Consider the following 541,202-nt stretch of genomic DNA (forward strand, 5'->3'; position numbering starts at 1 on the left):
TTTTTTATCTGCACCCGACTCAAAATAATGCCTTCAAAGTGTGCGCTAAAGGAAGGAAGGAAGAAAGCATGACAGGACGTATGTCTTGTAGACCAGGGTGAAGATCTGCCAGGGATTGCTAAGCAAACCTGCTGTGTTGTTGGATGCTGACTTTAGGGTTAGCTATTAGCATTAGCTTCCGGTATATGTGAACTCGCCCCTGGCTGAATGGAAAATAAATGTAAATTTCACATGAGCACTGGTGGGAATGCGGTGGAGAGGTTTTTGTCCCAAATGAAATGTAAAGAAGATTAACGGTAACATCTGTGGGAAGTCACCATGATGTAAAATTGCTGATTGTCACGATCGGTGACTTTCGTATGCCGTGATTTAGTTCTTGGGAAGAGTGCTTATAAACCTGCCACAATGTCTGAACTCTTCAAGTAATCACTCTGGAACTCAAGTCCACATCCTCATGGCATCATTTATTTTCTTTATGATAGGAAAGTTAACTCTGCCTGAGGAATATGATGGAAATAGACGGGATGAGTAAACAACCATCGCTGGCTTTCTCACAACTGCTTTGGTGACCTCTGGGAACGTTTATAAAATATGATGCATGTGCTTTTTATGTCCCTGTAAGGACCAGTGTGAATAAAATAGTGAAGACAGTTTTAGAAAGTGCGACCCATTTAAGTGTCACAATGGCGCTTTTGCTTTCATTTCAAAGGTGGATATTGGCATTGACATTTACAGTTATGGCAGTAAGTTCCCGCCATGACGCTGAATAAGGAAAGACATATTAATGTGGTCTATGAGGAAGTCACGTCCAAATGTAATAAGTGCGGTTTTATGCAGCACGGCTTTTTACAAATGGCTGATCTTTTCATTTCAGAATCATCGTGACCGCCGAGGAAAGACATGTCTTGGAATACGACACATCATCATTCCTTCATTCATGTCAACGGCTGTTACGTCACACAGATGGTAACGTTTATATCCCGCTCACCGCAGACTTTGCCCCTACGTAACCCCGTGAAGGAAATGTTGCTCATTTGTGTAATTTCGTATGAAAACAGTTTACGTAAAACATTAACGGCTCTATTTTGATGTAGTTCACTTCATACTTATATGATAACCAGAATGTCTTTTTATATATATATAAAGTTATGTAATATCCTTGGGAGCAATAGTTAGCTATATATTTATATATATTTACAATTACAGTATAAAAGTTGACAGATTGGGACCACACAAGAACAAAAAGCTTCTCTGCCCAGTCATGCCCGCAACCACAGAGTATTTTTGTTCCGATTGACCATCCGAGATCGAGCCAGTTAATGCTATTTCCTGCCACTTCATTCCGGTCTTTGTGCCAAGCTAAGCCAACCAGCGGGTGGCATTAGGAAAAGAGCAAACATGGTATGCCCAACATGGACGTGGGAAGGAACCAAGTGCTTTGTTGATTCAGATTTGTAGGTAGCTGTTTGGTTTTGCAGACTCAACCACAGGACTCCCAATAATTACATAAACTATAAAAAAATAAATCTGTGCATTCTTATTGCTAGATAATCAAGCTAATTTTGTTATTCGTTTTACATTATAAAAAGCATTTTGAATTATTTTTTTTATCTATCTATCTGGTTCCCACCATTTTGGTCAACTATTGCCTCTAAACCCGCTGAAAGTTTTTCAACAGCTCTCGTGCTGACCTCGGCAGGATCCGAGGCCAACGTGTAACCCGGCAAGGGAGCCTGCGGTAAAGAGTAATGTGTGCTTATGAATGAAAATGACTGCTGAATGTGCACTAGCGGGCTAACGGCGTCAAACTGCCATATGATGCCACAGTGCACATAAAGAAATGACTAGATAGAGATCTGCAGCGCTGTGGTGAGCATTCAACCAGGCACAGCAGTAAGACAGGCCGACTATCCGAAAAGCCGCCCGGCTCCACGCACACGCGAGCCCAAATAAAAGCTAAAAACACACACTTCACATCACATTAGTCGAGGACACGTTGACATGGCCAAAACACGTTCACTCCACTAGAGGTAGTGAGTGGATCCGTCACAAATCCGTCCTGTAGAACTGCTAACGTGTATTTGGCTACCTAAGATGATTAATAAGCATTTTACACAGCGAGAGGTTTATCTCAAGTTGTCTTTCCCCATTGAAATGAATACAAATACATTTAATCCGTTCCATCCCCTCCCAAAAAAATTCGTTTTTAACAGATATTTTTATAAGAAAAATAGGTTTTAGCAATGTTCTGTACGGAAACACACTGTAATAATATTAGTTGTCAGCATGACCTGAAAACTGAAAATGTAGGTGCTTGTTTTACTAGCATGCTAGGCACACTTTTTAAATAACATTGTTGTCATTATTATCAATTCTTTTGCAGACCACCAAGCTATGACTCGCATTTTTAGAACCAGACCTCGAGTGTCCATCCAGAGTCACTAGCATGTTTTAAAATCTTCTTTTGAGGGCCATGTGTGTGACATATGCTGCGGTGGACTACACACATCGTCTCGCACAAAGGAGTAAACGAATAGTGCGTGGCCTCGCTACGCCGCGGTGCACCGCCGTTTATGAGACCACCACATGATGATGCGGTCCACAATCCATTATTAAGATCACAGCCGCCCTCCTTCGCCTCCCACCTCGCCCGGCCGCTCCTCCGACAGCCTCTCGGATGCCGCACTTTGCTTGTGTTTATAGAGAGGGAAGTGAACAAGGGCGAGGGGAGAGGTCGGACGGCATGCTGGGAAATGTGGCAGGAAAATAAACGCAGCCAACAACACCACGTCAGATTCCTGGCTTCGTTAAGGTTTATGCGCCTTCCGTATAAACACCGAGCTATTGTCTGATGTCGCAATTTTCCGACAAGAATATTTAAAGCCGACTCAGAGGTGGGAAAGGGACTAAGGCTTGCCCTCGCCATGGCCCGCGAGCGCTTTTCCCGCCGGTGTCTAACCCGAAGCGTCTAACAGGAAACTGAGCACATGTCTAAAATCCATTATTTTTAACAACCTCTGCCAGCGCCGAGACACATGGTTCTAAAAACGAGTTACTGCCTCCATATAACCAAAGCAAGAACTGGCAAATGAGTTGGGCATTGTGCAGTTTTATGTGTTTTGGCTTCGGTCGACACAATTCCATCCAGGTTGGCCGGAATGAAAATGCTATAGATTAGAAATGTCCAAAAAGGCCTTTAGTGACTTCATGTTTTTTTTTTTCTGCAGCTCTCGCCCAAATGGAATTGTTTGGAATGGAAGAAGTCCAAAAGATAAAGACGTGCCCTCTCTGTGGACTGAAGACTATTAAGCACAAAGGTACATTGTATGTTTATGTTCTGTACTTATCTTGGCCACGATGGAGCTTTAGGAAAAAAAAAAAAAATTAAATCCTAGATATTAGCCATGGGTGGAGAAACTCAATGTCAGGGTGGCATTACAGTGTTTATTAAAGGTCTTCACACCCCTGTTAAAAACCCACAAAGCCTTCCAAACACATGTGGGAAAATGCGTTGTGGTCCTCCGATGAAACCAAGGTCGAACTTTTTGGACCGTTATTCCAAAAAATATGGTGCAAGCATCACCAAAAGTACTCAGTGAAGCGAAAAGGCACACACAAATATAAAAATAAACTAAACCACCTGCCCATATTTAGGATTTACAGCGTACACACAGGTAAGGACATATATTTTTGAAAAGTAAATAAATAGAGCAAAAAAATAAACAATATTGTAAATGTACTGCACAATGCTTACTTTGTTTTCGGGGTGCGGGTGTGAACCGCCTACAGTGGATATAAAAAAGTGTTTGGACTTTTCATATCCATCGTAGGCGGCTCACAAAAACCAAAACAAACTATTGAGTCATATCGCACTTGGTGGGTGGGCAAGCAAATATGTTTTCCCCCCCAAAAAATCCTTTGCTAAGAGAAACAGCAGCACAAACAGTCTCTCAGATTACCTAATTAAAGTGTTGACACATACTAGTAGTACATGGTACATAAATACCCCCCCATGGTGGTCTTTTAAATTCATAAATTTTAGTAACGCCCCTCCAAAAAAAAAAAAAAAAAAAAATCTCAAGATGTTCAGTAGGCATTAAAATTGTAAAATGATTAACGACAGTTTTGCAAGTTGCGCGAAATGATGTCATGTCAAACAGCCGGGCTTCGCTAGGGGGTCATATGATAGCGAGGATGATGGGGGGGGGAACGTTACGGCGTATTCAAACAGACGTTGGCTTGTGCGTAGCATCTATGGCACATGTGTGCACGCGCCGCCCCTGAAAGGCCCGAGTGTCTGGGGCGTGACCGACTTAATGACACCACTTACTGGCCCAGATTCAGGCGCAGGTTTCTTGCACCTTTTTGAAAAACAACACGCCAGGAAATCCGAGCAAACAGAGAATCGGTTGTATCGCCGAGATGGGAGACCAACGCTTTTGGCGTTCACATTTTGCCTCGCTTTGATCTAAAATAGAATTCTGCTATACAGAATCAACTCCTTCCCAAAAAAAAAAAAATGTTTAAGCCAACACAGCTGCGTTTGAAGGGACTTAAGGCCAAAATTGGCAAACGTAGACCAGGAAAGAAGCGGTTGGACCGAAGAACCACATGGAAGAGGGTGATACAGGGGTTGGAGAGCGCCTAAAAGTGGAGAGGGCAGTGCTACATTTAACTTTCCACTTCTGCTCTTTCCATGAGATCTGTTTGTTCTTCAAGGGCCAAAGCCAGAATGTCTATTAATAAATCAAGAGAACATTACAGAACGTCACCAGGAATGAAGAAAAGCGACATGAGATTTTGTCATTTGCCATTCTTTCTTGTCACATATGTAAACCACTATTATAGCGCTGCATGGAAGCATTGAGCTTAACTCACTTCACAACAAAGCAACAGAAGAAAAAAAAAATCTTCAAAAAACACCTTCAAGTTTTTTATTGCCACCCACAACAAAGAGAATTACACAAACAACCACAATGCTTTGCCTCGTCAATTCCGTTTAGCTTCATGCTAATTAAAAATACAAAAGGCCATAAACAGGCTAACAAATAGCATCGGCATTATGAAACACAAACAGAGGAGCAACACGTAGCCGTTTTTGCTTTGGCTGCCTCCGGAGCGACATTGTTATGCTGTGAAACAATCTCCTGTCACCATTCCGATCCCGTGTTCGAAACCACTGCCCAGGCGTCTCATATTAAGTGTGGTGAGTTCAAGACACTTGATGCAATACAATACATGGAAGCCCAAGTCTCCTGAGTCCTGTCATGTGGACTTCGAATCCCGCTGTTGATGTATTATTGCAGCAAAAACCTCAAGTGTGGTCAGGCCTGTTTCTGTGTTGGTCAGGATGTCGACTGCTACCTTGTATGGCTCTTGTAAGAGACATAATGTTTTTGTTTTTATGCAGTTCCGAGAAGTCATAATAATGAAATATTTTAATCAAAACATCCCAAAAATCTACAAATAAGTGAGCCAAGCCCTTATACTGCTTCATCCACTGCTGGGCCAATGAGGAGTCTGCTATGTTACCGTGACGACCGTGGTTACAGCGTGACCGTTACCACGAGAGATGCTAATGTATTTATAACAACAATTAAAACCATTGACAGTAAATATTAATACAATACATGTCATAAGTGATCTAATTATAATTCCATGCACTGGCGGAGCTAGAGGGGCTGGAGAGGGGCACCCCCCCTCCTTTAAAAAATGCTTGCCCCCCCTCAGGTGAAAGGCTAGATTAATTTTCTGATTCTTGATGGTTTCTCAGGGAAGATGTATCACCTCAACATACTTTCATAACAGGAGTACTACTTTCCTATTAGTTAAGGGCTTTGGCGCCATCTTGTGGTATCTGGGAGTGCAGAATATCCAAAGATTCCTCGAAATAAGACTCCACAGGGAATCTAAATCACAAATAGGAGTCAGGATTTCTACACTGTATGGACTTTGCAGACTACCTACGTTGATTTAGTGTCGGGATCCGAGTGGAAGAGCCGCTAAATCCCTGATAATCGGCTACAGTGGCGGTAGCCACGCTATCTGATGATCAGCTTTGTATTGGGGCACTGCCCCGCCGAGACACAAACATCCTGTTTGCAGAGGGAGTGGGACACGGAGAGAGAGTCGTGGAAATGCTCACTTAATGGAGCAGACTGGGAAGAGCGGCTGGAATGTCTGAGCAAATAGTCAGTGAAAGTCTCCAAAGCGGCTTCAAAAGTTACTCTCATACTGCAGGTTAACATGATTTGAATATAAGTGACTTTAGTAGGCATGCAAATTGCAGAGTAATGCAAATTGTGAGAATTTAAAATGTGCCATCATGGCAGTTTTTGTTGGAACACGTCATCGACACTAACTGGTGAATCTGTTACAGTAGATTTGAAGGAAAATGTTTGGTGATGGAGACCACAGAGAAACGTCTTGTATTGACTTGTATTAACTTATAAACGCAGCAGCATCGCCCCCTTGTGGGAGGGGGAGGAGTAGTAGAGTCACAGTGAAAAGGAAAAAATTTATACTTCAAGGATACATTTGTAATCTTCAGAGAATAAGGCTGTTTTTAAGAAAATAAATTATCTAACTGATGAAGATGTACAAATTTATTGAATGAAAATGACTTTTAAAAAGTTTATGCCTTGTTAAATTCCATATTACTGTGACTTCGTTGTTTGAAAAAAAAAGCTTCATTCTCATATATTATAAGATATTATTTTATTCTTGTTATTTATTTATTTACCACAGATGAAATTTCTTGAAGTGAGAAGGCAAGCATAACTATCTGATTTATTTTTGCAAATTGTGCAGTCTCCACCTACCGGCCGTTTGAAATAAAGTAAATGTAGTAGTGATGTTTTTCAACAACAAAGATGAGTGTTATGACATGATTGTTTGAAATGAATGGGTAGAAATTTGCAGAATCCAAAAGAATTTTCATGACATAGCAGTGCTGTTTAAAAAAAAAATCATATTTTTAGCAACTAGAAACTCCTTGACTTGAAAAAGAAATAAAATGTGCATTTGATTTTACTTTTGAATACTTCTCCTCTTACCAGAGTATTTCCTTTATCTGTTTTGTAGGTTTCATTTCTGTACTACTGCTACAAGTACCGAGTGTGAGAACTTTTTGGCACTTGTGGTAAGCATGAACGTGTGAAAAGAGCAGCGTCTATCTTTATCTGCTTCGGCCATATACTTCTGCGCCTGCCCCCTCCCTCCCTTCGACATACATAAGCACACTATGCATTATATTCACCCACCATCATTTCAAGTCTATGGGTCATTGAAATTAGATTTTGCAAAACTGACCTTGTTAATAATAGCAATAAAGCATCATATAGTTTAATTGGTCCAGCTCAACTGTCTATAGTCCACAATTTATGGAATGTTTTGTCATACATATACATTGCTGCGCTGTTAGATACTCAGACACATGAAAAATGAATATTTTCAAAAGTATTGCTGAATAAATCATTTATAGTTTCAGCCTCCATTGAATAAAGGGAAAGTCCTGGTTGTAATGTATGCAACGAGATATTCATAAAGACACTTCCAGGAACATATTCAATGATTATGAAAATAGATTACAAACTCTGTGATCAAAATTATTCATTTTATCCAAAAAGCATTCATTTATTTAAACGCTTACCACTAAGACTGTCACGATAGTTTCCAAACCTTGAAATCAGATTTTTTTTCTTTCAAATCAGTGTAAAAGGTCCATTCAGGGACACATAAAGCCATCTTGAAAGTTGTTTTAACAGTATCTGATTAACATTAATTGGTTTTGTTGTTTTTTTTTAACTGCAAATAAATTATGGGCAAAATTTGTCCTGCCAAATTATCTACATTAACACGATTCAAATCTTAATTTAGGTGTTTTTGCTAGTTGTAGTTTTTCCACAAACGTTGAGTTGTGGGTCAGAATGTTCAAATCATGTACTTTGTACATTTAAAAGATAATGAAGTAACACAATTCAAGAAGCTCATTATACTGGTATGTGTATAAATATTTGGCCATTTAGAGTGAGACCTCGGTTATATAATTCTGCTAATATTGCTAATATTGAGGCAATCTTTTAATATACGCTACACTATTATAGTTTATAATGGGAAATATTAACTACTGGGTTATACAGTTGGGGGAAGCTAGCAAAAAAAGAAGAAACGCTGGTTTTAAAATAACTAAGGCTCTCAGGCTCATCTGGGGTGCAAAATCTGTATATGTTTTTTATTAGATGATAAAAAAAAAAAAGGGGGAAGTTTGTGGACACAAGTACACAACTACCTGAGTGAGTAACACGTCGCGTTGCACAGTGCTACACAACAGACCTACAACATCCGGGCTAGTCGGCTCACGCAGGAACGGAATGGCGGCGGAGGTAAGTGGACGAAAACGAGGCTCTAGTCGCCCAGACGACGGGCGAAACCGGGGCCAACTACGGCCGCTAGTCACGTACGACGCTTCGGCGTATGTGTCGGCGGTGTGACCGGCGAACTAACGCGGAAGGAAGCGCTGCACTGGGTGAAACGTAGCAACGCGGGGGTTAAACATCGGGGAAGTAGAGGTAGAGGGGGAGGAATGGAGAAGCTCCCCGGCGTTTCGAGCTTCTCGTTCGGCGTTAAAGAGCCATTCCTCTCCCTCCTCCTCCCTTGAAGCCGTCGAAAGGAACCGAACCGAAAACAAAAGAAGCAAGGCGAAAAATACGACGGCGGCTCGAGTGTTTTGGTGAAGTTTTAACTGACGGAAAAAGTTGTCCGCGTTAGTCATTGTCGTCCCCTTTTTTTAGTGGGACATTTTGACTTTTTATTTCCTTCTCGCGCGATCCGCCGAGAAGGAAGAGGCGTTCAGCACCAAGTGGCAGGAAAGCGCCCCTGGTCACACACACTCGCAACGCGAGCAGCTCAACTTTATCACGACAACGAGCCATGTTGAACAAAATAACACAAGGTAGTCAATGGAGCTTCTTCATCTAGTGTGCTACTGTGTGAAGTTGACTTTGTTTCCTTTTTCCTGTTGCTCTATGGCTTCAAACTTTGATGTTTGCTCACAAAAAAATCACGCTAAAAGTCACGCCACTCCCAAATGAAACTTAGGAATGTCTGTTACTGCAAAATGAAAGAAAAGATAAGCCTCCCTTTTCACAGTATTGTGTGTGATAACTTGTTTCCGTCCATAGGTGGGCCAAGGGCCTGTGGACCTGGCCGCCGAGGTTCCATCCCATTTGAGCTCGTGAGGTATGGCGATGAAGATACTGGGCCGGAGAAAAAGTCTTTTCCGGAGTTGAAGGAGAGAATCTCCTCTTCCCCAGAAGATGGCAGCTCAATCTCAGGCTGTATGCTCAAGTCTTGTTACAATGCTCCTCCTCTGCTGAATGGATCACATTCTGTTTTTTTTTTTCCTCGTTCTTCCCATTTATTGTCCTACTTGGTAGGCCAGCGAGCTGCCCTTGGAGGAGCTTCTGGCTCTGTATGGCTTTGCAGTGCCGGACCCCGCCAAGCAGAGTTGTCACGTCTCCGCAACTCTGCCAGACGTGACAGTGGCCAAGGTGACAGCCCCCCTCAGGCCAGCACAACTTAAAAAAAAAAAAAGCCACATATTGCAACTCCAATGTTTCCTGTCTTCTCCAGAATCAGATCCCTGAAGACATCTTTGCCGCATCCGAGGGAGTGGAGTCATCAGCTGATGATCTCACCCCTTCAGTCACCTCCAGCACCTCTGATCTGCTCCAACACCTGCCTCGTAAGTTCATGTTGTGGCCCAAGACTTTAAAACATGGGTGCACACACATCAGGGGTTTAGAAATTCAAAAAGAAATTATTCAAATGGTTTGAAGTCTTTTTTTTTTTCATCTCAGCTGGAAACAATGACGCATCCGTCTGCTCATCTGACGAAGAACCCGACAATATCTCTGTCCCCTCCAATGAAGAACACAAGGTCAGTCACCAGAAGATGGTTCGGTGCGTTTTGCTGTCACTCCAGTTGTCTCACACGGAATTTCCTTCACCAGGACATCATGGTGGGTTCCATGTACCAGGCAATAATCCCTCCCCTCAGTCCTTATACGTACCAGGAACAAGGTAGGAACTTCTGACTTCTTCCATGCTGGCGACTTCCTATTTCTACATCTCTGGCGTCCTTGTGTCCAGTGTACCACAATGAGGATCAGTTGTTGTGGAGACCAGGTGCTCTGCCGCTGCTGGAAGTGGAGCAATTTTTAATGAATGTACAGAAGCCACGTGGCCAGGAGGGGGCAGTATGCAAGCAAACGTGTGGCGACACCGTACAAGACGTACAAGATGATGAACAGGTGCTGCATAGTACTTTTTTTTTTTTTTCAAAATAAAGCTTGATGTGTTAAGTACAGTAAACATCTTGACCGGGCCTTTTTTTTTTTATGATACCAGGCGCTGTATCAGCTGCTGAGATGCAACTTCAACACGGAGGAGGCACTGCGACGACTACACTTTAACGTGAAAGTGTTCACTGGTAAAATACAACAACGGAAACGCCGTTTTTATTTCAAGGAAACATCCTGAAGAAATACTGGTGAATGTCATGACATGGCATGTTTTGCTCAATCTGACTTTTTCTGCCCTTTTGTTTAGAAGAGCTCTGTGGCTGGAGTGAGGAGGAGTGCAGGAATTTTGAGCTCGGCTATAAAGTTTACGGGAAGAACTTCCATCTCATCCAGGCTAATAAGGTAAGTGCTTCAGAGACACGAAATGTTTATTCGTTTTTCCTTTTCATTCGGCAACACAAGTACTTTTTGTTCATCTACATCTACAGGTGAGGACCCGCTCTGTGGGGGAGTGTGTGGAGTACTACTACCGATGGAAGAAGTCAGAGAGACACGACTACTTCACTCAACAAGCTAGCAGGATCACTCGCAAGAAGTTCACCTTGCAGTTAGGGAAGATGTGAGTCGTGAGCAAACAACTTCTCGTCCTTATCTGAACGCTGGAATTCAATTCTGGGTGAGATGGAAGCATCCATGTGCTTTACCTGTGTTTTGATGTGCCGTAGGGAAGAGGGAGACCAAGATGGCGGGTATGCCGGCGAGATGGAGGGAAGCGATAATTCCGCCGCTTTACTGTCTTGCGGTAGCTCCGGAAAACTGCCGCCTCCTTTACCTCGGCAGTCGAGCCTAGAACTGGACAAACAAGGTAAAAACCTTGAAAGGTTCAATTAAGACTTCCATAATTGAAATTGTTTACATACCATGTCAGTTTTCATCGCAGTTTTTTTTTTTTATGTTCAAGCATTTGCTGTCTTCCTTTCTGAATCATTTTTGCATTTCTTTCCCCCCCCCCCCCCCCATTCTCGTTTTGTGTCTCTACGCGCGCACGCTTGCATGCCTCACCCCTTTTTGACACGGCGCTTCAGAAGAGGAGGGCCGCCCTCGGCGCAGACGGACCCCCCGCTTTCTCTTAAAGCCGTGACCTCGGTGCGGTCTGGCCTACACAAAGCAGGCTGCAGCCTGCAGGTAACGAACGGGGGGAGGCTTGTCAACCCTGTCGCGACGACACTTGCATGCTCATATTTGTGTGTTGCGTGAGTGATGTCAGGAAGTCCTCTCCATGTTCCTCGTGAGTGTTTTCATGTTGCATTTGTTTTTGTTTGTCCAGTTCAATGAATAAGGCTAAAAGTCCATCAGTGGTTGTCATGCTCCTTCCTCCCCCCCTCCCCACTTGGCTTACATTTTGCTCTCTCCTCCAGATGAAGAACTGCAGACGGGCAACGTTGGCCGTCCGCAGAACCTGGTTGACTGCCCCTTCCCTCTGACTGCCTCGTCCAATCAGGGAGCTCGCTTCTCTCCCGTCGGGGCAGGTCCGGAGCTTCAAGACCATCGACCGGGCTTCTTCCAGTTCCACATGCGTGACAGTCCGTTTCTCCCCGAGGTCTGCGGCGCAGCTGGTGATGTGAGCGACTCCCCCGTCGCATGCAGGTGGGACCTCACCTGCTGCGTGCCTCCTCTTCCCCATCTCATGACTTCCTGTCCTCCTCCTCTGCATTTGTCTCCCTTTGACTCACTTCAGTGAAAGCACTTGGGAGAATTCTGTTTGAATACAGAAGCGATCTTAGACTGGTGAAGCAAACAGAACAAATGAAAAACTTCCGGAATGTCACGGCTTTGGAGCCGTGAGAGTGACGCATGCTCGGCACTGATTGTTGCTGCTCTGAGTCCTTTCACACAAAGATCACTTTATTTCAACACAAACGGCCTTTTTTTTTTTTTGCTCTGTCATCCACTCTGTTTGGCGCCGTTCTCTGTTGGCTTGCGCTTTCCTCCTCTGTCCTTATGTAGACAGCAGATGTAGTTCTAGATTATTTTGGGATCGTCATGAAATCATCATCAAATTTTTTTTTTGTTCCACGCCACTGACTCATACCGTTGGGCCAGCTGCTTGCAACATTCCCACTGCGTATGTTGAGGAAGTGTTTGAAAATGTCACAAATGAAGTGTCATAAAGTTAGTGCGTGGGATTTTTTTTTTTTTTCAAACATTCATTCAATGTTTTATCGTCAGAATATAATCCAAGGTGTGAACTCAACAGGCCGATATTATACCCAACGTTAGGTAAATGTGCAGGTAAATTCGCTGGATTATCTCAAAACCAGGCTACCTTAGAATGTACACTGGTCATGATGTGGACTAGCTCAGAATATAACCCCGGGTCTAAACTGGAGGGACATAAATAATACCCAGTCGATGCCTACAATTAAATAAGAATAAAACACATTACAGTGACGTTAAGATTTTGACTGTCGTCATAGATGATTGATTGAGGCTGTTCATTTTGGATCACCCCCAACTCGTGATGATTTATTACTGACGTTGATTTTTGTGATTGTTCTTGTTTTATTGGACCCTTAAATTTTATTGTCGTCCTGTTCCGGATCTGAAGAAGCAAACGTTTCAAGGAGCTGATGAACGTTGTTGGTTGTTAACGTGACCTCTTGTCACCTTTTATCTCCTCTATTTATTTGTTTTTCTTTGCTGTCTGTGCATGTTTGAGATCTTCCTGTGACAACAGTGAAGCGAGCCAGATGGACGTTTGAGTTTACACTAAGGAGGTGATGGACAAGGCCTGATGTGAGCAGGACTGTTTCTTATACTTTCACTTGTTTTGTTTTTTTTGCAATGTATGGATTGTACTACTCCGGGCGTTTGTTAATAATTATTATATTTTGTAAAAAAATAAAGAGATGATATTACATGATGATAGAAGACAATGTAGTTATGCTGCTAATTTAATTGGAAAGGGTTTGACAGGAGTTATAATTTCCAAATATTTGGCAAACTGCAGAAGGCAGTTAAATTTAAGCAGATTATGTCAATCAAATGGTTTATACGGATCAAATTTGTAAGTAGAGCGTTTCGGTGTGCGTGTCAGGCATGTGATGAGGGAGATTGGTTAAAAAATAAATGCTCAAAACGTGCTGATTAGTTTCAGCATTGTAATGTCAGAATGTAATCCAATTCCTTTATTACTGAGAAATTCCAGCAGGGGGCAGAAAAAATACATTTGAAATTAATTCTTTCACTAGAACCCCTTACAATCTGACACTTATCAATTTAATTTTTCACTTGACCAACACTGTGCACATTTACAGCAAAATGCGAAAATATGTGAAACTTATCAAATTTTGTTACTTGGCACGTTTTTTGTAATTAATTTGATCTCATCTTCATTGGAGAATTAGTTATTTTATTTTTCCCTGTTTTTCTTTTCTAATCAAATTTCTCACTTGAATCGATCTCGTTTTGTTGATGTGACGTAATCTGACATGCCATGACGTCATATTCCCCCCACTCCCCGGGTGATACGGATTTATAAAATAATAACTCCTCCAATTTTTTTTTATTATTCAGCTCATCTATTTTGTGACTATCTTTATTGGTAATTTAATTATTTTTTTAATTTAGTATTTGCAGGCTCCTCCTTCCACCTCTTGCTCTTCAATGAAGGCATAAAACAGGAAAATGGGAGGGAAAAGGTAATAATGGCGACGTAAAGGAGGAGGTGCCCAATGTCGCCGTGTGCTGTACTTCAGTCCTGTGATTTGCTCTCCACAATTGCGTGGACTTGAAACATGTTTGGACGCTCTATGTAGACTCTCTTTTAAAATATTCCAGAACGCAAAGGGGACTCTTTTTAAATAATTCCCACTTCATATTTTTACGACCTTTCCCCACACTTTTTGACACAGACGAGCACTTGTGTTTGCTTACGCGCACAGGTAAAGGCAAGACTACCCCGGAAGAACCCGTAGTGCAGGTTGCGTTTTTGTTGTTATGTAGCAAAGCCGAGCAGAATGGACGCGTTTACAGGTACCGTTTGAGATTCTTTTATAATTCCAAAGTTGAAACGACGGGGAAGCAACATGAAGACTGTGAAGAAGAAGCTCTACGTGCTCATGGATGTGCTGTGCGTGCTCGTCGGTGAGTCTGCTTCCAATTCTTTTTACTGCCAGATGTGTGTAATGACAGTTATTATGGAATGTTTGTCGTTATTTTGCACACACAAATGGTCTGGATTTGACTCTGCAATGAAAATGCTAGTCGGCTATTCTTCTGTATATGATCTACTTTCCCCAAACGAGTCTTCATTCTCCTCCACGGTGGAGTGGACAGAGCAGGAAGCTGGAATGTTTGTTTATGGAAATGTGATATTCCATTTTTCTTTGCCAAGAATCTAACCAGGGACGTTCCACTTCCAGCTTCAGCATTGCGTGACTCTCACGAAATATAAAATTGTGTATTGTTGGCATGTTTCTGCTTCCTAACAAATCCCAGGGCAACTGTCAGTCGTACCTTGTGTGTCCAGTAATTAATTTGTAACAAAATGATATATCGTTTAAAAAAAAATGCATAACACATACTAAACCAATTACTGTACTCTTTCTGACTTTAGCTTCGGGCAAATTAAATGCTCTAATATGATTGTGATTGCATTTCTTGCTCTCTCATACTCTTATTACAGTTGAAGGTCATAGGCAAGGCAAACTGCAAAATATTGGAAGCACATACATCAAGTCAAAATTTCGATTGATTGCTGGGCTCTTACTGAGAAGATCTAAATATTATATTAATAATGCATACACATCCTGCATCTTGTGCTCTGTTATTCTCTTGCTGCATCCGGCCAACACACACACACACACATAAGCGTAAGTGAGGTTGACGAAACCGTGCAATAATGGCTTGACATAGTGTGTAATTAAATTGACCGTCGGCGCTTATGGGCACAAAATACTTTTCCGGTTTGGTCCGTAGTTTTTGTTTGCATGTGTTCTCTCACTGTAACATATTTCCATTCTATCTTTTTTAGTCATGGAATGTATTTTTTGGAAGTCAAAACATTCCTAGTTGTTGCATTTTGCTTTGTGAAAGAAATTATAGAGTGGAAAAAGCAACACTTCCATTCTGGGTGTGATTCCTTTGTGTCATCATAGTTGGACCTGCCCTTGTCAAACTACCACGCCACTCAATGACTATGTGTTCTGAGTCCCATATCCCGTTTTGTTTATTTTTTAAAACAACATTGCCATCTGTTTCATTTCCTCTTGCCATTAAAACAAAAATCGTAATAGTACAGTAACCGTTCCCAAGTAAGCATATAAAGAAGTGGTGCATATCGGCTGAGACAAGCTTTGTGTGTTGGGGAGGCGAAACGTTGGAAATGACGCTGAGTCGTCACCGCAAATCGCTGAGCTATTTATTTTTCAAGTGTGTGTTTTAGAATGAGTTTGAAACTTAACCTGTGGATATTTGTCGTGAAGTGTGGCTGCATTGTAATCGTACACAGAGTAGGGTGTTGGCTGCAATGTCGGGGTTTACCTCTCCCAGGGCATTATTGTCATTTATTTGGCACATTTGTACTCTGGGTGTTCAAAACGGAAACACATCATGTACACACCCACATTCCAAATGATTACATGTATGGAGTCACACATTTCCTAAGTACAATCTTATCGGTATATTCATTACTCCCACAAACTATACTTTTCATAACAAAACCAAACATTTTTAATTGGTGGTGCTGCATCTAATTCCCTGAGGCCGGAGTGTTGGGAAGATGGCTCCTCCAGCGTTCTCAGGGAGCCATCTTGGTGGGAACAGTTTTTCCTCAGGAGAGCAGCGTCATGGAAACCGAAGACACGCTTGTTCCTTTAGGGCCCTAACGTCGTCTTTTTCCCTCACTGTTATGTTTCCATTGGCGTGCTCTTGGATGGAGCCTTTGGGTGGGATTGGCGAACGATAATCTTGCATACAGAGATCAGCGCGTTTCAGTCCATATGAACAGTGTGTGGGAATTAAATTGATGTCGTGACTACACTATAGTGCCGAGGAAGGATGGTGTTAAGTGCTTTTGTTGTGTTTTGAACACAGCACTCCCTTAATAGTAGCATGACACTGTGAGTCATATGGCAACACTACTAGGACAAATAAATAAGTGCTGTGTTAGGATTATCGTATTAGTAAGCAAGTATCACAATCTTAAAGAAGTCATCGTCCTCCAAATTTTTTTCACAATAACATGTTGTATGAGTCTAAACACGGCATTCTGATTAATATTTTGTTTTGTGGAATATGAGATAAGCAGCTAAATTCATGTTTTTCTCCATCTCAAGGGTTGGCCATTTTGCCACTCGCTGTCGACTGAAAATGACATCACATTTGCCAGGTCTCAAGTCACAGCCAATCACAGGTCAGCTTCAGAAAAATGAAGAGCCGTGATTGGTTGTGAAAGTTTGGGATTGACTTCCCCTTTTAATGGTCAAATCTTTAAAGTTGCTTTAATTGCAGCAAAATGTAAGCACATTATTTTTAAGTTTAATATAAGATGACTTTGAAATATTTGATTAGAAGTGATTTTCAAACGTGGTATTTTTATGCTTTTAGGCAGCTATTAATAAATACTTGACAGTTTTGTACTTTGCTTTTGATCACCCGTGTTGAGAGCTCAGACACACACACACACACACGCTTGTCACATGCTCATAGTTCCATTAGACCACACAGTGTGTGTGTATATTACGTAGCTTTGAAGTCATATCCATTCTGGCTTACTTGAACTCCTATCGTGGACTTTGGTGGTTTGGTTTTAAACCTGTGTGGCCCGCTTCTTTCATTCCATCCCTCTACCTCAGACGCTTTTTTTGAGCAAACGCAGACGATTCATTGACTGGCAGCCCTCGGACGACCTCGCCACCGCCCGACACCTCCTCCCGCAGCTTAGCATACGAGAATGATGGCCCGGGCGAAAGCAGCGGGGATTAAAAATAAAAAAAGAATGGGCAGCAGCAGGATTTGCTGTGACTGTTGAAGTTGGGCGTTCCTCCACTGAATTGGAATTCCAGAGGCCACTAGTTGAAGGCTCAGCACATACCTTCCGCCTGAGTCAGGCCGGCTCGGGCAGAGACTGTCGGGGAAGAGGGGGAGTCGGGTTGTTGCTCCACGTCGCCTTTAAAATGTTTGCTCATGCTTTACTTACGCATGCTGGAATCAGTGATGAAAGCGGCCCAAATGCAAATACGCCCCCTGACCCTTAGACAACCTCACCCAATCATTCAAGATACGTGCCTCTTCTCAGAACCATCTACTAATTCCGCTAATTCCTTCTCTGGAAAAAGCAGTTAACCGACATATTGGATTAGAGTTAGTCGAGCTGATTCTTGTGTGATCATCACGTCCAGATTGGTGTGGTGTTGGCTAATTGAATCCAAATCATTCAAAGTTGCTAAAAAAAAAAAACATTGGAGGATATTTCACAGTGTTGTTATTTTGCAAGGTGATTGGTGCAACATGCCCATTTTTTTGTGTGTGTGTAACCAGGAATGTTTTTAACAACGTCAGCAAATCTTTGCCAAACCACCAGCCAGTAAAAAAAAAAAAAAATCATTTTGTTATGGGTCTGGCAAACCACGCTTGGAAACTACTTGTGACCTTCTCACTGCCGAGTGCCAAGTATATAAGCGTTGGCGTGTCGGTGAAAATTGAAAACGAATGGATGCCCTTGGTACGGTTGCGCAGGTGCTGCAGGTTGGGGCGCCAGATGGAAATGGGGAATAAACATCCGGGCTGCGACGTGCCACTGCGGTCCCCAAAGTCCGGCGTAATTGCACATGTGCGTTTCTAAATGGAGCTGCCTCTATATTTACACGAAAGCGACAAGTGTGTGGGTGGATGCTGCGCTCAAGACAATAACAGGCGGGCCAGAATGAATGGGATAAAAACAGAGTGGAGGATGTCAATGAGAGGGACGAGATCCTTTTTTTTTTTTTTTTCCTGCGTTACCGTCACAACTTCCAACGATTGCATTACATTTATATACAGCTGTATTTATAGTTGTTATATATTTTTTTTAATCTTAATTCGAAAGTCATTATAGTCTTGTAATGTCTTATTCAAATTTCCAAACTGCAACATTATTTTCATATGATTTTTTTTTTTTTTATGACTTTCCTGCAAGATTGTAACTATTCCAGTGATATTAATTTTTTCTTTTCACCCTCAAAAATACCCCCCGAATTTTACACTATTCAATTAAAAATTTCAAGTACATTTTTCAAAAAGAAAAAAAAAAATTCTTTGCCGTGTTATTCTTGTAGAAGCATTTTTCTTTTAAAGAAACTTTATATATTTTTAGACGTATTCGTAAAGAAGCTAACATTCCTACTTCTTGTGAAATATTCTAACTTTATTCATAATAACATGCTTTTTTTTTTAACCACAAGTCAAAAATGAGTCTGCCTTTATGCGGGAAGGAACGCCTGATCCCAACTTCCTGTGCCTTCTAACAGACCTCCCCGTTTGCAGGAGATTAGCCTGGCCACATTCCAGCACTCCCATCCCGAGAGACGCTTCTGCCTTTTCTATCAAGTCAATCCACGCTGTCAGCGAGATGTCTGAGTTAAGCTCCACTGAGACCGAGGCCTCGCTCTTTAAGTGGTGTCTCTCCGTCTTGCGGGCTTGTCTCGTGGTCTCTTGAAGGCCCAGTTTGTCTTCAGATGGGTCTATTTTTGACCCGCTGCCGCCGCTCTGTGTCTGTGCATGATTTTGAGCAATTTGCTTGGGGTGGCATCTTCTATTTGCCAACAAAAGCATTCCGTAGACGTTGGAGTCTTTACTGTCAATCCTTGAATAGATGTTCAGTGTCGTGACAGATATCTTTTAAATGTACTTAATTTATTAACTTTATTTATTTAAAAGTACTGTACACATCTGATTAACATCAAGGAACACAAAAAGAAAAATCTAGATTTTTTATTCTGTTACAGAAAAAAATAAAGTGCATCAATTTGTCTGAATTAAATGAAAAATAATAAACTCCACTGCCACCTACTGCAGTGGATGTGTAATTACATTTTATTATATGGCAAACAAAATGTTTATAGAACAAAGTTGCTTTTGAATAGCTGTCCACTCTGTCATGAAGGTCATGATTTTTCCAAAGTATTTAACAGAAAACCCATTAAAGTATTTTTAGGCGTCGTCATAACTCATCCACAAAATTAAAGTGACATTTACAATGCTTTTTAAAAAAAAAAGCAAACTAACAATTTTGGCCAACGTTCTCGTTGGTCCCTTTTAATAAATGATGTGCTGAAGCAGTCGAGTTTCACGGCAAACACTCGGCATTAGTGTTGGCTGATGTCATGTTTTGCCACAGAGTCAGCACTCTGGAAATTTCTGAAGTCATTTTTGGAAGTCAGTACACATGAAATATAGTTGGAAGTAAAAGCAGGCTGCTCTGGTATCATTTTATGATGCGCCCCCCCCCCCCCCCCCCCCCCCCAACTTTGCCTCCCTCGGTTAGCCAGCTGGAGACAGAGAATCCAGAGATGGCGGACCATCCAAAAGCTACAGCCCTAAATCCTTGGCGTACCTGCAGACAGGATGTCGCTTTCCAGCTATGTGCTGTATATTGTGACACAAACAGGAAGTTGGCGGCGCCTCGGCAAACATTTACAGAAAATGAGACGACGAGCGGGAGTCGTAAATGCAAAATCCAAACATTTATTCAAAATATATAGACTATTTTCATTTTGCTAGTGCTAGGCCAAACAATTTGATTACAATTTTGTCATTTTTGGATTTTTAGAAAAAAAATTATACCATTGGTCAGATGTTTTTTTCATTTATTTATTTTTTAATTCATTTATTTTTTTGGGTTGAAAATGGCTTGCTTCCTTCTTCCTTTTCTATCCTCCAAGATCTGACTTGTTGCCTAGTAAGACTGATGCGTCAAGGCAAAACTGTGCATGTTGTCTGCCTCGTTGGCTCCAAGGTTGCCCAGTGACATGATCCTATAAAGGACTTTTTGTTTTGCTCCCCTTAGCACACACAAAGCTTGTGTTTTGTACTTTTGGTCTTGATAGTGTCTGAGGGACACTTGTGCTGCTTGTTGCCGCTGTGCTCCTAATCAAATGTCAGCAGTCATCACTGTGGAAACGAGACAACACGCAGACACTGCATGCTATTCATATAGTAGGTCATGGGATTGTTGATGCAAAACCCTTTGTACGCTAAAGATAGTCAGGGCCACTCTGGGATTTTTTTTTTTGAAAGAATTTGGGTTGATACTCTTCTGAACTTTACAAAAACACACATTGTTTCGTTAATTTAGTGCCACCTGCTGGGAATTTATATCAAGCTAGTCAACTTTTATCAGTGTAGTAGTATCGGAGCTTTTTTTTTTTTTTCCCCTACACTTACAGTATCGGCATACTTGATGTCAGCGTTTTTATATTGCACTAATATTATGATGAAGGGCGTGCGGGCGGACTTCCGCACGGACTGGATGGTTTATTTTTTTTCGGTGGCGTTCTAATCAGGCTTTTGACCCGCTTTCATCATGCCAGCTGCAAGGAAATACTTGAAAGAAAACGGAAAGGGGTCCACTATATACAGAAAATCACACTGAGCTGTTTTTCTCGCGTTGAATGTGGCTGTTTGCCTTGGGATAGTGTGGAATCCATTAGCCACTTTATTAGGAACACCTGCACCAATGGGATTCCTCACTAATCTGTTGAGGTCATGGTCATAAGTGTCAAATTTGTGTTTTTGCAGCGGCACTGCCCTTCATCGTCATGACCATCATCTACACACCTTACCAGAGGGGCGTGTACTGCGATGATGAAAGCATCAAGTACCCGGTCAAAACGGACACCATCAGCCACGGCATGCTGGCCGCCGTCACCATCTCCTGCACCGTCGTCATCGTACGTCTGCGATTTTCTCAGTCCCTTCTCAAAACGTACTCTGTATAATTTCCCGATTTTTCCTCAGATCTCATCAGGAGAAGCGTATCTGGTGTACAGCAAAAGGATTTACTCCAATTCCGACTTCAACCAGTACGTGGCCGCCCTCTACAAGGTGGTGGGCACCTTCCTGTTCGGAGCCGCCGTTAGCCAGTCGCTAACCGACCTAGCCAAGTATACCATCGGTCGGCCAAGGCCTAACTTCATGGCCGTGTGTGCGCCTAAAGTGTGCACGGGCTACATGCAGGTCATCAACTGCACGGGCCATCCTCAGGACGTCACCGAGTCCAGGTAGGATGACCACGCGATGTTCGTTTTGAGACCAAATGGATGAATATTTTCTTTCTTTTGTTTCCAGGTTGTCCTTCTACTCTGGCCACTCGTCTTTCGGCATGTACTGCATGCTCTTCCTCGCGGTAAGCAAATTGATGACATGCTTGAATATTCTTACTTGGACCAAATTTGTTGAGTGAGGTAGACAAGGAAAGTCCAGGACAGGGAATTTTTAAATGCAAGTCGACTAACTGCATCTCGCCGTCCTCGTCGGCCCGCAGCTGTACGTGCAGGCCCGGCTGGTCGCCAAGTGGGCGCGACTCCTGCGGCCCACCGTGCAGTTCTTCTTGGTGGCCTTCGCCATCTACGTGGGCTACACGCGCGTCTCCGATTACAAGCACCACTGGAGCGACGTGCTGGTGGGGCTCCTGCAGGGGGCGCTGGTCGCCGTGATCAACGTAAGTACACCAACATTTAATGATGCTAAAAAAAATAGCCGATGTCAATCCCGTCAATGCAAAACCCGATGACGTCGTCGTTATTTATTTTATTTAAGGCCTTGGACGGTAGCGAGACTCTGGGTGGGATCGTTCACATCAGACAGTGTTTTGTACAATTCTCACCACAGGAATATGTTGGCTTCATTTCTGCTCGCTGGTACATTTCGGGAAGTGAGACTAGCACATTGGCCTCCAAGCATTCTTCTCACTTTATGCAGCTGGAACTCTTCATTGTTTGGAATGACGCTTAGCACCATCTTGTGGAAATTACCGAGTGTCGGTGTCTCGTGGCGAAGGTCATAATTTAGCAAGGACAAAAAACGTGTTAAAAAGTGTCTCGGTTGTCAAGAAAAAAGTTTGATATTGAGCAGGAATGTATATGTGCACACCTACGTAAAGGTTTTGGAAATGAGAGGCCACCTTTGGCCTTCATGGTGCTGCATGCAATTAGATTCTCTCGAGGGCCTCGCGCTTTACGACCGCTGCTTTCCCGATGCGTGTGTTCCCCTCAGGTGTGCGTGAGAGCGCCAGACATACTTGATCACACTTTCCCAGCTTGCCCTCTTCACTCATACCTGTCTCGTATTAGTTAAGGGGAAAAAAAGACCAAGAAATCATTTTGCAAAAAAAAATAAATAAATGGAGTGGGGGAGAGTCGCACAACTGTATCGTTTTAATTTTACAAGACTAGAAATAATACAAGAAAATGATTGGCTGTGTGTCGCAGGTGCGCTTTGTGTCGGACTTTTTCAAGAAGCGTCCTCCGCGCCGTGCCAAGCCCGACCACGCCGAAAGCGAGGAGCCGGAAAGGAAGCCCAGCCTGCAGTTTGTCGATTCGGAGCACAACAACCATTACAACTGCCACCCGGTGTGAGCCGCCCGCACGGTACGCCCCCACCACCAGCACCATTAACAGGCGGGCGAGTCATTTTCTCGAGTCAACCACTCGCCTGCCATCTGCTTCTCACGACCACTAGACTGAACCAGGAGGTCTCCTCCTCTTCGTAAAGCCTTCTCGTTCTCCCGGAGGCGGCGTCGAAGGCAAAGACTCGCAAATGACGTGGGAGCGCTGCGTTCTTACATTTGTGAAGGCAGACTTGCTCATTCAGCCCTATCGGTAGATCGGTTTGTGTGTCTGTGTGTGTGTCTGTGTGTGTGTCTGTGCATGTTTGCGTGAATGCAGTTGACCATCTTTTTCTACTCACGGGCTGCGAGTGAGAACAGACTGCAATGTGGATTTGTAAAGCTTTGTGCATATACCACTACCATATTGCCCAACAAAAATATTTTATAGTCAAATGTAAGAATGAGACATTTAAAAAAAAAAAAACTGTTAATTTATTGTAAATTTTCCTTCTCTATTTTTAGTGCAATCACCCTGCTTGCCACTTTGAGCCGCACATGCTCTATCTTAAGATTGCGAAGGATCTGTTTTATAAAGGTGTGTTTGTAAGTGTATGAAAAATATTTTTATTGTTGTATAATTGTGTCGGTCTTAAGCAGGGGTGGGCATATTTGTGCTCAAGGGGCCACATTTGATAGGATTATATTATATAGCCGATATAATATTATATAATTATATAGTAGGATTATCTATATAGTATTTATATCTATCTATTTATACAGTATCTCTATAGTGTATATATAGTATTATAGTATAACTTAAATGTGTTATTTTTATATTTTATTTTTTATTATTTACAATAAATCAACCAACCATATGTTTTAAGTACATTTTAGCGCACCTTTTTAAATGAAAAATACAGCTACAATAATGTACTAAATGTTACAGGGTCTTTCGTAACGCCTTATGTGGCCCCCGAGCCGTATTTTGCCCACCCCTGCCGTTGCCATGTCAGTTTCCAAAATGGCCGTCCAACGACAGGTCCGGCGCAGACCCGAGAAGTGGCCACTAATATTGTCAAACAAGCACAAACAGCTGCTCCAGATGAAGTGTCGTGGGAGAGACCCCCTCGACCCCGACCCCCTGACCTTGACGTGCAGCTGTAGACAAACGCACATGTTCGGGTGTCGCCGATGTTCTCAGCTGATGATATTTTATCAGCGTGTGCCTTCAACTAGGTGCTATCACGTGTGTCCCCGTGTAAATAGAAGCTTTATGTTGTCTACTTTTTTGGAATAAATTTATAATCTGCATTCACTTAAGTTGTTTTTCCTGTTCTGAGGTGATTGGAAGTACAAGAAATAGCAACAAATACTCAAAAGTACTTCACAACCAAAGAAGGTGGCCAAAAGGAGAAACCTCGGTCCAACGTTTATTTGCCCTTGGCTTGGCGTGTCGCGATGTGATTTATGTATTTACACTCGCACGCCATTTCTCTCGCTTCACATCTTTCCATCTCGCCGTTATGAGTCCGATGAGATGGATGGAAAAAACACGTCTTGTGGAAGGAACGGTGAGGTAAACGACCCTGGAGTATGTCACCCTTGGGATTCAAGGTATCTCCAAAAGACCTTTTGGTTCTAAAATAAGAATATGACACAAAAGTTTAGCTTTTATTTCCTGGTATGTACATCGAGATGTGTGAAAACAACGTATGAGCAAAAGTATAGGAACGAAACTTAACGTGAATAACAACTACGATTTGTTGGCTTAAGCCTCACTCAGATTTTTCCCGGCCTGTCAAAAAGGACGATGACTCAGCTTGAGCGGTGCATTACTACGCCCTGAACAACACAAACAACTGGGTGTGGATGCTCATCAGCCAACTGGAGTGTTCCCAAAGTCCTTAGATGAATTTTTCAAGCTGCCATAGTCGCTCCTCAGACACTGATTGGAAGTTGGAGTCTCTTCAAAGTGTCCACTGTGCAGCTTTTTGGGCTTTTTGCCCTCACCATCATTCATGTGAATAACTGGACTGTTTGAAATTAGGGCACTGTCAAATAGATTTTCAACAAGCAATGCTTGGGTACTACTTCTTGTGTACTACTTTTACTCGTACGTTGTCAACACGTCTCCCACACACACCCAGTAAATGATCTGCAACCCAGGCAAAGGATTTGACCTTATTCATGTGGCTGCCTGAGCATCTGGCAAGTCTTCAAGACAAAAAGCAATCAACCTGAAACCACAAAAGCACACCAGTCCAAGAGAAGAGAATAAGCTTTGAAATGGAAACTACCTTTTCTACTTTTGGTTAAGTGCTTTCTTTTAGAACAATGTCGACTTAACCTAATCATACACAAAATACATCATTAAAAATGTGGTTGATTGAATGCTTCATTAAGTTTATTGTGATAGACTGGGACAATAAACTCATAAATGTAAGATTACTGTAATATGAGGATACAAATAGTTCCACGTTTTGATTAGCAGCATAAATTCTGTTGGAAATTTTCATACACACACACACAAAATATGGAAATAAATGTTTGCATGAATTCTGTTCAGCATTAAAATTCCCTGGGCTGCAATAAAGGTACGAGCCAAGCTTTAATTTGCTTTTACGACTATAACTGCTGAGCTATTTTAGTCAACATAGCCCCTTGAGGCTTCATGTGTGCCTGTGTGTTGAGGGAAGAGTCCATGTGGCTCACATCTTCTTAGCAACACACAAACATACATTTGGTTTCATCAATATGCTCCTTATTAGACGAGAAAAAAGTCAGCGCCATATTCAACTATATGTGTACTTAGCTGGTGTTTTAGCGACGTCGTGTGGCGTTTGTCTGTAATTACAGTCTGTTGACGTAAATGGGCTCCTCGGGATGTAAAGTGTCGCAAAATAACGAGCGTAATTAAAAGTACCTGTTAGCAACTAACTGGTTTATCGCGTATCAACAAAAGCAACTTTCCTCCCTTTTTGCAGGTAAATGAATCATAAATCAGTAAATGCTTTATTGGACTTTTGTGGAGTTATTTAATAACGTTTCCCGTTTATATACTTACGTCACTGAACTACATACTACTTTTTGCTAGCAACTAGCAACAATTATAGCTCGAGGCGAAAATGTTAAGTAACACAATACATTTAAATGTAATCTTGTAAATTCAAATTAATGTTTCAAAAGCCTGCTATGATTTCCAAACTGGGTCGTGGCCTGTGTATATTTAAGTTTTTTAGTAATTCTGTGAATCCGTTTGTCTATATAACATGAGTGACAGCGCCTGCCGAGTGCTGTTGGATGTATTTGCAAGTCTTTTTTTTTTTTTTTTTTTTTTGAACCAAATAACAAATCACTTAGCAAAAATGAAATTTGGTTGGTGTGTCAATTTTCATATTTTCCAGGTGTTCAAATGGGCGGCACTATATCACAAACGGTGCCAACCATACAAAAAAACTAACAAAGCTAAAGCACACCTTGAGTGAATTATATTTTATAATTAGTTGTGACTTTGTTCTGGATTCCTTGTATTGTGTTTGGGCACAGCTTTGACGCTCAAGGCCAGACTGAGGCGTGTCATTCTATTGTTTTGTTTCATGGAAATAAAAGTTCATCCCACCCTTTGTGACGAATCTGGTTCCGGAGGAAAAAGAAGAATTAAATTATGAATAAACGTCATTGAAATGAAGTGTCTTATCACGTGGAGCGAAGAGAACAACATTAAGGCGCCTCCACTGGAATTCCTGAGGACCCTCATTCACATGGCCGTGGGCGTGTATGTGTCTGTTTCATGTGGGCATGCATGTGTGTGTGTGTCACTGGGGGTATTTATTTGTATTTGCCTGTGTGTGTGCGTCAATGTGTGTGTGTACACGTTGCTGCTGATGTGGGTCATTACCCCCTTCTTTTCCCCAAGGGGCCATGCAATGAGAGAGGGGAGGGGGTGGATGCTGCATGACGTGTGTGTGTGTGTATGTGTGTGTGAGTAGCGGCTCACATAAGGGTGGGGTTGAGGTTGTGTCCCCGAGGATCTGAGACCAATAAATCACTGCGCCGTCTCTGCTCTGACACCCAGCTTGTCTGATGAGGGACAGCGATGGTGGGAGTGGGGATGAATGGGGGGGGAGGTGTAGATTAGTGAGGGGGAGGGGCAGGGAGGGGGCTCCGAACAGTGCTCTGGCCTTGTCTTACTGCCATTCTTGACCCTATCCTGGGCACTGGGGAAATGCGGCAGCGGCGTACTAGCTACGGAGTGCACTTACTCACCGTTGGCGGCCATCTTACGTTGCCACTCACCACGCAAGCCAACTTGAATACAAAAATGACACAGTGTGTGTATATTATATACATATCACCAAAGTTATACAATATTGTAAATGTTTTCCTCTGTGCTTATTTTTCAGGCTTTTATGTGGCATGCAAAAATTCTACGATGTGAACCACGAGACCCAACCACCCAACCGGTAATTAAATCCAATATTTTTTTTGTGCATGTCGGCCTCACTGTTCTGAGGTTCTGGGTTTGAATCTGTTCTTCCTGCTTAGAACTTGTACAAACATATATACAGCGGATGAGGATGTGACTTGTAATTTGATGGATGAAGGTTGAACAATTTTTTTTTCCTTCATATTTGCTGCGCTAAAACGTAAAAATCAACATGGAGCTCATATCAACATCTGCAAGGGTTAAATTACTCACCTATCTAGTGAAACTCATTTGAGTCAGTCTCACCATGACACCTCCATGTTTATTGTTCATATCATACTGATGAAGTCATCTGCGGAGGTCGGCGGTGGGAATCAAACTGGCCTCGTTCAAAGCCCTCCCCTTGTGCGCCCCGCATTCCTGCGCTTCAAGTTGTGATTATAAAGGTATGTAGGGCTCTCCTCCTCCTCCTCCTCCTCCTCCTCCTCCTCCTCCTCCTCCTCCTCCTCCTCCCTTCCATTGTTTTGACCACTATGCGGCTGAACATGTGTTTACTCACACTCGGCATACGTGCACCGCAAAAGACCCTCGTGCTTTTACGATCTCGCACGGGACAGCTAAAACCAAAACTGTCGTTTGCCTTTGTTGGCTCGACTTTGAAGAAGAGAACCTATTTAACCGCTGGAACCCGGCCAACACACACACCTTCATCCAACCTGCCAATAGCAATATACAGTGTGTGTCCTTCACTTATCTTTTGCTATCATCTATATTATTTTTGCCCCCCCCTTTTCAAAACTCTCACCCACTACCGCCACCATGCGATTCTTCCTGTGCACCCCGCTGCTCACACACCACACGAAACCGCTTCCCATGCGTCTCCTCTTTGACTTTATTCTAATAAATGTGATGCAGCAATTGGGGATGCTGTGCATTAAAATTCAGCAGGGGAGTAAAAAAAAAAAGGCAATAAAATGTGTCCTTTTTACCAATTTTTTTTCCTTCCACAATCACCTCGCCTCTCTTCCTCTTCCATTCCCTCACACACACTTTTTTTTTTCATCGCTGATGTGCACTAAACCCCCCCACTGACTCGTCTTTCTCAGCATCCCCCCTGCTGTCCTTCATCCTTTATTCTCTTCCTCCTCCCTCTCCCCCCTTCCCCCCCACCCCCCCTACTCTCACACGCATAGTTGTAGCCACACACACAAACACATGCACGCACATCTATATTTTCCAACTCCACCTCTGGCAGGTTGTGATTTCCACTGTCAGAAATTGCTTTTTCAATATCTCTCTCTCTAATTATGAGCCGCGCTAAAGGGGTCTTGCCACCAGAATACCAATTTTCTACAATTTATTTCCTTCTTGGCTGAAATAATTCTCGTGTTCCAGTCTGCAACAATGAAGACATCACGATTGGTGTGTGTGTGTGTGTGTTTGCTACATTATCACCAGTGGGCCCTTCCAATCCTTCCCTTGAGGTGGTGATTAGCAAAACACAAGAAAAGGGGGCGGTGATGTTGTTGATGATAATGCACATCTTTCAGTCTTATCTCCACGCCAAAAATGGACCAAATTGTAAGATGTTCAACAAAGCAGCGTCAAGCTTGTGGCGAGAAAAGCGGAAAACCGCCGAATCTCAATATACAAGCAGCCACACCGCCAAGCACCGCCCCCTCGCCGCCAACAAGGAGGTTAACTCCAGCGCACCCCCTCCTTCTTTTCCTTTTTGATTGACGTGCGGAACCTCGGCGCTCCAATCAGCAACGGGACAGCCTGCACCCCACGTGGGCTCGCCCGACGCCGATTGGCTCGTTCTAGGAGCTCCGAGGCCGAGCCCCACGTGGAGATTTTCATTCAATCACTACTGAGAACAATTCCACGGAGCCTCGCCCCCCCCCCCCCCCCCCCGCGCCCCGTTTAAATAAACGTGTTTTTTAATTACGCAGACTCATTTGAATCGCATTTATGTAAACCCAATTAAGTAAAAAGTTCGTCCTTTTGGTGCGAAATAGCGACACGAAAAGCACGCGTATCCTCGACGTAATATTTATAACAAACTATGGAAGCGTGTTAGCGTGTGTGGGGGTGTATTCACCCCCCCTTGAAGAACTCATATGTTGTGTCCCATTGAGGATGAGCGAGAGAGAGAGAGGGGGTAGAGAGAGCGAGAGGGTGAGGGAGTGGGAGTGTTGTGTGAAAGGAGTGCAGGCCAACGAGGGAGACAAAAGAGGCTGCGGCTGCATTCAATGTGCTGCTGTTGTGTTGTGTGTCCGTCTGCGAGCCGCTCCTCCTCCTCTTCGCCAAGAAAGAGAAAGAGCGAGAAAGAGAGAGAGAGCGAGCGAGGGAGAGCGAGGCCACCCGATATCGCACAAGCTGCCGGACCTATCATCAAGTTTTCGGAGACTTGAGTGGAGAGGGACCCCGCGTGGAAGGCTTCCAAGCAGGACCTTGCTCCTCCTGCCCCGGCCCTCACGCGTCGAGAGCGGCGCGGCGGCGCACCGAGAGAGCCGCGGTAGGCAGAACAAAGGAAAAGTGAGGAATGAGAGAGCCCTAAGAACAGCTTCTGTGCCAAATGTCCCCCTAAAAAAAGAAGAAGAAGAAGAAGAAAGAAGCCCTCCTCGTAATCCTCGACGCAGCTTTTCCGTCTCGCCGGGTGGGGGACAAGAAGGACAATAACCGTACGGAGACGCACGTTTGGCGGGCAGAATGTTCCCTCAAAACCGAGCACCGGTGAGTAGGAAGTGTCCATTCAACGCTTATCAGAGATGCACCATTTCCGGGTACTCGTTTTTGTTGAGGTGCACGATAAAGGTCAGGCTCGTTTGTTATCTGCAGACCGGTGGACCGGTGAGGGCAACTTTGCAGACTTGTGTGTGGGGGGGGCTTCCTCGACCACAGACACGGGTCGCTAGCGCGTTAATTCCACGCTGTAGTGGAGTGGAGGGATGATGGGGATGAAGAGTGCGTGTGTTTGCCCTTTTGCTCTGATGGTTGAGAGCAATAGACGCGAGTCAACTCTGCTTGTTGACACATCCGCAAGTATTCCCGCACACACTTTTAAGTCATGTTTGGACATGTTTGGAGTGACCGGAAACCGTAAATAGCGATACAACCGCTTTTCAGGGTGTCAAAAAGGATAGTAAAGATATGCCTCGTCATATCGCGGTTCGGTTTTCGCGGTCTTGCTGTACTGTAGATTTCATCTATTTTCATCATGGCTATTTGTCTTTATTGTGGAATTTGGTTTTCTACATGAACTAGAAAGAGAATGTCTAAAGTTTGAGATCATTTCACACTTCATAAAGATCACTGTTTACTGAGCTAGCTTACAGGACAGCGCCTCTATGGCTGACATAATTACATAAACATCATTAGGTCAACATAATTTATGTAATGCCCCTATAATGGTCATGCATATTTTGTATTTGTATTGTGTATAAAGCCGAAATATATTTGCATGGTATTGTTACCATTACTTGACTGAGTAATCAAATCATATGTAGTCCATATATTGGAACCCAACTGTTAGCATAGCATGCTAGCATGGGCATAGAATTGATTGTAACTTCCTAGCCACAACAGGAAGGAAAGATTGGGGATTAATATCTAAACTGTTAAGCTGCGTCTGCCTTTTCTGTGTGGTCACACTAATGCTGAAGATGCTTTCGAAGATCACTATTTATACTGGACAGTTATACTTCTCGGAATCTTATGTATACAAAAGGCAATTCAACGGTATAACTTTGCTATAGTTTGCTTAAGCTAGTGGTTAGCATGTTCACGCCACATGTTTGAAGTTCTGGTTTTGCATGTCCCGCCCCCCCCCCCCCCCCATTCGAAAAACCATCACATTAGGTTTATAAAAGTTTCTTAATTATCTATAGTATGATTTTCTATAAACAGTATATGCCTAGCAACTGACTCGTCCGCGACCCCTCAATGAGGACAAGCACTATAGAAAACCAACACGATGGGAAAATATTGTGAATCTGATCCACACTATTGTTACCCCGTAAGAATAATTACTAAACTCCTTAAATACAATTTTTTTTTCCCACAGCCGATATGTAAGTCAAGGAGAGTAATTTTGACAGTAGCTCCATTCCATGACGAGCAATTCTACCACTTAAGGGACAATGTTTTTTTTTCTTTCCATGAGAGATGTAGCAGCCTTTTAATTTGTGTCAATCAAGTTAGGTGGAGGGCTTTTGAGCCGACTGAAATACATAAACACTGGTCCTCTCGCCGCGTCAAGTATCAATTAAGGACCCACTCATTTGCCTAACCCTCATCCCCAGGCCACCGCCGACGCTGTTTTGACTTTCCTGTCCTGCGCAGATTAAACATGCAAATGGGAATTTGCAGGTGGAAAAACAAACAAGTTGAAACGCAAAGCTGGCCGGATTTGAAGCGTCGTCGTATGTCTTTATCGGCCTCGTATCCCCCCCACGCCCCCCCCTTGCACTTCCTCTGCCGTGATCTTGTGACCGCCGGCAGCTGTGCACGTAGTGAAAAGGCCTGCAGGAAGGCAGGGCAGGAGGCAGACTGCGGCTCTGCGGTTTACACTGCAAACCCAATCCCTCTCATCCAGCCTCTCCTTGCTGTGTTCCTGCGAGAGCTTCCAAACCACATCTTAATGTATGGGCAGGCATCCCAGGGCGAGAGGCGCAGTCTGCGGCGGAGCTCGTTGTGAAAGCGTTGACCCTGTTTTGTTTTTTTTTAAATATAAATGCTTTTCTCAGTACAGTCAGTCAGTAGGTCCGATTCTCGATCTGTGAAAGTCCAATGGTGTGTACTAGAGCTTACGATTTTCAGTATTTATTTGAATTACGTTTTTATTAGCACGCACCACTTGTTCGTGTATTGGGCATAAGATTTTGGCGATGAAAACGGCGCTTGACTTGATGATGCTGCCCTGGTTCTCACCAGAAGTCTCGTGGTCTTGCAGCTATGAATATTTTTAAGACTAGCCGCGACTGAAAATAGCTTAAGCTAGTGCGGCTAACCTCTATTCTCAACCAAAAGCGTCTTATTTTGGTACTTGCGGAGCCACACCGATCTATAAAGACCGTCTCCGGACATTTCTGTGTCACGGTCTGGTGAGTGGGTGAGTCAAAGTTGCCAATAAAACACATGATAATAATAAATTCAATTCAATTCAAGCTTTAAATGTCAATGAAGAGTAGTAAAATTGAGTTTTATTGTGTTTTTCAGATTGATACCAGTTGCTGCTGCTGCATTTTTTGCTTTTTATTGTGACAGACTCTCACAGGACATTTTTGACCCCCGCATCTTCGATTTTGAAATTGATGCAGTTGAAATGGATTTGCGGGCGACCTTTTGACCGGCTTCTGCTTTGTCTCAGCGAGTTGTGTCGAAAAGCTCGTTTTGTCGCTCAGGCTTTGTTCACAAACTGCGTCTTCGATTCGGGGGTTCGGAGTCAGTTTGGTAAGTCAGCTTGGAGATTGAAGTCGTGCAAGATCTTTGCCAAGTCGGTGGGAAGGACTGCAAGAAGCTCGTCTTCATTCCAATATCGAGCTGGTTAGTGGGTTAGTTGCCGCAGCACTAGCGCGCTGCCTTTAGGCCCGATTTACTCGAGCTCTTTATCATGGCGGCTGCCCACGCGTGAGCGCGGCCATCGATCAGCAGCTCGCCTCGTTTTTTTTTTTTTTTTGCTCAGCCAGTAGTTAGAGGTTAAAGAAAGAGCAGGCAGGAGAGAATGAAGGAAACGAGGCTGAAGGGATCTCTGCTACTTTACACGCACGCCGAGGTGCGTCTCGGTGGAATTGGCAAACGAGCCGAGGGGAGGGGCGAGGGGTTACCTAATAAAAGAAGGCACCTCCAGCAATTAAGGCCGGCTGACAGGCTAACCGTGGCTATCTGCTAATTTGGGCTGACAGCGGGGAAATTTGAATAAGGAGGCTTACGGGAGAAATGGGGCGGTGGAGAAAAGAAGGGGGGGGAGAAAAAATGTTGCTAATGAAACAGGTGCCTCACCGCCTGCCCCTCCCCTCCAAAAGACGAAGCCATTGAGAGATTAGCTGCATGTTTCTTCAGATGGGAGCCAAGTAGAGTGATGCTATTGCAATTGGTTTGACTTTTTGCCGTCTCGTGTTGAAAATGTATTTGCGACGAGAAAAACTGTTTGCAACAGAGATTAAAATCTTTCTGCAGCGCAGGCCTGGAGTAAAAATTGGCCCAGCACACTGCAGAGAAGACAAAAGTTGTGGAGCAGCTCTGATCGCCAAAGACGTTTTGTGGTTGTAGGACAGTCTTTGATGGTTTGCGGGTGTTTTGTTTCTCAGCGCAAGCATGTCAAAGCACATTTGCATGTGCAAAAAGAACGCGATGTCTGTTCACAAAAAATGTTTCTGGTCGTTAGGCTTTTGAAGAAAATACATGAAAGGAATCTTTTCAGCAAACGTCAAATTGCAGCCATGGCGGCCTCGCGATAACTGCCGCCGCTCCGTTTTATACGCGACGGCCGAGATGCGTGATTGGCGATTTTTTTTTTTTTCATTTGGGCCACGCCAAGGCCGCTCATGTGAAGGCAATAAAACGCACATGTGCTCGTAAATACTTGCGGGAAGCGGCATCTTGTACGCATCCGCTGTCTGAGGTGGCCCGTGTGGGCGTGTTGTCTGCTCGCCGGGCGAGGATGTGAGGTCATTGTGGTTTTGTTGCCTGCGGTGTGAAGGCAACTCAAATGAAAACAGCGGGCACGACCACACTGTTGGCAGACTCCACAACAAGTGCTTTTCGTTTGAACGCCTGCTCTTTTTGTCTCTGGAGTCATGCGTTTTGGATTCGATGTATTTTTTCCATTTAATAAAATAACAATAACACTCCTTTTTTTGGGTCATTTACTAAGATTGGAAAGTTTCTAGTCAAATGCATTGTTACCCCCAAAAAATGAAAACGATTATAAAATATCTAAATATTGACTGCGTATCAACTTGCCATTATTATTTTGTAATTGTGCCGATATGGACAAAATTGCTTTGTATTAGTGATGACAGATGTTACTCCAGGCTGTGAAAGAAAAAAAAAAAAGATTAGTTGGTAAAATGCAAAACAAAAAGACACATTTTGTCCGCTAAGCATATTTCAAAGCGTGAGGACTCTAAATAACATGCGAGTTGAATCATTAAAAAAAGAAAAAAAAAACCATGACATTCCAATTTATTTATTTTTTCTCACCCAAAACACTCTCCAACGTGTCAAGGACACTCTCTCGCTCTAGAGACAAATATGGGAAGGAAAGAAGGAAGAATGAGAGTAAGACGAGACGCTACACCTTCACCATCCGTGCATCCTCCCATGAAAAGGCCTAAGTGACTTTTCACCTCTCTGGGTTAATTGGCCTGTGTGTGTCTGTGTGTGTGTTTGTGTCAGTATGCATCTAGGTAGGAATCAGTCCGGCGGATTAAGAGCGGCTTGTTTCTCCTTTCAGAACGTTCCCATTCCAACTTTCTGGGTCGCCGGTCGTCACCCCTCCTCTCGCTTATTTCATCTTTTTCCTGACCTCCTTCAGACATTTGAAGTCGCCATTTTGTAAGATCAGGCTTGCTTCCGTTTTAGCACAATGACGCGTGAAGACGACAACAATTGTTGTCACATGCGCTCCATCGACGCTGTTGGCCTCTTGTCGGATTGCTTTTGGAGGGTTGCGGTTTGTTTAATCAGCAGGAAAAGTCTCTGATTTTATTTCCTGGTGCTGCCGCGTCAGCTTTTTTTTCCCCCCCAACACGGTCACGCTGGCAATTGGGTTCTCCGTCGTCATTTTGTACTCCCTTGTGACCTTTTCAAAGAGCTTAACGCTATGGAAGCTTTTTGCAGGCCATGGCTATGACTCTTAAGATGTGACTGCAGCAATGAAACGATTAAAAAAAAAAAAAATCCTACTAGAACATCTGAACTTCATGTGGGGGTTGTCATTGATGCTTCGCTTAACATGAGTTTGAATATAATGAATTAATCCTGTTTTTTTACAGGGTGTGCACACTTATGCAAACACATCTTGTTTTTTTTTTTCTTTCTTCTCTCTAAGTTGTTCAGGTTATGATCAACAGCACTGTTTTTATAGCACTCCAATCTGGCATGGGGTGTGTAGACTTTCAATAGCTTCTGTCGCTGTCATTGGCACGCTACGTGGCTGTCATGTCAACATGCAAGTTTGATTTTTTTACAGCTTTCATCCCCCCCCCCCGCCAGCCAAGCCCCTCCGTGCTTTTTGGCATCCCGGTTGAGTGATGTTGCTGTTAATTAAAGCTAATGCGCTGCTGATGTGCCGCGTTCAGATGTGAAAAGAAACATATTTTCAAAGCCGCCGCCGCCGTCATCAGAGTCGACTCACCGTCGATATTCCGTTGCTATAATGGGACGGAATACGATTTGACTGTTTCTGTTGGCCGCATCTGAAGAAAAATCTGCCGACGGAGATGTCTTCATGTGACCGGATAAACGTGACTACTCTGATTCATGTTTCGCGTGGACGGCAACATACGAACCCCCGAAGACAAACTCGGGGAAAACCGCTGATGTCTTGAGTGACCTCCAAAATCAACCTGGGGACGAAACCTATATCGTGTAGGAATTGAGAAATTCACAAGTGGCGATGAGCTTGAATATTTCCCCGTGTTGTCATTGAGCAGAAATGACTTTTGAATTGATTCGCGCTTTTCAATGTGAAGCAGAAGGCTCCACTTTAAAAGACTGCAGGCCGAATTGATTTGCACGACCAAATAAGTTTCACCTCCATTAGTTTACACTGGAAATGGAAAATAATGGTAAGAAAAAGAAATATTTAAAGGCCATTTTCTGTCCAGTCTCAAACATTTCACCAAAATATTTTCTTACTTTTTTTTAGCAACTGTTAAATATCATTTAATTGTATAAATTAGTATTTAATATAATAATTATTGTTCATTGTGGGTTTATTAGAATGCTCCCCTTTTTTGGGCGCCTTCTATTTATAGACACGAGATTGTTCAGTTCTCAAGTGCTAACTTCAATGTACTACTTGACCGCCCCCGATCTTGAGAACGCTCCATCCCCTGTGGGCCAGGGAGCTAGCTCTGTGTTGTTGACGCAGAGTCACATAGACAGAAAGACGGGGGAAGCCCCCCCTCCTTATCCCCCCCCCGTTCCCCGCCACCCTTGCAGTCCAACGCTCAGCCTTCTTTTGTCTGCTTGTCCTGCAGCATTACTCTTCTGCTTGTAGCCTCCTAATTGCTCCGGACCCTGCAGAGAAGAGAGCCGAGCACGCCGGGATCCCCTCCCCACCCGCTAGGCTATTTTTTTTTTTTTTTATCCTCCTTTCTTGGACAAGCAATGAAACAATGAGTGCTCATTTGGCTAAGACTCTCATGCGCTCCATGTCACATCTGGCAACGTTGGCTGTGACACTAAACAGACGGACAGACCGCCATGAACCCGTGTCACATGTCAGTAATTTTCGGTGTGTCTCGGTTTTCCACAGGCACCTCTCCAGCCACCCCCGGGGTCTTCAGCCTCCGTGGTGGCAGCGGCGGCCGCGGCTGCTGCGGCGTCGGGGACCCCCCAGTCGCTCAAGCTGACGTACCCCGAGACTCTGGACCGCATCAAGGAGGAGTTCCAGTTCCTGCAGACCCAGTACCACAGGTACCTTGAATCGCTAATGTGTGTTGTTCCTTCATTTGGGCTTAGCTGTTCCCCCCCTCACCCACCCCACCCTCCCTTTTCTTATCCTCCTCTCATCCTGCTTTGATTTAGCTGGCCAGTATCCCATCCCCGCCCTCTTTTTTTTTTTTTCCTGTCCCACTTCAAACTTCTTTTGTACACTCTCCCCTATCTCCAGTCTTCGAACCCCCACGGCTACTGCAGCTTTGTGTGTGTGTGTGTGTGTGTTCTTGTGCTGCTGTCTTTGTGGATACTTTAACGCAATGTGTTGTCAGAGATGCCGCCAGAACGGGCCTTGTCGGCGAATTGATGAAAAATTCCATTTCACTGAATTGATTTAAATTCTCATCAATCACTCGGATGAACGTAGCCGCGTTTTTTTTTTCATCTCCGACTCGGTCGGTGAAAAATATTTACCCGGAGAAAAAAGAGGGTAAGCTCAGGTTATCGCCATATTGTTAAGGAAAAAAATATTTGCGTTCAATGTTTGAAGCACTTGTCTTTGAGCTTGACAAACGTTCAAGGCCCCGCTGATGATTGCTCTCCTGGCATCCTTTCAGTACCCCCGTGCCAAACGCGCCTCGCTAAATACACAAGAAGTCAAGTGAAAAGATTCCAATTGGTTCTGCTGCAGATTCCATCGGAAGATTTCCAGGAAGAATATGCAATGGAAAAACCGAAACCTCGTCAGACTTGGCACATACTTGCGGCCGTGGACATGGAAAGGGATTGTGCCGTGCAAATTCCTTTCACTGCTGGCTTGGATGTTTAATCTGGCAGGTGGTTCGGAACCTGTTCCTTTGGCTCGCCAACAGTGAAATGCAGCGTGTCATCATTTTGACATCCTTGTGAATTATTTTTCGCAAAGTAGGATGGCACTCATTTTACGAGAGCAGTGAAAAAGTCGTAGAAATTTTGTGAAAAAACCCCCACTAATTAATACTTTCCTATTTTCTAGTGCTTTGACGCCATCTTATGGCATTTTAGGTGTTTCAAAAAGAGCACAATAAAATAGGTTCCACAGAAGAGTGATGTGACGCAACTTTGGGTTTCGTTGGCGCCGTCGGAACAGAACTTCCTCAGAACGTCTGTTGTAAACTGTAATCATGTTGACACGGCCGTTTAAAAGGCAATTAATTGAGATTAATTTATTACCAAGCCAAGTCCCAGACCCGAGTTACTTTTTGAAGCGGTAACGATACTTGAATCATCCCCGGTTGCAAAAGATATTTTGCCGATGTCATCGTGACCACATGTCCTCGTGCGGTCGCTTGCAGGACAGAAGAAAGAAACACACCCGTAGACACTGCTGGTGTGTTTGCCCGCACACTTGGTGATGATGTATGTGCTTGAAACAGACACACACACGTGCAGGGCTCCCCAATTATCAGCGCACACAAATAGACGCCGGCTGGAAATAGCCGAGCTTACGTGTGTATTTTGGCCTCGGCGACGGTAGCTGGATTCCGATAGATGTTGGATTAGACGGCAGGATAGAGATGGAGGGGAAGGGATTAGCACTGATGAGCTACAACCGCGTGTGTGGCGGGTCGCTCTGCGTGTGTGTGTGTGTTTTGGCGGGCTACGTGGGCAAATCCAAATGTTTGCCGGCATACGGCGGCGTGGAAGGTATGTAGCCACGAGGAAGATTAGTAGGAAACCCAAAGGACACAACGCCTAATTAAAGTCTTCGGTGTGGGTCAGCAGCTCTGATTTTTTGTGTGTGCGTGCGTCTGTGTGTGTGTGTGAGCTCATGTACGTTAACAAAACAGCCTGTAATCAACAGACTGAGGCAAGGGAGCTTTAATTACTGCAATTCTTTTGACACACATTTGCATACACACATGCACGGGCGGCGGCGGCTGCTAAGTGAATGTCGGCGTGTGTGTGGTCTGCATCGAAGCTCTTCAATCACCGCTAACGTGACCACTCGTCTTTCGAGCCTTTCAACTTGTCTTTTGCGCGCACATGGTTACAACACACACACACACACACACACACACGTGCTGCCCAAGTGTGTCATGTGACCTTGACAATCGGTGTGAGGGGAAAAACGGAAAAGCTGATTTGCAATGGTAAGTGATGTGACGTGAAATGTAAAATCGAAGGTGTGCTCTTTACACACAGACACGCACAAAGTGTGTAAACATTTGATTTAATCAACTCTCTGTGGTGACATTGTATTTGCGAGAGAGATGGTTCGTGGTTTGTAGTTTGAGGTGTGTGTGTGTCTGTGTGAGTGAGAGCGAGATTGTGTGTGGCCTTGCAATGAGTGTGATGACAGATACAAGTTCGCTTGGCCTGCTGCTGTGTGACAAGAGCTATCCTTTATTTTGTGTGTGTGTGTGTGTGTGTGTGTGTGTGTGTGTGTGTTGTGCACACCCTTGAAAGATAATGAAAGTGTACACAAGCAAGTTGGGTGGGCTCCTGTTCTCAGTGTGTGTGTGTGAGCTGTTGATTTTTTTTATTATTTTTTTTTTACCTTCCCCCGGCGGATTTGCAAGGGACGGTTGATCAATACTTAATGAGATGTAAAGTGAACAGTCGCAAAGCTGCAGAGCGGCAGCCTAAACGGTTCCATCGTGTGCGTGCGCCATTACGCCGATGTCACGATCGATAGGACTTAGTGCCGACTGATATCTTTTTAACCGCAAAGACGCTTTACAGCCTTTAAAAAAAAAAAAAAACGTTTAAATAGCATTTAAGTAGCCGCGTCGCCAAAGCAATCCGTCAAGCGAAACCTATTTAGGAATGCTATCATTCCCATAATTAGAAAGTGAAATGAGATGATGCTTGTTTGCAAAGTTAGCATCTTTATTCCAGCCATGGTGGCACGCTAGCCAAAATGAAAGTACGGAAAACGAAGGCTGGAGATTTTAACGAGACCTGGGACACTTCTTAAAGTGCAGCATCTTAATTAGATGCTTCAGGTTGACCCTCTTTATATGTGTGTGTGTGTGTTGCCTATTAAATGCAGCGTTCTGGCTAATGTAGCGCTTCTTCGCTTTGACTGATGTGTACGCGAGCGAGTTTGTTCATCAGCAAGGCAACACCGGCAAGAGCTGTCTGAAAAGCGACGGGCTGCAGATTTGTCGCGCATTCAGCCGATCACCTTATCTTCTATCACCGACAGGCAGAGTTGACACACGCCCCCCCCCCCCCCCCCCTTTCATGCTTGTGCCCCTCCCTTCATCTCTAAATGGCGCCCAGCTCAAGCCTAATTATGACAAGCAATCATTCCCCACTTCCTGCCCAGCACTCTCCTCCACTTTTTTTTTTTCCATCCTTCCTCCAGCTGTGATGCTCGCTTCACGATAAGCACGTGCTCATTTTCAACCTTGAAGGCCATCATTTGTAGCGAACGCGCGTGGATGAAAAATAGCTGTCGTACCAAAAAAAAAAAAAAAAAAAATGAAGTCGTGGTAGTTTGAACATCACAATATTATTCAATTATGCGCAATTTCATCCAGCGTGTCTGCACGTCTTTAGTAATGGGAAAATGAATTCCTTAGTTAGATTGGCGATAAGGTGGACTAGTGGTTAACACAAGCGTCTCACGGGTTCGAATCTCAACTCTGGCCGACGTTTGTGGAGTTTGCATGTTTTTTCAGGGCTTATTTTTCTCTGGCCAAGCAAGAACCTTAACGATTTTTATCCAACACAAGAGGGTGAGGTAGCTCGTGCACACACACACACACACACACACACACACACACACACACACACACACACAGAGCACACTTGAGCCAAGAGGCAATTGCACTGTAATATCTATAAGGTGAAGGAGGTGGCATTAGAGGGGTTTATTTCCCCCCCCCCCCCCCCCCCCACGACCTTTTCAGCGCCTCCTCCACTTCTTCTTCTGTAGCTTGGCTCCCTCCCTTCCCTTCTCTTCTCCTCCCCGGGCTGGCCATGATAAATTACCTGTTGCGGCCAGGGTGGGGGCAACGTATTAATCATATTCTAATTTTCCTCTGCCACGCAACCCGCCCACAAGACACACATCGGCAACACGAGTGCAGCCCCCCCCCCCTCCCCCACATCAATCTATTTGCTGCCTGCAAACAAATCAGTGTAAACGAAGGCCCAAATACTGCCTCCCTGGGGAGGAGGGAGGCTGCAAGAGCAACAAGGCACGTGTGTGTGTGTGTGTGTGCACATTATTTGCGACACAGAAGAGAATTACGTGTGTGTGTCCTGTTTGGCCGAAAGCATTTTCCAATTTTAGGCGACAGGAGGGACCTGTTGGGCTTGTGTGGCGACACAGACACAAAGATATGGGACACATGGGAGAGCTGTTTGGCTGCCTCATCTGGGCTGAGTGTGTGTGTATGTGTGTAGTCTCAATTCATGGGCACACAAGAGTGGTAATTAGAGACATGGGCGTATTATATGGGTAACCTTTTTAGAGGGTGGAGGAAATGCAGATTGTATATTCTCGGAAAGAGATGGCAGGCTATGGAAAAAAAAATGGGCTTGTTGCAATTGAGATTTGTGCTTTTTTTTTATTTTTTATTTGGAGTCAAATCCAAATTTAAGATGTTAACATCTGCCCCCCCTTCTTGTCGTTTCATTGTAGTTTGAAGTTGGAATGTGAGAAACTGGCCACCGAGAAGACGGAGATCCAGAGACACTACGTTATGGTGAGCCAAGTCGTCTGGGTCCTTTTCATCTGCTAACAGCTGCTAAACACCCACACGCAAGACCACACACACACACACACACACACACACACACACACACACACACACCCTATCACACTTAAATGGGATTCTGCGCAAAACAAACGCTGCACCTTTATACTGCCAACATTTCGACTCTTTCCAGTGAGAATTTGCCGAGTTTCATCATCAACACTCCCTTTATGCTCACCTTGAAATTTTTTTTTTTTCAGTCTAGTGCTTGAATAGTTTCAAAAGACTCAATTTGTCTCTCAATTAAAGTGGCGATAAAAAGTGAGCCAAAGCGCGGCCAATCAGTTAAATAGCAACTTCATGCCTGTGAAATGATGTGAAATTTGTTAATGTCACTAAATTAGGCTGGAAAGTGTCATTTACTTACAACAACAATTTTATTTATTTTTTTTCCCCATTGTAATCTGAGCTACTTGCTCAGCCGGGCAAAATTGATTAGCGACGAATGGCGCCTTGAAGCAAGTGCAGCCAAACTAATGTAATAAGTGAGGCCACGCCCACAATTGCTCAAAGAAGTCCGGCAATGTTGGTGTTCAAACAAATGAGACGTGCACAATATGGAGGTCAGCGTGCGCCTCCACTTGGCCACGCCACGGCGCTACCATTAGCGTAGCGCTGTGTGAAAATTTGGGAATTCTGCCCGCCATCTCGCCACTGCAGCTGAACCCGCTCCGGCTGCCAAGAACCCACTCAGGCCCCGCCAAAAAAATGCGATGTGGCATTCCTGGCACCGAGTTGGGAATTGTGTATGGATGTGTGTGGAGGCGGCGGGATGGAGGTTGAAGGTTTGGCTCTCGTTAAGAAAGGGGGGGGGGGCGGAGTTGGCGAGGTCTCCTCTCCTGGCGGCTGATTTTGGGGGGGGGGGAGTTTGGGTGTTGCTAAGCAACAGGCAAAACTTGGCACGCCAACTGTCAAGTGGAGCTGCCAGCTGCCAGGAAAGGCATCTTTTACGGCACCGCAGACAAACAACAACAACACATGCGCGCACACACCTGCGTGCCGTGCCAAGAAAGATGTCTGCCGAGAGAAGACAACCCCTGCCCATCTCCTCTCCTCGCATCCTGGCGCTCCGACTTGCCAATCTCCTCTCTGAAAAGCAAATGTCAGCCTGTCACTTTGCCAGGCATCGACTGGAAAATGCAGAGTGAGCGAGCGAGCAGGCACCTGGCTCTCCACTCTCCTTTCCTCCTCGAAGGAGTCCAAAAGTTCAAATGGCTCAAATTAGACGTGATCGTCGCAGCGGTCCGGCAATATTCTTTCCTCGCTCGTGCTCACTTTGGAGATTCATTTGTAAGTGCTCAATGTGATTGAACTTCATGTGCGTGTGTTGCAGTATTACGAGATGTCCTACGGCCTGAACATCGAAATGCACAAACAGGTGAGCAACAGCTCCCGTTTTCTCTTTCCTCAAATCGTACACCCACCGAGAAGGTTCCTCCTCATCATTTTCTCTCCAGTCATTTCTTTTGTCTCTTAACGTTTTTTTTTTTTTTTTCCTTCCAATTCTTCATTTCTTCTGCATCCAGCGTCGCTTTTGATTTCCTCTTTATCTTCCCTTCCCTTCCTGGCAGACGTATACAATCCATGCTGGATTTCACTTTAAATCAGGTCACTGCCTTCCTGCTGTCTACTCCTTCTCTCTCTCTCTACCCGCCCCCCCTTGTTCATTTCACCATCTCAATCGTTTCACTTTTGACATGTCACAGAATCTCCCCCCCCCGAGTCTTCACCGCAATGTCGATTTTTCTCCCCCGCCTTCCTCCCTCCCTCCCTCCCTTTCTCCATCTATTTCTCCTCGCCCTCCCACGTCCTTCCCTCATTGTCACGCTCCCCCCCCCTCCACCTCCTCCTTCTTCATCCTCTACCGTTGCTCCTTTCCTTTCCTCCTCCCCTGAAGATGTCATTTAGTAGTTGGAGTTCTCTAACAAGAAATCATTGTGTCTCCCCTGGGCAGGCGGGGCAGAGGGATGCTGGGGCTGATGGATTGGGAGGAGGGTGGGGCGGGTGGGGTGTAGGTGGGCACACAGAGAGAGAGAGAAAAAGAGCGAGAGGATTGTTGGCTGTGTGGGTGAGAGTGAAAGTGTGCAGCAAGAAGAAAGGAGGGGGGGTGGAAGTTCAGTCCGGCGTCAATAAATCACTTAGGAGGGAATGGGGTTGTGTTCACGTGTAGAAATGGCTGCATGTGTGTGCGAGTGTGTGTACGAGTGTGTGTACACGCACACACACCTCAGCGCAGGCTGGCTGGCTGTCATCTAGACAAACAGCCTGCAGCCATAATGATGTTGTCATGATCTCTGCATGCATATCATTACCGGCCCTAACGGCGTTGATGCTAAAATGTGTGTGCGTGCGCGAGCTCGTGCGCACCGAAGCCTGTTACGCTAATCAATAATATCGGCAGGGGAGGAACAGAAGGAGGCCGAGTTGGAATAAACAGAGGGATTGTTTTTTTCTCGTCAGACTATTTTTAACTAAAAGCCCATTCAAGGCAATGTTGTTTGCGGGTTTCCACGGCAACAGTGTTTTTCAAGGCTGGAAAGTAGCTTTGGCAAAGGCACACGTCGTCCTCACAATGCGTTATTATTCATAGTCGTGGCACGCTAAGCAGGTGCGGCTCAATTAGAATATGATGGAAATCATATTTGAGTTCGCTTGTTCAATTAGGAAAACACGTTCGATTCAAACTATTCAATATGCACAAATGGGTTTTTTTAAATACATATTTTCATTTGAGAAAGTAGGTAGCAATTGGCCTTGTGAAATAAATGCTCATTTATATTGCTAATAATCGTCAGGCTAATTAGTTAATTGCTCAAATTAGTTTACGCATTTTGAAATTAATTGCAAACCGTTTTTTTTTGGTGCAGTGTCAACTGATATTTGCCTAATTAGTCCTTTTTGTCCTAGCCTAATTAAAAATACAAATATCAAAATATTGTTGTGGCACATCCATGCACTGTCAACACCATTTGAAACATTGTGTTGGATTATTGCTGAATCTTAGTATGTTATTTGTATGTTGTAGTTTTAGCGTTGTCGTTGCGTTAACACACCTAATGAGATGGAGAGAGAGATGGGAGGATGAGGAGGAGGAAGAAGAGTTGGCTGTGCAGTAGAGCTGTTAGACACACTCACACACACTCAGTAGGAGCAATTGACCCGCGGCATGAAACACACACACACGCACGTCCGCAGAATGTGAACGCATATGCAAACATCTGAGGAACGCACACAAGATTGGGAATCTTTCTCCTCAAACCGCCACACACCCCCACCATGATTGTGTGTTGGAGAGCATGTGTGTGTGTGTGTGTGTGGGCTGGCTGCGGCCACAGCAGATGCTCACCATGAATATTTTAGTCCAACTCCCTGGCAAAGATTCCATTTGCATGGACCAGATGTAAGCGGTTGAAATATTTACCACATGGGTCTGGGGGAGAAGCAGGTCACAGCGTCTGTGTGTGTGTGTGTGTGTTTTAGTGTTTGTGTGTGATTATTCATCAAATCGTTTTTCTCCCTCCCACCTTTAGACGGAGATTGCCAAACGGCTAAATGTGATCTGTGCTCAACTCATCCCATTCCTGTCACAGGAGGTGAGACACATACACTCTCACATGCACACACACACATGCACACACACACGGAACAGAGAACTTGATGCTAATCAATCCACAATTAATATTAATGCGTGCGAGCACGGCCTCCGAGTCCTCTGAGTGACCTTTGCCTTTTTTGTTGCTCCGCCCCGCAGCACCAGCAACAGGTGGTCCAAGCTATGGAGCGCGCCAAACAGGTGACCATGGGGGAGTTAAATGCTTCCATAGGGGTACGTGGGCTCCCCCCTCTGCCTCATAGCGTGTGTACCTTATCCTCCCGTTTATTTTTTTTCCCTCCTTTTTCTCTACTTTTTTTCAAAATTAGGAATGAGGCACCCTTTTAGGCCCAGCGCACTTTTAGCTCGCTGCCATTGGACTTTAAATTGTCCCATTCACATTACACATGCAAGTATGAGTCCCGTTAGGCCCGCTGCCCTGACTTGTGCATTTCTCCCGCTGCACTTCCTGCTTTTCCGGCTCTGCTTAAAACGAAGCGCCAACGTCACAGCGTGTCTTTCTTCCCCCTCCCCCCCTTTGCAGCAGCAACTTCAGGCTCAGCATCTCTCGCAACACGCGCAAGGTCTCCCCGTGGGCCCGCACCCGTCGGGACTGCCCCATCCGGGCCTGGCGCTGGGCGGGGGCTCCGGGCTGCTGGCCCTGTCGGGGGCTCTGGGGGCTCAGCTGGCCGCCAAGGACGAGAGGGCTCACCTGGAGGCCGCTGCTGCCGCCGCCGCAGCCGCCGAGCATCACAGAGGTTAAGGAATGCAGATAGTATATCAAAAATTTCAGTCCAAACAATTTTTTTAACCTTTATTTTTTGTGTACTTTTTTTTTTTTTTTTTTGACCCATCACCACCTCTGCCTGGAAACAGATCGGGAAGCAGGCCCGGTGAGTACAAAGCATTTCATAATCTCGGCAAGACTTTTTCATTTTCAGAATCACAACACGAAGCTCGTTATATATATTTTTTTGCCTGACTAATATAAGAGCAAGAGAGGGAAAAAAAATGCAACAAAAGATTAACTTGCTTGTTTAATTTCACGCTTGATGGATGTGCCGCCCCTCGACTATTTGTATGCAAGCCATTAAAAGTCCATTTTGAAGAATTGATCCCCTCTGAAACGTCTAGTTATATAAGACTTTCAAACATTATTTGATCAGCTCTGAATTGCAAAACTGTGGCCAGATAAATGAGTGATATATTTTTTCAGGTTATTTTGCGTGTATGTAGTTAATGAATCTTTTCCACGACGGATTGCGGTCACTCTCACTCTTAACATCATCTCCTCTTCCACCGTCCATTCTTTGCTTCTGTCCATCTGCAGAGCTCTCTATCCAACGGGGACAAAGGTCGCCCCGCAGACTACCTCAGCAACGGCAAGAAGAGGAAAGCTGACGAGAAGGAGTTCATGACGGACTATGTGAGTCACATGTTAACCGTCTCTCTGGTGTTTGTTGCAAGTGTTTTATTGACTTTTTGTTTTCTCTTTCCTTGTACAGGGCAGCGATGCAGATAAAAGCGATGACAACTTGGTGGTTGACGAGGTTTGCGCATTTCATCTCATCCTTTTTAAACGTGTCAACAATGTGGTCTACCCCACCCGTGTGCTAAACGTCCACCTTCTCTGATAAACCACCAGGACCCGTCGTCGCCCCGCAGCGTGCAGTCCTACTCCTCCAGGGAGAACGGCTTGGACAAGATGGCGCCCTCCCGCAAGGAAGGCCCCCCGCAGGCCAGCCCCACCTCGCTGGCGTCCTCCAGCAGCGCCGCGTCACCGTCGCGTGGCAAGGAGTCTGCGCAGGTAAGGGCAAGGGGGTCAGCCAATCACACGGCTCCTACCAAAATCTTTGACTCAATTTTGTTCCTCTAGCGAGAGAAGTCCAGCACTCCGGGTATGAAGCCAGGCACGCCAATGTCGCAAGAGTCCAATACCCCAGGACCGAGTGGACCGCCACAATTCAGGCCCATCCCTGGCAAGCCTGGTGTCGACCCGCTAGGTGAGTTGAGGTTTTTATTTTATTTTTTATTTGCATCCTTCCGTTGTTTAAAATCCCTATTCTGCCTTTAGTTCGATGATTAATGAATGATTTGCCCTTATTTGTGGACCCTATAAAAGACAAACACGTTAATTTGAAACGTAGTTTTGGCCCGCCCAGTCTAATTGGCTGTTTGCTGGCATCGATGTTACAAATGCATCAACTGCAGTCATTATTATGGGTGGCGGCCATCTCTACCCCGCCCCCCCCAGCTCACCCCTCTCAAGCCGACCGCCAACTGGACGCTTTTAATAAGCGAGTGTGGGCCAAGATTGAATAAATGGTGAGATTAGGAGACTTGCTTGACTGCTTCATAATGAGCATCCATCGATGGCGCGTCGGGCTCTTTGCTCCTGTCATCTCCTGTCAGCACTTTTTAACACAAGCGCACACACGCACACTTACTGCTGCTGTCAACCGTCTCTGCAGGAGAGGTACCGCACCGCGGCCAGCAGGGGGCACTAGTGTTCTAGCACTTGTCTCAGTCAGTGGAAAGCTGGAGCATGTGAGATAACCTCAGCTCTTTCCCCCCAACAGCTCTGGGTCTGAGGAACCCCTTGGTCGTGCAGGGAGCGTACCCCCCGGGGGCTTTCGGCCTGCCCCCTCCAGGCGTCAATGGGGACCTGCCCGTGGCGGCGGCCTATGGCGCCGGCCTCCACCTGGTTTCACCGCAGATGAACGGCGCGGCGGCAGCTGCTGCAGCGGCGGCGGCGGGCTACGGGCGCTCCCCAGTGGTGAGCCTCCTCAAAAACTGTTTATGATTGCTCATAGATACCACAAGATGGCAGCAAAGCACCACTCTTGTCAAATGAAGCTCCTCAACTCATCAATTGGCACATCTTTGTCACTTGTTTTGCTACCCAGGTGGGTTATGAGTCTCCACACCCACACATGAGAGTGCCCGGCTTGCCCGCCAGCCTGCAGTCAGCTGCGTCTGGCAAACCGTAAGTTTCATCACACCGCACATGCTTTCATTTCTTGACTCCTTGTATTCAAAAATATGACTATGCCCCCCTTTTGTCCTCTTGGCACAGGGCTTATTCGTTCCACGTGAGCGCAGACGGTCAGATGCAGCCGGTGCCCTTTCCTCCCGACGCGCTGCTGGGCCCGGGCATCCCTCGCCACGCGCGGCAGATCCACAGCCTGAGCCACGGCGAGGTGGTGTGCGCCGTCACCATCAGCACCTCCACGCGCCACGTCTACACGGGGGGCAAAGGCTGCGTCAAGGTCTGGGACATCAGCCAGCCGGGCAGCAAGAGTCCCATGGCACAGCTCGACTGCTTGGTCCGTCCTCTTCAGTCTCTTTACCATCCAGCGATTTTTCAATTAAAACCTCTCCATCTCTCATCCAATCAGAACCGTGACAACTACATCCGCTCTTGCAAGCTGCTGTCGGACGGGCGCACGCTGATCGTGGGCGGCGAGGCCAGCACGCTGTCAATCTGGGACTTGGCCACGCCCACCCCTCGCATCAAAGCCGAGCTGACGTCATCGGCGCCCGCCTGCTACGCGCTGGCCATCTCGCCCGACAACAAGGTGTGCTTCTCCTGCTGCAGTGACGGGAACATCGTCGTCTGGGACCTGCACAACCAGACGCTCGTCAGGTAGCGTGAACAAACTGGAAGGAGTGAGAGAATATTATCGTTAATGTCGCTGATGAAGTTGTCTGCTGCCACAGACAGTTCCAGGGCCACACGGACGGAGCGAGCTGCATCGACATCTCCAACGACGGCACCAAGCTGTGGACGGGAGGACTGGACAACACGGTGCGCTGCTGGGACCTGAGGGAGGGACGCCAGTTGCAGCAGCACGACTTCACCTCACAGGTTGCTGAGCACTACATCGTTTGTCGCTAGGCAGACTTGACAGTGTCAAAATGTCCACATTGCCATTGGCAGATCTTCTCGCTGGGTTACTGTCCGACGGGCGAGTGGCTGGCGGTGGGGATGGAGAGCAGCAACGTGGAAGTCCTGCACGTGTCCAAGCCCGACAAGTACCAGCTGCACCTTCACGAGAGCTGCGTGCTCTCCCTTAAGTTCGCCTACTGCGGTGAGCCTTCAAAAGTCCTGTTTTGGTGGCTCAAAATCTCAAAGCGTTGCATTAGTTTGGACCTGCTCCTAACGTGCATATCTCCTGCAGGTAAATGGTTTGTGAGCACAGGCAAAGACAACCTGCTGAACGCGTGGCGGACACCTTACGGGTCCAGCATATTCCAGGTAATCCTTGGGCAAACTTGACTTGAAACAATCAAGTGTGTGTACGTGTGTGTTTGTGTGATTGTGTGATTGTTTTCAGTCCAAGGAGTCATCGTCCGTGCTGAGCTGCGACATCTCTCCCGACGATCAGTTCATCGTGACGGGCTCGGGGGACAAGAAGGCCACCGTGTACGAAGTCATCTACTGAATTAGGTCAACACTGCGCCTTTGGAAAACACTCAACTACTTTTTTTGGACCAGTAAAGACTCCAAACTGTTTTTTAGATGAGCGTGTGGGATTCTTCCAAAGATGTTTTTTTTTTTTTTCTTCTTCTTCTTCTTAACAAAATCAAACCTCTGTAGTGGACAAGACATTAGCAACATAACATATTTTTTTAGCGTCTTTGTTTTTTTAAACCTTTTGGACCACAGGGAAATGGGACAAAAGGCATCATGTGAAGGGGCTTTGGAGTTCAGCCTGCTTCGGACCAGCCTGGTCCACTTGGGTGCGGTTATGGCTGCACTTTTTTTTTTTTTTGCTTGGGCAGTAAACCTGATTGTATGATCTCCAAAAGACACAACCTCTGTCATCAACAGTTGCTGTTTGTCCTGGTTTGGTGTGTTTTTTTTTTTTTTTTTGTTCTTAAGAAAACATGACTCAGCGGTTTTTCCAGAGTAACTTTTGCTGCTTCTTGTTCAAGGTTACTTATTGTGTTAGCTGGCTTCTAAATGGATGTAAATAAAGTTCTCTAAAGGCAACTGTGTTAAACTATGTTTAAGGTAAGTGAAGTTTCTGCTGAGGGCAGCAAAGTGGAGGTGGATGAATTTGTAGGTAGGTAGGTCGGTAGGTATGAATGAATGTTTGCATGTATGTATGAATGTTTGCATGTACGAATGTTTGCATGTAGTATGAATGTTTGCATGTAGTATGAATGTTTGCATGTAGTATGAATGTTTGCATGTATGAATGTTTGCATGTATGAATGTTTGCATGTATGAACGTTTGCATGTAGTATGAATGTTTGCATGTATGAATGTTTGCATGTATGAACGTTTGCATGTAGTATGAATGTTTGCATGTATGAATGTATGTATATGTATGAATGTTTGCATGTATGAAAGTTTGCATGTATGAATGATTGTATGTATGAATGTGTGTGTGTATGAATGTTTGTATGAATGTATATGTGAATGTATGTATGTATGAATGATTGTATGAATGTTTGTATGTATGATTGTAGAATGTTTGTATGTATGAATGTTTGCATGTATGAATGTAGAATATTTGTATGTATGAATGTAGAATGTTTGTATGTGTGAATGTTTGTATGTTTGAATGTGTGAATGTTTGTTTGTGTGAATGTTTGTATGTGTGAATGTTTGAATGTGTGAATGTTTGTTTGTGTGAATGTTTGTATGTGTGAATGTGTGAATGTTTGTATGTGTGAATGTTTGTATGTGTGAATGTTTGTATGTGTGAATGTTTGTATGTGTGAATGTTTGTATGTGTGAATGTGTGAATGTTTGAATGTGTGAATGTTTGAATGTGTGAATGTTTGTATGTGTGAATGTTTGTATGTGTGAATGTTTGTATGTGTGAATGTTTGTATGTGTGAATGTTTGTATGTGTGAATGTTTGTATGTGTGAATGTTTGTATGTGTGAATGTTTGTATGTGTGAATGTTTGTACGTGTGAATGTATGAATGATTGTATGTATGAATGTATGTGTGAATGTTTGAATGTGTGAATGTTTGTATGTGTGAATGTTTGTATGTGTGAATGTTTGTATGTGTGAATGTTTGTATGTGTGAATGTTTGTATGTGTGAATGTTTGTATGTGTGAATGTTTGTATGTGTGAATGTTTGTATGTGTGAATGTTTGTATGTGTGTATGTGTGAATGTATGTGTGAATGTTTGTATGTGTGAATGTTTGTATGTGTGAATGTTTGTATGTGTGAATGTGTGAATGTTTGAATGTGTGAATGTTTGAATGTGTGAATGTTTGTATGTGTGAATGTTTGTATGTGTGAATGTTTGTATGTGTGAATGTTTGTATGTGTGAATGTTTGTATGTGTGAATGTTTATGTGTGAATGTTTATGTGTGAATGTTTATGTGTGAATGTTTGTACGTGTGAATGTATGTGTGAATGTTTGTACGTGTGAATGTTTGTATGTGTGAATGTTTGTATGAATGTATGTATGAATGTTTATATGTGTGAATGTGTGAATGTTTGTATGTGTGAATGTTTGTATGTGTGAATATTTGTATGTGTGAATGTATGTATGAATGAATTATTGTATGAATGTGTGAATGTATGAATGATTGTATGTATCAATGTTTGTATGTATGAATTATTGTATGAATGTATGTATGATTGTAGAATGTTTATGTATGAATGTTTGTAGAATGTTTGTGTGTGTGAATGTTTGTATGTATCAATGTTTGTATGTATGTATGAATGTATCTATGTATGAATGTATGTATGAATGTTTGTGTGAATGTTTGTATGTTTGCATGTGTGAATGTTTGCATGTGTGAATGTATGAATGTAGAATGTTTGTATGTGTGAATGTTTGTATGTATGAATGTTTGAATGTGTGAATGTTTGAATGTGTGAATGTTTCAATGTGTGAATGTGTGAATGTTTGAATGTGTGAATGTTTGAATGTTTGAATGTGTGAATGTGTGAATGTTTGTATGTATGAATGTTTGTATGTGTGAATGTTTGTATGTGTGAATGTTTGTATGTGTGAATGTTTGTATGTATCAATGTTTGTATGTTTGAATGTGTGAATGTTTGTTTGTGTGAATGTTTGTATGTGTGAATGTTTGTATGTGTGAATGTTTGTATGTGTGAATGTTTGTATGTGTGAATGTTTGTATGTGTGAATGTTTGTATGTGTATGTGTGAATGTTTGAATGTGTGAATGTTTGAATGTGTGAATGTTTGAATGTGTGAATGTTTGAATGTGTGAATGTTTGAATGTGTGAATGTTTGAATGTGTGAATGTTTGAATGTGTGAATGTTTGAATGTGTGAATGTAGAATGTTTGTATGTGTGAATGTTTGAATGTATGAATGTTTGCATGTGTAAATGTATGAATGTGTGAATGTATGAATGTAGAATGTTTCTGTGTGTGTATGCATGTGTGTATGTATGTATGTATGTTTGTTTATTATTATTTTAATAAACATTAAAACCTGTTAAAACTTGTCTGGTGTTTTATTCCTTGTTTTTATTTTTTTGGGCATGAAAACAAAAATCTGACATTTGGTTAACTGCTTTATATGACTATGTATGTGTTTTATGTCGTGTAATAAAATAAAAAATAAAAAAAATAAAGAGTTAAGTTTCACTTAAACCAGGGGTCGCAACCTCCGGTCCTCAAGGGGCCGCGTTCCAACATGTTTTCCAAGTGACCCTCGTTAAGCGCACCTGCGTGAAAAGTTTTAGCCACTTTCACGTCCAAAAGGAGCTAAAAGTTTTCACGCACCTGCACTTAACGAGGGAACCACACGGACACTCCATTAGGTACACCGCCATTTTCAAGTGTACCTAATAAGAGGCCACTTTATTAGGGAAATATCATGGTCAAAGGTCACAGGAGTCAAGCTCTAGTCCTCTCGGCCGCGTTCCAACATGTTTTCCAAGTGACCCTCGTTAAGCGCAGGTGCGTGAAAACTTTTAGCCACTTTCACGTCCAAAAGGAGCTAAAAGTTTTCACGCACCTGCACTTAACGAGGGAACCACACGGACACTCCATTAGGTACACCGCCATTTTTAAGTGTACCTAATAAGAGGCCACTTTATTAGGGAAATATCATGGTCAAAGGTCACAGGAGTCAAGCTCTAGTCCTCTCGGCCGCGTTCCAACATGTTTTCCAAGTGACCCTCGTTAAGCGCAGGTGCGTGAAAACTTTTAGCCACTTTCACGTCCAAAAGGAGCTAAAAGTTTTCACGCACCTGCACTTAACGAGGGAACCACACGGACACTCCATTAGGTACACCGCCATTTTTAAGTGTACCTAATAAGAGGCCACTTTATTAGGGAAATATCATGGTCAAAGGTCACAGGAGTCAAGCTCTAGTCCTCTCGGCCGCGTTCCAACATGTTTTACAAGTGACCCTCGTTAAGTGCAGGTGCGTGAAAACTTTTAGCCACTTTCACCTCCAAAAGGAGCTAAAAGTTTTCACGCACCTGCACTTAACGAGGGAACCACACGGACACTCCATTAGGTACACCGCCATTTTTAAGTGTACCTAATAAGAGGCCACTTTATTAGGGAAATATCATGGTCAAAGGTCACAGGAGTCAAGCTCTAGTCCTCTCGGCCGCGTTCCAACATGTTTTCCAAGTGACCCTCGTTAAGTGCACCTGCGTGAAAACTTTTAGCCACTTTCACGTCCAAAAGGAGCTAAAAGTTTTCACGCACCTGCACTTAACGAGGGAACCACACGGACACTCCATTAGGTACACCGCCATTTTTAAGTGTACCTAATAAGAGGCCACTTTATTAGGGAAATATCATGGTCAAAGGTCACAGGAGTCAAGCTCTAGTCCTCTCGGCCGCGTTCCAACATGTTTTACAAGTGACCCTCGTTAAGTGCAGGTGCGTGAAAACTTTTAGCCACTTTCACCTCCAAAAGGAGCTAAAAGTTTTCACGCACCTGCACTTAACGAGGGAACCACACGGACACTCCATTAGGTACACCGCCATTTTTAAGTGTACCAAATAAGAGGCCACTTTATTAGGGAAATATCATGGTCAAAGGTCACAGGAGTCAAGCTCTAGTCCTCTCGGCCGCGTTCCAACATGTTTTCCAAGTGACCCTCGTTAAGCGCAGGTGCGTGAAAACTTTTAGCCACTTTCACGTCCAAAAGGAGCTAAAAGTTTTCACGCACCTGCACTTAACGAGGGAACCACACGGACACTCCATTAGGTACACCATCATTTTTATGTGTACCTAATAACAGGCCACTTTATTAGGGAAATATCATGGTCAAAGGTCACAGGAGTCAAGCTCTAGTCCTCTCGGCCGCGTTCCAACATGTTTTCCAAGTGACCCTCGTTAAGTGCAGGTGCGTGAAAACTTTTAGCCACTTTCACGTCCAAAAGGAGCTAAAAGTTTTCACGCACCTGCACTTAACGAGGGAACCACACGGACACTCCATTAGGTACACCGCCATTTTTAAGTGTACCTAATAAGAGGCCACTTTATTAGGGAAATATCATGGTCAAAGGTCACAGGAGTAAAGCTCGTCCTCTCGGCCGCGTTCCAACATGTTTTACAAGTGACCCTCGTTAAGCGCACCTGCGTGAAAACTTTTAGCCACTTTCACGTCCAAAAGGAGCTAAAAGTTTTCACGCACCTGCACTTAACGAGGGAACCACACGGACACTCCATTAGGTACACCATCATTTTTATGTGTACCTAATAACAGGCCACTTTATTAGGGAAATATTATAGTTAATGGTCACAGGTGTCAAGCTCTAGTCCTCAGGGCCGCATTCCAACATGTTTTCCAAGATTCTAAAGGTTCAGTTCACTTAAAAGAACTGGAATGCACATCACTAATGTGTGAATGTCTGTATATGTATGTTTGTATGTATGTATGTATGAATGAATGTATGTATGAATGTATGCATGAATGTTTGTATGTATGAATGCATGAATGTATGCATGTATGTATGCATGAATGTATGTATGAATGCATGAATGTATGCATGTATGAATGCGTGTATGCATTAATGTATGCATGATTGATGTGTGTGTGTGTGTATCTGTTTGTGTGTGTGTGTGTCTGTGCGTGTGTACAGTGTGTTTGTATGTGTGTTTGAAAAAAAAAAGCAAAGACATGAACATTGTTTATTTTGCACACATTTTTACATTAGCATCAGTTCGTTTATACAGCACATGGAAGGAAAGACAACGCGGTGGGACAAAGCCTGCTCGGCCTTTTAAAGAAAAGCAAACTGTACAGCAGCTTGTGAATTGTAACAAGAAAAAACAAACAAATGCATGGTAATCAAACATACATGTACTGTACATACATACATACAGCTGCGTGTGTGTAATAAGGAGAGAATTAGTGTTGTGGCTGACAGGCGGAAAGGCAAAAGCATCAACATGGTCCACACTTCCAACTCCTGTGCTGTGTATTTTCAAACTAAAATAAAAACTATTTAAAAAAAAAGAACATCAGTGCAACAGGCCTGTGTTCCCAATTGATTGCTACCGTTGTCGCATGAAAATTTAATAGATCATTGCACCAAAAGGCAATATTTTGTTTTCCTAGATTAACCAACATTGATTAGTTTTATGCCTACACAGAAAGTACCTGAATCTTAATTTACAGTCTGAACTGTATTTCTTCCCTTTGGTGTGCTTGGTAGCATCAATAGCGGTTCTGCCTTCTCTATTTTTCACATTTTGGCCCAATTCCAAAGTCATTATTGTGAGAAGAAATGACAGCTTTTGTGCAAAATCTTCCTAGATTCTCATGAAAAGAAATTAACACAATGAAATGTACTTTAAGGGCAAGTGGCTTTGTTGATGCTGCCTATCACCTTTGCTTAAAAAAAAAAAAGAAGTCACATTTAGATTTGACACATCTGTTACAGGCAACCTTGAATACTATAGACAGGCATTCAAAATGAAGGACAGTGGACAGAATAGCCTTGAAAGAAGTACAAAATCAGCAATCATATGAATGCAAAACTTGTTGCGTAATATCTGAAGGGAAATGTGAGGGGCACATTAGTGTGTGTGTGTGTGTGTGTGTGGGGGGGGGGGGCACACTAGTGGGGCCCTGTGTTGGCTGACAGGAGAACAGAGTGGCGCGCATTAGACGTCGTCAGAAGGAAATCAGAGATAATAAGCAAGGAGGCTGTTTAATTGGCTGTCTTTTCTGATAGGAGGGGGGAGTCTTGTCCCCCACTCAACCCCCCTCCCCGGGTGACGTGGGAGCTTCCCATGCCTTGTGACACCTCTCGGCGGGCAGAGCGTGCGGCGGCGTGGCGTGGGCCTCATTACAGCTTCCCTTGTGTGCACGTGTGTGCGCGTGCCTAATGAAACGACAGTGCGCTCTATCGGTGCTCCTCTGGGGGTGGGAGGTGTGAGGGGCTACCCTTGCTCTGCTGAGCTCTTAATCAGGAAACAGCACTCATTAGGCAGCCGCCTCCTTTTCATTTACATTCTCTCTCGCTCGCGCTCTCGGCTTTCGGGTAGAGTTTCAGGATGAACCTAGTATGCACTAACCGCTTCAGCTGAATTTAATTTCAGGAAAAAAGATGGACTCAAGTTTGTTACATATTGTACTGTAGTATAAGTGTTGAATGTGTGTCTAGTTGCGTATCGTCACAAGTTTGATTGGGTCAAATTTGTCTTCAGCAGCTCTTTGTGCGTGTTTTCAATTCATATTTAAGTGTTTAACTGGTTGTTGCATTTCATGAATGGCAAAAACGAGCGGTTTTGTAGCAGACGCTCATTTATACTTAAAATTTCGCCTCAAGACAAAAAGCAAAATGGCAGCCTGTAAAATGAAAATGTGATTCGCTGGGCAAAGCTGACTTTAAGATTAAAATTTTTTGGACACTGAACCAGTTTACTGTTAGTCGCTCAAGCAAAGTGCATTTTAGGTTCATCCATAAATAGTGCCTCATCTCCCTTTTGATTTCTGTCTGACTTCTCTTGTCTGCTCCACTGCCCATTCTTGCTGTAAAGGTGGAAGGGGGAGGCTTCCGCGGTATTATGGGATGAGCGAGCGGTTGTCAAGGGGAACCAGAATCTCAGTAGACTACTTCGTACACCGTGGCCTTCTTGTCCCCCGAGCCGGTCACGATGTACTTGTCGTCCGGGGACACGTCGCAGCTCAATACCGACGATGACTCCTTGGACTGGATGAGGGCGAGGGACACCCACAAAGAGAGAGAGAGAGAGAGATGTGACTCATCAAATACTCAAGATGCATTTGCAATTCAATCACATGATAAACACACGCTGTCTCATCACACACGGCTCTCTCTCGAGGCTCATTAGCCGCTAACGTCAATAGCGGTCGTGCCGTGTAACATGGTGGCTAGCGGCTCCAACGGAACACTCGTGACCTTCAGGCACAGTATGACCTCTCCATCTTGGCTAAGAATTCAGCTCCAAATCAATAATGTGCTTGTTGTGACACAGAAGGGAACAAAAACAACACTTTGAGTGGAAAGTTTGAAGGACATCCAAGTCGTACAACAAAGACGACGGTCCGACGGGAAGTTTTGGACAGACGGTGAATGAAGGTGAAAGGTTTGCGTGTGGCCGCAATTTGCAGCTTTTAAACTAAAAAAGGATTTAAATGAGAAAAGTCACCTGAAAGATGCTGGCTCCGTACGGGGTCCTCCACGCATTCAGCAAGTTGTCTTTGCCTGTGCTTACAAACCATTTGCCTGAAAGCAAAAACAGAAAGGAAGGAGAGAATTTGGATGCTCCTCTCAGGGATCAAGTTTCTTCGGGTTTTGAACTAAAAGCTCAAAATGCTCACCGCAGTAGGCGAACTTGAGGGAGAGCACGCAGCTCTCGTGAAGGTGCAACTGGTACTTGTCGGGCTTGGACACGTGCAGGACTTCCACGTTACTGCTCTCCATCCCCACCGCCAGCCACTCGCCCGTCGGACAGTAACCCAGCGAGAAGATCTGTTGGTGGTTCAAACGCAGCACACCACCTAGTCGTTGACTTTTCCATCCATCATTTCTTATCGCGTTCTGATCTTATCTTTACACAATCTCCCGTATTTCTCTTCTCCCTGCATTGTTCTCCTGCTCGTGTCATGTTGGCCTTCTTTCATCGCGCTTATCTTTGCCTCACCCTCATCCCTCATTTCCTGACATCTTCTCCTGTTTTTGCCCTTTAGCTTTCATATCTCCACCCTTTGCTTTTTTTTTTTTGCTGCTATTGTTTGGCACCCGGTAACTGTGTGTTGGAGTTCTGCATGTGTGCGCGTCTTTTCGGCTCAAGGGACACATTTGGTCATCAAAGTAGAACTTGATGAATCGGCATTTTGCACTTTCTCATCCAAGTAAGTGTCAATAATTATCTGCTCATGTTCACCGGCCGTGTCAAGATGTGCATCCTGTATATCTGTCTGCCCAAGGCAATTTCTCTTCTTCATGCACGAATAAAACAACTCTTGATGTCACACCGGGTGCCGCGTAATTGCTTCATGTATCTGCGTGCTCGGCTACCTGTGAGGTGAAGTCGTGCTGCTGCAGCTGGCGTCCCTCCCTCAGGTCCCAGCAGCGCACCGTGTTGTCCAGTCCTCCCGTCCACAGCTTGGTGCCGTCGTTGGAGATGTCGATGCAGCTCGCTCCGTCCGTGTGGCCCTGGAACTGTCTGTGGCAGCAGACAACTTCATCAGCGACATTAACGATAATATTCTCTAAGTCCTTCCAGTTTGTTCACGCTACCTGACGAGCGTCTGGTTGTGTAGGTCCCAGACGACGATGTTGCCGTCGCTGCAGCAGGAGAAGCACACCTTGTTGTCAGGCGAGATGGCCAGCGCGTAGCAGGCGGGCGCCGACGACGTCAGCTCGGCTTTGATGCGAGGGGTGGGCGTGGCCAAGTCCCAGATGGACAGCGTGCTGGCCTCGCCGCCCACGATTAACGTGCGCCCGTCGGGTAGGATCTTACAGGAGCGGATGTAGTTATCGCGGTTCTGATTGAACGAGAGGATGCGTCACGTGATCACACTTTTGCATTTCTTAATATGTTGTGTTTTGTGAAGAGGACAGACCAGGCAGTCGAGCTGCGCCATGGGACTCTTGCTGCCCGGCTGGCTGATGTCCCAGACCTTGACGCAGCCTTTGCCCCCCGTGTAGACGTGGCGCGTGGAGGTGCTGATGGTGACGGCGCACACCACCTCGCCGTGGCTCAGGCTGTGGATCTGCCGCGCGTGGCGAGGGATGCCCGGGCCCAGCAGCGCGTCGGGAGGAAAGGGCACCGGCTGCATCTGGCCGTCTGCGCTCACGTGGAACGAATAAGCCCTGTGCCAGTATTTAAAAAAAAATAAAATAAAATTGGGTATGTTTTTATCTTTGAATTCAACTCTTGATGACTGTGTGGGTATGAAAGAAAAAAAACTCACGGCTTGCCGCCAGATGAGCCAGGCAGAGAGGACGACAGGCCCGGGGCCCTCAGGTGAGATCGAGAGTCATAAGCCACCTACAAACAAACAAACAAACAAGACTTGAGACATTGTTATGACATTAGCATTCTGTCAGCAATGGTAAACTTCTTTAACTGTCACAACAGAGTCACTACCTGATAAACTACACCAGCAAATCATTGCGCCTTTTATATCAAACATCAGGTTATAAATCAAACACGGACGTGGACAGATGACGCAGCTCACCATGGGGCTTCGAGCGTAGGCGCTGGCGGCTGCGCTGATTTGGGGCGAGAGCGTCAGAGCCCCGCCAAATCCTCCGGGACTGGCCAGCTCCCCGTTGAGCCCTGCGTGGGACACCACGCCAAAGTGAGCTGGGTACGAACCGGCCGGCACAGACATGGGGCTGCGGAGTGCTGGGAAAGTGAGGAGGAGGAGAAGGAGGAGAAGGAGGAGAGGAAAGGAAACGAGGATGGGAGGGAGGACAAGACATAACATACAAGCACGGTCACAGCAGGGCTGATAAGAACACAAGCACACAATTTTGATCCAAACATCTGAACTAAGTTCAATTTTCCACCACAATCATATTTTCACATTTCAAGCTGCAAGATGAGGTCTCACCGAGGGGGTCGGCAGCAGACGCCGCTTTGCTAACCAGGCGAAGGCAGGACGTGCTGGGACCGGGCGCTCCCGGGGTGAGGGCCTCGCGGTGCGATGGCGACGGGGTGCTGGACTTGGACAAGGGCGACTGGGACTTGTCCATCTGTGGGTTATTAATAAGAATTTCAGAATATCACTTATGGGGGGAAACTGGTACTTTACATGAAATTAGATGGAATGGACAGTAAACAATTATATTTTTTTTACCTGTGTGGGATCCTTGGCCTTGCCCGGAGCGGGACTGCACGGGTTGGGGGTGGAGGGCGGCTCTGCGGGGCCCGAGGAACCCGGGAGCTCTTTCCTTAAGGCAGGGGCTCGGTCCAAACCGTTCCCACGGGGAGAATGAGGTGGAGTGCCAACTGGGGAATTAGGCTCCTGATTAAAAAAAAACAACAAAGATAATTTCATTTCACATGAATACTCTCAGTCAAGCATGGCTTCGTTCCAAGCACATGTTGGCACCGTGGTGACCACAAGGTGATTTCAGGCGACTCAGCATATTTGATGACTCGGCAGTGCACGACAGCACATATCGTCCTGCTGCGGAGAATAGATGATGATGATGTCGGCTATTCCGGGATGCTTTCATCACTTTAGCCGAAAACGCCACTGCCTCCCCACCCTCGACAGTCTTTACCCTGTGCTTGACTGAGCACTTCTCACCGGGTCAGCAACTACAAAGAAGCCCCTCCCCTCCCTGTCTCTGTTATTACACACAATTGTCTACTTTTGTACCAACAAGGGAGCACTTGTGCTTTATTGAGTCACATGAAAATACAAAGATTTTAGATTAAAAAAAACACACACACCATAGTGCTCACTGGGAGATGCATTTTAAGGATTAGTTGAATAAAGCAGACTGTAATGAGCAGGGGAGGAAGAATATTGAAAGAAATATTGAGCTGGTCAAAAGAGAATCAAATGAACTCTCATTTTCTGGACCAACAATTATCTGGACGCGTCGCTTGTAATTTTATGGAACAATAAATGTGATTTGTGTCATATGAGTTAATTACGGAATTAATCAACTGTGTCAGAAATGTATTAAAAAACCAATAAGGATAAATAACTAATTCGACGACGCTCAAGAATTCCATTACACCCTAACGAGGCTTATTTGTCAAGCTATTACAAAATGTGTTTACGGCGTTACGTGACTGGTAAACATTCACATTTCTGAAGGTCAAACGAAGCACGAGGCGGCTTGGATGATTGACACACACGGGTGATTGATGAGAGAGGTTTGATCCAATTAGGGCAGCCATGTTGATTTTCAGCGCTCACGCCATCATCACGCCGTCATCACGCCACACGCGTATTTCACATATGACACGGTGTCACAAGGTTTATGTGACTTGGGGCTTTGTTACAGATAAAATGCACAAGACACGTGAACGGATCCGCAGAGGACAAAGGGACGAGTCTCTAGGGATGGATTAAGTGCTCACATTTCCAATTACAACAGAAAATAAGCGCTAACTCGCTAAATTTATAGCTTTTGTCCAGCATGAATGCAGGATTTGGGGACTTTTTTTTTTGTGTCTGGGAACCAGTTAACAGTCTTCATTCCATTTCTGATTATGAGGTGGCTCATGTTTTCTATTTGGTTTTAGTCCGATTTTTTTGGAACGGATTAATCACAAAAACTTTTAAAAAATGCTTTATGGCCAATTAAGTGCTGTAAATCTTTTACTATTTTTTAGTACAATTTCATGAAATTGCTCTTAAGGGTGTGACAAGGTTGGTAAAAACTGAGACAGGTAAACCAACCTCATTGGACACGTCCACCACCAGATTGTCCTCACTTTTATCCCCATCGCTGTCCTGCAAGCAAGAAAAGACAATATTTGCTCGGACTTTTCCTCAGGGACACCCAAGAGATACCTTATGCTTGACTCACACCCAAGGAGCTTGCACGCGCACCGATCGATATGTCAATATCTCTTGGCCACTGTCAGTCTAGCATGCACACTCGGACACGGTGACACTCGGCACCAAATATCTGCTGCCACACGAGCGCTCCATTGATTGTGCGTACACACACAAGTTGCTCTTTCTCCATCAGCCCGCATTTTTTTTTTTGGGTCTACTTTCCCACTAGACATCTTCCTCTCTCACTTTCGCTCCCTACTTTCCAAAGCGAGAATGATGGCACTTAGTTGCCATGGCAACCGAGCTTTGATAGCACCGGGGCCTGATACTCCTCATTGACATCGGTGATGAGTGACATCAGCAACCTAATTAACGCGCAGATGATTGCCGCAGTCGGGTCCTCAAATTGAAAATCAAAAGGAGGTAAGGGGAATTAAAAAATAAATAAATCACAATATGAGAAATCAGTAAGAAAAAGAAAAAGATGGAGAAGTGATGAAAGGTGAAAGGAGAGAAATGAAGCGAGCACGTACATATGAGTGCGGCGCGAGGGGCTCTTTGTCCTCGCAGCGTCTCCTCTTGGCCTCCGCCCCTCCCTGCGAGGAGGCGTAACCGCCCGATGGCCCCTGACGCTCCTCCGGGGGCTGACTGTCTGTCGACGACGCCGACTTACTCTGTAAAAGGGACATCACAACGGGAAATTCAAGTTTTTCCCAGCACCTTCATAACAACAATAATTCCAGTCCACTTAGAAAGTAAAGATCAGTGATGAAGATGCACTTTTTTTTTTTTGTTGTTGATCAGATAGATGCAAGATGTGAATGTGAATTGGGCTGCTTGAAAAAAAAATAATGAGTTGTGTGGCCTTCACGTGTCAGATCTCATGTGAGGTACGGCTCTCATTATGAGGCGGTGCCGGCATATTTACAATCCGGCCCTCTCAGAAGAGCCGATCAAAGCGTCGGGTTGTTTGGGCAGCAGGAGTTCATTTCGTGAGGGGGGGGCTCTATTTCTAGTCCCGGGGAGGTGCATCATCATCACAGCAAAGGAAGGAGCCCACCAGGAGGACAGGAAGGAGGAGAGGAGGAATAATACAGTGGAGCTCAACTCCCCTCCATGTCCAACGCAAATGTTAATTGAGCTCACCATTCGCTGCCGCGTTAAAGTCCACACTTTATATTTAGCAATTCACTAATGCACAGACGGCGGGGAGCTGAGAGCTTTTCTGTTCCGACATAAAAAGCGGAGCAAAGGCTCGGCAAATGCAATACTTGCGTTTTTGAAATTGATTCATTCTTTTTTTTGCCCACTTTGGTGGATTTTACAAACGTAAAAAAACACACCGGTGCAAGTTTGGCAGGATTTTAACAAATTAAGTGGCCAAATCACACACAGCAAAAAATGAATTTGTATTTTAATTAATCGATGATTAAATGATTTAAGGTTGACCATTGCTGTGTTTTTGAGACAAAATTTTACAGCTGTGGCAACACACAGTTTGGCATGCACATCACACACAAGTACTTACCCTGCTGGGTGCTCCCTCTGGGATTGGGCCAGGGGAAACATGAAAAGAAGAGGGAAAAAGGGAAGATAAGAGGGATGAGCAGAAAAAAGGTTGACGTCAGTGCTGATGTTGGCAACAGTAGTCAGCCAAGGTTACGACAGCTCCTTTTGTTCAAAATGATAGTGATGTCCATCCGGCCATTGGAGAATAGTGATTGGACACAAACAGCTCTTTTTCTCCTCCTTAAAAAAAAAAAAATCTTTCCATCCCTGGTTTTATTCATGAGGCTCTTGGCACGGAGCCGGAAACAGATAAGCAATGGCGGGGAGGTGAAGGAAAGTTCACGCGTACAAGCTTCTGCCGCACAGTGCCCGGCAATCTAGAATAGTTCAAACGAGGTCCGCTTGGGGATGATAGCGCTCTTGTCAATTTGGTTCATTGTCAAACGAAACATGAAACGATGACAAAGCAAAATACATGCAAGTACCTCGGAGATGTTCCGGGTCAAGGTGGTTGCGCTCGTCCTTGGCGGCGAGGTGGGCGGACACCCCTAGGGCCCCCGTCAGCGCCAGGAGCCCAGAGCCCCCCGCGCCTAGAGACAATCCGGACGGGTGCGGCGTCAGGGGGATACCTGGGGCGTGGTGGGACAGGTGCTGGAGCTGCTGCTGCTGTGGCCACAGGGGAAATACAAGAGGGAGGGGGGAGGGAGGGGAGCAGGAGATTATTATGGAAGCAAGAAAAGTGCGAGAGAGGAAATCATACCAGAGCAAGTTGATAGGATGGTGGAAGAGATTACGGGATTAAGAGGACGGCATGGTGGATAAAAAATTAAGACGGGAAAGGAGGAAATTGAATCATCAGCAAGCATTAGGGAAGGGAAAGGATGTGGAGATGACGATCAAGCCAGATTTGAGATCATAAAAGAAGAAAAGGAAAGGTGAGCAGGGGGATAACGTGATGGCGGGGGAGACAATGGCAAGAAAAGAACGATAGCATATAAAAACAACAAAATATGACATAATGACTGCGGTGAACGTGGAGGCGACTCACCCCGATGATGGCGTTGAGTTCAGCCATGGTGACCTGCTTGGCCCGCTCCACCGCTTGCACCACCTGTTGCTGGTGCTACACACAAACAACATGACTTGCTCAAAGTTGCACGAGACTCAAATCCGGCATGTTTATCCAAAGTCTCGATGTAATCGGTCACACACATGCACGCACGCACACACTGTCAATAATTGATCAAAGTGACAGAGCTGTGACCTCCCCCTCTCTTCATCAGTGCGCGCTCACACTTGGACCAAAAGAAACATGATTTGGATTCTGTGCACGCACACGCAAACGCCTTACATTGTTTGCAGCGTTACACACGCGGCCTCGGGCAGATTGCTAAATGCCAGTGCTTCCTGACCTGAAAAAGGCTAATTTGTTACAAAAGCGCCTTTTGCTGGCGAGGTCCTGTTGCCCCCTAGTGGTTGTAATGGGCACTTAAGAAACACAAAGTTCTTTTCTACATAAGATAAAAAATAGAGATTCCAAGAGGTGGTGCTCAGGCTCAAAATATATATGGTGGGATTTGGTAAAGTAGAGATTTATATGTGTGGAAAAATAAAACATAATTTTGAACATGTGCACACAATTTTCATTTTCCTAACATCTTTGAAGATGTTCAGACACTTTGTTCAAAAGACAATTTTATGTTTTCCATGAAAATAGTTTTAAGGATTTTTTTTTCTTAACCACTTTATATTAAAGTCTAGACAGGATTTCAGACTACTTTAATTGTGGAAAAACAACAACAGTGCTTCACTGTTTAAAGGTTCCACAGTTTGGTGTCAATACTGTACATTTATACTGATTGTTAGACTAAAATAAAAAGCTCCGATACTAAGACATCAATACTTTAAGGAAAACATTACTTTTGTTAGATGAAAAATGGATGAACTTGGCTCAGGCGGCAACGGAGTCCTCCAAACAGGTTCCTCACGCCCAACTACCAGCACATCCCTACTTTTTTTAAAACCATAATACAATGTCTTCTCTGTTTTTCTTATCTTAAAAAAAACATTTCCGAGCAACCCCAAACTGTTGAAACTGTGGTGGTGCCCATTGTATAACAATCTCAATGTGGCCATAACAAGGGCACAAAGTTCACCCCGCATAAATCATCACAGCGAACCGTTTTTGTTTAAGGAAGTAAAACTAAAAAAAAAAAAAAAGTGGAATCTGTCTCTGATTACACTGCGGCTTTGAGGCCGTTGCCAGCCACCTGTAGTTTTGGACGCCACCAGCCTCCAGAGATGGCTTGGTGGGTGGACCGCATTCTGAACTTGCGGTCTGAATACGATCCTATCGTTTTCAGGGCCAAAAATACAACAAGAGTTGAATCTCAGCGGGGGAAGTGTTTTCCTTTCTCTGTGAAGGGCAGGAAAGGAGACATTTTCCTTGTCGTTTTTTTTGCAACATTGGATTGCCAAGAGCATAGAAAGTTTATGTCGCACCGGGGAACGAGAGCGAGGGTACGCCGCAGAAGTCACTCGAGCGTTGTTAAAGGTTCCAGACCTGCTCTAATTGCACAGAAGCATCCGAAAGAAGCCACAGCTGAAGTGGAAAGGGCTTTTCACGCTACAAAGAGTGCAAATGCGGAAGCAGAGCAGGTGATACGCCGCTACCGGCAAGTGGGAGTCTTAGACCCAAATCCTCACAAAGCCCCTCACAATGTTCTGCAAAGTAAACTGTATGCACTTGAAGAAGGCCAAGGAAAAATGTGCTGAACAAGTTAGAGAATGTACAAGTGCAGAACAAGCGAGGACTAAAGATTGGTCTGCTATATACTTGACCTTTCTCCAAACGTCTCTACTGTGGTTAGAGAAAGAGAAATATTGAATTCACTACAGACCTAATTTGAAGGTCAATTGGCTGCGGGAAAAAAAAAAAAAAAAAAAAAGGACAAAAAGTTGGGTCTGTAAAAAATGGCCTAAGATTAAAGCAACCAACAGAAAGTTGTTGTATTTCCACTATAAATATTTCGGTTGTGTCGATTAATACAGAACAATAATCTCAAGTGTAGTTTTTCTAATTAAAAAAAAAATCAAAAACAACTGAAACGCATTGAATGCATTTCCATTCATTTCAATGAGCAATGATGATTTGAGTTGGCTACACAAAGAATTACTAACTTATAATAAAGTCAAGTGAAATGAAAAATCGCTTTCTACTACCTTGTGATGTCGATTTGAATCTGATTAATCAAAGAAATGTCAACAATGAAATTGATTTGCATATAGCACCGTCCAAACGAATCCAGGTAAAATGTGCCTGGTCGTCTGTCGAGAATCGCACTCACCTCTTGAGAGAGGAAAGGGATGATCTGAGCGCAGATGGCACTGAGACGCTTCACAATCTCCGCCTGTGATGGGAGGAAATGGCGAGAGTGAGCGAGAGAGCGAGCGAGAGAGCGAGGCTACTCGATCACATCACATATGGCAAAGTGCACAATGAACACAGAGCATATGATCCGCATTTACAGCACATTAAGCCTTCGCCGCATCAAAGAAACATGCTTCTAATGAGGTTGTGTCGGTGCAAGAGTGGAACAGGGACGGCTTGAGTGTGCCTTTCAGCCTTTATTCACTGACTGGACACTTCAGTAGGTACACCTGCACAAGGCAGAACTTTTTGACCATGAAAAATAAATGTCAGGAAAAGCCTACTAGAAAATCTGAAATGCATTTGCGGTTAATCAGAGGCAGTCTAAATGTGATCTAATATGAATTTGAGACTGGTTCATTCTGCCCAGAGTCAAATAAGAGGGTGTGTACACTTATGCAACCACATTTTATTTTCCTCTCAGAAAGTTTTTGTTTTAATTTGAATTAAACAAAATTGTAGGTCACGATAATAACGGGAAAACTTTTTAAATGATTTATTTGGGCCTCATATTTTTTAAATCCCCCAAAACCTGGGGCGTCGTTTCATTATGCAGGTGTTCCAAATGAAATGAATGCCGCTCGCTCGTCAGTTCATTTGGTGACAATATATTTGAGAAAGCATATAAATATGCATTCTGTTGTCCTAAAACCATTTTGCGATTGTGTTGCTGCACATCCACAAAGCTAGTTAGCATCCAGCTGCGTACACGCACACAAAGCCTCTACTGTGTGTCTAATTCGATCTGTCTGAGTGCCCTTAGCCTCATTTTGCTCCCTACCTCACTCAGCCGTTCTCTCTTTTCCTACAACAGCTCTCGGAGTCGTGATTACGCCACTTGCCTTCCTCCTCCTCTTCCTCACCTCCCCCTATGCTTTGACTCATCCCTCTATTTTGCTCCCCCCCTCCCATCCCTTTGGCCGCTCTGCTTTTTAATTTTTCCATTATCGGCCTCTCCCCTCATTACTTTCTGGCTTTAATTTTCTAGATCCGTCTTCTTGCCACCACTAGGGATGACGAAAGGATGAGCAGAGGACATGAAAAGGCGGCGATAAAGAGCGACGAGCTGAGGTTGGGAACACAACACACACTCATCTGTGTGATGAGGCGGCCTGTCAGTCACAGCCGGTGTATTTGTGGCCGCCGCCGCCGCCGCCGCACACACTTGCAAGGACGCAGACTAATTACATCATACGTTTATTAGTGTGTTTGTGTGTGTAGAGAGATTTATGCATAAGTAAATCCAATATTTACTAACCTGACTGGGTTTTAATATAGTGATACGCTATTTATGACACATTTTAGAATAACACTGAATCAGTTCCTCTGTGTGGATAGTAAAAAATTAAATACCCCCGAACGAACCATTGTAACTTTTCATCTCACAATACACATCAATAATCACGCACAAAGAAAACATTCTAAAATGAACCCCGCAGCCTTTTCTTTCTGTAGGCATAAAAAGCAGGATTAAAGAGGATTTAACATTCAATAATCATCAGCAACAACTAGGCTGAGCACGAAATGGGCCGACTTCTTGAAGATCTTATGAAAGCATTGTAGCAGCGTCACATGATCAAACTATAGAAGAAATGGATCATGTCGGGATGGATTTGTGGAGAAGTGTACGGGGATGTGGAAATTAAACTGGCAGTTTTTCCTCTTTGTGCTTTTGAGGCAACTCTTTTTTTGGACTACATAACGGGAACTAAAGCAAGGCACGAGGGACTCGATTGGTTACGAGTGCGTCGAGGCCGCATAGTTTTGCTCTTGATAATCATCTGAACAGAGGCTAACAAAGGCCGTGTGTGTTTGAATCAACAAACATCTGCAAACGAGCAAGCGTCTCCTACTTGGCAAACGCTCTCGCAATCTGGAAACAATTCAATCAGCCACTTGCCAAACTGACTGAAGACAATAATGGGGCTGGAGCTACGTCATGTTCGCAATTGGGAAGACTTTAGCTTTGGCAAGACGAGACGGGCTTTTTTTATTTTTATACAATGAGAGGTATGAGTGTTACTTCAATACATAAATAATCTTCAGTAAACATGAAAACTGTTTGCAGGAGGACAATTGGTTTGGCGCACACACTTCCTTCAAAACAAACCATCTAACGTAGGAGAAATAGCAGCAGCAACAGATAAAACTGATTTTTTTTTTTTTTTTTGAGGGTTGGGTATGAATATTGGAGGATCAGCGCTATGGAGCGAAAGCAGCCAAAAAGCCAACGGGGCTTCTGCACCATCACAAAAGTGGGCTCGGCCGCAACCGAGTGTGCACCGAGCCAGGTGTCACAAACATGAGCAGAGATGCCCGTCCGCGGGCCTGCCAAGGCACAGCCACCAGGGAGTGCTGGCACAGGCTGGATGGATGGATGGTGGGATGAGCGGATGGAGCTAGGAACAGATACAAAGAAAAGAGAGAAAGAGACATGGGGGGGTGTCGATAAACACCTGAGGGCAGATAAGCTGCCAACTGCGCAGACAGGGAGAGAGACAAGCTTGAAGTCGATTTGAGATTCTCCCCCAAAAATGTGGAGGTGAGAAAACAATAAGGACGGCAACTTTTCATTGAACAACAATTTCCTTCTTACAAAAGGGGAGAAAATAATCTTGTAAGGAAATGATGGATGCAAGGAGAAAGCAAGAATTAGTTCTAGGAGGACACGCTGTTCTTGAGGTTGTGCTACATATTAGCGTGTCACAGCCTGAAAAACAAAACACACACACACACAATGACAGACTGACAGCACGCTCACACTTGTTATCTGGTTAGATCATCGCACCCAGAAAGTGTTCATACCATCAGTGTCTCGTTAATGTCGAGCACGACCTGGAATGTGTGTAACACACACACACGTGTTACACAAGTGCAACGTTCAATCACAAAAGGCGCATTCATTGGTTTAAGCTGCGGTTGGAGCTGGAGTGTGGTTGTGGAGAAGAGCAGCGAGAATGTGAAGCAACCTGTCAACATTAAGAATGGAAACTATTCACGCCAGCAGCGATGCAAATTAAAAACAGTGCTTTGTGCCTGCTCATTCGAATGCAACAAAGTGATATTTGACTTGTTAACCACTTTTCGGGGTGTGCCGCCGTCATTCCGATTGTCTTGTTTGTCAATTTCCTTAAGCATACTCGACTTTTCCACACCGGTCGCGGTGCTATTATGCTGGGTTTGAAAGGTCACCCCGCGGCTTCAGATTGCGGTGATTTTGTCAAACAAGAAGAGTGAGGAAGTCTGTTTTCACACCAGCACCTGGCCCGGTGGACCAGAATCACACCCAGAGTGGAAAAGCTCTCCAGAGCTTACTTTGCTAGTTCTAATATTGCCCCCACTTCCTCTCCGGCAGTGTCGTAAAAAAAACATTTTACACGTGCCCGCCAGCTTTACAATGGCTGTCAAAATGGAAAACGTTAGACAGGGGGGAGAAAAGTAAGACAGGTGGGAAGGAAATGTACACTTGTGGGTATATTTGAAAAAGTAAACAACAGCTGCAGAGAATGACGTAGCTTCAACGTTCCGTGTCGGCGACTCGGCGCCCGCCGGGCTTCGGGCCCGCCATCAAGGACAACCCGTCGACTCGCCCGATGTGGTCGGAAAAGGAAGGCGAGTGTTTCATCCCACTCGCTGACTGAAAAATCGCTAACATCTCTTCTATTTCTGCCACAAGGCGCTCTCCTCCTTGTGATCGACTGCTGCAGCGAACACCGATGACCCTGCGGGAGCTGAGGCTTGCTCAAAATGGCCACCTTTTACTTGCACTGGAAGGGGGGGGGGGGGGGGGGGGGCTATCAAATAAATGCCAGAAAATGTCAAATCAATCTGAGGAATTCACAAAAAGGGTTAGCATGGAGGTCTTCGGAAGAGATCTTTGCATCCGTGTTTTTACAACGTTGAGCGAAGTTGTGTTTATTGTATTTGATGGCGAACGTTGTGAGGATTTTGAAATCATATTTGTATTTTTACAGTGGTATTTTTGAAAGGCATTCGACGTGTAAAAAAAATAAAAATGAAATAAAACGCGGCCCTTTCGAATGATGTAAATATCCCCTAAACAGTTGTGAGAATAGTCTCTATACAAACACGCAGTGACTCTTACGTAATCCCCCCCGCTTGCAAAAGGTCAATATTTGTAGCCGCTAACACGCTAATCAGACACTGATTGCTGTTGGAGGCTCGCAGCACTTCAGTGACATCATCTTTTTCCTCTCCACCACCTTTCATCCTTCTGTTCATTTGTATCTCTCTCGGCCACTTTCTTCCTCTCTCGCTTCCTTGTACTTGCTCCACTCTCCCTCCTTGTCCTCCTCTCTCATCCTTTTCTGCCCCCACTCATCCCCTGCCTCATTTCCCCCCCCTCCCTCCCTCCTCTGGGCAGCGTGCCAGCCTGTCTTCGCTGGCATGACGCCAGCTTCTCGTCCTCCTCCCTTGCCTCTGATTGATAGCCCTGCTGTTATGGAGGGAGAAGAAGGGAAATAGGAAGTAAAAAAAAAAAAAAAAAAAAGCACACACATACACCAAAAGCACGAACAATCAGACACACACACACAGCACGTATAAATACAGCTAAACACACAAAATGAGGCGCACGCACACACGCAGCCAAGAAGGGCGCACACAGAAAAGCAATCCAAACAGAGCAGAGAAGTGCACACATCCAGTACAAAGAGATGTGTGCAGAGCAAGCAAAGCCTCCCAGCATGAAAGCCACCAGCGGCTCACACTTGCTCACACACGTACACAAAAAGACAAGATTCATAGTAGAACTACGAGAAGACAGGCAGCCGACCAGGCAGGAGAAAGAAACATTTAGAAAAAGATGCAACACCACGCAAGTGTGCAGAGTTTGAAGGAAGTCGAGCGTGTGATGAGCAAAGTTTTCCCCACATATACGTTTCTGCCAGCCGCTGGCGCCCATGAAGAGGAATTTCGTGTCGTCATCGAATACAGCTGCCATGATCCAACTAAACACAAAATAAAAAATGTAGTAGTTTTCAGCTAGTTGCTACGTGCCTTGAAAGTGGCTAGCAACCAATCGAGGATGTCGCCCACCTCTCACCCCAAATCAGTTGGGATAGACTCCAGCTCACACGCTAAAGTTCTTAAGCGAAAGGCTGGATTGTCTAAAATGGAAGACAATTTCTAAATCAACTCTCAAACCTCATTTGAAGGAAACGTTCTAAAAAGTCACCAAGATTAACGTGCTTGCGAAAATGTACAGCGTTGTCAACTATGAAATTAGCCTCAAAATGGCCGACAAAGAGAAATCAATTCTAAGATGGCCGCGTGATAATTACTGAATGACAGCTCTTGGAAAAAGACACACATCATATTAACGGTTGCATTAGCCTGATCCTTCATCCATAAAGTAAGCTAACACATTAATTACATTGAGTGCGACCGTAAGAACGATGAGAATCCCACAACAGCCACCTCTAAAAATACACACGTGTTGTACACACAGGGAATTTTTCTAGGGCAAAGTGAGTGTGAGACCCAAATGTTGCGGTGCTCCAGCGGTGGTGGCAGTCCAACAAGCCTCGCTCGCCCTTTCTCTCTCTCTGGCTGTATTATAACTCCAGCTATTAGTCATAGCCGCACCATGGCAGCTCACCAGCTTGCACAGACGGCCCGCATACGTGCAGCACAATGCAATGCAGCGGGGAAAATGGGAATCATAACTCAAGAAATGAAATCATCCTTGGTTAGGTTAGTTTAATTTCTGACAGTGATCTAATTGAATTGAAATAAATGTTACATATTCAAAGTATAATGGAGACTTATTCTCCTGCTCACTCCCGCACCCCCCCCCCCTTACAGAAAATCTCCTCTAGAAGAGTGACAAAGCCATTATGTTAAAAGGCTAGCTCGACGGGAATCCCGCTTTCTCTGCAGTTAATTTCTCTCCCTTCACATTTTTCGCTTCCCTTTTTCTTTCGCTCATTGCCTTTGCCTACTACGTTAATTTGTGTCACCTCTAAAGGGTTCCATCCTGCTCCATCTCTCTTCGTCTCATTATTCACCAATGAGCTCCTTTACACACACACACACACACACACACACACACACACACACACACACACACACACACACACACAGGACTGAGAGAGAGAGAGCTATCAAAGCTGCACACAACTCGAGCACACAGACATGGCGGCAACATGTGCAAAAAGAGTCATCACACGTCAGTGATCAGAGAAGAGTCCAACTAAACGGCAGAAATAGACGCACAAAGTCATCTGACCGCTCCCGAGCTAACGTGACCCACACACGACACGGGAAGTGAGACTGAGGAAGAAAGAGAGAGTCCAATCCTATTATGAAAAGATGAGTTGAAATTGAAGGCATCTCTCTCTCTCTCTTTTTATCTTTCACTCTCTCGTTCTCCCTCCCTCCAAATGAGATGAGGATTCAGGTCACAGCACAAGCCAAATTCTGCTCAACACACACTCTTGACGGTGGGAAAAAAAAATTGCAGGCACGGCTGAGTGACTCGGGACACACAGACACACACAGAAAGCGGCAAGCAGGAAGGAAGGACAGTCGGCTGTTCCGTGCGTCCTCGGGAGAGGAAAAAGGCCTGGCCTGCGGAGCATCCCGACTGTCCTGTCCGGTTCTTTGGAGAGCCTTGTGCTTTTGTTGCCGTATTCTAGTACTTTTGTATTCATTTCGTATCTCGGGAGGTGATAAACGGGTTAGAATTAATAATCAGGTGAGAAGTTATTTTTCCAGGCAAAGCAAAAGTGATACAACGCCATCGTAATGTGAACCACGTTCCTGCCCGTTAAATTGTCCCGGGGGGCATTTGCGAAGGTTTTACAAGGACAGACAGAGAACGGTTTGATCTCAGCAATTCAAATGAAAACAGGAATAACGTTTGAGGATAAATCACCAGCAAACACTTTGCACTTATAAAGCATACAGAGACACAGTCCATCTTCATTATGCTGGAACTATCTACATTAAATCAAATGTGTCATGAAGGAATAGGATCTCTATAATGCTCATTAGTTCCACCTGCAGGATTGGAGTGGAACAGCATGGTCTAATGTTTTTTTTCCCAAAATTCCATCGTGTGGGTGTTGCTGCTACTGGCCAGCCGGGGGCGTCCTACTCACAAGTCCCCACAAAGGCAGCTTCTGATGACAGGGAGGAAATATCTTATTCCCTCTTACCACTTGTTCTTTTATTTTTTTTCCAAGACTGCACTGCAGTAGTCTATGAGCACTCTTGACTGGTCCAGCAAAGCCTTCCGCCTCATTCATGCATTCACCACACTCCTCGGGGCGTAACATGCACGGCCTGGCCATTGGAGCAACTCGCTGAGCCACCACCGTATAGAGTGCATGTTTGAATTTCAAAGTGTATAGAAAGAGGGTGAGGGGTGGGGGGCTCTGCTCAAGCTTGTCGGAAGAGTCACATGGCTGCAGGCAGAAGCGGCGGCGTATATATCCGCTGCCTTCGTATAGTTCAAATCTACTGTGAAAAGGAGATGAAGGCGAGGAAGAGCACTGAGGGAGCAAAGATGGGGGATGTTACGGCTCAATTAATGCCGGGACACGCAATGGCCACGGCGCTCATGAGGATGATGATGATGAGCATGATGAAGACAGAGCGATAACAGGATGTTAAGCGGGAGGAGGAGGAGAGGAAATAAGAGCAGATAGTATTAAATGTATTCATGATTCATTATTCCGCCGCCCGGGTCCTTGATGTCTCTCTTTGGGCTCCGTTCCTCCACCCTCCGCTGCTTTCTTTTCTGGCCTCATCTCATTTCATCTCTTCTCAGAGGTCTTTATCAATCGCCTCTTAATCTCCATCTTTCCTGTTTACGCAGCCCTCTTTCATCCCTTCAATTTATCTCCATCCTTTCCACGTCTTTAGTACCGTGTTTATTTCCCCGGATACGAGGTAACGTCAAAGTTTTGCTTTTTCGTCCTCTGACGCTTACAACGCTAATATGTCAGCCGCACTTTGATTGTTTTATGCTTATGGCTTGTTATTTTTTTGTAGACATCCGTCCATTTTCTGTACTGCTTATTCTCGCTAGGTTGCTATCATTCCTACTCTACTGCTGTGTTAGTGCGGGTTACTGAATCAAAATTTTTCATTTCCAAGAAAGTTCTAATCTAATGAATGTTTCCTTTGCGCCGCGGTGCTTTTCTGAGGTTTATTTTCCACTCACAAACACACAATGCCAGATTTATAAAAAAAAAAAAAATGCTCATAACTCAACTCAGCAACAAGATGAACTCAACACACATTATGCGACAGTTTCAATCCCTCGAGTGAGGTTTTTTTTTTTTTTTTAAATGTGGTTTTACAATCCAAAGTTATGACCTTGTTGGTTTTCTTCTCCCGAGAGTTTCTTTCCCTTGTGCTTCTCTGTCGATACTCGTGTCTGGTGTCAGATTTTGGAATCGACGCGACCCATCCATCTGTCACCGGAATTATGCATGTGTCTTGCTTTACTTGTGCAACAAATCTGTCATAAAAAGTAATTAATGGCTTTCCTGTTTTCAAACGTGATCCGCATCTTTGGGTCGGCGTGCAAAAATGGCAGGCAGCCTTGATCGTCGTGACGGACAAACTGCTGCGTTTAAGTGCGGCAACTATTTCGCCGGAAAGTCAGTTTAGACGTTGGCGCTCTATAATTACCGTAACTGACAAATGACACCGTGATTACGGGGTAATAGCAGACTGCGGGAGCACTCGTTTGACTGCATTGGAAGCCGCTTTTCCAACGTTGAGCAAAGTGGAACATTATTGAAGAGCGCGCCGCTGACGTTCGCCGACAAGCGAGACCGCTGCGGCAATCACGATTTGCGCTAACCGCGTTTGCGGTTTTGAAGGTGGTCACCTTTGTTGGTTTATGTTCAAACAAAACCCAGCGCTAATTATAACTGACTGCATTTGGTTTTCGAATAAAAATGATGTGATGGTTAATTTGCTGACCTCGTTTTGAAATATGGAGGCGTAGGAGCCATTGAGTGAAAAAAAAAAAAACCCACACAAAAGATAAGCATTTTTGTTTGAGTGTGTAAAAAAAAAAAGTATCACCTTTCGCCTACTCAGTAAACACACACACAAAAAAATCTCTCTTACCTGTTTGTGCATCTCGATGTTGAGTCCGTAGGACATTTCGTAATACTGCGGAAACAAACACAAGGCGACACAAACTCGTCAGACTTAGTTATACAAATAAAAAAATAAAAAGATTCCCATTCGGCTCCTCAGACAGGTTTTGTCTATTGAAGTTATTGGCCATATTGTATATACAGTGGATATAAAAAGTCTACACACCCCTGTTCAAATGGCTGTCAATGGCTCTCAGTCTCTCTTGCCAATTATCCTTTCTTCCCTTTTCTGTTGAGTCATCATCCTCATTTGTTTTTAGCTTTTTATTCAGTCTTTGTCATCTGTCAATTTTCTGTCTCCTTCCCCAGCTTTGAATACGTCGGCTCTCCTGTTTACCGAGCGCCGTTGCGTACTTAGCGCTCGCTTCCTGTCGTACTCAAAGACACGCTCGCACATGAAAAAAAAAAAAACGTCTTTCACGTATGGAAACACACACACATGGAACCTGACAACTCAAAGCTATTAAAAGCTTTCTTACATAAAAAGCATGTGACGTCTCACTTTGTACAGTCTCTTTCAACCCGGTGACATCTTTCATCAGTCTCTCCTTCACCTTTCCATCATTACCGCCACCTCTCTCTTTAACTCGATTCCTGTCTGTCTATGCTTATTAATTCTCTGGCCATCTACTCTGTCGGCCTCTTCACTGCTACTATTATGCTACACTCAACTCTCACTCAGGCCATCTTGTCAGGCATGCTTTTCATCTATTTGTCCGTTTTTTTCTCATGAGGGCCGCCGGTGAGCTGCAACGATTACAATCGAATATATTGAATAGATAAGAAATGTTTGGAAAATCCCTGCATCAAGTCAGAATTAGCTCCCTCATGAAAATAAAAGTGACGGCAAATATTTATACTTTTTTTTTTTTACATGAGCATAAATTACAGCAGGTTCAAACCAGAATTGCAAAGAACCAAACAACATCACATGCATTGAAGTAGCTTCAGTGTCCACTAAGCACTTAGCATTGTTGCGTAAGTGCACTACTTGCAAAGGTTTTATAATACTAATTATACTGCAGCTAAAATCACAATGCCCAACTATGCTTTTTTTTTTTTAATAGCTTCATAACTGCCACCATCCCCCAGCACGTTCCTTTATATAATATGCCTGTGGTGAGTTGCTGCACTCTGCACTGCATAAGAGCACTAATATGTATGTGTTAATGTAGACCATTGACGTGTGTGTTTGTTGTGTGTGTGTGTGTGCGCATAACACACGGTCAATAAACCACCTGGCTGACATCATTAAGCACGAACGACAAACAGTGGCCACCCACAGATCACACAAAACGGTGTGTGAGTGTGTGTGTACGTTCCTCCTACTTATCATTGCACAGGAGCTTTGCCATATGACAGCTGTCTTAGCTTGATGCTAGCATCCAAACGACCAACTACACGAATAGCAGTGGTGTCACGGTCGTTACAACCATTTAAGACACCAGTATTTAAATACAAAGGGTGGCGCAACACATGTAGGCAGACAATACAGCAGTACTCATGGGCATATATTTTTCAACAAAAAAATCACTGCAGCTCATTTAGTCAGTGTCTCTGAGTTATTCGTGTTTTTTTAGAGAGTACAATATTAGCCTGCTCTTTTTTGTATTTTCGTGGAGGAAACTGGAAGAGAAAAAATATTTTTAACTCTGACTTATGTTATGCAAGGAAAGCTGGCACTTTAAAAGGAGCATTCTGAGTGTTAAGGTGGTTTATCTGAAGGGGCGTTGATGTGGGTACACCACAAACCTCTCGTGCAAGTCCGGATTCATAAAACATGGTGTGTGGGAGTGCCATTTAAACACGTGTGAATATGTGTGTATTTATGTGTGTGTGTGTGTGTGTGTGGGGCAAGCATGTGTGTAAAAGCTTTTGCAAATGCATTGTTCTTTGGCGTCTCTTGGGTGAGCTTGTCTCGCTCATCTAGCCGCCCACTCGCAGACGCTGACAGCATGTTAAATCATTTATTAGCGGGTTGGTCGAAAGCGCACCGGAGGTCAGGTTAGCGAGCTGCGATTGAGGACTCCATCAGCAGACAGCGAGAGTCAACACGAGCACTACACGGAGGAACTCGAAGGGAGACCTCTGTTTCCCCCCCCCCCCCTTAATCCTTTGTACCAGCCTTGTTTTAAGACTGGTCAGACTGTTTTAAGGCTCTTAAACATCAATCCCTCCCTTGCATCTGGCCCTCTTAAATCCTGAGAACCTAAATCGCCATTCTTGGAAGACAAATGCAATCCGCACAAATCTCATCCAAACTGTTGGGAAGCAATTTTACGCTAGCCTTCACCATCATCAGTTCCGAATTTAGTCTTGGTTTACGAGCGCAATTATTTGGAGCGATGCTTGCTCCACGGGTGCCCCTATTGGCCGGGAAAAGACGACTTCCATTCCACAATGGGACAAAAAGGCGCATATTGGTATTTCCAAAGACCTTGACAGCCTCTCTCGCTCATAAACATCATTTGCCATTGAAGAAAATGCACCGTTTATTTTTCCCTGCGGCAACAGCGTATTTTGAAGATGTATGGAAGACTACAAATTAGCATGAGAAAGAGGAACATACAGATTTTCAAAATCATCTTCGCAACAGAATAACGCCTGATGTCATCCTGCACCTCTGCCGGGTATACAGAGATCCAAAAAGCGATGAACAGTAACGGTGGGAGCAGTGCAGCATGGCGAGCAGAGCAGAAAAAAATAAAAAATTACCCAATACCCCAACCACACAAAAACACGGATGGGCCTCAGTGTGGATGACAAGCCTAACGAGCTAAATATAGCCTTCTGGGTTATCTCCTCTGTGGGCACAGCCGGTCCGTAGTTGCTTCACATTATTTACGTGTCTGTGCATATAGACTCTTCCACGTCGCTATCTTTCACCATTTCTTCCTGCCTTCATCAGTCCCATCCGTCTTTCAATCCACAATTCGTTTTTTCTCTCCAGCCTGACACTGAGCCATTTTTCTCTCAAGCTATCTTTTCCTCTGAGCTTCAATTTCCCTCCACTGCCTCCGCCTCCTCTTCCTCTTCACGCTGACTGTCATCTCTGAACCCTGGCTGAGAAGCACAATGGGGAGAGTCCGCTTTGCAAATAAAAGAGCCCGGAGTGTCGGCCGTGCTAACCTGGATGGACAGGAAGTGCACGTACATGATGGAAAAACTCATGTTAGATGAGCTGACGACTCGAAATTCCAATTCCTCCATGACCCGAACGATAGAAAATTGATTTTTTTTTTCTTTTCTGTCTGCATCATTTGTTTCTCAGCCTGTAAAATTGATCCCACCATCTCTTTCCATCCTTAAATTCGTGCCTTCCCATCTGCGCGTCTATCCAGCTTAAAGTCCTGATCCGGCCTGCCCTCCCAGGTTTATGAAAGGCGAGCAGCTTTGCAGACGGTGCATATCAAATTCTACTCAGCTCTGCGTGGATTTTTGTACCACAGACAAAGGCTTACAATACACATGAGCCTTTAGTCACACATAGACACCGGCAAAGAGGAGCTCAGCCTGCGAGACTACGAATAAAAAAATAAAAAATAAATAAAAAAACAACAGGGGGGGAAGAAAAAAAATGACTGCAGGGTGGAAACGGAGAAATATACTACAGAACTTTGAAAGGTGCATTCCGAGGGGCATCCAAGAGAATAAAGCAAGCTCAGATCGTGCCATGAGGCCAACAACCATTGATCATCTTTTTAGTGATTTATAATCATAGCGGAGCAAACAGGACACTTGTTACATTGCCGAAACAAGTGCTTCCCAACCTTTATTGCACCGACGCGCATAAAACCCCCAAGGCGCAATATTAAACATAAATCTCACAATATACTGAAATAACTATCTTGTTTCAATTGATAAAATCTGAGCCTTTTTAGCCCAACACAAAGCGATTGTTTAAATCTTCATAGAAAGATTGGATGGGCAATATTTACACCATGACGTCACACGTTTGATTTCTGACAGTCTTTCTCAACTAACAAATGGATTTGGAACTTTTGATTTGGATTCTCCACAGTGGTCTAAAAGTTAATTCGCCAATTTACAACTGTAGGAACCGTGAAGCAAAGAATACTGATTGACTGAGAGAGAAAAAAAAAAAACTGTGAAACTAACAACGTGGCTTAAACTCACCATGATGTAGTGCCGCTGCATCTCGGTCTTCTCGCTGGCCAGCTTCTCGCACTCCAGCTTGAGGCTGCACAAGGACACACAAGGATATGCAAATGAGGTGGTTAGCAACATTTGCAGGAGACAGTCACAAACAGAAAAAAAAATTGCTGCCATGAGTTAAAAAAGCAAAGATTGGTGGCGGCGTGGATAATTGACCTATTCCCGCTTTTAAAAACATATTTCATAACAAATATGTTTCTCGGAGAACAAAAGACAACATCAGCCATTGATTGTTTATACCTGGCAGATTTGCTGCAAGTTTTTTTTTTTATAGTCCACATCCCTACCTGTGATACTGGGCCTGGAGGAACTGGAATTCCTCCTTGATGCGGTCCAGAGTTTCCAGGACGGTGAACTTGAAAGACTGGCCAGGTTGCAAGGGGACCTTGGCAGGAGAGAAAGGACAGACGTGAAGACGGGATAAAAGACAGACGTTCAGCTGTGTATGTGTGTCACTTGATGCCATGAAACGGAATATAACATATAACAGTGTGTGCGTGCACGCATGGCCCGTGCCCTCTGGCGTTGGTGTATGTGTGAGAGCGCCAAGATGAAAGTGAGGAAAGGTCACTTCCTCTTTCCACACATCATAAAGCAGTGTCCTCCGCTAATGACTCTCCCTCCCTCCTCCTGCTCTTCTGCATTAGCATCCTCCCCGCTTTCTTGCGCGGCGCGCTAATGTATTCTAGCCTACAAAGAGCTGCGACGGGAGGAAACGTCATTAGAATATCGCAGGGAGAAATCAAGGCACCTGCTAAAAGCTAAACAAAAAGCAACAGAACAAAACAACTCTCGGGGGACCGGTTGTCGTCCTCCATGTTTGTCACGAGCTTGGAGGAACAACAGAGGATGTCGGGAATTAGAACAAATTCATCATTCAGACCAAGTACAATTTTTCGTCAAAGCTATCGGCACAATGCGTTTACGATGACCTTATGGCGATTAGGTCGTTAGCCAAAACAAAAAGTTTAGCGGTTTCAGTGGCGAGCTTCATTAGTCTAGACAAGCACAATTCAATTAGATTTCAATTAGTTCGACGGCGGAGGTCAGAGATGCGCGGGCTTCCCTCAGTAATTAATCCGCCGAGCTGAGCTAAAGTGAGCCGAGACGAGGCGGAGCGGCGAGGAAGTCGAGACGGACACAAAGTACATCGTACGAGAGCGAGATGATGACAGAGGGATTCTTGTAGCAGGTCATTTTGGCAAAACTGAGATGAAAAGGTCCAATATTTACAAATAATGGCGGCGTATGTAGGCCATAGCAAACATTTGTTGTTGAAGTTGAGCGCGCTCAGTCCCGTGTTGTGCCAGATGGCCACGCAGACTGTTAGGGGGTTCCATAGGCTGTCACCAAGGGCCGAAAAACAGCCTCTCGCCTCCTGTATTTTTGTACAGACGGTGTGTGTGTGCGAGATGCAGCCGTTGTAGGGAATCAGATACCACAAACTGATCCTTTTAATCTCGAAGGTAGATGTGAACGAAGAGGCGGGGGGGTTAACACACACACACAGACACACACGCCATGTGGGACAGCAGTCAATCACAATTTGGACGAGCTTGGCACACGCAAAGCAGAGAATTAGGGAGGATTATCTATGGTGAGTAGAGGGAAGGAGGGAGGTAAACAAGGGGAGGGGGGGAAGGACGTCTGTTTTGACTCGATCGCATAACGGGATGGTGGAGGCCGTCCGTCCGTCCGTTGCCATGGCCATCACCTGTCATCTTAGCAGCTCTATATTGGACTGATTCAAAATGGCCGAGTTATGCGAAGGCAAAACAACAAGATTAATAATGGCGTGTCACGCTGTCGATGGAAATTTTACTGAGTTGGGTCGGGCAGCGATAAAGTGACACTGCAGCTGACGTCAGCACAACTTGTCTCACGTTCTCCTCAGTCGTCTTGAGCTTTTCTTAGTGTCCCTCACATGGGCTCAAATCAGCGCAAGTGCGGAACAGATGCTCATCTGCGAGCGATTGGGTAAGAAATATTTCGATCCGTCTGCCCGTCTTCCTCCTCTCCCGCCCGCCGTTTAGCCTCCGGTGCGCTCTAGCAACCAACACGCATGTGTTAGCGGGCATGCCCGTGCAAGAAGGCATCTTCTCTTTTCAACGCCGTCTTCTCTTCATTTTGTATGAGGACGTCTCGGAGACAAGCAGAGGCGCATTCGGGTAGAGCATGAAATAATCATCGCCTGATGAAATATTTAGAGGCAAAAGACACATGAAGAGATGAGAAATGCCAAGTGTTGGCGCCCCTCGTGAACACGTCTGCAATTCAGTGGGTTTTTTTTGGGGACCGGAGGACGGATATGAGAAACGCTTTCCTCACGACGGGCGCGTCGATTCACATTGCGTTATGTGCAAACACAGTGGGTGAGTTTGGAAAGGTATTTGAAGATTGGCGGCTCAACAACCTGGCGGTGCAACAACTTTTAGATTGAATGTCGCTGGGTTGGCAAATTGTTTGCTGAGAATAGCAGGATAGACATTACAACAAATTGTCAAGGTCAAAAGTCAATGACGAGTTAGTTACCCAAGAGACATTTGAACACAAATGGTGCTGGAACACATGAAGACAGTCAACGTAATACTCATTACACACTCATCACTGTATTTGGGTTGCTCCTAATAATCGAGAAACTAGCACCTCTCGCAGATGGTAAGATCACTTTCCTGTTCTATGGTTATCGTCACAAAAAGCTAATGAGAAAGCCGCACAAAATTCAAAACTCACACTTCTATTACACACACATTCACAAATGCCTGGTCCTCATTAATGGCAAATGTTTTTTTTCCCTTGCCACGAGCAAATCTACTCGGTAATTAAAGTCGGACCGAGACTCCATTTATTGTGATGACACACCAGCCAGCACGTCTTCTGACATCAGAAACGTGCCTCGACGCTTTCATGGGGATGTAAGGTAAATGCACACATAAAAACATGAAAAGACGCTCAAACATCCAGTGGAATCAATTACAGGGTTGCAAATGCCATCCAACACGTCAGACACCGAGGTGCAAATGCACACATAAAACATGAAAAGATGCTCACGTGGACACACAAACGTCCAGTGGAATCAATTACAGGCTTGCAAATACCATCTAACACGGTTTCGATATCCAGCGACTTGTTTGAATAGAAGAATCTCGCCTTTTGCCATTTCATCTAGAAAAGAAATTTCCTTCCGCAGGGACCCAGAAAGGAAAAGTCACGTTCACTCTGACCGACAGGAAGTCGGACATTTTCATGCAAGGACGCGTCTACTTGGAAAAACAGCCCTCTGTTGTTTCACACCAAGGTTAACGTCACAATCAATTGAATCGCTGGTCAATCAGAAGGCACAGTGACTAACAATATTTGTTTTCTGATAAACTTTTTGCTCGCTCTTCTACTTGGGTAGCGTTCGACGTGCACTTAGCGCATTTGCATGAGACGGAACAACAGGAAATGAATATTCCAGCTACACTTGGAACGGAAGATTGCCTAAACAAGAAACAGGATGAACTGCAGTCGTGTTCGGAATAATATCACGGTGGGTTTTTTCAGCATGCGTAATGTAAAATAAATACTTTTTTTTTTTTTTAAACTTGCTGTTATTCACAACTTGTGCTCTCTTTGTGTAGCTGTCGACACAAAACACGTGAAAGCGCCCTGCGTGTTTGGATGGATCACATTTCATTGCCGTACCAGAAATAAATAAATGTGCCGGCGGAGGGGCTGTGGTGGTGTGTGTGTGTGTGTTGGGGGGGGGTCACGGAGAGATGGTGTGCAAGTGGAAGCGAGTTACATTTTGGCCGTCGACCTGTTGGACTGTAACTTTATCGCAAAGTCATTTGGGAGAGCGGAGGAGGCTCGCTCCCACTCGCCCTTCTCTCATTTATTTTCATTTTCAAAACATTCCTTTTTTTTCTTGCCCATCTTTTACTTTGTGCCTTTGTTACTTCTTCTTCAGTTCCTCCCTCTTTAAGTCTTATTAGCATTCTCCGCGCACACATAATTGATTCCTCATGCCTGACTCTTGTGAAATGTCATTCATAATTCTGTGTGATAGTTATGCATAAGTGTGTGTGTGCGTGCGTGTGTGTGTGTGTGTGTAAGTCAGTCTGCAGGCTCACACAGCAAAGTGGCCGCTGACCTATTTGTAGCACAGACATGGAGAATGACAAATAAATCTGATTATAGCAAGCAAGCCTGGAGAAGAAAAAAATATATATACCACACTGAGCCAAAGCTGTCATTCACCCTCTAGCTATCTTTTTTTTTTTAAATCATTATTATTACTCTCTGCATATTTAACCTTTATTTTACTTTGCATGACTCTGGCAGCCACATTAACGTCACGGAAGGCGCAGCAGGCTTTTTATACAAGTGACAATGGATATGTAGGAATTTAGCTGCTGGTTAAGTAAGCCTTTGCACGGACAAAGTACACACCGAGCACGTACACTTACTTTACAAGACTGTATGACGCGAAATTTGATTTTTTTTTTTAAGAAAAAAAACTTACCGGATGCCTGCCCTGAGGGTACATGATCCCAGGAGAGGAGAGGCTTCCAGTCCGTTTGATGGCCAGGTTAGTCCCCTGGCCCTCCACTCCTCTGCCCTCCACTGGTTCGCAAAGTCCACTTCTTTGTCGTCTTTTTGCAAAGTCAATCCAATGCGGTCGTATCCAACACTGTCATGAGAACACACAAGACTTAGTTTCCACGCTCTCCTCTTATCAAGTCGTCCTCCTGCTGCGATCACTCAAGATCCAAACGTGACAATTACATCCTCTCTCCTTCTCTTCTTTTTCGTGGTCGTCCCCCCCCTCCTCTTGTTCCTCACGTCTCTCGGTGGCCCTTCTTCACCCGGCCGTCCACTGACAGAAACATAAACACACAGATGGATGGTCTCCCTCTTCTAGCTTGGGCTTCCTTCTCTGTGACACGCTGCTGCAGAATGGAAGAGGAGGGATGAGGAGGACAGAGAGTGAGTGAGCTTTGTTTTTTTTAAATATGATGGGAAGTACAAAAAAAAAAAAAAAAGAACGAGGGGAAAACAGGAAAGAAGAGCAGGTCAGTGGAGGATCCAGCAGGCTTTTCAGCAGCAAGCCCTAGACTGTAATATATTGTGCCTGTTGGCTTCAACACAAACAGGACAGGCTGCTAAAGCTGCTCTTAAGGTGGAACGGAGCAGATGGAAGGAGAGCGAGAGAGAGAGAGTGCGAGAGACCGAGATGGCTCGCTTCTCAGTTATGGTCTCACACACACACATAAAGAGAGAGAGCAATCAGTCATGCACAAAGACCGATAAGACATTGAGATTCCCAAACAAACGCGCCGACATTCATACAGCGATTCGTGACAGCTATCTGTGAGCGCACACACAGGCGCAATATTATTACTCCCGCCGTTTCTCAAGAAGATAACGCCACGCCGCCCCGGTTTTTACAATGTGTAGTGACATACATGAAATATTTACACTGCACTGAAAAATGATACTATAGAGTAGACAATTGGAATCTTCATTTTCATAGAAATTAATTGAATTTGTGTCAAACTGTTAGTTCTGGAACAAAAATTAGGGGGGGAAAAAAATGGATTCAACTTTAATAGCGGCCCGATGGCCGGCGGCCATGACGCCGCTCTGATGGGCCGCTACCCAACTTTAGATGTTGGCCCCATCGGGCCAGTCTAAATTTATAAGTCGGGACTGCCAAAAATAACCCACAAGTCTAATTTTTATTTTAGGATGAATGTCACACATGGTCACATGATCGAGGGTCAAAGTCTTAGAGTTCATCTCCTGCTAGCTAGCTTCTGCGCTACATTTAAAGGGAATGAGTCGGCTGTGTTTTCTCCCACAACGGCGCAAACCTCCCTTTTTAGCCGCATCTGTTTACGAAAATACTGACACGAAAGAAAATGCGACAAAGCCTTGCGCCCACATGTTATTTTAAAAATCACAACCTCAAACATGAAGGCTATTAACACAACAGTCCACAAAAACATCCCACGCGAGGACACATCTGCCTTTCCGTTTCTGTCTCGGCCGTTACCTCCTTTGCACATGTTATTTACAGGCTAAGTTGCGTTATTTAAAGTCTTTCCATGTTGAGAGCACCGGCCTGGCCCAGACGTCTTTTGGAGTGCTTCATAATGACTTTATCCGGGGCAGCTCCGACTTTGAACTTGATCAAACAGCCATTAATCCCGCACTGTTGAATTGGATGCAGCCCGTCTTGGCATGTGGGTGCAGGGTTTCCAGTAAGGCGTTTGATAACAAGCGGGTCAGCCAGAGGGTAGTCCACAAGTGTTAATTATGGCCACATACAAAACTATACAATGTGGGACAGTAACAAACTACTTCTGGGGAACGCCCATCCATTCAAGTTAAACTTCTTGTCTCATAACAAATCTTATACTTATTTAACATTTTCAAGACGTCTGGAGGACATTTTCATACCAGCAAAGGTTTTGATTTTGTATTCATTAATTCAATGCCTTTCAATATATATATAAATAATAATTTGAGGAGAATTGTGACCTCAGTATATCAAAATGCAACACATATTGCCCCCAGGAAAAAATAGATACTAGATTTGCCGCTGATATCATTGAGAATAAACCCATAATTTCACCTCAATCTGTTTTACTTTGTATAGAAATTGTATTGAGCTTGCAAACGGACTTCCCTACCAGATAACAAACAACAAACACAGTGTAAAATAACAGTTCCCATGGTTCTACACGACAATAGCGTGGAATGTAGTTCAAATTCAATACAAAAACATCCACCCAAAAGAGATTTCATTTACATTCTATTGTATTATGTCATGACTGTTTTTGCTGGGACGAATTAATGGCATTTCCATTCAGTTCAATGGGGAAAGATGATTTTTAGATAGAATTGTTTTACTTTAAGAGCATGACTTTAATGAGTATCGTTTTGGCCAGAGAGACGATTAAAAACCAAAAAATAGACTGACATGAAAGTACTCGAAACAAATGGTGCGTGATTACGGACACTCGTGTGTTTGCAGTTATCGCTCAAATATGACCCGAACATGATAGCAATGTTTATATTAAACTTGAAAAACAACTTTCAGTTATTTGTAAGCACAATTATTTGGTTAGTAAAAAATAAACGTATTTAATGTTTGAGCGTGGTTAAGTTCAATATTAAGCAGCGTCCTTTGTTTGAAGGTGTGGCTTATATCCTGCGAATATTCACGAATGTAAATAACTATATATTCACTTCTATTCATGAGAAAAGATGACATTTAGAGTAGGTCACCTGTCGTGAAGAGCGCCGCGCTGCCTTCCATTTCCTGGTTCAGTAACAACAAGCTCGGAAAAGCGCGGGAAGATGCATTTACGTCTCAATTTCGGCTGCCGCCATCTCTTCGTTCCACCTTAAAAACCCAGCTGGCCGGGAGTTCCTCCTCGCGTGCCAATTGGACAAAGCTGAGCCAATAGTCTTCGGGAGAACCCCACGTTGGGTTCCATCGTCATAGTAGACGCTAGCCAATAGGAGCGAGGAGATGGCTGGGAGCGCAAGAGGAGGAGGGGGAGGGCTGAGGAGTCTTGTGGGGATTGTGGGCATTGAAGTTCCAATTATTCTGCTCGTGCGCGCGCACACACACATGCAAGCGCGCGCACGAACCACACGCACGCTCACGGTGGGCTGTCAGTCACGCTACGTAAACGCTCACTAAATTCCAGCGTTAATTTCAACCCCTAAAGAACACACATAAAGAGCCAGTAGGCAAACACACCTTGCCGCTTTGTTTTATATGGGCTAGATTGAAGATAACACGTTGAGAAAAGGGAGGAAGAAAAAGAACTCCATTCAAATCCGAGGCTTTAGTATTAATTCAATTATTATATAACAATGTATATCAGTATTTATCATAATTTATGATGAGACTTTCTTGAAGGATGTTGCACCATTTATTTGTTTGCTACGAGCTCATTAAAAATCTTAATTGAAAGTGTTAAAGTTCATTATGTTGTTTATTAACAAGATTTTCAAGGCATAATACTTTCTACACATGCTGCATATTTCACTGACATTGGGAATATACATGAATATTTATAGTTCATGACATCAGTAAGAAAATTAAAAAGGATTTTTGTGGTTCTACCATAAACAGCACAATTATCAAACATCCATAGAATCCAACGAATTGCGATCAAAAAGTCATTTGTCAACAAATGGCTTTTTGATTGGTGATCAATAGAATTAGATTACAGCATTTAACTCCAACAATCAGTCAACCAATGCAAAATTGATCCAGTGGATGAAAGGATCGAAAGTCTGGAGAAACTCTACAATATAAGCCTCCATACCTCCAGGGGGTGCTAGTTCGCATCTGAGGTTATAACTCAAACCAAAACACCATATAGTAATTTTTGTGGGGTCCGTTGGGCGCCATTTTGTGACAACTTGGGCTGTCATACACAGAGCACAAAAATAAGAGAACACGTGTGTGTTTTTTTCTTCTGATAAATAGGACAGGTTTGGCAGGAAAACAACATGAATTCATAAACAGGTTTTCAGGGTCTGGCTCATAACTATTGTCATTTAACCCACAATTGTCCACACAATTCCATTGGAATGTCCTGAATGAAGGCGGGAGAGGGGTGTTGCCTTTCCTTTCATGCCAGCAAGCAAATATGATCTCGCAACCTTGCAGCGCAAACATTTAACGATGTGGGCTCGAGTGTGTGTGTGTGTTTGCTTTGGGTGTTGTTTCCTTTGTGTGATGTTTTGACACTATATATGTGGGACATGTGCAGGGACCGCATGCCAGAATTAGCTGCATCCAACTTATTTCCTGCTCCCCAGCAGCAGGAAAGAACTGTGTCGCTCATGTGTGTGTGTGTGTTTGACATTGACATATTTTCACATTGTTTTACTCCTATGATGTTCATGTGCGGATGTATTTACTGGATTTATTATTAATGCCATTGGTGCTTTGATACGAGGCATCATCTGGAATAAATAATGTTTGGCTGACATTCTATCCTAGTTTCCGTTCGCCTGTCAATGTCGTTTCGTATTGTATGCTAGTAGTTAGCTAGTTGAATTACGTTAGACAAAATGATATGGTTTGAATGAATAGACCATGTTTTAATTCCCTTCTGTCGTATGCTCTTATGTGTTGCTTCACCGTTGGTGTTAGTTCCTTGAAATCATTGCCGTAACAGCTATGCTAATAGCCATTAGCATTACGCTAATGGATTCTCATTAGATGAAATTCGCTGAGTGACGAAGAAATAAAAGCTTTTGGTGTTTTCAAGTGCTTTTATAGAAGTCTAAAAAATACTATTAGCACGAAGGCTAGTGCTAACAAAATATCAAAAGGTAATGGAATGAGATTTTGTCTGATGTCCTCATGTGAGTCAAAAGAAGTGACAGTGACTCGTCGCGCTATTAATGAGCTTTAACAAGATCCGACAGTCGGGGAAATGAGGCGAGCCGGCACAATGGCGTCGACATCACTCACTGTCCTGCCCTGACACGCGAGGATGTAAAGAAAGATGAGTGGTGAGGCGGCGGCAAGTAGCTCACTCAAGTCATCATTTTAGCCCGAGATGACTAATAAACGCGGGTGGCACGCTAGCAACGGTTAGTTTCATGTGATTGTCTAGCAAGTGTGTAATATTTAATTTAGCCAGCCATTTTGAAGCCTAATGCTGAAATATATATTTGTATTCATGCATGTAGAGTATGCAAATGAGGATGTAAGAACATATATATCCATGATATCCCGTTATGTGTCGTGTACACCACATACCGGTGTAGCGCCTACGTGTGAATTACGTGTATGAGTAATTGTACGTGTGAGGCAGGGCACCCGAGCTGGAGTACGCAAAGTAGTTCTGAGCCAACTTGGCACAAGGCAGTTGTGCGACTAATTAGAAGTGAGGCAGAGTGCAAAGAATGGACTCGCTGCTTGTGAGGGAGCTACACACTCACATTTATATAGGTTATCATAGGTTGACTTGGAGGACTGGTTTTTGGTTTTGGCTTGCTTTGGAAGTTTCAGTCTAGGAATGACATTTATCAGGCGGCCTTTTTCTCTCTTTTTCTGTCTTATTGTCAATTTGAAGACACCCAGAGAATGAATGCATTATGTAAGTGGAGCAGCAGGGCTTCTTATAAGCAAGACCTCAATGACCCTCGCATGCACATCTTTAGAATGTGGTAAGAAGCCAGCTCAGGCCTCACAAACCACTAAAGAGCACAAAGGGAGAACATGCAAAGTGAATGAACTGATTGGACGGATGGAGGCGGGCGAGTCACTCTGTAGAGCGAGCGCGGAACAGGGTGACTCGATGTCCGATGACATCCGAGGAACAGTTAGGCAGCGAGCGCCAGCCCAAGGGACGCACACACACATAGATGACAATGCTCGCTCAATGTCACTTTTGCATTTGGATGAACGTGCTCATTGCTTGCTCGTCTATGCGCACGCATTTAAAACAACAGCTCGGTTTGAATAAAAATCAGATTCAGGTTGTAGTAACGTGTGCAAAAAATAGACATTTTCCCTATCACGTGCGCTAATAGTCTCCCATGAGTCATCGCATTCATCATTTGGGGCCTTGATGACTGACCGGCTTTCTGCACGTCGCAATTACGGGATGATAAACGAGGCTGGGTGCCGCGTCGCACTATTGAGACAGCGGGGAGCGCCTCAATTACACGGCAGACGGGCAAGCGAGCAAGAAAGGACGAGTGGAAACTCACCGGGAGCTGACCGCACGAAAACCACAAAATAACGCTCATGGGACGCCTGCGTAGATGGAGATGGGTCAGATGAATTGGAGCATTCCATTAAAAAAACAAACTGTGCAACTACTGGTTATCTTCAAATCAAAACGATTTGTCAGCACTATATATACGCCTTGGCCACCGGGGGGCAGTATAAGAGGACTGCTCATTGGGAGGTCTCAATTCCTCTCAGCTCACCAGTACAATGCAAATATCTGTTCTTGGCAGAGGATAAAGAATATATGACTGTAAGTAACTCAGTTTTTGGGGGTTAATAAAAGAAGGCTCAAATTTTAAAAAAGAAAACAGGAAGAGGCCTGGCTACAGCTGCAGCTATTGCATGCAGTTAGCCGGAGGTGTTTTCACACTTGGGCTGTGGATGATAGATGAAGGTCGTACAATGTGTGTATGAATTAGTGATGAGGATCGTGATGAAACAAACAACATAGCCCAGAAGGTATACAGAACATCACAAAGGAGACGCACATCACCTTTAGATGTTCGCTCGGCGGACAGAACCGGCCTGACCTTGGAGTGAACTTGAAAATCCTCAGCACCACTTCACCACCACCTGTGACGCTCCTTGTTTTAGCATTCCGGGTCCGATTGATTTGTTTTGACAGGCAGCAGAAGTTTGAAAGCGCACTTCAGATACCAATAGGACGCACCCGGCACACAGGTGAGCATGTCTGTCTTGCAGTTTGGAGGGATCTTGGTTTTGGGGCTTCATTCTGGCGTACCCACCTTAGCCATCAATTTCTAAGCAGCAACAACAGCAGCAAGACTAATCATCCTTCCTGGAGGATAAAGAATATATGACTGTTATATTGCCTGTCTACATGTGTTGCTGCATCTGGCTATGCATCTGGCGATGGAGACAACCAGAAGGGATGCGAGGCAAAGAGGGATGGGAAGACACAGAGAGTTAAAGGAAGAGAGGCAGATGGTTAGAAGGAGATAAAAACATGAGAATGGGAGGAGCAAGAGTGAGAAAAGGAAGAAGAGAAGGTCAGTTGAGTTGAAGAGGAAAGGAGAGAGAGAGAAAGAGAGAGAGCGAGAGAGAGAGAGAGAGAGAGAGAGAGAGAGAGAGAGAGAGCTCTCGCTGCTTCCTGCTGCTGCAGAGAAGCAGCTGCCACACGCACGCACACACACATTCATACATAAACACATACACACACACTCGCACACATACACACACACGGTGCTATGGGGATATGTGCAGAAAGCACAGACTGGGAGATTAGAAAAGCAGGCCAAGAGGACGCTTTCCCATGATGCATTAGCAGGAGCATCCGCATTAGACGGGCTGTGTCAACACTGACTGCTGCTCCAGCTGAGGCCGACGCACACACCCGCCTGCAAGCACACACAAACACCTGCACACACACTCTAATAAGGAGCTCATCATGGCATTTTCCTGGTGTGGACCAGATAAAAAGGCCATGCAGTGACAGTTTTGATGTCAACGTTTGTGTCACACAAAGATATCAAATATGAACACACACCAATTGAAGCTCATCCATGCATTTTTGTGTTATGCGAAAATGCAGCACCAAATGTCCACACAATGGCAAATACAGAAGAACAAGTTTGCAGAAACACAATCCAAAATGGCGAAAGGTCGCTCAAATTTAAAGACAAATGTCCTCACATTAAAAGTGTAATGGGCTGTATCAGAAACAAAAACAAGAAAACAGACACACACGTATATAAGGGACAATGACAGATGGCCTCCAACGCATCGGCAGCAACGTTAATAAAAAATAAAAAAAACAGAGGGAAGCTTTGAGGTTACAAAGATGAATCATGTACGAGTGAAGGAGCGAGGGAGTGACATGTTGTCAGGAAAGAAAGACGGTATACAAGACATCATATCAAGATGGATGGATAATGAAGGGATGGATGGAAGAATGGATAGAAGAATGGACGGATGGATGATTGACACCTTCCTACACCCCGGAGGAGGAGGGAAGTCACACAGCGTGGTGATAGACTGCAAGACAGGGTGAGGATGGAAGGTTGAACGGAAAGATGGAGTGGGACTCGGTAATCAAGGAAAGCGGGAGGACGGAGGGATGGATGGAAGACGAGTGCGCTCTCAATGAGTCAATCATGATTAATCAATGCGCTTTTCTCTCGTGGCGCTTCTCATTGTGCACTAAATCATGTGCATTCATTTGTGCTTTTTTTGGGGGTTTCAGAAATAATGGCAAGTTGATCGACAACAAACGGGTTGATCAGATGTGGTGACGCAGCAAGTGATTCATTCCTCAAGGTTATTTTAGGACGCTCAAGTCTTAAGTGTCAACAACTAGTTGAGTAAGTGTGACAACAGAGAGGTGAGAAGAGAGTAGCCAAGGGGACAGCAAGTCAGTGAGAGTTCGTGTGCGTGTTACCTTTGGCGATACTTCACGTGAAACAAGAGCTCCCCCTAGTGGACGTACAGGGAACAACAAACATCACACTCAGCAGGAATACGGTGTCCAGTTATCTTTAAATGTCCTTTTCCAAGTAACTTATAATTTTATGTTTGGAATAACAACACGGCATATTTGTTCAAAAATAATAAAATGCTTTTTTTCCCCCAATCATTTAAAGCTAAAGTCTTTTTTTATATTTTTAGATAAGCCGCTTTTTTAAAGAAAAAGACATGATGAACTCAGTGAAGGTGAAAGAAAAGCGCGAGCAAGGCCAATTATGATTTGATTGACTTTATTTGTAAGGCACCAGAAGTCCTTCCTTACTGCACAACATTTCATATTATTTCACATAAATGTCTGCTGTACTTTTGATAAGTTTGCTCTTCCCCCCCTTGTGGTTGTTTAAATGTAGGTATGATGTAGGACACAAAACATTTCCACTTTCAGGTTTTACGTTATACACAAAATAAGTATTAAAAAAATCAAAGGACCTTACAAAGCTTACAATGCTTGACGCTATGAGCTAAAAAGTTGCGAGATGAGAAGAGGGGAAAAAGGGGGGGGGGGGCCAAAGGTCACCCGCCTTAAACAGCAACAACCATCCAGATTATACTGTATGTACACATAAAGCTCTCTATGCATGCCCGAGTGTACGCTGAGGTCATCACCTCCAGTTATGTCAACTAATACATCAGGGGTTTTTTTCTATCAGGAGAGCCACAAGAAATGTATGAAAAATATGATGGTTATTCTTATTATTATTTAGGATAATGGGTTATGGGCTTTTTTTGTTTTTATTTTTGTATGGCAGCTTGTGAAGCCACTAAAATAGACTACAATCCAACGAGTGCACTGATCACAAAAAGCTCCCTAGAAAAAAAAAAGATGATCAAATTTGATTTCCCTGTGGATCATGCGTTAACGTGTGTGGTATGGCGACAATAAGCACAGCATGAAAGAGAGACGGGAAGATGATGTGCTGCATTCAACAGCAGGGACATGGATGATGCTAAGTGCTAAGTTTGTAGAAAAGATGTAATCGAATAAAGTTCTGGTTGTACGCTTTTGAGAGAAAGAAAATGGGTGACATGTTTTGGGGGGTCATTCTTGAGAGAAATAAGTCAAAAAATGATATTATAAGTCACATTTTGAGAGACAAAAGTGTGAGAATCAAAAGATTTTGCAAGATAAATTGTCGGGAAAAAGCACTCTTAAGAAAACAAGAAAAAAAAATCTAGATATTACAAAGCTAAAGTTTAAAAAAAAAAACTTGCTGCTGTTTTGGTTAGCAACCAACTTCAACCAGGATCACTCTTAACTCTTTAAAGTCCATCTGGGTGGACAATATTATCTAAATTGAGACAATTATACAACCCAATTCCACTCCAGGGCTGTTTACGCAACTCTACAGGTGCTGCTGTTTTGGGTAGCAGTGGAGTTCCGATGTTCAGAAACATGCAATTGTAATAGAAAGAACATTTAGGAGTTTGATAGGCCAGATAAACAATTGCTGCGCTTACTATGATTGCTGCGTTCAAGAAAACTGGGAAAAGCTGACATTTCCCAAACTCAACTAAAACATTAATCAGATTATAGGAACGTTAGAAATCGGCTAAATTGGACATCAGCTTTTATCAGAACCCGTTCTACAGGAAAATTACGACTGAAAATGAATCAAATTCAAATTGACATTTCAAAGCAGTGGAATGAAAAAGAAAATTTCAAATCAGCTGCAATTTGGAGGGGCGCTTCATTTCTGTTGCTTGGCAGGTCTGAAATGATGAATCAATTAAAAAAAGATTGATTAACCTATTATCATGCCTAATTCTATTATAATGCTCGATTCCCAGCGGTCTTGAATGCAGCGCCAGTGGTGATAAACGTGGGGAGGAGAAAAGAGGGAGGAGGAGGAGGAGAGAGGAAAAAGGAATAAAGAGCAGGAAGCTTCATCATTAAAACATTCAATAAAAAAGAGACATGAAAATATGGAGAAAGTCGCAGTCTGGCGAGAAGCTCAGAGGCCAATTTTTTTTTCCCGCGGAGAAGAGCGGAAGTCAGGGTCTCGGCGGTGAAACCTCAAGAGAGAGAGAAATAGATAGATAGATAGACCGGGGGGGGTGGGGAACCGCCTAGTCAGACTTGTCGCCGTCCTCCTCGCGGTGGCTGTCGGCGGCGTCCCGCGAGGCCTTCTCCTCCTTGGCCAGCTGAGCCTGAGAGGCCAGCAGGGAGGAGAGGGAAAAGAGGCCGGAGGAGGTGGTGACGGCGGGCAAGCTGGGCTGGCTCAGGCCCAGCGGCAGGGGGGTCATGGGCAGAGCCAGGCCCTGGAGCTGAGACAGCTGGTGGGCCTGGAGCTGCTGCTACACGGAACACAAGCGCACGCCACTTAGACTCCAGACGCCCACAAACGCCAACGCCGCCCACGCCAAGGTGCTAATGGATCATGCGTGATGGTAAACAGGGCGGGACGATAAGGACCAGTAGCCTTGAGAGAAGCCCATTTGGTCAATAGTGAGGAAAGATGTTTTTGAGCCAAGTGGCCACCGTACCCTCAAACCAGCAATAAACGCTTGGAATCAAAAGAATACAAATGATAATGACATGCCGCCTCACAGCGAATTATCAAGCGCCGGGCCAAGCCCACGGGGCGTGGCGGCGGATCACCGTACCCTTATGATGGAGTTCATCTCTGGGGGGGTGACCTGCTTGGCCCTCTCGATGGCTGCCAGGACCTGCTGCTGGTGCTGTGCATGGGCGGGGGGGAGGACACAATGAAAGAACAGAGGGGAGGACGGGTTAGATCAATATCAATCTTACAAACACACACCCTGACACACACATATACACAAGCTTGGTGTGACATCAGTGAATGGATGGTGTGAAGTAATGGTGATGATCAACCCCCTAGTGGTGAGATAGATAAGAATGTCTTATCTGAAGCCTACGGCTATTTATTATTACACGCACACACTCGTATGGAAGGTCGGGGCAGGAAATTGAGAATGCCGAGGGAAAGGGTCAACGTGGTGTTGTGCTCTCACGCCTGGATGTTAAGGGTCTCGGCCCGAGGGTGTGTGTGTGTGCGTGCGTGTATACCTCCTGAGACAGGTATGGGAGGACTTGTGCGCAGATCCCATTTAATCTCTTCACAATCTCAGCCTGTGGAGGAAAGGGTAAACAAAAATTAGGCAAATTCTTTTCCAAGATAAAAAAAATAATATTATGGCTGGGATAGGCGAGAGCACGTTCGCGACACTGGTCAGGAAAAGCAGTTCAGAGAACGTTGTTTTTTTTTTTTTTTTTTGTCATGGGATGTGCTAAAAAGCAGGGGGAGGAAAAAAAGTGAAGATAACCCAACGTTTAACCTTTAAACCCTCGACACACGAAAACAGCCATTTTGTGATTCCGAGCACACGCTCATTGCTATGAGCAACAGCAGGTATGACCTTCTCAAACTCGCACACACAAAAGCGTTGCTATCGTCCTCACACACGGCTCCATTATCACATTTGGCTGCTAATCACCCAATCCGAGCGAGAGATATGCAAATGAGCGCTAATGGTGTTAAAACGTAATCGGGGCGAGATGAGGCGAGAGTAGCGCTTATTAGGCATGCAGAGCACGACTGCCTCCTCCAATCAGGCGCTCGGCTCGGCTCCCACACACACGCACACGCGAACGTCTTAAAAACGTCTTTGTGGGGACTCGCCGCAAGCTAACAAATATTCCATTTTTCCCGGCGCTTTTATCTACGCTCCCTGTCATCTTCCCGAGCTTTGTTCCCCCGCCCCTCCCTTCCTCCACTCGTTCTTCTCTGGCAGACTTCTTCAAGTGTTGTTTCGGCGCCTCATCTCGCTGACAGCAGGAATATCGTACGCGTCGGGAAAGAAGAAAAGTGGACGTCAAAAGGCCGGACGGACGCGTCGTTTCAAGGATCATTAATTCGGCTCGGAGACTCCTTTGCTGCATTTTTTATGCCAATTTAAACGAGGCACGACTGTAAAAAATGGAGGCATCTGTTCACGAGGGGGGATCAAAGAGGAACACGTGTTCGAGTATATTCGCGTTACCGTACTTGTTAGGACTGACGTATAGTGCAGCTTATAGAGATTGGCGTGGGCTATTATGCTAACGGGCTAGTCTGATAACACAGAGGCTCTTGTAAAATTTGCTGCGTTCATTTCAGGATTTTCTGGTCTGAGCCGAGATTCAAACCCTGAATCGTAGCACTGCGAGGCAGACTTAACGACCCACTTGACCCTGGGCCTGTATATTAAAAGTGGTTGTTTTGACAAACGAAGGGATTTGAGAAAATTATTGAAGCTGTGTGCTTTTCATTTCACGGTACAAATCAGACTTCCTCGAAGAGCTTCAAGAAACGGAATAAAAAAGTCAAATGACTCCCAGCTCAACCTTCGACGAGCGGAAAGGGAAATGAGGACGAGAGAAAGCGTACGGCCGTGGAGTGAAGTCTTTCTTGAATGAAGGACGATGAAGAGGGATCGAGTGAAGGAGAAAATGTACGAGAGGAGGGAAATAGAGTCAGGGTGGTGGGGGGAGTGGGGGGGGCGCACAATAGGCCTCGACATGAACGCTCCCCCATGCTCGTTTCCACACATCCCCTTCCATTTCAACTCTCTAATGGAACTACTGGCTCTTCGCGTCCCTCACACAAAGAAATCACACACACACACACTGACAAACCAATATCTACAGTATATTCACGCACACACTCACAACATAGCCTTAAAAAAAAAGGGAGAACAAAAGAAAGCACACGAGCAAGTGAGCACACATATGCAGCAGCTCACGTCTTCTGGGAAGGTCTCAAAGGAGATAGATGGCCCCGGTCTTGTAATTGTGATTTATTAGGCAATTATTGCTTCTTCTGATGTATTTTTTAAAATACACGTAAAGCGTATGATATAAAAACTATATCAGATCTATTGATGTTCACATATGTCCATGAGTTAAAGCCAACATGGTTCTCCTTATATGCCTGCTAGTGTGTGCCATCAATCTCGTGTGTGTGTCCATAATCGCTCTTCTCCCTCCTGCAGCCGAAGCATAAATTACTGCCCGAGCTTCATCCAAAGCAGCTGACATATGAGCAAGCACAGGGAAGTCCTCAGACTTCCGTTCTCTGTTACAACTAAAGATTTTTCTTTTGCATTCCATTTCTGTCAAGCTTGTACAGTTTTGAAACATTGGACGGGGAAAATATGCCTCAAAATGATTTAAAAAAGGAGTGGCAAAAAAATGAATATAAAATAACAAAACCCCAGTGGTAGCTCATCTCTCTATTTGCAAAAGCAACATGCTATGCTAGCCAACAATATAATGTAGCAGAAGCAATGACTCACCTGTTTGTGCATCTCAATGTTGAGCCCGTAGGACATCTCGTAGTACTGGATGGAAATGAGAGGAGACAGACGGTATTGCATCAAACACATTCTGATATGCAGTCGTTGCTTGATGTACAAGTTGAATTCATTCTCTTTTTTTTAAAACTCAAACTACTCTTATCTCAAGCCATTTATCATCATTGAACTGTGCTTTTTAGGAAGAAAAGAGAAACAAAAAAAGGAAGTTAAAAAATTATTTTCTTAATGCTTCAGTTCAATGGAAATTGTGCTGCTCCTTGAGGAGTACGTGCATTGGCCAACAGGGGGCGGTATAACACGCATTCATACAGGGTAGTGTGTTTTTGTGAGATTTTTTTGTGTGACTTTCCATGTGGATTTTTTTGAGACAGTTTGTAGTTAGAAAAACTCTTAAATTAGGTCACTCGTAAATTGAGGTACGACTTTAGTACATGTGAGGAGGTGACAATTATGTTATTTTTTATAAGTACGTGATGCAAAAACTTTGATTTTAAGGCGTTGACGTGTAACCTAACATCCCAAAACGGCCTTCAGCGCTCTGATTGACGCAACCGACGTTCTGGTAACGATTTGGTAAATGAGCGGATACAAATGGCAAACAGGAAGTGGGCAGGAAAAGGAACGACAATAGACTGACAATAGAATGTTTTGTTTGTGTGTGTGCGTGTGTGTCTTATGTGTGCTGAGTGTTAATGAGAAGGCCACCCTCTAGGCGTAAACCCAGTTAATCACTCACTCAGTCTGCAGGAGGGACTGGCTCTGTGACTGGAAAACAAACACACACACACGAAAAACACCAAACACACACACACTCTGTTCAATTTGACACACATACACCATCTCTCACACGCACACACATTTTGTCTGTGCTTTGCAGTGGAGCAGCACACCAGCCCATGTGGAAGCTCCCTAAAGTAATTACAGCGCTTGGGAAATGGAGGTGCTGCCTACCGGGGGAGTGGGGGCAACCCGATATCGTATTAGAGAGGCTTTTGTGTGTGTGTGTGTGTGTGTGTGTGTGTGTGTGTGTGCAAGACCAGGCTTGCTCACAGAAGTGATAGAAAAGGGGGCTTCAAGCATTATTTTATACATTTCCGCTGAATACAACGTACACAAACCAGGTTCTTTAACTAATGAGTGATCAGGAGTGATGTAGTATCTTTAACGCTGCTTAAATTAAAAATAAGCTTTTGGCAAATTTGCCTTGTCGGTCAGTAAGCAACTTTTATTTGACAATTACTCTCAACGTTTGTAAACAATACACCACAGAATAGTTCGGGGTGGCAGAAAAACGATGGACCTGACTGGAAACGACCGCTGAGTTCCAGACATGACCCAAAAGTTTTTTTTTATTATTTCTATTTCCTTTGAAATAAAAAAATTGAGATAAACAGTTCAACAGAGACCATCTTGATTTGGGCAGACATGTGATATTAAAGCACCACATTGGCTTTGGGCAAAATAAAAAAAGTGACCTTTTACTAAATAGCACGTGTTTACATAATTTTGCGTTTGACTGAATATGTGTGTGTACAGTTCAGTGTGTGCAGACAGACGGGAGGCCTCTAAATGTGTGTGTGTGTGTGTGTGTGTGTCTCATGGTGGCAGGAGCAGTGTGGCGGCGCAGATTAGATGAGATTAAAGCCAGTCAGCGGATCAATTAGAGGCAAAACATCACAGGGCTACATTGCCAGCAACAATGAGATTAGCCCCGAGGTGGAGCATGTGTGTGTGTGTGTGTGGGTGTGTATGAACATGTATGTGGGGAGACAAAAAGGGCGGAGGGGGCGCACAAGAGGGAACAAAGGGCTGCGAGCATTTAAAGGATTATCGTGTGCTCCGTTTCAACGGCGGTCTTGTTTTTGGGGGGATTGGAAGATTAGCTCGTTGGATCAACTCGTTATTAGCGACGGGCAAAAAAAAACATGCTCAAGATGGACAAACATTGCATCGATTTAGCCGTGTTGTTGTTCAACTCACCCTGGACGAGAAATGTGTGTTTACGTTAATTTGTACACTTTGACTTGGAGTCGGTCGTTGGACAATGTTTGTGTGCGGCCATGTTTAATTGTGCCAATCATAAAGATGGCAAAATGGTCCGGAATTTATACAAAATGGCTTCACTCACCATGATGTAATGACGTTGCATCTCCGACTTCTCACTGGCCAGCTTGTCACATTCCAGCTTCAGGCTGCGGAGGAAACAAGTCGAGCGGAGTCAGCAGCGGTCACTTTATCCCTCGTCACCTTCGTTTTCATCAGCACCTCCTCCTTTGTCGGCCATCTTAACCATCATGACTGTCCTCATCCTGACCTTCCGCATATTCTAAGCGCAAACCAGCGTGAAAAAAAAAAAAAAGTCTGCTTTCCAAACCAGAAAGCAGGCAAGTCTAAAAATAGCACAGGCAGTAATCACGTCAGCGTTGATGACACGCGAGGCGACGGGACAAAAAGGAGGACACGTCAACAAGTCAGCCAGATGGTAAAATGAACACGACAGCGAGGAACTAGAAGGGGGGGGTGAAATCACCTCGCGTGCGTTTGATTGAAGGAGCCGGTGCCGACACGCCGGTGTGACAAGGTGTGATACCAAGCGAGGGTGGATAAGGCGGAGATGTTGTAAAGATATGCACAGAGGCATGGCAGCTAGATCTAAAACCTGCTCCATGCTCTGCGTACATTGATGCCGTCTGCAACAACGAAAGCCGCCTGACAGTTCACGTGCGGTTAAAGCTGATAGAGTATGGAGGAGCTGTGTCAGGAAAGTTCCAGGACTGGGCGAGATTTGCATTCCATACTTCATTGTCAGAAAAGTTCCAGGACTGGGCTAGATTTGCATTACATACGTTATTGTCTTGTTCCCGCTGAGAAGCATCTCATCGACTTCCTGCTTCCCATGTGTACATTTGTCGGCTTTGTGGTGTGTTGTCATGACAACACCCCCCCCCCATCGACAAGTCTACCTGGGATTGGCTGCGCGCCTCCTGCGATTGGCGCTCATCAGCCGGCGGGCATGCACCGCTGCTCTCCAAAGACACTTTGATGGAGTTTTATTGCCGATTCTTCCGTCTCTAAATCGCTTGCGCTGTCATCTTTATTTTGATTGATGTATTCCCTGATCTATTTATGCATGGGACTGAGGGAAAAGGGGAATTAGGAGGAGGAGGAGGAGGAAGACGGCAACAGATACAAAGGCTGCAACTATACCCAGGGGAACGCCTGTTGTACATTTTGCCTTTTAAAAGCTTCCACATCACTACAAGGCTTCCTCTGTGACTGCCCCATTTTAACCCCAAGTCAACAGGCAACAAAAAAAAAGCAGCTTTCTTTCAACTCTGCTTTCTGATTGAGGTTAAATGCTGCTGCTCACAATTGAAGGAATCATAAAAAAAATGCATGATGTCAACTGCTACTTTGCAAAGCTGTTCAAATAAAACAAAAGGAAAAAGGATCGTCTTGGCACTGAAAATACGCCGGGCTTTCATCTGTCTAGACACAAAAATAAACAAGAAGAAACCAGGAAGGAATGCAACCCGCACAAAGATGGTTCATCTTTCAGAACTGCCATCAAACACATCAGTTAGCGTTCTAAACAGTCGCTGTGGGGGTGAAGACTTCTTACGATAGAACGGCGAGATTAGGAAGGGAAACGGTAGCATGACTTCAAGGGGAGCTGAATGCAATTATAATAGAAAATCCACTTAGGGTTAAAAGCACCAAAGGCTAAAACCAAACTAGCAGGGTTCTTCTTACTTTCTGGACCTGGTCTTGACACCTCAATCAATGTCTTGGCCTCAACATTACAGCTCCATCCAAATTAAATCAAGGCCACATCATTTGTAGCCGCTTGTTTTTATGTCGCCTCACCTGTGGTATTGTGCTTGGAGGAATTGGAACTCATCCTTGATCCTGTCACAGGAGTCGGATGTTGTGAATTTCAGCTGCTGCGATGAAGCCTGCCAAGGGAGGAAGAATGGTGTGAAAAGGCAGGAGGAAGTGGCGGGCCGAGAGGAAAAAAAAAAAAAAATCATTAAAAACACCAGCGCGAGATAGAGGGCTTTTTCAATGAAAGGTTTTGGGCCAGTGATCAGCAGCAGACGGAATAGCGAGCCAATGTGGATCACATCCAATTACACATTTAAGCACAGAATGGAATGATAAACGGACAAAAAACTGCCCAAAACATAAGGAAAGGGACTTTATAAATATTAAAAGTTAAACCAAAAACAGCTGTTTGTTGTCATTTCCGAATAAAGTTAAGTCTCGAACTAAACAGAAAAAAAAAAAAACATTTGGAACCGATTAATAGCATTCCTATTCATTTCAATGGGGACATGCGATTTGAGATAACGTTTTGTGCTTTAACAATGCAAAATGAGTCACACATTTGAGCGGTCACGCCTCACTCGCACATCGCCTCATTCATGACAACCACAATGCACAATACAAGTAAACAAGGCAAAGTGGAATCGCTGCCAAATCCGCTACAGCAAGTGCGCTCCCACCCTTAATCACATAAAGGGCAACGGTATTAACTATAAATGTTCCCCGAGCGCCACTTTGGATACCGACGTGCACCGGCTAGCCTTCACGTCAGTGTCCAAAGCAGTTTGTCACGGCCTCATATAGCAAGCGAGAACAATCACTCTTTCACCAGGCTTGACTGATGCGGTTTGTCGTCATTGTAAATCTGTCCGCATTTTCACCGCAGCGGCGACCCGCTCGCGTCAAGCCAACTAGGGGCAAAATCTCATTATTCCTCGCTAGCGTGCGTAATGGCTCACGTGGGAGAAGGTGACATTTTCTCACTAAAAATGGCACAGCGCTATTAGGGATGACTTGTCCTCTGCTGGCTGAGAAAAGCAGGCCTCGCTGCATTCACGAGAGCGTGGCCGCAAAACACGAGACGCGAAAAGGTTGAATAAATACGCCCTGCGATTAAATTCCGTGAATGACGCAAATAGTAGTGCTCAGCTATGGCATTAAACAGTTCATTATCTGATCTTATATTAAATTTGAAATACTAGTACACAGCCACTGTAAGGTCAGATATTAAGCTGCCAAAAGAGAAGCTGGCGTTATATAAAGAAACAACACACATTAAAAAAAAAATATATATATATATCACGCTGTTGCTTAGAGACTGTAAAAGCAAATAAGCTATTCTATTATCTCGCTGGACCGTGCTGGCGAGGAACAAACTCATCAAACGGCACCGCGGCTATTTGGTGCTGTGCCACGTTGAGCATGTGTCAACACAAGGCACTTAGCTGCAGGCGGCCTCGCACATCACGCTGTGATAACTGCTGCGTGTGTGTGTGTGTGTGTGTGTGTATTTGCATACAGGTTGGCCCTGGAGCCCAAGGATGGAGTTGCTGCCCCAGATCTTGTTTCCTCCCGGTGTAGCACAGTGTGTGCAACCATTTTAAACACCACGTTTTGTTTTTTTTGTGTGTTTTGCAGTCAACGGCCCCCCGGGTAGATCTTCCTGTTGCACGCAAATGTTGGGAGGTACACTAGATTGAGTAAACAGAGTTTGGAGGGAATCAGGATTGGCTTGGAGATATTTCAGGATGTATTTGCGGACATCACCTTGCAGTTATGACGGAAAAAAAACAAAAAACAGCTGTCTATGTGCTCAACAACAGATGGACGGCCATGATGTGAATGAAATACCGACGTGATACGGCGACGTGTGCCATCTGCTGTGACCGAAAAAGGTGGCTGCATTCAAATTGGGTTTGGGCGAGAACGTGCGTTGTTCAACAACATGGATGCCAGCATCCACGATACAAAGTGATGAGCTTGTATGAGGCACAAATATTCCCTGCCATGACTCATACAGCCCACTCTTCTTTGCATGCACAATTTGCATACCGCGTGTGGACACACATTTACACACAGACACACACACATGCAAGCAGGCAGCACTTTAAATGTAGGACAACCTCTAATTCGATTCTGCCCCGCTCCTTTGAGACGTAATTAAAGCATTAAAAAGCTTTGTGCGCCGGCGAGGCAATTGAGACAGTCTTCGGCGAATAAATGGGATTCGTCGTTTCAGGAAATGACTGCCCCGCCTTCCTACCCATCCCACCTGAACCTCCACACACACACATGGCCTTCTTCTTGCCTCTTTACCCTGCCTCATCCGTGTGAAATCTACTGCGAGACCTTGTTTTTACACCACCGAACAGTCAACAAAGAGAATGGAAAGAGATTAGCGCACGCACACACATAAGGAGAGTACCAGCAGGATACATTGGGAAACATCCTCCTCAATATAAATCCTGCCTAAGGGTAGTGGGATCGTATTTCCTGGAGCACTATGCCTGGCTGTTTACATCTCACTTGGTGTGTGTGTTTTCGGGGCCTGACTAATGACTGGATGTTATCTCACTCCCGCTCTTTAAAGATCCACGCAAAGTGACTAATAGTTGGCCGTGTGGTGTTTACGAGATTCGAGGCTGTTTTGCGGAGCGCCATAGCAACGATTCAGTCAAGGACGACTTGACTGCGTTCGACAAAATACTGCAGCGTGGAGGTGGACGATGATAATTGTGGAAATTTACCGGTTGTATTCCAACTAAATAAACGGCAATGATGTGAATCCACACCTCTGGAATTTTAATTTTGATTTACTTTCTTCACACTTTGGGCTCGCTGTCTATTGGTACGCAGTTAGAAAACTAAGTGCAGTATGAAAAGGTCTTTATGTCTTTGGTACTCCGCCTGAAGTTGACAAAATGGCGTCTCAAAAACGCACTAAATCGGGCACTCGGACCTCCAGCGTAAATCCATCGAAAGCGTAGTTCCAGTGATGTAGAAGTAGCAATATTGTAGCTTTGTTCAAGAACCTGGGTCAACGCAGCTGCTTCGAGTATGTGTGTATTTATGTGTGTGTGTGTTTAGGCTGAGGTAAAGGATTGTGTCTTTAGCCGCTCTGGACAGGGGCTTTGGAGCGCAGAGAGAGCCTAATCCTGTTTGGGCCAGGAATTTGATTTTGATTATTATCTCTCACGGACCGAGCCAAGGCTTAGCCCAATTCCCCCCCCCCCCGCCCCTCGCCTACCATCACCCTCCTCCCCTCACACCTCCCCTTGCAGCCTGACAGAGTTGACCTCGTTAAGATGCTTTAAAGAGGATTATTCTACTTTTATCACTTGGAGTGAGGTGCCCTTGCAAACACAGACTTGGCAAGGCTCGGCTCCCAGCTCGACGCAACTATCTTGACCCCGCATGCAAGGCCAGCCAAGCATGCGGTAAAAACACACACAAACATGACACTCGTGGCATGCTGCCCCGGAGACACGGATGCACAAAAATGCGCGCACACACTGAAGTGACAATGTGGCTGTGGGGAGGCATTTAATAGCACAACCTACAAACACACACACGAAGAAAGAGTGCAGAGATTGCAAAACCAAGGGAAATGGGCAATTTGTCAAGAGAGAGGCGAGAGGGGGGGGGGGGGGGGGGGGCACGACCAGGCCGACAGTTTGGAGAGTATGTCTGAGATTAAAGCCAGACATGTGGGGTGTTGGAGTGGGAGGGGTGGGGGCGCTAGGGGTTAAGATTACACCCCGTATACTTGGGCAGATGATTGATGTCTGCTTGTAAAAAGCAAGGTTATTACCCGCAACAACCCACAGGGGAGGGAAAGCAAAAGATTAATTCGCAAAGTTTTTAGCAGAGTGGCGATAGGCAGATTCTTGTGCACGAATAACCTTGGATAATGAGCCACATGCTGCTTCACCAAAGACATCGTTCACATGACGCAGCTTAGACTTCATTCCGGATCACACGAACGAAGACAGGAAGTACACAAACAAAGTGGTGTTATCGTCGGGGATAACGGGGATGAAGCAACACTGTTCCACTCGGGGACGAACAAACAGAGCAACTAATTCTCTTGTCTGCCGCGATGCTGTATGGCCTTGTGTTCTTGAGGTCTAAAAGGGGCTCCGGCGGGGTTGAGGCCAGCTGGGCCAATCAAGCAACCCCTGTAGGGAGCTTTTTGTTCCTGCCCAGAGCACCGTTCTGCACCGGTGAAGGGTTAGCGCGACGCACCGTTGCCGCCAATCTAGCTAGCCGCGCTCCCCGCAGGCAACAAGCTGCTGAATACTGATGCAGCAAATACACACTCAACAAGCGCGGCGCAAATGATAAGTCTTTGAAATTCAGGAGCATTTATATTCCGTGAATACATAGGCTGTCAATTTCTTAGGAATTTCTTCAATCTTCCTCCACATCAACATGCAGATGGATGCAGCGAACACTTTCACATTGTTAGACGACAGCAAGAATTTCTGCTTTTATGTAGGAGTCGCGCTTGTTATATAAAGAATTGCAACGATTAATCGAGAACTAATCGGTTCATTTTCCTTTGACTGCAATGAACGATTATTAAAAAATCTCTCTTTCTGCTACACCTCCTGCGCCACAATTTAGACCTACTCCAAGCTAGTCTAAGGTTTAACCTACTTTCATCACTAAATTGTCAGATGAGCCTCGGGTGTGTTAAGAAACCATCATTGGTCCGCCAGAACACTCAGCCTGTCTACGAAACTAGCGCTCCGAGTGTTTCTGAATCCATTCATGGGTATGTTTTAGCTCTAATTGAGTCCGGGGCGGGGACGCCCCTCCCATTCAAGCCATCCTTGACAAAAATCAACATCACCTGTGACCCGTGTCGTCAACTTGGCGAGTCAAAAGCAAGCCCGCCCCCCCCACTAGTGGGTGGGGAGGTGCACGTTTGTCATGCTAATCAGCCGGCCTAACCTTAATGACCCAGACATCTGCTGGTCCGTGTGTGTCAAGCACCCCCCAACCCACATTCAATCCCCCCCCCCAACATACAAAAAGAAGATAAGACCCTTGAGGCTGCTAAGAATGTGTGTCTGCGTGTGTGTGCGTCCTTGCAAGAATTACCAACAAGAGTCTATTTCTATTCACTGCAAATAAACACAACTCGGTTTCTGCACGCACACACAAATGTGATGGGGAGGATTTGAGGAAGAGTGGTGGGGGTTATTTAATGGGCGAGACAGGGGACCCCCGGGATTGAGGCTCCCTTCAACACACACACACAGCCAGAGGTTTTAGAGGAAAGGCTGGGGGCTGCTCTGTTAATTCAAGTAGGATTCATAATGCCCCTGACCCTCCCACCACTACACCAGACCTGTGTGTGTGTGCACACGTGCATGTGTGAGCATGAATCTTTTTATGCACGTGTGGCACAAGATTGGTCTTTGTGTGCACGTTTTTGCCCTGAGTCAAGACAAATGCTCAGACAACAAAGTCGTCACACCTCCGCACGGGTCAGGGAGTACAAAATAGGGATTTTAGCCTAGCTAGTATCGATAATATACCAACTGGGACCAAAGGGCCGGCGGCGAAGAAAAGGGCAGTGCGGGGTTCGAGTGTCTATCCCCAAATACAACAAAAGCACGCGTGAAATAGGGTTGAACGGTTTTTTTTTCCACTTGACTTGCATGCCACAAGCAGCTTTGTTGAATCTGCATTAGGATTAATCAAGTCCAAAAAAAAAAAGACAACAATATGCCAAATGCTATCAAGTGGGTCAGGCATCAAAAGAGGCTTTTTCCATCGCCGCCACTATTAATCCAATGAACTGTGCCCGTAACCTGCGACTAGAGCGGATTACTGAACTAATTCATTGAAGAAAAAAAAAAAAAGAAGATTGGCATTTTGTGACTTCTTCCATGATGACACATCATCTTTTTTGATACATGCCTTAAATTAAAAAGTCACAAAAAGCTAAAGCAAAATGGTAGCTAATGGCCGGACAAAAAAAAAAAGACAAAGAAAAAGCTAATGGACATTTCTTCCCCTGCAAATGTAAATGCCAGAGATTTATAAAAAGGGAATAAAATGATGCCCGTGAGAAAGGCTGACTTATCTTGACACGCTTATCTATACGAATGTCACAGATGTAGCTCATCTACAAGCCGTGTGACAGCAAAGGTGGCAGCACGCCGTGGCGCTAACGGGGAAGCTAACAGGTGCTTTGAGGGCCAATAGCAAATTTGAATAAACTAGAAAATGCGCTTCATTACCGGCTCTCATTTTTGATCATGTGACTCAAATAGTCAAATGGGTAACTTTAAGATTGACCTTTTGACATTACTTTTTTATGCAGGGATGACAGTTTGGGTTGGACTGGCGGATGTTTTGGCTTTTATGCAAAGTTGGTGATTGGTTGTAATGTCACAATTTGCCAATCGGTCATTGATCGGACCCTCAAAATAAATCCGGGGATGTTCTTTGCTGCCATTGTTAATAATCCAAGATTTACAGTCTTTTTTTTTGTGCAATTTTCCCTCAATATTTTTAATTTGAGGGTCTAATAGTCTGCAACGGACATACCACGTATAATTTTGGAATGTCTAAATGAGCACATGATGGGATTTGAATCCAAGATGTGCTGAGCAGGAACACACCATGCCACCTGCTTTCAAACAATTGATCCCAATGTCAAATTTTCATTTTCAACTCCAACAATATAGCACAGGCCCACTTATGCTTGGCCAATGGTTGAGCGCATGCTGTGGACTGAGTCTTTGTTACCATGGCAACGCAAAATTTCGGGCTCCAATTACTATAAAATACATTGGAATAAAATAACATACAGATGCATTTTAACACACACACACACAACAGCTCTTTTGGGGGAATATATTTGGTTAAACATTTGATTATATAAGAACAATATTGAGCATTGCTGACAAAGCCAAATAGCAAGTTCACCACAAATGTAAAAAAGAAAATGACTTACTGAGTGTCTTGATTGTGGAAACATCATGTCAGTCCCTTGTTGTTGTCTTTTCGCCCCTAAATCCAAAAAAGCTCTGTGTTGATATTGTTCCTTTGTGCCTCCCCCCCAAAAAATACTTCCAAGTGGAGCTGTCCAGCGTCAAGCTCACAGCTACCTAGCGAAACCCCCCCGCCCCCCCACTCACCCTAACTCAAATAAAAATCCAAATTATGACTTTGGTTTGGAGCTAACCAGCGAGCATCTAAGCTAAGCTAGCTGTAATTCTTCCTCCTCCAAAAGCTGTCACTCAAAAATGATACCTCGCTCGGTAGGACATTTGGAATGACGCTTTTACACTCACTCAGCGTCAGCTTTAATAATAATAATAATCATACCCAAAATTCAGCTATCTTGGAAAACGAACCAGGTCAAACAAGTTTGCTGGATGAAAAACGTGTGTGGGGGGGGGAATGCCAAAATGTCTGCTGGTTAGTTCAATCTCGTTTTTTACGTCCCAACTCGCGAGAGGAAAACAAGCCACAAAACACAGCAGCACTGGATGGGTCGCTAAAAAAATAAAACGCTGCCAACTTTCAGGAAAAAAGCTTTTAAAAAAGTCGCATTGTCTTTCCTTGCTGTGGATGCGAAGTCAAATCTTGAGCGTCTGTCTTCTCCAAACCACGACGAGCTTCGCTGTGCCTGCACGCCCCTCATAGAACTACACGGGCTAGTTCAGCCGGGAGAAGCACAGACCTACAAGCATAGACCTATAAGAAAGCTATAGCAGCAAGATGCTTTTGCGCATGTCTGAGAAAATAGCGCCACTCTGTGGACATATAAGGAAATTAATCAAAAAAAGAAGTCCGTTTATGTTTTTTAATTAGTTGTGCTGATTCGATATGCTAATTCTTAATTACAAAATACTATCAGCAACTATAAGATACAATTTATATCATTATTATTAACTAAATTAATTATTAATATTGAAAAGTGACATGAATGGAATCGGAAGGTGCACTTGAGGACATGAAAAGGAGGCAAAGAAGTACATGTAGAGTATAGGAATATTTTTTATTCCAATTGAAACATTGAAAAGGAGAAGGTTATGAAAGTTGTTTTTCATGTTAAAATGAGGTTCAGGCAACAGTGGTTGAAATGTAAAACAAAAAAATGGCTAAAATACTGTAAATCAATAAGCACAACCCTTCCCATGAGAGCATGGCTAGCGGACGCCACCCTCCCTGCCAATCACATGCAGTTAAAAACAGCAGATCAATCATTTTAAATAAAGAATAAAACTGTTAATTAGTCACATATTTAGTGTTTATTTTTAAAAAGTGGACCACGAAAGTTCATGGGCCCTCATCCCTCCCCCCCACCCCATCTCTCATGACATTGGCACTTAAGTATTAAGTCAAAAGTTTGGCTTTACAAAGAAAGGGCATTGGCACACTCATGGTACAAAATTTACATTTGGTATATTTAAAAAAAGAAAAGAAAATACATTACTTTCAATTTGTACACCACTACATAGTTATTGAAAAACAAAGGGAAAAAAAAAGTGAAGTGGTTGCAAAATATACACGTGGTTAAGTGTCTGCCTTACAAAAATGATCAGAGCTGAACGTGACAGTTACAAGAAAGGAAGCTGAAGCAAAAACAAAAGAAAGAACGTGAGTATCAAGTCATTTCAGTGCTCTGACCCATGGAGACGACACGATCCAATCAAGAAAGGTGGGGGCAGCAGATTCATTCGTTTCAAGAACTAAATGGCCATGAACAGTACCTTGACGTCTCAATCAATACAAGCTGTTTAGCTAGGAGCGTAACGTCACAATGCTTTTGTATTTACCAATACGGGACAATTTGGGTACGGCACGCGAACCTACCACTAATATGGAACACAGTAGATCAGTGAAAGAATGAATACAGACTGAACAAACAGTGCAGCTGAGTCTCTGGCCAGTGAGATGCTTCTGGCAGTATGTTAAATTTGTTCACTAATTTGATACAAAGTCATCTTTGTGATTTAATTGAAACGAGCCCCATTTCTGTACTTTTTATGACGTTTTTGGTCGAGTGCTGAGATTTTTTCCACTCAAGCAATTTCATTCAATTGGTCCCAAAATAATCGATTACAAATCAAATCTATTCCAGCTAAAAGTGACAGGCAGAACAATTCAATGTTCCTCCACTAGCACCATATACCATCATTATTCCAGTATATATTTTTCATTTGGTGGCGTGCCAACACGTTTTAATTTAATGTAGCCTTGGTTGGGGAAACATTGCTATGCAAAATGAGGGAGACCTCAGTTTGAGCACAAAATAACAGCGATGGAAAAAGTGACGAGGAAAGGGGGAGTCAAGATGCTTGCTTTTGTCTTGTAAAAAAAAAAAAAAGGCAAATGTGAAGAAAACAAAAAGCCATCAGGAATATCACATATAGGCATCTGTGGTTTAGACGCCACCACCCCTCCCATTACCACCTCAAAAATCAAAGCCGCTAATAGTAGCCCTTGTGACGACAAGGTGACGACAACTCACCTGAATTCTATATTAAGAACTGTAGCGCAGGGCTTCCTCAACTGGATCAACCCAAGAGCCAAATATGAAAGGTGCTTCCGCCTGCCCGCTCAATAAAATACATCACTGCCAAATACTGTACACGGAACCAGAGCAGGAAACTCATGACCAAGAATCAAAAAGCCCTTTGCCGGGAAACTACGCGCGAGAAAATATCTGAGCCCAGCCAGCATCAGTTTTGGGGGAACCCTGCTCTAGAGAAAGAGTAAGAACATCAACGGACACGCACGATATGAGATCGGTAGCAACAGTTGACAACTTCGGCTTTACAAAAAAGGAAAATTCAAGAATGCTCCAACAGTAAATATTCAACCAACCACTAGATGTGTTTTGGATATATATTTTTTTGTCTTTTCTTACAATTTTTGCATAAAGCGTGAACCCGAAAATAGAGCCAATGCTGCCGTTCTACCGTTTTTTAAAAAGACGTCAGAAAGATAAAACACGTCTTTGCCGTTAAAATAGCTTGGATATCTTACAGCAGTAAAAAAGCTAGTCTCCTTGTTTGAGCATGACCGAGAGGAGACCCCACAGATCCAGGACGCATAAAGGAAAAGGGGGAAGAAAAAAAACACTTCGTAGTTCATCAAATGTGCCAGTTGAATAGAAAAAAAAAAAAACTGACGCAATGCGGTTGAATGAGAAGCAAAAAAATGGGGAGGTCGCTTCCACGATTGGAACAAAAGAAAGCCACTCGCATGTTAAAGGGCAAGCAAAGTAAACAATTTTCTTAGCAATATCATCGTCTATGCTCCCCTACTCATCTGAAAATGTTTTCCGATTAATAATAAGTCGGTGGAATATGAATTCGACACAAATCTAGAGTTGTGAGGCGGACATCTTGCCTTGTAGCACCGCTTGCTATCGACTGAAAATGACATTACAGTTCCCGAAAGCTCAGCTTGACAACGTCATGTGACCAACGGAAAATCGGTGAGCGATGACGCCGTGACCTAAAAATAGTAATCTGAATTATTTTATTTTTTCATCCTGGTGAAAATGCACATTTGGTAGGCACGTTTATCTTAAGTGGCGTGACGTCTCGGAAATTCCCGCAGTACCTTAACATTTGGGTAGGATTTATAATTATTTAGCTTTTTTTTTCCTTCAACCAACTCGTCCTAGAGTTAATTCGATTGCTTATATTTTCAGCTGGTATACAAGCATGAAGATTTGCACAATATTCCACAAATATATTGTTGTTTGCCTATTTATGCCAGTAACGTATAGCGACAAGCACAACAATGTAATGCTTTACTATTAGACGGCAGAAGATACAATTAACCTACGTAACCTTTCATACAACAGAATATAAGCTTTTGTGCTCATCACATCAGTTAATGTACTTTTCGTGACATTTTTCTTTGGCGGTATGCTGTGCGCTTTTTCTAACGTACAATAAAAGTTGGGAAACTGCACTTGAAGGAAAAAAAAAAAAAAAGCTAGATTCCAATTTGAGTCAGTCTGTGTTTTGTGGAATCGGTATAATAACGTAGAACTCTAATAAATCAATTCCAAGCAACATCTGAAGTCCTCGTCCTTGAGATTAATAGGAAACCACAACTTACGGAAATACACAGAAGCGACAACTCCCCCCTACTCTCTCCGGCGGTTCTCCTAAATTTGACACATCTCAAGAGCCAGAGAACTGCATGGCGGACCGGATCCCAAGTCCTGCACTCAAGAAATACTGGCAATAGACTGGATTTCTATTTACACCAAAAAAAAATTTGAAAATGTAGTGTCAATTTGGCAAAGCGACAGTGGAGTGATTTGCAGTCAACTGAGTGGTAGTGCTGTCTTCTTAAAGGGGTGTTAACACTTCAAACGCCGAGGGGGCAGTGTGTGTATGTGTGTGTGTCTGTGTGTGGCGGGTTACAATCCTTCCGAGTGTAGCCGCTGTAATTACAAAGTAGGCAAAAAGTAGATAATTCATCAATGTGTAAGCAAAAGTATTTACATTCAACAGAGTGTGTGCACTCTGAATTGGAGCTTTTTCTTTTCTTTTTTTTTTTAAACATCGACAGATTTATTCCTCACAACGAGCACACTGTCGTCGTGTCCAGCATGCACGGCGTACGCAATTAGGGAGAGGAGCCCTTTAAAGCGTTACGTGTTTGACGTGGGCCACCCCGCCGCACGCAAGCACTGCCGATAATTTCAAAAGGTTCAACTACGGATTCGCGGACACTGTTAGGAGCCCCAAAAAAAGAGAGATAGCGAGTGTAGAGCGAAACCGATGACTGTGTTCCATGCAGACGTGTGTGTGTGTGTGTGTGTGTGTTTGCGGAAGTGGATAATAAAATGTGTGTGTGTGTGTGTGTGTGTGTGTGTTGCTCTCTCTCCTCTCTCTTTGATTCACACAGCACTTCACACCAAGTTGTACTCTTTGAGGTTGAGCTGCAGGATGGTGTCTTTGACGGCGGCAAAGACGAAGCGGATGTTCTCCGTGTCGGTGGCGCACGTGAAGTGCGAGTAGATGATCTTGTCGCTGTCCGGGTTCAAGTCCACAAACATCTTCAGGATGAACTCGCGGCCTGCCAGTGGGTCACGCTGAGGGCCTAAAAAAAAAATAGGATTGAAATACAGGGGCCATTGTGTTGTAGTTCCCCCTTAAGCCACAAGGTGGCACTATTTGATAACATTCATCTTTTCAGGGTTATCAAAACTTGTTCTATTCTTCTAGCTTTTTTTTATTAAAACCAAACATGGCAGATAACTGAAATGAGGAAAACGACATCTGTCCACAGCCATAACTAAACAGACAACATGACCATGAAATGGAAGAAAGCGGTACCGTCAAACTCCGGGAAGTAGTCCACCAGGTGAGAGTACATGATCTTCTCCTCCAAAAGGTCCCTCTTGTTGAGGAAGAGGATGACGGAGGAGTTTTGAAACCAAGGATATGTGATGATGGTTCTGAACAGCGCTTTGCTCTCCTCCATGCGGTTCTGAAAAATGTGAGCACGTAAAAACGTCACACGGCTGGTGTCGTTCAGGCATGCAAAAGGTCTCTCACCTCGTTGTCCGACTCCACCAGCACTTGGTCGTACTCGCTGAGCGCCACCAGAAACATGATGGAGGTGACGTTCTCAAAGCAGTGGATCCACTTCCTCCTCTCCGACCGCTGGCCGCCGACGTCCACCATCCTGAATGGGACGCGCCAAACAAACAGCGGGGAGCAATATGAACAAAGCTTCCATGTAGGTAACGGATCTTCAAAGTAAAGGGGCATGCGTTGATCAAACTATGAAAGGTGTCAATCAAAGGAAACGTGAAGTGAGTGAAATGAATTTAAACACGGCAAAGGTGACAGCGAGGAATGTGCACTTCATGCAGGAAATAAAGAGTTGCAAAAGGACATCTATCAAAAAAGATTTGGGCCAAGTTCTAAGCCGTCATCATGTTAATATCACAAGGCAAAAAGTAATTTTAAAAAAATCACCCCAAAAATATTTGACCAATTGGTTTCTTCCATTTCTTGTTTCTCCATCATCATGTTAATATCACATAATACAAGGCAAAAATATTTGTTAATGGTTCTCACCCCAAAAAATATTTGACCAATTTGTTTCTTCCATTTTTTGTTCATTTTAATGCCAGGTGCCACTAAGTACTACAATGACAAAATATAGAACATGTTTAAGTTGAATTGTATTCCCATTGATTTTGCTTACTAACAAAAAAACTATTATCAGCTCATTTTGTCATCTTCGTCCAAGTTTTTTTCCCCCCAGAAATTCAAAAATGAACAAAACAAGGGAAGTCTACTAATTTTCTTCTGTGACATGTTTCCGAGAAGCGCTTCACATCTGTGTCGCGGTGTCGATAAAAACATCTGACAGCGGAACTGCAACCAAAACGGAACTGGACGGTGGATCATTTAACACCGAACAGGTAAAAAAAAAGCTCGATGACAACATAAAGGGCAAATCGATGAGAACCGGCAAAGGTAAACTGGCAGCCTCTTGAGAACGAGTGACCCACTTTCACCGTGGACTCTCTGCTTCTTTGCTGGATGAGCAAAAAAGAAATAATGACATTCTCAAAGCCAATTAAAAGAACAGGAAGTACGACTGTTTATGAAAGGCTGCCTTGTTAGCGTTGGGGGCGGGTCGTCATCCGAGTATACAACATGTGCTTGTTCCTTACTATCTGGCATTGCGGCTGACACGCTCCGCATTAACGCGACTCAACGATCATGCGCTTCAGTGAAAACAGACGCGCACCTAAAGCAGCGCCTCCCGAGAGCATGTTTGTATTTTTGGCCTGTTCGCTAAACGCCAAAGCCATTGAGAGCGTGAAGTGAGTCACACCGGCAGCGGCAGCCGGGCCGAGCGGAGCCTCTCAGCTTCGCTGCTGCCGAGCGGCCGGGAAGCTCTCGAGTGCGACCACATTGCGGTTATTTCCAGCCTTGCCAAGCGTAGGAGGAGGCTGGCACGATGGCTTCCTATCGATTTGCACTCGACTGTAATCACTCTTGCTTGTTCGCTACGTCCATTTTGAGGTTCTCGCTTTTTCTTGCAGGAGAAGGGATTGGAAAGCTGGACCGGTTGTGGGCTAAATCTTGAAAGGAGGGGGAAAAAAATGGCTCTCGTGTAAAAAAGTGCTCATCTTGGGGATATTTAGGAAACACAAAATACAGCTGGGTCTCAATAAATCAGAATATTGCGACTTTTGTGTACACAATACGGTGGTACCTTGATTTACGAGTGCCCCGACAGACGAGCTTTTTTAAGAGCCGTTGCTTCATCCATTTTTTTTTTTGCTCACAGACACAAATACCTGCTATTGTCGTGACCCGGGGTAATTCTTAAGTTCTGAGCTTCGTCAAGGACTAAATTGAACTCGTAAGTCAAGGTGCCAGCATATATGGCCAAGTGTAATGGGCTTGCTTGGAGGAGATACGTTAGGCATGCTTTTAGGTGTAACGCAACATGCCGCTCGGACATCACACGGGAAACACGGGCTGGCTGAAGTTAGTCAAAGCAGTGCAATTCTTTTGTCTACCTGAAGATGATGCTTTGCAAGTCGAAAGGGTATTCTATGATCCCAGTGGTTGGGATTCGAACCCTAAGCACATCCTGTTGGGTGGGTAGATAGGAAGATTCAGCGATACGATCCAGATCGCTAAGATAGCTGGAGACAGGATGGAGAGCGGAAGGCGAGACAGAGAGAGGAAAGAGAAAGTGCGGCATAAGAGCAGATACAGCACACAAACCCTCCAAAAAAAAAAAAAAAAGCCAGTGGATCAGTTCACATGTCACCAAAGGAAACATTCCCGAGCACCGTCAGGCGATTAGATGAAATTTGGTGCTCCAAAGAAATTTTTTTTTGCTTCATCCGTGATGGCGGCTCCCAAAGACCGAATTCCACTTCTTGCTCACGTGACGCTTTTACTTGTGTCCAACTTGAGCAATTTGCGACACAACACGCCAACTTCCCGACACGGACTGTAGACCTGGACCGTAGTCTTTTGGGAGGTCACCATCAGGGATGCATTGACGTGCAGACCAAAGCTAGCTCATGGCGATAGCGGCGTCGGCGGCTCGCAACCAGGGCCGACCGGAGACGTCGTGGGCGGCACTCGGGCCACCAGTACCTGAAGATTATATTCTCCAGGTCAAAGGGGTACTCAATGATGCCGGTGGTTGGCACTCGAACCCGCAGCACATCCTGCTGGGTGGGCACGTACCCCGACGTCGCTATTCGTTCTAAATCGCTAAGGTAGCTGTGAAGGGAGGAACATGTGACATCGTGGATACGGACTCATCACGCACGACATCAGGTACACCTCCAATGTTTTTTTTTTTAAAATTTAGTTTCAAGTATCAATCGGACAGACATGTGGACCTCAATAGATTCTAAAGGTGTACGTCATGTTGTGGCAGGTGAGTGTCATGCAACAGTCCAAAACATTAAATTTTAACGACGGGACAGGTCATTTATAGAGCATTTAAAAAGTGTCCAAATAATATTATAAAATAAATATTAGATTATTAATATATTATTAAATAAAATTATAATATTTATAAAATGCAAACTGATACAAACCAAAGTTGGAAAGGGATTTTTGGGAATATCTTAAAAGGAAACTAAACCCAAGTCGTCAAAACTTTGTTCTATTTTCAATGTGCATCTTCAGCGTCTTCATCTGACACGCTTAACTATTTATTCTAACAAAAACATGTAAAACATCACGATTACTAGCCTACGGCGGCCGCCATCTTTTTACCTTTTTCTCTCTGGCGAGTGAATTTGCAAGACTGTGACGTGTATGAGCTCTTCCAACAGTACGTAAAGATAATATGTTAATCACACCGCCATTGATTAAAATTGTACAATCGATCATCATAGCGATGGTGGCTAGCGGCGAGGCCTGCCTTGTTTGGACAGGAGCTGGCACATTCAATGTATTCTTTCAAAATAATCCATTAGTTCCCTTTTAAGCGTTGGACGCACATGTGCCGCGAGTGGATGGTTTTATAAGAGGCGGACGTACTATTTGGTGGAGTCAGAGAGCTGGTACTCTCTCCTGCGGTCGTAGGCCTCCTGGATGCCAGGGTCAGCCCACAGCATCTTGATGGCACCGATGTACGGCTGATCGAACGACGTCACCATCTCCACGTCCACCTCGCGCACCAGCTGCGCGTTGTTCTGGAAGGCAAAAAGCATTTTAGTCAGTACGGGACTTCATCAGCAAAATGAAGGTGGGACGTACTTTGTTCTGTTCGAACTTGTACGGTATCTTGAGTGTTTCGGTGGCACGGATCATGGACTGCATGGACGTGAAGATGTTCTGGTAGACCAGTTTGGTGAAGCCCTTCTTGTCCTCATCGGTGTAGCCCGAGCCGTGGATGATTCGCATTTGCTTGATAAAAGTGCTCTTGCCGCTCTCGCCGGTACCTGATGAAGAAGAGTACCACAACCACTCAAACAACAATTCGATCTATGATGGTATTTCTGAGGACAAGAGCAAACTCGAGTATAAAACGACTGGTTAGCGACTGGTTGCTAAGTGGCTAACAGTTAGCCGCTCTGCGTTCAATTAAGTTGGAGCCATAAGGAGCTCATGTATGAATGTGCTGAGGCTATATTACGCTAAGCTAACTTTGGTAGCTTTTGTTGGTGATTATAAACATTGTGTTATGGTACATTCATTTGATTTTGCAGAAGGCACATTACACTTTTCTTTTTCAAGTGTGAAAAGGATCCCAAAGTGGACATTCTGTCTTTCGCAGACTTGTGCTGGCGCAACGCCATCGCGCCGACTTATTTCCACGTGTAGTGTGGCATCAGTTTGCAGTGTGGTAAAATGAGAATTGGAAGCTTCAATGGAGTGATTTGGCTTTGAATTCTTCCATTTCGTTGAATTATCACAGCCTAAGCAGTAATTTATTAATCCTGCCATAGACATGGCATGCACAATCAATTGATACCGCAATTGATAACAGTACATGAAAGAAAAAAAACAATCGTTAAAACGCCGTCACACTTAAACTCGACTGAACATAACTCGTGTGTGTGTGTGTGCGCAGGTGTGAAATGTCTCCCAAACAAAAGCTCCATACATACATTGTGTATTCATAACTTCTCATTCCAATTCACCAGAGAAAAGTGAAGATTAAGTAGGCCAACCAAAGTAGGTTTGCCCGTAAAAGCATGTGTGTAGATAATAAGAACGAGAGTAACAATCAATATTTGTTTGGGCTCTCACATGGCCTGAAACAAGCGTGAGATCACCCGTGCTTGCAGCTCTGTGTACGTATGCGCTTCTGTTTTAAGACTACTTTTGACCCCGCTGAACCAAACCGGTAGGCGGGAGGAGAGTAACACATATATCATTTATCCACAGAACAGACTCCAGGTAGAGTCGGTGTGCTATATTCGGTCGAGACAGCCCGAGTTGAAATAAAACAAAGTCACTTAGCAACAGGGTTCAGTTCGCGAGCTGTGTAACAAAAGTATTTTGAATTTCAGAGTATAATTTGATTTTCACTATTGACAACACCTCGAGCTTGCTTGTCTGGCAGCTCCATCTCCAACCAAAAACCATAAAAGTGGAATCTCTTGCAGGCATGTCGAGCTCCGTTCAACAGATCTCATTGTTCCTGCGTGCGAGTGGAAAAGCCAGCGGAAGCATTTCTCACGGCCAGGCTACTGTACATTCGCTGGAGCTACTCCTTAGGGTTCATGCTAGTTCCCATGGCAACCTCAGCTCCGGACTCATAAATACATGGCAGACAACATTGGATGATAGGCTTCGTCATGTCTCCATGGAGCCAAGGCAAACATGCAAGCTTTTTTTTTTTTTTTTTCTCGGCCGTCTCCATATTTTGCACGGAGGTCAAAAAGTGTTACGTACATGATAACACTCATTCATAAAGAGCATTATGACACGACACGGACAATGCGCTCTACTGTACGCTATCGGTACATCCGCGCAGTACTCGGCAGAACTGAATACACTAGACTACAAGTGCTTTCTCGGAAAAAAAAAAACAACATACGACCTCCCCTTCATGGACAAATGATTTCTATGGGATACTTTTCAATAAGATGTTTATGTAAAGTCGGACAAAATGTCAGCTCCTTGCCTGAGGGCAGCAAATCTGATGAGACTTCAGCGTCTAAGAAAAATTAAATGGCATGTTTTGTTCCACTTTATAAAACGTATATAAAAATCAGGCAAAAATCAGGCTCTCGATTTATGCTGCTGTGAAAATCAAAAGCTACTGTAGCTAATATGCACAAACAGCAACGTAATCAAATTGAAAATATCCAGCAGAGTAAATCCACACGGGGAGCTTAACATTCCCACCAACTCTTGTACTAATTATTCAGCCAATGAACTAAGCATTAACTCGCAGGAAAAGAAAACCTAGAAACGGATCCCGGGGTGAGTGGGCAAGGCTAACTGGAGGGCAAAACTCCAAAACATTTTGCTTCGGATTTACATGAAGATCAATAACCAGGAGCACGGCGTGAGAGATCCACGTTGAAAAGTAAAGAGAGTGGCGAGGGAGGAGGTGCGAAATGTGTCAAAAATGGTGCCTTGAGTAAATGATTTCCCTAACACCCCCCGCTCCCCCCCCCCCCCAAGCACATCAAACAGGAAGCCATATCCACTCCAGCTCGGCGCTAGCTAGCAATGTCGACTGGGGGCTTTTCTCACTGTACAGGAACCAAATGGTTGTCAAGTGGCCCATTTCGCTTGCGGGAACTTTTCCAGTGACACTTTTAGGAAGTGAACTTGCCTGAAGGAATCCAGGCTTAGCCACCACATGGAAAAAAGAAAGACGAGCATTTTAGATGAAAAAAAAGTGCTTTTCAGGCAGGCTTGAGCCTGCAGGCCAGTCACAAGTGTGCAAGGATCATCCAGCAGCAACTCATTAACTTTACTCTAACAAAAAAAAATGCCTTTGGTTATTTAATATTTACATGAAGCACACCTATTTATTTCCCCTAGTCCCTATTGACAAGAATCATATATTCATGTAATCATATGTCGTGACACAATATTGACATAATGTCAAATTGAAGTCTGCAGGTTGTTATAAAAAAAAGGTTGTTGAAAAAAATCAAATCCGCAACTACAACTTTAGAAAAAATACACAAAAAAAAACGGTTTACAGTATCAGATTTTGCGCAAAAAAAAAAAAAAAAAAAAAAAAAACTGTGCATGGATAAGGAGGAGGGTTTGAGTGAGAAAATTAATTTCCCAAGTTACCGTGGCCAAGAACAAGAGAGAAGCTTTTCCACCCCCAAATGTCTTCCCACCAAGCGGGGCGGTAAGACAGCAGAGACGAAACCTTAAGGGACAAATGGAAGAAGAGGAAATGGAGAACTGTGGCCACCAGAATTTAAGAGTGAAGAAAGAACAAACAGATTAAGGCTGTGATAATAAAACACAGACCCGCCCAAAAAATATCATATCGAAGTGCAACAATTGACAAATTAAATCGTTTTTAATAATCCATTTAGTTTTTAGAATTGTCAAAATCTGTTCAAATCCTCAGAATTTCATCTTCAAAAATTATTCTCAAATTTCTGCAGTCTTCCATCAAAGTAGTGCAATTACCTTGGTATTTTTTTTTCTCCAGATAAGACATCTGTGTAAAAACGTCTCGAGTGTGCGAATGGCAAGAGCGCAGCACAGGCTGCAGTTTTCACCAAAATTCCTTGCATACTTTTCCTTCTTGAGAACTTACAATTAAATTACGTATCCCATTTTGCTTGCCGTTTAATCCAAATGCCTCACAAATTTCCCCATCCGACATCTCTCCAACAAGCAACAACTTCAATCAAGTGCCACTTTGAAGGTTGAATTGAATTTGAAACTTGAGGAAAAAGTCTACACACCCCTGTTCAAATTGCAGGTTTTTGTGATATCTAAAATAATAATAATAAATCAGACCAAGATAAATTTCTGTTCCCCCCCCCCCTAATCTAACAACCTTTGAGAGGGGAAGAAAATTAAACTTAGATGTTGTTGCACAAGTGTGCACACCCTCTGGGATGTGCCTGTGTTCAGCTTTATTACATTCAAACGCATGCTAAAAGGGAGTCAGCACATTCCTGCCAACATTTAATGTGCCTCCGACTATTCCAAAATAAATCTTAGCTATTCCAGTACAATTTTTCTTCACTGTTTTTTTCTTTGTAGCATATTTGGGAAATTTGGATACTGTTTGCTGAACCTAAGGATAAACATTTTGGCTGTAATTCTAAATAAAACTGCTCATGACTGAAAAAGAACAGTGAAAAATAGCGAGTCCTTTTACAAAATATTCACGATTGTGCTAGTAAGAAAAAAAAAAAGGTCCAAAAACAACTAGTAGAACACCTGGAATTTATTTGCTGTTGGTCAGAGGCGCTTTAAATGGTGGCAGGTGTGGGCTGGCTCCCATTGAGCGCATTCGTTGTTTTTTTATGTTAAAGATTCATGTTAACTGGGAGAACTGGCAGCGAACAAACATGACTTTTGAATTTAGTTCATTCTGAACAAAACCACATCTCAATAATTCTGTGGTTTATTTTATTGATTTTTTTTAATGCTAACTGAGTCATGGAGGTTATAGGTCATCAGAACTACGAGAAAACGTTTGTAAATGATTAAATCGTGGTCTTGTATTAATCACGCAAACTTGACATTTGAAGGTTTGAGGTTTGTCAACATTTTATGACCACTGTAGATAAAAGCAATAGCCATCGAGGCTAGCGGTCTCGCAGTCTGACACATATCTGCTGAAAGTCAGGGTGTGTCAATATGAGTTTGCTCAACCAACAAAGCTGCCAGACAAATAGTGCAAGGCTACAAACACGTACCTTATTCCCAAGGTGTGAAATGGCTTTTTGGCGGAATGCAAAAAAGTAGGGCAGTGCAATTAATCGAAATTAACTTACGATTAATATTATCAGCAGCTTCTAATATTATATTGCAAGCTAACCTAGATACGTCATATGTCCTGAGCTTGCTGGAAGACTGAAAATCATCGTGGGCATAGGTTGGCTTCATTTATCCAAAATGATTGCGCGTTGTTACCAAGTAAAACGTCAGTGCTTCCGACCTCTGTTGCATCCTCCGCGTGAGCACATGTTAGCAACTGAGCCCGTCTTTGTTCCTCCAACTTTAACAAGACAAAATGACAGCTAATTGAAGCCTATGAAGTGCGTTGCGTTTCATTAGCCTCTGCACATATTGATGCGTTTACAGTTCAAAGAAGACATGACATTGGATGAATAGTTTTATACCACCCCCTTCCCCCCCATCCAGCCAACTCTTTATATTGAATGATAAAATGAATGTCGCTCAAGGCAATTCAAATTCTTCATTGCTATTACACACGTGACAAGTGGAATGACAAGTTTTCATTGGGAGCAAAGTACCAGCACTGGAATTTGAATCCAAAATGGTGTCTGGAGTCATTTGCTACCTTCAATTTACCGGAGGATTAGTCATCACACTTGAAATATATTAGCTCGCCCTTTGGTCAAGTGTAACAGACACCAACTCCAGTACTTTGTAGAAACTTTGGGAATTTTTAAGCAGTCACAGATGGCGAGAGGACAAATAACTGTACATGGTGCACTCTGGGAGAACGTTGAATCAAAATGGCAAGACCGATCATAAAATGTCTTCTTGTAAAACTGCAGAAACTAGTTGACTTCATGTGGGGGTCGAGCAGCTGTTCGCAGTGTCACCACGACATACCACAGATTTGCACATTAACAAGCCAGTCAAAAGGGTGTCAATTTGACAAGTGGGTGCAATGTTTTGCATACCACAAGTTGGGCTAACATAACATGACATGAAAACTGACCAGTTTGGATTCCCCGTGACAAGGTGTAGCATAATTATGCTTACCCAGCAGAAGTAGCTTCAGCTCCCTCCTGGCGTCTCGTTTGTCCCGCCGCAGTTGCTTCTCGATCTCCGAGTTGATCCGTTTGGACTCCTTCGCCTCTTCACTCAGGCAACAAGCCATCATGGAGTCAAGAGTCATCACCGCATGAGCCAGAAAAGCCCTGCCTGACGGTCGAAGGGGGGGTGGGGGTGGAGGTCGCGTCGGGCTCGGAAAAGGCTTTCCAAGCTCGAGTATGGAATCCCGTCCAGTCAAATGGGATTTCGTTACTTTCTTTGCTCGTTGTCGGTGACAAATATTTGACAGCGTAAGCCTTAAGTCGTATGCAAATTCGGAGTTTGCAAGGGGAGAAAAAAAAAAAAGACTTCCCAGAAGACTTTAAGGTGGGAAAACGTCAAATTAGAAGCAGTAAAAGACTATTTTTATGGTAGAAAAAAAATCTAATTAAGGTGGTGAAGGTGTTAAAAATGAGATTCCCACTGTGCCAATACAGTTTTAATCATTCCCAGCGCCGCTGCTCAATTCGTGGAAGTTTAACTACACCCACACACCCCGAAAAAAGCCTATTTTTAATTAAACACTCGTGTCCCGGAGGCAGCGGGACACTGTTGAGCGCCCCTGCCACATTTGTCGGAGCCCTCCCGCGAGCCTAGCCGCCCCGACGCCGACACTTCACGCCCGCGCAGTGGTTGCAACCGCCGCCCGTCAGCCCGTCCATCTACCGCATGCACACGTCGACGAGCTCCGGATGCTAAACACTCGACTTGCACATTAGGAGAGAAAAAATAAAAAAAGGAAAGAAAAAAAATATTAGGGGTTAAGTTTTGCGGGAGTGGTGATGGCTAAATGGACGAGCTAAGCAGTTAGCGAGCTATGTTAGCTTGAGCTAGCCATCCCTGGAATTGCAGCAGAAAAAAAAACACAAGCAGCTGGGAGAAACTTCATTGCTTGGAAATGAGCTTTGTCCAAACGCTCTCTCCGGGGGCCCAAAAATGCCCTCAGTGTTGAATACTGAAAGTCAAATCAGGCAATTCATCGTTCCTGGTGTTTTTTTTTTTTTTTTTCCTGGTTGGAATAGCGCCCCTCCTCGTCATCCACTCCTCTCCCGGTGACGTCACGAGTCATTTATCTGACTGACAGTCCTTTTGCGCGAATGGAAGGAAGAGAATACGGTAATAAGAAGGCGGGACTTTGCGTTAGGTTGACATAGCAAGGTTGTGTGAGAGGCCGCCTTCCTCCCTTTCCTCCCTTCCTTTTTGGAGGCGTGTCAGCCCCCGGCCAGTGCTCACACAGCTGTTTCTTCTGGATGGTTACACTTTAAGCCTGACAACATCGCCTTGAAATTGTTATAGCAACATTATGGCACGCATGTCTCACAATTCTGGGGTCCCGATTTCGAATCTCAGATGTAGTGTTTGTATATTGTTCCCGTGCCTATGAGGGTGTTCTTCAGGTACTTCCTCCAAGTTCCAGCATCCCAAAAATGTGCACGTCATTGAAGTTTCATTTAAAATTGAGGACTCCAAATTGTCCGTTGATTGTGTTCAACTTTGAGATGTACACTCGGTTACTCAGGTAACATGACAGGTAGTGTCAATATTTGAATTAGCTTTTCTTTATTTTAGTGACAAATGACAAGACGGAGACAAGTTGCCTCACCTTTCCAGTAAACGTGACGTTGCAATAAATAAATACAAAAAGATGTCATGTTTGCTATTCTAATATGGCAGGTGCTAAGTAAACTGACATTCATGCATCTTCTGCTGAACTGGTTTTGAGTTAAGCTTTAACGACAACACCAAAAATGGGCTGAAGTACGTGAGTAATAATAATAATAAATAATAATAAGTAATAGAAACAGAGCTATAGAGATAGATAGAAAGATTGTAATTTTAACTTCTGAGTTATGTGAAGCAGTTGAGACAGTCACTGAATAGCTAAACAGATGGACGGACGGTCAAATTGATTCTATTGTTGAGCCAACGCGACACCTTGTGGACATCTGTTGTAACTGCAATGAGGAAACTGAGACACACCCTCTATGACGTCACACCAGTAGTCCCTCAAAGACAAATTTGGCCTAAATATTTAGTGAAAACACCAGAAAGTTGACCAATATTTTGGATATTTCATCCACGGCAGCAAAGTTTGAAGACACAGTGACATGAAACTCTCAGCAAGAGCATAGAATATGAAAATAGGCGACGCTAACTTGAGAATTATTCAGTTTATGTTATTATGTTGTATCAGGAGTTTGATGAGTCCCAATATAGCAGTCCAGAGAAATCTGGCTGGAATGAATGAGCGTGAAGTTGAGAAAACTTCCAAGTCAGAAGGTTGTGATCTTAAAATAATGACAACTGAGTGGAGCGTAAGATGTCTTCTTTTATGAGTCCATTCAGTTTAATGATTGATCATGGCCCGTTTCCCACAGCAGCCAGCCCAGAGGGGCAAAGTCTCCTCTCTTAAGCTTTCTGTCGGACGGATGTAAAGCTTCATCAGTGACGATAAGGGAGGAGAGCCACCTGAATCACTGTCGGATCATTTACTGTACATTGCAGGTAGAACATGAGACACCCTCCAGCCCGATGGATGCTGGGAGGTTGAGGCGGATCATTTCCTCCTATGGTCGAGACCACACCTTCTCACTATCTTGCATTTTTCCATCCTTTATTTCTTTGTTACTTTACTTTCTTTTTGCAGTTCCATGACAGCCACACCCTCATTTTCCGGGATGTGTGCTGCTTTTCAAACATATTTTTTTTCTTCCTATTATATGCCAGATTGGATCCCTTAAGGCCTTAGTGAATGTGTCAGTTTCATGAAGAAATTCAATCCGTTGCGCATGCACTTGACTTCCTTTTACGTCCTTTCCTACACGTTTACCTCACCTCATTTCCATGGCAACCAAGAGCTCAGGTTATCTCCGCATGCACGAGGCTACGAAAACCCGGACGGACCGGTCCTGCAAGCATGAAGAAGACAAAGGATTGACATCTAAATAAGCAGACCAGCATTGCGGGGAGGGAGGCGTGACTCCGGATTGCTCTCAAAACATTGTGACAGATGAATCACGAAATAGAGACTCACAAATTGCGTCATGGTTCCTGTAAAGGTCAGAAAGTTTCCTGAAATTATATTAGAAGTTTGAAATAAACTAAATACAGTATGTGTTGCCATAACATAACGAGTGACTTGACTTTTGATTTTCCAATCAGTTCGCTTCATAAAAAGCAGCACTGAAAATGAGTTAAAAAATACATTAAATGCCACCCCACTTCAAATTTACTGCCAAATAAAAAAATAAAGACGATTACACCTTGAGTATTTGGAACAACCACAATGCTTGGCCTTTCAGGAAGAGTCTAGATTTCCCGGCAATGGAAACTTTATCCATTCTTCCTGCCATGTTGAAAAAACATGCGTGCTGGTTTAATTGTCTCTCTCCTTCCTTAGGTGTAAATGTAAGTGTGAATAGTTGTTTGTCAATAATATGTGTAACTATCGCCTAAAGTTGGGATAGGGCTCCATAGGCGGCAGTTGTAAATAAGAACTTGTTCTTAATTGGTTAAATAAAGGTTAAATAAAATCAAAATATGACCAGCTCTAGAACTATAAAACAATTACTGGCAATCATCTTATAGGTCAACGGGAAAAGGTCAATGCAGTCACAAAGGGGGCCCCTAAATCATCTTTGTTTACATGTCGACTAATGGTGGGAAGTCAAGAAGTACAAATAGACTTTTAATAGGCCAACCTGTAGCGTTTTTTTTGGCACGGGCGACACCTGGTTTATAGGCATACTTAAATCTGAATACTTTTACATAGTCTTTTGTTATACAGTTTCAAAGATACTACACTGTTATTGAGAAAACACTCCCCCTCCCACACACACATCGCGCGTCTTCCGCCACCTCTGCGGTCGCTTAGCCGCGCTCCTGTCGCTATCGAGCCGCGCCGTCGCCTCGAGCGCATTCCAGTCGCGGCGCAGAGCGTGAACGCGGAACATTCCTGCTGAGGCGAGGTGCGAGGTGGACTCACCCAAGCAGCAGGTCCGTTTGTGACGAAAATAAATGCCACCATTCGGCCGCTCGAGTCGCACTTCGTCCGCTGGTGCGCCGCACCCGGCATCTACGCAAACATGGAGCGCGTAAAGGAGGCGTTGGAACGGGGACAGTGACGGACTGCGCTCACTTGAAGGTACTGAACTGTTTTGATTTCTCTCGTTCTTGTACTGCTTGAGCTGTAAGATGAACTCATAGCAAAGTTACTAGAGTAGTAACAGAGATGTTACATAGATACTGTAAACTAGTTTCTTATTCATTTACATAGTGTGTACACTGGGGTGGATCACTTTACATCTTAGATGTAGTTGGTTTAAATCAAAATATTTTTTTCAGATTACGCAGAATATCTCAACGCCGGAAGCTTGTGGTTTTAATGTTGAAATGATCTTAAAAATGTCATGGATGGAAAATAATATTACTTAGCAAGATGACGAGGCGGCACGGGAATTGATGAGAAATGAGGAATTTCAATGCTTCATCGATTCTCATTAAGTGAGGCAATGAATCAACAGGAGAAGTCATCGATGAAGACTGATGAGAAATGAGAGGTCAAGGGATCATTGGAGGGTGTGGTTGACTAACTCTAATTAATATTAGGCGTGTTCGGGCCATGGCGGGCTGCTGGGATTATTACCGGCGCACCTGCATGTGTTTCCTCTCGGAAGAGGAGAAGATGTCCCTCAGCGTGGACAAGGAGATCAAGAGGCAACTCAGGAAGCAGAAGCGGCAGGAGCGGCGAGAGGTGAAAGTCCTTCTGTTGGGTGAGTGATGCTAAGTCTCCTTTTCTGTTACCAACTTATTTGAAACTTTTTTGGACCATTGGATTTGGGTGGCTAGCCAATCATTTGGTTTTGTTGAAGTTGAGAAGATGGTGGTTCAGGGGGTAATGCGGCTGACTTTGGGATCTGGGTTCAAATTGTGGCGAGTGCATGTGACCCACTCATATATTAAAAAAAAAAAAAAAAAAAAAAGGGGGTGGTTTGTGTCAGGAAATGCATTTGGTGTGAAACGTGTACTCAACTTATCACACTTACTGTGCCCATCTGACACAAGGAAGTTGATTTTTCTTAGAAAAAGGCGATGATAAAATCTGAGTAATTTGGACGCACAACTATGTTGATAACCTGTTTTCTTAATAGCGTTAACTCATTAGTGTAGGTATCGCTCGTTGGATCCAATTTTTGATCCAACCTGCTACCCTAAGCATTAGCAATTAGCATTTTGTGGCAAAAACAAGTTTGACACTCCTGAGTTATGTTGCTTGGCATGTCCGGTGGCCCAATAGGAACCAGAAATATGTCAAGCATGTGGCAATATGTCGAGAAGAGTGCAATCGCTCATCAAGTCAGCAGAGTGAGTCCCGCAAACCGACAGGCCTCCTTTGCAGCTTGATTGATGACTTTATAGCGACAGGATGAGCCTGCAGATAAGGCGCAAATGAACAGGTGCATCTTTGCCTGCACGGCCATAAATTTCTCTCTTTATTCAGTTTAGGTTGCACACGCTATATTGTCTGAGCAGTCAGGATCACTGTGCATTCAACAGGCCTGCAAGGTAACATGATTAAGGACAGGAAATTGATTAGATTTTTTAATGATTAATGAGGTTTAATGTTAGACAAAAAAAGTGGGGATCGCTGTTGATGATTTATAATTTGCGATTATTGCTTCAGTTTGTGGTTGAACCATCGCCATGATGAAATATATATTATTTGCAAGGGCAATGCTTTAAGTCAGGCTTGAGAGATGTATTGTTTTTTTTTAAATATATTACGTCACTCCGACTTGTATGACTTGTTCACCAGCAATGATTTTTTTACAGTGAAGGGATTGAAGTTGATGCACAACTTTGTTATGCTTGCAATGTGTTCACAACAATTATAGTGGTGTCGTGTTTGGAGAGGTGCAATTAAACATCCTTTTACGCTACACCAAATGGTGTTTTCTGGAAATGGGACACACCCTGCCACAAATGCAATGACACATTTCAAGACTCCTAGCGATTAGTCTATTGATTGTAACTTACGGTTCTTCTTCAGCTTAATCAAAGAGGAAATCTAAAAAAAAGATCTTACAAGAATGATATCACTTTTTTTTTATGAAAATGTCATAGTGGAACGAGAAAGCTCTTATATTTTTGGCAATAGTCTTTTTTTAAGTTATGCTCTCAAAACAACAACAATAAAGTTGTATTTTTTAGATAAACAGTTGTGATATCAGATTTGTTTCCTTTTTTGAGAAAAATACCCCTACTATAACACAAATAGCCTGATTGGGAATATTTTGTATATTATATTTAGTTTTATTATATTGTTTTATATTTTTTAAATTATATTGCAAGAATAGGAGGTTTTATTCTTTTAAGTTAAAATAAAGAGTTTTATTCAAAGACCAAATCAGAATTCTTTCCTTTAGGATGAGCTTACATTTTATATTATTAGTACATATATGTATCATGTATGCCCCTTGTTGCCTCAGGAACCGGCGAGAGTGGCAAAACTACCTTCATCCGCCAGATGAGGATCATCCACGGACGGGGCTTCTCAGAGGAGGAAAGGAAAGAATTTGCTAAATGCATCTTCCAGAACATCTTCACGGCCATCAAGGCCATGACAGGAGCCATGACCATGCTTAAAATTCCCTACTCCAACGCAGAAAACGAGGTAGACTCAACAGCGTACACTTTCTGTATTCGGGCCCATCTGGCCCGTTCTTGTTCCTGAATAGATGTAAAAGAAAAAAAAAAATCTTCCTTTTCTGGTACCATCTTGTACCTTCTCACACAGTTCTATGCCAGTAAGATCGAGAATGTGAATCCGGTGCAGATCACCAAGATGGATAGAGATTACGTGGATGCTATCCGCCGCCTCTGGGCCGACTCTGGCGTGCGGGTCTGCTACAGCCGACGTTGCGAGTACCAGCTACTGGACTCCACAGAATAGTGAGTCCATTTTAATTAAAATAAATGTAGATTAAAAGGGAAACCAGTCGCTAAATATGACTGAATCTGGTGCATCTGCTTTCATCTCAGTCAATTATCATTCATATTATATCATTTTATATTATTGATGGGAAATTCCAGGAAATTTTATTTTCTTCCTGAAACATTTTGTTGACTCATCACATAAAAAAAAAAAAAAAATAAATCGAGAAGCTTTTCCTGTGCGTCCATATTTCCCAGTAGAGGGAATTAGTTCCCTTCCAGACATATTTCACTGTTCAGTCTCTAATAAAAATAAAATCATATAATACGCGGAGATTAAGCGACTTTTGATTTTTTTTTTATGGATGAATCGTTCAAAGACAAGGTCACAGCGTGCTGCTCGTGTTCCTCTGTTTGTCGAGCAGTGTGTGTGTGTGCCATAAAGGCATCGTCTTGTCATTTTTTAATCACAGCTAATTTATCACTCGTGTTTGTTTTCCACGCAGGTGGGCGGCCATATCATAGCTCGTTTCCTGATTTTACTGTTTTTTTTTTTTTCCTGTGCTTTCAGCTACATGAGCCAACTCGACCGCATCGCAGAGCCGGACTACATCCCCACGGAACAGGACGTGCTGAGGGTTCGATTCCCCACCACGGGCATCCACGACTATTCCTTTACCATCAACAAGATTACACTCCGGTACCTTATCACTGAGTTTAATTCTTTCCATGACAATGCTCGTAATTCAAACATCTAAAATCATGTTTCTTCATTGAAATTAAATGAATCGTTACCAGCCCCCAAATTGTGTTTTAAAGAGGAAAATTGTTTTTTAAAAAAAAGTTATCATTTAGTAAAGATTTTCCTCACCGTTTGTCGCTCCGCCTGCAGGATCGTGGACGTAGGTGGTCAGAAGTCAGAGCGCCGGAAATGGATCCACTGCTTTGAGAACGTCACCTCGCTCATCTTCCTAGCCTCCCTAAGCGAGTATGACCAAGTCCTGGAGGAAAGTGGCACTACTGTAAGTATCTTTGTTGAATAAAGCCACCACAACATAGCCATTTTGAACATACAGGATATAGTAGCCCTGTATCTTCTCAGCATCACTTCGCTTATCTACCAGCAGGTGTCACTGTAACACATGAAAAAAAACGTATCTGTGTGTCTTAGAACCGCATGGAGGAGAGCCTGGCTTTATTCTACACCACCATCCATTCACCGTGGTTCCACACCACCTCCATCATACTCTTCCTCAATAAAACTGACATCCTGGCTGACAAAATACTAACTTCTGACCTGAAGAAATACTTCCCTGGCTTCACAGGTAAGCACCGTTCCTCAATTAAATGCCGATTTATCATTTTACGACAACAAAATAAATTTTTTTACTCAACAAACTGTCAAATTAGTTATCCGACTCACTCAACATGCCAGTCCCCACACATTCAAAGTAAAAAATACTACAGTGTAGAATGTGCTAATAGTGACCCCAAGTGGACATAAATAATACCTGCTCCTCACTTGGAGATTTTGTATTAATTTTATGCACACATAATGATTTTAAATTAAGAAAAAAACTCAAACTATTTTATTGTATCTTACCTATGAATGAGCTGGGCCATATGTCTGTTTTAAAAATCAAATATGGCCCTTGAGCACAAAAGTATTTCTGCCTGTGCTCTACTGTAAATTACAATATTCCAGACCTCACTTTGAGGACATTTTCTTGGAAACAGAACCTTATTTTTTTGCCATAATGACAAATGGCAGGTTGTCATGTTGATTCACTCTCATCCACTTTTTTTCCTCCTTGTTGTGTGACTCATTCACTCTGTCAAGTCGTTTGCAAAGTGAATTCCGCCACTCCCCCTACTTCAATTTTTTTTTTTTTTCATGGCCAAAGTGAACAATAATTGGGGGATCTTTTGTCCATTTCAAAATTGGCCTTTAAATGATTCACTTCCTGGAGTTTTTTTTTTTTTTTAAATATATATATTTCACACGTGGCCTTTGCTCCTGGTGTAAATGTCTGCATGCAGCCTTGACACTTCCCATCTTCTACTTCCAGCACCAGTCCCTCATCCTCCTGTAGCCCATGGCAACAGATAGATCCCCTCCCCCCCCCCAAATCCCGTTATGTGTCTTGTGTGTGCAGGGGTTGTGATAGTTGCATGTCAAATAAACACAAAATGATCGATTTTGTGTGTCCATGCATGATTTAAGATGGTATGTGAGGACCTCTGCTCCATACGAGACGGTGATAATGTCTTTGTTTTGACACGGTGAAGCCACACGGGGCTCATTATCCACGAGATGGAGCCAAAGCAATAATAAATGCCATTATTCGGATTTATTTTATATAACATAAGTTACTGTTAAAACTGTTAATGTTGCTTCACTAGAGTTTCACTACATTTACAAAGTCAAAATGGTTAAAGGGGGAAAGCAATGTGGATACAAATGGGCAGCATTTTTTTTTTTTCAAATGTCAAATGTGAACGGCAGGATGAAGAGAATTGTTTAGACAAATTTAAGAGAACATGAAAATGCTCAATATTGTTACTGCTTTTTTTAAATGATCACACCAAAATTAGCCAAAAACTTACTCCACCCATTCCAATTTAAAATAATACTTAACAATTGACGTACACGGCACTCCTCGTTAGGATTCCCGTTAGCACACATACCATTTTATGAGTAATTATATTTCATTTTCAGTCGAAACAATGTTGTTCTCACACCTCTGTCCTCTTTCATTCATTCAGGTAAGACACAGGATGCGGAAGACGCCAAAAAATACATCCAGAAGCTGTACCAGCAGCAGACCAGGACTGCGAACAGCAAGGGGGAAGGGAAAAACTTCTACCTGCACCACACCTGTGCCACAGACACGGACAACATCCGCAAGGTGTTCAGCGACATTAAGGACACGGTGCTGCTAAAATCTCTGCGGGAGTTTGGCATCTTCTGAACTTTTAAAGGACTTATTGTACGACTATTTTTAGAAGGACGGTGAAAATGAAGGCCAGCTTTATATTGCACACGTGAAGGAGCCCGAGACAGATTTCTACAACGTGAGATACGGTTGAGCTGGATGAAGCCGATCCCAGCCAATCAGAGTGCACATAATGTACAGCCGAACAACCATTTGAATCCTCATTTATGTGATTGTGGTCAGGATTGGTTCACTTGGCTTTCTTCGGAAATTTTACTCAGGTTGCCCAAATTGTTATTTTTGTACACAATCCTAGCATAGTCAATTGAGAATTGCATTGCGCAATCTTTTGTATGTAGTGCACATTGACTTACCATTTTTAAGTACTCTACCCGCCGTGAAGTTCACGCCCAGGTATCGTTTTTTGGTGTCAAAATCATAAGCGGAAAATGCTAATTAACACAATTTGCAACGTCGGAAATTATGGAAATACGATGAGTTATATCACCATTAAAGGATTTTTTTTCTGTGTAAAAAGACACCAAAATGATATAATACTACCTTAACCTGAAAGCAACAATTTGGAGGGAAATGAAAACAAACATATGATTGTTTACAATTACATAGAACAGCTAGCTAACGATAATAACCACTGTTAAAACAACAAACACTCTTAGCTAACTAAAATGACAACAGTGGTGACGATGAATTAGGGTGAGTAATTTAAAAAATATATATATATCAAAGTGTGTGCTTTTAAATTAACTGTGTACTATTTATGATGTTTAAGAAGGGAAACAAATTCCTTAATAGCTTCACAAATGTGTCTATATTGTTTATTACATTTATGTTTTTTGTTAGTCTTTTTACTCTCCTCATTACTGCTTTTTGTTTTTTAGGTGTTGACATTTTTTTTTTGTCTTTTGACAGGCACATTGTTCACCACATGCACATTAACTGGGGTGATGCATCAGGAGTTTTTTGCGGGCAGATTTTTGTGAAAGGAAGGGGGGCGGGGCTCTAATATTAAAAAAAAAAAAATCCCAAATATTTGCAGTTAATTTTTTCCTCTTATTTGCAGAGATTCATAGCAAAGTCAGAAATAATCTGCACAATAGTGACCTTATTCAAACTTTTACTAGTTCAACTTGTCCTCAAATGTAGGTCAGTTAGCTTAATGCTAATATATAATGGGAAAAGTCATAAGCGGGCTAAAATAAATAACAATATTATAGAGTGCTATTTTTCCTCATTAAAAAAACACAGCAACAATTTTTCTTGTTGGTTCGCCAGCTAACGGCACAGCATGATAATAAAACCATCACATTTTAAATTTTAATCTTTGAGCGGCTCACTGTGTCATCGAAAGAAAGAGTTGGCGGTGACAATAATAAGGTTTACTCTGGCCAAAGACGATAAGAGCAGACAATGGGTGGGAGTCTGCCCCTTTGCTGATAATGAGGTGCTTGGTTTGAGGGAATCTCTGGCGACTTTTCCGTCAAAGAGCCATGCTGCGTCTTCTCTGATAAACGCTGGGCTTCTGTTAAAGGCCAGCTTGTGTGATCTCTGGCACACGTGTGCGAAGGTGAGCTGGACCGCTTTTAAAAAAAAAAAAAATTAAAAACGATTGAAGTGCCTGTTTTAAAGCTATGCCTGTCCATGATAAATGTGTTTCAGGTCTTCTACTGTTCTAATGTTCAAATAGTGGCCATTTTGGACAGGGGGGGCAAACAAACTACTCATAACTCAAAGGTAACCTTTTTCAGAAAAAAATAATTTGTAAAATGAGAAATTGACAAAAACAACAAATAGTTTTTTCCAACATTAACTCATTATATTATATTATATTATATTATATTATTCAGGGTGTCACATCTATCGAGTTACGTATAAAATTGAATGAAAAAGTCTTTGCAAGTCTTCTATTCCATTATTTACACAAGCATGATTTTTTTGGCAAAAAAAAAAATGACTCCATGAATCATTTAAAAACAGAATCTGCACATCCTTATGCATTTTCATTATTATTTTAAGATTTGATGGGATTAGTCAGGTGCACCAAATGTCATTGCCAATTTAATTTTGCCGTAATTAAAACAAGAGTGATATTACTGTAATAAGACCACGGACATCAGATCCAAAAAGCCAAGGCCCTATAGATGATGGATAAAAAGACAAAGAGGAAGTTATTCATCTCCACTATACACTGTGGTTTTCGTAGCTGCTGGCTCGACACATGCTAGCCTCACACTGCACCTTGTGCATTAATGAGTTTGTGAAAAATGGCTCCATGGCCTTTGTTTTATTAGCGTGGGGAGAAAGGGAGGGAGAGAGAGAGAGAGAGAGAGAGAGAGAGAGAGACATACAAAATGTTCCCAATTAAAATGAAGAAGAATTGCGGGAGCCGGGTTCCCCTGTCGTAGCAGAGGCGCTTTCTCATGTTTCTAAAAAATCGGAGGGATCCTCGACAGGTCATTAAGCGTCGACGGCGGCTCTTTGTGAGAGCTCGGCTTGCCAAAACGTGTTTACCACAAGCCAGCCAGGAGGGAGAAGAACATTTACAACAATGGAGGCACATACATAATGCAGCTAGCTCCTGGTGTTTTATGTATCATCTTTAAAGCGGCCGTTCTCAAACTGAGGTCTGTGAGCCGTAACTTGGGAAAAGAAGAGAAGGCGGAAGAGTGAGGTTAAAAAAAAAAAGATGACAGGCAGCGTGTGGACCGAGGCTTTGAGCTGATGTGGTCGCTTTAGAGCGCCTGGTGGGATATGTTCCAGCTTTCATTTTTATAGCTCAAAAACATCGTTATATGTAGAGAAAGTTGCTAACCAAAATAGCATCCATTTTCCCAGGCTGTGGGAAATTCCATATTTCAATCTTTATTTTATTTGACAGTACTTTTTAAAAATTTGGCAGTCTTTAAACTGGTCATGAATATTTAGCTTGATTTTATTTTTTTTTTAAACAACCAAAATAGAATAGAATAGATCTTTATTGTCATTGTCACACATGTACAAAAATTCCTAATGGGAATAAAATCTCCCCTTTAAGGTAATACCTGACCCCAAAAAGCTGAAAAGACCTGACATGCGTTTCAGACATGATTGTGTGGCTTCCTCTGAAGTGTGTGAAGTACACACAAACACACAAACTCCATTCAAGTCTTCCAACACAACCTTAAAAGAATTTCTTTTTCCATCCGGCCAGACACTCAGTGAGCTCCACGCTGGTTCCGCATTTATCGCCTGGCTGACCACTGAAGTTCAAATCAAAACATCGCTTGTAAGCTATGAACCTCAGAATGGACCAACAACTGTGCGTTTCTTTTTTTTTTAAATTCCACTTAGCAGCTCACTTAAAAGAAACAAAAATAAGATCAAATCAGACTTTCTTCATCCAACAACACAGCGGCACAAATAAGCAAACTGTGCTGTCTGGAGGGAAAAGTGCCCAATTTATGACGAAAAAAAAAACCTACCGGATTATTCTCTTGTGACGCCAAATCAACACTTCAACAGGTGTCGGGCCTGCTGCGCTTAGTGATAGTTGCTATGCAATTTTTTAATCAGGCCATTTTGGTTAAGTTTGTAGAAATGCAATCAATGACACGACTACATTTGAGCGCTATAAATAGAGTTGAATAATAAAATAAAGTGTAACAAATTCTTTCCCGTTGCCTCTGACAGCGAGTGAGCTAACCGAAAGCGCCACTTTGTGAGTCAGCATGACTCTATTACCGAACCTCCACTCCAATTTTTCTTTGACATTTACGTGTCTTGCGGGCGCTCGTGTGACCGAAGAGGCGACGCTGTTGAGAAGTGTAAGCTCTTCACGTCTGAGTGGCGAGCGGCTTGTGATAAAAGTAATTACAGCATTCAGCCGAGCATGTCGGAAACTCAGGTAAGCGCCGTCTCTCTGACACAATTATCCTCCCCGGCGACGGCTTTGCCCGTCTGTCGCTGACAATTACAATGTGGTGACGAACGTCGCCGAGTGAGCTGCTCTAATGTAAATAAGCACTTGTGCTAAGCTAGGATGGCGGAGCGCATTCTGGGCCAAATGATGTTCAACGCCGTGAGTGACATTCCCTCGTTAAATAACCTGCTAATGTTCACTACTGCCTTGAATATCAGCTATTACTCATCCTTTCATTCGGGCACTTCCAGAAACGCCGTGTGCCATCATCTTCATTAGAGATAATTAGCCCAATTAAGCCATTGTCGCTTTGCTTTTAGCTGATGAAGCTGAAAATTGCTTGATTTTCACCATCAGAAGCACTTCAACTCCAAAGAGACAAGGAGGCTGCTTTTGTGTGGTCAAAGATGTACATTTGTGCTCGTAGACAACTATTAGGAGTGAATAGCAAAAAAAAAACTGGTTATTTTGACATTTTGGCATCGTGCAGATCCGTGGAGCTCCCATTAAAAAAAAACATCTATGCACTGACAAAATAATTCCTCGAGTTAACTGAACAGCTTTTGAGAAGAACAAATAAAAGCAAAGAACTATTATTTTGCCTATAATGGAAGCATAAATGGTCAGTCAGCCTCGATGCTAGCCAGGAGGATTCCGAATACCGTATTTTCCGGACTATAAGTCGCTCCGGAGTATAAGTCGCACCAGCCATAAAATGCCCCAAAAAGTGAAAAAAACATATATAAGTCGCTCCGGAGTATAAGTCGCATTTTGGGGGGCAATTTATTCGACAAAATCCCACACCAAAAACAGTCATGAACGAGCAACAACAGGCTAAACAATAGCAACAACAGGCTAAATGATAGGTATGCTAACGTGACAAATACAAACAAAGAGCTGAGAACGGGCCTGACGTAACATATAGAGTGATTAAGGACAACTATTACATGAATAACATGTTTATAAAACCATCGGTGTCACTCCAATTCATTAAATAGCAACAACAGGCAAAATGATAGGTATGCTAACGTGACAAACACAAACAAAGAGCTGAGAACGGGCCAAATAATAATAAATAATAATAATAAATATAAGAGGAGCAAAAATAGAGCAAGTGTACATACAGCAGACAGTGGACTTGGATATGGTGCTTTAAAGTGTTAATTGCTTTATTTGATGTTTTCTCTATTTTTTATGTTTTGAATATGTTCAAGATAAAGATATAAAAGCATGTGAAGTGATCAACTATACTAAAAATAACATGGGAAGTAGTCAACTATACTTGTAAGTAAGTGATGTCTTAATGCGCAAGTAAAAATTTGTGAAATAAAACATATATAAGTCGCTCCTGAGTATAAGTCGCCCCCCCACCCAAACTATGAAAAAAAGCGCGACTTATAGTCCGGAAATTACGGTAAATGTTACCTTCTAGAAGGCCATGATGATAATGACAGCCCGCCCAGATGGTGTCGGCGCGCTCGCTTATGTTTTCCAGCACTAAAACATTTCACCTCCTGCAAGCAGCACACACACACACGAGCACATTAAATCATTCCGATTATTAAGATTTAATCGAATTTGATTTAATCAAGCTGTAAATAACGTACGGTTATTCAAAAAGAGGCTTCAATCTGTTTAATGCCACTCTAACTTGAAGTTTATTGTTAAGCTAAAGCTTGATGCTAATGCTAGCCAGCCTGCGAATCACAAAAATCCTCTTAAAATGGACGCCCATTGAAATGCATTGTGTTCACTTTCTTTGAATAGATTACAAAAAGGAGACAAGCGTTATGATCCCAATGTGCTCATGAGATAAAGTTAATCTCACGAGATACTTATCACCGTCTGTTTTTTGGGTGTTTTTTTTCCGGTTTCACCTACAAGGTCTGTGTTCATTTTCTTTTTGTCTAACATTAGCGGCAAAGTTGTTATGGATTAATGGCATGGCGGCCGCATGCAAAATCACCAGCGCGAGCAGCGGTACAGCATGTTAAATGATGAGCCATTATGGCGATTTTATAATGGAGCTGTAATTGCGCCTCGGCGGTACAGCTGCACCATTTTCACGGCAATTATTGCGCTTTTTCTGGCACCCGGCTTTTATCTGGACTTCTTTTCTTTCTCCTTTTCTTTCTCATCCATCTTAATTTTTCCATCAGGACATCCTCAACTTTATCTTCTGACTGTCATGGATGTGTTGGCTCCATTACATCATCAATGATGATCAAAAGACCATCAAAAAAGTTTGTTTACGATGGATGAAACTGGACTCCAACACAGTTTTTTTTCTTGGGGGGGGGACATAAAAGCATGCAACAAAATTATCAAATTTAGATTTTTTTTTTTTATACATGGACTATTTCCTTTTTTTTTTTTTTTTAAATAATATTTGTATTTTTTTAAATATTTTATATTTTTTCCCCTTTGGTATCTTTTGAACTGTAACGGTCTATCATAGTTTTTCTCATAATCATTTCCAAAAATTACAACAATTCTTTTGGGGAGGGGCACAAAAGCATGTAATAAAGTTAGTTTTTTGATACATTTCTTTATAATATTTTCACTTAATATTTTCCCCCCTCTGGTATCTTTTGAACTGCAACAGTCTATTATAGTTTTTCCTGAGAACAATTTCCAAAAATGCATAAATTTGCAAATTTTGGGTTAACAGGGAATGTGCCAACATGTGATTAGCTAATCAGCGGGTCCCCACTTCGGCGCTACATGATAGGCCGGATGCTGAGTGTATAATCACAAAACTAGATGAATATCAGGTACGTGCGCTTGTGTGTACGTGGCTGAATTATGAGCTTGCGAATGAGCTGGAACCCCGAGTGCATTGGTACGGGTGGCCTACATTTGCATAAGTGACGGAATAATGGATGTTTGATTGCACTGAGGTGGATCAGCGTGACCTTTTCGATTTACACGAGGGCTATATGTAAAGTAGCAAACTCAAACAGATTGATGGTGTTTTTGTAGAAAAATACAAAAAAGGTCTCACCTCACGTTCAAAAACGTCAAGAGGCCATTTGGATTAAAAGGACGGCTGAATTGTACGATTTTAAATTGACACTGCTTTGACTTCAACGTGTACATATAAATCACAGCCATGTGGTCACTGTGAGATTACTGATAAATCTTTTAAAACATTACAGAGCACTTACCTGTCCCAAACTAGCACGCTAAATCAAATTATACTGGCTCTGCTTGGACTATCCGTGTCAGCTCACGGCAAAAGCTTTACCGATATTTACTTCGATTACTGCATCTAAAAACACTGGCAGGAGTGTTGTGTGAAACGGCTCGACGCAATTTCCATATTATGTGTTTTTCTAGGAGACATATTTGAGCTCATTTCAATTTTATGATAATCACAAACTCAAACCACCTTGGCCTCGGTGGCCCGAGCTACCGGCTGTATAATTTAATTGACGAGAGAGGTCCCGAGGTGATAAATAATAACACAGCCCAACCTTTCGGAGTTTACAAATGTTAAATAACGAGTCTCGGGTCGAGCTTTAACTGCATATAGGATTTTTTTTTTTATTTGAGTGTAAGTCTGGGGATCACTGGCCTTAGTCTCCTTTATTTTGTAAAATGAAATGCGACTCCACAGCAACTCAAATGGAAGCTCCGGCGTTGAGACAATATTAAAAACCCACCCAGGGAGACAGGAAAAAAAAAAAATGAAGACAATTTACAGTGTAAGTCTCCTAAATCAACGCGGCTCCCCCCCTCCCACACTGATTGTGGCTAGAGCACGCTGGGTCCGCATTTGGCTGAAAGATGATCAGATATTTGGCTCTGCGTGCCGTCTAACCGTCACAGTTGCGGCTATAACCTGGAAGAGCCTATTAAGGCAACTCCACCACATGCGGCGTCTGATGTCCAACGTTCGCTATCGTGGAAGTGAAGAACATGCACTGCCTTAAACTGCTTTTGATTTATTTTGCGTTCACCTTTCTGCCCCGACGGTCCTTGACAATATTTCTGGGATCAGAGAGCCATTTATCATAATGAAAAAGCCTTTCCAGCAGCACTAAAATTCCCTGGACAAAGCTGCCTGGGGAAAGTAAGGCCTTTTCTTTTCATCATAACAACAATCTCATTTTTCTGGGCTTTCTGAGTCAGTCTGTTAAAAGCTGACTTGTTTGGTAAGATCAAAATTATGACAGCTCATAACTTGAAACAGACTCGCTTGTATCTCAAGTGCTAAAATTGAGAATGAGGGAGCTCTCTCGCCTGCCTATCTGAATGCCTCCTCTCAAGATGAGCATTTTTCCATTTGCCTCCCTCACCCCTTCCTCCCATTAAGTCCTCTCTCTCTCTCTCTCCGTCCACCCCCACCTGCCTCCGCCTATCTCACAGGCTCTTCTTATCAGATGGCCAGTGAAGCGTAACGAAGATGTCTGCACTGAAGACAACAGCCAAGGAGCAAAAGCTGTGAAATGCAGGCAGACCAGTGAAGCGACGCCAAGGGGCATAATTTAAAGCTATATGCGGGATTAAAAAAAAAAGAAAAAAAAGATTATTGGGTGGCCTGGGTATGGTATTAGACATTACGAAACGCTGAACATCTCCTCGGGGTCTACAGTGGTGAGAGGCGGTCAAACTAAGCTCATGATCATTTTTACAATGTCATAATGGAAGCTGAGATGGAGACATTAGTTTTTTTTTCCGATATACTGTGTCTGTAACAAACACAGGGGCGTGTAGAGGTGGGGGGCCGAGTGGGCAGCGGTTCCCGGCATCCACCATGGGGGGGCAACATCCGTCATAAAACAGTCAAAAAACTGTCTCAAATAAAAAGAATCACAAGAAGTGCATTAACATAATGGAGAATAATGATGGTGGATATCTTGGCTTGCAACCTTCATTACTTCAGTGAACCTTCTCTGCCCCGAGCTTCATATTTTATTAAATAGTCTCTTGCAAAATATTCATTTTATGCCATATGCTCAGCCGTAAGTTTAACCTTTCATTACCATGGTAACAGCCGACCAGTGAGCAAAGGATGTCAGTTTTGACACCACTGGAAATATTGACGAGAGTATTTGACGTGGATGCAAAAGTCTACACACCCCTGTTCAAATGCCAGATTTGCAGCAAAACCTTCAGGAAAGGAAATAAAAATAAACAATTGAGATCCTGAACCTCTTATAACTCATCATACACCTGCCAACATTCAAAGTGCCTCGGATGAAATTTGGCAAACAAAAATTCCTTCAAACAGACAAAACTTAAAAAAGTTCACATCCAAAGTTATTTCGAGATGCTTGACACAGATAGTTAATTAGCCATATTTGATCTTAAAGAAGAGTGACAGAAGTGTGTGTTCGTGATTACTTCTTTAATCTCGCTAAATTGCTTTTCTCTATCGCCAAAATTGTTTGTTGGAGGTCCGGTTAGTGGGTCGGATAGCTCTTGATTGCGGTGTTCGAGTAAGTGGACACACTTATTCTCATTAGGTCCTCACTTTCTTCCTCCGTCATTGAGGATACCAGCCTCCTGCTGATTCGTTGGAGCGCCTTCAAGGACGTATTTGTCCAAACGAGCCGGCTCGACGGAGGAGGAACTGTCCAACGGAGCATGTGTATTTTTTTTCATGCGGTCAGGGAGGTCAAAGTCGAGTGTCGCCCAATCCAATTAACAGAGCAGAAAGTTGCTGTGAACTTGATTTGAAAATAACCCGAGTTAACTTTAAACGTTTCCTTGGTGAAGCTGTCACGGGGGTGTCTTGTTGGCTAAACCAAAGCTACTCATTTTAGTAGTTGAATAAATACAAAGGTTTGGAGTCAATGAATAATCGTTTTTTAATGGCGATTTCAATCTTGTCAAATAAATGTTAATTAAACGACTGCAGTAAAGGCCCGTTTATCCAAGAGGGCGTTGAGCTCAAATGCGAAGACATTTAGCCACTCTTTATTTTCGGATGACTTTAATTAACTTCCAAGGGCGGCACAAAATGTGACCTTTCCCAACTGACAGTGTGAATACCTGTAAATGAGTTTCTTTACAGAGAATGGATTTAAACGCCCTTCTAAAATGTGCCGAGTTGATCTGTGTAATTTGTTACTTATATTGTTTATCATTTAGGAAGTAGCAGCTTTGTTGTCATGTTAAAGCTCAGCCTGGGAACTGAGTTAATGTGGCAGATTTATTAAGCCCTCAAGCCAAAGGAGTAGATATACTGCCTTGTTTGTCTCCTACATGGAGCTGTGCAGCTCTCGGGCCTACTCACAAAAAAAAAAAAGCAAATCTGAAGCTAATCCTCCTGTCACTCTGCTAAATCTTCGACGGGATACCATCTGATGCCAACGGGCTCAAGCAGAGACAAGAGCCATTCAATTTATTACATTTGCGAAGCTAACATTCTAGCTAGCTTACCTGTTCAAGTTAACTTTTAAGTCGTGTTGAGTTGGCTAAATTTTATGTGGTCAGTTGTAAATCACCTTTAGAGATCATTTCTGTGTTATTTGTGTTTTAAAGTGATTAAATAATAAAAGAAAATGTCAGCTTCATATTTTGGATTAGCGATCTGCTGTGGAGCAATAGCTACTTGTCACATAGCGACTTGAAGTTGAGACTTTTATGTAATTGCATCATTTGTAGGGGTTAAAAGAATGTTCCTAATAAGAGACGAAAAGTCGCTCTCATATTTGTCGAGCCCGATTTCTCATTTCTCGCTGCAGAATGCCAATTTGAAATGAGGGTGGCGCTTTGGGGATTTCAAATGACGAGATTCGCAAGCGTGCACCTCACCGCATTCTAAACATAGCTCAGAGGAATCGATTATCACGTCCCGGCCATTCTTCCAAGACACGTATCGCAATCACACCACCTTTGATTAATGTCTTGATCGACGCTTCTAATTCAGTGTAAAGTGCACAAGTGAATTAGACGAGGTGATATCGGCACCTTGTTTACTCTTCGTCGCTCATCACGGTCCGGCCGAAAGCCGAGAGAGAGCGAGAGAGCTCTGCTTCGTTACTTTGAAACCACGGATCAATACGGAGCCGTCCACAGTGATCTGAACTCTGGCTAAACTAATTGGCTCTCGCCGCATGCCGCTCGCGCCCGCTGAAAGCACAATGAGTAGACGGAGGCCTTCTCACCTTCTTTGACAGAAACCTGTTGTGCGACTGACCGTAAGAGCAGCTCGCCTCGGGAAAAACATTCCTGGGGGAGTCGAAAGGTTCTAACGGCGGTCGGGTATTCTCCCTCAGCATGATCTCCGATCCGAGTATGCAGCCTGCTATTCCTAACAATTTGGTTGCCTCGTTACCTCCACCAAGGAGGCCTTCAACGCCTTGCTAGGAGTATTAGCTTCTAGAAAATTCTCCTTTTATTGTAACTATGAAATCCCAAAACCCTTGTTTCCAATCAAAACCCAAACCTCAGTCACAGATTGCCCAGGCGTGCGGCCGTGTATAAATAAACGTATGCTAATATTTATCCCGCAGTTTACACAATCACGCTCAAGGAGCTTTGCTTGTGGATGTATGAGGAAATGTCCGTGTCGTCTTTATTAAGAGGCAATCAAAAACATAAACAATGCGCTGGCTTACTGATTGTGAATGCGTGCGAGCGTGGTTTTCTTTATTCACCGTTTCCGTTCCTGGTCTTTGTTGTGTTAATCACACCACTCAGGTCCAGGCCTGCTATTATCATCATCGTCACCGGGCCGCATTTACTCGCTTCATCAGGTGTCGTTCTTCTCAGCCCGGCCTTGACAATAGAGGCTCTTTCTGTATATGTTAAAAGGCGCGGCTTGTTGTACACTAGGTCCTGACCTATGTGGATTATAGTTAATAAATGTAATCATTAATATCTGAAATAAAATTCCAATAACCAAAGATATACTAAATATTGGAGTGAACCAGTTGGCACAAACCTTTCCGGGGTCTGCTGGAATTTTTTGATAATAATAGAAAGCCTACCAGGAATTCTGAAATGTATTTGTCTAATTAGAGGCACTTTAAATGGCAGCACTTAGGTGGTGAATCCCAGCACACTTACGTGCAGCACTTATGCGGTACACATTTATGCAACCTCATGACTTGTTTGTTTTTACTCCCACTCTCTTTTTTTTTTTCCAATTGAGTTATACAGATTATGATTCAATTTATCTTGCTGTCATGTCTAAAATATCACAACAGCTGGAATTTGACAGGGTGTGTTGACTTTTTATAACCGCCGTATTATTTCAGACGCTATTTTTAAAGTCTCACATTTGAAGATACTGACTTGAAGTGTTATGGGAGAGTGTGTTCTTTGTGCAAATGACTCGAACCTTTTTAGTGGCGGCGCATGGAAAAAAAAAATCCATTAGAGCTACTCGGATCAATCAAGGCATCAGCAGGACTGCCGGCTGGAAGAAAGCGTGACCTACAATTCAACAGGCGTCCATGCAGAGCAGAAAGAGAATCAAAACGATACAAAACAGCTTCTTGTGCTTCCGAAACTCATCAGGGGGAATGTGGTCATGTTTTATCCTGAGGCGCAGGAACTAAATGAGACTTTTTTTTTTTCAATTCAACCTTACAGTGACGGCTTTGTAAAATAATCTTGCCCAAGAACGATTTGACATGATGTCATATCGTTTCAATCGAAGCAAGCGACAGCTCATCGCAGAAGATCAAGAATACATGAATGTGAGAACTGTCTAAATGTGTTTTGTGTTACAAATATCAATTCAACTATTTGTATGTGGATTAAATTCAACACTTTTTGAAAGTAATTGCTTCATTGTGAGTCAAAACCAGAGCACGAGTTTCACGTGAGGCACCCACAACTTGCTCGGAGAAGAAAAAAAAAAACACACACACAGAAGCTTCTCCACCTCTTCAACTCAAAGCGTATCAGACAGATGTCCTTTTCAACGGCAACTCTTTGATTTTCACGCCTTGAATGGACGCTCGTTCCCACGCTCCTCTAATTAAGATCCCGTTGCCGGGGAGCTGATGTTAATTCACAGGTGTCTGCTCCCCTGCCCAGTCACCATGGCAACCACAAGGTATGCCGTTTAATCCATAACACACACTCACGCACATTTCGGCCCTCACGTTATCTGGACTGATTAATCTGAGCAAACGTTGTTCATTGCGCTGTCGACTACGTGAAGCTGAGAGGGAATGTAAAGGCTTGTTCGCAAAAAGCCTCTAAATGACTCAATATTTTCTCACTAATGTGCAAAAACAACCCAATATGAAGAAACAAAAACAATTCACAGGCGGTATTTCTAATTACACCTTTCAAATTATACCTTGCACAACACTCATTTAAAGCACTAAACTGCTGAACCAACATTTAAAATGCAAGAACTCATTTTGTGCATGTTTTTAAATTAAAAAAAAAAATCTACTTACTCAGATTTTAACACGATATTCGGAAATGTTTTCCAGCATGTCACTCCAAGTTGTCCTGGATACGACCCATCTAGAATGAGAAGAGATTGTCAAATTAAAAGCTGCGTTTTAAACATTTTGAGATGACACAAATTTACTAAATATTCATGCACCTCAAAAGAACTGTCAATGATGCGGAAGGAAAATAAATAAAATCACTCTTAGGTACTTGCCATGTTCTCTTCTTCACAATCAAAGCCTCAGTTTGAGGCGCTACATGGTGAGCCAAATAACTACACAAGTTAGCAAACAACAAAGTGAAATACGATGCTAACTACACGAGTTAGCTAACAAAGTGAGGAGTAAACTGATAGGACGCTAACTCCACAAGTTAGCAAACAATAGACAGAACAAAAAAGACTAACTACACAATATAAACAAACGTGGAAGGAGTGAAATGAATGACTGAAATCTTACCTGTTCAAGTTAGCAAACATGAGACCAAAAAACTGTTGTGTTTTGTTCAAGATGTGCGACGTTGAGCGAGGAAACAAAAACGAGGAGGAACAGTTGGGTCGTTATTGTTTAATGGCGGCCAGGACGCAACAACCAAAATTTACATCGTCTGAAAGAGGCGGGAAAGCGAAAGGATGTCGTTATAAGGTCTGCTGTCACCTGACCATTTGGTATGGTCACCTGACCATTTGGTATGGTCACCTGACCATTTGGTATGGTCACCTGACCATTTGGTATGGTCACCTGACCATTTGGTATGGTCACCTGACTATTTGGTATGGTCACCTGACCTGTGTACGTGTATTGGAAGGTTACAAAGCTCTGTGTGCTTTTTAAAAAAGCGTTTCTGTAGCACTTTGAGATGTTCTTAAAATGTAAAATGCAATATAAATACAATTTATTATTATTATTATTATTATTATTATTATTATTATTATTATTATTATTATTATTATTATTGAGCAGTTATGTTTATATAAAATAATAAGAGGATTTGCACATATATGAACATGAAAAAGTATGAGTTTGTCTAACCTTATAAAATATGTACACGTTGCTGTTTCTCCCATTTTTAGAAAAATGGTGGAAAGTAAAAATAAAAATGTAAAAGAAGACATTTTGAGGTGGATTTGTTGAGCGGAGCATCACATCACAATGTTTTCCCTGCACTTTAAATAATTTGACAATAACAAGCGACCCAGCTAGCAGCCTAATATGCCGGAAATAAAGTCTGCATGATGTTGCTCAACCCGCTTTCATTTCCAAGTAGCCTTTATTGTTTTGTTATATGTGTGTGCGTGTTTTTTTTCCAAACCGCCATGGAGGGGATGTTACAGAGATGGCCAAATAAAAATCAAGGTGAATGAATCTCCATCACTCCAGCAGGTTTGGTATAAAAGCCAAGCTCGACAATCGCTAACAATTAGTGTCTCATTAGTTTCATGCTCAATCAATCACTTTGCCAGTCTGTATTTAAGGTTTCCCCCCTCCCTCGCTTGGATTAAAGGTTCGCCCCTTTGTTGCCATGGCAACCCATGCCGGATAGTCACCTCCGGTGATCTGCACAATGTCGGATGCTTCAGGGAGCTCTCATGCTTCTTTTTCAGGCTCTTGTAAAAGTTTATCACTCTCACTTTGCGCTTAACTAACCTGAACAACGAGGTTGTAAAAGCTGACACGAGAAAATCAGACATAAAAGAATTTGCAGGAACTGCTGGCAAGTATTGGCTTGTGTGACAGCAATCGCCCCAATATGCGTTTAACAGGCGACCAGTGCAGGATGAATTTCAAATGGATTCCCATAACGTGTTCATTTGCTCTCGAGCTTGAAGTAGTCACAGTCAAGTGTTGCAGGTGTAATGCCGGAAGGAGAAAGTAAAACACTTCAGAGCAATCATACTGGCTGGCAATCTAAACAGCAATACTGAACCTCTCCCAAACACACTTATTTCATTCCTTCACTCAGAAGAGAGTCTGCTCCCGGGTTGCCATAGCGATCCCAAAGCCAATAAGAGCCATGAACCTTTCCTCCGCGTTGCCAAGAAAGCCAGGGATACAAATTGCCCCAATCAAATTTGCCCTCGGGTGTATAGCTTTCCATTCCGTCAGCGCCGCATCTCAGATGGTCGCTCTGCCGCCTCGCCAGATGACAAAATTACAAATCAATTTGCAAACTGGGAAAGGGACGGAAATGAACAATGGTGCCTATTGGGGAAACCCATCTTTGTTTCTGTAAATCAAACAAAAGAAAGTCCCTTTTTAGTGTGTGTGTAGGGGGGGGGGGGTGAACAGGACTTGAGTCTTCAGTGAGGCAGCTTCGCTTGAACTCACTGGCTTGATGATTCACGATGAATCATGTTCATTCATTGAACTCAAATATACTTCTGTGAAAAGACCTTTGAAGGTGCATACACACACACACACACACCCGTGAGGATACTCAGCTAAGGAGAAGACAAGAATAAAGTGTTTGCTATTACTGGGATAAGAACTATGCAACAATCCACTTCAAGTTGGTCAAGTGTTTTTATTTTAATTCATTAAATTGCTTACTTTTTCCGCTACAACAGTTACACCAATCACTTGTAAAACAGAGGTCCACTTAAAAAAAAAAAAATCACAGGAGTAGCGCAAACTCGACATTGCCGTACACACCTCCGCTACCGCAAACGACCAGATTAGAATTCTGTCTGGTTGACCTTGTGACTTTTAATTATTTGTACGCAAGACTGAGTCACATCAGCTGTTTAAAACGTACAGATTTCTATAGAAGCTTTTGAGTGAGCTCCTTTTTTTCTGTTTTTGCTCCAAAACACTTACGGATTTAGTTGCATGCGAGTGAGGCCAAGATGTAACGTTGGCTGTCACCATGCAGGTGAATCACTAGCACAAGTAGAGAAAAACAGTACATACCTTTTTTTTTTTTTTAAACAACATGCGTACATGACACATAGAGAATGAACAACTTTTGACTGAACGTCATGCTCATCTCAGTGACTCACACATACAGGCAAACAGTGGCCAAAACATTAGGTACAGTAGCAACCAAGAATGAACTTGTTTTAGTCACCCTTAGCACATCTGCTAACCTGATATGAATCTCTCTTTTCAGGATTTTGTGTTACGTTATTGTGAGGTATGATCCGACTTTTACTCTGTTCTTAAATAAGTAAAGCCAAAAGCAAATGATCTGCAGGAATTGCTGGCGAGTACTGGCTGCGAGTGACAACAATCTCCTCTAAATTGTCCTAGCCTCATCTATGGGGAAGGTTGGATTTTTTTTTTTTTTTGAAGCTTTTCATACAGAAAAAGTCAATCAGTCCATAGGAGGGAGGGTAAAAAAAAAAAATTGTAGCTTTGTTTTGCTAAAGGTGTACCTAATGTAGTGTCCAGTATAGAATCGTAAGGCTTTGGCGCAATATTTTTAAGCAAGCGTTCATGCCATGCAAAATGCTACACTTACATTGTCGTTCTATTATTTATTTATTTTTTTGCTTGTTTGTTCCCCTCCGCCCGGATCAAAGCATCATTTGCACATCAGGACGTGGAGCTGCATCAAAGCAGAGGAAAGTGGACAAGGGGGGGGGTCCTCACAAAAGCGTCTTTGTGCACGAATACACACAGCTTGTGGCCGAGGCGTCACACAATCAAAATCAGGGCATGAGACACACAGTGATGTGCGCAGTGAGGGGCGGGGGGAAGGTTTGGGGGAAGTCCATACCTGGCAACCTCATTTGTTTGGTTTGAGGAGACACATTGGCTACAAGGGGGGGTTTGAGAACCAAGAGACATCAAAACTTGCTACTGAGAAGGAATGCTTGAGAAGGTGGAAAGGCCTCCTAACATACACGAAAAAGTTGTGGAGCAGTGCAAAGAACTCATAAAGGTCCATGAGTGGATTCTGGTTGCTTTTTGGAGCCTAGACCCCCGAGAGCAGCTTGCTCAGCAGGACCTCCCGCTCACCCAGCAGAGTGTTCCTTTTGAGGCTGGTGCCTTTGTTGACCACCTTGAGCTTGAGCGACAGGTTCTTGACCTGCAGCGGCCCGACGTCGTCGAAGAAGAAGTCCTCGTTGAAGACAGGGTTGCGACTGTTCTTGATGATGTTGCTACGTTGCTTCTGCATCTTGCCGGGTTTCAGGTAGACGGACACGCAGCAGTTGATGCTCTTGATGTCAAAGTGTTTGTCGTAGAGGTTCTCGGCCGCCAGGACGCGGACGCGCAGGCGGGAGGTACCGGCGTCGTAATGGGCGCTGATGCGAACACTGCCGCCCTTGTGGAGGTTGACCGTGTGCTCGCGCTGTGAGCTGTGCTCCGGAGCCGGCGCACCTCCGTGGTGGAAGGACGGGATGTGCAGCCGGCGCTGGACGCAGGGGCTGGGCTCGGCCGAGCTGCACTCGTCGGTGGAGAGGGAGCTGTGGCGAGCGAAGGAGCGCTTGGCTTTCGCCACCTTGGCCTGGGTCTCGTGCGAGAAGATCTTGAGCAGCGAGGCCGAGCGAGATAGTAGCGGCGAGCTGAAGGGCGACGACTCGGCCGAGGAGCAGGTGTCGCTCTCGCCGCCGCTGAAGTAGCGGTACGGGTTCATGTGGGAGGAGTTGAAGTCGGCCGGGTTCAGGTGGTTGCCGGCTCCGCCCCCGGCTCCGTCGCCCTTGCCCGGGGTCTTCCTCTGGCTGTTGGGGGAGGTCATGGGACTGGTGATGTCACAGTGGAAGAGCGATTCCTTGCGACGAGTGTGGGGGCTCTCCTTCAAGGTGGTGAAGCCGTAAGAGGTTTGGGTCTTGGGCACGTAGGGGAGAGACATGGCGGTCTGCGACTGGGGGTCAGCGTTGGTGTCCCCGGCGATGACGTCATCGGCGCTCTCGATCTGAATGATGTGGCGGTTGGCCGCCTTCAGGAGGTTCTTTGTGTCTCCCACCATTTTGACCACCAGACGGGGACTTTTGGGGCCGCTGATCTTCCTCCCGCCGCTAATGATTTGCTCCGACGTGGAAGGCTGCAGGGCCTCCTTCGGCTTCACCGTCTCAGGTTCGGGAGGACAGCTGACTAACTTGGGCGGGATGAAGAAGTCCGGGATCTTGTCTGGCGTGAGGACGTTAGAGTAGGGCGTCGCCGCACCTTTATTGTCATCGTTCTCCCCGTGCCGCAGCACGCCAGTTTCCACCGAGCCGCGGATCTTATCCAAAACCCACATGGTGCCCCACCTCCCGGACGGCGGGCCGTGTGGGCGTGAGCAGCAGTGCAATGAGCTGGAGCTGCAGCTAATAAAACACAAGGGGTTGTAAATCACGAGTCTACTGGGAGCACTGACAAAAATAACATTGGTTTTGTAGCTTTTCGCCTGCGGCACTTGAAAGGCGACCAATCACTTTTACAGGTAACAGACTGACTGTGTACTCCCTAATAACTTTTATACTTTTACTCCCTACATTTGATGTCATCTATCATTACTTTTGAATCCTGACATTCAAATTAAGATGATATTGATTGTGGATTGGGGGGGGGGGGGGGGGGGGGGCATATGCCCTCCTACTGGCATAAATGAGAACATGCAAGAACCCTACTTTCTGCACTTGGCACCTACTCGGGAGCTTTTTTTTTTTCTAGAAGACTTTAGGTATCAACATATGCAAAAAAGTCAAACTACACAATATTAGGTACAGATGCACAATCCAATAAGAGCCAATACAAAACCTGAGTCAACAACTGAACTACATCATATACGACTTACTGATATTTTTTTTATATTTTAATATGTTAATTAAATAAAATGGGTTGAAATGTACATTTTAAAATATTTTATCTAATAAAATAAACAAAATAAAGACTAGAATAAAGTAAATAAATAAATAAAGTAGAAAATGTACATTTTAAAATATTTTATCTAATAAAATTAACAAAATAAAGACTAGAATAAAGTACTTTGGCTTTACTTTTTTCACTTACAATGTTATCATAATATGTATATACACAAAAAAAAATGAAAGCTTATATACTCACAATGTTATGGGGGGAAAACGACAGATGATTTTGGCTCCTCTCGCTTCTTGCAGCCAGCCACAGGTGATGAGAATGAGCGCTTAGCACGGTGTGGCGCGGAGCTCCGGGTGCGAGCTTTATATATGCAACACCACAGTCGGGGTGACCAATCAGCTTGAGCCATGTCTATTTGTGTGACACACACACACACACACACACACATGCACACATGCACACACAACAATACCTATTCTTAGAGCATGTCAAGTATTTGCTTCCTGCACACAACACAATGACAGCTTTAATGAGGACAATTACGACGCACATCTTTGGATTTAAATCAACTTGTAAATAGCCAAATATATTTTCCAATCATGCGGGGACATCATTTAGGATTAAATACACACACATACTGAATATATGTGAGTGGCAAATAAAAAAAATGTGAAGAAATTTGTTAAAAAAAATGGGAAAATCAGGTGTCACATTGTGGCTGTTTATCAATAAGCATTTTGACCACTATATATGTCAGCGTAAAGTCCAAGCAGAATATTAAACAAACACGTTGCGAAATAAATATTTCACATCTGCTCTCATATTGAATGGTAGGAGATCATATGAAGCGTTTTGCGAGCGTATCATTGGAATAAGCGTAGATGCACCTGCTGTCTTTCAATTTGAGCAACTTTTCTCAGTTCATTATACAAGCAGTGACCACACTTGTGCAAAGGTCTCGGGCCTCCACCAGCGTGCCACATGCTGCATCACCTGGTCCAATGACACATTTCCTTTACTGTACTAATGCCCAAACTTGTTCAAGCTTCTTTTATTCATTAATGCATCTAATGGGTTAGGTGTAACTTATACAGTGTGATTCTATATAAGGAGAGCCTCAAACCGGGTCATCTGGGTCGAAGGACAGGAACAGAAGACAGAAAAGAGAAGGTCGGACTTAAATGTCTGGTATGTAGACGTCGCCACGGCAACATGAGCACAAGCGGCAGGCTGGGTGTAAGCCGGGTCGAAGCGGAAATGGACAAGAGCGGCCATATGACGTACCCAGGCTAAAAATGGATACCGCGACATGTCAATCATTTCACGGGAAAACACTTTACCTCCGACTGCGTGTACTTTCCATACAGCCTTTTACTTTCATCTACGGTCTCAGCCACTTCCTTTCTACATCCCTTGACAGGTTTCCATGAAGTAGTACAGAGAACCTGTCCACTTAAACAAAAAAAAAATGTGTCTAGTTATGTGCTCAAAAGCCATGTCTAATATAAAAGTCTTGCTTTGGCGCCATCTTGTGGCCATGCAATTATTTTGAAGTCAGGGGAGAAGCTTCATTGTGTCAGGCCTATGTAGTCTTTTGTATTTGTTTCTTTCTGTCATCTTGTGACATTTGTAGGCAATTACAAACCTTTTTTGTACCCATATCCAAGTTTGAAAACAATCAGTTGTTCAAGATAGAGTTGAATGGACCGCGGGCGTTGCTATATTAAATGATTAAAAGGTTTATAATCCGGCTGGGTTTCAACAGGTAGTGTGTCCTAAAGTTTTAATATTGTAGAAACATGGAGGTAAAAATTAAATTATAAGCATATACAGGGAAAAAAACAGCATGAACCTTACCTGCCAATGGAGGCGATTGCACAACACACCTGTCATTCCAACGCAGACTAGATCAGATGATCTGATGCTGCATCCTAGCGGCAGGATGTGGTCACACACCTTGTCATGTGAGGAAATCGTCTTTGGTCTCCATCATCAGCTTCATCCTGGAGAGTACTCACTCCTCACACCATATTGTTAGCAAGCAATCTAAAATATATATATATATATATATATATATATATATATATATATATATATATATATATATATATATATATATATATATATATATATATATATATATATTAAGTTGGACAGACTTTAAAGTCTTTGAATGTTTGCCCATCAGACAAAGCAACTTTTTCAAAGTGTGTTGCAAAATGTGCATGACCTACACGTAAGAAAAAAGTGAGTGATGAAGTGGATCACTTAATGGCTGATTATACCACCATTACGCAGAAAAAAAATCTTACCTTTCTGCTTACAGCTCCTTAAGACTCTTTCAAACAATAAATGATATCTAATATTTTTTTACATATACAAACTGAGGAAAAAAATTATATCTAATATTTTTTATTATTTTTTTTTTAAATATACAAACTAAGAAAAAAAAATCATTGAATACATCCACATGCAATCAAGATAGATCGTAAACAGTCCAGTTAGTCAAAGTTGAGCCAGAGGCACGTTTGTCTTTTTTTTTTCCTTTTTAAATCTTGAATAAAATTGCAGCTTGTTCAGGTTACATTCATTAACACATGAAATACTTGACATGTTCATCAAATATTTGCTTGAGCTCTTGTAGTGGATCTCTGGTGCCTGTGCTCAAACAGTGGGCTCAATTGGCAGTGACACAAAAACAGGTAACAGTCAAAACAAAACAAAAAAAACAGTGAATGCTGAAAAGGGAGTAACATCCAAACAGGGCTCAAATGGCATCCTCCATTTTGTGCAAGACAGGAGGAAGCTATTTTGCTCCAATTGCACAGTTGGCTCATTCCTGTTAGAGATTCGCTCACTCCAACTTATTTTGCAAGAACCACACGGGGGACAAGTCCTTTTAGACACCTGCAGATGGAGAGTCCATTCGTTGCTGTGCGTGCAGCGATGTTCGAATGGAGGTCTGACTCGGCTCCTGCAAGAGCATTTTTATTAAGAAAAACAGAGTGGGGGTAAGAGTGGACTGGATAGAGAAAGCCCTTGTCCTCTAGTCCAAACATATCAGGGGGTGTTTTATGACCTTGTGTAGGATGGGACAAGCTATCTTATTTATTACCGGTTGCATTCCAACATAACCACACGATAAGGATAATCTGAAAAACCCTAACAATTCCCATCGGACCTCGTATTGGGGTGTGGGGGGTGTTAAAAAGAAGCTAAAACGACTTGAACTCCATTGACGCATCACCAACAAACAAAAACAAAAGAAAGCAACGTTGGCGAGCGCCGGGTTACATGTAGTAGTACTCGTTGCCCGAGCTGTCTTCATCGTCCATGCGAATGTCCCTGTAGCCTTCGCTTGGGCCTTCGGCGTAGTCATCGTAGTCGTTGTCATCGAAGTCGTCGTTGTCGTACAGCAGGTTGGAGCCAGCGTCGGTGGCCGGCACTTTGGTGCGGATGCAGTACTCCTCCAGCGTGACGGGAACTTTGACGCCGTCGAGGTCCGCTTCGCTTTTGGTGGCTTGCACCTGCTTTCTGTCCAGGCAAGGGGGAAAGAAAGACAGAGGCGGGGCTGAACAATTTGTGCCATCATACATGTATAAATATATGAAATAGTGTTTGTAATTTGCATTTCATTGTTCTGCCTGTTTTTTTTTTTTTTCTGAGGTACCTGATGATTTCAATGTACTCCTGGTCCTCACCCTTGCTCTCCCTCCACATCCGGTACATGACGGAGGCATCGACGTTGGCTGGGGAGAAGGTGTTGGGTTCATTGAGAAGGGAGATGACGCTAAGCAAGATGGTCCTAAACAAGACAGAAATCACAAGACAAGGTTGAGGTGGCAATTTGACCACGATTTGCCCTTTCTGACAAAAGAAAGAACCCACAAAAAAATCACTTTTGGATTTTGTCATCTCACCTGACATTCTGCGTGGGGTTCCACCGCTCTGACGGTAGCTCGCCACTATGGGGGTCGTCCACCGGCGGGTGCAGGATGGAAATGCAGACTTCTCCGTTCTAACCAAGGGAAGAGGTCAAACGCTTATGTACGATTCCGATGGATTTACGTGACCCAAAATGGACAAACCTACCTCATAAATGTTAGGATGCCACATTTTGGTGAGGAAGCGGAAAGAAGGTGGAGAGTATGGGTAGTCCACCGGGAACTTGAGCAGGGCCTGTTAGAGCAAAATTAGACAGAAATTAACAAAATCACAGAAAATATTCAGAGAATAAAAGACAAAAATTGACTGCTGAAGATTTGAGAAGATGAAAAGTGATTTAAATGGTGTGTTATCTTATTATTTATTGAAAATACATTTTGGATAAACAGAAGGGAAGGAATAAATGTTTGCCCTTTATTTGTCTGCAGATAGTTGCACCCCTGATACGCGACCACAGAACCAACTTAGGTCGCACCTAAAGGAACCTTTGACATCGTCAGAGACGTTATTCACATGTTGACAGTCATGAAAATCGGTAAAGAAAAGAAAAAGTTCATTTAAAAGATGGCAAAAGAACAATAGTAGCTGGAGTGCTAGCTGAAGTTAGCTACTCACCTTAAAATAACCGCCTTCGTAGTGCGTGTTCGGTGGACCGAATATCGCCACTTCCCAGTTGTACATGTCCGACTCGTTGACCAGAGTGATTTTGAAGCCCTCCACCGGCTCGTCCTGGAGACTTTTCATCTCCAGCATGAGTGCTTTCTGGGAACTGGCTACAGGATTTCCATGCTGAGCCATATTCCAAACAAACTTGGACAAGTCGTGTGAAGCCGACCCGGCGAACGACAAAACAAGCCGAGTATCAAAACAAAAAATAGCAAATAGACTCCCGGGCAAGAGAATGGTTTCTTCGTTTTGGTGAGGAGAGGAAGAACCGGGGCGGCTTTTAGGAGGAAAGCCGTCTTGGGTTTTGACGAACAAGACCCAGTGAGCGTCACACTCCAAGCCACTAACACCTTCTTTTTTTTTTAATTCTTTTTTTTACTTTTTTGTTTTTTATAATCGCACACACTTCCGCTTGCGTTTTCGAAGTAAAAGCTTTATGGGTGGATCCAGTTGGAAATCAATACTAAATATAAAACCATTTTATACACGTGACTATTGAGCTGTAAAGTGCCGCAAGTGTATTTGGCGTGAGCCTTTGTTAAACACACGCATCACGGCTTTATACCCAAACGAAGGGCGACTCGTAACGCTATGTAAAACGTGTAAAATAACATTTTTATTAGTAAAATGTCAAAACTTACTCCTACCCGTCGAACCCATTCACCACGTTTGCGTAAAATGTAAAAATGGGTGATTATAAATTTTATATTTATATATAAAAAAAATGCTTTTTAAAATTCTGAGGTGGTTAAACAAACAAAGAGACTGTAGCATCTTATAATTTTTATTTTCTCTTAAGTAGGGGAATTTTTACAGGGAATGAAGATCATTCACATCCCCTTTTTGAAATGTATGACATTGTACAGCTGGAGAAACAAGCTTTGGAAATATGTGGTGTGGCGAGTATGCTTTCAATGTCAAGGGCAAAAACAAAAAACATTACGGCCAAACCGATTCTTAACCGAGAGCTCTCAATGCCCTCACCATCCTAATTTCTATTCAACGCCTTCCTCCCCATCATCTGCGTTTTAATAATTTAAATCATTCAACTATACTGACCCCGCCCCCCCAAAAAACTGAATCCATAAAAACAACCATTGTGGTCCGTCATAAAAAAAAAAGGACAAAATGGAATGAAAGTTCAGGTGAAAACATCCATGGAAGAAAAGGTTAATAAAAAAGTGTACATTCCTAAATCATGCAATATTGTAATGCAATAATATAATGATCAGAAAAATGTGACAATCAATAAGGGAGAGAAACTCCATTAATAAGTCATTGTCGGGAACAGGTAAACATTTATTACTTTCTATGGACATTCCTGCAATTTACAGCTGACCACACATGTAGTCAGACTTGTGAGGGAACATTTTCACGTAATGGCTGACGAAACAAACAAATGGGAATGACCGGTTAGTCTTGAGCTTGCTACTTTGGTGATTTAAGGTGAAAGCGCTTAATGCAAAAGGAAAAGCGACAGTGAGGTTAGAGGCAGCGGGTGCCTAATACTGATGTTAGCATGGGTTGTTAGCGGTGGAAGTTAGTTTAGCCTGGGTTATTATGGAGCATCTTGCTGCAAGTGCACATACATATGCTAATGGATAAAGAGTTTGAAAATATATAACCATTTGGGGGAATCATAGTTTCTGGTTTATTTACAGTTTAACTACTACTCAAAGAAATTTGTGGCCAAGTCATTTACATTTGCAGATGGTCACTATCAAACTATTTGATTATAGAATTAAATTATGGACAAATGCAAGTGGGTTGGGAGATAACTTAGTGACCCGTAGTGAAACTAATCCATGCGAGACCGTTATCGTGCTTCAATGGGTGCTGCTAATTTGGTTAGCAATTGGTGAATAGTTTCAGCAGCCAACCTCTTTAATTGCCACATATTAATTACACAAATGTGCAAATCTCTAACACCTGAAAGAAATGTCCTTCAAAAGGCACAGAGAAATAAATGCCTATTGCAAAAAACCTCCGTAAAGTAAAGACCAGCTGAGAGTTCAGTGTGCTGCTCTTTTAGTTAGCAACAGAGTTCAAATGGGCTCCATAGTTAAGTAATGTCTGTGTGTGAAAAATTGCAACTATAAAGTGAGACGGTTATAGTTTTTATTTTTCTCATGGGAAAAAAATTTGTGGGTCTGATTGGTATTGACTAGTGGTGCTCAACCTTCAAGTGTCTCTCCATTTTGGTCCATTGGGGAAAAAGCAGGCAGGGCAGACGGGATCGGACATCCCAAGTCTGCAAGTTGTGCCTTTTACGCGACTCACAAAGAGTCAAATTAAGTTCACTTAATCCAGAAATGTTATCTGAAATTTGGATATCCTGACCTTTTTTCTGAGTAGCGCAATTTTCTTCGGTGTCTGATCTACTGCAGGCCTCGGGGGTCAGAAGAGACCAGGTAGTGAGTACGAGTCCCTCTTTTTTTTCATTTGAAAGAGTGTCACTTGGTTCAAGGCTGAAACAGCAGTCAGATGTTCACGCACACACACACAAATAGAAGGCGCAAACAGGCGTTCAGACAAAAAAAAAAATAATACACATCAATGACAAAATAGTTCAAAAACAGTAAAAACGCAATTCACCCATCAACAGCAAAAGTCCAGTTGTCAACATTACGCCACACAGGGGGAAGAGGAGGAAGTCCAGGAGGAGGGAAATCCAAGAGATCAGGAGAGAGGAAATTGAAAAGTGCCTTGCAGGAGGAGACGGAGCGAAAACACTGCGAGTCTGTAAAACGACATCAAGTGAGTTGTGCTCAAGACTGAAAGCGAAGAGAAGAGCAAAGGCGAAGAAGAGGGCGGATAGATAGATAAATAAATAGGGCGACAGCAGAAGTGTTTTTAAGGTGGTGATGATGTCTTTTAGTGAGGAGGGCGGAAATCGGGCTACCCTGGGCACAATCAGCACTGAGAGAAGGTCTGTTTGATCTCATCCAGCACGTTCCCGAGCAGCGCCGGTTCGTCACATTTGGCGTCGATGGACACCGTTTGGTCGGACTGCCGGAGAGGGAGAGTCAAAGCGTCACTTGTCAACATTTAAGAAAATACGAACGTTTAATCCACTTACAGTTTTGACGAGCAAACACACATGGTGACCCTGGATTGACCTGCTGTACATGGAGGCACAGGAGTTCACCCTCTCCACGACTGGTTGAAAACAAAAAAATCGTTACTGTCGTAAAAAGCGAACTTTTTTTTTAACGTAAAATGAAATGGATTGTGTTTGAAGTGTACCAGAGAAGTGGTGATAGAAGCAGATCCTGGCCAGAAGGTGGTGGAAGGGCATGTTGATGCTTTCCAGTTTGACAGAGCTGCCCTTCAGGTCGCCGGATTCCAACAACTTTGCAAATGCGTCGCTAGCCAACGAAACAACCACAAAACAGTCCGGGTTAGTTTTACTTTCTATTGTATTGACATTGGCGACATCCAAACACGATTTAATTTCAGCATAACTTATAAAATAATACGAGAAGTTGTTTGGCAGATTTTATGACAGAAATGATTGCAGGTTACCTGTAGCATGGAGTGGTGATTAGGTAGGAGGTGCAAGTAAAGTGCAGTTTGAAGTCCAGTTTCTCATGAGTTGAGGAGTCTTCATTCTGATCCAGGGCAATAAATAACATGAATTTCCCTTTCAAGGTGCTCAAATGAGTTTGCAATATTGTGCTTATTTTCTAACCTTGACAATGAAAGTGAGCGTTCCCTTCAGTTTCTGTGGCATGACGATGCTCTGCACGGTGAACACAAAGCGTGCTTCATTGGACACCCCTGCGATACAAGGGAGCACTTGGTTAGCTTCTGTAGAACATCTTTAATTGTGACTCATTCAAACCTTGGCACAAACACAGACTGGGGAAAAAGTTTTGGTATTTGTTGATTCAATAGAAGCCCATAGAATGCATTACAAGCAGGAAATTCCTGGCACTGGAGCAACTGACCAGGAGGGAGCTGAAAGGGGACGGTGAGGCCGTCGTGCGCCCCCGCCCCCTCCGGCCTCTGCAGCTTGGAGTTCAGGGAGTCCAGCACGTTGAACTCCATGGATTTCAGGAAGCTATCGCATTTGTTCTCAAAGATGATCGACACCACCACCTGGCTGCCATCTTGCAGGTTCCCCTGGATGTCATACACCTGAGGAGAAGGGCAAATTCAACACGTGAGGAAAAATGGCACATTAAACAATATATTTGGTTGCACACAGCATCAACCACACAAAGGCTCTTTCCACGAAAGCGAGAAAAAGGCAGCAAGGACAAAGATTTTGAAAAAAGGAAGCAGCTCTGTGGCACGGGGACGGCCAATCGATGCAGGACATAAACACAAAGAAACACATCTAGGACAGAGGTTGGAATAAAGTTCTGCCCGTCACAGAACTATGCGAGTACCTGATCGGCATCTTCCATCATCTTAAAAGAGAGGGAGATTGGACAATGAGACTTATTTTAGTGAGCTGACGTCTCATAAAATTTGGATATTGATCACTCATTTAATTTGATGTTGCACAACATTTAACCCATAAACAGAAGTAGTTGGATTCTTGATTACTTACCATCTTGATGTAGGCGTTCTCCGCGAGGAGGCAGTAGTTGGACATGGGCTGGAAAAAAAAAACCCAATAAATACGTTTTTAAAATTAAAAAAAATAACAATGATGAGCTTTCGTCTCAATTACCGGTAGAGGTTCTTCCTCTTCCACGCTGCCGTTTTGCACAGTCCCTTCTTCACCTCCATCGCTGTGGTGGTGATGGTGATGGTGCTTCTTCTTCTTTTTCTTGTCCTTCTCCTCCTTCTCCTTTTTCTGCTTCTTCTTCTTGTGCTTAGATGACTTCTTAACATTGGAAGGACACGAGCGAGACAGATTAGGTGTAATAAACAGCTACCGCGGCAGACATTTATCTCTCCAAGACATTATGACACATCATAGGTAGTGACTCACCGACTCCTCCGTCTCGATGTCCTTGCTCTCGTCGGGATCGGAGTGTGGCGTCGTGCCAGAAGCTGCCTCGGGCAGGGAAACGGCTTCTGCTGCTACTGTTACTGCTTCCTATAAACACACAAAAAAAAAAAACATCGATTAGCAAGAGGTACACCACATCCTACACTGTTTACCAATTCTCTAGTGAGGTCAGATAGCAAAGACAAGGATCAGCCAAAGTGAGTTTTGAGACAGAACTAGTCCGGGAAAAGCCAGCCAACAAGAAACAGCAGAAGTCAAGAGTGGAATTACGTGAACATGTGCACTGGTTGTCAATTCCTCATTAGAAAATCGACAGACAAGTTTTGTTAAGTGATTCCAAGCCAGATTCCTGTTCAACGTGACGAGACGATATCCGTGCTCTTATCGCCGTCACCAAACAACAATGAAAAACATCCACAAAAATGTGAAGCTCAACTTTGACGGGATAGAAGAAACAAGAAGAGAAACGTTACAACGTACAGTAGGGTCGCTCATGCACACGAAAAGGAAGGCTGGTAAATGAGAAAGGGGATGCGTTGGGCCACCTGAGAAAAAGAGAGCGAGTCGACGAGTGGCTGATGAGAGAGGGAAAAATAAAAAGTCAAATAAGGTGGAGTTATGAGGAAGGATAGACGAGTACAACGAAGTCATGAGGGGAAAGGCAAGAGGGTTGCGACTCCACCTGGGCGTGAGAGGGCGCTGGAGCATTTGAAAGCCAGAAATCCAGATCTGAAACCTAGAAGAGCGAGGGAGGCAGAGGAGGTGAAAGGGGGCAGGGCAAAGGCACTCTGTAGGTTACTACGACTGACCAAAACAAGATCAACTTTTTTTTAATCAAGCAATAATTTGAAGCCTCAATTCCAAAACAATCACAACTTGGATTGGCATACCTCAGCAGTTGTGGAGGCGGGCGGAGCCACCACCTCAACGGGTGTTTCTGATTGGACGACGGGTTCATCTGACGGATTCCCGAGAAGATCCACTCCTTTTTCTTCACGTTTGTGTTTTTTCTTCTTCTTCTCTTCTTTGCTCTTCTGCCAGAGAACAATTTCAAAATGTGATGTCATGCTTGAGGAGTAGTGTGCATTTATCTTTTTTACTTTTAGTAAAAACCAACCTTACCTTCCTATCCCTCTCTTTATCTTTCTTCTTCTCCTTCTTCTCTTTGCTGCTCCTCTTGACCTCCTGCGAGGTACTTTCCGTATCGCCGTCCGGGCTTTTCAGGACGTCTGTCGGACGGTGAGACCTGACTGGTAGCTTCTCGCTGTCTGCAAGTGGCCTGGATAGAACAACATCATACAATACATCTTCTGTTAGTTATGTACGACTAATAAAAGACAGAGTGAAGACTATATTTAGTAGCAATCAGGCAGTTTATATTTGATGCAATTAAATCAGAGCCAAAGCCTGAGAACGTCAGCAGCATCCAGTAAGTGATTTTATGTGCCGAATTTTCTCAACGGCGGGAAGCTCTCAGGGAATAATGCTGATTTTACCAGGCTTGAGAAGGGCATACCAGGTCAAACGAATGCTGAGCATTAAAAATCGGTAGGGTAAAGCTTTGTTAACGAGCCAGCTAATTATAAAGGGGGGAAAAGATGCAGTCGAAGCGGCAGGTCACGTGGCTGAGATGCTACTCACCTGCGCCCAGCCATTTCCACCAAGCTGCCCGCACAAAGTGGGCAGTGATGTGGGTGTGTGTATGCGTAGAAGAGAGGAAGCAAAAAGCCGTGAGAGTCAGTGAAAGGAGGAAAAAAGGGGGCAGTAAGGCCACGGCACATCGGCAATGTGGCCAGGAAGCCCGAAACACACTAAAATGGATTTTGGATTAAGATTTTTCTGAGTAAGGCCACAGAAGGTGTTGACTCACTTGTCCAGGTCGATATCCAGAGCTTTGTGAGGGTCATTAGGATCTTTGTCATCCTCATCACTGGGTAAGGCATTCTGCAGGCACCAATCAATACAAGGTCAATTCTCTGGTTTTCAGAGTATTTAAGTATGACTTGGCTAATGATTTGCTGTTCATCAATATTACCACAACTAAACAATTTATATGACTAAATGACTTGCTGTGATGTCCTAAATTAACATTTAGCTATCTAGTTTTTTGTTGTAGATAAAGCCCTTGTGTGTTTTAAATTAAATAGAATCATTCTGATAGGCTGCAAAAAAATAAATTAAAAATCAATCAATAAAAACAAGACAATTTGATTATGTGCCTGACTTTGCCACCAATGGAACAAAATCAGCACGCCCTGCATGAGATCAGAAAACGACATTGTCACCTCTGGCATCTCCTCGGTGACGATGTCAACCATGTGCGCCGGCGTGATGTCCTCCTCGCTCTCCGGACCCGAGTCGTGTTTTTTCCCACGTCCGCTGCGCTTCTCTTTCTTTTTCTTCTTGTCCTTCTTTTTCTTGTCGGCTCGCTCCTTCTGCCGACGCTCCTCCTCCAGCTTCACGTACTGGTCGGACATAGGCAGGCCTGAGGAAGAGGCGGAAGAACTTGTTTAATCCTCAAGTTCAAGCGGAGAGGTTATTCTACTCATATTAAGATCACTGGAGTCCCACCTGGTACTTTCAGAGGCACACTCAGATCAATCTGAACGACTGGGATGTGCTCCACTCCTGGTGTGTCCTGGTAGACCTGTGAGGAAAGAAAAAAAAAATAAAAATCTCATGGCACATCTTCTGGTAGACATACACCCAACCGCTACAAATATTTTGAAGCAACAAAGTGACTACAAAAAAACTGAAACCTTCTGAGAAGATGGTGAGGCCTTGATGTAAAAGGGGTTGTTGGCTTGCTCTTGTTTCCTGACTTCTCTTCTCTGTGAAGGTTTAAAAAAAAAGCCAGACGCAATTTGGTTATTTTAACAAGCAACATGGGAAAGCTACTTTGTTTGAAAACACATTTGTATGCAATGCTGGTAAAAGGGCTATAAAAAGGCTATAAAACGGAGGCGTCGTACCCTTGCCAGCTCCTTCTCGTCCACTTCTGTGTGTCTGGGCCGGGAATGCTTGGGCTCCTCTTTTGTAAAAATAGCCTTGGGCTGCTCGTCCTCAGACTCGCTCTCGGATGGAGGCTCGTTGATCCAGGCATCCAGGTCCAGACTAAACACATCCACATGAAAAAATTAAAAAAGTCAGCTATTATACCAGGCGAGTTCAAATGTGAATCTGGCCTGCAACGTACCCCTCAGGGACAGGCACTTTCTTCTGTGCCTTGGGGGCTACAGGGTTGAGTTCTCCGGCAAAAAGTGCAATCACTTCCTCCTCTACCTCCACTTCCTTCTGCTGCAGTTTCTGGATGTATTTCACCAGCTGCAGGATGCAAGACGCCTGTGGAGAGCAGTCGGGAAAACGAAAACCACATTTTGATCAGAATTGTCATCATCAGGTTGCCATGGGAACAACTCGCCATTTCATCTTACCCTCTCCTGCACCTCCAGGTTGGCGCTCTGGACAAAAAGCGGGAGGCGGTCGATCATGAGCTGGTTGGTTTCTTGCACTGTTGTGCCGTCCGTGTTGTCCTTTTGGCTCTGCAGCACGGTGGCGAACAGCTTGGCGGCGTTCTGCACGTACACGGCTTGGATGTGGCCCGGCAAGGTGGCCACCTTGGGACGCAGCATGGCTTCTAGCGTCTGCAACGGGTTCTCCAGGTGTCTAAAGAGGGTGACTCGAGTTATTTGCATTCTCAATTTGTCGATTACGAATATTTCACAGAAACAAGGGCTGGAAGTGTCATACTCTGAGAACTCTCCACAGATCCAAGCTGCCGCATACAAAACTTCACAGATGCCATTTCTCTGCATGTTCCCGGTCAAGAGGTGAGCATTGTCCAGCAGGGTGGCCATCTGGGCCACGGCAAATACCCGGATGGCCTTAACCCGGATGGCCACATCCAGCATCTGAGAGGCGATCAGGTGTCCGTGCCTCGTGCCCTCTAATCGCGTCAGCTCTACAAGGATGCTGATGTACCTGTGAAGCGTGCACGGGAGGAAAAATACAGCTGAAAATCATGACCAAAATAGAATATGTGGGCGACTGTGTGGAGGAAAAACGGACCACTCAAAGTTGGTGATGTACTGGTAGTTGCTCTGGCTACAGATGTCAATGATCTTAGTGAGGAGTTCATCCCTGTAAGTGGTTCCCTCTGCTTTGTCCACGTGTAGCATCAGCTTCTTCACAATCTCCATCAAGTTCTTTTTGGAGACCTGCAGAGGAACACAGTTTAAGCGCTACGTTTGAATGTACGTTTAATTTGTTCCGCATTTCATAATTTATTCAGCACAAGTAACATCTGTTTATTTTTCTATCCCAGCGGCAGAGCATTGCGAATTAATAATTAAGTATAAAAAAAAAAAAAATCACATACCATGCCATAAAGTAGGTCCAAAGCTCTGAGACGGATGGACTCGTCCTTGTCATCCAGACACTGCAGGATGAGGTCCTTATGGCTCTGCACTGACTTAGGGTGGGTCTTCAGGATTTTGGACATGGCCAAAAGGCCCAGATACTTCACTGGAGGAACAAGTTCACACACGCACTTGCTGAGTATACTTACAGACATAAAACTAACTAAAAACTAAACTACCACTATCAATGCCTGACTTTTTAAAATGCTCAAATTGCATCCCTAGTAAAAAGTTAACTGTACTCATGTGAGTTATATGTAAATGACTACCAAGGTAAAGATCATTAAAACACAAAGAACAATGGGAAAGACACACAAACACGTACACGCAGGACAAAACATTGGCCGTGCGAACCCTGCTGAGTCGCAAAATTGTCTTGCTATCGGAGGAAAGAAAAGCCTCTCACATTCTAATCAATACGAGTGAGTGGTGGTGACTTTGGCTGCAGTGGCCTCAGAGCGGCCGAATGAGTCGGCGAACGCTCGGAAAGTATTTTGGACTGTACATTTTTTAGTTCAAATATTTATGAGAATAATTTTCTATGTGGCTTCATTTTGTTTTTAGCTTAGCATTTTTAGCTGTAATTGAAAAGCAGGCAAGCTAACAAGACGTTCACGCACAGGTTCAGAATCTGCTCTATTCACACCACAGGTTACGGGCTGGACTGATTGACTATTTGGTCCCCGTGGTTTTTAGCGTTTAAAGAGACTCACTAATTAATAGATTTTTTAAAAAATAAAATGTTATTGTATTTGAGGAAATAAGAATCAACAAATTTGGGGTGTAAACATGGACACTTTGACGACAGCTTAGTTTTTAGTGAGGACCAACCAGTACAGCCCACACAGTCAATTTTCAAACTACTCTAGACAACTATCTATTTGTAGGAAATCGATCCAGATAACTCGAATGGACCCTCAATGTGAAGAAAGAAGTACAGTCCCACAAGCACAAAGGTTACGCAATTCGAGTTATCAAGATTCAGGTGGAAGGCTCTGAGGAATCTTCTAAAAAGGGGGCGGGGCTTATGTTTAACAGTGAGTAACACGCAGACAATGAGAAAATGACACACTGCAGGCATTGACAGAGGGCTCACAGTTCTGGTCAGAGTCTTCAATCAGGATTCGCAGTTTCTGGACACAGAGCTGGAAAACAGAAAGAAAGTGTGACGGCCAAATGGTATTTTGTAGCGACACCTTCAAAGTAAATACGAACAAAACAAGACCAACTGAAAGAGAATAGATAAATATGAGTACTTGACAAGAGTTGTGACTGAGGGAAAAAAAAAAACATGCACGGTGTAAAATTGACGAGATCGCAGCGTACCTGGATACTAGCACTGTGGTTCGGCATCCCAGACGACAAAGAAATTAACACTGCAAAACAGGACACAGTGGCAATCAGACTTTTGGAGACGAACAGGGTGACAGTATAACCCAAATTTGCGTGCGCTGTAATCATCATAAATTTGATTAAATAAAACTTTATGAGGCCAGAAATGCAAATCAAATGGAAAGCCTGTTCCCTGTATTACACAAATTAGTTTATCTTGTACGCTGCTACTGTCATAAACCACGGGACTATTCTAAGTACTCACCCGCAATAACCGTGTTCACACACTCGTACAGCAAAGACATGGCAGATGTACTGCAAATTGGAACAAAAAGAGCACAGATTATAAATGTGTGAGTGACCGTTTGAAGCTACTTCATAACTGAGGGATTTTTGTTCATCTCACCTGTGAATTAGGTTGGTCAGAGGTTCAATCAGTTTTTTTCCCAAGCGAGGCTCCAGAGGAGTGAGCGCTCCAAACTGTAAAAATAGAGCAACTGTCACAAAAAATCCCAGAAAAAAAAATATTTTAATCCAATTTTATATGCACATTTATTCATTTTACCAAATAGTTATATGATTATAATGATAATAAAATGGGAGTTAATTGAAAATGAACTATTTTACATATTTACATTGTGGTTTTATTTTTCCTAAAAATAATTCTACTAACAGTAATGAGTAGATGATAAAATGCTAGATGAACTATTCGTCCTCAATTGTTATGTCGCTGGAGTTTCACGGCAGTCAGCGGATTACGCGAGTGTGTGTGAATGTCTGTGTCCTGTTGACTCACCAATTTAATAATCTTAATAAGAACCCAATTGTTGGTGGAGGAGGTCATGAGCTTGAAGAAGAGTGGTGCCAGTGACAGGTAGTTCTTCGGATTCCGGCGGGCCAGCTCACAGATCACGTTGACTGCGGCCGACTGAACACCTAGTGGAGGGCGGAGGGGGGGGGGACAAGCGTACATTAGGGTTACTGCAATTATCGATTGGCTCTCCTTTAATCAGCGTTATGGACTTCGTACAAAAAGATTAACACAATGTAATGATTATTCTATTTTTAACCTGGATCTGGGTCTTCAAGTTTCTCCTTGAGCCTGGGGAAAGCAGGACGGAGGGACTCTGGGTACTTGAGAAACACCTTGTACATAATCAGCACCGCTTTCTTCCGGATGTAAGGTTTAGTGTGAGACATCTAGAGCAGAGGAAAGAATGACGAACAATAAGTCACACTTCCACTACGGGGTACCTGGTATGATTGCATTAACTACAGCACATTCATTTAAATAAGGCAAAAAGACCGATTGCGATGACAACGTGGCTTTGCTGCTCACCAGCGTCATAATGTCGTTGGCCAGGTCCCGAGCCAGGTCGGGGGTGACGAAGCAAGACAAGCCGGTGAGGGCGACGCCTGTGTCGTACTGGTTGGGACTGCTCAGATCCTGCGTGGGCGAGAAACATGCTGTTGATCAGGAAGCTTCTAATTATATTGCTTTTTTTTTTAATAAAGTGTATGCTGTATGCTAATTCCTCTCCCTCAGCAGCGCAGCCGCTTACCTTTCGGATCTGATTAGTGGTCAGCATGATGACGTCTGTGCTCTCGTGAAAGCACTGCGAGGCGGCCAAGTAGCCGATCCTCTGCGAGGGCGCAGAATAGCCATCACGTTATTTTGCCGTCTCGTCAGGACAGCCGCAATTAGCGCCACAGACGAGCCACCGCTTTACCTTGTAGGTGAACTTGGAGGAGCTCATGACTTCGACGATGTTGAAGGCGGCCCAGCTGACGTCATAGCCGAGCATCTGAAGCTGTTTGGCAAAGAAGAGAACTTCTTTATCCAGTCGTGATGGTGCATAATAAATAGATTAAAGTCATCCAAGCGTACTCACGTAGGTGAGCTTGCACACGGCATTGGCTTTAACGGCAATATTATCCTGCTTGAGCTCTTGCTTGATCTCGTCGATGCAAGTGGAGATGTACTTGGCCTGAGGGCAAACAAGAAAGGGCAGGCAGCAGATCAGATTAGGCGGAACGATATATGGGACAGGACAACAAGAGCAAAGCAGCACACAATTGGATATGCTGCTTTTTCCATTTAATTATACAAATGGACAATCAGATCAAATCTTAGTATTTCTTTGCACTTGATCAAGATTTTCGAATAGCAAATACGAAAGAACTGTTTATTACAATTTATTTATTCCATAAAATTTATAGTCAACATGTTGCCGTTAGTAAGCTTCACAATTAAAAAGTGATACCACAGGCACAACATTCCATCGAAAGTAGGAAGGAGAAGCCCAAGCGAGAGCAACCAATAGCAAACGGTTAAAGCTCCGAAGAGAGTGAGAGTGGTTGTTGGTCATGTGTGTGTAGTCATGAGACAGCAGAGTGACAGGGGAAGGAGTGTGTGCGGTTTCAAAACACACACACACAACACAGACATCAGCAGACGCAGGCCAGGCTTCCACGTCACGCACCGACAAATGGTTAATTCAGAACCAACTGAAAAGAAGTAAAATAGCTGACATGGTGGATGTTCAAGTCACATTTGAGACAACTGCAATGATTTTTTTAAATTATAAAACAAGTGACAACGGCTTTCCGAAATGGACTGTGGTGACTTTGGAGGTTCCGCTACTATATGAGGAACTTTGAACTGTATTCACACATATCCCAAAACATTAATAATTGAACAATCTGTTCCCTGTTGGCTGGGTAACCATCACCTTATCTGGGCCTGCAAGGTTGGGTTACCATTGACAAAAAAAAAAAGACGAGCACCCAACCCGCATAGCACCGTCAAGCATTGGTGAGTAGACACAATACAGCAAAGATAAAGATAGACACTTCTCTTCAGACAAACACGAACATTTTTGACCCGCTGATCTAGAAACCTGTGAGATTCTTAAACCACCCGGAATTTCACACCTGACCTGCAGCAGGATGTGTGTACACAACCTCGATGGGAGTTTGTAGGGCACAAAAGTTGACAAGGTCGAGCAATAGGAAAATAAATGCAGTAAGCTGACGTGGATTTGAAGTGACACGGGGGATTGATTGATTGATTGATTGATTGATTAACTTTACTGATCCAGCAACTATTTACTTGTTACATTTATTTATGCTAGCAATGTAGAGTGACAAGCAAAATCAATTAAATGCTCTTCCACAAGGTTGCAGAGTGTAGATAATTAATAAATAACCTGTATATAGTCAAAATTCTAAAAATGGCTGAAATTATATCAAACTAATAATAATAAAATACCAACAAGGTAATGATATCCACTTTGGGAGCTATTTTTGGGTGTTGTTCTGCGACTCTTCCTAATGTAAATTGTCCGTCCAAGGTCTCTTGTGTGACATTCTACAAATTACGAACGACAAAGGGTAAAATTAGTCTGAATTTGTATAAAAACAAAACAATATCAGATTGCTGAATGATTTGGACCGATTGAGTCACCATTCTCATCCTTCCTCTAGCTAGCTGTCAATTAGCCGCTACAGTCATTAAGCTTGTTTTTAAATAAAAAAATAAAAAACGACTTAAGAGTAGAACATTGGGGTAGTTCAATATTCATATAAGTCATATTCTTTTGTTGTAAATGTTTTGTTTGAAGCACAAGGTCCTTGTTTGGGGACAGAGGCGAGCTAAGCGGCTAATATGACAGTTAGCGGTGACGCTAGCATTTTAGCCAGGTTGCATTAATGTTAATTCAGCTGATACGAGTCGCCAAACATAACGGTCATTTACGTAGGGGAGGGAGATAACGTGGAGGTGTAACGCGGGGTACGTTTTTGGTTTAAATTGAGTTACCTCATCTTCCTTGTGGTTCCTGATGCCACGTACTAAATCCTGAAGGTTTTTATCGAACATCCGATCGATGCTCCCTTTGACAATCTTCAAAGCCATGCTCGGTGCTTGGCGGCGGTGTCACTGGTACCGGTGGGTGTCGACCGAGCCCGGAGAAGGGTGTCTCATCCACCCGGGGGGGGATGATGATGCTGCCGCTGGTGCCGCGAGCCCCTGGGTGAAAGGGGCCGAGGAAGCTGCTGAAAGGGCCGGAGAGAAACGGAGCGTCCTGGGCTGCTGCGTGCGCACAGACGCCTGGCTGGCAGTGGCTCAATGGAGGAAATGGCTGACAAAATGGCGTCCGCAAGTCAGCTGACTGGGGTATTAAGCGAGATGTGGGAATTAAAGGTCCACGCACACACGCAATGTGGGCAAACTTTTATAATTTAACTGGAATTATTTAACAAATTAATATTTATAACCTTCCAAGATAGCTGATTTGACTTTTATATTTTCTTTAGTCATCTTTTTATATTCGTATGAAACAAGAACATCAAGAACATTTTTACATCTCTTCCATTAACTCTATGTGAGATGCAAATATACACAAATTATTAACTTTAAAAAAAAAATTAAACAGGTAAAGGATGGAAATGCTGACAGCACACCCACCACCTGCCGTTTGCACTGTTTATTATTGAGGGATTTCATTTAAGTCTGCAGCTACATGAGATCTCCACTTTTTTGGAGGGCAATTATGACATCAACACGCAGATTTATCATAAGCATACATTACAGCGAAACAATGCGTGTGTGTAATGCCACAGATTGTTTTTTTTTTTAGCAAATGTGTGAAAACAAAGCTATAAAAAGTCAGTGAACCTGTCAACTCATTTCATTGCCTTACACATAAAAACAAAAACAAAACACAAAACAAGTTTACCACTCTCAAAATGTCCAATACAAACAGGTGCTCTTTGTGATGTTTTGTAGCATTTATATATATATTATTAAAAAAGGATTTATACGGAAGAAAGTCGACAGAATCCGCCGGGCAGCTAAGTGAAAATTTCGTTAAGATTCAAAATTCTTCAAGCATACCTTCGTCAGTCCAAATTGAGTTCACAAGTGCACGTATTAAACCGACGTGTGCAGTATGACAGACAAAGGTAAAAAAAAAAAAAAAAAAAAAAACAGGAACCAGTCATGGAAGAGAAGACATTTCTGCAACTTAAAGACGTGCAGCACAAACTATCACAACAGTAATAATTATTTTTTGCGCTGACAAATCGCTCGGACAAATTTATCTACCCAGAGTGTTAATGGTTGAAAAGGTCTGTAGCGTGGACAGTGACGTATAGCGGGCGTCGGTGATTGTGTTGCAGTGTTGTTGGCTCCTTGTACGTCTTCCATCTTTAGCACTTGGTCCACTGCGGTTGTTGTTAGGAGGGCGTCTTTTGTTTAACTTTCAGCAGGGGATACCTCCATATCTGCAGAAATGTTGTTGTTGTTGTTCTCTTGGGTGTATTCGTCAGTCTGCTGAGGGCTGGTTGGGCTCCGCCTGTGTAGAAAGTATAATTAAATGGAATCAGGATTGCTATTCTTTTAATTTTTGTTTCAGTGAGTTAATGGGCCACATTGTTTACTCCCCACAAAATAGTCTTTTTCACTAACCTGACTGGACTTGAATTAGTGTGGTCGTTGCTTTCGGCAGTTTTTTCCTCTTCGCCTTTGTCTTTTTTCTCTTGCGACTCTCCGTTCACAGCAGTCGCATCTGTCGAGAAACAAAGATGGTGGCGACTCTTCATGGTGTCGAATTGAATCTCACTTGTGTTTTTTTTTCTCTTCTTTTTAAACCTGTTTCTTTCGTCTCCTTCACATCGTCATCTCCTTCCTTATCCGATTTCACTTTAGCTGCCGGTTCTCCTTTGCCCACAAAGCGAAGTTTTAACTTGTTGTACACCTCACTGGCCTTCTCCATGACGGCGGAGCTGGCCTTATACCGCCGAATCTGCAAGAGGAGCATACACAAATCATACTTCTCAAGTTAGTTCTCAAGAACTTTTAAAGGTCGCCGTCAGTGGAGGAGACGCACCTTTTTAAGCGTGGCGATGATGTCTGCGTTCTTGTGGAGGATCTGACTGGTGACAGGCACAGCTTCAAGCTCTGCCAGGGCTTGTAGACACCGCTCGATGTCCTGCACGGTACACAAGCGATTTTATTGTCATCGCACGGGCAAATGGCTAAGTTGACACTGACTGGAAATGTTCATAACGTGACTGTAGAGACGTTACAGGGTGGCCACTTACGGGGTTGTCCACTTTGAGAGCAAACTTGATGTCCGTGTGGAGTTTCTGAAGTTGTTCTTCTGGTGACGGTTCTGAAGGGATGCGGAGAACAACCATTGCTATTCATTTCCAATTTCAGCGTTAAACTAAAGCTTCGGGAAAAGTGCCTTGACCGTGTTCTGGCCTTACCTTTTTTCTTTTGCGGCGCCCTCTCCGATTTGTGCTTCGGTTTTTCGGGCTTGGACCTAAACGAAAGAAAACACATTAATTCATTTGTGGATTATGATTAGCGGAGAGAATGCAGGAGCTTTCGTGTCAAATGTGGGCTCGCCTGGCTCTGGACTTCTCCTCGGACCGTTTGGCTCTCTTCTCCTTTCGCTCCCGCTCCCTTCGCTCCTCTTCCTTCTTTTGTCGGCTTTTGTTTTGGTTGTCCGTCTTCTTGGCTGATTTCTTCATCTTTTTGACAGATACGAAGATTACATACAACCTTGTGTTATAGTAGTTACAAACTGCGTTACATGATGAATAGCTCCTGTTACCTCAGCGGGCGACGCCGAGTCAGAGTCAGACGGCGCCGGGATCGGCGGCGGAGGGGGTTTCTTGGACCTCTTGAGCGGGTGATCGTCGACACCTTCATCCGAGCTGCTGCTGTCGCTGACCTTTTTCATCTCTTTCTCTCTTTTCCGCTTCTCCTCCTCCTCCTTTTCGCGCTCCCGTAGCCGCCGAAGCTCCTCGGCCTCCTCTCTTTTCCGCCGTTCCTCCAGCTCCCTCCGCCGCTCCTCGTCTCGTTTCTTCCACTCGCTGATACGGTCCGGCTCGCTGTCACTGTGGGGAAAAAAGTGGTTGAGCGGGTGTGCCGATAGTAGGGATCTCAGGACAACAAAAATAAACATGACTCGAAAGATACAAACAGCCTTCTGACCTATCGCTGTCTGATGACGACGATGCTGCCCGCTTTGGAGGCGGAGCTTTAGGTTTCCGTGCACGAGGCTTTGGCGCAGGTTTATCTGTAGAAAAGGAACAGCACACAAATTATGTATTAAAGAAAAAAGAATTAAAAAAAACAGCGACTCTATTAAACTTGCCTGCAGCTCTTTTGCGCGCTGGTGGAGCCTTCCGTGGAGGCGGGTCGGAATCGGATTCAGACTTGGAGCCGGACTGAGACTCGGAACCGGAAATAGCCGGTCGGGGCTTCGCGTCCTCCGAGTCGCTGTCCGCCGCTTTCTTCTCAGATCCAGATTCCGAGTCTGAATCTGAGTTGGATGAACCTTTCTGCAAAGGCTTAGAGAGAGGGATTGAATTAGGCTCTGGTTTTATCATTAATTATAGAACTGAATTGTTTCATTTGTTTTTTTCTTAATCCTTGTAAAAAATGAAATGCTGATACAGAAGACAGTAAAATGTCGCATTTCTGTATTTTAGACTTATGAAAAGCGCTGCTGAAAAATAAAAAGAGGAAAAATTCTGAACCTTTTTCTTCCCTCTGCCTGCTGTTGCCGCTTTCTTTCCGCCTCTCCCAACTGCTTTCTTCTCCAGAGTAAAATCCTGCAAAACATAAAACAGCATGACGCCATGATGTCGTCGTCATCTTATTTATTTATGTCTAATGACCTGGTCGCTGTTCTTGCCAGACTCCGACTCCGAAGGGGTGGCTTCCGACTCTGATGGCGATCCGCTTTCCCCGTCTCTTTCGCTGGATGAGTGGCGGATTTTTTTCGGGGGAGGCGCACGCTAAGAGAAGACAGCGACACGATGGAGGAGACGTAGTTGCAAATAAATGATTGAAAGTGAAGAATGGTTTAAAAACCAACCTTAGATGGCGCCTTCCTTTTCACCCCTCCTCCTCCTCCTCGTCCCTTTGCCCTATCTTCACTTGCAGATTCAGAATCTGCCTCGCTTGCCGACTCTGCCTTCCTGGGCACAGGAGCATCTTCATCGTCGTCTTCGTCGCTTCCTCCGCCGGCATCGTTGCCCTCGCTGTCTGATGAGCTGGCGGGCTAAGAAATAAAAAGCACACGAGTCAACAACTTTGTGAACGTCATCGAACCTATGAAAGATGGTAGAAGGGGCAACTTACCACAGGTGGAGCACTGTAGGAGGCATGTGGATTGTTCTGGATCTCCCATAAGCCTTCATTGAAGCCTTTCCTTTTATTGGGCTTTCCATAGCGATCGTTGTATTTTTCATAAGCAAAAAGGTCCTTGGCTGCCAGAAATGCACTGCACCAAAACAATGTAAAAAAATACAAAAACAAATTATAATAGACAACTGTCAATAAATATGATATGATAATGGATAACCAACACACAGAACTGTCATTAGTGTTACTCTCACAACTGACAGTGGCAATTTTTGTACTCGATCTACTAGCATTAGTATTTTCAGCAAATAGTAGTATACTTACGTTTCATGAGTTCCAAAGAAGAAAATTGGAATTTTATTAGGTGGAGGCTTCACAGCACCATCAGCCACATCTTCAATCTGAAAATAAAACAGAAAACTGCAGCATTAACCATCCTAATATCGACATCATATCACTGTCGAGATGCTCGGTTAGTTCACTTCAGACGATGGCAATCATTTTGGCGTTGAGGCGACGAGGAGTTAGGGCTGAGAAGTTGCGATGTTTGTGCAAGATACGTACGTTGTAAGCCAGTCCGAAAGAAAATAACGTTCGCTTCGCTCGTAATGTATGAAGACGAGGCCGATATCATCGCATGCACACCGGGCCTCTTCTACCTGTCGTGCATGCCCATAAAGTGGCCAATTAGAAAATATAAAGCTACATAATAGTGATATTGCATGTGTGTCCATCTTGCACGGTTGCAAGGATGTCTTCGCCTCCCCTCCTCCTCAGCCTCTTCCTACTGCCACTGCTGTTAGCTTGCTTACCCTGGCTGGCCAGTGGGGGTAGCCCTTCATTTTAGCGAAGACCAGGTCTCCGGGCTGGAAGTTGTGCGGCATGTTCCCACTCCCTTTGGCGGCCTGGTTTCAAAAGTAGGAGTAAAAGCCGCTCGGCCTCCGGCGTGTCTCTCTCGGTACGCGGGGGCCAGGTCGTCACGAAAAGCTGTAAAACGACAGCGTTAGCTAAGGGAAGCTAATGGTGTACGACGCTAAGCGTTACCGCGAGAACATACTAGCGCAGATAACAACCACGACTTCCGCTCGGGAGCTTCTTCTTACACTTTCAGAATAAAGGCTTTGCTGTAAATGATCGAAGGTGTTGGAAAAAAGACAATTTATAAACTGAGAGGACAAACGTTTTATATATTGTAGTCTAAGTAAGGTATATATTTGTGAAAAAGAAACGATCACAAAGAATATTAAGAACACAAAACAAAATGTATTCTTTCTTTATAAAATACGGAAATAAAAGTCAATAATTATTGCAGTGCGGCCTGAAGCTCCTGAATAATGATATATTTTTTGTGAATAAATCACCACAACACTGTAGTTGTAATGTTTTGCTTTCGAAAAATCTTAAAAGGCGTTTAAAATGTCCAAAATGACGTTTAATGATGTTTCGTTTTCGCGTTAAAACGGACACAGTCACTCCGGATTATAAACAACTTCACCACTTGCTTCCAAGATCATCTTTTGATTGGCTACAAATGCCGGAAACGGCAACCCCCCTGACTTTTGATAGGCTGTCGAAGACTTGCATTCCCATTCGCCCAATGACAGCCCTCCGTGTGAAAGGCAGTTTTGGTACGGTGACCTCCTCTGTCTTCACCTCTAATGTGCAGCCATGTTTCGTTCTTTTCAACGTGTCCAGCAGCTGCAGCGCAACTTGCGGACTTTGCCGAGTGTCCGCGCCGACTGTAAAATCCTCCTCATAAACCCGTGCAGAATGGCCAGCTCGGACTTCAGGATCGAGCGGGACACGTTCGGTGAGCTCAAGGTCCCGGCCGACAAGTACTACGGAGCCCAGACTGTCAGATCCACCATGAACTTCAAGATCGGGGGACCTTCCGAGCGAATGCCGTTGCCGCTCATCCATGCCTTCGGAATCCTGAAGAAAGCGGCGGCTCAGGTCAATAAAGACTACGGTCTAGACCCCAAGATCGCGGACGCCATTTGCCAGGCGGCGGACGAGGTGGCGGCTGGAAAGTTGGACGATCATTTCCCTCTGGTGGTGTGGCAGACCGGCTCCGGAACCCAAACCAACATGAACGTCAACGAGGTGATCAGCAACCGAGCCATCGAGATCCTGGGAGGACAGTTGGGCTCTAAAGATCCGGTCCATCCCAACGACCATGTCAACAAGAGCCAAAGCTCCAACGACACCTTTCCCACGGCCATGCACATCGCCGCAGCCACGGAGGTCCATCAAGTTGTCATCCCGGGACTGCAAACTTTGCACGACGCATTAACAGCCAAGGCATGTATATAAATGGTTTTTTTTTTTTTTTTTTGCATACATAAAAATGTATAGAGTGACATCAGCACCACGTCTTGACACGTCTGCAGTAGATTATGCTACATATGCATTCAATTCTGACTCAAATCAAATTGTCTTTTTTTTTCTTTACTTTCCCAGGCGGAGGAGTTCAAGGACATCATCAAGATCGGTCGCACGCACACACAGGACGCCGTGCCGCTGTCACTGGGCCAGGAGTTCAGCGGGTACGTGCAGCAGGTCAAGTACAGCATAGAACGGGTGAAAGCGGCCATGCCGCGGGTTTACGAACTGGCGGCCGGCGGCACGGCAGTGGGAACGGGCCTCAACACGCGTGTGGGCTTCGCTGAGAAGGTGGCGTCCACCGTCTCCACCCTCACCGGGCTACCCTTTGTGACGGCGCCGAACAAGTTTGAGGCGTTGGCAGCCCATGACGCCTTGGTAGAGCTGAGCGGGGCCCTCAACACTGTTGCAGTGAGCATGATGAAGATCGCCAACGATGTGCGGTTCCTGGGATCGGGCCCACGTTCGGGCCTGGGCGAGCTCATCCTCCCCGAGAACGAGCCGGGCAGCAGCATCATGCCTGGAAAGGTCAACCCCACGCAGTGCGAGGCCATGACCATGGTGGCCGCCCAGGTGATGGGCAACCACGTGGCGGTGACAGTGGGCGGCAGCAACGGTCACTTCGAGCTCAACGTCTTCAAGCCCATGATAGCCAAGAACGTGCTGAACTCGGCGCGCCTGCTGGGCGACGCCGCCGTCTCCTTCAGCGCCAACTGCGTGTCGGGCATCCGGGCCAACGTCGAGAGGATCGACAAGCTGATGAACGAGTCGCTCATGCTGGTAACAGCGCTCAACCCGCACATTGGCTATGACAAGGCGGCCACCATCGCCAAGACGGCGCACAAGAAGGGTTCCACGCTCAAGAAGGTGGCCGTGGAGCTCGGCTACCTCACTGAGGAGGAGTTCGACCGTTGGGTCAAGCCCAGCGACATGCTGGGACCCAAGTGAACCCGCTCAAAGTTCATCACGGACGTGTAATTTAATTGATGGGAATCATGTGGCTGGACTAAGGGGGGAACGAATGCTGCATTATAACGGCACACAGAGGAATGGGCATGTCAGCACAGTTGAATTTTTTTACATCATGTGCCATCCTAATTGTTTCCAAATGGTCTGTGGTTGACACAATGTAAATGTATAATTAAAAAGCCATACTGACGCATCCTTTGCAGTTTTTCTTTAACATGCTTAACATTTATGAAAAAAAAAGTAGTTTCAGAACAACAAACATATTTTGAGAGGATTAAAGGTGCACTTTATCTTCAAGATTTTTTAGCGTGCGTATATATGCAAGAAAACTAACCCGACAAGGACAATGAAATATCAAATTAAAGCCATTTGGTTTCCCATTACTCTTAAAAACAGAGATACATGTAACTTTAACAGAAAATGACCAAATGTGATCACAGTAAGCAGCGTTTAATTGTAAATAGATAAAATGGCATAACATTACGTTCAAAAAGCAAAAATAGAACCTTTCTGCCCATTTATTTGGTCCAGCTGACTTTGGGAATATCGTAATGTTCTGTCAGGTTGTCCAGATGGCGATTGAAGTCCTACAAAAAAAAAAGTTAAAACTATTCAATACTGATTTTTCATCGAACATAACATTTAGTTTGAACCAAATAAATGCAATTAAAAAATGTGGATGCTTGCGTAAGAACGTACCTCCACTCGATGCTTGTGTGTCTTGGAGGCTTTGTTTAGAATTCTTTCCATTTGCTGTCAGGAAAATTCAAACTCAGTTATGCAGAACTAACATTTCATGGGTATAACACTTCTCTTCAGAAAATCAAAAATAAAAGCAGTTAATTCATTATATTCTTGCCTTAGTTAAGCAGTAAGAAGCTTTTCCCGCAGTGCCACAAGATATACCTACCCTCTTTTCTTGCATCTTGTCAAAGGCAATTTGCGCGGGCGTCCTTTTGTCCATGTACGCCCGCGTGGCTTTCGTCTCCTCGTCGTTCTGATTGTTTGACATCTGCTCCATGCGATGCTTGCTCTCCTTGTCCTTCTTCTTCTTCCTGGAACAAAATTATAGACATTTGCATCTGATTTAGACTGTCAGAGATGGGGGTTAATTTGGCACTAGCTGCATTACAGTAAACCCTCATTTATTGTGTGGAATATCAAAATCCAAACCCATCTTGTTAAAGGTTTATGCACATTTTAGATGTAATTGAATGCAAATCAAGGCTATGTTTACTGTACAAATTGTATTATCATGGAGAGGACTCACAAATTAACATTACATTTAAACTTTGAACAAATACCAAATAATGTCAGTTAATGTTTGAAGAGAACCCCAAACCAAGCGAAGGGGTTTTAAAATGTACGGTTTAGTGAACAAATACCAAGCAAAATATGTCAGCTAATGTTATTGTTAGCACAAAGGCTAACGCTTGAGCGACATGAACTGAAAACTAGTAAAAGCACCTCCTCTACCAGGCAAACGTTAAAATGTTTGTTACCAACTAATCCTTGCGCCGTACTTACTTTTTGCCAGAAGAAATAGCTCCAGCACCCTTTAGTTTTAGGGCACTTTTCTGAACATGCTCATAATCCGACATATTTTCCTGAAAGCTGTCGTCGAAGCGTCTTCTTCTTCGACTTTAATAGAAAATGGCAAAGCAGCATTAGAGCTGATTAGCGCCATCTAGACACTGGTGACAAGACAGTAAAAATAACTTTAAATTAATATTATAATGTTCCAATTTATATTTATATATTTACATAAATCTATATATAAACCCAGAATATGGAGGGTTTTGGTTTGGAGTAAAATATTAGGTAAAATAGCATGCATGTAGTGTATCTTTTTGTCCACAAGAGGCAGTGCAGATTTTAGAAGTAGTGTCAGAGTGGCCGGAAGTACGAGAAGTACCAGAATGAATGTCATGTTGTCACGCTAATGTCGTCTGTAGTAAGCAATATAGTGTAAAAATGACCGGGCACACTTTATTTAGCGTCGCATTGTTAACCAGACACCTTGCAAACAATGCGTCACTACTAACTCTCCGCAGGAATAACGCGTTAAACAAATTACAAGCGTGTGGGTATGCGAAAAAAGTGGGTAAGTACCTTTTCAGTAAAAGTGTATTTCAGTACCTTCAATGGCGATGTAGTTTGCAATAACATTTAAATGTCGCTTCCTCCTGCAGTCGCTAAAGGCAAAGGAAAGGGGATGGTTAAAGAGGAGATGCAAGGACCAGAGGTATGCAAAGATCCAGTCAGACTGACTTCTTATGCAGTGGGGGTCAACATCTACAAACAGGGAGAAGACCCCAAACTCAAACCAGTGGAGGAATATCCAGAGTGGTGAGAACCATATTTGGCTGCAAATAAGGAACAGGCGTGATTAGATTTTTGTTGTTGTTGCTAGTTTTCTTCATACATTGTAGTCTAAATTGCCAATTTCTTCTTCAGGCTCTTTCAGTTAAACCTAGAGGCGCCGCACAAGCTTCGCGACCTGGAGGAACATACCTGGGAGTACTGGAAGCGTCTTCGAAAGGAGAATATCTGGCATCACAACAGATTACATAAAGGAAAGAAGTTTTAGACAACTGGATCGGACCGGGTTGTTTATATCATGTCGTTTGCATTCAATGACTTTAGTGTTCATGTGTTTGTATTTTATTTTCTAATATCCATCCTTCATTAAATTTACAGTATATACTTTCACCAATTGTTGTGCATTATTTTTTGCTGTAGTGTGTCTACTGGTATTAGCCATCCTAGTCAGTTGTCTTCATTGAGCAAATCACACAAAAAGTCTTTTGTCATTTGTCATCTCCCATGTACACTTACTGTGATTGAAATGGACAGATATTTAGATATTTTTATTAAGGGGACATACATTAGCATTTTAATATAGTGCCAAACAAAGCAAATCATCAAAATAATCAAAAAAGTGTGTCTAATGTGAACAATTAGGTGATGTGGAAGGGGTGAAAACAACATAAATGGTGTCCCTCACCCAGCAGAGACCAGCTCTGACTGAGACCAGACAGTTCATTAGGTACACACGGGTAATCAAATGGTTTCCAATACGAGAGCTATTAAAGGAATCTTTACAACAGTAATCATTAGCTATTCATCTATCAAACATGTTAAAAGCAACCAGATTTTACCCTTTTAATAATTTTTTTATATATTCTGGATAATTTAATTTTGAGTCTTCATTTATAATTCTAGAAAAATCCCTTTTAAATGTATTAATCCGTTTTCAATTGCTTACCAATCATTTTTTAAAATTACATTTCTCAAGTATGTCTGTGTACCAAATAAACCGTCCACTAAGTGCATAGTTATCTCTGCCATCCTTCACACATGTGCGATTGCCTCTGCATCCCTCCATCTTCTCCGTCACACAAGTACATCTCAGGCTCCGGTTCTGAAGGGCTGCGGTGAGCCGAGCTGGGTCTGCTCATGGGCGATTGGTCTCGCCCGAGGCCGTGTAGTGGAGACGAGGCGGGAGAGGATGCATGCAGCTCGGGAGAGCTGCTCTCAGATTTGATGTGCACGCCCAGGCAGGGAGGATGGGATAGGGTAGAGGGGAAAGAGCAGACCCCGGTGGACATTCTAGGAACAACAGCAACAGGAGTTACCTGGTTTTATTGTCACCATGCATGGTAACTCTAGCATAAAAGAAAAAATTAAATTGTACTGCATCCTCACCCTTGACTTAAATGAGGCCCATGGAACTGGTTTGAAGGCTGCGTTGTTTGCCAGGAGTTCACGGCGCTTCGCTGCAGACTCACAGAGTGATAGAAACTTGGCTGGCTGTACTCTTCACAAAGAAAACAAAGTTATAAGTCAAATAAAAAGAAGAGGAAACAAAGTGGAAGCTACCTGAAGCCCCGGCGGAGGCGAGACCGTAACCAGCCAGGGTGTGGCCGAACAGCCCGGCTTTGCCCGTGGTGCCATGGAGCCCCGTCTGGTACAGGAGCCCCCGGCTCACGGCGGGATTCGGGCCGGTGCGTGAGCCCTGATTGGCCGGGAGGGTCAGAGGTGACAGGGGAAGGGGAGGAGTCTTCGGGTGGAGACCTCGGCTCATGTGTGAGAAGACGGAGTAGCCGATACCTGCGGAGGGAAGTGAAAAAGAGGATGTGAGAAACTGTGATACCTTCACACTTTTCTTTCACTGTGCGTAGTAATGACATCATCACAAAGACAGGTGCGACAATGATTGTAGATGGAAACCAAAAGATGGCTACAGCTGTTATAAAAAAGAAAAAAAAAAGGTCATGCACTGCACACTTCCGTTTGGGTGACGGACAGCTGCACCCACTATTTCGAGTCAAGGGAACAACTTCTATGGGGACAGAAAAATGGACGTTTCTTCTATACCTGAGTGTGGTGACATGAAGGAGGCATGAGCTGTCGCTGGAGCCGGGCTGGCGCATTTAAAGGCACTGTGGGGGGCCACGCCGGGTCCAGATGAGACTGGGAAGCTGCTCTCCGACATTAGGAACTGCGCTTCCGGGGAGCGCAGGGGCGGAGCCTGGAGAGCGACATCATCATATTGACTCACGAGTCACTTAATTCACTGCTGCTATTTTAGAGGGCCAATCACCTGCATGCTTTCATCGCCATCAAGCTCCGAAGAATCCAGCTCAAGGCCTTTCCTCTTCAGAGTCTGACGACAAATGCAAAATAAGATCCTGAGATGTATTGGGGAACCCCAAAGCAAGAAAATGTTGAAATCGCCGTACCTCCAGAATATCGGTGTTGGTGCGGCTCTCGTGCGGCTCACTGTACTCGGTGTACTTGAGGAGAACCTTGTCCATGTCGGTGCTGGCGTATTGGAAGAGTCGGTTGGTGCTGTTGAAGATGATGAGGGCGATCTCGCAGTCGCACAACACGCTCAGCTCGTACGCCTTCTTCATCAGGCCGAACTTGCGCTTGGTGAACGTCACCTGCAATCCAAACAATTATGTTAATTGCACAATTAGAGAAAAATAAATACCTTATTTGAAGCAAATAATTTACAGAGAAAATAAATATATATGAAAATAAAAATAACTCAATTCTGGTCGGCTCACCTGTCGGTTTCTCTGATCCACAATGCGAGAAATTTGTATTTTCTTTCTTCCCATTTTTCCTGCAGTTAGACACCTCTGTGAAAACACAACCATCAAAGTGTTTTTAAAAATGTTGATCCAAATCATTTTATTTGGAATGTTTTTGAGCCACATGTCTCTCTTGAGATTTTCTAGCCAACAAAAACAAAAAATGGTTATGACTAACTAATTCTCATCGGGGCCACGCATGAGAGAAGAGTGGGTGGCTCGTACCCGTTAACAACACAGTTTTCCTTCAACTGCCAGCCTCTCACCATTGGCCGACTAACCTTCATAAAAAAATGTCATCCGTCACGTACAGTATTTTTAACCTGGGTCTCTTGGGGACGAGCGGCGCGGTCGGCCGCCGCTGCCGGCCCGGCTCGGCCCGACGAGCCAGACAGCGTGGGTGTTAGACTGTGTGGACTTTAGGGGCCATGCTAACTTTAGCCTACGTCGCCTCATGGGGGTAAAAATACAACATGCTTGGGACTTGAGCCACTTTCGATGAATTGGCATCAGCCTAAAAAAATAATTGGTATCACTCGGGCCCTAATAGTGGAATTGATTGTCGATTAATTGAGGCGAAATGATTGACAGGTCAGAGGTGAGATTCAAAACCCAGAACCTCAAAACTCTCGTCTGAACCCGTGACCTGTCTGTCTAGTCCGGAGGAGTTTTTGCTGGTTTCCCCTACTCATTAATACACTTGTATTTCTATATTTAGTAACGCCCCCTCGACTGATGATGATGATGCCTTGGCGGATACGGCGGCAGCGTTTCCCACGACCCCTGACCTGTGCGCGTACACAAACATCTTGGGCATTTAGGGAAGAGATGCCCATCGTATTACCTTATAAAGTGGCGAGATCATCATATCGAATTTGATTTGCTTCGTGAAAATGTGCTTTAAAATGAAACCAAGTTTTTAGAAGTTGCGCAATCTTCTCTCAGACTGAGCAATATTCAGGCCGATGTAAAGATAGAACCATTTTCTGGCTGACATCATCATTGCACATGAGAGTGAGGTCAAGCGGTTCATCTATGAGGCCTTTGCCAAGTGTAGCGATGTGCAGGAAATATTTGTCTAATTTTAAAACAGGAGTTAATTGAATTGCTTTTGATATTTTTGATCGAGTCGACATGGCAACACAAGTGAATCTGCCCACCTATGAATGCATCTGGACGGGATGCAATTTTGCTCAGTCAGCAGGCTTCCAAATAAGTTTTTAAAAAAAGATTTCCGCGCACAAGTTAACCTATTGCACCACTGACGTCGGTTTAAGAATAGCCTGAAATTGGCGAGCATCTCTTTTTATAATCAAAGACTCGACGTCTTGCACAGCAACACCAGTTATTTCAGCACAGAAATGAAATATGTTCAAATCTCACCTGATCGTTGATCACACTCGTTTGCACATCAATGACGGCGCAGGAGACGTCCGATCCAGAGGATGAAGTGAGTGTGTGAGACGGTGTGTGTGTGTGTCAACAGAGATGACAACCTGATGTAGAAGGAGAGCACTGCCCTCACACAGCTGGGTTGACTCAAACCGCCCTCCTCCTCCGCCTCTTGTCACCATGCATGCAAGCCAATCCAATGCAGACTCCTTTTTTGTTCGGCCATTTTCGCATCAATGGACCACCTAGGAGAAACGTACAGAAGACAAATTACTGCTAATATTTTTTGTGAAAATAAGATTAGAGTTGGACAAATGTTTGCACTCAAGGGCCACATTTGCTTTTTTGACATATGGGCCAGGTTATTATGAAAAGTAAAATGTGTTTGTTAAAAATTAAAATGGTTTGAAACAAATTGAAAAAAAACTAGGGAATTGTTTACAATTAACCCACAATTCAATTAAATACTATTTTTTTTTAAAAATGAGCCAGGAGTGCCTACATCAAGTTGGTTATGACTAGCTGCATAACAAAGATGTGTATTTATTCAAAAATCAACTTAATATAGTCTGCTGTATCATATGAACACACAAAAAAAATATTTAAAAAAAATAAAATAAAATTAAAAAGCAAACCAGAACTTCTCAACTGACGTGTTGCTATCAAACTGCTAGATCTTGAATTTGAGGTCTGTCATTTATTCTGCTTTAATTGGACTCATTGTCAGTGACAGACATCACAAAGAAAATAAAAGAGCCTGTTGCAAAGTCAACAAGGATACATATAGTCAGTGCCAGCCAGATGATTGACTATTTTGAGGATGTGACAATGCGACGCACTAAAAATAAGAAACATATGCAGTTGGACAACACGCAATCTTACATTGGAAGCGACTGACAAAAAAAGATGTGCACTGATGCAATAGTTAGCAACAAACAACCTCCGGGAAATTGTGCACTCGACTCCCAGTGACCTAGGGGGTCGTTGTTGGCCTTAATGGAGATGTCTGTTCAAAATGTATTTGTGGCAAACATGAACGGAGCTTGACGGAATTTGCTATGTGCGCTTTAGCCATTCAGTGAGATACTTGCTGGTGAGATCTTCCTGCCACTTGACTGAAACTTCTCACTTCTACTTTCGGCAAGTTACGGCATGTGCCTAAGCCACAGTCTTCAGAAATAGGCTTCGTGATTTTAATAATTTGTACAACCACGGCAACTCTTCCTACCTTTTGGCTTTGATATGATTTCAATTTTTTTGCCTTTCTGTGACTCTTCCAGTCTCCACTCCAATCTTGACCTTCTCTAAACTTTCGAATGCACATGTTTAAGTACGTTTTTGCACAACTTGCGTGTTCATATTTGTCATCAAGATTAAATTAAATCACCGTGTTTGGTTTTATGGAAGAAAAACATCCATTGTGTCTAAGAAATTAATAATCTGGGGGATTCGACGCACATCACATGGGCAAGGGGGAGGAGGGACGTTCACGCGCCCTCGGAAACACCACGCTCGACATGTAGACGCAGTTTTTGGACTACTTCAACCCAAGACAACTTTTTACCTTTTTGAATCCTATTAGGAGAAGATGACGCACTCTTACAGTCAGCGGTCCGTCGTTGTTTTGTCTCTCTTGGGGATCCTTTCGGCCATTATGTCCGTTTTGTCGGTTATTCTGATCTTCCAGCTGCAGCAACAACACACGGCCATGAAGGAGTTTAGCCCCACGGTCGTACCGACTCACGTTCGGGCCTTTCTGCCTTCGGTGTCCACGGTGCTGTCGGCTTTGTCGCTCACCCTTAACCTGAGCTCGGTGGTGATCTGTCTGCTCCATGGCTACTTTTCCACCGAGGTGTGTCGAGGGGAATTGGATAAAGAAAGGTAATGGTTCTAAAATCCACCTGTCCTTAAAGGCTACATCCGGCTAATTTGCACATCACGGTTGTTTAAATTGGACCAAAAAGTAGTTCCGGTCAAGTTTTAACAATCAGGTTTAAAGTCACCAGCGACCGCATTGTAGCCAAATAATATTCTGTATTCATACGCGCATTTAGTATTTTATGGGTTCCGCAGAAATTTTTATATTTATTGATATCACCAACCAAAAAGTGTGAGCCAACGCACACGTTATATATATTTAAAAAAAAATGGCCTGTTTAGTTTGACAAAATTGTATATGCACAAATGGCAGCAGGTGGATAAAGGAAAGGGTTTGTATTTCTAGTAAAAGCCAGGGATCACATTTTAGGCTCATGTTCATAAAGTTGAATGTAGTTGGGTATTATAAAAAAAAAAGTTGTGAATAAAAAGTTGACAGCATAATGGCCGGGCCTCTCAATTCCAATAAGCCTTCTTTTCATTCCTTAGTTAACACACAGCCGCAAGCTTGCCCTTTCCCACGTCGACTTACAAATCCAGCGAGCCCCCTCCCCTGGAATGTGTGAAACAGTCTGAATAATAATGTGCTTTTAAATATATTGACAAATACTGTACATGTGCAATTGAAGGCTCTGGTTTGTAAGCACAGAAAAAAAAAATGGTGGGTCAATCTATGAAATGTGTCTCTACAGAGCAGACTGGTTCTTCTTGGACACCAGAGCCGAGCGACACGTGGCCATCGGGTTGTTCTGCCTCGGAGTTTCAGTCTATTTAGCAGGTATGGGAATCACACAGTTTGAAAGACCGCTTAACAACTCGGAATATAGTCTTTTATATTAATTGATGGTTTATTGGCTTTTATTTTTATCATAAACCTAACCTGATAAAAAAAAATCACATTTAAAGGCATTTGCAATCTTCGAGTTATTTTGAAATCATTCAGCTCTTAACATTGATATGAAACATTGCTGTTAATTGATATTTGCTAATGATACATCACAATATTGATCATTTGTCCCACATGGTGTGCACCAAACTGTGATTACAAACAAAACAGCTTCTAATGTCCAAAATGTTGGCAGGGAAGTCAACAGCAGAGAAAGAGCACCGCTTGTTCTTGTCCATCGAGCCCATGAGAACAATGCAGCCTTTGAGCAGCATCCGTGACTTAAGTTTTTTTTTTTTTTTTTAAGCCGAACCTGGCAGAGCTGGGCTGCTCTGTTCCACTGAGCAGCTTGTGCTTGGGGGTGCACTTGGTTGCGAATTGGGATTAGGACCTTTACCGCCGCACGTCAATCAAGGGGCACAAAATGACTAAATTCTGGGAAGCGGTCACATTCCAGAGTTGTGCCTCTCGGTAGTATCCCTCTGCATACCCGAATCCACCGTCCTCTTTCTGCACATAAAATAAGACAAAAAAACCCAAACATCTAAGAGACTTCATTCTAAAACAGACCTCATCTCTTTCAGCTATGTCCATTTTCATGCTGCTCATATTTGAGGCCGAGACGGGAATCGCCAGCGCTTGCGTCCTGGCCTCCGGCATCTTGATCCTTCTAGTGGTGGTGATCTACTTCCTCGTCAAGGTTTCGCGAGTGGCTAAACGCAACCGAGAAGACCGTCTCCAAACTCTCTTTCGCAACGAGCACAGAAGCAGCAACAACAGTGCCGTGTCTTGGCCCTGCGAGCTAAAAATCGGCGTGGACAAACTACGAGTGCCCCGCAGAGAGTCGCACCTCCAGCATCAAATGTCGCTCACGCCTTCCGGCAGCCCCAGACACCAACCGCAGGAGGAGTACGCCCCAGTCGGAGAAGAATCGCAAAGCCGTTCGAGCAACGTTGACGGCTACGGCGGCGGCTGTCCTCGCTCGCAGCGGAGTTTATCTTCGGACTCGGTTTTACTAAAAGCTAAACCTTGGAATGGCGTCAACAACGAGATGAGGAGCGTCCTGGCGCGCAAGTCCGGCATTTCGGCAAAAGACTCAACCCTTGTATAATGCGGAAGAGCATTTCATTACATGGCTTTAATGATTCCAGACCACCTGGAAATGGAGCTAAAAATCCATTCAGATGATTCCATCATTAATCAACTGATAAATTAATCCAGTTGTGATCATGTACTGTATATAATTTGTATTCTACAATAATGTAATGATTGTCAACCTTGTGTGCTGTGAGAGGTTATCAGATGTGCCACAAGAAATTTTAAAAAACTGGATAGTATACAACAAGGAGCCATATGTATAGTTTGTCTTTTCTGTATGAAATAGATTGAAACAAGTCAAATAGTTTGACATACTGTGAAAAGCAAACTTGTGATGTCTGCGATCTGTACTGAGTTTGTTTACAAAGGAGATGTGCCTTAAGTCGTTTGAATGACTGAATTTTACAGCTTGTCTTTTTTGTAGGAACCAAATTTTGGATTTTGGAAATCGCCGCTTTATTCCTTGCATATGTTTGTACACACTGTGCCATCTTTGTTACGGTATGTTCTCTCAAATGTTTTAGCACCCATATGAATTAAATCAATCCTTGGAAAAATACACTTCTGTGGTACTTGTGTGCCAATAGGAGGAGCTACTGACCTTGCACAAAGCTCTGTCATGAGGAAGACGAGGCTGTTGAGGGATGTGAAGCAGCAACAAGGGGACTGGGAGAAGGGTTGGCAATGGCATCATGCAGAATTAATGCATGTGGATGAAGGGGGGTGGGGGGCAAACATAAACTCATAAAATATACATAAAAGAAAAAAATGACTGGGTGATGAATACATAAAGAAATAATAGTTACAGATACATCACCACTGCTTTGTTACCTGCGTCCTTGAGAGCCGCTGATCTGCTCCTTTAAGCTGATGGCCTGTCGCAGGAGGCTGTCGATGTTTTTGAAATACATGCCGCTGTTGGCCATGCCTCTTACGGCACTGCGCAAACAACAACCAAAGGCTCAGTAGACTCCTTCAAAAGTATGTTTACACAAATGTCCATCATGACAAACCTGCATGCATATTCGACCGAGTAGATGGCTCCTTGACTCTGCTCCTCCCAGCTCTGCATGTCGGTCTATTGGAGAAATGATGGAAAGACAATATTATAATTTGTAGTGGCATTAATTTACTAAATTTCTATAATTGTGCCAATTAAGTTATCATGGAAAATATCTTATATGGGATCTGCGTTATCCAATTTAGAGTTTAAGGAACTTTAATAGTCATTAAATTGGGTGGACTGACACACCTTATGTTGCACCAGCTCTGGCAAGGACCTCCTAACGTGCTCCTGGAGTCTGTACAGCGCCACGGACGGTTCATTAGCCAGAACGTACATGCTCTCCGTGAACTTGTCACTCACTGTAGGTGTATGAAATAATAATAACAATAAAGTAATATGAGTAGTAGAAATTAAAACGGTGGCGGAAATAGGGTCTTTATGGCTTGCAATCGGCTAGCAAAAGTTAAATTCCACGTGACACTTACCTCGTCTGACTTTGAGCTGCATTTCTTGGTCTTCCATAATGAAATATGTCAATTAAATTCGCCAATAAAGTAATAATTATGACAATAACACGTCGTTTGGCTCTCTGATAGGCACTACTTCCGTGTTGTGGATGATGCTGTGCAACGTCTAAAGCTACCGGACAGGAAAAACAATGGTTCCGCCTTCACAAAATATTTTAAAAATAAATAAATATAAAAGAAAAAGACCATGGGCTCATTTAGGTAAAAACAAAAAAACAAAAAAAAAAAAAAAAAAAAAAAAAAAAAAAAAAAAAAAAAACCACTATGTATGGTAAAGCTTTTTTTTGTAAAAAAAAAAAATAGGACCATGTATAGTCAGGCTTTTTTATTTAAAAAAATTACCATGTATAGCAAGGCTTCTTTTTTTTTTTTTTTTAGTAAAAATAATAACCATATATAGTAAGTACCTGCCCACACACAAGTCAGAGGAGTGTACCCTTATCTATGTCGAAGACACAACAAAAACAAAACTGTGTACATTAGACAATTCATAGAACTGTTTTATTTCATATTCATTCTGAGTGAGTCCAAAGACACACACACGCACACACACATACATACAACCATCTATTTATACTCAGGTATAAATAGATGAATATACACAGATATACATACATAAATACACATTTCTGATATGTATTCATTTTTTTAAACCATGCTATGTCTCTGTAAAGGACTCTTCCTATTGGATGACACACAACACACACACACACACAACACAGCTTGAACAAGTTGGAAGAATCCCTACTGGCTTGCATGTACAGTAAAATCCACCCAACAGCTGCATGCAGCTCCTTCTCACGACCGAGGAACATGACTCAGCAAATCACGCAGATTGAGATCGTCTCTCGGCCAAGCAGCAAAAATAAAACCAAAGAAAAATAACATTCTCCATTTCCGATGGAAAATATATCTGTATATCTTTCTATATATATTCTTTTTTTTTTATGTACACATTCTCAGGAGCACAATGACGAGAAGGAAAAAAATAAATAAACCGCAGGAGTGAAAGAAAATCATCGAATAAGGCAAATTGAAAGGAAAGGAGGTGAGGACCAGTACAAAATATTGCTGCTATTCTTTCCAGCCGCGATGACAGTAGATTGAATACACATGGTGAGCAACACGTTATTGTCCGTTACACATAAAACATAAAAATCAAAGAACATTTGTGAAGATGTGTTAAAAATACGGCTGACCCACCAAAGTCCATTATTTTTTTAAATAAATGTTCCTACTAAGAATGTAGTCTTGACTTCTGAGGCGTATTTTCCCTCCCTGGTTGTTGACCTTTGAGGCGTTCAACTTTAGAGATTGCATTGGATTCCCATTCACACTGAATCTGATTCATATTCAATAAACTGCATTAATAACACTATGAGCTACTTGGCAGAGGGTGACCATGGTAACGAGGGGGGGGGGGGGTGCTTATTAAAAACTCCATCATGATGAGAGACAATTTTTACAATGACACATTACCAGAGTCATTTGATTACTGCAGACGGGACTAGGTATGTAGTATTAGGGGTGATGTCATCGTATTAGAAGGCAGGCTACTTTTTGGGGGAAAATATGATATCGAAAAATGCCGCATTCACTGATGCGCCCAAATGATCAAAGCTCTTTGGCTGCAAATTGATTTTTAAATTCTCTAAACAATAATCTCAAATAAATATTAAATAAATAAATATATGTGCAGAGTAATACATTAAGTATTAATAACTTGCAAATCAAATATAGCTTGCTGCTTTGAGCTGGTTGGCAATATGCGGCAGCCATGTTGGAGAGGGCCCCCGCCCAGCATTCCCAATATTATATATATATGTATATATTTAAATTAATGGCTAATTGACATGTCCCTTCACATAAGTGACAATGGCAACCCAACATGTCCTGCTCCAACATAGCCGCCTCGGGGGCAACTGAAGGCAATCCCGATCGATGTTTTAAGTGAACTAAGACGTATGTGTGTCACGTCAAAAAACATACAACACACGAGCATACTTGTACTATGCCACGTAAACACAAGTATCACATGTAAATGGCAGGGACCTGTCTGCTACGCCACTGTGTTGATTTCTCTCCCTCCTTTTGAGACAGAAAGATTGCATTCGAGCGTTGAGGAGGTTCTGGACTTGGGCTGGATGATCCCCTTCATGCCTTTCAGTCAGTAAGCAGGGTTTACTGGAAGGACCAAATGAAGACAGTCAATGTATAGGAAATATAGTCTGATGACAAGCAAAGAGCTTTCTTACATTATGCTAATAGTTAGCATGTTAGCATGATATTATTATTGCAAGATGTGGGATCCTTATCAATCTCTTGTGTAACCGTTCTTTTGATATAGGATTCATTAGAATTGGCATTAATTGCCTACTTTTCCGTACAGTAGTTATTTTTCTTATTGGAAAAATTGGGTGTTTGGAATAAATTAATGCCATTTCCATTCATTGCAATGGGGAAAGATGATTCTGAAATATTTTTGGCAAAAATTTCTCTGGCTTTTGTTTTTACAATTGCATAGCGATCATCTGAGCAGGCTGATGACGTGGCATGATGCATGCAGCTTGCTACTGAAGAGACACGGGGCGGGGCGGGGATTGTTTGATGGACCTGAGAAGCATCAAAACTGCTTCACATGTGGAGGATTCTTCTGTTACGGTGTATTGCTTCTCACTTACTGTCTCTCTTTCCCAATCCCCATCTGGCAGGGCCTTAGACTCTGAGCCATAGTGTAGCGGAGAGTACACCCAGGTCCTGTCCTCTGGAGGCTGGTTTGTTTGTTTTTTTTACACGCCAAACACAGCAGAGGGCGCCAGGGGGACAGAGGAGAGGGCCAGTGGCACAGAGATAAGCGGCGGAGGCGGCAGTGGCAGGCAGGCGGGCGGGAAGAAAGATGCAGGAGGTCGCAGGAGGAGAAAAGACAAGACAGGAAATGAAAGTTAGGGGATGCATAAAGGGGGGAAATGTTGCCTAGACAAGCTCGTGTTAATCCTTCAAGCCAGAAGCGGCGCTTATCGCACGGTGTGTTCGAGTCCAGGGTCTTCTAGGAGGTCATGTGAGTGATGAAAAAGGGGAAAGGTGATGGATTAGAGGCTTTATCACTTCCGGCAACAGCTGTAAAATGCCACCATATATGCGACAGTACCATCATGCAAACATCTTTGTCAAGTGAGGAGCAAGTCATGAATTACGTTCTACTTTGGAGGTTCCACTGGGGTCTAAAGTTGCACGCCACCGAGTCTAATCTAAAACTGATGTCCGACGCCTGGCTGGGCTCACTTACTGGCCAGCCGGACCGCCACTTGCTCCTCTGACGGAGAGGTGGGACCACCCAAGTCCTTCCGTCGGGGAACTGACCACGACAACGAGGGGGAAGGAGATGACAAATGGACAAACGTGTAAAAAGAAGAATGAGAGGGAAAGACGTGACATGACTAAGGCGGCATGCCGAGATGAGAATGAGAAAAAAAAAAACATCGAAAACATGCTTAAGTGTACGCGTTGGCATTTCTGAATTTTTATCTTCAAGATAAAAAGCAGCAACGAGAGAGCCACCACATCCATCAACATCTTTGTGGGAGAGCTTTAAAGTGTGGTGCGCGGTCTTACAAAGTAGATATCCGTGACCGGCACATCGTCCTCGTCGTCCACCGAAGCCTGGCTGGTGCACCCCGAGCCCGACGCGCAGCTGGGTGTCTCCGCCGCCACCGGTTTGGGACTGGATGGAGTGGCCTCGACAGACGCGGGAACGACGACGACGACGGGCGAGGAGGAGGAGGCTTCGGTAGCTTGAGAAGCGGCGGAAGAGGCAGCGGCGGCCTCCTGAGCCTCACTGCTGGAATGAAAGAAGCATTTGGTCGCCTAAACACAGATTAGAAAAGTCCACGCTGCTCCGAGGGAGCTTTGTGCACCTTGGTATCAACAAGACACCTGATTGGCTAAAGGGATAAATGCAGATGTTTGTCTTTCTGATGCTCAAAAACCTGCGCCCTCACTTCTTTCCAGACACTTTTCATCACTTTAGATTAATTCTCGTGTAGCGAGACGAGATTAGAGCCGCTTTTTGTACAGCTGAACAAAAATCAGGTTAAAATGTGCCCAAAATGAGGTCATGGTGGCTTTACGGGAGCTGCCTCGGGGCCCCCAGGACCACTGCCCTACTTCTTCTTGCTGGTTACCCCAAATTGGTCTCATAATCTCCCGGCAGCACTTTTAGCGCCGTCATTCATATTTAGGCTGAATCGAGGTCACACACAAATGTAGGAAAACGAGCTTTGTGTGGGATACCTGGGTTCAGGAGACGGCTGTGGAATGGAGAAGGTGGGCTCGCTGTCGTGTCTCTTTAATTCCACCTCCACGGTGATGGTCTGCTGATCTTCCTCGCGCACACGCAGCTCCTCCTGGGTCCTGCGCCCATGAAAACACAACACACACCGATGTAGTCTAGTCTGAAAACCAGGTTCTGAAATTTCCAGATCCACCAACTTACCTTCCATCGTGGCTTAGAGACTGCGTGTATCTCCTGGAGTCAAATGAAACAGCGTCAAGTGAAAGCAAGGAGGTCAGGAGCGCAGGGTGCTAGCTAGCTACCTGTAGCGCGGGTGCTCGACGGTGTCACAGGGAGATCGTTCCGGGATGGACAGAGAGGTGGTGGAGGAGAGGGTGGTGGCGATGGACGCCGTGGTGGCCTCCTCGAATGACGGAGGCGTGCACGGGAGATCGGCTCGCCCTGGCGATCGTCCACAAAAAAGAACGTTGGAACAAGACACAACGGCGAATACAGAAACAACGCAACTACCTTCGTCTTCCAGCGTGGGGAAGCTGCGAGCGCCTCTCAAGTCGTAGATGTTCTCGTCTCTCTCGGAGGTCAGCTGGCTGGCGGACCAGGCTGCGCCGGGACCGCCGCACTTTGGCACGGTAAGCGACACGCGGCCCTTCTTGGATGGAGATGATTTCAAAGCTGCACATGTTACACAAAGCATCAGAACTCAGTGGCAACAACTTCAGACATCTTCCCGCTTTAATTTTTAACAGAGGAACCGTGTCCTTGTGTTACTATGATGGATGGGAATCGAAGTTGACTCCTACTTTGACTAGAGAGCGTCTGAACTCTCCCACATGACGCCAAGCAGCACCGAATAAGGCAGTTTGAAGACTATCTGCTATTTTCTTCCCACGCGGCAGCGCTTTGACTATGTAAGGCAGCGGAATGGACTCACAAGAGCTCTTCCTGAAAACAGTGCTGCTCATGAACTTGAAGAACCTGTCGGCGTAGAATCCGGGCCGGTGGACCGAGACGGTGTCCTGCGGGCAGAGAATAAAGAGATTTAAAAAAAAAAAAAAAAAAAACAGAGTGCCGGCAGATTAACCGATCAATTAGATCCTCTTGTGTTCCATTTTACTAATGTATGTCTCTGGGTCAAGCCACTCGGCAGAGTAAGCATCAGTATATAAACAAACACAGGCAGACGTTATTGATTTTCCAGCCGGCTGATGGCTGACATCCTTTGGAGGCAGAATAATGCCGAGGCGGACCAAAATGAGTAAGGGGAGCCCATTTTTAGCGTCAAGCGATATTGGTTGTTATTAAAAGCTCACCCCGTCGTGCACCAAAGCTTTCCACGTGTGCTCCAGTTTCTTGATTAACCTGCGCAGACAAAGAATGGTGAAGCAATATGGCTGACGGCGTGTAAAGCAAAGAGAAGCCGACGGCGCCGCTTACCTGTACGACTGTAAGATGTCAATGATGCCCACGTAGAGCAGAAGTCGTTCTCCTTTGCCATTGACGGCAGGGATGCCGCCCATCCTAAAAGACAAATTCGCAATGAAACCACTTCAGGAAGAGCCAGACGCGACATCTGGTCGGCTCCTCTCACGTGTCTTCGGTGTCGATGGAGCCTCCGCAGGCGGCCCCGCCCTGGATGGACTCCATGGCGGTGGAATAGAGAGCCTTCTGCTGGGCCATGGGCCGTTTCTCGTCACTGTCGCCTTGGGAGCCTTCCATCTGCCGTTCCCTCTCCGCCTGGTCCATGTTGTGAACTCCCAGCAGGAGACTGTAGTCCATGATCTTGAAGCTTTCCAGCACCTGAGCAAAATGCCATGACAGTTAGCTCCTAGCATGCTAGCAAATGTCCCTATCCTAACTTACCAAACAGTCCCTCTGCAGCGTCTTGACCAGCGCGTTGAACGTGTCCTGATCCAGCATGAGTCCGTCCTGCAGGTCCTGCATAAAGTCCAGGTCCTTGAAGGTGGGCCGCGCCTTCTCGCGTTCCTTCTTGGACGCTCGCCTCTTGTAGGTGGAGCCCTTCAGGTCGTACTTGAGATGCATTCGCACCACGCGGGGCAGCACGTTGTTCATCACCACCACGCGGATGTTCTTGCCGCCCGACTGGACGCAGTAGAGGCCGAAGAACTTGGGCAGGAGAGTGCGAGGGTTCTGATTCAAGTTCTGGAGAGGGTAGAAATCATCCATCCATTTTTACTTATCAGATTATTATTACAACGGAGCCACGTCAGAAAACAAGTGTGGACTTCAGAAGAGGAACTGAAAGATCATGTTTTGCCCTCAGCAGCCACGCAGATGTCGAACAACGCGACACGTGAGAAGGGTTGGGGGAGGGGGAGGTATGGGAATGCAGATTAATGCGTGCCAAAGATAAAAAGGACAAAAAGCTGCGGTGAGTGTGAGAACGGCCGAAAGAGCGATAAGAGCTTGCTCACTCGGCCGTCCACCTGCGACAGACATGGGGAGCTGACTGCACGTAGCAGCGCTTACTAATTGGCTTCTTGTCTCCTTCAGTGTGTCTGTGTGTGTGTCTGTCTTGACCTTGGCATGGGTTTTATCTCTCGAAGCAGACCTCCACCGCCAGGGCCAAAGCATTTGTCATCAACAGAATTGCTAGTACGACTATCTCAGTCTGACTCATGGAAATGAAGGTGTCAAACCTGAGGCTCGAGGGCCAGATCCGGCCCGCCACATTGTTTTAAGTGGCCCAAGAAGGCAAATCATGTACTTTCAAGGTTTCGCTGGATGTATGCTCCCCTACCATGTAGTAGCCCGGCAGCAGCTTCTGTAAGAACTCCGCCTCCTTGTGCATGACCGTCTTGATGATGAACTCGTCGTCCTTGGTGAGATAGAAGACGGAGCCGCTCGCGCCGGGATTGGATAGCTCAATCAGTGGCTCGTTACATAGGGAGTACTGCGGAGGACACGGGAAATATAAAAACATCTTCAAAGTGCTTCGTTGTAGTAAAAAAAAAAAAAAAAAAATCCTGCATTTAATGACAGAATTGGCTGCTTGCTGAGGAGCATCATCAGCAAGCTGTCCATCCTTATTCTAACACCCACACTGCTCAAGAAGACCAACTGCCATTTTCTGAACGTGCAAATGTATCCATCCATCATTTACCAAGTAGTCGTCGGGCCTGATGCCAAACAGTTCCCGGAAGTAGCGGAAGGCCACGGGGGCGTACGTTTTGAAGCGGAAGTCCGGGAAGTGATGAGCTGGAGTCAGGTTGCTCCCTTCGCTGAAGACAAATAACAAAGCTGATTAAAAATACGGCAAGGGAAGAACATATTAAGTGGTTGACAACCTCGGGAAGAAGATGCTCTCCACCACGTAGAAGTCCTGCATCAACACATCCCTCTCGGGCTTGGAGCTCAGGTTTCCCACTGTGTAACCGATTCCGAGCTGGATGGCTCCTTTCAGGGCAGAGGAGGTGGTCTACAGAAGAAGGGGGGTATGCTTTTCTCAATATTTATCTACTGTACATGTATATGTATATAGCGACCTTTTTGTAAGTGGTTTCTCCGGAAGCATCCACCCCTCTGTGGCCGATTTTCTTCCCCTGACCGGGAAGGCCCGAGGAGGACGGCATCTGAAGAGCAAAAGAGACCATTGATGAATCTCTTTTGTATTTCAGCTCCTTTGAGGCAGCACAACATGAGCGTGACAATTAAACATCACTGACAAATTTATTTGAGTGAAGAAAATGGAAGGACAAAAGATAATTACCTCCGTGATGAACGCTTTCCTCGCAGCATCTAGAATCGAGACAGAGAAGAGTCGTATTTAATTACGCCAGACAAGTGACGGACTGAGTGTTACCAAGTGGGTACAACCTGAATTTTTTTTTTTTTTTGTCCCATCAATAAATAACCATCAATTTACAACTCCAAAACATAAAATCACTACGACAACTTGTTTAGATTATGCTAAATCTATAGGTGCTCCTGTTTTGGTTAGCAATAGAGGCTCAGCAGTTAATCCTGTAACATATCGACAAAGCAACTTTTGTGCCCTGTTTGAAGTCATCTGAAATGAATGACACGTTGGCCTAGTGGTCAAATTGGCGGACGGCGTCTGTTGGTGAAACCATGTGAGGAATTTGAGTGAATCAAATGATGTGAATAACGTGAAGCATGGATGTGTTAGCTCAGGAGCAGCTTGAGTGTGCAGCCTCTCTTTTATCTGCCTCTCGTGGACTGCTCATGTGACCAGGCAACAGTAAAGCCTGTTTGCCGCCCCCCCCCCCCCCCCCTCCTCATGCTCTCCTTCGCTTTCCCGCTGTCACACACGGTCACGCTAGAATGAACACGCCGAGGCACGTGCAACGGCAGCCATGCTGCAATGTGAGAAAATGGAGGAATGAAGAAATGTTTTCAGATCAGAAAATGTCCGAATGTTAGGTCAAGTGGTTGGACTGTGTTATGTCATCATGCGTGTGCGTGCCAGTCTGCATGAGTAAATAACAAAATGGAACGTTAATGTGGCACAAAAACAAAATCGATACATAGGAGATAGTCCCAAAGGGTGAGCTAAGTAAGGAGATGTCACTGAGATGATTGTTAATTATCTTGTCAGAGTGATGGAGCATCTGGCGATCGAGTTGTCTTCACTTTTCATGCCGGGACAAAATATTTGGGGCAAAGTGCTCCGAGCATCCAGGATGGACACATCCATTGTGTGTGTGGAGGGTTAGAAATTAACATATTTTTTCATTGTGATTCATCGATTAATCGTCAAAAATAATCGACATTCTTTAGTTACAGCCCTAGACATTATAGCAACCGGCTTATGCTGCTATCAGTATTCCCCACTGCAGAGGGCCAAAGCTGTGTTGTCCTCTACTGTCAAAGCGGATCTCAACCCTTGGATCATACGACAAGTGTGTGTCTGTGTGTGTATATGTGTGTGAGAGAGAGATTTGAGTGGTTGGCCTTTGGCGACAGGGACGCAAGCAGACCTAATAAAAAGCTTGGCGTCTGCAGCTTGTGGGGAAAAAATTTATTATATATTCAGATATTTCCCACTTTAAAGCACTCAATCTACTTGGTCATCAATATCGTCTGAAACTTTAATTGCAATTTCTGCTTGTGGCCAAGAGATGGCGCTACACTTTTCCATGAAAGGCATGTAGCAACATTTTCTAAATCAACTGTTGATGCTGGTGTGTATGACAACAACACGCCATCAGGAAACTTGGGGACGTCTTGGACTACGCCCGTGGGGGACAGACAGACTGACAATTTTCTCGAAGCAAAGAGCTAAAATCAGCTCATTCCTGGGGGCACACAAGGAACACTCAGTCTCCCCCTCTTATGCAATTGCGCAATGTTTTTATTTCATTCCCGAGCTTTACTGAATCTCCAAAATTGAGACAAATGTCCTTTTACAGACATCAGAGAAGAGTGTGGCTGGATGGACTTGAACGTGACTTATTGCTGAGCTCAGCATCCACAGCCTTAAGTCAGCCAGGTTTAATGTCACTTTATGGCCCAAAAGAAAGACAAATAATAATTAATGACACAAATATTATTGGCAGCGACAATCAAATACTGCACAGAGAAGGATGCTAATTGCTACAAGCTAAACTACGCTTTTGTTTACACCTGTCCAAGTGAGCCACACCAAGTGACAACTGGAGTAAAATGGTATTAACACACTTTATTTGTATTCTATTTAAATGTGATCAGAGCTTCTATCGTGCACGCAACCTTCACTTGAAGCCAAAAATGGTGACGTCAAGTAAACCGAGTCATCTGCTACATTCTTTTGTGACGTCAAACATCCCGGCGGATGCTCCAAATGTTACTTATACAATTCGGGAGTGAGTTGGGGAGGGAGAGTGTGCAAAGCATGCAAAAGGACACATCAGGATAGAGCAGATGGAACTGCCGATTTATGCTTTTGTCAGCAATTTTGACACGCCTCCCACCCTTCAGCGGAACGGGGGAAAAAAGCAAAGGAACAAGGATTTAATCAAGGACTTCATTAAAAGAGCTCGGCAATCCAAAACGATTTAAATCCTTCTATATAAGGTGTTGTTTTAATTAGTTATTTTAGTTTGATCATTTACCAGTAGTTAGTTCTTCCACTAGAATGTAAAAATGATGAACGCTAGCAGCTGCTCCAAACATGCCTCCACATACATCCACATGCAAAGAGCCAGTTTACACACCGGGGGCAGGCAGCTGAGCTAGCTCAACACCGCAGCCTACAATTACATTGCACAAGATGTGACATTAAGAGAGCTCAACGGAGTTCTGCAGGCCGCTGCAGCTGACATTTAAACTCAATTCTACTAAGCACACTCCTGTCAGTGGATGATAACAACCCATCATCGCTTACTGCCCCCTGTGTTGAACCCTTGCAGCTGGAAATGGAAAAAAAATTCAAAACTTCAACAATTATTCCAAATTGAGATGGCGAATCAAGTCCATCCATTTTTCGTAACACCAATGATTATCCTGGCAATTTTCTTTTTGTCTACAACACCCTAGTGAGGATAAGTACTTCGAAAAATGGGATGGATAAAAACGTTCATATTGCGTAAAAGCCAGCTTTAATGCTCTTTTCACCTCTTGTATCCCTCATTTGTTGCTATTGGCTACACACAGCACTGACACGGAAGCAGCCCAAGTTGACCTGGCAATTTTCTGTCTTATTACTTTTTGTCTCTTACACAAAATTACAAGAGAATTGTGTGCATCAACTAACAACCAACATGCAATTTCATACACAAAAAAATAAATGAAGGAAGGATGCATGAATAAAAAAAAAACTGGTGTGACAGAGGGAAGACAGGAAGGAAGACAGGGAGATAAGGTTTCAGTAAAGGATGGAGATAAGGATGCATGAATAAAAAGTAGCTGTGATGGATGGAAGGAAAGAAGGAAGGAAGAAGGAAAGAAAACCTAGACGTGTATTTTAAAAGGGCATACACTGCAGTATGTTTAAGATGCTCACAAATCACCCTCACTTAACCCTGCAGGATCTTCAAGCTCATTTACGGAAAAACACCTTCTTAAATACCTACGTATCAATTTAACTGTGTGGTTTATTGCACAACCAGTCACCATAATGTGCTCCGAATGAAAAGAATCCGAATGTCTGCTCCACCTGTTCTCCTCATCCACTCGGCTAAGCTAGCAGCTACTAGCACAGCTAAGCGGCTAAAGATGAGTCGGTGCTTTTCTGCTTAAATTCCTCACAGAATCCGATTAAAAAGGCAAATGAATGTAAACGACACAGATGGAAAATAAAAACCATGACTGGAATTGGTGAAAACATCTGCAGGTCGAAACCTACCCATGTCTCCGGCGTCCATTCCGGAGCTAACCCCGACGACCGTGTCAGCATCATCGGATGATGCGGCCCCGGATAGAGGACTCCCGTCCCTGGCCTCCGACAGCCCGACTGCTCCCTCGGCTTCCATTCAGCCTCCGGGAGGTGCTGGTCCTTGTGGCGGTAGGAGGGGAGAATCAGGTATGCGACGATGCGTACCGTCGGAGTCCTTGCACAAAAAAAAATAAAAAAAGGATTGGCAAATCCTATTTGGTGCAAATAATCACTAGGGAAGACATGGTATTCAGGGACGGTGGCTTCATTTGCACGGACTATGGCTCGCTGGGCTCCAGCTCGACTGCACTGCTGCTCGCTCAGGCTGCGGCGGCTCAACTATCAACGCTGAATGGCTCAGTGGTCGGGATTAGTGACGCCCTCTGGCGGTCAAAAAAGAAACTGCTACTCGAAAGCCGTTTCCTAATTTTTGATGAACCAAGGCCACTAATGGAAAGTAACTAAGTAACGTACAAAATATAGGTTGTTACTATGCTCCCAAGACTCTCTCAAGACCTTGGAAAGTGAATTCAGAAGTTTGTTTATGAATACGTAGTACATATTTGAAGATATTTACTAAAAACCTCACTCCAAAAATGGCAACAAATATTTCACAAGTTTTTAAATCAGCACTATAGAAAAAAAAGCTAAGCAAAATCCAGCAAACAAAAGTGAGATGACAACCATAGAATAAGATATTTTACCAAGTGTGACAAAGGAAAATGTATTCATCAAATTATTTTTTGTTAATTTTATTAAGGTTATTAAAATCTCTTTAGAGTTGAATGACAAAATAAGTGTTTTTATACAGACAATGGTACATTTCATCGAGTTGTCCCATGTCCCCCAACCCCCCCTCCTTTCTTTCCGGTCCAGAAGAACAAAAGCTCAATGATTGACCCTGGCAGGTTTGCACGCCAATTGCATCGAGTCTGCCTTTTCCGTCAGGCGGCTTTACGGACAGACTGTCATAGGTCCAGGGACAAACTGAACCCACGTCCACCGAGACCCAGAGAGAAAGAGAGAGGTGGCGTATGGAAGGAAACGAGACAACGGCGAGATGGTTCATCTAGGCATTCAGATACTGAGGAAGATCCTGCTCCACCACCTGCACAAAAGAGATAGATACAAATGTATAAAAATCTGATATTAATCAGAATCTTGTGTATTGTAAAGAAAATGTTGATTTCCTCATTAAAAAAATTCTAGTTGATAAAGAAAATTCCATGGCCAGTTATTCAAATCAAAATTTTTACAAACGTTTATTTTGTTAAATCTTTACAACACATATTTGTTATTAAGTTTATATATTTTTTGAAAATGCTCAAGTGAAATAATATAAAGCCACTAAAGCCATTTGTGTACATACGCTTGGATCATCCATGGTTCCATATCGTTTCACCACCTGACCCTCTTTGTTGATCAGAAACTACAAAGATATCAAAAATAGTTTAATTCTTTTATACATTTGAAACAAAATCCTAACACAGCAAAACTTAAGAATGTGGTACAATTTGGAGTTTTCTGATAACCATAATATTAGCACCAGTTGTTTGTTTTACCTTGGTGAAATTCCACTTGATACCACTAGAGGGACAAAAAACAAAAACAAATGTAATGCAGGAATAGAACAATAACAATGAAGTCGGGGATGGAAATGAGTCTTACTTTCCCATGAAGCCTCTCCCGTTGGGCTGCTCCTTCATCCACTTCCACAGCGGGTGAGCGTTGGGCCCGTTGACGTCGATCTTGCTGAACATGTCAAAGTGGGCATTGTACGAGTGCGCAAACTGCTTGATCTCGGCGTTCGTGCCTGGCTCCTGTCAGTTGACAGAACAAAATATAAATCATAGATAAGCACGAATAATCACAGCACAAACAAGAGCAAATCGGGTGTACCTGATTGGCAAACTGGTTGGAAGGGAAGGCCAGAATGCGTAAACCTCTCTCAGCGTACTTGGCGTGCATCTCTGCAAACTGAGAGTAGTTTACGGGCGTTTTGCCTCATTTGGACGCTACGTTGGTGATGATGACCACGTTGCCCCTGGAAAAAGAACACTCACAGTTAAGGTGATTAGTTTGGAGGCCGCACGTGGAAGTAGAGGCTCACCGGTATTTTTCTAGTGAGACCAAATTCCCATCAATGTCGGTGGCTGAGAAGTCATAAATGGAGGTGGCCAAGCTCCAATCCCCTGGTGGGTCCCCCTGTGGGATGATATGAAGCCACAAGGGTCACACGAAATAAAGCATATGTACAACACATTGACAAGACGGGACACAAAGAAACGTGAATCACTGTGCCAAAAACTTCCACACACCCACACGGTCTGTCTAGCTGCTTATTTTTGAGAGCATTGATGCATCAGATTGTTGCTTCCATGCCATCCGTTAAATTCTTACCAAAGCCTGCAGCAGGACACTGAGCAGGACAGTGGAGCCTAAGAGACGCATGGCTGCCCTTCAGCAAGCTCCTCAGAAGGCAGAAAGGGATCCAACTCTTTCCTTATTTAGTAGAATCCTTCGCTACGCTCTCGGTTTGTCCCTGCAGACTTTTATAAAGCCTTCGGGGGATCAGTGACTCAACTGATAAGCTGCCGTTACCCAATCGCTGATGTTCTGCAGTCCTGACCTGTAATCCACATCAGCTATGCACGAGTTCGGTGGTCCAGAGTCCACCACATTATCATAAGCTTATAAAAGGATCTTGTAAAATAAGAATTTGGAACGATACGTTCTGGGACTCTGATTGAAGGTTTCATAATATTTTGAGGTGCACTAGTCTGATGCTGAGAAGTCATGAGTTAGAATTTTGGCTCGTTTTTAAACCTTAAAATATCTCCAAACCTTGTGATCACATCTACAATCTTTGTTAAAAGATAATCTAAATAACTATGTTTTTATTACTCTTTAGGGCCCTCTTGTGGTCACGGTGCCCGGAGCAGGTGCCGAATTTGCTTGCGCTCTTTTTTTCCGTAATATAACCCCTTTAAATTAATATTGCCCGACCAGTTCTAGCTAAAAGATACCAAATCGATACTTTCAATGTTTCTCTGCAGGCAAACAGATAAAATAAATACTGAATGCTGACATGAGTGCTGCTGTACTCAGTGACAAGTGCGTCAACATGTTTGCACTGATAACAAAAGCACACATTTCAGGCACAAAGATTAACCCTCAAATAAATATTTTACTTTACCGTAGAAGGAATAAGAAAGTAGAGAAGCACCACCAAAGACACCCCAATAGTAGACACGGCCGCGCATGCTGATATGAAGCATAACGGCCTCATTTTGGAGGAGCACATTTTGAGCAAAACAATGAAGCCCCCCCGCCTGCCTTGTGTGTTACGAAACCTCAATTTACATTTTTAATAGTTTTCTATACAAACATTTTTACTCTGTATGACTATAACAACATGTTATTGTCAACGTTCCTTATTTTCCTTCCATATTTTTGTTGATTTTATTGTAATTGCGCATCCTGTGGTGGGACGCTGTTGTGACGTCATCAACCAGCGCCAGTAAACGCTCGCGTGCGTCGGGTGGAAGCAGCGACAAGATACCCAATTTATGATTAATAATTGAAGTATAATTAAACTAAATCTCTAAGGACTCATTGGATAAAGTATGGACGACGAAGAGGAGACTTACAGGTTGTGGAAAATTCGCAAGACCATCATGCAGGTGAGTTTTCCGTGTGGTTGTTTTGAAGCTAACATGTTAGCTCGCCGATTCTGCCATCACGTAACTTTTACCATTATTAAAGCCGATTTAGTTAGATATACCAGCAAAGGGGAACTCACTGTTCCGTCAGTGCTCACAATGAAAACAACTCAAATAAAAGCAGTAATGCAAAGTACTAACTACCTGATATTGACGAGTGATGAGCGGTAATGTCAAATTTATTTAAGTTAACTACTTCTACTTTACAGCTATGCCATGACAGAGGCTACCTTGTAACCCAGGATGAGTTGGACCAGACTCTGGACGACTTCAAGAGTCAATTTGGAGACAAACCCAGCGAGAGTCGACCCAGGCGCACGGACCTCACTGTGTTGGTGGCGCACAACGATGACCCCACCGACCAGATGTTTGTTTTCTTCCCCGGTAAGCTTCTAAAGATTGGGAGGCCGAAAAAAAACCGCGGAAATCCTAAGATATTGCATCTTTTTCAGAGGAGACCAAGGTAGGCATCAAGACAATCAAGATGTATTGCCAGAGGATGCAGGAGGAGAACATTACACGGGCCATCATTGTGGTCCAGATGGGCATGACACCCTCTGCAAAACAGGTTTGATATAATACAAAAGTCCATACAATACTTATGTGTTTGTGTACTCATGACTGTACATACCTCTCAGTCTTTAGTGGACATGGCACCCAAGTACATCCTGGAGCAGTTTCTCCAGCAGGAGCTCCTCATCAACATCACAGAACATGAGGTAAAAACATTGTTGTGGTTGTAGAAATGCAAACACTCTGAGGAAAATAAATTGTTAATGTTCTGTTGTTCAGCTTGTACCAGAACACATTGTCATGACAAAAGAGGAAGTGACGGAGCTCCTGGCAAGATAGTATCCTCTTAATGTACACAGATACACTGTATAAACACATAATCAGTCAAAAGGTTGTATAAACATGCAGAACCAGTCCAAACCTTTGACTGGTAATGGATGTATGCGTTTTTTGTTTGCCTTAATGTACTCACTTCAGTAAACTCAAGGAGAGTCAGCTGCCCAGGATCCAGGCCGGAGATCCAGTGGCTCGCTACTTTGGCTTAAAGAGAGGACAGGTAACAAAGCATAGCTTGGAAACACAAGGTGAAGAGGGAAAAGTGTCATGAGTAACAATTAGAGCATGAAGTGGACTTACTGCAAGACGGGGAAAGGTCTGGCTGGGCCGCAGTTCAGTTATTTTTCCCCCTCTTGGACTTGTGATGCACCTTTTTTAAAAGTCACGCTTAGGCTAGAATGTTTGATAGTCTAAAGTTGTTCACGTTTGCAAAGGTGGTGAAAATCATCAGGCCGAGTGAGACTGCTGGCCGGTACATCACCTACAGACTGGTGCAGTGACAAGTAAGAGTCGTCCATATTAGACACAGGTACAATATTTTGATTATGACCAGTAACAGTGACTATCAATATTTCAAATCCTAGATGTCACTGTGGAAGACTCGGAACATCTTTCCAGACACACTCATCCCTCGGAGTCCTGTTTTGATTTTGTTACTTTTTTCATTTCTATTCTAAAATGTGAATTTTGTCAAATAAAATATATTGAAAATAGAGCCAGAGTGATTTCTTCCAATTAGATCAGGGCTGTGGATAAACATTTCTGTTGCACGTGTAAGTTAAAGCTGCTGAGCATTTAAATACATAAGCCACTCTTAAAAAGAAAAAAAAAAGTAATTTTTATTAATACACGTAAAACAAGTTAATATGAATTTGAAATGGTGACAAATCAAAAGAAGTGCTGAAATAAAACCAGCAGCACTTTTAAGGCAATAAAACCACTTTAAGCCAATTAAGTCCAGTTAGAAAAATTGACTGCTGCTGAAAGCTGCAAAAAAAGCAAACTATTAAAGAGCATTAAAGTGATCATCACACAAATTCGGGCTTTTTGGCTCGGTTTCTGCTGAGCATCATCTTCTTACTACGCAGGCGAGCCAGCAGCACTCTGGAGCGACCTGGCAGCGGCGAGCAGTAGTAATAATTGTTGGACTGGTTGACGTTTAGCTCGGCCAGAGACTCGATCAGACCGCCCTCAACCTCGCCCTCGTTGGAGTCATCGTCCGGAGGTCCACTGGGTGGCGGCACAGTGCCGTCCAGCTCCAGGCTGTCCTGATAGGTCAGCTGCTGCTCTTCATCCGGCACCTTTGCGCCCTCATCCTGCTCAGAGTCTGAGTCAGGGAACTGTTCGCTGGATCCCATGGAGCCTGAGGAGATACCCACGTTAAGTCAGTGTAGGACATCACACAGACAAGCTCAATCCAAGTAGACATGCAGTGCAACAACAAAAATGAAAACCAACAAGCAACTCAAAATTGGTCTAAAACTCACCGCAGCCTTCATCCATTTTGTCCGACTCCGACTTGCTCTTCCTGTATGGGCCTGCGACCTCCTCGCTGTCGGCAGAACTGCTGGTCACATCCTCGACCTGAACCTGCGCCATCTGCACAAATGTCATCAAAAGCTCACATCATTGTTGCAGCAACAATATCAAATATTAGTGGTAGGTTGCTCACCAGGAAAGCAGAGCTCGAAGCAGATCGGTAGGTCTTGTGGCTGTGTGAGATCTTGGACTGAAAGATGGAGGTGTAGAAGACGATGAGTGCCTCCACCACGCGAGCCTGGTGCGGGTAGTCCACCAGAGACGAGAGCGAAATGGTGGCCCCCGTGGGACGAGGACGCAACAGCGACGGCCCGAACACAATCCCCAAGTTACTGGGGTTCATCTTGTTCTCCTCCTCCAGCTCAGCGATCCTGAGACAAGCGAGATCGCGGGTCAAGGAAGGTGTCGTGACGCTACGGGGCGGAAGCCGTGGCGTCCTCCTCCTCACCGCCGAAGATGGCGAATCAGATATCGGAGGGTGGCCATGTTTGGTTTGGGCAGCTCCTTCAGAAGCTCCCTCAGCTTGTCCACCAGCACCAGTGTCTCCGGCTCAGTTTCAGGGCCCAGGTCCACCAGCTGAGCCCCCCTGGTTACCGGGGGCCCGGTGGGATCCTCGTGGTCTGCGTCAGCCTGCACGCTCTCCTTGGCCAAACCCACCAGACTGTTGTAAAGGTGGAATGGCATGATGGGCTCTGGCAACTGGATGGCAAGCAAGCAGGGGTTATTGCGCAATCCCAAAGTCAACATGTATAAATGTAGCAGCCTTATTTGACTTTGACTGACCTGTCGCAGGTAGAGCTTGAGCACGTTGCTGATGTCATGCGGCGAGCACTGCGACAGCTCCACCAGCTCCTTGCCGTTCTCAAAAGCCTGACACAGCTTCTCCACGCGGGTCTTCACGCCGTTCACCCGGTAGATGCCCTGCGGCACGTGTACGTACAAGTAAGCAAACGCGTCAGGTGGAGGAGCCAAAACACTCGCTCACCTTCATCTTCAGCGCCCGCCTCTCAATCTCCGAGATGCACTTGGTGACGATGAAAGGGATGCCGTCGCTGGCGCAGCTGGCCACCTGCGAGAACTCCCTGCCAAAGAGCTGCAGACGGCCTTGCAGCTTCTTATGGCCGCACTGGATGGCCAGTGTCTCCAAGCAGCGCTTATGACAAGCCAGGAAGCACTACGGGGACATCATGAAGGAGACCGCTTTGAGGAATGCCTTTTTTTTTGTGTTCATCTGCGACGTCTTCCCTCACCTCCTCACACTCAGCGCCCTGGAAGTATACGTAGCTGTCGCATTCGCGGCACTTGGCGGGAGTGCGCAGCTTTCTCAGGCGGTGCGTCTGGGCGGCTTTGGACAGGCCCACATTTCGGAAAGGTCTGGTGGAGACCACCACGTCGGGGTCCATGCCGTTCATGTCTGTGGAAGGATCAAAGACACACAGTAAAGCAGAGAAACTTGCCATCTCACGATCAGGTGAGCAGATGGCACATGACCTCCAAACTAAAAGTCTTACTTGGCGTCTCAAACGAGGCCACGTTCCCGTCTTTGTCATCCGTGTCCTCGTTGGACGACACGGTTCCGGTGGATGATGTCCGGGCAATTTTGCTGATGTCGGCTGGTGACGTGAAAGGAAGCCATGTGTCAAAACATTTTTCAGAGAGAGAGAGGAACTCGACTCGTGTGATTGGCGCACTTGTGCTGGCGACTGGAGACTCCAGGGCACCGTCCGCTCCCACGCTGTCGTCACTCACCGTGGATCCCCACGACTTATGACCCTGCCCTATGTTCGGAATATTGAATATTTTCAATCTTTTCTAGGGGTGAGATTTTTTTTTTCTTTCTAAATAAACAACGACTTATTGTCATTGGGAGATTTTGGTGATGACGAGAGGCACGACTCACTGGAATGGCGATCCGTGTCCACACCTGCGGTGACGTTGTCCGCCCGGCTCGTCTGCTCCGTGTTGAAGCTGTCATTCCTCGGTCTGAAGATGGCGCTGCATTCATTGGACACGATACATGAAAAGTGTCACCTCACCGTTACGACGGGCGCCTCGCTTACGGCGACGTGGTGCTGGTGTAAGGCTCGAAGGCGTAGCAGACGGCGGGCTGGTCGGGCAGCTGCAGGTCTCGCACGTGGGCGGCGTACTGCTGGCCCGGGTCGTACAGCTTGCTGCTTTCGCACAGAGTCTGGTAGCAGACGGGCAGCGCCACCGTCTGCATGTGCATCGACTGGTAGTACGAGATGGTGGCCTGAAAGTTGCGGTGAAAATGACCAGTGAGGGGAAAACGTCGGTGGAAAGACATTATAGATGAGACACGCGTGTTTCGGGGTCGGACCGAGCGCAGCGTCTGGTCGCTCTGTCTGATGAGGTCCTGCAGCTGCCTCAGCGCCGTGACTTTGGTGTGCTCCAGCTCCATCATCTGAGCCGTGGCGTCGGCGATGCAGGTCCTGTAGGTGGCCTCCGCCTCGTCCGCCTACACTCAAAGTGGAAGTTGACTCATTAAAACAACGCATAGCTTTTCTGTTAAAACCTCCTCCAATAATGAATAAAAAAAAAGAATTGATTTGAACAGAGACGAAGCAGCGGCGATCACCTTGCTCCGAGCCTCTTCCTCCAACCTCTTCTTTTTGTCCAAGGACTTGGTGTTGGCTCCCGGCCCCTCCTCCTCTGCTCGGCTGGCGGCCGCTTTGGCATTGTAGTCCTCGCAGCGCGCCATGTAGCCTTGCTTGGCCTTGCGCAGGTTGGTCTCACAGTCCATCTACGGGATAAGCGGCTCACGCTCAAGACGCCGTCCGTCACTTGCTCGCAAGGTCTTCAAAGACATACCAGTTTTCTCTTTGCACGAAGCCAGTGCTCCTTGATTTCCTTGCGACGCTTCTCGTGCTCCTGTTTGCGCTGCATCAGCGGCTACGTGACGACAAACACGAGGAGATGTTCAAGTTGGGCTTTTGGCGACGCAAAAATGTATTCTCGCAGCAACCTGAATAAAGGTCTGGTTGTGCAGGGTGGCGCTGGCCTGCTGGAGACCCACGCTCTGTTCCTGGTCCTGCTCCAAAGCGAGGGAGTAGATGGAGAAGAGGGGCATGTGGGGCTTCAGGGGGGGGGGGGGATAAGAGCAAAGTCATTGACTGCATTGAGGTGCACAAAAATGGATGAATCGTTATCTTGCAACTCACATGTGTTATACTGTGTTTGCAGGACTGGTATAATCTCTGAAGACCTTTTGAGAATTCCATCTCTGATGGGACAAAGACACACTTGGTATGAAGGGACTATTCAAATTTAAGGATTTTGTTTTCATAATCTGACTATCTGTCATTTATAGAGATTCACGACTTAAGTCGCAAAGAAATCGCACCAAGCGAGGTTCTCTTCTCCACGTAACCGATGAGATCCTTCATGTACTTGGCGATGGTTTTGGCGTACTGCAGAGCGGAGTCGACGCCGCCCTCACTGCGCTGCAAGATCACGTCCACTCCCTCGATGTTGCCTGGAAAGATTACGCCGACAGTCCTGTTTACGGCGAAAGGTCAAACGGGACAAGGCTGCCTACCCATGTCGTCCGAGTTGCTCCCCAGCTGACCTCCGCCCTCGTGGCCTGCGGCGCCATACAAGTTCTCCATAGACTGCGCAACGTAAACAAAGGCCGTAATTGTCTTGCTGCCATTGTGACAAGTCAACAACGGAGCTGAATGGAGGAGAACAAGTCCGGCAGGCACTCACCCGGCTCTTCTCTGTGGGCAGCAACGAGAGCAGCGTGCTGCTGTCCACCTCTCCCATCAGCAGCTCGGACACACTGGATGAATAAATAAATAAAATCAGAGCTTCGTCTAACATTAGAACCATTTCGATTTAACTTTCTGCAAAACATGCCGACTTTGACACAGCAACTATATAATTTGTCAGGTGTATGCAGTAAGCCAAATGTCACTTTTTTTATTGTGGTTGGAAACAGATTAGTCAGACATATGCGCTTGTTTATTTTTGCATTTTCTTTAGGGAGTGTAAAGTTGAGCACAGTTGAGTGGATGAGGAAACGAAGCCATCAGACATTTCAACTGTGCGACAGCTCACTTCCTCTTGCTGCTCTCTGACAGTTGATACCGACATGTGACCAGCTACGACGGCAACAAAGCCTACTCGATTTATCCCATTATAATAAAACTAATTTAAAAAATAACAAACATGATAGCTGCTCTGCGTCATTTGCACCCTAATACGGTACAAAGAACATCCACTTGATCTCCTCCAAGCATTTTGAGTGGTGGCGTACAAGAAAACCACTTCCTGTTGTCGTTCTTTCAGCCTCATGCAAATGTGTCACCGTTTACGCACTTCTCCCCCCCCCAGCTTCCACGCACACAATTTCCAACACACTTCTGTTTTCAAGCTACTCACTTGCTGCTGAAGGCCACCGCGATGGTCTCGATGGCTTTCTCAAAGTCCTTTTTGTCCGAGTCGTTGCACGCCTCGTAGTGGAAGCCTAAAAGAACAAAACATTGGAACATAGGTACACTACCGGAATGGTATAAAACCAAATTAGTGTCAACGCCTAATTCTTGTACATGCTATGTTCACCTTTGACTTTGGATATGAGTTTCCCGGCAGCGGTGAGGATCTCCACCGTGTTGAGGAAGGGGTACGTGTTGATGACTTGCCGCAAGACGCGCAGAACCTCCCCCAAACACTCGTGGGCGACGGGCCGCTGATTCTCCGTACCTGCGTACCAAGTGACTTTTTGAGTCAGCTCTTCACTTGGGCCCAAAGAGCCCGGGTTAACCTCGTAATGTACAGAGCAGACATCTTTTTGGAGGGGGAAGATGAGTGAGGCCTGCTGTTAGACGCAGCGGTTTCCTGTTTAGAACGATGCGAGAACATGATACTCGCGGTAACACACCACCACATAGTACGTGTATGAATGTGCGTTGCAGGTGACTTTCGGTATGGCAGGTCGGCCATTTTGGAGAGAGCTCAAATGAAGAAGACACTTGAATGTAAAGGCATTATATCAGTTGACTTGAAGTGACACCCTGAACTGGTCTTCAGGGAACTACGGGGCACAGAAAAACCAGCAGCATTGGATTCTTTGTATTCAGCTACCTTCGGCCAGCACCACCACGTCCTTCAGCTTCTCCACAGCCTCAGCAAAACGCGCCACGTCTCTGAGCAGGGCAGGGATGTTTTCTACTTCAATGGCGGCGCTCTCGGGACCTTCGGATGATGGCGGCGTCAAGGCTCCTTTGGCCTGGCCTTTGGTGAACACCCATGACTGGAGAGTAAAACCTGGAGGGGTGGGGGGGGCAAAGAATTTAGGTTGTAAATGTAGGTCAGGGCTTCTAATAGTGCTTCGGTCAGCAGAAACTACTTGCGTCTACTCACCCGCGGCGCTGGCGTGTCGGCTAAGGGTGGTCGGCCGCTTCAGGGTGGCGGTGGAGGATGCGGTGCCGGGTGTCAGCTTGGAGTGCTGGGGGCTCGGGGTGCCCGGGCAGGACAGCGAGGGGTCCAAGGGCCCCGTGGAAGTTGGGGTGAGTATGGATGAGGATGAGGAGGAATACGCGGGCGAAGAGGAGAGGGTGACGTCACCGCCATCCTTCCGCGGCTGCTCCTGGAGGATCGACAGCTGAGGGGCGCAGAGTAGAGACACGCTCAAAACGGCTCATGTTTTGACATCGTCTTGTCAGACTTTCACAATATCCTGCACAGCAACACTTCCTGATTCCAAGGGTGCGGCAGAGATGTGAGGAAATACATCTCGTCTACAAACATTTTTAGCGACCGATCTTATTTCGATACTCACCTGTTTAAGCCACACGTCCAATCGCTCTTTGCCCACTTTCTTGGCCCTCATACTGATGTTGTAAGGCTTGTAGCTGTGTTTGCTCCCCCGCTTCATCGTGGCCATACAACCTCAAAGCACCCCTGACCACTTCCCCACTACCTATCATGCACACACACTTCACTTCACTTCACTCCACTCCAGCCTGACTTGCAACACACCCATTCACAATACATCATCATCTGAACGCCTTCTCTTGGACTGAATGTTATCTGACGCCAAACACGCGCACGAAAAGTGACAGTTTCAAGCGCCTCCCGGAAGGGTGTTCACTCAATCACACACAAACATCAAGACGTGACAGCTTTACAAAGTTTTGGTCATCCACAATCTTGGATGTGGTGCATTGGTACTGCATTCCCATATAGAAAAAGGGCACTTTAACAGCAATTACAAACTAATGTGACACATAAAATGGCTGTCATGTCCACTCTTCGAGTGATAATTTGCGTAATCAAAAGTCTGATGCAAGTGATAGATTGCCTAATAAGATGGTAGACGTGCTCGTACATAAACACACAGGAAGTTATGATTGCGCACACACTCGTTCCAAGCGCGCACGGATGCACCCATGACCAAAACTCCCCAAAACACGCAGGGTGCGAAGTGGTGGGCTTTTCGTATTTAAGCCCCGTAAAAGCAAGCAAGCCCCTCACCGTGTTTGGCGGTCCAGGGCTTCCGCTCCGACTCTTCTTGGAGATGGACGGTGTCTTGATAAGTTCCCGCTTCTTGCGGGCGAACATTTTGAGGGTGCCTCGGCCGTCCATACCGACGCCCTTGAGTTTAACGTACAGACCCCCCACCCACCCCCCCACTCTCCACTTGGGTATTGTGCCACTGCTCTCGCTGCTCAGCGGGTAGGCGTTGTAGGCATCCGTCCGAGTCCACGGATGGTGTCGATGCGTCGGTTTCCTCGCGCCGTCGCACATTGAACCGCTTAGGTTCAATGCCAGCCAGCTTCCGCGCCGCCTGTTTCCTCAAGGGGGGTGGGAGGGAATTTGCCGGAAAGGTGCTAGTTTATTGAATTAGACTAACATTTAATTGAAATGTTACTTCCCTCCAAGACATAAAAGAGCAACAAACAAGGGTTTTAACTTTGAAGTTACAAACAAATCAGTGATGGAGGAGTTCCAACGCAATCAAAAGTCATCAGAACGCACGTGTGCATCCGCGTCAAGTGTCATATGGGGTATCCTTCCGCCGACCAGCCTCACCTGCGTTACGATGCAAAATAGACCCCTATTATTTTTATTAAGACGCACAAATTGACCAGTGTGTTACCTAGATCTGCTCGTCAGGTCTGCTAAAATAGAATGTAGAGGTTCTCAGAATATCCGTTTGAGGATCACAAAATGATTTGCAATAAATTATGTTGTATTATCTTTAAAAAAAAAATACACCTCCATAATAATCCAAGCTCAAGTACGCAGTAAAAATTTGAAAAACATTTATTCCAAAATAAAAAAACATACTAAACATATAAGAATAAAAATACAAAGTAAAATCTGGAATAACAAATCCCCTCTATGTCAAAGAGTATTATGAGCACATACAGTGTGTGTTACAGGAAAGTTCAGTCTTATGGCGATAAACTAGTTATATCCTTCTTGGCCACAACATTATTTACATATATATGCCCAATTTATGATAACTACCATTAAACAAATGATGAGTATATATTGGGGGCATTTACAGTGAAAAGATTTCCGTTATCTTGTTCTTTTTGGCCATAACAGTTCCTTGAGGTTTTATATGTGCGTAGCTCCTGGTCCATAGAAAAAGCCTTTATTCTTTAATACAACATTCAGTTAAGACCAATTTTTTATTTTAAATGTGTTACATAGTACTTTTAAAGTGAATCAAGTATGTATGGTCAAATTTGTTCGATTGGGGATAACTAACCAAAAAGTGTCTTGGAGTGTCTTTGTTCGTTAAGACCGGAATGTTGGCCACACGGGCTTGTCTACAGTTCTGTCGCTGGACCCCATTCAATGTCCTCAGTCTCATCGTAGTCATCTTCATCAGAGCTGCTGATACCCCCTCGGATCTGCGTGCGTCTGACTTGTACCGCTTGGTGATGTGCCACTCTGTAAACACGTGAAGGAGGCAGGTGTCAAACATCTGCAGATCTATTTTATCCCCCCCTAAAATTAAGCCTCATGAGACTTACACGATGAACTGAAGGGCCTTCTTTTCCTCCGCTTGCATCTGTGGCTCTGCCTGTCGGGCCTGAAAAGAAAAAAAAGTTAGCTTAAGTAAAAAAAAAAATCATTTTGAAGCTTGGCCAAGTGGTGAGCAACCAAACTCATTGCAATTACCTGCTGTATTTTCTTCTCAATATCATCCAGGCTGGCTTGCTGAGGGCTCTCTGGCTCGTCCCCATACGATTGATCGCTGACAGAGTACCGCGTGGGCGGGTCGGGGGCGATAAAATCCGGGGGTCCGTCTGACGGAGTAGTGGGTCCGACCGTGTCGAGGTGGTTGAAGTCAGAGTCCGAAAAACTACGGTGTGAAGTAATGTCGTCCGGATGCCGCAGAGGCGGGCTGCGGCTCTGGCGGCGGAGCGTGGAGAGTTCCGGCACGTCCATCAGAGGCGGGATTTTTCTACCCGGTGAGTACACCTCGTCATAAACCTCATGGTCAATCTCCTCGTTTGGACTGCCCCAGGTGGGCTCGGACGAGCGAGCCAAGGCGGTCCCGGACACTCTGGGGTTCCTTGCCACGCTCTGACCCGGGTAGGCTTCCTCCGGCTCCTCGTTGTCCGTGTAGGCCTCACCGTCAGTGTAGGGCTCGCCGTCCGTGTCCTCCAGGTCACTGGCGGCGCTGAGGTAGTCTGACTGTATCGGATCCAGTGCATCAAGGTCCTGTTCCCCGCCGCTCTCCAACTAAACAAGGGATTGTGCCAAATGGAAATTCAACACACCATGACGGACCATGTATGCAAGGTATCTTCATATGTTTGACTTACCGTGACTTCGGAAACCCAGACTGGTTTAGACTGTTGGTGGCGAATCTTGTCCTTTAGAACCTGGTACCAAATACTGGAGCCGGGCTGCAGGTCAACACGCGCTGGAGGAATCAAAGAATAAAGGTTTATAAAAACAATAGAGAAATAGGAGAGAAAGGAAAATCGTACGACAACTGACCTTTGTCATGCCGGTTGTTGACGTACCTGAGAAAAGATGACTGTAGTCCTTCCTGAGCTTGAGCGCCTGCGTGTAGAGGCGCCTGGAGCTCTTGTTGGAATCAGGGTTGTAATGCTGCCTCATGGCCTTAACATCCTTGCGGCTGTGCGGGTCCAAGTAGATCACCATGGGGTGGTACTGGATGTAATTGAGCCTCTCCACAGCGGTGGGCGTGATGTCCAGCAGGGGGTGCTTGTCCTGGCAAAGCAACAGAAATCTTGAGTGAGCCACCAGTGGGGACTTTGCTTCATGTACATTTGATACTTTGCTGCCATCTAGCGGTTGAGGCATTTGTTTAAAAAAAAAAGACAATTAAAATATTGAAAATAGGTGGGCATGTGTGTATCCCCTTCTCCAGCTCACCTTCTCAGCTATCTTCCTCACGGTGTCCAGTTTGATAACCGTTGAGGTGCTGTCATTGCCCCCGCTGCGAGGAACCATCTCTGATAAAAGTGAGTGGAATCAGGTGAATGTATCAGTGATATAAATGGATACAAATCTAAGAAGACACTAACCAGCTATTTCATATTCATCAGGCAACTCCCTGGCCAGCTTCTCCATCGCGATATCGTTAAGAGGACCCATAATGACGATGGGCCGTTTGAAATTTGCTTCTCTGAGCAGGACTCTCTCGTAAGCCGGGAATTTGCCCTGAATGGTGAGCTGGAGGAGGTCATCCCGCGAGCGTCGTGGGCTCTTCTCGTTCTTTTTGTTCCCTCTGAGGCCCCGTAGTTTCCAGAACTCAGCCCTGGGCCCGGACACCGGCCTCTCGCCGCTCGCCCTCTGCGCCTGCTCCTGGCTGGCCAGCACTTGCGCTCTGGTTTGGTTGGGGATGGTACCTTTATCGAGTTCGTGGAGATCGTTGCCCATGCGGATGGCTAGCCAGTTGCCCAGCTTGCCATGATACATGGTGTCCACCACCCGGAACACCTCCCCTCGCATAAAGTTCAGCCCGATGGGGTGATCGGTCTCGTGGTCATAGTGCGTGCGGATGTAAAAGTTGTCCCCCAGGTTGGAATTGAGGATTTTGTTATAGACTGAAAAGGAAAAAGCAATGAAGGTGATGAGATGCAGACTTGAGTGGAGCTTGCTGTGGGTCTACTTCACTTACTGTCCATCTTGTTCTGAGTGCGGATTTCCACCTTCTCTCCTCTCTTGATATTAAGCAGGAAATTTGCTGCCTCCTCTCGAGTGAAATGTCCAAAGTCAGTGTTATTGACCTGTGACGAAGTGAGGAAAAAAAAACAGCTGCATGATAATATTCCAAAAATGCATCTGTAAAAAGGCTCACCATTCTCCATTTTTTTAAAAAATATTTTAATTGAATAAAAATAATAGAAATAATTAAAATCAATACAAATTGTAATTCACCTTCAAGATCTGGTCACCCTCTTTCATCCCCCGCTCGTAGGCAGGGCTGTTGGGCTGGACCCCTCCCACAAAGATGCCCACGTCATTTCCGCCCACCAGCCTGAGCCCCACGCTGGCTTCCTTGACGAACGACACCGTGTGCATGTCGGAGCTGTACCTGGCGGAACAGGAACAGAAGAGCCCGAGGTTGAATGCGATGCTGAGGGTTCGGAGGCCGAGACCCGGTAGGGACTCACCCTGGGTGGGATGTCGGGTACGAGTCTGGGGGTAAGGAGTAGATTGGCTCTTCCTCAGGCTTGGTGGGGGCTGAGGCTCGTACTGCTGCTGCTGATAATGAAAACGTGTTAAAAGGGTGATTTGTTTATAATCAATAAATCTGTGAAAAGAACTGAAAGTGGCTCTTACAGCTAACTGGTGGATTGCTCCTCACGGAGATCCCGGATCTCATCGTGCCACTATTGGGAGTCACACCGGGAGCATTGTTGCTGTTGAACATACAATTATATACGTATTATGGAATGTCGGAGTTCTTTTTCCACTTTCCAGAACAGTCGTACCTGCGTCTGCTATTCCCGCGGTCCGAGCTCCCCGACCTCCGCAGATGTAACAGTTCATCCGAATCGGAGGAATCTGAATGAAGGGAGATTCTGTCATTACACTCACTTGCTCATACATTCACTCACTCATTCATTCTTAAACTGACCATCAGGAGGCGGTTGGACAGGCAATGGGATTCGGCGAACAGGCGCCGGATTCACATTGACCGAAGAGGGCTTGATCTCAGGAGTGATTCTGTAAGTAGCAGGGTGTAGGAAGTTCAAGATGGTTTGAGAGCACACGCTGAAGATGATGGAAAGTATTGAAATTGCTCACCTGGATCGATTTTTGGCTCCGTTTGACTTCTCGCTGTTCGTCGAGTGCCTGCGAGGGACCGCCGTGTAACTGTCCTCTGAATCCGACTCGGACGGAGCTGTTAGGATTCACAAATTGGTTATTACCTCAAAATTATATCAAGACCAAACATTTGTTTTATTTATTCAAGAGTTGGATGCTTTTTTTTTTTACTAGCCAACCACGCAAATGCTCACCTCGGACCGGGATACCGGAGGCGCTGTGTCGTCTTGTTTCCGGCTTCGTGGAATGTTCCGGCAAAGGTCTGCAAGAGACAAGAGGGAGGCGGGAGTGAGGGAGGAGGAAGACAAGTCTCAGTTACGTTTGGAAGGACGGGGAGTGGGCTTGCGGCTAACATGATGATTACGGATGAGGCAATATTCACCTTTGCGTCCGAGCGGACTCCTCTCTTTGACCGCTTTGTGATGACTATCGATCAATTTAAAGTACGTATGTCGTCAATATATTTACGGTCCTCTGTTTAATCAGCACATAGCCACATCACGGAGAGGGAGGTGTTGAGTGAAAGTCACTTTTTTTTTATTTCATACAATAATACAGCCCAAAAAACACACACAAATCAAAAAAAGCTACAATGTGATCACACACAGTTGATCAAATAAAAAAACACAATCACAAGACAGAGGATGTAACTTTTGTGTAACTTCAAAAATAAAAAGGGGTAAGTCAAAATATTGTTCTTAAAATAAAAGCCTTATTTACTCAATGTCCCAGCAGGGTGTTGAAGTAGGGGGAGGAGGGGCCTGCGCCTTCATGTGTACCTGTATCTGCTGCTGCTGTACGAGTCCTGACTGTAGTTGGCGCTCTGCCTCCGAGGAGGCACCAAGCTGCCTTCTGACTCCGACTCAGAGTCTGTGAAGGAAAGGACAACGTGATCATCAGTAAGTGCTCGACTGCAGTTTGAAAAATTATTGCAATGTACTGACCCGGGGGAGGGACTCTGACTGGAGAGTTGACCCTCCTTGGGGGCTCCGGGCGCACCAGGATGGGGGAAGATCTCAAGCTGGCGAGGGACGGATTAGCAGGAATAACTCTGGGACTGACAAGTGACAAAAAAAAAACAATCAGAACCAGAAAAGCTGACTTTATGATTGATCTTAGCATCAATTACTTATATCTGTGGTATGAGGCGCTATGGTCTGAGTCGGAGTCCGACACGGGCCTGTGCGGCCTCGAGGACGATGAGCCGGGCCTGGATGACGACCAGTTGGGTGTGGCGTGGGAAGACTTGGGGTTGGGCAGCATGGACATACCAGAAAGGCTTCTGCAATGGCGGGAGAAAGATTTCAGCTTCTTAATGATCGTGAGAATTGACTCGCGTGACATAACGATGAGACAACAACATTGGAAGGTGACTTGGAAGTCATGTAGGATTCGTTCAACTGACTTGTATTTGCTGGAGTGGTTCAGACTGTCCGTGCGGGCAGGAGGCGGCGAGGCGCTGCGTTCCGACTCGGAGTCAGACACGGCTGAGAGAAAACCACACGGTCACGTCGGACAAGAACACGGTGGACGGGCCTTTGCGGGACTGACCTCGGTGAGACGCGTAGCCTCTTGCGGGTTGACGAGTCAAAGTGGAGCGCACGGGGGAAGGATCTCTTGACTTGAGCACCGTAGAAGGAAGTTCAGCTCTGCTCCTGGTGTCAAACCGGGACAGGAGGAAAGATGAACTGGTTGCCAGGCAATCACAAAACACACACGCAGACAACAAGGTTGTACCTGTGTGTCCGTTTCTCCCTGGTAGGATGACGAGATGTTCTGTGAGAAGGTGAGTGATCATCCAAGTCGGAAATATCTTTCCCCACACCCCAAAAAAAAAATGATGTCAGATGTCTGTTATTGTTGGTCAAAAGCTGATTTTATCATCTCACCCTCCATCTCAGAGCTACTGGCTCGCCGCCGCCGTCGTCGCTCATCCTCGCTGTTGGGGGCGCTGTCCTCCACCTCCGGGATGCTGACCAGGAACCTACGGTGGTCGCGGAGCACCGTCATGGTCAGCTTCCCGCGGCTCTTCTCCACCAGGTGCTTGGTCTCCAGCAGAGAGAGGTTCTCAGTAGTCATGCCGTTGATCTGATGGGAGGGGGGGAGCGGCGCATGTCAAAAATACCCGTACCACTGGATGCTCTCGTGAGACTTGCCTTCAGGATCAGGTCTCCCTCCTGCAGTGTGCCTTCCTTAGCTGCCAGGCCAGTTTCAGTCATGTGCTTGATGAAGATCTGACTGCCCAGTTTCAAGCCGTACTCTGCAACGTGAGCATGAGCACGTTAGGGCAAATCGACAGCAAATATTTTGGTTGAACTTACCATCCGAGATTTTCTTTTTAACCAGAGTCGTTCTTAGGGGCTTGTCATCGAGGTCGTTGTTCGCTAGCCTCTTGTAGCCCGACGACATCAAGGGTAGCGCGCCTCCGTAGCCGTTGCGATTCGGGGAGGAGCTGCGAGCTCGCGTGTGGTTGCGGTCAGGCGAGGAGCTGCGTGCTCGAATGGGGTACCGACCGCTGTCTCTGTTGTCGCTGGCGTCCGAGAAGCGTCGCGTTCTCCTCGGGGGGTCTTGGTCCAACAAATTGGAGTGGGAGGCGGCCCGAGGCCTGGTCGTAGCAGGGATCTGGATCTTGCGAGGACGTTTCACCGTCTGGAGGGGAAAACATAGTGAGGAACTGAGATTTGTCTAATTAAAGAAGTCAAACATTCCATTGACATCTTCATCACTTACAATATTAGCCGTCCTGCCACACGTCTTGAGGGTGTGAATAGTAAAGTTGGAGTGGACGTTCTCCATGGAGACCCCGTTGACCATGACGATCTGGTCTTTGTTACTAGGAAGTAAAAAATGTACAATCAGATAAAACTAAGTTGCACGTCACTGTTATTACTTTGGAAAAATATTTAATGGCGGTCCACTTACAACAGGCGTCCCATGGCCGGTCCATTTGGCAGCACGTCAGACACGATCACCGGGGTATCTCCGATGTCCCTGCCTCCAGATAGGGCAAAGCCAAATCCCAATTTGGAATCCTGTCATGAAGAGTGATTGGAATGAAGGAGTGAGTATGCAGGTGGTTGCACATTCCAGCCCGGCCGGTGCTGACTGTAGTAGGGTGTGCCTTTTGGAATTCCAGCTGAAGGTTTGTGCAGTCATCAAAATATCGGTATTTTGTAACGTTTCCTTTTTGTGTTCTGATACGGTATCGCTACATAATTATCACACGTCGCTTTGCACACTTGACTAACCGTGTGAATCACCTTTGGTGTATTTTGAATTAACAAGGATATGATTAGCGATAGCTAGCCCGAATAGTTTTGCGCCACCCTTCTGCCACGTCTACTTTAAGCAGGAACTTACTTTGGTTAGTGTTATTGTATGCTGCTCCCATATCGTGAGCTCCTCCATGCCTGGTTTCTGCAATCACAAAACACACAGTAGTGCTAAGAAAAGAAGACATTTAGCGTGATATGTCCTTACGAGGAGCTCTGCAAAATCCGTGTGTGTGTGTAAAACGCAGCCTGAACACCAGTCCGATCTGGAAAGACCGGTATGGCGGTGGCGGTGCGTGTGCGCACGCTCAAGAAACACCCGAGGCGCCACGGCGAGTGCACGACAAGTCTCACAGTGATATTTTCAATGAATGAGTACTTACATTTTAAAATTTTTTATAAAGTGATCAAAAATAAAATGGTTACCAATGTATGTGTGTGTGCATTTATAGAAAAAAGATAATAAAATAAAGGAATATTTAAGTCTAAGTCATTGCTTCAAAATTAAGGTGTCAAGGCCACAAATTTAGTTCATCTAGTTTAAAAAAAAAAAAAATGTAACGCAAATAGAGGATGACACATTCCAAAAGGAACGAGTACAGCCAGCTTGTCAAAGTAGAGACTACCGATGTATGCCGATAATGACATGCTGGAAAAAAAAAAAAAAAAAAGATGGATTCTGAGGTGCCAATACGAACAAGATGTGAACAATGGTGCAGCTAAATGGGAGCAACACAGTAGGCCATTTGTATGTCGCTTTGTTAATCATCAACCTAAATACCAATAAAGATGACCTGGCTGCTCAAACATTTAGTTTGCCTATTTCAACTCTCAATTTATTTTAACAACCACTTATTGTTATTTGAGAAAATAAAAACTCAATTGGATTTTAAAAAAGTAGACACAGTTCCTATTAACATCTAAAGTAGCAAAGTAGAGTATGCAAGATAACACAGTTATGTGCCCTGCCCTTGTTTCAGAAGAACGGACCGACTACTCAATTCATATTTTTACTAAAAACATGGCCTCAAAAAAATGTATCATTTAAGTCCAATTTTGCTCAGTGGCTTTATCAGGTCATTTGACTGTACTCACCCCTTGGTCTTTGAACCTCACTTCCATTTCCCACTGGGATCTCCGAGCCCAAAAACACCAACAGCACTAAGACGCGAGCGGCTTATCATATTCCACACACAAACAAAACACGCACGCCATTCGTGCAGCTTCTGAAACCTGATCCTTCACCGTGGCGGGCAAAAGAAGTGACAGGGAAGGAGGTGGTAGGACTCACCTGGAGAACCAAGCACTCCTCCCCCACTCGTACTTTGACCACTCATGCGCTGACTCTCTCATACACTCCATTAAACACTGAACTACCCCTGGAATGAGCACCGGGTCAAACTAAAAACAATATGGTTAAATTTTAAGTCGCTCTGACACCAAAACAAAATACACAGCTGAGTGACAGTCATTCAACTCATCAATTTATTTAATTAGGATTAGCGGAATGATCAGATAGATGGATCGAGTCATGTTTTTTCCTGCATGCAAATTTTGTTCTGTGGCCCACAAAAAAAAAATATGTACCAATAGTACCAACTTACAGGCACCACCAGCAGAGGTGGCGAGGGCTCAGGCGGCACAGAACCAAAGTGCTTCATTAGTTTGATCCGCTGGGTCGCATTCATGATCAAGACGCCCACCCAAGTGGGACCTCAATGACAACCTTGTTGTTTTAGGGGCAGCAAATCCACGAGAAGACCACACAAAACTCAAAAAGTTTTGTCATTAGAAGAAAAACATATTCCAAGCTCAGCCGATCCCATTTGGATTCATCCCTGAGATCAGCAGGTCCAAGTCTCAATGGTATGCGAGCTGCTTGGCCCACTTTGAGACTTTTTCCCATAAGACTGTTTTGAGTGCAGCGGGCGCTATGGTTACGACGGTGGAATGAGAGCGCTGGACTGTTAATAATTGAAAGGTTGTTTGCTCGAGTAAAGCTTCCTGGGTGCCTTCACAGTACACAGGAAGTCGTAGTTTGTTCGGACAAATGTTTGCTATTTTATACTAACAATGGAATGCGATATTCTTTGGGGAATACAATGGGATTCTTGATATTTCATCTCCATTATTATTCTCAGTCACCAAGTGGGAGAAATTAATAGCTCCTATACTTTGCTCCAGACAATTCCTTGAAGGCATAGCTGGCCGACCTGGAAATTCATTTTCCATTCCAGGGGAGTAAACAAATCCAACAAGGACTACCGTTACTAAAATAAACACTTGTATGCTGTCTATCGTTCATGTCCCGCCCTCTATTTACCGCATCATTTACTGCGGTCAGGTTCTCAAAAGCTTCGTTACCGCCGACGGTATCTACCCTGCAATAAAATGCAAAAAGATAATGCAAGGCACAAAAGGAAAGACACAACACTAAGCATTTACAAACGCATTCAGAAGTACGGCTGAGTAAATTAAAGTAGCATAAAAGACACACATGACGCATTTAATAGCCTAGAGGGGCACTGCCTCAGCGTGATGTCATCTATTTCCCACTTTCGACGAAAGTATCGGTAAGAAGCTAGGAGTGGTCATGTTACGAGATGGCTACAGAGATAGTAAGATTTACAAGTGTTTAGATTGTGACGTCATTATTTATTTATTTTCAGGATGAACCTCCATGAAATGATCAGTGTCATAAACTCTGCCCACATTACTTTATTTGACCTTTTCACTTTTGAAAAAAAAATATATATTAGGTAGTTTTGGGTAGTTTGTGTTGCGAACCCTGCATTTGAAATCTGATTGAAGGAATTATGTACTAAAGTGACCTGAGATGAATTGGACCCCACGACTGATTCTGAAGGGCCCTTCCTACCCGAGATGGATGGACTATGACACAAAATGGAGGACTTCACGGCACAAAATGTCTGTCAATACCATTGTTTTACTTTAAAACTTTAAATTATGGAGGTGGTGCAGAAAAAGTCTCGGGTATGTAAGGAATACAACGAGACAGCTGTGTAGGAGTCGAAACTATTACGAAATTCTGTTTGAGGCAGGTAGAAACCTGCATGAGCGCCTGGAGAACCCGAAAGGCGAGAAGAGGAAGAGGATGGGGAGGATGAAGAAGACAGTGGGCAAACATCACATGGAGCGCAAACTTGGCAATATTTGGACTAATAATTAAGATATAATCCAACAAACAGGGCTTGTTAAACAGAAAAGCATGAGAAAATGATGCAAGCTAAAATTTCACTAGCACTGTAGCACTTTCGTCATAACAGATTACAGATAACAATAAGCACTTTACATTATTTGAAGAAAATGACATTTCTTAAAAATAAAAAAAAAGTCAAATATGATTTCTTAGCATTCTTTGCTCAGCTTAAAAAAAATTATATAAAGAGACGACGGTGAGATATGACAGACGAAACAAGCTGGCTTTACCTGTAACACTTCCGGATGTACAGCGATCCAACTTCAGTCAAAATTGCTCCCCGCCGCGCTAAATCCTCGATCAAGTGTCACACGCTCACTGTTGTTGGTTTCTGTGATTTATAATAAGAGTTTCGGCGTGGACGTCTCAGCACAACAACAGTGTGGTTACTTTTAAATCTTACTGGCTTGTTCGGACAGGTAAAATTGACATGGCTGGCCGCCCAAATGGGCGTGGCTCCGGACAAATGCGGAAGTATACACACGGCATGTGAGTTCTGTATTTTTATTGATTAAATTCTTCAGACAAGTATTATGACTCAAAGTGATTGATTTTGACAGTGAAACATTTATAAAATGTGCTAAACTAATTTCCATCAAGGCTAAAACAATATTCAAAGATGAGACATTGCAATGTAGTGTCGCACTGCTTCCAGTAGAGGGCGCCACATGCAAGGTTAAGGCAAGGAGTAGTGTTTGGTGGTGAGCTCTTGTGGCAAATAAAAAATGTCATGAATTAACGACAAATAAAATTCACAAACTTAACATGATGAGGCTATGCAGACATTATTTTCAAAATGTTTTTTTAAACTCTAATACCCTCTTTTGTCAGGCTATTTTTTTATCCACCCATTCATTTAGTTGGTGATCTGGAATTGGTTAGCTATGAAGGCAATTATATGCAGATTTATGGCCTCTTATTAAATTACGTAATCATTTTTTAATTTATTACATCAGTTGTGTTTTCATGCAGATGAACAGAAGACACTTTTGAGTTTCAGCAATCTTCAAGTTTTTATTTGTTTACAAAGATTGCTATTTCATATAGTCCTTCCTTTAATGAGTAGAAAACCACTTTTTTGTTGTCATTTTGTTTTTGAAAAGAATTAGTCAAAAGGCACAATTTTTTACAATATATACATTTGGATCTAAATTATAAATATATAGAAAACAAAAGCAAAAACCCAGAATAAAAGTGCTGAACACAGTTTCTCTTTTTTCTCTTGTTTTTTTTATACAGAAAAAATAGAATTTGTTTAAAAATACATACAATCAGTAGCATGTTTTTGTGTTATTTTGTTGTTGTTAGCAATAAATTATTTTGAGTGATTTATAGAATATGCAAAAAGTGGAGAAACATGGATGGTTACAGTATACAAATCCATCAAACAAAGACCAGAAGAAAAACAACACGCCAAAGCTGGACAAAGGGGGACAGTCACTTGATGATGCCTTTCTTAGCGCAAGGTGACAATAGGAAAATAAACCCATACAAAAACGGGGTGCTCAGAATAGGTCCAGATGCAGTTTTTGGGGTTGAGTAAACGCTGTGGTCTATTTATTTGTTTTTAATTAGCCAATTCATGTCGTTTATATCCTTTTTTTAAATTACATTTGGTACAGTAGATTTCAGCATAGTTAGTGAGAAACCCTTGCTAAAAAGCTTTACGGAATGTGTCTGCTTTGGAATATTTGGAAAAAGTCATTCGAATGCTATTTAAAACGAAAAAAAAAAGATGTGACAAATGATGAACTGTTAAAATTTTTGAAAAAACTAACCAAACAGAAAACGATGATGCGCTGCCCTAAGAAGGCATAAACATGTCCAATCACAAAACAACAGCGGGATGGGAAATCTAATTTCTCCCGGCGCATTTTCCCACGGCCCAAATCCTGTCATCGTCTCATACGTTTTCAGAAATTTAAAACATACTTTAAAAAGATAAATAAGATAGCAGAAAGTTCCCCCAGCCCTGAAACAAAACACCAATAAGAGCAAACAGTACATACAAGTACAAACACGTTGGTTTCAGCACTGTTATGGTGGCAGTTCTTTTTTATTTCTTCTTATGTAACCCTCGCCCGTCCACCAACCTTTTTTTTATTTATTTCTTCCTGAGATTGTTGAATGGTAACTTTAGGGCAACAAAACACTTTGGTATCTCTCTGGGAAAAACCAACAACAACCAAGCCCATGAAGCAGAAATTAATGGAGACGCAAGACAGTGCAAACATATTTGGTGGCAGATTTGAATAGACTTGATCTTCCCTGACCAAACGTTTTGACTCTTAACAAGCAGAAGAACACAGCTAAAAATCCCTTAAATATAAATAACAATATTCTTATCACACCTACAATATAAAGGTGGTATGTAACCAAACGTCAGCGAGGGGGATTTGCACGCCCGGTGAGAGTAAACAATTCGTGGTCTGCTGTGTTCACGCCAAACTTTTTACTTTCCTGTTTTTATTGCTTTCGGCCGAGCGCGGCGCACCAGCAGACATCGACGACAAAAGTCGCCGAGCGTGACACCGCTCAAACACACGCCGGGTTACAAGGAAAAGACGTGAGGATTTGGACGATGGTCTCATTTCATGGCTTTTGTATAGATTGAAGAATCATGTTTGTGGGTTAGAATGAAGAAACATTGAATAAATCAGGAATAGCCACAATTGTAGCACTGACAAATATGAGAGGTGGCAAAGTCAGGGTCAAGTCTGACTTAAACGGCTGGTTAATGTCAGAAAATTGACTTTTTGAAAATTCTGATCAGTTTTTTGACATCAAGCCTTTTTTTTTTATTATTAAGCCTCGCTCTATAAACAGCATAGAGGCGGCAACTGTCCAGACACGAACGACAATAATTTGCAATGCAAGAACAAATTATGTGTGGCAAGTCTGCATTCGGAAACAGGAAGATTTTAGCTTTCATTTCCAATCGAATGTTTTTTCTTTTGAGATAGCCAAAAACACATTTCTGAATACTTAATGACCCAAACTGACTGACACTAACACACGTGTACAAATGGAATTGTACAACAAGACCAAAAGCACTTGAGACTTTCCTGAGAAATTTAAAATCAAATCATACCTGGAGTCAAATCTCTGTGTCGTCAATTTAAAAAAAAAAAAAAAAAAAAAAAAAAAGTGATTTTTTTTTGGGATACCTTCTGCTCACTATGCTTGTTGGTGTTGTTGCAAGCCACACACACGCAGACACACACACACAAATACACGCACACAGAGTTGAGGCTTCACGGAGGCCTCCCCTTGGAACCCGCCACCAGCATAGTGTAACACGAAGGGACGAAAAAGGTTAAATACAAATATACCATATTTAAATTAAAATACAAATCTATACATTAGGCTACATGGATTTTTTTGTTTTTGTTTTTAAAGACTGCATTTATAGATTCTCAGAAAGGCACTGTTTGCAGACTGCTGCTTTCCCTCTCCTCTTTCCTCAAACACGAATAAACAAACAAAAGGAAAGAAAGGGAGCGCGTCGTGTCGTTTGGGGGAGAGCAAACGGATCAAAAGGAGGCATTTCACGGTTTTGTCAGCTTTGATTTCTTCCTCTTGTTATCTTCCAGTTTGTTGCCACCTCACGCCTCGCTCGAATAAAGCAATAATAACAAAAAAAAAAAAGATTCCAGCGTCAAATCAGTTAAAGGACTTTTGTTTTGTTTCGACAGCTCCAGAAGAGTTCCCTAAAGTCAAGTTTGCGTTTCAGCTGCCGTGGAGGACGACGCACGTTTGGGGGTGCGGGAATCCCAAATTGGGAGCAGGCGCTGGCTAGAGGTGGTTTGAGAGAAGACTGTGAGCAGGACAGGCAGTGATGTTGACTGGAAGGTCCCCGGACAGCAGCGGAGGAATGCGTGCTAAAAATCTGCTTACACACACAAAAACCGAAAGGGGACGTTAAAGCGTCAGTCTTGCTGGCGGTAGTGAATGACGGACTTGCGGTCGGGCCCCGCCGCCTGGAGCATGCTGTTCAGAGCCTCGCGCACGTCCAGAGCGCCCGAGCTGCAGTGGCCGTTGGGCAGGGGGAGCGAGTCCGACTGGGGGAGGAGAAAGTTGGGGAAGCGAGGTGGGGGGAATTGCGAGGAAGAGCACGAGGACGGGGGGTTGGAAAAAAGCGAGCTTTGGACGAGGGAGGATGTGGACGAGGAGCTGGACGAGGCGGAGGACGAAGGGCTGGCTTTCTGCGTGGGCATCGGCGGCGAGAGGGGCAAGTCGAAAAGGTCCAGCAAGTCCTGGTGGTTGTTTCTCAGGTGGTTGTGGTTCAGAGGCGGAGGAGGAGGAGGCGGCGCCGGCGGAAGCTGAGTAGCCATCTGCGAGATGAGCGACTGCAAGTTAAAGTCGTCGGTGAACGGCGCCGCCGGACCCGTCAGACCCAGCCCGGCCTCGGTGCTGTCCGGAGAGGGCGACGGTGAGCTGATGGTTAGGTCCAGCACCTCCTCCTGGCCCTTTTGGGAAGACATGCCCTGATGGATATGAAGGGGCTGCGGGAAGGAGGGTAAGAAGGAATGACGGTAAAACTGGGAGAAGTTGGCGCCGTGGACGACCGGGTTGCGCGGCGCCGCCGCCTGCTTAGAGGCGGCCGATTTGCCGGCCCAGCCGCTCGGAGTCACTTGGGGGTTTGGGGGTAAAGACAGCAGAGGTTGACCCTGTGGGTGCTGCTGCTGTTGCTGCTGCTGCTGTTGCAAGACAGCCTGCATCCTCTGCAGCTGAGACATGCCCGCCACTTGCGTCTTCTGCAGCGGGTTCAGTTTCTGCTTGAGGAGCTGACCGTGAACCAGCGAATGGGCCAGTGACTGTGTGGGCATGGCTTTCTGGCTGAACAGATTTGCCAGCAGGTGCTTGTTGTCCTGCTCCATCTTGCGCATGCGCTCCTCAGCCAGACGCTGCTCCATGGCTTGCTTCTCACGCTCCTTACGCCTCCGCTTTACCTCCTCGTCCATTAGCATAAGCTCTTCCCGCACCCGGGCCACGCAGTTCTCTGGGATCTTGATGCCTGGGACAGTGAGGGTTTGGTTAATTCAAGCTCGTTTGGGTTAACGAGAGCTCGGCAGCTAATCCAACCACGCTCTTGGACACTGACTATCTTGTAACTCGCACTCACCAACTTGCTTGTTGTGCTGCTTGGTCTTGAGGCGAACAATCTGCAGGATGTTGGAGTTGGTGATGTCGGACACCACGTCGGACACGCGCTTCCAAACGCGCAGCAGAGCGCCGCACAGCATGTGGTACTGGCGCAGACGCATACCCTGGAAGCACTCCTGGCCTTCCTCCACTTTCTTGCATTTGCCGTTCCTGCGGAGAGGCCACGTACACGCAAGTGTCAAGCTGCTCGCTCTGACCTTTGAATTTGAAACGCCAAACAGCAGCTTGCACGACTTCCACGCATTGTTGTTTACAAATCGGGTGAGAGTGCAACAAAGTGTGTGTGTGTGTGTTCCTAGTTACCAGTTAGCATGGCTACACTTTTTCAAGGAGAAACTGAACCGGCTTTCCCAGCAGTCCTTGGCCTCCTCTGGAGTCACCTGAAGAAGACAAGCCAACCATATTGTGTCATGATCATCTTGTTGTTCCCGTGTAGATAAAAAACATAAAAATCAAACGCACCTTCCGATAGCGTTGCTGCAGGTTTTCAAGGCTTTCAGGATGAGTCTGCTTGCCGATGTTGGGCTTGTAAACAATAAAGTTCTTGCCTCTCCCTTGCTCGGCGAGCAACACGCAAAGCTGGTTACCTCGAGGCTGGAAACCAACAAGGAGGGGTCAATTTTTCTGGCCAACTTCTTTTACGATCTGCAGACTCACCTTCCGGGACATGTAGAAGCCCTCGTCTGCACCAGTGAGACTGAGAAACCTGTTGCTGGCTTCATCCCAAGGCATACCTCTGTCCACACTGATCTGTGGAGGCACAAAGAAGAAGACTTGTCACCTCCAGGAAACACCAGCTCGGCTCAGATGAAGAATAACAAATCCGCTTGGTCCTACCTGGTAAAGAACCACCTGGCCATCCTGAGGGTTCCCCACTGTCATAAAGATTTCCTGCTTCTCCTCATAAATTTCATCGTTACCTGGAGCCAAATCTGTTGGCCACCCAAAAGACAACCAAAATGAGAATAAGGCTCTTTTTTTTTTTCAACAATGAACCTAAAATGCATACCTAAGATGCCCATGTCATATTTGCCCTCTTTCTTGTCTTTTTCTATTAGGTAATCAAAATTGTCTGTGAAATACTGGAAGAGATGGTTCTGCTTGTGGACCTCCAGCCCCAAGATTCGGTTTAGGAATTTGGTAACGCTGCAATCTGGAATTCAAATGTAAAAACAAATCAATCTAAAAGTTGCCAAACCAATGACCTCCTTGAGCAATTGCACACCACTGACCTTTCTCTGTATTGATGCCAAAGCGAGACTCCCGGCAGAAGATGCCCACATCCATCATTCCATGTTTCATATCTGGCGTAAAAAAAAAATATTCAACTCGTTGAGCTTTGAGCACTCTTGAATGTTGACGAGTACTGAGTACCTACCTCTGAAGAACATGGCGTCACCTCCGGGGTAATCTTTAGGCACGGGCACCTTGTTCTCTATGTGGCCCAAGATTGCTTTGGTGATTTTATCCAGAGCCTTGGTACCATACTGCAAAGAAGGAGCACAAATTGATTGTTGTGTTGACATTGCAGTCATGACAAATAAAATTTAAATCTGCACCTAAAAGAAGATCCAACTTGAGGCACCCACCTTGTTCTCAAAGTTGTACTTGCTTAAGTCTCTGGTTTCAGTCGCCCGTCTGTCTCCGTGTGTTAACGCGCCCTGCAAAGAGGATAACGTTATTATTTTTTTTTTTTTGCAAGCATTAGCATCATCAACCAAATTACAGGAAGACCAACGTGATGCAGGAGTACAAGAACAGCACAAGATGATCCCAGGCTGCAGTTAGAAGTGAGGTCAGAACTTTTATTGAACAGAATTACCGGAAATCTATTTTTATTGGGTCATATTAGTTTGTGGTTTACATCTTGTGACATTTATGAGTGTTATGATAGTGGCTGGAAATTGTTGTTTTAAGTCGCTATACGGCCAGGGAGCATTTTTCTTTTGTTTTAATAATGTTCATCATATTGAAGATCTCTAATGTGCTTTTCCCATCTCGCTTTAATTTCTACTGTGCAGGAGGTGACGGTTGTGAAAGATGGTTGAGAAAACTGGATGGATCTTTTCGCTGCTGATCTGGAGTTGCCAAGGGCGCAAAGGTGGTTGGTTGCACACTTCAAGTGTGTGAGTAAACATTTCATAAGCTGAGCACAGGGAACGTGGGATATGACCGGCGGATTTACCGAACACGCTTGGCAAACACAGCTGTGGCTTCCTGGAATGGACATCCCCGCCAGCCCACCCCCTTTGTGTCTTTTTCTGTGTCACTCTGGAAATAAATGGCTCGTCGCTCAAGTGCCTCATGGAAAGTGTCATTTATCCAGAAAGTCCGATTAAAATCTGACCTTCGCATTTGTTAAACGCCTGATTTGAACCCAGAGCGATCCAATTTCATATCCAAATTGTTGCGCATAATGTTACAAACGTACACACGGGCGGTTTATTTACCAGGCTTTCCAGTCTCTTTGCAACAATGGAGGCGAAACGTCTCTCGCCGGCAAGTTCCGAGATGAGGAAGATGTACTCCGGAGCTGTCACTTGATTGGACCGATGGGTACGGCCTGAAAAATAAAATTATTTTAGTGTCCGCACTTTTCTAAATGTATTATTATTCTGATTATTTTAACATATTATGTAACTTCTGATCATTTGTGGGCTTTTAATGGCAGTTCTTCCAAGGTTTTACTTGTTTTTAGAACTGCATGGTCAAAAGCCATATGGTCCCCATCCCTGTTTTAAACCAAGACCATCTGCTTTATTGATGTTTTCTGGCGCCAGGTTTTCAACACAAGGCTCATCATGCATATGTACGTAATATACATGCGCACACAGTCATTTATGCTCAAAGCCAGACAAGCACTGCTAATGGAAATAATTAATTGAGCTGTTAGCACAATGGCTGCAAACAATAAATCCATTAGAGACTCTACGACATACAATTATGCACGATGGACCGAGCAGGCAGTTCTTCTGTCTGAATAATTGAATACAACTTAGTGTCCATAATAAACAGTCCACTGAAAAATGAACAGTCCCACTGCGTGAGATGAATAAAAGCATTTATCTTGAATTGTTTTAGCCAACACAAATGCAAACCGCCTGATGCAGCAGAAGCCCAGTTGTGCCCACAACTGATCCAAACTTGGACTCACCAAACTGCTGAATGGCCCTGTCTGCGCTCCAAGGTAGCTCCAATGTCATGTGGACTCGCCGCCGTTGGTTTTTGATCCTCTTGTCCGCCTGCAGGGAAATTCCAGAGCTGGCTGCTTCGGAGATGATGGCCACCAGCTAGGGTGAGAGAAAGACTTGAATTGCATTACGTGAAGGAAAAAAAATTGCTGAGTCCATTTGCTAACCAAAACAGCAGTACCCACAGAAGCTAAAATTCCAATAATAAGCACAAATGAAACTGACCTTCTCTCCACTCATGAAGCGGTCTTTCTCCTTGATGTTGATGTGGTCAATGGTGAGGCCCTGCTCAGCGCGTGACTCGTAACGGACGATACCTTCAGGACGTCGCACCACACGACCCTTACGCCCGGTCATCTGTTTGACAATGATTAAAAAAATAATAATTTAAACATGCTAATTAATTGTAAAGTTGTTGCATGCTTCAGGCGGCTCGCACCTCAGAGACTTTATCAGGCCCTCCAAACTTATCAATAAGCTCGTCCAGGGTGTTGAGAGGTAGTTCTTTTCCCAGTTGTGAAATCTTATTGAGGAGACCCTGCTTCATCTCCTCTATCCTGACTGGAAATCCACATGAGAGGAATGTCAGACCATATCAACAACAGCAAAAAGAACAAAACAAAATCCACACACCAGTGTGGCAGCTCGTGTGGTTGACAAAAATGACATCATCGTTGTCCAGCAGCGAGTCCGGAGACGAGTTGGAATCCGTGTCCATGCCGTCAGAGTCGGTGCTGCTGTCGTCGCTGTTGATGCTTATGACGCCGACGCTGTCCACCGTGTGCTTGGGTACCTTGGGATGGCGAGCTCGAGGCTTGCCTGAAGATGACATGAGCAGTTAAGATCATGTCCAGAGACTAAACGGATACAACAGTAGACAAATGTGGGCTTACGTTTTCTCTTGTTCCCCGGTGCCTTCTCTCTCCTCTGCTTCTCAGAAGGGAAATGTTTGGTAACAAGAGACTGGAATACTCCCCTGAAGGCAAGACAGTGAAGCTGTTAGAGGCTAACCAAGATTCATTACGTGTTTGTGAGGTACTGGCAGGTAGATGAAAATTCCGTGTGTGCTTTAATATACTAAATTTGCCCAAGGGGGTGTGAAGTTGGTGAATCTCAAACACAGACAAAAACGTGGATAAATTCCAAAGCTTATGAGCTCGCTCACTCTGCGGCGGAGACAAATCGGTCAAGGTGACCATCATTCTCGTCCAGAACCTCTCTGGTGCGCGACTCCCCGGTAGATTGCAGGCCAATGACGATGCACTGTGTTGGAGAGTAACAAAGAGGTATGAGCAAATGTTTCATCTAGAAGAACCTGACATGAATGTTTTTGGAATGTGTAAAGAAGCCAAAATGAGAGAATTATGCAGACAAAAATGAGATTTTTTTTTTTTTTTGTTATGACCAGCACCATTATGTGCAATTTCTCCCCTGTCTGAATTTCCGTCTGGTTATTTCCACACAGAGCGCAAACTTGCTGACTCGGCGTTCCGGTGATTTGTGCTGACCTTTCCTGCCTCCAGCTCTTTCTTGGCCAACTCCACCAGGCAGCGGACCTTGGCAGCTATACAGAGGTATTTGAAAAAGCGCTGGTGAGACGACCAGAACTGGCCCCACAGGGACTTCCTGCTGACCAGGCCCAGCTCGTCGGCGGCGCGCATGAAGACCTGCAGTGCTTCTGCCCACTAAAAAAAAAGAAACAGCGTTAAGTTAAAAAGCAAATGCGTTCTTCGATGTTGGATTGCGACGCTCACCAATTTGGCGGCTTTATTGTAGACCAGCTTAAAGTCGCTGTCCAGTCCGATCTCTTCAATGCGGAAAGACACCCCTGAGAAGCTCAACTGCCTGGCTATGTACATCCCGCTCACTTTCATATCCATGGCAACAATCTCCATGGCGCCCACGCCTCTGTTTACACATAGCAAATATATCTCAACAAATTGACTGGGCACGATTGACTGAATAAAAAAATCCCCGCCTTGGCTACGATATGAGGAAATAGATGTTATTTTACAAGAACAGGAAACCCGCATGATTTATGAGTCATTTGAAAACATTAAACACCACAAACCTTTTCTCGATGGCGTGCAGGAAGTCGTCAAAGGCCCTGAAAGGCGTGCCCTCACCCCAGATACCCAGGCGGCTCATGTAGATCATGTTCTTTGGCTCAGAGGCACCTAGGCGACAAAAAGGGTGTTGAGTTGTACCTCAGGCATCATCCCAATTCAAAAGTCTGAGAAGGGGTCACATTTTCAGGAAAATGTTTTAATTTCCAATATTACTACCATGAATGTTCATTTCGATACCACGTAAGCATTCCAACCGCAAACCTCATACCTGCGACACACACGTACTAACCACTAGGACACCACGCTCTCCACTTCAGTTATGGCAACATTTGTTTTGAAACGACAAACACTCAGACGTTACAGTTCCACTGTTTGGCCAATCCAGTTTCTGTACCTGTGGCACTGGCATACACCACTCTGGCCCGTGGCAGCTTGTTCTGCAGATCAAGCACCGCCTTGCCCATCTTTGTTGACGTAGCATTCTTGGCTTTGTGGCATTCATCAAAAATAATCTGTGAGGAGGAGAATTCAGGTCAAGGGCAAACAACACAGAACTCTGTGTGTGTGTGTTCAAAGCACACTGGAAGTGGAGGAGGAATGTGTGCGTTATTGGGGAAAATGAAAGGATACAACTCCGTCAAAATCCGGCTTGCACCAGTCCAGGATCTGTTTAATCCGCGTGCGGTGCTGCCCACCCGCCTGGCTCTCGCCAATCAGCGCAGAGTAGGTCGCAAAGAGGACTCCTTCTGAGGTAGCTGTGTCTCCATACTTAATCTGCAACACAGTCACACAGTGTGACTTTGCTCCGTTTCGCATGAGCGCTTAGAAAGCACGGCCTTCTTGGTCAACACCTGCACTCACTTTGTTTAAGGCATGCACGGGAATAGTCGGTGCATCTATGTCTTTGAGATCTCGCTCTGCATCAAATTTCAGGTCATTGGATATGCTGAACCTGCGGGCAGAGAACAGTAGGATTAGTCATTCGCCGTACGCAGCTGGACAGAACGGAGTAGAAGCGCATGCAAATCAGGTGATGTCGGCCGTCCGTGCGCATGAATTTTACGGCGGTCGACTGAAATCTGGGGTTGGCTGAGTGGTGAGTTCACATCCTGTCGAGCCCGCGCTGCACGCACAGGCTACAATTAAGATTACTGAGTCACTGCTCATTTTTGAGAATTCGCTGCAAGCAAACTGTAGCCTCGGAAAAATACAAATTGACATGACAAATTGAGACAGTCCTTGATTTCTTCCGCTGAAGACAAATTTTGTCCAAAAACCTATCGAGTCCAGGAAGTGCTAACTCACCATAGTGATTTTTTTCTTCCCTTAAGGTAGTTTTCCAGGATGATTCCGGCAACAGTACGTCCCTTTCCCACGCCGGCGCCATCTCCAATCAGGAAGCCTGCCCGTTGGTTGTTCTGTAGGATGACCTCGTGTTGCTGTGCAAACGAGAGAGACCGGGTCAACTCATTGCCGTGAAAGGGAATGACTGGCGGGAGATGCCTCTGTGTTACCTGACATGCGTAGATGATGGCTTCTAGCTGCAGGGCGGACAGCAGGCCGTTGTTAATGGTCGGCTCGGGTATAGATAGAGTGTATGTGATGTCCGGAGGAGGGACGCTGGACAGAGTGTTGGTCTCCACCACTATGTCGGGATGGGAAATTCCGATCGTGGCTGACGAGGAGAAAGGGGAAAAATGAAATGAAGTTGTCTGAACGGGGCCACATTTTGCCATGGTAGCTAGTGACCTACATTTGGAAGGTCTGTACTCAGCATACGTGTCGACATGGCCCAGTTCCTCTGAATCCTCTTCCTCTGCTTCCTCCTCTTCCTCTGGGGGTGATTGGGCTCTCTGAGTCTGGCAATACCAAAGACAACATTTAATGGAGCCATAAGCGCCGCTCGTGTGGAGCTCTGAATTCCGCCTAGGTGATGTTAGCAAAAGGTGTTAGTAGCCAGGCAGTACAATTAAGGAACACAAATGACAATGAAAATAAGAGTTAAGCGGAGTTAAGAGCAGGAAGTATAAACATCTCGGACAATCAAAATGTTGGCAGTTAAACTCTATTTAAAAAAGAAACAGATGACGGAAGATGCAGTATTTGTTTTGTAAGAAGGTAGGTAGGGAAGGTAATAGGGACACGATGAAAAAAAAAATGTATACATCACACAGAAAAACAAAGTAACAAGGACAAAGTAGATTAAGAGAATAAATTTTGATTTTTCTTTTCTAACGTGGCCTCAATACTGCTTTGTTGTCTCGGCGTCGTTGCAAATAGGATGCAACGCTTACATCATCCGTGATAATACAGAATGCTACAAATCACAACGAATGAGCATCTGTGGCAATTTCGAGCTCAAGTCCAACCACTTATGCTACAACCGATACTTAATCTGCATGGGTGCACATTTGAGAGCAAACCACTCATGGAGGTGGCACAAAGAGAGAGAGACAGAGCGAGTTACTCAAATTGATGCGGCTACCTGAAATCCTCCTAAAGGTGGCACGCTGATTATAGCGGTTATATCATCCAAACTGGCCAAGCCCTGAAACCTGCTGGAGCCTTTAAGCTGTCAACAAAAACATTCAATAAGCACAAATGGATGGGGGAAACAGATGAAAAGGGGGGAAAGAAAAAAAAGAAGCACACATTGTGTGTGTGTGTGTACTGACCTCCAGCTGGTTCTGTGCTGGTGTAGTGGCGGCGCCGTTGTTGGTGGTGGTGGTACTCGTGTTGATGTCCCAGAGCGTGGGCACCGTGTCCAGGTGATCGGTGCTAATGAAGGACTGGGCGTCGGCATATTCGGACAGTGAGTCGGCCGGAGAGGAGAACAGGGAATTGGTGGAGAGGTCATCGATGCAGGACAGATCCTGTGGGTGGAGAAGAGGAGCATTGAGTTCCACCTTGATATCAGGGATGAGGGTTAATTGTCGTTAGTAAAATTACTCTCGCATGAATTATTATTTTTCTTTATACGAAAATGCATCTGTCATAATTTGACTTTGGGTGTCATGTGCTGTAAACCGCAGTTTTCCCCTAATTTAATTTACTATATTACAGCTTTTACAGAAATAATAAACCATTGCCCGCCTAGTTAATTCGAGATCTTTCTTTCATGCAGCTTCTTAAAAGGTTACGCTTGCAGTAAACTCGTGTCCTACTTTTCATTGCGATTACAAGGGTGGTCTCCACAGTCCAGGAAGCCTCAGGATATCATCGTGACTCCTTTTAAACAATATGCCAGGCTAATTATCACCGCACATTACGCCACAGTTCCGCCAAACATGTCTGACCGGCGAAAGAGGACAAGATGCTGGGGGGCTGTGGGTATAAACATGACCGCATGGTGTGGGAATGAGGCCTGGGTGTTATTTTTGTGCTCTGACTTGCGGAGGGTCGCGTGGAAGCAAGCTTGGACTCTTTTTGAGTACAGTCACTTCTCGCGGGCAAGATCAGACATGAAAAACAGGCTTTCTGGATTCGGTCTCTGATTGGCTGCCTTAAAAGTGGGATGGTGGGTGAATGTTTAGGGGGAGGACTGGGCGGGGGAGGTACGTGTAACTTTGTAGCGCCCCTCTCATCTGTTGTGAGTCTTTATTATTCTTTTTCACACCCTGAGCTAGTTCTGGCTGCGACAGATGAGTAAAGAAGGCCAGAAACAAAGGACGCACCCTTCCCTTTTGCAGAGGCACCATGGTGGAAACACACAGATAAGCAGCATATTGTCATTTTTAATCGAGGAAAACAGGATGTGTGTTTTTTTTCTCTCCAAACAGCGGCAAAAAAGGCTTTTGTTTACCTCTGCCGGATTTACTGGAAGGGGGTTTTCTCTCAAAGTCATGGGCTGATAAATGGTTGCACACAAAATACAGTTTGACTTCCAAATATGCAGTACAACAATCTACAAAGTTGAATCTCATTTGAAATTCATCTTGCATTTCCCCCAAAATGTGGGTTTGAGCGAAGCGCGTCGGGCCGGTGCTAAGCGAGACACCTCCGAGCTCAGCGCTATGCTAATCGAGTTGTCAAGCAGAGTGGAACAGAGGCAGCAGTGTTACTTGTCCCGCGGCAGACGTGTACTCAGAGCTGGTTCATCTACTATTCCTAAAACCGGGCCCTGCCGCACAGAGATAAGACTTGAATTCCAACTGCACTGATGCTAATCTGGCTGCTTTGCCAGCACACAGCCAACGCATCCATGCAACCGCTAATCCTGCCTCCCTCTCTTCTAAATCCAAATTTCACTAACAAAAAAAAAAAAAAACACAAGCCACACACCATGAATGTTTTTCAAAGTGTCTCTTTCCAAAATGGCTTCCAGGAGATGATGAACATATTCACAGAAGGGCATGCGAAGTCTCATGCTTTTTTTTTTTATTTCTCCACCCATGTGCTGTTCAACAAAAGTACTCTTTCACATCTTTTTACTTTTGCCCCAGTTTCCCAACGCAGTCACACGTCTTTTTTTCCCCCTACAGCGCCGCTTGGGCAATCTTTTGATCAAATGAACTTAATGTGACAAGCAAGATGCTGTCCTGCACGCAGAGGCGATAAATTACAGCACTCATGCGCCTTGGGATGAATGATAGGAGGGAGGCGTATACTGCTAAGAAGCAATCTGACACAGTGCTTCATGGAAAAATAATAATAATAACAAAGCAAACGTGACAGACACACTGCGACATAAAAATGTAATAATGTGTGGCTGTCATGAAGCTTTGCAGCTGCTCTCCATATAAAAACAGCAAAGTCACAGCTTATCACATGAAGATAAATTCCAGCACGACCGTACAAGGAAGTCGACATATAAACATAAAACTAAACATATGTCTGCAGCCAGAATTTTTTTTTTTTCACACGGGGATTCTGCAAAGTAGCCATAACAGAAGACACTGGCTTTTATTTCACGCAGTAAAGGTGAAATATTTCCGGATTAACAAAAAGATGATTAGATAAATGTCAACACGACAGTATGAGAGACATGAGAGGTAGTTTTTAAACTCCCAATGCTGCCCCGCCATTTTTTCACCAAAGGTCTGTCTGTGTAATATCGTAGGAATGACACCCGTGTGTAAGGGAACGCCAAGAGTAAAATCCGACACCCGACACGCCCTTCTTTTTTTTACGGTTGCGTTGAAAGCAATTTGTCACTGTCCAACAAGAATGCGAGCCGAAGCAAGCACACCCTTGTGTACATATTTCACCTTTGCTGAGTTCTGTATAAAAAATAAAAATATCCGGTCTTTCCCGAAGTGATGCAGGGTAAACAAAGCAGGGATCTAAATTGAACAAAAACAAGATGACACAAGTTGAGATGAGGGAGGACCGGAAGATTGGTTGGTGTTTGGAGATTCAAAAGATACGTTTGTTGAGGCACCACGGGTAAATTAGATTTGCGTTCCTGCCAGCTAGATTTTAGATTTACTTCTGCTATGATGAAAATGCAAGTTGGCAACAACTCTGGTATTTGTTCACTGGCCACAATGCGGTGAATTTCAAAACGCATACAAGACGAGCCACGTTCAGGGCTTCCCCCGCCTACACACTCGCTCGCTTGCTTTTCCAAGACTCAAAACGTCACCATTCCAAAGTCTTGCCATCCCCCCCAAACCTCACCTTTGGGCTTTGTTGATTTTGGATTTGGCTTTCAGCCAGATTCCTAAGCCAGTAGAGGAGCAAATACTTGAAGCGTCGGTGAGAACGATGTCGCTGTTGTTTGCAGTGTAAGCACCGACCCTGCGTGTCAATATCTAAACGGTGTGTGAGTGAAGCGGACAAACTGCGGGTGATGACATCACCATACCCGAGCGCTCGGGAAGAGTGAAACAAGCCATATTTTGTGCTCAGCTGTTGACCTTGTCCAAGCAGTCAACACAATTTGCCCCATAGCGTCTGTGTGAGTTCATGGGGTACATCTGGAGGCCATCATGTCTTCATTATTTTCAGTTTTAATCTCGTGTGGAAAAGGCGCCACGTGTCCTGACAATAAGGAAATCAATAATAAAGTATCACTGAGGTGTAAAAACCTTAGGGGTCACATGACAGGAGAGCCAAAATTGCTCAGACGCTGGTGCTGAACGAGGCGCTGTTGTGATTAGTAAATAATAATTCGAAAGATTTTGTGACCACTCAGTTTATAAAGTATACAAAAGCTACCATTCTCGTCAATGACACGTGCCAGTGGTGCACTACTCATCCCTTGCTACTTATTCATTTCCAGTAAGCGGCATGTCAAAGGTCACGGTTGATGTTTAACCAGACAACCAGGAAGCTGACTGTCCCTAGCTTCCTATTAATTTTCCTCCTAACAAACTCGCATGAAGTACTACGGATATTACTCAAAGCCAAAGTCCGGGTTATTTAATGATACGAGGACAAAAATGCTGACATTGCAGAAGGGAACCAAACAGGCGACTTTGAATGACATATCGGGTTCTGGCTTTTCCGGGAATAGAATGCGGGACAGAAGGAGCCATTTGTCATGAGTGGAGCGTTGGGCTACATGTGGGGGTCAGTCTTGAGTCAACGCTCAAACTGGATTCGATAACAAGCGTGTTACAATTAAGTTCTGAAGTGCTTATCTATTCGGAAGACATTAAAGCAGCCCACAATGTTCCTCATGGAATCTCAAATGTTCAGGTCTCTTGTGCCATTATGAACAAAGAAGTCAAGTCAAGTCAAGTTTATTTGTATAGCCCTAAATCACAAACAGTCTCAAAGGGCTTCACATAGCCAAAATTGACAATTATTCTCAAGAAGTCATGAATCCAAAAGCCGAATCAAAAGATCAACAAATCATTTTTTTTTAAAGGTGAGCCGGAACCCATCGCAGCTGATTTTGGGCAACTCTACTCTGGTCGCCACACAAACTCAGATCAACTCAAGATCCATTAATGCCTTTTACCGATAAAACACTCACGCTAAACTCATTTTGGGTTCTAACCCACAAATCGGAAAACTCCGCTTAAGAGTAATTCAAGGCAAAGCAAATAATCGTACCTTGGGGAGTGGCCGTCCCAGCTGTGAATACAATTTAGTCCAGAACTGCATGAGCGACATGGGTCCAGACTTTGCTTGAAGGGGAGGGGGGGGGCGGGGGGGGGGATAGGCACACAAACTCAAGACACACTCCTGCTTCACCTTGAAACCCTGACTACAAGATCCATGAGGTTTCCCTTCCAGCCAGTAGGACCCACTCAGCCCTTTCACGGCTCCTCTCTGGTTGAACGCAACACATCTGCCTTCTCTGGAGGCGACGCTCTTGTGAATGAGCCGAGCAGCACCCAGGTCTAAAACAAGGCCGCTAAGTGATAAGTCATGGTGGTTATGCACTAATAGTTCCTCAAAGAGGTGGCCTGAGAGAGAGCGAGAGAGTGGAGGAAAGGAGGGGTGAGGGAGGGAGGGAGGAGAGGAGGAGGAGCTTTCAGGAAATGATGCTTTTGTTGGTAAGTGACTACAGTTACCGGCAGTCAGACCCATTTTACTGTACATGGTGTAACTCAACCGCATTTGTAGTGTAAACAGAATTGCGCTCTGAACCCGGCCACTCCTCTCACGCCACCGGTTACTGCTATATTTAATTGCCATCTTTTTTTTCTTTTGAACGATTATTATATTTAGAAAACTAATGCGCTGCCCGCTTGCTGTTCTAAATACATACGCTTGTTTTTCCCGTTAAGGCTCACTAGTGAGACCTTACCAACAGATCTTCAAAATATTATCAAGCCAAAGTGTGATAATCCCCCAAAAATAACTTTTTGACAGAAAAAGCTGCTCAGTAAAATATGAGCAATGCAATTATTTTGATATAAAATGTATTTTACTGATAGCAGATGGTCATATAATTCCCCCTATTATACAATTATCCAAAACAATATAATTGACCTCTTTTCAATCTGCTCCAACAGTTGAGCATATTAAAATGTTCCCTTACACAATACCTGCAGTTATACACGTTTATTTGTATATTTGTCCTAACGGGAAAAACTGGTTTGTAGTTTAACTCGTTCAATACCAGGTTGAAAAGGTGAGGTAAATTTGATATATCCTGTTGATCAAAACATTTTTCTCTATATTTAACCTGCACACTTTTTTTTTTATCCTGAGGAAGTTCCATTTAATCGAATTCAAGGCCAGCATGGCAAGAATCAAAATAATTACACAAGCAGATCCAAAACACCTTCAGGCTTGTCTCCAAACATTACAAAAAAAACGTCCATCAATCCCATTGCTGGTGAGACAAATGGGTCCATTTGCACCCCCAGCTTCCAGGAATCCATGATATCACGTCAGGATAATATACTGTAATATCCATCTTTGTGCGAGTGAAATGGAGAAAAGACTCTCATAGACAGAGTGGCGCCTGTCCATGGTGTCATCATATAAGTGGGAATACTCTGCCCGATGAGTGTGTGTGTGCCTGTAGTAAGCAAAATGGCACCAGAGAGCCTTAACTATGAATCATGAGCACAGAAAAAAAAAAAAAAGATAAACACAACCAATATCAGGCCCAAAACTTGCCACTTCCACATAACGGACTTATCTTGACACACATCAAACATATGTTTGCGTGTGGGTGGTACCTCGATTACCAGCCGTGAACTTTAAATGATCATGTTAACGATAATAAAGATCTTGGTTGTACAGGAAATATTTTATGAATTAATTTGTCCGCTTTACACTGACGTGAACGCCCACATGCTTGCTTGGGGTTTACCATTTACAAATTGTAATGCCTTGTCACCATCACTGCCAGCCCACAAGATGGCGCAATCCCACCCAGGGCTAATAGTAAAATGAAAATTGGTGCCAAGGAAGTACAAGAAATTCTGTTGCACATGAAAATGCCGCACGGCACCATCGTGCAAGGGCAGCGTATCGATCAAAGCTTGTCAAGCTGACCGCCGCCACTCTGTCCATAAATGAGATCACATTAGACAGTGGTCTACTGATGTTTATCAGTAGATATGGAATTAAATGTCAACCATGATTGAGCTCCCGTTTTTTGAAAGCGGGAGGGCGGAATGTTTTGAATTTTTAAACAATTCATGGACGCAACTCTGAGCTTGAACTTGAGTTTCAGAATGTCAAATGACATTGTGACATGCACTGCGGTTGTCTAGACAACACAAGGCTTTTAATCAGACGTCTCTACGGTACATTAGAAAAGGTGAATGAATTCACCCGCGGGAGGGAAATGAGATGAAAGGGCGAGATTCCTCCCGCTGATAAGCCAGAGTGACATTTTGCCGTTCACCAACCTGGGAGAAATCGCCATTTCTGGGCCGGCTGAGGCAAGGGAAATCCATGTCTGAGAACGCAGAGTACATGTCAAGGTGCACATCCGGTGTAGTGGCGGCGGGAGCGCTGCTGCTGTTCAAGTGGTATTGCCTGGAGAGGTGGAGAGAAAGAGTTTCATTTTTCGGAGAGAAAAATAAAAAAATATCTCTGGGAACAGAATGATTCACATGACATTACTTCCTCTGTGAAAATGTCTTTAGAAATAAGAACAACTCGGAAGTCAACGGTTGAGGTTTCACTTATATCGTCATTCTCTTGTGAACCGGCCACAAACTGAAAAGAATTCCACTTCGATGCGTGAGAGAGGCTCATTATATCATTACAAGTCTGCGTGCTTTGTAAAAGGTGAACAACGCACACACCCAAGAAACCAAAAGCAAACCTTTGTTCAGGTAGAACGGCTGAAGTGCACCCCCACTTTGTGTATCCACCAATCACATGCCAGAGCTCGGTAGGACTAAGTAAGCTCTGCCAAAGCTATTTGCAGGATTTGTTTCAGTGTCCTCAAGCACAGGTCAGAGATCGCTCGTTGCTTCAACACACCCAAACAGTAGGAGATAAGAATAATAAAAAAAAATCCGTCAAATATCGTGCCGGTGGCCACTGAGTGTGAAAAATGTCGGTGCCGACTAAAAATGTTGCATTGCAACATCAAGCAACGCACAAATTGTCCTTTCAAGCAATTAATGCAATTAAATAAATGGAATCATTTTCCCAAATTAGAGATCCCCTTGAAACATTTTACTTGATCCTCACATTTTAGTTTATGATGCGTAAACAAACTTTATCACACGTTAAATTGGCCAGACATGCTAAACTGGTTGGGTTGCTGGAACACATTCACGGAACGGAACGGAACGTCTACAGCGACAGTGTTGTCTGATATTATGCAAGTGTGACCAATCTCTTCCTTTCAGTCAGCACGATTATGAAATATAAAACCGGCACATTATCAACATGCTATCATCCATAGAGTCTGTCTCCAGGCGGTGTCAACAAGTTCACAAAGAGTATCCAGCATACCTTGGCCGAGTCCCGCCCGGCTGTTACAAACACTTGTTTGGTCTAAAAACAACTGGACAAAAAGTTCACGTTTGGAACCACAAAGAAAAAGAAATCTTAAAAAGATGAACTTCTCATTTTTGGTGATGTCATTTATTTATTTTTTGTTCTGGAGTTGTTATTTTGAAATGCTTTTAAATGCGCCATATAAATAAAAATATCTTTCCTTGCCTTCCAGCGTATGGCTTACTTTCAAATCACCTGTCCAGACAAGACTTCCACATTCTCAGCAGAGTCGCGATGCGCATGGAGGGAGCCCGACGTACACAGGGTCTCTCGTGCTCACGCTACATACAGCCTTTGACAGTAACCTCTAATTCAGCTATGAGGTCATAAAGTCGAAAGACACTGTTAGATTAAAGGCGGTCTTAAGCAAAACCTGGACGCCTCCCTCTGGCCTTTTGGCTATACCTGGATTGACGAAAATGGGGGGATAATCTCAGACGTTATGATATTAATGTTGATTTATGCATCTGAAAGTGAAATAAATCTGAATGGTTGGCGGTTGCTGATCAAAAAGTGAAAAGAACATTTTTTTTTTTTTACTGTGCTTGTGGTAAACACAAACAACTCACTCACTATATATACAAGATCTATGTGTGAAATGAAATCATGTTTCACTTGGGGGGAAGGGGTGACAGCGGTTGCCACGGCAACAACAACATTCACACGATATTCAGATTGATTTAGGTCAGCGCTGTCCAAGGTCTAGCAAACAGCTTGCATATACTTGTCGGCATATTTGAAAAAATACAATCATATTAAAGGCCAGAGCACAGTAAAAAGGATTTTTTTTTTTCCATTGTGGGGTGCAAAAAAAAAAAAGAAAAGCAACTTACTGGTTTCCGGATTGCATAGGGCAGTGCACGCTGTATCCTCCGGCCTGCTGAGAGAAGGACCTCCAGGAGCCAGGGGAGCCAAAGAGAGAACTCTAAAAAACACAAAGTTCACATGCAGAAACAAGAGGAAATGAAGAGGCGAAAATAAAGGAAGACGCTTACCTCCATGTTTGAGGGGGTTACAACGAACAAGCTGGTGTCCAGCTGAGGGCCTTCTGGATGCAGGTAGTTCTCCCCGTCCATGGCCAGCGCTGAGGGGAGGGTGGGCATCAGACTGGAGTTGCACACATGACCGCGAGATGACCTCTACTATGGCCCAAACTGCCAACCCTGCTGCTGGCGCTGTCCCAGATTGTACCTCTCTCACGGAAAAACACTCTCCATGACCTGTAAAAAGGACAAAAGCAGGTTCCTGATATTGTATTTCCAGACATGTTAGATCCACAGAATATTGTCTTCTGTGACAGTACGAGCACTAGACAGTCTTCTTTCGTCAGAAAAAGTGTGATTCTATCTTTTTTCCTTTCTTTCGTAATAAGCAGAACATGAGTTGGTTTCATCAAAAACACTGGTGTCTGACAAAAAAGCAGAGAAAATGACGTTTTTGTAGATAGAGCCATTCAAGCACAACAGTGATTTCAATGTTATTTTTTTGTGATCACCTCAAATTACAAAAATAACAAACCACAGAAAACATTATGGAAGGCAAAATAATCTTGACAGAAATTCAACTAAGCATAACCGAGCTTTACCTGGTTTAGCCTCTTACCTTTATCTTGTAAAGCTCCTCAATGCTTAGTATGTGTAAATAAATATGCGTGAGAATGCAATATTGGCTGGTGACTCATCTAGACTGGATAGACACTATAGATAGCTACAAAGAAAACGAAAGCTCAACAACTAAAATACACCAACTCAAATAGCGATCATGCAGCTTTTGAATAATTCTGTCCTTAAGGGTGCCATAAGTCAAAGCAGTCTTCTCGAGTATGTTAATTGTCGCCTCTTGAAACAGCCTAAAGCATAACAGACTTCTTTTCATGACCCTCAGCAATAACATGCCACAAATGGCTTTGACAGCTAAATCAATCCAATTTCGTTATACTCTACAAATTTTGTGTCACTCCCTCGCCGTCACCCTAATCAAGCCCTCCCCCGATCTCGCTAGCTTACTTTGCTCTCGCAACAGTGTGCCCCCGCTTTGCCGGGCCATACGCCAGGGTGTTGTTCGCTGGGGACAAAGCTAGGGTGATAAAGCCTAATAGAGTTCACGAGGGTCGGAATAAGAGGGCCTTTGTGTGTCTTGGTGCGTGTGTGTGTGTGTTTGCGTATGAGCGAGACCCAATATGTTCACTGTGCACACAAGGAGGCCATTTTACTTTCAGGCTGATGTTGCTTCGAATCGGCCAAAAAAGGTAACATACCTGAGCAACCAAAATTAAGTGTATGTGTGTTATATAGATATTTTTTCAACAATATTTTTTTTTCGGTGAGGCTGTCGGATTTTAGCATTTGAGCTACAGTGAGCTTCCTTTACAAAATGAATGGTTGTTAATTACACATCCTCGTTGTGCCTTTGTGCAAACTGCCAGTAAAAAAAGTCTTTTTTTTCTGCCCTAATTGGTGGAAAAATCTGCAAACGAGGTCACTTTGTGATGCAAAAAGCCCGATTTCTCTGGGGACTGTGTATAAAGCAGTTGAAATACTGGCTCTTCTGTTTCAACTTGACTTGCTGCGATGTAAACAAAAGTGGTGGTAAAATCTACGCCATGATCGTCTTTCCATATGCTCACCACACTCCAGATAATCAATACTGATTGTTTTAAGACTGCTCCAAGATATTCTCATCCTATAAAGCTCCAAATGCTCTCATGCAGAGAGGAAGAGGGAGGTGGTGTGGAGTGTAATCAGTAGGAGGATGGGCGCTGGAGCCAGACGGGATAAACCAACACAAATAAAACATTAATAACCAAAACGCAACCATTGAGGACACAAGAAGTATTCACCCCAAAACGAGCAAGCACTTCATTTTAGACCCCCGTGTTGTTATTTTTAAACAAAACGACGGAAACCACTTCCAAGCGTTATCTTTCAAATCTGTTTATAACCACAGTTCTTCTGTACAACCCTCTCCGGAGTCTCCCCCCACCCTCACCCATCTCTCTCTGGGTGGCCTAAATCTAAGCTGCGTTCAGGGACACGAGTTTAAACGAACTCCACTGTAAAAATCTTTTCGAAACTGTCGTACAAAGCAAACGCATTGCCGAGATGAATCACAGCCGCGTTTGAGAGAAATGCAGAAGTCGCTGATGCCACTTCAAAAACACACGACGCATGCTGTTGGCTTTATAGCACCCGACGTGTGCTTGGTGAGGAAATGCGGTTGTGCGCCGGTGGTCCGAGCGAGCGTCATGGAGATCATCCAGGCAAGTGTGACTTCCTTACGCTGCCAAATCACGCTGAATACTCACGAGGAAGCACTGTATGTGTGTAATTAAAAAGTACATTATTACTTAACTTAACTGATAGCCAAGCTAACATTAGAACCACAAGAAATGCTCCCTGAAGCTCCATGTCATTTCCTGATAAATTAAGAGCCAGAGTTCTTCAATGTTCAAAGCCGCAAATCACACAACCACGGATTCAGCTGCATGAACACTGAGCCTCTGGTTCTTGTGTGATCCATAGAGAACTTGAGAAAGCGATGATGACAAAAATGACCCTCGACTGACATAAAGTATTTACTCCTAAACACGCAGGCCATTCTTCACTAATCTGCATGTCCGTCAGCATCGGCGGTAATCAGGTTAGAATTTATCAGGGCCCCAGCTGTCTTCCTGCGCGCCATCGAGAGGGCCGTTAGCTGGTTATGATGGGCCCGCCCCGCCCGATTCATTAGCCGCTGTGATGAAATATTCATAAAAGGAACCAGTGACTTCCCAGGAAAACACTAGTCGTGCAAAAACAGTCTACATTATTCATCCGCACCTTAGGCATCTATTTGCCTCCGAGCCAAACACGTGCATGACCGATTAATCGGAACAGCAGTCGCAGTTTGGGTCAAAAACTCTTCTGTTCGGTAGCGGCCCCGAATGAGCACATCACACGGTGCGTAATGAATAATTGAGCGCGGGCATGTCTCGCGATCCCCCCTGTTCGATTGTCGTCAATTACGGAAAGTGGCTCTTCTGCCGGGGGTTGGGTGATGGATACCGCCGTACCCGCAAACTCACGGGAAGGAGTGAGAAATTGCAGTGATTCAGAGCCTTTAACGGGGTTCTTAATTCACCTCTCGTGGTAAATAAAACTGAGGAGCAGGTGAACCAAGAAGCCGTTGGGTCAATAGAGACACGGAGGGTGAAGGAGATAAGCAAATAATGCTTTGCAGGGGATCAATGGCGACACACAACATGTAGATGAAAGACCGGCTGGATCAGAAGGGCGATGGATCCAATTAACGGCCACTTAGCTCTCTTTTTGTTACGCCCAGAAGTTCAACACAGGCCGGGCTCGTTGTGGTTATGTGTCCGTTTACAGGTTTAGCAACAACATGACGCTTTGACAATACAAAATGTGACCTTTTGTGGAAAACTGGAATATAACCACCAGTGCTTGATGTTCTTCGCAGCACATTTGACAATTGAAAACATAATTCATTGCCTATAAAGTTAATAGAAGGCTTTTGTGTCAAATGTTATGATTGGGAAATGTGAGGTTCTCAACTTCACGCTTGTAAAATGCACACGTGAAGCCAGTTGTCTTTGGTAGGTTGAAATGTAAACAGCGTGAAAATGTAGGCTAGTCAAGTGTTAACACGAGTCAAAAGCCAGCACGAGTATGCGGAGATTCTCTGGCCTACATTTTTTCACTTGAGTCATTGCATTTTGCATTTATTTCCCTTAGCCTGCAACACGTGAACTTATGAACGCAGTTTACTTTCGGATATTTTGTCATTGCAGGACCCCTCAAGTCTCATCAGAGTCTTACTTCATATCTCCACCTCCAGCCATTTGTCTCTACGGAGCCTGCTGAGCTATTATTAGGCTATTTTTATCCCAGCCGTTCCCCTGGAGTTGATTCAGGCGTGTAGCGCTGGTTGTTGCCTCTCATCCCGTGTGACACTAACACCCTCACGGGCTTTGGCGTTGATTGAAGGTTGGGTGGCTCCCCCACCTTCTATTCACACCTTTCAGCCGTGTGTGTTTTTTTCCAGGACCTCCTTCTTAGCGCTATTAGCATAGCAAAAGCGTTAATCCCCTGCTATGGAATGCGTGTCTAGCAGTACAATATGAGCACTGCAATTATGTTTTCGAAAGACTCTTTAAATGTAGCGGGGCAGGCAGGTATCTACAAACCATATTGAGATCTGCTGACTGGATGGCGGCCATGCCACGCTGCTTCTTTACTTGTCTCCTTGCAGCGTTTGTTTATATACGAAGCATCAACGCGGGATGTAAATTTGTGCTGAGTCGCATCCTGTCATCCAAATTTGACACAGTACAAACGCAGACAGGACTAATTAGCCCAAAAGAATGTCATTATTCTGTTTTGTGTCACCGGAGGAACTAACAGCAGGAGTGAGGGGGTAGGGTGAAGATTCTCCAGGGTAAGACATCATCATAAGTGCTTTTGACAGATGTCTGTCTGTCCGTGTGTTACTTAGGCATGCAAAATTCTCATCAATGGCTTAGAAGGACACACTGTTCACTCGTCCACCGATGTAGATGTAATATTAATCTATTCTTTGCTTTATGGATGACTCATTGTTTTCTTTCACAGAAGGATCTGGACACTTTTGTTCCCAGGAAGGCCTGTATTATACTCAGTGAACGCTAATCAGGAAATTCTACAAGGCCATCACATAGACCACTTTGAATTAAAAAGAAATCCATGATTTGCTTGCTTGCTTGTGAGTTTCCTGGAAAGAAAGGCTCCCTTTCCAACTGCTGTTTTATAACGCTCCACATTTGTTTCACCCTCCCTCTATCAAGCCACAGGCCATCAATGAGATTTATCACTGCTAACAATCGGCTGACGTGGGGAGGAGAATGAAGCCTGAATCACACAAGGCAAAAGGGGGGCATGGGCTAACATGAACTATGAATCTTTGTTCTTCTACATCAGCCCAATACAGATTGTGAGATCCAGAACAAACAGACGTGTTTCCTTAGAATTATGTTTGTGCGCCGGATAGCACTTAAAAATTTTAATTATTTAATTTTATCTGGATTTTTTATTTATAAACACCTCGGAAAAGAACAGCCTTAAGAAGGAGAATACCCCAAAATATAATGAAGCTGCACAGACTGAAGAATCAACCATTAACATTAGCGGCTAGAATTGTTTCACTTCTAGTAGCAACACGCTAATATGGCACCGACTCTATAAAATTAATATAAGCCTTACTGTATGAACATATACGTACAGAAATCGCATCTTAATGTGCATTTAAGAGGGTTGAAATGGATGCTGTTTAGGGCTGGATATCGTGACGGTGTTTGTCTGATACCAGTACGTGGTATCGGTATCCATATTTATTATTTCGCAGAAAGTTCTTGTTGAAAAACCGCCTATCATTTTTGTCTGTCAAGGCTTTTTTTTTTTTAATCAACCAACACAGGGACAACAAGGTCACGACTCCATGACGCATGAAGATGCAATTTCTTTCACACGACTGGGACAATGCCGCAGTTGATAGAAAAAACAATCAAACAAAAAAACAACAACAGCGAAACTATTAATATTTCCAACATGAATATTATATTGTCCATTATGTAAGGGATGCTTCAATTATTCGCGGATTTCCCCCCATTCGCCTTCGGGCTTGTTTACTAAAGCAGCGAAAAGCGAGGGGTTAACTGTACTCCACTTATTTCACGACTCCAACTATGTTTGAGGTCAACTCGAAAAGCACCATATCTTAGTAAACTGACGGAAAGCTTTTCTAAATGTACTGCAAGTCCGTCAAAGTCACTTTCCCTCTATCGTTGTCGTAGTGAAGAGAAAATGAAGACAACTGTGAGAAGTGAGCCACATCTGTTTCCACACACACAAAGGAAAGGCATCTCGAGCTATACATTACAGTGTCACTTTATCACCGCTGCTAGCTTGCCCTACGACAAAACCAGCCACCAAAATATACTCTAATACTCACAACTACGCGTCTCATCGCTTATGTTTGCTCACGATTAACACACTAGAGACTTTAAAATGTCGAATGGCGTGTTTTAAATACGAATACCACAAGCCGTACCAGCGATAATGACTAGCTTAGTTAGCATAGCTTAGTTTTGTGTATTGCGAGGATTAACGCAGTAAAACGACGATTATAGTCTTAATTATGTACAAAATTTGAATTGTTATGTATTTATTCTTCTTTTTATTTTGGTATTATTAGTCGCTAGAGAAATGATTGTGCTAAAAATAGCATTTATTTAGCTAATCAGGGTTATGCGTTCCTGTTCCTACGTAGTAAGCGGAGCTAGCGTATTACACCGCGACAGCTCCCAGTCGGCTGACTAGTAACGCGAAGAATGTCAATTCATCATTGTAATAACACCGATATGACTACGTATCGTGACATGTGATACATCTATGTTTCAAAAGACAACATATTCGTCTAAAAGCAGGCCAACCATAAACCAGCCGGCGTAACTTGATGTCAATAACATGCTGCCGAGAACGCATCTTGATAGCAAAGCTTTCGATGTGTCGCCAGCGCTTTCACGAATATTCTCGCATTCCACTCACCGCTTCGTCGTCTTTGCTTCGTCCCAGTCCGACCTCCGAACACGCGGGGAGATGTCGAGCCGCGGCCGACGTCAAATCGACGAAAATGGGCAATTTTATCCAACTTATTCGCCGCTACTTGTTTTCTCTACTTCCTGATTGAGAGGGTGCCATTTTGAATAGCGAAAAAATATTTCCGCCAGTGACGTCAAGATGCCAAAACTGGGAACAGCCCGGGAGGGGAAAAGTCAAATAAAGTACAAATAATTCATTCATACATTCATTCATTCATACTGTAAAAATGTAAACTACATACAATTGATACAAAATATTTTAAAATAAAACTAAAAAAAGGGTTTAACTAAAAAAAACAATGGCAACAATGGCTTGGGGTTGGGCACATTTTTTAGTTCCTTATATCCTGTTTGAATGCTGTAATTAACTAGTGGGACAGCTAATTACAAAACTAAAAGAAAAAGAGGAGTGCTTTAAAATGAAACCATCAACAGCAAGTGTTTTCCCCTTTATTTATTCTTTCATTTATTTATTTATTTACAAAAGGAAACCCTTCTTTTCCCAATTTTTGTTTGTGTGAATTCAATTATTTCTGTGAAAGTCCATAAAAAATAATTCTGATGGGAAAATCGCGGCGATAAAATAAATGAGATAAATAAATTGAATCCAAGAAAGGGTGAAAAAAACAGAAAGCAAAGCAAAGCAAGACTAATTTTGAATATTGTCATTGTTGTTCGCTTTTTTAAGGGGAAACTAGGAAATCAGATTTTTGCGGGAGGGGGGGGGCATAATTTGGGGTGTTAAATCACGCAAATAAAAGAAAACCACATGATATTCACAGTCATAGCATATCAAAGATGCGGAATAAAATGTCCCGATTTAGCATCCATTGGTCCATCCCACATTATTGAACAGTGCTGGAAGAGCTCCAGTTGTTTCCAGCAAACAAACACACACTCACATACACACACATGCGCGTGCACACACTTGTGCGCGTGCACACGCACACGCAGTTTTCCTGGTAGCCCCCCCTTTTTGCTGAGAAAAGAGGCTGGTGGGAAGCACACCCACAAACAAATGATGACTGCGTTTAAAAGAAAAAAAATAATGTTGTTAGTTGTCATTGTTGCTGATTAAAAATATCTGACATCACTGGATGGGGGCTCTTGCAAAATGACAGCAGGAAGTTAATCCACTTAAAACATCCTTAATTGCAAGGCAATTAATTAATCTAATTTGTTAGTAGAATCTAAAAAGACAATGTGACGTCTGAGTTCAACGAATTCAGTTTGCTATGACGTTTGCTACCATCTAGTGTTCAATCTGAGTACTGACACGGGCCCCTTCTCATATCTTATATCTGAAAAAGTATAAAATAAATAATATAAAATAATGTGTTGCAAAATTTAGCATCAGCGCAGATTCATTTTGCTATGTAAATGATATCTTGGACAAAAAAATGGTTTCATTCTTTTCCAGGCACTGCAGTTCTAAAATCCTCCTAAATTTATTTGCCATCATCTTTGCCCTTCTGTGGTGGCATTACGTAAAAAAGCCAAAGAAAAATTCGATTACTTAGAGAGTGAATCCAATTTTAGCTGATCGTTCCACTGTAAGACGTAAAGTATGTATGTAGTCGACCTTTTGGCTGAAAACACTTATGCAAATTTCTGACCGGATCAAAATTGCACAAGCTCCCCAAAGCCTCTTTTTGTCTTCTGTTCTGGTTCTCCCGTGAAGGCCAAGCCAGGCTGAAGTTTCATTAATCCTCAACAAGAGCAGCCACGCGGTAAGAGCCTAGAGGGTTTGAATTTTTTTGTTCTATAAATACACACAAATGGATTGGCATTGTTGTCAAATTGGTCAAGTCTTTTGTCTTTCTATCGACCTCGCACAGTTTATTTCCACACCGCCGCGGGTTCTGCCTGGGAGTCAAGGCCGCGTAGCTTTTTGAACCTGAAGCAATGGAGACGCTTGTCTTTTTGTTTTCCTTTTCCGCCCTGGGCATTCTGTACTGCATGAACGCCATTCCTGCGCTCCAAGAGTAAGTTGCAACCTTTATTGATTTGCTGCCTGTTACTGGCACAAGCTTTTTTTCTTCTTCTTCCATATTTGAACAATCACTGCTAAAGTTTACAGCGGAATGTTCTTGCCAATATTTACAATTGGGACCTTCACAATCCAAAACCACAAAAAGTGGTATGATTTGGATTTCAGAATTCAAAATTCAAACCGTGATGACTCCATTAGACTGAAACTACACAAATAAACTCTTCTACACTGAATTAAGTTTATTGAATCTAATTAAGTTGAACCCATCCTTGTAATTTAGCTAAATTAACCGTACTCAATTACACTGATTCTACCAAAGTATATTAAACTAGACCAATTAAATTGCTTAACGCTTACAATTTAATTACGTGGAAATTCTTTATTTAAAGAACTATTTGTTCCTTGAAGCGTAGAATCACAACATATTCTTTAAAAGCGAGTCAGTGGTTTTCTCCTTAAAATGGATTACTGCTAGATTATATTACCAATTAGCTATTGAATCCCATGAATTTATAGGACTAATTTATGAAAATATGTTTTACCTCCACTAGAGGTCGCTTTGAGATCAAAACTGAAGAGTCGCTTCTAATGTGTGCGTCAAGTTTTCTGCACCCCCGCCCATCACTTTTGTAATGTTGCTTCTTCTCTCAGTTGATTGATTAGGCTTTTTCCGCTTTTTTTTTTTTTTTTTATAAATCAAAAGTGTGCTTAACAAGCAGCGCACACAGACAGCCGTAGCAGCAAGAAGCTGGCAGCCATCAAAGGATGAACGCTGCAGAATTTAACGAGGTAGAGACGCTGCGGTGGATACGAGAGCGCGACAAGGGTCAACTCTGTGAATCGGACGGATTTGTGATGATAGAGAGCTTATATAATGATAAAAGTTTTTCCTTGAACTTTTCCCGCTTCTCACTCAACATTCAAAACTCATTATGAACCTATTTCTGAGCAGCCAGAATGGCGTCATGTATTCTGCTTTGCCAAAAATCATATTTGGTGATAAATGTTTGTGTTTCCACAGGCCATATGTGATCTTGGTGATCGGCATTACCGTGTTGGTTTTGGTCTTCATCTTTTACATTCTCATCACTCGTGGGAACCCGCCCAAAGATGTTCTGTTCTTTGGTAATCTCGTCGATTATCCAACCACACACACACGTTAAATCTTGCTGTACTTGCAAATGTGTTTGACTGTAGAAGTTAATTAAATCCTCCGCAATGAATTTGGGCCAAGCTCTGACGCCTGCTTAAAGAAGAAAAAAAAAAAATCAGTAAAGGATTTGGAACTTTCGCAACTTTGTGGGAAAACAACAAATTGCATTCTGTGTGATTTTACCTGATACGCTGAAAGCTGCTTACGCTCGTCTGGCTCCGGCAGATTTAGCGTGACTCTCCTGTAACATGGCCGAACTCTCAAGGGAATTCACAAACCATACGTAATGAAAATAATAATGAGTCACCCATCAGACTTGATTTTATTGAGCACTGTAGATCTTTCTGGAAATAGACAAGGCTCAAAAGCAATGTGACAGACGGAGTGTTCTAATAATAATCGAAGCAAAGCCGAGACAGGTTCTCTCTCGTGATAGGGATCCATAATCCCCATATCAGAGCTGTCTGATTGCCAGTGATAAACTAGTTTGCCACGAGGATTATGAGGATGGTTGTACACCCTGGCGATGATATGTGTGTTTTCGTTACAGTGGTTTCGTTGTGTGGTATCTAAACCCTGCAGGGCCACAACAGAATACCTCCGACTGACTTACTTTTTTATTCATAAAAGAGTGAATCTTTATGTATCTTGAATCTTTTTTGTTTAATTTTTAATGTGTCAGCCTCTCACTATTAAATATCATTTGATTAGTAAAAATGAAAGGTGCTCAGTAATTTGGCTTTGGCGCAGCATCTAATTGAAACTGGGCCTAAAATTGAACCTTGCGGTACGCCACAAGCAAGGGTAGGAAAGGTTGAGCGGGTGGGTACCTAAGAATGAAACTAATTTAGTGCACCAGCACCTTATTAATTTAGTGGGATGAAAACTTTGCACTCTTCATTATGTGCGACGACATCGTAATATCGACACAAAAAGCGTCATTATCTAGAAAGTCTCTCGGTTGTGAATTGAAACTTTTTGCGGACGGTGCTTATTCACATTTCATCAATGGCGAGTCGTTCCCGATTTGTCCCTCGCTTTTTACGAGTAGCGGTGCACACCTTTTTATGTAACACGAAATGTAGAGAAAGTGCAAGCCATTTGTCATGTTGTGACATGCGGGGAAATTGCTTTCACGTCACGGGAAGGCATTACGCTTATTCTTAGCCACGGGATGAAACAGACGGTTTGCTCATAAAAAAAAAATCTGTTCATAAAAGATTATTAAATGGCCTTTTTTCGACTCACTCTGGAAGAGAACCCTGTGGCCTTTGCGCCGAGGCGAGCTCTTTAGAATGTTTTGTTTACTGTGTTCAAGATGCAAACACGCCTCCAACCCCGTCTCAACACTCAAGGCTTAATTTATAATAAACACCGTTGCATAACGCAATCATTAGCTTCTCTGGGATAATAACTAGCTGCAAGGTTAGCACCCCTTACAAAATTGAAGTTCTGGCTTTGCTAGTGGGAGTGCACAGACCAGGGGCTTTCAATTGGTTTTGTCCAAGGGACATTATTATTTTATTTTGGATGATAGACCTATACAAGTTAGGGTTATTTGTATCTGTATGTCTATTTTGGGAATGTCAGCAACATTTGACCCGATTTAAATGAGTCAATGATTCACAAAATAAGCTGGAAAATAAATCAAGTCTAAATAACAAATCAATTTTATTTTTAAAAACTGTTATTTTCTAATTTCGCGGACCACCTGCAATACCGCCATGGACCACGAGAGGGCCGCGGACCATCGGTTGACAATCTCTGGCATAATAATAATAATAATAAATTTTATAGAACATATAAATAGCATTAAGCTAACATACTTACCTTTTCCATGTTTATATACTCTTTTGCAGTTTTTGCTGAGTTTTCCTTCACCTGCATTATTGACTTGACCAGCGCCTTGGAGTACGATGGTGTCATCTCCGGCTTTATGGAATTCTATCGTAAGACCGTAGGTTTCCTCGGTGTCTTGAAGACTAAAAAAAAATAATATAAATAAAAACATAACAGCAAATATTGTGTGTTTCAGGGGGAGCCTTACCTGGGTACGGCTTATGCCATCATGATGTGTTACTGGGACGGAATAGCTCATTTTATCATGTACCTCGTCATGATTGGGAGAATCGTGGACAGGTGAGGACTGTTTCACGGAGTGTTCCGTGAGTGGCAGAACCCTCATTATCTGTGTGTGTCTCAGAAAAGGCTACCGCACGCTGGGCCTGTTCTGGGCCGGCTCCCTATGCGCCAACATGAGCGTGTTCATCACCGGCATTGTGGCAGGTGAACCTCAAATGCCACGTTTTGGGTCAGGCTCGACATCCCCCGCTGTCATGTACCATCAGCGTTGTCGTTATCTCCCGCCAGGGAAATACGGCGCCGAGATTCGTCCGGCCTTCTGGCTCAACTTCCTATTCCTGGCGATGCCTGCGTGGGGGGCGGTCACACTCTTTGCTCGGCCCAAGGACAGGCCGTTGATTGGTGGATATAATGTGAGCGTGGTGAAATGATGGCTGTTGATGATTTTCCACCCGTTGTGACGCCGGTGTCCATCAACCCGCAGGCTCAGCAGGCTCAGAGTATGAAGCTCATCTGGCGCCCGCTGGATATGATGCTCGTGCTCCTCCTGCTGGCCGCCATGGCCTTCACGGTGCTCCGAGGCCTGGTGAGAGGTGGCAAGTTTTTTATACTCTACTTCAGGAAATACTGCCATTGAGGGCTATAGACGTGAATTTTAATTGTGCTGGCAGCGAAATACAACTTTCTCCCCTTGTAGGTGGCGCTGGACTCCCCTTTAGGAGTGTGTTCCCTCTACGTGAAGCACTACGAGCCCTACTTGCGTGATCCGGCAGGCTACCCGAGAGTGATGGTGTGTTCTAATCACTAAATTAACTTACATGCCTAGACTGGACTTACTATGGCAGACTTTTCGTCAACACGGTGGCATAATTGCCTTTCTGTGTAGAATTTGCATATTATATCCATAATTACGTAGGGGACACATTTGTGTATACACTGTAATATACTTCTAAATACACGAGAGCCCTTATCGGTTTTCTGCTCCTGATTAAAAAGCCGTTTTTATCATTACAGACACTATTGCACATTTGTGTATGCACTGCACCGTTGCTTTGTTGCACACAGATAAGCTTTTATTTACGCGGCCCTCTCCGCCTTTTGATTTCCTCTCAGTAACCCACTGTGTTCGTCGATTGTGTGTGCGCATGTGTCAAAAGGTTATCGAAATAAGTTGTCCACACACAATTACGAGTCATTGATCAGATGCATGCTGAGAGCTTGATAAGACAATCTTTTCATCTGCACCCCGAGGGCCATTACAAAATGGACGGCAGGCCCGCAAATGGTCCCTATGCCGCATTTTGGATATTTAGAAACTACTCCTGTTTACTTTTAATAGATGCTGCACATGTTCTTCTACGGACTACCGCTGCTGGCAGCGTTTGTTTACGGTCTCCTCAAGCCAGGCTGCACATGGATGCCTGACTGGACTGTGTACTTTTCAGGAGCAATGATCCAGGTACCATCACAAGCTCAATAAGGTCACTCAGATGAGGTGAACTCAACTGTGTCTTCTGCTTTTTTTTTTTTTCACAGTGCCAGTGGGCTCACATCGGGGGGTCACTCCACAATCACACAAAAACCCCGTTTCGCATCCCGAATGATGTATTCTGGCCCGTGCTGGCGGCCAATTTGCTCTACGCCATCACTCCCCTCCTGGTGGCTTTGCGTGTGCGCAGTAACCCTTATTTCTTTCTAAGGGTCGCTCCCTTCCCTGGGCAAACAGGTCTGCCAAATAGTGAGGAGAAAGATACCAAGTACAAAAAGAAATAGGGGGATGACTTGAATGCCAAAATAAATGCTTATTTTCTACATCTTGAATGTCTTGTATCAATAATTAGAATGTCTACCTCACCGTGTTAGCCAGCTAACTCGCTAACAACAAATTAATTAGCTAGATAGCTAGAAAAATAAATATATTTAAATAGATAGCTTGGGAGATAAGATTTGGCATCTTTAAATACAGCATTTGGTGGAAAGTTTCATATTTTTTTTAGATAGATACTCAATTTAACTGCTAGCTAGCTGGCCAACTCTCGCAAGCTAAAAAACTATAGATAGTTTTCCAACAAAAAATCCTTTCTCCAAAGTTTTTTTCTTTTTTTTATGCAAAACACAAAAAAACATTTTAAAAAAACAGACAAAATGTGGAGTTTTTTTCTTGGACATCGATGACTTGAATACATATTACAATAGCAGCCAATGTCTGGGTACAAAACAGGCCTCCCCCCCCTCCCACTGTGCCTTGTGTCTCATCCAGCGTGTGTGGACATTTCATCTTTTCCTCTACATTTCCTCTTTTCTCCGCACTCTATGTGGGCGGCTTGCTTAATGATTTCATCATTACTTTTTGAAAAATGCATCAAACGAGCGACAGCGGAGCCTCTGGATGCTTTTGTGTGTGCAAACAAACACGCTCAATTGACCAGCAAGTGGAGAGGAAAATGTCGGGTTTGTGTGGTGTTTGAGTATCGCACACTGTGAGCACTACCGATTGTCCGTATGAAAGGCTGGGAGAAAAAGGAGGCGATTATGAACCATAATCTGAAATGTAAGTGCCAAAGTTTTTCACAAGGCTGATGTGCTGTGCCTCAAGTTCACACTTTTTAAAAGTGATATAAGAAATTCCGCAGACAAGGAACATGGCAAGGCTGATGAGGGAGAAGGACGGAAACTAAAATAAGTAATTTACACAATCCAAACTTGCCACCTTTTTTTTTTTTTTACTCTTACAATAGAACAAAACCCTTTTAGCCTAATCCACAGGGAAGGCAATTTATTTTTTAGGTATCGACTGTAATTAGAATTAGCATTAAAAAACACAATGATGGATCATTTGGCCAGTTGGCGGCAGCATTGTGTGAACGTTGCGCAATAGTTGATTTGAATAAACCATTAAAAACTATTAAAGGCACTGTACATTCTTGTAATAATTTTTATAATGTCTTTAATGTTTTTATTTGTAAGCGCATTTAAATGTTGCACTTTTATGAAGCGCAGTGAGTTAGCTTGTGTATGAAATGTAGTAAAGATGCATAATTATGAAACGTGCTTGGTCACTTGTTGCTAGGCAGAATTCAATTAATTGGAAACACTGTTTATGTTCTTTACCACCCATCAGAGGGCAAGAATGTGATGTAAGAGGCCTTGGGGATATTTGGATTTAGATCAGGATGTGTTTATTCTACCTTGAGTGGGCCGCCGTCCTATCTGTGTGCTTTTTTTATCTTCTTATATTTTTATTCCCACAGAGGGTTCCTTTGCGCCGCCTGTCACCCTCAGGATAGTTAGATCAAACAAATATGAAATATGAGACGCAAGGATGTTTTTTTTCCCACCCACTATAAAAGTTTTGTGTACTTTCTGCTGCTAACACTAAAAAGAAAATTCTAAATCATGCCAAATGGGGCATTGTCTATGGCTTAAAATGATTTGGAAAATCTGGTCTATACTAAAAGGAATCATTTAAAGTCATGTAAAAAAAAAATCTCCAGCATATTATTTGATATTCTAAAATATATTTCTAAATCATTTTCTTTGCCTCTTTGTGTAAAAGTCAAAAGTAGATTTTCCGTTAACGCTCTGATGAGGCCATTTTGCTGAAACATCATCAACATTATCAGAGAAGAATAAAAGTCACCCCTCGCGTAAATATGTAAAAATTCAACTCGCTGATTGCATGTGATCTCACCATTAGCGCTAGCGAGCAAACAAACAGATGCCAAATCTAGCCAACATTAGCTTGTGGGAAATAGCTTTTGAAATTGCCCCATCTCTGTGAATGATCCTGTCTGATGTGTTCTGTAATTGGAGTGGGAATGCTGCTGGTGACACATTTTATGCATGCAAAGCAGTCAGTTTGAGGAGAATGCTAATTGGCTAAATTGCCAATGTTTACCCCAGCGGGGTGGCGCAAGGACATTTGATGCCGCTATGTCGGTTCAATTGCGGTTGCACTGAAATTCATGGTCGGCCAGACTTGGTGCGAGGACGCCAAATCCTTTGTTGCTTCTTCTAATCTATTTGAACTTTGACGGCGTCGTTAGCAGATAATACAGAATAATGCGAGCGATCCGCCATCGATTCGTAGAAGCTGTCAAAGGAGTCTGCTATCGACTGGAGAACAAGGTTACAAACAAGGAGGCGCGGGAATTATCTGCTCATTCGCATCACCTTATCTTTTTATTGCTTGAGTGCCGAGTTTATTCAGGAATTAACTTTGAAAATTAATTTACAATCTTCATTATGCTGCTCGACTGGCTTTTCCTGCCAACGAAAAGTCTTTGGCTGAAAAATGGATTCTTCCTAGCGACAAGAATAAGAATCTGAGAATAGTTTTAATAAATTTTGATTTTTGTCTATAAATTTTCTGTACAGCTAATTTGATATGGAGCATTTCGACAGTTCAGTCTAAATTGTGGTATAAGTTAAAAAAAAAAAAACATTGGAAAGAACAAAACAGACAATTTTAAAAGGCAACGAGAACAATATAGGGCAGATTTGTATTTTTAAATGTACAAAACTCACCTCATGCTGATGACGTGAAGCCTGCTAAGGTTACAAATGTAGGCGTCGACTTGCCAAACAAACATTTGTCTAGTCCTTCCTCTCACCTTAAGACCCAGCACCTTCTCGTCCATCGCCGTGGCAACCAGGGAACTTGCCTTCCTTCCTCTCGTAACCTCTTTTTAGGCCTGCGGCCACAACCAACTGGAAGAAAATTGTTTGTATAATTTATATCTTGCTAGCTGAGGACATTTTCAGCTATTCCAAGCACATACGGGTCAAAATGTGCGTGGGATTGAGACAATGCACCTAAAAAAGTATTTACAGCGCTTCCCCCAAAAAAAAAAGATAGAGCCAAGTGACTGATCCAAACAAGTTTTTTTTTTTAATGATCGTTTGGCTGGAAAAAAAGAGAGAATACAATGATAGGACTGGAATTCATATGAGGACAGGTCAATAAATATAAATAAATATACACACACACACACGCACACTTACAAGCCTGTTAAAAAAAAGAGCTGCATGATGATTAGCCAGATACGGAGTTTAAAAAAAAAAAACAAGTATATTTACATGGCAAAGAAGATTTTAAAATGAATTAATTCCTTGGCCTTATTCAAATACCTTTCCTTGGAAATTATTCAAATGAATTCACTGCACTCTTGCCTTAATATGTCACCCTAATTTGTCACTAATTACAATTAGCATGTCTGTGCATGAGGGCAAAGAAGATGTGAAAAGATATGCCATTTCATCGTAATTGTGATCTAATCGTGTCATCTCAAACTCACACTCGGCTCTTTACGAGGAATTGCACGATGAAGGCTTGTTTTCTGCTCACAGATAAACTCGAATCGAAAACACGTGTGCGTGCTTGCGTTGGCCTGACGACGGCGAGTGGTTGGATTGACTCGGACGGAGCTTTTTCCTGCTGTGCGTCCGTCAAAATGAGCCCGGCTGTGCTGCAGATAATCCGTTTTCTTAATTAAAGACGAAGAGATTAATTAAAGTGATAGGAGTAGTGGGACAGCAGCTCAGATTTTCCTTCTCATTGTCAAGGTGAGAATTAAGACATGGATTCTGTTCAGCAACCTTTTGAGCATGTCATTGCAAATCATGGAGGGCGGAGCTTAACCTGCTGCTGTTAGTTGATTGGTTGACAGATAATTGAGGGATAAAATGGAAAATAAGCGTTTCGAGGATCCAATCTGGGGCACGTACTTGAGAGTTTCTTTTTTTTGTAGACTTCACAGTGTTTAACATTGAAAGCAAAGTGTATTCTTGTATCTGCTGAGCACCCAAGATTAAAAGAAAAGTAAAAGGTGGGTAAAAAGACGAGGGATAAGAAATACCGCAGTCAGTGATGTGGAGTTAATCCCACGAGCGGAAGTCTTAACTGTCGAATTTAGAGCGAAAAAGAGAGAAAAGACAGCAAACTGTTAGGAAAAAGACGAGAGCAAAAATTCTGCTTGTATCTTGCCTTCCTTTCGAGTCAACTGAGTGTCATTTATCTCTGACACACACATACACACACACGCCTTTACTTTCACACAGAAACAAAGTGTAAAATGGCAACGGCAGAGCTTTCACACGGAGACACGGCATCCCGCAAAAAGACAAATCGATGACGTCATCGTCACTGTCTGATGTGACGTATAAAATACTTAACTGCTTTTAACACGAGTGTGTAAAATTGTGAAAATGTTGCATTATAATGTACGAAATTACATTATTTTTTAAATCCCATCGATTACTGTTTGAAATGATACTGAAGAATTTAACAATCAGAGTTTGCAATGTCTTTCCCGCCTGGGCAAATGTGGAATGATGTGACGGTTTTCACACACACAAGAAAACACCAAACTAGAAAGTCAAGAAGCCAAAAACAAAAAAGGTCCTATTTACAATTTGTACTCAAGCGAGTGAAAATGGGGAGAAAAGGAAGGTCAAAAGGATTACGAAGGGATCGGCTATCATCCCGGCTATTGTCCCGGAATTTCCTATGATACAGCAGGACTCCAGTGTAGGAACGGGCTGAAGGAGGAGAGAGAGAGAGTAAGAAATACAGAGAAGAGGAATAGAGGAGAGGAGAAGAAGATTTTTTTGCTCCTCTTTTGGTTCAGAAGTGATCTTGCTTAAGGCCCCGGTCGGCGTCGCGGCGGCCGCCGTTTCGGTGGCCGTGTCGCTTGTGCTTTCTGCGCTCCCGTCTGCCCTTGTGGTGGTGCTCGTGGTGGTGGCGCCGGTACCGGTGGGCCCGTCGGGCTGCTGCGGGGAGAACACAAACCGCCGGAGCCAATGTCTTAAATTATGCTACCCACTCATGAGCTTTTCTTCGCAGGCCGGACTACGAAATGTCCTCCCTGTCCCTTCCTGGAAGTTGCCAACAAAGAAATTCTGTCTGCACTCAATGATAAGAACATTACAACTCTGGGCTATAGAATTAAGACGAATAAAAAAGGGAGAAGATAAAGTGGCGAAGGAAAAGCAATCTTACTCATTTTTAGACAGAGGCACCCATTATTCCGTGTTTTTTCATCAGTGAAATGACATTCGGGTGGAATAGTCACGCATGTATCAAGCTTTTATCTCGCCCTAATAGCAACCGTTATTAGACGCAAAGGTTATAAAGTGAACACTGTCACTTTTCGAAATGTATTTGGGATAACAAATAAATATGAACAATAGAAATGACTCTTTTCATGACTGAGACAAGCCATAATTAAAATCCTCTGTAAGAGTTTTTGTATTTTATGGTGAGTCATGGTTGGCATGCTCCATCAAGAAGACAATTCAGCTTATTGTCCAGTTGTCTATTGTACGTACTTCATTTACATTTGGTAGGAAGCAGACGAAAATGCCAGGAGTTGTTTGTCTTTGGGGGACCACAAAATGGCCGCCTCAAACTAGAATAGCAGGCTTGTTAACACATTCGTAATGGTCTACTCATGAAAATTTGATGCGGCTAACTAAAACATTTTTTTTTCATTTAAGAAACTCGGAAAGTGAAAGAAAAAGAAACTCACTCAGGAGACACCGAATCAGTCGGACATGTCTGTCACAACAAGAAATTTCAAAGAGCCAAAACTAAACACGGATGTCTGCCATTTTGAATTCACCCCACTGTGATCTTTTTTGCTTTTTTCAAGTTGCAGTGAAGCTGAAATTCTATTTTATGAGCAAGCATACAGGAGTAAAAAGAAAAGTGAAAGTAAAAAATATTCGAGAATAGCCCAAAGAATGGTCGCTTGAATTGCTTGCGGGGGAAAAAAAACAACAACTCACATTTTGTGCAGATGATTTTCGGTTCATCCCATTTGCCATTGGCGCGACACTTTGCTGTTGGCACGTGGCGCTGCTGGAATCCGTCGGCGCACTGGTAGCGCACGGTGGAGTGGATGTCGTAGCGGGAGCGCTTGCGGCCAACCACGAAGGCGTTTTCCACTTGAGGAGGCGCTCCGCAGAGCACTGGAGAAGCAAAATAAAGACAACAGAGAATGAAGACGCCATTTCGCTAGCACCATTTAGCTAGCAGCATTTAGCTAGCGCCATTTAGCTAGCAATGAGCTAGCTATTAGTGCGGCTAAACACCGAGACGATACAATTTAGAATCGCAGAGTAGCCGGCAACCTAAAACCAGTTGTTGTATTTTGAATATTTACTTTAGGTCTCTCTTCTCGCTCTTCATAATTCGAAAGATGCGCCGCTCATTTACTTATTCGTAATCATGAATCTACAGCCGTCCTTGTCTGGAAAAACTCATTACGAGCCGTGGCAAGGGGAAAACAATAAGTCTGATTAAATGCGGAGCTCAACGTTTACAGTTGCGGAGAGAAAGGGCGAGACGGCTCAGTCACTTGAAACGCAAATAAAAAGCCCAAGGGTTGCTTTTTCTATAAACCTCACCTTGGTGCACTGCTGAAACATTTTCGACAGCGCGGGGGAAGAGAAAAGTACCGAGGTGAGGATAAGGGAAAATGTCATTAAAATGACTTACGACGGCAAATATGGCCCGAAGGAGGAAGAGCGCTTGAGTGGAACTTGATTCCTTAACACAGGGATCATAACAATGTATTTTGTAAAATACTCAGCGCTTGATCTTTGCGGGCGCTCTCCAGACGGCGCACTTTTGGGGAACTCGACAGTTTCCTTCGGGGTTTTCGCGCCGCTTTTTACACAGACTGCGAATGTCGTTCTCGTAACGTCATGACAAAGGCAATGACAACACGTTTGGTGTTCACAGAAAAATCCCTCCCCCCCCCCACCCCCTTGTGCCCGCGGACAAAACAGAAACGATATCATCAGTTGTCTTATCTGTGTCCTGTTGCTATGATACGACTGCGGCTGGTGAGAGATGGCTACATTTTTCATCAAATATCAAGATTATTTGTCGTATCTTTCCCAAAAGTCAACGCGGCGGTGTGCTTTTCCGACACGCAAAGTAAACGAGACGTGGGGTTTCGAATTTAATCAGCTCAGAGGGTGTGCGTTGCATCGCTGGCAATGTTTTCGTCGTTTTTTTGCAGTCATTGTTCAACGATTGATTTTCCGTCACTTGTTTGTAGAACAAAACAAATTATAATTTTAGCTACAATTGGCAAAGCAGGTTGTTACATGAGGTTGCTTACATCTGAAACTGTCAAAAATTCTTAATGAAAAACATCTAAGGACCTCCGTACTTGCTTTAAAAATGAAATAAAAGAAAATTGGTTTTAAGTTGAGGACGGAGAATGCGTCCATTGCGTGCTTAACTAGAAGCTGCTCAGCATGGAGCCGGTGAATGCCTCCCGTTAATTCAAGATGCTGGAGAGCCTTGGCGGGAAGATGAAAAGGTTGCCGTGATTGTGAGAGACTGATTAAGGTCGAGGGTGAACGGGACGCTGGGGACCGAGACGCAACAGCTTGCCTGGAAGGGGAACATTATCTTTCCTTTTTGTTTAGAAACGAGCAAATGGTAAATGAGCTGTCACTTTTAAAGACAATGCAGTCATCCATTTTTTATTGTGCAGGTGAGCTGGAGCAGATCCCGGCTGACTTTGGGCGAGAGGCAGGAGACACATTTACACACATTCACCTATTGTTCCTCTCCTTACCTGTTCCCTTTTTGCACACGTAGGGCAGGTTATAGTTGCACGGCACGTCGTTCCATTTGCCGTTCTCGTGAGCGATCATCACCACGCAGTCCTCGCCGCCCGCAAAGAAGTTGTCGGGCTGGTTTGAGCGCCAGTTCTCATATTGCTGCGTGAGAGCCAGCAAATAAATTCACTTTGTTGGTTGATTGTTTGGTTAAGATCTTACCAGGTCCATTTTGTCGGTCCACTGGAAGTCATCCTCCACTGTGCGGTCGTTTAAGCCGATCCAGGTGTTTTCGTGACTGATTCCTGAGCATGAAAAAGATTTCGGACGTTAGCTTAGCATCGCGAGTGCGGCTAATTTGTTGACACTGGCTTGTTACCATGACTACCCATAATCATAATTATGTGCTGATATAAAATTCTCCTTTAAGCTCCGATGGGCCGCCTTCAATGATGTGGCGGGCAAAATTCGGCCCACGGGCCCCATGTTTGATATTAGAGCTTCAAGGCGAAGCCATGAGACAGCATAGCATAGCGTAGCACTTACACGTTCCATGTCTTTTCATAATCCCTCCGATGTGATGACTACTTTTTTTGTTTACAAGTGAAATCAAAAATGTCAGCGGTGCCGTTCGGCGCGGGATGAGGGTTAATCCCATCGTGTGCCGTCTCCACATCACGCTACATCTGATTAACATCATCAGCGGGCACATTAATCTTCTTAATGACGCTGATCCCCTTATTGCAGGGGTGGAGATGCCTCGTCTTGAAGCGATTAAACGCTTTTTATTATGTTGTTGTTTGTGTGCGGAAGAAATAGCGAGGGAGCTCCAATGCATATGGGGAGGTTTTTTTTTTTTTTTCCCTGCTCTGCAACGGAGCGAAAAATGTGATGCTGTTGCTCGTATCGTAGCCCGTGCGGGCACGCCATCGATTTGCTTTGCACAAACGAAATCAGATCACCTGCTTCCAGACCAATGGCAGTGACACAAAACATGACAGCAGATTACACGCTGTGTCACAGATGCCTGCATCAGCATCGAAAGGGGCTGTGAGCACATTCCTCGAGAAGTTATTGACCATATTAGACCACGATAAAGTAGGAAAGCAGCTCTCGCCAAATTTCAACACTCACCTCCGATGAAGTTCTGCTCGGCCAGGCTGTGGATGCTGGCCAAGTGGCCGCTGTGCTCCCTGCAGTCCTTCTCAGCGTCTTCCCACGTGTGCCGGCGGCTAAAGTAGCGGTAGCAGTGGCCGTGGAACTTCCTCCACGCGTGCTCGCAGCCTTCCGTGTCTGGAGAATAAAAAAAAAAAAATTTAAAAAATCAATAAGGTTGCAAGGCCTGTTTAAAAAAAAAAAAAAATCAATGTCACTTCCTTTTTGTCATGTTTTGATTTTTATTTATTTTTATTTATCATTATTTATTATTATTTATTTATATTTATTTATATATTTTTTTTATTTGATATTATTTAGTTTTTAAATTGTGTTTTGTCGTACGTTCCACTCTTGGCTTGTTAAGGCAATAAACAAACTTTGGCCACATGACAAAATGGTTTTAAAAGCAAGTAAATAAAGCAAAAAAGGAAAGGAAGAAAAAAAACATCAAGAAAAGAGGAAAAGGAAGATCAAGCAGCATGTTTCCTTCCCTCTCAGATCTCCAGCTTAGTCTCCGCTGATTTCCTCTCGCTCTCGCTGACAAGAGGCAGCCTCAGAGCTCCACATCACATCAACCTCTTCAAATATTTAGACATTATTCAACTTGTCTTCTTTTTTTTTTTAACCCTCTTCTGCCTACGAGAGAAGACGCTAGCTCAGCATTAATATTCACACAGAATTTAAGTGACAAATAAAAAAAGAGTGATGGGCTCATTTAGCCACATCACTTGCACTATTTTTTTTAATATAAAAAACAATGTGTGTGTGTACTGCTGGCCATTTTAGAGTATCTTAATTGATATTCAGAAAAATATACATCTTTTTTTAATCTGATTTCCCAGCTTCAAAGACATTTAAATGCGTCTTGGAATGAAATTTGGCAGTGTTGATGACTTGGTGTTAAATGTTAATCCGGTTCTTTGCCTTTGTTTTTTTTTTCTCCACTAAAATTTGCTTTATATTAAATATTTGGTAGTAAATGCACCAAAATGTAATGTAAAATTTTGTAATCCTCTTTTCCATCTCTACTAAAGTGGTCCACATAAGCAAAAAAAAAATAAAAAATCATAAATCCATCCTAAAATTCAACACTAGCGCAGTGTAGGCGATATCGTTCAATATCCCGAGTCGGCAGCGAAAGTGACAGAAAACAAAAATCCACTTTATATCACATCTTAGCAATTTTCATATCTTTTAGACTTGTGTCTATTTTGAGGAATGGAATGCATTTAAGATTTTGAAGGAACACTGTCACCAGGATTATCATATTTGGGGAGGGGGGGATCACCCGACGCTGCATAATTCCCGCTTTATTAAGTCTGTGTGACGGCAAACTCGATGCTTCACTGCCAATTTCGCCGATGCATCGGCGTAGTCGCTTCAGGCTAGAGTTAAAAAGAAAAAAATAATCTTTACCTTTCTCACACGTGGCGCCGCTGTAGCTGGGCAGACACAGACACACAAAAGAGTTAATCTCATCGATGCAGGTTCCTCCATTGCGGCAGGGGTCCGACTGGCAGTCATCAACATCTGGAGGACAGACGGAGAGAAAGAGGAGGTCAAGTTAAGGTGAAACAACACGTTGCATACTAACGCACCAGAACAATCCCGGCAGTGACTTTTCAAACGACCTGCCTACCAAAGGAAAAAAAAACCTTGTGATAAAGTGTGCGAAAGATTAGCGAAAGCGTCCGGAAAGAAACAACTTCTAATTAAAGCCAATTGATTGCACGTCATCAGGAATGCACTGGAGCACATCAGGGTAATTGCAAGAGCAAAGGGAAGCGTACGCAATGTGAGGAGGAAGTACAAGAGGAATCGCCAGAGTAGAACACCAGCAGTCCCGTAATTCTGAAGCGGTAAAAGGGAAATAGAGTAAGCTTCATGCTACTACTAATTGTCGTGTTTTGGTAGTGTGGGGCTGCTTTGCTCTTCAAGACCTGGACGACTTGCTGGGGACATTGGAACCACTAATTCGGTTCTTTGTCAGAAAATCTGGATGGCTTGGAAAAAGACAAAATGGATGACTTGGACTTGAATCCGATAAAATTTGTTGGCGTTTGTCTGACAGCTGCTGCTGAGTTAGTCAGGGCTCTCTAAGGCAGCCTGCTCCATACCAGGACAGAAATATGCAGTTTCAAGGCATGTAAGCATTGGTGGTTCAGTGGTAGAATTCTCGCCTGCCACGCGGGAGGCCCGGGTTCGATTCCCGGCCAATGCAACCTTTTGATTTGACTTACTGGGGACCTCAGCGTGGGCTCTTCTGCGCCATGCTTTTTCCTCAGCATGTGGTATTCTGCTTTATGTGACCACATGATTACATATGTGAGGAAGCTCAAACCCATTGGTGGTTCTACGATGGAATGAAATTCCCGGCCAATGCATGTAATGCTTTTTGTCAGCTAGGAACATCTTCTGTATATCTCTCCCAGGTTTCGAGGTTAACCAGAAGGAGCTAAATAAATGCCTCACGTAGGGTGGGACCGGATTATCGCCATTCCCATCTGTTTCAATGGGGAAAGACGATTTGCGTTACAAGTCATCATAGAGAGCCGGAGGAGGAGGTAAACGAGTGCTCCAAAAAATGCAACAGCGAGGTGACGCTGTGCAAAGTTGGGCACAATCCCGGCCCGGATTAGGGCGGCTTTGCGTGAGTGTGTTTGGCAAAAGCAGCGTGACGGCATCATCGCTGGAGCCACCACTGATATCAAAGGACGGATTGGATGCGAGACAGACGCGCTGCCGCATTCACTGACTCATGGTTGGCTGCGAGGAGAAATACGTCGGGTTGCACCCATCCAATTTTTTGGGAGAGTAATTTGCCAACACTGATACTTGACAATTCCATTATATGTTTTTATCCGCCTCTTCCATTCCTTACACCAAACCCGAGGAAGAGCCAGGCTTAGGAGCCTTGCCTCCAGCCGACAAGCTTGTAAAAAGAGGGTATAAAATAAAAAAGTAAACAGCTCTTTTCCCCTCGCCTTCATAAGTGAGACCTCGACCTTAATCAGCAATTTCACGGCTGGGGCTCCTGGTGGTTTTAGCTAGCACTTTCACGGTCCAGGTACAAGTGCAGTAAACGTTCGAGACAAGCAATCGATGCTTTGGCCGAGTACAGCTGTGCATCATGGTACTTTATTTGGCAGTAATAGTGTGTTTTTTTTTAAATACAAACCTGTATATACAAAAAAAATAAGTCTTTAAAGAAAGCAGTGGCTGTTGAACAAATGTCCCATTCCCTTGCCGTAAATGTTCCTCCCGACAAAATATAATTTGTCTGCTTTGACACGAAAATAGCCGTAATTTTGAGTGTGAATTGTAAGAGGCTCAATTCCTTAAAGCAATGTTTATGCCCATTTTAAACATCAGAGCATCTTATGACATGTCACGGGAAAATTGCAGTCATTTATCTGTCTGTAGCAAAAAAAAAACACTATCATGGCCTTCCCGTTTGATAATTTCAAGATTACATGTTATTTGACATGGCAATTTAGCAGGAGATACAGAACATTAGCAGCATTAGCCTCATTAGCCTCTCTGAGTCTGATCCACGAAAAGCTGTTACTCCAAAGTCATTACTCCATTTGTATTTTTAATTGCAAAAGTCTCTGCTGTGAGATTAAAACAAGCGAGTCAAACTTTTATTAGTCTATGTCTCTAAATGTGTCTTAAACGGCCAATATAGCAGAAAGCTAGCCAGCTAGCTAGCTAGCCAGACAGATGTGTAGTTTTGGTGCCGCCAGAAGTGAAAATCTAAATCTGCGGGGTTGACGTGTTAACGACTCATCCAGCATGACAACCAGGGGGGTAAATCGACTCTTTTAAATGAGGACGGCGACGTCTTCAAAGTTCCGACGATTGCCGACGTTGGAGCGAACGAAGGCGGCCGGCAAAGCAGCAGCGCCGAAGCGACAGCTAAGTGACAGCACTTAACGTTTGACAGCTCACTAGCCATTTTACAAAGGCCAACGTGTCAGCTTGACATTCCTTTAGACCAATAAAAAAAAGTGAACATTTATATATGAAATCTAATACTGAAAGAAAGAAAGCAGCTCAAAGAAACTTCTGACTACCGCCTTGAGTTTTTGAAGGAGACTTCTAAAGGAAGTCTATTTCCATCCCTGGCGGTACGTACTTTGGAAAATAGTGAATAGCTGTCACAAAAGAAAGGAGGGCAAAAAAGCCACTTCATTAGGATGAGGAGCATTAAAGGAGCGGAAAAGAAGATAAAGACGGACATTAATGAGGAAAATGCGGACGTTTAGGCAAGGCCGTACGTTTGCTGACAAGGACAAAGGGATATATGTTAATTGCGGCTCATTATGGTCTCGTAACGAATTCGAATTGTCTTCATTAAGTATTCCGTGTAGTTTGAAGTTTGAAGTGGGAAAATTAACTTTGATACCAGGTAAGTTTCTGCCTCATATTACGGAAACCGGACTTTTTAATAACTTGTATACAAGTTGTTGGATCTGTGGATTATCGACCATCCCCAAGTCTTTGAAAACTTTATCACGCCGATGCAGCGTGGTGGAGTGTGATCATCCGCGGCTTTTCATCTTTATTTTTAGCCACTCGTTTGTATTTTTTTCACTATTTATTGCACTTCCTCCATTTTGTTCTCGGAAGACGCTCGTACACTTAAAAGTATAACGGCGGCTCGCGACCGTTTGAAATGGAACGCTTCCCTAGAGGTTTGAGCGACAGGCCACCTGTCACTATTGTTGACGTACTTTAAGAGCTCACAGCTATGCCCGCCTTGGCTGCGTCGCAATCGATTAATGGCGACGGAAACCATTGTGACGTTGGTTTCTCGCTTCTATTTCTGGAGACAGTTGTGCAACTTTAGAGGTGGAGTGTTAGTGGATGTTCTTCCAAAGTTCTACTGCAGATTATATGCTGTCCATATTCATACTGTTGTGTGTGTGTGTGTGCACGTCCTCGTGTGTGACACTCCTTGTGGACAGCTGATAAGACTCCCCCCCCACCCGTCTCTGAGTCTTCACAGGAGAATCAATTGAAGCCACTTTCTACGTGCTCAGCTTTTAGAAGCTTCATTTTCAGCTTAACCCATCAACCGAGATAAGAGCGTACACACACACACACGAAAATATCTTGGACCGGTAAGGTGACTAACGTTCAATATTTGTCGCCATAACCCTTACGCATATACACCAACAACGATTCTGACTCATTTTTACATTTTGAGACAATTTGGAATCTCCAGTCAACTTAACATGCATATTTTTAGAAGGTGTCAGATGTCATGCAAGCAAGGGAGGAACAATCAAGAAGGTTGTAGTTGAGGTTTGAACCCTTAACAAGAGAACCACGAGGCATATGTTGCTTGACACTTTGGTTTAAAAAGGTGAGCTCAATCTGCAGGATGGGTTTTTTTTGCAGAGATAATAGCACACACAGATACACACACACACACACACACACACGGGCATGTTTTTGTGCATCTGTAGCGATAGTGAAGGGCTCAGGTGGTCCCGGCGGAGTTGATTTTTGGCCAAGGGTCTGGCTGCTTGTGCGCACTCAATCATATGCTGATTGAGGAGCGCAGCAGCCTGGATGAATTAATGAGGCGTGGGGAAGAGGAGGCGGGGTGGTGGGGAGAGGCAGCCAATCAGAAGAGCTTCTTAAGAGCCTCCTCAGCTGGCGACAAACTGTGACAAAGCGCCGCTCATCAATCACGGCAAAGATGCTCGCTGCCACGGGCACCCATCCCCACGCGAGGTGGCGAGCTGACTTGTTTGTCTAACCGCTATCCTTGTTGTTTTTCTTTGAGTAGAACGCGGAATATTCAACTTTAAGCTTCAAGTTCTTTAGCTTCATGCTAACGAGGCACAACGGTGCAGCAACACTTGTGGACAGACAATTTAACAATACACAGATCTGTTACAATTCTCGAAATGTTAACACATGGAAAATATTTGCTTGATTTTACCCAACTAGTCACATTTACCCGAAAAAATAACGCTCAACCGGGCTGAATGGCTTTCGCAGGGTGGCTGAGGTCACGCGTCGAAGCCCAGCTAGCGAGTTTCATTTCTTGTGTTCATATTGGGTCCATATAAAATGTGTAAACATATTTGGAGCAGATCATTTTGGAGGGCAAAACTGTCAACCTGAGCACACGGCTAAAGGAGCGTGTGAGTTTGAATTTGATTTATTTTATGCATGAATAGCATCAGGAATTGGAGTGGGAAATATTTCTCCTGCCTGTAGGTGTGTGGAGGATAAGGGGGTTGTGTCAGGAAATGAAACGAGTCGGAGAGAAGAGTTGTCGGGAGTCGGTAGACAGCAAGTTAAGAGCAACAAGCATTGCAACCTGATAAGCCAAAGAGCCTGAATGACTGATGCGGGACAATTAGAGTGAAAGGACAAATGGGAAAATCATGGAAAGAAGTCAGAAAAAAAAAAAAGGGTAAGAGCTAGAGGTGGAAAAATGATAGAGCAGCAGCGTGGAGTGTGGGGGGTGGGCTTAGATCTTAATCGTTATGATTGAAAAAGTAGCCAGAGAGAGCGGAGAGGGGAGGAAATCAAATCAGTTTGCTTCCTGTCGAGCACAAAACCAAATGGAGGACATGTGATAGGACGGCGGGTCGACTACCGGCGGCCATTTTTTTTCATTTCTGCCGGTTGGTTTACAAATCCTACTCGTCGCTGGAGTTCTCAACTAAATCTGAAAAAATCTCAACACGCAAAATATCAAAATAAAATAGCTTTTAGACCTTTAATGGTCCGGGCTCATGTCATCAATAAGCTCGAATGGCGAATTATGCTGACGTATGGATGTGCTTGCGCATTAACACCGGGGGAGATCAATCAACACGGGCGCGCTGCATCAATAACTCGTGACAAATGCGCATTAACTACATGAATTACAGTCACGCGCGCTGTGTCTGGGATGATTTGCTGCGCTGCGGTCAATGTGTGTGCGCGTGTTAATTGTAAAGCTCGCTCGGAGAAGCCTTTGTGGCAAGAAACCGCATTTGACAACAAAATGGACGCCACAGGGCGAGTTGGTTTGTCGCAGCCGGGACGGGTCATTCGAAAAATTACAGCCTCCATCAATCCTGATATATTTTTTTTTTTATAATGAAGGTCCTCGTTAAAATCGCGCTCTGGATTTTTATTTATTCCAAATTTGACTCTTTCAATTTGAACACATGACCGACGTCGACCTTGAATTGGGGAAAAAATCTTTGCGGCCTTTTAAAATTTGGACGGATGGAACGGCTCGGCTCGAGACGACCGCCTGCCTCCGTTGTTCTCTTTTCGCAGCGGGAGCCGGAAGGGTCCCTTTTGATATTTGCACAGGCAGCGCCCGCACCGCCTGCCTCCTCTCATGATTCACTCGCAGCCTCTCATCCACAACATCCGGCGTGCGCCGCTGCCGCTCCAGCGCTTTCATCAGCGTCTCCGCCCCTCACTGAGTTCCAAGCTCCCCTGTGATCGCCGTGTCCTTGCAAGTGTCTGCCGCACACACGGCCGTCAGACACACTCGTACGGTTAAAAAAAAGAGCGACGGACGTGTTGCCCTCTCAGTGGAGAGATGAACCTGCTCCCATGAGGGGAGAATAAATGATCATGACGTGTATGGTACATGATAACCGCCTTCAGAGATGATCATTTATTGATTTTGATTCATTAAAAAAATGGACTTGATGTGAATTCGTTTGGTCTAATGTAAAACTTCTTTTAACCGTAACGATGATGTTTTGAGTAAAATTCCTACGCAGTCAGATTGATAAATTTTCCGACAATCGATTAATTGCCGATTAATTTTAAAAAAGTATTTTGACTGTTTTATAAATGAAAGCATTCTTTGACGTTTATATTTGTTTAACTTTACAACAAATTTACAACGTAAATATTTTTAAAGGGATGTTCTTTGTCTTGCATTGCAAAATAGCATTTTTTTGCCAATTTTAAAAGAGTTAAATATCGGCAGATGAATCATTTTAACTTTATTGACTGAGCGTGCTTTGTTTGTCTTTGTGCAAGTTAAATCTAGTGATGCTCCACTTCAGTCGTGTTCACTTTGTGGTAGGTTCAAAGAAAATTCTAAATTTATCCAATGGCGTGAATGTGTGTGTGTGTCAATGCTTGTTTGTCTACATGCCGGGACAGGTTCCAACTCAACCATAAAACAAAGAAAGAACAGGACTGTCGAAAATGGATGCACGTTTGTTCCTGCGCTTGTCCGGCAGCCAATCCATTGTGTACCTTCTCGCCCAAAATCCGCTGGGATAGGTTCCAGCTCACTAATTACCCTAATGAGGACAAACGCTATAGAAAATAGATACATTGACGGGATGGTTTGGGCTAAAACCGGCAGCTAATGTGCAAGTGGTGCCCCCTGCTGGTCTGGCATGGTCATTACAGTATCTAATGATCAGGTGATGCAAGTTTTTTTTTTTTTTTTTTTTTAATAATCGCTATAGAAAATTCACGTCAGGTGTCTGGGCCTAATCCTTCATAACATTGTGATGTGGGTCATGTTTGATTTTATTTTTAGAATCTGCCGCAGGCCAATAAAAAGCGAGCCCCGGGGCCATTGCGTGCAGTGGCGTACAGCTGCTAAATGTTCTGCCAACATATGCCCGCCTATGACTCCATCTGTTGACCCGACCACGGGGGGGGGGGGGGGGGGAGGATCGGACTCACCGATTTCGCAGCTCTCCCCGGAGAATCCCTGAGGGCAGTAGCAGCTATAGCCGTCGCCCTCCTGCAGGCAGCTGCCTCCGTGGAGGCACGGGTTGGTCTGGCACGGGTTGGTCTCCACTGTGAACCAAAAAAAAGCGTGCATAATTCATTCCTTGACAAAGAAAGAGCATTACGAGAGCGCCGGGGAATGTTGATAAACTACGACGGCAAACGAGGCGAACGCCTGACTCTTTTCCGACCGTCTGCCAGATGTTTGGTGCGTCACGCCACTTTTTATCATGACGACTGTTCGTCAAACTCTGAGCGAGGTCACGTCTAACAAACGTGCATTAAAAAAAAAAGCTGATCATCACATGCTCATAAATGCAGTTTCGATTTTTTTATGATCCATTACTGCTGTGTGGGCGAAGTAATAAACATGGTTTATGGAAATAAGTCCCGTTTGCGGGAAAAGCTGTTTAATGGAAGATGGCGTTGTAATTATTGCGCTTTTTTGAATGTGCTGCGAGGAAAAAGTGATGATTCACTGTCAGATTACGGTGGAAACTCTTAAATTGAATGCCGGCATCTCGTTGTAGCGCGACCCAAGTCACATGCTGAATGGCAGAGAGCGTCGTCCATCATTGGAAGGTTAATGACATATGTCGGGAGAAGACAGCGTGATTTTCCGCCGAGGGGCGTAAATGTCAGGACGTGACGCTGAGGCCTCAAATGCGACCGGGGATGGTCGAGGGGCCGCTTCATCCCTCAAATTAGCGAGCGGGAGCGAAGGATGCTTACAAATCACAGAATCGACTCACGCTCGGGAGCCTCGGGGCGGACATGCAGAAAATGTTTCATTGTCGGAGAAGGCTTAGCGACATCAAAATGCTTTTAATGCAGGTGCTTGCTTTCTCTCCGATCCCGGCGGAATTGCGAGTTCTTCCACAGGAGATTAAAATTGCATGTGTGCGACTAAATCGAAAAAAAAAAAAAAGGAATAGGAGCTTGCTGAATAAAACCGTTTTTCAAGTACAACTAAACTGCGGCCATCACGCTCACCCTCCTAAAAAAAAAAAAACTTCATTTAAATTGTGCGCATCTTTAAAACGACCTGCAAGTTTTCCGGCACAGTTATCTGCACTGCAGTGTCGTTAAAGATAAGTGGTGCATCTCGACATTCTTGTGCGGGGAAAAATCTCGACAACACGTTTTACTCACAGCTCAACCATATTAAGCCGCACACGTCGACTATAAAAGCACATGACAACTGTGAGGCAGCGGAGAACAATAAAAGCATAAATGGAACTAACTGTGATTTAGGAAAACATGTGGATGATCAGTAGAATGAATTAAATATCGATTACACGCACGCACAACGCGTAACGAACCCGATCTGCGGCCCGCCTTCTGTACCACTTGTCCACCGTCACGCGTAGATTATCAAAGTGTTGCATTCTGTATTTTGCACTTTTGTGTTTGGGGACCAAATTCAGCGAGGGAAAAATCGAAAGGAGCGAGCGAGCCACACCATCATACATTTCTGCCTCGTAAAGCCTCGAGCCGGTGATTAATTACACACTGCTCTTAAAATAGGACGGCGGCAAGTCCATTTCTACTCGGAGCCCCCTTATTGCTTTTTCTCTACACAGAGGGCACAGAATAGTCGACTTTAATGTTGGAGGTTGAAAAATAAAGTGTGCAAATACGCCCACAGCCTACAGAAGTGCCAGACATCTCTAAAGAGGTCGCCGACCGAAGTTTCTTCGAAACCGTTCATTCGGGAAATTAGTGAGCATATGGAAGCTAATGCATGCAATTAGAATTTTCGGAGCCAGCGTGAACGGAAGCATGCCGATGTCGCAATAATCATCTTGTCGGACTTTATCAGAACTTTTATTCTTGTGATGACAACAGGACCTTGCTAAAAGTCAAACTAAAGTCAGATAGTGCCTATTCATGCTATTTTGTCATTTGGCAGCAATTTTTTTTTTTTTTTACCCGCGCTTATGTGGCTGTACTCGGACTCAGCGAACCATGTAATAGCGTCGGAGAGACTGAGATCATGCCCCACCCCCCACCCCTCCCCTCCCTTCCTCGGTTAGAGAGGTTAGAGCCCGATAACCCGAGTCCAGCATTGAGAAGCTAATCCCGAAGTGCGATGCAGCGGAGCGCAGGGGGAACAGCGGCGAGCCGTTGTCGCTTTAATAGAGACCTCACGGCAATCGTCATGGCAGCCGTGACTCGGTGGGTGAAAGATTGATGTTGGAACACGGATGGCCGACACGTGTTTGCGCGCTCGTGTTGAGATAGAAATAGGTGGGGGTGAGGCGACGTTATTCATCAGTGACACGATGACAATGAAATAATCCAAATTACAATCTTTTTTTTTTGTTTATCAGAAACAAGCCATAGCTGTAGTCCATTGTATTTGAAATACAAACAATTTGTATTTTTTAAAATTCAAGGTTCTTTCGAAAGGATTTCAGGAGCCCACACAACAAAGTCTACAAATATTGTTGTTTGAAAAGAGATGTCCCTGACAGGCTGGGATTGATGAGCGCTGCGGGGGGAGAGAGCCTCCATTTCTCTTTGTTCGTGCGTGACTGCAAACACACACACACACACACACACACCTGCGTGCTTGTGTTTGTTCAGGCGTGAAACAACAACACTGCATATAACATCCAAGATCTCCTGGTCCACGTAGCAAAGCATTACAAGGCAAAGGGTGGAAGAGAGGAAATGAGGCCGTGGTCGGTGTTGACGGCGCTCGTCACAGTTTACATTCACGGCTGAACGCTTGACTCATCTTGACAGATGGTAATAATAAACTGAAAACAAACATAACTTCCATGCTTGAATGTAAAAGTGGAGTTATGTTTTCTCTTGGGGTGGATGAAAAAGTTTCAAAGTGTCACACTGACCTTCAAGAAAACATTGTAGTGTGCATGCCACGCCACTAGGTGGCAACATTTTGAGAATGATGTGTGTGCTATTTTTCTTATTATTTTTTTCCCCTCTTAAAAGTGAGGATCTTTTTCATCAATCTCTTGGTCGAAGGCCCTCAACAAGTGGCCCATCAATTTGTGGCCCTCGAGATCAGTCGAGCTCTGGCATAGTCAGAGTAAGGTCGTAAACCTTGCTGCACTTGGCACGGCTCAGCCATTCATTGTAAATTGTGAGTCTGGCGGCCACAATTGAAATTTTTTTTTTCCTTTCACTGTGCTTAGGTTAGTTCAGTACCTGAACAACCTGTCTCCATGCCAACCACGATACACAGACTGTTATGTGTCACCGAGTTCATGATTCTGACGATTTGCTAGCTTGGTGGCATGTTTCAATTTTGCTGCTAAAAAGACGATAAATAGAAAATAAATAAAATGTACATAGAGAAAATGGGGAAAAGCGGTTTCTAGTCTGGAGTTAAACCTGACAAGTCTCAGGTTGTCCTAAATCAACGGCATTATCTGGGCTTTCACGCCGCCAAGGATATAATCCATCTTGGCTCCTCATCACTCGCATGCTGTCCAACTTCTGCCTTTTCTTTTCGTGTGCCTTTGCACTCGTTTCAAGGATGTTGTATTTTTAATCATCTGACCGTTTCCAGCACACCAACGCATCTTTCTGCCTTGCAGCCGAAATGCGGGGCTGCAATTTTTTTTTTTTTTCACAATTCAATTAACCGTGGCTATTAACGTGGTCGGGCACTGTTTGGATTACGACATCTTATAAATGTAAGCGTCTGGTTTGGAGAAGAAACTAAATTCTTCCACAAACACAAAACTCATCCCGTTTTACGACACATTTGTGCTGTTTATTTGCAGCCTCCACTTTTCTTTCATAAGTAGGATTAACAAAGCTGCTTAAAAGCTGCTTAAAGGGATGATATCATACAGAAGCAAAAATTCATCACGTGTTCGTTCGTTTTATATCTTGCTAACAAAAAGAACACACGGACTCCTTGAACTTGTGCAAATGCATGTTTTCCCCTGATGTATTATATATATATATATAAAAAAAAAAAAAAAATCCAGCCCTACATCTGAATAAAAAAAGCACGGATTGGGGATTTCACAGTCCCTCGCCTGCCTGCATGTTTCCTCTGCTGTGGATCTAAAAAAAAAAAAAAGTAAAATAAAAAAAAAAAAAATTAAGCCTTTTCGCTGACAGGCGAGAAGCATTAATAAGAAGAACAGCCTCGCGGGTGTTTGCTTGGAGACCTGCTTTAAAACTCCACAAAGAACTTCACGCGACCTCTCCGAGACACACACACACTTTTCAAAAGTCCCTCGAGGACGCCACGGCAATTTGCAAACATGCCTCTTTTTCTCGCCGGGATGTAATTTATACCTGCGTGGCAAACATCCCGTGGGATTTCACCTCCCACCGGAGACTGATCATGTAGGTATGCGTCCCACGCGACCCGCATGAGGAGGGCCCTCACCCATCGCTGCGTGATGCGCTGTGACGGACGCTCGGAGCCCAACCGCCAACGCTGCTGCTGCTGCTTCGGGGCCCGGCGGGAAAGCGCAGCAGGAGGATTTGTATGTCGATGTTTTAAGACATATTTAACAGTACGCGAGGCCCCGACGAGAGAAATACATAATTAAATAATATGTTATTCGAGGAGGGGGGGGGAAACAGCATGCGGCATCTGTTGTGTTGCGGAATTAAACGCTGTTTTTATGCGTGTCTTCCCTGAAGATCTTTTTGGGAGCTGCGTGCGATGAAAAAGTGCTCATAAAAGAGTAGCACGAACAAAAAAAAAAAAATGTGTTTTCCATTTCAAGCGGGAGCAGTAAGGATCAGGAGAGTCAGACATTAGTTTGTTTTAATAGCTCGTTGGGGTGGTTCGGTCCGTCTGGTAAAAAGACAAAAGCTTGTGACGGGCCTCCAGAGGGTCAATAATCAAGTTATATTGTGACAGTAGAGATAATAAGACATCTTGATGACATCATAAACATACTTGTTGAAGACAGCCTTCCTATAGGCTGCGTTTGTAAATTCACTTTTTACAGGCTGCATTAGCATTTCCGAAAAGTTGCCTGTCGAGTTTTTATCGACTATTCGAGAATAAATTAACATTTACTTTAACTGGAATGTCAATGGAGCCGCTGATTACACTTATTTACGCTGACGAAAATGCCTGGCTGAATTATTTAGCGGTTGGGTGGTTTTTCTTTTATCCTTTTATCGCTCTTTAGCAAATATTTGCCTGATAACAAATCGTCGTGATTTTTGTTTAAGCAGATTAGCTTTTGCTGACGTAGCAAATGAGCATAAAAGTCAAACAAGATTGCTAACCGTTTTGAATTGGAGGATATGACAAGTGGCTTTTTATTCCACGTGTACGCCAAAGTGTTAGCGTTAGCATTTGAGTGTGATGCAAGTCTCAAAGCGAGTCAGTGAGTTCTCCTCTCGAAGCTCGTTCTCGGCACTTTGTCTCGCCTCATTAATTCGCTACTTTGTGCATATATCGAGTCAATGCACAGTCAGCACAGAAGACTTTGCGCCTGTGCTTTATTCCTTTTGGCAAAGGAGATCTTTAAATAAGCAGTCATAGTAGTTCATATTGTTAGCCAAACACTGGAAAAAAAATAAATATATATATAGGGCCTTAAGCAAAGGTAACCGGGTAGGCTTTGACTGCTTTGAGTCAGGCTGTGCGGGGTTCAAGAGGTGGATCAAAACACGATCCACACCAAAGACCCAAAGAGCAAAAAAAAAGGACACAGGGTCATGGCCAACAGACATTGCTGGGAAAAAAGAAAAATATGAGCGTCCGAGAGAGGACGGGGCAGACAAATCAATTGGCTTCCCTGAGCAGGCAGGCAAGCTGGTAATAAGCCACTCTGGCTCGCCCCTGATTCCATTTCTCTTCACCCCTTCATGCACATGTCAACCTTTCTCTGCTCCTGAATGTAACTCTCCAATTTGTTTGAGGAGCCGGATGGAGGGCTATTGATGTTGCTCGCCGTCTTGGTCCCTCTTGGAAATAAACAGTAGAGTCAGGAAAACTCGGACTGTGATAGATCCCACAAACGCCGAGGGGGGAAAAAAACTCCATGCCAGACGTCTGTCATTGTCCCAAGGCTGACCACGGTGTGCCTCAGAGCATCCAGACGGACAAAAACGAGACTAACGAGAAGAAGCTAGGCTAATTCTCATCTAATCTTTTTTCCCCCGACTTGGCTTTTTTTTTTTTCTCCATCTCCCCTTCTGTCCCTCCATGTCAACCCAACCGAGTGAGGCCGACCGTCGCTGCACCACAGAGCTTGGTTTTCTGCTCAAGCTTTCTTCCGCTGTCATAAACCGTTTGCTCGGGAATTTGAGATACAAGCGCTCTATGGTGGCAGGGAAGTCGAGTGAAAAGATGACAAGCAACATTTTGGCAGATGGAAGAACTCTTTAAAAAAGGCTTTAGGCTGTTTAATACCACGGCCAGTTTGAATTTACTCTTAAACAAAAGTTTGTGTATTTAAAAAAAAAAAAACAGATTTGAATGGGGAAAATAATTCTTAGCTTAATGCTAACAAACGTATAGTATATTATGCAGCACCCCGCAGTAGTTGTGAAACTCTTCTTCATTTACATCTACATAATTGTACTACAACGCCCCCATGTGGCCAAATCATGCACACCAATTTCATTCTAATGTGTGCCAATGATGGAGGCCAAACTGACAATGAGAAAACAAAGTTATGACAGAAGGGAAACGCAAAAAAAATCGGAGAGCATATGAGAAAAACAAGTAAAGAAAGAAAGATGAGAAGAAATAAAGCGGCCCTTGGTGTAAAAAGGGATAAGACAAGGCAAGTATTATTGATCACTGTGTGAAGTTTATATACTCCCACCTACAGTATAACACCTTAGAGGACACGCTAACCTCTCTCTCTCGCTGTCTCTCTCTCTCTCTAATTCTCTTCTTGTCTTCCATCTCGAGCTGCCCGCCCCCGCTGCGCTTTCCCTCCCTCTTGTAATCTCCTCTGCAGTACACCTGACAACTACAAAAGGTTACGCCGACACGGGGGTTTTATTCTTGTAATTGTCCGAAAAGTGTCGTCTATTCAAATGTCATCCTATAAGAGACGGACCGGCGGGGGATTATAGGAGGGAAGGTCCACAGAATGTCACATGACACTTCAACAAGCCCCGCCTTCTCATTATTTTAAAATACATTTACAATGTGTTAGTCCACAATTCGATTATCAAGTTGAATGTCTTATGCGTGTCGTGATTTCCACCATCCAATTGACGAAAAAAAAAAAAAGAAACAGTTCCAGAGCGCCATGTAATGGCTTGAACTCACAAAACAGTGGGCAGAAGGCAATGCTGGAAGAAATTTTCAATTAAAAACACATTGCGGGCTGAATATTACACAGACGGCGCCGTGAGAAATGATTTTAATTTTCTCGCTCTGCTTTGCCGCCCCGGTGGCTCGCCCGTCAGCTATCAGCGAAATCAATGACAACACGCTGTGACAAACAAGTGCGGCCGATGTTTGTTTGGCGGAGGCTCGACAAAAGGCACAGAATGAATGAAAAACAATTAGAAAGGGAGGCGAGAGTGCAGTCAATTATGAGGACCATCTTGGAAGATTGCGTCTTCATTGATTTGTTGGACGAGGATCTTTGTTTACGCCCACAGTCCACCTAATTGCACTCACGCCGACCCTCTAATTACTCCACTAAGACCTGAATGTTCTTACTTCGCTATGTCTGGACCGATTTCGGCCTCGCGGTTCCCGAGACTGCGCTAATTGCAAACCCGAACGATAACAAGCGTGACACTTACCTGATGGGATGAACCCAAAAGCCCAGCTGGGTACCAGGATGCCAAAAGGGTTTCTTGCGCCTTTGCCGTCCGTCACCGTCTTGGGTTCCTCCGACTTTGGAGTGGAGCCCTTGGAAGGTATCCGATGACTTCCAAACACGAAGGACTCGGACACTGCCAACCTGGACTCCATTTCCGTAACGGCCTGCTTGGAGGCGGGCCAAGCGGTTGTCATCTGATTAACGGTTGTTGATGATTCCATTGAGGAGTTGCTTGTGATCTTCTCCATCCATGAGATAGAAATGGATGGTTCCTGTGCGGAGGAAGGTTCAATGGTGACTGCCGTGGTTGCCGGATCTATGCTCGGAGTATTTATGGTTGTCAGATGCTGCATGGTGGTGATCTCAGTAGTGGTCAGAACATCCATCAAAGACTCCGGTCTGGAAGTGACCACCTTGGCGACACCGCGGCCAGGCTTTCTTCCCGCACCTTTCCTTGGCTTCTTAAGAACGGGAGTGGAGCCACCACTAGGGGCGCTCTCTCCTCTTTGTGACAGAGAAGAAGAAGAGAGGTAGTCAGTGGGACGGTGAACGTAGATGATCTCACCCCTGGCCTCCTCGGCTGTTTGAAGCGAGCTGGTGGCGGTTGGTTGCGCCACGAGCTGCCACTGGGACGATGTCGTGAGTTCAGCCACAGTCACAAGTTCGGATTCCGGATTGGAATTGTCATCCCGGCTGGGAACGGTATTAACGAAATCGCCAGGGAAATTATTCCCATCACTGCTCCCCTCCAATTCCTTTTTCTGATCTATCCCAGTTGTTTGTGCCTCATCTTCATCCTGGTCCCTGCCCTCACCAGAATAGTCCTGACGAAAGGAGTCGGGCAGGGTTATCATCTCGAGTGGACCCGATTTGGCTTCCAGAGTCTCCCAATTGCGGCTTCGGCCAACATTCCTGGGAAATCCCACCCTCAAGCGCCGTAATGACTTGATGGCCCACGCTGGACCTTCTTTGGGAAACTTGACCTCTTCACTTGGGCTTGATTCGCCTTCAGGGACCACTGCAGTTATCCCTGCGAGGAACACAAAGTCAGAGTATTTAATTTAATTAAATTAACAGTGGGTGGGTAGGCGTGGGCTGCATTTAATTTCATGGCTGTGGAATTAGCAATTAAAACCATTTGAAACGAGCTCCACCAGCAGCAACGGGACTCTTTTGTGGACCGATCCGAAGCAACTTTTCATACAGATACGCAAAAATCAAACCCGATCGACACCACAGCCTTTGGGAAGTACTTCAAAGATTTTCCTAATTATTTGGTCTTTACAAATATATGCAAATTGAGTCTCAAAAACAAAGTTTTTAAAGTCAATTGCGCTCTAATGATGAGAGATGCAAGCGGGCTCAGGTTTCTCTCAGTAATAAAAGAGCTTGTAATATACGGAGTTGTCTCTCAAGAGCTCTCTGCAGTCTTTAAAAAGGTGGCTGCGCCGGAGAGCAGTAAAAAAATATTAGCGTGCAACCGAGGAGACATTTTTCTCGTATATTTTATCCTAATTTACAAGCACCAAGGCGGGCAACCGCTGGAGACATTTTACTGTACGTTCCGACGTCGGGATTGATTGAGCCGTTTGAGGGCCGTACCCGAAAAAAATAAAATAAAATAAAAAAAGGGACAGTGGAGGATATATTCAGCCATTTCACACTTCTCACGCTAAGCGAAATAACCCGGCTCTTGTTTATCTAGCCCAAGTGGTCGGCGTTAGCTTAACTGCGCTAAAAGCGCACACGTTCTCCGTCATCAATAATTCATCCTGTCATCATTTGTGACTCATAGCTGCTTTTTGTTTATTTAGGCCAGCGGTGTTATGGAGAGGACCCCGCTTAGTCCAACCCCGACGTCATGGCTTATCGAGTGTGTAAACATCGATAGAGCAGATTACCACCAGAGGGGAGAACATACACAAAAAACATACGCATGAAATATTAAAAAGGGAAAAAAATGTATTATTCAAAAGCTATTGCCCTGATGCTTACGCAAGGTCCGCAAGCGGCGGAATCATTTCCATAGGAGGCAGGCAAACCTAATTGCCGCTAATATTTTTCAATAAGCCCAGTGATGCATAAAAAAAATAAAAATCGGGATTAATTACGCAGCAATGCCCCCTGTCATTCATCCGACGAGACCGTGAGGCATACTGTAAACACAAATCATAAATGCTGCCACGCAAAACCCCCAGCGACTCATCTTCACTGGCTTGAGAATCCCTCGGGAGTCGGGCAGAGGTAATATTAAGCTGCCGGGGGGAGGGTGACAATGCGAGAGAGTGACGAGAAAGAGAGCTGTGCCACCAACACCGCCGCAACTGCAGGTATGACATTTAATATATAGAGAAAAAAAAAAGGGTAGGAGGAGAAGTTATTGCAAGGCTGCGTGAATCATGTCAGGAGCATCTCCGCTGCCTGACAGCTCTTCTGTCACGTCAATTTGGTCGTCCCGGGCAGGGGTGTGAAGGAGGTGTGTGTTTCTTTGACCGACACGCGGGAAACCAATGCGGGGTTTGACGCAATCTGTTTTATATGCATCTTACGACTTGTTTTTTATGAACACCCAAATCAAAGACGCAAATAAATCTTACCATTATCAGGTTTTTTGCTCTCCTGCTGTGTGGCCGACTCGATTTTTCTTTCGTTTTGGACTGCAGGCAGTAATGGAAAGAGCGGCATCTCTTCTTTCTCCTGCTCGGACAGACTGTCGTCAGCACTCAGTAATCCACTGGCATGGACCAGCCCGGAAGGGTAAGGGTCACCCCCGTGCTCTGCGATGGCGTTGTCGCTGTTGCCCTTGTTGTCACTCAGAGTTTGGTTCCTGTTGGAAGTTTCCCCGGTCCCAGTTCCAGCCCAGTACTCGAAAGGCTTCATGAGTGTGTTGACAAAGTCTGCCAGTATGCTTTTCCCGCTGTGAGGCTGGGAGGTGGTAGAGGCCACTGATGGGAAAGTGTCAGAAGAAGGATCTTCTTCCTCTTGGGCCGAACCGCCGTGGTTCTCCATGCTGCTTTTGGAGTCGGCGGGTTCTTCTCGTTGAGATTGAACGGTTGGGGCGACATCTTGTCGGGTATCCCGACCCCGCTCGGGGCTCAAGTGGATGACCACATGCTCGTCGGAGATATCGGAGGAATTGTTCGTGGGTTCCTTCAGGTCCGTGGTGTCGGTTTTGGGAAATGGGTCGCCCGGGCGGGTGTGGATGAGTGGGGAGTCGGCCTGTGCAGCCGGGATGGCGGCGTGGGGTAAAGCCAGGGCCTCGGGGGCTTGCACATCTGCAGGCTGGTGGGCTAAAAAAATAAATAAAAAAACAAGACAAGAGGACATTTTGACACAAATCAAAATAGGAACAACAATCAGTTAATTTGGTTAAAAAGTTTTTTTGGTTTGTTTTTCTCTGACTTCATTCCTTGTCTCCATTTTAATTTTTTCTCGTCATGAACTGTTTTGCATACATAGTGTTGTTGAGCTCCGACAAGGGAGTTAGCGGTGTAGCTTGCCCCGTGCCGGTAAAAAGGGAGGGGCCGATATTGACATTTTCATCTCCTCTCAGCTTTGTGAAGAACGTAATTTGTTTCAATCCTTCACGTTGTGAAGATGATGATCTACGAGTTTGTGCGGTGACAAATGGACCGCTGCTCCGTTCCCAAGCTGCTGTTGTTGTTTTGTTAACTTGAAATGAATTGCTATTCACAAGCTTTATGACGTGACGCCTTGGGATAGAAAATGTCAATCATTCTTACTTGGTTGTGGAATTAAAAATACTCTCATAGGAATGAATGTGCATTTGTATGGAAATTTGCTCGCCCCCCCCCCTCCCCAAACACACACACAGTACCTCGGTAGCAGTAAGCGTCAAACATGGCCGTGGTGTTGGGGAATCCGGTGCGATTGGGATTGCTGTAGACCGTTCGCACGCCGGGCTCGTCCCCGCCGCAGTTCCTCCGCGGGACGTTGATGGGGTAGCGCACGCTGCCGTCGGCCAGCCAGCCCGGGTCGCACTGGTCCAGCCCGGCTTGCCAGGCTAGATACAGCTGGCCCACGGTGGCCAGCTGGGCCCCCAGAGATTGGCAGTGGGCGGAAGCTGTGGCCAGATTCAGTTTCTCCTCCACTGTGGAGTGAAAGACTTCACCTGGGAGGGAGAAAACGATGATGTCACCACCACAGTGCACCAGTCAAAATAATCCACATATCTTATTCAATCCTGATCGAGGCCACCGGGCGTTTACCTTGTAGCCGCTTGGCAAAACAGTAGACATCAAACAGCTCGTCCGGGAACCTATTGCCATAGTTACGGATGCCGGGTGAGTCGTCACGATCGCCATAGCAACCGGGCCGAGGTGACTGGATGGGATACCTGCAGAGCGCAGCAAGAGAAGGTGGACCCAAAACAGTGATTTCTCAAAAGATTTAATACCACTTTATTAAGGTTCCAATGTGAAGACTCTTTCCAAGATAAATGACTTTCATTATCTCCTCAGCTCCAATCATATATTATTTCAAAATTAGCCTGAGAAAGAAAATGAAAATTTCCCGTGGAAAAAAAAAAAAAAAGACATCCCCCAGTGGTGTAATAAAGCGCAAGTGCACCATTCATAACATGTCACAACACGCCGGAGGCAATTAGGAAACAACAAGTCGTTCCCTTTAGTGTTGAATAATTACGCTGAACATCCATCTCGGTTGGCGATTGTTTCTAAACACACTTCACACTCAAGGGAGGCCAAGGTGGGAAGTCAGTGAGAGGTTAAAAGCATTTGCTATTCCTCCGGCGTTTTGGTGAGCCGTATTTCGGCGCCAGCTTTAGCTGTTCTTTCACACGGGGATGATTAAAAGATTTGGTTTGTGCACCACAAAGACATTAGATGAAGCAAACACACAAACACACACTCCAGGCTTTCTCAAGAGTCTGTTTGTAAGGGAGTGGTCTCTCCTCCCAGCCCCCTCCAGCCGATAAATCAATGGCAGCCTCGCTATTAATTGGCGACTTGGCTGATGTTCACTTTGAGCCTTCTCAACGCCGACCAATTAGCCGTGTCCCCAGTGGGATCGTGAGGAATATGACGGAAACCGGCGGAAGAAGGGGGAAAAAAAAAAAAAAACAACAACCTGCCAGCGAGACAACAGTCAAGTCGGTCTCCTTGACGACGGCAGTAAAGTGTAATTAAAATGTAAATATGAGGCACTAATGCCAACGGGCTGGAACGACTGTTGGATCACGGAGCGCTGACGTTCGTACTGGCAAAATATAAAGTCGATGGCCGCCATTAGATTTGTTGCCGTTGTCATAATCGTTATATAGCGTGGCGTTTACTACTTGCTGTTCTCTAACGAGGCGCTAAGCCTTTCTGTGCATCTCTCGTTCAACCTGCAGAGAAAGATTTGTGAGTCGGATGAGAAAAAAAAAAAAAAAACGAGCCTCACCGCACGGTCTGGTCCGACAGCCACCCGGCGTCGCAGTTCTCGTAGCCGTCGGCAAAGGCCGCTTGCAGCTGAGCCGGCGTGGCGATGGCGGCGGAGTTCTCGGCGCACACCCTCTTGGCGTCGGCGAAGGACAGGGCGTAACGGTCGGGGGGAGCGCGGTAATGAAAGAGCACGCCTGGGGCGGAGAGAGACGTTCGAACGTGAGCACGTACGTCCATCTGTGCAACCGCTGGAGAATATTTGCATCAGACAGCCACTTAAAAAAAACAAAAAAAAGTCACCTTGCTGCATGGCTCCACTCACTTTTTTTTTCAATTGGCATATGCTCGTTAGAGTTTAAGTCTGGGGACTGACTTGACTTGTTACTCTGACGCTACGTTCAGTGCGTGTCATCATTGCTGACCGCTCTCCGACTTTCCCACTTTGACACCTGGCCAGACTTGAGCTCGTTAGCCACATCACCAGCGTCCGCATGAGGGTTGTTATCCGGCTCGCTTATTAGCCAAAATGCTCTTCAGGTCATGTCTGAGTCGAGCGTTTGCTTCCAGACTGAGTCTACCCGCTTGCGACCTTCCTTGATCAATCTTAAATGCAGATGGTGGTCGCTCATTGCAATTAGGCTCACAGTAAGGTGCAATTCCCACAACTGTGAAAAAGTCACAAACCGGATTTTCCATTTAAATTAGATCGAAATAGCTTTCCATCACCTCCGATATTCGCTCGCAGCTCCGTTCCCGTGACGATCGACATGAAACGGGTGTCCGGCGATTTTATCAGCGAGATGACACGGATCCGTGTGAAACGGAGAGTCGGGTTGCTGCGAGGCCATTAGCACTCCGGGCTATCGGCATTGGAATTCCTAAAGGGCCGTACTTTTGCAGAAATATCGAGGCTGTCCAAATCCAACTGTGTGCTTGAGCGAGCAAAAGTGCGTTCGCACACATCATCGTATTTTTCCGAGAGGCCGTTCCGGGGTGGACCCACGGTGCTCTATGAATATACACTATGAAGACTTTTTGGCTCTCCGGAGTAAAAAATATATTCCTGCAGCTCTCATCGGGTATGTAACTTATGTCCTCGGCAACACAATTGTATTTTTAAGTATTTCTTCAGCGCAGTGGAATCTGTGGATCTGATCTACAAGCGTGTATAAAATGTCCTCCAAAGCAACATCGTCTCTATTTGAGCATTAAAACTAAATCTTCGAAGGCCTGTACAATTTCAGTTTTCAGGTACGTTGAAACTACATTTGTGGATAAATTGAGACAAGATCAGGATTATTTCCGTACATCCCCGTATCGTGACATTTTTGTTTAGTGGGGTACGGCGAGAATACAAAATACATTTCTTGGTTCAATGTTGGTTGGAAAACAATGCTCTTGTCAATTAGAACGCAATTTCAGCCGAGGCTGCCTGTTCTCCGGTTAAACCAGATCCCCCGCATCACCACGAGGGACTCGAACAATCAATAGCGTCATGTCTAAGAGACGTACAATTGACTCGAAAATACGTGCGCTGAAAAGCTAAGCAGGGCAAGAGCGAGTGAGGCGTCGTGTGGGAAATTAAAGCGGCAAAATCCGAGGAGGAAATATGTTATTGATACAGCCAAGCGGTATCAATAACTGCTGATGGTTACATTTGAAAACAAGCATTTGCGTGACGAAGGCTAGCTTGACGGCCAATTAAGAGCGAACCGTGGGGACGGCAACTTTTCGCGAGCGATGTAATTGGCTTCGGTGTGAATCGGTAGCGCTCGAAGCTCGCTAATCAACTGTTGGACGTAAAAAATGGAACATTGGTTTTTTCCTTAGCAACGTACATAGCAGCCAATGTTAACCATGATGAGATCTTTCTGATTTTAATTTTTTTTTTAACACCTGTCGGCTTTTGCTTTCATTTCATGCACGGACTTGGTCGGCTGGAGAGAATAATTTTTAACGGGTTCGAGCTCCCTCACCTTTATTTCCCTCATTGTCGTGTTACGCGGACCGTAAACAAGCCTGAGCGTAATAGCCGCATTAGCGCGACACCTCGTTATTATTCATAGTGGCCGACCACGAGTGCAAAAGGGCCGGCCGCACACAACCAAAGAGCCAAGTGTTAAATTGCAATAATAATTAGTGGAGGCCGAAAAGAGGCGCACTTGAATGACGGTTAAACGGTGTAATCACCGTGGACGTCACCGCTCATCATATCGTAACGACATAAAACACGATAGAAGATCATAAAAACAAGCCAGTGCGCTGGGCTGTGTTTTAATACCATCCCATTAAGTGTGATATTTATGATGAAACTCGAAAATCTGGTTTTATAGTAAATCAACTTTTCTCGTAATGTTTTACGTCCATGAAGTCTGCCTAGCAACAGGCTCCGCCCACGAGCATAATGACAAGTCCTGAGCAGAATTCTGAGATTCCACTTCATTTTGTACATGGCACTGACCTGTGACCTCCAGCGGGACGGTGTCTCGCTCGTCGTTTATGCCCACCACAACCTCGCAGCGGTACAGGCCCGAGTCGCTGGACCGCAAGCCCGTCAGAGCCAGACTTGCGTTGTATCGGTTGCCGCTGTAACCGGGCAGGGAAACCCGACCCTGGAAAGCCTTCTTAACCTGACGGATGAAAAAGAAGATGGATGACTCAAATATCAAGAACCTCATTGGTTCTTGTGCGTGAAAAATACCTTGATGACATTGTCTTTGGCCACCAGGACCGACTGCTCCTTCAGCGAGCCGTCCGAGCCTCGCTGGCCCCAAACTTTGGTCCACTTGAGGCGGGGCGGCTCGTGGGATGGAGCGGCCCCGGGGCGCAAGGTGAAGAGACAGGGGAGTAGCACGGTCTTGGAAAGCTCCTCGCTGATGACCTGATGGGTCACCTTATGCATGCTCACCACAGGATCTGCGTCGCTTAAGCCTGAAGATGAGATACCCTGGACTTAAAAACGGTGAGAGTCGTGTTTGCTAGATAAATATGGGCCAGTGAATTTGGCCGTCATCGTGAAGAAAGGGTCAATTAAGCAGGGAGTAGAGTTCACAGTGGAGGATGTTAAAGGGAGCCCTGGTGTCAAAGCGGATAAAACTTTAAGTACCTTGAAGGTATTAAAGCTTAAGTGCTTTGCATGTGAAAGTCCATTTTACCAGATGGGACGAGGGACCTTCACAAAGGAAGCAAAGCAACAAAACAAAAAGGAGTTGATCTGCTAAATTATGAACCTCATGAAGACCATTTTGAAGAATATGCTTTAAATAAATTCGGTTGGAACGATTTAAATGATCATTTTGCTCAGTCTTTTCAATTGAGTAAAATGTTGACTTATTATTACATTTCAATTATTAATGCTATTGTGTGGTAAATTCATTCATTCATTTTTCAAATATGAATTTAATCCGCAGGAAATGGTTATATAATGCTGCCAAATGCCTGCATTGCGTCGCCGGCTGCTTTATTCGAAACGTCCTTCGCCGTGTAAGGAGGTGGGGTGGACGAAGCAACATGAGAGCTTATCTAAAGCACTGACTAATGACTGAAGGAAAAAAAAAGGGATGGGATAGAATAAAAGACATCAATAGGGTAAAGAACAGGAGAAAAGGTTGCACCGTGGGAGGAGAAATTGAGTCGGCTGAACTCTCAGAGCGATGAGATGCGTCTTGCAAACACGGAGCGCATAAAGACGGCGCTGGTTTCCATTTCCTGACAACACTTCTTCCACCAAATCGTTTTTCAAACCGACATCCATTTGTGAAGAGGATTTGTGTTGATGATGACTGCTTGTTCTTTCACGACATGGTGAACTTTGAAGTTCAGTGGAAGCAAGAAAAGGAAATCATGCACTCATTAATTTCTTAAACTATTGCATTGCATTTCAGTAATAAATACTTTGTATGGAGAATATTTCAATGCTGTTGCTAAGGAGAGCAAGTAAAGATGAAAAAAAAAAAACAGTGGACCTCGAATGGATCCCTGGGGGACACCGTAAAACACAGGGGAAATTCCCCCGCCAAAAAAGTCATTTAATTTGAACATGCACGTTGGTTGCACATGATTGATAGGAGTTAAATTAAAATTTGGGAAATTACCTCAGGTTACCACATTTTAATCACGCATATCTGATAAGTAAAAATGATAACCTAGCTGCCAATTATAATGAAAACCACTGAGAAAACAAATCTAAGAGTCGCTCTTATGACTTGTCAGACGGTGTGGACTTTGTGGCAAACTTAAAACCCTGGCTTCTGTCTCTCTATTTGCTCGGCGCCCCTAGAGGATGATCTTTGTTTACCCCACGCTAACACTTGTGCCCCCGTCATCTTAAACACAACCATCGACAAACACGCAATAAAGAGCCGTCCTGGAAGACGGAGATTTTCGGGGGCGAAGAAAGACAGGTGTATTCTTTTTCCACCTGGGCTCCGTCAATACTTTTTAATCTATCTGCCGGATTCTCTCACCTCCCAACTTTGTGGCGAGTCAAACAAACTTTACAATGTCACTCACTTGTGCACGCCATGCGGGTGTTTTATCTCTCGCCTGGCAAGCTGTGAGCTGCGCAGTGAAAATCCAATGAAATTAATTTGCAAATTCCCTCCAGAAATCAGGAAATTAGATGGTGGGTGGGTGAGGAGAAAACAAACACACAAAAAAAAAATTAAAACGCATTGCTCTTCCGCAGAGGTGATTAACATAAACTAGCGAGGGCGCTTAGTGCTAGTGTTGGAAATCAGCATTCAGATAGAAAAGTTATCACGATTTAATATCTTGAGAGGCATTTTAAATGTTAACGGGGGTGCGACTCGGGTTTTCAGCTGCGCCGCATGTTTCTGCGTGTCGTCACCCATCTGTCTGGCCGTTCGAGGTCTTGGGAATTATCAAGCGACGCGTGGGAGCCTTTGCGCGTGTCGCGCAAGGTGAGTCCAAATGGCATTTTAACAGCTGCCAAGTGTGCTAGACTAGTTTTGCTATTTTCACCTCACATCGGTCATCTCCAGCCAAAAACATTTTCGTCTTAATTGTGCAAATACAACGCTGCTATTGACGCTTGTCGGGAAATGATAGCCAATCGGTGCAAACAAACTCTAATGACAGACATTATTAATCAGGTTGTAATTTATTAGGAGCTCGAACGCATCATATCGGTAATCACCTGAAATAATAGACTATGTTAATTATAGAGGATGTTGTTGTGGAAAATTGTATCGGATCAGAGTCGGGTTCCAATTACGGGATTTTAGAAACCACGTAGGAATTTACTAAGAAGAAACCCAAGCCTATCAAACACTCACCCACATATGTGCATGGTATATAAGGAGGGTGGCCTTTTCAAAAGACAAGATCTGAGGCGGCTCTCGGTTTAATGCATGTTGAATGAGAAGAGACGTTTGATCAGCGCTGCAGTGCAGATGCTTTTTGCCGCATGCGCGCGTTTAACGCCGAGCACGCCGACCGTCCGTAAGCGGTGACCTCGTGTGAATGCGCATCGACGCGCTCTGCCGGGTGGACGTCACTCAAGGTTTGAGTTCAGTCATGCTGACACAGTGTCAAGTCAAAAAAAAACAACTTTGGAGTTCACCTCTCACAACCTGCTGAGTAGCACACATCTTTGGGAGCTTTTTAAATCCCAGCCGTCGAGTGATTAAAAGGTCTGTCTGCAGCTCTCTCCAGTGTGGCTACGTCGCAGCGACTCAAAGGGAGGTTTGCTGCCACCGAGACGATAAAGTTCAAATCTAGTGCGACACTTCACAATCACAAACATGCTGAAACATTCCAAACATGCCCTCGCAAGTCTGGGAAGTCACATTTTCTCCAAACAGCAATTCTATTGAAGAAATGATCCGGGAAGTTTTCTGACATATTCTAGTACGAGCAATTTGGTTCCTCAGCCCAGAAAAAAAAAAAAAACGAAAGGCTTGACTTGGCGCTCTTCTGTTTATGTGCGGTGGCATAAAGCGAACCACCTGGCAGATATAACCGCAGGCTTTCCAAGAGTTGTGTTCTCATCACCCTTCTGCCCGGGACACTGAGTCTCGACTGGCGGTGCCAGCAAGTCTGTCGCTTTTTCTCACTTCCACCAAAAACATAAACAATACGAGGGAGGAACCAAACGAGTTGGAAGCGACGCAGAACACGGAGGAGTACGACACATGCCCAAAGCAGGTAGTAGTGCAAGGAGACGAGCAAAAAGACAGTATTCAGTAAAACCAAGTCATCTCAAGAAGGACATTTACGATGATTATTTAATTAATCGACTATCAAATTAATTGATAGTTATTTAGGATAAATGTTTGATTGATTTTAGTTCAAAATTGTTTAAATATTCAAAATTTCAGTTTTTTACCATTAATTTTTGTATTACAACTAAATAAAAGTATGCTTTTATTTATTTACAACTAAATAAAAGTGTGCTTTTATTTTGGTAAATAATGATCAGTATTTTTGGTTATTTTCTGACATGTAACAGATCATAGCTTTAACCGGTTCATAATTAATTCATGTCAATATGAAATAATTATAGGTAAAAAAAATACATAGAAATAAAAACATAAAAATATTAATCGATTAATCAACAGAATAATCAAAATAATCTTTAATTGCAGCATTAAAAAATATTTTTTTGCATGATTTGAATTATCACTGGATGACAAATTGGTGACACTAAATGTAGTTTGTCAGTTTGTACATTTCAAGTTTGGGGACTGATGTGAAAAAAGTTTGGTAATCCAGGAGTGAATAATAAATGTGGAAAACTTGCAAGCAGACAAATAAGCTGACAGGCAGCAAAAATGATCCGACAGCGACGATAAGCATGGCATCTCCCTGTCTTAACTTTATCAAGAGTGCGAAACAATTCTTTGAGTAGCTGTCAAAATGAGCGGATTATGATTGGAAATTAAAAAAAATAAAAATCAAAGATTAAAAAGATGGATGGTTCTCTCTTTGAAGCGCTAAGCCGTCTAAACTCGCGTCTGGGTGGCGAGAGCGCCGCGATGTCTTTTTATTATCGGAGCAAAATGGACCATAAGACGGAAACGTCGAGATTAACTAGAGTTGTTTCCGCGACGCTAATTGCAAAGCCGATGACGGCGACCGAGCGATTACGACTGACGGCTCTGTCGATGGCTGTGACTGATGTTCGTTTGCGCTTTCGTTTAAGGCGGCTAATTCCTTCTTCCGCGACGGACTCATAAACAACCGACTGACCTCGTTGGCGTGACGAACACAAAGACCAGGACTGAAGCTGAGTGATTGTCAGGGTTGGGGTTCGGACTCACCCCGGCTGACGGCGTGAAGCAGCAGCAGGAGGGCCAGCAGGTTCTGCGGTCCACACCAAGGCATCGCGTCGCGCATCCCGCCAAGCCTGAAAAAAAGATTTTGAAAAGCCATTTTTGGATTGACAGCTGTCACGTCATTCGTCATTATGATTTAGGGCTCCTAAGCCCTTTTCAAGGCTCCATTGGTTATTATTATGAGAAGGCTTTAAAAAAAAAAAAAAAAGGGAAGGGCAGTGAGAACAGACTCGACTAGCTGCTACTGTCATGTTTCATCTCTCTCAAGTGTCATTTGGACTCGAGGCCATTATCTTTATACTTGAGAGGACAAGTAGCTCCCATTTGGATCGTGGCAGCCGACTCTTAATGACTTTTAAAGCCTCGTTTTGCTTTTGTCTTTTCCCGTGTATTCTTAATCGGGACCAGTGGGTGGATTAAAAGCGACTCTGGCGTGCGCTAGCTTCGCTTTGATGCCGTTATTTGTGGAAGAATGTGTTAGAATTGGTGACGTGAAAGTTTAAGTTATTAGTAGCAAAGAAGACAACAGAGATTGTCGTAAGAGGATTAGTTGGAAACGTTTTAGAAAACAATTTTTTTGTTTGAATGATGAATGGTATTGAGAGAATGACAAATATGTATTGAGATTAGAAGTGCCCCATTCGTTGTTTTTAAATGTGAAATAGAAAGTTGACAGGTTTGGGGGGATTTATTCCAAAAAGTGTTGGGTCTGAAATCTTAAGAAATTCCAAGTTCAGCAGACTTTAACAAAAATAACTTTGAGACTTTGATTCAAATTCTTGCCGACTTCAATTTGTTTTTGTAATGAATAGAAAACTGACGTACGTTTGAACTTCAATAGATTCATATTATCACGACATTTGAAAAATGTGAAAAATATTTCATGCTTGAAGGCAATTACAAACCTTTTTACTGGAGGCATTTTCGCTATGCACAGCAGGACGCATTGGAATTTTTACCGTGTTGTTACCTGGTGTCGAACTATGCAAGGTAATCTCCAGAGGAACGCATATTTGCTGAGTAACATTGGAAGGTCTGACGACTTCATTTGATTTGGTGTCCGTACCGTTCCCTCAAAACGAACAAGATAAAAACGGCATTTGTTAACCAAACATGGTTTACACCGACAGCATGAACGAGAGTAACGAGCAGATAAGGGCGAGGGAGGCAAATCCGAGATGCTGCGGAGCAACCTGGGTACGTATAGACTGTCAAATTATACAATAACACTAACACACCAGCTATTTATTTGGCAGGCTGACAGGAGCAGGCTGTGGTGAAGGTTCTGAGAAGTTATGCAATTGTCAAATTCAGATCTAAGACACACGGTGGCTTGGTGCACGGAAATACTTGGATGATTTAATATGGAGTGTAAAAATATGCTTAACGGCCCCCAAAATAATGTGGACACGCGAGACTTGAGTGGTGAGGACCACAGTTAAAGGCAAAGACATGACAGAAGTGGGAATGGAGCATATTCTCATACCACTTGCCAATTAAGCTGTCAGTTATAGGCCAGTGATTCACAACCACTTAAGTGAAATTGGATCATTTCCCATGGCAAATTATCCACTTTCGACTAATTGCTGCAGAAATGATTATTTATCAACGACAACGACGCGCTGAATTTCCTCAATTGTAATGGTAGCAGAAAATAAAATCATCTGGATCGAGTCGATTTAAAAAATGTGCAAGCGCTTGACGAAATAAAATGGCGTCAATTCAGAAAGACTCCGGCAACCCGAGTGTCTATTGTGCGTCTGAGATGATATACGTGTCGCGGCGTTCACAGGACGGCGACCAAATGAGGTGAAATGAAGTCAGGCTTGGACGGCCGAGAGGGCGCTGAGAGTAAATAATGAATGTGGGCTCTCGAGGGGAGAAGGGGTGGGCTCGAGGCGAGAGAGGATTATGATGCGTGGGACGGCGGCCATGCTGGACACCGATAGCCTGTGTCAGTTACAGCCGTGTGGGTCGTCTTACAGGTTCATGTGAGGGCGCAAATTACCTTGACCAATATTTGAGAGTCAGTCGAGAGTCAACAAAAGACCAATCGAAATATTAACCTACCGTTTCACGATTAAATGACTACAAATTGCCACTTCAAGTGTCTAAAATCGAAAAGCACGATAAGAGAAGAATCCGGCAGCAGGGTAAAGTGTTCCGCCGATGGTTAGCAAAGCTAATGATGTAATTACCCTTAAAGTTTGTTTGGCAGAGAAATAACCAGAGCAATTTTCCCGACCCGTACTTTGGATTGTTGTTGTTTGGATTACGCTCGCTCAATGAGTTGATGATATGTTTTTTTTGCCACCTCGCCGCAAAACCCCTCGAATCCCTTCGAAGCAAATGAGCTGCAACAAATGAAACTGCACTCCACTGCCACTTAATGATTACTTAAAAGCCCCAGAGGATAATCAAAACTATTGTGGTTCCCAGATAGGACTTGTTCGCTTCAAAAAAATAAAAATAAAATAACTACCTCTTATCTGTGTGGGTTCCAGATAAGAGCATTTTGTTTTGTTATTCCCTCACTATATTACTTTTTTAGGCCCTTGAGCTACAAGCCTGTTTAAAACAAAATAACATTTTATTTGTACTTTACAAGTATTGCTAATGTTTTCACGCCTCCATTGGAGTTGCCTGCGCTATTCCTAAGAGTGCGTAAACATTTTTCGGAAAGTCCACAGTATCGAGAACGAAATAAAAATTTGAAATCGATTTAAAACTTTACACGACGACCTCCCGAAGGACAAAGCCTTTGTTTGACTAGCACAAGGTCATTTCCAGGACTAAGCATTCGGCACAGGCAAGGCGGCTATTATTATTTTATGATTCGGTTGCTGCCGTGATATCTTTCATGTGAAAATGTCAAAAGATTCACAGGGGGGTCAAAATCATTAAGAGGTGCGAGAACGAGTTGTTTACGACACGGCGAGCAAAGCCAATTTCAGATCCAGTCACGTGCCAACTCCCAAAAGCTCACACGGGCGATGTTTTGTCGCAAGCGTGTGCGCTCGGACGGGAAATCACGGTCGGGCTTCCAATTTGAAGAAAAACATTGGATTCACGTTTTGTCATAATGAAGCTTGACATTTAAGAAGAAAACATACAGAATAGTTTTGCATCAGCGCTGTATCGCTTTCCGGGATGATATTTACGGGATTTTGAATAGAAGCGAAAAGCCGCTGCGGGTCGCAATGAGCTGCAAAACCGAAAAGGACGCGATGAATGACGGCGAGAGGGCCGCTTCGGACAAAAGCCGCTACGCCGAGCATCCCGAGTAAGTTGAAAAAGCTGTGCGGAAGTATAGAGAAAGCTATTACTTACAGTTGCATGCCACACGGGTCTCTTTTATTCATTCACACAAGGCCCCCGCGAGCCAGCTAGCCGGCCGCCGACGCTATTAAAGGAGAATCAGCTATTACTTTTCTATAAAACATAATACCTCGCTTTTGTGTCGGGGAAAGGCGAGTTCACCCCACATGAGACAGAAAGAAAAAAAAAGGTGGTGAATTGATGAGAGGTGAGGCGGTGAAAAATGAGAGGAAAGCTTTTTGCAAGAATTTTACAAAATTTACGTTTGCACGGTGGCAGATTGGAGACTGGTAAACTTTGTGGAGACTCGAAGGAAAAATGTCACGTGCTATATTCTTGATGTCTCCGACTTGGTGTGTTGGTGAGGCATAAACAAAACAGCCGCTATGGCATCTCCGTCGTGAGTGCGTAGGTGAGTCTTTGATGGATGTCATTTTACTTCAGCTTTTTTCCATCCTCGCTCTCAGTCTGTAGTTTTTATTCTGCCTGTGTCGACAGCATCCAGAGACATGTAATAAATCGTCCGTGTTGACGGCAGGTCGTATGGACTGAGAAGCTAATCCAATTCTGCGGCGTGAGGGGAGGGAGGGGTAGGGGAGGGGCACGTCACCCTAGGGGCAAAAGGTCCAGAAGCAGTCGATAAACCCGGAGCGTGGAACTGGCAGGTTTTCTCTAGATCAGAAGAATAACAGATGTCTTGACCGGGAGCCACAGAACATGAATTCAGGAGGAAGTCGAAGTCTGAAGCTATATCACATTCCAACTGGGCATTTTGTCAGCGAGTCGTGAAGTTAAGACAAAGACAAAGTGGAAACTGCTCATGGCAAAACTCAAAAGGGAAGGTGTTGCTAAAAAAGTGGAACAGTAATTCCTAACTATTGGGAAGGCGCAAACCAAGCAAGGCTGTGATATTTTTAATTCATTTCTGTCATGATGGACAGGTAAAACGTTTTCTAGTTTTTTCCATTTCTATCTGTGTTAATTGTTGATTTTATTTTTATTTTATTTGTCATGTCTTGCTCATCAAAATATTTTAAGATACAGTCCTGTCGTATTTATGAGTGAAATCCAAAGACATCCTCCACACATGTTCAGAATGTCTGCCTGCTCTCAAATCCACCAAAATTGCATTATATCGCCTGCGCCACAACTTAGACCGGCTTTTAGCTAGTCTAAATTATACTTTTTGTTATGAAAAAAAAAAAACATTTAACTGCCTGAATGCCCAGCGAAGTGCAAAACAATCTGCCAAATTGCCAAACACAGTAAACCAGACATGCCCCAGCATAAAAAAAACTAACATGCACCAGCGCACTTTTAAAAAGCAGCTTCTCACTTCCGCCGTTATCTATTCCGCTATTGGACGGGTGCCACTGCTGAAAGAAAATCAATGCAAATAAATGCGTATCGACGACCTTCTTTCTCCCTATATCTTCATAATGCCGTGGAAAAAAGGCACTCATTAATACAGGAGACAACTAACAGAATGGAGGGATGAGTCATTTTGATATGTAATGACATCTCATGTATTTCTTGGTGGAGGTTGAGAAGCATCGAGTGACAGGTTGAAGGAGAGTGAGATGGATGGATGGCATGGATAAAATTGCATATTAGAATTGGAAATAGCCCAGTTAGCAAAACCCAGATGTGTGCGTCTTTTACCTCTTTCCAGAACTTTCCGGTTATTTTATCTTACTCGTTAAATCATCTTTGAGTAGCATATGTGTGTGTGTGTTTCAGTAAAGCCCATCGCCGTCTGCCACTTTGATGTGCCGCTAAATCAATTTGCATCTCATCACGAGCCAAAGAGAAACATACGTCTAGAGGAGCATGTCACCAGCAGGTGAAGTTGGACTGGCTTCAATTTGATATGAATATTGAATTTATAAATAAGATTTGTTTTCTTCAGATATGGATTCAGAAACAAATCTAAGGGTTCTTTAAAAGAGGGCATAAAGTGCATCAAGGTGGCTGAGAAGTCAGACGTGGCGGTGACAACACACCCCGCGGGAGGAATTGGAATGTGAAGATGAATGATGAGTTGGGGAAAAAATAAAAAATCAAACGAAGAAAGCGCCAAGAAAAGAAATGCCCAAGGGGATAAAGCGGAGAGGGGGGGATAAAAAGTATCATCGAGACAGCAGCACTAGCTTTCTTGTTTTTTGTGCTTCTTAAATATTCCACTTGAGTGGAGTACACGCATACAATAATTGGAATTAATTTTATTTTTCGGCTTGACTAGATTGCTACGTTAGCTTAGCTTGGGTTTCATGTTGGTTTCCCAACACTCTTCCTTCCTTCTGGCTTTTTTATTTTTTTAATTTATTTCTGCACTGCAACCCCAAACATGCGCGCTTTCTCCGAGACACACACTGGGAAACCCCCGGGGTGTATCGATTCTCCGGCACTCTCATTTGGGAGAAACGCAATTTATGGGAGCTGCCAGAGCCCAGGTTTATTTACTTATTTGCCCAGTGACTGCTGTGGGGCCTGTGTGAGCCAGCCACATCCAAGTGGGACCATTATTTAAGGGTGTGAGAGCACACATGACCTTCATTCAGAGGGTAAATTGATACTCACCAGAGGGGCTTCAAATGATTGTGTTTGTTTGTCTTTGTGTCTGGGTTGTCTCAAAGAAGCTGTCAGCGAGAGACCGCACGGGGATTGATTTGTGTTTTACCCCCCGCTGCAAAGTCGATGGTCTTTAAATCGAACCCTGACATCATTTCAGCTCTTAAGTGACAATGGATAATTTAGTGAGCCGTCTTCTCATTTTGAAGGAGGACCTATGACAAACTCACCCTGAGTGGCAGGGTACCATCTGGTTTCTTTTACAAAAATAAAATATTACAATTGAGAACGTCAAGAGAACCCCGCAGTGCACAAACAAGTGTGTTACTTGTTGTCTTACACATGTGTGATAAAAGAGTCCTGAAGCAGACGTTGCCGAGTGTCAAGAGACCCCCCCCCTCCCCCCCTCCCCCTTCCAGCTAGCTTCCTCCCGACGCTGCCAGCCCCGAAGGAGAGAAGGAAGACAGAGGCCAGACAACATCAGGCTGAACTTTGATCATCTCTCAGTAATTGACAGCGCTCCAATGCTTCAAGTGTGTGACACACACACACACAGTCACACAGGGCCAGATTGACTCAAGAGTGCGCAATTTGATTTGCTCACACAAACACGTGTTGAAGATGCCAAAAATTTCATGATCTGGAACAAACATACATCCAAATTGATTACGACGGCTGTTTTCGTGTCTAAAACCGTCTGACAAAAGGGCCGGTGCAAACCAGGATGTGAAAGGAAGGCAGCATAGCAAGAAGAAAATGAAAGCAAGCTGGTCTTTGTTTGATTCATCCCCTTCCAATTCCATCACTTCAAAATTCATTTTGGGCATGCAGAGCTCTCCTAAATAGTCCATGGTGAAAACGATCAGAGGTGCCCAAAGCAAAACCTTCTTTTAAATATAACTCTCCACTTTAACGCAATTTAACATTTGTGTTTGTTAAGAGCGCATCGTCATGCAATTTAGTGCCCGCTATTGGGCATCGTAATAAATCAGCCCTAGATTGTTCCGTTATTTATTTAAGATGTGCCATTTTTTATTCATGCGGCCATCAGCAAAACAAGTCCTTGTGGCTGTCCTTGTCAAAAAGTGTGGCGCGAGAGGTCTATTTTTTTGTCCAATACGAATTTTTAAAAAAGGTCAACAAATGGAGAAAAAAAAAATCTATTGCAGGCATGGATGGGATCGTGGATGATTGAGGGAAGGAAGGAAGGTAGGAAGGAAGGAAAGACGACAAGTGCTTTTGGTAACGACCAATGCTAGGGAGCTAAACTTTCCACTCTGCGCTGGTTTAATAGACTGTACATGTGTTAAGCATTACGCGTGTAAGCGTCCTATCCTCTCCGCACCGTGACACTTAACCCGGTGGTAGACACTATCATTAATCATGCCCAGTCTTTTCGGATGAGTCACTCGGCTATATGTTAATTGGTTCAAAACAGCGAGTCATTAGCATTGATGAGACGACCGCAAGATATGACAGGTTAATAGCAGCGCTCACCCACAAGAGGAGCAAGCGAATGGATTACGTGCGACTGATGGTAAATAAGCGACAAAAAAAAAAATTCCTTTAAATTTTCGATGCAGGGTGAAATACCGGCAATCCAGCCCGTCTCCCTCTGCCGTAAAGCGTGGCTAATTTGCTTCCAATTAACCGGCTAAATCACTTTATTACTCCATACTCGAGGCTGGAGTGCCTTAATGTGGCTTTCCATGATGGTAGACGGCGGTGGAAATGAATAAGCACCCACGCGGCAGGCTGTAATTTTCCCCCGGTCAAGCTCCGGGCTTGCAGGTACTTATCGCTTTCATCACGTTAACTCTAAAGTGAGTAGCGCTCAGCTCAGTCCTCGGGCTTTGCGGCATCTATTTTAGGTTTTTCATTTGGTTAATTCCAAAGCGTTTAGCGCGAGAAATAATCTCCCCTAAATATCCGGGGAATTCGCAAGCCTTCGGGGTAATTGTCTAAAATGTCTGGAAAGGATTTTTCCCCACGTTTACACATGTTGCTGTTCTGCAGGAAGGGGGGGGGGGGGGGGGAGTTAGAAAGAGATCAATCCTTTAGGGGTGTCCAAAATAGGGAGCGCAACCAAATTGGGGACGGGCAGTCAATCAGTTACCCTCTAAGCAAAACATGTAGATAGATATGAAAATTCACTTGCGTAAATTCTTTATCCTCCGCGAAGAGCCACTAATAATCATGTGAACCTGAGCCAACCAACCTCTTTGTTACATACAGCATCTAAAATTAAAGCAATTTAATTTGGATTCCAAAACGTAATCAGCTTTTCCTTGATAGTGATTTCTATTCAAGTTAGTTTTAAGTAAGACTTCACATTTCACATCAAAAAGTGATTGCATCTACCCCAATGAAGATAAAAGCAGCGAGGACAAATGATGAGGAAAAGGTTCATTTTAACGTTAGAGGAATTGCTTCGCCGTCGCACGAAGCACGAATGAGTTTTGTCTAATGGGCTAATACATCTCAAACTAATGGACCTTTAAAGGGCTGAGCGAGGCGGTATACGTGCAACCCACCCCCTTCTTTTCTGCGATCCAGACAGCTAGAGTGACCTTCTGAAAGGTGCCAAAAAAAGCAAACAACTCATTTATCCAGCCATCGACACAAAGAGAAGACGAAGGTAGGGGGGCGAGGTGAGTTGGCGGGAGGCTTCCGACATCACAATGCAAGCTTCGCGCTTTGACGTGGTTGCATGGGCGGCGCACGTGGGTTGGCCGTTTTAAACACTGGGCACAGGTATGAATCCATTCTGGTTGGGAGGGGGGGGGGCAGAAAGCATGGAAATCACAATGGCACAGCAAGCAGGAGTTCTCAAACAGGTCGAATTTGTCAACATGCCAGTCTCAAAAAATTGAATAAGAAATTCTTTTAGTGTCTGGGGTCCACGTGGGGTTTTTCTTAATTGGCATTAAAATAAGGGGAATTGGAAATACACTTCCTGGACCCAGTTTGAGAACCCTAGCGCTACCAAGTGCAATCAGAGGAGAATGAGTGGCCAGTTAAGGATTTTTTTTTTGCAGTGGACTGATTTAAAAAAAAAAAAAAAAGGACTGCGGTGAGGTGGGCTACGTCTGAAACAATGAATAAGCATAAAAAGCACAATCAAGCAGAGTGATTGCAAAAATGTCCTCATAAAAAGTGCAGCATGTTCTCAGTAGGGACCTTGATTGGCTGCTTCTCTGACATCTGGGGGGGGTGACGAAGGATGCATTCAACTGAAACGAGTTGTGAGCCACCCAGCTTTTGATTGAGGTCAACAATCATCACTTTGCGCATCAAGAAAAATAAATTTGGAGATACACAATAGTGGTAAGAAATTTGCTCTTGATATCTCTGAGCAGGAGCGAAAAAAAAGGATGGGCCCTAAGATTGACCCTTGAGGAACACCTCGGGAAAGGATTTGATAGATTGGTTATCTCACGCTTTTTCGGGAAAAATAAATTTTTTAAGGGCAGTCCCTTGGCCTATAACCTGGGTACAAGGAAGTTGAGTCTCAATGATCCACTGAGAGGCTCATGAAGCCACACGAAATCCACTTTCAGCTGCACTACTGCTGCCTCAGCACTATAAGTGCGTGTAAAGCTTTAAATCTATAGCTTCTAAAACAATGGAGTAGAAGGTAGGTGTTTAGGAGATCCCCCCTCCCATCCCCCCTCTAATAAACCACCAAGGAGCTTTTAAAAACCAGAGTGAAGTGCAGTACAGCATGGAGCATCACTTTCTCAACTTCCACTGGGAGCACTTGAAGCATACACGGCTCGACTGCTAACATACCTGCCGAGACCTTCCAGCGGGGTATCGTAAATTACTGTACAACTCCCAACCGCTGGACAGCGGCGGTGGTCGTTACGTTTTCAGCCATTTGTTTTGCGCTGCAGTAGCCGAAAGCAAGAAAAGGTAAAATTTGTTGCATTCCCTGAATTTGAATGTATTATCTTGATTTATTTAGTTTTAACAATAACTAGCTCCGCCACGCTACCCATTGACATGAGCCGGGGAGAAACAAGGAGCTGCTCATCTTTTCGACGTCTCGCTCTAATTCCCGCCGCTCTGTCAAAACGATGAAGGTCACGCTAAGATGGGGCCCAATTAAGACGGGGTCTCAAATGTTCTGCCTGCAGCCTTGTCTTTCCCCCTTGTTGTGTTTGTGGGGCATGAATGATTGCTTTTGCTCGCTTTGTACTCGACAGTATCAAGGAAGCGAGCACGAGGGGGCGGGGCCATAGACAACCCGGTCCTACGATGACAGCGGAGTCCATCACTGAACCGCAGACCTCATTTCATTGAGCTGATGGGACATTATTGTAGGCGCCGCATATGGAGAGTGACGCACACATCGGGGGTACGCTCTCGCTGGCTCGGATCAATCCATCAGACTCAGGAATCCCAGGGGGACGCACACTAACAAATACATTTCATTACTATTGTAACGTTCATCCTTCTCTTCTCAGAGGATAAAGAATATATTCCGGTGCATATTGTTGTTGATGCTTGAAGAATTATAACACTGCCACAAAAATGCTAATCATTAGCCTGTGATGGGTGTTTGCCCATTATCTACTAGCATTAAGCTAACGGGTACAACCAAATTAATTTTTGCTTGCAAGTCAAAGCAAAAAAAAAAAATGATTTGGCCCGTTTTCTCCAGTAAACACACCAAAGTTGCAACAGCTTTGTGCGCCAAATAGCACTAAATAGGCCCAAGAGCTCTGTGAGTGCTCCAGAAACCCCTAATTGAGAGTTATTATCGGGATGTTAATTACAGCTGGTTCAAATCTATAAGGAGGTACCCAAAAAAAAAAACACCCAGTAGGGAAATAAGCAGATGTTTTCGACAAATACCATTTTGCATTTCTCAGAATTTCCCTTGACTTGACTGTGACAGTTAATTATAAAAGTGCTAAACTGTCCCTGCAGTTCGTTTTGAAATCGCTGGAGGAGAACAGGATCATGTTCACCAAAAGAACGCTCATTGTTCATGTTTCCTTTTCGAGTATCATGGAGCAGAACAGGTGACCTTCATGTTCAGGAGAACCACCGGCGGTGGGCGTGGTTCCTCATTTGGAAAGCAAGCGGGTCTTTCCTGGCATTGACAAAAAAAAAACTCTTAAAAGCTATTTGAATGGAAATAGCTCTCTTTAAATGCAATTTCCTTGTAGATGCGGCGAAAGCCAAAAGAGACTCCGCTGGAATAACTAAAAAAAAAAAGTTTGAAGACTTCAGACTAGGCCACAACTTGTCAGGGCTCAGTTGGCAGGACATTTGATTGGCCAGCAAGGGTTTCCAAATCTCCATCTTGAGATGTGTTTGGCATATTGGATGAAGGCCTGAGGCAAGGCGCAATCAAATTTGCTATTAAAAAACGTATTACACTGCTGTTAATCGTAAAAGAGGTTTGGAAGATGGATGAGTAAACACTGGCCTCAAAATATCGGGTGTGATGCCAATTCCTTTTGTTTTATCATTTTAATTTTGCTGCATTTCCTCGAATCTCAGTGGGGCAATGTTGTCGTTGGAATTCAAAAAGCAAAGCCAGGGTTATGTCCGTAAAAGAGTAGCGGAGGCTGGCTTAAAGTTTCTGCCGTGAGCGACGGGACATCGAGATTGATGGGCTAGCTAAAGACGTCGTCCGCGACGTATTGAATGTGCCTGATTTAATGACTCAGCAATTTGCTTCTGACTTTGATGGACATGTTAATTGACTTAATGGGAAAGTTCCTTCGACTGGCTCTCTGTGCCAGTGAAGGAGATACAAAGACAAAGATTTTTTTTTATTTAATCTGTGATTTATTCCGGGTGCATTTAAGGTCGATGTGTGCGGTGACGGCTAATGAAAATCATTTCTCGAAATGTATTTTAACCTCTGATCCGAATCATGGAAACACAAATACTTTCATTAGTCAGAAAGTCAAGTAAAGCCGGAATCAATTATTTCACTCTGGTCTCTTACAAGAATGCAAACAAGCAGATAAAGCAGCGCAAATAAATACCAAGTCAAAACTGGTGTTTGTTGATAACTAATAATTTTTCACTTTAAAAACACAACTGTGACAATAAAAGATACATGGCAACAAATATTGAGCATCTATGACGACGCTAAATGCTAACATGCTAAACCTGTTCCCATAAAGCTTTTCCACGTTACACAAAAGCAAAAGTCTTAGAAGTCATGATGCAATTAAAAAAACAAAATCATCTTCATGTTTGACCAGGTCCTTTTGTAATGAAGCATCACGGCAATCCATTATTCAAACTAAGTCAAACTTAATTTATTCATTTTCACTCATTTTTATCTAGTTTTGATCTTGAGGTGACGTAAGCCAGCTCTGCTCCCACACAGTGAGGAGGAGGCGATGAAACGTCTCAGACAGTTCAAGCGAACATTAAATCGCTCTGTTCATCATTAACAGATGAACAAATCTGCACTATTCAAGACATAATCAATATTTTTTTGCCACCAATTAAGCGACTATCGACTCCAAACAACACTAACAATAACCCCAACTCTTTTCATTGTTCTTAACCCGCCCTCTCATTTCTTTCCTGAATCGAACGGACGATATCCGATGTGTGGATTCTTTTGTGTCTCTACAAATTGAATACCGTATTTTCCGGACTATAAGTCGCTCCGGAGTATAAGTCGCACCAGCCATAAAATGCCCCAAAAAGTGAAAAAAAACATATATAAGTCGCTCCGGAGTATAAGTCGCATTTTGGGGACAATTTATTCGACAAAATCCCACACCAAAAACAGTCATGAACGAGCAACAACAGACTAAACGATAGCAACAACAGGCTAAACGATAGGTATGCTAACGTGACAAACACAAACAAAGAGCTGAGAACGGGCCTGACGTAACATATAGAGTGATTAAGGACACCTATTACATGAATAACATGTTTATAAAACCATCAGTGTCACTCCAATTCATTAAATAGCAACAACAGGCTAAACGATAGGTATGCTAACGTGACAAACTCAAAGAGCTGAGAACGGGCCTGACATAACATATAGAGTGATTAAGGACAACTATTACATGAATAACATGTTTATAAAACCATCGGTGTCACTCCAATTCATTAAATAGCAACAACAGGCTAAACGATAGGTATGCTAACGTGACAAACACAAACAAAGAGCTGAGAACGGGCCTGACGTAACATATAGAGTGATTAAGGACAACTATTACATGAATAACATGTTTATAAAACCATCGGTGTCACTCCAATTCATTAAATCCATCGATCGTTCTTTGTCAACAATGGGTGCGCACGGCTGAGGGCGCTTGCGCTTCAAAATATTCCACAGGCTCATATAACGATAGATAAACTATATTTTAAATAACTATAATACAAGCCAATAATATTATCAAACCATCCGTGCACTTTAATTCCATTAAATCCATCGATCAAATTCCTCGTCCTTTGTCAACATCGCCGCGCGTGCGCCCTGACGTCAGCCTCGTCTTTATTCCACAGATCTACTATATAACTATATTGTAGCGTTAACAAAGTACAAGGATAGACGTAGGTTTGGTAAACGGCTCTTTATTAAACAAAACAAACTTCCAAGCGTGTGGCGGCGTGGACTTCCAGACAGACCGGGCGTGCGTAATAGCCATGTCCGAGCCCCGCGCACCGTTCGCGGACAGCCACTCGGCCGAGCGTCGGCCCCCGACTCAGTAGAGACCGGGCGTGCGTAAAAGCCATAATAGTTTTTCAAACCTTCTATGTCACTCCAAATCCTTAATTCCTTCAAACTCTTTGTCCTCCGTGTCACTTAGAAATGATCACCGCTAATGATGGTAGTCCTTGTGTGGGCACGTTTGTATGTAAACAACCGGCGCGCCGCGCTACTGACGTCACTTGAAATAGTAATCCATTGGTACATCACGGTTCTCCAAACTTTCTTTCTGCTGCTCGATTACTGTTTTCAGCTGCATATTTTACAACTTGAAGTTTGTAACCTGCAAAATATGAGTTTCTTTTTGGTGCCATTTTTCTTAAGCCCACCCAGTTGATGAGTCACGGCCAACGGTAAAATTTAGAGCGCCCTCATCCAGTTTCGTCTGAAAATATAATTTTTTTTGGTTGTTTTATCAAAGTCAAAGTCTGCTTTATCGTCGATATATTTTTTTATATACTAAGACACACAAAGAGATTGAAATTACATTTCCACTATCCCTCGGTGAGATAGTACACATATGCATACAAGCAACACAAAAAAAACCAAGAAGGCACTAACAATGAATAAATAAGAGTATTGAATAAATGATAAATAAACAAATAATAAAAAATAATAATAATAAATATAAGAGGAGCAAAAATGGAGCAAGTGTACATACAGCAGACAGTGGACTTGGATATGGTGCTTTAAAGTGTTAATTGCTTTATTTGATGTTTTCTCTATTTTTTATGTTTTGAATATGTTCAAGATAAAGAAATAAAAGCATGTGAAGTGATCAACTATACTAAAAATAACATGGGAAGTGGTCAACTATACTTGTAAGTGATGTCTTAATGATCAAGTAAAAATTTGTGAAAAAAAACCATATATAAGTCGCTCCTGAGTATAAGTCGCCCCCCCACCCAAACTATGAAAAAAACCGCGACTTATAGTCCGGAAATTACGGTAGTTGCTCACACATGCGCACGACAACAAAAGCTCGTCCTCTTGGGGGTTCGTGGCGTAAGAGTGGGGAAGCGCTGGCCATCTGTATGCATCTTAACAATCTCAGCACTCAAATCTGCATCTCACTTTGTTTCACCATTATGAAAACAAATATATTCATTATAGTTCTTTGCAGGTTTTAAACTCACTAAAGTATGTTTACTGCAGTGATGTAATTATTCCTTATTGTATTGCTTTTCTTAAGCTTGGTCTTTTTAAAAAAATACACCCAAAGGGACACTTTGTTTTTAAGAAGATTACCTCACAGGGGAGGCGAAAAAAAATCTCTCATTATGAACGTAAAATAAAATAAACAGCATCTCCTGCGGGGGTTACTTAAAGCAAACCCAGAGAGGAGCACCCGACAAAGGAGAAAAAAAAAAAACCCAAGGGGAATATAAAGTATAGCCACCAAGCCGCCATCCATTGTTAGCGCCCTCCAATTTTGACTTTGATTAATTCAGCGCACATAACAGTTACCAGATGTCATTATTTATTTAGAGTATTTAATAGGCAAAATGCTTCCTGTGAATAATATATTTGGGGTGGCAGTGGGGGGGTCTCTCTTGATGAATATTCACAAGCTGCGAAGGAGGTAAGAGGGGGAGGATGATATTTGGCCCAGCTGCACCACTCGTTCGCTACGGTGGCGACGGCGGGATCAATATGGCTCGAGCCATGTGTGTGTGCGTGCGCCATTAGACGAGCCAAAGCTGCTCCGAGCCAGTTAGGCTCGTCTCCCTCTGCTGGGAAAAGGGGGCTGTTCGCTGAGCTGTCAATCACTGGGATAGCCGGTGTTGTTTTTATTAAGCCCATAAGATAAGGTGCATATTTGTATGGATTTTCTTCGCAGCCACTCATCAGTAATTCATCAGAGATAAAAATCTTAGGGATGGATTTCGTTTGGGATTTATATATTTTGTCTTGTTTGTATGGTAACGCACTCATTTTTCATCTTCGATTTTCATCGCGGACGTGATTTTAGCTGAAAAGCAATTGAGAAAGTTTCGATGATAGTTTCACCAGAAAGTGACAGCGCCGCCTACAGGCCTGGCGTGCATATTACAGCATACGGCTTTAGTGAAGATAACTAGATTAGCGCTTTCCCTTGCAGAAAAAAAAAAAACTTCGATTTCCGTTCACGTGCTTGGCCACGACTCAAGTGTAAAATTGAATCGCTCTGTCTGTGTCCGAACTGCGCTTAGCTCAGCCGGCCAGAACGTGGCATCGTTGAAGAAAAAGGGGACATCGGCAACCTCATGAGAGGAGTAGATAACAACGCTATAAAGACTCAAGAAGAGGATGGAAAGGGAGGAAGAACAAGTCCTCTTGAGGTGTCCCCACCAGACCGAAATCAGCGATTACTCATCCGGAAAATATAAAAACGGCGGGTAGGGGGGACTCAATGGCACAAAAGAACAGATTTGGGGGAAAACAAAGACATAAAAGGACAGAGCTTGTGATCCACAGCATGAACAAAAGCCGGACAAAGGCAAAAGCCGGGACCTTCTACAATATGCATGAGGGCTGAAGAAGCGGGACGCAATGATACTGATAGGTCACTAACACACAAAGGCCCACACATGGCTGCTCAAGCAGGCACAATTCAAATGAAACCCTGATCGATGGAGCCGGGCGATTTGGAGATTCGGGCTTGGGTCATTAGTGAGGACACGGGAGGTGGACACAAGTAAACATCACAGCCCAAGAGGAAGGCAATGTTGTGTCAAATTTCACTTGACATTCTCAGTCTAATGATATCACGAAACTAGAAAGAAACTTCTGTTCAGATTTTGGCTGAAGAGCTGACGGTGAATTGCAATTTGGTAGAAGTGGGGAAAATGTAAGAAAATGTAGAAAGTGCAACTTGGGAAATGTAAAATGACTTAAGCATAGTCGTGATATCATGACAATTAGTGTGGTCAATGAGGTTTCGATTTCTAATGAGAGCTGTTCGAATGCTATCGTGCTAACAACAAGGATGCTAATGTGAGAATAAAAAGCAAGTGTCGAGAATGAACAGGATATTTTGGAGTTGGGATGTTTTGAATTGGTCAAGAAATGTGCAGGTAAATTTGTGAAAATGTGAAAAAGTATAAATGTTTGGAATGTGACTTTCAAAATGATGGCTGAATGAGCGGAACATTTTCAAGTTATTGTTTGAATAAGAAGAAATGGAAGCAGGAGTTAAATTTGCAAAATATCTACATTCATTTTAGTGGGATTCATTTTTCAGAAAGGAAAAATTGAAAACTGAAAAAATTTAAAAAGGAATTGATTGATTAATTAATTGATGGTGGCCCAGATGTCTTAAATGTGCTGGATATGATAGTTGGACTGGTTTGGTTTTGAGAAATGTGGAAGGATTCGGCACATTTTCTTTTTAAAATCTGCATTGATTTAGGAAAATGTGTAATTCTGAAAATATATGAATTTGGGGAATGTGACTTTTCAGCATGTAATAAATGATTTGAATAACTTTGGTTAAATAATCAAAGACGTAGAAAAATATGGAATCTGCATATTGTAATGTCAAGTTTTAGAAGGACTTAAAAAAAGTGTCATAATAATATTTTTTTGGGTGCAGAACAACACAATCTTCACAATATATATAATTATGTCCAAAACATCTTTTGCAACAAAAAGTCACAATGCTTTAAAATGCTCTCAGTGTCAAACTCACCTTCCGGCAGAGGTGAGGTCCGGTCCAGAGGAATGCAGCGCGATGATGCTCACAGCCTTCCTGAAGCCTTTGGATGCGAAGCAAGTGGTAGAGAGCTGCAGGGCATCCAAAAAAAAAAAAAAAAGTCGATAAGACTGTGTGTGGAGGAAAAAAAAATAAAAACACAGCGACACTCGTTGTTGGTCTTTATCCGTAAAGAGGTGTCCGTGCGTGACTCCTGGAAGAGGAAGAGGAGAGTGAGTGGTGATGAGGAGCTCCGGAGCGGTGCTCACCTCTCCAGCAGCTGAGCGCTACTGAACAAAAGAGCGCGCTGCAGTATTCTAATGAGGGGGAGGAGATGGGGGCGGTGTAGGGGTGCTTACAAAAAAGGGGAGGGGGGAAGGAGGGGGGGGGGGGGGTGTTGTAGATTACAACTTGCTGCCTTTAAGCTTGAATCCTGAAATTCGGTCAAGTCTCATCATGTCTTGTAAGGATGAGATTTGCCTCCTGCAATCAGCTTGACATTCCGATCAAGTATGTAATCATGAAATTATTGATTGTACACAAAAAATATGTAGTTATTGTTTATCGTGACAAGAGAAAGAGTCGGAAGAGCGCTTAGGTTAAAAGATCCGGCAGAACGTGATGTCATCTAAAGCAAGGCGGCGCTTTGTAGCATCGCAAGTATAATGATCCCCCAGGAGGGCCCGGCCGCCTCCGAATGTGTGTGTGTGTGTGTGCGTGTGTGTGTGCGTGCATGCTTTTGTTCCTCTCTCTTCAAGATTTTGTTCTCATTACAATTTATCTTCAGCTAACAAAACGCGCTAACGCTCGCGTGAACATTTAACATCCAGTTAGGAACCGGAGCTGTCCGCGGTGCTGATCGAGTGATTACTTTACTTAAATACATTTAGCAGGGAGGGTGGATTATTTCGATTCATTTCATCTTGAAAGGTTAAAGCCATGAAAGTGCAAGCTTTGTTTTGAAGCTCTGCCTGCCCTTCTTGAAATGACCTGAACCACCAAACAAGGGAGAAAGTGCTCAAAATAATACATTTTTAAAAGGCATCTCTATTGATCCCATGGCGTCCCAGCTTTTTGGGTTTTTATTTTGTGTAGTCAGACCATCGCACTCGGATGAAACGCATATTTGATGAGTTTCAAACTCCACGCATGGCTTGGAAGCGTCCTTTGGCTGCTGTTGATTACATTTTCGGAATCCTTAATTAGACAAAACGCAGAGAGAGGGGCTTATTAAAAATACCGTCTAGTCACCCATGAATCCCACGGGAATAATTAATCACGTTTGTCCCTGAGAGCTTTTATTTTGGAGGAAAAGGAATCAAGTTTACTTTGAGCGTAAAGGCCACGATGGAAAGCGACGAGAGACGAGCTGAAGTTGAATACGCTTGTCTGCCGGGCACCAACAAGGTCAATTAAAGAGCAGTAAAATCAAGTCAACCTTGAACAAAGAGAGCGATAAAACCCGCTTTGCTAAGACATGTCATTCGAATCAATTATAGTGGATTACAGGTCAATAACAATGTAATTGTCATTGCAAAAGTGCACCCCCCCCCCCCTTCCCTCCAAGGTGCAGGTTGAGCGGGCTAATTGGGCAAAAAGGCAGAAAAAGGATACGCTCTTGGATAATTGCAGGCATATTTTATTAAATTGGCTTGTGGCTAAAAACACAGATGAGCAACGGCGAGGGGGTCGTCGGGTGTGTTAAAAAAAAAAATGCGGTTTGAGGTTTTTGTGGTTAGGAGCGCTGATGGCGACTCCGCAGCTGAGTGACCTGCATACGACACACACGGGCACTAAAAGGCAATCGACAAATGCACTCGGCCATTTGTCATCCGTCGCCTGATTGAAGGGCTAGATTACCTGATGGTGGAGGGTGGGGGCGGAGCTTCGAGGGCAAGACAGAGGCCAGGGGGGAGAGAAATTATGGAGGACGCTAAAGGCTCAGCCGCGATGGTGATTGGTTGCAGTCGTGTTTTATGGTTTGTATATTTAATTTCTCACAATTGAGCATACTGAATGCGATTCAAATATGGTAGCAGTAAGAAAAAGAAATCTTTCAAAAGGTCAAAACGACAAGATCAGACCTTGAGTTGTTTTGTGTTTTCACGCATGCTCAAATTATTTCTTATAAATGCAGTTGAAAGTCAGCTTGAGCACATTTGGCTCGCCGTTTATTGACGTTTCCATCTGGAGTGCGAGCACAATATGTGCAGTAGACAAAAGCCTTTTTTTTTCTTCCTCTCTCCCCCCCCACAAATAAAATAACCGACATAATGCCTTGTGGCATGTCTAGCAAACAAAGAGGACAGAAGGGGAGCTGTAGCGTCAAATCTTATACAGATAAAATTTGATGAATTTTGCTTCTAACGATAACAATGAAACCGACTGACATTTGAAATCGACTATCGGGCCGTTCTTGCTCGAGTAACTCACCGTCTCGTGATATTACCGCTAAATATCATCATCGGATTTTTTTGTTGTTATTTATTTCATGCTAGTTTCACAACATACGTCAAATATTGTCTTCTCGCTACGCCCACTTCAGAAGTAAACAGTGATAACTAATTAAGCCACTGATGGATTAACTGCGCCGCGTTGAGCGAGCGCCTCATTAAGGAAGTGCGCAAAAATGACAGGGGGGGAGCGACAGATGATGGGGAAATTAAAAGAATGAAATGTTATGCTTTGGAAGAAGGCCAGCGCTAATGTGACTTGGACATGCTTTTAGAGTTGATGAGATATAGTATCGCAAAAAAAAAAGAAAATTATTCTGCCAAAGATATTTCAAGGCGCCGGCCGCGTCGATTTTAATGATGCAAGCGAAATACGATTTACAGCTTGTGTTCTACTTTTCCCGAAAGTGGCTCCACTATGTTAGGTTGAGTAGCTAAAAAGGGATTCGTCACGTTGTCGACATCCCACCGACAATCCGCCGACTGCCGCGCGCGCTCTTCGTTTATTGTGTGACTTACAGTGCAAATGGCGAGATGAGGGCAGCAAAGTGATGACAGGACGGAGACGTTATGGATGTCCGCAGCGGGCGTTAATGCACTTAATGCACCACGAGAGGCAGAAATGGACTTTGATGGATGACGCCAATGAAACAGAACACGAGTCGTCTGTTGCGTTCAATCCCGTTCCGCCGTCCCAATCCGGCATGTTTCCTCTCAGCTCGTTGTAGCCTAGCTGGATGACACACACAAACATGGAGTCAATATCATTTAACGCTTTCCTCCACAACTGACCTCCATTCCTCATCCCCGCCACCTCTTGAGGTTGCCTCCCATCAACTCTCACGGCAGATCACGTCATCTGCAAACATCATAGTCCGCTGAGACTCCTGTCCGACCTCGTCTGCCAATCTGCCCATCACCTCGGCGAATAAGACCGGGCCCGCATCTTTCATCCCGTCACCTCTTTTACCTTGTCACTCCAGCAGCACACCTCGACTTCGACTGTTGTGAAGAAAGCCTTTTTTTTTTTTTCATTAAATGTTTTATATGATGAAATGAGGAGCTAATGGGCAACTTGAGCAAACTGGTTGTCTGAGGCTGAAACGTCTTTTAAAATTATGTATAGTACACACACACACATACACGCAAACTCTGTCAACACACTTATTTAAATTACGGACCGAGCCGAGCAGTCGCGGCGTCCATATGGTCGCCTCCAGCTTTTCCGACTCTAATGATGTCATTGGAGAATAAATGTCAAGATTCGCAGGGGAAAGGAAGAGAGTCTCACGGAGGTTTGTGCTTTCTTTAGGGAGTTTTTTTTTTCTTTCTTCTCCCTAAGCTTCTACCAACATGGAGGTAAATGTAACAAAGCTAGTAATTTTCTGCATTGCAAATGAGGTAATTATTCATAATCCTTGAAATGATGCTATGTTCCGTACAAGTGGGAAGCTGGAAAATTCCAAAGTCTGACTCAGAGGAAGAACATTTGAAAGCCACCCAAGTCGCAAATCCCACTGGAGGCAAAATGATCAAATAAACGGAGGTTAGAGGACGATTTAACAACAAAAGAAGCAGTCCTTCTTCTTGCTGAGCTTCTCAAGTCAAACACAATTCTATAAAAGAGCATTAGCACAAATAAGCCATATTTTTTATTTTTTTTTATAAATAATACGTCAGGCTCTCTTGCACTCTCGCAAGTGCACGCCTCCAAACTCAATTACCGGCGAAGTTGCGAGCGAGTGTCGGCCGCCCAAGTAATACATCAATGTCGCGCGGCGGCCATATCTACCGGTGGAATATCATTTTCTCATGTTCTCTTCAAATCAGTTCCCAAACAGGTAAAATGAAAACAAACTGCTATTTCTGCCAGCCACGGCCCATTTAACAAGGTTCTGAATGGGAACGCTGATTGAAAAAAAAAATGAGAGAAAAAGAAGGTGATCCTCAACCTAGATAGAAGAAGAGAAAGTTGATTTTCGCTCCGTGGCATGCCAAACATGGTTTTACAGATTCAAAAGCTCTGAACGACCAACGGGTGGATTCAGTCGGCCATTTTGCCACATGAAAAACTCAAATCCGAGCAGGTATTTCCGAGCGCTGCCAAGCAGCAGCTTCAAAGTAATAAACGAGACGAGGGGCGATGCCTCCGGACACGTTTCCCTGCCAGAAAAGACCAATAGACTCCTGGCAAAGTTGACGTCTGCAGCCGGCTGCCAGGTTGTGTAAACGTATGCTAATGACGGCTAGCGAGAGCGCTCTAATGAGCCTTTATCCCCGCCCCCTGCCACCTTTCCCTGATTAATAGGCCTCCAGGAAAAAAAAAAAAAAAGGCAGCCGACAGCCTCGCAGTGATAGACTTCTTTTAAAGTGAAGAGAGCTATTTTTTGTCTCCACTTAAAATCCCCTCCATGAAAGCCAGCTAGGAAAAAGCTTTCCATTTTTGAGCCTACTCACAGCAGGGATTTTTTTTTTTTTCTTTCTTTTCTCAAGAGCCGATGGTGCTATATTCCACGCTCCTCGGAGCTACAAATGTTGCATTCGTGTACTTAAATGAGGCGGGGAGGATGAAAAGCGTTCGAGCATAAACAACATATTTGGTTCGCTTTAATGCGGCGGGGCAAACACCTCACGCTAGGCTATTATGTGCGGAGGGGGAAAAAAAAAATGCTAAATGGGGTGAAACGCACAGTAGAGAGAGGTCGCGTGCGCATACGCGATTAAAACAATGTTGATTTGACACAAAGTGCCGGAAGGTTGTGTGGAGTTAACAAGGCGGTACACACACATGCACACACACATCCCCCCACTGTACTGGACTACAAAGAACAGACGTAGTCCCACATGAATTGTGGATTGTCTTCACCAAAGTCTCTTTGTCTTTCACCTTTGCCTCTTCTTCCCCAAACTAAATCAAGAATGCACGTTTTCTTCTTGAACCGGCTTCCAGTTTGAAGCTTGAGCGTGAAAAGGTTGACGGGAGGCGGGTTGAGGGGGGCACGTGGGAAGAGGGGGGGGGGGTTGTCCAATGTCTGCTGTTGGACTAACTCAATCGCAAGGAACACAACAGAGCCCCAGGCTGATTTCCAAAAGGCAAATTGTCATTCCGAGCAGCAAGGCACCTGTCTGCTGGAGTTCATCTCCGGTGCTGTGTTCTCAAGAGACGAGGGAGAGGGGGGTGCTTCAGAAGACCACATGAAGATGGTGGGCAGAACAATGAGGAGGGAATGAAAGTGAAATAGAATTGAAATGGAAAAATCCGTTCCCGCTGCCATTCACACAGCCACTCGATATAAAACCTGATTGTGAGGGGAGCGAGACCTTTTGGACCCAGAAGGTGCATTTAAAATGGTTTTCTCCACATGCATCCTCCACCTCGCTCCTAACCTTCAAGAAGCGGTCCAATTACAAAGCTGTCGAGACAGATTAAAGCGGCAGCCCATTTGACGGAAGCTCAACACACTGTGCGCTACATCTCGCCCCTTCAAGAACGCTCGTGCAGAAAACAAGTAAGCTGACACGCAAGTACCTCCGCGCATCTGTCAGCGGTACTTGACCTCGTCAGACACCCGCCGGCACGCTGATTGTCAGCGCGAGGGGCAAGCCAACATGAAAGCCATTGCCGGGCTCTTTTTAATTGCGGCAGAGTCAAAGTAGTTGGCGTCTGTCAGATTGCAAGAGGTGAAGATGAAGCGTGCAATCCCCAAAAGAAAATCTTTTTCTGTCATTAAATGCGTTCAAAGCCGAGGTGGTAATGAAAGCGTCTTTGGATGCATAGCGTCGTCATCTCTGTCCAACGGAATTTTACCAACAGATGATGATGCTCAAAAGCTTCACCCAAGACTAATTTGTTTGACGGCCAAAACTTATCGAAATGCAATTTCATGCTTGAGTGTTTTGTCGCTGATATTGGCGTGTATCGCTGACATTTCCATTTGATTTTCTGAAAAACAATACGGACATAATAACAACATCACAGAACTGATAATTAACTGGCTGCAATTTTTGACTGATTGGTGGCTTTCAGAGTTCTTATAAAATACCCGTTTAATCCACCTTGGTAAACATTTAGGTGTTTTCTTTCTCAGTTGGAAACCTGCGTTTTGCGCCGTAGTGGGTGTGAACACAGCCAACTTGTTTACTGGCTTTCATTGACCCGAAAATACAGCCCATAAAATAAAACTCCAAGTTGTTTTTTACTCACCACAAACTCCAGAGGGGAGCATCTGCCTGTTTAGCAGCTAAATGTTCGCTAATTAGTCGCTAATATACGCAACATCTGCCTGTTGCGGCTGCTCATGGATAACAACGGGAAAATCATATCAGGTTGTTAATGTCATGCTTTTTTTTTTTACACCATAGTTATTTGTGACTGACCTTTTCTTCATCTGCAGAAGAAGATGATGATAATGTGTCTGCTACGTCGGAGTCACCAAAGTTATGACTTGGAACTACCTTGGAAACTTATGAAAGTCTTTGACTTTAGTTGGACTTGAACTCCATGAGCTTTGACAAATCCTGTTTCTGTCTGAAAATATTTTCAAGAGCGTCTGCTATTCATTTTGAAGGAAGAGTTATTTTTGCACTCGAACCTGGCAGCCCACCGCTATGCTGTAAAGCGGAGTGCAGAGGCCACTGTGTGAAAAGCATCATGGAGGGAGATGTGAAGATTATCTAAATTGGACTCAACCATTATATATGGGCAAGGTAAGAGACACAAGACAAAGATGGCTGAGCTAATTTCGATAAGATAGTCAAACTTAAGTTAAGCTTTATGTTGGTTTTTCTACCACAAAAAAAAATCCAAAACATAAAAAAAAAAAAAAAAGTTCTTAATACCTTGGTGGTGCGCCTCGCCACCTTTTACAAGGCGACAAGAAAGTGATCTCACAGACAGAGAATCACATCCATCCCTCACGGTGAGTGAATAAATTACAAGTGATTGTGCTTTGTAATGAAGGCAGCGGTGCATATTGAGCAAACGTGCTGCTTTTTAATGATTTAATTAAAGAGCCTCACTCAAACTGGAGCGGAAAATTTCAACACGGAGCTGAGCAAGACCGAGAGAGGGGGGGAAAAAAAAAACACAACAATCCTGTGTTAATTTCTACGATGGTTTGGCAGATGCGCTTCACGTTTTTTTTTTTTTCTTCTCTCTCTCTCTGTCTCTCTCTCTCTTTCTCCATGTTTTCCTTTTCCCCACTCCACAATTGGCTCATTTACCCATCGGGATGCTCTAATTCTCCCACGTACACTTTAGACCAGAATGCCATCTGTGGCTTTAGGCAGCTGAGCTCGTGCTTAATCATAAGACAGATTGACTAAATCCAATTTCAATATGTGTAGTCGTGTTCCAAACAGCAATCCTGAAGTTAAACATCTTTTTCTGGTCGTTTATACTACTTTTTGAAGCGACGTCACTGAAAATCCGTGTCTCTCTCACCAACACACAATTGCCTTAAATAGTATGCCACCATCGTGTGGCCAACAGTGGAATTACACTCAAAATCAACAGCTCACAACAGACGTTATAAATGTAGTGTACAAATAAACAAACCCGAAACCCGCAATAGATTTTTGTTTTTAGCAGTTTGGATAGATTTCACCAGACAAAAGCCAATTTTGGTGCCTTCCACAACGGTGGCTCCACTATAATTAGTTGTTGTACGGCAACAATCACTTTTATTCACAATGCAGCAGCACAAAGGTCATCTTGTCAAGGCAAAAATCTAATTATTACCAGTCAAGGTCCCAATTTGACTCTGAAAAACTCTTCTCCACCTAGCCAAGCAGAATGTAATGTAATTTCTTCGCACTTCAGGAAAGAAGAGGCTACGAAGAGGAATTTGGATGAAGAAAAAAAACTCAAGGATCTCGCCATACAAGAGAAGAAAAGTCTCTGAGAGCATCAGCAAAAGCTAGAGAGGTCTGAAAAGAAATATTGACCATGAGAAACAAACTCCCCCCCCCACACACACACACACACACACACACACAATGCAAGCAAATACTTTAAATAGTCACTGAATCTAGTCGTACAAATCCATTGAAAAAGAACAACAGCATTGGTTTAATTGTCTGTTATTATTTCAATCTAAACAATTAATCGGGACAACAGATAAAAATCGATCAGATATCTACGAATATTTCCAGCAGCCAAAGACAGAAATTTTGATGGCGTCAAATCATGCTTGCTATTAAAATTGTTATTTGAGTTTATATCATATATTTGTTGTTTTAGCGGCCTTCACAGCAGTCATTCTTAAACTGTATGTCTTAAATCCTAACAGAAAACATCTTTACAGTCTATGTGAAGGAAATCTTGAAATCACATTACTGTGACAATTAAGAAGAGGGTGAATAGTAAACATCACCATTGGAGACAATCGCAATTATCTAAGAAAAGAGTTCAGGGAGAGTTTACGGTGTTGCCAATCAAAAATAATTACAGCAGCTATTTTGTCTTTAAGTTTGGCATAAAATAAAACACCCTCTAGGACCTCTATGACTCTTGTTAATATATACCTTATTTCAGACATATAATACAGTGCACAGAGCTTTTGTTGTTGAAACAGTTGCCTAGCAACTTACCTGGGTTATGAGTTTCCTATTGATGGCGAAAAAAAAAAAAATATTGAGAGGACTGCACATCTTCGAACTATTGAAGGATCCTTGCTTTTCAACACACACACAGACCTTCCCCTGCAGGAACATTGGAATATATTAGCAATTTTGTTTATTGTTGTTATGGAACTTAATAAACAACATTTCACTTTTCTGGAGAATACCCACGCAGGCACGGGGGGAATATGCAAATTCCACACAGGAAGGCCGGAGTCGGAATCGATCCCAGCAACTCTGAATTATGAGGCGGACGTGGTAACCGGCCACAGCTTTAATACAATTTAAAGGTATAAGTTATGTATTATTCATGAGGATTCACTACATAACGGCTTTATGGCTTATTTCAGTGAGGCTGCAATTTTAAAGACGTCATGAAGCTGCTGTGCAAGCAAGTGTATGCAAAACCAGCTAAATAACCCGAGTGAACTCCCATAAACATGGAGAAGATTCATTTTAGCAAGAAAAAGTTGTTCACTAGAAATAAAATGCTAAAAAAAAGTGACTCCATTTTGATTAGCGTTTTCAGTCCTTCTTTTACAAGGCAATACAAAGTACTTGACAATATAAATATCACTCACCCCAGCTGTTGAATCCAATGAGCCTGTTTTAGAAGAAAGTACAAAAATAGTTTTTAGATGAATAAACATAGTCAAACAATTAAATACTCAAGTAAAGTACTCTTATTTGAAGTCTACGGAAAGATGCTACATGTTTAGCATTACGCCCAGCTGGTTACGTTGTGCTTCATTTGCAAATGTTTAAGAAAGTTACCTTTTCGATTCCTTTTTGTTTTTCATTTTGTACTGTTGTTAGGAGAGAAGCAAACAATTCGCGTCCTTAAAATACTACTGTTAAACTTTTGACACATACGCTCACGCTAGTCAAAGACGCCATTACGTATTTTGTAATGGCGGGCTTACGTATTTTGTAATGGCGGCACCCGACGCCCATCTAGTGGTAGCGAATTGTAACGGCAAGTGACAGTGTCTGTCGTAAAAATTAAAAATACGACACCGTATTGCTTGACGGCAGATAGTGCCACAAGCCCACAACCAACATGGCTGATTCATTGATATGCGGCGATACTCAATGTAGGTATGTAAATAAAAATCACACGTACAAAAGTATTAGGATGGAAAAATAACGTGAAATCGGGATAATTTGCAGGGTGAGTTCAGTCCTAAATAGAGATGTGAAGCAGTTTGGAAAGAAGTTCATGTTTGACAGCAACGAGGAGACGTGCTGGAACTCCGACCAGGCAAGTCTTTCTATCTGATCAATCAGTTAGTCAGTCTTGCATGTTGATTCTTTTTTTAATTTTATTTTTATTTCAATAGGGTGACTGTCAGTGGTTGATTTTGGACTTCCCCCAATCGGTTAGATTGTCTGAATTTAAAGTTCAGTTCCAGGGAGGCTTTTCAGCCAAAACATGCAGGCTGGAAGGTAAAGTAGCATCTATGCTCAGATTTATTTTTTATTTTTTGGTTTGTTTAATCGCCATATATTTTACGAACAATGGGAACTATATGGAAAAACTAGCTTTTTTATTTTGTATCCCTTCCCTGCTTGTTTAGTTTTCTCTTTCCTGTTGTTCTCTGCAGGTTCTTCCGCAGATGGAGACTTCACAACGATCAGTCATTTTTACCCAGAGGACAACAACTCTCTTCAGATATCCTTTATTTTAAATTTATAATAAGCGCCTAATAATATTGTTACTGAGTGTTTGTCATCGCAACTGATGATTGCTTTATGACTAAAAAGCAAAAAATGATCTTTCCTTAACTCCACACCCACTGCTTTCCCATACAGGAGTCGGCCGCCGTGACCAGAATAAAAATAACATTTGAGCACAGCACTGACTTTTTCGGGAGGATTATTGTTTATACTTTGGACATCCTCGGGGAGAAATCCACATGACTGAGAAGAACCATGCAGGACATCAGAAGATGAATGTGCTGCCACAGCATAAATGGACTGGAATGCTTTTTTTATTTTTACAAAATTGACACTGCAACCGGTGCTAATGATTCTCTCTCAGAAAACCTCGACGATACCGATACTATGTATCGATACCACTAGTAGTTTTGATACATAAAATTTCCCCCCCAAAAAAGTTGTGAACGAAGACTCATGTCACTTCAACCATGAATTCCTCTCAAATGCCCACAAAGTATATAATTATTATTCTAGCAAAGCACAGCATAAAAAAATACATTTATTTCAAGTCGTTTGTATTCATTCTTGCTGATCTACAGCCAAACTAAATAATCTTGCTTCACAGTTGGCAAAAAAAAAACTTTTTTTTCATGATACTGCCTTGCATTAAAAAAAAAGTAGTCTCAGTATCACTGTAATTTATCGGCATGCTGGTTTGTAGAGTCTTAGAATATGGTCCTCCAAAACCTTCTGAACTACAATACACAGAAAAAAGAAAATACTGTGTTAAAATAAGCACGTAACTGTGAGAAGGTGTCAAGCAGAAAGGTTCTAATTACTCTTTTTGTATCCAAGGGCAACAGCCAAGGCCATTGCACTGTAGCCAGAATCGGACTCTGTGGTCATGTCGGCTCCTTTGGCTCCAAAAGAACAAAATGATCACTTAGTGTAACGAAGGAGACAAATATATAATAATTAAATCAACATACCCAAGAGCACCTCGACGCATTTAACGTGATTTCCTCGAACGGCATACAGAAGTGGAGTTCCTCCATTCTGCAATCAATCGGAGGAAGAATGTTCAAGAGTAAATTGATTTGTTCTCACACTATTTTGAAGACTTTAAACTAGTTATTTAACAAAAATAACAGCTGATGGGGATTTAATCCGCCCAACAGCGGCAAATTGCAGCTCCTACACAAAAAGTAACCCACCCAGTCATAGGTGTTGACATCAACCCCACGTCTGAGGAGCGCCTCGATGATGTCCACGTAGCCTCCGGAACTAGCCAGTGTCAGCGCACTTTCACGGTCCCTCGCAACTATTTCAGGGTCCGCGCCCTGAGTCAAAACGGCATCCATGAGTGATTATCCCGATAAACCTTCTTCCGCTCTAACCTTTTCCAAGAGTAGGTCCACCACTGTTTTCTCTCCAAACGCCGCTGCCCACATAAGTGGTGTGAAACCCCGGTCATCCTGTTTGCTCAGGAGTGAGATATCTGTAAAACAAATTAGAATTTGGGACTAATAAACTCAAAATTCATCAATTCTGGGCAAACTGCTGCAGCCTGAAGATTTTGTGCTGACAATCTACTTTTGTCAGTTCAGCCTCACCTTTACTTAGTTGTACTGCTACTTGTAAGACCTCACCCTGGGCAGCCAGCTGATGTATGGACAGGGCTTATAACAGGAAAGAGAAATAAATACATACAATCAAGCAATGGGGGGGAGATCGTAAAAACTTACAATCTAATTTCGCCGGGCGCACATTAACTTCATTTCCACGCTGTCTGTTTGTGAGCGTGTCCGAATGGTTGAAGAGACACTCTTCGTCTGCATCAGCAATCTCTAAAAGACACAAGGCCGTTTAAGTTTAACATAGCTAAGTACTGAATATTAATATTAATCTAAAAACTAGTGTGTTTGTTTTAAAATGAAGTCTGGTGAAGTATAGTAAGAAATATACTGAAGCACATGCTTTGTTCCTCTTCTCACCTCTGTACTCAAATGATTTTTCACTTGATGAAAGAAAATTTTGGTCCTCCTCTCCTCCTGCATCCATTATCACCGCTGTAAGGAAAAAGTGGCGTGCATAAAAAAAGTTGAAATTCAGTCACAATGACTCACCACACCCAATGTACTTCCTTGTAGTCAGCAAGGAGTAGCAAAATAAATGTTATCATTCGAAGCACTAAAAATATCAAAACAAATTACTAAAAAAAAAAAAAAAAAGCCTTACTATACATAGTCTTTTTAAAAAAACTTACAATAAATGGCCTTTTTTTTTTACTAATAAAAGCTTTCCTATACATGTTCTTTTTTTTAACTAAAAAAAGCTATACGTGGTTATTATTTTACAAAGTAAAAAGCCTCACTAAACCGCATAAGATGCTATCAGATGATTTTGTGTGTCCGGTGTGTACTCTGTGTGTTAACAAGAAAAACGCAAAAACAGGCTAGTGACAGAATTGACGTGCATTATTAATATTTGTCGCATGTGCACCAGAACATAAATGCTTATTAACACACGAGTATTGTAAAATATATTTTACTCACCTAAATTGGGAACGGCATTGCACTCAGTGGGAGCAGTGATGCTCACTTCCTAACTTTCGCTTCTTTGGTTCTGACATGTTTAGTATCGCAGGGTAAATTTCTTCTTCGTCTCCTCTTGTCCGGAGCAGCTTCCTTGATCAACAGTAATAGTAGAACACTAGCTCCCTCTAGTGTTTAAGTGCAATACACTCAGGTAAAAATTGAAGAGCAGGCTATATTCGATTCTCAATCAAATTTCTTGCGGGTCAGTTATATTTTTTTTAAAACATTTTTTTTTATACATTTTTAAAATAAAAGCACTATTTTTATATAATTTTTTTTATGCCTGTACTTCATGTTTAAAAGAAAAGCCTTACTTTAATTGTCCTTTTTAATAACAAGTCATCAATATAAATACAATCACCCAGCAAGAACATAAAATCACAGTCATTAATCCAAATAAATAATACAATCAAACATACAACACAATAAATGAAGAATTTGCAAGCATAGCAAACGATACAGAGCTAAAAAAAAAGAAAAGATTTTTGGGTTGTTGACAGGGGCCACTATGATGATGCAGCTAATCAAAAACAATTTGTTAATAAATAAAATCCTAATCAACCGTGTCCCAAGTGAAGGTGCTGTGACAAGACCATCTGTGCAAGATTGTGCTCTGAAGAACCTCTGGAAAAATCTTCTCAATTTATCATTTGTCTAGCTTAAGAGGTTCGAATTTAGTAGAAATCTGTCAAAATATACACCAGAACTTTGACAAAACAGAAATAAAATTGCTACTTCAAAGCAAAACGACAGACTTTTCAGAAATCCTCCATGTTGTTATGATTTTTCCCATGTCAAAATCAACCTAGCAAGAGCGCTAATAAAAACATCAGTCGCATCATCAGCCTGCAAAAAAACATCCTCATTTTGACTCTCATACCGGACTGTCATTAGAGGGTGTGTTGAGGGGGGTGGTGGAGAGCAAGGCATGCTGGGAAGAAACACCCTCCGTGACCTTTGGGATGATCAGGTGCACTTTCTGGTCCCTTCTTCTCCACTCCGAGTACACCTTACAGTGGAAGCGCAGGCACACCTGCACACAGACATTATCATTATTCGAATTCATATCTATAATAATAAAACACCAGAATTCATATAATTGCAACAGTAGTGAGAATAAGGGCTGATGATTACCATAGTCCAGAGTATGTAGATGGTGAAGAGGATGAGGGTGAGGGAGATGAGACCCGTATTCTGCAGCAAGCTGCCAAGCTGGAGGTCATCTTTGACGCCCTTTAGGCACAACCAACCCGAAAAGGTGGCCAGCGGCGTAACGAACAGGAAGCAGATGATATCGCAGAACAGCAACCTCCTCTCCTCGTGTAAGTTCTTGTCGTGCAGCCACTGTGCAGGAAAATTTGTACCACCTTAGCTTAGCTAGCATATTAGCATGATATGGTTGATAAAGTGTTTACCTCTGTGAAAGACCTGAGTCTGCGTTGGACGCTGAATTGGGCGTTGCACAGCTCGCAGTAGTTAGTATTGGAGGAAGACAACCAGAGCTCCAAGCAGCTCTTGTGCACCGTGGCCAACGTGCCGGTGCAGTCGCACGGGGACAGCAGGCTTTCCGCGGAGCCTCCCTCGTGGCAGATTCGACAAATGGGACTATCGCTGGACAATGAGTGTGAGTGAGTTGTGACTCATCGAAAGTCAATATCCAAGATTGTTTTTCCGTTCATACCTTGGTAGGGGTTTGATCGCAGAGGAGAGTAAGTGTTCATCAAAGGTCATGACCTGCACAGAGCACTCGCTGCCTCCTCCTTCTTCCGCCACACTGGTGACTTTTACACAGTCACACAGGTCGCCAGGCTGGTGGCAGCAAACGCCCGTCGTCATGCTTAATGAGTGGCGTCACAGGTGTCAAGTTTGGACCAAAGAGCAGCAATTCCTGCAAAAGACAAGTTGATTCATGTAAACGTGCCTACGTGCAAAAAGTGGAAGTGCTAAGAGGTGTGTGTAGCAGACTGATAAACAGCTGGCCACACCACGATAACCCCAACATGAAGATAAGATGCAGACCGATGACGACAACAGCCCCCATAGACCATGTCCCGTTGTTCATAAAAAAGAAATGCTCTCTAATCCTGTGGATTAAAATGTGATGTTTTTCCCAAGCATGGCAGATGGTGTACAAAAACACCACTGAGGATTTGAATCACTCAATAATATGGTGGTGATGATGAATTAGGTGGATATTAAAAATCTACACACCGCTCATCAAATGCCAGGTTTTATCATAGGTGTTTATTTATGTCACTTCTTGAAAAATTTAAATTAAGTCAGTTGTCACAGTTCAGGTGGAAAATGGTTTTGTCTCATTTCTTTATTTCACAAAAATTGGACAATTTTAAATAAAAAAATGTAAATTCATTGCTTATCAGTAATTATCAATTAATTGGATTATATATTAGTTGCTGAAGAATCACTGCCCCGCTAATTCAAAATTAATAGAAAAAAGACAGTTGGTTAAAAGTAAAAAAAAAGGTATTGTGGTGGTGAAACAACAAACATTTTTCGTTGTTTTATTTTAAAACATAAAATTATACATTTATAAATATCCTAGGCCAAAACAAATTCCTTTTATTATCTTATTCATTTACACAATTAAGCTTTAAGATTTCTAGAAGAGCTCTACAACCGACAAAAAAAATGCAATTTGTGCAAGCAAGACTTTACTATTCAAGTCAAAGTAAAAAAATAAAAATAAATAAATCTTTATCCTGACACTTTTGTGTTTCCATTACCAACATCACACAAAACAAACTAAAAACACTTACCCCCTTTAATCTTTAATCCACAAACCTTGGCCGGAAAACAACCTGAACGAAATGCCAGCGAGTTTGACAATATATGCGACTGCTACAGGAAGAAACGCCGGCCGGTTCGACTTCCACTTTCCTCACTTGGTTTAGACATCGTACAGGCGGGGCTTGCATTACAAGTTTACCTTGGAAACTCGCCGGAGTTGCTGCGAAGAATGCAAAACGCATCGGTATTAACTCGGACCACGTGACACTATGGATGACGTAATCACGCACTGTCATAAGAAGACAAAAGACATCCTCCTTTTCCATGAGCGAAATAGGGAGCAAGAATATTTCTGAAGATTAAATAGTGACTCATCTTAGTGCTTTTTCCGTAACTGACAGGAACATGATTACATTATAAAAAAAAATAAAAATACCTGAAAATTTGACCTGCTTTAATATTCACTCCCTCGTGATAAAAAACACTCTCCATGACGTCATGCAATATACTAAATTTTGCTATTAAACCACCGTCTGGCATCATAACCAGGCCTTAACTAGGAACCCATCAGAGTAATGCATATGGATTTTTTTTAAACACTAGAGGTAACATTTTTTTATTTTAAATAACATTTAAAGTAAATGTTGCGTCATAGCAGCAAGGAATAGTTCCTGTAAACTACGTCACTCTTGTAAACTCCCAACTCTGTTCAATTTTGCCGGGAAACGCTGAATAACGGACAAAAACGGCTCCAAAAATACATTTGACGTGAGCTTTATTGACGCATCAGCAAATTTCACAAGAAATATCTGACACAAATAAGTCACACAAATCCTTCCCTGCACTGGTCAAACAATTACTGGATGTTGCTCAAGAGTGCGTGTGATTCATCATACCATTGAAATGCAGCATTCACCATTGAAATGTTATCAGATGGAATAAATGTAAAATAAAAAAATAAGAAAAAAAAACTATTGAAATGATTGGACATGCATAAGCATAATAGCCGGTCCATTGTAAGCTTTTTAACATGAAATCACTTGTCTTGCTTTGGTGTGTGCTTGGAAAAACTGGATGGCTTGTGAGTCAAGACGGTAACGGTTGCTCTGTTACCGAGCATCGTGTCTTCTCTGAGACATCGAGTAGAAGTCCACACCTCCAATGTCTGGGAATCGAGAAACTTTTACATCCCCTCACCGTCGCTCTCAAAGCGACTGGGTCAATGGGAATGGGATTGAAGTCGAAGTGAGAGGGAAGAAAAAGAAGGGGAGAAAAAAAAAAAAGAAGAGTTCACAAGCTCTGGCAGCACGCCATTTTATTCCCCCTCTGTCCGTCGGTGGTGGGTGGCACACTGATGTCCACAACGTTGTTGCCCGGAGAGTCATCGTGCATCGATCTGTCCGATATTTGCTTCTGGGACACGATGCGGTAGATTTCTGCCAGGGAGGAAGACATATTTAAATAATAATAATAATAATAATAAATTAAAAAATAACTCTCTCCTCCTTACCTGTGAGGATGTTTTTGAAGGCTTCTTCCACATTTGTGGAGTCCAAGGCAGAGGTCTCGATGAATGACAGCGTATGTTTTTCTGTCATGTAAAAAGCAACACAGAGAATGGTTTACATCTTGAAAGAATATTTTCATTCAATTTTTGGTCAAACTCCAAATATTTGCAGACAGTACATGAAATGGGTCAACATTTTAGAGGACTGAAAACAACTCTTTGGACTTCATCTCAGTCATAAAGAAGTCAAATTGATTTAACTCAAATATTTTAATTAATCACAGATTAATCAGTTATTAAAAAAAAAATTCCACCCAATGCCTATTTTTACTCTTTTTTTTTTTTCACAGTTAGACAACTTAGGTGAAAAGCGGTTAAACTTGATCGAGGTGAATTTACCAGCGAAGGCCCGCGCTTCATCGGTGGGCACGGCCCTGAGGTGTCGCAGGTCGCTCTTGTTCCCCACCAGCATGATGACAATGTTGTTGTCGGCGTGGTCCCTCAGCTCCTTCAGCCAGCGCTCCACGTTCTCGTACGTCAAGTGCTTAGCGATGTCGTACACCAACAGAGCGCCCACCGCTCCCCGGTAGTACCTGACGCCGTAAACACAGTCAGCTCTTTCACTCGCAAACGTACCGGGCCAAGCTGGAAACTCGGGAAGCACTCACGCCGAGGTGATGGCTCGGTAGCGTTCCTGTCCGGCCGTATCCCAAATCTGAGCCTTGATGGTCTTGCCGTCCACTTGCAAGCTGCGGGTAGCGAACTCTACCCCGATGGTGCTCTTGCTCTCCAGGTTGAACTCATTTCTGGTGAAGCGTGACAACAAGTTGCTCTTGCCCACTCCGGAGTCTCCAATTAGCACAACTGTTAAAGAAAAAAAAAGGACAATTTTTTTTTTTTTTGTTGCTGTGGTCACTTTGCTTTGGCGCCGCCCAGTGGACGTTTGGTAGAGCATAATTGCTACCTTGAGGCGGCACCAATTACTACCATTAGATGAATTCGTGGATAAAAAAAACAAATAGGTGTGTGTTCATTGTTATAGTTTATTTTAAAAGCCCATGCACCTCAAAAGGTTCATTATAATTATATAATTTGAACAATTAAATTAGCTCGGGTTGACTAAAGCTCACTATTACGTGTTTTGCCCCTATTGCAAGTTCACTGACGTCATGCAGAGTGCCGACTTATTGTGATCCAGCAGCGTCTCCGTTTGCTAGCTACTAGCTGTTTCCCAGAACGCTTGACTCCACGGCCTCTAAGGCAATGTTAGTCTAAGTATGTTATGTTAAAATATAACATGGAGTATTTTTTTTCTAACGTTGGGCAACTTGTGTTTTCCCGTTCCTCAGGGAGCTAACTTTAGCATTACCGTTGTTTTGTGGTACTTCCTCATGTTAAGGGCTAATAACGAGCGCCAGCGTCGAAGGTTAATGTTTTTCCGTTCCCTGAGGGTCTTACCTTTGAATAAATAATCGTATTCATCATCTCGGTTTCCCATTTTTTTCTTTTCCTGTGGAAACTGCGGTCTGGCTGTTAGTTTTCCAAATATTGCCCAACAGTCAAACTCCGCCTTCAAGCAGGAAAATGAGTGCGTCACCAATACGGGACGTGACTTTCGACCAATTAGAATCGGGATGTCTGTGATTGACAGTTGTGTCGGCGAATCGGATGCTCGTAGAGAAGTCATGGGACGAATCTACGCTGGAAGACGCCATTGCACCGAATCCATGACCCACTTTGTTACATTAAAATTTATTCGTCACCCATTTTCAATCCTGCTTTTCATCAATGTATTATATTACATTACTTACAAATATATGTTATACACACGATTAAATGTTTGTGTGTATATGCTATTTCTTTCTTTGAAAAAGCATATTAAGAGTTTGGCAATGTAAAAAAAATAATTGGATTTTGATCATTTTATTGTAAACAATCAGTTTTGAAAACTTCAACAACAAAAGTGGCAACTATAAGCAATGAGTGCTCAATAAATACATAATGACAATATTTTATAAATATATTTGGCATGATGCAAAAAGAGGCATGGGGGAGTCACTAATACTGCTTGACTGCATTTAGATTGTTTGGTCTGCGCTGAAATGCTCCATGATGGCGGTTCAGTCAACATTCAACGCGTATCATCGATGACAGGAGGGGGGAAAAAAAGTGCTTGTCCCAGGAGACCTAAGTGTGGAGGATGAGGATGAAGGTCGGCGATGATAAAGGTCACAGGTTCTGGCAGCACTGCACTCTGGGCCCCTTGTGGCCGTCGCTGGTGGGCGGCACGCTGATGTCCACCACGTTGTTGCCCGGCGACTCATCGTGTGCGGACCGCTCGGCCATCTGCTTCTGGGAGACGATGCGGTAGATTTCTGCGGCCCAAGAAAAAAAAAAACTGCTATACTTGTGTCTCCATTTGAAAAAAGATAAGATTTTCCACAAATAATGCCAGGAGGTGAGAATGTGAAAGGCTAAAGAAAATGCAAAAAATATTATATTTGTAAAATGGAGCTTTACCTGTTAATATGTTCTTGAAGGCCTCTTCTACATTTGTGGAGTCCAGCGCTGATGTCTCAATAAATGACAGTGTGTTCTTTTCTGTTCAGGAAGAACATTCAAAGTCATCATTTATTACTATTATTATTACAGTGCAATTGTTTTGTATTGTGTGCAAGGATGTGAATATACCAGCAAAGGCCCGCGCTTCATCAGTAGGCACGGCCCTGAGGTGTCGCAGGTCGCTCTTGTTCCCCACCAGCATGATGACAATGTTGTTGTCAGCGTGGTCCCTCAGCTCCTTCAGCCAGCGCTCCACGTTCTCGTACGTCAGGTGCTTGGCGATGTCGTACACCAGTAGAGCGCCCACCGCTCCCCGGTAGTACCTGACGACGTAAACACAGTCAGCTCCTTCGCTCGCAAACGTATCGGGCCAAGATGCAAAGTCGGGAAACACTCACGCCGAGGTGATGGCTCGGTAGCGTTCCTGTCCGGCTGTGTCCCAAATCTGAGCCTTGATGGTCTTGCCGTCCACCTGCAGGCTGCGGGTGGCGAACTCCACCCCGATGGTGCTCTTGCTCTCCAGGTTGAACTCATTTCTAGTGAAGCGTGACAACAAGTTGCTCTTGCCCACTCCGGAGTCTCCAATTAGCACAACTGTTAAAGGAAAAAAAGGACCATTTTTATTTTTTTGCTGTGGTCACTTATGTATAATAGAAAACATTTTGCTTTGGCGCCGCCCAGTGGACGTTTGGTAGAGCATAATTGCAACCATTTTTTTGTTTAATTAAGGTCTGTTTAATTAGGACATTTTCACAAATATATTTAGTACAGCACAATTCAAAACACAAGATTTCAGATTTCCATTTGTCAATTTTTCTTTGGCAATTTCAGGTTAGTTCTGCGTATTTTAGTGACCACTTTTTTCCCTTTCATTAATTCTAATCCAGATGATTTAATTGCTTGTGTTTGTTTAAAAAATACATAAGAATTCATTGTAATAAAAATCGCATATGACATTATTTTTCAAAAGGGTTCAGCACTGTAAGAGATAGATATAAACTTAATTAAACCCATCGTGGAAAGTGCCACCTAGGTGTACGTAGTCTCAGTGACTCACTGGAACTTTTGGCACCTGAAACTTTCCCTCAACTCCTTTTCGCCTCGGGCAATACAAACGTTCGTGTCAATTTACAAAGCTGTCAACTTACCAAAATCACATAAATCTTTTTGCTGCGGTTAATAGGTGTTGTGCACCTATAGAGCTGTTTAGCGTGTTTATTTTTGCCTTCCACATCGTGGAAATTATGAGAAAACGAATAAAAATGTGTTGATTCGGGAAATTGATGAATTGGATCAGTCTTAGCAATTAGCTTGCTTGATTATATCACGATGTAAAATGTGCAAATAAGAACGACACACTGTAGTTCTATGCAAATATAGTGACTTAAGAAGTTAATAGTCGTTTAAATAATGTTTCAACGAGATGACATGTTTGACAATAGGGTTTAAGAGGTCGTAAAAAAAAATTCCAGAGCCTCTAGCTAGCTTTAGCTGATGCCCCTAGCACTAGTTGCCTGATGCTAATTAGCACACGTGCTAATCGTTTTATGTCGCTTATCAAAGTAGGTACAGAGAAGCAATTTTTACCTTTAAATAGGAAATCATATTCGTCGTCTCTGTTCGCCATGTTTTCATTAACGGCCTGTCAGTCAGTCAGTCAGTCAGTCAGTCTTCCAGTCGAGCAAGGACGCAAGGCAATGACGTCACCTCTCCGTCACCACCCGGAAACATGCAGTGACGTCAGTATCACGTGATATGCAGTGCAAAGCGGATGCGCCTTCCGTCATCAACCAATTAGACAACGTGTTCAATTTGAGCAACATATGATTAAAAGGGCTATTGAGAAATTTAGGATTTGTTTAAAAAAAAATAAAGAAACATTTTTGAAAAACTGAATTATTTGAAATTGATATTTAAAAAATGTATAGTTGATATTTATTGCAGCAATTGTGATCAACATAAATAGACGTTCCTGTTTGCAATGATTTTTTTGTTTTAATTGAAATAGAAATATCAAAATATATATTCTAAAAATCTTCCAATCAATTAATGAAAATATCAATAATACTAAAAGTGGTAACAAGACAATTACTAAGCATTTTTGACTGATTTAATAAAATGGGGGGGAAATGGAAATGTGTTACATTAGTTTGTCACTTAATCTTATGAATGAAGACGATGATGATCAGTTTTAAAATTTTAAATATGACAGAATAAAGAAATTATGCTAATTTATTATTTTTGACAATTACTAACTGAAAAAAAAGAAAAGCACGTCATTAAATATGACATAATGATGATTGAGCACGTTGTACAAAGTTACTATAATGTGCTGCAACAATTTATGGAGGCAATCATATTTCCATTCCTACAATCTAGACTCAAACATTCCGTGCATTTATGCATTTGTGTGAAAAATTTAATTCAAGAAATCATTTTATCATTTAAATGTGTAATGTTGATGTCTCCATGGACAAGAAAAGCGAGTACGTCCAGTTTCACTTGTTCTTCAACTTGTTCTTCAACTTTCTGACCTGAAGCAGGTGCTTTCCAGCCTTTGGAAAGAGGCCAGAGGGACGTGTTCAAACACACACGCACCCTCCCTGGAACAATCTATATCTTTGGTGACTGGAGTGCCAGGCTCTTACTCAAATCGAGGACATGCTCTGGAGTTAAAGGTGCTGAAGACTATTCACTATGAACAAGCGACAAGGGCGGCCCTTCATCGTGATGCCACACTTATATCATGAAGGATACCTGGAGAAGAGGTCTTTTAAAGACAAGGTCAGTGGAGTAACCATATAAAATGTTTTGGTTCATTTTTTACTTCAAGTCAGTGGGTCACGTACTTTTGGTTATTTTGAAATCACTGCATGTAAACCTGCTGTAGTTTATGTTTTCAAATGTACGTGTTTTTTTTCAAGTCAAAGTCAAATATTTGTTTTTTGTTTACATCAAGAAGTGGTGGCAAGTACATGTGGGTGCCAAAGAAATATAGTAGTAGTGATTCATTGGCTTACAGTTCGTTGTTCGAACATCATCCATTTGAAAAAATAAATAAAATAAACAGTTGTCTATCAACTCTTTTATACGTTCAAATTGCCATTATTGCCAATCTCTCTCAAAAGTCAAAGAAACCTCAGCGTTAGAAACTATTCCCGAGCCTCTGTCGGCTTCCACAATTGTGTTTAATATTATATTTGGCTTTTTGTGTACTATTTCTGTCGGGGTGTGTGTTTGTGACAAATCCACAAACGAGTATAGAGCAACAAAGGTGATGGTGGTGCAAGAAACAGAAGCGGGATTGCAACACGGGCCGATATACGCAATTCTATTGCAGTGTAGCAAAAACAATTAAACGTCAATTATCTACACACACTCATATTAACTAATGTGCAAATGACCAAGGAAACACGGCAACAAAATGGCACCTTTGTACAGGCCATTACATTTAAAGAAAGAATATCAAATATGTAGAATAGAGATGAAATGCTAACAATGAAGCTAATAGCTAAGGATTGCCATCTTCCAGCTACTATTTGCTAAATAATTTAGCTCTAACACGCTAACAGTTGACACTATCAAGATAAAAAAAATTTAGAACAATAATCGCTCAGATGGATCAATATGAATTTAACCTCATACTTTTTACGTAAGATACAATTTAAAATTATAAGAACATTTCAACATATGAAGCCTTTAAACTGCTATAAAAATAAACAGTACTGTACAGACCAGTTTTATCCCAAGATAGCATCTTGGAATCAAACTGGTCTGACTATCTAGTCTGAGACTTGGAATGTATCCAACCCGACTTGGCAGCTTGAGTAGTATCTGTGGAAATATTCTGATAATTCACACGCAATTACAACCTATCCTTTTACTCTGAACATATGATTATATTAATTGGCTTGTTTAATTAGGGAACATTTCTTTGTATCATTTTTACATAATCGTCTCATGTTATCTAACCGTATTTTCCCCTGCGTGTTCCTTGTAGAAATCTCGCAAGCTTTGGACTTGTCTGTGTGGCAACACGCTTTACTTCTTTAACGACAGGAGGGACAATGACGTAAGCAATGTGAATTTAAACTCATTGAGAATAGTACATGATTTCACGATAAACGGATGGTTCCGAGATTCTGATGTGTGTGTGGTTCTTTCAACAGTACATTGAAAAAGTGGAACTCAGCGGGCCGATCACGATAACAGACGATAATACAATGGATTACAAATTGGACGCAGCCAGACTGAACCTGCAGACCAAAGACAGCGACATCAAATTCTCCGTAAGAAAATAGTCCTTGAACACACACACACACACCAGTTCATTCCGTGACAAAGAACTATTTTTTTCCCAGGCTCCGACTGCAGAGGCACGAGAACTTTGGAAGGGCTTAATTCAATCTGTGTCTGAGGTTTGTTTCACTTGTGTAAATCACATTTCAGATTATTATATCACATGAAATTACAATCTATTTTATTATAGCTGTCAGTGCCGTCAATGCTGAACCTGTTGCCGGGCCAGATGGTCATGCTGGAGGAGGTGGTGAAAAAGGAGAAGGAGCGAGTCCGAAATGCGCAACAATGTTCTCCAACGAAAGACTTGGAGTCTGCAAAGGAAATGCCAGAGTGAGTACACTGCATATATTCATTGTCACGACACGGAAAATTGACTGGCCTGTGACAGGTTAATCATTTACTATAGGTAAAGGTGTGTGTGATGAATCTGTCAACACACAATGGTGTCATTAACTTAGGAAAACTCCCCGACATATGTTCCGCATGTACATCCTGGAATAGGAACTGACTAAACTTGTTTTTATGTTGTATGTTTTGCGACATACTGGAAGTTAGTACCTGCATGAGTGATTTAAACCTTTTGGTTTTAACGACAGTAACAGGTTGAAATGCTAATTGTTAGCATATTAGCATTGGGTTCTCATTAGCTGCTGTATCTTATGGATGTCAAATGCTAAAAATGTTTAATTTCGCTTATCACCATAGTTGTTTCCACCCGGTGACCCGAACGGAGGCAGAAGTTCTTCTGGAACGTCAGGCCAGCCGAGGAAACATGCTGCTGAGGCCCAACAGGGACAGCACCGGCTTTGCTATCAGCACCAGGGAAGAGATGAATGAGTAAGCAGGCACTGATGCCAAATCAGGGACATATTTTAAAAACACACATCTCAAATCAATTGAGTGTAACCTCATTTTTTTTTTACATCAGACCTATCTTCAAACATTTCCGGGTGAGCCGCAGGCAGGATGAGGGCTTCACCATCGATGTGCACGATCCTGTAAGTAGAAACCTGGCATCAGTAATGAAGAATAATGAAGGCCATTTATGACCATTGTTTGAAATGGGCGTTGGACCGCATGCCGTTGGATAAATAATAAAAGTGAAAGTCACATTCTTTGTGTGTGCGTGTAGGTTTCGTGTGCTTCACTACACGAGATCGTCGAGTACTTCTCAGAAGCTACAAATGGAGCTCTGATCCCGCTGACCAGGGAGGAAACCTACGAGCAAAACATCTGTAGGAACTTTTTAATCTTTTTTATGGGCGTCGTTGGCTTCTTTTTATGACTTTTTCTTGATTTTGGTTTGTGCAGCTTACGTTAGTGTGGATCATGAAAATGGAGAGAAGAGGGTGCGTGGAGCTTCTATGCTCACGCATTTTACGTTGCCATCTCAACAGGCTAAACAAGGTACAAACACACCCAGTTTCTCACCAAAAAAGATTAAAAAAAAATTGAAAAACATTTTTTTTTTCTGAAGAATCCTATTATGAGCCTCTTTTTTTTAAAATATATATTACTGTATACACCTCGGGAAAAATCTAGGAAACAATAAAAAAAAAAAAGCCCATAAAAACAAAAGTCACAACAAAATTTTAGCTTTATAAATAGAAATATTTTCAAACATGTTTTGTGTGTTGGGCGACACAAAAGATAAATAATCTGGTTTTGCAAAATCTACAGCATAGTGCAAAACGCATTTACGAGAGCCTTAAGAGAAGATTGTTGGAGTTGTCACTAATTTACAGATTTAAAAAATAATGACACCTTTCTGTTGTTATTTGCAGCTTTGCCAAGAGTGCCGAGTGAAGACTGGGATGATAATCTCTACGTAAATGACACGAGTGAGTATTATCATCTTGTGTTTGTCTCCAACAGGCACGGCATCGTTATTGGGTTCTTAGTGACTCATTGTTGTCACGCTTTGCAGATCACAAAGATTCCACAGTTGAGCGGCTGCCTGGTGAGTCTCTTTTGTCACGATTTTTTTTCTCATGGAACTTTTTTTTTTTGTTTGGGAAAATTTGTATTGGCTGGCCTTTGCAACATTCCATCCCTCCCCCAATTGTTCGCTGGCGTCAGGCCTCTAAAATACATAACATTGACAGACAAATTAAAAATATCTCTGTATATGACGGAGTGTAGTTTTATAGAATCTATTAGAACAAATCATATTTTCAGCCTGTATTTAAATGTGATTTTCTGTCTACGCAGAACCGGACAACAAAGCAACCGAGAAATCGAAAAAAATTCCTACGCCTACTCCTCGCAAGTTTGCGCCAACTCCCGCCGCCACCAAGTCCAGGCACAGCAGGGATTCCAGGATGAGGAACCTTACAGACCCCCACGGCCCGAGTACGTCATTCTTTTTTGATTGTAATTTGCATGCTAGTTAGAGTGCAAATTATTTTAAATCCCAAGTCCAATTAAAGTATTGGAATGACTGCTCATTATGATAAACAAGTGACGAGTGTTGGTGTACTTGTTCCTGCAGCCATATCGGAACTCAAGCTGAAGCTGGAGAAGAGGGCCAAGTGTGTCGACTGACCCAGGCGATCGCCGCTACCAATTAATGTGAACGTCTTTGGCAATAAATCTGTCGCCATGACGACCTTCTGCACTTTCCCACCCTTCCCTCTGATTTTGATATGAATTGTACGTACAAATGTGAGCGTGGGCACAGATGTACATAGAGGCCATATATATTTTGACTGTAGATTTGTACTGAATGTAAATTGTTTGACTTGATGTCAATAAAAGTTATTAATAATTATTTGATTTTGTGTTTGCTTTCTCACACACAGTTAAATTTAGAGTTCAAAGTTAAGCATAATGACTTTAATTACCAATACAAGACAACAATAGGGAGTGAGGCACACACAATGAAGAACTATTGCATGACTAAAAATACATTTCTGACGTTTGCAGAAGTTTTTTTAAAATCTATTTTGTGTCATTGAGTATTGTTTAACCTGGGCAAAGTATTTTGTGGGCGGGGCTAAATAAAAAATAGAGGCGCTCTCTGCAAAAAAGATTTCCAGAACATTCAACAGATGTTTTATTTTTTTTTTTTTAAATCTTTATGCCTCTTTATTACCTGATAGGTAATACATGGTGATTTTTTTTTTTTTTGGTGTAACGTGTATTACCATATATTCTTTCATATTTTTACTCTAACAGTGTTCTCAATCTATAGCTACCCAATTATAATATTAATAAAATTAATACAAAAGCACATATTGTGTAATGTTTAGCTAGCATGTGCCCTTTGAGCTTTAATTATTAGCATTTCATATTTTCGTGGCTCCTCTCATCGTTTTTTAACTTCTTAATAGTCAGATTGACGAAAGCAAACAGCAAAGCGTGATATTTGGTGATATTGTTTTAATATTTTTCCTTCATCCCTTTTTCCAGAGGCGAGACTAAGGTGCTCTCACTCTACCTTACAGAATGGTGAATATGAAAAAAGGAAAAATTATATACAGATTCTGATGTGCCATTTGGTTCGCGTGTCAACAAAACAAAAACGATTCCCAACGGGGTGTTTTCTTTTTTTAAACATCTACACTTTTTTTCCAAGCCCAAACATTAAGGGGCAGCAATGAGGAAGCAAAGCAGAGGTCAACATTCACACACATGCACGCACGAATCCCAGCATTGTATTCAGTACTTGCCAATCCAGTCAGATCGTTCACCAAACAGAGTCTGACATACGCACATAGAAAGAACCTTGGCTTGATAGGTGACCCAAAAAAATGTGCTTACTGAATGCAGGAATGAGGCTTGGTTCGGTTACTGACATATTTGCGCATCCCTTCTTGGCAAGACGTCCAATGTGTAATTCCTCATATTAAGCCTGAATCTGAAAGAAAACAAAAATAAGCATGGCAAGAAATGAGACTGAACGTTATTATTTAAAGTCTCTTTTGCACTGCCTGTACAAGCTGGCATTTTTCCACCTTTTGTCCATATTGTTTAAAAAAACAACAACAAAAAAACAGTATGTACATGGAATATGGTGATGATTTCACTTTTTCACTTTAAATATTGTGACGCCTTGAGATACAAACGACTGGATCTGCGACTCCGCCAGTTGAGGTTTTCTGTCAAACCAAACATGAAACAAGAAGAATTGCACTTTGTGTATTTAAAACAACCACCCAGTGTAACTTTTCAGTCTGCTAGCTTAATGCTAACACAAAAAAAAAAAATGCAAACATGATATGGTGACATAACCCCTTTAGCAATGGACTGGACATTAACAATGCAGACAGACAATATATCAGTCATATATTCTTTATCCTTCACGTAGAATGGCTAATATTAGTGCAGTACTAACTAGCTGAGAGACACCTCAATGAGCAGTATAAGTATCTATTTGTCTAAGATTGCTCCAAAGTGGCCAGGGTAATGGAACGGATTAACGGCATTGATTGTTGTTGATGACAGAAGGTCAAAGGTGGATAAATGCCAAGTTTTCTCCACTGCGGTCATTTTTCAGGGCCTCATTGTGAAAGGTTTCGGTGTGGACACTACAGTGGAAAAACAAATAAGAAGCAGTGACAGTTGTTGTTGCCAGAGTTGAGATATCGCTGGGTGTTATCCTTTGACCTGTTTAGCAGGCTCTGCAAGGAACTACCGTGAAGTGCTTACTGAGTGACTTTGCTGCTATGGTGAACACAGTTATGGAAATAGCCCACTGCGTTTTATATAAAAAGTCAGATCAGTTTTGCAGCAGTGGATACTGACTTGTGTTTTTGAGAGTTGCAGCTGGGTTTCATGCAAAAGGATGAATAACCGGGAAGACATTTTGCAGGATCTCTATGTAAAAGGGACTTTAAACTCAATATAAAAGAATGCTTGAATAGGATACCCGAGCTAAGATTGTTTCTCGGATTAAAATGTGCCAAGCTGTAAAAAGAGCCAAAGTAGTACAAGTCAAAATGAGAGTAAGAAGATATCAGCGTTATGTTCTATTCGCTAGCAAAGAGCGGGGTTTTAATTTGGATTAAATAGGATTGGGCACAAGTAACGCTAAGCTAGATGTTAACACGGGAGACAGTGACAATGTGAAATGGGAAGGACGTCTCTCTCGCAGTGGTGATGTGGAAATGAGAAGAAAGGCACAGGGAGAGAGTAACATAGGGCTTCAAGAAGAGCAGCGGCCAGCGCTAAGTCATGGGACGGAGTTGGGCCGGCGAGAAGAGCCAAGAAAGCGCCCGTGCGGCATGCTTTTCAACCGTGACGGGCCAAATAACACCGCCAGCGACTGAAGGGGAGCGAAAGGGGGTTTGATCGTGGGCTGGGGCGATGAGGAGGGGGTCTAGGTGAGGCTGGCGTTGGAGCTGCTGGTGCCACTGTTCTTCCTCTGACCGCTCTGCACCGCGCTAGGGACCTGAAGGCCCGTCACCACCGAGAAGCTTCCATTCCACACCTGCCGAGCAGAGACCCGGTGAGCCCCGGAGAGAGAAATTTATTGCGCAACGTTCTCACCATGAACGCCGGGATGAGCGGCTGCTGGAACTTGGTCCGGAAGGTGTGTATCAGCTGCTTGGTTTTGGCGTTGAAGAAGGACAGCACGCCTGGTAGCCGTGACGACAAAATAAGAACATTTGAAACAACATAGAGTTTGTGTTGTTCACTCAAGAGAGCTAAAGATGATCGCTACTTGTGTTAGCTTAGCCTTCATTATAGATTTTCTTACAACTTCCCCAATAACTCCACAATGTATCTTAATAAAATGCATTCTTGTACTCCAATGCCTTCCCCTAAACATCATTATTACAAATTACATGTAAATAAAGTGTTTGCTGACATAACACCTGAACAATGGAGCACAAACAGGAATAGAATAAAAACTCATGGAATTTTAAATATGAACACCAACTGCAGCAGCAGGTGACGACTCAAATGACAAGTGATTATTAAGTCTGAGGTGATGAGATAATCCATGACGCTGGTGGGTGTATTCAGAATGTTTTTCTTACTTAAGATAAAGTGCCTTCCAAAAGTGACAGCGACATTACCCTTCCAAAATTCCTTGCCCTACCTGTCGTAGCACATCATCTAACAATTATGGTAATCTTATCAGAGCTTAACGAACATTGAGTGCATCATGATTTGGGCAGTTGTCAAAAATATATGTCTGGCTGGGGAAGTTCCACGTAAAATCACCTTCGTCGTAGTTACAGTAGACTCCTATACTGCTCGGGATGGGGCAATCCAGCGTCCGGGCCTTGTTGTTGTGCTTGGCGGTGAGACTCTGCTGGAGCCAGTTGTTCAGATGGATGCACCAGGAAGCGCTGCTCTTCCCCAGCTGGTCGAAGCGACCCAGGCTGCGTAGGGCCACGCCGACGGCAAAGGCTTTACTCTCCTTGTCGAAGCGGACCTCCCAGTACTGCTGGCCAGCATCGATGGCTGTGTCGGCTAGAATGATCCCGATGTCAGCATTAATCATATCAGATCTGTTTGACTTTTTTTTTTTGTGTGTGCTTACCCAGCACTGTGTAGGACTCTGCTGTGAAGCGGTCTCTGCTGGGTCGGGATGTCGGGGCTCTTTTTGGCGACATCAGCGACGACCTGATGACACAGGAAGACAAAATTGGGTCAAAAGCTCTTGTGGTGGCCAATTCCTGATCTACAGGATCAATTCCACACATTCAAGGCAGTTCCATTTTGCTGCTCCCTCTTCCAACTCGGGCCAATTTGCTGTAGCAGCAATGTGTTACTCGAGAGCTCCCTCTAGTGTTCGGGAAGTGGAACTTAATTTTCAAACACTACAGCAGAAATAGTATAATTAACAATACATGATTGGTCAATCCTAACAACAGTTGGACATTTCCCGTTCGAGAAGACATACCTGGCTGGAGACTGCATGGGTGAGTTAGTTCGTGTCTTCTCTTTGCGAATGTCCTGGATTTTTCCACCGCTGCCATCCCACTCCACATTCAGGTCCTCAATCTTCAAGTTCTGGTGGGCCGAGGCCGAGTCTAGTTTGAAAGTGAACGCTGGGGGGAAAACAAAAGGGGAGCTAGTTCGATTGTCAGTGTGATTTTTCAGGAGCCCCTCGCGTACTCACCGTGGGTTTCCAGTGTAACGGGCTCGGAGAAATCTCCCGCCACAGCTTTGTTACACGCCCTCACCCTGAACGTCATGAAACGGGTGTCAAAGCGCAGACCTGACAACGACAACACAACCATAGTTTAATTTTCTTTGTGTAATCCAGAACAGTTTCTCATTTACAATTTGTGAGTTCATTCGCCGACCTGTGAGTGTGTGTTCCATCTCCCGTATGCCCTCCACAACCATCCAGGGATAGTCCTCTCTGATGCGTGGCAGACCCTCATGGTTGGTACGCCGATGCTCCAGGATGTAATGGTCTATTTTGCTGTCGGGTTCGGCTAAAGTCCACACGACAGTCACTGTGTTGTCGCACACCTGGCACTCCGACAATTGGATCTCTGGCGTGGCCGGAACTGCGACAACAAGACAAAATGGCGGCTGGGCTCAGTCACTGTCCTAGAGTTCGGAATCTCCAAAAACATGACACTGCAGACCTGGAAGAAATTTGAGGCCTTGCAGCAGGGCTTTCTCCTGGCTGAAGTCCACCATCAAGTGGCTCATGTTGTCGCTAGCCTTGGCCTTCAGGGAGAGGCGGAAGGCCGGAGCCATGGTCACGCTGCCGACAAGAGAGGAGAGTCAAAACACAGGACGACGCATGGATGCTAGCCAGGACTACCACTGAACGCATCCCCTTGACGGACGCTGGGAGGCGGAGCTAGAAGTGGGAGCATTCATCCAGGGAGGAGGAGGAGGTTGGTGGGGTACGAGTTGACACGAGGTGGTACAACACCACAACAAAAACTGAATGGAAAGTTACCAAAGTGCTTATTGTCTACGAAAATGGTGACTACACGTTGGAACGCATGCACGCTATCAAACAAAATGGCTGGTTACATAAAGACTAAAAGAACAAAATGGAAGCAATGGATGGCCGAGTACAATACCTATCCTTAATGTCTTTGGCCGCCTGGTGGGGAAGAGGAGGAGAGAGGGGATACGAAGCGAAGAGACAACTGAGTTTGGTGCATATGATTGTTGAGTGTCACATTTAATACAAAACATGTCACGAGCAACTTGGTGACGTCACAGAGAGGACAGTTTTTATTTTATTTTATGTCGATTCACTGCAGGCTAACTGCTGCACAACTTACCTGCGTGAAACCGTCCGTACTGGACGAGCAAAGCGTTTGATTGGCCAGCTCCAGGAGCTCCTCTGAACTCTCCAGCGCTTTGGAGCAGGCGCTTAGTTGATTCTTAGTGACAACACAAGGATAAAGTTATATCAGGTATTTATGGTGTTCACAAAGTTATGGCTGCTGAGTGTCCAGACTTACCTGCAGCTCGTACGTACGGCTGGCTCGTTCCTGTTTAATCCGCGTCAACATATTCTCCTTCATCTCATCCAGAACCGAGTGGAGGGAGTTGAACTCGGACTCCAGATCCTCCTGCACTCGGTTGGAATTGGCCTGGTGCAGGAAGAGAAATGAATGGTTGACTTTGGTGGTCAGTCATCCACCACTTATATCTCCTTACCTCCAAGTTGTCCAGGCTCTGTTTGAGAGTGCAGACGAAATTTGAGATCTCATCATTCTTGGTGGCCAGCGTGTGGGTGATTTTACGCAGAGACTCCTGCAGGAAAAAAAAAAGGGTTGCACATCAGTTTTGCTTTTAATACATTTATTATTAGTCACTGAATGTTAGAACATTTATGCAATGTAAAACCTTAAATTAGAATATATGTCTGTAATGTTTGCACACTGCCACAGAATTTTTTTTACTCACAAACTCCAAATAGGCAGCATATTCTTATTAATGTTTGCATTAAAAGCTTAAATAAAAGTGAGTATTTCCCATGTTTAAGGGACTAAACCTAAGCTTAAAATAAACGTCTTTAAGGTATTCGTGTGCCCGACTGATGCATTTAGGTGAGTCACGTTGCCTTGGAGGCTCCTTCAACCACGTGACGGATTATCTTTGTCTTGATTGGCCGACGCCACCTGACCTGAGCGCCGATGAGGCCACTTCACGGCCGGAAAGATGCGCATTCATAATTTAATTATGCTAAACAGCCATTGAAGCGGAGCGACCGCATTCAACGACACACCGAAGAATAAAATAAAAACAATAACCATGAAGTGCCCCTTTCAATCTCGCATTTGAAAAGCGGGAAGATGAGCACTGTTAAAGATTGCGTCCATGTTGGGAGGGGCCATCCGTTCGTGACCGACAACGCCAATGTAATCATATAATAAACACCAATGGAAAAAACAGTTTTAAGCAGAATGATTGTCATTCGTTTAAGGTTGTGGCCATTAAGGAAGTCCGACTTCTCGCCCTCTTTCCTTTCCTACGCCCTCAAACGTCCTCCCCAGTCGAAAACACCTGTTCGGGCTCGGGCTCACCTTTTGGTCTCCCATCTCGGCGTCCCGGGACAACAGCCCTCGTCGAGCCGCAAATCAGCGCCGCCGTTTTCTCCTCTGGTCCGGCTCGCTTTCCGGGAATTAGCACGGCGGTGGTGGTACTGATGCTGCCGGGGTGCGACGCATCTTTCAGACCGACACCGAGCGAGTAGCAACGCCTTTAGGGCCGCGAAGCGTAATGCGCATGCGTCAGGGGTGGATTGTGGGTAGTCGCTTTCTGCGGCGAGGGTGATGCTACCTTCAGGGACCTTACGGAAAAACAAAAACCTACCGGCAGGTAGGGTATTTAAATATTGCACTAAAGTTCTGTTTAGAATAAAAAAACTTCCCCTACCGGACTAAATTACGTATAATTTGCTTTAAGATTTAGTGAATAATTACCAATCATAGCATGTGAATGTAAATATTAAATGAAAATTACACCTTTAGGCTGTATTAAATGTCATCAGAATTGTGAAACGTAATGTTAGATTTTCATGCACATTCCAGAGCCACTTCAAGTTACATTACATTAGAATTAAAAAAATGCATCACAGGCAATTGTCATTTAAATAGTTTATTTTTCATACAATCAAGTTGTCACTATTTCAGCGGGAAGGGACAAATCTGGTGAATGGTCGATTCAACTTTGCCTAGCCGGTTTTTGCAAACACAAGCTTCTGGACTTTGGTGGAACAAGGGCTTGCACATAACCTGTGAGAGACCAGTTGGGTGGGGAGCTGGATTCTGAGCAGGGGGGAAAAAAATTAAGTGCTTCACATATGCAAATACTGAATAAGTCTTATATACTGAATTATAAAGATAGACTTACTTTTGGTGGATATAATTCACACTGAAGTTCTCCCAGTTGACTGTACAAGGTGTAATAAGATGTTTGGCAAAAGGCATGTTGCTTTGAGGGATAAAAAAAAAAGTTGTCATGTTAATAAAATCAAAAACCATTTATACTACCAATTAGCATGAAGGCTAACTCACAGCTACATCAGCACAGCGAGGTGTGCAGGCAACAAATGCATTTCTGGCCCCTCTAGGACATGTGGTCTCCACCAGGGCAAACTTCAGCGAAATGATCGGTCCAATTGTTGCAGTGGTCTGCGACAGGAAGGACCAATTGAAAAGGAAATTCAGCATGTTATGCAACAAGCAGGAAAGAAAACAATCATCACCTCCATTGTGACATGGTCCACTTCCATCAGGGTGAAGTAATTTGTGTGTTGCTGCTCTCGGTTGAACTTGACCACGGCATCATTTACCGCCTGAATGGCGGTCGGATCATCAAGCGGCAACGACTTGGGGCACTCAGGACAAATGGTCACGATTTCCTCGTTGGTAAGATCTGTGCAAAAATTGGCATGTGGTTAATTATCAGAAAAAAAACTAGGGGCAGTAGTTCAAACTCTTGTTTCATTTCACAAACTGAGTTTCAGAACAGATTAAGTTAGTAAAGTGAGATTCTGGATTTGGTTTCAGATGCAGGGTTAGATTAATAGCACACGACTGTTTTAGATTGTGACCTGGTCTGGTCGTACATTCATGGCTGATGACTTGGGCCATACCCCACATGACCCAAAATCCAATGCTGCAGGTGGCCACAGCACCCTAAACACACAGAATTAGCATTTAATCAACATAAGTGGCTTTAATTTTATTTTCCAGTCCAAAGAAATATCTACCCGTTCTTCCCGTCGCCAAATCTCACACTGGTCTTCAGGTTTGGGGTTGGTGAAGTGACATTTAGTCTGCACCAGCTTGACATTGACATCGATGTGACAACCTCCTGAAACCTGAACGGAGAGAAGCAAGTTGGATTTCCCAAACTTTGACCCAATGACAGGAACATCGCCACCACCCTCACCAAGCTTGGTAGCTACAATTAGCTATGGTAATGTGATGTACCAACCTGCTGATAGCTACTGCTCATGACCTCCTGCAACCTGAACCTAAACCCATGATTCTGTTTTATATTGATGTGTTGGACACCACGCCTTGCTGCCACTGTCACAGTATCATTGCCACAGGTGATCCCCTGTAAAAATGGAACTGCTGCAAGGAGACCAGGAAGACCTCCAGCGCACCATAGCAGAACCACAAGTAGGTGAGCCCCCATGAAGATACCGTAAGAGTAAAAAGTTGCGGTTCAGGAGAGATGATGACTGAATGAGGTCATGCACACAGACTTTAAATAGGCTGAGGAGCCCAGGCGACCAATCACAGCAGAGAACGAAAGCTTGACACCTGGGTATGATGATTGGTCAATCAATCACATGGTTTTGCCTCAATCACGTAAGCACGCCCAGCATTGATCTGATTCAGGTGTTAGGCCTTTTGTGATTGGTTGTCGGAGCTCCTCAGCCTGGTTAAAGGTTGTGCAGGTACATGTCAGACTGTCATTCACTCTTCTGTACTGGTCAGACAGGTTCTTGCTCAAGTTTTTCAGCGGAATCATGGTGCTACACTTATTTGTACTTTTGCTATGTTGTGCTGGAGCCTTTCATGGCTTCCTCGCAGCAGCAACCTCCGTCACCTGTGGCAATGAGAGCGTGGCGGCGGCAGCGGCTCTCGGTGTCCAACAAATCAATTTGAAGCAAATGCATGGCTTCAAGTTCAGGCTTCAGGAGATCCAGTGCAGTGAATATCAAGAGGTAAGACTAGTTGATTGGATTCTTGGAATTTATTTTTTGAAGAGGGTTTTCATTAATTTTGGTGTGGATTTTTCTCTATTTAGGTTTCAGGAGGTTGCCACATTGATGTTAATGTGACGCTGGTGCAGACCAAATGTCACTTCACCAACCCCAAACCTGCTGAGAAGTGTGAGCTTTTGGAAAAGGACGAGCGAGTAAATATTCATTTTGTTGGAAAAGATAATGGCTGGTCATGTAGCTAAGTGTTTTGTCCCCCCCACCCCCCAGGGAGCAGTGGCCAATTGCGTCATCGAAATTCAGGTCATGTGGAGTGTGGCTGAAGTCGTCAAATACGACTGCACCACCAGACCAGGTAACAAATCAACTTCAGAGTTTGAAAATATTTTTTCCTCATACTGTTAAAATTTACAGAGATTACCAATGAAGAGTTGATGAAAACCTGTCCGGACTGTCCTGGATTGCTGTCTCTGGATCACCCAACTGCTCTAAAGGCGGTTAATGACGCCGTGCTGAAGTTCAACCAAGAGAACCGATACCAGAATGACTTCATTCTGATGGAAGTGGATCATGTCACATCAGTGGTGAGAAGTAGTTTTTAAGAATTTACTTTCTACCTGCTGGATGTCCTTCATGCCCTTTTGTCTTTGTTACAGTATTTCGATATATTTGGCACAATTACCTTGGTCCAGTTTGCGCTGGTGGAGACCAATTGTCCGAGGGGGGCCCAGACATTTGCTCCCTGCACGCCTCGCTGTCCTGATATAGCGGTGAGTTGGTTTTCATGCTAATCGTTAAAGGATAATTACGTGATTTGTCCCCCTTACCTGCAGACTCATGCCTTTTGCAAAGCGGAGTATCTCAACCTTGAACAACTACTGGATAAACTTGAGTGTGAAGTGTATCAACCAAAAGTAAGCTCACGACATCAACTTGTACAAGCAGAGCGCCTCATTGTTCTTCTCCACAGAATCCCACTCCCCACCCGACTGGTATGCCAGAACCTGTGTGCAAGCTGTTCCACAATACTCCAGAGGCTTGGATTTGCAAGGACCGGCTGAAGAATCGTTACCCGTCCATCCACTACATTTGTCCCTTCCCACTAGCGTTAGATTAACTTGTGTAATAAAAAAATACCTAACCTTGATTGCCTGTGTTCTGAATTTTAGTCTGTAATTTAGCTTTCCTTGACATAATCTGATACTTTTTTGACCATTCCTTTAAATTTTTCACAATCAAATTGACCTTGAGCAATGGTGCCCTTTGCACATGAAGGTGCCTTCTATACTCTACTAAAAACGACAGTACCGTATTTTCTGTACTATAACGTGCAAGTTCATTGAATTTATTTTGAAATTGTTTTTATATATAATGTTCAAGTATTGCAATTTGCACTAAGTGCAGAGACCTTAAGTTAAATATACAGATTTCTTTTTCCATATCTGATCACATATTTCTGTTTAATGCAAGAAGCATTCAACACACTAAGTTTGGCACATATGCGTTCGGAATGAAGTTGAATCACAAAATTGCATCTTACAGAAACAATATTTTATGTTGCTGCTCATCTATCGTGATATGTTGACTCGTAACTTCATCTTTGTCATCTTAATGTCTTTGTGGCAACAACTGGTATTGCAGCCGAAAGTCACTCTCCTTTGATTGGCTGTGAGCCCAAAAGCCCCTCTCTGATGATTGGTTGTGGAATCAGCAGCTCTGAGATCACTGCCCGCTGGCTCCGCCTTTTTCACCAATTATCTCAGTGGTTTTTAATTCGTAACTTGTAAGTGGAAAGTTTTGCGTATTTGCAAAAAAGTTTGTGTACTTGCAAAAACGTTTTGTGTACTTGTAATTTTGATTTGTAGTTATGTTGGAAATATAAAAAAAATGTTTGACAATTACACAAAACTTTTTTGCTGTAGACGAGCCACAACCACATGACCGCTTGTAAACACGCCCACCATTGATCTGATTCAGGTGTCAGGCCTTTTGTGATTGGTCGTTGGAGCTCCTCAGCCTGGTTAAAGTCTGTGCAGGTCAGATCCAGAATATCATTCACCCTTCTCTACTGACCTGACAGGTTCCTGGCTCAAGTTCTTCATCGATATCATGGTGTTGCACTTATTTGTACTTTTACTGTGGTGTGCTGGAGCTCTTCATGGATTCCTCGCAGCAGCAACCTCAGTCACCTGCAGTAAGGAGAGCGTGGCGGCGGCCACGGCTCTTGGTGTCCAACAAATCAATTTGAAGCAAAAGCATGGCTATAAGTTCAGGCTTCAGGAGGTCCAGGGCAGCAAATATCAAGCGGTAAGACTAGTTGATTGGATTCTTGGAATTTATTTTTAGCAGTGGGTGTTTAATGAAAAAAAAATGCGACCGTATTATATACTGCTTTTTTCATTATTTTGTGGATTTTCTCTATCCAGGTTTCAGGAGGTTGCCACATTGATGTGAATGTGATGCTGGTGCAGACCACATGTCACTTCACCAACCCCAAACCTGCTGAGGAATGTGGGCTTTGGGCAAAGTGGGATATGGTAGATATTTATTTAGTTGGCAAAGATGATAGCTGACTTACTAAATGTGATTTTCTTTTTTAAAGGGAGCAGTGGCCTCCTGCAGCATTGAATTATGGGTCCTATGGAGAGTGGCCAAAGTCGTTAAATACCAATGCACCACCAGACAAGGTGACAACGAAACTTGCGGAATTGGTCCAGAGTTTACAAACTGTTCAATTTTTTTGCATTTACAGAGTTTACCAATGCAGAGTTGGTGAGAACCTGTCCCGACTGCTCTGGCTTGCTGCCTCTGGATGACCCAACTGCTCTACAGGCAGTTAGTGAAGCTGTGCTCAAGTTCAACCGAGAGAACCGATACCAGAATGACTTCATCCTGATGGAAGTGGATCATGTCCAATCAGTGGTGAGAAGTAGTTTTTAAAAATGTACTTTCTACCTGCTGGATGTCCTTCATGCCATTTTTGTCTTTGTTGCAGTATTACCCACGAGCTTTCAGCAGAACCTTGGTCCAGTTTGCACTGGTTGAAACCAATTGTCCTAGGGGGGCCCAGACATTTGCTCCCTGCATGCCTCGTTGTCCCGATGTGGCTGTGAGTTGGTATTCATGCTAATTGTCGTTAAAGATCAACTTAAAATATGTGTACCCCTCACTTGCAGACTCATGCCTTTTGCAAAACCATCTATGACAACCACGAACAAAAACTGGAAGAACTTGAGTGTGAAGTGTATCGACCAAAAGTAAGCTCACGACATGAACTTGTACAAGCAGAGCGCCTCATTGTTCTTCTCCACAGAATCCGACTCGCCACCTGACTGACATGCCGGAGCCTGAGTGCAAGCTGTTCCACAATACTCCAGAGGCTTGGATTTGCAAGGACCGGCTGAAGAATCCTGAACCATCCATCCACCACATTTGTCCCTTCCCGCTAGCGCTATATTAACTTTTGCAATAAAGAGAAGCAAATTACCTTGTCTGATCATGTATTCTGTCATTTAGCTTTTCCTCCTTGACCATATGCTAACTCAATTGTCTTTAGTTACTAAATCTGTTCATTTTGGTGGCATAAGCTCAATTTTGTTATTGAAACTGAATTTAGGTAGGTTTGACTTCTCATAAATTGACCTTTTTAAGGAAAAGTGTCCTTAGCACATTTTACCCATGAAAAGCACTCGCCTAGCTAGTAAAATGTCAATGTAGTTAAATTAATAATTGGACTTTCATTTGTTTTTTTGAAACTTAACTTATGTGGAATAAAAGCAAGTAATCAGTCTAAGACTTGGTGTGATCATGTAATGTCGTTTTAGATGACTAGTTCTCTTAGTGAAAGATTTCCTTGACAACTTATACTTTACGAAACATTTTCTATATTCACAAAAGTCATTTACAAACACTGAATAAACTCCAAACACTCCAATTTGGTTGCAACTTAGCCAAAATGTCCATGAAGACAATTTAATAAACTTGTGGCGTAAGAATTCTTGACACTACAACTAACCTAAACAATATGAATTATCTAGATGTTTTCAAGAATGGAATTAAATTCACTTGCAAAAAAGTTTTTTTTACATATAATAAATAACTTAGAATAAATTTTGATTTATTGCGTTTTAAATGAAAATAAAATTGAGGCTTTTTTTTTTTTTTTTTCTTTTTTTTTTACAAGTACACAAAATTGCTGTGACCGAGCCACAACCACATGACCGCTTGTAAGCACGCCCACCATTAATCAGATTCAGGTGTCAGGTCTTTATGGATTGGTCGTCGGGGCTCCTCAGCCTGGTTAAAGGCCGTGCAGGTCAGTGCCAGATTGTCTTTCGCCCTTCTCTACTGACCTGACAGGTTCTTGCTCAAGTGTTTTTAGTGGTGTCATGGAGCTGCACCTATTTGTACTTTTGCTATGGTGTGCTGGAGCCTTTCATGGATTCCTCACAGCGGCAACCTCAGTCACCTGCAGTAAGGAGAGCGTGGCGGCGGCAGCGGCTCTCGGTGTCCAACAAATCAATTTAAGGCAAAAGCATGGCTATAAGTTCAGGCTTCAGGAAATCCAGGGCAGCAACTATCAAGAGGTAAGACTAGTTTTTTGCAGTGGGTGTTTAATGGAAAAAAAGTGTGACTATCATATACTGCTTTTTTTTTCATTAATTTTTTGTGGGAATGTTCTTCTATCCAGGTTTCAGGAGGTTGCCACATTGATGTGAATGTGAAGCTGGTGCAGACCAAATGTCACTTCACCAACCCCAAACCTGCTGAGAAATGCGATATTTGGGAAAAGGACGAACGGGTAAATATCTGTTTTGTTGGAAAAGATGGTAGCTTCTGATGTGGTTGACTTACAATTTTTTTTTATCATTAAAGGGAGCAGTGGCCACCTGCAGCATTGGATTTTGGGTCATGTGGCGTGTGGCCAAAGTCACCAAATACGAATGCACCACCAGACCAGGTAACAAATATTTTCTTAAGAGTTAAAAAAAAATAAAAATCTCATACTGTCAACCTTTATAGAGCCTACCAATGAGGAGTTGGCAACAATTTGTCCCGATTGCCCTCAATTGCTTCCTCTGGATCACCCAACCGCTCTACAGGCAGTTAACGAAGCTGTGCTCAAGTTCAACCGAGAGAACCGATATCAGAATCACTTCACGCTGATGGAAGTGGCACATGTCACATCAGGGGTGAGAAGTGTTTTTTAAAAATTGACTTCCGGAGTTGCATGCCTGGATGTCCTTCATGCTACTTTGCCGTTGTTGCAGTATATCTACAGAATTGGCATCGTTACCCGGGTCCAGTTTGTTCTGGTTGAGACCATGTGTCCTAGGGGGGCCCAGACATTTGCTGCCTGCACACCTCGCTGTCCTGCTATAGCTGTGAGTTGCTATTCATGCTAATTGCTGTTAAAGATCAACTTAAAATATGTGTCCCCCTCACTTGCAGACTCATGCCTTTTGCAAAACCACTTATTACAACCGCCAAGAACAACTGGGAGACCTTGAGTGTGAACTGTATCGACCACAAGTAAGCTCATGACGTCAACTTATACAAGCAGAGTGCCTCATTGTTCTTCTCCACAGAATCCTACTCCCCACCCGACTGGTGTGCCAGAGCCTGTGTGCAGGCCGTTGTTCCACCACAGTCCAGAGGCTTGGATTTGCAGGGACCGGCTGAAGAATCCTGACCCGTCCATCCACCACATTTGTCCTTTCCCGCTTGGTGTAATAAAAAGAACCTAATCTTGTCTGTAATTTAACTTTCCTTTCCTGTTTAGTTACTGAATCTATTCAATATTTTTATTTAATTTCATACTAAAATGGCAGCTTGGGAGGGCGGCTCGGTGGCGCACTGGGTAGCACGTCCGCCTCACAGTTAGGAGGGTGCGGGTTCGATTCCACCTCCGGCCCTCCCTGTGTGGAGTTTGCATGTTCTCCCCGGGCCCGCGTGGGTTTTCTCCGGGCACTCCGGTTTCCTCCCACATTCCAAAAACATGCTTGGTAGGCCGATTGAAGACTCCAAATTGTCCCTAGGTGTGAGTGCGATTGGTTGTCTGTCTCTGTGTGCCCTGCGATTGGCTGGCAACCAGTTCAGGGTGTCCCCCGCCTACTGCCCGATGACGGCTGGGATAGGCTCCAGCACGCCCGCGACCCCCGTGGGGACTAAGCGGTTCAGAAAATGGATGGATGGATGGCAGCTTGGGTTGGAAAGTGTCTCCAATACGGTTTATGCCTTATGCTAATTAGCAATGTAGCATTAAATTTAGACTGGTTATTTTCTACAGTTAAATGGAAATTCACAGGTACGTGACAGACCATGTTTAAAATGTGTAGGCTTACATCCGTGGTGTTTATTTCCCACCGCTGCAACCTCGGAGTGAGGGGGCGAAACTAAACACCCACTCACTTGTTCAAAGCTCTTTAGAGGAGTTTGTACCTGCAGACAGGATGAGAAGAAAATGAAAATGTCACTGAAGCCACCAGCATTGGTGCTACTCACTGGTAAGTAAAAACGGCAAAGATTAACAAAGAACATTGGAGAACATTGTAAGAATTTTAAAGAGTATGTGAGACTTGTGGTTGGCACATCCGCCACATAGTGCCGAGGTTTGAGGTTCTTTTTCGTGTTACGCTCGTTGGCATGTGCTTTCTGTAAAAATGACGTGTTCATTAAAAAAAATAGCATCTTTTGTATTTATTAGCTTTTATATTGGCAACACAGGATGTGAACTGAATTTTAAACTTATTTAAAATAAACCTCTCTAAAAAGTAGTAAAACTAGCTAAATTTGAAAGAAGTCAAAATAAAATACACCAAAAAATAAAAACTACAAAAACAATATATCTCCACTGTTTGAACTGTTAAACGTTCAGCAAAATGGAACTCAACCTTTTTTTTTTTTTCTTTAATATCATTGCAGTTTGCGTTGCAGCAGCGGCCAATTGTTCTGCTCTTTTAAATGAAACTCAAGCAAGAGTGGACATTCTCGTTGGTTCTTCCCTGACTTTGTGCTACCGACTAAGGAGCAAGACACAAGGAAGATTCCGGATTTGCTGGCATTTTAATCAATCTAGGTTTTCGTTGGACCACTCTAAGGAACTCTTTTGCTCCAGGTTAAACAGAAGTGGGCACAAAGACATGGTGCTCAGTTATAGTTTAACCAACATCAATGAGCGGCACAGTGGATGGTATTTTTCCCGCATCCACGTGGATATTCCAAGTTTGACGACTATGAACAGTCGTGGGACGCAAGTGTATGTTCGTAAGTATTTCCCGTTTCTTTTGTTTGTCTATGTATGGAAGAGCATTCGGGCCAGTAAAGAAAAAAAAAAGAGAGGGGGAGTGACAGATTCTGATTTTTTTTCTCAGAATTTTCACTTTAAAGTGAGAAGAATTCTGAGAATAAAGTCAGAATACTAACTTTAAAGTGGGAATTCCCACTTTCTGACTTTAAAGTGGGAATTCTGACTTTAAAGTCAGAATTCTGGCTTAAGTGTGAATTCCCACTTTAAAGTCAGAATTCTGACAATAAAGTCAGAATTCCCACTTTAAAGTCAGAATTCTGAGAAAATAGTCAGAATTCTCACTTAAGTCACTAAGTCACTGACTTTAAAGTGAGAATTCTGAGAATAAACTGACTTTTAAGTCACTGACTTTAAAGTCAGAATTCTGACTTTATTCTCAGAATTCTGACTTTAAAGTGAATTCTGAGAAAAAAAAGTCAGTATCCTATCACCTCTCCCCCTTTTATTTTTTCCTCACTGGCCCTAATCCTTTTACGTATGGATTTTCTCAACTTTTATTGAGCCACGTACTTGACATGAGAAAACTCTCACGTCATAACACGGAACAAATTGAACACGCATTAATGTGAGCTCAAAGTATCTCAGAAGAGCAATGTATTTCTTGCAGAGGGTATTTCTGTGCCTCCCACAGATGTTTCCCTGATGAATAAATGGTGGTTGTGGATTACCGTTGGAATACTCTGCCTCATCATCATGGCCCTGATGATTGTCTGTGTGCACCAAATCCGACGACGTCAACGACAAAAAGGTAACCTCATCATTTCAAGTGCCATCTCCTTTGGAGCCTTTAAAGTTAAATAAATAAAAATAAATAAATGTCTTGTAAATTTGTCAATGTAAATAAGATAGAGCCAAGCCTACATAATGGTTCAAGTAATTATAACTTCTCGGATAGAAGGAGCGACACGACGCCATTTTAGCTATACCCAAAATATCAGAAAAACGGAAATAATGAAAAGCACTTAGAAATTTGTACTTAGGCAAATATTCTCTGACTTAATTCTTTAGGTTCTTCTATAGTAGCTTCTCCAGAAGCTTAACAAAACACAAGCTGAGTGAGTTTGTGGCAGTTGTGGTTGAACAGTATAGACATAAATGTGTGTCGGACACAGGAAGAGGGACATGTTCTTTCCCGTGTGACCTCGATAGCTCATCCGAGAACTTTGAGAAGGGGACCACACGAGGTGTTTGTTTCCTTTCAACAACATGCTGCAGCAACCACACGGCTTTCTTCTAAGACACAAATGTCAGTCGAAACAGTTCTGAGGATGAAGTTCAGATCTACAGCACAATAAAAAAAAAAAACAACAACAACTCTTTGTTGAAGGAAACAGACTTTTAGCAAAGTCAAACAAGATGGCTTTTTTTTGTCTTCTGTCTTGAACACATTGAAGCCACTGGTGAACTCATGACTAGTTTTGTCTTTCATATTTTTTAGAACTACATGCAATTTACGTGAACACACATCACTCCATACGACCTCCCGCTCTCGGGGACCAGCTCAGGGTGGCCCCCAACAGCCAGATGGCTCGCACCCCAAGTCCTGCCAGGGACAAGGACCGCAGCAGAAAACAGAGGTCCAAATAGAGCCCACAAACGCCATGTTTCTTTCCAATATGTTATTTATACTTAATACAAAGTTGTGATTCCATTTTGATAATGTGTAATGTATTTTTATTCTTAGTTGTGCCCCCCTCCAATTCCCGTGTCCTTTGTTGTGAATATAGCTAGCTAGCTAGCAAGCTAGCTCATTGTATAGATATGAAATAATTTTTCAGTTGTGATCCACCATGTGAGCATTTCCATTCAATATAATGTTTATTTGATTTCCATGTTGTTTAAAGGTTTTTTTTCAGCAAACATACATCATCTTGAAATGCATACACATTGAATATATTGCTCATGTAACATAAGTGCATATAAAAAAATATATTGTACTGAAAAATAAAGCTTAAATTACACCAGAGGTCACTTTGTGTAATAAAAGTCTGCAGGAGCTGGACAAAAAAAAAATTGTAAAGCACATTTGGAATTAGCAGACAAGTTAAAAGTCAATGCATAGACGGCAAAACAAGTTATATTTCAGCCAAGGTATCATGCAGCATTGTTTGTTAAATTAGTATAGCGAGTCCAAGTGACAATTCAACACATGCATGGCTCATTTTCAGAAAGAAAATGTCAGTATCAGTAGATGAGGCACAAAAGTTACAACAAAATAGATGTTCTTTTTTCCAGTAGAGTATTACAAAAATACAAAGAAACTACTGTCCGTCTAAAATTCATGAGGTGGATTTGAAATACAAAGTTTTGGCCTCTACTGGTGAGACAAGTGTTGCCGGGCTATTACCAGCCGCGGTTGTCCACATAACTGGGCACTGATGCGGGGTACTCGGGCAAACTGGGACCTTGAGCATTCTGTTCCACAGTGTTGAAACCACCTCTCACCGCTGCGTTCTTCCAAGTGCCATCACCCCATTCTTCTCGAGCGCGCGTCACGCTGCCCCCACTGCCACGGTACAGTCTGTGCACCTATCCGAGAAGAAGGGTGAAAGGTCGTTTTGTATGTGCCAGAGTTGGTTCGTAAATCTTGATTTTGAAAAAAAGTTCCAAGTAAATGAAGTAGACACTTTGATTTGTGTGACCTCTCACCTTGATGAGCACCAGGACCATTACGACGGTCACGAATGTGAAGAGAAGCGTGGTGAGAAGCATCACTGAGCCTGCTGCTGTGTTGTAGTGGAAAACTGTGATCGTGATAAACCATCCACTATGTGGTGTCAGGTGATGAGAAGGATTAGTGTCGTTAGTGCATCAAACTTGAGCCCGACCTCGTTCCAACTCACCAAACACCCCAATTAAGGAGACCCAAACATTGAATGATAGCTATCACCAGCTGAAGGAAGAAGATGAAGAAGAAGGCCATGAAGTTGAAGGAGCTATCCGCTCTGTTGCCATAATTAAAGAGACAGAAAGCAGACATCAGATGCTTTTTTTTTCAGAAACAAGGAATTGTAGAAGAAGTCTTCTGCTGCTGTAATTTCCCATTCTAAAAGACAACAAATGGTAACAGACCTGAGAGCTTTATAGATGGGTCTGAACCAGCAAGCATAACTAGCAGGACTGAAGAGGATGAGCCAGAGCAGCGCAAGGCCAAAGTTCGTACCGGAACCGCCCACAGCCCACAAGGCGATACATCCGATCACGTTCAAGCACAGCGTCACCGAATAAACTGCAGCAGACCACAGCATTTGATTTAATCGCGAACAGGAAAAAGCAGAAGTTGATCAACTATTACAACACTACTCACTCATCCATAGTATGAAGATTCGGCGTACGAGCTGCTGATGTTGGGCGGGAATTTCCTCCGAGATATTTTGATAAAAACATGGTTTTACTTTTAGGAATTTAGGCAGGGGAGGAAAGTTGTTTGCTTGTTCTGCAAGAGAAAGTGTTTTAAAGTTGTTTAAATGCCTATATTGCATATTTACTGTAATAAATATATGTTAGCCAGAAGCTGATCCCTTTTCCAGTCGTATATTATGTGTAGGGATCATACTCATCCTATCATATTACATAATTGCCTCTGATTCAATTACCATTTTAATGGCTGGTTTTGAACCATTCGGGCAAGCTTACGCAAGCCACATCAAGTCACTTAGCGGGACAGATTTTGCCCTTGGTCCTAAACTTTGACATTTTGTCTGGCAAAAAAAAAATTTGAAGTGACAAACCTGGCATGTTCTCCCAATGTGCACCTAAAAAGATAAAGAGAAAATAATCAGTAGGTAAGGTTCATGTAATCATTATCCATGTGACAGGCTTAAAACTTTGACCTGGGGAAAAGCAGTCTGCATATGTTGTTTAGATATCAAAATGGAAAAGTCGAGTGTGCATAAATGATTCAGAAAATGTTTTACCATGAACGTTTGTAGGAGAGCCTTTACCTTCTCACGTCGACGTCTGTAGGGTGATCGGAATCGTATATGGGGATCCGCGACCCGCCCATAAAAATCACGACTGCGGCTGCGCGACAGAGACGCGTTTGTAGTTCTCAATTAAACAAATTCAATGTGCTAAACCGCTAAAAAGGAAAAAGCAAACGACACTTCCCACAGTGCATGTATGGCTGGAAAACGGGAAGGGCATGACTCACAACTCCGATGCCGCCCACACTTGTAAAAAACAAAAGCACTTTTGTTTTAATAGTGTCTTCCAAAAAGTAAAAAATGTCATTTCCCTTGCATATCTCCTGATTTTATAATTGAGAAATAATTTACATTGTAGGCAATGTGCTCGCAGTAATACACTTTCAGTGGTTCTTTCTGTTTTGTCCCGTTTCAGCTTTTTCATAACTGTATCGCCACAAGTTTAAAAGATGCTTGCAAAATAATTGGCACCATTATGAGATCTTTCTCCGGTCCATCATTGTACTTCAGACATCTCCAAATTCCGATTTCTGGGGTATCATGAATGCAGCTTACTAAACTTGGTAGCCAATCGGAACGCCCAATGCAAGAGTGTGAGGCATGTAATCAGGGAGCGTTAGTTTATCGTTATCATTGTTCCCGTAGTGGGCATAAGTAATTATTCACTCAAAAAAGCGTTAGTAATAATCTGAAATACTCAAGTAGTAGTAAATACTGACAGGTGGAAATCGTATAAATAATAATTTCAATTTCAATATTTTACTAAAGGTGGGCGGTTTATAACCGCGCAGTGTAGTCAAACACAACAAACGCACTAGTTTACGCTCCAATGTTTTCCGCCTGACCAATCAGATGTTCTTTCTGACGCAGGCAACACACTCCCGCCAATTCTGACTAGGAGCGCGAGGCAGGCAGCGGGGAAGCTGCGGAGGGACTTTGGAGAAGCCGAAGTGTACACTGCTTCTGGGGGATAGACTTCATGTCAACTATTTAGCGATAAAGGGTAAAGATCCCCCATTCGACCGGGGCTGTTTTTGTGCCGTCACACCGAAACTTCATCCAGTGGAGAAGGTCCCCCGAGGTTAGAACAGAGGGTACAAGGATGTTGGCGGCGGAGGCACCGTCAGCGGAGGGACGCTTGGCAGCTTCAACACCCCGTAGACGAGGTATGCTAATGTCACTAGCATGTTGACGTGTATCAGAATATACTTGTATATGTAAATGTCGTTTTAGTTTTTAACCTTTTCCTTTTATATGGTGGTATGTGTAACTTAGAAATATGTAAACTCGCTTGGCAGTTTCGCCTTTGGCCTCGCGAGAATGCTAACTTTCGTCGCCCCTACGCGGTTAATCAAAGTTATCGGTGAGACCAAACTACCAGCCAATTGTTGACGTTAAATGATATGAAAAGTAATTTGGTTCTCGTTGGTTCAACTGTCCGGCTCAGTTCATGTCGCCGTGTATAACGGGTGTCACCCTTCCCGCACCGGCAACCTATCACCGGCAGGCCCCTCGCCGTTTAAAGGTGTTCGAACACGGAATGATACAGCTGGAGCCGCCGCTGTCCGGTTGGCCTTCTTAGGCTAGTTTTGCTAAGCTAACCGAATCCACATTGAGTTCGACGACCTAATTCATTATGTATTTGGCTCAGATCTTTTATATATTCTGAAAATCGTAGTTATTTATTAAAGACTTCCTGACGACAACGCAGCTTTCTTTTCGGCTTTGTAGAATCAACGGTTTGTTGGTTCATCACTGTCATTGCACCACTGGGTGGCGGGAGAACAAATCAATAACAAAACCATTTGTAACAAAATGGACACCATTATTCATGTATATGAACGTCAGATGTATTGCAACACCTGCCATAAAAGGTCAAGTGGAACACACTGACCTGGCCCCCCATATTTATTATTGCCTGTGTTCATATATTGTATATTGATTTTCAATGTTCTTTTTCTTTCCATTTCTTTTCAGCAATGGATTGTAAACCTACTAAGGCCAACAAGAAACTGGTACAAGGTAAATATGGACCCAAAAAAGCACTTGATTAGTGGGCACCCACTCCTCACCCATTTGTACACAAGCAATTCAAAACTCAATTTTCTATAATAATTATTCCTCACCATATTCATAACAACCATTTCCAGTAACTCTACTTTTTTTGTTTTTGTCGCACGCAGCTCGCCTCCCTTTCAAGCGCCTGAACCCGGAACCAAAAGAAAACAAGGCATCGCCGAAGCGCCCCTGTGCACATGTTTGCCCTGAAACAGGAGCTTCTGACAGAGAGAATGACATAGAGTCCTCCCCTCTCCCCCTGTCCAGTAGACCCCCCTTGGTTAATGGCTGTGGGCCCCTCGATTGCTTCCTCAGCAAAAGGCGCCCTTCAGCCTCAGACGAGAACATTATCGATCTGACCAACGACGGCTCTTCTCCCATCAAGTGCCAAGATCCTTTCGTCACCCCTCGTCGCACGTTAAAAGACAGACAAAGCAGCAGGGACACGAGTCTGTCTTGTGAGAAATCCAAATGCGTGGATCGCACTGCTGACACACACACGTCAGACTGCAATGAAAACCCGGAAAATAAAGACGACGATATAGTGGTGGCGGACGAGGAGGACGAGGAGGATGGGATCGTACCGCTCGATACGACGCAAGACACCGACAGCGAGCCGGAAGAGCAGAACGTGTCCAGTGTTGGCAACAAGTCAACTCTATCAAACTTGTCAGATAATTCCTCGCCGGAGAGGACTAAAAAAGACGAGCACACGCCCTCCACCACGCCTACTACAGTATGTGCTCGCATGATCGCGTGCCTCTCTTCCTAGAAAGGCTCTTTGTTCAGTAAAGAGCAGCTCGCAATGGATGGATGAATTTTTCCCTCGATTGTTCTTTGCATATAATTCGTTTTAGGTTTGCAGTTCTAGTGATGACCTATGAACTGACTGGCCAGCAACATAAAAAATTAAATGTTCCATCATCGGAGTTTTGACCAGAGCGATAAAATTTGCACCTTTCTGTCAAATTAAATCAGATTTTTCCTTTCTAGGAACTAACAAGCACTCCTAAAATCCCTGTTGATAGCAAGAAGATAAAAAGACGCTCGCTAAAGGTGAATCAAGCTGGGATCATATTTTTTCTTAGAATAATTTTATGGTCTTAGATTGTGCGACATATTATTTAGCCATTACTGAAAAGAAAAATCAAGGTTCTTGTTTGACCCCCACCCCTCCTTCAGAGTCCTCAAGAGCAAGAAGAGCTACTTCGGCTGCGCCAGGAGAAAGCGCGGCAAAAAGAAGAGGCCAAGTCGGCCAAGGAGAAAAAGAGGGAAGAGAGCCGCAAGCGGAAGGAGGAGCGCGAAAGGGAAAAACGAGAGAAGAAGGAAAAGGATGAGCGAGAGAAGCGGGAGAAAAAGGAGAAGGAGGAGCGGGAAAAAGCAGAGAAGCTAAAAGCCAAGGAGGAGCAGCGCAAATCCAAACTGGAGTGAGTCACACCGCCACAAAGTTCTAGTATCTTCGTTTTTATTTTACGGCTTAGTGTTTTTAACACAGTTCTACCACAGGGCCAAGCTTGAGGAGAAACGCAAGAAAGAGGAGGAGAAGCGGATGAAGGAAGAGGAGAAGCGGGTGAAAGAAGAGAAAGACGTGAGTTCATATGACGAAAGCGCATTTCTCTCTACAGAAAATTTAGTCTTGTTCCTTTTATCAAAAACTGACTTTGTTTACATTTTTTTTTCTATTTGACTTTTTCAGCGTCTCAAAGCAGAAAAGGCCGAGATCACAAGGTTTTTCCAGAAACCCAAAACCCCGCAGGCTCCAAAGGTGAGTTGAGCTTCCCCGCGGATATGTCACCCAACTATTGAAGCCCCCCCCCCTTTTATGCAGAACTCATGAATCTGCTTCCCCTTGTCAGACTCTCGCAGTGGCTTGCGGGAAGTTTGCACCCTTCGAGATCAAGTACAACATGTGCATGGCGCCGTTGTGCCGGGTACAATGCGAGGAGTCTGCCTTGGAGGAACTGGACCAATATTTGTTGCACCCCAGTGACAGACCATGTTCACTGAAGGACTGGATCAACCAGAAACCTCGCCGCTCTGCCCCTACCAGGCCCAGAGTGGCCATCCCTGAGAGGTGAGATATTTGAATTGTACTGTTCCTTTTTTTAAGGCTTTGAGAAACAATTGGGGACCATTTTAAAAAAACGCATTTAACATAGATTGAACTATTTTGCGTTCTCAGCGATTGTTTAGCCATCGATGGGCCCAAACCAGAAGGCGTGCCGGACCGCAAACTGTACGGACCAATGAAACTGCTGCTGTTTCGGGAGAACCACCGCCCAGCTTACTGGGGCACCTGGAGGAAAAAGAGTTTGCACATCTCCCCACGCTGCCCCCTCAGGAAAGACACGGTAATACCACATTCCGCTTTGCGTTGTCATTATAGCGAGCTCATTCATACTGTCTTGTTCGATTTGAACGGCAGGATTTGTTGGACTATGAGGTGGATAGCGATGAAGAGTGGGAGGAAGAGGAACCCGGGGAGTCCCTCTCACACAGTGAAGGGGTGAGTTTGTGGACAAATGAGTTGACGAAATTGTTATGTTTAAATCGGTTCCTCTTTTCAGGAGGATGAGGATGAAGGAGGTGAGGACGACGATGACAACGACGGGTTCTTTGTTCCTCACGGCTATCTCTCGGACGACGAGGGTGCACTTGAAGAAGTGGTATGATGGTCATCAGATGGATTTTTCTTTTAAGCTTGCTGTCCTAACAGCCATGCTCCTCTGTAGGATGGCGGTGACCTGGAAAAGCAGAAACTGCAGCAGAGGCTGAAAGCCAGGGAGTGGGAAGAGCTGATGTCCACCAAGAACAAGATGAAGGTGCTCCATCCGGTGGTGAGGGGCTGCCTCTGGGAAGGCGACGGGCCCGTCTCAGATCTTCTGCAATCCTATGCCGTGTGCCTCATCGAACCATTACCCAAAGCTGATATGAGCCCCAGCCCAGAGGAGCAGGCTGAAAAGAGCAACAGAAAAGCACAGTGTAAGTGTGACGGGTATTTTGTTTACTTAACCTTATTTTAACGTGTAATACTTTGATCAACTTTTTCTCAACAGTGCTTTCCCAGCTGCTGCCGCTGCTTCACGGCAACCTGAACAGCAGTAAAGTCATTATCACAGAGTTTCAGGAACATTGTCGCCAGAAAACCACATCCAGCTCGCCGCCTCCTCAACTTTCCAGCCCAGAAAGCTCGGCGGATGTGCCCACTCGGTAAAGCCATAACCTCTTTACGTTGTGTCAATTATCTGTATTATTTTTGTATTCATAAAGCCAGTATAGATATTATTTTTTTTTTACATTCCTTTCAGCCTTAGCAGAAATTGTAGTTTATGATCCCCATTTCTCCTCAGAACACAGTTGAAGCGGTTAATCCAGAGCAATGCCGTTTATGAAAAGCGTTCCACCTACCGACGCTGCTGCTGGTACGTACACGCGGACGTCCTGTCCCGCTTTGGCCTGGAGGCGCTCCCGGTGCCCGGCCAGTGGTCCTACGTGACCAGCGGCGCACGGGAGGAGTCCCGCGAGGAAGCGGCCACGGGCTCCGAGGGCAACTCTCCCAACACGCCGCAGACTCCTTCCGTCACGTCGGCGGCGTCCAAGAGGAAAAGCACCGGCAGCATGTCCATCACTAAATTCATGAAGCGATGTAACGGCCGAGAACAGGTAACTGATTTTAATAGATTTTTAAAAAACTAAAACATTTTTAGCTCACATTGTCTGTTGTAATGTCTGTTAGACAGAAGAAATGGAGACTGACGGTTTTCAAGCTGACGCAGAGGACGATGACGATGATTGCATCATCATTGGTATGCAAAGTGGTGAGCCCAAAAAAAAGTCTCTAATTATATATATAATCTATAACAATTATCATGCTTATACCTATTATTAATCACAATTAGGAGTTTAGGTGTTTCTTTTTGAACAGTCTATTGAAATGGAAAACTTGGTTAACCAAACATGGCCGTTATATTCCGTAGGCACAGCCGGAGAGAATTCCTTCACTAAGGGAAGCGACATGATGGAAGTCACCCCGTCCGACACAGCCGCTCTCCCAGTGGCCAGCGCTGCTCCAACACTAGCCACAGCCTAAAGAGAAAGCGAGGTGCTTTCCGGCTTCCTCGCTCCGGTTGCCTTTGTCCTCCTCCGTGAGCATGGTAAGGGAAGTGAAATGGCGGAGTCTGCTCACGCCGGCATTGCCAAGGTCTCTCGGGCATGCGTGGTGTGTTTCCAAGTTTCAGACAATTGTGGCGCACCATTCGTGATGAAAAGCGTACAAAAAACAACATTATTTACATTTTAGAAATTGAGTACTAATGTTGTTATGTGTGTATATAGACTGCCAGAAGTCAGGTTCAGATTTAAGGTTCCTCCATTTGTTTACTCTTGTGCCATTTACGCCGATTCTTTCCAAACCCCGGATACCTCACTGGAGTAGCTGCTAGACCTGTACTTGTACAGTTAGATCCAGTGAAGAAATTTTTTATATAAAAACGCGTTCTGCAAGCATACTTGAATAACAAATCATTAAACGGAAATAAAATGGTTGCAGTGTTTTCATTTTTTCCAAATTGAAATACTGTACAGTCCGTGTCTACCAAATGTGTTTGTCCAGAACCGAGTCAACATTCACAAGTGCTAACTCCCAAGAGGAAAAGGAAAACAAAAAAATCTAGAGGAAAATTGGGGAACAAATGTTCCAAAGCAATGAGGCTCACAAATCTGTCCTGATGCAAGCAATTGTTTATTTCAGCCAGAACAGGTTGACAAACCGCTCACCCATTTCCAAAACCGTAAAACACGTGGGGAAATGTGGGGATTTATTAGTTGATTAGCATTAAAGTGACAATAACCACATGGCCCCGTGACTCTACGTTCGTGTTTGATAGAAAGACGAGCAATGTGAGGTAGTCACCTTTACTCGCCATAAGATGAAAGAAAAAAATGTATTAACTTCCACCTAGAGGTTTGTGTGTACATGAAAACAAAATAAAGGCATCATCAAGTTAAACGAAGTCCAAGATTAAATCAAATACTGAAGCGTGACCGTGATTTTCTTTTGATTTTGCATGAAATTTAGTAGATGTTTGATACAAACAAGAACAATTCACAGACCTTGTTTTTTTCTTTTTCTACATTGACATGCAGCCTCATGGTGCGGTTTGAATAATTGTCAAGTAAGCTTAAATGGAAACATGAATCTCTTTTAGTCTGTTGGATGCCGTGAGCAAAAGTTAGCGCTTGTTAGACGATGAACAACAACGGTAATAAATACGAGCTTAACAGTTGGTGAGGGGCGGTTTCATGCCCGGCCGGCGATGCCAGGGAGGTAAGTTGGCATGGACTCTGTGTGCGCTCGCTCGATTCAGCTCAAGTTGCGAATGGTCTCCATCAATTCCGGTTTGAGGAGGGCTGAGCTTTTACCGCCTGCTGCCGCAATGTCTGCCTGCACGACTGCATCCCAGGCTAATGTGAGTAGAGCTGTGGGCACCTTTCAGAAGAAAAAAAAATAGACACATTCTAGATTGAGGCTACATGATATTTACTTGGCGTCACTCACCAGGTTGCACTCCACCAGAGCCACGTCCTCGGACTCCTGCAACTTGTGACCACCGGGGGCGATGAGCTCAAAGGGTTGCCAGCCGTCCACCAGGGAGTCTCGCACGAAGCTGAAGAGCACCGGAAGTCGGTCCCAGGCGTAGAACGTCCCTGAGGTCAGACGTAGTGTTAAAATATGATTTTAAAACATTGCCTGTTCAATTTTATAACTTGAGGTTCCATCTGTGCCTATTGTGTGATGTACGTACCCTGGAGCAGGTTTCCATCGGGTAGCCGAATGCGGAGAAGAGTGTAGTTGTACTTCCTCCTCTCCCTTTGCTCATCTCGCTCCCTCATGGCTTTGGTACGTAGTACGGAGTTCTTCTCCACTAAGTCACTCCTAACATGAATTAAAATTCTTCATCCTGAAACAAGACTCTCCAAATTTCAGATTTCAACCTCAGCTGCTGCTCCCTCTTGATCTCTTCGGCGCTCAGGTTGTAGAACTCAGACGGCAGCTCGAAGCGGGTTGCGTTGTTCGACGGTCGGAAGGCTTGAGCCTGCCGGTCCAGTTGCGCTCTGACGGGCTCGCCGCGCTGCAAACGATCCCGCCTCTCCTTCATCAGCTCCAGGGCGTCGGAACTCTGCTCGGGCAACACCAGGAACTCCTCTTCTTCTTCTAAACTCCGGTAAGCACAAGTGTGAGTAGAGGTATTTCACTTTTTGATACAATTGTGTTTTGTATTTGCGATTTACCTTGACCGTCGACGGGTAGCATCGTGCTTGTAAATCCAAGAGCCTGCAGGAACTCTCTCGTGCCTTCCACACAGTGCACTTTTTCCTAAAAAAAAAAAAAAAACCCACATGTAATGTAGTCTTTGAACCAACAGGTGGCAGTAGTGCAGTCAATTAAACAGGCAAGCCATACCTGAAAGACTTTGTTGCTTAGTTTAATCTTCCTGTATTTCTCTTCTGAAGGATTCTTACATATATTTTCAACGTATCTGGAAAAGAAGGAGTAAACTGTTTTTGTCCTCCAAGAGGCATTTTATATTTTCAGGCATCTTACTTGCTTATGATGTCCACTGCTGCTTTCACCTTCTCTTTGTCTTTGTTGAACGTGTGAATCATCATGACGGATGCTTCCACGTCATCCTCCTCGAAGCGCTGATACCAACAAAAGAGTTAATTCTCATGGTGGCTTTCACACAGATGAATCTTTTTATGCATACCATCAAAATGGCCTCCTTGATGTGGGCATCCCGTTGGCTCTTTGTTAGGATGGCTCCTGTTAGCGGGCAGGTGAAATACACGCCAGTCACCGAGAGATGCTCTTTCACGGCAATGCCGGTTGTTCCCTGTCGGTGTTGGGGAGAACTTAAATATGGTTCATGTTTTTGTTTCATAAATATTTAAGTTGTTTTTTACTTTTTCATTCAGAAATGTTGAGGATGATTCAAACACAATGTACCTCTGCAGTCGTCGCCTTGTCTCTTTCTGCTACAGCAGCGGCTTCGGCCTCCAGCTCTCGTTTCACTGAAATATGTGCACACTTTTATTTTTACGTTACATATTTATATATCGGGCACTTGCAATATTCTATGTAGAGCGACTGATCAGTTGTTAACTTTTACAAATGTTGGCACGACCGTGACAAAAGCTTCCATTTGCAGCATTATTACTCATCTTCGTGTAAAATAAAGTGGATAGTGACTCTTGTCCCACACTTGTGTCAATGGCAGTGCTCTACATGTCTCACCTTGGTTCCTGATGGCAATCTGGGAGGTGTGGACCTTCGGCCGCTGGTGCTGTTCAATCCTGGCCAGAGCTGCCGCTCCTGCTCGTTGGGATCCCTCGCTGGGAGCTTCGCGGTGATGCTGCGTTCCACTGGAGCTCCTCTGCCCTCTCTCAGGTGCACCTCTTTGTGACATAATACAGAAAGATTCTACTAAGCTTACGCTTCCTATCTCGTTAAGAATCAGAAGCGGTGTTTAGGAGTGGTCACATGACTTAATAAGATTGTGTGGGACTTAACCATTAGCCAGCCTGAAATTAGACACTTGCTGAGTACTTCGTTGCAAATCAACTAACAACAGCTAAATTAAATGAGGGTTGTTACGTAGACAAAGTGTAAACAAAAGCCGATCTATTTAATTATAAAGGCGCATATAATACGACGGAGCGCTAACGTTTTTAGCTGTTTGGTTAGCTCATGCGTGTGGGGAGGGGGTCCGCCTTTTACCTGCTATCTTCCGTTAGCTTCTTCCCTTGGCCCGCCGATTTAAATTTGATGTCCTTCTTGAATTCATCGAAAAGCTTCTTCATCTCTTTTCGGGAGGCGAGAACGACAGACACTCGGCAGGTACTGTCAGATAGGAGTGGGATGTCAACAAATCGACTTCTTCTGTGGTATTACAATACGCTTCATTGATACTACTTCCGGCTCACGTCTTTGCGAGTGCTGCCCTCATCAGGTAATTCTACCTGTAAAACTAAAGCAACCACGGAATTTGAAATATGCTTACGTATTTTTAAACAAAAGCAATACCTGTTTTTATAATATTCTTCGTCCCGATTCATGGGTGTTTCAAAAGCTCTCCTTGGGAGGTGCTATCACGCCTCGTACAGGAAAGGCGCAGCTTTTATATTTATTTTTAAACTTGTTATGCAATTTACGAGGATCATTTGAAGGCAGCATTGTATCTCCGCCCGCCACGTCAGGCGTGACGTACCAAGAGGTGGTGTCCGGGTATGTGAGGCGTTCGGACCCGGACAAGAAAGCTTCAATTGCGGCGTGAAACGTTCGACTTAGGAGTGACACTCCCACTAGGTAAGTTATAATAACAATTAATCCATATTTCTTGTATTTGTTGAGTTATTCTACGGCTAACAACGCTAAATGGTAGACACTCGACTCGTCCACTGACACATTTTACTCCAAACTTGCCCGCAGCGCCGAATCACGTTCTAAACATAAAATTGTTATTTACATTGCTTATGTATCGCTCGAATCCGCGACCTTAGCCTAAGTTAAATATTAAAAATGGCCAAAATATGTCTTTGTTACGGTGCCGTCAACTTAATAGCTTTGTAGATTGCTGATGTCAAAGTCTGCTTTATTGTCAATTTCTTCACATGTCAAAACATACAAAGAGATCGAAATTGCGTTTCCCACTATCCCACGGTGACACGACATATTAAATATTATATCATATTATAATATATTATCTTATATTATATTATATTATATTATATTATATTATATTGGTCCACGGACAAACAAAACATTGTATGAGGGTTTTGTGGACTGGCAGGTTGCTTAACAGGTTTAATGTTTGGCTTTTTCATTTCGGTTCAAGATTTAAAAAGACTAGTTGGGTGTGTCACTCATCAATCAATCCGTGCTATATAACTACACCCTAGAAATGGCACTGTGCGACTAAAAGCACAATTTGTCATCACCATCTTATCTTTCTATGACTTCCATCTTTCTTTTGTGTAACAATCATAATACATTTTATTTTCAGGAATATTTTCAAGGAAATCAAGGTCACAGTTTTGATCAAGCTGTTCTTTTGAACTTGTAATCATGTTACTCTGAACTAGCAAAGATCAGACATGCTCTTGTACTATTCCATTTTTCTCCACCTTTCCACAAGATTTAAAAACTAAATATGAGAAAGCTTTTCTCCACTAATTTGTGCAACTCACTTCCAGTTCAGCAAATCCTTACTCTTCAGTAGACAAAAAAAAAGAGATAATTTACTGTTGTATCCTTCACTTAAAAGTGAATAATTTATTGTATGGCTATTAGGAATGAAATAAATTGACAGTATCATTTTATTTCTTAGCAAAGCCATTACTGATCATGGACCCGAACGCCAGCGGACTCCTCCGGAGGCTGACTGAGGCCGGCCAGTCTCACCTGATCCGCTTCTGGGACAAACTAAGCCCCGATGAGCGTGCCTCCTTAAACCAGGAGTTGCAAGGGATCGACTTCCAGGAGATCAATGTCTTCTTCAAGAGAGCCATGGAGACATCTGGCTCCAGCAGCAAGAACGAGAAGATGGATGCCCGCATGGAGCCGGTGGCCCAGGATGTGCTTGGGAGTGTGACGAGGGACAGGGGAAGTGTTAAACGCTGGGAGGAAAAAGGTAATCCTAATTTTGTGACTGGGATGACAAACGAGTGCCGTGTTTGACTTTTGAGTCACAGTTTTGTTCGTGTTGATAAGAGAAGTGAAAGGTGTGTCTCTCCCTAAAAGTCATCTTGTGTTGAATATTTTTATTGCGCAACTAGTTTGGTCAGTTAAGTTTTACGTCACACAGGAAGATGACAGCAGATGGGTGGAGCGTGGTTGCGGTGGTCGTGGTGTAGTCATCTGGTTTTAATTTCATCTTTGACGTAGACGGAATATGTTTCGTACCCTTGTTGGATTAGATCACTGTTCTCCAGCATACGGTGTTTATAAGTTTGGGTGGCTAGTCAAAGTCTAGCAGGTCCGCCCCAAGTTATTGTTTTTCTTCACAATACCAGGAGCATTGCGAATGAAGTCACGTAGGAGCCATTTATGTAAGATAAAACAGAACAGCCATAAACTTTATGAATCCATAAAGCTCTGGAGCTCCATAAAAAAAAAAATCAAATCATCAATGTCAGTCCATCTTTTGTTGGAGCTACTTTTTTTTTTTGCTTCCCTGCGTGAGTCACTTTGACAATGAAACACCGTATAATATAATTTTTGGGTTTAAAAAAAAGACACATGACTCAGCCCAACAAACTCACTTCAATAATAAATTCCCAGTGAACCAAAATGTTATGCAGCAGTGCATGATGTATTTATTGTTGCAATTCCATTTCAATTATTAATCAAGGTAATATAAATGTACTATGACCATTCTTACAGATTAGATAGTGTTACAAAGCATGAAGTTGTCGTCATGTTCAACAATCTAATCTTAATGTGATGTTACATTATCAATATTAACTCCACCCCTCCCCTTTCAGGCCTGGAATGCATCTCCCAGGGTAAAGTGGCCGTTCTACTACTGGCCGGCGGTCAGGGAACCAGACTCGGGGTCTCCTACCCCAAAGGGATGTACGACGTGGGGCTTCCATCCCGCAAGACCCTCTTCCAGATCCAGGGCGAGCGTATTTTGAAGCTGCAGCGGCTGAGTGAGGAAAAGCACAAGAAAAAGTGCAACATTCCTTGGTAACGTTAACCGTCTGCCCTCGCTTTGGTTAATAGATCATTGAAATGGGTTGTAGCCATATCACACAATCAAGGAAGTTCCTTGTGGAGTCAAGGACATGATAAAATATGAATGACTCTAATGCCATAAAAGTGACACGTGTGTAAAGACAATCCATCCGTGATGTCATCGTAGAGGTCGTCACGGACATCTAGTAGCATCTTATATATTTTCACGCCACCTGGTGGCTCTCGCATCCAGGTACATCATGACCAGTGGCAGGACCATGGAATCTACCAAAGACTACTTCTCACGCCTTAACTACTTTGGCTTGGACAAGAGCAGCGTCATCTTTTTCCAGCAGGGCATGCTCCCAGCCATGGACTACGACGGCAAGATTATCCTGGAGAGTACATGCAAGGTGTCCATGGCCCCTGGTAATTTGCACTTCTTTAGTGTCTGCTTTTGTGGACTTTGTGAAAAAGAATAAAAACAAAATGGCTTCCTGTGTTTCAGATGGGAACGGGGGTCTGTACAGAGCCTTGGGCAACCAGGGCATCTTGGATGACATGCAGCGGAGGGGGGTTGAGTACATACATGTGTACTGTGTGGATAACATCCTGGTCAAAGTGGCTGACCCAGCATTTATGGGTTTCTGTGTGGAGAAGGGTGCTGACTGTGGCGCTAAGGTTAGTTTTGCACTTGCTTTGGTTTCCTGTTTTCCTTTTTTTTTTTTCCTGCTGCCAGTCATTGGTTGATTTTATTTTTTTAATATCATGCTTGTGACATATTTTTGGACACTTTATTACAGTGAGGGAGAATATGAATGTGATTCAAACCCTGAACTTACTAACACTAGTCAGCAACTCAATCAGAATAGAAAAATAATAGCGGAATAATGGAAACTTCCACAACCCACCAGCAGGTGGCGATAAAGGCCAGTTCGTCTCCTATTTACGCCCACTAACATAATTATTTAAACTTTTTTTGTTTTTTTAAGCAAAGTTTCTTTGGTGTGTTGCTATAAATACATTTTTGACACACCCAGAAAGTGTTTTATTTGTTAAGTCACATTCTAGATTAGAGAATTAGAATCAAATGCTTTAAGACTGGAACATTATTCATGTATGCCCTGGGTAGTGTCCAATCCATTGTGACTCATTATTGGCTCGCTTTTTTAGGTGAGTGATTAATACCTGAATGCTAAAGCAGTCAAAATGCTTAGCTACAGTATATTAAATTTCATTCACGTTCCAATGAACTGCAGTAAACTGTTAGATGATGATACTCAAAAAGAATCGTTATCTCAAGAATTTTGAGGAATCAATATTCAAAATATTTGCAGCACACGGATGTGCAGGGCCCCATAAGTGGGTTTACCTTGGGCCCCCAAATGACTAAATAAGCCTCCGGGTGGGGTCTAACCTTGGCCTAACCAAATACAGACAAACAAGTATTCACACTCACATATGGACTATTTGCTGTGATTTTATGTGATGAACCAAGCATGTTTTTGGAATGAGAGGAAACCCCTATCTATCTGGATTTCATGTGCCTCTTTTGCTTCCTCTATTTCTTCACAAGCATCCACGTCACCTAATGTAATAACGTATCGCACATCTTGCAAACGTGCGTCCAGATGCTCTCTCGGTCGGGTTTCCATAAAGTTCCCTCGGCAGTTTATGTGGCATCCCGGTGAGCGTTGACCCGGCCCGCTCACCAACCCCCTCATCAGTACTCTGTCATTAAGCACCGGCTGACTTTTTTTTTTTTTTTTTTTTTCCCTTTTTCAGTGCAAACTGCTGCTTGCACAGAGTGGAAATATGATCTTTTTGTAGCAGTCCATGTAGTAGAAGTTGTAGGCCTCTCATGTGGTTTTGATATAAATATATATCTTTTAACTGCAATATCTTATCATGCTCAAATATAATAATTTTTTATGTTCACCCACTCTTATCGCAAATCTGGTTCTCAGGTGGTGGAGAAAAGCAACCCGACGGAGGCCGTCGGCGTAGTTTGCAAGGCCGACGGACATTACCAAGTGGTGGAGTACAGCGAGATCACCCTGGCGACGGCCGAGAAGCGCAGCGCCGACGGCCGCCTCATGTTCAGCGCGGCCAACGTGTGTAATCACTTCTTTAACTTCGCCTTCCTCAAAGACGTCGTCGAGTAAGCCCACCGAGACCGTTTAGCCTTCAACTAGATCGAATCTAATTGTCGCTCTCTCCCATCAGGAAGTATGAACCAAAGCTTCAGCACCACGTGGCCCAGAAGAAGATCCCGTTTGTGGACCAGCAGGGTCAGCTCGTCAGCCCTGACAAACCCAATGGAATTAAAATGGAAAAATTTGTCTTTGATATCTTCCAGTTTGCCAAGTAAACAACTTTGATATGTTCAAACATTTAGGCCTACTACACTACTGTACTTTAATATCGGTTGCAATGGTAGTGCTTGAAAAACTATTTTTCGCTTATTTAGAGTTTTTACCAATTTATTTATCATGTCTAAGATGTAATCGTAACCACGTGTCTCCCAACAGGACGTTTGTGGTGTACGAGGTGCTGAGGGAAGACGAGTTCTCCCCGCTGAAGAACGCCGATCGCCAAGACGGGAAGGACACGCCCACCACCGCCAGACACGCCCTCATGTCCCTCCACCACCGCTGGGTGCTGAACGCCGGCGGCCACTTCACTGACGAGAATGGCACCCGTGTGCCCGCCATACCCAGGTAAGCGCAGCTGCGAGGCGTGTGTGCTGCTTGTTTGCATCCCTTGTTTGTGGCTTTTTTGTTGTGTGTGTGTGTCCTCACATTCATTGTCCCACCTCACCAAATGTTTCCAGAGCTGGAGCAGCAGACCCTGTCACAGATGATGGCATCAGAAAGTAATTCCCTCTCCAAAACCTGCCCCTCCTCCCCTGGCACCACCAAGTGCATGCAGATGGTTTTAGTTTGCTTTAAGCACCATATTTCTCCAAGCATGTACAGTTCGCTCCACTTTGCTCGCGTGTGCCAAGATGTCTTGCTTGGAGTAACAACTTGAGATGAAACAACAGCAGAGGTAGTTAGAGTAGCCCAAAATGTTGGTGGAAGTCAAAACTAGTACTGCTCAAGTACTGAGAAACTATTCAAAGTACAGCGAACTTAACACTTCAAATCTTCCCTTGCTTTTTTTTTTGTGTGCCAATTTTGAAATCAAGGTAACGGCCACAAAATCTGGAGCAAGACGTCGGCATGTATCGCACGCTAATCTCAGCTCTTGTCGATTGTAGCGGGCCCAAATCAAATTCTTTTCCAGCCGAAATGTTCTGAAGTGATCATTCTTCCTCTTCAATCATCCGGCTGCTCTCTCTCTTTTACTCTTCAATCATCCTACCATGCTCGGCGGGACCACTAACATGAAATTACAGAGATTGTGTTTTTCTCCACCCGCCTTGTCATTTTTCTTGTATCGAAAGAAATGAAATGACGGCGGCGTGGCGGCCACTTGCACAGGTGGTACGAATGCGAGCGCCGGCGTCATCATTTTTCCGATATCAAATCCTTTCCTTTCTTCATTTTGATGATCAGCAAAATATAACCCAATTACAGCGAGGCGATGATTCGCTACAATTTTGTGACACTTAATTATCTTTAATTTTGTTTTCTCCCTCCCTCCATCCAGCCTAAAGGACGGAACGGACCTGCCAATCAAATGTGAAATCTCCCCGCTGGTGTCCTATGGGGGGGAGGTAAGACTTTTTTTTTTTTTATAGAGGGCAAAATCATTCAAAATATGATTTTGAAGGAACCCCTTGTTCAAGTCGACTTGAAGGCAATGTCCTAATCAACATTGTTCCCGAAAGGGTCTGGAACCGCTGGTGAAGGGTCGAGATTTCCACCCCACACTCATCATCGACGAGAGCGGCGTCCACGAGCTGGTCAAAAACGGCGTTTAGGTGGGACCAATCCAAAGACACCAACCCTTTTTGGTTCCTCGAAGAGAAGCTGTGATGTCATCACTGTGCAATAACAAGCATCAATGTGCATGTCCACCAAGTGAAGTATGACGACAGTTCTTCGGGGAGGAGCACTTGTGGGTTTGGTGCATCTATTTATTTTGATGATGAAACTTATTTTTATATATTCTACATATCTGCTCAAGTTTAAATGGTGATTTTTATAACTCATGGGAACTGGAATGATCTGGTTTGTGAATCATATACAGGGCAGGATGTGGGACTTTTTCTTCTAATTATCGATGATGGAACTTGACTCAGCTCAAAGTCATGCATATTAAAGAAGAAGGAAAAAACAGTATTCGAAAGATTTTTTTGGTGCCGTGCACCTATTGAGGCAAAATCGAGAATAGGCAACATTTCCGTCTGTACTTACTCCATTAAAATTTCCCCTTTGGCTGTTTTAGGTGCTCACTAATGGTTGAACATCAATTTGTAGCGCCTTTGAGATGTTCTAATTAATTTCCAGCTTACTGTACGTTACAATTCAGTTTTGGAAACGTCGCTGTGTTTCTGCTTTTTGCATTACACTTTCGTGTCCTCAATCAGATTTTCCAGCACGTTTTTTTTATGTTTAGGATGAGACAAAGCAACACAGCACCTCTTGCCGTCACGTCCTGTTCTGCTAAGTGCGTTACGACGATTAGACAGACCTCTAATACTCACACAAACATTTTTATTGTTGATTTTTTATTGTTCTTCTTCTGTGGTGTTTTTAAAGGCGCTTGAACTGCCACCAACGGAATTGACGGTGGCCAGATGTCATTTTAACGTTCCTTGCGAAACTTTTAACTATGTTTGCATTTTTTTGGATGAGTCCACTCTGATGATTTTATGATGCCACTGTAAAACGACTCGCTTTCTGTACATCTGCTTTGACCATTTGTTTCTGGATTTTGAGTCATAACACACACACACACCAAAAAAAAAAAAAATGCTTGGACGTTTGTTTTTAAATTCTTGTACGGCAGCACAAGCATTACCTTGATGCGCCAGCGGCTGTCAAAAAGAAAGACTCTTTTCAAGGCAGGAAAGAAAGCTTTCTGATGGAGCCTAAATTGAAACCTTATGTGTGGCATGTGGAATTCTGGGACTTTGGCTGGCTCCCAAGAATCCACAGAATGTGAGGGATTTTTTTTTTCCCTCTTTCTGCCTCTCTTTCTCCCTCTATTTCCCCCCCTTCTTATCCCTCCTCCTATGTGTGCGGTGTTGACTTACATCAGCTCTTGCGAAGGCGCCGCCAAAGTGAGCCAACAAGACGTTTAAGCAAGCCCGATCCCCCTCACTGGAATATTCTTTGGACAAATGCTCTGAAAGGATAAAAGTAAGTCAAAGTTATTTCTCAGTTTCTTTAGTTCCTGCTTTTGAAGCTGATCATAGTGTTTAGTAGCTTTTCAATTCAAGTTGGCTGTGATTGAGTGATTGAAAGCAGAAGCACAGAATGGTTTTCTCTACTGAACGGAACGATTTTGATCGCCGTGCATCAAATGCGGTGTTCTTTTCAAACAAATCTCAACTGGGGTGTGAACAAACTATTTAATTTTGCAGTCATTCATCAGGTCACACACAGAAGGACAAATGTGGGATGTAAACTTTAGAGGTACTCTGATTAGGACTTTTAATGATACAGCAATTTGTAAATTATTATGGGAAAAATACATTTGATGACATTTTTCACAACCTAATATTTCAGATTGATCTATGACGTTAGAAATAACCATAATAATAATGGGCATTTAAGTCTCCCCCTTATTGCTACTTTATCAGTACATTGTCAAATGTAGCTAAACTTATTTTGATCCTCAAGGACTCGTCTTTTAAATTACATGTGTATTATATTATTCATAAGCTACTTAAGTGCCACCAACGCAACTGACAGTAAAAGTAAAGTTAGACCCTTGAACGCCTCCGTAGTCAGGAAGAAGCGAGCTATCAGTCTTTAGCCGACCAGCAATTTAATTTACAATTCATAAGTCAGTCTTAAACCATTGACGTTCATCATAAAACGACCATTTAAACCCTTTTAAAATGATCTACCAAATCGCTAATGAGTGTTGGCGTAACAGGAGAGAAAGATGGAGACCACGTGACATCCCGACAGTTTTTGCACATTCTAGGACAAACACCACGGCTCAAAAAGTGCCATAAAAATAATGATGACACACACATTAGTTGTATAAGTGTGAGTTTTGGGATTCCCTTTCATCATACACTTTTTTAAATAAAGGGAGAGGGGAAGGACGGAGAAGGTCATGAAGGAAAGCGACTTTGGGGTCATGGGGTCAAAGGAAGGAAGCAAGGAAAGTTTTAGCAAAGAAAGTAAGAATAAAACAATTGACAATTAAATATCTTCGTGCTTCTTAAATTGCCTGATGAAAATTTGGATTTCAGAGCAACGATCCGGTCACTTGGTAAGAACAATTATGCACTTTTAGAATTATCGTTTTGTGGGCTTTAACTCCAGGCTGAAAAGGAGGTCAATGTGTGGTCATCTATCATGCATACGCAACATACACACACCTGTATGTGACACCTACGTGACACTCACGCAGCACCGATGGACACCAAAGGGCATGTACACTACCTGACAAAACTTCCACTTTGGACTTTTGTTTGCACTTGTCATTGATATTAGTATTTGCAAAAATTTGGGCAAAAAGAAGAAAATGAGAAGTTGTGTAAGATCAGTAAATATGTAGTACAGCAGAACCTCCAAAGTTGAACACAATCCGTTCCGTGATGCTGGTTGACTTCAGTCCTAAATTCTTTTATGACTGTACAGGAAATGTTATATATCATTTTTGTGTGGTTTAATGGACATAATCTAAAATCAGCGATATTGCTAAAAGACAAACTAAGGTCGAGGCCTGGGAAAACATCAAAAAAGTCGACGTTTGCGTTTTTAGGTGCTCTCCCGTGTACTCTGTGTTGAGTCACGTCGAGCTGCACTGACTTATGTAATGATGTTCGTGCGGTCCGTTTATCGGAAAGTCATCAGCATGTGTGTGCCACTTGACAGCCGATTCATCCTTGTGATCCACGAATGTGTGTGTGTGTGTGTTGTCTTCCGCTTCCTGTACTGGCTGCCTCATGTTTATATTTACAGAACTGTTTTTCACCAATTTTTCCTCCCCCTCCCTTTCTTGTTTAGCTTTAATACTCATCGGTCGTTATGTAATATGTCATAAATTGTTATTGTTGTTGCTGAGGTTGTGAAAGGAGAATGATGAATCTGGCTCGTGGTGTTTGAACTTGGCTCCACAAGTCATGAAAATATAAATTTACTTTTGACAGATATGGGCAGCTGGCCCTGAAAATGAAGCCCAAGTCCTTTGCAGTTCATGTCCGCTTTTGGTTTTTCGAGCTGGAACATGACTCGAAGTCCAAAAATTGACCTTTGCACTGAAAATAAATTGAAAGGTTGAAAAGCTGGACAGCGGAAACTGCAAAGTGGAACAGTCTTAAAAAAATTGGCTTTATTTTTTATTTTTATTTATTGGCTTTTTCCACACATAAAAATTCATAAAGCAGATGCTCCCTCTCTGTGGCTGTTAGGAATTTTTGAATGTTGAGTAGTTTTACTTTTTTTTATTTATTTTTATTTTTTTACTTGTTTTTGTTTTGGGTAGTTATATCAGGAGTTTTGGGGGCAATTTTTTCCCTCATAAATCAAAACATCAAATAAACATAACTGCCATGTACCTTAAAGGCAAATTAGAAGTCACATTAAAATGAAAAAAGTTTTAAAATATTTATCTCATTTTTTTTAGGATAGAAAATAAATACAGTATACACTTTTTTATGAGATGACAATTTATTACAAATTAATTTGCGGACGCTCGAGCCACTCCTCACAAACCTCCACTTATATTATACAGCAGTTCTTTCAACACTACATTTTATGACACTTTAAGTCTGGACCGGTTGACTGGACATGACACTTCCTATCGGAAACTTGCCCCCCCCCATTCACACTCAATGGGGAATTCTCCAGGTCGAGACCCCAAAGCACACAGGGTCCTTTACAGAGCACCGCATAACGTTTTTCTCGACGTCCAAGCACACACAAGCCGCCAGCTGTTTGGCTTTCATTAACTCCGAGGTGGACAGCTTAACCTGGAAAAGATAGCAAGCGGCCGTAACCTTAGCGGCCATCCGGAGAGCTTCGCTTCGGCTGAAGGGACACAGGCTGCTCAGTTAGTCGTTAATGTCTTTGTCAATACTGGTCGCACGTCATCTATTTAAGAGAAGGGGGGCAATTTGACATGTGATATTAATCAGCGCAAGGAAGAAACCAAGTACAAATACTTCATTGCTGTCCTTGGAAAGATTATTTAGCTAGCTGGAGTTTTAATATAGCATTTTAGCTAGCTGTACTTTTAATATAGCACAGTTTTGGCCCATTGGAGCCTTTCAGGGATGCGACTTGACTTGACTTGACTTGACTTTTATACCTAATCACGACACTGACCTCTTTCTCCAAACTATCCAAAGCTCATTCTTGAGAGAATTAAACATTTTATTTTCTGTCAACCTTTTTAACACACTAAAAAATGTGTTTAAAGAGTGCTTAGTTGAAATGTAATTTTTTATCGACAAAAAAAAACAACCCATCCCCACCTTTTACCTCAAAATGGGTTAATCCGCTTGACCCCATTTCAAAATGCCTCCAAATATTTAACCAACAACAAACTCTCAGCATTCACGATTTTTTTTTTTGTGTGTGTCCAGGTCGAGATCCATTCCAATCCAAACACGTGTTTGTGATGAAGCGCCCGCGCCATGTCTGCCTGTCGTTGCTGCTCCTCGTGACCTCTCTCGCATCTGTCAGCTCACAAGTCAACCCAGGTAAGTTCTCACATCATCATCGCAAGCTTTTGGTCAACACACTGTCCCTTTAAATTTTAATCGAATCTCACTTTGCTGTTTTCGTGCAGCATGCAAATATCTCGCTATTCGATTGGAGTCTGTGGCTAATGCATACCAGACATTCTGACAGCAGGAAAGTCCATTCAAATAGTCTTTCTCCGCATGTGCGTGTGTTGAACTCAAAGTTCAACAAGTTCACAAAAAAAAAGAAAAAAGTTTGTTTCCAACCTTGAGGATTTCTTACAATTGTGTGTTATAATCTCAACATACTCTAATGTATGGAAGCAGGATACTTCCACCTCGAGTTATTTTTTCCCACAGCAGGGAAAGAGTCACGGCTGAATTTAATGGAGCCGAAATGGCGAGCCAAGCCAACTTTCCTCTGTTTAAAATTCCCCAGCAATGGCGCTTGTACCATCCCTGTGTTTTCCATCCCGATCCTGAGTGGGCGAGCGTGATTTCACTCTTGAAGAAAAAGAAGTGCGTGGGTGTGTTTTGTGTATCCAAAAAGACAGACCGGCGCTATTGACAAAATCGTTTGGATGATCTTAAATGTTGGATCATGCCTCCGCATTTAACGGTTACTGTATTTATATTTTGCAGACATGCGGTGTGTGTAAATGTATTTGGCGCTACGAGTTGACGGAGTGAACAAGTCTACCTTTGAGAAACCCAAACGATGGGGAGAAGGTGGTTTGCTCTCTCTTGGGCTCTGTAACACAAAGCTGGTGTTTTTCCACCTTCTCCTGGGCTTGATATTTTTAGATGCTGCGGTGGCCTGAATGTGAAACCTGATGGGCAGTGTGTGTGTTTAGGGTGGGAGGTCGATGCGCCGATGCGTGTAAATGACTAGCCGCGCTGCTCACCTCAGGGGTCACCTCTGAGTGGCTCGGGTAGAAAAATAAACAGAGCAAGAAACAACATTTGGACGGGCCTCGTTTTGACATCCGTTAACTCGCTCTGCATCGTGGATGTCCCTAATGGCCGACGTTCAGACCTGGATGTCTAATCTCAGCCAAGAACAAGTTTAACCTTTGTGAGGCGACTTTTCCTTTTGTCTTAAACTTATCTCAATTATTGAGTCCTCCAATATCTACTCATGGTGTTCCTTAGCATATTTTCTGTCAACTTGGGTTTTGTTTGTTTTTGTCTTTTGATTATTTGGCCTGCAGACCACTAATAGCATGAGAATATTAGAAGAGTCCAGTGGTTTGACTTGATGTGGCTTGTTCCTAACCAGAGTAGTCTGGGGTAGTGTGGGGCGGGGATGCAAGATCATTGAGTCCAAGATGAAAAAGTTTGGTCAAGTCTGCAACATCTGGAAGTGGTTCAGGGTGTGCGTCTATCGCCTCATCAGTGAAGGCTACGAAAATCTTCTCGGCTTTCCACGTTGAGAAAATATTTGGATGAGATCAGCGTCGAAAGAAAAAAGGGGGACAGAGGAGACCTTGAGTTCTGCTGTTGCTGGCATCTTCTCAAAGGAGACCAGGTTCTTGCTCTCTCTCTCACTCGCCTCGTAACTTCCGTCTGACGTTCCGGAGATGGTCGTGACTTGTGACTCGCTGGCACACACACACACGCACGCACACACACACTGAGTCTTTCATTGCAAATGAGGTTACCTGGCGGTCACATCCTGTCAGGTGGACTCGGTCAACGAGCACCGAGGGAAAAATTCTTGAGCCAGTAGTCAGTTAATTCAAAGTGCGTGAGTCAGTTTACATGCCATGTGAGAAAATCTATTTGTTACTCACTTCTGATCTACTGCCGTAGTGTTTAGTGAGACTGCCTCGCAGTTCTGAGATTCCACGTTCGAACCCTTGCTCCACTCTTCCTGTGTGGATTTTATATGTATAACAAGCAATCCCCCTTGAATTTCGGCGGGAGACGAGAAGAGACCACACAAGAGTAGATGAGGTGGCGTGCAGGAAACAAACGCTATATCCACCGCAATGTGGAGGCGTAATTGGCTCCGAGCGGTCGACTTGACCTCATGCAGCTACGCGCACGCCATCATACCAGGCCCTGTTTCGACTGGCACACGCACATATACACACATGTGGTGATTCCGGTTTATTATTTCAATAACACCGTTGCGGCCCTTTCACGCCTTCCGTCCAACAATATCTTTTTTTTTTTTTCAACCGCTGTGCAATGTGTTTTGTCAAGCAAAAGTAATATCTGTGTGTGTGTGTACTTTAGGTGTGTGTCGGTACCCCTTGGGAATGTCTGGTGGGCAGATTCAGGATGAGGACATCTCCGCCTCCAGCCAGTGGTCCGAATCCACCGCTGCTCGATATGGCAGGTAGGAGGTCTCACACACACAATTATAGGTATTGCCCAAAAATAATATTTGATCATATTTGAGTGTTTTAGGTTTATTATTTCATAGATTAAATGATTTAAAAAAAATAATAAAAATAAAAATATTCTCAATATTAATGTGATATTGTAAATATTAAATAATAGCACATTTAATTTATCAACAATTATTTAATCAAATAGGGAATTTTGTACTGTTTTTAAGCTGTTAAGTCCAACATGAACCTTAAAAGTGTGACGCCAACATCCACTTCCTAGGTTGGACTTCGAAGAGGGTGACGGTGCTTGGTGTCCGGAGATCACGGTGGAGCCAGACCACCTGAAAGAGTTCCTCCAGATTGACTTGCGCTCGCTCCATTTCATCACCCTGGTGGGCACTCAGGGTCGCCACGCCGGCGGCATTGGAAACGAGTTTGCACAAATGTACAAGATCAAGTACAGCCGCGATGGCAGTCGCTGGATCTCGTGGAGAAACCGGCAGGGCAAGCAGGTGAGAAGAAGTTCTTTTATTCTATATATTGGAATATAACCTTTAAATTAATCAGCTGATTCACAACAACTACAAGACAAGAATGACGTTTGTCGTACGCAGGTGATCGAGGGGAACAGGAACGCCTACGACATCGTGCTGAAGGACCTGGAGCCGCCTGTCATCGCCCGATTCGTGCGCTTCATGCCCGTTACGGACCACTCCATGAACGTCTGCATGAGGGTGGAGCTGTACGGCTGCGAATGGCTCGGTAAGAAGAAAACAAACCCAAACCACAAAAATCAGGGTTGCCAAATCATGAGGTTATTGAACCTCTTCAATTTAACAGACTAAGTGTCCAGTGCAGGAAGTTGATGATCATCTTTGATTGACAGATGGTCTGGTGTCATACAACGCTCCAGCGGGCCAGCAGATGAATCTACCCGAGCACGTGGTCTATCTCAATGACTCTGTCTACGATGGCGCCATCATCCACAGGTCTGTGTGTGTGCGCCCTCTCGTCGGCAACTGCCTGAAACTTTTCCTCGTCGTCCCTCTGTTGTTGTTGTTGTCACCCGGTTGCCATGGTGACAGCAAAGAGACAGTGGCGAGAGGGTTCCAGGTGGCAAAGCCTCCTCATAGGAACAACTGAGTCAGCCTGCAAAGGAATGACATTATAATTGTTTGTATTATAGCATTGTGAGTGAATAATGTCCTCCATGACACGGGCTTCCAATGGGCCAAGTTACACATAGCTGAGCAGAGTTGCTCGATGCCGCCACCTAGTGGTGGTAGCAATCACTCTGTCTCAAAGAGGCAAGGGAATATTTGGAATAAAAGTTTCAGTCCTGCAAGGACCTTATTATATTTATTTTATATTTATTTTGTCTGTCCTGTCGCTCTCCTAGCATGACAGAAGGCTTGGGTCAGCTGACGGACGGCGTGTGCGGCCTGGACGATTTCATAGACAGCCACGTGTACAACGTGTGGCCCGGTTACGACTACGTGGGCTGGAGCAACCAGAGCTTCCCCGGCGGATACGTGGAGATCATGTTTGAGTTCGACCGCATACGGAACTTCACCACGATGATGGTGAGAACATCCCACCATTTGTGCTCCTTCCAAGCGAGAATATAAAATAGTCATAGTCGTCTTGCCATTCCAGGTTCACTGCAACAACATGTTCACGCACAACGTCAAGGCCTTCCAGCAAGTGGTCTGCTACTTCCGCTCTGAGATGGACTGGGAGCCCACACCTCTCACCTTCAGCCCAACGCTGGACGACGAGGACCCCAGCGCACGTTTCATCCCTATCCCGCTTGCCAATCACATGGCCAGCGCCATCAAGTGCCAGTTCTACTTTGCAGACATCTGGCTGTTGTTCAGCGAGATCACCTTCCAGTCAGGTACAATACAGAAATAGTAGTCCTTATTTCCACAAACATTGGCTTTCACAATTAGTCCAAAACTTTATGAAGGCCCACATGTGAGCATTCAATAAAGAACTGCTAAACCAACTGTTGCTAAGCAAAACAGCAGCACACAAACTGTCTCTATGGAAGACTTAACGTGAATTATTTTTTAGACACAGCCATGTATAACACAACGCTGACTCCTCCCAAGACAGGACTTCCGCCCATCATCCAACCAGGTCAGTGAGCATCAAGTAAATAATAAAATGATGAATATAGTTTCATCAAGTTGACAGTTAGCGTTAATGCCTCCTTGTGCATTTCAAACATCTCCCCGTTTCCCTCCCCAGAGGACGACCCCACCCATAAAGTGGATGACAGCACAACACGCATTCTGATTGGCTGCCTGGTGGCTATCATTTTCATCCTGGTGGCCATCATCGTCATCATCCTGTGGAGGCAGGTGTGGCAGAAGATGTTGGAGAAGGTCAGTCGCTCGCCAAATAAAATTACTACAAGAGCAGCACACGATAAATAACACTGAGTCCATTTGCCAACATAGAGCGAGACCTTCATCTACAGTCACAACCAGTCGAGCAGCGCCACCAGTGAACAAGAGTCCAGCTCGACTTATGAGCGCATCTTCCCGCTAGGCCCGGATTACCAGGAGCCCTCCCGGCTTATCTGCAAACTACCCGAGTTGGCACAGAACTCGGAGGAACCTGGTAACAGACACGGCCAATAAAAAAAAAAAAATCTTTTTTTGGGGGGATAAGCATCCATCATTGCTGTGCTCCAGCTTCCAGTAGCACGGCAGCCCAGGACGGAGTCCCCCACTACGCCGAGGCGGACATTGTCACCCTGCAGGGCGTAACCGGCGGCAACACGTACGCCATCCCGGCGCTCGCCATGGACTTGCTTTCCGGGAAGGACGTAGCGGTTGAGGAGTTCCCGCGGAAGCTGCTCACATTCAAAGAGAAGCTGGGAGAGGGCCAGTTCGGAGAGGTGGCTGATTATCGCCAGACTTTGAATCGGAGAGCCGCAAAAATGCCAAATGATTAAATAGCTCTTCTTGTTTTTAGGTGCATCTATGTGAGGCAGAGGGAATGCAGGAGTTTATGAATAAAGAGTTTCTATTTGATGTGCCAGAAGAGGCCACGGTTTTAGTGGCGGTGAAAATGCTACGGTCAGATGCCAACAAAAACGCAAGGTAAGGAGTCAGAATTTACAATAATATACAAACGTATTGCTTTGGCGCCGTCTTGTGGCCTCATGGTGTCATTGAACAATCATAAAATGAACGAGGAGGGGCTTCAGACTTAAATTACTTCCAGATTCTCACAATTCGCAACAGGACACCAATATCATGTTTCACCTTTATTTTTATGATGCATCATATTTAAAAGAAAAAAATACTTAGAGGAGCGAAATGACCCACAACCTGCATTAATTATATTACATGTATCTAATTATGTCTCTGAACGTCCTTCTGCACCTTCCTTAGGAATGACTTCCTAAAAGAGATCAAGATCATGTCTCGCCTGAAGGACCCCAACATCGTTCGCCTGCTGGCCGTATGCATCTACAGCGACCCTCTGTGCATGATCACAGAGTACATGGAGAATGGAGACCTCAACCAGTTTTTGTCCCGCCGTGAGCCAGAGGGACAGTTGGCACTACTCAGCAACTCGCCCACAGTCAGGTAAATGCAGAACCATGAATCCCAAACAAATTTACTTTTTATTATTTACATCCCGTTTCAATAACAGGATTCATTTTTTCTTGCCTCCTTCTTCTTCCAGTTTCGACAACCTGTGCTACATGGCGGCCCAGGTAGCGTCAGGCATGAAGTACCTCTCCTCGCTCAATTTTGTGCACCGAGATCTGGCCACGCGCAATTGCCTGGTGGGCAAGAACTTCACCATCAAGATAGCCGACTTCGGCATGAGCAGGAACCTGTACAGCGGCGACTACTACCGCATCCAAGGTCGAGCGGTGTTGCCCATCCGCTGGATGTCTTGGGAGAGCATCCTGCTAGTGAGGACAATTTCAAACATCTTTAGAACTGAATAGTGCTTATTTTTGAGTTAAACTCAATTATTAACATCTAAAGAGCAATACTGCCACCTAGTGGTGAGTAGTAGTAGTTTTTTTATTGGATAGATCATTGTAATAAAACCATGTATTTCCTCACGCAGGGAAAGTTCACGACAGCGAGCGACGTGTGGGCCTTCGCCGTCACCCTGTGGGAGATCTTGAACTTCTGCAAGGAGCAGCCCTACTCGCAGCTTACAGACGAGCAAGTCATTGAAAACACGGGAGAGTTCTTCAGAGATCAGAAAAGACAAGTGAGCTCTAGGCATCATATTATTCTTTCATTTTACTTCTTGTGCAGCACTTTGTAAATAGTTAAATGAGACATGATCAAATCTGGTAACCTTCTATGACCTTCAGGTTTTCACATGATCATGGTTCGGCTTGAAAATGTCAAATGTGGTCATTTATTTCACAGATCTACCTGCCACAGCCGGTGTTGTGCCCAGACTCGCTCTACAAGGTCATGCTGGGTTGCTGGAGGAGGAACACCAAGGAAAGACCGTCTTTCCAGGAAATACACAGAGCCCTCCTGGAAATACAATCATAGAGCCACTGCGACGTTTCACGCAGATGACCGTGTGTCCGACGTGATCCAGGCTTTTAAGCTACTTGTCACCTGTGTTAGCGTTTGGAGAACACTGTGCGGCGGACGTACGTGCTACGGACCGACCAGAGACACTCGTTCACAAATTCTTACAACACAACAAAACACAACACAATGCATGGTTGTGCTACTTCAGTTTAACTGTAGCAAGTGGCATTCTGCACTTTTCATGTTGTATGTTTAAATATGAAGTTGAAATGTCACATTATTTTTTTTGGTGTTATTGTTTGGAAGACTGCTTGAATGTAGTGGGGGGGGGGGGAAGTGCACCAGATTTCAAGTGTTTCATCTCAGTCTCCTCGTCGAATACGAAGGAAATGTCAACTCTGAAACGTCTTTCTTTTTGTGCTGTGTAAAGACAACCAGTATTTTGTACTCATATTTATATACTGTGTGTTGATATTTGACTGTTTATGTGTGCTTGGTGTAATTGTGTATGAATATGCTCCTTTTTTCCTTTTATTGGATTAGTGATTGAAACAAAAGTGGGTGGATGGATCGTGCAAGATGTGGAAAGTAAAGTTGTTGGATGGTGTACGCGTTGTCATGGAAACGAGTGGCGAGGTGCGTTACGGGTGCCGAAAGGGGTCAGGGTTGTATATGTTCAATGTAAGATATCAAAAGGGGTGAAGTGGAGACATATTTAGTGTTTTTGTACAGCATTGTAGTAAAATTTGTTTATGTACTGTTAACGAACATTGTACATTGATTATAAAATAAAACAGTGAATTCCATCCCGTGCGCTTTCGTGATCCTATTGGCTGCCGTGCCTGCTGTATCCAATCACAGGACAGCGAGGGCGGGGCTAGTATGATTCCATGGTGAGTTCAAAAGCGTAGTTTTCTGTAAGGAGAGAAGTGTTCGTGCTAAATATGCTACTTGGCTTCGTTTAGTGAGGTAGAGAAAAGATGAATAAGGTTGTTTTGGTGACGGGAGCCAACAGGTAAAAGTACTTATTTGCTGTGGAATGCCGTGAGTGGTCAGGTAGTTGTTGTAATTCGTATTAAAAACGCTATATGTAATGCACGATGGGATAAATACTTTTTTTTTTTTACTTTGTTTATAACATTCCGAACTAGTTTTGCCTTACTTCCGCATGCTGGAAAAACTACGGTGGCCAAAAAAGGTCAAACAGACGATACACGACTTTTTCATCCCCTACGTAGGTTTTTAGAGGAAAGACAATTACTTGGCTTACATATGTTTAAAATATACAGAATTATGTGGCAAAAGCAGACCTACAGGTTTTTATTTCTGCTTGTGTAAAAGTCAAAAAAATAAAATAAAAAATCTACTCTAGTGCAGTCACCAAATATTCTCACTTCATTACTTCCCACCACTGTTTGTTTTTCCCCACCGCAGTGGCATCGGCCTGGCTCTGTGTGAGCGTCTCCTCAGCTCCAAGGATGCAGAAGGACTCCACTTGTGTCTGGCCTGTAGGAACATGCGTCGGGCTGAAGCCGCCCGCTCTGCCCTGCTCGCTTCCCACTCTGCGGCCCAGGTGACGCTGCTGCAAATGGACACCAGCAGGATCAGCTCAGTGCTCAGTGCTGCACGGGAGCTCCAACTTAGGTGAATGGATAAAAACAAGTGCAAAGCCAACATGCCTTATTTATTTATTCTTGATGTGGCCAATCATCACAATATGGCAGTGAACATAGTCCGTCGCTGTGTGGGACTGGTATATAAACCACAAAGTAAACTTAGTCTTCTGCAGGTTTAACCGGTTGGATTATGTCTATCTAAATGCGGGCATCATGCCGAACCCACAGTTTGACCTCAAGGCTTTCTTCAAAGGCCTCTTTTCCAGGTACAACGCATATTTAACACCCCTCCGCATATCTTTGTAATATGAGGTCACTACACTGTATTTTTCTTTATACTTTTTTGCAGCAATGTCATCACCATGTTGACAACCGGCGAGGGCATCCTGACCCAGAAGGATGGCGTCACTCCAGATGGCTTGCAGGAAGTATTTGCCGTCAACCTCTTTGGTCACTTCATGCTTGTGAGTTTGTCCGTCCGTCCCTGTCAGGCTGGAGTAGAAAGACGTGTTGACATTGGTTCTTTGCAGAGGGAGCAACTCTTGAGGTCACTTTAGCAGAATGCAGGCTACACTGGATATGTCGGTTACTTGAGCAACAATACTCATTAAAAATGAATAGCTTGATTGTCCCTGATGTAAGGTCACGGGCACCTTTATAGTCTGACAACTAGCAGCTGAATAAATACTAGCCCACAACCGCTTTTGATTTTTGAAGCCTTGTCTTGTAATTATTTAAAAATGTATGTAAGGAATCAAAAGTGAAGTGCATTTCCTTTCAGATCAGGGAGCTGGAGCCACTTTTTTGCCGAGCAGGTCGGACCTCTCAGCTCATCTGGACGTCCTCCAGTAACGCTCGCCGCTCGGCTTTTAGCCTGGAAGACGTGCAGCACCGCAAAGGCCGCGAGCCGTACAGCTCATCCAAATATGCTTCGGACAGTCTCAGTCTGGCGATTAACACTCATTACAATAAACAGGTTAGTTGTAACAAAAAGGATTTAGGACGTTTAAATAAGAAGACCCTTCACTTATTTGCGTGGTAGAATGTCACTTAGCTGAATTGTTGTGCTCTCCAGGGCTTGTACTCATCTGTGATTTGTCCCGGTTTTGTGATGACCAACCTGACCTACGGCATCCTGCCTTCCTTCCCAGCATTCCTCTGGACCCTATTTTTGCCTCTTCTATGGCTGGTGAGTGACGTAAAAACTCTGATGTCACTCACACCGATACACTTTCTCTTTGTTATCAGATCAGAGTGTTTATCAATACGTTCACCCTGACACCTTATAATGGAGCTGAAGCTTTGGTAAGAAGAAGCACGTTGATAAAAAAGATGCTGTGGGATGCTTAGGCATGTGCTTCTGTTTTTGTAGATTTGGCTTTTTAATCAAAAACCTGAAATGTTGGACCCACGGGCCAAATACCACAGTTTAACATCTGGCCTCGGTCATTGCTACATTCAACCACGGCAGGTATGCCTGATAAATTTTTCCACTTGGAATGAGCGTCCTCTCTGGGATAGTTGAAACAATGTAGCACATTAGATCCTCTTTGCAGATGGATGTCGACTTGGACACGTCAGAGGCGCTCTATGACGAGCTGCTGCAGCTGGAACGGGAAGTGAGGAGGAAGCAAATCACATCTTAATCACTATCGTGCAAGGTGTGTCAGAAAAGTTTCAGGATTGGTATAGATACTGGCATAATTTGTTGTCAGTAAATTAATTTAGCATCTTCTGAGGCACGTAAAAATCATATTGTTTTAACATTGTCATACAAGTGTAAAAAGTTAAGCACTGTTGATTGCAAGAAATAATAAAACACTTAAGTATACCTGAAATCTGAATGGCTTTGATTTTAGTCTTCTCACCTCCTTGTCGGACCCTAAATGTCAAGAATAAAATGTTTCTCTTCCCTCCTTGAAGATGCGTGACATGTGAGGTTGTCAAATCCATAACGCTCAGGACAAAAGGCGTCAGATTCCAACAGCAGGCTCTCCGTGTCGTCCCCAAAGCGTACATAGGCGCTGCGAGTGTGCACGTCCGCAACATCAGGCAACGCCGACTGCTGTGTCCCGGCATTCTCGCTTTGACTCTCCTCCACCCAGCTAACTTTAGGGTTGGAAAAAGCCCACACCATGCCGCAGAAGTATAAGAAGAAAGTCCCCATGACCAAAATCATGAGTGCGTATGACTCCATCATGGCCTTGGTGACAATGGATGTCATGACTGCTGGGATGCCGGGATGCTGTGGTGCGTTTAGGTGATGTGAGGGTGGGTGACTTTCTGTGGGCTGGACCAACGTTCAGACAATCTGTCAGTGCTGATAACATGATCTGGACTTTTTAAAAATCATAAGGTTGTATGGGGTATTTATATTTTATATATTGTATCTTTGTTTGTAAAATATAGCCATCCATCCATTAAGCCTTTAACTATTTTTTTTAATTATTTGACAAGCTCGTACACTTTTTTTTTTTTTTTATTGAAATGGTAATGACTGGTGGTGGTGGGGGTTGTTTTTAAATAAAAAAATAAATTAAAAAAATTAAAATAAATTCTAAACGTGCAGGTGCTTAGACATACACGCTTGGACAAACAAAAAAAAACTTTTTTACATTATGAAGCTTTTACCATTTTTCACTTTTGATTTGTACTTTATCGAAAGTGCCGTCGTCACTTGGGTGATTAAACAAATCATGTGAGCACATTATTATTTCTAATTTTGACACAAAGCTGGCCAATGTTGTGAATTAAAGGCATGACGAGTTTCTTTAAAGACTCAAAAAACGAGAGTAAATTATGTTAAAGCGCGCGTGCAAGGCTTCCGCAGGAGAACCACACGAGTTACTGTTGCATTCTGGGTAAAGTAGTTTTTCAGAGCGTTTGACCCCACTGCTAGAAGTCCCCAACGGACTACACCCCCCAACCGCGACTCTCCAGCAAAGTCCCGTATGTCTATCGCGCCGGAAGAGAAGAAGTTCCTTTCCCCAGCCATCTTGTGGCTTCACCTAGCGAAGTGTTCGCACCAAGCCTCGTAGAATCGGAGGAAAATCCTGCTGAAGGGGCGCCATCATGCCCGGACAAATGCAAGAAGGTTTTGGCATCGCCGTAACCAATCGATACGACCAATTATTGGACGATGAATCGGACCCGTTTGAGTTGATGAAGCAGGCTCAGGCTCAGGCTGAGAAGAAGAAGAAGGAGCCTGCCGCTCCCGGTGCCGCCAAGTCTGCAGCCCAGGCGGCTAAACAGCCCAAAAAGGAGACTCAGAAAGACAGAAAAACCCCGTTGACCGACAAAAAGGCGGAGCCCCAAGCTCCCGTCCCGCTTAAGAAAGATGGTGAGCACGTTTTTCCGCTTTTGGAGCCTCTTGTGGCATAAGGGGGTGTCGGGGGGTGCTAAAAGCTAGCGTTGTATCAAGGTGCCGTGACGTGAGCTCCCTCCCCGCGTGGTTGCTGGGGAAATCTGCTTCCCTTCCCTCCTCGAATAACCGTGTTATAGATAACATACCCCGCGAAGAAGCACTCGGGAAAACCCGCTCTTCGTTCTGGCTCGAGGCCCTCATTGACGGTCCAGGCCCTGTGTTAGTACGACGACCAAAAGCATGTTTGTCGTCACATGATAATCAAAAATACACCTCGAGGAAATCAATGCAAAAATCAACTGTCATTTACGTCCATGTAAAATAATTCAGCGTATTTGCATTGTCAATAATCGATTAACAGGTGCAAGCACATGCTTCTACCCCGCTGCACTTCCTTGCTTTCCCATTAGCATCATGCTAACTGCAATCAATCTAAAAAAAATACACTTATGTACTTGCATGCTCACACTAGGCCATAATCAGTGTTTGAGGGGGGGTCAAGTGATCTAGTTGGAGAGATGAGACAGGTGCACCCCCTCCGTGTGCTGCATACAGCTGCTCTGTGTTTCTATTTCGGTATACAGGGCAAGTGAAGCAATGTCTCCACCATGTGTTGGCCTACGGCGGCCATGTGCTGCCAAGCTTTCACGATAGTGATGAGCGGTGGTGGTAGTGCCAAGGTGATTCACGATCATTTTGTGTACACCCAGTGTGGTTGTGCGCACGGTTTGCGATGTGTTTTGCTCAAGGGTTTACGTTTGATGCCAAAGAGGGGGGCGGGGAGTCCGACTTGGAGCTCACGCAGGCCACATTCCAAACTATTCATCCACTGCTGCCTCAGCTAATGATTGACAGTGCTGTAATCTCCGGTGGGCGATTGCTCTCAATTGACTTAACTCCCGCCCGCCATGGTAATGACAATCGAGAAGAAATTAAAACGACGTGACTTTTGCCGGTGTTCGGCAACCCCGGGTTTGTTTATTCAGTCACTGTGTCGTCCCTAGGCCCTGGAATGAGGAGAATGGGCCGCAAGCCGGAGGGCGAAGGCCCAAGACCCCAAGGCGGCCAGCAAGGAGAAGGACGACCTCCCGCAGACAGACGGCCAGCGGACTGGCGGCCACCTCGCCGCTTCACGAGGCCCGCCGGCGAGCCTGGCGAGAAGCCCGAGGGAGGCGAATTCTCTGTGGAGAAGTGAGTTTTCATTCGATATCGCCTAACGTATCGAAATGGGTCGGCCGTTTGTGATTGTTGTTGTCGCCGTACTCCAGGCCCATCGGTGACAGGCCGATGAGGGGCCGCGGTGGCGGAAGGGGCTTCCGTGGAGGCAGAGGCCGCGGCATGGGTCGCAGTGATGGCTTTGACTCCAGAGGCAAACGGGAATTTGACAGACACAGTGGCAGCGACCGATCGTAAGTACCCTGTCTTTACATACCATGACCGGATTAATTATTCACTAGTCAATATTGCCCCATAAAAACAGGGAAGGAATTTTGCTTAAAATACAAAATTTGCAAAAACTGGTGCAATATATTAATTGAATATATATATATATAATTTTTTTGTCAGGGGTCCAAAAAGTGAAGAGAAGCGAGGTGGAAGTGGACCTCACAACTGGGGCACAGTCAAGGACGAACTCAAGTAAGTCCGCCACAAAACAATGGTCTCATTGTGTTAGCTCAGCTCGACGTTAGGATGTAGATAACAAGATGGCACACCTCAACACAGGAAATGCGCTTTAGTCATTCACTGATCATCATTATGATGCCCCTGTGATGGGGCGTTTGACGGGAAGTGTGTCTAATCCTGGGTTTTGTCCTCCACAGTGAACTCGACCAGTCAAACGTGACAGAGGAGAACCCCGAAGGCGAGGAGCACCCACCTGCCGACTCTGAGAACAAGTAAATTGATCTCGTCCTTGGCACGCCGCGACCGCCTCGGCGATGGCCACTCACGGTGCGCCTCTTGTGTTTTTGTTGAAGGGAGAATGAGGTGGAGGAGGCAAAGGAGGAAGGCCCCAAAGAGATGACCCTGGACGAATGGAAGGCCATGCAGGACAAGGACCGCGCCAAAGTGGAGTTCAACATCCGCAAGGCCAACGAGGGCGCGGACTGGAAAAAAGGATTCGTGCTGCACAAGTCCAAGGCTGAAGTGAGTTTGAAACTCAAGAACAGCTTTTCAAATGTTCTTCTTATGCATGTAAATGTACACAAATTAGATGTTGAGTTCAAAGCTGGATGTAGGGAAGTACTTCTTGGAGCGCCATTTTAAAACACCTAATTGTGCTTTCCTCTCGCAGGGTAAAAAGGATGAACTGATAGACTCGGAGATCTGTGAGTCCAAGGTGAGCTCCTCGAGTCTACGCCTCGCATTTTAACAGCGCATTGAAATTTGCATGTGACACGCCGTCTGGCTTTGCCCTTAAAGACGGAGGAGGAGCCCCACTTCCGCAAGCCGGCCAACGACATCACGTCCCAGCTGGAAATCAACTTCGGAGACCTCGCACGTACAGGCCGCGGGCGCGGTGGGCCACGCGGCGGGCGAGGCGGACGTGGGCGCGGCGGCCCACCCCCCGGCGAACGCGGTGGCGACACCCCCAGGCCGTCACGCGGAGGAAGGATCGAAAAGGTGAGCTGAGGGAAAATTGGGGAGAAATGATAATCAAATTCAAATTAAATGCAAATGGAAAAAACTAACTATGTCTGTCCGTCCCCCTCTCCAGTCGACCGCTATGGTGCCCAACGTGGACGACCCCGAGGCCTTCCCAGCCCTGGCCTGAGAGCCTTTTAGGGCGGGGCCCACAGGAAGAATGAGCACCTCCGCTACGAGGCTTGCATGTTCCTGGATCCTTCAGCTAAGTGAAACGACGAGAGAAGACTGTCATGAACTGTGGCACTCAATGTGAGGACTGCGTTTTACCCAATAAAAACAAAACCGATGAAAAAAAGGAAAAGAAATTAACCAAAAAAAAAAACACAAAAAAGAAAATGGACTTCTTGCTACTCGGGAGCAGCTTATTGATGGAGGTTTTTGTACTTGCAAACAAAAGTAGCAGGGATGCTTTCATGCAGTATTTTTTTCAGAGGTTATGCATTTGTCCATCGCTAGAATCTTTTGTAATTTAGAAAAATACGCATTTGGAAAATATCGTTTATGGTTTGCGCCGCTGCCCGGTTGCCGGCTGTACTCATTGAGGTTTTTTAGTTTTTGTTCTGCCTCAGCACTGATAATATTTTTTTATATGTTTTTTTTTTTTTATGCAGGAAGGTCCATCCTGAAAGGATGACCTGTCAAAAAAATTCAAATTCTTTTTCACTAAGAGTATTATGATGCAAATTGGACTTCTCTGATGACGGGGGCTCCTTTTTGTATGGCAACATAGGTCATTTTTTTAGAGAAATTATCACTAATCACGAGGCTTTTTTTTTTTTTTTTGTCCAGTAGATTCATTTCAAGCCATCTCAACAACTGAGAAGCATCGGCTACTGTTAACACACTCCGTTTCAGTCGGTCTTGCACAGGCCGGCGGTCACTGTGGTTTTTATTGGGCACGGCACCCACCACCACTCGCATAACTGCTCTGAAAGAAATAACAGTCGTCGTTCATTGTGTGGAACAACTGACGTGCTTCTGCTAATGTGTGAATTCCTGCCCTGCTATTGGAGACCTCTGTCGGTAAATAAAGGTGGTCGGTAAATTGTTTGCACTGTCGTTTTTCTACCCCATTAAAACCCACAAAGCTTAAATATATAGTATGTTTTTTTTGACTGATTTTCCCCATCATATTTTTTCCATTTTGGAATGAGATTATTAAGCATCATTACAAAGTACATGAATCTCTCATGAAGGCCAGACGTGGAAGCAGGCATGTTCTTCATTTGCGTCATCGTGTGCCCGCCCGCATGGACAGAAGGAGCTGAGACATCTGCTGTGTGATACGCCAGCTTGACTCCACTCGCTGAGGGGGCTCGGGCTGTGGCCCACCACCGTGCTGTGCCACCTACACCTTTTGATAATTTCGACTCTTGGCTCAATCTAAATGCTGGTTTTTAAAATGTAGGCAGACATATAAACCCAGTTGATAAAGGACAACACACATTTTTCATTTTAAAGGGATAGTTAAAATAAATTTGATAATGTGGCCACACGAGGTTACACAAAAAGATTTTTCCCCTGCTATGTTCTGATAATAAATCTAAAAGGGTAATATTTTACTGTTACAATCTTTCTTGAAGCCACATTGTGCAGTGCAGTTTGCAGGGTGTTGGGGGGGGGGGTGTCAATATGTGCACGGTGATGATGCGTGACGTCACGAGCATCCAGCATTAGGCAGCAGCAGCAGAAAAAGCAGGATCGAGCATCTTCCTCTTCTCTCCCTTGAGCTGCCACCACCACCATCGCCTCCCGTGTCCTTCTCGCCTGCGACATCTACAAGGCTCCGGCTACCAACATGCGCTCCTCCTCGGCCTTGCTTGCGGTCTTCCTGGCTGGGTTCGCCGCCGCCGCGTCCTCTCTGGAGATATTTGACAACCAGCTGGGCGACATCAGTTACTGCAAGAAACAATGCCAGCTTGCCATCAAAAACAAAGGCCCCGCTAAAGTAAGATACCATTAGAATGCGTGCTGCATGACTGATTGCGCAGCAAAACAGATGCAATGGCCGGCGTGTGTGTGAATTTTAATAATTATTATTTCCCCCCCCCCCCCCCCCCCCCGTCAACCGTAGCGTCATTCTATTCAAGCCGAAAATGAGTTGAGCATTGCGGGTGAAAGCGTGCCGTTAGTCGCGCGAGCACAAAAGATTTTACAGCACGGATTTTTTTTTCTATCAACCCTCAGGTGTGGCTCCACATTTTGCTGCGGGGCAAAAGCTCCGAAAGGCCCGAGCGAGCCAAACCACCGAGACGGTTGCAGAATATTAATAATTCAATAATTACATGTGATAAAAACCGCGATGTTGTTTAGTGCTGTCGGTAAACGCGGAAATGGTGAAGAGATGATGACAAGGCTATTATGATAGCTGCATATGTATTGACGCGGTTTGTCCACAAGAGGGTGCTATTTCTAATCAGATTCACGATTACATAGTCAGAATGACATGTTGGCATTTTTCTAGACTTTTTTTAAAGATAAAAAACATTTAGCGTGTTAGCATTTGTGTTTTTTCAATTGCACTAATGTACATTATTTGTTTGGCAACTAACATAAGGCTTTCTTCTAGGACTCCATGATGAACGCCTGCCATCGCGGCTGTCGTCTCTACTCCATCTGCCAGTTTGTCAATGGCAACGCTGGCTTTAACACCAGCAAGGATGAATGTCAAGGGGGTGAGCGGCTCCATATGTGGCTCTTGGTTTGACCCGAATCACTTGTCAGTGGGGAGATTGCCCTTTCCTGGGTACATCATAGATGTCATTGTTTACAGTGCCGTGAAAAAGTTTGTGAACCCTTAGGATTTTACAATATATTTGCACTTTTTTTAAAGAAATGACGGTGACAAGTTTACAAAAGTGTTACAGGATATTGACACAAGGCTAGTTAGCATTGACACAAATCTGCAAAACCCTGTTTTAACAGGAAGCATAAGAAAATAGCAAAAAAATCAAAACACAGGTGTGAATAAGTTTGTGAACCTTTCCACCTATAGAAGTTAAAACTGACTGTGTGACATGTCTTTCAATACTAGATGACTTCGGGTAATTTCATGTGACTTGACAGACCTTAAAGCCACACTTGTTGTATACTCACCTGAATGTACTTGTCATTTAGTAGAGCTATACCTGCGTGGACACAAACATTACAAATCTAGCAATGGGAAGATCTAAAGAGCTGTCTCCAGACCACAGAGGAGCAATAATTGCAGCTCACAAATCTGGAAAAGGTTACAAAACCATAGCCAAAGATCTGCAGCTACATGTTTCAACTGTAAGACAAGTGATTTACAAGTACCAAGAACATGGAGTAACTACTTCACTTCGAAGATCTGGTCGTCCAAGGAAGATAACAGGCAGAGCAGAAAGAGAGATGGTGAGAGAAGTCACTGATAACCCCAGACTTACCTCTAGAGACCTTCAGAAATCTCTCTCAAGCAAAGGAATTGAAGTTCATGACAGCACCATCAGAAAAAGACTGGCTCAGAATAACCTTCATGGAAGGGTAGCAAGGAAGAAGCCATTACTATCAAAAAAGAATATTGCAGCTCGGTTAAAATTTGCTCAAGAGCACATAGGAAAGCCTCAAGAATTTTGGAACAACATTTTATGGACTGATGAATCTAAAATAGAACTTTTTGGCCAAAATCAAAACAGATTTGTTTGGAGACGACCAAACACAGCTTATCAACAAAAGCACCTCATCCCTACTGTAAAACATGGAGGAGGACGAGTACTCGTATGGGGCTGCTTTGCAGCAGCAGGACCAGGGCAACTTACCATCATAGAAGGAATCATGAATTCCGAGGTTTACCAAAATATTCTGGAAGAAAACGTTAAACCGTCTGTAAAGAAGCTCAAGTTAGGAAGAAACTGGATGCTGCAACAGGACAATGATCCAAAGCATGCAAGTAAATCAACATCGGAATGGCTCAAAAAGAAAAAATTCAATGTTCTGGAGTGGCCCAGTCAAAGTCCAGACTTAAATCCGATAGAAATGTTGTGGTCGGACCTGAAAAAAGCAGTGCACCAAAGAAAACCATCAAACCTTGGACAACTGAAGCAGTTCTGCAGGGAGGAGTGGCCCAAAATCTCCCCAGCTCGATGTGAGAGACTCGTCAGTACTTACAAGAAAAGATTGCAAGAAGTCATTGCTGCTAAAGGAGGTGCAACAAGCTATTAACTCTGACTGTTGGCAAGGGTTCACAAACTTATTCACAACTGCGTTTTCATTATTTTGTTATTCTTGTGTGTTTATAGTTAAAATATAGTCCTATTAATTTGTATTCAGCCATAATGGCAATGTGTCACCATTCTGTAACACTATTGTGAACTTGTCTCCGTTATTTCTTTAAAAAAATGCAAATATATTGTAAAATCCTAAGGGTTCACAAACTTTTTCACGGCACTGTAGTGTGCCTAATAAAGTGTCCCTCTATTCCCATCTGTGTTCACAGCATGCCAGGAGGCTTATGTCAAACTTGTGGAGCAGGATGCCTGCAGCACCGGCTGCGCTAGTCAGCCCTCCGAACCCGAAATCAAGAGGAGGAAGGTGAGAGAGAGAGAGAATCTTCGTACATAAACGTGCACGAGATGACATTAAATTTTGTCCACAGCTCAAGGCCATGACCCTGCGCCCCAAGCCGCCTTCCGTCATGGAAGCCGTGTCCAGTTGGTGCAATGACATTGTCAGTTCCGCCCAGAGCTTCATCTCCTCCACTTGGACCTTCTACCTGCAGGCTGACGATGGCAAGGTTGTCGTTTTTCAGGTAACTTTTGCCTTTACGTTTGTGAAGCTTTGCTACATTTGTCGAATAGTTTTGTTCAGATTGGGTGAACTGATTTCTGAGCTGGGATGAGAGAGCAAGGTCACGCGTAAAGTTTTCTCCAACAAAATCACACAGCTCGTTAGAGTTATTTTAAGACACACCACTTCCTCTCGGCATTGTGAATATCCCCGCTTAGAAAACCTCATGCGCCGTGAAGTACCTCATTTTTCTATCAGCAGATCTAAATCTGGAATGACAATAAACATTTACTGTAATTAAGCCAGCAGCTCCAAAGTTGAGTGTTATGCATTGGAAGAACTGCAGAGAAACAACGTAAAGCGACGAAAATAAAACGAGATCCGTCGCGCCTGCTGACCTCAGCGTCCAAACCGCCTGCCTAATTAAAGGACTGCGAGGAAATCGACGGTGTTTATCCACGCTTGATGATATGTTGAAGCGCAGCGTGCAGTCGGACAACCTCGACATTACCTCATATAGACGCAGACGCCGCAAATGTTTTGTTGTTTGAATTCATTTGTGATGCTGGCACGCCGATCTTGCACGAGTTCATCTGCTTGGAGATATTAAATATGCATGTTAATGAGCGTCATTTTCCTCAGAGCCAACCGGAGATGGAGTATTCTCTTCCAGAACTGCAAGCTCCTCGCTCCAGCGTGGCCGACAGTCCTTGGCCTCAGGTGCACTCGCACACGCAGAAGCCTCACGGTGAGCGTGGACAAACAAACTTTTGTCTGGGAGGAATAAAATTAGTTTTTGGGAAAGCTAGCATTATTTTTGATAGGTGTGAGGGGGCGTGGCGAGAAAGTGGGATCCAAAGTCGGAAGCAGAGGTAAACATCAGGTGCAGCACGTCGACGAGAGCGCTGCCGCCGCCGCCGCTGAGCACGACTTCCTAGGCTGCATGTCCAGGTGAGCCCAGATAAAAACGAAACCAATATTAACAAGCGTCTTCCTAACTATGTAACTTTAATTTTTAAGGCGCTCGGGTCTGCCCCGATGGATTTTGGCAGCGTGCCTCTTCCTGTCCATCATGGTCATGCTGTGGCTCAGCTGCGCCAGCCTGGTCACCGCACCCGACCAGCACATCAAGACACAGGTACGACCGGGTTAGCCCTATTAGCGCTACAATTTAAATAAATCGAAAAGTGAGTCGCGCGATACGGTGGAGTCGTCCAATCGGTGTTTGTTCGCAGTTGAGTATCAACAGCAACAAAGAGTTCCTGGACGCCACCCAAGTGAAAGTGAATCCGTACTACCTGAGCCCGCTGCCGGCCGTTTGCATCAAGCGGGCGCCGGCCGAGGACTGCCTGGAGGCGGGGCCTCTGCCGGTCAAGGTGGACCTCGATAAAACGCGCGTCTAGAAGGCTTTGAGCTTTCCCTTGACTCAGTCACTGGATTTTTTTTTTTTTTTTTTTAAGAGCACAGCGCCGAGTCATTTTACCCCATTCTTATTATTCCCCTAACTGGATATCGTTTGATGGACGGCCTGTCTGAGGGCGTCCATTTTGTTTTGAGATTTCCATTCACATTTGTGAGCGTAGAAGTGGCCAGAAATGATCGCATTAATCTGAATGATTGAAGTGCCACGCAAAGTCATTGAGCTGCCTGTAATGTACATTGTAACCGAGACATAGAGGATTATTTAACGAGGTGAATTAAAGCCACACTGAAAAAAATACATATACTATGAGAGAAAGTCATGGTTAGTTTTTTTTCCTTTATATTTTTCACAACCTTTTTCCAAAAGATGCCTTTTCTTTTTAACTAAGATATAAGTTTAATTTTCAAAACGTAGGTTATTTTGAGAAAGTTGTTTTAGTTTAGAAAGTCAGGTGCTTGTCCTAATTTTTTTTTTAAAAACATTATTATTAATATGAATATTAACAAATTTACTATTCTCATGTCATTATTTTCTGGAAAAAATACTATTAAAATGTGACTATTTTAATACTATTGCATGTTTTACGTCACATATACATCTTCACAATCTATAAGGGATTTCACAATCATGTATGTCTAAAAAAAAATAATTGAATATGTCAGTAAGACCCTTTGTCTTGAAAATTCAATCTCATAACTTTCATGAACTTTTTTTTCTCGTAGTCTGTGTTTTCGTGTCAGTGTGGCCGTAGTAGTCCTTGGGCAATTCTTGTACGTTATCGCCCTGCTTTCACATAAGGAGCTATTTAAGTACATGTAGACATTTTTGTACTTTACTGAACTCAAAAGAAACTTTTCATTTGTCACGGAGCCGAGTTGCCCAATGCTCGAAACTTTTCGTTGATGCTTTTTGGCTGTCCTGTAGCACTCTTGGACTCTCCCAAACAAAGCGTGCATGCCGAGTCAAGCTTCCATAGTCGAATCCTAATTGCTCCCCAAAGGCCTGTTGTAGATTTGTGACCTTTTTTTTTTTTGTGCTCCTATATGCTGTAAATATTATTACAACAATAATCATGATAATATTGACAAGGAATGCCGATAAGGACTTGAATAAGAACAATAAGAGCCATTCAATCAATATGTGAACATATATCACCAAGATTTTGATGTGGATTTACAACTATTGTATTGTTTCCTTTTTACTGCTCTCTTCATTTTCAATTAAACAATTGCAACAAGGAATAAATTGTTTTCATCAACAATAGTTGTGTGTGTCTTACTGATTTAAAAAAAAAGGGTAAGGAAAAGTATAAGGATAATTTAAAGCTTGGAAATGACTAATTTGGCTTTATTTAATATCGTGTGTCTTGTTGTGTATCTGACAGCAACACACAGTGAAATCTGAATTCTGATTGGACACAACAATGATTATTGTGTCCAATCAGATTTCAAGTCCACGATGTGTTGCTGTGCGCAATTATTTGGCGGGTGGTTAGCAAGCTGCTTGAGAAGCACCGGTGGGTAAAGCCAAACTGTGCCATGGTTTTAACTTTTTGGACTAAATTTCTCCGTCTCTGGTCATAAGTAGGTCGTATTTACCAGGGAAGGAGGAAAACAGACGAGTTGGTATGAGACTCGTTTGAAAAGACAACTTCAACGTCGTCCATTTTCATTTCATAGACGAAGAACGGATCGCGACTTTTGTGCTAATGTGCTAGCATTACGACAACGATGAAGACTCAGAGGGTAAGTGCCACAATAACATTATTATTGTTTAAACATGTGTGGTGTGGGAGAATATATTTTGTTTTTTATATTTATATTGAAGGCAATCGTAATATTACGAGAATATCCCCCCCCCCCTTCGTGACGTCAAACTTTTGTGCTAATGTACTAGCATTACGCCAACGGAGAAAACTCAGAGGGTAAGTGCCACAATAACATTATTATTGTTTAAACATGTGTGGTGTGGGAGAATATATTTTGTTTTTTATAATTATATTGAAGCCAATCGTAATATAACGAGAATATTCACCCCCCTTCAGAAAACATTTTTTCAGAAAGGTTTTATAAGAATATACTGTTGTATTTTCTTTCTTCAAAAATTGTTATCTTGCACCAGTAAAATATATTGATTAAATAAAAAATGAATGGATGGATGGAAAGTAAAAGATAAAGAATTCTTGACAACCGTTTTCTTGCATTACCCTTTCTGTCCACTTGGTGTCAGCAGAGACAGAAACTTTCCCTCCCAAGGTCAGTGTCAATGAGTCCAGTGCTTCCCCAACCTTTCCTGCCGAACAAACATGTTACAAAAAATATAGGAAGATATCTAATGGTTGCCAACATAGTCATGTTAATTGTACATCTAATGAAAAACTACTTGGTTGTTCTCCAGTCACTATAGGGCTGCTGTTAGAATTAGCAACTTTGTTTGGGGAGAGGGTAACTTATTCAAATTTGCTACACTTGGTGAAAACACCCCCAAGAAGACAAATAGAGGATACTTGTGTTTGATGCTGTTTGTGTTATATTTCATCCTTCATTATTAAGGATAAGATAAGGTACTGCGATTGGCTGGCAACCAGTTCAGGGTGTCCCCCGCCTACTGCCCCATGACGGCTGGGATAGGCTCCAGCACGCCCGCAACCCCCGTGGGGACAAAGCGGTACAGAAAATGGATGCATGGATGGAGAAGAAGGTAAGATATGTGCTTATGTGTCATTTTCTGTGCACTCTGAACATGTCAATGAATACTTTAAGGACTTCAGACAATGGATTTAAAATCTATTTAGTTGCCTGAAATTAGTCACGTTAAAAATTGCACGTAAACCGAGTACAATCTACTTAAACCACAGTTTTTAAACCATTATTTTTACACGAGTAATTTCATCAGTTACTTCCACTCTCAGCGTGGTGCCCCCCATCACCCACAGGGGGCGCTATGCCCCCAGGTTTGACTTCATTATCATTATTTATTATCACTCTTATTATTATTCCATTGTGATTGCTTACGCCTGCAAGTGTGTTGCTCTTATCTGGACTCGTCTGCAACCTGCGCTGAAAGTCGCCTAGAATTTAAACCACTATTCTTTTATTACTATTATTATATTATATTATATTATATTATATTATATTATATTATATTATATTATATTCATGTGCGCAATCACATTAGAGTTAATTCCCTACGTTTACTAGGTTGTACTGAATTACTGTTTATGTTGGTTTACCTTTATGAGAGGTCAAAATTTTAGGGACAGTTCACGGCAAGATAATACTCTTAAAATAAAACACAACCAGAGCAGGCTCCCTTGAAGTATTTTCACCCTAGATATGTGCACTTGTATTTCATGTTTTGGTGATCCTGTGTGTATTTAAGCCACGCTGGTCGAAGCAGATGCCCACCCTCCGAGTTGCATGTTAATACTTCCCATTGAAATCTGGCGCTTAATGAATGAAAAATGACATGTTTAATGATGACTGTCCCTTTAAATGCATTGACATGACTTCAAGTCATTATTATGCTAATGCACGTGGCAAATATTGAGTGTACATATTGTTTTTCAACCCCTGGTTTGCAGAGTCACGCCGGCCGTGCGTGACAAGTGTCCAATTGATCACGTTACGTTTATGGGGCGTGGGACAATTCATATCTTCCAAACGGAGGGAGCGTCGACACGCGTGGAACTTTAACTGTCACAAATCCCCACCCCACCAAAAAAAAAAAAAGAAATCATCCACAACACCCCCAAAAGAGCCAATCGGCTTTGCGGCATCGTCTCCCCCACTCTGTGAGTCCTTCTACGCGCGTGGACAGACGTGTATACACGCACACACACAGCCCGGATGCGAGCCGGACTATTAAACTCGGTGCCGGCCAAAAACGCCACTCGCTCCGGCGTGTGTGGCCGGTTTCAAGTTGCCCTCTCTGTGAATTGATTCTACTATGAGGTCGCACCAAGGTGGTCCACGGGAGGCAGGGGCGAACGTTCGGGAATGTCTACCAGAACCCGCTCTTTAAATACAACAAATGAAACAAATATATGTATATTTGTGTTGGTTGTTAACCTATTATGTCATTTAAATCGATTGCATTAGCTGCAAATGTATTAAGAAGAGGATTAGCAGCGATGGTCGTTCAGGGCTCCCCCTTCGCTTTCCAGTGGTACGATCCACAATTTATTCCAGGGAAAGACTGACAGTTTTTTGGGTCATGAAGCAGCTGTTCAAGTCAGTGGCCGGTCCCCCCTCCGCTGGAATAAGAAATTAGTCCATTTTCAAGTAAATAACTACAGCTTCTGGGCCGATAAGAAGGAATTACCCAATGGTGTGTGGAGCAAAACAGTTAAATCCAATAAATGTGAGCTTCCTGCTCCCGCGCACCTCCCCGCCGTCATGTTATTATCAAAACAACATGAGGGAGTCTATGTCATAAGCAATTTACTGCTCCTATTTTCATGCGATTGCGGTAAAATATGAAATTTGATAATATTTTGGATGGAAATGCACATATGCAAAGACATCCAAGTTAACGGTGGATTCCTCATTTTCGATGCATTTAAATTGTAGATAAGGTTCGAGTCAGTTAAACGATAGGCAAGTCATCTGAGTTTTGAAATAAAAAAGTGAGTAGTAATGTTTTACATTTACTTAAATAACATGGATAAATTCTACTCGTTAGAGTTTGAATGCAACATACCAACTATTAAGTATTTTTGTTCTTGAGCTTCAACACTCCTTTTACTCCATAATTTATTAATTTCTCGTTTTCTGACAAAATTAAAACACCTCTTTATGGAGTTGGAGTGGAATTCGAATCACAAAGGCATTTAGAGTCGATATCAATTAAAGCACCAATCAGTAATATTTGTTTTCAGCTCACCATTTCATCACAATTTTGACTGTACAGTGGCTTGTATGGAGAGAAAAGAATTTCAAACTTGACTAATTTAAAACCAGGTTCATAGCGAAATGAGCAGCTTTGTATGATCGCTGTGGCGACGTCGCTCATAATTAACCATTAAATCATATCTCGACGCTGTAACGATTGCTGTAAACAAATGACATCTTGATTCCTGTTGAACGTGTTCCAGAACTCACGAATGCTCGGAGGCCTCCGCTCAAGTGCACGCCATGCATTGTGCCAACACATAATTAAGCTCCTGCGTAGCCGTATCCGATTAACATCGTGTATGCTGAGCTAATAGTTGTTTCCGTGTCTTTTTTTTTCTTTTTGCTGCTGCCGGCAGATGAGCAACATCCTTCTCCATTTTTAGATGCCTGAACTGGCTCGTAAAGTTTATTGTGCGATGAAATATGTTGACACCTTGATTAAAAACACGGCCCGCGGTTCCTTGTGGATATTATACTTTTGTACAATGAATGTCAGCGGAACTATAAATAAATGGATATGACTTAGAATGGTAACATTGTACAAACTTGCAATTATGGCATTTGCGCCGTCGCATTTATTACACAAGCGGCTTAATGAAAATTGGATGCGCATATACGGCGCAGTAGAATTCAGACGGCGGACCACTTTATTAGGTACACCGAGACAATCGTATTCTTAGCACACTAAGCCACAGGTTTAAGAGTCCTGTAATATTTGGTGCAATATTTGATTCAAGCTGTTTACTGCCATTCCTAGTTGGATTTTACGTGGCAACTAAAAGGAAAAGGAGAATTATGTGTTGAATTTAAAAAAAAAAGAAGAACGTGATGACAATGTTGCTATTTTCATTGACGGGAACAAGGAGGGATGCGCCGTTGTGGGAGTGGTCACATGGTCTTGACACAAGTCTTGACATGGCGCCCAGTGGAATGTTTTAAAAAAAAATACGATACATTGAAGCAGTGGGTTTGATGCTCGGTCTTCACATATGAATGAATGAATATCCAGTACAGGTTTTGGTGGAGCTCAGAATGACATTCCAATTATTAACAGTTCAAGTCTGCCTAAGGAGTGTTAAATGTCATTCTACTGCCTCATTTTTGTGAGAGCATATGTTGCTGATTGCAAAAATTGTGACACAGATGTAGCCTGTGTCTTTGTTTGGCTTCTGTGTGATCTGTTTAAAGGCGCTCGCAGAGTTGGCTGTAAATAATGAGATTTAGCTCAATTAGACTCCTCTTGAGGTGGCCAAGAAGAGTGGCGGCAGTAATCCACGGCGCTACCGCTCGGCCTGTTGGCGGATTATGTCCTCGGGTCACAGTTTATCCTTTACGTAAACTATCCGCAGCGCTCGGCCCAGAGCGGAGCGCGGCCGACACCTCCCGGCTCGATAACATCTGATCTTTCAGCTACTTGACGAAAACCAGGACACCGCGACTTCCTCCGGAGTCGTGGGTGTCCACTCCATCCATCTTTTGGCGGTTGCTGGGGATATTCATCAGAGGAAGGGCAGCTCTATCTATGTAACATGCTGAGAAATGGCGATGTTGCCGTCTGATACTCTGGGTGGGCTGCCGACCATATGTGTGTAGTACCACTGTGTGTTTTCTCAAATTGTTACCATCCCGCCAGTGGACACGATGACACAATTAGTAGCCGGTTCACTTGCATCGTTGTTCAAATCGATGATTCCGTCTGAGTTCTGTTATTGTTAGCGATGTTCAATAGAATTTTTATATATAAATAAAAAGAGACTATATAAATCTGCAGATGCTGAACCGCAAGTTGAGTTGAGTGAATATGGCCTTTACGTTATTGGTTTGACCCCCCGAGGCCACCGTAGTTCTCAATGATTCGGGACACAATAGCATTTTAGTCATGCGGGCTCCAACAGTCTGAATTATCACTCGACACGCTCATCCTCCTTAAGTGCACCTCGGCGAATATGCTTTGCCGAAGCGGAATGGAATGCCTCCGCTTGAGGTGTGGCCCGTCTTCTGTAGGCCCGCCGCTCTCCTCTCGGGCTTCCATTTTAACGGCGTGTCGGCGAGGCTCGCCGGGATCCGGTTTCAGTCCCCTTTCGGTGGAGCCCGGGCCCCGCCGCTGACAGCAGCTTTTATTTGATGTGGACGTCCCGTGTTGGGTTTCAGCGCGCCGCCTTCAACATATGATCTCCATTATGAGCGCAGGAGGAGGAACGCGTGTTTGCTGGATGAATGGAGGGGAGGAGGAAGGAGAGATGGAGTGAGGCCAACAGATGGAGAACGGTGGAGAAGTGTGTCGGAGGTGGGCAGACTGGCTCAAGTGGACATTGAGAAAAGATTGGGGTGGGACGCTGAATTAAATACATTGTAACCATTAGTCACCAGACTAACTTGTGCGGCTCCGATAAGACCGAGGCGGTAGATGGCAATAAATGGCCTCTTGCAGGGTTGAACTGTAACACGCATTAGCTGTCTACTCAGGAAAAAGTAATTGAGATCATTTGCTCGTTGGATGGCTCACCCATGCCTGTAGTTTTCGGTGAGTTTTCTGTTCCTTGAGGTTAACAAGTCTGATGTCCAGACATTTGTCATTTATAATGTTTATAAAGGATGACATCCACCACGTGTATTAGTAAAGTGCAAAATCAGTCTGCAAAATCTTGATCAAATTCACCAAAATGAAAAGCTTTGTTTACTCTTGACAGAGTAAGAAAACAATTGTTACAAATAAGTCATAATTTTTCTTAATTTAATGAATTCAACTTGCGGTACGATATTAATTTCAAGCTGCAATTTCCCGTCTAATTAAAGCAAACGCCTGCTTGATTAGAGGATAGAATATGAATATGAAGTTCGAATGCGGGCTGATATGAGAATTATGAGTGATGACAGGGGGGCGCCAGATGACCTCGTTTGGAGTTGCGACGCTGACGGGCTTCATGCGAAACAAAACAGGAGAGATAAAACCCGCCGTGTGCAAAATGTCACGCTAATAAGAAAAAGCAGAACAGGACCAACAATAAGAGCAGGAGAAATTAAATTAGTCGATAAAAATTGCATAAGATGAGTGAGATTTGTGTGTTAATAATGGAACTCGGACAAAAGAAGGAAATAGATATCATACAAAATAGTCCCTGTTGTACAAAATGGTGCGGGAGATAGCGAATATTTAGCGGGAAAATGAGAAGTGAGGCTCTCAAAGCAGCTCAAATTCTGTCTGCAATAAACATGCAAATGGAAAATAAAATAATAAGTAAATAGAACACAGGACTTTAGAAAAACAAAAATATACGGCTTAGTTGCGACTGCTTAACATGCTAACGGTTCGTATGCTAGTTGCTACGCTAGCAATCGCAGCCTGTTGGAGACCACACAGTTGACGAGACCCATACTGCACACGGGGTTCGTGTTTTCAGGTGGCTATAAAGAGATACAACATGTCAGGAACGAATGATTTATCCTGACGTGTGTATGCTGCAGAAAAGCTTTTACCGACTGTTTTACATGAAAGAATTCTGCCAGCAACATGATGAATATGGCGGCCCAGGGAGCCAGCTTTTGCTTGTAAAAATGGATCCCTTGCGTTTCCTTCTGTCTTGTCGGCATTTGCAGCGTATATATATGTGGCGGACTTCCAAACTTGGGAAGCTAAAAAAAAAAAGTTATGCGGAAGGTGAAGGGTCGTGATTTTGATACTGCATGTCGAGATGATGGCTACCTCATGACGCTAATGCCAGCATGCTAATTGCTATTATGCTAATTTAACACAAAGAATTGTCTTGCTTACAATCTACACTATACAGAGCTGAAAAGCAGACGCTGCATCTATGTTTCTGATCATATCTTCAAGCGAGCGAGAGTGAGAGAGAATGGTCTTGGTAGAATAAATGCTGCAACATGGAGGTTCTGTCATCCGAGCCTGTATATACAGTCGTGTGGCAGAAAGATGTATAGCCTCACTCCGCGTGTGCGTACGTGTGCGGGTCATTGTGAGAAGAGCTGGCATCAGCGAGCGCTCTCCTGCAGTCATCAGTAACAATGGAGGCCTACCTCCCTCTACCTCCCTCCCTCCCTCCCTCCCTCCCTCCCTCCCTCTGTCTGTCTGTCTGTGCTTTGTTCACATACCGTCTCAGCCCAGCGCCTAGGAATGTGTGTGCGGGTGGGTGTATGTGTGCAAGAAAGAAGGGGTGGTGGAGGATGAAGAGGCCCCGCAAAGGAGGAGCCAGACAATCTGAAGGTAGTTAGTTGGCCTTTTCCCTGCAGGAAAGTGCACATGAACCTCCAAGTATATTTTATGATCAAAACACAAAAATGGCCCTTTTTATGGCTTTGTTCGAGTCATCTACAGACGCCATGTGAGCTATATAAACAGGGCCGTAGATGTTATTTCACAAGTGGGGGTGGGGGGGGCAAATTGTTCAGGCGTAAGACAAGTTTTATGAGAAAATGATCGCCCTCTCATATTCAACTGCTCCTTTGATAGCAGCTAAATAAGCAAACTGTCAAATTCAGGTTGAGGTAAGAAACATTGTCGGTGAAGCAGATGATTGACTTTCCAATGGCAATACCGATCCCAAAAATTGAAGAAAACATCGCTTTTGAAATTTCCTTTTTAATTTTAACATCCAAATTCTCTCCAATACTTTCCGACAACCTTTGTCTTCCTAGAAAGCTAACAAATACAACAAAAATGTCCTCACCTTTTAAGTGATGACCTACAAAGTATAAAAACAATCACGCACGTAAACTGTATCGAGTTCATTCATGTATTGCAGCTTTTAATGGCGACACAGCCTGGCAGATGTAATGACAATGTGTTGAGAGTCTGCGAAGACACATGCGCCGCGAACATCGGGAGCCCTCTCCGCAATATGCCCACGGCTCTGCGAGCAGACGTAAGATCATTTGTGAGAAACACTTTGACACCAGCCGGTATTATCACCTGGATAAGGTCTTCAAGGTGTCCACCAGGTGCAATATTCTTGAGAGAAATTTATTTAAAAAAAATTCTATTTTAGATACTCCTGTTGCTTAATGCTAACATGCTACAGTTATGCTAATGTACAACAAGTCAGCGATTTTAGTCATGTATAATAAGTTCGGGATTTAAGGAAAGCGAGGTAATTGAGTGTCTAATGATCAGACTGGATGCGATGCTAAAGAGCTAAGAGCAGGTATGCTAATAGCAAGTTAGCAACTTTAGTTAAAAAAGGATGCGAAGGAGAATTCAGCATTCTAAGATACTGAATCGAAAACCTGATATTAAATGCTAACTTGCTAACAGTATTTATATATATATACGTATATATGTAACTTTAAGTCACTCTTTGGTTAGCCCACTCATGGCTCTTCCAGTTGTTTTAGTAATCTTCCGTTCAAAATGCTGTTCGAAAGAGAAAATGTCAGCACAATGCACGGCTGTGTGTCTGCGGGTCGATCCGCAGCCACCACCCTTCTAATTCCAGCCTGCATCTCGCCTCTCCAAAACAGCGCCATAAACACGCCGCATTAGGTCACAGTTGGTTTCGTAACCACTCTGTGACCTCTTTACTCGCTCTCTCGCTTTTTCCCTCTCCATCCTCCTATCTTCTCCCTTTTCTCTTACACACACAGCAATCTGTCTGCTTGGTGGCTCGGCTCGCTTTTCCAATCTCGCCCATCTCGTCGTCACCCTTTTTTTTTTTTATGTGCTCCATCTTCACACTTGGCTTTATAAGGTCCCTGCTGTACCTTTAAATTTCACAACTTTAGGCTTCCAGTATTTCTCTTCTTCTTTTCTCCCTCCTACTATAACTTTATTGTTAACTTTGTTCGTCAAAGACTCTGTGCCTAGTGAACATATCGTTAAAAAAATGTTACATTCTGCGCTTTCTACGGAATTTCGACACTTCTAGGTTTTCCTCACACTAATAGTCAATATTTTCCACTACAGTTATTTTCCTGTTTCGTTCTTCACTTTCAACATAATCCTATAACCACAACAACAACAACAACCAGCAATGAAATCTAAATCTACAAAACGTAAATAAAAAATTAAACCACAACTGACCAAAGGATAAAAAACACAGCGGTAACATATTTATGGTTAAGCTCAGATAAGGCGGGTCAAGTAATCTAAATCTGGACCAAAGGGCATCATGCAAATCATCAGAATATAAAATGAATATTCTCATAAAAAGCTTCTGTGATGGCTGTAATCTGTTTTTCAGTGTGCACACATGCAACGGTTGCATAATGATGAATGTCTATGAAAAGCATATTGCATCATACTTCTTGTAGTACTGTATTGTGTTGCTCACTAATTTGCTGAAAATCCCTGCTGAAATTTTGGAGGGGCCGTCCGATTGTACTTTAAAAAAAAAAAAAAAAAATTATTATCTGCCATATAATTAATTGATAACAATCTTCCAGAGGTGAAATCAACTCGGCACTCTTACGCTCTAATGTTTGGTAATGTGTTGTGGTAATTTAATTAGTCGAGAAGGAACGTGATGAATCAAATCAATTAGATTTCACTATGAAACATAAATTATGTTTTCCCAAGCTTCATTATCAGCCTTGAGGTGTGTGCGTTTGTGTTTATTTGTACACATGATGTCAAGAATGAATGGTCAAAAAAGTCTCATAAATACATGTCGAAACGAAAGTACAGGACAAACCGTAATATACAAACAGCGGATGTAAAAAGATTTTTGTGATATTGAAAAAGAAATCCAGATAAATCTTTTCAAAACATATGGAGGAGCTCTTGTGATTTTAGTTTTTTAGAAACATCATGGGGACAGCTTGCTCAGTGGGTACCACAAATCTGGTAAACCTAATTGATATATGTGTGTGTTTGTTTCTGGCATTCTTAACTTTATGGGGACCGCTTGCTGTTCGGGGATTATAAATCAGACATAAAACAAATGGGGTAGCTCTTCTGATTTTCTTCTGAAGTTTTTGTGGGGACCAGAAAAAAACAGAGAATGCAGACTCTACAATAGCTACTAACTACTACACATGCACATTTTTTTTACACCTTGGTGTGTGTATGTTCTGGGATACATCACTTTATGGGGATAAAAGTCTCTTTACACACTCCTGTCAGAAATCAGGTGAAAAAAAAAATAGAAGGTATTCCGATTATATACATGTGCATGTCTTTAGCATTGGCACAGTTGCCACGTTTTCCTGCGCGTGTCTGTGTGTGGAGCCAGCGCAGCGTGCACACGAAAGCAGAATGAGAGGGATAAGCGTTCACAGGCGGCAATTATGTGTAATTTTCCCAATTAAAGCTGGCCAAAACAAAGAGGGTAAATTTTACACTCTGGGATGTTTCTAGTGAGTGAGAGAAACACAGAGATGAGTACGTATTTCCGCACAATTTTTTTTTTTTTTTTACCAAAAAGTCGCAATTGTCACGTGGTTGAGTTTGGTTTTTGCCTTATTCCTCAAGCCAACCCGGTTGCTATGGCAAAGCCATGTCGCCTGGTGTTGCTACATTATTACTCACACATTTTATTCCTGGTAATACCACAGAAGTCACAAACACACAATTGCTGACAGTTAGTTGAGAGAGTAAGAAAATAAATCTTAAGGAGCGCGCCACATGCTGCTTCACCAAGTCATTTTTTTTTTTTATAACTAATGTTGATCTAGAGAAAGAACTGTTGAACCTGACAGTGCCATTTTATTCTGCTCGTCTTTATTTGGCGCGATTCTTCTTATTGTCGCCATCAAGTTGCCATTAAACGTCGTCCCCGCCGCTTTAGCCCTGGGCGTCGTAATCCCATCAAAAGGAAACAGTATAACAACCTCGGACTAATCCTTCATTAGGCCGACTCCTCCCCCGCCATCTCTTGCACACCCCTAGCCGCCAAAGTGCTAGTAATTAGCTTAGCGCTAACGAGTCGCCGGAGGTAGCGACGGTCCGTGTTGGAGTTCAAAACCTGCCCGACGGAGAATCTGTCGCTAAATGTTTTCCGTTATGCAGGTTGTAGCCTGGTTGACACTCTTTTAACTACAATGAAAATGTGATTTAAAAAAAAAAAAAAATTACAAATGGGTGAATCATCCTTGTCATGCTGCTCGCTTATCAGATTCAAACACAAACCTCAATGCAGGTCTGCTTACTTACGGAATTTAACTTGAAGATGAGATCACGATTGTCTATAATACACTGCGTTATAGTCATACATGAGAATAACGTGTCGAAATTGAACAATTACATTTTTTTCCCCCCATTGGAGTCTGCATTTGTGTGTGTGCTGTTTGCACACAGCTCAGCGGATAGACATGGGCGGCGCGGCGCGGTGCATCGACAGCACGCACTTAGGCAAAATAGATGGCGTTGCTGGTGTGCAAAGCATCTATCATTTCCGCCTATGATTAATAGTTGTCCTGGGGATGCTGCTCAGCTATGAGGAGGAAGACGGGAAGGGGGGGGGGGGGGGTGAGGAAGACGAGGAGGTGGATGAAGAGGGAAAACGGCACTGAGGCGAATGAGATGAGGGGAAAGAGAGCTAAAGGAGTTCTGAATGTCACAGATTCGTTAAAAAAAAATCATTATGATAATCATCACCATGTTAATCACAACACCAATACAATTAGTACTACTAATCATTTACAGTCATCCTTATAAAATAAATTTTCACTTGAGCATGTGACGTTTGCTATAAATTGGTGGATGGTGGTGACCAAAATGAGTCATGCAATATTCAAATTGCATTTAGGCTCTCTCGCTTAGGGTGTGTGTGTGTCCATCTCTAAATTAACCATACATGCACGTGTGTGTGTGTGTGTGTGGTCGAGAGCGTGCGTGCCATCTGCTGTGGTGTCGAGACGCTTAACGGCAAACAAAGGACACAATGCAAATAATGTAAATAGCCTTCTTGGTTGTCTCCATGACACAAGTCACCGTTATCCATTTGTGTGTGCGTGCGTGTGTGTGTGCGAGAGACAATAACGTGTGTATGCTAATAAGAAGGCACACATGGATATGTAGGTCACGCCTGTCGAGTTTCCGCCCATTCCTTGTACACGCGTGTGCACATGTGGCGACACACACACACTGGTTTTCATCTTGTCATGCTTACTTTTTAGACTTTCCATTCCCCAGGTGTCCCATGACACCTTCAAAAAAAATAAAATAAATAAAATAAGGTACAATCTCCACAACGGATCGGCGCGGCGCTGAGACTAAAGCTTCACCGAATCCATTTTGGAGATATTCTCCAACGTGCAGTTTAACGCAGAAGTGCCGGAGCGCTTCTCAGGAGGTGCTCAAGGGCAACAAAGCAGATAAACTCGCGTAATTCCTCAAATAGTGAGCCCCGGGCGTTTTACATGTCGTCTTCCTTTGATTGGTAGAGAGAGAATTGTTACATTTGTGCTATAATCGGCATGGGGTAAAAGGAGCAGCGTTGAATTGAAGGAAAAAAAAAATGCAGCAAAAATTTAGTGTATAATAGTTTTTTTTTTTCTTAAAAAGAGGCTGGAATGGATGAATGATATTTTCATTAATTTAGGGTTCAGGTCGAGAAGTGCAACAAAACAAACTTGACTTTTTCCCAGTGTAAAATATTTTCCTGGGTCAATTATAGTGGTGTTGAAGAAACACAATAACTCCAGTAGCTCCGTCCTAATCGGCTGGCAAGACAGGCAGCTCTATATTTATCATCCCACCGCCGACTATTTTCAGAGCTTCAAACAGGCGGCAAACCTCATGCAAATGTCTTCCGTTTTTGGATCCAACGACATCATGGCTACGCGCCGTTCAGCAGGCGGAGGTGCGAAGAACGGGGTTAGAATGGCCGCTTGCTTCTCTGAGTGTTATTATTTAAGCGGCTGAGCATCCGCCCTCCCTTGCCTCGCTGACAATCACCGCTCAGACGCACACATCCAGCCATCATGTCCGCTTTTGTCCCCTCCGTGACCCCCGTCCGTGCATCAGGCGTGACGGAGGAAACAAAGCGAAACATCACTGAGACTCGCGCCGGTACATTTGAGTTACTTCGGGAGTGTCAGTCGTTTTTGTCGTAGGCCGCATCGTAGTCTTCGGAGGGCCATGATGACTTATATACAGTACGCAACAAATTGATGAATAATTTATTTTGAAATCAGAGACTAGTAAAACTATTTTTTTTTTAAATGGTGCCTTTGAGACTTCCCCATTTTACTATTTTGGGGGGTAAAATATTAAGACTAACATTACTCTGGTAGTTTTCTTGATGATTGTATTTTTATTTTTGTACTTGATTCGGTCTCTTGCAGACTCACAGTCAACTGCTGTTAAATGACAATAAAGTAAGCATGACTGAAGTTGGCTGAGCCACTGACTACTTCCACAACGGCGCAGCCCCACCTCGCTCAGATCCGCCGTCCAGGTCAGTCCCTTATTTGATCATCTTACAGCAATTGTATTGAAAACACACTTCACTTTCAACATAGTCACGGTTTTGTGTCGTGAACAATCTTCACAGCGGTACCAATTTCACCTCTTGTAGAGCACAGCAGAGTAGACGACAGCATATCCCCCCCCCTGACTCCCTGGTGTGACAACCCCCATTAGCCCGTCTGTTTAAAAATCCCCTTCCCCCTACCCTCTTCCACGCACACATGCATGGACCCCTCAGGGCAGACTGGGGTCACAGGGCTATGTCGTGCACTAGGATGTGTGGGAGCAGTTCCAACAATGTAGACCCGTATACAGTGAGGAATTGCCGAGCGCTAAATTATAGTCTGTGGACATTTTTCCATATCCTCGCACAGTGTTGGCAAGCACTCGGGTGTAGCTTTACTGTCGGTACCACCGAGTCGTGTTTTTGGCACGCCGATGATGCAATTTCCACAAGCTTCCTCCTCCCTTCTTATCGAGCAGAGTAGAAAGTGACAGGAGGTAGCGGGGTACCGCAAAGCCTGTTAGCCAGACAGCTAGCGGGCCGCTGTCACCTCGCCTGCAAACGGCGACGTGGTAATTTCACTCAGTGTGAGCACAGCAAAGGCAATATGTCGCGGTGGCCGCTGAAGGAAGCGGAGACGATGGCGGGGTGGAGCGTGCCGGATAAATGGAAGGGAAGGGTGGCAGGAGAGGAGGGAGAGCGCCATCAAATGAAACCATATGTTTCACCGCTAGCGCTTGTCGCCGTTTGCGGTCGCCGTCTAATACCAAACAGGATGCGGCAACCCAGACGTTATCCCCCCCCCCCTCTCCCTGTCCGTCGTCACGGTTAGCAGTCAGTGAGGACGAGGATGTGGCGATGACATTCCAGCCGTGCTTGGGCTGGATCAATGATGGAGGAAATTCCTCCTTCGAAACAGCCATCCACTATTTCATGTTACTCGTTTTCCTTTTAGCATAGAGGTTAGCATGTTTTTCCTCTACGGAGGCCTAGCATCTTTCTTGTGCCATTTGAACCTTATTTTATTTTCAGCAAATACCTTCAAACAGATCTAATGTTTACTTTCCATTCACTTGACTGGATCTTTTAAAGATCAGAATAACGAGCTCATTTCACTGCGGTTTCTAATTCCGGTGTTGGGTTTTTATATTAGTCTTTTTGTCAGCACCCGCGCAGTGGTCTGCCACGCTCGCTGATGGATTTCCTCCAAACTGCTGAGCACTTTGACCCAACCGGGGCCATAAAGAAGCTTTTGAGTCGATGAAGGCCCCCATGCTACCTCCCCCCCCTTTTTCTTGCCGTCTGTCCCGCCTAAGTCAAGATGTGGAGGTGAAAAGCAAAGATGGAGAAGAGGGGGAGGTAAGCCCAACATCGGCCAAGGCTGACTCAACGGGCTTGGAGGGGCTGCTTTGTTATTGCCTGTTTTGGAGTTGCGTGATTCTCTTTTTCTGGAGCAATGATTCCAGGTCTTTCACCACGCACACACATGGACTCAAACCATGAGTTCAACATGCATTACTTGCCGAATTAGTCAAGCTGTGATCAATTTGGATTTGGCTTGAAGGAGAATGTCAAACGGGGGGAATTCCTCTGCCGCTCGAAAATTGCGGCTCATTGTGTTTTTCTTCTCCGCGCAAGGCTGGATGTCCGGGTGGAGTCGAGACCCAACAGGGGTGCCTGGCATCTGACTTCATCGGCGCTAAAGCCGTTGCGTAACAGGGGGTGGGGGGTGGGAAGGACTTTGGCTCCGCAGATCGGAATGAAGTAAAGCGGGCGTGACAATCACGTCTTTGTCTTTTGACGCGGTGAAGCAGCATGTGGCTCATCACCTGATGTTATTTTTCTGCTTCCGAGTTGAGTAAACAGCAACATTCGGAGACCTCAAACATGTACGGTATAACATCGACTGAGTAAAAGTCACGTCGAGCAATCCGCGTCGTATTAACGCTCGTATCCCGTCGTCAAATACAGCCCCGTTGGCTTTTTTGTTTTTTTTGTTTACAATAGTGTTCTGCAAAAACCATGTCCCACTTTGCTACTCGGCGAGCGTGATGAGTCAAGCCTGCTTGTGCCGCGCTCTCCATTTGAATAGAAAGTAATGAATAAAAAGTGAGTCACTCGGTTATTATCATCAGATTTAACGCCCACAGTGTACAAGTGAAAATCAATACACGGTCTTATAATGCACTTTTTTTCCCCTCCACTCCTCTCAAAACGCCTCTTTGAACAGACACGGTAGACATTTCGAAGGCATAGGTCAATAACCGCTAGAAATTGTTTTCCCGCGTCCAATGATCCGCGTCAACATCGACGGCAGGGCCCGCACGTGTGCGGCCGAGGCCCGCTTGATAAAGAGGTGCGACAGGTCGAGTGACAGTGTGATGGCCGTGAGTCCGCCGCCGTCACGTCAGCTGAACCCTGTGTGGGTCAGCGCGTTTCACGTGTGAGCCCTAAATGGAATCCGGCAGCGTGAGGGACTGAGGTTCGGCACGGAGCGGTGCGTCAAGTATTTTCCCTGCCTCGCTAACGTCCTAGCGCAATCGCTATGTGATCATATTAGCAATATTACATGACTTGCTAAATTTTTACCGCGGTAACTTTGGACTTGCTTGTGTGATGGTCTTAATTGTTCATTTGGCTTTGTCATGGTTTGCGTCGACCAATCAGCTGGCTTCAGCCACTCCTGTCATGTCCAGGTGTATCTCGATGTCTCAACAGCTTGTATTTAGTTCCTTGTTTTGTTGTTACTTCAAAAGTTGCTTTTGGAATTGGCTGAATTAGTATTTGGATTGTCGTTTTGCATTATTTGTATTTTTGCTTTGCATTTCTGGTTCCCTGCGCTTTAGGTCGCTTGAACGCTAAAGTTAACTTGAGACTTGAACTTAAGTGACTTACTCCCGCCTCTGCAGTTCAAGTTTTTTTTTCTCCCCCCTTCTTCTGTGTGTACTCTCACATTTTATAAATCGGTATGTGAGTACTCCAGATAAATACAAGAACGAGGTGAGGGGGGGGACATTTTGATAGAGAGCGTGCATAATACGAAACACGCCACCCGTGTTTACGCTCAACACGGCCTTGAGTACAAGCTACGCGCACGTCGGCAACAGCGAAGTAGAAAATAAGTAGAACATAAAAATCGATACGGCACCACATTCTCCATCACTCGGTTTCACGGGTTAAAGCGCTTGATGCAAGACATCTGCTTCACTGTAAAGTCTCACTGAGTGCGTGTGTGTGTACCCCCAAGGCCTCAGAGCGCCACATAAAACTTGAAAGTGTGTGTGTTTGTGTGTGTGTGAGAGAGCGATGAATATTCATATACAATATGTGCACATGGAATCTAAAGTATGCTTTTTAAGTTCTGGAAAATAATCACAATGGAACCTCTAAAGTGGATCAAGTAGTTCCGTGACGCTGGTTGATGTAATTTATTATTTTCTACCCGCCCATATAGGAAACAATGTAAAGCGCATTAATGCTGTTCCTGGGTCATCGTCTTACAAACTTTATTAAAAACTTTATTAACAGTACAAGTTTTAAGGAATATTTTATCTCTCCACACGGATGATGAAAACTAACGTTAGGTTACTCGGTTGAAAATTGCAATTCATGGAGGAACTGATCTGAGGAAATGACATAACACTCAGGGATTGCCATGTTCAAAGAATTCTAACAATCTGCAGGAATCACAGCAAGTAAAGAAGGGTGCAAGCCCGAACCCGCAATGTCTTATCAGTCAGATGGCGCTGTGTCGAGATATGTAATTCATCTCCAGCTGATAGAAGCACGGGATTACTCTGGCAAACTTTTGTCAAGTGAGAGGAGCTCAAGTGGACTGGCTTTCTGCTCCCCGCTGCTAGGACTTCGCTTTGGGTTCCATGGACACGACATGTGGTTGAATAAAAAATTTAAAAAAATCACAAATTAGCTAAGCGAGCTTCGAGCTCGACCAAAATAAATAATTCTATTAATTTTCAATGGGGAAAAATTTATTTGACATGCAAGTAAGATTGGTAAAATGGCAAAATAAACTTGTATATTTAAGTTGCACTGTATTTCTCAATGTTCACATCATATCCATAGATAAATATTGATTCTAAACTGCTCCATATGATGTAAGCTTCACAGTTGGGTGTTATTATAAAACATTTTAAAAAATATTGACGGTCACTATAATTGCTTCATGATCGTGGTGATATTAAGAGATGGATTAAGTCTGGTTAAATCCCCTACTGAGGGCTCAAGTACCAAATGGAAGGATTGCCACAGCCTTTTATTGATCTAATAACAGTTTTGATTGACAGTATTTCACAACATGCTTTAAATTGTGATTTACCGTGACATGTTACGGAGTAAATTGTGGCAAACTATTAAAAAAACATTACAGATTTCCTCCTGTTCCTGAGGTCAATAAACAACAACAAAAAACAAAACGTGTGTGTTTCCCTTTAAGAAGCCCCCACCGCGCGCTCAGCAGAGGGAGGAAGTGCAGGACTGCGGAACAGCTGAGGAGGAGGAGGGAGGGCGGGGAGGGGGGTTGGCGAAATCCAGCCGATGACGGTTTCAAGTTCCCCCGATAGAAACTGTGCCTGATTTGTGGCCAATGTTGGAGATGTAAAAAAAATAAAAAGTGAGCGAGAAAGAGAGGGAGGAGGGAGCGAGGGAGAAAGGGAGGGGAGGGGAGGGAGGGAAGAAGGGGGAGGAAAACACTGAAGGGGTAGCTATGGAGATGGAGCGTTTTCCTGGCTGCTTTCTTTGACAGGTGTTGAGTGGGGCAAAAGTCTTAAAACAGAATCCAGCATGTACGCCAAAGGTAAAGGAGCCGTGGTCCCTTCCGACAGCCAAGCGCGAGAAAAGTAAGTCCGAGTGTTTTCTTTTACACCTCTCGCGTTTTCTTAAGGCTGCTTTTACCTGCACGCAGCGCCGATGTGAACTTTCTCCAACTAGCTTCCGTCACTGTGAATTGACAATGTTTTAACGCGCGCCTTCGAGCGCTTTAAAGGTGCACGCGGTCAACTTTTCACTTTTTCCAACGGACTTCCTGACCGCGGTTTTTTTTTTTTTTAAAGTTCGCTCGCGGTGCTTGCTTGCTTGCTCTCGCCGGAGAACTGAGCCTGCCTTGCGGGAGCTCACGTGCGAGCTGCACGGAGGAGTCAAAAGTTTTTGTCCCGGTAAACTTTTCAGACGCAGTTTTGCGACTTAACGGTGCGTTTTTGCAAGGCAGACTTTTTGTCGGGAAAATTGGACTAACCTCGCGGGGTTCCGGTGGCTTATCGTGCGCTCAAATCACGGAGGTGTGCTTTGAAAAGCCACTCGCATCACTCTCTTGTTCTTTTTTAAATTACTCGTTGGCTGCAGAAACTTGAGGGAAATGCAACGTGAAGCTCCCGTTAATTGCATTGTGGCACTTTTTTTTTTTTTTTGCACAAGAAACATGAAGATCAGTGGGGTTCATTCATTTTTAACCAGGGTGGGCAACCTACGGGCTGTGGGCCATCTGGAGCCCATCAGAACAGCAGAAGAAAACACTTTTTAATACACAAACTCTCTACTGTGTCCTTCAAGTATAGACACAAATAAAAATGAAGAATATGTCTTAAAAAAAAATGACATTTGTGATGCAAAAGGTTTTGCAAGATTCATTTGATTGCAATACAGTCATTCAACATGTGTGTCCAGACTCTGGAGACACATTTCTTTTAAAAACAGAAAGAACATCAAGTTTGTGTCTCATAAATTCCTGCTTTAATACATTGTGCGATGCATGGATGGCTCCTTCTGGTGTGCACCCATTGGCCACCAGGGGTCAGTATAATAAAACCTGTACAAAGGTGCATACATGAAGAAGACGGTCACAATAGCCCAGTTAGATGCAGTAAGTCTTTTTTTTGGCAGAGGATAAAGAATATATGCCTGTGAGTACTGTTTGTCTATTGTCGCTACAACACTAGTGTTTAAAAATCTGTTGCTTGACAATGTTGGTGCTAGTTTAATTAGCTTGTACAAGGAGTTACGCATTGTACGTTAGCATTAAGGTATATGTAGATGTTTGCTTCCTCTCTGGGACCCCAAATTACAAGATGCATTGCAAAGGACAAATACATTTTCATCAATGGCGCCACATCTGTGTCACGGTTGCCCACTGAGTGATGATCAGTCACGGACGCTTTTCAGTATCGTGTTCTTAATGGCAGCTGCAATGAATTATCTTTTTTTACCAGCATACTTGATGGACATCAGGTTTACAAGAGGTCCCTAGTTTATGATGGAGTTCTGCTCCTACTGTGGTGAGGGTCACGCAGCGCAGTAGTTGATTACTAACCTACCATAATGCAATGGTAAAGTCATAATAAGTATAAAGCAGTTTGTCATTTGAGAAATATCTCATGGCGCTGTGCAAATGACTTCATTCTGTGCTGTTTATAAACTCAAAATGTTGCTGTAAATATTTATTTGTGAAACACTTCTAGGCTAAAAATCTGAAAGAATTAATTGGAAACAGTAAGAATGGTTGTAACGTGCTGTGCCTTCTTGTGCGGCGTGATGACGTTTTCCTACGACGCTGAGCCAACTTGTTGATTGTTTCCTGTTTGTAACCTCAAAAAGAGTTTTTTTTAAAAAATATATTATTAGATATATTTTTTTATATATGCATTTGAGGTTCAGCATTTATGAATGGCGATGGGAATTTTTTAGACTCTGCTATTTGCTGAACACCAATTTGCTGTTTGTGAAGAAAAAGCTTTGGTATCATCTTGTGGCATCTTGGGGCCAAGGGACTCGATTGAAGTGATGAGATTTGGTCAAGGCATTGCCTTGTCTCATAAAAAAATGGGGCTTTGGTATCTTCTGGCATCTTTAAGCCGTTACAAACCTTTTAAAGTGTGTTTCAATTACTCACATATTTTTGCTTGGTCCCTATAATGAAAAATAAAAAAATAAATATATACACAAAGTACTCTATAGTAATTATAGTATTGTTGTAATTTGTGCAGACTACTGCTCCACTAAACATCAAGACAAGCACTTCCTCTCATAATGGATGTGTTGCCTTGTCAGGTCTGACATTGCATCATCCTGCCCTGACTTGATGTGTGGGCATTTAGTCCACACGCATCCCAGGTGGCCCTACGAACAGCAGGCATGAAGTGACCCTTGAACCCACGTATGATGCCTTAATATACAAATGACGTGAGCAGACGCCATGGGTGCGTTGACACCTGTTTTTTTTCGTCTATGCTCTCCCCCCCCCCCCTCCACCTGAAAGCAACAGATGAATTGTCGGCTGATCAAAAAAATAAAGATATGCATGTTCTTCTGGTCATGAATCATCTCACATGGTCCAACCGCTGCCGTCTTTGAAACGATTGTGTAGGCGGAGGATTAATAATTCAGCTCATTAGGAATTCACGGAGAGGCGGCGACATGAATGTTACTGTAATGGGTAGCAAAATTGTCGGATTTGGCCGTAGTCGTTTGTGGTTTTGCCTTCAGATCAGCTGCGTTATATGCAAAATATCATAATAAATAACACATTTGCTAAATTTCCATCCTCGTTAATACTGGTGAGTGACGTGGGTGCCGGCGAATGACTCTGTAGAATTGGCTGTCGTGAGCTCAGGTTAGTGACTGACTGTTAACTTTTTTTAAAGTTAGCCAATCTCAATTCGCCTGTGTGTGAAAGTGCTTCTTTTGTATTTAGTTGTGTGTATGTGTGTGTCTTGCCCTCTCCGCCCTCACCTGTCTTGTCACCCTAACCTGCCCTGCAGGGCCGACACATGTTCCCTTGTAAGCGCGTCGTTGAATTAGCTCCTATTTACATATTCATACGGCTCTTTACATATTCACATATTGTAAAGGGGGCGCCAGCGGGCAGACAATTGAACAAGACTGATGTCACCTGTTTCCCCAGATACAAATGACGGGTAGGCTTGAACTCCAGGTCCAAGTCTCCAATTCGTTTTTAATACCTACCGTCAATAGTTAAAGCCAAAAATGGATTTACCTCCCCATAGGGAGCTATGTATTATATTACCGTTGTACGTTTGTTATTTTTATGAAAACCTGGAGGGCAGATTTGAAATCAGCGCTAAAATCCAACTCAAGAAAGTTTGCGTTGGAAATTTTAGCGAGTAACCCGGATCCAAACCATTCAGAACTGTGAGGCAGATGTGGAAACCACTAGTCCACCGTGCCGCCTCTCCCGCATTTAATTAAATTAAAGCCAGCACAAGCCGTTCAGGGGCTTTTGTATTAATATCACCTCATTGTTCCGTCACTGGTAACTCTTTGAAATGCGCGGCGATGAATTTTTGTGTCTTAATTAACGCTTCCGCACTCACTGATATCCTCGATAGCGATCAAACGTCTTCATTCTGTTTGTTTACAGACATGCTCTCGTGTGATTTGGAGATTTGTTTGGCCTAAAAGATCTTCAAGTGTAAAGTTAATCAGTTTGTTTCTTTACACCAACCCCCCCCTTCTGCTCCTCCTCCTCTAGCTCCGCCCACGTATTTACATGCCGTTTAATGGTGGGGGGGGGGGGATCTTCAGGTTTTCAATGCGCCGTTTTGACTCGGCACAGATGGCGCCGCCATCTGCATTTTAGCCTTTTGAAGACGGCATAAAGAGCTGCACAGGAACAAGAGAAAACATTGCTGGAAAAGGGGAAAGGAACCCTTGATTTAGCCCCGGCACCCCTTCGGCTGACTGCCACGGTGTCGGGGAAATGACAACAGTCAATTAATGCCGCCGCTCGTCAGCCGCCGCCGCTGCCGGTGCACGCGCGTGTCAGATTGTATCACTTGAAGTAAAGCACACCGTGTAAATATTGGATCTTTGGCTCTCAAGTTATGAATCAGTTTGACATCAGTGCACCGAAGGCCACCAGGGTTGTTCTATTAGACAAATGCAGAGCTGCTACTAAAGTGCATTTAGTGGACCTAATAAGCAATTTTGTGGAATTTTCTCCATTGTGTGGAATTGATTATGGATTAGTTTTGCCTTTGAGCAGTTGAGCACACTTTGTGTTTACTTTTACTCAAGTGCGTAGTTGGAAGAACGACATGAGGTCAGCCAGGGGAATTTGACCCCTGCTGTTTGCGGGCGATAGATGAAATTCTAATTGATGCCCATTGAGATGCATTCGAGATTTTTTTTTCTCAACTTTCAGTCTGTTTTGTTATTATAGTCAATTTTTTTTCCTCTATATCGATGTAACTTTTACTCTCATACCGTTACCGCTATTGGCTAATAATGATCCATAATTTTTTTATTTTAAAATTCAGACATTTTGCTATTTTTCTTAATATTGTGCTTTATTTTGGCAAATTTACAACTTTAGTCCTGTGAAATTATGACTTTTATTATTGAACTTTTTTCTGTTATTTAATTCTCATAACTTAAACTTTTCTCATACTATTTTTATTCTCGCAATTTTCCAACCAACTTTTTCTTATAATAGTCAAACTTTTTCTTCGTCAATATTTAAACTTTATTCTTGCAATATTATGATTTAATTCCTGCAATTACAACTTTATTCTTGCTATTTCACGACTAATATTTTTTTTCCCTCCACACCATTACGACTTTTTTGTCTTGTAATTTTACGACTTAATTCCCGTCGCATTTTCCCCTTCATAATATTCCAAATATTTTACATCTTTTTTTCCCCCCCTGTCTCATCATTTTATTAATACTCCTCAGCTCATCAGCTGCTGTGGGAGCTCTTGACTGAAACAGACATTTATGGCGATATAATCTCCCGCTAATCATTCTAACCGCTTTCTCTGTCTCTCCGGTGTGTTGATGATAAACAGATGAACAAAATGACGGGGCACTTTTTTTTTTTTTTTGCAGGTGTTCTTCCGTCGCGCGACAGAAGCGCGTGTTTGCCGCCTTATTGACACTGATTTGTTTTGACAAAGGGAGTGCCGTAACAAAGCCGAGCAAATATAAACAGCGTGTGCGGTGGGAATAAGCTTTAGCGGGCACGCTTCACTGTATCACAGCATCCACGTCGCTCAGGCGCCTTCAACTGCTCCATCCATACTTCTCTTATACGACCATCATGAATAATTAATATTCCGGAAATAATATTTTGCGATTTTATGTGGCTACAATTGGCGGGTAGGGTTTAAATTATGCATGCGACACATCTTTAGTCCTTTTTTTTTTTTTTTTTTTTCCTCCCGCTGAAAGATAATACTGTGAAACAGAGGTGCTTAATCCCTCCTTTTGCCAGCACACCTCAACTCACCCTTCTCCTACTCCAACTGCTGAATTATTGAAACAAAGACACGAAAGTTCATTTGCTAACTGTCTACGCTTTAACCGCTAAGCATGGCTGAGAAGCTCTTGTCTCTGGAGGCGAGTCGTGGAAAGGGAACGTGAGGACGGGGCAGCCCGAGGGGGGCTGCATGTCAGGTGTGTTTTCAGGGGACCAGGTAGTTCTTGATGTGTGGTCCAGGAACAAAAGCGTGACTTGAGTTAGTGATGTCGTTTGGATCTTAGGAGTGGAGCTCGTATCGACTTAGTGTCTTTGTTGGCATTAGCATACAGTGAAATGGTGGGACATGATCAGACCTTCAATTTGTTCAATATTTAAAGCAAATTATGTCAGCGCCATCAAATCTTTAGTAGTAGGCAATGTTTTAAGTGACACATTAATTATAGGGTTGATACGATTAGTCAACAAGTTGACAACTTTAATTATGTAGTTGATACGATTAGTTGACAACTTAACTACTTCACATTTGATGTTGACTAATCGCATATTTTTAGAAATGTCTTTTTTGCTAATTGTCTTTGTGGATCAAAATGTCTGACCGATAAGGTGACACTGTTTTCACACTATAAAAATAAGATAATCGTGGTAGAGTAGAGCAGCTAGCTGAATTGGCTTTTGCTATTTCAAGTAAAAATTTAATTCCATTTTGTCACCAAAAAGTTGTCTAATAATAAACCAGTTAAGAGCACAGTTGAAATAGAAAAATGACTTTTTCCTGTTTTTTTTTATTTTAATAATGACTGAAATTAATTACATTACAGTACATATGTTGCCTTTTTGGATCACTATTTGCTATCTGTCAAAGTGGTCCAGTACCGTGGCATTGTTTCATTTTTGTATACCGAGGTCTAGCTGTAATTTTGTGCTCGCATAAAATGATGGGATCCGACCCCCACCTGTGTATGAAATGATCTCTGACAAAAGTCACACATTGAAACTTATCCAATCTGAGTTGCTTCGCCGCCACCGCTGTCTATCTCTCAGAACGGCCAGATCATACAATCAACATGTTCTCCATGCGCTTTCCCGCCTCGTCTCCCTGAGTGGCGTGTGTTATTAGCGCCGGGTTCACCGGGAAGCCATTCCAGCGTTCCTTCTCCTCATCGGAAGGAGGAGGCTGCGACCTTGAGATTCCCTCCGACACCATCTCCTCCACCACCTCCTCACGTCTCCTTCATCAGTCAGCCTGACAAAATGTCTTCAACCTCTGTCTGCTTACACTTACCGCATCTGACTGCGTAACAAAAGCTGCGCTCCCGACCCGAATGAGGGGCTCTAAATAATATATCGCCGCCGGAGCAGGTGCCCATCGCCGGGGCATCGAAACCCTCAGATCACATCGGGCCTCGCCATGAAACTTTCATCGCTACAATCCTCACGCGGGTAACCGTTCGATCCCACAGATGAAAACGATTCACAGGTTAGAACAACCTCGGATATGTTCTTGACCCACTTCCATATCTCCATTCAAGAAACAATATCTAAAATAGTCCTCACATGCTTTCAACTCATTACAACTCTTTCCCAATAGCCAGGAATGATTCATATAGCTGTCCAAACAATTAACAAGTCATTACGTTGCCTTTAAGGACTACTTTATTGACAAACTAGACCTCCAGGTATACTATAAGTAGCTATAAACAATAACATCTTCTCTTTGAAGAGCATAGAACGACAGCCTTCGGTTCTCTAATAATACAACGCTTTAGTCCTTATGGCAACCGATGAGACGGCCCCCCCTCCCAATATGCTCCAAGCCTCGTTTGCGCTCCTTCTGCTGGAACCAATGTGCTCACAAAGTGCTTTTCAGTATCCCTCTCCGAATATGTTGCCTTCGCACCTCTCAGTCATGGAAGTCCAATTCCGCGCTTATATCGTCTTATTGAGACTCGGTCACGTACGTCACTCCGATGTAGCAGGAAGTTTTTTTTTTTTTTTTGTGTGTGAATGCAGTGTTGATATCTGGTACTTGACTGCGCTCTTCACGCCGCTCCGCATTGTCGTGCTCGCATCCTCGACAGCGGCGTTCCGCACGCCGCAGGGACGTGGCCGAGTGCCACCGAGGCTCTTTGGCTCGGAGCTGGAGAGCTTTACAACCCCATCCGTCGTGTATGTTATCTTTATACTGTAAAATCTTGGTTATCCCGCCGTCCTATCGCAAGGATGATTCGTCACCAGTTGTGTTTGAATGCATCATCGAGAAATAATGTGGTCACTTGAGCAAAATAAGAATAAATTAAAAAACACTTTTTTTCTTTTTCTTTGTGTTTTACAGGTTAGCTTTATACGTGTATGAGTATTTGCTTCATGTTGGCGCACAGAAATCAGCACAGACCTTCCTATCAGAGGTAAGACTTCACTCTCACGTCATGCATAATGAAAACAGGTTGTTCGCAGAGACTTGAAGTCTTGCGTAATATTTTTTTCCAAATATTTTCCTTCAAAATGGCAGCTAATACCAGGGATGGGAAGTAATAAAAATTCAGTATTTCCGATTTCATAATTGATAGAATCCGATTTCCTCAATCAATTTTTTTAAATAAATAAATGAATACATTTATTTTAAATGGATTCGTATTGGGTGAAGGAATGCAATGATACACTTTAATATCTAAAACTTTCCACATACTTTACATCCACGATGCACATTCATCATCATAAGTGAAGAATAGCATCAGCAAGCAAAAAGTCATTCATAGAAAAAACTAAAAATGCTAAAAATGTTTGTTAGGCAAACGCGCGGCGAGCTTTGTTTTCATTCACAATGCTCCCTCGACTCCTTGTTAATTTCAGATAATGTAAACATGGCATCGGTTCAGCTTCTTGATATGATTACCCGCCCTTCATTATTAGGCCTAATTTATTATAAACGCTGCGTAATTAGATCACTTTGACGTGTCGTAAGCACGCGTTGTTGCTCGCTTTGCCCTACGACATTCCAGATTCCACACGTCCTATACTCAAAAAAAAAAAAAAAAAAAAAAATCCACTTTCATTAGTACATTGTATTTAATTTCCCCCGTCCGCTTTGCCGCTTTGATGTAGACATCTGAAACGGCGCGTGTATTCGGATTACGCCGACAGTCGAGCGTACGTGCGAGTAAAAGCAACGGCTTGACCTTTCACCGCGACCCCCCCCGTTCATGCAGTTGTAGCAGGAGCACATAAAGTGAGTGGAGTATTAGACAAATGGTTGCGAAAAGATACACTCTGTCAGCCATCTGTATTCATCAGTGTTCACTTACCAGGTTTACACTCCGGCTCGTCATGAATCACCAGAGAGAGCTACGTTTATTTCCCTCCCCCCCTCCCCTCCCTGTTTTACTTTTCACTTGCTTTTGACTCTGATTCACCCTTCGCCGGGGTTTCATGACTGAAGCGGAAGTAGCTCAAACCCAAACAAAACACTAAAGGTCCATTTACCGACTCTTTGACCTGGATGATAGCCTGGCGGGTCGTTCAGAAAAAAAAAAAAAAAAAACATGGCTGAAAAAGGACATCGTTGTCGACGTTAAGGCAAAAGTTGGAGGGAGGGAAAGTTTAACATTTTACGTATAAGTAGATGATGACAGTAAGTTTTTTTTTTGCTTTGGAACTTATTATATGTAGAAAATAATCACACAGGGAACACAATCTGTGCATTTTGTGTATCCGTTGTTGCCTCTCTCCCACACAAACTGAGATGTTCAAAGCGACCTTTGTCGCTAGGTGGTGTCTAATAAGATCACTATCGCCTCGACTCTCAATTAACCTTTGGTCCTCTCACCTGTACGAGTTCACATTCTCCGAGTACTCGGCGGGACTTGATTTGTTTTGAATGGAACAGTTGAATGCTCTTTTCCGTTTGTTGTTTAAAAGAAATGCAAAAACTGTATCGATTATTTTTTTTCCGGGTCAAATGTTAGATTAGCGTGTGCATGTTTCTCAGTACTCAGTTTGGCACCGTTTTGCAAATCATCTTCCAACTTCCTCCAAAAGCCTCCGATCCACTCCCCAGATGCACAAAGAACTCGGGGTCAAAGTTGAGCCTGCCAAATTTCAACCAATTTTCCCGCTAATCAGTGTTGGCTCTGCAGGGACGACGAATTCCCTGGATTCACGGCGCGGGAAGATCAACTAATGGCATTACACGTGATCTCTCTTGCCCCTTGCCACAAATTGGCCCGATGGGTTTTTCTTTTCCAATTAGTAGTCACGGGAAAAACGTGAAAACCAAACCACAGGGAGGTTGGTTAGGATCAGTCCAAAAAAAAAAAAAAAAAATGACACGGACGAGGGAGGAGAATGAGAGTATTTGGGGATGTGACTTCTATTCCAAGTCACAGTGCGTGTTTGGAGCAGGTAGCCCGTCCACTATCGCGCTCGGAATCTTATCTACACGTCCAGATAGCAGCTGGAGTTCTTGCTGCCGTGTGAGCGCTGCGGGGGAAAAAAAAAAGTCTTCTCTGTCTGACCGACTCAAGTTTGACTGACGTTAAAGCAAAGTGAACTCCCATTTCTTGTCTCCCTCTCAGATCCGATGGGAGAAGAACATCACACTCGGGGAACCTCCTGGATTTTTACACTCGTGGTGGTGGTATGTATATTTGGAGATCCTATCGAATTATGTCAACACACGATCCCGCACACGTTACTACTGTAAGAGCGCTTAGGTGTGTGTGTGTGTGTTTGAGTGGGGAGGGGAGGGGGGGAGTAATTGCAGGGAATGCTAAGTGCATCATCTGACATATGTTTAAGTGCTCCTTACTTTGCCGCCATTTACCTGACTTGACTTGTAAACACTTTCTTTACATGCTCAACGCAGCATTGTCCAATAATGTGACATTACGTTTTTTTTTTTCTTTTCTATCCCGCTTCTTTGAACAAATGCGCCGGGTTGGCTAATGCTTCATAAGCAGCGGACAGCGTGTTCTGTTCTGTCTGTCTGTCTGTCTGGCTCGGGTCAGTGCGCTTGCAGGCTTGCGCTCTTGTCCTCCGAGCGAGCGAGCGAGCAAGAAAGCCGTGTTTCCAGCTGAGCTGAGTTCTATGCAGTTTTTGTGGTGTGTAGGCGAAAGGCTGGTCGTTATGTAATTTTTGAGGCAAGGCCGTACAGTGTGGTCTTCCAATGAAATCAACCTCGAAGAAAATTGTTCTTTGTCTTCCATTCGTGTCCAACTTTACTCCAAAGTGGGAATTTGATGAGCTACGAAAAGGAAGTAGGCGCACACAAAGGGGAAGGTGGAGTATTGTGAATCCTTAGCGTTAGCTACACGGGGGCAGCGTGAGGCGGAATAAGAGGTTTGACAGGACGGCCATTCACGCTCGTCGCCAAAAGCGCCTCCCGGCGTCGCTTCATATAGCAAACGTGCCGCTTCGGTCATTCATCCTGTTTGGGCCTCAGTGTGTGTTGTCATTGTCGAGCGTGTTGACATGGCTCATAATGGTCTTTAAAGAGCTCCGCTTTGCTCAGCCGGACGGTGGTAGCAACCAAAGGCAAATATACAGAGTGTTTGAACGGCCTCGCATTCCCCAAACCCCGGGCGGTGGAGAGGAGGCCGATTATTAGCCGGGTAGGCCTGTGGTGTAAACGACATGGCTAAGGGGCGTCTGTCTGGGCCGCGCAGCACGTGGACACCAAGGACCGACGAGGGGGAGGAGGCGGGATCCCGGGGGTTGTCGGCAGGGTCCACCCATTGGACACCAACCCCCCCGAAGTCCTCTCCTCTCGCAAACCTCCCCCAAAACAAAAGCTCCAGATGGTAGGAAAGCCACCAACCTTCCACATGCCCCCCCACCGCCCCCTCGCAACCTTTGTCTGGAGGCCTGTCCTTTGTTTGCGGAAGAGAGACCCCCGAATGGATTAACTCTTTGCATTTCAGCCTCTTTTGTGTTAAACAGGCAAATCTAAGACCCCGACCCCGCTGTCACCCTGGCCCCACCCCCACCCCCACCCTCAGCCTTCTCCTCCTCAGCACCTTACTACTTCTGCGGATGCTTCCTGTTAAGATGGTGCGGGGGCTGCTTTCGAATACGACCGAGGAAGAGAGCGGGGAGGTGTTGGGGCTTCTTTTAGTGGGGGGTCACTCATCCACATCTGTTGTTATGGGCGGGAGGATAAAGAAAAGCCTCAGTGAAGGGCTGCAGGTGTTGATTGTGTCATTAGCTCCTTCCCCATTGGCCGCTGCTAGTTGTCTCCTCTTTATCCTCAAATCGATTGCTTTAACCAGTTTTCACTGGATGGCGGCTGAATTCGAAACCCCCCCCTCTGAACACACAAACATAACAACACTATGGCCTTCTTGTTCTTACTGGATCTGGTTTTTGCTTGGAAACATTGGGATTAGCAGAAAGTGGTATTGCTAAGCTAGCAAGGTCATGACATCTGTTGTGTATGGGCGTGGAACCCTTGGATGAACATGTAACTTAAGTATTAACAAACCAAATAATTGTCCGTTTTTGGCTAGTCTTGCTAGCTGCCTGTTAGCTAGCCACTAGCCAAAGTAGCAGACAGGATTATGCTTCAGACCTGCCAAGCTGTGTGCGTCTGGCTTTGTTTACATGCCTTATTATAGTGCAAAAGCCCCATTGTAACTGATGGCTTTGTCAGACCGCAGTTAATTGCAAATAATTATCGTGATGGCATTTAATTTCAGTAATTGTCTTCTTCTGGAAGTCTGGATGCTAATCCCCCTTCCTGCTCTTTTGCCGACATGTTGGTGTTACGTTATTTTTTTCTCTCTCCCCCCCAGCTTTTGTTGCCGATTTGAATAAAGTAATGAAAGGCTATCCGTACTTGTTTGCATCACCTTGAAAAGAGAGCGGAAATGCGCCCCGCCCCGCCTCATGCGGCTCAAATAACATCGCTTTACATGCCTTTGTAGCGAAATACGATGGCAAAGATTAGATCATTAGATTGGAATGATTAGATAATTGGATAGAACTTGAACGAGGAAGGGTTCCCTGGACTCCTCATCAAATAGCTGATCGTAATTAACTATAAATGTCGATGTAACGGATCATCTCCATCTATGTGAAGGAACTAAAATTCGCCTCGCCTGTTTGTGGCAAGACCTAACTGTTTTATCTAAAAAAAAAAAATACTGTTGACACACCAGAGAATATGGCAAATATTCCGACCTCAGAGATTCCACTGTACTCACAGAAATCGATTTGTTTCTGATACAGTACGGAGTTGGCTCCTTTTAGGCACTCCTCCAGCCAATCTTCTCTAAACCCACCACTTGAAACATTGTACTTTTCTTCACAATGCAATATAAACCTTCATCTGTGTCTCCTTGAAACACAGTGAAGGGATACATTCAAGTCTCCAAATAATACCAGCCGAATGAAAGTGTCAGATGATACAGAGACTGACAATGAGATTCCTCAGGTCAGCTGTTCAAATGGTAATACATATCCCGACTTCAGAGGCCAGGAGATCACCCTGCACCTCCACAAGGTGCTCTTTATTTATTTTTTGGGGGAGCAAACTTGAACCTCTGCGTCCCCCTTTCATTTCCCTCGAGAGCTGATCGGATTTGGTCGTGTCTCCCTCGCTGCAATTCCTTTAACGCCGACATCGAGATATGATAATGTACACTCATTTTATTGTCATGTGGGACACACACACACAAATTCGTACACGGAGAGTGTGCTCCGTCAAGCTTTGTCTTAGAGGGCACCCTTGTGCTTGCAGAGCGCCTCAGGGCACCAACTCTGTCCTTTCATCTAAAAATACTCTTAACACTTCTATTTTAATTCACATTGTCACAAGTCTGAGAGGTCAGTGCTAAAGGTTGAAGTGTTTTTATTTTTTTTTTTATAAATTATTATTACGCTTTTTATTTTTAGAACTTTAATTTTGGCACCGCTTTTTAAATTACCCTCAAATAACATGTCATCAGAATGAATGGAAAGAAGCAGCGTTCAGAAATAAAGAGGAACCATTTGAGGTTTGAATATAATCTCTTGTAGGAAAGCTACTTGGACTTTGATTTGTCCAAATTTGAGCAATTGCGGCCATCATAAAACCTTTAACGGCACAAGCAAAATGTTAAAAATGACACACTTTAGCCATGAAGTATCAAAATGATATTTGTCTGCCAATTTCTAGAAGTGAACCTTTTGTCAGAATTACACATTGTGCATCTAAAATAATTCCTTACTTCAGGAAAGTTTTGCTGATGTTTTGTTAGCGTCAGTGTTTGCGATGTTATAACTCTTAAAACAAATATTTGAACACAAATGGTCAAGCAGCACATGTAGACAGATATGACAATACTCACTTATATATTCTTTATCCTCTGCAAAGAGCAGCAAATATAGAAGCCTCCTGCTGGTCTTTTTTAGTCTTCAATATGGTATTTACTTCAAACTTTTTTTTGGGAGCCTCACAACCAATTTCCCCCCCAGCTCAAGAGTTGAACATTGAAAATCAATTTGACAAGAATGAGACCGACTTACCGGGTACTTGATCTCGGTGTAGTAATTAAGGACCCATTTAGAGCCAGGACCCTTTTGTGGCCTACAGAGACATTTGGGATTGGTGCTAATGAGCTAATATCGCTCCGGCCGGTTGGACACTAAATAACACGAGCGCAGCTGATTGGTCGATATTGTGAGTTGTAAGGGCAAGCATGGAGGGACATTTGGTGACCCTTTTCCGGTGTACTCCATCCATTTTGATTTTGTCGAAAGAACAAGAAATGCAATTCTAGCTTTTGAATATAACAGAATTTGCCAGTATCGGTGTGTGGTATCGGAGCATTTATCAAGTCCGAGTACAGACATGTGATGCATCTCTCCTAATTTAGTCCCAAATAATGAATTTTGGGAGTAATAAAAATGTCAGTTGAATTTAGAGTGTTTGTAGAGTGGCTGTTCTTAAAAAAACAAAACAAAAACACAAGGTTGAGTGCGTGTTTGTTACGCGTGGTATTACATTAGCTTCGATCACTGTTAAGAAATTAAATTAAATGCTGCATCTAAGCTTTTTCTTGTTCCCCGGCGTGCGGAGGAATTGTTTATTTTCAACTTTATGTCTTATCTTCACCAATTGCCATTTTATTAAGCGCGCGATACAATATCAGCCGAGCTTCTTGAATACATTCTGCTTTTTTTTTCTCTCTCAACGTGCGTCTGTTTGCATGAAAGCAACACCAAACTCTGATCGCACTTAAGAAATAAGCCCGAGAAGACACTAACAAGAACGTCCCAGTACGGCGGATGATCGTCTTTCATTTTGCCGGCTGTATTAATTTCTTTTTTATGTGGATGTAACAAAAAAGGTACAGTGGAGCATGAACCTGCGCCACTTTTGTTTGGTTGTCAAAGTGACACACAAAAGGGGAGAGAAAAAACAAAACAACACAAAGCTTCGATGGATGGCAAGCGTTATTGTCGCTTTTGAGTCATCTGCGTACGTGTCGCTATTAGATGAGAAAAAAAGTACATACGAGCGTGTTTTTCGATGTTTAACAGCCGTCTTTTTCCTTGTGTGTGCAGCGTATTCTGGGATCTGTACTGCGCCGCCCCGGACAGGAGGGAGACATGCGAACATTCCAGCGAGGCCAAGGCCTTCCATGATTATGTGAGTCGAGCAAAAAAACACACCGCAGAAACCCTGTCACTCACTCCGGGGGGTTGGGGGGGGGGTTCTCGTGCATTGATATGCGAGGTGCTACAGTTTGCTTTGCTGCGGTTGAGCTGCTGGGTTCTTTTTTTTTTTGAGGGGAGAAGTCTTCCCGCAAGGTGGATGTCTTTAAAAAATGCATCATCTGGGAATGCTGTCTTTTTATTTCATGGAAGAGCCTCAAGAGGTTCCTCTTTGAATAATAGACAATCTTCGTGCAGGTCTATCATTTTTCACATGATTAGGTATCTGTGGTTACCCAAATTGTATCTGGATAAAAAAAAAAAAAAAAATGCCGGGATTTTTCTCGGAATTGGAATGTTATATCTTCAGCTCGAGCGGAGTTGCCGCACAACACCCACCGCAGTTTCGTCTCTGTCTGCATTTCGGGTAATCACACTAGCTCGGACGCTTTAGCTCCACATTTCCTCCAACGATGACCCCTGAACTCTTGACTCTGAGAGGAAACGTCGTCCTGTGATGAAAGGTCACGCCGCGGCCCGTCTTATTTATTGGTCCACATAAAGGTCAAGGCGCATCAAGCAGCTGGCTGATCACACAAGCACATTAGCACTCACACATCTACACAATGCATACGCACATGAAATATGTTTTGCTGGCGGTGGCTAGCAGTGGCGATAAAAGGTCACGGCCTCCGACCCCCTTGACCCCGCTCTTGTGAAGAGCTGCGGTGGTCAATCAGTAACACCTGCACACATAGACATCACATTTCCTTCGGAGCTGTTTGATCAAATTGGGTTTTTGTCCTTAGAATTCATTGTGTTGCCTATTTCAATATGAATATTTCCTTAATTAATTGTTTGGCAAATTCTTGATGAATTATTAATCCATTTAAAATATATATAGCAATATTATTTTCATGCATGGGGTTGTTGTGGTAAAATTCTGCATCTCCGGTGTCCCAATACTTTTGCCGCGGCTCCATGTGTTGCGCCACCACGATTATGAATAGAACAGTTTGCACGCCACACTTGGTAACATGATTAGCATGAGCTCACACGTCGTCAGTCCATGTAAATGAGGCCGTTGAATGGGTCGGCTGCTCGCTTTACCTGAAACGGATTACGGTTTCTATTTTTATGCTTTGCGTTCCTTTCGGGCGCTTTCAGCCCGTAGGCAGTCAAACTCTTGTATGGCACTTGACAACCCAACACATTACATTTGTTGTGCATGTCACACACGTGTGTGTGTGTGTGTGTAGGTGCCAGCTGACACGTTTCTCTGTGTGCGCGTGAGTTGGACCACCATAAGATTAATTACATGGTTAATTAAACCTAGTAGTTAATTAAATCTGACAACTGTGTCTAATTAATCTAAATGCCATATAATTTGCTACACCTTTCTCCAGAGGTAGGCCAGCTGGATACCTGCACGTCAAGGCTTAAACGACGGCCGGGTTGACCCCTCCGCCGGCCTTAAAAAGCTGCGAGTGCATTTGAGCTGAAATGTGGACATTGGAATAAATGCCAGTCGAGAGGAGTTCAAGGATACAAGCGATGATGCTTGAGCTTTGACCCGACTGAAGTTGAGGAAGTCAGGCGAAGAGCGAGTGGGATGGAAGAGTAAGAACTAGTTGTTGGCCTTTCGTTTATTTTGCACCGATCCATCTCCAAGGTTAGAAATTAGCCAGCACCTCACGGCTACGCGTTTAACTACTTTGTAGCAAATGCTTTAACCTTTAACCCAAGAGTTAGCTCACACGACGGAGGCTGTACAAAATTTCCAATTGAGCGCAATTATATTTGACTGACCAGTCCGAGGTTTGCCAAGGCTCGACATTTAAGTCAAGCATATGTATAATAGTAAACCGGTCATCAGCTAGTCTTCAATTTTCAAGGTTCCACCGGCCAGTAAACAAAACCAAAGATGCGTGAGCACAGCACTGCGATTGTTTCCTTTTGCACGATGCGGGAGAACCGTCAGGGTCGACGTCGTGTGAATCCCCAGGGTGACAAAGGGTCTGTCTGTCTCTGATTAACTCGAGCTCGCCCGTCCCTGCGGACTTAGCGGCCCGATCAAGCCTCCACTTGTGGCCCCTTGCTGATAACGGCTCCCTTAACCCCCCCCTCCCTTGGATGCCGGAGTGAAACGCAATGCAACTCCCTGGAGTAGTCACGCGCATGCTCCGCCGGGTACGTGGGGAAGTTTCATCAAGATTATTTGATGATGGCCAGCACGGTGGTGAAGTGGTTACCACGTTTGCCTCGCTGGAGGTTTGAGTTTGAATCCTGTCTCTGGCTCTAATGAGGGTACACGTTATAGAAAATGAAGAGGCGGTCTTTTATGGGTTTGTTTTCCGTGTAAAAAAATATATATATATCAACCATGTGCGGCATATGTGACATTTAGTCATTTGTGTCCAGGAATTGATTTGGTTGCTTGGCAACAGTATTTTGGCTCGATTTGACTCTTTTGGAAAGCGTGTCTTGCTCAACCCTGCCCTACTCGTCCCCCTTTGACGTTTTGGACCCTCCAGTTTGGAAAGATAATGGAATATGAAGTGCTAATCCTCAGATTTGGGGATGGGTTGACAGCTAATCCAGGGGAATGTGCTGGGATTGGAGGCCTGGCCACGCTCCCGGAACCCCTGCAAAGTCCTCATGTTGTCATGCCATAACAATGCAGCCATGCTGGTATGCAAATGACTACACACACGATGCACAATATTGTTTTAACACAGGGATTAAAGAGGCATTTCTTTCCGAATTTAAATTTCAAGTCAAGTCAAGTCAAGTCATTGAAATTGTAGAGAAAGATGAGTACAGGTTTAATTGTCAGTGTTTAACGACACTCCCAGATGAGTTTACTGCCAAAATAAAAACACCCCAAAAATTCAAATTAAATTGTATGGATTTAAACAACCACATCAATGTGTTTCAAGAAAGTCCACTTAGCTTAATGCTAACAAATAATGCAGAACAGCATAGAGTGGCTAACAAAACTAGCATAGATGTTTCTGTGATATACGTAAGATTTTAAGCAACAGATATTTGAACACATACTCATACTCATTTGAGGGTTTTGAATTAAGAGCGTGGTCACGGGAACAAATTCAACTTGTATCTCAAAGCACCACCGTACCTCCGTTCAAGCGGCCGCTTTCATCGTGTTAAGTACTGTTGTCTTTCTGTCAATCTGCCTCCATCTTAGTTTTTAATCACTTTCAATTCCCAGAAGAGGACAAAGTCACGTTTTGTACTCCTCTTTTCCGGAATTCTTCAAAAGCACTTTGATTACGGCAACGTCGACACGAATGATTAAAAGGCACGAAGAAGGCATTTATTCGCACGCACATTAAAGGAGATGGAAGAACGGCGCTCTCCGTGACATTCGCTTATCGTGACGGGACAAACAATCTTTGAGGGAGCGCCGCGCTCGAGACTTGTTGTTGCAGACGTTTCGCACGGGCTCAGCCAGAGGTCACGACCCCGAACATCTGCGATCCATGCCAATACAAGGTCGGCACCCCGCGGAAGCGTCACGGATTTTACGCTGCGAGTGCGTCACTGACACGACGGCGCGGAGAACTGTCACGATGAGGCCTGAGGTGCAAGGGCATAATCTGATATTAGTGTCTAGAAATAGATGGTTAAGACCTTGTTCGCGTTTGTGGAATCTAATCCTGAAGTAATAATCTATTAAAGAAACAGGAAAAAAATATTGGATTTTTTTTTTCTTTGTCCACATGTGAAGCGGGATTTCCTTTTAAGCCTCATCGCTGAATACAAATGCACAGTGTGTTTTTTTTATTAATACTATTATTTTGTTATTATTATTTTAAGTTGGTAGAAGCACAACCCATAATGGTGGATAGTATCGTTAGCACTGTGGCTAGCACTGTGGCCCCCACCCACCGAAATATGGTTGGAGCCATCTGATCAGATTTTTGGTATTTTCAAAAATTTTGGATTTTTTCCACATTTCCAGCCTTTCGCCTAAAAAGAATATTTAATCGATCTTTATCAGCGTTTTCTGAATAATTTTGTGGATTTGTAAAACACCCCAAAAATTTATTTACAGACCCACTGACATCCTTGGGCCCACCCCCATGTCCCCTCCCCAAGGAAAAAAAAAAATCCTAGCTCCGCCAGTGCCTTTTGAGTGCATTCGGAAATACTTTGACTGCAACTGGATGGAAGAAACTGAATGTTCTCAACTCCCGTTTCCCTGCCAGTCCCAATGTCAGATTGTGGAGGAGTTGCACCCTCGGGGAGGTCTACATTGGTGTCACTCAACCCCTCACAGCTCATGTCGTGTTACGCTCCACGTCACGGACGCCGACTTACTCTTCCTCAGGTCCCACATCAGCGAACTGAAGCAGTACGCCAGCTCCTGTAAATTAAGATGAAAAACGATGTCATGATGCGACGGCCGGAAGGTGCGCCGTGGGCCGTTGCCAGGGGACGTTTTGGGAGGGTTAAACATTTGTCAGGCTGTACCACAGTAACAGGTGGCACAGGGGGCGGAGCCTCACTCTGTAAACAAGCTTGATGGCCCCGGCCTTTGTGTGTTTGTGCGTGCACGCTTTTCAGGTTGATGCTCCAGGTGCTCAGAACCACCTCCTCCTTCTTTGTCCTTTTTTTTTTCATGGGGGGGGGTAGAATTTACTCATCCATTCCTTTTTCCTGCTCCCATTCCTCTCAAGTCGTTTTCCCCGCCAACAACGCACACACCCCGCTGCTCTGCCTTTTCTTTTCGTCTCTCTTCTGCGCTCCCTCCCCTCCGCAACATCCCCCCCACCACCACCTCCCCTCTCACAGGAGATTGATTGGGTAATCTGGCCGGGTGCCAGCAGTGCCCGCTTTCTCGCTCGGGGGAAGGAGAGAAGCGGGGGCGACATGACGACATGCCGGAATAATAATAACATCCATAATGTAAGCAGAGTAGGTTTTTTTTTTTTTTTTTTCTCGGATGGAGGGATGAGGGAGGGGAAGAGAGAGAGACAGTAGAGGAATGGAGTTGCCAGGGCGATGTCTTCTTCTTGTTGCTTTAAGTGCTGCCTACACACCGTTTTCCGTCTTTCAACTTTCCCTCCCCCTCCTATACATCCCATGCAGGCATTTTTGTTGTCGTTTTTATTTTTTTCCGGCTGTCCCTTTAAAGGCCAGGCGGCGTCCTATGCCGCGTGTACACCTTTATGTATCTGAGGCGCGCACCAAAGTGCTGCCCTCAAGCTACGTGCGTGTGTTTGCAGTCGGAGGTCTGCGAGTGACAGAAGCAGAAGATCAAATATTGTTTATGATTCCCTCCACCTGTAGGTTGATTGTGGTCCGGCTTAAAGTGGCCATAAAGCATTTGATCCTCGACTCGGGCGAGCGCCTGAGCTCCTCGTGATGCGTGTTTGACGGACGGGGACAGAAGGAAGCTTCAAAGTGAGACGACGGGCGGCTGGAGCGGAAAAGAATATGTCGCCGACGCTCCAGTTGATGCTTTCAAAGTGTGAATATTAATTCTGTTGAAAGAATGAGAATGTAATCCAAGCACATAATTTACCCCCCAAATTTTCTGTGATATTTTTTAAAAAATCACTTCGAATTTTTAGGGTCGCTGTTACGAGCTCGGTCATGGAACGGATTAAGTCGTGGTACCGCTTCGCTTTTCTGTCAATCAAACCATAAAACATTTTAACATTCTTAACAGTGGTACAAGGTTAACCACGAGCCACACTCGCATGGCTTCAACTCTGCTTAGATAACTTTTTGGGGAGAAGCCACAAGAACCTGGCATGAGGTTATTATCCCCACGCGAACAACACTTTGGGCCCCTCGTACTTTTTAAGTCAATTTCAAGGACGAGGGAAATTCGCTGCTCTTTTCCGGCTTCCTGCTTTCTTTTGCCGAGGACCAGCTCGGAGTAGCACTCCACTTCTGCTGTTCCTCATTAGCTCTGAAACATTGACGAGCGCTCAGAGGATTGTCAGGCCGGTCCCCGGGAGACTTTCAACCCGTTGAATCGTTGCATTGAAGCTCCTTGCAGTGAGCGGAGCTGGAGAACATTTTGGATCATTTCCGTATTTACACTGCTGAGGAAGTTAATCCCTTTAGGTAAACTCCAGCGGGATAATAATAGCTTTGTGTTTAGACTTGGTGAAGCAGCATGTGGCTTATAGGAGAAGGTTATTTTGGCTGAGCTGTGGACTTAGGTGTGACCTGACCTGTTGGTTGAAAATGTTTTTTCCTTGTTCTTGAGAATCTTGATTTGTGAGCAAAAAGTCCAGATGCTAGCTAAAGACTTGAGAATTAGCATTTGCTATCTTAAAGCTACACATAGCATGTTTAGCTAATAAAAGTTCCTACGAGCAACTTTGTAGTAGCGTGCCACATTAGCGCTAGTTGACAAATGCGTCCGATAAAAGAAAAATACCAACCTCAGCACACCTTGCTATAGTTTGATTTTTATAAAGGCTGCAAATGCAGCACAATCTGATATCTGTGAAAAATGGCAGCCAATCCGGACAGAACTTAAGCATGGATCGATCCATTGATCGCCTGAGTTGCTTTTCTGCTCTTACGCTTTGGCCACTACTTCTCTCAGTGGAAGTGGGTTAGCTTGTGATTGGCGTCGAAACCTGGCACTGTGTTTGCATGCCCGTGTGTGTGTGTGTGTGTGTGTGGTACAGCCTTGCCAGTCCACCAGTCTCAAGTACCAGCTGAGCACCCAAACTCCCAACCCAAATAAACAAGCCGGCTCTATCAATGACGCTATGGGTGGATGCACGTGTGCACGAGTGCCTTAATTGTTGTTTTTGTGTAATCACAGACAACACACACTTGTCTGTTTCTGTGTGTGTGTGTGTATTGTCTCTTGCTCATTGAATTAAGCAGTGAAACAGGGTCCTTGAAATCTGCAGGACACTGAGCGAGCGTCAAACAAAGACTTTTTTTTTTGTCATTCAATTTCGAGACAACAGACCAAGTTGTGTCGCTCTCTTCGCCTTTTCTTTCCCGTTGCCTTTCCCGCCTCACACAATTGACGCCGCGGCTCTCGTTCTTTACCGCTACCCGGGGTATATTTACAGACGGTGCCTTTAATGCTCCGTAATGATTATTTTTATTCAAGGTACTTGTGAAGCCTGCTGGCTCCGAGTGGAATGACTCCCCATTGGCTCGCTGATTACCTCCGTGGTTGCGGTGACACCCGCCCTCCTCCGCCTCTGCCGCCATTGCCGTCGCCACGCTCTTATTTGGACCTTCCTCCCATTCTCGACATTTATCATTTCTCTCGACGTGTAGTCATAGCGGCTTTTCAAGGGCTCTCACTCAAAATTGACATGTAATGTTGTCGTTGACTCAAAGATCGTAAACACGCACATTTGTACATCATAATATTGCGTACATGTTCCACAACATTGAGTAATTTAAAAAAAAAAAAATCTTTTTTGAACGACTCCCAGAATCAGTTATCACCTTTTCACTGAATTTCTATTTTACATCCATAAGACCAGGCTTGATACCGACATCCGAATTCACCTCCTAATTAATCGACTGGCTCAACGCTTGTTCTTAGCATACAAAGTTTCTCTCTAAATGAATTTATAGCAGCTATTTGTGGGATTTCTCACTAATTGGCCCTGTAATTGATGCTTAACCCAAAGAACATAACGTAGGATCACCAAGGAGACAGAAAATATAACAATACTCACATGCATATATTCTTTATCCTCTGCAAAAAACAGTATATTAAGATATATATAATATATATATAATATAGAAATATATATATATATATATATATATATATATATATATATATATATATATATATATATATATATAAAATTAAAAAAATAATTAATGATATGTATATATATTTTTTTTTATTATGAATATGTCCCTGGCCTTAATGCATTAATAATAAAACCCCAAATGTCACCGCTCACACAATTGCGCCTACACGCGTGTCAGTCCTTCGACGCATCCCCCGTGTGCGGTCAGAGTCGTGTTTATTGTTACACATTTCTGTAAAACGTTGACATTTGGCAGTGGAGAGATCCAGCACGCTGCACTCTTAAAATGGGGAGGGAAGTAAAAAAAGGTCAGTGTTCACTGAATGGAGCCGTATGAAGTCCAAGCAAGAAGTTTTGAAGGCTTTTCTTTCCTCTCAGCTGTTTTTTTTTTTTTTTTTTTTTTTTTGTATGCTGTAATCTCCTCATCGTTGACCAGATTAGCGTCTGCTTCATATTGTGTGGCAGCAAGCAGCCGAGACATCTGGAGGAGACTAGGGCGGGAGGCAAACCCTGATTTGCTACCACATCAGATTACCTTTTTATTATTAATATTTCCATCTGGCTATATTTGGTTGTTTGTCTTGACTTTTTTTTTTTTTTTTTAACCCGTGTGTTTATGGACACTGAGGACACCCCTAATCTAGATTAAGCGCGTCGGATTTCTTAAAAACAACTTTAATACGGGCTTTCTCAATGTGTGGTTTGCGGGGGCCACAAGTGGTTGCCTCATCATTTTGAGCAAATAAATACGTCTTTCCAAATGGAAATAAAATGACTTAAAATTGAGCTCACTAAAACATACTACGTGTAAATTGCGTGTTTGTGTGCTGCTTATCAGAACACTTGCTGGTTTTTGGCCAAACTTTTCCGAATTAGTCATTCATATTTTTCTTGTTGATCCATTTTTAAAATAAATATAATATACTTTCAAGTGACTCACAGTACTGTGCCTAATGGAGTCATATCTGTTTCGATTCCACATTTTTTTTACCTCCCCCTGCTAATACTGCCATGATGCACATCCAAATTGGGCCAAGCGGGAGAAAATAATGCAATTTTGTTACTTCACTCCTGTGATGCAAATCCTTCGCCTTGGGAAAATATCCCATTTGCGACAACAAATGTGGAAAAACAAATCCTGGATTTATATCTTCATCCAGATCTTTCTTGGCCCATGCGGAAGCTCTTTCACAAAGTTTTGTCAAAACAAAATAAATCCAGTTTCTATCATTTGAACATAAATATTGCTTGTACTTGTCAAATTCCCCTTTTTAACTAATTTCACGTATTTCTTTGGTTTTCCCGCCATCTAAAATTAACATAACCGGCTAATTTTAATTTAAAAAATATATATATATACAAAAATGTATTTATGCTCCCCACACGCAGTCTTCCCCTCCATCTTCTTCTGTCTCCGGCGCGCTCTGTGCAGAAATGATTTCCATTCCTGCTGAATTTAATGAGGTTCTGCTGAACTGAGGAAAAAGGCGCAGGGAGTAAAAACACACGCACACACATGTACACGCAGCCACATATCTACTACAGCCAGATTTAAGTCTCCACTCCCTCTCTCTCATAGTAATTCACCGAAGCTTGGCCACATTCTTGTTACCCCCAAACAGATTGTTTTTTGGGGTTGTCATTTTTGTTGTTGCTTTAAATCTCAGCCCCGGTAAAACAGACAACACAAATATTACAAGCCGAGCCTAGATGACGTTTTAGTGCCCGGCGCACACTCGCGCTGACGAGAAACACATTTTGGTTCACCAAGCACGCTGCTTCATGGGCTCCTTGGGGCCCGTGCAGGGGTGGTCACCATGGTAACGCGCTACTCTGTTAAACGCTACCAAATGCTGCCGAACATGTTTGGAGGTGGCTTCGTGTAGTCGCATGGATAAATGAGAATTTTGTTTAGTAGGAGAAGCAAAAAGTGGCAAAACAGGTGGCACGTAGATTTAATTCCAAAACGGCAACTCACGCGGCGCACATGAAGGAGCATTTAGTCAAAATGTCGTAATTGCCGGAGCCATTGTCGCGCGCGCCACTTGAAACCGCCGTCGAGCTCGCGCAGCTAACAAAGGAGCGTCTGATTCCGAAGAGCTGCTTTCCAGCCACCGCTGTGTCGAATTTTGATTGAAAGCTGCTTGAATCTTCAGCAAAGACTCTTAAGTTAGCAACATGAACTAGGCTAGGCGGCCATTTTGAAACAATGGTTGTCAGACTATTCTTGGAACAATAAAGCTTTTTTTCTTCTTGTTGAAAAATAGCTTCTAAAAATACATGTTCAGAAAAAAAATGGAATACAAATTATCTTTTGATGGCATATAGATAAGCAAAATATTTGGGTTTGACCTTTATTTGTTTCTTTGCCATTTCTCCAACATTCGGTCATCACCAAAGCAACCAATCTCCCATGCTCTCCTTTTTTTTCTATCAGCCCCCCCCGCCTCTTCTTCGGGTCCCGGGCAACCAGTCGGCACTCAATAATCTGTTAAATAGCATTGATCACCGCCGTTTAGTTTCCTGGCCGGCTACTTAGGTTGTAAAGCTGATCAATGCATGTGAATGGGAGCCACCTCGATGGCGGATTGACTGCTGGGGCACGCTCGGCAATCAAATCGTTTGTCTTCATTTGCTCCTCAATTATTCGCCGTAATGGCCGCTGTCACCCAAAAAAAAAAAAAACAGGCTCGCACCAAGCCCAAAGCCGACGATCGGTGACCGCGCGAGAGGAAGCGGTATCGCGTGTCCCGAAGTGCTGACGAGGAAACACCGCAAAGTGTTGTTGTGTGTCGCAGATGGTCGATGAGGTCTGACCCAGACTGGACTTCCTGTGTCAGAGAGCCCCCTTTCCTAAAATCATCAATCACTTCTTGTGAGGCGTGAACGTGGCGGTCGGTGTGTGCGTGCGTGTTGCGGTTGTTGTTTTTCCTTTCTTTCCTCGACTTGCCTTTCATGTTCTCTTTTCGGGCTTTATTGATGGCGCTCATTAACAAAACGCATGCTGGAGTCATCAGTGAGCAAATGTTGTACACTTAACGTTTTCGTTCGGTCTTGCTGGCCCTTTAGAACTCCATATTCTGTATGTTAGCATCGTAAAGTGATTTTAGCGATTTGGTTCTATTATACTTAGTTAAAAGTAATTGCTGGAAAAGACTGAGAACGATGTCGTAGTCGATTTCGGAGAGCTAGCAAAACTGATAGTCAGCTGCTTTTGAGAGACAGAAGAGTGATCATTTATTTATATTTTAAAAAAATAAAACTCCCCCATTTCAGCCACCATATGGCCTGCTCAAACATCACAACCTTTTCTTCCCTCCCATCCTCCCCACTCCATGATCTCAAAAGTAGTGGGGGTACCTGTTGATCAGTCACATGACCCCCATCAGGGCTCCGATTGGCCGAGGAGGCAGTCTGACAAAACCTCAGCAAGTTCGCTTCATCATCATAAGCTCACCGCAACCCTCGCCCGTGTTTAATATTGCCCCCTTTGCGACCTTCATTAGCCCCTTTGGCTCTCCTTGTTTCCCTCTCCTCCGTGCCCTTGTTGTCATTTAGCTGCCTCCTTCCCCACTCTTTTCACTTCTCCATCCCGCCGGCCTTTAACTCCTCCGCCTTCCCCTCCATCGCCTCCATCCATCTCTCGCTCGGGCCGAGGACAAGGAGGTGAAAGCCAAGCCGATTACAGCGGCGGTTTAATCTGGCTGACCCGCCGAGGGATTGCTCTGCGCTTTGCTGCGAGGCTGGAGGGCAGCAGGGACGGCGGGTGGGTGCGGGAGGGGCGGAGGATGGGAGCAGGTGAGCCGTTTGGAACGCCACATCGGAGGGAATACGAGCGCCACTTTGCCGCTAATTTCCTTTCCGTCGAGTTGTCCTGCGTGAATGCATGTCTTCTGAATAGACACCCTCCACTCGTATTAACGAACAATCAGTATCCAAGCGCCAACACAAAAACGTCCTTGGCTCCCATTCTTTCTCCCTTGTCCTCTGACAAAATGCCTTATTTTTCTTTCTTTTATGTTTCACTTTAGCAAGTGTGAACTCTGATTGATCAGGTTCAACGAGCGCTAAATCAGATTGCGTCCGCCGGGGGCTACGTCCCTTTCTTTTCTTTTTTTCTTTTCCTTAGTTGGAATCACTTGAAATCACACATGAATGGCGGCGGTAATAAGACAATTTACATAAAAGAGGTTGGGCAGTGTTCATCTTGGCTGATGTCCTCACATTGACACGTGCAGTCAGGCTGGATTTGCAATGCAGGTCCAAATGCCCGAAACCAATTCAAGTCCATCTATGAAACCCAGCCTGAGATACTTCAAAATCTAAAATACAGTTTGGTGTATATTTCAATGTAAACAAATAAAGAGCAACAAGGAGTCCTCTTCTCCCTCCTGCGTATTCCTCGCTGCCTTTTCAAGGCTGGTTAAGCCCCCCCCCCCCCCCCTCCCCTTCAGAATCAGGACCAGTAGGAAGCTAATCCGCCTCTCCGACCGGACCCCTCCTCCGTAGAGGCACAGCGGGGGTGGTCTGATGAAAGAAAGGCTGATACGAGGGGTATGAAAGGCATTGTGGAGCCAAACACAGACACCCGCGCCGACTGTTCTACCGTAGCGCCATCGTCGGAACGTCCCGTCTCCGCGACGCTACGTTTCACTCATGGTGGGAGAGGTGCTGCAAATAAGTGAGCTTCGGGAAGGAATAAAACTACGAATAGCCTGGAGGTCATGCTAATTTTTTTAAAAAAAATTCTCCCTTTGTTTGACTGCCACGTTAACAGTCAAAATAATCATTTTTAATTGGGACCTCCAAAAGGCCACACCAATGCCATGCTAACACTCTTCACAACTGGCTTTTTAAATCCCTTCATTACTTTTTAATTGTAATTCAGACACCCAATAGTTCGAGAGACCCCCTCCCCCCCATACTCCAAAACTCAGCGTTGCAGTTTTTCCCGATGCTTGAAAAAGTCTCAAGGACCCAACGCTGCAATTGAACAGGAAGTTAGCCATTTTGTTTTGATGCTAGCATTTCAGGCTAATTACAGGGATCATACTGTAATACACTCAAATAAGTTTCTGCCTCAATCAATCACAAATTCCCTGACCTCGGGAGATGGGCAACCTCTCTCCATCTTGCAATTCCTTTCCTCGCTTGGTCAGCGTATCATCTCCATAACAGCTACATGGCTACTACTAGCATGCACCTGCTCCACGAGAATAGTTATGTGACCCTGCACCCCGGGGACCTTATTTTGGGTGGCACCAGGTGCAAAGTGGTTTGGGTTGGCTACTTGATCTAGCGGGGTGTGTGTGTTTATGTGTGTGTGTTTAAAGAGGTGCGGTTTTACACTGGGGTCAAGCCTGCCTGTCTGCATACTGGAGTCCAGGAAAGGTCATAGATTGGGTGGAGGTGCCAGGAATAGGAGTGTGAGATGCCTGCGTGTCTGTGGCGTTGAGGGGCACACAAACACACACACACATACACACACACATGCATATGCATGCATGCACAATAAAAGCTGACCAAAGTGGAGCAGTTTGCTCCCAGCCCTCCTCCTTCTCCATCTTCCTCCTCCCCTCCTCATGTAAACACAATGCTGCTTTCTGGATGTGGGATGCCTGAGGGACAGAGCGCAGACAGGAGCCCCGTCACCATGACAACAGCTTCTCCGAGCTTGCCTGACACCCAGACACTATTGGCTGAGGGCTGCGGGGTGGGGTGGGGGGGTTAGAAGAAAGAGGAGGAGGAGAAAGAAGGAAGGTGGGGTGATTGGAGAAAGAGAGAGAGAGAGAGGAAGTTAAGCAAGGGGTAAAAAGAGGAGGAGGGGCGTGGTGCGGTGTTGAGAAAAGGAGATAACGGAGGCAAACGACCCCATTTCTCCTCATGGGGTTGTGCGGCCTGCTGGTGGGCTTGTGTGGCGCTCACATGAAGAGGAAGAGGAGGGTGGCTCAGGAGGTGCCCGTGTAAGACGGGGTGCCCGCCATCTTCTCAGGGTCATACGCCGCTCTTCTCTGTTGCATGTAAATGTTGGCACACGTGCTTCGCTGCGTGCTAATAAGCTTTTAGCTTCCTCCAATCCGAGAACCTCTGCAGTTGAGAAAATAAATATATAGAAGGAAATATGTATGGCGAGCATCTATTGATGCCTTACCCCAAAGAAACGACAGCTACACTGCATTTGAAAAAATAAATAGCGTAAATGTTCCGAACTCCTGTTTCGAACTCCCCTCTGGTGCCATAGAAGACCTTCTTGTCACTGATACCACTCCATGGTTTTATGATCTGATGGCAAGAGCATGGCATGGTCAATAGGGCTCAAATATTTTGTATTACTGTCCCTGTGTGTGTATGTGTGCGTTGTCAGCCTTCTGGCACTGCTTGAGGGACAAAACAGTGAATGAAATTTGTGTGCGTGTTTTGGAGCATGGGGAAGGGGGAGCAGTGTGTGTGTGTGTGTGTGTGTAGCTGCAGTCTTCCTACCGTTCTGTGATCCCTAGCATATTTAGATGAATCATTGAAGAGGGGGAACGAACATGTGTGTCCCTGAATATGTTTTGCGTGGCGCATTGCTCGCTCTGTGCATGTACAGAAATGTTTCCGATTGTGCACTCAACATGTCAAAAGTGTATCCATTTGCACACACACACACACATCTAACCACGCTACTTGTGTAGATCAGCCCAAATTTCACCACAAACACAGAAAGACAAGAACACACACACACTTTCCCCCCCCCCCCCTCTCTCTCTCTCTCTCTCTCTCTCTCTCTCTCTCTCTCTCTCTCTCTCTTTCTCTCTTTCGCTCTCTCACACACACATACACACACACGTGCACAAACAGCTCCATTTCTTTGTCTCAACTTCTGGTTCTGATTTAGGAGCCCACTATGCGTTCACCACCCTCCCTCCCCTTCACGCTCAGTGTATGTGTGTGTGTGTGGGGGTAGGAGGGGCGGAGCCAAAGAGGGTCAAAGGGAGGCAAGCGTGTTCCACCTTCCTGCCACTGACTAATACTTGGAGACATCTTCTCCTCCTTCCACAAATGTCTTCATTTTCTCCTTCCATCTCTTGTACGTGTCGTTGCCCGCCTTCGTGCTTCATTTGTGTGTCTGTGTGTACAAGTGTGTTGTCCTCTCCTCTCTTTCTGGGTGTGTGTGTGTGTGTGTGTGTGCCAATGCGGCGCATGGCTAGCTGCCGCCGTGCCGTGGATATTTCTGTCAGCCTCCATTTATCTATTGATGGCAAACGCTGGCTACACGTGCGCTCCATGCGAAGGCGCCCTCCCTCATCCCTCCTCCTCTGTTGTCTCAGAGTAAATATTTGTCAACCTCCATCCCGGCTGACCCGGGAAGTGTTGGCTCGGCGACCTCAGGAAGCGCTTAGGCTCTCCGCCTCGCTTGGCGTTTAATGGCAACAAGTCGTGGCGAGCGACGGGGGCCGAGTTGCTAACCAAAACAGCAGCACCTACGGAGGCTGGGTTGAACCAAATATGCCGATTTAGTGGATGTTGTAAATCATTGTGGAGGTCGAAAGACGTCAGATTCGACTCAACATCGATTCATCGAAATGCAGATATCTATTTTTGTTGTTGTGCTATTATTCAAACACTTGAGCGCTTTGGCATTCACTCCTTATCTCTTCTGCGACTCTCCTCCCTCGCTTACTCTTGCAACTTTCTCCTCTCTCCAACATTTCTACCCTTCAGCAGGCCACGTGCCTCCAGGGGCCCTCCTCGCAGGTTCAGCAAGTCCCACAGACCAGCCATTGTCTTGGGAATGTGGTTTTCAACCCCCCTCCCCTCTCTCCCTCCCTCCCCCCTCCCTCCCTGTCTGGCAGCAGACAGGGTGAGGTGTTGTTTGGTCAGCAGGTCTGAAGAGTAGAACCTGATTTACCTCGGGAGTGGGCCTGCCAGTAACGCCGAACTTGACATATATTTCCCTAATATTATGGATCGACCTTGAAAAGTTGCTCCAGTTGTTTTTCTTTGTCGCTCTTTTAACCGCCGCGAGTTTACCACCACGGCACAATGAGGAAAATTAACGATGGATTCATCGATTAAAACCATGAAAACTATCGCTGTCTTTTTTTTCCCCTCCAGAAGCAGTAAAGAAAACTGTTTTACAATAACGTATTTCATATAAACACACGGCAAATGACAGATTTAGTAGCAGAAACATCTATTTATGAGTCGTTTAAGTTTCTCTCTGCCGGTAATGATGAGTTGCAAACTGCCCATTTAAGACAGCAAAGACGGCTTTTATTTTCCGCCTTTTTTTTTTTTTTTTTTTTACTAATACAAGAAGTCAAGCCGCCGATTTGTCATCTTGGTAGTTTCAGAGACGCAACCAATGTTCTATTTGTGCGTAACGTACGTTGGCTGTTTGGACCCGTCGCAACGCCCTAGCTGCACCTTGGTCGTCATGGTAACGAGTGCCCCTCTGCATTGTACAGGCGGCTGTTTTGCCCGAATTGCTCCGAGTCGGGATTTATCTACACTTATTAGCGGTCAATGAATTGATCCTGATGTTAAATGCTAATGCTAAAGCTAAGGAGACGCACTTAGAAGAGGCTCAGAGGGGGAAAACATGTTGCAGTATTTACGTTTGGGCTCGACGTCACGTGGCGATTGACTGGCTGAGGGGATGACGCTACATGACGCACAATAAAATCGGATCCTCGTCGCGGACCACCGAGTGAATTTTTCCATTTATCAAAACGTTTCAATCCCAAGCTGTCGCTTTGGCCTTTGGAGGTGGAGGTGGTCTACACGCCGCTGCCTCGGGGATATGAAATGGAAATTAGTTGTGTGTGAGTGTGTGTGTGTGTCTCATGGCCCAACCCCCCAATGTCTGGCGCTCAAGAGGACTGCTCCTTTGGGAATGCCTCTTCCTGCCTGGCTCCACACACACATTAACACACACATACTCAGACGCGCGTTAAAATAGAAAACGGGTTGAGTGGATCAGACTGGCGTGCGATGGTTTTAAATGTCTCGTCTGTGTCTTGTCGCTCACTAAACATAAGCGGCGAATCCACACGACGGGGCGGAACGGCCGACCGGGCCCGCAGGTGGGGGACGTGAACGGACCTGAACCACAATCCTTGCCACGGATTTTATCCAGCTCATTTTTCCGACATGATGAAAGATTATAGATGCTAATTCTTGTTAGCATTTTAACCGTATTGTAGGTTTTGAGCAGATTGGGTTACGTTGGGTTCATTATTTTGAGCCAACAGATTTGGTTGAAGATTGCTTTTTAGTTGTGTAGTAGAGTTGAAGGTTTTTGGAATTGTTGCTGGCGCTTGGATTGCTAAAGTGTGTCACGCCACGGCCCCAAAGGGGATCAAGGTTCAAATCCCGGTCAGGGTGAACTTGGTAACACCGAGTTGGATCCCTCAACAACAACATTTAGGCCAATTGCCAATTCCCAGCCACTAAAAATCCTTAGCTTGAATTGAAATAGTTGGTGCCTTTCATTAGGAAACATTATGTACTTTAAGAAAAAAAATAACCCAAAATGGGATCGACACATCTTTTTAGGTTATTCATTTAAAAAAAAAAAAAATAGCCGAGTTAGCTTTTTACATCCAATTCGGCTTACTTTTGACCCAGCCCTTTTTTTCCCTCTTCCTATAGAAATTAGAAAAAAGGAGTCTAGCAGCGTTATAATATAAAAGAATATCTGAGAATAAGGAGGTAGCCATTGCTAGCAAGGTTGCCAGCAACTCTTTTTCATTTTTAATAGTCTCGTAGGAGGTCTGGCTGATGAAGTGTTATGTTATTAAATTTTGGCCCCAAAAGTTGGAGCTGCAACACGTTCCCGTCGCAAGTGTGGAAGTGTGTGTCTGTAGGTTGGATGACACCCGAAAATGCAAAGATGCCACCGGCCGCAGTTGGCGCTTGTGGAAATAGTTTGTTCCCACAGTCGAGCTTTTGCCGATCCTTTATTCACTGTTCAAGAGAAAGCTTTCCAAGTCATCTTTGACCATTTTTAACTGTCATACTGTCTCAGTGTAAAACCAAGCCATCAGCGTTTGACAGCTTAGACTTTGCCGTTTTTTTTTTTTTGGAAGCGTATCATTCCCCTCGCCGGTGGCTCGCCCATTGACACCGTTGCAAAATGCCACCTGGCAAAAAGTTTGTCTGTCCCCGATCGAACTTCAGTTTGAGAAGTTTTATGGCTGGCCGCAATTTACACTTAGCATGTCAGTTTATTTTTTTTAAATATGAAATGCTCTTATTTAATACCCTGTTGTTTGCGGCCTCAATAAAATAACAAGAGTACGCTTCAAAATGTTATTTCCTATTAGAAGCATCAGTGGGGGGTCACATTTCTTGCGTTTTTGGTGCGGAGGTCAATCGCCAGGTGTGCGAGTGTAATTTTCTCACAATTGTTCAATTCTGTCATAACAGTGCAGGGCAAGTCATTATCACAACAAGCAATCCAGTCAAATAAGAAGGAAGCTAGTGTGAGCTTCATGACAACAACTTTTACGGCAAAAAATATTTGATTCTTCAATTTGAATATTAACAGTCTTTGCAACATTTTTGATACAAAAGTACGCCTCGCGAGATTCACATAACTCGATGCGATAAATCCACATTGGTGTCAATCAGAGCAAATTCACTCTTTACGCGTTCAATCAAATGTGCCATTTTCAAGGATTTATTTCATCCTTGCTTGGCATACAACCGGAAGAATAAAAAAATCTATTGATTCTGGAGAAGGAGAACATTTCACGTAACCTAAATAAATGTAATATATATTATTTAAATATTTAATCTATGGTGGTAAAAAATATATAAATATTGATTCGGCAAACTATCATATTATTAAATCATATTTATATTCTGCAAATGTCATATTCCTTTCAATGTAGTGTGTTGATTTTAGCGCAATTATGCTAATGAATCATTTTGCACACTTGTAAGGGCAGTTACGTGACACTATTTACACTAATTCAAATATATTTGCTCTTCTCATCTCCAATTATTTACATATATTCATAAAGAAAGGTGGCGGGAACAGAACAGCAAATCATTGTTAAATGCCACTCTGTATTGCTCGCTAAATGTCATAAAGTGAAGGGCGTGCGCGGATACGCTACGTTCCCACCAGCCATGTTACGAGTGTGTGCGGCAGTGGTGAAAATGTTTGTGTGTGTAGGTGTTATTTATGATGAGGCTCAGACACTAAAGGCATTCCTGGTGTTTTTGCTGTCAATCTCCATACCTTTTGCGGCGCCAACTCTTGCCGTCTGCTGCTTCCGTTTGCACCCTTCCTCGCTTTCTAGAGAATTCCGCTCGTTTGAAATGGCGGCTGTTGGCCTGTGGAATTTCTGATGGTTTTTTTTTTTCTCACATATAGGCACAACGTGTAAGCATGTGGTAGCAGAGTTTGGATTTTTTTTTGTAGAGAGCTGTGTGGCCATGCTTCCATTCTAATGCCCCCCACCCCCACCCCCCCTCCCATCTTTATGATTAGTGGATGTTAGGGTGAAAGCGCGCCTGATGAAATGTGCGCTTGCGCTTTGATTTAAAGGCGCTGGCGGGTTGTTTTTCACCTCTGAGGATTTATGTCCAGTAGTCCGAATGGAAGAGGAACAAGAGAACAAGCGTCTCTTTCACTCGGAGAACTGGTAAAAATTGCCACAGCATTTTGCCTTTTACAGTTAACCCGGATATCGACCCAAAATGTATTTATATAAAGCCACAAAATAGCGAGGGTGTGTACACTTATGCAACCACAGAGCTTCAGTTTATTAGTAGTTTTCCTTTCAAAATATTTTTTCTTATTTCAATTAAATTGTCACATTACTCGTGGGGGGGATTGACATAACTTATATTAGTCTAATTTTTTTTTTTTTATTTGACTACTCAAGTTGCCTGAAAAGTAAACAACTCGGTCAGAGCAACACCAGCGGAACAAGTCATGCGCTAATTTATAACTTATCTGAACGCACCGTTTCCTTCCCTCAACCCACACCTTTCATCCCGCCACATTTAGCTTTGTCTCTAGCCTCCGAGCATTCCCTAATTAGCCTCGTTAATGATCTTCAATTAGGCACCCTAGCTGCAAATGCAAGCTCCACTCATAGAGTGCACATAACTGAGTGCGCGTTGGTCCTGAGTCTCTCGTGGCGACATCGAGTGCTTAATGAGGGAGTAAAAGGGCACGGGCCGAACGAGTGCCGTGTGTGTGTGTGTGTGTTTGTAATTAAAGAGCAGTGCCAGCAGGGGGGACCTGTGTTAGGAAGGGTCGCCCGGGTGAGTAGCAGGCTGTCGGCAACCTCTCGACACTGCCAATAAAGGCTTTGCGTGGTGTGTGTGCGCATCCATGGATCCACTCGTTTAATAAAAATATCAAAAACGATTGCATCCTACTAAAAGCCTTAAAATTTTAGACCGAAAATCATCTGGGAGAAGCTACTTTGAGTAAAGACGTGCTTCCTTGCTATCCCCTCGCTATTTGGAAGTAAACACGCGCGATGTGAACATGCTTCAAACAAAACATCTCTGTGGTGGACCATGAAAAGCACAAATCCATCTGATCCCACTGGGGGGGGCTTCAATAGTTTACCTGCGTTGTCCGTGTCATGTGTCGCGTATCCGTCTCCGCAGTCTACCGCCCTAATCAATAGCAAGTTTACTGGCAAACAGCCTCGCCGTTTTTAATGTCGTCCTGTGAATGTATGTGTGTAATTATTTTGTCAGCTCAGGGTGTGAGGTGAACTAGAAGAGTTCGATACTTTTTTTTTCCCCCCAGACTAATAGCAGCACACGTATTTACTCTTTGAGTACTGTCCGATAATAAATACCGATGAAAACACCATTTTAGTCAAACTTGCTCCTGCTCACCTTGGCCACCAGGGGGCAGTGTGATGTGTCAGCTTGTCGTCTTCTCGTAGAGGATAAAGAATATATGACTGTTATATTGAATATAAATGTGTTAAAATATGAGTTGCTTGGTTATATGTCGTTAGCATTAAGCTAGCAGATGATGGCTTTTATCGGGAAAAATTCTCCTAAGTTGAATCAGTTGTATCTCAAGGCACCACTATGCCCCGTTAATAGTCCCGTTTTTTTCCTCTACATCATGACTCGTCTGCCGCCCCGTCACCCGCTCCCGCCTCTACTTATCGTGACGGGATCGCCTCGACTGACACTTATTGTACAGACTTGTGGCTGAGGGAAGTGGAAGTGAAGGAGGGTCGTGACAGAAGGTCCCCGGGATGGGAATAGCGGTGATGACGGTACTCGTGAGAAATTCCCGGCTTGGCCGGTGAGTTTATGGAGACTGAAAAACGGCAATTTTGACTATTATGTGCGGGGAAACACATTGACAGACGCACTTTCTCAAGCACCGGCCGTGTTACAGTGGCCAGCAGGTTGGCGTAGTATCGTGTCGGTCTGCTTGTTTGGAAGCAGATAACAGCGGATCCATTACTCTCCGGAAGCGGCGGTCTGATCCGTGCACTGATACACACTCGTGTTCACTGTCTGAGAGCTATCCAGCCAGCCTGGCAGGCAAAGTAGCCTTTGGCACGGAGCTGAAGAGCTTCGCAAACCGTGGGGCCAAAAGAGTGCGACCCCTCTGTTGTTAGAGAGAGACATCAAATATGAAGCGCCTGCTATCCCACTTTTAACCCCAAATGAGTCCGACTTGTTAAATTGTTACATCTATCCTCATCTGCGCTCAATTACTCACTAACTTGAGTGCGAACGTGTGAACTTCAGCAAGTGTCGTCGAATAAAAGCGTGCACGGAATTATAAATGTATTTGCCCTATGTTAGCCGCTTATGCTAAAGGGTTGTGGCGGGTTCTCCACGAAATGGTACTTAGCATTTAGTTTTTTCTTATTAATTGGCCAATGAATCGTTGATGAAATATCGGCATTAAAAAATGATCCATAATGGTCAAAACTAAAAATATTTCAAACAGCGTAAGCTAAAGGCTAACAGAAGACAGATTGCTGCAGCAAAGTGGAGACTGAGGAGTATAATAATACCGCAACATCCAGGAGCAAGTCACAAATGCAACATTAGCTACAACCTCCTTTTTATTTTCCGCCGAGAGAACCGAAGCGATAACGTTGGACAACAGAGATCCGTCTGACTGCATCTCTCTCTTCTTTTTGCCACTCTTCTTCATTTTCATTTTTTCCTCTCCTTCTCCCTCGCTCGCTCGCTCGCTCGCTCGCTTTCCCTCCGCCACCGCGGCCATGCTGTTGATTGACGGCCCGAGGGTTTTAATGGGCACTGGAGTGCAGGAGCTGAGGTCGGGGTAGTCATGGCAACTAGGAAAAGGGGGCCTTTTGCTGCTGCTGCTGCTACTGCTGCTTCACCTGCGTAGTGTGCGAAGCCTTGCCACACTTCTTGCAAATCAAATAGTGAACATCTTGACCCTTTAAGTCCTCTTTGGAAGCACAATTGGACATTGTTTTTCCTTACACTTTTTCCCCCCCAGTTCATTTCTATCCTTCTGTTATAGATCAGTCTCTCTGCGGTATGTTAGCTGTGTTTTTAGGCAGCCTTCCTCCCTCCAGATCTCAACTAACCGCCAGCAATTAGGCGTTTTATTAGGGCCAGGTCGAGGTTAGCGCCGTGTCGCGTCTCGGGGTATTTTCGTAAGAGAACATGAAACAAAGTGACTCATCCCGCCGAAGAAAATTCCCAAGGAAAAAAAAAAAAAATCCTCTGTTATTGCCTTTCTCGGATGTCACAACACGTCCAAGATAAACCCGTGGAAGTCATTCTAGGCCGAGATGTGCCTCAAGAACAATTGAGACAAACAGTATGACCTAATAAAGTCAGAAATGGCGACGCCCACTTTGGGGAGGTCCTCCCAATTCTGTGAGAAGCTTCATGTATCGTAGCGGTTCTCATCCAAGGAAAATATATAGAACTTCAAAAGTTAAATACAACTGAACTGTACTTAACAAATGTGCCAAATTTGACTTTATTGTTCTGTGGCTTAAAATGCGTCGTGTGTGTTTTTCAGAGCGCGGCCGCCGCCCCCAGCCCAGTGATGGGCAACATGCCGCCCAACGACGGCATGCCGGGAGGACCCATGCCCCCAGGATTTTTCCAAGTAAGCACCACAACTAAATTTCACTCCTAACCTTTGCATCGGGCATCTACATCACGAAGCACTATCGCTTTCCCTCATTCATTCCAAATGTGATTTTCACACCGACGGCAAAAACCTCCGCCCCACCCCCTTGACCACCCTTAAACCCAACCTTTAAGCTCCTCCTCCTTTTTAGCCTCTTTAGCTGTCCTAATCCCTATCCAGATGTGTGCCCTTCTCTGCCCCCTCCCCGTCCATATGTCACACGGCCCCGCTTGTTGCCTCCCCGTGCACTTTGTAGCCTTTCCTTCTCTCGTCGTCGCCCAACTAGCCATGGCGGCCTCTAAAGTGTGTCAGTGGAGGTGGGAAGAGAGGAGGAGACTGTTCTCCCTGGTTTGTGTTGCTTCACTAATTCCTCCTGTCATCACTGTTCTGTGTTCTCTGAAGGCTGTCGACAGGGTCTCACACGCACACGCTGTCCCACACGCGAGCCTTTTTACAGCACGCTTTTACTTTGACCCATATCCGAGTAGTTTGGAAGTTTTATCGTAGTCGATGAGAAAGAAGGCGTTGCGGGGAGTTAGGATTTAAACAAAACAGAGGTGATCGTTATATAACGGCATGGAGATGAGCATTCATATTTCATGGCTGTTTGTCTCACGGTGGTGTCCTTGAGCACAACTTTAATGGCTCTGTCAGTAATGAAGCATGACGCCGCGTGCACGCTGTCCTCTTTTATCATGTTATAATTGATATATACTTGAGATGTACGCAAACGTTGGGGGTCACCCAGGCAATGTCGAAATTTCCGTGAAAATGTGGAATTGGATGTACGATTCAAAAGTTTGGAGGTCGCTTTGAAATGTCTTTTTTTTAAACATTTTTTATTATTATTATTTTTTTTTTACTCCGTTAGAGACTCCTGGACTTGTAGTTCGGATTAAATTATTATTCCAAAATGTGATCCAAACTTTTGATGGATGCAAATTGGCCATTAAAAAAAACAAATGCTGAATGATAACTTTCAAATTCAAATGAAAATAAATCATAGCATATTGTACATTGTCTGGATGACCATCATTAATGTTGCCCATTTTTAACAAAAACATTATATAAAATAAATGAAAATGGATTTCTAAAAAAAAAAACACCCCGACGCGGACTAAATTAATACAATTGAATTCTGTCATAATTAAATAATTACGGTAATCCATCATTCCCACATTAACTGCGACAACAAAGAGCCAAACACACTTTGAGATCATTCCTGCCTATATGCGTACCGTGTGCAACGCGGCCATTTGCATGCATATCCATGTGCTCATGGATGTGAGACGCGTGCGTGCGTGCGCGAGCGTGCGTGTCGGGGTCGCTCGGAATGTTAATGATGTATGAGCGGCGTGCAGGCAGCAGGCAGGGAGAAAGCTATCTGGTGGTGTTGCGTGAGTGACACGCCGTTCCATAAATAGACCCCCCCTGCGCATGACGGACAGACAGGCGGACAGACAGACAGACAGCATGGCAGAGGGGATGCAGGGAGTAACAAGAGGAATGGATGGATTTAGTTCAAGCATGACCACATTCTCCGGTTTCAATCTCCAACCAGAACACGGCAGAGAAAACGGCAAGCACATGACGTCCACTTGCATTTGTTGTTATTTCGAAATAAGCATAGCATAGCATTGTATAGCATAGCTGCTAGCAATTTTATTTATTTATTTATCTATTTATTTATTCATTTATCTTTTTTTTTTATTTAGGTTTTATTTATTTCCCCAATTGACTGGTTAGCATGGCAAAGCTTCTAAGTATTCAATTTCTTCAACGATGTCCATATTTAAGTTTTTCCGTTTCTATTTTGCGAGTTTTTAATGGGAAAATAATCATTTATTTACAGATAAATTCACCGCTTGGCTTAAGTTGAACTTTGGCGGCAGCTTTAACTCCTTGAACTGCATCATTTTTTTTTTTTCATGTTTACCACAAATGCTTCCGACTACCTACCGTGACACGTTTTGTTTATACTAGGTGACGTGGTAGAAAGTAAGGTGTCACCACAGAGCCAAGCGGTCCGAAACCAAAGGAGCGATTTATTGTCACACGCTTGAAATAAACGCCGAAGAAATGCTTCCCGCCCCGTCTTGAAACTTCCCAATTACACCGACACACACACACACTACGTTTGAGTATGACATAGCTGAAACCGGAGCTGAAAGCGTACACGCTGCATTCCTGGCGAGCTGACATTCACTCCCCGGTGAACTAATGGCCACTGCGGTTGCCAGCCTTTCTTTCGCGCAACTCCGGCTCTTGAAAGGGGGACGATTTTTAAACTCTCACTATATCCATCTAAAGACTCGGATGTGAATCTACGGACTTCTTTTGTCGCGCATGCCGTTCGGGGTGACACGTGCCAAGTCGCCGGCTCGTGAGCGCTTTTCTTATTTGACTTCCCCGCTGCGCCGGCGAGGTAATTAACACGGGCGACCCGAAGTTTGATTGCGAGAGAGCCAAGGGTGAGGGGCAGAGGTGCTACGAGCCCCCTGCTGCATGCAAACAGTCGATAGATGAGATGCGCAAACAGAAAATAAGACAAGGAGACGGCGCCAGGGTCCAAACGGGGGTACTTGTCAGGTATATAAGCCCCCTCCCCTCCACCCCTCCCCTCGCAGGCAAAGTCCATCACTGCTGCATCACGGCCCTCTGGGGAGGACAGGCAGAGGGGAGATGGCGGGGAGGGGAGGGGAGAGCGAGCGAATTAATGATAGCAGCAGGAGGAGGAGGAGGAGGAAGAGAGCACACAAAGGCATCGGGAGACTCGTTGGCCAATGTTTTTCGTATGCATAGGCATTATAATCCATTAATTGATCCGTACGAATTCTGTTGATTGTGTGTGCAGTTAAGTGAGTGACTCCTATCGCCAGCGTAATTAAGCACAACACTGGCATGGAAACGGAAGTTCAGAACATTCGTTTGATAAAAAATAGACATATTTGATCGATCATTTTGCCAACTGTACCGTTATTATTGACACGGTGGCACCTTGAGATACAAATTGAACCCGTTCCGTGACCATGCTTGTAACTCAAATCATCTGCATGTTTAAATCACTGAAATACAAGAAAATTCCATGAATGTTTTAGCTCCGCCCCCCAAAAAATAAAATTGGAATGCATTTTTTTTTTAAATTTTGCATTTTATTAAAACTGAGTAATGACATCTTTAAATACAATGTAAAATGTAGTGTAAAAATAGTTTCGCAACTTCTCGAAAGCACTCAGCTGGTTTAATATTGGTCATTCTTTGCAGAGGATAAAGAATAAATGCCTCTGAGTGTTGTTATATTCCCTGCATACATGTTCCGGATAATATCAGTGCAAACAATGTCTTAATTCCGACATCGGGTTGATCCTCTGATCTGAAGTCAAACACCTCTTAGATCTGTCAGTACAAGTAGGCAGGGTCTTTGGAACCTCAATGTCGCATCTCCTCGTGCCCAAAAAAGGGGGAAAAAAAAGATCCAAGAGTCGAGAACGATCGGGTTGTTTAGCGCACAGGTGCTTCCGGGACCGAGCCCAACAAGAGGATTAAGTTCGATGACACATTTAAGAACAAGCGGCGCAAGTATCAAAGGCAAATTCAAGGAGACTCTTCAAAGCGGCTACATGGTGAGCACGTGGCGAATTAGAGAGACACCTGCTTTTTTCCCAAAAAGGTAAAAGACGTATGTCGCCTCTGATCAGTTGCACCGCTAAGTAGCCGACAAATTCAGCGAGCAAATGTATCCAAGCTGAAAGTAAAAAAAAATGAAAATCCCCGAAAATATTGTGAAGAGGGAAACATCTCATACGGGCCAAAAAGGTGTCACAGCCTTCAATGTGAAAACCCCACCGAGGAACGGAACCATACTTGACTCTTATCAGTGCTGCTTGTCTTACCACAAAAGTGACACCGAACGATTCTTCCTCAGGGATTCTGAAGAATGACGGCCACTTGAAACATTTTCTTCTTACCGTCCTTGATTTTGTTCACTCAAGGTAAACATCAGCCGTGAGTCTTTGCCTTAGACGTCAGTGGACATTTCTTTTCTACTCTTGTCCTGTTCAGGGTCACGGGAAAGGCTCGGAGTCTATCCTGGCTGACTTATAGCCCCGCCCACTCCCGGTTCACTATTCACATATTCCGTTTTTTTTCTGTGGATCCGATACTCAGCTGTTCACACAATAAAAGACCTTTTCACAAGATACTACAAAACCCTGGCTAGTAGTGTTACGTCATAATCGGTGTCAAGGAAGTATATTGAAAGGATACATCTGGATTTTTCTAAGATCTTTGTATGTTGTGCAAAAGTCAAGTTTAGCTTGGTTAGTTACAGAGAGTCTTCGCGTTGCGATGCTGAGTAGCTAACAAAAGCTAAAGCTAACAATGGAGGTCTCATTATTTGACAATTGCTGCGGTTGTGACAATCGTGGGTTGCGAAAGCGACGTACATGCTACTTTTGCCGTCGTTAAATCATCTACTGTAAGCAATTTATTTTTAAGAGTAGTGAGAGTTTGTGATTTAATTACTACTGTCTAGGAAAAAAAAAACATTTGAGGAATTTAAGGGCTGAAATTGCACAGAGCAGTGCCGAGAATGCAGTGTAACTAACGTGGCAGCAGCTGTCACACTTGTGCTAAACAGTAGCCGCCTCGCGATAATAAATTGTTGACAGTTACTTGGCAAAGAAGACAACAAAACGAGTCACATGCCACTTCACAAACTCCAAAGCCATTTTGTAGACATCTAATCATACGTCTGTTCCGGTCTGTTCCATTACAGCCATTGAACATCATTGAGTTTATCTTCGAAAGTTGGACTCGAACCCGGAACTTTTTCACTTCTCGCTCATCTGCCGCTCGGCCCGATCGACACGGATGACTCGCTACCATTCTATCATGTTTAATGTCTCTCATTCAGCCCTGATAGCATGTTGTCATCTTGTCACTGCGCTATATTTATTGTCAGCTAGCTGGAGAGCTCTCTGGAATGTTAGCAAGGAGTGACAATGTGCGTGTGTCAATGTGGGTGTGCTGGCTTTGTGTGTGCGTGTGTGTGAGAGCGAGTGTGTGCGGGCTGTTCCTCCTGGCTTTGTTTGTTGTGTTCAGTGATGCAGGCTGCTTTGTATTCTCACTGTGTGTGCGTGCGTGTGTGTGTTTTAGCGTGTGTGTTCCTGCTGCTGGACCGCAGCGACACACTGCCCTCTAGTGGCGACTGAGTTAAAGCCACCAACAGGGATAGCTGCTGCAGGTCTGAAATCAGTGTCGGGAAAAGCAAGGGGGCTGCGTCGATGCTTTTGTGGTCCCGTGCCAAGCTGTTATCTCCTTAGCCGGCTAGAAAATGATTTTATTAATTGCTTCATTTAACGCTCCCTATGCCCCCCCCACCACCACCCACCCTTTCCTCCACTCCTGGCCGCTCATACACAAACACACACACTTACACAATGTTGGCCGGCGTGCACCTCTGTGACAGTTGAAGAGTTCTTTCTCTGCGGGGACCTGCAGAGGGAACAGTGCGGTCATAAAGGCCGTATGCCGACCCATTCCCATGTAATGGCAGGAAGGCCCGCAGAGGCCCAGCCAGCCGAAGCACTGTGCTCCATTATGGCACATTACGGGGGGGGGAAGAGTGTGCACGGGCTATTCTTCATGCTGTGGGGGCACGAATATGTTTACACAGTGGCTACTCACGCCACTTCCACTGCTATTTTCAGAGGCAAGAAGCAAGTTGTCTTAATATAAGTCAGTATGAGACTTGAGTTCGGCAAGCTTCAAATTATTGGTTTGTTTGGAAGATTTATGAGATCATACTAATATAAATATGCATTTCTGGTGTATTGCAATATCTGTGATCATCCGTGACTCCGACATCAGTAGCTGTGTCCATCTTAACCACCTGTGGAATGATTACAATTCACGCTAACTAGCGGTGATAAGCTAAATGAGCTACTTAAGCCAGTTGTTCTTTTATAGTAAGCCGGTTAGCTTCTTTTATTAGGTGTTTTATTGTTCTTAATTTTGTTAGACATGTTTTTTAATATGCAAACCTCCAGTGCCGGACTTATTGTTGAAATTTGTCATCTTCCGACAGTATCAGAGACGTATCATTCCAATTTAATATTACACTAAAATACTGCCTAATGAGAATTGTAAAACTTCCACGTGTGTGTGTCTGTGCGTGTGTGTGTGATCATTATATTATCCCCACAAGGCATCCCACTGAACTTTGATTTTTTTTCGGGGGTCTACAATAGCTCCTTCTCATATGATACAGTGAATTATTGAAGGGGAGTGTTGAAGCCAGGCATGAAGCAGGAAAATGTCAACGCCGGTTCCTCCTAAGTGAGGGGGAAACTAGCCTGTGTGACTGTATAGAGAAGAAGCTACATCTGGGTCAGTGCAGCCCAGACCCTGCAGGGGTGTCTTGTTAGACACACACACACACACACAATCTCGCATACACACACTGGCTGGATGGCTGGCTTGGCAACAACCACAATAACCTCTGAGGTCAGACGGAGCTCGTGCTGCATTAGCCCCAGCGTGAACCTGCTGAGAGACAGAGTGGGCCAGGACAGCAGGTGTTAACCACCCCAAAACACACACACACGAGTCACTACTGTGCCAACACATCCAGTCTGTGCGGCATGTCCAACTAAACCAACATTTTTCTAACACAAGGGTAGATTTCAGGCTGGCTGTGTGCTGTTTGTCTGCCTAATAAGCGGCTTTACCGCGCTCATCTCATAACAGCGTGAAAGTCAACAGGCAGAGCCAGAGGAAGCACCTGCATTTATTCCTTTAGTGGCTTTTACTTGATTTTGGGATTTTTTTTTTTATGTAGCTGCACCTTGCTCACTTCCACCTTGTTTTAGATTTAATGAAATTGTAGTCGGGCAGTACGGCTCTAAATTATCCATAGGTGTGGGAATGCTCGTTAGTCTGTATTTGCTCTACCATTGGCAAGCAGCCAGTCAAGTCAGTTGGGATCAGCTCCAGCTCACCCGCCCGCCCCTCGTGATGTAGTAAATTTTTGCATTATTTGCTAGGCTGAAAAACAAATTGTGGATCGTGTAATTGGTATTCTTCAGAAATTATTTATTGAATAAATAACGACAGTAGAAGGAATAATCTTGTATTAATTAAATCAATTTCACGTATTAAGAAAAAATGTTAATTTGATAAAGGAAAACAATCATCTCTACCAAAGTGACGTGTGTGTTTTTCTTTCTGATTTGAATGCTCGAAAAATTACCCAGCGCATCCTTATGTGTATGTGTCTGAGAGTTTGTGTGTGTGTGTGTGTGTGTGTGTGCGTCTCAGGTTATATTGCAAGTAATCCCATAATCCTTCTGGCTTTTTGCTGTGATGTTAGATACACACCTGTTAGAGCATCCCTGCATGCACGAAACATAACACCTTAGGAGGAACACACACACCTGATAACGGAGTTCTGACAAAAAGGGTGTGAACACTTTTGCTACCTCAGTTTTTTTCCCCTCTTCACTCGTCAAAAAAAGGTATTTTGAAACGTCTTTTTAATGAAGTAATCACAATCCATCCAATCCCAGTTATAATAGGGTGTGCACACTTTTGCAACCTCAGGTAAAAGTTGTCCGTTGTTTTTTTTATGAGGTAAAATGTGTTCAAATGAGCTTGGTGCCATTGATATCAAAAAACTTAACATTTCAACAAGGTTTTTTTTTATAACCACTGTACAACGAGAAATGTTTAACCCATGGAATCCTATGGAATTCTGTCTTGTTCTTTATTGACACGGCCATGTGTGTTCGTCTCCAGGGTCCCCCAGGATCTCAGCCTTCTCCTCATACGCAGCCTCCCCCACACAACCCCAGCAATCCCATGATGGGCCCTCACGGACAGGTAATACACACAAATGCACACACACACTTCCTTATTCACACACTCACTCTCTCGCTGGCTCGGGACAAGCAGCATTCAGGACGGCGTGCCGGATGAATAATTTAGCAGCGGCGGGCCGGACTGGAAGGGGCGGTGAGGCATCTGGAGGGGTTTCTCCCCCACCCACCCCCCTCGGCCAGGCACTCGCCGTCCCGGAGTCCATCAGTAGAGCATTAATATTGCAGCATGGCCTGACAACGGCGCGTCTGCTTGCGTGTAAACGCACCACAAGTTGGTCACGGAGAAGAGACAAGAGAAAATTCATTGTAGCTCAAGATGGCGTTGCATAACTTTTCATATTCACAAAATTTACTGTTTTTTTTTTTAACATCTGACACTGAAGTACTTATAATTTGATGAGACATTGTGAAATACAGGGCACTTCTATTTACGTGAGCATAAAAATCTTTGGACCTCATATAGAGCCTTGTGGAACACCTATGATATCTGTCTACAGTGATTTCTTTTTCTACAACGCTAATTTAGCGACCTTTAGCTGTCTCTCCAAATCGTGAACAGCAGCCTACAAAAATACGCATGTAACACAACAAGAAGCATGCTGCTAAATTATTTCTAAAGTCAGACTTCATGCAGCAGTTCAGGTGAACCATTGAAGTGGCCTCTGAGTGGATGATGCATGTTATTCCATCTTATTTTCCGAGCTTACATGACAAGAAACACACAATTGTGTTACATAAGAAGCACCAAGCTGCACAAAATGTAAACCATCACTTATACTCCTCCACGGTTTTTCCTCTTAAACTGTCCGCCTCTTCTTCTCTTACATTGTTCCTTACAAATTCACTGTGGCATGTTTTTTTAACCTCCCGCTACTTATATTTGTCTTTCTTTGACTTTATCTAAATGCCTTACCATCGCTAAGTAACTCCTTGCTCGGGAATGTCGCTGCGAGCCGAACTCCAGCGGGTGCATTGTTTTGAATTACAACAGCTCCCCCTGTTGACCTACATTTGAATTGGCCACACACACTGGCGACATTAACTTTATCCACATCTTTTTTTGCAGCCATTTATGTCGCCACGGTACCCAGGTGGTCCTAGACCCGCACTCCGCATGCCAAACCAACCACCAGGGAGCATCCCTGGATCACAACCTCTCCTGCCAAACAGCTTGGACCCCACCAGACCCCAAGGTAGCAAATGATTCCAATCAAAACATTGTTTTAGTGTGGCTATTTTTTTAAAAGGATGTTTCTTCACCTTCTGCACAGGACATCCAAACATGGGCGGTCCAATGAGAATGAATCCTCCTCGAGGAATGGGAGCAATGGGGCCACAGGTAGAAAATATTGAATTACAGGAGATCCTTGGTTGCACAAACTTGCTTTCCAAATTTACGAACTCATGCAGTCATAATTACAGTAAATATGCGTATTGAAAATCTCTGTGACTACATATTCTAGCACGCTTAAAAAGGTGTCACGCTTGGAAACAACACTTGAAACTTCTCTTGACTATTGGCCGTGACGTTTATGTTTGCAATTTGCATAGCGAGAGGCAAACTCACTCACTTGGTACCAGTGCCAACTTGACAACTTTTTAATGCGAGCTTGGTTCCTCGCTGGAATCTGCCCACTCTACACGCTCCCCCCCTTGCCCACTCACACCTTGGGAGGAATATCACATGCTTGCCAACACATTCACCAAAAGTTGTGCCAACGTGGCACACTTTGCTTTTTACACTCTTGGCTGTTGCTTTTTTGTCCTGTGTCCTTTTAAATGACAATGACCGGACAGCTGCTTGATTGTGCGGCAGCCTCGCAACATACACACACATAAAGACACACATAGATGAGGACACACACACATAGAGAGGCACCCGGTGACCCCCTCCCGCCCGCACTGGGGGCCCCATTTACTACGATGCCACCCTTGGCACGGAGCGCACCGGCAGCTGGTGCGGCATCTGCTCGACAAGTGTAATCGTCTGCTGAACAAAACTCCGCCTCGGAGTGGAGCCTCACCCGCTGCCTGAACAAGATCGTGCACCAAAAAAAAAAAAAAAACTTAATTCTGAATCTATTAAAATAAAAAAAGAAAGGAAACAAGAATCAGATGGATTGATTCAGTGCAAGTGTTTTTATTAAGACAAATATAATACCATATATCATTATAATAATTACCTAGGTAATTTTTTATTGACTACACGCTAATAAAAATAATAATTAAAAATAATAATAAATTATGTCTGTGTAAATTCTTAGTCATCCAGCTCATAATAATCTGCAAAAATCAATTTCAGGTAATTGGAGTATTGTTCCTTGTGTTTTCTTTTTGACAATATTATTTTATGACATTTGAAACTATGCCAGGAAAGGAAGAGTATTTAACTAAAGCGCCGGCTGCTGAACTTCACTGACTGCTTGCATGTCTGTTTTTTTGCAGAATTACGGTGGAGGAATGAGGCCTCCTCCGAACTCCATGGGGCCAGGCATGCCTGGCATGAACATGTAAGTAGCCTGTCAAAAATGCACAAACGGCTTTGTTTTGTATATTTGTATATTTGTATTGTGCCATTGTCTCATGGCGTCCATTATGTTCGATAATAATGAGTATATATTTTTGCCTTCAGGGGTCCTGGCGGAAGAGGCCCATGGCCGAACCCCAACAATAACTCGGTGAGTGACTCACCCCTCACGTTTTTATTTGCGCTGACATCTGAGCTCGTTTGACATGGCAACATGTCATCTCTCCACAGATAGCTTATTCATCTTCATCTCCGGGCAACTACGTGGTAAGCGTCCCGCTGACGTCTTTTCGTGTTTGTGTGTGCGTGTGTGAGGCCATGAAGTGATCCGTCACTTCTGCTGAGACGTGTAAGCCGAGGCGTGCTGACACTGCGCTCACTTTACTCTCCTATTTTCTTGGTTTGCTCTTCAGGGCCCCCCGGGGGGAGGAGGACCACCAGGAACCCCCATCATGCCAAGTCCAGGAGGTGACATATAGACTATTTTAAAAAAAAATTAAATAATTGAAAAATCGGTTTGCTGGGCTGAACAAATGCTCGGGTGCTATACTTATGCCACACAAGCAGCTAGCTCGATGTGGATTACCTAAAAAAAAAAATCATCCTGTGTTTTCCTTATAGATTCAACAAACTCGAGCGAAAACATTTACACAATGATGAACCCCATCGGCCCTGGTGGGAACAGACCTAATGTGAGTAGTAAGAAAAACAAGAAACATTTTTTTTTCCACCGACAATAATAATACTTTTTTGTTCTTTCCAGTTCCCGATGGGACCGGGGCCAGACGGGCCCATGGGTGGCATGGGGGCCATGGAACAGCACCATATGAACGGCTCTCTAGGTGAGCGTTGCTTTTTTGACTGCAAGTCAGATTGCGCCCTCCAGGGGCCGTCTGAGGAAGTGCTCCCTCCTTTTTAGCTGTAATTAAAACGAGATTAGATGAGTTGATGATTCAGATAGGCGCTCTTGTGTGTCTAATACTCGCAGCTTCATTCTAGTCTATTAAGCTGTTAGGAACAATTAGCAGACCACTCCTAAGTTTTCATTTTTCTTGTCTGCTCACAGGCTCTGGTGACATGGACGGGTTGCCAAAGGTGAGGTGAAATTCAGTCTTTGTTGCATGTGTTGCAGGACTTCTAATTTTTTTTTTAAAAATCATCAATTGCCGCCAACAAACAATTCACGACGAGTCAACGTCACTCTTATTCTGCCTCGTGTGTGTTGATTAAGAAGCACGCCATTCTACTTACTGACTCTTTTGTGCCGTTGTGTGGTAGAATTCTCCCAACAACATGGCAGGCATGAACAATCCCCCTGGCACTCCGCGGGATGACGGCGAGATGGCAGGCAACTTTTTAAACCCATTCCAAAGTGAAAGTGTGAGTAGCGCCACATCTTTGACTACATCCACCCAAGGCCACACCAGAAGCATTTAAGTCTGGACAAACCCCCCAAATAAATAAACAAACAAATAAATAAATCCACTTTTTATGAATCATCTAATAAAAAATGAATTTAGTTATCCGCATGCAGCCACTCCCTTAAATGTCAGGAACAGTCACGGTGGATGTACAGTATTAAGATTGTGATGAATACTTTTCTTTATTGCTTTTGTCCTAACAACACGGCATTAAAACCAAACACGTGCATGTAAACACAACAAGTGTGCATGCAAACTGTCATCATACAAGACGACTGATGATGATGATGATGATGCATCACAATCTCTCACTGCCACCTTACATTCTCTAACATTCTTCTGTGGGCTGGCTGCTCTCCTCCTCTTCCTCCTCCCCCTCCCTCCCTCCCTCCCCCCTACTGTATGGACGACACTTTGCTTGCTGCTGGTTTACTCACATGATAATAGTCCGTGACATGCTGCTATAAAACGGGGGCTGCATATAGTCCAGTGTTGCTTGACTAAGTTGAAAAAGAGTATGGGCTTATCTTTTCTCTCCCTTCCCTCTCTCTCTCCTTTTCTCTCTTTTTACAGTATTCACCCAACATGACGATGAGTGTGTGATTCGTTTTTTTTTTATTTTATCTTTTATTTTACTTTTTCATCTCCCTTTTATCCTCTCCCCCCCTCACCCACGGTGCGTCTTGCATTGCCCTCTTTCCCTTTTCCTCCCTCGTCCGTGTGGATCGGCCGGCGCGCAGCCCCTCGGGATGCCCATGGACAGCAGGACCCCCCTCAAGGGCCCCCATCCCAACGTCTGTAAAATGGGTGTAAGAACATGAGACTTTCTTCCTCGCCTGCTGCGACCACTCTCCCCCACTGATCGCTCCTCGTCGTGAGCCTTGGAGCACCCCCCAAAAAAAAAAATCGCCCCCAGCCCATTCAACCAGTCATGAAGCTCAGCAATGGCACAGGCCCCCCCAAAAATCTTTTGTGAAATCTTGACATGTTCTGCTGCATTCAAGACCCATTGGGAAATATGCCAGTCAGCACTCAGATGGTTTCGATTGAAAAATTACACAAAAATAATAGGCCAGTATTTGTTTTATTTTTGTTGTTTTAAAAAAATAAATACTATCTATATACATGTACATGCATTATGTGTACATACCGGTACAAAAATACATACTTGATGTACCGTGGCTATAAAAAGCCTACTAGAACATCTCAACATTATTTGGGGTTCATCAGGCGGCCTTTAAATGGTAGCAGGTGTGTACTGACTCCCATTTGGGTTTAAATGTGACTGCTTCGTTTTGACCACAGCCACATCCTAGTTAGGGTGTGCACACTTATGCAACCTATTATCTCAGTGCTTTCACCTTACGATTCTCTTTTGAAAAGATAAAATAAATCAATAACACCAGATGGACATGATTCAATAAATGATTTTTTTTTTTTAGGCTTATGTTTTTAAAAATCTCAAACACCATTTGGACAGGGTGTGTAGACTTTTTATATACACGGTACATCAAGGTACATCGTGATGTCCGCCAAGTCCGTAAGTAGCAACTCTGAACTGAAGCAGCTTAATGTAGGTCATAAAAACTTCTGGTTTGTAGAATACAGCATATCTTCAAATCAGCCATTCATCCACTAACAGATTTGTGTAAATATTTAACCTGCATTGTTGTTCTTTTTATTCTTTGATGCATACAATTGTGCCTGTAAATCCCTAAAATGTATTTTCCATGCCCTCAAATCTGCTTTTTTATGTAGTTTAATCTCGCCTATTTTTTAATTCAATTTTGCCCATTGATATGAAGGAGTGTTAGTGCCACTCTGTAAAAAAATGAGGATTTAACAAAAATTTAGTTATTTTAAGAGATGAAATAAAGTTGGAATAACATGAGAATTAAGTTCAAATGTATAACTGAAATTTTAATTTTACAAGGCCTTAATACTCCTTCTTACATTAACCATCCAGACAATTTAAACGGTGATAAAAAAAAAAGCCTGGAGATTCTTTTAGTTTTTTTTTCCTTCATTTTGATTTGATGTATTCGCCGGTCTGAATAATGCACAGAATGTTCCCAGAATCTATGTAACATGATTCCTCCTGTACATTTGGCCCAATTTTTAAGGGATAAAAAAAAAATGATATTATAACGTATGTGCTGGGTGGATATCCAAGATTTAGCTCCCAGAGGAAGCCAGTGGGGGGAGACACTCGCCGGTCAACATAATGACACCCCAACCTTCCCTTCCTTCCCTCGAGTGTCATCCCCCTTATTATGTTTTTGTTCCCGTTTTTTGTAAATACTGTACAATGCATTTTGATATCATGGACATGTTTTGATATGTCAGTCACTACCGATGAGTACAGCTGAGAGTAAATTATTAATGAAACTGTCCATGTTTTCTTTCATAGAGGAGAAAGGACGCCCGTTGACTATTTGGCTCAAAACAAAACAAAAAAGTTCTAGGACACAGCGATGACTAGAAGTTCTAATTCAAACCTGACCTCATGTTACAATTTTTAATATGAAGGATATTTCATTTTGAGCCGGTTCAAACAGGAGTTTGTTTTGAAATGAACATGAGGCGATAAAAAGAAAAACGGTGTCCTTTGCTATGGAGTCCTGTATAGACACTCTCTCAGTCCTCTGTGTATATGGATCATCTCTGTACTTCTATTGTGATGTATAATACTGTACCATTAGGAGTAAGATCTGCTGGTCATGTTGAGTGTGGGAGGGGGCGGGGCTTGGGGGGTATCAGGGGAAAGGGGAGGGGGGGTGGACATAATGGATTCTCCTGCAGTGTTCAATATGAAGCAGTCTGTCTCCTGGTTTGCTTTGTATTTCATGCTAGGATAGTTGGGAATCTTGTCTTAGGGCCGTAGATGTCTTGTGTAGGTAATAAAGATGTTCTTTGTATGTTTCTTTATATTGTAAAGTTTCTTTAGACTGAAAGGAGGAGGGAAAAAACAAGATCATTTGCTTATCAGAAAGAAGAAACAATGTATCAATAATAAATGTCATTTGATTTTTTTCCCCCCTCATTGTTTGAATCTCTTCTGCAAAACGCTACAGTCACATAGTTATATTTAATTTTACATTGTTGCCTCATCAGGTAAATTTAAAAAATATATGTAATACATCATTGAGTCTGTTTTAGTTGAGGATGATGTGAGAAATTTTGGGACACAAGTTTACCCATTCTCAGCATTACGTAAAGGGATTTTGTTGCGCAGACTGTCAATTCTACCTGAGAAGTATGATAATAAGTCAATACGGCAATTTAAAATACATTTATAATAAATAAGCGTTAGCTTTTATTTTGAAAGTCTCCGCCGTCATTACTGTCATGACTAGCGGTAGTGAAAGTTTCACCGGAAGTGGTGGTGATTTGTTACACCACAAGAAGGCTGACTGACTTTCATTGTCGATTGAATGAAGCGTTGTGCTGCCACCACAATTCCAAGTGTTCAAAGGTAAGCTATACATCTAAACACATGCGTTCATTTTGACGGGACGCTATTAAGTAGCACAAAACGTCACTAGCGTTAGCCAGTTAGCTTCCAAGCATAAACACATCAAGGCCAGCTGACACGAGATCAGCTATCCTTGAAGAAAGCGTGGGAGAACTTTCTAGAAACTTCCAGAAACGTAATGAAGGCTTGGAAATAGTGATGTCTTGTGCACGTTTTATTAAGTTAAGAGCTAATTGTGGCCGCTTAAGGGTACGTTGAGAGGAGAAACTAAGCGGTTCGATATGTTTGAAATCCTCACGAACGGAACCTAGATTTGTGACGTCATCAAACGCATTGTTGATATCGGGGATTAAATTTGCTTTAACGTTTTGCAGCCCACTTTGGCAACTCAATTTTATGACTGGGAATTATAATGGACCCCGTCGATAGTCAGGGCACCACGGCGGCTCCGGCCAAGAAGACTTGTCGGGCGTCGTTGCTCGAGAGTGGGGAAGACTTTGAGGTCTTGGATGACGGTGACATTGACGACGACCCACCTCCCCTGGAAGACGCCGGCGGCGGGGAGGGTCAGGGTCGCAAGGAACCCGAAAACGAGAAGGCAGACCCCGAAGAAGCTTCGCAGGAATGGCTGGATGTGCTAGGTTAGTGCTTTCCTTCGTACCTATTCGCAAACACCGTAAAAAAATAAGTGTTTAACAACACAGTGGTCCCCCGCTCATTTGCGGTTTCGGTTTCCGCGAGTTTTGTTTGTTACCGGAAATCGTTCTGGTGCAAAACACTGCACAGCCACATAAAACAACCGTACAGTGAAGGCACCATGAATTACGGCAATTAAAACCTGCAAATAATTGACATCCCAGGGACGCCATTGCTAGCATGTACACATTGTGAAATTATCATAACAAACCACGAAGGTTATAAATAGTATTAGCTAGCATACTAGCCTAAAAAACATGTGACAAAAATGCAACACGGGCCAATAGTTTGACTTTTGACTGCATTTGTTGCATTCAAGGACCACCAACAAAACAGGACATCAAAAATGTAAATAGAAAGCCTCAATGAATTAAACACTTTGATGTCTTTGACCTGTGCAGAAAAAAAGGGCTGGTGTATTTTGCTGCTTGTCTTGCTGTACTAACCGTGGCATTTGAAGAGAAATTTGCAGAGAGACATTTTTACTGTTTGAGAGATAATTTTGTGTTATGTAATTGTAATATTTAGCATGTTTTGTCCAAAGGTAATGAGCAACTGAAGAAAAAGGTCCTAGTGGCAGGCAAGGGCCAGGACAGTCGTCCGACGAAAGGACAGAATGTGACTATTTGTCTGAAAACATTCCTCAAAGATGAAACACTGGTGGAGGAACACAGCGATCTGATGTTCACTTTGGGGGACGGCGATGTCATCCAGGTACTTTATAGCAGATTCTTTATTTGAACGTACTGTTTGTCCACGCTTGGCTTCAAACACCTCCAGTTGTTTTGATATCAGGTACATGTTGTTCCGACATTGACAGTACGCTACAGAAAAAGCTGCCAAGTGGGGTTTTCTTTTTTTTTTGGGTGGTGTTTTTTGTGACCATTTATGGGGATTTTTTTAATGGGCCAAATGTTTTATCTGCGTCTTTCATTCTGACTAAAATGTCAAAAGGGAGTCTCCGTCCATTGAAATGAAAAATGGCGAGTCCTTGCATTTTGACACCAAAAGATATCACTTTTTCATTTTGACCTCTACATTGGTGTGATTTTTGCAATTGTTGCACTCTGCTTTTCGTTTTTCAGGCCCTGGATCTTGCAGTGCTGCTCATGGAAATGGGCGAGAAGGCGCTTATCCAAACTGCTGCTACGTATGCATACGGAGGTTGTGGAAGGTAATGGCATCCATTCCCCCCCCCCAATCAAATATACAACCCGTTTCTTTCTGAATATTAAATGTAATTTTTGTGTTTTTGCAGTCGTGAACCGCCCGTGCCGCCCAATGCTGAGCTGACCCTGGAAATAGAGCTGAAGAAAGTCTGCGACGCACCAGACCTGGAGCTGCTGCCCCCTCAAGAGAAGATCGCGCTCGCCGATGGAAAGAGAGAAAAGGGCAACGTCCATTATCAACGCGGAGACTTTGCTTTTGCCATCAACTCGTACAGCATCGCCCAGCAAATCACGGAATCCAGCTCCAAAGGTAACGTGACAAGTCCACCTATTCCCCCATAAAAAAAAATTAATCACTGTCTTTCTTTGCTCTCGACAGTGGACATAAGTCCGAAGGAGGAAAATGAGTTGATAGACGTAAAAGTAAAGTGTTTGAACAACATGGCGGCGGCGCAGCTTAAGCTGGACCACTACGACGCTGCCTTCAAATCGTGCGTCGCCGCCCTCAGTCACCAGCCAGATAATATCAAAGCACTTTTCCGCATGGGCAAGGTGCACAGTTCACATACTTTTTCACATAGCGTCTTAATGTCATCATTTGAACTGACAGCCTCGTGTTGTATTCTCGCTCCAGGTGCTGGCCTTACAAGGCGAATACGGAGAAGCCATTCAAACTTTGAGAAAGGCACTCAAGCTGGAACCCAGCAACAAGGTAAAATGCACCTTAATGCTTTCTTTCGCAAAAGTGTCGCCGGACTTTGGAAACTGAAAACATTAAGTCAAAATAAGATTTGACGCCCGCCTTTTTGTATTGAAGTTACTGTAAAGGGCCACTAGATGGCGCCACAAGTCAAACTATCACATCCCACAGGCCCCAGCCGCCAGCTCAGTCATTTGAGAGGATCTGCTTTTCGAGTGGCTTTAAATAGGTTGCGCCTTGCACGCCGGTGCCATCTCGTGCCTTCTGTTCTTCCGCTCCCCACAAATGGACATACAAGGTTGTGTGACTGGCCCCCCCCCCCCCCCCCCCCACACACACACACACACACACACACACACACACAGTCATTACATCAATCTGTCAAACACGACTTGTTTTTTTTTCTCAGCTATTCCTTCACCGTGCCAAGTGTAAATGAAAATACATGTTCTTTAGAGCTGTGAGATAGTTTATTTATTTGTTTGTGTGTGTTTGTTGGATCGCCTTTTGCATACTTCAATTTGGAGAATGCATTTTAGAGGCGGTGCTTTGTGTACCAAATTGGGAATGGACTTGCAAAAGGCAAATAAACACATTTTGCATGTAAACATTTCTTTAATTGATTACTAATACCAAAAAAAACATTGTCAGTTTGGCACCGGTTGTTTGTCAGCAGCATGTGATGAATGATGATCATTTTCCTAATGAGTGGACAATGAGAATGATCAAGCTTCTGTCATCCATCTGTGCATCACAGCGAAACACATTCCCTCTCGCATTCATCATTCCCTAACCACCAGAGTATAAATGTCAGGCTGTTGTCCTCTTGACACATTTCCATTACCAATGTTGGCTCATTTGTGACCATTTTGCCCCCTGTAGACAATCCACGCGGAGCTGTCCAAACTGGTGAAGAAACACTCGGAGCAGAGAGGAGCCGAGCAGGCCATGTACAAAAAGATGCTGGGCAACCCCGCCAGCAGCGGCCCACACAAACACTGGACCAAGGCGTCATGGGTGAGTCCCTCTCACATGAGCTCAGTCCAATATCAAGATACTTCACTGTCTCCGCAATTGTGGTTTTTCTAACCTGTGTGATGGGGAAACCTGTTCCTTCAATTGTGTCAGGATAAACATTAAAATGCTCTCCACCCCCTTCTTTTGTCATTCCTTCCACCCCTTTTCCTCTCCAGGGTCTCAGCTGGAAGTGGTTATTTGGCGCCACAGCAGTCGCCATCGGCGGCGTGGCCCTATCGGTGGTCTTGGCTGCCAGAAATTGAAGACCCCCCCCCCCCCCCCCTCGCCTTTTTTTTGGCTAGTGAACGGACCAAGAAAGAAGCACATCTGGTACTGAGGACATGTCGATACAGTCAATCGGATGTTTGCCGAGTTAGAGAATTGCCGTGTGTTTATGGGAAGTTAGATGTATGCATATCTGTATTTGTATGTTCACAATCCTTATAGCAGCTATTAATCTATAATTGTCTCTTTCTACCAAAAGACCGCTTACTATTCAAAGCAAAGACGGCCTGGTTGAAGTACAGTGATAAAAAGCTCAAAACCATTGACAGTACTCCATAAATGTTCACAATACATATAATTAAGTGAATTTGCAGAATGCTTACCGCTGTTTTTTTTTATGCTAAGGCCAAAGCCGAGTCTGATACAAATATAATTGTGACTAAGACCCATGTTGAAATGAGGGGAGGAGCTTCATTTAGTCATTTGGATGGGAAACGAGTGTTTGTTTTTCCTTGCGTATAATGAGGTGGTTCACTAATGCACTATTTAATGTCTGTTCACCACTTCAATATGGCCCAAGTCTTTTCGGTTTGTATTTAAGAGAGAATGTGTGCGTTGAAAATGGTACAAGGTATGGTGCGCTTAGCTATAACATCCAAAGCTAAACCCTTCAGAGTACCGCAAGGTGATCTGGAATGCGGTTAAACAGTCCTACCTCGCTTTTGTCGTCATTAACGCAGGTAACAATCCCAAATGCAAGTTGAAGTATGCTCTCTACGCGTATAGTAATTAACTATTCCAATTGATGACGCTTATTGCTGTGATGATCAGGGTGGAGTGCAGCTACGCCAAATTTTGACACTGCAGAAAGAGTCAATTTATTGTGGAAATTTTTTTGTCACCTATACCTCAGGTTATGACACGTCCATCGTGAGTGGAGCGTGTGACGTATTTTGTTTCCTTCCTAGGTGTTAAGTTACTCTTTTGACACTGCTTGTAGTAAATGCACACATCCCGCACTTGAATGAATCTGCCCTTAATTCAACAAATGCCAACAACTGACCATTTTCATGTGTTTGTAAATTTTATAAACATCAGAATAAAGTTTTTTTTTTCCCTGTCGTCACATCTTGTGTGCTGTTTTATTTTAGGACCTAAAGAGGATGAGCACCATTCTAATAGACATACCTCCAAATTATTGGGATGTTTTTTTATTTTTAAATCTGACTAGGGAAGAATGGCTTGACCAATTGTGTATTTATATAACCCTTAAAGAAAAGTCTTAAGGGTTTTACGTGCCCATATGTAGGTTTGAATCATTTGTGTAATACACATTTGCCTAATTATGACGTAAACATGATCTAATACCTCCCACACATAAATCGAGCCTGCCTGAACGTGTTTATCAACTAAGTGCTTTTTACCGTAATCTTTTTTTTACACATGAAACAAAAGTGAGGGTTTGTTTGATAATTTTTTTAATTGCTGTAAGTCGCTTTTTTTCCCTCTAAACCCTTTTAAATATTTGAAAACTATAACTAGATAAGTATTTTGTCCCCTCTTTTAATTTGTTATCTCAATTTGACGCGCTCATAGGTGGGCGTGTCAATTAAAAAATGTGCTGTCGTGACGTCATCGCGTGACGACAGTATTTGACTAGCCAATTCTAAAGAAACGGGAATTATCCGTTTACGGCACAAGTGCGCGCGTGCCCCGTGCGTGCGCGTCTATGCTTGTGTGTGCGTGTGTGTGTAGCGGCGGCGGTGGGAACGGCAGCCAAGATGGCGGCGCTGAAAGAGGAGCGGAGCTACGGGCTGTCCTGTGGAAGAGTGAGCAACGGCAGCAATGTCTCCGTCTTCCACGTCAAACTCACTGACAGCGCGCTGAAGGCCTTCGAGGGTTACCGGGGCGGCAAGGTAAGAGCACCGCCGGCCCCGGCGAAGCGAGACAATTCGGGTTGAGGTGAGGCAGGGAGGGGGGTTTGTTGGAAGTGTGTCCGCGAGGCTGTGACAGGCGGCGGCGGTGGTAGTAAAGCCCGAATGTGGACGTTGGGAGGGGGTCGGTCCACTCCAACTTGCTAACCCCCCTCTTGAGCCCCGACAGGCGGCCACACCAAGGGAGTTTAGCGGCCGCACGGTTCTCCTACTGAGCCGCTTGACTTGAATGTGGCAGCTAGCTTTTTTTAACCAGCAACAGCCAGACTTGAGTCTCAAATTAACACTGGACACTCAAGTTTCATATTTTATTTTATTTTATTGGGGGGTTAATTCCCCTCCCTGGCTAGCTTGGCAAATATCATATTTCACTCCAAACTTGTTTCCAGAAAGTTTGTTAAGCTGTCAAAACAGTCTGGTGAAGCAGCCAGCAAGTGACCACACCATCAGTGGTATCTTATTAAAAAAAAGCTATTATATAGTGGTGTTCTGATTTATGAGTTTAATTAGTTCCATGATCACCCTCGTAACTCACATCACTCATCTCAAATTAAACCTCCCCAGTGAAATGAATTGAACTGCCATTAATCCGTTCCAAACCCTCCTCTGTGGCAAACAAAAATTTGTAGTTGTAAAACGATTAATCGGATTAAAAAACACGTTGAATTTATTCCGAATGGACAAATTAAGATTCAGTTAGTTTTGTTTTTAGGAGGAGGTCTTAAAAAGTTGGTTGTCATAGTCATGATGGCCAACTGAAAGAAACCATAAGTATGATGTGGCCCTCAACAAAAAATGAGTTTGATGCTGCTGGTTTGATTTGTGCAAATAGCTCTGCCATGCTGAAGCTTCTGCTACTTGCCCAGAGGATTGCCTTCTAACATTTCAGCCTCTATAAATATTTGACAGGGAAAACCTGGCTGGTCAGGAGAAGTAGGCCTTATCTTCTCATGCAATGTTTGTGTACAGCGCCACTGACAGCTGATAAGCACCAACTATGAATTGTGGCGACTAATTACCTTCCTGTTTGTAGTTTAGTTTTGAAATACAGTTCTGATATTTTCATTGGAGTGAATATTTGTGTAGTGAAATTCACACGGCATTGCGTTTGTGTATCTTTTTTGGGGGGAGGTAGAAACATTTCAAAACCATTTTTGCAGTATTGTCATGGTGGTATTTTGTTTTATATTTTACGTTGAGCTTGCTTGTGTTAAAGGGACAGTTTTTTTTTTTTTTTTTTACAATGTAAACCATTCATGTAGTGATGCTGTCCAGTAGCATTATGGGGGGGTTGGGGGATTGTTTACGCTGTCGTCCAATGTGCCGTCAAGCAGTGAGACGACCCCGGAGCGTTTTGATGCTTCCTGTTTGAGACGTGACTGTCAGCTGGTCGTGCTCTCATTACGACAGCAGCAGCAAATGATCCCTTCCACCTCTTGCTATGCCCTCGATTCTACCTTAGAAGGTGGAAAATTGCCAGCTGCACTTTTATACACACATGCGTCACGTAGTCGGCAGGAAAATAGCAGCTTTGAGTTTACAGTGTAAAATGGGGCAGCAGAGACTTGCAGAGTCAGATAATTTACTAAAAACATACGCCCAGAACAACGGTATTCATTGAAAAGACGGAAAGTTTAGTCTGAACTACTGGCCTGGCATGCCTATTGAAGTTTTATAGTTTACTGGCATTTTATTCAGGTATGTGTGCACTTGGAAATGACCATGTTGTTGAATTTGAAGCAGCTATATTGGAACCTCCCACTTGTAAGTTCACCTATTCGCAGATGTTTATATTTTAATTTTGTTTTTTCCACTTCGTCGCGTTCCCTCAAAAAGTCCCAGGTTATTTCCGACAACGCCATTTTCTTGGCAAAGCCGTGCGAATGCGCTTTCGTTTGACAATGATCCAAATTAGCATTGTTGGAGCTTAGCGTGAAATCTGAGTGTCATTGTTGTTGCGTCTTCTAAAGAGCTTTTGTTAAACCCAACATTTGTGACATAATGTGCCATTTTCAAGGAAACGTCGGAAGCCATCTATGCCTTTCTTAGTATTTTTCATCCGTTTTATTTTCATCGATTGGGAATGTGATCCTTTTCATGATGTAGACAATAGGCTTGATGTGTGTAGCAGTGGAGATGAGCTATGGTCGGTAGCTTGAAGCGGGTTAGCATGTGCCACTGCAATGGTTATTTAAGGAATGCTGACTCTCCAGTTTCAGCTGATCATGGGACAGGGCGAGCGAGAGGAATGACCCTACCCGCATGGGCCAAATACGACTCGAAATGTCACAGTAGTCCTCGGTCGTGTGGCAACCGGCGATGGCGTCACCCCCACCCCCGGGTGTCACGGCCTACCCGCCAGCCACACTCCCTGACCCACAACACCAGAGCGGCGGCGTGTACGTCACGCCTTGCCTCGGGCATGCTTTTAAAGCCCAGCGCTCTGCCAGCAGAGTGAGTTTATGCACACGCAGGTAAGCTCATGTCACTTGAATGATCTTCTGTCACTCATTAGGGAAGTACTAATGAAACAATCGATGGCCGGACTTGTCTTAAAGATTTTGTGTTCTTTATTGGCATAGGGAGAATAAAAAAAACGGATAGATGCCCAAAAGAGTGAATTATTTTCAGTTTCACATTTTGAGTTACTGCAAAAGATGATGATGTATAAAATATTTGTTGAGCGTCACCGTCAACAGAACAAGGCAGGAGATGCGAGCATCGGGTGTTAAATATAACACCTCTGTCCCAGCAACACGGGATTCCCTGACACGCTAATGTCGCCCCATCTCTGTTAGCGCTTTTGCTACTGCTTCTCGCTGGCAGCCCCATCCGCGGCCTTGTCATCGATCCCACGGTCCAGACCTGTACTCTGTCCCCAAGCTTAGCTCTGTGGAACATTCTGGGATCAGGTCCCACAAAATAGTGGCATGTCAGCAGCCTATTCAAACGAACGGGCTGATGGTAGCACTATGTTTGCGCAGCCGGGAGGGGGCTGGAGGCTGAACTGCTAAAAGTGGTGCGGCGGCGCCGGCAGCAGCAGCGTTGGGGAGGCTGGCTCCATGAAAGGCCCGGTGTTCCTGGATAGGTTCTTGATGTTTGCACTGTGCTCGGCTCAAGAAAGTGAAACGCTCTTTTGCCAGAAAAAAAATTCTGTAAAAATGGCAACAATTGCCCCCCCCTCGAACCGTTAATCGACAACTAATCAATTACTTAATTAATCGATATTAATCTTTAAAATGTTTTCTGATCCAATTCATTGACTCAGCAAAAATAATTGATAAAATTATAATTAGTTTCAGTCCTGGTTTTCTACTGTATCCACTAAAATGCAGTAGTTTGGAACAAAACTCTGATTTATGATTTATTTAAAGGCGGAACTTTCAACATTTTTTGACGAGACGTGTTACTTCCCTAAATTCATCATTTCACCACTTTCCATCAATTTGACCTTAAGTGAGTTAATTGTGCAGCGAATTATGCGAGCAAGGTGCTTTCTGAGCAAGTAGCTGTCACATGGTCTGCGGAGTTTGCAGAACCAGCTTCACTTAGTCTGTCAGGAATGTCAGGGCAGGATTTGCAGCCAATTACAATGTCTTTTGTTTTCTTCTCAAATGCAAATGACAGCCAGTAGAAGCTCTGAAAAGACTTCACGACACCTCCGAGTCATTTTGAACAATTTGAAGTCAATTGATTGATTTCAGACTCGAGTGACAAGTCGAAAAGTCGTCTTGTGACTCCCGTTAATGCTTTTGGCGCATTTCACTCGTGACCTCGATTGGTCAACTATACATTCCGGGAAAAAAAAAGTCGATTGAAGATGAAATCAAGTTGATTATAGGCTTGAGAAAAGCGAGAGTGAATACTACGTATGCCAGAGTACAAAGCGTGATTGACTTGACCTCGCATGAACTTCGAGTTCATTTGAACCGTGTGGGAGGGGGAGCAGCTCGTTTGACTTCCTCTTTGTGGTGTGTGCGTGCGTGTCCTCACTTTTTGCTGGAATAGGAGTCCAATTTCTCAGTTTTTCTGCAAAGAATGTCGTTTTAATTGGCGTTGACATCAAAATAAAAACTCTAAACCATGTGATTTTTTTTTTTTTTTTATATAATGTCAATGCTAACTAGGTCATGTTAATGCATCACACCAAATTAGTTCCTCCTTCCAGTTTCTTCTTTTAATCTGGGTTGTGATTAAGCACAAAACGACACGCCGCACAAAGACAGCAGAAAATCTTTCATCTTTTTTTTTTCCACCCTTCTCCCGCTCTGGTAATGGTGACAAATGATTGCGTGTCACTAGCGGGCTAGACTGTGTGTATTCTGCTGCGAGTGTGGCTGAAAGTATTCGGATCATGTCAGCGGTTGGCTCCCACTATTGTCTGCGTGAAGAACCCCAATCATCAGTCATGTGTCTCAAGGACAAAATAATAGCACACTTGCTTGCTTACATTATGCTCGGCTCGCTATTGATTATTGACGACAGCTCGTAGATGTTATCGTTTATATACAAATATAACTTGCCCATTTGAATTTTGTGAATTGATGATCGTTTAAAAAAAATGTGTTGGGTGAATTGTACAAATTGATGACATTTGTCCTTTTTCTTCTCGTATTTTAGGTCCGGTCATCACAACCATTGATCACATTTAATGGAAACCAAGGGGTAAGTCATTTTTTGGTGATTTTTAATTTTTTTTTTTTTTCCTGTGAACTTCTCATGGGTCACATTTGTCATATGTACGCATCAGATGCTTTGCCACTTGTTTGTGATTGGTTGTCGTGGCTTATTAATACATCAGATGCCTTCGAAAGTGACGCGGCAGACTCACCCAGTTTGGAAAAATGTGTCGAGGCCAAAATGTTGGGCGCGAGTGTGAAAGTGGCGAAATGACACAGCAGATGCTTTGGCGACACCATTTCAAGCGCTCGCTCTCGCCGCTTGAACGAACGAACGAACGCACGATGGGGAAGGCAAGAATTAAAAAATGATTCAGGTAAACCTGTTGATAAGGCTGCAACAAATTTGCTTTGTCGCTTTTCCGAGAACACGATGAGGTTCACTCGGCCATCGGTCGCAGCGGCGGTTTACCCCATCCGACCTTTTGTCCACACGGGCGTCCATTGTCGCTCTACTTGTGTGTCTCTTTGGTCGTCTCGGCGGCTTTGGATTTGTCTGTTTTCTAATGAGTCCATCCTGAAAAGAGGTATTGTTTTCTTGATGCCAAGCAGAATGAAAAGATGAGCAGACTTGCAGGCAGGACAAAGCAGGAGGGGGTGTTTGGACAGCCTGTTTAAATCCACTCGTACCAGTAGCCAAAGCTATAAACAGGGTATTGTTTGTCGGCAGGATGTGCTATCTCATTTGGTCTTCTCGCAACGTCTTAATACTTCACCTTGTCTGTTTTGTGCTCGCAGTGAGGCGAAGCACTTTAAGTGCATTTAACTCGTAGCGCTGTACTAAATCAGAATTGATAAAAACAGAGCCTGGTAAATACACAAGTGGGTTTTAACCACTGAATAAAAAGACTCCTTCTACTGGAAGTGGACTTTATTATTTTTTTTTTGCAGAGCATAATTTGCAGCTAAGTGTTGCTGTCCTTGTTTACCTTAAAGCAGCAGACATGGCTATGGCCACCAGTTTCATAATACCAGTCGTGATTCTAGTCTCGGTATTGGTGCATTTCTTCTTTCATTAACCATCATTCATTTGGCACTTCCAATCCCTCGTCAATTTGCCTCAGCAACAACTTGGCACTCTTATTCCATTTTCTGAGTGCAGCGCATTCCAACTTGTCTATTAGGCAACCGACTCTATTCCGACCATCACACTTCCAAATTGTACGCATGTTTGGGCCTGGGAGCCATTTGGTGTGGGGGAGCCTCGCTCTCCACTCGTTCTTCAAAGTGAGTCACCCAGTCGACTGCGTCAGTCCCTCTGTGGCTTCGCCCTCCCCGCATCACGATCCCTCTCACGTCCAGCCCCTCTGGCTTCTGAGTTCTCCCGACTCAAATTGCAGCATTACATTTTACATCTCCGTAATGTATAGCTCCGATCGCCGCCAACCGACACTCACCCGCTGCCAATGACGCTAAATTACAAACAAACCTGCGCGGTTTATGTCTTTGCACTCGATGGGCCTCGTTTGTTCGGTCGATCGACGAAGCCAACGAGATATTTCTCAGCGTTGAGTCTTTACCTTGTGTTCATTGTGAAGAACACAGTAGTCAATAAAGCTCATTGAAAAGGAATTCTTTGGAGTAACAACAAGTGCGTGTCAGGCCACGCTAGAGTGGAGCAAAACGGACTGGAAATAAAGGACATGTATTTATAGTGGGCCACCTGCAGCCTTCACACACGTCAAGCCCTTCGGTAAACAGAGCCGATGCCTTCGACACCGTGGGGGGATGAGCAATGGACTGTACGCAATGGACTTAGCGCAAGATGTTGTCATCAGAAAGTTCTTGCTTCAGTCTTTTTTCTCACATTTTAATTCATTTTACTGCCCCCCGGTCCACAAGCTATGAGAAGAAAATTGCGAAAGCATTATGGCAAAAGTCCTTGCGGTGTTGTGAAAGCCAATTTTGCTTTGCAGTAAGCAAACACAAAGTATTCTAGCTTCTTTATTTGTGTGAAATAGAGAAATACCTTCAATTGTTAGTTTCAGAAAAGGTGGAGAATGAAAAGCAGTTGTGGAGCTTTTACAGGCTCTCCATGTTTTTTTAGTAAGAAGAATCCTGGAGCACATTTGCCGCGGCCCCCGGGCGGATCTTATAGTTATTTCAAATTCAAACAATGACGTGTTTTAATTGTAATGAGATGGAAAAAGAACAAATATGACATGCATTCCCACGCTATGGAGTTAGCATAGGTTTTCAATTATTTTGCATTCGGAAAAAAAAAGGCCTGCCATATATCCTTGGATAAGTGTTTTTATTCCCCCTGGTCCTTTCAGTCTGATGCTTGTTTCATGCCAAGGCCAAGTTGTCAAGTTAAACATCCCAAAATGTTTTCATTTTATTTATTTCACAATGACGTTTCTTCCATTCCTTTTTTTGTCTCCTTTTCTCTCCTGCAGAAAATTTCAATACCACGGTCCGAGAATTCCAATGAACTGCACACGTTTACTTTCTACCTGTCCAACGTGGGCAGAGATAACCCGCAGGGCAGCTTCGACTGCATCCAGCAGTACATCAGCAGGTGAGGGCCAACACGCTCTCTCGCGGCCTTGCTCAGTTGCAACCACAACATCATAAAATATATCTCAACTCGCTCACACTTTTGGGATGTGTGAATCAGTTTTAGCGACGCCATATTTGTGAATAGGAAGGGATTCTCCTATCGTATCTTCCATCAATTAATCGGCATTTGCCCAGGGGTGTGTAGACTTACTATATCAACTACATCCTTACCCAACTCAGATTTGCTGCATCCCTGGAAGTCAGAAAGATCTTTCCTCCCAGAAATTGACCTCCAGTTGTATGCAGTCAAGTATCCTTGAAGCACATCGACACGTCTCATTGCCGTCCCGCTGCGCACAAGAAGAAATAAAAAAAGCGCTGACTGAATCAAATGAAACTGGAACAGAAGCCAGAAACCAGAAAGGGAACGGCGAGTGTCGAAAATTTCACAGCAAAGCCGGTCACGTGGAGTTCAAACACATCTCCGAGTGCATCCTTATCAGCTCGCCGAGTCGAATGACCAGCCTGGAGCTGCCGCCGCATCTCCTTTGCTGCCAAACTGTCAAAAAAAGGAAGCGGTCAGACGGAAAGGCATTCCGGTGTGTTCGTGTGGAGAAAGCCACAGCTAATTGGGAAAGTAATGGGTGCATGTTAAAAGACTCAAACGATGACAAAATAAAACATGTTGTTTATTGAAATGCTTTGTCTGTAATAACACGCCACACTTTTTTTCCCCTACTGAGTCTTTGAGTCACCCCACCCTGTTCTTCCTCTCTCACGGTCTCTCCTTCTTTGTTTTGGCAGCGAGGGTAGCATTCAGCTGGACTGTTTGGGCGCCATCCAAGACAAGATTACCGTATGTGCCACGGACGATTCTTACCAGAAGGCCAGAGAAAGCATGGCCCAGGTCGAGGAGGAGACGCGCAGCAGGGGCGCCATTGTCATCAAGCCCGGCGGCAGATATGTCGGTGAGTGAGCGGCGTGGCGTGCCTGAAGAAAGTTGCCAGGGAAACAAAACGCATCATTAAAAAATGAAAATATCCAAATGCATGGAGGGAGGTAAAAGAGGAAATTGCCCGTGCTGCAACCTCCCAAGCTGAGACCACCACAGTTTCAGATGTTTATTACACTAATTACGATGCTTCCTTTTTACTTTTCAGGCAAAAGGGTTCAGATCCGGAAACCGGCATCGACCCTGTCCGACGTGGCCCCCTCGCGCAGGACCTCACGGCCCGTCATCATCTCCAGCAGCGCGGTCAAGAAAGCCAGCACTCAGCACCGGCCGCTCCGAGAGCGCCTGGTCCACCTGCTGGCCCTCAAGCCTTACAAGAAGCCCGAGCTGCTCCTCAGGTTGCAGAAAGACGGCCTCTTGCAGTCTGACAAAGACGCCATGGACAGCCACCTGCAACAGGTCACGTGCGCTCGCTGCTGTAACTCGCTGACATTATTCCTTACCACTGATTTCCTTTTCACCCAATAGGTGGCAAACTTGAATGGCAAAGATAACACCCTCACACTAAAAGACTTTTTATATAAGGAAGTTCACAAAGAATGGCCCGGATACACGGAAGGAGACCAGCAGCTTCTCAAGAGAATCTTGTTCCGGTAAAGTTTTTATTTTTCTGAAAATACTCACACTATTGCAATTCTCATTATTGCCCTTCACGTTAAGACAAACAAGTCGCCGGAAGCCGATTTGAATCTGTTTTGAGCGACGTTATCAGATGTTCCGTCACGCAGACATTCTAGTCAGAACTCGTGCTTGCGAACAAACACCTGTCCTTTTAAAAATCGAGGCTATTGTGTATTAGGTGGCAACTGAATGTTAATGAGTCACGGTCTCAATAATCATTTTTAATTATGGATGTTTATAAAGCAGCAATTGTCTGAGTTGCCTCTGATGAATGACTTGTGACATGTTGCCATTGGAGCGATGAATTATGTTTATTGACATCATGAGCTGTTGGCTTTCTTCCCAGTGGAAAAAATGTGGTTCCTCGCGATCTGCTAGCAAGGAAATGCTAGCCTCCAGTTGGCTATTAATATACATCAGGCAGCAAACGGCTCAATGAAACATGAAAATCTTCTCGGAGCGTTTCCTTGTTTCAAAGTATCGAAATACTGCGACTGCGGTCGATACCGGTCACCGATACCAAGGCACCCTCTTGTCGACGTTTGATCTGTCTTTCCCATGTAATTATTGTGTGGATTTATTTTCCATTCATGTCATAGTTGCAAGACAATTTATGGAGGGAAATAAATGGATTAATAAAGTTGAGTCTAAGTCTAAGTCTAAATGAAAAAAAGGAGAAGCTTTGATTGTTTGTTTTGGTGTATATACACACAGCTACTTGACTATTTTGCACGTGATGCAACCGAGTTCTAGCACATGCTGATCTCTGCAGTAGTCCAAGGTTCGACTCCCTCTACAGTATTCCGGCCCCCAGTAGAAACACAAAAACATTTTGTGCGTCCAAGTGTCCCCCTCCCCTGCTGATTATCAGCTGTGTCTCATTTACTCCGTTATGTTTGTGCGCAAAAAGTACAAAAGCTTGACTTCAGTCGTGCGCTTGCACAATTTGGCAGCTCTTGTCGGACCAGTCGCAGCCCATCTGCAACACCGTGGTGGAAATATGGTGTGTCACTTATTGGAAATGAATGTGTTTGTTCTTTCAGGAAGCAGTGCCAGTCTCGGAACAGTGCCGCTCCTCCTCCAGAGAGCCCGCCCAAGGAGTTAGCCAGCAGCTCACCGTCTCAGGTGAAAACACAAAACACACCCAAGACATTTCGTAATGCCATAATGATGTCATTTTGGATATTTACCCGAAAACACAAATGTTTTGGACCACCGAGTCTGTTGTTAATATTACTTTTGTTTGCCAGAAACGTCCCGCTGCAGACTTTATTGACCCCCTCGCCAATAAGAAGCCGAGGATATCGCACCTTGCCAGCAAAGCTGCACCCAGTCCTATTAATGGCAAGCTCAACTCATCCAACGGCAAAGGGGAGGCAGGCGGAGCGCAGCCGGGACTCGCCGCTCACCTGTCGGACGCCGCCCCGTCGTCCGGCTCCCAGCCGCTTGCCATGCTGGATATCCCGCGACCATTTGAAGCGTTGTCAGACGTCAGCAACGACTCCAGCCATAACGGCAAAGACTGCGACGTCCAGGAAACCACGGCGGAGAGACTCGGCCAAGCGCCTACGCTTCCTTCGGCGACGGCGCCGCCGCCCGCCGGCGCACCTCCCGCTCCGCCCCCCCGCGCCGAGTCGGCGGCCACCGGCAGCAAAAAGCCTAAGAAGAAATCCAAGAAACATAAAGACAAGGAGAAGAAAGACAAAGAGCGAGCCAGAGGTCCAGAAGAAGAGAGGAAGAGCCCACACTCAGTGCCTGAGCCTGACAGAACCTGTGAGATGAGCCCAGAAAACCTCAAAAGCAACAGTATTCCACTCAAAAGCACAAGTGAGTCGCAAGTCTTCTCATCCTGGATCCTTTCCTCCCCTCATTTGTTTTGAGCAGGAACTTCTGCCAAAGATCATTAATTCCACTATTATAATCGTAGCAATAGAGTCCCGTTTGACAAATAACATTTGCGCAGGGCGTGAGTCATTACGGGCTGCGGCGCAAAATCCATTCATGATTTGGTCTCATAACATAATATATTTACATAATTTATTTAGAAAGTAACACGAGGGGACTAAAAAGCGAGTCAGACTCTCATCTTTTGCTTCATTAGTCATCACTTGAGTGAGTCATCTTTTTCAAAAGTGCGTGACTCACTGATTTCACAGAGACTTCTTCTTGTTCACCTTCATCCATGCGGTTTGATACTGTTTTTCCAAACGAGTCTGGAATACAACGTGAATGCGCTTGTTATGGAGTTACCAGTAAATTCATACAATATTTTTGTGGTTATTTTTCAGCTCTGAATGGGATGTGCAATAGTACCAGTATTTCATCGTCACCGGAGGTGGCCGACTACTTATTGTAAGTACTTCAACGTTGTCGCACAGTTGCTGTGTTTTTTGTTTCCCCCTCCACATTTGTTGGTGGAATCTTTTAAACTTAAATCCTCCCTTAGGAAATACACAGTGATCACATCTCCAGAGCAGCGTCAGAGGTATAAAAACGACTTCAATTCGGAGTACACCGAGTACCGCGGTTTGCACGCTCGCATCGAAAGCATCACCAGGCACTTCACTGAGCTGGACAATGAGCTGAAGAAGTTGCAGCAAGGCACAGACAAGTACAAGGTAACGTTTCTCTTCGGAGGCATCGAATATCTTCGTGTAGCGCCAATATTTAAAAAAAGTGTTATTGTGTCCTTTGCAGACAATCCACAATCAGATACTCCAAGAGTATCATAACATTAAAAAGGTAAGTCAACTTTTTTCCAAAAAATGTCACTCTGAGTTGATATTTCAGTGGAACTAAACATAAAGTTATTATTGTGATTTGAATTTCTTTAAAGCAACCACTTAACCTATGAGCGTCCCAATTCCACTTAATACAAAATACAAACAAGGCAAAATACCATAAACTGCTGTATTATACTGCCCCCAGGTGGCCAAGATGCATACACACACAGCAAAACGTGGTAACTTTATTTTTAAGTTGGCGTCAACATGATTGTGTGTTTTTATAAAATATATAAAGTACTGTAGGAAGTAGGAAGCTGATTAATAAGTCGGTTCATTTCTATAAGGAAAGACAATATGAGTGTTTTGTGTTAGGAGTGTGGTTACAGAATGAATGAAATTCATATCTCAAGGTGCCCACTGTATGTCTACATTTGTTTTAACTTTTCTCTCTCTGTCCCTTGCAGATCAATCCCCACTATAGCCAAGAGAAGAACCGCTGTGAATATCTGCACAACAAACTGGCACATATCAAAAAAGTCATCGGCGAATACGATCAACAGCAACTCTGAAAGTAAAAGTACTTATTTGGATGAGGAAAAGGGGGTGGGGGGGTGGCCGCCTCTGGAATATATATTTTTTTTGCATTTGGACAAAGATGCTCTCATTTAGGCCAAAGGCTCACGTGAGGACTCGAACAAGGACGCGGAATCTTTGTCCTCTCTTTTCGTTGCGGAAGATCTCCCTGCCGGCCCTCGTAAGGCTTTTTTTTTTTTTTTGTCTTTCCTTTCTTCCAGTGAGATATTAAAGAATCAGGGAATTAAAAAAACAAACATTTCTTTCCAAGGAGATGTCTGTCCTGCTTTTGAGACTTGGAAGCGCAGGCCAAATGTTTGTTTCAAGTTAGGAAAATCAAAAGAAACAGTCTTCCCCGCCTTATATATTGAGATGTATTTATTTTCACAGCCACAAAATGACGGGGAATATCGGAGCTTTCTCAAGGCCATCTCTCCTCATTTTGAACGTCAGCCAGTATTTTATTCAGAAGCTGCCTTTTGCCCTTCATCTCTCTTTAAAGAGAGCCCACACATGTCGATGGAGTTATCACAAGTCTTAAGTTTCACTTTATTCACAAGCGCTTTAAAGCTTTTGGTGGCCAACACAAAGCATCTGGTCTAAGTTACAAATAGATGAAACCTCCTTAAGAAATTGCCTAAAACAAGCATTTAACCCAAAAGTACTTTACTGAAGCGATGGATTTTTGGAGGAATTTCAGGGTGAACCTAAAAGTCACTTTACAAGTGTTGAATCACAGCGTGTCACTGTTCCAGTACTTTTTGCACAATTTTCTCTTCTCCCACATATTTTCACTTTGGATGCCTTTCTGTGACTCCTCCAGTGTATCTTTATTGAAACCTGGTAATGACACTCTAAACTCAGTGACCACATTTGAACAAAATGTAGTGTACAATCAAAAAGTACTGAAACAGCTGCGTTGAAGTTCAAAGGTCAATTGAGGCTCCGTTGTTAAGGTGTTTTAGGTTCAACCCGGAAGCTTTTTGCGAAGAGCATAGATATCATCTCAATCGTTCATTTAAGTATCTTCATTTCCCATCACGTTGCGTCCGCACGACTGTTAACACGAAGCCATCCTCCTCCGCAACAGACTTTTCCCCCGCTACCACTTTTTGCCTTTGCCCCCCCCCAAAACTTGATGTCAGAAAACTTTTGCGTCAGGGGCGGGAAACCTGAAGCCCTTGTGTGAAGAAAAATGACAAAAAAAAATTTGGAAGGACTGTGATGAGAAGCTCACAAATTTTGTTGTAGATTTAATACAGCCACCCAAAATGGCCCCGATAGGAAAAAACATCCCCTGCTTTATGTGAAGATGACAAATCAGCACTTTCCTCCGTCACCCTGCTGTTATCTGTGAGGGTGTTTGTTTTACTTATTTTTGTCCAAGTGATTTTTTTTGGGGGGGTTACTGGAGCAGATTGAGATCCAAGCTCCAACGTGATCAATTGAACTCGTGTAAGGATTTTTTTTTTCTTCTCCCTTCAGTGCTTTCCTCATGTGAGAATTTACAGCACTCTTTCTGTTTGCATACTGACCCGCCCTGGTCTCGATGAAAATTCAGCCAGGCAGGAGTGATTGTGCCAAAATGGCCTGTTGTGTATACATTTTCTTTTTCCTCACCTTCTCTTGTCTCTAAGCAAAAAAAAAAAAGGAGGGGGTGAGGGACTCGGGAGGCAGATGAGTCTGGAAATGTCAGCGCTTAAAACCCAAAGCACGCTTTTTTGAAAACCATAAGGGACTGGGACTGAAATGAAAAATCTTGTTTCAATAAAAATTCTTTCAAATCCTAATCGATCAAATTCCCAACCGTATTATTGCTGTCTGATTGTGCGACATACTTGTGATTGAATGTGATACAAAATAGTAATTTGGTTTCACTAATTTTAAAGCTTTTTCCCCCCAGGAAATAGAATATATGGTGGCTTCTTATTACTTGTCAGTCAAACGTCTTCAAACGGGTGAGTAGTTTTACTTTATTTTGAAATCATGATTGAAAACTTGTAGTAAAATATATTTGCCAAAAGTATTCCCAGAAATGTTCATATTTAATGTGATGTGAAACATCCTTGCCACTTGGTGGCAGCACACTCCTTCTTTCAACCAGCTTGGCTCAGTTTCTGACAAGTTTTGTTTTTGTACTAGAAAGCTGCAAACTCAAGCCAAATCTTTTTTCCACACCACACTTTGTATGCTTCCCTGTCAGCAACATTTCAAGGCACATTACACGCAGGGGGGGCGCTTTTTCTTTGAATGTCCTCCATACTTCTCTTTGCAAGTCTCTTAAATGCATCACGTGACTGAGTGAGGATCCCCCGGCATTGCACCAAAGCCAGCAAGAGACTTGAGGTGTAATCTGACACTGCGTTGAAGGATTTCAGAATTCCACAAGGCCGCCGTTGCTCCACTTGGCGTGAGTCTCGTGTTATGCTGCTACTGGCTTGCACCCCAAAGTTGGCCTCATGCTGCACAGCTCGGGTGAGGGAGGAGGGATGCGGTCAGTGGGTTCGTCGTGGCACCCCCTGCTATGCCTCCCCCATACAGTATATGCTGACATTTTTCTACTCGTATGGAAACCGCTGGAACGACCCCCCCCCCCCCCCCCCCCCCCCCTTTCCACTCACTAGGTTTTATTTTTCTTACTGGATTTAATTTGCTGCGACACCCGCGGGAGTAAAGGACTTTTAGTACGAGGTGTAGATGGGGGACAGAAAATCCAGAAAGTATTTTTTCATAGTATCACTATTTTATTCTCTTTATCTACTATATGTGTGTCTGTGTGTGTGTTGGCAATATAATTAAAGATCCAGGAAGGCCTTGTCAAACATTTTGATTTGAATTGGGATTGTGTGCGCTTTATTTTTGTTTTTGGAGGAATTGGTGACATTTGCAGGCTTTTTTGTCATAATCCTGTCAGAATGTTTTCTGATTGTGTCAGCATATGATGAATAATACTGACAATATCTGGGAAGTATTTGTCAAGCCTTTTCATTGAAGGTGTGACTTGATGTGGTTTGTTGCAACTAGATTTTTAAGAGTTTAATGCAACTACTTCCCTTGAAAGTGATTTGTTTTTTAATTTGTTACTACATAATTATGAGTGAAAGTCTTATCATATTCAAACAGTTTAATGTATGATTTTTTTTTCGTAGCAGAACTGTACTGGTCGCTCACAAATGTTCAAATTTAATGTTGGAGTTCTTAGAAAATGTGTCACTGGAACAATTTCCAACTGAGCTTTGTGACGTTCCAGCGCTGTCACGTGATCACGTCAACGCTGAGTGACGTTCTGCCTTTAAAATAATTTTACGTAATTTTTTTTCTCAATATTTTTATTGTTGAGACTCGTCAAGAACTTGACTGTGTGGGGACTTGCCGGGCAAAAAATAATAATTTTTTGTCAAAGTGGCACAAGCCATTCGCTGTCATGGTTCCCCGACCTCAAATAGCCATCCCCTTCGGTGACGTCACCCTCCCCTGTGTGTGTGGCCTCCTGCCATAGTTTTTCAATGCCGGGCAAGATGGCGGCCACACAGGAGCGGTGTTATTGCCAGTGGTCATAAAGGGAGCATTTTAATGAAAAATCGAAACCAAGTCAGACGTCACATTGTGCTTATTCCACGCCTCGACGCCTGTTTGGGCGGGCATTTTTTGTTTTTTTCTTGAAAACACGCTTTGACTCACCTCAACATGTTCACGTTGTAGCTCGCGGACAGCAGTCTACCAGCTAGCCTAGCTCGCTAGCCGTAAACCCAAGCCGCCGTCAAGTGGAGAATGGGAGAAAAGCTGGAGCTCAGGCTCAAATCTCCGGTTGGAGCTGAAGCCGCTGGATACCCTTGGCCCTTACCGGTTTACGTAAGTGTTATTTGTCAACATGCCGCGGAATAGAAGTTTATTTCGTATATGTGTGTTTTGGCTTTGTTACCTAGCCTCCGGTGCTAGCCACCTCCGAGCTCGGGCATGCTAGAGTGCTTAGGACAACCCTGGTGTGTCAACTTGGAACCTGGGCACGCGTTCACCTTGTGTCACCTTATCTCGTAATGTTGTCATGTTGATTAGAGCAGTGGTTTTGCAACTGGGGTCAGAGAGTCGGAACTTATTAATAATTTGCAATACATTGGGTATTTTGTTCAAGTGGCACTAATAAACATACTAAACCAATTTCTCCTTCCTTTCCCAAGCTCTCAGCCAGCTCTGGTGGCATAAATCTGTCATCCCTGCATGCATCTTTATTTGTTTTACTTCAGTTTTCTAATACAGTTGCAAAGGTGGTGCAAGGCAGCCAATGTACTTTAAGTAGCAACGTGATAAGAGTTCTCAAAAATGACAAACCTGAGCCACAAGATGAGTCAGTTTTATTTTGTCACCAAAAGCCTTTTCTCAGTTTTGTTTTGTGGTTTCATATTTTGAGGTGTCACTAAGTAAAGCTAAAAAAAGACATTATGGCGTTAAAGTCGGTGTTTATACAAAGCCTTGTTTCTTCCACTTTACATTTTCAACATAGAGAACATTTCGATGCTCTTGTTTTCTTCTTAATGCATTGCTGAGATGTTTGATCTGGATTCTAATCAGCAGATAGTCAAAACAAAGTCACTCGGGTGCAAAAAACATGTTTGCGTCACTTTGGGCGTTATTACACAACAAATGTCACTGCAATCTCAGACTGGCACTGGGTTAATGTTTCTGACAGCTTTGGAATTGTGCATGCATTGAAGTCCTCAAATGTTTGCGTCATTGAAATAGGTGCACATGCTGCTCTTATGCAGGCATATACATTTGTTTTTACTTGCGTAGACTGAACATCTGTTTCTACTCAACACAGTGGCACGGCTGTTTTTGTCCTTAAGGCTGGATTTACACTGACAATCCCCTCTTAAATGCCTAGGTTTGGCACCCATCGAGTAATCACAAAACACACAAAATGTGCACGTGGGTATTATTTTTGTTTATGTTGTCATCACATTATCAATTTTTCTATCACTCGATTAATCGTTGCAGTCTTGCAGTTTGAGTTTAGCACAAGACATGAAGTGATAACTTGGCCCCGTCTTACTTTCACTGATAAACATCTTAAAAGCAATTGACAGCCATTGGTGTTCTCATTGTCTAGAAGAGACGGAAAAGGAAGCGGTTGTCTTACGTTCTGAGCGAAACTCGTGAACTGTGCTTCTATTCTGTAGTGATTGCGGTGAGACAGTGAGCAGTAACTAAAAAAAAAAAAATACTCTGGAAATTCTCAGAATACCCGAGAGGCGGGGGGGAGGGGGGGTTATTCTCTTAACATTTCCTTTCCGCCTACACCGTTAAGTACGGAAACGGAGTGGTGGCAATCATCCACTCCAGGCTGTAAATTTGACCCTCCCTTTTTACGTTACTGATAACACTCTCCTAACTGCCCTGGACTGCCTCGCCCGCTTCCTTTTGTTGTGGCCTGCATGGATACACACACAAGAACAAGCATGGCAGGAATTTGAGATCCGCTCATGCCTGTGTCATGTCATTGAAGCGCACCCCCATCTGTTTTTAAAGGGGCGAGACTTCCTCTCTCCTCCCCTTGTCCATATGGTCCACACCACAGAGGGCAGGGTGGAAGTAGCAGTTGCATTCCCAAATTCTTTTTTTTTTTTTTTTTAAATGTCAGCTAATGGCAATCGATTCCACTCCACGACAGATGATTGCATCACTCTCACGCACACTGCACGGATGCAGTGTTGAAAGCATTTTCCACACACACAACAAGACTATTATGGTGTAGTACAAGGCAACCTCTTTGGACGCCCACGCATGGCGACATGACATTGACAGAATTCATTGTTAGTCGCTTGTGAGCTAGGGAAATGAAAAAAATCCAAGTGGGTTGATTTGCGGCGTGACTTTTGGAGGGTTTGGATATAAACCAGTAAAACAACAAAAACTGGAACTCTCTAATGGCAGCACTGAAGTCATACCGTTTACTTGACGTCACTTCCAGCGTACATTCTTCTCTGAACAACCCTCGATCTGCTCGTTTTTTCCCCAGTGTCATGCGTGACTGTGGTTTGTCAGAGCTTTCTGCAACTTTTGCTCCTCGTCCAAGTCCGTGACTTTTCTGTTGTCCCTCTTTAGGAAAGTTCAGTTCAACTGAGGTAAACACGCAGACGGAACAAAAGGTCTTTCCAGGACATTATCGGTTACTGTGGAGATGACGCCACGTGATTTAATGGTTCCCTGAAGGCTTAATGCCGCCGCCGTCACCCTCACGCCTGTTCATTTGTATCGCTGTGCACACAATATAGAGTGAGATAGAAGAGTGACGCTCCGGTTTATTTTTAGCCTCGGCTCTCTGCTGGTGTTGCTGTGCGATCATGTGACTTCCTTCATGTGGCATCCTGCACACATACCCAATATGTATTTATGTCCCGTCTCGTCTCTATAAGCGGGGTGGGGCTTCCTCGTAAGATAGCCGGTCGTTATGTTGATAATTTACTGCGCTGACAGGAAAAGCCTTTCGTGCACGTTTTTGAAAGAGTGTGCGCGCGCAGCTCGTGGAGTGTTTGGCGGGCAGTATTGCGCGGGAAGCCGCAGCCTGTGTGTGAGCTGCTAGCCCACGCCGCAGAACAGCTGAGAAACCTTCCCCTCAGCGCCTGGGCGTCCATCACTCTTTACTCCACTCTGCCTCGCTTTCTTTTCTTTCACCCCACTGCCACCTCACACGTTCTCCTTCCCTGCGTTCCCTCCACCAGGAAGTGTGAGCGGGGAAAGTGGGTCAGTGGGTCAGCTCGGGCTAACGCTGCAGCTCCAGCTGCCCCGCACTGCAGTCAAAATTACATCTCGCAGTTTCAGTGAAGATATCCGAGGACACCAGGATGCTATTTTAAAACACATGAAGGAAAGATTAGATGGAGAGAAGAAAAGGTTTTTTTTGTCAGGTGTTTTCCTCCCACATCAAAACATGGTTTTATTTAAATAGCCCATAAATCTCTGATTGGTGACCAGGTCCTCTTACCCAAATTCAGCTGGGCTAGACTATAATATGCAATCCATCCCCTAATACAACAAGCCGTGTTTGTGTTGGACTCGCTACGTTGCAGCAAGTGTGTAACGACCGAGAAAAGAAAGCACGGCGTTCGTAATCATGAAGTCCTTTCCTATTAAGTGCCTTGTGAGTAATGACACGAGTGTACGCATGTGTAATCCTGTTCAGTTACAGCTCATTTCTTAAGTGGTTATTTGTCATTCATATTACTGTATATTTCAATTTGCAGGCACATTATTACAGTAAATTCTCTTTCCAGGATAAACACCACGATGCTGCCCATGAAATCATCGAGACCATTCGGTAAGTGTCGCCCTGACTCAACATGAACACATTTGTTTTTTTTCTATTGCTAATATGTGTCATTTTGTGACTCAATTGTGCATGTTTTTCCCCCAAGGTGGGTGTGTGAGGAGATTCCGGACCTCAAGCTGGCAATGGAGAACTATGTGCTCATTGACTATGACACCAAGAGGTGAGTCTCACAATGACACATGAAATATATCGTGATGTTGAATTTCCACTCCCCAAATCCCAAAATGATGATTCGACTCTATTTTTGTTGTTTTAATTGAAACAGTTACGAAAGTATGCAACGACTGTGTGACAAATACAACAGGGCCATTGACAGCATCCATCAGCTGGTAAGCACCAAGTTAATTCTATTTGAAATGAATCCAAGAGCGATCCGACCCAATCTGGGATTGGACCAGAACTGTTTTGATGAAATGAAGGTCATTTGTGTGCTCTGCTAACCATAATGGATTTGTTGTCTAGTGGAAAGGGACCACCCAGCCCATGAAGTTGAACAAGCGCCCTTCCAACGGGCTCCTGCGACACATCCTCCAGCAGGTGTACAACCACTCGGTGACCGACCCGGAGAAGCTCAACAACTACGAGCCCTTCTCGCCCGAGGTTTACGGAGAGACCTCCTTCGACCTGGTGGCGCAGATTATCGACGAGATGGAAATGATGGAGGAAGACACCTTCGTGGATCTCGGCAGCGGTAAGCCGACCGCGCGGCGGCATAACATCCCGCTGCGGTTGTCCGAATGTCAAATGTTTGCGATGTGCAGGCGTGGGGCAGGTCGTGCTGCAGGTTGCTGCGGCGACCAACTGCAAACACTACTACGGCGTAGAGAAAGCAGACATTCCAGCAACCTATGCAGAGGTAATACACAACTCCGAACACTTTTTTTTTTCTTTTTTAATCATCCGTGAAAGACTGGTCACCAGTCGGGAGCGTACCTCTTCTTAAGGCTCACCTTTTTTATTTTTTTATTTTACTTGCCATATTTGTGTCGTCATCTTGATGTTACTTCTTCCAGTCCATGGATAAAGAGTTTAAAAAGTGGATGAAATGGTATGGGAAGAAACACGGAGAGTACACTGTAAGTTGTGTTCACAATTCTAAACTTGTGTCGCTCTTCGGACGCTCATGTAATCTTTCTTGTTTTTTTACGTTTAGCTGGAAAGAGGAGATTTTCTGTCCGAAGAATGGAAAGAAAGGATCGCTACCACAAGGTTGACATAAACAAAAAGTCTGAAACGCTTCATTGACAAATGGTTCTGATTTCTAACACTGGTTACTTCTTCCCTCTTTTGCAGTATTATTTTTGTGAATAATTTTGCCTTTGGTCCAGAGGTAGATCACCAACTGAAGGAACGTTTTGCTAACATGAAGGAAGGTTAGTAGCTTTCTTTTTTTTTTTTGTTCACAAAAAGTACTCGTTTCATAATATTTCTGTTTCACATTTTTGTATTTTATTAAATGCTTACTCTACTTTATTTTTCAGGTGGAAAAATTGTATCCTCCAAACCATTTGCACCTTTAAACTTTCGAATAAACAGCCGAAACTTGAGCGGTAAGTACCACCCTTTTGTTTTTGACCACGTCATCTCCTGATCAATCAGCGATTCGTCCGATCACCTTGACGCTCCTCTCTGTCGCCCGCAGATATAGGCACAATAATGCGTGTGGTCGAGCTCTCGCCGCTGAGAGGCTCCGTGTCCTGGACGGGAAAGCCGGTCTCCTACTACCTGCACACCATAGACCGCACCATAGTAAGGAGAACTGTTTTACTCCCGACAAATATAACATTTCCCTTTTCAAATTGTAACACTTAAGCCAATGTGTCGTGAACTTGTATTCATGGTCAATTGAGTGATTGCTCATTTGTGAAAAATGATTTAAAATTATTCTTTTGTCCCTGATTTTCAGCTTGAAAACTACTTTGCCAGTCTAAAAAATCCTAAACTCAGGGTAAGCACTGATATTCATCCTCTGTCTCTGTGCTGCAGCAATTATTCCAATTTGTGTCCAATTTTTACAATCTCTCAATGCAGGAAGAGCAAGAGGCAGCCCGGCGACGTCAGCAGAAAGATACTAAGGACAGCAAAAGCAATAGCACCACACCCACCAAAACTCGGGACCAAAACAAGGTAGCATGGGGTGTCATTGTTGTGGCAGTACTCCAATTTATTTATTTTTTTCTGTACATTATTAGGAATTATATTATATTTGCTATTCCAGCAGGATTCCTGTGGGGAGGAGGAGCGTCTCCCTTTGGTGCCTGTGGCCAAGCCCCCCGCCAAACCCCGGCAAACAAAACTGCTGGCCAAGGGTCGCAAGCTGAACAACAAGAAAAGGGGTCGACCCAAGAAGGCGGCGCCGGCTGCCGACAAGAAAAAGACCCAGAGCGCGTTGGATCTGCTGCACGCCAAGACTCTTTCTGCAGCACCACCTCAGGGTCAGCGGAGCCAAGCACTCCACATAATTGCTGTGTGTAGCTTTGAGACTCGTGTGACGTGTGCTTGTCGTGTGCGCAGATGCATACTTGCAACCGCGGAGTCCCTTCTACCAACTACCTCCAAAGCTTCAGCACTATCCAGCCAATCAACTGCTGCTGAGCCCAACCCCTCCCGGTCTGCAACATTTGCTAGGTGAGCCGAGGACAACTGTGAATCCGGGATCAGTATTTTCCATGAACTCATCTAACCTTTTTGATTGTGTAACCGACAACAGATAGCATCAAAGTTCAATACCTCCAGTTTATGGCCTACATGAAGACTCCTCAGTATCAATCCAATCTGCAGCAGCTTGTAGAGCAGGAGAAGGTAATTTATGGCTGCATTTGTTTTTGGCCCCCCCGGGTCTTGAACTAAACCAATTTTTTTAAAATAATCTACTTGGTCCAAAATGGCTGGTGGACGAGACAGGCGGATTCGTGAGTCAACTGTTTGTCCATCTTAAATCTGTGTTTGTTTTTTTGTCTTCAGCAAAAACACAGGGATTTGTCCGTGCAGGCGGAGCAGCTCCATTCCATCTGTCAGACTCACAAGGACAAGATTAAAGGTCTCTTTCAGAACAAACTGGATGAGGTGAGTGCCACCCACGTTTGATGTCCAAATTTTACAAGCTCTGACCTTCAAGTGTTGTGTAGTTTCTTGTGCTACCATCAAGGACACTCTTGTCTGACACATTGAAAAGTCATGGTGTTTTTTCTTTTTTTGTGTGTGGTGTTGTTTAGCTGGGCGTGAAAGCTCTCACTGTGGAGGACCTGCTGCAGGCACAGAAGGAGATATCGGCCCACAACCATCAGCTGAAAGAGCAGACCAAACAGCTTGAGCGAGACATGGCTTTGCTGCGAGATCACAGCGTGCTGCTGGTGAGACATCACTGCTGCTGCCAAGTCGCTTTACATTCCCCGTTTCAAGTATACAAGTTGACGCTTGGAGGCTGGATTTTCACTGCATGAGTCAAATGACGACACAATTGCTATGTGCAGTGTCAAGCTGGCTTTAAAGTTGTGTATTTGCTATTCTGTATGATTGAAACCGAATTTGGGTTGCAGCTAAAGTCTCGATGTGAGGAGCTGAAGTTGGATTGGGGCTCGTTGTGTCTGGAGAGTCTGCTGAAGGAGAAGCTGGCCCTGCGGAGACAGATCTCTGAGAAGCAGAGACACTGCTTGGAGTTGCAGGTAGGACATATTATTATTTTTTTTATATATAACTTCTAGCTATTCTGTGGATAATGTTCTCTTTGTCATGTCAGCATTTTAGTGATACATTCTTGACCTATTGAAAGATGTCATGGCTCCCTCTGGTGTTTATAGATCAGCATTGTGGAGCTGGAGAAAAGTCAAAGGCAACAGGAGCTTCTTCAGCTCAAATCCTACAGCCCTCATGAAGGCTCCCCGTACCGCAAGAACCAAGAATCCCGTTCGTCCGCCGACATGGACTCCTCCAAGTTCGGCCTGTCATCAGTCCCAGCTGTCAACGGCATAAGCCCAGAACGCGCTATCAACGGTACTGGCTCACCCTCTTTCGAGCGCGGGAACACCAAGACGGAGCTTCTTTCGCGCTATCTGCCAATCTCTCCTGACCACGACGTTGCGGCAGCCATGCCGGAGGCTCGACAGAGGCAGCACGTCTCCCACGCTCTTCCTGACTACACACGCTTTTCCCCCGCCAAAATTGCCTTGCGCAGGCACCTCAACCAAGAACCCACAGCCGCCGGCCACTTAAGAGGCCCCGGGCTGCCCACGCACAGGTGCGTGAAACCGCTAAAAGCTCCTGAAGCTTGGTGATTTGTTATAACACTATCATGTTCTACTTTAGAGGGGAAATGGGTGGTCTTAACTCTCCTCTCGGAGGCAAGCAGGGCAGCCCTTCCCCTCATGCATTGGATGCCCAGAATACTCCAAAAAGCACTGAGAGGGTAATTGATTTTTTTGCGGTGTGCACGTGGGGTGTTCTTCTGTTTTCTAAAGAGTCTTTTTCCTCCCTTCAGGGTGGAAAAGAGAAAAGTCCATCTGTTCCGGCAGACAGCAGTATCACAAGCCTTCCAATAAGTATTCCACTGAGCACTGTTCACCCAAGCAAACTTCCAGTCAGCATTCCACTCGCCAGCGTGGTGCTGCCCAGTCGTGCTGAGAGACTGGTGGGTATTGACAATGCACTGAAAGCTTTCACTCTTTTATTCGGCTTCACAATATGCTGTTTTTGTGCGGCGTTGCAGAGAAGCACTCCTAGTCCTGTGTCTCAGACCAGCCAAGTTAATGGTAAGGCTTCTGAATGTTTCTCATTTCTCAATCTTTTTCATTTAATTATTTGATATGGCATAGATTTAATTTTATCCAAATATTTACTGTATTTTTTTTTTTTTACTTCAATACTGCGTGCTGTAAATATAAATACATTTATTTATTTTTTCCTCTAGGATATTCATCTAGCTCAGGGCTCATGAATGGAGGTCCCCACCCAGAGGAACAAAATGGTGCTTCTTCATCGCCTCCACACACAAACACGCCTCTGGCGGGACCCATGAGCAGAGGAGGTCCAATCCAGAGCCCCCCACTCAGCACCGGAGGGGTTCTTCATTATGCAGACGGACCCCCGAGGATCGTTTCAGAAGACGGCCAGGAACGCCAAGAGACCGAGTCGGACACTGAGCCCCAGGACAATGAACTGCGGAGGAGAATGTTTTTCTCTTCTTCCTCCTCCTCCTCTTCCTCATCATCGGGCAGTGGTGGGTTGCGCCTCCACCTTCACGCCGGCAGCTCCACCAAGCAGGGATACCACAGTAACCACGGAAACCCCAACCACCAGTCACCCGGCACGCAGCGCGCACACACGCCCCCCACGCACACGTCGGCATCGTCACACTCCACGCACGGCCTCGCTCCTCAAGACGGACGCAAGCGAGGGAGGCGGAAGCGCGGCTCCACGGGGGCCGTCGCTGCCACCGGCTCACCAAAGAGGAGGTCCTTCCCCGGCGTCAGTGCAAACAACCACTCCTCCGGGTCCCCACTCAACATTAATTCCATGGTGCGTTACCTAACGACAAATATTTAACCTTCAAATGTGACTTTACAACTGTCGTCAACAGGTGAACAACATCAACCAGCCCCTGGAGATCGCGGCTATCTCCTCGCCGGAGCAATCGAGCCGCAGCCCCAGCGCGCCAACCCCAAACCAACCTCCAATTCTGAAGAGGGAGCGTCCCCTGGAGGTCAACGGCACTGCTCGTTACTCCTCCGCCCCCAGCACTGATGATGAGGACTCAGGATACCCAGTTGATACCACCAACGCACGGTAATGCTATTAAAACCTGTCATCTTTCAGAGCTGAGAAATAAAATACATTTAAAAGTGGATCGTGCATTTCGCTTCATTTATATGGATTTTGTTTTGTGTTTTCCTTTAGGATTGAAAGGAAAATTGCTACGATATCCTTGGAAAACAGAGATGGAGCCAGTCGACTTGGAGATGGTGAAAGAGGTAATGAACAATGCAGAAATTGTTTTCAGAATTAAAAAAGAAAACAACAGTTTTAAAAACATACCATTAGCATATATGAAAAGAATAAAAAACTAATAGATAAATTGTTACGTAAAAATAGGGTAGAAATGCAGAATAGCTTGCTCAAGGACACATTTCTAAAATTAAGTCGCTAACTGTGATTAACTTTGTTATTAAACTTTAAATTTGATGGGTGGGAAACCGGGCAAGCACTCCAGAGACCCAAGTATTAGTGTGAAAGCAATTAAAAAGTCAATACTGCACTTGTCTCCATTAGAATAAAATATTTGATTGCATCTTCACGTTCCTCTTCCTGTGTGTTCTCTAGGCAGGAAATCAGGCAGCAGCAGCGGTAACAGCACAGGCAGCGAGGCCTCCTCCTCTTCCTCGTCATTGTCCTCCACAAGCAAATGGAAGTCAACCTTTTCACCCATTTCGGACCCCAAGCAACCCAACTCCGACCTGAGGCAAGGGGGCTCTCCGTTTGCTATGGGAGGCTCAAACTCGGACGCTGATTACAAACAACACCATCAACAGCCCAGGAAGGGAAGCGACGGAGAGTTATCCAGCTACACGAATCCCAACCCTTTCCTCAGCCAAGAAGCCAACAATAGAAACGCCGGTAGCGGAGGAGGTCAGGCGGGAGGCAGTTCAGACCCCCGGCAGGTTTTACAGAAGCAGAAGGCCCCTCGGGACTGGGAGCTAAAGACGAGCAGCGGCCACTCAAGTCAGAACATTTTCATAGCTGCGGCCGCCAGCAGCGGCGCAGGCATTCTGAGCGGCAAAATCGGCGGCAGCCCCGTCACCGTTTCGACGGGATCTTCCGTGGGTCAGTACCTGGGCTCTCAGTTCCCACTCGGAGGGGCCTCGGTCTTACAGTCGTTGTTCGGGGCTCAGACGGGGAGCTCCGGCGCGAGCGCCAACACACGGCTGGTCAACGGACACTCTGGCCTGGGCAGCTTCTCTAGCGCTGGGCTTGCAGGCGGGGCAGCAGGAGGTGAGTAAATACTGTTGATTTATTTGGTTCTTCCCAGTCTCAACATCATTAAACAGTCAGAGTGAGGGATAGCGATAGCCTCTCTGTGAAAGGGAAGAAAACAGATCTGCTAACAGTGAGGTAAGTGGAGGGCCAAGCTGTTGCTGCTACCACTGGCTGTCTGTGCTGCCGTGCTTTGACTGGCTGCTTGGCAAACACCCTTGGAAAATGCTGCAGGAAAAAAAAACATTACAATCAATTGAATCTGACTGAAAGTTATGATGGCCTTTTTTGTCATTTTCTGTGGGTGTATTTTGGTAGCTGATTGTCAGAGTCATTTCACTTGCACACTAAAAACAATCTGAAACCTAAATTAAGGTCATGCTCCCCATTGACACAAATTGGAAAATTCGACTTTTTTTTCCCCCCGGTATGGGTTGAAATGAAATTTAATCCAGAACTAAGTAAAACTGCATTATTACGAAATAATAAAGCAAAAGCTTTATTCGACTCCTAAGACTCAACATCTGTATACAGCGATGTAGTTAAACAGTCAATATTCAAAGCGCAATATGTCAACTGCTAGTAACCTAGTTTAAACGGAAGCAGTGCTTTGACTCTGTTTTGCTTTATGTGTGCTTGTCTGGAGACTCGCTTGGCGCTACTTGGCTCAGCCCTCGCTTCTCTCTTTCCCCCCCACCCCCTTCTTTGCTACTTGTATCTGCTTCCCTGCTCCCTCCATTTCTCGCTATATGATTTGCAGGTACCTTTCACCACGCGGTTCCCTCTGTGTCCTCGCATCATCAGTTTGGGGCGTCGCTGCCCCCTTCTGGAGGCCTTGGCTCTCTGCTCAGTCTCTCCTCCTCGCAACCCGCTTCCGCGCCCTCGCCTCTCCCTCCCTGCCCGTCGCAGGCCCAGCATAGTCGCACCCAGTCGGTGCTGCACAGCCCCTCCCCTCCCACGCTGTCTCTGCCCCCTCCGCCGCCCCTGCACAGCGCCCCCTCCTCCACAGCACCACCCCCGCCCGTCAACCCCCCATCGCGTCTCCCGCATTCCTCGCTTCATCACCAGAGGGTGCACACCCTCACTGTCTCCTCCTCTTCCTCGTCTGTCGTCCTCTCTGCCACCTCTTCTAACTCTTTGTCGTCTTCCGCGTCTCGCCCATACGCAGTCCACTACTCCCCCCGCTTGCCCCCGCCACCTCCCGCCAGCAGCTCAGGTGGTGGCGGGAGTATGCGGAGGACTCAGCATGGCATCTTCACCACCACCACCCCGCTCCCCGGCTCCCGACCGAGATAGGTTGTGGGGGTGAGGGAATAGGGGGAAGGTGGTTTTGCGGGCAATCAGAGAAAGAGAGCAAGAGAGAGAGACAGAGGGAACAAGAAAGAGACTTATAGGGAGTCACTGTTCTAAATGAGCAAGGTAAGTTAATCCTGCAATATTAGAAAGGAAATTATTGTTGAGTATGACAAGATGTTTGCCCCTCTTTCACTGCCTAGTTCCGGGTTTGGGTCGATGTTGCAGCAATTCATTTTCCACCCCTGCATACTAGCAGTGTAGCAGTCACCTATTCAGTTTTTTCTCAATATATTGTCATGGACTATTTAAAAAAAAAAAAAAAAAAATGCTGACCCTCATTTTGCTTATTGGAGAGCTATCCCTTCATATATACTGCCATCTAGTGGAATAGAATGGAAATGCGCATTCCTCACAAAACATGCAGCAAATAATTTTGGATAAAAGAAGTGAAATTTGGTCAGTAGCTAAGGCAACAACGGGCTATTCTAGACTCGAGCACTCATAAAACCCCAAATAAGTTGAACCATGCATTAGAATAGGGGCAATTCTGTTTTCATGGGTTGGTGAAATGATTAAACGCATCTTTTGTTTTGTTTGGCCTTTCAGGTAATTGCTGAAAACTACCTCAACATAAAAAAAAAAAAAAAAAAAAAACTATGCAAACGTTCAAGTGTGGACCCAAGGCACTCTGCTCCTCACTCACTGGTGCTTTAATACGTCGTCTATACTACCAAGACCGTCTCCAAGACCGGACTCTGTACTGGGACTTGCATACACACACACACACACACACATACACAAACATGCTGCAGTGATCATCATGAGCAGAATTCAAAGGAACCGGTTGTGTTTCAATGCCAATTGTTGTTCTTTTTTTAGAGAGCAGTCAGAAATGAATTAAAACAGCAAGCACACAACTTCCGATATGACCCGTCCATTGATTTCTGCTCAGCCACTAGCATGTTTTTTTTTTTTTTTTCTTTTCTTACATCTGACCTATGAAACAAGATGAGGAAATTCATGTTTTAAGTCCACACTGGATAACAACATACCGTTGCATTTGTAGCATAATGCTTTCGTGTCAGGATCCAACCATCTTTACATAAAAAAAAAAAAAATCCGGCTGCTTTAAGCTCCTTAATTTCCTAACTAACTGGATCAAAACAATTCCGCGTTTCCTTTTCGCCACAGTAACATCAAACTATTACATATCAGTGGCGATGACTGATGTCTAAAAAAAAAAAAAAGAAAAGTTTACTTCAACATCCGTTCATATTTGCCTTGTTGTGAAACGTTGAAGGCCTGAACATGAATCGATATTCTGCTACACAATGGTGCTCCGTGTTCGCTCTCTGTGGCACTGCTGTCGAGTTAAGTGAAGCTAAATCCAGGTAGATAATACAAATAATAATAATGACAGGAAAAAAACAGGCACTGCATGTGTTTCCGTATTTATTATTATTACATGTTTTTCTAAGTGGCACTACTTTGACAACTTCTCAAAGCAGGATGTTTTTAACCTCTTCTTAAGATGAACTTTGTATATTTATTTGTGCTGCTGGGTGCTGCGGATGAACACAGAGGTTTTACGACTCTAAAATGCGTACACACACACAAACAAACACACACACACACTGGGAAGATCTTTTTACCGTTTGCAGCATCTAACTACTGGACTACTTCACACCTTTATTTTTGTGTTGTCTTTTTTGTGTTTGTACTGTGAATATGATTAATTCTCTTGAGTGTACAGTTGTTAGATTTATATATTTATGCCCCCTCCTCGATTTCTCTCTCTTTTTTTTTTTTTTTTCCCCCCTGAAATGTGTTGTACAATGCAATATAGTATGTGACTGTCAGAAAACAATGGTGCTAAATTTGGACCGTGCCTGATACTATTTATTCTTCCAGTGAAAAAGCATCCCCCCCAAAAAAATACAAAGGCGACACAGAGTGCTGTATACGGGGATTTTTTTTTTGTGTAAATTCCCCTTTTTGGCCTTTAATTTCTTCTATTTAATATTGTATTGGAGTGTACAACACTTTTGGATAAACAACATTCAGTGAAAACAAAAACACTGTTTTGTACAAAAACGCCAACGCAAAGCTATATTTAATATGTAATTATGTATGTTTAAATCTATATATATGAGGAAAAAAAAATCTATCGGTGCTGCATTGTGATTCCCACATTCAGTCTTCAGCCACCACATGACCTTAACAAACATGGCGGCACACGACGTGCCCAGGTGCTGTGGCGGAGCGACCACGACGGGATGTTTTCCTGTACTTTTTTTGTTGTTTTGTTTTCGTAAACCCTGCAGGAAAAAAACAGATGGTGCTTCTCTTTTGAAACAAAATTGAACAATTTATGGTGCAAACAAAGCGACGTGTCTTACAGATAAAGCCCCTCTTGTAGATTTGGTGGGTACTGCCAGAGCCGCGCTTGTTTTGGAGTGTGTTCGTGACTCCTGTTTGATCGCGATTGCTGACTGGTGTGGTGGTGAACCAACTGGTGGTCCGTAGGCCACAGAAATACAACCCAGAAAAAAAAGTTTGTTGGGCTTCTGGTTGAAATTAGAGGTTCCCCACCACATCTTAGTCTGTTTGTCACCAGCACTGAGTCTTTATTTTTTTGGGTTAAATCATTGTGTCATTTCTGCGGTCTTACAGATTCCTGTCCTGTTTGTAGAAATGCTAGTCAGTCAAGACAGCTTGGTGCTACTTCACAAAAAAAGAGGACGTTTGCAGCTCATCGTTCAAAAACCGTGACGCTTCTGCCATTGTTTCCCTCTCGCCGGGCAGCTTTTCAGGATGTGCAAGTGAGAACCTGCTTTTTATCGCAGCTTCCAGACACTTTTTTTTTTTGGTAACTCAGCCTAACCAAAGGGATGGTGCTTGTTTCTATGCCATTTCAAATCTGTTAAGGGTGTCAGAATTTTTGTCATGTTTTTGTTTTACAAATAAAGATTAAAATATATGTAAATTATGTATTTGACATTTATAATCCACCATTTTCCCAGTATGTGGGCTTCTTATAACCTTATTAAACAAGCCAAGTTTATAATAGACAAAATTATATTTTAAGAAAAATTCAACTTGAATTTTTTTCGATTAAATTTTAATTTGGATAATTGTTTTTATCGTAGTACAAGTATCACCTTTAATTAAAACATCTAGTGGAAATTAACTAATTTTCCCTTTATTTTTTATCAGTCTGCTGCACCTCCCTAAGCAAATTTAAAAGTAGTTATATTCAAATATTTTGGCGGCACCATTAAAAAAAAGACGCGAAAACAAATTTAGTTCTGTTTATTTTGATTATGCAAGACTGCTTCGAAATGACTGTCAAGGAATGATCACATTCCAATAATTGGTTGAAACATCTCCGTGCATGTTAATATTCAACCATTGCTTCCGAGCAATCACACCAGTCAAACACGGTCTCAAATACAGTTTGATCAGCTTTTATTTTTCAACTCCAAACTAATTCCTGCCAAAGGTCTTAACTCAGGAACTTCTTCTCATGCATCTCCACACTAGGTCCCTTTCTACCTTCAATGACAATCTTCTATTAAAAAAATAAATTAAGCCGGCCTGTGGGCACTTTTAGGTTCTCACTGGCACATCCGTCAAACCTTAGAAAGCTCCGTGAGTTAGTGTAACGTCAAACTTAGAAATGGCGTAGACTTTTTCCACGTGGTGGTCCTGCACTTTTGTGTGTTGACTTTTTTGTGGGGTGGGAGCAGCTTGGAGGAGGTGCAATGATAGCAAAGCCCGGTTTGTCGTGGAATCGTGTGTGACTAAAGTGTGGTGACGGTGCTTTTATCCTAAGATGTAATCATGACAAATGGAATATTTGTGTTGCTTTTTTTCCCCCACCTCTGCATTTCATGAATAGTAATAAAAAATTTCTTATGATGTTTGAATTTTGCTCTCACCTTTCTTCTTCTTGTCTTCCTAACATGTTATTTCTTTTCTATGTATATGTCAATCTAGTGCAGAAAAAATCACAAGGAAGTTAACAGGACTATTTTTGGTCTTGTTAAGCTCTGATTCTTTCATGAAATTTCCACTTGGGTGGTGTCCTCCTTCCATAGCACAGGGTCTTCTCAACATCCGCCACAACATTCTTCCAATTCTAAAATGAGCTACGCGATGAAGGATTGAGGTTGATCTGTCAAGAACGGACCACCCAATGAGTCTCCTCGGAAGTCGGACCTTTACCACCTGTGCTCAAGATCACCAAAGGCCAGACTACGGTACATATATCATGTCGTAAATCCATATATGGAGTGTAGCTTCATAAAGTGATACATTTTTAATGGTTTCCAAGAATGAGCTTTGGCTGGATGTATCGGAACAGTCGACCTTGACTGTCTGCATAACTGCGCTGCAGCTGTGAGATCATCAACACCTCCAAAGAAACAATGTGGGCATTTCTAGGAACCAAGCATTTCAAAACACACTTGCGAAAAATAATCCTCAGGCTTCTACTAGAAAGCTAAAAGCCGACTAGAACAGAATTTTTTTGGGAGGGTGGTGACGTTTTTAATTGTGACAGGTGTATTTTTTTCATTATAATTTTTTTTTTCACTAAAAAATTATATAAATTTTTCATTATAAAATAGAATATATTATAATTATTATAAATATATTAAATATATATACACAAATATGATATATACAAATATTAAATATATTTTATAATTATAACATATTTAAAAAATAAGCATAATTCTTTGAAGTATTTTAAAATTTGAAGTGTAATGAATCTGAATAGATGTCCGCTATTTTTTTTATTCATGAAATCTACAGTTTGCGAAAATAGCTGTCTCTCGTTGTCCCATTATAGGACCCCTCCCATTCCCACAAGGACACGAGATCTTCCTATTTTGGCGAGGACAGGAGGTTTGTGAGAGAAAGAGAGCGAGAGAGCTCCCACCCTCTTGTTACCTCAACTCTTGATAAAACTTGGACGCACATGCAGATGGCAAAGTGTGTGTGACAGCATGTTCCTCTACGTCTTCCGCCGGTGTCTGATGATCCTCTGCTGGATGGGCTGCTGCTCCTGCGCGGTCCTGCCGGACTCTTCTGGATTGCAACCGGAAGCCACCATGACAGGTCAGACTCACGTTAGGTACACTTGCATCATCCTAAGTGGATATAAAAAGTCTACACACCCCTTTTCAAATACCATTTTTTATGATATTGTAAACAAAATAAGACCAAGATTTTCCATCATATCAAAATTATTTTTTTCACAATTGAAATTATTAGGTAAAAATCTTCCCAGGTAGCACCACTGTCCTCTGATTCATTGTCCTCGAGTTGCATTCAAGTTGCCTCAAAATGATTGTTTTGTATTTGTAGCTATAAAGAGGCCGGTGTCCGCCGAGGAGGCAGGAGAAAGGAGCCCGTCTGTGTTGCCCACACGCTCCAGAGAAGCCTCCCTTGTCCCTCAGGGCAGCACAGCGTGCTTCCTGGAAGACGTGCTGGCCACCTTGCGAGAGGCTCTCGAGGACGATGACCAGCTGACGCCAGCCAGCGCTAACTTATTCGGCATGTGCGCGGCGTCTGGCAGTCTCGCAGTCTTGTTGGACCTGGCGAAGGACGCAAAGCAGAAACAAGGAGGTGGGCTGGAGCTCCTGCATCCCACTGAAGGTAATAAAAAAAAACTGCGGTCATCATAAAATGTTTATTAACTGAGTGGAGTCATATAAGTGAACACTTAATATTTCCTCTCCTCAGTGTTTTTCATGGAGGATGATGGGGAAGCACTGATGCTCAACTTTCACATCCCGCAATCTACTTTGCTCCAAGACAAGTTGGTGCTGCTCTTGGCCTTGGAAAGTCCCATCAGTGGAGGCGACTCAGACCAGATCACCTTCACCAGTCAATCTCTGCAGCCTAATGCACAGGTAGACCCCATTGCAATTGGGTAGAACTTGTATGTCCACCATGTTTCTATTTTTTATTGATTTATTTTTTTCAGATTGTGTGCATGTCAGAAGGAACGCAGTATATTCTCCTGACAGGTCCAGCATCCACGAGACAGCAAACATGGATGCTCTCCATCGACTCAAACGACCCTAATATGAGTATGTCATTTCTTTCTTTGTGATTTATCAAACCATGTATTTTTAAAATTCATAAATAATAATGATACAATACAGAATTTGTTTTTTTCCTGTGCTCTTGCTCATGTCCCAGAGAAAAGGATGAAAGAACTCCTTACGGGTGGAAATACAAGAAGAAGCAGGGCGACTCCAGTTCTTCTTTTCTCTCGTGAAGACGACATCAGGTTGTCCCCCCCCCCCCTGTTTTGTTTAGCTCTTAAAATGCAAACCATGATTCTAAAGTGTCAATTCCATCTATCAAAAGCACCCAAATTTCCAGCTCATCCCAGCCGCTTTCCTTCCTGTGTGAGCTACGCCGATTCCTGAGTGACACCCTTCCCCAAAATCGTCCGGACGCCGCTCCGCTGAAACTGGACTCCCTGCAGGCCCCACCCCCCGTCACGCTGGATTCCTCCGCCAGCGAGTCCGTACTTGCGGAACTTCTCAACTCGACGGCGCCTACCATCTTCTCCTTCACAGGCTCCACGTATCAAGTCCACCGGGGGCAGCTGGCAATGCCCCCCGGCTTACTTGACGAGCTCAGGCACGGTTTGGAGCAGAACCTTGTGCAGATCAAGGAGGTTCTACGAGACAGGGAGGACGGCCAGAGGAACATCAAGAGGCTCCAGAGACTCTGGGAACTCTGCGCCTTTCCCATGGTGGACCCAGCATCAGGTAATTTGACCCTCCCTATGAGCACATGTGATACAAACTTGCTGATGTCTCTTACCACCTCCGAAGGAGAAAGCCAGTACTGCGCCTTCCTCCTATTAAAGGCCATGAAGACGGTTGGTCACGAGATGTTGCCCCAACTGCGCGCCACCCGTGCAGAGCCCAGCCCCACAGCCAGGCAAGCCACGTGCCGCCTGACAAGCCTCACCGTGTCCCTGGAGCGTTTCCTGGTAGGCCCCAACACCGCCAACATCAACAACTGCCACGGCCGCTGCGCCTTCCCGCTGATGAACACCGTAAACCACGCCGTGTTGCTCAACTCACACATCGAGAGCGGCAATATCAACGAGCGCTCGCCGTGTTGCGTGCCGGTCGCTTATGAGGCCCTGGAGGTGGTGGACTTGAACAAGGACGGCACGTTTTTTTTCACGCATCCGGATATGGTAGCAAAGCAGTGTGGTTGTCGCTAAAGCTAATATACACATGCTGGTGTGCAAAGATCCACTTAACTCACTTTCTTTTATTTACTGTATATGTATTTATTCACAAATGACACCCCTGGTCATGTTGTCATGCTCCACTCAATATATCTATAATATACTCTAATATAAATACATACAAGTATGTCACATTTTAATTTATGATAGTATTAAGATGTCACAGTATTTTTTTGCTGGTAAGTCTACAAAGTTAAAATCTCCATTTTACGACTAACTGCGTTTTTTTAAATGCATCATTGTTTAGCCATTTTAGGTTTCAGGATCGCTTTATTCCCTATGGGCTTTTTCCGTCTCCTTATCGCTCCGAGTTCTTCTGATCCCCACCATGACATGAACTTGTCCCACAAGGAGATCTGGATACATTGAAATGCTGTAAGTTCCATTTCTAGTTCCATAATGCTGGAATTCCATATTTCATAAGCAGACAAATACCTGAGTTATTGAACCGTCTTGAATACTTCCGATGAAAGACCTTATCCCTGTCTCTTCTACAACCATGTCAACGGCATCTATGGAACATAACGTTGAAGGAAAAATATGTAACCGTTTCTAACAGGGGTGTGTAGACTTTTTATATCCACTGTATAAACAATGCATGACTGTAATACTTCAAGTATGTTACTCACTGTGAAATTGATGGACCCCTGCACCCACAAGCAACACGACCAGTGCCACCACAAGGCAGCGGTTCATAGTGAACCCCTTCCAAGGATTTGAAGCCTCGTTCAGATTTTGGATGGACAAAATCCTGTCATAGGACACTGAACAAGACTCCATTCATATTAAAAGATCTTAAAATCAGCATGTGATATCAAACAGTAGACGGTTTCAAGTTAAGTCTTACTTATTAATGCTTGTTAGTGAACTTGTTGCTTAACCTGCAAATGAGATAGAATATTTGTAGCGCTTTGAGCACTCGTGTCTTAAAATAGGCCGCTGCAATAGTTTCAATGAAGAAGGTCTTGTTTTAAAATTCACATGAGAGGAACTGGAGAAACATACCTTGTGTAAAAAGCCGGCAGTTGTGTGTCCACACACAGTACACTTGTTGCTTGGGACGACTGTTCTGCACAGGGAGGGCAAAGGTGGCAAACACACCCTGCTTGTTGGTACCTTGATTGACAGGCACAGATGAGAACCCCGTTTCCAAGGGGAGGGGGTCGTGAACAATGACACTGTTTAGCCGCTAGGTGGAGACATTTTTCACCCGTAGATGTGTGCATAGTATGTATTGATGTCAATCAAATAAGGGAATCACAGTATATTTAATACAATGATTCTCAAGATAGCGTCCCTGAACAAATGGTGTTTAAATTCTTTTCAAAGTTGAGATAAGATTCGAGGCTGCGTTGTTTTTTCATGGGGAAAAAATGACATAGGTCTATAGTTGTATAGATGCGTTCACCTATGCATATTTATTATAATCTAAAACTTAGTTACTGAAACCTAAATTGAAAGGCAAAGACACACATTTTCAACAATAAACTAAAATAAACGAGAGTGATTCCAAAATGAGCACTTTGTAAAACTAACTCTAAATATAATTATAGCGAAATTATCCTTTAAAATAAAAATATAAAGAGATAGAAATGTTTTTAAGACTAGAACCAATAAGAAAAATCCACAAATAGTTAAAAATGCTCTTTGTTTTTTTTCTGGGGGTTTCGTAATCAACGATTAGTTCACCTTTTATAACAAGTTAAACCTAAATAATTCGTCACGTATCATAAAAATGAATAGCTTGATGTTTATCGTCTGATGTGTTTGATGATGTTCTCCCTTTTTGCGGCTTGGATGAATGTGGTCACAAGACATCGGACACTCCCCCTCCGCGAAACCCAGCGGCATCAGCCTGTTGGCCGCCTGTCAGTACCCTGAAGCGGCCAGAGTAGAGGTGGGAGGACGAGCGAGCGGCACGCCAGTGTGGACGCAGTCCGGATGGTTAAATCGAACCTACAAACGATTTTGAATAGTCACTGCTTTGCTAGAAAAAAAGACAGACACTTATCCAACATGCCCGTCATCGAACAGACCAGTAATAAACCGGAAAGTGAAAGGTATGTTTTTTTGTTTTTTTTTGTGTGCATGTCGTCAAAGTTATGCTAACGGGGCCTGGCGAAATGACGCCGTCTATTTCCTGGAGTGGCGCCACTTTACATCACCAATGTTAAAGCTCTATTGTTAAGTCTGAGATAGGTAAAATTAATCGATTAAAAATAACAAACTCCACCCTCACTTTAAAGTTTAAATGTCTCATTTGAATACGATTCCCTAATGTGTTGACGTCAATGTCATGGCAATGCAAACAGCGTTAGCCTGTAGCTATGGCCTCGGTATGATTACGTCACAATACTGTTGTTTGGCCTTCTGTTATTCTGTTGATGTATTTTCATTTTGTTTATTAATTGTTCTGCCCGTGAAATATACAGACACGACCTATATTCATATGTATACAGACATGTTTTTTTCCCCTCGCTGTGGTTAATCGCCTTCAATGACCTGCTTGTTTATTTTGTACAGTATTTTTCCATTTGCCATGGAAGCTCATTAGCACCCATTAAATCGCTGCGAGCAATTGATTTAATCTCCTTTTCAGCAGGAAGTTGATATAAGTGCATATCAAGTATCTGATCTTATTGTCTTGTCCACTCGGTGTCAGGTGTTTTTGTCGTCATCCTGTTTTTTTTTAATTGACGTGGGGGGGGGGGGGGGGGGGGCGGAGTGTGTGTGTGTGGGTGTGATTGGAAAATTTTTATACCCAGGTATAATTTGCATTGGTCTGATCGTGCCCATGGATGTTGTCTTTATGGTTTTCGCGTTGTTGTGAAAGACTCTTTGGAAATTTCCACTGCACTGCGACTGCTTGGGGGAGGAGGAAGAAGAAGAAGGAGGGAGGGGGTGATTTAGTGATGTCATATTAAAACATAAAGGCTTGTTATTCTTCTGTTGCACCCAGATCGTTTGTAAACACACCCGTTTTTAATTCAAAGACTTGTGTGTCATGTTTTAACATGCAAACTAGCATAATAAATGCAATGCAAAAAGTAGAATTCAATTGTGTGGTTGGAAAATGAGACTTTTGTGGTAGTCTTGGATGATCTCAGAAGCTTAAACTGTCTAAGCAATGTAAAAATAAATAAATATATACATGCATAAAAAATAAACTTGTGAATCCTAATTGGAATCTTGGCCCTGACCTGTAAAGGTTGCTCTATAACATTCTTAACTGTTATACAAGTGTTCGTATCCTTTGCGCCAAGTAATTCTCACACCTCCGCTCCACATATAGCGCCCCGGCGTCATTTACGTAAGCGTGGACGAGCCACGGTACTGCTTCTGTTCATCTGATAGCATGCCAGCATTTAACAGCACACACGCATGCAGCAACACGCACAGTGCATTTGTACTTGCGTGTCACAGCTCCAGGCAGAAACATGGCTGCCGTTTGTCCTCTGTCGCCATTAAGGCCAAGTTTGTGCCTCCACTAAAGCAGGCTAATGATTAAACAAACAGCTGGTATTTGCTTGTGTCAGCAGTCACATGATCATGTCCTTAAATGTACTTAAATATTTATTTATCGGTCAATAAAATGACGTAATATACACAAAATATTGGAATAAAATATTACAAAATGATATCGTGTTAAAAAAAATCCCAATCGTGCATAAAATCAATATTTTTATACATATAAATAAAAACATGCAATTTAATCAATACAATCCAAATAAAATGACTTTGTGTCACCTTTAAATATTTTTTTTAATTTTAGAAATATAAATACAATATAATACAACTTGAGCATGTTTTTGTGATGATTGTGCTGAAATGAGACACTTAGTCAGACGTTCCACAATGTGGTAACAAAACCACGCCTTCCTTCCTGCCCGTCCAAAGTTCCCCATCACACTCACGATATGGTCACTCATTAAAGTTTTTCGCCACCGATGAGTTACTAGGCAGCCAAGTTGGTTCTTTAAATAAGGAGGAGCGTGTTGTCGGGAAACACAACCTCTGGAGAACTTTCCCAGCACTCATGGCTCCGTGTTCACACGCACTGGTATTTTTCCACAGTATCTCCAATCCCAGGAGGTGCTCCCGCTGTTGCAGTAACCCGTGTCCGGGGCCTCTGTGGTGCTCCTGATGCCCCTCACCCACCCCTGAAGATCCCAGGTGGGCGAGGGAATGACCAGCGGGATCGCAATCTTTCAGCTAAGCTATTCTATTCCGTAAGTGCTTCTCGTGTTTTTCTGGTTCTCCTCCATTTGGAAATGCATTCTTCTTGTATCCACTTTTGTTGTGGGCTTTTTTTCCCCCTCGCTCAGGATGCTCAGTTGCTGGTTCTCGAAGAACCCGCCCCCGCCAACAGCAGAGTGCGCTTCCTGCTCTTTGAGCCGCGCTTTTCCGACGGCAAGAAGTGCGTTTGGAGGGCGGCGCTCAAAGCCGGCAACCTCTACATTGAAATCCCCCCGGGAGCTTTGCCCGAGGGCAGCAAAGACAGGTCAGTTGGAAAATGAGGCCCGCTGGGGAGCTCACGTGTTTGTCCTTGGCCTTTCTCCACCACACACTGATTCATTTTCTCAATTAATAATAAAATGTGTCTTTTTGAGAGATGATGCCATCATGGTGTGTTTAACATTTGTGCACCCAGTTTTGCTCTGGTGCTGGAGTTTGCCGAGGAGCAGCTGCAGGGCGAGCACGTGTTCATCTGTTTCCACAAGAGCCGTGACGATCGAGGTGAGGGATTAAGTCTTGTGGATTTTGTGCTGGACTCATGAGCTCATGTTTTGTTTTCTGTTCTCCCTCCTCAGCATCCCTGCTGCGCACGTTCAGTTTCCTGGGCTTTGAGATTGTGAGACCGGGCCATCCCCTCGTCCCCGCCCGCCCCGACGCTTTCTTCATGGCTTACAGCATCGAGCGAGACTCATCCTCTGATGACGACTAAAAAAAACAAAAAGCAGTCGCTCACTTTCCTTTCTCATCCACTTCAACGTATTGTAATCAAAGAGGGCATATAGGACTCCTTTAGTACCCCCGTGTAACAGCGTTTTACTTTCTGTGACGTCTAGTGATGACTTCCTGCTCACCCCTTCATCATCACCATCCTCATCATCCGCACAGGCTGATATTTATGATTAAATTTGAAACCACCGTACTCCTCCAGGTAGATTGGTTATCATTGTAATTGTGAGTTGATTCTCCTGTTGATATTGATTGTGTTGTTTTCTATGTATGCATGATTTTCATTTGATGCTCTGATTCACTTGATAGAAATCTGCATGTTGAAACTGAACCGATTAAAAGTGCTCACCTTATACTCACCCCAGTCTCTCTTTTTTTTTAACGTTTGCAGCCTCAGTATACGACGGCGTGCCTACTAACGGTGGGACGTTATCTCGATTTGTAAGTAGGAGGTGTAACAGCAAACTAAATCCACCTGCACGTAGCACGGCAGCCAACACGATAAGATATAGCACACGTAATGCCGCTATTATATCATCCTTCTTGATTTGAATCATAATCTGGATTTATGAGCACTCCCACAACGAATAACGTGCAGTTATGAAATAGTAATTGACCTTTTGGTGGCCTTTGAAAAAATGGCCTGCCAAAAATAAGGCATTAAAAAAACATTTCAATGTTTCAGATAAATGACAAGCCCTGTGTAATTTCCTCTTTTTGATTTATTGTTTGAAACTAATATATTGATAAATATGTGTGAAGCCAGCTGCTCATTGCATGAAAAGAGAAATCCCTCCTTTGTCGCAAAACGCCTGCGTCACGTACATAAACAAACAAACGTGGCGGTTGTTTATAAATCCACTCATCTGGCCTGCTCTTGTCGTCGAGGCCTCCTTCAGACTCCTCGAGGCATGGCGACAATGATGCCACGACAGCTGTGCAGCCGGCGCGGGAGCATCATTAGCGTAGGAGACCCTTCACTCCAGCCCTTCATATGTTAAAACCCACGCAAGTAAACAGAGGGTCATTTAAAAGGTAAACGTGGGCGGGAGAAAATATTACCATTAAACACTCTCTCTAAAAATAACCAACCATTAATGCTGAGATTACGTCATTGAACCTTAACGGCAACATTTTCCAAATGTATAGGTTGTAGGAATCTTATTTTTAAATACACATCATGAGCTGAATGCTTGTCTTGTTTTCTTTCGATAATGCACAACAACATTCGCCTGTCTCTCAGCATTCCAAACGTTTAAGTGACAAGTGACGAGCTCAACAACAGTGCTGCTCAGATGATGCTGGTTTATTATTTTATTTGCCACAAGAATACCACTGGTGCAGTCAGTTAGTGGCAGAAGGGGATGTGCTTCTTTATGGCCACACGGAGGCGCTGTTTGAGCTTGTCTTGTTTGTGTGAAGAGGCCGGAATCGAGTCAGTCCGCAAGTCTGTCTTCATATCCGAGGCCGGGGTCTCCTTGTCTTTGTTGCCCCACCGCATCCCGGCTTGGCAGAGCAGCTCCTCCTCGTTGGCCATCTGAGGGCTCTGGCTCAAGGTGATGAACCCATACGGGGTGGTCACCTTAGTGAGGTGGGGCAGGGAGAGTGCCGCCCTACTGGCCGGGTCTAAACAGTGCTCCGTGGGGCACCGAGGGTAGGACGCCTCTCTCTGCAGGCGGGTCCTCCTGTGCTGCAACGGAACGGAGTCGCATCTCTCGGCCTTGCGCGCCGACAGCTCCAATCGAGACCCCGACGATGACGAAGACGCGGAGGACTCGGTCCACTCTATGCCGGAACTCTGCGAGCCTTCCCAGCCTTCCTCGGGCTCTGTGTGAGTCTCCTGCATCCTGAGGCCGTTCTGCACCAGCAGGCTGGGGATGGTGAACTGCGGGATGCTGTCAGGGGTCAGGATGTTGGGGAAGATGTTCTCCCGGCTGGATCCCAGAGAGCAACCGAAGGATCCGGAGTGGCTCGTAGCCCAAAGGAGCGCACGCACCCCGGCGCTGCTATGCCTGCGCGACGCCGTGTAATCACCCGCCTCGACTTTGCTGCTGATTGCATCGATGCTGAACGTCCTCTTCACTGCGTCTCTCGCCATCTCTCTCAGGCTTTCTTTCCATTCCCCTGGCACAGACCACTCTTATATACTAGTCCCCCAGGCTTTTTTTTATCGAACACTTACGCAAATATGCCGAAAGACGTCAACGGAAATGGTCGCCAATTAGGGAGCCTGCTATCAACAAAGGAAGCTTTTCTTGAAAGCTCTTCATATGCTAATGAGGTTCATAAATGGCTACAAGGATGAAGGATACTTTTTCTGTTTATTTTTAGGATCCAAGCATGAAACCTACCTATCTAAACATTTATCCATATCTATACATCTATCTATTCATCTATCTATACATAACTTTCTGTTGGCTTTAATTAAAATGGCGCCTTTAACGTCACTATTTCCTGATAGGCTGACTTACGTCACTGTAATTAATTGGTGCCTTGTGCCGATTGGCTAACTTTGATTACAACATGTGCGCCTTTGCCCGGTGATTGGTTGAACGCAAAACTCCTGAGGGTACATTTGGGCGTACTTGTGAGCTTTTGGAAAGTTCGGAGTTGTGTTTTTTTTCGTCATCGAGCCGTCCACGCGGTCTTCAGCGCGTGTTTGGCCCGCTAGTATGATGGCCGATGTTTCCCGCAGTGACATAGTAGAGCAGGCCGAGAGTACCAAGGTAACATAATGTTTCGTTTTTGTCCTGTTTGGTCCGCCATTTTAGTGTGTGCTTGTTTTCCACATGTTTATTCGTCTGGGCAGGGTTCTGTGGAGGTGAGGCGGTATGGGGTCCTTCGTTACGTGATGCGGGGGATCTTCTGGCCCTTTGGCATCGTGGTACGTGCAGCCGAATAACCGATAATGGCCTGGCATACTTTAACCCCCCGTTTTTTAATAGTTTTTTTTTTAGTTGCTTGAGCATCAATGTTACTATTTCACGGCCGTTTCCAATTCGCATTAAGATGGTATCCTGACTTTGCACCACCTCGCCCCATTTTTTTTTTCGTTTCCACTTCATGAGGTCTATGCAGGCGAGGTTAATTCATCACGTGACAAGGATCTTTCATCTCTTTTGTTTGTTGAATTATGGTGAAGCAACTTTGATTTATTTTCACTTGGCTTAATAAAACCATTGGAACATTTTATTAATTGTTTTAAAATCTGTGTCTTTGCAGGTCCATGCGTATCATGGCTTTTGGTGGCTGCTGGGCTTCAGGCAACCCAAGCAGCAGCAACAGGAGCTGCAGGATTTAGCCAGTTCGCGTCGGCGCCGCAGCATTCGCAAGCGCCTTCACCCGGTCACACGCCTGCTGCTCAACATCTTGCCTAGCTGGCTGCATGGTGCACTGGGCTACCCCAAGTCCACTGATATTGGCTGCTTCCTTGCTCTAGGTATCTAAAGATATTCAGCTCAATCAGTGTAATTTCGAAAGGCAAAATGAGATTATGGCTCCAATTTTTAAAGTAAAAGTAATAGCTGGCTTGTTCCTGGAAATTTCTAACCTGATGTTTTTCTAAGATTTATTTGTGGATCTGAAAAGTAAAAATTGCAGATTGAAGAAGCTTTGATTCTAAATAAGACTCATTCCTGACAGAAATAAGAATCTCTCCCACAAAACCTTGTGGGAAGGGCAGCAAGAGGAAACAGGATGACTTGGAGGATGAGGATGAGGAGGCCCGCCACTGGGTGGACGCCCTCACGCATGAGCTTGTTGATGAAGACCCAGAGAAGGATCCCGACTATGAGGTAAGTCTTTATTGTTTGAATAATTTGGGGCCGTTTCAGAGATGAGGTTTGAGGTTTTGTCGTGCAAACGGCCGTTGATCAACACTGCCGTTGTTGGTCGTTGACATTTCTCCAGCCTAGTTCTGTCGAGGTAGACAGTGAAGAGTTGTGCTCTCACAACAGCACGGAGAGCGACATTGAAGTGCATGACAATTTGGCCGTTATTGAAGATGTGGAAACGGTGAGATCATTTGACATGTTGGTAACTTGAAGTAGAATGCCACCCTAATGCTTTTTTTTTTCCTTCCCTATTTTGAACTTTCAGGGTGTTCAGCAGCACTCGCCTTAATGGTCTCGCCCTGGCCCGCTTTAACATGTTTTGTATATTAGTGTAATTTTCTAAGTCACAATAAAACTTATTTGAATTTATCATTGGCTTGGTTTTGTTTTCTTTATTCTACCCCAAAATGGAAGGGTTGACGATCTCCTAAAACATTGGCTGCAATCCCTGCTTGCACTTTAATCCATGAAGGTCGTATGCTTGGCTGACATTTTCCTCAATCCTCATTTCATGAGCCGGTCCCATCTGTCCTGCTGGAACTGCTGTGGGCATGCTCCGCCACTAGATGGCAGTGAACTCTTTAGTTTATCCCAACAAATGGTCTCCATGAGCATTTTTGAGTCTAGTTTACTGTCAATCTTGCACATTCAGTGTGATTTGAATCAAAAACGTAGATTTAAGTTGTATTTTAGTAACTGATTTTTACCTCTTTGCTCTATTATGACATTTAATGGCACTGATACCATATGGCTCTCCAATTGTCAACATATTCGGATGTACCTCTTGACCATCTGTGGTCTCCTCTGCCGAGCTGTAATTACAGTGAGTAGGTGGAAGGGTCAGTATAAGGGCTCGGCGAACATCTTTACGTTGGCGGCAGCGTTACTATCTGTACTGCAGATGAATCGTCATCCCAGAGTTTCTTCTGTACACTTGAGCTATACCAGAGGTCGGAGGAAGCTTCCGAGCTGATCCGCTCTAATCCGGCATGCTTAATGGGGAAGTCGACGCAGTATTTCAAGTAACGCTATGCTTGGGAGTGTGACTAAGCTTAAGAAATTAGCAGCTCCTTAGCATCGTTTAACCTCAAGTTTTTTTTTTTTAATGGGGAGCCTGTAGATTTTTTTTAAAAATTTTTTAAATTTGCTTTTAGGCAAAATACTTCTTTTTTACCCCCGCCATCCTCCTAGGGTTTAAGAATCTGCTGCACAACAGGAATCCCATAACCAATATATATATTCCAATACTAGTTACGACTTACTGAAGTATATTTGCACCCGAGTTGAACTTAACCTCAGGCTATTGAAACTGGCAACTTTTTGACTCTTCAGTCTTCACAGATGTTTTCTTATCTTCTGAAGTTGAGGTTTAAAAGAAGCAGTCACCCTCCCCCGAGTGGCATAATGTAGTGTGTGCGGATCCAGCAAAGGCACAGAGTAACCTCTGGGGGCCTTCTGGAACTGTCAGAAGCCGTTTCAAGGTTAGCCTGCTCTGTTGAGACACTCGCTGACCTCCATCTCTCCTGTTTGTAGCCAGCTGGAGGCCACTTTTTAACGCCAAACTTTTGTTGTTCTTTTTCTTCCCAAGTCCTTTTTTTTTAAACTGCAAGGTGACGCCAGCAGCGTCTGGTGGTGGGGCTGTAAATGGAATGCTTGGCCTCAGGTGCGCCATTAAGGAGAGCCAGTTTAGAGTTTGCCGTGTTTTGAAAAAGACGCCGAGTAATTTGGTTAGGAGGTCGCGGGAATGCGGCACCTTGAGGAAAAAATGAATTCGCTCATTCATTCTCGCAGTATACGCGCAGTTGCACCACGAGAACTTGCTGCCAACCTGAATGAATGACAGCAGGTGCCGACTTTTAGCCCAAGGCTAATATCTGCAACATGTGACACTTTCTCATCAGACAGCAGAAGAACTTGCCCTTGTACTAGTGCGCATGCACACGCACGCTTGACTTCACAGCCCGCCTACTCGAAGCTCGTTCAGCGTGTGTCGCTTTACCTCCAGCCTGATTACCAGCTGGCCCTGCACATCCGGAGCATCCATCACTGTCTGGAATAGGGGGGGGAAAAAAAGACATTATAGTCTGTTTTGCTCTCTCCCATTGGAGTTGAGTATAAATTTTAGCCCTGCTGTGGTTTTTCGAGATAATAGTTTACGTTTGTCCGTTGTTGGTTTTTTTCTCCTATTTGAGACAAGTGATGTATGATGGCAATGACCACGGGCTCCCTTCACGATAGTTTGCCAGATAGGAGGCAATTCTTCAAAAAGGGGCTTTAAAAACTGTTTAAGCATCATTTGAAGTTCATAGTCTTAACTAGGACAGCAACTTTTCATCAAATTACTTTCCTTTACTAATGTGTTAGCTTAATGCTAACACACAATGCAAAACAAAAGTGAGCAACTCTCAGAAACTGTTCGATTTTATGCATGCCCTCACCCCTCCCGCCGCAAATCTATTCGCGCATTTATGATTCTATTCCGAGGTTGACCGTTAACGACACGCCGGGGAGGCCGGGGAGGCGGCCGCCAACAAGGACACCGTGAGATTTTAAATGTTTATTTATAAGTGAGAAGCAACTTTTATTAGACGTGTTTGTAGGATTTAAGGCCGTGCTGACAGCGGTTTAATAGAGCAATCTGCTCCACATGATTGATTAATCGTCTGTCTTGACATGAGGTGAAGCAGCATGTGGCTTCATTTAGCAAAAGGCTATTTTTGCCCGCCTTGATCCAATTCTTTTGCAATATTCTTGGAAATATTAATAGTAAAGGAGAGCTAATCATGGATTTATTAAAACATGCAATATTGGACTCGCTGCTTTTGTTATTGTAATGTTTTAAACCCAGAGGAGACGGCTTGTTGCTGCAATTAAGGCCACCGCAAATGATAGAAGTAGGGCATTAAATGCAAACGCAAGGCAATAAAGGAAGAAAAGAATACATCAAATTGGGAGAGCCGCATAAAAGTAATACTGATTATTAAATGATTCACAAGGCAATTTTTTCTCTGGTCGTCTCACTGTCTGAAATCTGAATCCGCGAATAGTCAAGCTTGTGAAAGTGGAGGTTGACCTCCACTTCCCGACCTTTATCATCCTCCTGAATCTTCATTGCTCAGCTCTTTTTCAAGCCAAACATTGACTCTATCGGCTGACTTAACACATTTGTTTGACCTGTTCCGAAAGCTCTCATCTTCTTTCAAGGCTTGAACAGGGGAACAGGTAAGCTAGCCCTTGCATGATCCCCACTGCTAAGCAACCAGTCTTTTTAGGGTGGAAGCTGGATTTTAGTTTAGTTTTATATTTTTTTTGGGCTCAGACAGATTTGTATCTTTCATCTTGTTTCATCACATGACGCCCTCATTAGCATGCAGCAAATTACCTCTGCCAAGCAGGAAAGCGCAAAGGCGCCGTTGTTGTGATTGTCTTGTGTTTGCCAGATGAGGCAAAAGCTATTTTCACGATACTGAAATTTTTTGGTGCCGCTACGACTGAAAAGGTAGCGAGGCAAGAGAAATTTATTTGCTGTTTTCCACGCCTTGCGAAAATTGCACGCTAAATCGACTCAGTTTGAAATGTTATTGCTTCACCCTGAGGAAAACCATCGCAAATATTTACTGAGTGTTTCATTGCTACCCAAAATCTTATTGTTGATGTTTTTTAATTCAATTTTTCCTCTCTATATTTCCAAAGACAAAAAATATGTCATCACAGCAGAATGTTTTTAGGGCAATTTCAGATGATTAGCCTCGTCCTAAAATCCTCCACAAGTTACCGCATCCGCCCTCTCGCTCTAATTACCATCTGTCTAATTAGCGGCCATGTTACGTCTGTTTATTACTCCAGAGGAGTTTTTGCTTGTTGGGATGTTTGCTTGCTTTTGCTACACAATGTAGGCCAGAGACATGAAAGGATTGGCGGATGTGATGTTTAAGACTCACAAGACAACCGGCGCATCCGCCGGATGTTTTCGAGGCTCTTTTGGGATGCGGTTTTCTCTGTTGTCTTAACTCCAGCTTTTCATTTTGTAATGCTCGGTCGCCCCGCAGCTCTGCGTCATCTGCGACTTTCTGTCAACGGGCCAACTGTTAAATGAGTGTGAGCAGCAGTAGAGGCGATGTTAGTTCTTTGAATTCCAATGTTGTAATTTTCCAGGTTTGGAAAAGACCCAAATTTGACAACGAACAGACAAAACGTGTTTTTATCTATAGCCTTCTGATATTAAACATTATTTTGGCAATATTGTATTGGGCAGCCGGTTCAATTTCCTGTTCTATAGTTGTTATACTTTTTTTTTTTATTTTCTAACCCATCGCAAATATATTTTGTGGTGGTTTAAAAAAATCTACAGAGGAAAAAAAAAGCTTACTGTCAAAGCTTACGCATAAGAAAGTTGATATTCAATTCACCATATTTTTTTTATTTTGCACCACATACAGTCAAATCCCAGACTTACATATTTCAAATGCCCAGTGGCGCTATTTCCATCTTTTCACCCAGCAGTGCTTGTTCAGCTCAAATCAAAGGTGCATTCCATTCAAGGCAATTCATCCTTATTTATAAAAGCGCCGGCTCGCGGCTAAGGATTAAACTGTCACCATCATTCAGGTCAAGTTTGAAGTCAATATTATTTATATAGCTCCGATTCACAATAGAAGCTACTTGAAGACGCTACTTAGACATGAAAGAGAACCGAACGGCTCTAGCATGAGCGGAGACGAGGAAAAAAAAATTCCCTGTGAGGAAGAAATCTCAAGCAGAAGCCAAACTCTGCTCTTGAAACGGCATACATCTTTGTCTATACATTGTTCATTAAGTGCCAAGTTCACGTCCAATCATATCTCGAGCCACTATCTCAAAACTGTCCAAGCACTCCAGCTTGATGGTTCAGGGCAATCCATATCTGCTGCGTAGCCCATTTGGTTCAGACATCCACTGGCGATCGGCGGGCAAACAGGAAATGAAACGAGAGACAGGCCACGAGGATGACGGCGAGGTGGTCATATCTTGCGGCGGGCCGGCAAGGAGAACATTTCCGCCGTTGTCACAGATTTCCTTCGGGTATCTGGAGACGTTTATTAACTTTTCATTTTGGCAACACTGACTGTGTGCTCTCGCTTCTTCAGCGGTGCTGTGATCGATTTAAGCGTGCTCGGCCGCAGAGGGCACGTCGTGTATGTGTGTGTGGGTCCGAAGACGAGCTTCAGCCAAGCTTTGTTGTGTTTATCATTTGGAGTTGACTCAGGAAAAAGATTTCAGTGGGCAGAAGCTTGTTTGGGGCCAGCGAGGACTCCTCAAAATTGACCCATGGTGAGCAATAGAGTGCTTTGCGGCTTTATTGATTGAGCTTAGCTGGCTGAGGCGCTAGCTTTATTCCAACGTCCTTACATTGGATAACAACACTGACCTCTGTCACGGGTTTAACATGCGTCGGCTGCTAAATGGGTGACGTTAGAGCTGAATAGCTGGAACGAGATTAAATTTCACAGCTAGAATTTCAGTCGGGTCGTCCTTGAAGTTAGAGTCCCTCGTCTGCGGCCCCTTCTCAAGGTTTCTCATTTTTCCCCCCAAATGTTTTTTTTTTTTTCCCCAAGATCAGTGATTTGTCAACTGTGGGCATGTTTGAGACTTTTTTAGTGATTCAGGGCTAAATAAATAAATCTGACTTGAGTAATTATGACACAGGCCGAAGCATCTCAACAGAAATGTTCGATACAATTTTCTGTGATAATATTAAGAGCCTGTCAAATGTGGAAAATCCTTAACGAGGCTTGGTTTCACATCACCGCTTCTACATACACGACGCCAACTTCAATCAAAACTGATTTGACAGTAATATGTTGGAACAATATTTTTTAAAAGCATTCATCCAAGCGGTCATTTCTCACCCTAATCTACGACTACTGACCTATCCTAAAACATTCTGGAATAAAATCACGTAACTACTGCAGACAGGACAATGTAAAAAAATGAAATGAAAAATGAGCAAACCCACGCAGAAGATGAGGTAAAAATAGTGAGGCGAGTAGCCCGGAGCACCTTGAAATGCTGCGAAAGGGAAGACAATAGATTTTTTGTCTTGCTCAAATGTATTCATGCACCAAACAATGCTGACTCCCACAAAATGTGCAACGGGATGTGGATAAATGCAGGGAATTTAAATTGTAATCCAACGACCCCCAGACAGTTTTGCAGGGGCGGAGCTACGGGGTGTCCTTGCCACTCTCCGACCACCCGCACATTTAGGGGAAGATTTTGAATTGCTTTCAATCGTAGACCATCCATTTTCCACTCTGTAATCCTGCCCTCACATGACCCCCCCATGCCCGAGTCCATCTCCCTCGGGCCTCCTGACATTTGCTTGGGATGTTTATGTGCATCAGAGGCCATGGCCAGCTTAACTGGAGCGGCCACCCATCCTAATCGGCTCTCCTGGCCCGCACTGTAAACGAGCTTACAGAAAAGTGGAGCAGTGGTCAGCCAAAAAAAAAAAAGATATTTGGGGATTGGTGCTTTGTGTTACGGAGATGCTGGGCTGAACTGAATAGTTTCCTAATCTGCATATAAATAAAGAAGCCCTGGATGTATCATTTGCAGCGCTGCATTGTCGTTAAGCTTATGGAAGAATTTGAGCCGAGCCATTCCAATTTCTCGCTGTCACCGGGGCCACATACGAATCTTGCTTTTGTGTGCAAGTTATTGCTTTTTATTGTATAGCGCTACCTCCAAGGTCTAATGTCCCAAAACTCATAACATTTGGGAGTTTTTTTTTTTTTAAAATGCACGATTTTTGTGTAGTATCATTCTACAGGGGAGGGCAAACTTTAGCTTACAAGGGCCACGTTTGATTTTTAAAATGGATAGATGGGTGATATTTTTTAAGTAAAATTTATTACTTTTTAATGTACAATTATCAATTTTTAACTAAATAATTGTTCTTCTCTTCTAGCTTCTTAACTGATATTTGAACACAGGGATACATTATATTCTTTATCCTTTGCAAAGAATGACTATTACCACTAATTTTGACATGGATATGTATTATACCGCCCCCAGGTGGCCAAGTTACATACACACACAAGGAGTAGCAGAATGTCCACTGAATTGAAGCAACATTAGATTTACATTCTAATTCATATCACTATTGTATATCTTTAATAATGTAGCCATTTAAAAAAAAAATCTATAAGGGAATGCTTAAAATTGCTTCCTAATCCACCCACAGTGCTCTCCTCAGCCCCCAACGTGGGAGGCTATTATATTCACTCTCATCTGATAACACACAAGCTCATCATAGAATAAGAGTAGCCCATAAGTGTTATCAAATCCCGCAATGGAGTGAGCGAGATGTTTTATCTCGTCGCCGCATGTGAGCCTGCAGCATATTGCTCATGTCAAAAAAATGAAACAAAATGCTTCTTTCGTTCAAAGTCCATCTTGTCCCTAATATAAACAAAAGCTCAGATGACACATTTTCGGGTGCTGTAAATTATTGCACCGATTATCTTTTCTTTCGGACGAGCTTTTCTTCCACTCTGAATGGCAAACAGGAATCCCGCCGAACACTTTGCATGCTCCATCTGTGTGTTTGCGTGCAAAAGCGCAAACGAACATCTAATTTACTGCCTGCGTGTCATGCTTGACCTCACCCCCCCGGATAGCACCGAAATAAAACCGCAAAAGGAAATTTAGGCTTTTTTCCCCCCTCCTAGTAAGTCCTCGCAAGCTTTTACAAGCTTTACAGTATGGACGTCACACATTGGTGTATTTTTCTGAATTGACGAGCTTAGCCGTTACTGCTGCTGACACTAAGCAATTTGGAGTCACTCCCTCTGTGCTAGCGGTGCACAAAGGTGGAAATGAGTCGCAGCGGAGCAGCATCAGCACCGTTCGCTTAATCCTGCCCTCAATGCCTCGTGGCCGTGTCGTCTTTATTTACCCCTGACAGCCTCAAACTGAAACTGTGATCACGTTTTCCACACTAGCTTGCCCAGTCAAGTGAATGTTTTTTTTTTTCTTTCTTCCCCCCCTCCCATCCTTCAGAGGGTCATCAGTAGCCGACCCCACTGTTGTTTTGGTTTCTCAGTGGAGCCAACGATCCGTTTGTTGAGACGGAGAAGGCATTGAGAGATGGAGTGGATTTGAAATTGGATTAGGACAAGAGGTGGATTAATCAAAGCCACCGCTGGGTGACAACTTGGCCAACTTGGTCATTTCCTTTTGATTCCTGCTAGGCAGATCAATACGACACCTTTTGTTCCCGCTAACGTCTCCAACTAAAGCACTAGCTTAAATACTCAGTGGGATAATCCATTTTATTTAAATTACCTCAATAATATGATTATAAATTGACTCTTGTCTCCTCATAAGAATTTGAGTCATTATAAAAATGTGGCAGAAGTTTGCAAAAGCATTGCCACATGATTGACATTGATAGGAAGGGACAAAAAATCTTTTTGCATCCACACAACACACATGTAAAGGTCACCAAGACCTTAAATCCCAAAAATGAGCCAAAAATAAAATCAATACATCCATCCCGTAAGAGCGGTAGTTAAATATACATCCGCTTCATTCCCAGCAGAGCGCAGCTTAAAGTGGCACATGTCCCAAACGCATTCTTAGGAGGATAACACAAAGCCCACCTAAAGCCAACCCACTGCGGCCAGTCGAAGTTGCGAGGCGCTCGCTCGCTCGCTCGCTCGCTCGCCCCGCCCCTGCCTTGTCGCTGTGGGCAGCACATCCAGCGCTTGGCTGCACTTGCAAACGCTCATTAGCAGGCGCAGTAGTACACAAGGCGCCAAGCGGGGAGAATCATGGGAACCCAAACCCATGCCAACTCGGTCACAGCATCCTTTTGAGGTGTCCTTGAAAAACAAAATTAGCATTAAAAGTTGTTGACTATTACTCCACTATGTTGTTTATCTTTTCGCAGCAAAGCACCCAACAAAGCTTCTGGTAATCCCGACCATATATCTGCAGGATATTGTCAATTTTGAAACGCTCCCGTTTTGATCGGAAGAGCTCAGTGTGTCTCTTTGGACATATGTATGTCGAGTCTGCCCAAGGGAGGGGGGGGGCAGTGTAATTATAGCGTGGAGATGTGGTGTCAATCCCTATGGAAGGCTTGTATGTTTTGTACATGAGCCTGAGCAGATGGTGAAAATAGCAGTAGCTTCTCAGTTTCAGGTCCTGTACCCCAAAAAAAAAAAAAAAAATAGATGTAGTATTAGAAGCTGGTGCGATTGTACAGAGTCCAGAATTTAAACGGAAGTCCCAGTGCGTACGACAACAGCCCGGGGGCAAACAATCATTGTGCATTGGCAGCAAAATGTGCATGCCAAGTGAAAGATATCACATTCATTTAAATCCAATAAGCTTTGGATTGTCTTTTCACCCCTGGAGGAGAACTAGTCCCCTCGTGTTTATGTGACAATATTTAAAGAAAGATGCTCCACCCATAAGATTCTCAAAGCCCAA

The 541,202-nt window shown here is 43.8% G+C and overlaps 51 protein-coding genes, 3 long non-coding RNA genes and 1 other non-coding gene across 98 annotated transcripts; 29 read left to right on the forward strand and 26 right to left on the reverse strand.

The window, feature by feature from the left end:
- The first annotated feature begins 8,253 nt into the window (after positions 1-8,253).
- Positions 8,254-13,227, forward strand: mier2 (mesoderm induction early response 1, family member 2). Of its 2 annotated transcripts, none has more exons than XM_049723873.1 (12): positions 8,254-8,384; positions 9,183-9,338; positions 9,438-9,551; positions 9,634-9,745; positions 9,861-9,940; positions 10,014-10,083; positions 10,153-10,313; positions 10,411-10,492; positions 10,615-10,706; positions 10,793-10,923; positions 11,030-11,169; positions 11,723-13,227. In XM_049723873.1, exons 2-12 carry the CDS (start codon positions 9,318-9,320, stop codon positions 12,043-12,045), a joined length of 1,326 nt encoding a protein of 441 aa, XP_049579830.1. In that variant the 5' UTR covers positions 8,254-8,384; positions 9,183-9,317; the 3' UTR covers positions 12,046-13,227. The 2 variants fall into 2 exon arrangements, with proteins under 2 accessions (XP_049579830.1, XP_049579820.1); XM_049723863.1 differs by having other exon boundaries at positions 8,255-8,384; positions 10,612-10,706.
- A 775-nt stretch (positions 13,228-14,002) lies between these two features.
- On the forward strand, positions 14,003-23,772 carry plpp2b (phospholipid phosphatase 2b). 2 transcript variants are annotated; one of them, XM_049719458.2, is made up of 7 exons: positions 14,003-14,450; positions 21,084-21,235; positions 21,303-21,565; positions 21,633-21,690; positions 21,829-22,005; positions 22,775-22,933; positions 23,025-23,772. In XM_049719458.2, the coding sequence occupies exons 1-6, from the start codon at positions 14,393-14,395 to the stop codon at positions 22,919-22,921; spliced, it is 855 nt and encodes a 284-aa protein (XP_049575415.1). In that variant the 5' UTR covers positions 14,003-14,392; the 3' UTR covers positions 22,922-22,933; positions 23,025-23,772. The 2 variants fall into 2 exon arrangements, with proteins under 2 accessions (XP_049575415.1, XP_049575410.1); XM_049719453.2 differs by having other exon boundaries at positions 14,004-14,450; positions 22,775-23,772.
- Positions 23,773-25,734: 1,962 nt separating this feature from the next.
- Positions 25,735-50,267, forward strand: tle2a (TLE family member 2, transcriptional corepressor a). Of its 3 annotated transcripts, none has more exons than XM_049719423.2 (21): positions 25,735-25,877; positions 27,297-27,356; positions 36,807-36,967; positions 41,565-41,628; positions 43,013-43,057; positions 45,210-45,272; positions 45,431-45,535; positions 45,816-46,029; positions 46,148-46,164; positions 46,602-46,697; positions 46,777-46,821; positions 46,917-47,078; positions 47,148-47,274; positions 47,851-48,047; positions 48,178-48,257; positions 48,348-48,597; positions 48,670-48,917; positions 48,992-49,139; positions 49,212-49,362; positions 49,453-49,529; positions 49,609-50,267. In XM_049719423.2, the coding sequence occupies exons 2-21, from the start codon at positions 27,303-27,305 to the stop codon at positions 49,714-49,716; spliced, it is 2,412 nt and encodes an 803-aa protein (XP_049575380.1). In that variant the 5' UTR covers positions 25,735-25,877; positions 27,297-27,302; the 3' UTR covers positions 49,717-50,267. The 3 variants fall into 3 exon arrangements, with proteins under 3 accessions (XP_049575380.1, XP_049575396.1, XP_049575388.1); XM_049719439.2 differs by having other exon boundaries at positions 25,736-25,877; positions 45,431-45,505; XM_049719431.2 differs by lacking the exons at positions 25,735-25,877; positions 27,297-27,356 and adding an exon at positions 29,338-30,055.
- A 5,100-nt stretch (positions 50,268-55,367) lies between these two features.
- On the reverse strand, positions 55,368-87,895 carry tle2b (TLE family member 2, transcriptional corepressor b). 3 transcript variants are annotated; one of them, XM_049732346.1, is made up of 22 exons: positions 87,735-87,895; positions 85,227-85,390; positions 84,964-85,131; positions 80,744-80,841; positions 80,418-80,481; positions 76,249-76,293; positions 67,055-67,117; positions 64,756-64,830; positions 64,193-64,373; positions 63,727-63,743; positions 62,732-62,872; positions 62,097-62,150; positions 60,534-60,701; positions 60,288-60,429; positions 59,910-60,079; positions 59,643-59,719; positions 59,292-59,541; positions 58,966-59,213; positions 58,744-58,891; positions 58,044-58,194; positions 57,872-57,948; positions 55,368-57,411 (listed from the first exon to the last, which is right to left on the reverse strand). In XM_049732346.1, the coding sequence occupies exons 3-22, from the start codon at positions 84,985-84,987 to the stop codon at positions 57,304-57,306; spliced, it is 2,301 nt and encodes a 766-aa protein (XP_049588303.1). In that variant the 5' UTR covers positions 84,988-85,131; positions 85,227-85,390; positions 87,735-87,895; the 3' UTR covers positions 55,368-57,303. The 3 variants fall into 3 exon arrangements, with proteins under 3 accessions (XP_049588303.1, XP_049588304.1, XP_049588305.1); XM_049732347.1 differs by having other exon boundaries at positions 64,193-64,370; positions 84,964-85,390; XM_049732348.1 differs by having other exon boundaries at positions 59,910-60,010; positions 84,964-85,390.
- LOC125976271 (uncharacterized) lies at positions 82,059-84,462 on the forward strand. Its single transcript, XR_007484218.2, has 3 exons — positions 82,059-83,376; positions 83,647-83,988; positions 84,080-84,462. It is a non-coding gene; the product is annotated as an uncharacterized lncRNA (long non-coding RNA).
- Positions 87,896-93,915: 6,020 nt separating the features above from the next.
- On the reverse strand, positions 93,916-110,530 carry tle5 (TLE family member 5, transcriptional modulator). Of its 3 annotated transcripts, XM_049732350.1 has the most exons (8): positions 110,194-110,530; positions 109,820-109,875; positions 102,889-102,977; positions 101,150-101,213; positions 99,001-99,045; positions 96,734-96,796; positions 96,307-96,381; positions 93,916-95,997 (listed from the first exon to the last, which is right to left on the reverse strand). In XM_049732350.1, the coding sequence occupies exons 2-8, from the start codon at positions 109,844-109,846 to the stop codon at positions 95,770-95,772; spliced, it is 591 nt and encodes a 196-aa protein (XP_049588307.1). In that variant the 5' UTR covers positions 109,847-109,875; positions 110,194-110,530; the 3' UTR covers positions 93,916-95,769. The 3 variants fall into 3 exon arrangements, with proteins under 3 accessions (XP_049588307.1, XP_049588308.1, XP_049588306.1); XM_049732351.1 differs by having other exon boundaries at positions 93,916-95,994; positions 109,820-110,530; XM_049732349.2 differs by having other exon boundaries at positions 109,820-110,530.
- Positions 110,531-110,850: 320 nt separating this feature from the next.
- Positions 110,851-132,734, reverse strand: LOC125965761 (guanine nucleotide-binding protein subunit alpha-11). Of its 2 annotated transcripts, none has more exons than XM_049716601.1 (8): positions 132,607-132,734; positions 124,752-127,711; positions 119,106-119,290; positions 118,887-119,041; positions 117,395-117,523; positions 115,404-115,533; positions 115,182-115,335; positions 110,851-114,945 (listed from the first exon to the last, which is right to left on the reverse strand). In XM_049716601.1, the coding sequence occupies exons 2-8, from the start codon at positions 124,885-124,887 to the stop codon at positions 114,755-114,757; spliced, it is 1,080 nt and encodes a 359-aa protein (XP_049572558.1). In that variant the 5' UTR covers positions 124,888-127,711; positions 132,607-132,734; the 3' UTR covers positions 110,851-114,754. The 2 variants fall into 2 exon arrangements, with proteins under 2 accessions (XP_049572558.1, XP_049572557.1); XM_049716600.1 differs by lacking the exon at positions 117,395-117,523 and adding an exon at positions 117,987-118,115.
- Positions 128,654-136,010, forward strand: LOC125965751 (guanine nucleotide-binding protein subunit alpha-14). The gene is made up of 8 exons (XM_049716592.2): positions 128,654-128,946; positions 129,411-129,574; positions 131,291-131,475; positions 131,599-131,753; positions 132,307-132,435; positions 132,628-132,757; positions 132,907-133,060; positions 134,502-136,010. The coding sequence occupies exons 2-8, from the start codon at positions 129,424-129,426 to the stop codon at positions 134,705-134,707; spliced, it is 1,110 nt and encodes a 369-aa protein (XP_049572549.1). The 5' UTR covers positions 128,654-128,946; positions 129,411-129,423; the 3' UTR covers positions 134,708-136,010.
- A 14,449-nt stretch (positions 136,011-150,459) lies between these two features.
- Positions 150,460-154,104, reverse strand: LOC125972351 (C2 calcium-dependent domain-containing protein 4C). Its single transcript, XM_049725990.1, has 2 exons — positions 153,947-154,104; positions 150,460-153,207 (listed from the first exon to the last, which is right to left on the reverse strand). Exon 2 carries the CDS (start codon positions 153,138-153,140, stop codon positions 151,872-151,874), a length of 1,269 nt encoding a protein of 422 aa, XP_049581947.1. The 5' UTR covers positions 153,141-153,207; positions 153,947-154,104; the 3' UTR covers positions 150,460-151,871.
- Positions 154,105-156,096: 1,992 nt separating this feature from the next.
- Positions 156,097-158,670, reverse strand: LOC125966157 (ubiquitin-conjugating enzyme E2 R2). The gene is made up of 5 exons (XM_049716839.2): positions 158,261-158,670; positions 157,793-157,879; positions 157,621-157,718; positions 157,371-157,505; positions 156,097-157,234 (listed from the first exon to the last, which is right to left on the reverse strand). The coding sequence occupies exons 1-5, from the start codon at positions 158,441-158,443 to the stop codon at positions 156,991-156,993; spliced, it is 747 nt and encodes a 248-aa protein (XP_049572796.1). The 5' UTR covers positions 158,444-158,670; the 3' UTR covers positions 156,097-156,990.
- Positions 158,671-159,081: 411 nt separating this feature from the next.
- On the reverse strand, positions 159,082-173,169 carry ap3d1 (adaptor related protein complex 3 subunit delta 1). 6 transcript variants are annotated; one of them, XM_049716819.2, is made up of 35 exons: positions 172,848-173,169; positions 170,920-171,015; positions 170,758-170,838; positions 170,590-170,670; positions 170,367-170,474; positions 170,098-170,227; positions 169,824-169,963; positions 169,434-169,507; positions 169,293-169,342; positions 169,022-169,071; positions 168,792-168,840; positions 167,656-167,801; positions 167,346-167,494; positions 167,028-167,258; positions 166,712-166,943; positions 166,474-166,619; positions 166,250-166,391; positions 166,037-166,108; positions 165,849-165,924; positions 165,563-165,762; positions 165,148-165,221; positions 164,919-164,942; positions 164,400-164,556; positions 164,168-164,311; positions 163,960-164,013; positions 163,257-163,364; positions 162,993-163,148; positions 162,870-162,917; positions 162,706-162,726; positions 162,262-162,451; positions 162,003-162,091; positions 161,837-161,922; positions 161,561-161,679; positions 161,391-161,473; positions 159,082-161,320 (listed from the first exon to the last, which is right to left on the reverse strand). In XM_049716819.2, the coding sequence occupies exons 1-35, from the start codon at positions 172,941-172,943 to the stop codon at positions 161,225-161,227; spliced, it is 3,798 nt and encodes a 1,265-aa protein (XP_049572776.1). In that variant the 5' UTR covers positions 172,944-173,169; the 3' UTR covers positions 159,082-161,224. The 6 variants fall into 6 exon arrangements, with proteins under 6 accessions (XP_049572776.1, XP_049572774.1, XP_049572778.1 ...); XM_049716817.2 differs by having other exon boundaries at positions 161,391-161,470; positions 161,558-161,679; XM_049716821.2 differs by lacking the exon at positions 164,919-164,942 and having other exon boundaries at positions 161,391-161,470; positions 161,558-161,679; positions 172,848-173,168.
- A 330-nt stretch (positions 173,170-173,499) lies between these two features.
- Positions 173,500-178,264, reverse strand: hdgfl2 (HDGF like 2). Its single transcript, XM_049716834.1, has 16 exons — positions 178,004-178,264; positions 177,516-177,592; positions 177,189-177,330; positions 176,923-177,108; positions 176,723-176,842; positions 176,582-176,656; positions 176,197-176,392; positions 176,034-176,118; positions 175,651-175,936; positions 175,443-175,567; positions 175,301-175,356; positions 175,133-175,203; positions 174,919-175,020; positions 174,681-174,834; positions 174,498-174,597; positions 173,500-174,384 (listed from the first exon to the last, which is right to left on the reverse strand). Exons 1-16 carry the CDS (start codon positions 178,073-178,075, stop codon positions 174,285-174,287), a joined length of 1,947 nt encoding a protein of 648 aa, XP_049572791.1. The 5' UTR covers positions 178,076-178,264; the 3' UTR covers positions 173,500-174,284.
- Positions 178,265-178,768: 504 nt separating this feature from the next.
- On the forward strand, positions 178,769-180,735 carry fh (fumarate hydratase). The gene is made up of 2 exons (XM_049716837.2): positions 178,769-179,492; positions 179,652-180,735. Exons 1-2 carry the CDS (start codon positions 178,860-178,862, stop codon positions 180,519-180,521), a joined length of 1,503 nt encoding a protein of 500 aa, XP_049572794.1. The 5' UTR covers positions 178,769-178,859; the 3' UTR covers positions 180,522-180,735.
- A 241-nt stretch (positions 180,736-180,976) lies between these two features.
- fam32a (family with sequence similarity 32 member A) lies at positions 180,977-182,215 on the reverse strand. Its single transcript, XM_049716840.1, has 4 exons — positions 182,070-182,215; positions 181,453-181,597; positions 181,242-181,295; positions 180,977-181,129 (listed from the first exon to the last, which is right to left on the reverse strand). The coding sequence occupies exons 1-4, from the start codon at positions 182,141-182,143 to the stop codon at positions 181,061-181,063; spliced, it is 342 nt and encodes a 113-aa protein (XP_049572797.1). The 5' UTR covers positions 182,144-182,215; the 3' UTR covers positions 180,977-181,060.
- A 204-nt stretch (positions 182,216-182,419) lies between these two features.
- mrpl54 (mitochondrial ribosomal protein L54) lies at positions 182,420-183,254 on the forward strand. The gene is made up of 3 exons (XM_049724090.1): positions 182,420-182,646; positions 182,735-182,891; positions 183,000-183,254. The coding sequence occupies exons 1-3, from the start codon at positions 182,466-182,468 to the stop codon at positions 183,130-183,132; spliced, it is 471 nt and encodes a 156-aa protein (XP_049580047.1). The 5' UTR covers positions 182,420-182,465; the 3' UTR covers positions 183,133-183,254.
- A 143-nt stretch (positions 183,255-183,397) lies between these two features.
- On the reverse strand, positions 183,398-188,428 carry mef2b (myocyte enhancer factor 2b). Its single transcript, XM_068652200.1, has 9 exons — positions 188,265-188,428; positions 187,028-187,281; positions 185,618-185,692; positions 185,288-185,491; positions 185,149-185,211; positions 184,923-185,076; positions 184,425-184,655; positions 184,251-184,362; positions 183,398-184,154 (listed from the first exon to the last, which is right to left on the reverse strand). Exons 3-9 carry the CDS (start codon positions 185,669-185,671, stop codon positions 183,881-183,883), a joined length of 1,092 nt encoding a protein of 363 aa, XP_068508301.1. The 5' UTR covers positions 185,672-185,692; positions 187,028-187,281; positions 188,265-188,428; the 3' UTR covers positions 183,398-183,880.
- Positions 188,429-188,624: 196 nt separating this feature from the next.
- tmem221 (transmembrane protein 221) lies at positions 188,625-191,457 on the forward strand. Its single transcript, XM_049724114.1, has 3 exons — positions 188,625-188,917; positions 189,607-189,692; positions 190,385-191,457. Exons 1-3 carry the CDS (start codon positions 188,625-188,627, stop codon positions 190,909-190,911), a joined length of 906 nt encoding a protein of 301 aa, XP_049580071.1. The 3' UTR covers positions 190,912-191,457.
- Positions 189,744-192,555, reverse strand: borcs8 (BLOC-1 related complex subunit 8). Of its 2 annotated transcripts, XM_049724137.2 has the most exons (6): positions 192,390-192,555; positions 192,151-192,263; positions 191,912-191,976; positions 191,730-191,837; positions 191,500-191,564; positions 189,744-190,310 (listed from the first exon to the last, which is right to left on the reverse strand). In XM_049724137.2, the coding sequence occupies exons 1-5, from the start codon at positions 192,424-192,426 to the stop codon at positions 191,516-191,518; spliced, it is 372 nt and encodes a 123-aa protein (XP_049580094.1). In that variant the 5' UTR covers positions 192,427-192,555; the 3' UTR covers positions 189,744-190,310; positions 191,500-191,515. The 2 variants fall into 2 exon arrangements, with proteins under 2 accessions (XP_049580094.1, XP_049580084.1); XM_049724127.2 differs by lacking the exon at positions 191,500-191,564.
- A 351-nt stretch (positions 192,556-192,906) lies between these two features.
- On the reverse strand, positions 192,907-204,398 carry pip5k1ca (phosphatidylinositol-4-phosphate 5-kinase, type I, gamma a). Of its 4 annotated transcripts, XM_049724700.1 has the most exons (18): positions 204,026-204,398; positions 200,450-200,478; positions 200,226-200,312; positions 200,028-200,158; positions 199,844-199,961; positions 199,481-199,633; positions 198,583-198,882; positions 198,311-198,519; positions 198,157-198,240; positions 198,033-198,081; positions 197,654-197,738; positions 197,233-197,394; positions 197,025-197,163; positions 196,924-196,956; positions 196,722-196,841; positions 196,044-196,269; positions 195,113-195,202; positions 192,907-194,615 (listed from the first exon to the last, which is right to left on the reverse strand). In XM_049724700.1, exons 1-18 carry the CDS (start codon positions 204,150-204,152, stop codon positions 194,613-194,615), a joined length of 2,145 nt encoding a protein of 714 aa, XP_049580657.1. In that variant the 5' UTR covers positions 204,153-204,398; the 3' UTR covers positions 192,907-194,612. The 4 variants fall into 4 exon arrangements, with proteins under 4 accessions (XP_049580657.1, XP_049580668.1, XP_049580648.1 ...); XM_049724711.1 differs by lacking the exon at positions 195,113-195,202; XM_049724691.1 differs by lacking the exons at positions 192,907-194,615; positions 195,113-195,202 and adding an exon at positions 195,209-195,786 and having other exon boundaries at positions 196,044-196,266.
- Positions 204,399-204,791: 393 nt separating this feature from the next.
- Positions 204,792-207,407, reverse strand: gpx4a (glutathione peroxidase 4a). 2 transcript variants are annotated; one of them, XM_049726968.1, is made up of 7 exons: positions 207,252-207,407; positions 206,166-206,260; positions 205,955-206,099; positions 205,724-205,875; positions 205,618-205,642; positions 205,425-205,484; positions 204,792-205,163 (listed from the first exon to the last, which is right to left on the reverse strand). In XM_049726968.1, exons 1-7 carry the CDS (start codon positions 207,357-207,359, stop codon positions 205,125-205,127), a joined length of 624 nt encoding a protein of 207 aa, XP_049582925.1. In that variant the 5' UTR covers positions 207,360-207,407; the 3' UTR covers positions 204,792-205,124. The 2 variants fall into 2 exon arrangements, with proteins under 2 accessions (XP_049582925.1, XP_049582932.1); XM_049726975.1 differs by lacking the exon at positions 207,252-207,407 and adding an exon at positions 206,456-206,622.
- Positions 207,408-207,543: 136 nt separating this feature from the next.
- Positions 207,544-209,341, forward strand: polr2eb (RNA polymerase II, I and III subunit E, b). Its single transcript, XM_049726955.1, has 8 exons — positions 207,544-207,738; positions 207,987-208,161; positions 208,230-208,345; positions 208,416-208,496; positions 208,570-208,628; positions 208,768-208,846; positions 209,061-209,129; positions 209,211-209,341. The coding sequence occupies exons 1-7, from the start codon at positions 207,682-207,684 to the stop codon at positions 209,124-209,126; spliced, it is 633 nt and encodes a 210-aa protein (XP_049582912.1). The 5' UTR covers positions 207,544-207,681; the 3' UTR covers positions 209,127-209,129; positions 209,211-209,341.
- Positions 209,342-209,440: 99 nt separating this feature from the next.
- On the reverse strand, positions 209,441-217,131 carry arhgap45b (Rho GTPase activating protein 45b). 2 transcript variants are annotated; one of them, XM_049726829.2, is made up of 24 exons: positions 216,661-217,131; positions 215,548-215,788; positions 215,269-215,451; positions 214,747-214,887; positions 214,567-214,651; positions 213,892-213,964; positions 213,722-213,794; positions 213,527-213,658; positions 213,345-213,406; positions 213,149-213,259; positions 212,995-213,075; positions 212,762-212,926; positions 212,504-212,641; positions 212,226-212,416; positions 212,066-212,160; positions 211,857-211,943; positions 211,677-211,778; positions 211,416-211,579; positions 211,151-211,339; positions 210,949-211,086; positions 210,614-210,864; positions 210,299-210,536; positions 210,114-210,225; positions 209,441-209,989 (listed from the first exon to the last, which is right to left on the reverse strand). In XM_049726829.2, exons 1-24 carry the CDS (start codon positions 216,931-216,933, stop codon positions 209,655-209,657), a joined length of 3,660 nt encoding a protein of 1,219 aa, XP_049582786.1. In that variant the 5' UTR covers positions 216,934-217,131; the 3' UTR covers positions 209,441-209,654. The 2 variants fall into 2 exon arrangements, with proteins under 2 accessions (XP_049582786.1, XP_049582794.1); XM_049726837.2 differs by lacking the exon at positions 216,661-217,131 and adding an exon at positions 215,966-216,302 and having other exon boundaries at positions 211,677-211,943.
- Positions 217,132-217,434: 303 nt separating this feature from the next.
- On the reverse strand, positions 217,435-228,067 carry tjp3 (tight junction protein 3). 2 transcript variants are annotated; one of them, XM_049726806.2, is made up of 28 exons: positions 226,331-228,067; positions 224,815-224,871; positions 224,377-224,486; positions 224,185-224,287; positions 223,776-224,103; positions 223,611-223,714; positions 223,344-223,542; positions 223,192-223,267; positions 223,006-223,109; positions 222,860-222,941; positions 222,584-222,736; positions 222,399-222,511; positions 222,234-222,324; positions 221,649-221,716; positions 221,434-221,530; positions 221,264-221,352; positions 221,118-221,190; positions 220,966-221,045; positions 220,797-220,887; positions 220,561-220,717; positions 220,301-220,409; positions 219,705-220,226; positions 219,553-219,632; positions 219,177-219,387; positions 218,973-219,073; positions 218,323-218,889; positions 218,175-218,233; positions 217,435-218,091 (listed from the first exon to the last, which is right to left on the reverse strand). In XM_049726806.2, exons 1-28 carry the CDS (start codon positions 226,412-226,414, stop codon positions 217,968-217,970), a joined length of 4,032 nt encoding a protein of 1,343 aa, XP_049582763.1. In that variant the 5' UTR covers positions 226,415-228,067; the 3' UTR covers positions 217,435-217,967. The 2 variants fall into 2 exon arrangements, with proteins under 2 accessions (XP_049582763.1, XP_068508324.1); XM_068652223.1 differs by lacking the exon at positions 226,331-228,067 and adding an exon at positions 225,822-226,282.
- An 866-nt stretch (positions 228,068-228,933) lies between these two features.
- Positions 228,934-256,494, reverse strand: sbno2b (strawberry notch homolog 2b). Of its 2 annotated transcripts, XM_049726794.1 has the most exons (32): positions 256,327-256,494; positions 249,739-249,963; positions 249,577-249,668; positions 247,636-247,765; positions 241,048-241,245; positions 240,858-240,944; positions 240,126-240,231; positions 239,887-240,047; positions 239,678-239,811; positions 239,234-239,324; positions 239,003-239,146; positions 238,767-238,884; positions 238,375-238,480; positions 238,058-238,211; positions 237,812-237,988; positions 237,469-237,566; positions 237,197-237,279; positions 236,937-237,122; positions 236,743-236,864; positions 236,529-236,660; positions 236,267-236,402; positions 235,563-235,675; positions 234,702-234,773; positions 234,491-234,599; positions 234,345-234,416; positions 234,122-234,265; positions 233,950-234,044; positions 233,770-233,862; positions 233,575-233,706; positions 233,416-233,492; positions 233,072-233,262; positions 228,934-232,963 (listed from the first exon to the last, which is right to left on the reverse strand). In XM_049726794.1, the coding sequence occupies exons 2-32, from the start codon at positions 249,844-249,846 to the stop codon at positions 231,876-231,878; spliced, it is 4,749 nt and encodes a 1,582-aa protein (XP_049582751.1). In that variant the 5' UTR covers positions 249,847-249,963; positions 256,327-256,494; the 3' UTR covers positions 228,934-231,875. The 2 variants fall into 2 exon arrangements, with proteins under 2 accessions (XP_049582751.1, XP_049582745.1); XM_049726788.2 differs by lacking the exons at positions 247,636-247,765; positions 249,577-249,668; positions 249,739-249,963; positions 256,327-256,494 and adding an exon at positions 245,375-245,734.
- Positions 256,495-257,822: 1,328 nt separating this feature from the next.
- On the forward strand, positions 257,823-263,380 carry tm6sf2b (transmembrane 6 superfamily member 2b). 2 transcript variants are annotated; one of them, XM_049726874.2, is made up of 10 exons: positions 257,827-258,364; positions 259,394-259,497; positions 261,385-261,482; positions 261,561-261,664; positions 261,729-261,811; positions 261,896-262,020; positions 262,092-262,193; positions 262,305-262,397; positions 262,947-263,066; positions 263,144-263,380. In XM_049726874.2, the coding sequence occupies exons 1-10, from the start codon at positions 258,285-258,287 to the stop codon at positions 263,378-263,380; spliced, it is 1,146 nt and encodes a 381-aa protein (XP_049582831.1). In that variant the 5' UTR covers positions 257,827-258,284. The 2 variants fall into 2 exon arrangements, with proteins under 2 accessions (XP_049582822.1, XP_049582831.1); XM_049726865.2 differs by having other exon boundaries at positions 257,823-258,364; positions 261,729-262,020.
- Positions 263,381-266,472: 3,092 nt separating this feature from the next.
- On the reverse strand, positions 266,473-328,856 carry ncanb (neurocan b). Its single transcript, XM_049726817.2, has 21 exons — positions 328,638-328,856; positions 328,445-328,467; positions 328,035-328,135; positions 327,834-327,944; positions 321,762-321,975; positions 318,787-318,881; positions 301,511-301,596; positions 296,929-297,158; positions 296,689-296,857; positions 294,247-294,421; positions 293,052-293,179; positions 292,661-292,954; positions 291,420-292,112; positions 288,803-289,852; positions 281,027-281,143; positions 273,761-273,874; positions 272,321-272,479; positions 271,409-271,491; positions 271,204-271,348; positions 269,396-269,578; positions 266,473-268,378 (listed from the first exon to the last, which is right to left on the reverse strand). The coding sequence occupies exons 7-21, from the start codon at positions 301,584-301,586 to the stop codon at positions 268,233-268,235; spliced, it is 3,762 nt and encodes a 1,253-aa protein (XP_049582774.1). The 5' UTR covers positions 301,587-301,596; positions 318,787-318,881; positions 321,762-321,975; positions 327,834-327,944; positions 328,035-328,135; positions 328,445-328,467; positions 328,638-328,856; the 3' UTR covers positions 266,473-268,232.
- Positions 274,495-274,565, forward strand: trnag-gcc (transfer RNA glycine (anticodon GCC)). The gene has a single exon. It is a non-coding gene; the product is annotated as a tRNA-Gly (tRNA).
- nr2c2ap (nuclear receptor 2C2-associated protein) lies at positions 328,826-330,090 on the forward strand. Of its 2 annotated transcripts, none has more exons than XM_049726986.2 (5): positions 328,826-328,961; positions 329,034-329,124; positions 329,204-329,309; positions 329,468-329,535; positions 329,661-330,090. In XM_049726986.2, exons 1-5 carry the CDS (start codon positions 328,924-328,926, stop codon positions 329,781-329,783), a joined length of 426 nt encoding a protein of 141 aa, XP_049582943.1. In that variant the 5' UTR covers positions 328,826-328,923; the 3' UTR covers positions 329,784-330,090. The 2 variants fall into 2 exon arrangements, with proteins under 2 accessions (XP_049582943.1, XP_049582950.1); XM_049726993.2 differs by having other exon boundaries at positions 328,864-328,957.
- On the reverse strand, positions 330,062-332,235 carry rfxank (regulatory factor X-associated ankyrin-containing protein). Its single transcript, XM_049726915.1, has 9 exons — positions 332,078-332,235; positions 331,517-331,591; positions 331,268-331,369; positions 331,136-331,201; positions 330,920-331,020; positions 330,737-330,862; positions 330,512-330,578; positions 330,362-330,442; positions 330,062-330,277 (listed from the first exon to the last, which is right to left on the reverse strand). The coding sequence occupies exons 2-9, from the start codon at positions 331,581-331,583 to the stop codon at positions 330,222-330,224; spliced, it is 666 nt and encodes a 221-aa protein (XP_049582872.1). The 5' UTR covers positions 331,584-331,591; positions 332,078-332,235; the 3' UTR covers positions 330,062-330,221.
- Positions 332,236-332,433: 198 nt separating this feature from the next.
- LOC125972877 (E3 ubiquitin-protein ligase MARCHF2) lies at positions 332,434-335,119 on the reverse strand. Its single transcript, XM_049726904.2, has 5 exons — positions 334,897-335,119; positions 333,801-334,007; positions 333,535-333,730; positions 333,254-333,463; positions 332,434-333,152 (listed from the first exon to the last, which is right to left on the reverse strand). The coding sequence occupies exons 2-5, from the start codon at positions 333,953-333,955 to the stop codon at positions 332,994-332,996; spliced, it is 720 nt and encodes a 239-aa protein (XP_049582861.1). The 5' UTR covers positions 333,956-334,007; positions 334,897-335,119; the 3' UTR covers positions 332,434-332,993.
- Positions 335,120-335,625: 506 nt separating this feature from the next.
- LOC125972892 (ras-related protein Rab-11B) lies at positions 335,626-337,983 on the reverse strand. Its single transcript, XM_049726928.1, has 5 exons — positions 337,833-337,983; positions 337,043-337,238; positions 336,774-336,967; positions 336,378-336,458; positions 335,626-336,303 (listed from the first exon to the last, which is right to left on the reverse strand). The coding sequence occupies exons 1-5, from the start codon at positions 337,870-337,872 to the stop codon at positions 336,158-336,160; spliced, it is 657 nt and encodes a 218-aa protein (XP_049582885.1). The 5' UTR covers positions 337,873-337,983; the 3' UTR covers positions 335,626-336,157.
- A 298-nt stretch (positions 337,984-338,281) lies between these two features.
- On the reverse strand, positions 338,282-340,680 carry LOC125972899 (ras-related protein Rab-11B). The gene is made up of 5 exons (XM_049726942.1): positions 340,524-340,680; positions 339,335-339,530; positions 339,066-339,259; positions 338,895-338,975; positions 338,282-338,749 (listed from the first exon to the last, which is right to left on the reverse strand). The coding sequence occupies exons 1-5, from the start codon at positions 340,561-340,563 to the stop codon at positions 338,604-338,606; spliced, it is 657 nt and encodes a 218-aa protein (XP_049582899.1). The 5' UTR covers positions 340,564-340,680; the 3' UTR covers positions 338,282-338,603.
- An 856-nt stretch (positions 340,681-341,536) lies between these two features.
- On the forward strand, positions 341,537-346,008 carry LOC125972863 (signal-transducing adaptor protein 1). Of its 2 annotated transcripts, none has more exons than XM_049726885.2 (13): positions 341,537-341,720; positions 342,937-343,008; positions 343,106-343,225; positions 343,298-343,354; positions 343,426-343,568; positions 343,944-344,075; positions 344,167-344,236; positions 344,371-344,473; positions 344,550-344,645; positions 345,023-345,079; positions 345,166-345,198; positions 345,450-345,611; positions 345,730-346,008. In XM_049726885.2, the coding sequence occupies exons 1-13, from the start codon at positions 341,634-341,636 to the stop codon at positions 345,780-345,782; spliced, it is 1,185 nt and encodes a 394-aa protein (XP_049582842.1). In that variant the 5' UTR covers positions 341,537-341,633; the 3' UTR covers positions 345,783-346,008. The 2 variants fall into 2 exon arrangements, with proteins under 2 accessions (XP_049582842.1, XP_049582849.1); XM_049726892.2 differs by having other exon boundaries at positions 341,540-341,720; positions 345,450-345,590.
- Positions 346,009-346,604: 596 nt separating this feature from the next.
- Positions 346,605-352,908, reverse strand: fsd1 (fibronectin type III and SPRY domain containing 1). 2 transcript variants are annotated; one of them, XR_007482932.2, is made up of 14 exons: positions 352,700-352,908; positions 351,831-351,926; positions 351,632-351,763; positions 351,449-351,550; positions 351,242-351,264; positions 350,792-350,913; positions 350,501-350,710; positions 350,314-350,412; positions 350,095-350,242; positions 349,732-349,814; positions 349,410-349,661; positions 348,729-348,817; positions 347,244-348,669; positions 346,605-347,097 (listed from the first exon to the last, which is right to left on the reverse strand). XR_007482932.2 is itself a non-coding variant. In XM_049726850.2 (13 exons), the coding sequence occupies exons 1-13, from the start codon at positions 352,712-352,714 to the stop codon at positions 348,559-348,561; spliced, it is 1,482 nt and encodes a 493-aa protein (XP_049582807.1). In that variant the 5' UTR covers positions 352,715-352,908; the 3' UTR covers positions 347,131-348,558. The 2 variants fall into 2 exon arrangements, 1 of the variants encoding a protein (XP_049582807.1); XM_049726850.2 differs by lacking the exon at positions 346,605-347,097 and having other exon boundaries at positions 347,131-348,669.
- Positions 352,909-353,257: 349 nt separating this feature from the next.
- Positions 353,258-354,878, reverse strand: LOC125971155 (alpha-2-HS-glycoprotein). Its single transcript, XM_049724160.1, has 7 exons — positions 354,618-354,878; positions 354,391-354,501; positions 354,232-354,316; positions 353,884-354,053; positions 353,693-353,809; positions 353,529-353,609; positions 353,258-353,443 (listed from the first exon to the last, which is right to left on the reverse strand). Exons 1-7 carry the CDS (start codon positions 354,822-354,824, stop codon positions 353,300-353,302), a joined length of 915 nt encoding a protein of 304 aa, XP_049580117.1. The 5' UTR covers positions 354,825-354,878; the 3' UTR covers positions 353,258-353,299.
- Positions 354,879-355,099: 221 nt separating this feature from the next.
- LOC125971164 (alpha-2-HS-glycoprotein-like) lies at positions 355,100-356,503 on the forward strand. Its single transcript, XM_049724169.1, has 7 exons — positions 355,100-355,359; positions 355,443-355,553; positions 355,627-355,711; positions 355,771-355,940; positions 356,013-356,126; positions 356,190-356,270; positions 356,327-356,503. The coding sequence occupies exons 1-7, from the start codon at positions 355,162-355,164 to the stop codon at positions 356,471-356,473; spliced, it is 906 nt and encodes a 301-aa protein (XP_049580126.1). The 5' UTR covers positions 355,100-355,161; the 3' UTR covers positions 356,474-356,503.
- Positions 356,504-357,397: 894 nt separating this feature from the next.
- Positions 357,398-358,842, forward strand: LOC125971168 (alpha-2-HS-glycoprotein-like). Its single transcript, XM_049724183.2, has 7 exons — positions 357,398-357,663; positions 357,783-357,893; positions 357,959-358,043; positions 358,109-358,278; positions 358,352-358,465; positions 358,533-358,613; positions 358,670-358,842. The coding sequence occupies exons 1-7, from the start codon at positions 357,466-357,468 to the stop codon at positions 358,814-358,816; spliced, it is 906 nt and encodes a 301-aa protein (XP_049580140.1). The 5' UTR covers positions 357,398-357,465; the 3' UTR covers positions 358,817-358,842.
- Positions 358,843-359,674: 832 nt separating this feature from the next.
- On the forward strand, positions 359,675-361,120 carry LOC125971148 (alpha-2-HS-glycoprotein-like). The gene is made up of 7 exons (XM_049724149.2): positions 359,675-359,942; positions 360,047-360,157; positions 360,232-360,316; positions 360,379-360,548; positions 360,627-360,740; positions 360,808-360,888; positions 360,945-361,120. The coding sequence occupies exons 1-7, from the start codon at positions 359,745-359,747 to the stop codon at positions 361,101-361,103; spliced, it is 918 nt and encodes a 305-aa protein (XP_049580106.1). The 5' UTR covers positions 359,675-359,744; the 3' UTR covers positions 361,104-361,120.
- A 3,344-nt stretch (positions 361,121-364,464) lies between these two features.
- Positions 364,465-366,745, reverse strand: scamp4 (secretory carrier membrane protein 4). Of its 2 annotated transcripts, none has more exons than XM_049724207.1 (7): positions 366,610-366,745; positions 366,397-366,420; positions 365,973-366,101; positions 365,738-365,894; positions 365,509-365,610; positions 365,315-365,432; positions 364,465-365,194 (listed from the first exon to the last, which is right to left on the reverse strand). In XM_049724207.1, the coding sequence occupies exons 2-7, from the start codon at positions 366,401-366,403 to the stop codon at positions 365,009-365,011; spliced, it is 699 nt and encodes a 232-aa protein (XP_049580164.1). In that variant the 5' UTR covers positions 366,404-366,420; positions 366,610-366,745; the 3' UTR covers positions 364,465-365,008. The 2 variants fall into 2 exon arrangements, with proteins under 2 accessions (XP_049580164.1, XP_049580155.1); XM_049724198.1 differs by having other exon boundaries at positions 366,583-366,719.
- A 714-nt stretch (positions 366,746-367,459) lies between these two features.
- On the forward strand, positions 367,460-373,194 carry chaf1a (chromatin assembly factor 1, subunit A (p150)). Of its 3 annotated transcripts, none has more exons than XM_049732259.2 (16): positions 367,460-367,757; positions 368,569-368,613; positions 368,775-369,385; positions 369,643-369,705; positions 369,832-370,076; positions 370,156-370,237; positions 370,346-370,414; positions 370,506-370,723; positions 370,832-371,000; positions 371,075-371,155; positions 371,217-371,315; positions 371,382-371,631; positions 371,706-371,859; positions 372,000-372,312; positions 372,386-372,467; positions 372,627-373,194. In XM_049732259.2, exons 1-16 carry the CDS (start codon positions 367,694-367,696, stop codon positions 372,737-372,739), a joined length of 2,658 nt encoding a protein of 885 aa, XP_049588216.1. In that variant the 5' UTR covers positions 367,460-367,693; the 3' UTR covers positions 372,740-373,194. The 3 variants fall into 3 exon arrangements, with proteins under 3 accessions (XP_049588216.1, XP_049588217.1, XP_049588218.1); XM_049732260.1 differs by having other exon boundaries at positions 367,461-367,757; positions 372,386-372,455; XM_049732261.2 differs by lacking the exon at positions 367,460-367,757 and adding an exon at positions 367,813-367,954.
- A 177-nt stretch (positions 373,195-373,371) lies between these two features.
- Positions 373,372-376,741, reverse strand: ubxn6 (UBX domain protein 6). Its single transcript, XM_049732265.2, has 11 exons — positions 376,427-376,741; positions 375,944-376,104; positions 375,656-375,720; positions 375,417-375,542; positions 375,254-375,351; positions 375,113-375,188; positions 374,941-375,025; positions 374,644-374,863; positions 374,454-374,584; positions 374,207-374,355; positions 373,372-374,137 (listed from the first exon to the last, which is right to left on the reverse strand). Exons 1-11 carry the CDS (start codon positions 376,507-376,509, stop codon positions 374,012-374,014), a joined length of 1,320 nt encoding a protein of 439 aa, XP_049588222.1. The 5' UTR covers positions 376,510-376,741; the 3' UTR covers positions 373,372-374,011.
- A 124-nt stretch (positions 376,742-376,865) lies between these two features.
- Positions 376,866-383,670, forward strand: uap1 (UDP-N-acetylglucosamine pyrophosphorylase 1). 2 transcript variants are annotated; one of them, XM_049732263.1, is made up of 11 exons: positions 376,866-377,014; positions 378,036-378,338; positions 379,192-379,396; positions 379,638-379,813; positions 379,893-380,065; positions 381,352-381,545; positions 381,611-381,751; positions 381,916-382,104; positions 382,218-382,259; positions 383,039-383,105; positions 383,220-383,670. In XM_049732263.1, exons 2-11 carry the CDS (start codon positions 378,053-378,055, stop codon positions 383,310-383,312), a joined length of 1,566 nt encoding a protein of 521 aa, XP_049588220.1. In that variant the 5' UTR covers positions 376,866-377,014; positions 378,036-378,052; the 3' UTR covers positions 383,313-383,670. The 2 variants fall into 2 exon arrangements, with proteins under 2 accessions (XP_049588220.1, XP_049588221.1); XM_049732264.1 differs by lacking the exon at positions 382,218-382,259.
- Positions 383,671-383,825: 155 nt separating this feature from the next.
- Positions 383,826-395,879, forward strand: ddr2a (discoidin domain receptor tyrosine kinase 2a). Its single transcript, XM_049732262.2, has 17 exons — positions 383,826-384,696; positions 388,104-388,220; positions 390,444-390,546; positions 390,822-391,053; positions 391,156-391,303; positions 391,428-391,530; positions 391,941-392,124; positions 392,198-392,438; positions 392,618-392,683; positions 392,795-392,931; positions 393,007-393,169; positions 393,244-393,449; positions 393,527-393,654; positions 393,949-394,146; positions 394,247-394,481; positions 394,643-394,792; positions 394,957-395,879. The coding sequence occupies exons 2-17, from the start codon at positions 388,139-388,141 to the stop codon at positions 395,086-395,088; spliced, it is 2,508 nt and encodes an 835-aa protein (XP_049588219.1). The 5' UTR covers positions 383,826-384,696; positions 388,104-388,138; the 3' UTR covers positions 395,089-395,879.
- Positions 395,880-395,939: 60 nt separating this feature from the next.
- Positions 395,940-398,611, forward strand: LOC125976239 (3-keto-steroid reductase/17-beta-hydroxysteroid dehydrogenase 7). Of its 2 annotated transcripts, none has more exons than XM_049732269.2 (9): positions 395,940-396,088; positions 396,508-396,717; positions 396,863-396,955; positions 397,039-397,153; positions 397,471-397,665; positions 397,765-397,878; positions 397,938-397,994; positions 398,062-398,160; positions 398,246-398,611. In XM_049732269.2, the coding sequence occupies exons 1-9, from the start codon at positions 396,054-396,056 to the stop codon at positions 398,333-398,335; spliced, it is 1,008 nt and encodes a 335-aa protein (XP_049588226.1). In that variant the 5' UTR covers positions 395,940-396,053; the 3' UTR covers positions 398,336-398,611. The 2 variants fall into 2 exon arrangements, with proteins under 2 accessions (XP_049588226.1, XP_068508195.1); XM_068652094.1 differs by having other exon boundaries at positions 396,001-396,129.
- On the reverse strand, positions 396,748-397,162 carry LOC137840663 (uncharacterized). Its single transcript, XR_011087506.1, has 2 exons — positions 397,029-397,162; positions 396,748-396,946 (listed from the first exon to the last, which is right to left on the reverse strand). It is a non-coding gene; the product is annotated as an uncharacterized lncRNA (long non-coding RNA).
- Positions 398,612-399,649: 1,038 nt separating the features above from the next.
- serbp1a (SERPINE1 mRNA binding protein 1a) lies at positions 399,650-403,747 on the forward strand. 2 transcript variants are annotated; one of them, XM_049732266.1, is made up of 9 exons: positions 399,650-400,029; positions 401,058-401,244; positions 401,322-401,462; positions 401,620-401,691; positions 401,877-401,951; positions 402,030-402,201; positions 402,350-402,394; positions 402,478-402,678; positions 402,773-403,747. In XM_049732266.1, the coding sequence occupies exons 1-9, from the start codon at positions 399,762-399,764 to the stop codon at positions 402,827-402,829; spliced, it is 1,218 nt and encodes a 405-aa protein (XP_049588223.1). In that variant the 5' UTR covers positions 399,650-399,761; the 3' UTR covers positions 402,830-403,747. The 2 variants fall into 2 exon arrangements, with proteins under 2 accessions (XP_049588223.1, XP_049588224.1); XM_049732267.1 differs by having other exon boundaries at positions 399,651-400,029; positions 402,033-402,201.
- A 595-nt stretch (positions 403,748-404,342) lies between these two features.
- On the forward strand, positions 404,343-410,132 carry tmem59l (transmembrane protein 59-like). The gene is made up of 8 exons (XM_049732268.2): positions 404,343-404,650; positions 405,272-405,377; positions 407,159-407,253; positions 407,318-407,470; positions 408,091-408,196; positions 408,273-408,399; positions 408,469-408,586; positions 408,684-410,132. Exons 1-8 carry the CDS (start codon positions 404,501-404,503, stop codon positions 408,849-408,851), a joined length of 1,023 nt encoding a protein of 340 aa, XP_049588225.1. The 5' UTR covers positions 404,343-404,500; the 3' UTR covers positions 408,852-410,132.
- An 18,670-nt stretch (positions 410,133-428,802) lies between these two features.
- Positions 428,803-481,753, forward strand: ssbp4 (single stranded DNA binding protein 4). Of its 2 annotated transcripts, none has more exons than XM_049729297.2 (17): positions 428,803-428,989; positions 436,697-436,769; positions 438,936-438,997; positions 443,905-443,989; positions 466,780-466,869; positions 474,691-474,774; positions 475,840-475,966; positions 476,045-476,112; positions 477,219-477,283; positions 477,406-477,451; positions 477,532-477,567; positions 477,714-477,768; positions 477,922-477,992; positions 478,064-478,142; positions 478,367-478,395; positions 478,579-478,680; positions 479,462-481,753. In XM_049729297.2, exons 1-17 carry the CDS (start codon positions 428,934-428,936, stop codon positions 479,540-479,542), a joined length of 1,209 nt encoding a protein of 402 aa, XP_049585254.1. In that variant the 5' UTR covers positions 428,803-428,933; the 3' UTR covers positions 479,543-481,753. The 2 variants fall into 2 exon arrangements, with proteins under 2 accessions (XP_049585254.1, XP_049585264.1); XM_049729307.2 differs by having other exon boundaries at positions 428,804-428,989; positions 479,295-481,753.
- A 288-nt stretch (positions 481,754-482,041) lies between these two features.
- fkbp8 (FKBP prolyl isomerase 8) lies at positions 482,042-487,129 on the forward strand. 2 transcript variants are annotated; one of them, XM_049729332.2, is made up of 9 exons: positions 482,042-482,196; positions 482,571-482,837; positions 483,437-483,606; positions 483,978-484,066; positions 484,151-484,371; positions 484,441-484,613; positions 484,696-484,773; positions 485,644-485,778; positions 485,955-487,129. In XM_049729332.2, the coding sequence occupies exons 2-9, from the start codon at positions 482,609-482,611 to the stop codon at positions 486,039-486,041; spliced, it is 1,182 nt and encodes a 393-aa protein (XP_049585289.1). In that variant the 5' UTR covers positions 482,042-482,196; positions 482,571-482,608; the 3' UTR covers positions 486,042-487,129. The 2 variants fall into 2 exon arrangements, with proteins under 2 accessions (XP_049585289.1, XP_049585278.1); XM_049729321.2 differs by having other exon boundaries at positions 482,060-482,196; positions 482,626-482,837.
- Positions 487,130-487,650: 521 nt separating this feature from the next.
- On the forward strand, positions 487,651-502,886 carry ell (elongation factor RNA polymerase II). 3 transcript variants are annotated; one of them, XR_007483644.2, is made up of 14 exons: positions 487,651-487,919; positions 492,558-492,602; positions 495,016-495,137; positions 495,923-496,086; positions 496,279-496,529; positions 496,599-496,723; positions 497,795-497,876; positions 498,002-498,578; positions 499,040-499,103; positions 499,198-499,369; positions 499,449-499,493; positions 499,942-500,231; positions 501,954-502,008; positions 502,327-502,886. XR_007483644.2 is itself a non-coding variant. In XM_049729272.2 (12 exons), exons 1-12 carry the CDS (start codon positions 487,785-487,787, stop codon positions 500,044-500,046), a joined length of 1,887 nt encoding a protein of 628 aa, XP_049585229.1. In that variant the 5' UTR covers positions 487,651-487,784; the 3' UTR covers positions 500,047-501,840. The 3 variants fall into 3 exon arrangements, 1 of the variants encoding a protein (XP_049585229.1); XR_007483638.2 differs by having other exon boundaries at positions 501,954-502,886; XM_049729272.2 differs by lacking the exons at positions 501,954-502,008; positions 502,327-502,886 and having other exon boundaries at positions 499,942-501,840.
- Positions 502,887-503,464: 578 nt separating this feature from the next.
- dot1l (DOT1-like histone H3K79 methyltransferase) lies at positions 503,465-519,568 on the forward strand. Of its 4 annotated transcripts, XR_007483600.2 has the most exons (29): positions 503,466-503,902; positions 507,322-507,365; positions 507,463-507,537; positions 507,643-507,706; positions 507,840-508,068; positions 508,139-508,233; positions 508,391-508,453; positions 508,531-508,586; positions 508,671-508,750; positions 508,859-508,927; positions 509,020-509,126; positions 509,284-509,325; positions 509,409-509,504; positions 509,596-509,812; positions 509,892-510,005; positions 510,088-510,179; positions 510,342-510,443; positions 510,593-510,730; positions 510,917-511,042; positions 511,178-511,614; positions 511,683-511,782; positions 511,855-512,004; positions 512,083-512,125; positions 512,284-512,891; positions 512,953-513,158; positions 513,270-513,343; positions 513,693-514,361; positions 515,104-515,762; positions 516,246-519,568. XR_007483600.2 is itself a non-coding variant. In XM_049729270.2 (28 exons), exons 1-28 carry the CDS (start codon positions 503,822-503,824, stop codon positions 515,637-515,639), a joined length of 4,710 nt encoding a protein of 1,569 aa, XP_049585227.1. In that variant the 5' UTR covers positions 503,465-503,821; the 3' UTR covers positions 515,640-519,568. The 4 variants fall into 4 exon arrangements, 3 of the variants coding, with proteins under 3 accessions (XP_049585227.1, XP_049585226.1, XP_049585228.1); XM_049729270.2 differs by having other exon boundaries at positions 503,465-503,902; positions 509,599-509,812; positions 515,104-519,568; XM_049729269.2 differs by having other exon boundaries at positions 515,104-519,568.
- Positions 518,315-523,543, forward strand: amh (anti-Mullerian hormone). Of its 4 annotated transcripts, none has more exons than XM_049729277.1 (10): positions 518,315-518,461; positions 519,740-520,071; positions 520,495-520,550; positions 520,651-520,763; positions 521,013-521,303; positions 521,391-521,560; positions 521,635-521,740; positions 521,853-521,943; positions 522,024-522,433; positions 522,500-523,543. In XM_049729277.1, exons 4-10 carry the CDS (start codon positions 520,652-520,654, stop codon positions 522,898-522,900), a joined length of 1,581 nt encoding a protein of 526 aa, XP_049585234.1. In that variant the 5' UTR covers positions 518,315-518,461; positions 519,740-520,071; positions 520,495-520,550; position 520,651; the 3' UTR covers positions 522,901-523,543. The 4 variants fall into 4 exon arrangements, with proteins under 4 accessions (XP_049585234.1, XP_049585231.1, XP_049585242.1 ...); XM_049729274.1 differs by having other exon boundaries at positions 519,740-519,901; XM_049729285.1 differs by having other exon boundaries at positions 519,740-519,901; positions 522,039-522,433.
- On the reverse strand, positions 522,931-524,090 carry LOC125974663 (uncharacterized). The gene is made up of 5 exons (XR_007483676.2): positions 523,933-524,090; positions 523,775-523,808; positions 523,557-523,691; positions 523,363-523,439; positions 522,931-523,283 (listed from the first exon to the last, which is right to left on the reverse strand). It is a non-coding gene; the product is annotated as an uncharacterized lncRNA (long non-coding RNA).
- A 680-nt stretch (positions 524,091-524,770) lies between these two features.
- Positions 524,771-528,248, forward strand: oaz1a (ornithine decarboxylase antizyme 1a). The gene is given in 6 exon segments (XM_049729345.2): positions 524,771-524,987; positions 527,002-527,068; positions 527,070-527,156; positions 527,253-527,428; positions 527,579-527,664; positions 527,739-528,248. Coding segments are annotated over 6 exon segments (669 nt in total). The 5' UTR covers positions 524,771-524,868; the 3' UTR covers positions 527,873-528,248.
- Positions 528,249-530,454: 2,206 nt separating this feature from the next.
- org (oogenesis-related gene) lies at positions 530,455-532,091 on the forward strand. Of its 2 annotated transcripts, none has more exons than XM_049729358.1 (6): positions 530,455-530,615; positions 530,699-530,773; positions 531,112-531,328; positions 531,532-531,683; positions 531,799-531,903; positions 531,988-532,091. In XM_049729358.1, the coding sequence occupies exons 1-6, from the start codon at positions 530,562-530,564 to the stop codon at positions 532,009-532,011; spliced, it is 627 nt and encodes a 208-aa protein (XP_049585315.1). In that variant the 5' UTR covers positions 530,455-530,561; the 3' UTR covers positions 532,012-532,091. The 2 variants fall into 2 exon arrangements, with proteins under 2 accessions (XP_049585315.1, XP_049585325.1); XM_049729368.1 differs by having other exon boundaries at positions 531,846-531,903.
- Positions 532,092-541,202: the final 9,111 nt, after the last annotated feature.

The sequence above is a fragment of the Syngnathus scovelli genome, chromosome 10 (genome assembly GCF_024217435.2).
Source record: "Syngnathus scovelli strain Florida chromosome 10, RoL_Ssco_1.2, whole genome shotgun sequence".
Classification (NCBI taxonomy): domain Eukaryota; kingdom Metazoa; phylum Chordata; class Actinopteri; order Syngnathiformes; family Syngnathidae; genus Syngnathus; species Syngnathus scovelli.

Bases quoted from the DNA above. Each gene is read 5' to 3' on its own strand.
- mier2 (XM_049723863.1), top strand. From the start codon at position 9,318: ATGGCAGCTCAATCTCAGGCT. The intron at 9,552-9,633 runs GTGACAGCCCCC...TGTCTTCTCCAG, and splicing joins CAGACGTGACAGTGGCCAAG to AATCAGATCCCTGAAGACAT. The intron at 10,493-10,611 runs GTAAAATACAAC...CCTTTTGTTTAG, and splicing joins TAACGTGAAAGTGTTCACTG to AAGAGCTCTGTGGCTGGAGT.
- plpp2b (XM_049719458.2), top strand. From the start codon at position 14,393: ATGAAGACTGTGAAGAAGAAGCTCTACGTGCTCATGGATGTGCTGTGC. The intron at 21,566-21,632 runs GTAGGATGACCA...TTTTGTTTCCAG, and splicing joins CAGGACGTCACCGAGTCCAG to GTTGTCCTTCTACTCTGGCC. The intron at 22,006-22,774 runs GTAAGTACACCA...TGTGTGTCGCAG, and splicing joins CGCTGGTCGCCGTGATCAAC to GTGCGCTTTGTGTCGGACTT.
- tle2a (XM_049719423.2), top strand. From the start codon at position 27,303: ATGTGGCATGCAAAAATTCTACGATGTGAACCACGAGACCCAACCACC. The intron at 43,058-45,209 runs GTGAGCAACAGC...TCCCACCTTTAG, and splicing joins ACATCGAAATGCACAAACAG to ACGGAGATTGCCAAACGGCT. The intron at 46,822-46,916 runs GTTTGCGCATTT...ATAAACCACCAG, and splicing joins ACAACTTGGTGGTTGACGAG to GACCCGTCGTCGCCCCGCAG.
- tle2b (XM_049732346.1), bottom strand. From the start codon at position 84,987: ATGTACCCTCAGGGCAGGCATCCG. The intron at 67,118-76,248 runs GTAAGAGAGATT...CTCCCATCACAG, and splicing joins ACATCGAGATGCACAAACAG to GCGGAGATTGTGAAGCGTCT. The intron at 59,542-59,642 runs GTGAGTTTTTTT...ATACTGGCACAG, and splicing joins GGCTCATCTGGCGGCAAGCC to GGCTTATTCGTTCCACGTGA.
- tle5 (XM_049732350.1), bottom strand. From the start codon at position 109,846: ATGATGTTTCCACAATCAAGACACTCA. The intron at 102,978-109,819 runs GTAAGTCATTTT...CTCCCTTGGCAG, and splicing joins TTCCACAATCAAGACACTCA to GCTTCATCGCAGCAGCTGAA. The intron at 96,382-96,733 runs GTATACACGCAC...GCCCATGCACAG, and splicing joins TCCCATACCTGTCTCAGGAG to CACCAGCAGCAGGTCCTGGC.
- LOC125965761 (XM_049716601.1), bottom strand. From the start codon at position 124,887: ATGACTCTTGACTCCATGATGGCTTGTTGCCTGAGTGAAGAGGCGAAG. The intron at 119,042-119,105 runs GTACGTCCCACC...TTTGCCTTCCAG, and splicing joins ACAAGTTCGAACAGAACAAA to AACAACGCGCAGCTGGTGCG. The intron at 115,336-115,403 runs GTGAGAGACCTT...CACATTTTTCAG, and splicing joins TGGTGGAGTCGGACAACGAG to AACCGCATGGAGGAGAGCAA.
- LOC125965751 (XM_049716592.2), top strand. From the start codon at position 129,424: ATGGCGGGCTGCTGGGATTATTACCGGCGCACCTGCATGTGTTTCCTC. The intron at 129,575-131,290 runs GTGAGTGATGCT...TTGTTGCCTCAG, and splicing joins GGTGAAAGTCCTTCTGTTGG to GAACCGGCGAGAGTGGCAAA. The intron at 132,436-132,627 runs GTACCTTATCAC...CTCCGCCTGCAG, and splicing joins ATCAACAAGATTACACTCCG to GATCGTGGACGTAGGTGGTC.
- LOC125972351 (XM_049725990.1), bottom strand. From the start codon at position 153,140: ATGTGGGTTTTGGATAAGATCCGCGGCTCGGTGGAAACTGGCGTGCTG.
- LOC125966157 (XM_049716839.2), bottom strand. From the start codon at position 158,443: ATGGCTCAGCATGGAAATCCTGTAGCCAGTTCCCAGAAAGCACTCATG. The intron at 157,719-157,792 runs GTAGGTTTGTCC...TCCCTTGGTTAG, and splicing joins GGCATCCTAACATTTATGAG to AACGGAGAAGTCTGCATTTC. The intron at 157,235-157,370 runs GTACCTCAGAAA...TTGCCTGGACAG, and splicing joins GAGTACATTGAAATCATCAG to AAAGCAGGTGCAAGCCACCA.
- ap3d1 (XM_049716819.2), bottom strand. From the start codon at position 172,943: ATGGCTTTGAAGATTGTCAAAGGGAGCATCGATCGGATGTTCGATAAA. The intron at 169,343-169,433 runs GTGAGATGAACA...TCCAATTTGCAG, and splicing joins CTGACCAACCTAATTCACAG to TACATCTGCCATGTCTTTGC. The intron at 165,925-166,036 runs GTTTCAGTTTTT...CTTTCCTCACAG, and splicing joins CCTCACCATCTTCTCAGAAG to GTCTACCAGGACACACCAGG.
- hdgfl2 (XM_049716834.1), bottom strand. From the start codon at position 178,075: ATGCCGCACAACTTCCAGCCCGGAGACCTGGTCTTCGCTAAAATGAAG. The intron at 174,835-174,918 runs GTGCGTCTCCTC...CTCCTCTTGCAG, and splicing joins TCATCGCCACGCTTAAAAAG to ATTCGGCGGTATAAGGCCAG. The intron at 174,385-174,497 runs GTTAGTGAAAAA...CTTTCTACACAG, and splicing joins ACTAATTCAAGTCCAGTCAG to GCGGAGCCCAACCAGCCCTC.
- fh (XM_049716837.2), top strand. From the start codon at position 178,860: ATGTTTCGTTCTTTTCAACGTGTCCAGCAGCTGCAGCGCAACTTGCGG. The intron at 179,493-179,651 runs GCATGTATATAA...TTACTTTCCCAG, and splicing joins ACGACGCATTAACAGCCAAG to GCGGAGGAGTTCAAGGACAT.
- fam32a (XM_049716840.1), bottom strand. From the start codon at position 182,143: ATGTCGGATTATGAGCATGTTCAGAAAAGTGCCCTAAAACTAAAGGGT. The intron at 181,296-181,452 runs GTAGGTATATCT...TTTTCCTGACAG, and splicing joins ACAAGATGCAAGAAAAGAGG to CAAATGGAAAGAATTCTAAA. The intron at 181,130-181,241 runs GTACGTTCTTAC...TTTTTTTTGTAG, and splicing joins CACACAAGCATCGAGTGGAG to GACTTCAATCGCCATCTGGA.
- mrpl54 (XM_049724090.1), top strand. From the start codon at position 182,466: ATGTCATGTTGTCACGCTAATGTCGTCTGTAGTAAGCAATATAGTGTA. The intron at 182,647-182,734 runs GTAAGTACCTTT...TTCCTCCTGCAG, and splicing joins TGGGTATGCGAAAAAAGTGG to TCGCTAAAGGCAAAGGAAAG. The intron at 182,892-182,999 runs GTGAGAACCATA...TTTCTTCTTCAG, and splicing joins GTGGAGGAATATCCAGAGTG to GCTCTTTCAGTTAAACCTAG.
- mef2b (XM_068652200.1), bottom strand. From the start codon at position 185,671: ATGGGAAGAAAGAAAATACAAATTTCTCGCATTGTGGATCAGAGAAAC. The intron at 185,492-185,617 runs GTGAGCCGACCA...TTTGGATTGCAG, and splicing joins TGGATCAGAGAAACCGACAG to GTGACGTTCACCAAGCGCAA. The intron at 185,212-185,287 runs GTACGGCGATTT...ATTTGTCGTCAG, and splicing joins CCAACACCGATATTCTGGAG to ACTCTGAAGAGGAAAGGCCT.
- tmem221 (XM_049724114.1), top strand. From the start codon at position 188,625: ATGACGCACTCTTACAGTCAGCGGTCCGTCGTTGTTTTGTCTCTCTTG. The intron at 188,918-189,606 runs GTAATGGTTCTA...GTGTCTCTACAG, and splicing joins GGGGAATTGGATAAAGAAAG to AGCAGACTGGTTCTTCTTGG. The intron at 189,693-190,384 runs GTATGGGAATCA...CATCTCTTTCAG, and splicing joins AGTTTCAGTCTATTTAGCAG to CTATGTCCATTTTCATGCTG.
- borcs8 (XM_049724127.2), bottom strand. From the start codon at position 192,426: ATGGAAGACCAAGAAATGCAGCTCAAAGTCAGACGAG. The intron at 191,977-192,150 runs GTGTGTCAGTCC...TTTCTCCAATAG, and splicing joins CAGAGCTGGTGCAACATAAG to ACCGACATGCAGAGCTGGGA. The intron at 190,311-191,729 runs GTAACAAAGCAG...TTTTATGTGCAG, and splicing joins AGCGGCTCTCAAGGACGCAG to AAAGAGGACGGTGGATTCGG.
- pip5k1ca (XM_049724682.1), bottom strand. From the start codon at position 204,152: ATGGAAGCCGAGGGAGCAGTCGGGCTGTCGGAGGCCAGGGACGGGAGT. The intron at 199,634-199,843 runs GTAAATGATGGA...TGTCCTCCGCAG, and splicing joins TCAGGCCCGACGACTACTTG to TACTCCCTATGTAACGAGCC. The intron at 198,520-198,582 runs GTAAGTTAGGAT...CATTTTGCTCAG, and splicing joins CGCTGCAGAGGGACTGTTTG to GTGCTGGAAAGCTTCAAGAT.
- polr2eb (XM_049726955.1), top strand. From the start codon at position 207,682: ATGGACGACGAAGAGGAGACTTACAGGTTGTGGAAAATTCGCAAGACC. The intron at 208,346-208,415 runs GTTTGATATAAT...CATACCTCTCAG, and splicing joins TGACACCCTCTGCAAAACAG to TCTTTAGTGGACATGGCACC. The intron at 208,629-208,767 runs GTATCCTCTTAA...TACTCACTTCAG, and splicing joins ACGGAGCTCCTGGCAAGATA to TAAACTCAAGGAGAGTCAGC.
- arhgap45b (XM_049726829.2), bottom strand. From the start codon at position 216,933: ATGTGCGACGGCGCGAGGAAACCGACGCATCGACACCATCCGTGGACT. The intron at 212,927-212,994 runs GTATGTCTTTGA...CTTATCCCGTAG, and splicing joins TTCGTGCAAAGAGAAAACTG to ATGGACTGTGAGACCAACCT. The intron at 210,865-210,948 runs GTCAGTCAAAGT...CTTGCCATCCAG, and splicing joins TCAAGCTCTACCTGCGACAG to TTGCCAGAGCCCATCATGCC.
- tjp3 (XM_049726806.2), bottom strand. From the start codon at position 226,414: ATGAATGCGACCCAGCGGATCAAACTAATGAAGCACTTTGGTTCTGTG. The intron at 224,104-224,184 runs GTAAGTGATGAA...TTTCCCCTCCAG, and splicing joins GTGGCAGGACGGCTAATATT to ACGGTGAAACGTCCTCGCAA. The intron at 221,531-221,648 runs GTGAGCATTTGC...GAATCCTAACAG, and splicing joins CTCCGGTATCCCGGTCCGAG to CTCCGTCCGAGTCGGATTCA.
- sbno2b (XM_049726794.1), bottom strand. From the start codon at position 249,846: ATGCCCACCCTCCCCTCAGCGCTGGCCATGGACGGGGAGAACTACCTG. The intron at 239,325-239,677 runs GTGAGTTAGCAC...CTCTGCCCGCAG, and splicing joins GGAAGAAAAAAATCACTATG to GTTCAGCATATCCAATGACC. The intron at 233,263-233,415 runs GTAACTAGGAAC...GCCTCTCCGCAG, and splicing joins AAGTGTAGCCATGCTAACTG to GAACGGCAAATGCAAGAAAG.
- tm6sf2b (XM_049726865.2), top strand. From the start codon at position 258,285: ATGGAGACGCTTGTCTTTTTGTTTTCCTTTTCCGCCCTGGGCATTCTG. The intron at 261,483-261,560 runs GTAGGTTTCCTC...TGTGTGTTTCAG, and splicing joins TGGAATTCTATCGTAAGACC to GGGGAGCCTTACCTGGGTAC. The intron at 262,194-262,304 runs GTGAGAGGTGGC...CTCCCCTTGTAG, and splicing joins TCACGGTGCTCCGAGGCCTG to GTGGCGCTGGACTCCCCTTT.
- ncanb (XM_049726817.2), bottom strand. From the start codon at position 301,586: ATGCGCGACGCGATGCCTTGGTGTGGACCGCAGAACCTGCTGGCCCTC. The intron at 296,858-296,928 runs GTATTTTTCACG...TTCATCCGTCAG, and splicing joins CCAAAGACAATGTCATCAAG to GTTAAGAAGGCTTTCCAGGG. The intron at 292,113-292,660 runs GTACTGTGTGTG...TTATTTTTTTAG, and splicing joins TGACGCTTACTGCTACCGAG to CCCACCAGCCTGCAGATGTG.
- nr2c2ap (XM_049726986.2), top strand. From the start codon at position 328,924: ATGGCTGATTCATTGATATGCGGCGATACTCAATGTAG. The intron at 329,125-329,203 runs GCAAGTCTTTCT...TTATTTCAATAG, and splicing joins CGTGCTGGAACTCCGACCAG to GGTGACTGTCAGTGGTTGAT. The intron at 329,310-329,467 runs GTAAAGTAGCAT...TGTTCTCTGCAG, and splicing joins CAAAACATGCAGGCTGGAAG to GTTCTTCCGCAGATGGAGAC.
- rfxank (XM_049726915.1), bottom strand. From the start codon at position 331,583: ATGGATGCAGGAGGAGAGGAGGACCAAAATTTTCTTTCATCAAGTGAA. The intron at 331,370-331,516 runs GTGAGAAGAGGA...TGTGTCTTTTAG, and splicing joins AAAATCATTTGAGTACAGAG to AGATTGCTGATGCAGACGAA. The intron at 330,863-330,919 runs GTTAGAGCGGAA...GTTTTGACTCAG, and splicing joins TGGACCTACTCTTGGAAAAG to GGCGCGGACCCTGAAATAGT.
- LOC125972877 (XM_049726904.2), bottom strand. From the start codon at position 333,955: ATGACGACGGGCGTTTGCTGCCACCAGCCTGGCGACCTGTGTGACTGT. The intron at 333,731-333,800 runs GTATGAACGGAA...CTCATTGTCCAG, and splicing joins GCGATCAAACCCCTACCAAG to CGATAGTCCCATTTGTCGAA. The intron at 333,153-333,253 runs GTAATCATCAGC...GTCTGTGTGCAG, and splicing joins TCTACATACTCTGGACTATG to GTGTGCCTGCGCTTCCACTG.
- LOC125972892 (XM_049726928.1), bottom strand. From the start codon at position 337,872: ATGGGAAACCGAGATGATGAATACGATTATTTATTCAAAG. The intron at 337,239-337,832 runs GTAAGACCCTCA...TTTCTTTAACAG, and splicing joins ATACGATTATTTATTCAAAG to TTGTGCTAATTGGAGACTCC. The intron at 336,459-336,773 runs GTAAATTCACCT...TTTACATGACAG, and splicing joins TGAAGCGCGGGCCTTCGCTG to AAAAACATACGCTGTCATTC.
- LOC125972899 (XM_049726942.1), bottom strand. From the start codon at position 340,563: ATGGCGAACAGAGACGACGAATATGATTTCCTATTTAAAG. The intron at 339,531-340,523 runs GTAAAAATTGCT...TTCCTTTAACAG, and splicing joins ATATGATTTCCTATTTAAAG to TTGTGCTAATTGGAGACTCC. The intron at 338,976-339,065 runs GTATATTCACAT...CTTCCTGAACAG, and splicing joins TGAAGCGCGGGCCTTTGCTG to AAAAGAACACACTGTCATTT.
- LOC125972863 (XM_049726885.2), top strand. From the start codon at position 341,634: ATGAACAAGCGACAAGGGCGGCCCTTCATCGTGATGCCACACTTATAT. The intron at 341,721-342,936 runs GTCAGTGGAGTA...TGTTCCTTGTAG, and splicing joins AGAGGTCTTTTAAAGACAAG to AAATCTCGCAAGCTTTGGAC. The intron at 345,199-345,449 runs GTGAGTCTCTTT...CTGTCTACGCAG, and splicing joins CACAGTTGAGCGGCTGCCTG to AACCGGACAACAAAGCAACC.
- fsd1 (XM_049726850.2), bottom strand. The intron at 349,815-350,094 runs GTATGTCTTCTC...CTGTGTCATCAG, and splicing joins CCCATGCAGTCTCCAGCCAG to GTCGTCGCTGATGTCGCCAA. The intron at 348,818-349,409 runs GTGATTTTACGT...CACGGCTACCAG, and splicing joins CTACTGTAACTACGACGAAG to GCGTGCTGTCCTTCTTCAAC.
- LOC125971155 (XM_049724160.1), bottom strand. From the start codon at position 354,824: ATGGGGGCTCACCTACTTGTGGTTCTGCTATGGTGCGCTGGAGGTCTT. The intron at 354,054-354,231 runs GTCACAATCTAA...ATTTTTGCACAG, and splicing joins TGAATGTACGACCAGACCAG to ATCTTACCAACGAGGAAATC. The intron at 353,444-353,528 runs GTAAGTCTATCT...CCCCCTGCTCAG, and splicing joins GTGAATTATATCCACCAAAA to AATCCAGCTCCCCACCCAAC.
- LOC125971164 (XM_049724169.1), top strand. From the start codon at position 355,162: ATGGTGCTACACTTATTTGTACTTTTGCTATGTTGTGCTGGAGCCTTT. The intron at 355,360-355,442 runs GTAAGACTAGTT...TTCTCTATTTAG, and splicing joins AGTGCAGTGAATATCAAGAG to GTTTCAGGAGGTTGCCACAT. The intron at 355,941-356,012 runs GTGAGAAGTAGT...TCTTTGTTACAG, and splicing joins TGGATCATGTCACATCAGTG to TATTTCGATATATTTGGCAC.
- LOC125971168 (XM_049724183.2), top strand. From the start codon at position 357,466: ATGGTGTTGCACTTATTTGTACTTTTACTGTGGTGTGCTGGAGCTCTT. The intron at 357,664-357,782 runs GTAAGACTAGTT...TTCTCTATCCAG, and splicing joins AGGGCAGCAAATATCAAGCG to GTTTCAGGAGGTTGCCACAT. The intron at 358,279-358,351 runs GTGAGAAGTAGT...TCTTTGTTGCAG, and splicing joins TGGATCATGTCCAATCAGTG to TATTACCCACGAGCTTTCAG.
- LOC125971148 (XM_049724149.2), top strand. From the start codon at position 359,745: ATGGAGCTGCACCTATTTGTACTTTTGCTATGGTGTGCTGGAGCCTTT. The intron at 359,943-360,046 runs GTAAGACTAGTT...TCTTCTATCCAG, and splicing joins AGGGCAGCAACTATCAAGAG to GTTTCAGGAGGTTGCCACAT. The intron at 360,317-360,378 runs GTAACAAATATT...CAACCTTTATAG, and splicing joins CGAATGCACCACCAGACCAG to AGCCTACCAATGAGGAGTTG.
- scamp4 (XM_049724207.1), bottom strand. The intron at 365,433-365,508 runs GTGAGTTGGAAC...GACACCACATAG, and splicing joins CTCCTTAATTGGGGTGTTTG to TGGATGGTTTATCACGATCA. The intron at 365,195-365,314 runs GTGAGAGGTCAC...CTTCTCGGATAG, and splicing joins TGGTCCTGGTGCTCATCAAG to GTGCACAGACTGTACCGTGG.
- chaf1a (XM_049732259.2), top strand. From the start codon at position 367,694: ATGTTGGCGGCGGAGGCACCGTCAGCGGAGGGACGCTTGGCAGCTTCA. The intron at 370,238-370,345 runs GTGAGTTCATAT...TGACTTTTTCAG, and splicing joins GGGTGAAAGAAGAGAAAGAC to CGTCTCAAAGCAGAAAAGGC. The intron at 371,316-371,381 runs GTATGATGGTCA...GCTCCTCTGTAG, and splicing joins AGGGTGCACTTGAAGAAGTG to GATGGCGGTGACCTGGAAAA.
- ubxn6 (XM_049732265.2), bottom strand. From the start codon at position 376,509: ATGAAGAAGCTTTTCGATGAATTCAAGAAGGACATCAAATTTAAATCG. The intron at 374,864-374,940 runs GTAAATCGCAAA...ACCGGAGTTTAG, and splicing joins GCTACCCGTCGACGGTCAAG to AAGAAGAAGAGGAGTTCCTG. The intron at 374,138-374,206 runs GTGAGTGACGCC...TTCTTCTGAAAG, and splicing joins CTCTGGTGGAGTGCAACCTG to GTGCCCACAGCTCTACTCAC.
- uap1 (XM_049732263.1), top strand. From the start codon at position 378,053: ATGGACCCGAACGCCAGCGGACTCCTCCGGAGGCTGACTGAGGCCGGC. The intron at 378,339-379,191 runs GTAATCCTAATT...CTCCCCTTTCAG, and splicing joins TAAACGCTGGGAGGAAAAAG to GCCTGGAATGCATCTCCCAG. The intron at 381,752-381,915 runs GTAAACAACTTT...GTCTCCCAACAG, and splicing joins GATATCTTCCAGTTTGCCAA to GACGTTTGTGGTGTACGAGG.
- ddr2a (XM_049732262.2), top strand. From the start codon at position 388,139: ATGAAGCGCCCGCGCCATGTCTGCCTGTCGTTGCTGCTCCTCGTGACC. The intron at 391,054-391,155 runs GTGAGAAGAAGT...TGTCGTACGCAG, and splicing joins GAAACCGGCAGGGCAAGCAG to GTGATCGAGGGGAACAGGAA. The intron at 393,655-393,948 runs GTAAGGAGTCAG...CACCTTCCTTAG, and splicing joins GATGCCAACAAAAACGCAAG to GAATGACTTCCTAAAAGAGA.
- LOC125976239 (XM_049732269.2), top strand. From the start codon at position 396,054: ATGAATAAGGTTGTTTTGGTGACGGGAGCCAACAG. The intron at 397,995-398,061 runs GTAAGAAGAAGC...CTGTTTTTGTAG, and splicing joins ATAATGGAGCTGAAGCTTTG to ATTTGGCTTTTTAATCAAAA. The intron at 398,161-398,245 runs GTATGCCTGATA...TCCTCTTTGCAG, and splicing joins GCTACATTCAACCACGGCAG to ATGGATGTCGACTTGGACAC.
- serbp1a (XM_049732266.1), top strand. From the start codon at position 399,762: ATGCCCGGACAAATGCAAGAAGGTTTTGGCATCGCCGTAACCAATCGA. The intron at 402,202-402,349 runs GTGAGTTTGAAA...TTCCTCTCGCAG, and splicing joins TGCACAAGTCCAAGGCTGAA to GGTAAAAAGGATGAACTGAT. The intron at 402,679-402,772 runs GTGAGCTGAGGG...CCCCCTCTCCAG, and splicing joins GCGGAGGAAGGATCGAAAAG to TCGACCGCTATGGTGCCCAA.
- tmem59l (XM_049732268.2), top strand. From the start codon at position 404,501: ATGCGCTCCTCCTCGGCCTTGCTTGCGGTCTTCCTGGCTGGGTTCGCC. The intron at 407,254-407,317 runs GTGAGAGAGAGA...TTTTGTCCACAG, and splicing joins CCGAAATCAAGAGGAGGAAG to CTCAAGGCCATGACCCTGCG. The intron at 408,400-408,468 runs GTGAGCCCAGAT...TTAATTTTTAAG, and splicing joins TTCCTAGGCTGCATGTCCAG to GCGCTCGGGTCTGCCCCGAT.
- ssbp4 (XM_049729297.2), top strand. From the start codon at position 428,934: ATGTACGCCAAAGGTAAAGGAGCCGTGGTCCCTTCCGACAGCCAAGCG. The intron at 476,113-477,218 runs GTAGAAAATATT...GTTTTTTTGCAG, and splicing joins TGGGAGCAATGGGGCCACAG to AATTACGGTGGAGGAATGAG. The intron at 477,769-477,921 runs GTGACATATAGA...TTTTCCTTATAG, and splicing joins CATCATGCCAAGTCCAGGAG to ATTCAACAAACTCGAGCGAA.
- fkbp8 (XM_049729321.2), top strand. From the start codon at position 482,156: ATGAAGCGTTGTGCTGCCACCACAATTCCAAGTGTTCAAAG. The intron at 484,372-484,440 runs GTAACGTGACAA...TGCTCTCGACAG, and splicing joins CACGGAATCCAGCTCCAAAG to TGGACATAAGTCCGAAGGAG. The intron at 485,779-485,954 runs GTGAGTCCCTCT...TTTCCTCTCCAG, and splicing joins ACTGGACCAAGGCGTCATGG to GGTCTCAGCTGGAAGTGGTT.
- ell (XM_049729272.2), top strand. From the start codon at position 487,785: ATGGCGGCGCTGAAAGAGGAGCGGAGCTACGGGCTGTCCTGTGGAAGA. The intron at 492,603-495,015 runs GTAAGTCATTTT...TCTCTCCTGCAG, and splicing joins CATTTAATGGAAACCAAGGG to AAAATTTCAATACCACGGTC. The intron at 496,530-496,598 runs GTCACGTGCGCT...TTCACCCAATAG, and splicing joins TGGACAGCCACCTGCAACAG to GTGGCAAACTTGAATGGCAA.
- dot1l (XM_049729269.2), top strand. From the start codon at position 503,822: ATGGGAGAAAAGCTGGAGCTCAGGCTCAAATCTCCGGTTGGAGCTGAA. The intron at 508,587-508,670 runs GTTGACATAAAC...CCTCTTTTGCAG, and splicing joins GAAAGGATCGCTACCACAAG to TATTATTTTTGTGAATAATT. The intron at 510,444-510,592 runs GTGAGTGCCACC...GGTGTTGTTTAG, and splicing joins TTCAGAACAAACTGGATGAG to CTGGGCGTGAAAGCTCTCAC.
- amh (XM_049729277.1), top strand. From the start codon at position 520,652: ATGTTCCTCTACGTCTTCCGCCGGTGTCTGATGATCCTCTGCTGGATG. The intron at 521,304-521,390 runs GTAATAAAAAAA...TCCTCTCCTCAG, and splicing joins GCTCCTGCATCCCACTGAAG to TGTTTTTCATGGAGGATGAT. The intron at 521,944-522,023 runs GTTGTCCCCCCC...ATCTATCAAAAG, and splicing joins TCTCGTGAAGACGACATCAG to CACCCAAATTTCCAGCTCAT.
- org (XM_049729358.1), top strand. From the start codon at position 530,562: ATGATGGCCGATGTTTCCCGCAGTGACATAGTAGAGCAGGCCGAGAGT. The intron at 531,329-531,531 runs GTATCTAAAGAT...CATTCCTGACAG, and splicing joins TGGCTGCTTCCTTGCTCTAG to AAATAAGAATCTCTCCCACA. The intron at 531,904-531,987 runs GTGAGATCATTT...TTGAACTTTCAG, and splicing joins TTATTGAAGATGTGGAAACG to GGTGTTCAGCAGCACTCGCC.